General features: G+C 32.1%; 23 protein-coding genes, 1 long non-coding RNA gene and 2 other non-coding genes across 48 annotated transcripts; 16 read left to right on the top strand and 10 right to left on the bottom strand.

Moving 5' to 3' along the window:
- Window positions 1–2,887: 2,887 nt before the first annotated feature.
- LOC144836892 (uncharacterized) lies at window positions 2,888–5,278 on the bottom strand. 2 transcript variants are annotated; one of them, XM_078691814.1, is made up of 2 exons: window positions 5,171–5,278; window positions 2,888–4,735 (listed from the first exon to the last, which is right to left on the bottom strand). In XM_078691814.1, exon 2 carries the CDS (start codon window positions 4,723–4,725, stop codon window positions 4,015–4,017), a length of 711 nt encoding a protein of 236 aa, XP_078547940.1. In that variant the 5' UTR covers window positions 4,726–4,735; window positions 5,171–5,278; the 3' UTR covers window positions 2,888–4,014. The 2 variants fall into 2 exon arrangements, with proteins under 2 accessions (XP_078547940.1, XP_078547948.1); XM_078691822.1 differs by lacking the exon at window positions 5,171–5,278 and adding an exon at window positions 5,075–5,123.
- A 12,498-nt stretch (window positions 5,279–17,776) lies between these two features.
- On the top strand, window positions 17,777–173,115 carry LOC144836905 (neuron navigator 2-like). 8 transcript variants are annotated; one of them, XM_078691868.1, is made up of 28 exons: window positions 17,777–17,889; window positions 19,931–20,020; window positions 68,322–68,439; window positions 69,546–69,595; window positions 95,771–95,843; window positions 98,670–99,200; window positions 100,244–100,438; window positions 101,121–103,287; window positions 127,255–128,913; window positions 129,260–129,443; window positions 129,956–130,054; window positions 159,812–160,004; window positions 160,592–160,722; window positions 161,776–161,805; window positions 162,329–162,466; window positions 163,086–163,219; window positions 163,956–164,106; window positions 164,695–164,836; window positions 165,152–165,196; window positions 165,393–165,490; window positions 166,239–166,334; window positions 167,020–167,360; window positions 167,668–167,778; window positions 168,181–168,354; window positions 168,557–168,872; window positions 169,002–169,199; window positions 169,636–169,704; window positions 170,879–171,004. In XM_078691868.1, exons 2-27 carry the CDS (start codon window positions 19,949–19,951, stop codon window positions 169,702–169,704), a joined length of 7,515 nt encoding a protein of 2,504 aa, XP_078547994.1. In that variant the 5' UTR covers window positions 17,777–17,889; window positions 19,931–19,948; the 3' UTR covers window positions 170,879–171,004. The 8 variants fall into 8 exon arrangements, with proteins under 8 accessions (XP_078547994.1, XP_078547959.1, XP_078547985.1 ...); XM_078691833.1 differs by lacking the exon at window positions 169,636–169,704 and having other exon boundaries at window positions 170,879–173,115; XM_078691841.1 differs by lacking the exons at window positions 17,777–17,889; window positions 169,636–169,704 and adding an exon at window positions 18,602–18,641 and having other exon boundaries at window positions 170,879–173,115.
- Window positions 173,116–173,906: 791 nt separating this feature from the next.
- Window positions 173,907–198,644, bottom strand: LOC144836880 (sialidase-2-like). Its single transcript, XM_078691794.1, has 9 exons — window positions 198,512–198,644; window positions 198,144–198,183; window positions 190,607–190,777; window positions 184,342–184,571; window positions 182,965–183,039; window positions 178,990–179,171; window positions 177,601–177,786; window positions 174,350–176,509; window positions 173,907–174,240 (listed from the first exon to the last, which is right to left on the bottom strand). Exons 1-8 carry the CDS (start codon window positions 198,558–198,560, stop codon window positions 176,165–176,167), a joined length of 1,278 nt encoding a protein of 425 aa, XP_078547920.1. The 5' UTR covers window positions 198,561–198,644; the 3' UTR covers window positions 173,907–174,240; window positions 174,350–176,164.
- LOC144836887 (uncharacterized) lies at window positions 187,195–192,683 on the top strand. Its single transcript, XR_013611404.1, has 3 exons — window positions 187,195–187,293; window positions 188,261–188,376; window positions 192,305–192,683. It is a non-coding gene; the product is annotated as an uncharacterized LOC144836887 (long non-coding RNA).
- Window positions 198,645–198,827: 183 nt separating the features above from the next.
- LOC144836871 (small subunit processome component 20 homolog) lies at window positions 198,828–221,913 on the top strand. Its single transcript, XM_078691783.1, has 55 exons — window positions 198,828–198,900; window positions 199,242–199,322; window positions 200,012–200,078; window positions 200,311–200,443; window positions 200,602–200,790; window positions 201,021–201,165; window positions 201,507–201,584; window positions 201,714–201,869; window positions 201,983–202,135; window positions 202,248–202,382; window positions 202,686–202,763; window positions 202,876–203,063; window positions 203,191–203,322; window positions 203,422–203,501; window positions 203,942–204,062; window positions 204,220–204,361; window positions 204,579–204,647; window positions 205,068–205,220; window positions 205,609–205,685; window positions 205,867–206,193; window positions 206,719–206,895; window positions 207,160–207,250; window positions 207,580–207,791; window positions 208,042–208,208; window positions 208,318–208,396; window positions 208,529–208,658; window positions 208,959–209,182; window positions 209,617–209,849; window positions 209,962–210,091; window positions 210,194–210,284; window positions 210,570–210,643; window positions 210,742–211,021; window positions 211,633–211,788; window positions 212,005–212,142; window positions 212,326–212,597; window positions 212,785–212,894; window positions 213,055–213,248; window positions 213,464–213,603; window positions 213,993–214,149; window positions 214,410–214,508; window positions 214,929–215,096; window positions 215,333–215,499; window positions 215,805–215,952; window positions 216,128–216,244; window positions 216,477–216,647; window positions 217,113–217,244; window positions 217,554–217,664; window positions 217,810–217,959; window positions 218,372–218,491; window positions 218,581–218,775; window positions 219,444–219,591; window positions 220,011–220,333; window positions 220,465–220,846; window positions 221,088–221,233; window positions 221,599–221,913. Exons 1-55 carry the CDS (start codon window positions 198,847–198,849, stop codon window positions 221,740–221,742), a joined length of 8,334 nt encoding a protein of 2,777 aa, XP_078547909.1. The 5' UTR covers window positions 198,828–198,846; the 3' UTR covers window positions 221,743–221,913.
- A 1,277-nt stretch (window positions 221,914–223,190) lies between these two features.
- Window positions 223,191–252,011, bottom strand: LOC144836854 (CUGBP Elav-like family member 3-A). Of its 4 annotated transcripts, XM_078691747.1 has the most exons (15): window positions 251,335–252,009; window positions 250,988–251,070; window positions 242,173–242,221; window positions 237,296–237,424; window positions 236,229–236,308; window positions 233,025–233,201; window positions 232,694–232,732; window positions 232,058–232,202; window positions 231,808–231,954; window positions 230,618–230,680; window positions 229,423–229,494; window positions 229,224–229,316; window positions 228,773–228,919; window positions 228,289–228,422; window positions 223,191–226,250 (listed from the first exon to the last, which is right to left on the bottom strand). In XM_078691747.1, the coding sequence occupies exons 1-14, from the start codon at window positions 251,564–251,566 to the stop codon at window positions 228,295–228,297; spliced, it is 1,584 nt and encodes a 527-aa protein (XP_078547873.1). In that variant the 5' UTR covers window positions 251,567–252,009; the 3' UTR covers window positions 223,191–226,250; window positions 228,289–228,294. The 4 variants fall into 4 exon arrangements, with proteins under 4 accessions (XP_078547873.1, XP_078547889.1, XP_078547881.1 ...); XM_078691763.1 differs by lacking the exon at window positions 230,618–230,680 and having other exon boundaries at window positions 251,335–252,011; XM_078691755.1 differs by lacking the exon at window positions 232,694–232,732 and having other exon boundaries at window positions 251,335–252,008.
- A 2,326-nt stretch (window positions 252,012–254,337) lies between these two features.
- On the top strand, window positions 254,338–257,944 carry LOC144851877 (carnosine N-methyltransferase-like). Its single transcript, XM_078709532.1, has 8 exons — window positions 254,338–254,455; window positions 254,711–254,900; window positions 255,125–255,300; window positions 255,785–255,925; window positions 256,491–256,669; window positions 257,014–257,127; window positions 257,342–257,445; window positions 257,608–257,944. The coding sequence occupies exons 1-8, from the start codon at window positions 254,343–254,345 to the stop codon at window positions 257,719–257,721; spliced, it is 1,131 nt and encodes a 376-aa protein (XP_078565658.1). The 5' UTR covers window positions 254,338–254,342; the 3' UTR covers window positions 257,722–257,944.
- On the bottom strand, window positions 257,895–260,127 carry LOC144851886 (transmembrane protein 267-like). The gene is made up of 3 exons (XM_078709541.1): window positions 259,997–260,127; window positions 259,016–259,448; window positions 257,895–258,718 (listed from the first exon to the last, which is right to left on the bottom strand). Exons 2-3 carry the CDS (start codon window positions 259,346–259,348, stop codon window positions 258,386–258,388), a joined length of 666 nt encoding a protein of 221 aa, XP_078565667.1. The 5' UTR covers window positions 259,349–259,448; window positions 259,997–260,127; the 3' UTR covers window positions 257,895–258,385.
- A 345-nt stretch (window positions 260,128–260,472) lies between these two features.
- On the top strand, window positions 260,473–266,662 carry LOC144851868 (uncharacterized). Its single transcript, XM_078709521.1, has 11 exons — window positions 260,473–260,517; window positions 260,832–261,171; window positions 261,293–261,443; window positions 261,627–261,896; window positions 262,247–263,692; window positions 263,989–264,070; window positions 264,382–264,521; window positions 264,941–265,202; window positions 265,522–265,635; window positions 266,026–266,126; window positions 266,205–266,662. The coding sequence occupies exons 2-11, from the start codon at window positions 260,858–260,860 to the stop codon at window positions 266,394–266,396; spliced, it is 3,072 nt and encodes a 1,023-aa protein (XP_078565647.1). The 5' UTR covers window positions 260,473–260,517; window positions 260,832–260,857; the 3' UTR covers window positions 266,397–266,662.
- A 17,129-nt stretch (window positions 266,663–283,791) lies between these two features.
- On the top strand, window positions 283,792–302,928 carry LOC144836810 (aminopeptidase N-like). Of its 2 annotated transcripts, none has more exons than XM_078691692.1 (18): window positions 283,792–283,903; window positions 288,704–289,464; window positions 289,783–290,065; window positions 290,736–290,856; window positions 291,372–291,526; window positions 291,925–292,038; window positions 292,472–292,606; window positions 293,271–293,402; window positions 293,980–294,152; window positions 294,279–294,358; window positions 294,786–294,916; window positions 295,751–295,954; window positions 296,330–296,403; window positions 296,598–296,720; window positions 297,194–297,361; window positions 297,915–298,055; window positions 300,354–300,429; window positions 300,567–301,432. In XM_078691692.1, exons 2-18 carry the CDS (start codon window positions 288,710–288,712, stop codon window positions 300,714–300,716), a joined length of 3,015 nt encoding a protein of 1,004 aa, XP_078547818.1. In that variant the 5' UTR covers window positions 283,792–283,903; window positions 288,704–288,709; the 3' UTR covers window positions 300,717–301,432. The 2 variants fall into 2 exon arrangements, with proteins under 2 accessions (XP_078547818.1, XP_078547810.1); XM_078691684.1 differs by lacking the exons at window positions 300,354–300,429; window positions 300,567–301,432 and adding exons at window positions 301,471–301,552; window positions 301,931–302,928 and having other exon boundaries at window positions 283,793–283,903.
- Window positions 302,838–310,183, bottom strand: LOC144836837 (uncharacterized). The gene is made up of 2 exons (XM_078691711.1): window positions 309,963–310,183; window positions 302,838–305,366 (listed from the first exon to the last, which is right to left on the bottom strand). The coding sequence occupies exon 2, from the start codon at window positions 305,285–305,287 to the stop codon at window positions 303,266–303,268; it is 2,022 nt and encodes a 673-aa protein (XP_078547837.1). The 5' UTR covers window positions 305,288–305,366; window positions 309,963–310,183; the 3' UTR covers window positions 302,838–303,265.
- LOC144836840 (uncharacterized) lies at window positions 305,836–307,670 on the top strand. The gene is made up of 4 exons (XM_078691720.1): window positions 305,836–305,968; window positions 306,250–306,742; window positions 306,803–307,051; window positions 307,447–307,670. The coding sequence occupies exons 1-4, from the start codon at window positions 305,900–305,902 to the stop codon at window positions 307,668–307,670; spliced, it is 1,035 nt and encodes a 344-aa protein (XP_078547846.1). The 5' UTR covers window positions 305,836–305,899.
- On the top strand, window positions 308,021–326,979 carry LOC144836826 (glutamyl aminopeptidase-like). Its single transcript, XM_078691703.1, has 17 exons — window positions 308,021–308,804; window positions 311,235–311,508; window positions 313,513–313,633; window positions 314,302–314,456; window positions 314,840–314,953; window positions 315,402–315,536; window positions 317,200–317,334; window positions 318,702–318,847; window positions 319,263–319,342; window positions 319,645–319,831; window positions 320,155–320,302; window positions 321,011–321,090; window positions 322,092–322,196; window positions 322,607–322,774; window positions 323,591–323,728; window positions 323,818–323,899; window positions 325,720–326,979. The coding sequence occupies exons 1-17, from the start codon at window positions 308,077–308,079 to the stop codon at window positions 325,864–325,866; spliced, it is 2,943 nt and encodes a 980-aa protein (XP_078547829.1). The 5' UTR covers window positions 308,021–308,076; the 3' UTR covers window positions 325,867–326,979.
- A 22,013-nt stretch (window positions 326,980–348,992) lies between these two features.
- Window positions 348,993–350,176, top strand: LOC144836849 (ubiquinone biosynthesis protein COQ4 homolog, mitochondrial-like). The gene has a single exon (XM_078691732.1). It carries the CDS (start codon window positions 349,095–349,097, stop codon window positions 349,917–349,919), a length of 825 nt encoding a protein of 274 aa, XP_078547858.1. The 5' UTR covers window positions 348,993–349,094; the 3' UTR covers window positions 349,920–350,176.
- A 2,445-nt stretch (window positions 350,177–352,621) lies between these two features.
- LOC144836795 (isochorismatase domain-containing protein 1-like) lies at window positions 352,622–355,582 on the top strand. The gene is made up of 5 exons (XM_078691658.1): window positions 352,622–352,791; window positions 353,019–353,066; window positions 353,765–353,923; window positions 354,207–354,323; window positions 354,908–355,582. Exons 1-5 carry the CDS (start codon window positions 352,651–352,653, stop codon window positions 355,040–355,042), a joined length of 600 nt encoding a protein of 199 aa, XP_078547784.1. The 5' UTR covers window positions 352,622–352,650; the 3' UTR covers window positions 355,043–355,582.
- A 567-nt stretch (window positions 355,583–356,149) lies between these two features.
- On the bottom strand, window positions 356,150–357,728 carry LOC144836803 (uncharacterized). Its single transcript, XM_078691671.1, has 3 exons — window positions 357,674–357,728; window positions 356,932–357,126; window positions 356,150–356,781 (listed from the first exon to the last, which is right to left on the bottom strand). The coding sequence occupies exons 2-3, from the start codon at window positions 357,084–357,086 to the stop codon at window positions 356,589–356,591; spliced, it is 348 nt and encodes a 115-aa protein (XP_078547797.1). The 5' UTR covers window positions 357,087–357,126; window positions 357,674–357,728; the 3' UTR covers window positions 356,150–356,588.
- Window positions 357,729–358,542: 814 nt separating this feature from the next.
- LOC144836776 (U4/U6 small nuclear ribonucleoprotein Prp3-like) lies at window positions 358,543–366,494 on the top strand. Of its 2 annotated transcripts, XR_013611372.1 has the most exons (15): window positions 358,543–358,609; window positions 359,129–359,289; window positions 359,666–359,784; window positions 360,136–360,327; window positions 360,725–360,882; window positions 361,082–361,172; window positions 361,502–361,690; window positions 362,145–362,246; window positions 362,541–362,688; window positions 362,991–363,134; window positions 363,346–363,445; window positions 363,592–363,824; window positions 364,119–364,193; window positions 364,444–365,120; window positions 365,865–366,494. XR_013611372.1 is itself a non-coding variant. In XM_078691631.1 (14 exons), the coding sequence occupies exons 2-14, from the start codon at window positions 359,142–359,144 to the stop codon at window positions 364,662–364,664; spliced, it is 1,920 nt and encodes a 639-aa protein (XP_078547757.1). In that variant the 5' UTR covers window positions 358,543–358,609; window positions 359,129–359,141; the 3' UTR covers window positions 364,665–366,494. The 2 variants fall into 2 exon arrangements, 1 of the variants encoding a protein (XP_078547757.1); XM_078691631.1 differs by having other exon boundaries at window positions 364,444–366,494.
- On the bottom strand, window positions 366,460–370,225 carry LOC144836788 (protein KTI12 homolog). The gene is made up of 9 exons (XM_078691646.1): window positions 370,025–370,225; window positions 369,742–369,793; window positions 369,538–369,590; window positions 368,711–368,766; window positions 368,540–368,619; window positions 368,110–368,269; window positions 367,634–367,696; window positions 367,293–367,361; window positions 366,460–367,053 (listed from the first exon to the last, which is right to left on the bottom strand). The coding sequence occupies exons 1-9, from the start codon at window positions 370,173–370,175 to the stop codon at window positions 366,910–366,912; spliced, it is 828 nt and encodes a 275-aa protein (XP_078547772.1). The 5' UTR covers window positions 370,176–370,225; the 3' UTR covers window positions 366,460–366,909.
- Trnak-cuu (transfer RNA lysine (anticodon CUU)) lies at window positions 368,892–368,964 on the bottom strand. Its single transcript has one exon. It is a non-coding gene; the product is annotated as a tRNA-Lys (tRNA).
- Window positions 370,226–370,533: 308 nt separating the features above from the next.
- Window positions 370,534–373,185, top strand: LOC144851858 (uncharacterized). Its single transcript, XM_078709510.1, has 5 exons — window positions 370,534–371,009; window positions 371,374–371,510; window positions 371,723–371,797; window positions 371,942–372,012; window positions 372,609–373,185. The coding sequence occupies exons 1-5, from the start codon at window positions 370,675–370,677 to the stop codon at window positions 372,663–372,665; spliced, it is 675 nt and encodes a 224-aa protein (XP_078565636.1). The 5' UTR covers window positions 370,534–370,674; the 3' UTR covers window positions 372,666–373,185.
- Window positions 373,186–374,939: 1,754 nt separating this feature from the next.
- Window positions 374,940–419,580, top strand: LOC144836685 (unconventional myosin-Vb-like). Of its 4 annotated transcripts, none has more exons than XM_078691601.1 (36): window positions 374,940–375,089; window positions 383,916–384,023; window positions 384,300–384,468; window positions 386,346–386,490; window positions 387,078–387,234; window positions 388,771–388,996; window positions 389,934–390,041; window positions 390,894–391,000; window positions 393,184–393,315; window positions 393,672–393,805; window positions 393,970–394,051; window positions 394,341–394,481; window positions 394,996–395,205; window positions 395,641–395,769; window positions 396,499–396,552; window positions 398,328–398,512; window positions 398,749–398,860; window positions 399,195–399,406; window positions 399,627–399,933; window positions 400,590–400,679; window positions 401,087–401,311; window positions 404,354–404,447; window positions 405,288–405,574; window positions 405,809–405,985; window positions 406,201–406,532; window positions 410,232–410,352; window positions 410,510–410,587; window positions 412,416–412,515; window positions 412,789–412,959; window positions 413,332–413,483; window positions 413,827–413,916; window positions 414,221–414,371; window positions 414,548–414,684; window positions 415,944–416,015; window positions 416,412–416,672; window positions 417,062–419,580. In XM_078691601.1, the coding sequence occupies exons 1-36, from the start codon at window positions 375,063–375,065 to the stop codon at window positions 417,299–417,301; spliced, it is 5,523 nt and encodes a 1,840-aa protein (XP_078547727.1). In that variant the 5' UTR covers window positions 374,940–375,062; the 3' UTR covers window positions 417,302–419,580. The 4 variants fall into 4 exon arrangements, with proteins under 4 accessions (XP_078547727.1, XP_078547729.1, XP_078547726.1 ...); XM_078691600.1 differs by lacking the exon at window positions 374,940–375,089 and adding an exon at window positions 381,107–381,748; XM_078691603.1 differs by lacking the exon at window positions 396,499–396,552.
- A 247-nt stretch (window positions 419,581–419,827) lies between these two features.
- On the bottom strand, window positions 419,828–419,900 carry Trnar-ccg (transfer RNA arginine (anticodon CCG)). Its single transcript has one exon. It is a non-coding gene; the product is annotated as a tRNA-Arg (tRNA).
- Window positions 419,901–423,695: 3,795 nt separating this feature from the next.
- Window positions 423,696–427,727, top strand: LOC144851838 (checkpoint protein HUS1-like). Of its 2 annotated transcripts, none has more exons than XM_078709479.1 (8): window positions 423,696–423,834; window positions 424,194–424,315; window positions 424,692–424,868; window positions 425,177–425,284; window positions 425,690–425,764; window positions 426,094–426,193; window positions 426,333–426,452; window positions 426,785–427,727. In XM_078709479.1, exons 1-8 carry the CDS (start codon window positions 423,783–423,785, stop codon window positions 426,868–426,870), a joined length of 840 nt encoding a protein of 279 aa, XP_078565605.1. In that variant the 5' UTR covers window positions 423,696–423,782; the 3' UTR covers window positions 426,871–427,727. The 2 variants fall into 2 exon arrangements, with proteins under 2 accessions (XP_078565605.1, XP_078565614.1); XM_078709488.1 differs by lacking the exon at window positions 423,696–423,834 and adding an exon at window positions 423,846–423,987.
- A 202-nt stretch (window positions 427,728–427,929) lies between these two features.
- On the top strand, window positions 427,930–484,071 carry LOC144836731 (uncharacterized). 5 transcript variants are annotated; one of them, XM_078691605.1, is made up of 16 exons: window positions 427,930–428,035; window positions 455,505–455,595; window positions 456,199–456,700; window positions 459,554–459,665; window positions 460,004–460,151; window positions 463,407–463,547; window positions 465,023–465,215; window positions 467,713–467,741; window positions 468,066–468,325; window positions 469,509–469,535; window positions 476,070–476,363; window positions 477,238–477,530; window positions 478,064–478,291; window positions 478,379–479,186; window positions 479,371–479,436; window positions 479,882–484,071. In XM_078691605.1, the coding sequence occupies exons 3-16, from the start codon at window positions 456,224–456,226 to the stop codon at window positions 480,169–480,171; spliced, it is 3,366 nt and encodes a 1,121-aa protein (XP_078547731.1). In that variant the 5' UTR covers window positions 427,930–428,035; window positions 455,505–455,595; window positions 456,199–456,223; the 3' UTR covers window positions 480,172–484,071. The 5 variants fall into 5 exon arrangements, with proteins under 5 accessions (XP_078547731.1, XP_078547745.1, XP_078547730.1 ...); XM_078691619.1 differs by lacking the exon at window positions 427,930–428,035 and adding an exon at window positions 439,616–439,703 and having other exon boundaries at window positions 476,070–476,276; XM_078691604.1 differs by lacking the exon at window positions 427,930–428,035 and adding an exon at window positions 439,616–439,703.
- A 947-nt stretch (window positions 484,072–485,018) lies between these two features.
- On the top strand, window positions 485,019–488,609 carry LOC144836669 (myosin light chain 1/3, skeletal muscle isoform-like). The gene is made up of 6 exons (XM_078691599.1): window positions 485,019–485,153; window positions 485,739–485,769; window positions 486,429–486,572; window positions 486,836–487,000; window positions 487,488–487,565; window positions 488,092–488,609. The coding sequence occupies exons 1-6, from the start codon at window positions 485,151–485,153 to the stop codon at window positions 488,124–488,126; spliced, it is 456 nt and encodes a 151-aa protein (XP_078547725.1). The 5' UTR covers window positions 485,019–485,150; the 3' UTR covers window positions 488,127–488,609.
- A 72-nt stretch (window positions 488,610–488,681) lies between these two features.
- LOC144836643 (uncharacterized) lies at window positions 488,682–491,009 on the bottom strand. Of its 2 annotated transcripts, none has more exons than XM_078691597.1 (3): window positions 490,906–491,009; window positions 489,904–490,329; window positions 488,682–489,548 (listed from the first exon to the last, which is right to left on the bottom strand). In XM_078691597.1, exons 1-3 carry the CDS (start codon window positions 490,970–490,972, stop codon window positions 489,103–489,105), a joined length of 939 nt encoding a protein of 312 aa, XP_078547723.1. In that variant the 5' UTR covers window positions 490,973–491,009; the 3' UTR covers window positions 488,682–489,102. The 2 variants fall into 2 exon arrangements, with proteins under 2 accessions (XP_078547723.1, XP_078547724.1); XM_078691598.1 differs by lacking the exon at window positions 490,906–491,009 and adding an exon at window positions 490,650–490,686.
- Window positions 491,010–491,339: the final 330 nt, after the last annotated feature.

Here is a 491,339-nt window from a genome sequence, read left to right as displayed (position 1 = left end):
TGATCCAAAAAATGACAGAGGTAATAATGTGCAGCGCATTGAGAGCTTGCTTATATGCGCTATATAAGAATAAACTATTACTGTATTATAATTCATTTTTTCAAATTGACATTGTTTACATATTGCTGATTGGATGATAAGGGGACTAAAGTTCCTTTCCATGAATACAGGCCGTTATCTCTATGTCCTATCGCATCATTTGTATATGTATTTACATGATTACTCTATGATTGTTTTATTACAAGCAAAGTTCAGCATATATACAAAGGGCAAGTCATAAAATTACATTATTCTTAAAAAGCTGGCACCATATGTTTCCTGCTGCTATACATTAATCCATCAAAATGTATACATTATTGTTAATACAGTCCTCCCAATACCAGACACCTTTGGGCTTTGCTGATATGTCTGTTTGTCCGTAAAATCTGGTATTCGGAACATGTTTTTTTATAGTAAAAATGAATTTGGGACCTTTTTGGACCTCACAAAAAGTCCGGAATTGGCAGAGTTGACTGTAATAATATAATATACACACAAAATGAAAATATATATGTCAGTTTAATATTCATAAATTAAGATCTATCGTTGAGGTTATGCTAATATTTATTATGATTATTAGTATTTATTCAGAAGGCTAAAAGCAAGGAAATCATACCAGTAAATGTCACGTTTTTTGTTGCATTTTGGTTACGTATGCTAAAGCAGTGAGATCATACACTTTTGTTTAAGTAGGTTAAGTATTACACTTGCCCCAAGCTTCACCATTCGGCATTTAGATTTTTGTCTTTAAAACGTGTTAAACATATGAAACACCATGTGTGCCAAAATATTTCACCAATATTGAGTGAATCACTGTCCAGAATCTAGACTAGTTAAATACGGTCTTTTCCAATAAGTATTGTATAATTTTAGTTAAAGTAGGACTATGTGTAATGTCTTTATGTGCTCTCAAAGTAAATCTATGTCTACTTAACTCTGTTTTTACATTAGTTAAAAGAAAAAACAACAAAGAATTTTCCCATAATTATTTTGTTTATTATTGAACCAATAATTTGACTGTACTTATTTACAACCAGGTTTAAAATCACTCAATAAGCCTAACAAGCCATAGCTAATTTACACATTCTTTAAACAGTGTATATTAACCAAGAAACATTTAAAATGTCACTATAAAATAATAATGTTAATTACATTGATTATTGTATAAACAGAATGCATGCATGAGTGCACACAAGTTCATATTCTATGTTTTAGATTACGATACAAAATAATTAAGGGACTATGTTGAAAATCACATACAAAATAATTAAGGGACTATGTTGAAAATCACGATACAAAATAAGGGACTATGTCAAATTCACTCTACTGCAGTAACTACATGTGTTACTGCATTAACATGATTTTAGTTGATATGAATGTAGAAGATTATGAGGATGTCACTCCAATAAACAGGGTTCTACTCAAAAAAGTAAATAAACAATTGCACAAACAGGTTAGATAGTCAACAATATGCAGTTACTGTAAAACTGCAGTAGAATAATTTGACATGGTCCCTAATAATATGCAACAAAACGAATAAAGTAATTTTAACAGACTTAAATGTACCGTATTTCCAAAATAACAAAACATAATTAACAAGCATAATTATAAATTATCTTATTTTGATAAAAATTCTATTTTTTTTTTTTAATTAATATGGCAGTTTATATTATATTTTCTTTAATGCATTACAATACATAGATAACATACTACATAAACACAGGCTGTGCCATTTTATGTTTGTATCGGTACAGCCTGAAGTACTTAATTAACATTCAAACTAATTAAAACATACTGTATTTGAATCTTAATTATAATATTTTATTATGGACTTGCAGTTCTCCCAAAGGTTTTTCGAGTAAATTAGCTCCAAACAGCATAAAAAAATTATACATAATTATAGGATTATATAGTATGTACACTCCATGAAATGAAACACAGTAGATGCCAAGGTGTCAGGATTAAATATTTTGTCTTTGTTTTATGATTTGTCATCATACAGAATAAAAAATGTCCACAAATTCAAGGTTTTTATAGTAAGTACAGTTGCTTAAAAGGTTAGACCAAAGAGAATGAAGTTTCTTTGGTCCCATTATTAGGAAATTACAGACTTGTAAGGACTTCATATACTTGAGCGTGCGCGCAATGGCGCAGAGTTTTACACACTCTTGTTGTTTGTAAAGTTTCTCTCTCTTTGTCTGGTTTTCAATGAGAAAACATTCAAGCAATCATAATACCGAGTTTATTAGTTCCGATAATAATTAATGTTAATACGATTTCGATTTATTCAGCATGTTATAACTTTACGTCTTTTTACTATTAACTTGATTGTACTTCTGTACATCTGTTGTACATTTATATAAATTTAAAATAGGGTATGTAAAGGCTTTTTGCTTATTTTCCTAAAGACTTACCTTATTCCTTTTACTACTGTAGCATAGACTCTTTAAATAATAGGAAGTAACAGTAAACAACATTTTTCTAATTATTAGTAAAATTACTACATTTTTAAAATGTAAACTTTATACTTTACACGAAACCCAATTATTACTACTGGTCAAATCTGTTCATCTCTACATTTCGTCCAACAACAAATGTGTGTATACTACTACAGTACAGATTACTGTATTTAGAGATATACAATTTAAAATCAGATTTTCGGGCTAGCCCACCAGTATTGGGGGAGTTGACTAAAAGTATAATATAGGTAATGAAGATACAACTAAAACTTAACAATTAACTTAAATATAAATTCAGCAAAATATACATAAACGTTTCTTTATAGTACTAATAATTAAAACAGATAATATACAGTAGTTACTGTAAACAAAAACATACATTTGATTAATTTAAAAAACATAAAATTTGTAAAACAAACAATTTTAATGTCCAATCTGTCAACAAGCCAATTCAGTTACATAAAACATTGAAGCCTCTATGAGCATTAAATAAAACATGTAATAAGCGTAACATACAAAAGTCAGACTCTATCCTAGAGATATACAGACTGTATGTTTATACTTAAATGATGTGTAAATATAATATTAAAACTGTATTACATTACATAAATTACAATGGTTGGTGGGGAATACCCAAATTCTTAACATTGATTATTTTATATTAACAAGAATTAGAAAAATAGATCTGCAAGTAAAACCACTCTGAATGGTGAATGCATGCCTACTCACTCGCTATACATCAGAGTCAGTCAACCATATCCTTTAGATGCTAAACAATACCTGTTACGACACACCTACAAAGGCAATGAAAAGATTAAATATTTGGTCTGTTTGCATTTTTTTAAACTGAAACTATGATTTTTAAGTTTAATTTAATAATAAAATCTGATAGAACTATGTAAATGTTCATAAAAGTTGAAAACTAAGAAAAATACATATTATTTATGATTTTGTATTAATTTATCAATTTTATAACCTTAAAAAGGCATTCTAGTTTTAAGATAAACAATATTATTTTTTGGAAAAGTAGATTAAGGCCACAATTATGCAAGGTGTTTATCTATCTATCTATAAGCCTGCTATCTAAACATTAAGGATATTTTTTAGCATGTACTATATGTACCTGTAACAAAGCTCAGAATTGCTTTTGCTATTGTTCCAATAATCTTTTTATCACACATTAAGGTATATGCACAAAAAATACATCTTTTGATCATAAAAACTTAATCAAGGTACAGTAAGATTATGAAGAAAAACATATCAAATTGGATAATAATATTTGTATAATTTTATGATCATAATTTGACATGCAAATTTATTACGGTAATGCTTAATACAGTCAGAGCATTCAAATAGTGCAACAGTATATTAAACATTGTTGATTTTGCATGACTGCATTCACATACTTTAAAGCCATACACATTCCAACCAGCTTTACCAATATATAATTATTTACCACAAATTTCTTAACGCATTCTATAATTTTGATAAAAACCTATTGACATTTGAAATGTGTTTAATCGTTCTCATGCTCTTGTTCGTATTTAACCATCGCTTTGATTCCATTCATCACCACCTCGTGAGGGGGTGAATCCAGCGGGTTTTCATCCAACTCAAGGACCTCTAGCTTACACATTTTCGCGAGTAACCCCCTCGGTAACCTCTCGATCTGATTCTTCTTGATAAACACTTCGCGTAGGTTTGGCATCTCAGCTAATGCTTCTGGAAACTCTTCCAGTTGATTATTATCCACAACTAACACTTCAAGGCATTTCATTTTTGCTATTCCAGCAGGAATACAACGGATTTTATTATTACGGATGTACAACTCCTTTATATTGGTTTCAAAAATGACTTCTGGGATTTCTTCGAAGTCGTTATAATCGAGATAAAGCTCTTCTAATCTATGAAGGCAAGTAATATCCTTTGGAAGTGATGTGAGTTTGTTATGCGACATCTTTAAGACTTTTATCGCTTCCATATCACCAATAACAGCTGGGAACTTTTCAAATTTATTTTCTGATAAATTGAGTTCTTGAACTTTTGTGAACTTTTCCAACCAATCAGGTAGATCAGTGATGTCATTTCCTTGGAGGCGGAGACCAATGATATTTGTTTTAGATCTCATTTTTTCTGGTACTTCGTCAGCTTTTTTACGAATCAATTCGACACAATCCCGCATATCACCCTTGTCATCAAGAATCTTTGTTACTTTGTAATCTCCCATCTTGACTAATCTGTAACTCAACAAAAAACAATTGCTCTATGTTAGGGTAACAACACTTACTACAGTAAGTTAAGTAGAGCTATTTTTACTTTGGCATCTAACTTGAAAGAAAGGCCAGCCTAGGCTAGCTCCTGCCTATCCACAATTAAAATTACTGAATATTTATTTTTAAAACAGAGACTCTATTGCATTAGGCCTATGCCTACTACAACTAATACGACACATGAAGCATCATCCTACTAACAGTACATTTGTATATAAAGGCTCAAATGCTAGGCCACCAATATATGGGAAACACGCCCCATCAAGCTACTCTCTTATTACTCAGCCACTGCTCCAGCTTACACACTGTTCGCTTCGTTGGATATGGGGAATGGTTTTTGGCTTCAGTATATCGCTTAAATATAGTATAATATTCAAGACACTGTGGATCTCAGTAACATACCAGGAGTAAATAATAATCTAGTCAATGGTAAAGATGTATTCAATCACCGAAACTGCCGTGAAATCCAAAATTTTGTAGGATTAATCTAGGCTAGCTTACCACCAGTCCAACAAGATAATAATAATGGCTCCGTTTCGGTTCACTAAGCTGCTAAGCGCCACCACACTTTGGTAGTGGATCTTTCTGATGCTGTTGTACTAATACTGCGAGGTATATTCAGAGCGTCATTCTGACGATGATGGAGCATTCGAGCATTCTCTACTTTTCTACGGAGCGCCATTTATGCCTTTATTTACTTCAGAAATAGAAATAGTACTACGGTAACTGGTTCAGTCACAGAATTTTAATATATTTTGTATGTTCATACACTGTGCTCAATTGAACTCAATTTGCCACCAGGGAGCACAGTGGTATAAAATAGAAATAAGGTCACTACATTTTAATAAATTTAAGAGAAAAAAAATCCTTTGTTGATATAAAGTTTGCGGTACACCATGTATATTAGTTCTGAAAAGAACTGTTGAGTTTCTCGACGTTTCGATCAATATGCTTTGATCGTCCTCAGTCCTCCTAATATCCTTTGTGTTTCCTTTAGCAGAGTAAAAAAGTTAAAATGTTGATGTTGTTAATTTTTACATTAGAAGATTGTTCAAATCATGTAAATAAAACATTTTCCGGATGAGAACCTATCAGCTCCCCTCTTTTAGTTTGCAAAAGTAATCTCGAAAAGAACTTCATGTGGAAAAGAAGCCCACCCAAGAGTACCAAAAATGAAGGAGCACATGAGCTTCTTTTCGAGGATTTGTGGTAGTCTATTTAATGGAAAATAATGCCATGCAACTTTGTTTCTGATTTTAAAAAAGGTCCTGACATTTACAACCCTCAAAATATCTCTCTTTTAAAATAAAAGAAAAACAATATTCACTATTTTATTTATTTATTTATTTTTTATTTATTTTTTTTTTATTTAAAAAAAAAAATATTCGTAGAGGTTCGAACCCAATCTACTAGAGCTGAGAGAACCTAAACCTGAGCATTACCCGTTAGGCCACAAAGTAGTACATGACTGAACAGCTGATAATAGTCTATTTATACGTGTATTACGTAATTCATCACTACGTCATAAATATCTTATTAACCATGTTAAAACCAAAATGATCAGTTAGCTCAGTCGCCTGAGCGTCGTGTTGACAACACGTATGTCGTGGGTTCGATTCCCACGCTGGTCGGTGGAATAGAGTTAAAGGTATGCGACCACTGTGTTTGGGGTTCACAGATTATACGTCCCCCTTTCCACCACACATCATGAGGCGACAACATCAATGCATCTGGTGATGTGCTGGGAACGACCCCAAAAGGCTGTGGCAGGGCCTTAGTGCTGAGGCAGGGAGAGCACATTTAACATCTTTTTTTGTATTTAATTTTTTTTTTCAACCTGTATTCGATCTCGTAAATTTTATGTTTGCCGCCCTCAATTTAAAAAGAAATTTAATTTATTATTTTCATCGCAGGTGTACGAAACGGTTTGGTATGCCGTGCTATGTTATGCAATGGTTGTGCAGGTGCAGTGGGAAAGATGCTATTGTTAGTCATTCGCGGTCAACACGCCACACTGTTAAATTTTGATTTTGTTATCAATGTTGTTACATTGGTAGCGAAAACGTCCGATTCATGCAAGATATTCTATTGTAAAATGTTATGAATAAACTTTGATGGTAGTTGCTATGTATGGCCGCACCGTCCCCAGAATAAACATGTTTTAAACAGATAGTTTGTCTTCGATGGTTCTTGTATGGAGATAATGGAGAGTAAAATAAGATCAAATATGGAACATTGGCAAAGATGCCGATTTTTAGACCAATTTCGAAGCTTAGACTAATTCCGCCGCCGGGTAGGCCTTATACGAAGTCGAGTTTTTAAGTAGAAAACCCCACCTAAAATTTTAAAGTCGCATCTGGATAGCTGAAATTTTAACATTATCATAATTATCATATGTGATTATGTATAGTTATAAGTATAAGTGCAATTCTTGGCTCTATTTTCATTATTAGCTCTGCCCCAACCATGGTGGGCTAGTACTGGAGACTTAATATTTAATTTCATATGTTAATGAATTATAGGAGCACTTTCCGATGACAAGCTCTATTGTCCCTGGTGAATCTTATTAATAGTTTGTTTCATATAATTTAAAATCATGTAAAGTGCCATTTTTTTGGGGCGGGAACCTATGCAGCTCTATTTTTCAAAATTATCTTTGCTCAGCCCCAAGCATGGTGGGGTACTGAAGAGTCTTATACCATGTTTAAAAAAATAATAGATGTCATTTCCGGAGACCTTGCAGCTCTATTTTAACCAGTTTGGTATGCCGTGCGTTGTTATGCAAATGAGTTTGTACAGGTGTATTATGGGCAAGATGGTATGTTAGTCATTCGCGGTCAACACGCCACACTGTTAAATGTTGATGTTGTTAATCTTTACATTAGAAGATTGCTCAAATCATGTAAATAAAACATTTTCCGGCCGGGAACCTATCAGCTCCCCTCTTTTAGTTTGCAAAAGTAATCTCGAAAAGAATGGATGGAAAATAATGCCATGCAACTTTGTTTCTGATTTTAAAAAAGGTCCACTTGTTTAGGCCTGACATTTACAACCCTCAAAATATCTCTCTTTCAAAATAAAAGAAAAAACAATATTAATTATTTTCAAAAAAAAAAAAAAAAAAAAAAAAATTCCGTAGAGGTTCGAACCCAATCTACTAGAACTGAGAGCACCCAAACCTGAGCATTACCCGTTAAGCCACAAAGTAGTACATGCCTGAACAGCTGATAATAGTCTATTTATACGTATATTACGTAATTCAACACTACGTCATAAATATCCTATTAATCTTGTTAAAACCAAAATGATCAGTTAGCTCAGTCGCCTGAGCGTCGTGTTGACAACACGTATGTCGTGGGTTCGATTCCCACGCTGGTCGGTGGAATAGAGTTAAAGGTATGCGACCACTGTGTTTGGGGTTCACAGATTATACGTCCCCCTTTCCACCACACATCATGAGGCGACAACATCAATGCATCTGGTGATGTGCTGGGAACGACCCCAAAAGGCTGTGGCAGGGCCTTAGTGCTGAGGCAGGGAGAGCACATTTAACATCTTTTTTTTTATTTAATTTTTTTTTCAACCTGTATTCGATCTCGTAAATTTTATGTTTGCCGCCCTCAATTTAAAAAGAAATTGAATTTATTATTCATCGCAGGTGTACGAAACGGTTTGGTATGCCGTGCTATGTTATGCAGGTGCAGTGGGAAAGATGCTATTGTTAGTCATTCGCGGTCAACACGCCACACTGTTAAATTTTGATTTTGTTAATCAATGTTGCTACATTGGTAGCGAAAACGTCCGATTCATGCAAGATATTCTATTGTAAAATGTTATGAATAAACTTTGATGGTAGTTGCTATGTATGGCCGCACCGTCCCCAGAATAAACATGTTTTAAACAGATAGTTTGTCTTCGATGGTTCTTGTATGGAGATAATGGAGAGTAAAATAAGATCAAATATGGAACATTGGCAAAGATGCCGATTTTTAGACCAATTTCGAAGCTTAGACTAATTCCGCCGCCGGGTAGGCCTTATACGAAGTCGAGTTTTTAAGTAGAAAACCCCACCTAAAATTTTAAAGTCGCATCTGGATAGTTGAAATTTTAACATTATCATAATTATCATATGTGATTATGTATAGTTATAAGTATAAGTGCAATTCTTGGCTCTATTTTCATTATTAGCTCTGCCCCAACCATGGTGGGCTAGTACTGGAGACTTAATATTTAATTTCATATGTTAATGAATTATAGGAGCACTTTCCGATGACAAGCTCTATTGTCCCTGGTGAATCTTATTAATAGTTTGTTTCATATAATTTAAAATCATGTAAAGTGCCATTTTCTTGGGGCGGGAACCTATGCAGCTCTATTTTTCAAAATTATCTTTGCTCAGCCCCAAGCATGGTGGGGTACTGAAAAGTCTTATACCATGTTTAAAAAAATAATAGATGTCATTTCAGGAGACCTTGCAGCTCTATTTTAACCAGTTTGGTATGCCGTGCGTTGTTATGCAAATGAGTTTGTGCAGGTGTATTATGGGCAAGATGGTATGTTAGTCATTCGCGATCAACACGCCACACTGTTAAATTTTGATGTTGTTAATCTTTACATTAGAAGATTGTTCAAATCATGTAAATAAAACATTTTCCGGCCGGGAACCTATCAGCTCCCCTCTTTTAGTTTGCAAAAGTAATCTCGAAAAGAATGGATGGAAAATAATGCCATGCAACTTTGTTTCTGATTTTAAAAAAGGTCCACTTGTTTAGGCCTGACATTTACAACCCTCAAAATATCTCTCTTTCGAAATAAAAGAAAAAACAATATTAATTATTTTCAAAAAAAAAAAAAAAAAAAAAAAATCCGTAGAGGTTCGAACCCAATCTACTAGAACTGAGAGCACCCAAACCTGAGCATTACCCGTTAAGCCACAAAGTAGTACATGCCTGAACAGCTGATAATAGTCTATTTATACGTATATTACGTAATTCAACACTACGTCATAAATATCCTATAAATCTTGTTAAAACCAAAATGATCAGTTAGCTCAGTCGCCTGAGCGTCGTGTTGACAACACGTATGTCGTGGGTTCGATTCCCACGCTGGTCGGTGGAATAGAGTTAAAGGTATGCGACCACTGTGTTTGGGGTTCACAGATTATACGTCCCCCTTTCCACCACACATCATGAGGCGACAACATCAATGCATCTGGTGATGTGCTGGGAACGACCCCAAAAGGCTGTGGCAGGGCCTTAGTGCTGAGGCAGGGAGAGCACATTTAACATCTTTTTTTTTATTTAATTTTTTTTTTCAACCTGTATTCGATCTCGTAAATTTTATGTTTGCCGCCCTCAATTTAAAAAGAAATTGAATTTATTATTTTCATCGCAGGTGTACGAAACGGTTTGGTATGCCGTGCTATGTTATGCAATGGTTGTGCAGGTGCAGTGGGAAAGATGCTATTGTTAGTCATTCGCGGTCAACACGCCACACTGTTAAATTTTGATTTTGTTAATCAATGTTGCTACATTGGTAGCGAAAACGTCCGATTCATGCAAGATATTCTATTGTAAAATGTTATGAATAAACTTTGATGGTAGTTGCTATGTATGGCCGCACCGTCCCCAGAATAAACATGTTTTAAACAGATAGTTTGTCTTCGATGGTTCTTGTATGGAGATAATGGAGAGTAAAATAAGATCAAATATGGAACATTGGCAAAGATGCCGATTTTTAGACCAATTTCGAAGCTTAGACTAATTCCGCCGCCGGGTAGGCCTTATACGAAGTCGAGTTTTTAAGTAGAAAACCCCACCTAAAATTTTAAAGTCGCATCTGGATAGTTGAAATTTTAACATTATCATAATTATCATATGTGATTATGTATAGTTATAAGTATAAGTGCAATTCTTGGCTCTATTTTCATTATTAGCTCTGCCCCAACCATGGTGGGCTAGTACTGGAGACTTAATATTTAATTTCATATGTTAATGAATTATAGGAGCACTTTCCGATGACAAGCTCTATTGTCCCTGGTGAATCTTATTAATAGTTTGTTTCATATAATTTAAAATCATGTAAAGTGCCATTTTTTTGGGGCGGGAACCTATGCAGCTCTATTTTTCAAAATTATCTTTGCTCAGCCCCAAGCATGGTGGAGTACTGAAGAGTCTTATACCATGTTTAAAAAAATAATAGATGTCATTTCCGGAGACCTTGCAGCTCTATTTTAACCAGTTTGGTATGCTGTGCGTTGTTATGCAAATGAGTTTGTGCAGGTGTATTATGGGCAAGATGGTATGTTAGTCATTCGCGGTCAACACGCCACACTGTTAAATTTTGATGTTGTTAATCTTTACATTAGAAGATTGTTCAAATCATGTAAATAAAACATTTTCCGGCCGGGAACCTATCAGCTCCCCTCTTTTAGTTTGCAAAAGTAATCTCGAAAAGAATGGATGGAAAATAATGCCATGCAACTTTGTTTCTGATTTTAAAAAAGGTCCACTTGTTTAGGCCTGACATTTACAACCCTCAAAATATCTCTCTTTCAAAATAAAAGAAAAAACAATATTAATTATTTAAAAAAAAAAAAAAAAAAAAAAAAAAAATTCCGTAGAGGTTCGAACCCAATCTACTAGAACTGAGAGCACCCAAACCTGAGCATTACCCGTTAAGCCACAAAGTAGTACATGCCTGAACAGCTGATAATAGTCTATTTATACGTATATTACGTAATTCAACACTACGTCATAAATATCCTATTAATCTTGTTAAAACCAAAATGATCAGTTAGCTCAGTCGCCTGAGCGTCGTGTTGACAACACGTATGTCGTGGGTTCGATTCCCACGCTGGTCGGTGGAATAGAGTTAAAGGTATGCGACCACTGTGTTTGGGGTTCACAGATTATACGTCCCCCTTTCCACCACACATCATGAGGCGACAACATCAATGCATCTGGTGATGTGCTGGGAACGACCCCAAAAGGCTGTGGCAGGGCCTTAGTGCTGAGGCAGGGAGAGCACATTTAACATCTTTTTTTTTATTTAATTTTTTTTTTCAACCTGTATTCGATCTCGTAAATTTTATGTTTGCCGCCCTCAATTTAAAAAGAAATTGAATTTATTATTCATCGCAGGTGTACGAAACGGTTTGGTATGCCGTGCTATGTTATGCAATGGTTGTGCAGGTGCAGTGGGAAAGATGCTATTGTTAGTCATTCGCGGTCAACACGCCACACTGTTAAATTTTGATTTTGTTAATCAATGTTGCTACATTGGTAGCGAAAACGTCCGATTCATGCAAGATATTCTATTGTAAAATGTTATGAATAAACTTTGATGGTAGTTGCTATGTATGGCCGCACCGTCCCCAGAATAAACATGTTTTAAACAGATAGTTTGTCTTCGATGGTTCTTGTATGGAGATAATGGAGAGTAAAATAAGATCAAATATGGAACATTGGCAAAGATGCCGATTTTTAGACCAATTTCGAAGCTTAGACTAATTCCGCCGCCGGGTAGGCCTTATACGAAGTCGAGTTTTTAAGTAGAAAACCCCACCTAAAATTTTAAAGTCGCATCTGGATAGTTGAAATTTTAACATTATCATAATTATCATATGTGATTATGTATAGTTATAAGTATAAGTGCAATTCTTGGCTCTATTTTCATTATTAGCTCTGCCCCAACCATGGTGGGCTAGTACTAGAGACTTAATATTTAATTTCATATGTTAATGAATTATAGGAGCACTTTCCGATGACAAGCTCTATTGTCCCTGGTGAATCTTATTAATAGTTTGTTTCATATAATTTAAAATCATGTAAAGTGCCATTTTTTTGGGGCGGGAACCTATGCAGCTCTATTTTTCAAAATTATCTTTGCTCAGCCCCAAGCATGGTGGGGTACTGAAAAGTCTTATACCATGTTAAAAAAAATAATAGATGTCATTTCAGGAGACCTTGCAGCTCTATTTTAACCAGTTTGGTATGCCGTGCGTTGTTATGCAAATGAGTTTTTGCAGGTGTATTATGGGCAAGATGGTATGTTAGTCATTCGCGATCAACATGCCACACTGTTAAATTTTGATGTTGTTAATCTTTACATTAGAAGATTGTTCAAATCATGTAAATAAAACATTTTCCGGCCGGGAACCTATCAGCTCCCCTCTTTTAGTTTGCAAAAGTAATCTCGAAAAGAATGGATGGAAAATAATGCCATGCAACTTTGTTTCTGATTTTAAAAAAGGTCCACTTGTTTAGGCCTGACATTTACAACCCTCAAAATATCTCTCTTTCGAAATAAAAGAAAAAACAATATTTAAAATTATTTTCAAAAAAAAAAAAAAAAAAAAAAATCCGTAGAGGTTCGAACCCAATCTACTAGAACTGAGAGCACCCAAACCTGAGCATTACCCGTTAAGCCACAAAGTAGTACATGCCTGAACAGCTGATAATAGTCTATTTATACGTATATTACGTAATTCAACACTACGTCATAAATATCCTATAAATCTTGTTAAAACCAAAATGATCAGTTAGCTCAGTCGCCTGAGCGTCGTGTTGACAACACGTATGTCGTGGGTTCGATTCCCACGCTGGTCGGTGGAATAGAGTTAAAGGTATGCGACCACTGTGTTTGGGGTTCACAGATTATACGTCCCCCTTTCCACCACACATCATGAGGCGACAACATCAATGCATCTGGTGATGTGCTGGGAACGACCCCAAAAGGCTGTGGCAGGGCCTTAGTGCTGAGGCAGGGAGAGCACATTTAACATCTTTTTTTTTATTTAATTTTTTTTTTTCAACCTGTATTCGATCTCGTAAATTTTATGTTTGCCGCCCTCAATTTAAAAAGAAATTGAATTTATTATTTTCATCGCAGGTGTACGAAACGGTTTGGTATGCCGTGCTATGTTATGCAATGGTTGTGCAGGTGCAGTGGGAAAGATGCTATTGTTAGTCATTCGCGGTCAACACGCCACACTGTTAAATTTTGATTTTGTTAATCAATGTTGCTACATTGGTAGCGAAAACGCCCGATTCATGCAAGATATTCTATTGTAAAATGTTATGAATAAACTTTGATGGTAGTTGCTATGTATGGCCGCACCGTCCCCAGAATAAACATGTTTTAAACAGATAGTTTGTCTTCGATGGTTCTTGTATGGAGATAATGGAGAGTAAAATAAGATCAAATATGGAACATTGGCAAAGATGCCGATTTTTAGACCAATTTCGAAGCTTAGACTAATTCCGCCGCCGGGTAGGCCTTATACGAAGTCGAGTTTTTAAGTAGAAAACCCCACCTAAAATTTTAAAGTCGCATCTGGATAGTTGAAATTTTAACATTATCATAATTATCATATGTGATTATGTATAGTTATAAGTATAAGTGCAATTCTTGGCTCTATTTTCATTATTAGCTCTGCCCCAACCATGGTGGGCTAGTACTGGAGACTTAATATTTAATTTCATATGTTAATGAATTATAGGAGCACTTTCCGATGACAAGCTCTATTGTCCCTGGTGAATCTTATTAATAGTTTGTTTCATATAATTTAAAATCATGTAAAGTGCCATTTTTTTGGGGCGGGAACCTATGCAGCTCTATTTTTCAAAATTATCTTTGCTCAGCCCCAAGCATGGTGGGGTACTGAAAAGTCTTATACCATGTTAAAAAAAATAATAGATGTCATTTCAGGAGACCTTGCAGCTCTATTTTAACCAGTTTGGTATGCCGTGCGTTGTTATGCAAATGAGTTTGTGCAGGTGTATTATGGGCAAGATGGTATGTTAGTCATTCGCGGTCAACACGCCACACTGTTAAATTTTGATGTTGTTAATCTTTACATTAGAAGATTGTTCAAATCATGTAAATAAAACATTTTCCGGCCGGGAACCTATCAGCTCCCCTCTTTTAGTTTGCAAAAGTAATCTCGAAAAGAATGGATGGAAAATAATGCCATGCAACTTTGTTTCTGATTTTAAAAAAGGTCCACTTGTTTAGGCCTGACATTTACAACCCTCAAAATATCTCTCTTTCAAAATAAAAGAAAAAACAATATTAATTATTTTCAAAAAAAAAAAAAAAAAAAAATCCGTAGAGGTTCGAACCCAATCTACTAGAATTGAGAGCACCCAAACCTGAGCATTACCCGTTAAGCCACAAAGTAGTACATGCCTGAACAGCTGATAATAGTCTATTTATACGTATATTACGTAATTCAACACTACGTCATAAATATCCTATTAATCTTGTTAAAACCAAAATGATCAGTTAGCTCAGTCGCCTGAGCGTCGTGTTGACAACACGTATGTCGTGGGTTCGATTCCCACGCTGGTCGGTGGAATAGAGTTAAAGGTATGCGACCACTGTGTTTGGGGTTCACAGATTATACGTCCCCCTTTCCACCACACATCATGAGGCGACAACATCAATGCATCTGGTGATGTGCTGGAAACGACCCCAAAAGGCTGTGGCAGGGCCTTAGTGCTGAGGCAGGGAGAGCACATTTAACATCTTTTTTTTTATTTAATTTTTTTTTTTCAACCTGTATTCGATCTCGTAAATTTTATGTTTTCCGCCCTCAATTTTAAAATAAATTGAATTTATATTTTCATCGCAGGTGTACGAAACGGTTTGGTATGCCGTGCGTTGTTATGCAATGGTTGTACAGGTGTAGTGGGAAAGATGGTATTGTTAGTCATTCGCGGTCAACACGCCACACTGTTAAATTTTGATTTTGTTAATGTTGCTACATTGGTAGCGAAAATGTCCGATTCATACAAGATATTCTATTGTAAAATGTTATGAATAAACGTTTATGGTAGTTGGTGTGTATGGCCGCACCGTCCCAGAATAAACATGTTTTAAACAGATAGTTTGTCTCCGATGATTTTTGTATGGGGTTAATGGAGAGTGAAATAAGATCAAATATAGAACATTTTGAAAGATGCCGATTTCTAGACCAATTTCGAAGCTTAGACCAATTCCGCCGCCGGGCTAGGCCTTAGGTATATACGAGGTCGAGTTTTAAAGTAGAAAACCCCACCTAAAATGTTGAAGTCGCATCTGGATAGTTGAAATTTTAACATTATCATAATTATCATAGGTGATTATGTATAGTAATAAGTATAAGTGCAATTCTGGGCTCTATTTTCATTATTATTAGCTCTGCCACAACCATGGTGGGCTAGTACTGGAGACTTAATATTTAATTTCATATTTCCATGAATAGGTGCACTCTCCGGGGACACTAAATAAGTATTTATCTTAGACAAACGCAAGTTATTAAAATAATAAATAAATAATAATAAAAAAGAGCCGAATGCTGAAAGAGCCGAACGTAATCATAAATGGGCCGAATAAAAAAGAGCCGAATGCTGAAAGAGCCGAACGTAATGGTAAATGGGCCAAATAGAAATGCGCCGAATGCTGAAAGAGCCGAACGTAATGGTAAATGGGCCGAATATAAATGCGCCGAATGCTAAAAGAGCCGAACGTAATGGTAAAAGAGTCGAATAGAATTAAAGTTTGCTGCCGGAGGCAGCGATGGCGTTCCATAGCGAACTGTGTCTGCCTTGCGGCTGTCCGCCAGGGGGTGGGGAATTTTCCCCTATAAATCTTCTATGTAACCCTGGGTTATTATTCTTTGATTTTTTTAGTGGGTGGGTGAGTTACTATTAGAAGGGGGGGGGGGGGGGGGGTTACTATTAGAGTAGTGGGTTACTATTACTAATCTTAAATTAGGCACCTGAAAATAGTAACCCACCCCAACTTTTCCGGTCAGCAACCCATAGCAAATAGGCCTAATAATAAAACAGTTGTACGAATAAACAAATTTGGTTGAACTCTAACTTTATTTTATAAACTCAAAAACACTCAATCTTCCCCCACCCGAGATCAACATGCATAATCTCCTTTTTTTCAAAATACGACTGCATGTCATAAACGACTAATCATTTTGTCAATAGTTTTTGTGACTGTTAGAAGATTTACGGTAGTTTCTGTCTATAATAATAATATAATAGGAACAAAATAATGCCCTCGTTGTGCCACGAGTTAAATATGCTGTGCCGTGTGCTAACCTATGTGGTAGTAATTGCTCACTTTGGCGGATAATATAATTTTAAATGAATTACAAACAAATATGGGTGTGGACATTGATGATGCCGAGATCTTCTCTTCCAGATCTATGTCTGACGCTCTCCCATATTTCGCAAGCTAACAGTAGGCCTATACATTGAAAAAAATATTACACTGAAACAAAAAATCAATGCAATATTAAAAATCGATGCCGATCGGAAGAGACCTTCAGACGTACTTCTGATCTGACGCTCTCCCAATGAATGACAGATGCAGTATACATTGAACAATAAAGCGTATAACACCTAAATATTCCTGTCATTTGATTGGACGAGTGTTGGTCAAATAATGAAATTATATGTTCGTGGAATGATACAAATAATTTCATTCAGTGTGAAATTCCAATAGTAGTCTCAATTTTATTATGATAAGCAATTGTTATGGTAACAACTTTACAGCATTCATTTCGAAAAGAAGCCAATCTCTCTTTAGTTTGCAAAAGTAATTTCGAAAAGAATCCCATCTCGAAACGAACGACGTCACACAACAGACCTTTAAAATCAGCCCCCCTTTCAAGGTTTTACGGTATTTCGACAGTTGGTTTAAAATATGACAAAAGATTTAACAGAAACTCAGAATTATAAATTCCTTATAAACTTGTATTTTAGTCATATATCGAGAGTGTACTGAATGTTTTTCTTGAATTTATTTATAATTATGAATTGTGAAAGACCAGAAGAAAAAAAAGGGTTTAATAATGATTAAAATGTTTACAATAAACATAAATAATTAATATTTAAAACGAATGATTGGCTATAAAAAAATTACATTAACTTTAATCTTATTTGATTTTTTGCGTTAACCCACGTGACTTTTATGACGTAACAAATCAGACAACACAACATGCAAGAAGAAGAGCAGCATGCAGCAAGAAGGAAAAGAAAGAGAAGCATTATTGTATCATATGCCATGATTAGAGGCTATATTTATATGCATTATGCCTATAAATAGTACTAGTAAAGCAGGTAAGTTTAATACTGAAGTAAGTTATTGTCAGATATTCTAATATTTAAAGCAGTAGGCTACCCCCGAGGACGAGGTTGCCATTCTGATGAACATTGTTTAGTTTGGGCTTAAGTTGAGGGGACAGCAGCATCCTGACCGGTTGGGTCTTGTACATCATGGCAAGGTGGTGAGAAAAGTCTGGAGGTATGACCTTCTAACAGTCAGTATCCTGTCTGTCTGTCTGTCCGTTCGTCCGTCTATCTATCTATCTATATGTCCGCGTCTAGAACACAAATTGTCTACCCATTGTGTAGGAGTCAGAGCTTCTTTTTTCCCATTCTAAAAACAAAAGCATGATTTTTTGAATGATTGGGGAAAAACATTGAAAAAAACTAGCATTAATTAGACCATCAGCATACATGTGTCAGGTCACCCGCATCTTGGGTGAGGCTCATCCTTTTTTTGCTCAACCTCCTGCTCTTGTTATGAGCAATTTGATTTATATTTTGTAAAATAATTAATATATTGAGATTTGTTCCATAAGCTTGGTTCTTCCAAACTAGGTTTGTGATTGGTCAACTCACTTGCATTGCATGTGCGTTGTGTGAGAACCAAATTTAGTAAGAAGAAAACTGTTTATTTTGTGGTTTGTAGAAAAGTTTCTCTAGCCCCCTCTATTATGGTATTGCCTGTGTATTTCTAAAGCCGTGTTTTATTTTGGATGTTACTCTTGTTGAACATGCTGTGTTCCAATCCTTATTAGGAGTGATTGGTAAGTTTTCTCATTGAATTTTATTATTTTCCACTGAATTTTGTTATTTACTATATTTGTGACTGTATACAACTATTTTGATGATGCCAGATTATCACCATCAGAATAAAGACATTATAACATTGATGATAATGATAAGTATGATGATGAGGTTGATCATTATCAAATCATGATTTATTAATGATTAGATGATAATGATAACAATGATGCATTACTATGATGTAAATGTCATCTGTCAATTGTAACTTCCGCATCATTTCATTATTATTTGTGGCTTTTGGAACCATTATAAAAAACGTACAGTAATGATAATAATAAGATTTTAAATTAAAATTATCATTTTCTCAAATCATAATCATTGTAATGGTAAAAATGATAATATTAATGATGAATATTGAGATTATTATAGATTTCCTCCTTTTTTAATTTTGCGTTTATGAGATATATAATATCCTGCATGCATTATGTTCTAAACCATAATGTACTGTTTCTATGTATGTAATCCTATCCTATGATTTATGACACTAAAAGCGTACATTTATGCATAAATTTATGAACTTATTTCGTTTACGTCATATATGGATTATTTATGGATAAGTTGCATCATTATTTCGACTAGGAGGTCTATCGGGTTTCAAGTTTCATTTTAAATTTGTTATAAAATATTTTTTTCACAAAATGATCATAAAAAATCTAATAAATAAAACAGAACAAGCTTAATAAATTATTTAATATAGGTTATTTTTAATCTTATATTTTCTAAAAAAACCTATTTTATTTTTGAATATTTAGCGGACTTACCAGATTGATTTTTACCATAATTGTATTTTGTTAAATAAAATTAAAATTAGGTAAAGAGGTAAAAATATCTGACTTCTAATCGTTTTGCACCTGCTTCCGATTCATTCTTTTTTTAGTTGACTTATCGAGTCGAAACCCTCATTTATAAGGATGAATTGTATGTGTTGTAACAAGCTTGTCATCAGGTACAAAGATCGCACCCCGAGGCAAAGTTGTTTTAACCCTATAATATCAGCTTAGCTCTCAAAGGCCTGGTTTACTTCTGCTTGGAGAATTTAGAACAGTGTTTTGAAAGTGTTCCCTCCTTTTTGCAATTATCACTGCGGTATATCCACCATTTGTCTATTGATACCGGAATCTACGTTTATTTTTATCGCAGAATTAAAAATTTAACCTACTTGCTATTCAACAAACTAGCAAAAGACATTCTCAGAATGTTTCTGTTAAATTAGAATTCACAGCCTACTTTTACACTTCTATTTTTACAGATTATATTATCAGTGAAGATGGCAGCAAAGAGAGCACCTCCGGTAATTAAAAATAACATTCGTCGATGTTCTGCTTCGGATCAAAAAAAGGTAAGCCGATCATGATTATCCATGTATTTTCTGTTTGTATCAAGGAGTAAAGAATTACTCCATGCTTTATATACTAGCTGTTTGGTTTGTGTGCTATTATCTCTATTGTGAAGGTGTGGAAAGAAAAGAGAAGAGATAGATTCATGGTATGTTAATTGAAAGTGTGTAGCAAGTGATGGTTAGGGCCAAGATGTAGTAATTAACAACAGTGTAGTTCTTAAGTTTAATACCAGAGGAAAATCAAGGATATCATGTTTAGCACTGTGAACCAAATAGTTGGCCCTTTTTGACCCAATTATAATTGGAGATTGAAAACTGAAAATTATATAAATTTAAGAAGTAAATCATAGGTGATGAATGTGAATAAAGTTTAATTTTTAAGAGGATAATAACTTTTGGGAGACGTGAAACATTGCGAATATTGTGACAATTTATATAGTTCAGATTAAATGTGTCTAGTTTGACAAAAAAAGTGTGATGTGCCCAAATATGGTAGTGATATGCCCAAATATGGTAGTGATATGCCCAAATATAAAGTTTGATAGTGTAGACAGGGCTTAACACTATAAACCAAATAGTTGTTCCTTATTGAACCAAATATCTAATTCTAATTGGAGATTGAAAACTGAAAATGACACAAATTGAAGAGCTCAATTGAAAGGATACTCTAAATAATTCTTCCATGTTATGTAAATGTTGTATTTTGTACAGTATCATAAATAGGTTTTTCGTACGATTTGTATTATATATATATATTTTTAATTATATTTTTCAAACCTATCATTCCTAATTTAATAATAATACTTTCTAGTAACCGTTTTAATATTGACCATCATATATAGATTGTTTTGGACATTATAATATGAGTCACGATTTCATGACATTTTACCGTTGACTCATTGTAAATGTTAGCAATTAAATACACATGCAAAGCATACAGGTCTCTGAGGCTGTTAATTATTGAAAAAAAGATTAGATGTTGTCAAACGAATCCGTTGCATCTCTAATTAGAAAGCGGTAAAACTATTACGCTATGGACATTGGATATCATGTATGTCGTAGGTCGTACACTGACCTCTTTTGAATTTGATTCAATTGCAATTCAATACATTTTTAAAATTTACTATATAAACCTGAGTATATTCCCAGAGGGGTCTGTGTATGAAATTTAATGAAAATGAGGGGATGGGATTATACCCAGATTGCATTAAAAATGGAATTGAGCAAATTCTTGTGTCCATATTTAGCCTGAATTATGGGGTGGGATTATTCCAGAGAATGCGCTTATACTTTGTCATATACTATATGGTAATAGATATTTGGTAATTAATACATCTGTCTTGGTTAAATGGAATATTTAGAAAAATATGACAATTGTTGTAAAGAAGACATCTTGTGTATCCAGAAGGAGGCCCACAAGAACTACATTGTCTTTGTCAATTAAAATGATATCAATAGGGACATTCCTTTTAGGGAACAAATGTTACCATAATTGTAATTACTGTATATTTTACACCATAGATGTTCTATTGATCTAAACTTTGCTTTTCTTAATATTATATACTGTACTAACAAAAAATATCTTTTATTAATAAAATCCATAGGTACGTAGTTTAATACATTTAACCTTGATGTTGTAGCCCTGATATAACTATACAATAGACATTCTGTTCGGAAGCTTTTCGTTAAACATTACTACTAAAATAGTTGTGATACTTTTGACTGGATTATGGTTTGAAACGTGTGATTTACATCAACTGAGTAACATAATCTATGTTACAGTTTGTCCAGTTGTTCTCAAGCTTTCGATTTATTAAATTGCTTGGAAACAATGTCATGTTTGTTTCCTAAAATTGGACATACAGACAAGCAATTAATTGTTACTTACTCTTCTGAGTTAATTAGTTAAGCACTCAGAAAACCGAGAGAATTGCTGAGGAGATTTGAATATTTTTATATTTTTTTGGTGACATCACCAATATGTATCTATCAATTTTTCTGAAAATCAATAAACATGGTGCATTGGAATAACTAATAAGCGGTCTTTTGGTGATAAGTAATTTTCGGTTCTGGGGTCTCAATTGTGAAATTGTTTACCTGATTAGGTTTGTGAGGGTTCTAATGTGCAATCTTTTAAGAAGCAACTTAAGACGCATCTTTTTCCAAAACTTTTGTAATTTTGTCTGTATTTTATTAGTAAATGATTGTATATAAGATTTATATTTTTTTATAGTGCTTTGGTCTCTCAGAAAAGCGCTATATAAATATTGACTAAAATAATAATAATATAACTGTAAACAAAATTCAGGACTTAAAAATTGTGGAAAATGAACGTGATACAGAACATTCAAAGCACGTAATATTCTTAATCTTAGCAAATGATTTGGAAGCATTTTGCCAAGTAATCAACAAACATTATTCTGTAATTGTTATATAGTGTTTTAGTTTTTAAGTTGTTAGATGTTGCTTGTTAGTGAAGACACTAATGACAGTTGAAGTAAACTTGGAAATTGAATTGAATGCAGAAAGGTAATGAAGTGTATTAAATGCAGAGTATTGCTGTAAAGATACCGCATTCATTAAGATCTGCCGACATATTCTGTTGTAAATTGTCATTTCTGATTGAAATTCTCAATTTTTTTTTCTACTTTTTTAAAAATTAATCAAAGAAAAAGAAAATCACCTTATTTGATCTAAAAAAAGAATTTTATATTTTGGTGATTAACAATGAAATTTGTAAAAACCGAGGCTTGATTTATCAAACCAGTTCTTTTTATCTTAAGGACTTTTTTCTTAAGGTAAATTTTAAACTGAATTAATCAAATTATTATTAGTGTGTTTGATAAACCTTACCACTGTAACTCATCGCCTGGATCTGGAATTGAACCATCAAACCTGTGTTGAGGTGAGGAGCGAGGACTCGCATCCCAATTTTCCCTCATGCACACAATGAACTAATAGGATGTAGTTTGGTCATTGTTCATCATAAATCTGAGGCCGTAATGCTTTAATTTTTGGACATTTTTGGCATGCTGTAAATAGTTATTGCATTTAGTATTGTTGAATTATCTTGTATTACCTTGTATTAATCTGCTCTTAAATATTAGGTATTTCACCTGCATTTGGCAATCTGAAAAAGTTTACCTAGAAATTGTAGCTAATCTTTATGAAAAAAAGTATAGTATTAAAAATCCTTAGAAAGAAGCAGGTTACTGCAACAACCTATGAAGTCATTTAGACTTCACAATATCTATAAATCTTTTTTATGTTGATGTTTAAAAGATTTACAGCTCAAATATATATATCAAGTTGATTTTAGCTTAGTAATGAATATGAAGTAGAACAACTGTGTGTTTAGGCCTAATAAAATGTGTTTACTCCTGAAGACGGTGGTACTATAACAACCGGAACGTTGTCGTCGAGACATTCTCAACTTAAATATATTTCCTTTTATAAGCACACGCTGCAACCATACTTTACTAATGTGTTTGTGTTATGCTTGTGGTTTAATATGAAATAAGGCAGAAAATTCAATTTTGTAGAATCACATCAATTTTCATTTTGCAACAGTTGTGTAGATGTTTGTCCTACATCTGACTGATTCCTGCCGTTGTATTCTACTCATAGTTAGATTTTTTGTTTGATAGTTTCAATATTCCTTTTATACATCTATTGGCATATTTGATTGGGAACTTTTCATTTTATATTATCGTATATCCTCTACTTTATGTCTGATTTCACAAACAGTCATATCCCCGGGTATAGTCTCAGTATTGAATTTTGGTCTCTCTCTAGCCAGTTCAGATGAGTTTTTACAAGAAATGCTTTTTTTTTTCTGAACCAGGATTTCCTCGGGTATAGTCCCACTATCCAAAAGTCAGTGTAGGATTGAATATATATATATTTTGCATGATGAATAAGCATTGTAAAGTAAGATGTGTGGAACATTGTACTGTATTGTATCTTTTCAACAAGTAAATTTGAGTAGCCTAAAGTTGATAATCTCTTGACGTTTCAGTTGTTGTGGTACAACCGTCTCCTGGAGTAATGTAACTATAAAATTATTTTTGGTTGAAATTGTATTTACTCCAGTATATTCGTTGTTTGTCTACCCTGACTGAAGGAGCTTGGAAATCAGGGGACTTGTTTTTTTTTATAGGGAGAAAATCTGTTCTGTGTCAGTAGTCTGACACAAGCCTTGTTTCTTGGTGGCCTAGCATAAACTGACTATGTATGTTTATATGTGGGTTTTTTGTACTATCTCTACCTTGTTGCAGGCTCACTAACTCTGTAAATTATTAATGTTTATGAACACAGTGACCTGTTTTGACTTTAGTTAATGGTCTGTTACATTCTACTTTTTTCACATTAAACAATGTCATTAATAATGCTAAGATAAATCATCACGTGTGTGAGTGAGTACCTGCTTGCTTTGTCTTACTTGCAAATTTGATGAAATTTAGAATTTGTTCATGCTGTAATGTTTGCATCAATTAAACAATGAAGAAAACTAACAAGACAATAAAAAGACCACCAGCAAGACCAAAAGATAACTGGATAAACCAAATAAAAAAAGATTTAAAAGGAAAAAATGTAGACCTTTGCACAATGGCAACACATCCTGCCAAAAACATGGGAACAAATCGTGGAAAGCGTAATGTCTAAATGACGGAAAATGTTTCAAGAGAGAGAGAGGTATTGCACCATCACTTTTTCTTTTAACCTACCATGGAGCTAGCCTGTACCATAGGCCTACTCAGATGAGCATTGTTCTTTTGTACACATTTTAAAATAAAATTTCATAAGTACAAGTTACTTTGCAAATTTTAATACTCTGAGATATCGTAAATGAAACATATCTCTGCCATTTGAGAAAGTTAGAGTATCATAGGCCCAAATTCTTAGATTACCGTCATAGGAGGACCATACCATACGTTTTCAGTAACTATGAATTTTTGAAAATGTGACCTTTTTATAGAATACCCTTAACTATAATGTAGCCACAAGAACAAGTTTTTTTCATGGTGAACTTCCTTTGTAATAGAAATAGATAGGTTTATTCTGGGTTTATTATAGTAATTGGAAAATTAATGATAGGCTGCGGTTGATGTAGACGTTCATTGAACTTAGTTAGCTGGACAAACATTTATCAACCCTAGATTTCTAGAAAATGAGATAGTAAAATAGTACGTATATTTTTATTTTATTCAAAATGTTTATAAGGAATTTATTCATTCAATCTTCTATTTCGGAATCTCTGGTCCATAGAAAGTAAAATTACGTATAAATTAATTAAAAATAAACAAGACTGTACAATTACTACTACTCATCTCAGGATGGCTTTCCACTTGAAGAGTATCTTTCACTTATATAAGAAGATTTATAGTAAAAAATAACATATACAAAAGTGGAAAAGTTTCTGGGTTCATATTAAAATCTAGAAAATATGCTAATTAGCAATGTTTCCCATTTACTGTTAGTTTAGACTCAGAGCTTTTTTAACGGTCTTGAGAGCAACGTTATAGCATGCGGAAATATTCCAGCAATGATCGTGAAACTGCCGCAATGCCATGCAATAAAAAAAGAAAAATCAATATAAACTAAATAATTCACATAGATGCCTTACCTTAATGTTTGAAATATTTATGATATAAATGTAACTAGGTCATCACTCAGTAGAATATTGTATTGTATAGCCCTAAATCCATGAGTAGGCTGTTCAACATGGGTCATTTTAGCAATGTAATCTTGCATTAGGCTGTAGGGATGTTTCAACAAACATAATTTATTTTCCAAGCAAACCTTCATATCACGGATATATATTATGTATTTCAAAAATTGAAAGCCCCACAGTGAGGGATGAATAAAGTTTTACTTTGACTTTTACTTGGGATCATGCAAGGCCTTGCTCCTCTAAACTGTGTTTCAAAAATTGTGCCCATCACTATTTTCTAATCTAAAGTGAATAATATCAAGGAAGGCTTGCCCCATGTCCAGCATCAACCCACCAACACGGTTCTTGCATGTTTTACACACATGTTATTCTAGTCAAATCAATGATATCCAGGAAGGCTTGCCCCATGTCCAGCATCAACCCACCAACACGGTTCTTGTATGTTTTACACACATGTTATTCTAGTCAAATCAATGATATCCAGGAAGATTTGCCCCATGTCCAGCATCAACCCACCAACACGGTTCTTTTTGTATGTTTTACACACATGTTATTCTAGTGTTTATTCACCTATGTATTAGCCTATTTGAATTAACAACTTTACAATAGACAGTAACCCGTCATATTGTCTACTGTACCCATGCAATACCCTTGACTTTAAAGTCTTTGTAAATCCTTGTTTACCAACTATTATTTAAATAAACACATACATGTTTGTATTGTTGCCTTTACTGTGCTTAAATAGATTTAGTAAAATCTTACTGAATAGAACTTAAATTATGATATGCTTTTGAAGACTGTAATAAGCGTAACACGCGTAGACACGTAGTCTGTCTATACAATTTAGCAAATGCTTAGTGTATAGAGGGAGGGGTTTGAAGGGCGTCCTAACACCTCTCTCTCTATTCAAGCTGGATCCATTTTCCACCCAATTACCGGCAAATCCTTTTAAAATTTCATGAAATCAAAGCCTTTCTTTCAATCATCAAATAATTTTGTGATAAGTAGGTATTAAGCACGTTATAAGTTTACTATAACATCATTGTTAAGCAGCAAGTGTACGTTCTTTGATTTAAGTTAGTGATCATAAACTTGAGTAACATCTTTGTTCAGATTTCATCTTGTGGTTTTCTTCAATTAAAACCAATAATCGTAAACTATATAGAATTGCCTGTTATTATTATAATTACAGTGCTTATTTATAATTGAATTTTCAAGTTGGATTGTAGTTTTTTCCGGTGTTTCTGACAGGTACGTAAAAAAGATATTATCTAATTTAGCATCTTTTTGAAACAAGTTGAACGACTTCATCATAACCATTGTACATATTCTAGAAGATTTTAATAGCTTTAAAATTTAATTGAAGAAACTTAATAAATGACCTGTATCTAAGTCCTTCTTGAGCTCTACAAATACTTGTGACTGCTTGAGAATTGTCACTGAACTGTTTCTTTTTTCTCAATTATTGATATAAAGCAGTTTAAAATCATAATTTTTGTATTATACTGTAATTGTATGTGTAGACTAGATTTTAACAAAGAAATTATTACATTTGTAAGCATAAGCTTAACAATTTTTTCCCTTTTCTTTCTTAAAAATAATATTATTTGTTATAATATATCTATATAATTACAGTATCAACATACTGTATCGTGCAAAGAAAATAAAAGTTTTCCTCTATTCGTTTTTTCAACATTAATTTTGAAAATCTCATTACACTACTAAAGAAATATACTACTACTACTCTATTGAGATTCACAATTACTATATCATTGTTGCGATGTAAAATATTGTAGACACATTTTACATAAACATCTGCCATGCATTCCTCTTTCTGTACATCTTAATGCCATTCTCGTTTACTGTCCACTTTCAATTGCATTTTAAATTATATAACGTAGTTAGGACACCTTGCTATTCTGTATACTGCCTATTATTGGACGAAGGCTCAACTAAATTAGTGCACTATAGGAATGAGTTAAGTTATTATTTCCATTTATAATGTTAATTGCTGATGTCACAGCAGTGTTTTGTCTCCTGGGGATAATTTGTCACTGTTTAGTAGAAGTGAAGTCACAAAATTAAGATTTGTTGCTTAAGTTAAGAAGACTGTAATGAAATAATAATGAAGGTGATTATACATGGATGGATATAATGACATTGTGTGCAAGTAAATGTATTAGAATGGGTTTACAAAGACCTTAATAAGCACTTAGGAAATTACTTACTGTGTGATTTCATTATAATTTAGGGGTCAAAATTTAACCTTGATTTTGGAAGAAATTGTTTAATTTTCTGACTTTTAGATAACTTACAGTATGATAAGCCTAGATGTACAATGTTGTACATACAACATACAAGTCTATTTCCTTTATTATACTGTCTTCCAGAATATAGACGGAATTTAGAATCTAGTTAAATTTAACATAGACAATTTCCTGATTATCATGTTATAGTATGATAATATTGATAGATAGATTTTAGTTTGGCAGAATATCGAATAAATTAATAACAAAATTTAGAATCTCGTCATGATGAATAATCGTTGTTAAAAATATAAGTCTGTCATGTTTTATCTTGTATACTAATAGTTGGAGTGTAAATCCAAATTATCTAAATATTCCTATAAAATACTGAGTATTCTTTACTTGGTTCTGTGCAATTATAATGCACATTTATACTAATTCTTATATACACTATATTACTATCTAAACATTCATAAACCATAATAAATAGTTTGACAATGAATGACATTCAATTACAAAATGTAGGCCTACTAAATCCATTATGAGTAAAAGAAAAATTGTAAAATTTATGAAATGTAGGACATAATTTAAGTTCATTATTAATTTGATGTTTGGAAGAAATTACTGATCAAAAGCTGTAAAGATGTTTTAGCACCAGGATTACCAACATTCTATACTTAAAACTGTATGATGTAACTTAAGCTAAGCAACATCACCAAGACCAAGTAAAGCCAATGGATCTATATATCACTTGACCAGTTTGGAGTATACTTAATACTTATGATAAGAAAACTTAAAAGCCTAAAAGAAATGTACAGAGCTTAAGTAATAGAAAATCATTAAGTCTAATTTCTACAAAAGTGGAGCGGTACGCTTAAAGAGAATAAGTCATGCTCAACTTGAATCTAACTTTAATTCTTTCTAACTTAACTATCAAGTACCTTTGATGATTCCTAAGAAAACTAAACTTACAAACTAGAATTATTCCTAATAAATTTTAATAATGAACACAAATTGTGCCAGAGACCTTCTTTGCATTTTCTTTTCTGAAGTTTAATTTTGTAAGTGCTGCCCTCTATAATTGTCCTTTCTATACTTTCTGTAGGTGAATCCACAGGAGATAAGATGAGCATGCCTCAAACCTTGACTTATGACATTTTAAAAATGGACATGAAAATATTTTAGCCAGTAGGTGCAATTGAGTAAATATCGTTTTACCTTGAAAATATAATAATAATATGGATAATTCCAATCTTTTTTATGCTGTACACTAAACTTAACTTTTATGTACTTTTATTTTAATCAGAGTGCCATGGCCTCAATCCTCAAGCTAACACACACCTATCAATTATTCCTCCATCTATTGCACAACCAATTACAAATTTTGGATCAATATTCAATATTGAATAATTATAAAAAATGTAGTAGAGTTTTTACCTCTATATATAATGGTCTCTTCCAAAGTTTGCTTGAATGAACAGTGAGAGCCTAATTCCTATTGGTCAGAAAACAAGTCATGTGATAACCTTTATCCAAATATGGTGTTTGTCTATCAAGAGAGTAATAATTTACTATGAATTGGCAAATAGGTGAAGAGGTTTTAAAAGTGGGAAAAATAGCTGATTTATTTCAAAAGTGTTCTTCAGTCTCCTCTCAAGTGGAAAGATCTTGGATGATAAAATAACTTGTTGATGAAGATGGATTTAATTTCACTTTTTGTTACAGCTTAGATGGTAAATTGACTTACCTACAGGTGTGTTTACATACAGGTAATTTGTTTCTATTATCTGTCCTACAGCTGTTTATATACAGGTAAATGTTGATATATGATCTTTTTTTAAATACTTTTTCAATCAAGGATGAGTGTTTAACATGTGAAATACAATCACATTTTGTATCAGATACTTGCTTGAACTTGTTTAACCACAATACAAGTGTTTACATATGGTGAACAGGACCTGTAGTACATGGGAAGAGTGTTTCTGTACTTTCTGCTTTATTTCTGGTTGATTACTATTGAGTAAGGTAGGTGTAGTGTACCACTCCTTTTTATAAATCTTGTACATAGTAAATAGATGAATGTTGTATTTTACCTTAAAACTAATAACAGTATTGCATTGTTTTATGTAAGTTGTGACAATTTTATATCCAATAATATTGGGAATATGCCAGTTTGGTATCAGAGAGAGTGAGAGATTGAGATGACGTGCAAATGCGTTCGTGTCCAGCATTACCTGCTTAACCTAATAACAGTAATGTATTGTATTATCTAAGTTGTAAAAAACTATTGTATCCGGCAATAGTTTTTGTCATTCACTTTTTAAAAAAAAATATTAGTTAATAAGTCTATGTAATATATAAAGTATTAGTAGAATTGTCACAGATTACTGTTATAATGGTCATTTTATGGTTTTTTAAAATGTCATTAAAAATCCAGATTTGATATTTTATTTATTTACTGTACTTCCTTTTGGCCTTGAGTAATATTTTATTTAAAAAAAACTCAACCAGACTGTGGTTTGCACCAGCTGAAATATAGTGACCTACTTTCACAAGTACCCCATTTCGTTCAAATTGTGTAAATATTTTAGTAAATTAAATAAAATTTGATAATTCATTGATGTAGCTAATTTATGAAATTCAGTATTTTGTGCAAAATGTTTGACCTTTTTTCAATTTGTAATCTTAAACAAAAGGGTGCTGGCTCCTTCATTTTCCGTTTTCAATATTCCGGTTCTGATCCTGTATCGTACTATGGTGGGACTCAGAATTGGTGAGTTAAGTCGAAGTACAGTATTCCAAGACTGGTAGACATTACATAGGTAGTATAGAGCCATGATCAAGTCCATTTCAAAGGACAGGGATACCAATATAAACTTTTAAGTACATTATTTATCTAATTATTCATAAATTTGGAACCTAATCTAATACTAGCGCCCTTGACACCAACATGTGAAAGATTAGCAATGATGATTCATATACATAAGTGGGAGGCAGAATTAAAGAAGATAATGATGATGATGTTTTGTATTGGTTTTGGTAGTGTGAGAAAGTTAGTCAACTGTTCCCACCTCTTCATCTTGGATCAATAATGAATCATGCGGCATCATAGTTAATGCGAAACATGTGTAATTTAGATTTATTGTAGGTTTGGCAAGGTGGATCTATAAACTATTTGATAACGCTGAGATATTAAAAGTTAGTTTCTGATTGTATTTCATGGTTAAATCTTTTTTTTTCTCTTTGTACTGGTGTCTGTCACTTTGATAATGTTTTTATTTTTATGAAGTAACACCTTACAAAATATACAAATTCTGTTTTACATGTCAAAATTAGGTGTTCTACACACAGTAATCTTTGTAATTCTTGTACTTTTATTTAACATAGAAAATGTTCCCATTTATACTCTTTCACAAGTGTTTTTTTTAATTACATAGTAATATTTTACAAAGTAAAATTCGCTAAGGAAGAATGGTCGAGATAGTTTAGCTGAGATAGAAAGCCTGATGTGAACAGTTTACACGTAGCTAGTCACTGCATTTTGCAAGTTTTATGGGAGCATTTCATGATGAAGCATCCTCGCTAGTAGATTTCACGACTCTCGATTCTTTGTTTAAAACTAACCAAGACAATTAAAGTGTGAATGACCGTAGGACTTGACCGGACTGAACTGCTAGGTAGTTTGACCAAAAAAGTAAAATGTGAATGAAGCTTTTAAATTAAAGTATGGTACTTAACATAAAAGCATGATTCATATATTGTACTGTACTTATGTAATTTGAGGATTTTAAGAATGTTTTTTACATCTTCAATCCGTGATGACTCATTAGCTTGAAGCAAGTGTATGCAGTAAAATTATGAAAGTTAAGTTAATTGAATGACAGGTTTAAGTTTGGCTCAATTATTTACAATATCTAATTGAGTTCAAATGCAATGTTTACAAGTCAATTGTTTATCTGTTGTTAAAAGTCTTTACACCGCAAAATACATGCCCAGTCTGTTGATCTTGGAGAGTGAGAGCGTGTCAGACAAGTTAACTTATGTACCGCAAGGTCAGTTTTTGTGTAGTAGGGTCAAGTGGATAGTAAATTTTAGTGCAAACTTAAGAGTTCATTTACCTTAATTACTAAATAAAAATTAAATTGAAATATAGCTATTATTGTAGATCAAGGTAAAATAATAATTTGTATATAGTTTTTGAGTTTTAAAAGAACATTTTTATTAAGATTTTATCCGTCTGTACAATTGGTTTAATAACCCAATCAAATGTAACGTTACACCTGCTATACAAAATGATATGCCCTTTACACAATATGAATACAGTACACAGTTGCATAGCGTAGGTGCAAAAGGCCCCTTGTTTCTTACAGGGCCCTCCAATGCTTGTTAATTGCATTGGGGCTGTTCATGCCCTGGGCCCCTCTTAGCTCTCGGCCTCTCTTAGCTCTGGGCATCTGAGCTCTGGGGCCCCTGGGTTAATCCAATGAGCGCTCATTGCCATATACGCCACTGACAGTACAGTAAAACCGTTATATATATCCTAAAGTAGGTTATTCACTTTCTGAATTACCATTAAAACTCTTTCAACATGCTAGATGCAAGTTGGGTGCAAGCAAACTTTCAAGGATAACAAAGATTAAAAGAAGATCAAACATCAACAACAAATATGTAGGAATTATGCCCTCTCTGTAGAAAGCATTGCAAAACATCCCAGAGGCTTAGATCTTGGGGTGTGCCGATGAATATTTGATCATCTATGGAGAATTTTAAAGCTATGGTCAAAACAAAATATTTTGATTAAATTGCAATCAGACATTTGGAGGATAGATATAAAGATAATCACCCTTTCCACTATGCAAGGTTTGTTTCACCAAGCTCTCATTTGGGAGCTTCAAAAGGCTGGAGAATGTTGGGATAGATTCAGGATTTTTTAAAGGTTGGCAAGGTTTCAACCTGACTACTTTTCACAGAGGTCTTTGACAACCCAGTGGCTTGAACAGAGATTGTTCCCTTTTCTTGCAAAACCACTTTATTTCTCGTGGCTACACTGAGCTCTATCATACATTGTTAATCAATAGATATCAAAAAGTGGTTCATTTTAGCTGTCAAAAGTAGGAATAGATCAGTGAAATCTTTGCTCAGCATCATCTTCATTTATTATCATTTTTTGCTAGTTTCAATTGCTTTGTCAACTTTTGTATACTTAATTTAGAATTAGTAGCAGTATTTTCAAATTGGATATTTATCTCAACAATGCTATTCTGTTCCTATGTTAATAACTTTTTAAGTTATGACCTTCAAATTTTACCATCAGATTCTAAATAGTTATTATAAGCCACAACTTAAGTTACTACCATCTGTAAAAACAATTATCAATTTGTTCGTTGGTTGATGACATATTAATGATTGCTGTCAAAACATTCTGTGTAAAGATAGAGCATAAAATTAGACATCTAGGATGTCAGTAATAGCAATATTATACTGTATGAATAATATTAAAAGTTCATTGTGTATGTTAATGGTGTTATTATTATAATTAATAGGAACATTATTTTCACATGTAGTAGTAGTAGTTTCCTTTTAATATACAAATAAAACATAGTAAGAAACAGTATCAGTACCAAAAGTTAAAAGACCCGTTTTTTATTTTAAAAATTGCAATAAAATATGATTGAATAGAAGAATACAATTTATTCACATTTATTTAGTCATCGTTTATAATTATAATTTCAGTATATAATTGATGGCAAGAATCCTGCATAAAGAAGTTTACAATTCTGTTTCTGCAGGACCCTTTTACATAAAAACATAAAAAAATAAAACAAAACATAAATTAAAAATTAAAGTGAGAAAGAAACGACATTTCCTATATCCATTTTAGTGTTGTTCATCAGCATAAAGTGATAAATAGTGTTTTTTAGGGCCTACTAAAGCCTACTATTATATACTTGCATAATCAGTATTCAGGGTCAACAAAATATATTTACTGCAGTAACTGCAGTATAATATTTTTGAAATGGCCCATTATAAAAACCAAATTCTGTATAACAGCATACATTTTAAGCATAAAATGAGCACATTTGTATCCAATTTACATTGTATATTTATAGTAGTAAGTCAGATATATTGCCTATCGCCTCATACATTATGCAGTTGAGTTAACAACGGATGATGTTAGTGACGTTTAAGTAGGAAATTCTCGGCCGTTGAACCCTATAATATGGGGTAACATTGTCATTTCTGGGATAAAACTGTTTCCTTTATATAGTGTACAGGTAGAATATAATTTGGATAAAACATTGTAACAACATTTCAAACTTTATGTTTATAAAAATAATAATAGTTAATACAAGATACAAACAACATTAATTCATCTGTTATCTCTTTTAACAATTTGTCCTATTAAAATTAGATTAGAAGATTTAAGCATTTCATCTTTTCACATTTTGTTCATGTTTGTTATTTCATGTTATTCTATTTCAGTGTTATCGCTGGTAAATACTCTCTCTTTCAGTAAAATGTTTAGGTCCATCCTAAATATTTTTAAACCGCCATGGTCCAATGGGCTACCGTTTCCAACATTTATTTTTACATAAATATTTTGATGTCCTTTCTTGTGTATAAACATGGTATTTGTGCAGGGAAATAAGCATGTGTTTGGAAATGTGTACGAGTAAGTGGAAAATGCCTTTGGATATAATATAAAGTTTCCTCAACGACATGAACACTAGCAACCCGATAGTGTAGATCAGATGAAGTTTGTTTTTTGTAAAGAAAGGCGCTTTGTAGCAATCTGTTGATTTATAAACATCCTGATGACATGATAGTTGTAATGGCTACTCGCCTTTTCTTAGAAACGGTTTCTCCTTTTGTTTTTGAAAATTTATTGTGTGATTCATCAATTCAGAGCCAATCTTGCAATAAAACTTATGTGGTAAGATAAGGTATTGCAACTCAGTTTCATTTACCATTTTACTTTTTGTATTTCCTTCATATTAGGTTTAGTTTACCATCCCTTTCCTTTTGCATGGATTAATGTGTGTGTAGTGTTAGCCTGAAATTTCTGAATTGGTTGAATTTGAAGGATTTTACTGAGCATACTTGAAGCATCTTATTGGACATCAAACAGGTTAGTGGCTTGCTATTATCTATGTTTATTAGAGTGATATGACGTAACAGTTTAGGGATCGAACTATGAAGTGAGAGGTATGGGTTAAAGTCTGTCTGTGCCATATTGACTATATTCTTAGGCAAGATTCTTTACTCTCATTGTTTGACCCTTTGGATGAGATGTAAAGCTGTTGGTCCTGTGTACATACAGGGCACATTATAGAAGGTACCCAATTCAAAAAGAGTGGATAGGAATCGTCTCCTGGTCTAGTGATCTGGTAGGCACTGCTAGCTGTCGTGTGATCTGTAAAGAGCATTATCCAAATTTCCTCAGTTTCCAGTTAAACATGTGCATGATTATATCATTATGTGCATATAATCATTTCCGCACGTCAAAAAATTAGGCCCTACTGTTTAGAGATTTTTACACCCATTTTGTATTATAAATCGTATTTTAATTATTTCAGCGATAACAGTTTTTCGTGTGCATTTTTCTTATTTTTACCACCCAATTTGAAGTAATCAGCTTTTAGTTGGAGCTAATAAGGGGTTCAAGGAGGTAAAAAAACAACATATTATAAACTTGATTTCATTAATTTTGGTTTGCACACACAGGTAGCTCTAAATGTCAAAATACGTCCAACATCCTTCAAAAGATGATTGTGTTTTAAATTGAAAGTTTTATTGATAGATTGTTTGAGGTTTTTAGTGCCAATAACACTGTTTATTCAGGTAAACTTAAAATAAAACAATTAGGTTTATTTTGTACCCTGGGATATTAAATGGCAATTGTTGGTATTTTATGCGCAGTTTGTGTATTACCTTGCACCCTTTATGATTCTTTAGTGTATTGAATTCATTTTTAATAGTTTAATAAAAATCAACATTTCACCATCACCGTATTAAACCATTTTATAGAACTTTGTTTTGAAGTTTTAATTACTTTTAACCTGCTGTATGAATGAAGTACATACTTAAGGACTGGCTTACTCATTAACCTAACTGGGTTAAAACCATCATCAATTTTATTTTTCATTTTAAAATATTTGTTTTAACTTCCTTATTTGTAAGTCTCATGTGGTTTGCACTTTCCTTTCTACACCTGTTCAAGCCTCCAAATATAACATTTATAACATATGTCATGCTAATAGTTTTATAAGCAGTTATTTCCTTTCAATACCATAAATAATAACAAATACAACAATTTAGAAAATATTTTTGTCAGGTGTTTGTTAATGTGGGTTTAGTACAGAACTTCTTAAAAAATGTTTTATAATTTTATAGAAAACAAAATGGAAAATCTGTCATGTGGAGCTACAGCACTGAAAATCGAGTGCATTATGATAGAATTTTTTAAAATATGGACACCATTAGTTGATAAAAAAGATAAGAGAGTGATGCGTTTGTAAGATGCTCGATCAAATTCTAATCTACAAGTAAAACTGTTGGTGCCTTTTTAAAGCGGTTAATCCGGTAATTTCATGAGTTACACCATTCCAACCTTTTTACCTTGGCAATGAAGCGCTGTATGGGCTTCTTCGCTCACACAATTTATTAATACGCTGTCCAGTTTCATAATCTTTTCAATTTTGTATGTTGTAATATTTAATGGATTAAACTCTCCTATTGGATGATAAATTGTATTACTACTGTGGAGTAGCTTAGTGGTATAGAGGTATGGACGCAAGGCTAGTGATGTGGAGGTCGAGTCTTAGGGCAGATCCTAGAATGCTTGGGACGCTTGCTCTCTCCTTTGAAAACTAAAGTAAAATTATGAATTAATTTTTGATATCTATTTTTGCAAAACTGTTAATAGTATGTTAGTGCTTCTTCTTCAATGGAGTCCTACCCGGAACTCAATATGTTTCAAGTAAATATTATGTCACAAGATGGGAAAATATCTCACCAATTACTCTTCTTTTGGTAGAAAATTTCAAAACATAAAGTGACGTTTATTAGAAAAAAGAAAGTTTGTCGGTAAGCTGCCCTCTTGTGTCTCATAAAAACATAAGTTATGGTAGATGAATAATCTATATTCCAAAAACCACAAAGTATAACGATTGTTTATAAACACAAAATGTGTGAGAATTGTGGAAAAGAAACTTATTTAAATTAATGAATTTAGTATGTGTAATAAAAAGAATGATTGTGCTTGTGGTAACATTCTTAGTATTGTGATTGTGACTTAAAGACATAAAGTCTATACATTGTCCTATTATGAACATTATAAAGGAGATTTATTACAGTGTGCTTGACATAGGAAACGCACTGTGGTAGACAATCCTCAATGGTGTTTTAAAACATTTTGAAAAGGGATAATAAAACCCTGAATTTTGTTCTATTTTGTAGTCAACCTGGTACATTAAATGCTATGTTTTTGAAATTGTGTATTTATGTTTGTATTCATAGACCTATACTTTATAATAATCAAGGTTCTGTTAGCAGCTTCCCGGTTTATTCTTGTTTTTGTTGTTATTGACATTAATTACTTCTTATTACCTTATTGGTTTTTAAGGGTCTTTACTTATTTTGAGTTCTCTTTTCCAAAACATTTTGATGACATATTTTTACATATCCTTAGTTTTGTGGAATAAATTGATTTTGATTGATTGATTATCATTTCAGTGTTATGATCGGAATATTTTGTCTTCCAGAGAACAATTTTTTTGCAAGCGCACCTCCTCAACGTACTGTAATTGATGTTAACAGTATAGCAAGCCATATATTTTTTAAACTAGTATGCTGCCCTCTATAGTTACAACTGTATGAAACTTTAAAAATACAGTAGTAACACTGATATGATTTATAAGTCACTAATACTTTGTTACAGCAAACAGAAAAAAAGATCAACATATGGGTTTTTTTTAATACAGCATATACTTTCAGACATCGCAAATTAAAATATTTAGAGCTACAATTAAATGTCCCTGAAAACTAAAATGCAACCAACCGGAGATTTAAGATGTCCATGATATACAGTAAATGAATTAGTAATGTTCACAGAACATTCATTTTGTTACCATGACATCAGGATTAATGATTGTATAGCAACAGGGCAGTTGGTAAAACTAATGGTCAGACAGGTGGACAAGCTAATGGTCTTTTATTAATATGAAGGTCAGGTACAGATTTGGTAGCAATTTGTTAAAGAGTTGCCATGGTGATCATTGTCAATAATTTTAATATTTGTACAGTTAAGCTGAACCTTGAGAGGCTTGATAAGTGTCATTTGTTATGTACTCATATATTTGTTTATTTGGTATTCATTCTGAATGTAGGGGAATGCGCTGTTAGCTCATTGTACTAAAACTCTGTCTACACTATCAAACTAGTTTGACAAAAAAAAGTGTTATATGCCCAAATATGGTAGTGATATGACACCATCATGTCCATATGTGGGCACGTCCCATTTTTTTGTAACATAAAGTTTGATAGTGAAGACAGAACTTTTATGTGATAGATTGTGGGAATGGGCTGTTCCACACCGCCTTATCCTCTAGTATTTTTCAACCAGGTACTCTTTACAGAGTGGACTGGAAGTTGTTCTTATCGGTTCTTTCTGTATGATAGTCAGGTTTTCTACCCAATTTACTATATTCTAATATTAAACATGGATGAATATTATATATAAACATTATTGTAATTTGTATGTTTCTCAATAAGGATATGTTCCCATTAGCAATGGCTTCTGTTTCCATATAATGTTTTGAGCATTTACGTTTTAAATGTATTTATTTTTTCTAAAGTAGAGGAAGCACTTATGTTGACTTTATATGATAGATTTTAAAAATGAAAGGTTTGTCATGGCTAGTAGGTCACTGACATCGTCTGTGGTTTTTGATCCTTGACCAAAAATTGTTATTATGGTTTTGAAATAAAAAGATATTGGATAAAAGTAATGCAATAACAAACAAATCACTGAAATAGGTTTTGAAAACCAGCACTCAAGGTAAATAGACCAAACTTGATTGGATAAGGGTGATGGTAAATAAAACTGATATTAGCCAAGGACATACTTCATGAAAAATGTGTATCTAGATTATAGAATGAAGTTCTATAGCACATTTTATAGTCCACAAAAGCAAGAATAAATTCATATTTTCTGTTACTGAGATATGCAAGCAACTTTACTTGAGGTGTTTTTTTTCATGGCTATCCGTTACAGGAAATGGCAAGGTGAAGGGAGCTATATCAACATCTTGCTCCCTTTAATCTGGTGTTTCATTTCTGGTTTAAAAAAAAAAAATCGTATACTGCCCTCTATGTTTTTATTGATAGATGATGGCCTATGTGTTATCATATTTATATAAAAAAAACACCAAAACAAAATAGAATTTTTAAAATGTATCACTGTTTTCACTGTATTATTATTATATTTAACTTCTTTATTTCTAACCTATTTTAAATTTTATAATTCTGCCAGCGTCTATGACGGACAGAAATTAATATGCATCAAATACAAAAAATAACTAACCAGTCATTTAAATGCAACTCGGGTTTCAAATTAATATTGTTCTACATAATATACAATTTATGTAATATGCAGCATAATTTTAATATTATATCATATTTAAATATGTAACCTATTTTAAATGTGTTAGATTGCCAGCGTCTATGACAGAGCATATCAAGCATACATTTCAGAAATTAATCAATAATTCCGTAGGCCAATTAGTTGTCAGCCTAAGAATAAACATAATTATTCCATTATCCATGAGTCATTACTTTAGCTCACGCTTATTTCCCAAGTACAGTCTTATTATGTATTTTAGCATCATGCACATTTGTCAATTTTAATATATTGAAAAAATGACTTTATGTCACCTGGTTGTTGTTAGAACCAAATAGGCTACAGTCCAAAATAAAAATTACATTTTTAATTTATTTTAATTATAAAATGTTCATACTGAAGTAATTCAATTTTCAACACACTTAATCTTATCAATTCACTATGTAGAAAATGCAGCTACATAAATTGAATATATAACACGGCTGCTGTTATAGAATTTTCTAAATATATTTTATGATAAATACATTAGGTTAAAATGAGAGGATGTAAAACGCTGTCAGTTTGTTAAATTTATTTGCCTGAAGTGAATATAAGATGATTACTTTTCACATGATATATAGCATGGTTGTTCACAGTGTTATATGTATCTGTTTTTTTAAATTTACGGATATTTGATGTAGGAAAATATGTTTATTGGCAATTAAATATCAGCTTTAAATTATCATCAATCATTTGAATGCCACTGGACAGTTTTACAAAATTAAATTAATGTCATTGTAATGTTATAAAATAACATTTGATTTTAAACTACTGTTGAAATTGAAATAATAGTAAGCAAAACATTAATTTCACCCTCAGAAAGTTATTTTATCGACACAGACTGTTCAGGGTTGGCTCCAGAATTTAGAAGAAAAACAGGAACATGGTCCCAATACACAATGTACACATCGTTTATAAAAATAAATATCATTTTTAGGTAAATCATTACTTTTATTGAAGTCTCTGCCATGACGTAGAAGTAAGGTTTTACCTTTTTACCTATTAATTTTCGTTTCATAGAAATCTGATGAATCTTTTTTACAAATGTGCACATTAAGAAGACAATCAGGAACAAAGTCACACAATATTTTCCATTTGTCCATTGGTGATAATAAATAATGATGAAGTAAATATTGTGTTGTGATCCCAAGTTAAATTATAATTTTCCATAGTTCCTTCCCCCACCCCAATTCCTAGATAATTTAATTACTCCTACTATCTTTAAGATTGTTATCATTCTTGAGATGGATTGATATTATGTCATCTCCAGATCTTGATACCACTTGATGTACCTATTTCATATCTAAATTGCATCTTAGTAGCCACCTGGTAGAACAAGAATGCTGTAATCTATAATAGAAGAAAGTAAATTAGGTTAAGTTCTTGCTAAGACTCCCCTTTACGTTGCTGTAACAGTTGTCATTTTACATGTAATCCAAATGCTTAATGATTTAAGTTGATACTTAAACCTTGCAGTAGTCTTTACTTTGTTTTTGATTCCAAGTAAAGTGAAGTTGATTTCTGGTCCACATGGAGAGGGCTGTAGCCACCAGTACGGTTGGTAAGGTATCAACCTGACCACTTTTTCACAGAAGCCTTTGACAACCCTGTGGGTTGCACAGGGGATTGTTCCCTTTTCTTGCAGCAACCGCACCACTTTATTTCTTGTGGCTGCTGCATCACTGATACTGGACTCATGTATGCTTTCGTGGTGCAGAAGAGTTCCCTTCTTTAAATGCAAAAAATAAAATAAAATATCCCTATATATGCTTTCAACAGTTTGAAAAACAAGGCAGCAGAAGACCTAGAGAGCATTAAGAAACATCACAACACATAGTTTTGATTTCTTGCCTATCCTTTAGTAAAAGATTGCTTGTGAGGTGGTATCTGTTTTACTAATACAATACGTTAGTTCCACCTCTTTAAGAAGTGCATTCCCCCATGCTCATGCCAGCCTTTAAATTGTACTTTTTTTCGTTTTGGTTTTAAGAGTGTTTCAGGATTTATCATGATTATAAATTAGAAAAGAAGATAAATATAGTATTGGATGACTTATTTGATAAATTGATTACTTGTATAATTGGTTCTGCTTGAATACTATATTGTTAGATAATAAATTACATTAAAATAGATATAAATTGTATAGATAATAATATTTATATCAACTAACTCCCAGTTCATTTCAGCTTTATGCCCCATGTTTGAACCAATGAGCTACTCGATGTTTGAACCATGGAGCTACTCCGTGTTTGAACTATCCGGTCTGTTCATCCATGCCAGGTGTAATATACCAAAGGTACCTTAGTGTTGCGTGAGATAAAACACTAAAGCAATTTTACAGTATTTGAATAGAAATAGATTCATGTTGCAGAGCAGCTGCCATGGACTACAGGCTGTGTGTACAATGAAAACAACGCGTTGAAAACTACCTCAATTTAAAGTGCAAATTTTACAAGTTCACATCCTATAGCTGTTTATGTTTGTGTGCCAATGTTAGTTGAATAGAGAATGTAGGAGGAGAGAAAAACTTCAACAAAAATGCACAATTTGAAGATTATCTCAACAATAGAGGAGCACATGCCATTACAATTATTTTGAAGTACACTGGACCTACGGTTTATAGTCCTTATGCGAGAAGACGCGCTTTAAGTACGGTAAACGGCGCCCCTGCCTGAACCGCTCGACCAATTGAACTTTGCAGCAGACTTTCTGTCCTAAAGTGTTTAATGTATCATTTCTGATTTGTCATGACATATTTATTTTATGTAAACTGATGTAAAACAATTATTTAAAAATTCAGTATTCTCCAAAAAAATAGAATTTAATTAATAATCTATTTAAGTTTACATGTAGGCGTTGTTGCATATATCACTAAAGTGGGCTATAAAAATAAGGATGCTAGAAAGAATGCTAAGTATAGGATGTGCAAATTAAAATTCTAGGCTACTTGCTATAGTTATATTGGTGTGTTACTAGTAGCTAGCTCTTTAATTTCTACTGTCCACTCACCATCATGTCTATGCCAATTATCTCACATAAATTCCTTAGCATAGAAGTGGATTTAGTATGGTACTCCTGGGATGCAGCAGTATAATCAATATTATATTAATATTTGTTATTACCCAATAGACATTATTATAGAAACAAAAATTAATTTATAATAATGGTTATTTTGTTGAGGTTGATTAGACTAAAAATATATTAACAATAGGACACCCCCTCTACCACCACCCACCCAGCCATAATTATCTTTAAAAAAAACACTAAAAAAGCTAAATATTCTGGATCTGCAGCCGTGTAAATATTTTACATACAAAATTATAATTGCGTATTTTATTTTTCTTAAAAAAAATAAATTAAATTTATAAGGCATACAGTATTAGATGATAAAATATCATAATATGTACTTGATGTTGTGTTTTGGATGAAATACCAACGCTCAGATGTGTAGGTAAATGAGAAAAGTTACTGTAGTTTCTAATTGACGAGAGGCTTTAGTTGGAGCGATAGTTTATATAAGGAGCACTTAATTTATAGACAAAGCTGGTATTTAAGCACGCACTAATAAAGTCGGCTTTGAACAGTACAACAAATGCACACATGTGTGTCCCATTTAATTGTAGATCAAAATTTATTTGGATTGAACAATTCATTGATAGATTTATTATTAGAAACTAATTTTTTGTGACCCAAGTTGACCTGTCGTGAGTTCGGACAATTGTATGGAAATTTGTGACCTAAATTAGATAACAAAAAATACATACATTTTAAAAGATTGTAGATTATTCCAATTGACACTAAAATAATTATATGTTTCATTCCATTTATTGATTACTAAAACATCAATAGAACATTAAATAACGTAATGTAACAAAAAATAGTGCTGGAAATAATTGTTTTAGGATTTAAACAAATGCTGTTTGACGAGTTACTTTGCTGTGTTAGATATGTACGAAATTAACAAAATATAAGTTGATTTTGAAGAGTTAAAATAATAAAATGAATGTAATTGTCAATATTCAGTGTTTTTCCATAATAATAAATGTAAGAATGCAGAATTTTTTTATCCAAAAAGTCACAAGGAGAAACGATGTATGCGTTCTGTAGTAATATAAACAAATGCATGGAGTTAATATAGATATAGCATTATTGACATATATTTCATGTTTAGTTACAAAATATGATTTTTACGTAATTATATATTAGCAGATGTTGGTCATTTGCATAATTCATAACCTTCATATCATGTAATTTCAATCCTACTTTATGTTAGTTTCCATGGTAGTCATGACAACTGAGAAGTGCTCTTTTTATTTCTCAACCAATCTTTAATCACCTAATTATTTGCAATAATGATTAGAATGATGTGCACATGTTGCCATGGTAGCAGATAAATTAACCCTCTTTTCAAAGACCGTTTCATTATTCATGAATATATTCCAAGCAATACAATGCTGTTTCATTGAGTAAAATTATTGAAAATATTGTGGAATGAATCATTTTTACCAAGGGATAACAAATCATAATTCTTTACATTTTTAATTCCAATTAATTTATTATTTTATTTATTTAATTGTAAAATAATTAAATTATTTATAGTTGTCCCTGGATAATTAAGTATATACTTAGTGTCATTGTATTAGAAGGTTGTAATATTGATTTACGCTTGGATAGTCACAGTTGTCTAATACATGTATTACTACTCACCCCTTTTGATGAATGGTTGTGCCCAAAGGCCCTGGTAGAAGTAAATCACTATAGAATCTATGTACTGTAGTATGTACATAGACGAGCTGTCAGAATTAAAAGGATGGCAGCTATTTGAAGGGTTGTTTTTGTTGCTGGATGGCAGGGAGATTAATACAGGGATTTTAAATACGTAACAAATTCTAAAACAATTATGGCTGTGATGTTATGGAAATGGGAAAAGAATAACCAGAAAATAAAGAAGGTAAGATCCATGGGATAGCATCGTCTGCTATTTATTGACTGGATATTCCTCTTGAGTGCTTTTGTTATTTGTATTGATTGAATTCTGGAAGGTTTTTTCATGTTGATGTTTGTATCTCACTATGATGCTAGAATGACTTTTATTTATAAAACATATTTTGATATTTAATATTCATGTTCTTTTTATCATTTAAATAATTTGTTATGTGTAATTTGTATACTCTTTTCAATAAGCATTTATATAATATATTGTATTAAAAAAAAATTAAAATTTTTTAGATATTCACATTAGTGTAAAATACTTATGCCATATATGACGGAGTATAATCCCACGGCATCAGGATATTTAGGGTGGGATTATACATGAGGAGCATGGGATTATATTTGGGGTCATATACATTATTTGTTAGGCCTTGTGTCTAGAAGAAGAAGAAGCTAATTAAATAAATGATAAAAATGTTATATTTTTTTTATTAGGTAAATATTTATTCAGGTATTAAAACAATACAATTAAAATCTATTACAATAACCTTTTATTTAAAAAGAATCCTTTTTTTAACAATGGCAATTTTCCCAATGACTCAGTAACATTATTGTGATGTCATTTTGAATGTTGTAGTAATAATGCACGTAGAGGTTGACAGCTAAATTGGGTACTAGACACGTCATTCATTTTGTATAACTCTTCAAAATAATTAAATACGAAAGACAGTCCACGTTAGAAAGTAAAACTAGGTTTGTCTCATTTGCGGTAAACAGTCCTCATTCTTATTATAAACTTTTTAATTATGTTAATAATAATAATGTCTAGTTTGATTTGATATGCGTAGGATGATAATCTTAGCAGACTGATAAACCCTCTTGGCATTTAATCAATCGGGCAACCTTTTTTTAATCCCTCTTTTTGTTTATCCATCTTAAGTTATCTATTATCCTTCAAACATCTTCATCAGAATTTATAGTTTTCAAACAATAAAATAAAAATAACAAATTCTGTCTTTTTATTGAGTTATAGTAAAAAATGTTTATAGTAAAAAATGTTTTTTGATTTTTTACTATCAAGATTAGGATCTTTGATAGTTTCCTTTTCTTACAAATTCATTTATTCAATTTTTGCAAAAAAAATTAGTTCCCAGAAAACAAGTGCCAAGAAATGAGGTAACTCATGATTCCTTTTCTTGAACATTGATTAACCTCTGAAAAAAAATTGGGTTCTCAGAAAAAAGACAACTCATGAAAGTTTATGGCAGAAGTTCAACAAGACATTTCTTAATTGTCTACTTATGACTAAAATATATGTTTCACATTTCTTCTTTGAGTTTGGCGTGTATCATGTGGATTTTCTGAAAAATGAGGAATTTATAGTAACATTCACTGTCCCTTTCTTTAGGCATACTACCCTCAACAACAGTAGATATTACATAACATAATAAAGTACATATTTTCTTGTCAACAAGTACAGGAAAAGGAGGAAACAAGAAGTTGAAAACTAATAGGTCATCTTTCTTTCTTTAAATCTCCCTCTAATTTCTGAAGAACAAAGATTTTGTGTAGTGGCTAGGTTATAGGCCTACTCAAATCTTCATCTCTAAAGCTCTGTCTACACTATCAGACTAGTTTGACAAACAAATGTGATGTGCCCATATATAGACATATGATGTCATATCACTACCATATTTGGGCATATCACTATCATATTTGGGCATATCACACTTTTTTTGTCAAGCTAGTTTGATATTGTAGACAGATCTTTAATGTATATTTGCTACATTTGCTATATTTTTTCCATTTTGGATCCCGCAATATTACTTATTCATTCATCAATAAAGATCACTTGCGTGACAATGGAATTAGAAGATAAATACAATCAGTTAACTCAATTCAGAATGAATTAAATTAAGATAAAATGATTGTTCAACTTAAAATAATATTATTAAAACTAATAAACTTGGCTTTGATTTTGAAAGTCCTTGATATGTACACAAGAAAAAGACCATTTGAGTAATTTTGCGGACATATCAGTTGATATAGAGATGACATAAAATGAACTTATGTCACGGTATGAATACACATGACAGTAAATAAGTAATGTAATGTGTTGACTGTAAATTAAGTTTGAAGAGGTTAACATAATGTTTGCGTACTCAAGATTTAGACTGTGATAATGATTTATAAATAGAGTGTATATCAAATCAAATTAACTTATTATTATAATAAGTTCATTTTTATTAATATTTTATTTATTGAACAACTGTTTCTAAAGAATAAAGATGATTGATATTTTCCTTGAATATTTTTTTTTACAACAAACTATTTATATTAATATATTGTTCTTACCAATCATTCCTTTTGCTCTTCTATGACATCTGGCATTAAACATTTTAATCTAAATTTTAATCATTATTGTTTGTAGGTTTTGATATGTTTTTATATATCTGTAATAATTAATTATCAATCCAAAGGCAAATTACTGAATAAAGGGAATTTTGTGGGTATGAGTGGCTGGGTCTCAATGGAGATAAGCAAAAAGCTAAATCGAAACGATAAAGTAAAACGATAAAGTAAATCAGCAGAGTTTTCGGGCAACACTAATTAATTACAACATTTAATTAATTATAATATTTTTAATAATTTTTACATAGTAAATTACAAGCATTAAGCTTTTTCCAATGAAAAATGAATAAGAAGTTTGACTTTTACTTGTTATGTAAATTGTGTTTGAAAACTACGGCCAACCCTTAAAAAGGGGATACTCCTATTAAGAAGACACCTCCTATTAAAAGGACATCCTTGTAAGGACACTTTATTGGGTCCCAAAGGTATCCTCTTGATAGAGTGAGATTCTACTGCACATTTAAGAAAATATTGAGATTATAATGATTTAGAAAACAATTTTTTTTATCACATTTTCTAACCATGACTCTACTGCTTCTCATTGTCCAAACAATATTTCAGACAAAAAAAAATATTTTGTAAGATCATTATTAATAAGAATTAATATACGACTGTTGTGACTAACAACATTTTGTACTATCTTAGTGATGTACTAAAATAAACACTGGTGCATTACCTTAGCCATCTGTCTGGTGTATGTACATTGTGCGTTGATGATCTCGTTTACTTAAAGAATCAATCGTGAAGTATGAATCACTCTGTTGATGTTAACTCATATGGCGGGGATTTAGATGTGGTGGAATTTTGAAAAAGAATAATTTAATTAAATGAGTTAGAAGATTTGTCTTAGTCAACAAATGTTGGCACGAGAATAACCTTTTATTTGAAAAGGGACTAGAGTGTGGGGAGGGGGTGGGAGGCGTGGTCATTGACAAAAAAATGGCAAGATTACCCAAAATACAACATGCTCACTTCAAACTTTTAAGAGTGGTCACTTAGATAACGGTTATTCAACTAAAAGTTGCACAGCGATAACTTTAAAATGGCATCTCAACATTCCCAATTATTTGAGAACGCTATTTAACCAGATATTTTAAATTTTTCTTATTTGGAGGGTAATTTATTCACATTATTATTATTTGATAATTTTTCTAACCAGAAAATTTGAAATTTAATTTGGTAGATCTTTTAGTTAGAAATTTCATTATGATTATTAATCTAGCATTGATTTAATTCCTGGACAGTTCATATACTGCTGGTTGTTACTTCATACATTTAATTCTGTCCTTGATTTGTTATGGTAGCATCAAGATATTAAATATTGTTTACATAGCACTATTTCATAACCACTATTCTCAAGTACTTTGTTGATGTTTTCATATCCTTGTCATCATGTTACCTTGGGTCGTTGAAACAAACAATATTTGATTAATGTCCACATTATTCTTAAAAAGCTTAAAAAAATAAAAATGTGAAAGTACTTCATTTTAATTATTAAGAATATCCACAATATACAGTAGCTACAAAGAATGATGATGTTATTACAACATTGTACAACATGCACTAAACAGTGCACAAAACAAAAAAGAATTCACACTAAATATTGAAAAAAAACAACATAAATTTTAATGTTACATTTTTTTAAAAATTGTCCCTTTGCGAAAAAACCCTTATCCGATATTTTCATTGAACGGAAACATTTCTCAGTTTTTCCGTTCCTTGTCACATTACAGATAATTTATGATTTTGATATTCCTTCAGGAATATCGTCAAGGATTATCTGAGGGTACACAGAGGATATTCTTCCCCTCAAATTTTGCCCCAGGGGTTTGAGCTGAGTCATACAGAGAGCAGATGGAGAGGATGAAAGTGGGTCTTTGTTTTTGTATTTTATTGCTTGTAAATCAAGAATAAATGCTGTTTGTATTAAGCAGAATATTTAAATTTATGTATGTATTTATTTTGAAAAAAAAAAAATCCTTTAGTAAGAGCCAAATGAAAAATGCTAAATATTATGCCACTGTACATCCACTCTTTCCTTGAAAGAAGCAGTCTTCTTTGGAAAGAATCAGTCTCCTTTCTCTGGAAAGAAGTGAGAAAATAGTTAAGGTTCTACCCTACAACAAAGGTTGCTCACTCTCCCTAAAATAATTATGTGATCATGTTTTTTAAAGTAAGCTACCTAACTCAACTATGTAATATCTTATATCATGTTTTTGAGTAAGCTACCTAACTCACCTATGTAATATCTTATACTCTAGAGATGTACTGCACTGTTCAATGATTATCATTGTTTGACAGATTGTCATGTGATGATTTATTTCACACAAATAAATAGGTATTATGGGATTCACAGACAATTACGGATACATGGCGTAATGTGTAAAATGATTCACTGCTGGATTTAAGTAAATTATACTTTATAATACTGTTAACGTATATTTGATTTATTTGTGAATTAGAATAAACTTAATTTGTAAAAATGTTGAGTTTGAAAAATGAATTGTTTATATTAATGAGTATTTGCATATTTCATTTAATTAGAACAATGTTTCTTTTTTATAATTTTCAAAAAATTATAAGCAAAATATGCAGCTCTATTTTTTTAGAAGAGGACAACTTTTAAATCTTCATGTCTATTTCATGCCTAGCTTACTTGGATAAACCGACAATAGCCCATGCTCTTCAGAGGAAGGGTTTTGATATGAAATGTATATGTTCCTAGAGCATCCCTCTACCACAATGAACAGTATAATTTTATTAAAATTGTGTACACTAACATTTCATATGTATGAATATAGCATAAAGAAAACTAAACTTTGTGGAAAACCAGAATATTAGTTATAGTCAAGTGGTGTCCTTTTTTTAAAAATGTAAATGTATATTAAAAATAATAATGTATTTCCATTTTAAAGCTATATTGGTTTTTTTTCGTGGAACGAATGTCTTATTGAGTGTATGGTTGTTTTTATATTAAAAAAGAAAAACTAATTTAATATATTCAGATCATGGAGATAAAAACATGGGATTGATTATTCAAAATTTAAGTATCGAAAACTTTAAGTAATTACATAGCAAGACTGATGTGAGTAATGCATGTTGTTGAGAGTTGATGACAATGATTGAGAGGCTAATAATAGAAGATCGAAGAACCATTGGACCTTAATGCCTGTGGATGAATTCACTCTGAACTCAATTGTCAGAGTGAGTGTTGATGATGCTTCTGGACACGTTGATAAATGCATCACAATTCATTCATCTATTGTGTGCTAGTACTATGTAATTATGCATTCTATTTGACAATATTCATAAATTCATAAACAGGTTTTACAGTAGTATATTTATATGCTGATTTTATATTTCTGTCTGCAATTCCAAACAGTAGACCATGGTTATATAAAGTTGAATTGAAGTGGCTATATTTATTAATATTAAAAAAAACCTAAAATAATAATTTAAAGTGAATTCTGCAATTTCAAGCAGTAGACCTGGGCCTCCATGGTTATATAAAGTTGAATTGAAGTGACTATGTATTGTAAGTATAAAACCCTAAAATAATCATTTGAAGTAAGTCTGCAATTTCAAGCAGTAGACTTGGGCCTTCATGGTTAAATAAAGTTGAATTGAATTGACTATTTAAGTATAAAACCATAAAATAATAATTTGAAGTGAATTCTGCAAATTCAAGCAGTAGATCTGGGCATAAATTTGAACTGAAATAACAATTTGTTAAAGAATAAAATTTTTACAATTTGATATTTTCTAGCTAATATATCTGCTTACACATTGCTATTACATGGTATTAAATCATTCATCTTAATTCTAATATCATTTTCCTACTGTGATGTTTTTCTAAACATAATGAATCTCGTAAGTTGATACTCACGATTCATCAAAATTGATGGATAATAAGTACAGAGAAATATGCAAAGAACTCGCTAGCATAGTAAGAGGTTCCATACAAAACTAGAATAGGCAATCTAAATATTCTGTTAATTACTATAATTTTGAAAGATTAGATTGGCGACATGCCACATTATATCATGTATTTCTTTTAAATAAGAATTGTGTTGCTGTACTCCTCTACGTGAATGAATTTATTTGAAAAATTCCAGTAATTTAAAAAACTGTTTTATATTGCTTTAGAATGTATAGGCAAATGTAACAGTTGAACGGTATATAGGCCTATGTTAAATTTCACAGAAGATGAAAGATATACTTTTAATTTATAGTAGTTTTTAAATGAGTATTTTTCCATTTTATTACCTATGTCAACCATGTGCTGAAAGGGAGTACAACCGGTAAATAACAAAAAGTACAATACTTAACTATTCCCAATATAAGTAGTGCTAGTAAACATGAATTTGTGCACTAGATATCTATACCAGAAGTGAGTGGTCCATTATTTATAAAGACTGGTTTAGGGACCACTGTCTAATTATAATCAATTAAAATAAAAACAGATATAAATATAATGATAATATAAAACATTGAACACATTTAGACAACTCGTTATGATTCTATTTATAGAATTAAAACTTATTATTGAACCCTCAAATATATGTACCTTAACAATTATATAAATAGCTAGTTTTGATTATAATTATATAATTACAATATACAGCTGCTATTATATATATACATTATAATTAAATTATATCCCTAGGGACAGTACATATATTAGACGTAACACTTTAACATCTTTGTATCATAGTGGACAGTTAGTTTTACAACTGAGAGATACAACAAAAACTGATTTGTCATGTGTAGCCTTGTGATGACATTAAACAGAATATTGAAGTTTTCCTCTGTTTATCGGCCCACTCGCCAATTATCTCCAACATGACACGCTTTTCACAATGTCAAAATATCACGATGTGTTAAAATCAATGTTTTTATATTGTTGATTTTTTTTTATGTTACGTCTACGAGACACATTCTAAAAATGTCAAACTCATAAAAAACTTTCAAAGATTAATTTGCACTTAATCCAGAAATTGTTAGAAACCGTGAGGCTATAGGTTGCCATGTTATTAAAGATTATAGATACTACTTCAGGATGTCTATTAAAACATTTTTTCCAAAATTGTTGAGATATTAAATAATTAATAATAAAAAAATACATTTAATTACTATTTATAAGTGTACAGTAACAGCATTGCTAGCAGGAAAGTCATACGAAATATTACCCCACTTGACAGAAAAACATACAGTACATAATAAGCATAACAACAATCCGACATGAAAATTACATGTGATAAAACATAGCAAATTAACGTAAATTATATCTGATATTCTTATTATATACAGTAATACTGTATCAAACTGGGAGCTTATAGATAGATATATTACTTGGTATAGTACAGAATACAGTCGTACTGTGAGCTTAAAGGTGCATATAGATATATTACTTGGTATAGTACAGAATGCACTAGTTGTAGCAATTGTGTTTATATTCTTTTTGTTTGTGATTTCAACGTTATACAAAGTACTGTTTTGATTATCCTTTTTAGAAGGATAAAAAAACATTGAATGACAATATAGAATAAAAATAACAAAATATATGATTGTTTTGAAACACAACAAACTTAAAGTTCAAATTTAAAATCGCTGTTATTAAAATATCAGATCTAAAGCTATAGTATTTTGCAATTTTTTATTTCAAAAATAACAATTTAGTGTTTAAAATGTTAATAAATGCTAATAATAGAAAAATGTCATATACCACATTTGCAGTATGTCACTAGATTGAAAATGGTGCTACTGGTAGTAGTGAATACCATACTTTAATTAATGATAAATTAATTAATTTCTTGAATATTTTAACATATTTCACAACAATGATTATTTGTTTAAGACATGCTGCTTCAGTGTGTATGCAAATAAGGTGTGAGAATTTAGCTTTTTGAGTGAAATTGATATTGAGATCCAGACTTGAATCAAGTAATTCATTAACATCTGCCAATTGAGTTTTAAGACTAATTACATCATAGGCTTAATATAATGCATGAATTGGAAGACTGTTTACAGAAATCATATTTCAAAGCATTTTTAACGATGTTTGACTTCACAACATTTATCCATACTTTATTAATCTTATTTTTGTGAGTAACAACCAAAAAAATATAATAACTACATTTAATTATTATTAGTTATAATCAAAATATTATTTATAATATACAATTTCAATAAAATATAGTATAAATAGGGATGTCTGATATAAAAATGGTTGTCGAAAAGCTAAGGGGTGGATAAACGTAAAACAGTGATTTCATGTGCACAGAATTGGGTGCTAAATTAAAAATAAAAGATTTAAAATAAGCTCTAGGCTTGGTGGAAGATTTAAATGGTAGGTATTTTCCGCCCAGTTCTGTCCATCAAAGTTATATCCATGATTAAATATGTAATTTATGTTTTTGTAATTTGTTGTAGCTGTTTTTTAAAGCCATAGAGCAACATCCAAATTGTTGCTTCATGGTATAAACGTTTCATTGAATATAAATGTATCAAAAAGTGTTTAATCACTTAATGAATTATAAGACATGTTTAATTGTAAGCACTGGGTCATCAACTAAGTACCATCTTTCCCTAAGGTGTCATAAGTATGGAAATGATAAACTATTGGTAGGAAAATATTTACTTTTTATTGCTACTTGGCGGTGATGTCAAGGGAATGCTTTGATTTCAGAATTCATTATTTTGTCTCTCTAGTGTCTTTAGACATCTGTCCAAGAATTTGTAATATTTTCATTACCATTTTGTTAGTCTACTTGTTAGAAGTGATCAAGTTAAAGATGCTGTCTAATTCAAATGAGGATAAAATATGACTGAAAATATAACACTAATTAGTGGTCAGGCTAAAATTAATATAAAAACAAAACAAAGTGTCCATAGGAGTAAAGCTCTGTCTACACTATCAAACTAGATTGAAAAAAAAAAGTGTGATGTGCCTAAATATGGTAGTGATATGGCCAAATATGGTTGTGATATGACATCATCATGTCCATATATGGGCACATTATATTTTTTATGTCACATAAAGTTATATTGTAGACAGAGCTTAATAGGAGTTTTCCCGGAGTAGGAGTTTTACTAGAAAGTGGAGTGCGTTCTACTGTATTTACTCCTACTTGAAAAATCTAACCAGACCGAGGAGGAGGAGTAAATTAAACATATCATGTTTAAACGTGACTGAAAGGAAATAATCAAAAGGTAAATTTAAATTTGATGAAATTTTAAACTCTGTTTAATGGCACTTTTCATGGTAAGGGAAATAATTTCAATAATAAACAGAAGAAAAATTGATATATCATCTATCATTCAATTAAAGTGAGCTTTTGTGTATCGTTAGACAATGATTTTGCTAAAAATTAATTTAACATTTATGCAAGCAACTTTGTGTTGGGTACTTTTGCTACAAACCTGTTTAAGCTAATGTCTGCTATTTTAATTTCTGAAGGTCTTTCTACTTTTGAAAGTCATTGTAAATGTTTCTAAGTGACATCACTTATATTTAATTGAAATATATAATAGTCTTAACTTCGAAGTAGATCATTAATTCATTTAGGATGGACATTACTCCTCATTTGGGGGAATGCTTATATCAAGGGTCTTATCAGCGACAATATGATATTTTCAGATACAAGTCGGCCCCACCTAAATTTTGTAAATTATTATCCAAAAAAAGAAGACAATAAATTAAGTTTAGTTTTATTGAAAAATTAGAACTTAATATTGCAATGTGCAACTTTGAATAACTATTTTAAAAATTATTTTTTTAATAAATTGACAGAATATGACTATTACTTTAAGAAATATCAAATGGTATTTTAAAAAGTCATGCAGTTGCACAATTTAATTAACAATAACATGCATTAAACACCAGTGCTTATAAATTGTCTATCCATAGAGCACATGTGATTATTGTTTGAAGGTTTTTGGAGAACACATGGAGAATTACCAGTTTACAAAGGAATTATTTACTTATACAAAATCAATAACCCATCACAGCTTAGGATAAAGATTAGCCTTGATGTCTAAATAGTGGGCAGTGGCTATAGTTGTGCTTGGCCTTCAATGTGACACAATATTGATATGTCATTTGTTAGCAGTTTAGCACCCATGACCCATTTTACAGCAGTTTAACTTTAGATAATGTAGTAATGCTACATCTTTAATTGTTAATATGGAGTGTTAATTTTTATGATGCCTCACTCCACTATACAGCTGGCATTCAATGTCATTTTGCGCCTGATCATGTTTCTGAGCGTGTGCACAATGACATCGTCTTATAGCGCAACATGAAACCGAAATCTCCCAACTAAAATGTTTGAGTCGTCATGTCATTTTTTTGTCTAGTATCCACAAAATCAAATCTTGACTCTTGTCAAAGTATCTGCAAACATTTATTTTTATTTTTCCAACCAATAGGAGCTCACCACTTACAGAAGGGAACAACACAATAAGTTATATTATAAATTAATTTGCTGTAAACATTACAACCATATTTCACGACTGTGATTGTGTAATTCTTAATGTGTCCAAACCATGTTATAGTTCAAAGTGGCGTACGTATGTGTAGATAGAATGAACATTACGTATTAAATTCAGTTGGTTTATTAATCCAGGGGGAATTGTATCAAAAGAGCTGTTCAATTTGTAAAATCAATTACGTTCATTAATTGTGTTTACTAATGGCAAATGTGTTAAGCTCAAAATGTGATGTGCCTAAATATAGTAGTGATATGCACAAATATGGTAGTGATGTGAAATCATATCACATCACATTTTTGGTCACATAAAGTTTGATAGTGTAGACAGAGCTTTAAGTTGATTATTTTGATTATATAATTCGTCATAACAAATATAAAATGTTCGATGTGTTGCAGTTTCAATGTACTGTAAAATATACACCAGATATATGTAATTACATAACTATTAATAGAATATTTTCAAATTTAGTTGTGCATAGATTTTGGCACAAACAAGTTTATAAAATCATCTCACTGTCCGTAAAGGATACATCTGGTTGTTCATGATTTTATGTATTTTTGAGTGCAGCATATATTCTGTTGTTGTCAACGATTTGAACATTTCAAATGAGAAAGGTCTAAAGCCCTGTCTACACTATCAAACTTTATGTGGCAAAAAATGTGATGTGCCCATATATGGACATGATGATGTAATATCACTACCATATTTAAGCATATCACAACCATATTTGGGCACATCACACTCTTTTGTCAAACTAGTTTGATATTGTAGACAGAGCTTAACAAACTCAATTGATTTATTCACAATCTGAAAGTCCTCTTGTGAGAAAATTACAAATTAATTTATCCTGTGTGGTTTAAATCTGTCCTTACAACATTAAAATAAGATTTGCAAATTTTGTCTACAAAATCTCAGAAGTAATGCATAATGTGTTTGCTGTATGAGTATAGAGAGGACAGGTGGATATATCACCTGAGGTAACACCTGAGGTAAGATTCGATTTAGAGATGTCGATCTTGCTATCTTCAAACGTAATGCATCAGCAATTAGATTACAGCCATCAGATCATATGCAAAGTTTCTTTTTAGGTTTACTAGATTTTATATTTGCAGCTTGGAAATGTAGGTCGTTTGTAGATGACATTTGATCTTGTCAGTGCAAATGTAAATTTCTTTTTTTTATATACCTTTTTACAAGTATAATGTAGAAAATGTAGTTTGGCTTATAGTAAAATATTAAATCCATATTCACACTGGACTTTGTTGATTAAAAAATTACCCGAGGAAGGGAAAGGTTACCACTGTCCGCACATAAACTTTGTTGGTTCTATGAGCTTTACCACAGACCTCAAAACTGCAATAAGTATTCCCTTGTCTCAGTAAGTTTTACTGAGCAAGTAGGACTTGATAAAGCTACAGCTCTTAGCAGTTATTATGGTTTAAAAAAGCAATGAAAAAAAAGAGTTTAGTACAATTACGGCTGTGAGTAGACTATTGAATTGCATTGGTGTTGCTAGTGCTGTTTTGCTTTGATATTTTTGCCAGGAATCAATTTCCTCTACATGACAGCTTCTACTGCGCTGATTGAGATGTGATTATGTTGGTTTAACACTAGTACTAGTACCAATACATTGGAAGCTGCTGTCCTATAATTTAATTAGGAGCTCAACCCTAATCTGCCAGGTTTGTTGTGGGTGTGAAACCACATAATAATTGACATTTTGACATTATGAACCAAATACATTTAGGCCTTGTAGTTTTCACGTTTTTAATTTTTTTTTCGTTAAGTAAAATGATTAATATTTTTAGGAAATTTGTTTTCCCTTTGACATTGGTTTGAAAATTATCAGAAAATAGACAGAACTTATTTTAGTGGAAGCCAAGCATCATGCTCATTATGTCTGAAGGAAACCAAAGACACGTTATTAAACATAGACTTAGGCCTATAGCATCATCATATTCCATTGATAGTACTAACTAAACAAGTATAAGTGGCTTTGAGTGACCCAAATTTGAATAGTATTTTATGGGTTTTTGTTAATTCCTCGAAAACTAAGGGTCGATAGAGTTGCCTCGAAATGTCAGCTTGCAAGAGGCAAACTTTTCAAGGCATGGTTCAGTTGAAAAGCATGATGCAGTCAAATGTCATGGTTCAATCGGAAGGCATGGTTTAAACAAAGTCCTCAAAAAGAAAGAAATAGATGACAGTGTAGAATTTGAAGGTAGATCGCTCAGTCTAAGTAAAAAACAGTTTGACGACAAGTGTATTTACATTTAAAGATCTAAGATAAAACTGAGAGAATCAGTATTGATTAGTATCTGACATTAGCTATCTACCAGTGTTACTTAGGAAATAGATCATTTCCCCATTATCACATTGTCATCGTTTATTCATGCATGTACTTTGTAAGATGTTGATTAACATCTCTCCTTAACTAGCCTATCTATGCTCTGAAATCAGACTTACTTACTTAGTCCGGGACTTATGTTAGACATGAATACAATGATTATCAACTAGGTAGTTTGATAAAATTGTAATTTTTTAATTTTTTAAATTTCAACCATCAGCCATTTCAAGCGCCATCAGAGGGAACCCTTCCAGTTTTGCCCTGTATATTCAGGGGCCTTTTTTGTAACATAACAGAATTACTCTTGTAGTTTTTATTATAACCAATATATAACAAGGAATTCTTCTTACTACACAAGATAAAATATTTTAAAAATCACTGTTTGTCATGGACTCATATTTTAAGACCTGGACTAGCGGACTATAATCCAAATCGAGAGGTAACCAAATGTCGTCTGCATCGGGAATGCCTGATCTGATTATCAAAATCTTGTTTGGCCGATCAGGATAGCGTGATTCTGAATGTCCAATTTAGTAATTTGACCTCTGTATTCAATAGCCAATCAACTTCTAGTATTCAAATCATCGTGTGGGAATTCTGGATATATGACTTTATTTGGTTTTTGGTAAAATATTAAAAGTGATCCAGATAGGGAACAACTGTGTGAACACAGGCTTATATCTATGTAATGCTAACTCTTAGTTGTGTGTTTGTGTGTGAACGTGGCTTTAAGATAAAATCACCTTGGTGTAGAGTTTTTCCAAGTATGTCGCATCGGATTAAACCTTAATGATTTAACTGTCTACCTCGTTATACATTGCCAGTATTAAACATAAGATATATTTCAAACGATATAATATAATCACCTTATGATAGAGCAAGCATCAAGATTCTTAGGATGCGGAGATGATAAATGACACTGAATGCTATATTCAATTTCTAGTTTAATCGTTGCATTTAAATTACTCCATTAAGATCAATTAGACTAGATGTTACATGTATCATATTTTTTATATTGCAAAATTTAATTTACAGTGGATGCCTTAAACATTCATATTCATTAAGCATGACAATTGTGTGCTTGCAGCAATTAATGTCTAGTGTTTTTCTTAAAACAATTTGTTATGTAATTCTATTTTTCAATTTTATCTATTATGATATTTATATATGAAGAATTTCAGCAATGTTTTTTTTTTTCTTGAGGCCTTATTTTAGCCAAAACATAATACAAAATAACACTTAAAAATAAACATAGAAAAAAATGTAATGCTAAATTAAAAGTCAAAATATAGAAAAACTAATAGATATCATGCAATCTTTTTATATAAACCTATACAGCAGAACACCTCCGTTGAGACACTCCTATTAAGGAGCAATATATGTTTTAATATGTTGACCAACCCCTATTCAATGGCAACACTTGACGGGGAACTTTTGTGGGTCCCAAAGGTGTCCCCTTAAGTTCTTCTGTAATTGGCAATCATTTTATATTAAAAGTGGATGATCGATTGAAATATGAATTTTGAAAGAATTGTCGTCCTAGAAGTATTATTATTAAGAGCCATGAATTGCAGTATGCCATTATTTTACTGCAATATTGTTCTGCAATATTGTTCAATTCAATTATACATGAAATAATAAAAAATAAAAATAAAGAAATAATTGTATGTAGTAGCATAACCTTGGGCACCGTACCGTACTTGACCTTGCACAAACAAAAAAATGAGACGTGATTGATTCCGAAGCAATTATTACACACATGTAATTAAAACATCAATGTTACAACATTTGACCTGTGTTATGTATGTGATGTGATCAGAGTCTTCCTTCCCCAGCCTTGTCCCCTTCATGGTTGTTTATCCTCTAGGGATTGATCACTCAACCCAATAGTTGTGGAACTTGTTATCTAGATTAGTATAATGATTTAGAGTAGCAGATCACTTTAATTAATAATATGCATATGAAATGTATTTGATTAAATATATTGCATATTATATGAAGTATTAAATCAAGTTTAATATGCCAATTTATATCATTCTGTAATTAATGTGCTAATTGATGATTAACATCTGAATGAATTTATTTTTTGTTTAAAATACTTGAAATTAAACTGTAGAATAATACTCCATTATTTATTTTAAGTATAGTAAAATCAGGTTTGCGGTAAATAGAATACAGCCGGGAACGTTGGTTGATATGCTCATGGAGTAATCTTATCGTCTGACCGTCTTCATTCTCTACTTTTGGAAACATATTACATGATACATAACATACATTATTTTGGAAATAAACGGTGTACCTCAAACCTGACTTTACTGGTACTCGCCATGCAAACCTTAAAACATTGTCTACATAGTTAAAGGTAAAATAAAGAAGTTGATGAGTTTCAGTGACATGTTCAATATGTAGTTGGTCTCTTCAACTTTTACACAATATTTGGCAAAGAATATACCATTTAGAAAGCTTCTACTTCAGAATATTCCAAATATACTGTAGGTGTACATATTTGGGTTAAAGTACATCATTAAATTGCAGGCTGTTAATAACGTATTAATATTTACTATTTAATATGTAAAAAATTCAGATTTCATTGCAATAATCTGCTATAGCGTGTCAGTAAGGTGTGAGTATCACATATTTAGGTCATTAAATTTTGTAATAAAAAATGTTTCACCAATTGTCCTAGTTCTCTCAAGTGACACTTGAATTTAATCACGTTGACACGCAGTAAAGCATTCAAAATCAGCGAGAAAATGGATCTGTGATTGATTTTCGTCACTCCGTCTCCAATCACAATTACATCGCTCCACAAAATTATGTTTTTTAGTTTTAGTGTTTTCTGTTTGATATTAAGGGAAAAGAAATAAAATATGAAACCATTTTCATTATTGTATCTTATTTCTTTTTTCTAATTAGAAATTAATTATAATTAATAATATTGAAAGAATACATTTTCATTGAACACATGGAGGCAGTAGATAGGTTGGTATTTCTACCAATAAATACTGTAGAACACATCCTTTGGACATCCCTATTCAGAGGACACTTTCCCATGAAATGAACGAGGGGAAATATTTATTTATTTATTTATTTATTCTTTCTTTATTCTGCAAGCACCACTTTCAGTACTAGTGCACTGATTTCCAAAGTGGTACAGTAACTGAAAATATAACAAACATAATAAAATAATATATGTTTTGAAACTTCTACTATCGACCCATATTCAGAGGACACCCTTATTGAAGGGGCACTTTGTTTGATCCTGAAGGTGTCCCCTTAACAGAGGTACTATACTGTACATTAGCATACAACAGTATAAGATGAATCTAAAGTACACTATATCCATAACCATATCTGAAGTATACTACTGTATTTGTTCTGCTATCAAATTTAGATTCTTATATCATGTAATAAAAATAATCTGTCTTCCACAATCTTTGACTTAATTATAATCTTAAATCCCATAAGAACTAACCGATATTGATCGTAAACACGTGATCATAATTGGTTTTACGAGAATTTAAACTGACCTGCTTTTAAAATGCGAACAATCATTGCGATTTAGCTAATCCATTCGTTTGTTGATCTCATCATTACTTGATGAAGATTGTACTTTCTATGATGCAGTGTCTATGACTAAGCAAATAATTACTCTTTACTAAACACACTCTTCACGCTGAGGTTACATGTGCTTTGGTACAGTATGTTTTTTTTTATCACAACATATTTATACAAACATTTGACCATAGGTCCAATTTACCAAGATAATTTTTAAAAAATGAATATGATAAATATACTCTTCAAGCTGAGGTTCTTTGGTACATTACGTTTTTTTTGTAAGAACACTGGACCACATGATCAATTTGCTCTGATCATTAAAAAAAATATGTATTGAAAGAATTGTGGTACCTACTGAATATAGTTCTATTACATTTATATTTAATTTCCATATTTGGAATAATTAGGGTAAATAATAGATGTAAAAAAAGAATAGAGGTACATACCTGTAATTAATTAGAATAATAATAATTAGCGCATATAAGCTAAAGCCTCAATCTATTACATAATATTTCACATACTGGCTTACTTCAATATTTTATTCAATAACTAAGATTAATAGCTGTATCTCTTACATGTTTGATCAGGGTACAGATGTATCCTGATAATTTTCCATTATTTTAAGATGAATAATAGCAATATCTCTTACACATAATCAAGGCACAGCTGCTATTTTCTATGTTACCATTAAATCATAGCAGCAGGAGGAGGATGAGGAGAATGAATATTGAATGAGTCATATGATACTGTACGCATACCGGCAGCATCTTTACACACCTGAGCAGGTGCGGCGCTATCAACGTTACCTGCCGACTTTGCTCTTGGATGATTCATCCTACTACTGCTTCATTTTTAATGTTAATAATATTGATAATATTTATGAAGTGTGTCATCTAAGTAATGAATGGTCCAATATTCAAAACATATGCATCATAATATTGATGATTATTCTACACTGGTAGTTTTGGTTATTTTTTTTTTTTTACTGCAATTTTAATATAAATATTGATTATATTTATGAAGTGTGTCATCTAAGTAATGAATGGTCTAATTTTCAAAACATATGCATCATAGTACAGTAATGATGAGGTAATATTATTGGGTTGATTCACTGGTACTTTTAGTTATTTTTATTCTTTTTTTAATGCATTTTTATCAATTTTAATTTTAATTGATAACATTTTAATTGATAAAAGATGAAATTGTGCAAATATTTCACCTGCACTTAATCCCAGTATACCTTTGTTATGGGCTCATAAGGGATCCCCGCACCAAGTACCTACTCTTCACCAAGTACCTACTCTTCACCAAGTACCTACTCTTCACCGATGTACTCCCTGGCCTCTAATGAACAGTTTACACCTTAGTACAATTAGTATGTTGACATACTTTATTGAAAAATGACAGATGTATAAGGTCATGAACTTTTCGGACCTTCTATAAAAACATTCATTATATTATTTCAGTCATTTTATCACAGAAAGATGTTTTCTTTTGTCAAGATACCTGATTTTATTACCAATGTGTCATATAAAGTTCAAAAGAACATTATATCATTGTTCCAATGTTTTTCATATGCTTTATGAAATCATGTTGAAAAGATATTTATTGTTAGGCTACCATGATGCTCTGTGTGGAACAAGTGTAAATACGTACTTGGCATTTGCTGCAATTTTGTTATTGCATATTATGAATAGATGACCAATGCCTTAATGTCCCATCTGAAGGATGAGGCTAGTAATATCGTCTTGCCTAATAAAATTGTACGTTGATATTAATTGAGTTGAACCTTCTTTCAAATTCTTTTTGTCTTCAAAAATATTTCTGCATTCTGAACTGGGAGTAATAACATATTTTTTTAGACTTCAAAATTATGAAGCATTGACTTATTTTTTTTGGGTCATTTCTGACACCTAAGTTTTGACATTTATAAAGGCTTCAGTCTTTCAATACCTACATCATGTGTTTTATACATTCCCACACCCAGAATAAAAGTAACCGATTTTAAATCATTTGTGTGACCTATATGCATGAACAAAATGATGTCAGTGGGGCAAGATAACATAAAATGGATGCCTTCAGCATAACAAAACAAAGAATGGATGCAGTAAATATATATATATACAATTTATTGAGCACATTTGTACTGTTGATTGAGATAACAATTTGATGCTTTCATTAAAATGTAAAAAATATAATTTTTGTATATTCTAGTTGAAAATTGTTACTATAATTGGGTTCTACATTATTATTACAAGTGTAATTTGTGTTCAAGTGAGAAAATCTTCATTATGAATAAAATTGATTATTTATTGTAAGAATGTTATTTTGAAAATGTGCCATATTTAATTTCAAATGAATAATTAAGATCTATACTAAATTCTCTACTTTGATTTTGTTTTGAAAACCCCAATATCAATTGAATCTAATAATATTATGTAAAATATTGTGTTTATTTACGCTGCAGGTCCGTGTGTCCACACACCCACGCAGTATGTCTGCAATTGCAGTGTATCCCTAATGCTATAATATTAACTATATGAAGATATGTTGCTTAGCAACCATTAATTGATGGTTATAAAATGTCATGGATACCACACGGTAGCTAAATTAAATATTCATCAAAAATGTTACATAATTATATAATAGTCAATAACTACATTTGTGAAAATTATCATGTTCTCATGTTTAACCAATTTTCTACATCTTAAATTTTACGTAAGCCCATAAAACTCTCTCTCTGTTTATATACATCTTTTATAGCACATTATACACAAATCATTCTTTATACAATTCAGTAAACACTATACCTGTTGTCATCATTACTGTTGCATGTACTCACTTACTTTGATCTACATCTTCTTACACAATCCTTCCTTGACTGTCTTAAAACATGTGGCGATCGTTCCTTCCATGTCACTACTCCGAAGGGACCAACAATTTGTGAATCTCCAACTTTTTTTCTCTTTCTTAGGTCTCCCATCTGTCCTCCTTTCTTCATTTCCCAATTTTTTCCTAAAAATTGTATAATTAATTACTAAATTAAACTATTGTACTATTTTTAGGTGATCATTTAGAATAAAATGATCACCTATTGTTATTGTATAAAATCTTTATTATTATTTTTTTTCTTTTTTTTTTTCTTTTTATTGTTTCTGTACACTATTTTGTGTAACAATTATCTCAAAAAGTTTAATGTCAATGATTACAAAAATTTCAGAATATCTTTCAAATAATATAACTTAATCCTAATAAGCTTTCCAGCGTGATCACTCATCCGTGACGACATTTATACGCCATTTTGCGAAATCACATTATCAATCATATCTCCATAATTCATTATCACATATTAATGAAATTCACTACACGTAAACTTCAGATCAAGGTTAAAAATATTAGCAAATAAAAACGCACGCGCACGTAGGTTAATTCGCGTGATATCGCGCGTTAAAAATTTAAAACGCTCAAAATAAAGTTTTGATCAATTTAGAGCATGAATTAGGCCATTTGCGTGTTTCAAAAAATTACTGCGCAAAAATGCGTTTTTGCGCGCGCGATACTTAAAAAGCGTAAAAAATATGAATTTTTTTTACAAATCTCATTCTACTCACCATCCTTAGTACATTCACCAAATTTGAGTCAGTTCCGACTTAAAATAACGCTATACGAGCACGTTAAAAATGACAAAATGCGCACATTAATTTTACAAAAGTTCTGAAAATGGTGAAAAATAGGTCTTTTTTAAAATGAAAATAATTCTTCAGAATGCAAGATGACCCCCGATTTTTTTAACTTATTCTGGAAGCCATTGAGTTGTAGATATGAATTCATGTACACATTTTACGTACAAAATGTCTTGACGTCATCAAATGGCCACTTGAATTTAAAAATTAGGATTTGTTATCTTTTTGTGTAGATTATCACATTCAACAGAGCGCATCTTGGTTATGTGTGCTCGAATTTCGCACAACTTTCAGTATGTGCTTGCTTAATTAATTATCTTTATCATGAGTTGACACTATCTTCATTTTAATGACGTCATCACGCGTAAAAACTTGAATAACGTAGGCCGTGTAATTTCACCTTCGCAGTAAATTTGAATATCTTACAGCTCTTCAGAATTGAAGGTTACCTTGATGATTATAATTTATTATGAAAGCTGATGAAATGTAGATATTAATTCATATAAAAATTAAGCCTATCGGATGTTGTGACGTTAACATATGGCCAGTTGAAGTGAAAAAGTAGTTTTTTCATATTTTTCGTCAAAGTTATACACAATTCAAAGAGCGCGCACAGCGCTTCTACGTGCCAAATTTTTTTCCAAATCTTATATTTTTTTGCTCAATTAATTATCTTTCGAAATTGTCATCTTAAAGTTTAGTTTGATAACGTCATCATGCCAAAAAATTAGAACATGTGTGTCCCGTAATTTCACCTATGCTACACTGTATATAGATATACAGTATATACTGTACATATTGTATATGGCATATAGGAACTCAGCACTATAAGCATATAATAGGATGGCATACATCAACATTTTCCGATCGTATGTTAACGTACCGTGCATGTTAAAAAAATTAATTTCAGTAAAATGATAAAAATGATCACCTATAATTCGTCAAAGTGACGAATTAAATTCTAGTTTATGTATTGCAATTGTCAAATTTACACCTCCTCCATCACCTTCGTTTACTTTATAGCATAAACCAAAATCAGCTTAGATACAAAACATCTAATGTTACATTTATCACATCTAAAAATATATTAATGAACAGACAAAATAATTAAAATTATAACGATAAATTGTACTTTCGCAAGCTAATGGCAAACCTATCTGTCCCTAGCCTAGCTGTATAATCTTACTAAACCATTAAATGAGCGCTTTTACCCTGGAGTGCAGTTAACATAGTCCTTACTAGGTTACCTGACATTTATATACCCTTCAGGCCTAGAATTTGTCTATATTACATTTATTGATTCAGAAAATATTTGCTTACAATTTCCTTAAGAAGCAATATAATGAATTTGAAGAAAAGTGAAAAAACATGTTTTTACAAAAATGGAGACAATTACTATAGTAACTAAACAGTTCTAAGAAATAAGTATTAATGCTTAAAGTCAAAGTACAATTATTCTGGCAAAATCTTTTTTTCGACATATGAACTATTCCTAATTTTAAAAAGAAGATTTTTAGATTGTAAATTTGTATTCGAAAACATCAGTGGAAACATTATTTCCATTAATATCATTTGCATATAATACATTGAGTTGGTCTAAGACGCAAATACATACAAATAAAAACAGTTCATGTTGGAATATATCAACAAAACAAAACTAAGTAATTCCCCATATATACAATGGATGCTAAGATATTGATATAATATCTAATCTAGGCTAGCCTCCTGCAAAGAAATAAATGGTGTTTTACAAAAAGACTAAGCAAAACATGTGGTAAACAACATGTCACATTTGTTATAATGACATAATGCAACTTCTTTAGTTAAAGAATTTGTGAAATTAAAAATAAATCAATAAATTCTGTGAGCGGTATTATTATGAGTTTTACGTGTCGTAGCAAAGGTTTTATGTTGCACCAAAGATCAGCTTTGCATCCATGTAATATTCCCTGTAAGTTCAGTATTGATTATATTAAGTTCATGAACTTAAATTGAGTTCTACCTCTGATATGGTAGCTATAATTCATTATTTGCGAGTGAATTTATTAGGGAATATGAGAAGAAACCAGGAATACGGTGATGTCAATGTTTGTTGCGGTATTGAATTACCTTTATAGTTAATTTAGATGATGAATATTGATTGGTACGCAATAACCATCATTCATCAGTAACCCCTACTGCCCCTAGTGGAAGTTGAAAAGTTAAAAATCTGTTATTTATTTATTTATTTATTTATTTATGAATGAAGTTATTATGAATGGAAAGATTGCAAGGCAATATTAGTTGTAGTATTATGTTACCATATCATTATTGATTGTTGCAAGTCAACATCCTCTCTCTGTAATTGTTGTCATTTCGCCCCTTTTTAGCTGTCCCTCGGATCTAACTCTTCATTATGTTACTGTAGGCTACACATTAACTCAAACTTTCCTTTGGGTGATGTATTGAATTCATTTGGGTCAAATATTGATTAAGAAAAAGTGTTAAAGAAAACACTACAGAAACCAAAATTATTATAAAAATACAGTTTAAAGAAACATCCATTTTCATCATAAATTACTGATATTTTTGTAAACAATTTTACAAAATATATATAAATGTAGACCAATATAGTTTTGATTTCTTAATTCTGGGTTTTTTAATAAAAATGTTATCAAATGTGGAATGAGGAGGATATAATCTTGGTTAAATTGGTTTCAGATATTTTTAATTATACATTTCAAAAAACAGACAATATTTAAATTAAAAGTTATTGTAATCAATGCCATTAGTGTAACATCACACTCATGTATTTCATCTAATAAATAATTTAAAAGTTTTCTTAATTTTCCAAATGTTGATATTACAAATGTTTTGATGATTTCCATTAAGGTATCCATTCCATTAACACACTCTCATTTTCATTTTTTTTATTTAACTTTATTTATCCACGAGACTGAATACAGCACAAATCAACATTGATTGTTTTTACACAAGTTTGTGATATTACAAAATTAATGTAACACCATATAAATACGAAAAAAAATGGAAAAGAAATCATGTATTCCGTCTAATAAAATCTAGATATTGGCAATAAGTTAAATAATTATGATCATTACCTTTATTGCTTTTAATAAAATCTTGTTTTTAAAGTTTTCTTAATTTTGCAATATTGATACCAAATGTTGTGTTGAATTCCATTATTGTAGCAACACATTGTCATGTATTCCATCTAATAAAATCTTTTCCAGATATATTTGCAATAAGTTAAAGGAGTATGATTATTGCATCTAATAAAATCCTTGTTTTGTTTTCCAGGTGTATTCAGACTGGGCTAACTTTTACTTGGAGCGAGCAGGTCACCGTAGCTTGATCAATGACCTCCAGGTTGACGTGTGTAATGGCGTACTCTTGGCACGTGTCATTGAATCTGTTAGTAAGTATACAAATCATTAAATGATCTTGTTACCAGCTTGTTGCCCATTATTCATTATTTATTGAGCTTCTATTGTTCCTGATTCATGGCTGTATGTAGGCTAGTGGTATGTTTCGGCCTAAAGTTTTATAGTGTTTGAGTGGGTTGGAAACCCACGCTGTGCAGATTTTGTATCTCGTTTTGGTAACTTAACATCTCAGAATTTCTTGCATCTTTTTTAAATGAAATAAAAGATGAAATTAAATCATCCGCAGAAAAAAGATGAAAATAAATTATAATGCAGAAAAAAAGATAAAATCATCCACAATGTTGCGGTGTTGATCTATATATGTACATCAAATTAAAAATGTTTTACCAAAAAGAAAAAAAATACTTTACATAAATTATTTTAAACCGGATGAATTTTTTCGATGAATGCATCTGCTCCAATGGATCTCAAAAACTTGAGGGAGTATCTTTTAAATTGGTTTTAATTGCTGTGTTAAGTAGATTTTAATTAACTATGATGTTATGTCCCCTATGACCACTACAAGGTGTCAAGGTAAATACCAATTACTGCAGTAATTAACATCATCAGCTGTGATGCACTTTTCAAAATAATAATTACTATAGCAGCATCATAGCATAGTGTCAAAAGTTGTGTTGAGAAATAACACTTTTTTGTTAATGTTTTTTCATTTTAGACAGAGGGAAATATATTTCTATATTTATTATTACAAAATGTAAAACTTTGAATGCTTTTTGTGAATGTTTGATTTATAACTGAAACTAATCCATGTCCATAAAAGGAAACCCCAAAAGAATTTATTATAAAAAAAATATCCCCATCAGAACTGTTTCATTAAGAAACTATTTCATATTAGCTTTTCCACGTTCACCTTCATTTACCAGAAAAATGTTTCCCAACTTACAAGGTGTAAATCTTTCTGCTGTCAGCACTAAACTAGGCCCAGATGTAAGCCAATAGGTAGAGCTGCAGTTAGCTAGGATTATCAACAAAATACCAATTAGCAATTTACATTGTTTTAGCAATGATTTCAAAGTACATTTAAATTCATTTTACTTTTTACAAAAATAAGGTTATATGTTACTATTTTTGTTTTTAGTTGGTGACAAGCTAACTGTCAATTCACATCCGAAAAGTGCATCTCAAATGGTAAGTCTCATTTTCTTTATATTTTTAGGTTTTCAGTGATTTCAGCCAATTCTCAGTACTGTATTTAAAAACATTTTTTTATTCAATATTTCACTCAGAGGCTTAGTCACCACTAATATGATATAAATGAGATGCTGTATTACCAAATATTCCTATGATACTTCGGAAATTGATAGTATAGAGATATAGCAATCGGATGGTGATTTTAATATTTTCACAGTTATTATTTTTTTGCACATAATTTAATTTATTATGAAAATTGAAAATCTAATTTAGTGCGTGGTATCTATAAATAGATGAACATTTGTTATAATCTTTGACATGATCTGTGACCGAAGGTTACTAGGGTTGTAAGAAATTATCCCAAAATGAAACGTGGTTAGCAATAATTAGTAGGCGGTCTTCCAAAAGTTTTTTTTTTGTGGTAGAGTTTTTCCCCCGAGTGTTAATCTTGACATCATCTAATAATCTTGGCTTTATTCACTTTATAGGATACAATTAATTTTTGAAATACAGTACTAAACGTCTGTTATAGCATTTTTTATAAACTTATTTTAAAATGCAATATAGAATTTCATAAACTGATTCCATATTTCCATTTTGTAAAGTGGACTATCATACAGAAAGACCTGTGTTCAATTCCTGATAAAAACAATTCCCTGTCGGGTAAATGAGTACCTGGTTGAAAAAATAAAGCAACATGGAAAGCAACTGTAACATTACCACATAATGCCGAGGCTTAGTAAAATGAGCTCCTAACAGCTCATTACCATACGTTAAAAAATTAATACAGGACACGCCTTTTCTTTACCTTATTTCCCTTTCAAAGCATTTTTTGGGAGGTGTTTAGTATTATAGTAGGACTTGTAAGTTTGTACGTACTGTAGTAAGAGTATGAGTATTTGCCATCATAGATAATTGTATGCTGCCCTCTCTAAATTTATAAGAAGTAAGTGCAGTATAATACGCGTAAATGATTATTTTGTTGTACTGCCCTCTATAGTTCAAATAGTTAGGTTTTAGAAATAATTTGTAAAATCAGAATTTTGTAGAATGTTTTGTATTTTTTCCTTTATTGTATTTTACAATAATATAGTTCAATTTACTAATTAATTTTAAGATGCTATACTAAGAATTAAGTTGGTTTTTATTTCAATTTAACATAAATTTCAAACATTTTTTTAAAATAAATATAATATTTATGTAAATTGATATTTCCTAACGTAATGACTAACTTAAATTTGGCTGAGGAACCAGCTAATATCTGTTTTATAGAGAAGGTTTGCCTTGGTCCCAATGAACTAAGTATCCTGCCCTGGTTGGGATCAAACCAATCTGTCATCCTCAATGTTAAGGATATATGGGAAAGTAACATGTTAGGTTTCCATCTTTTTTGATAGGTCTAAAGGACTGTTATTGTGTTTCAAGATTTATAAAAAGATTTTCAATGAATCACAAATGAATGAATAGTGAAAGTACAATGTACTTATTATATGTTTTATAGCACACGCAGCATACTTAAGTTCATAGACTTATTCCTATGGGACCAGAAGCAACAAATTGCAAGAGAAAAGGGAAGTCCTTGACATTGGATTTGTTTAATTTATTTAAAAAAAAGTTTAATTACACATTCATCATGGAATCCTAAGGGATAGCTTTTGGCTGATAACTTTGCATCGATTATTTTAATTAAACAAGATTTTAATTCATATGTACTAATAATAAAAGTCTTTCTAACAAATAACTCTAGAACATGTAAGATTCAAGTTGACAAATATAAATCATCATCAATGTAGAGCTATTGTTTATTAAACAATAGATTAACTGCAGTTTTGTAAGATGTGATTTCAAGTGTGCAGATGAGGGATGTTGGATGAGTATTGTAGTAACAGACATGTTTGGTACCCCATACTCAAAGGTGATTCTGTAAACATCATTGATCAGGATAGTTAAGCCGATATACTGCTCGCATTTAGTTGATAAAAACCTTACACAGGTAAACAAGACTACTCAACTCTTATTACTTTCACTACAAGTATTATGTACATCTACTAATGTTGTGATGAGTGTGACATTTTAATAACATTAATGTAATGGCAAATGTTTCTTTCTGCAGAGCATATTCAGAAATAGAGGGCAGCATATAGAAATTTATACTTATCATTTTATAATTAATAGATCATTAGTTCTTGACGTCTCTTCTGACATAATGTTTTTTTGTTTAGGTGAGATGGGTTCTATCTATATCTATATTTTTTCCATTTCAATCTTTTTTTCTCTTTTTATTTCTTTGTTTGTTTCATCCAGTTATTTTTTGGTCATCTTATTAATCCGTTTACTTTCCTTTAGTGTGAATATCAATTTATTATATATCACTACAAGATATGATATAAAATAAATTATATGCAATTAATTTTGAATTTGATAATGATGTAAATTTGTGCCTACCATGCAAACAAAACTAGAATATCGAAAAAGCTATTAATTCTTTCAAAGTGGACCACTAACATTTCTTGAATCTTGAGTAACATTTGAAGAGCGTTCAGACAAAATGATATTGAAGCAATTTGTATTTTGTCTGAAGTAGACAATACATTTCATTCATGAAATTTAAAAAAAATCAATTGTATGCAATGTAAATGTAACCTGGCGTGTCTTCACCTGTTTTATACTGTTGGCAAGAAGCCAGATCGATGCTCAAAGAGATAGCTAGCTAGATGAGTTGCTGTCTACTGATGATGTCGTCAGTGATATTATTAACTCAGAAACTATGTCCATTCATCAACTCCAACGCAGATGGTTCAAAGTAATTCATTTGTAGAGAAGTGGTGTTCATATTTAGGCCAACACTGTACATCTGTTCAATAGGCCTTAATAATTCAACATCCCTGCCACATTTCTAAGGTCAGTCTAATATATTACTGTATATTTTTCGTAGTATCGTTTTTTTTCCTTCTTGAATGTTCATTGAAGGGAAGGGTGACTAAACCATTACTGGTAATGTTGTTTCATACATTACCTTACTGAAGTTTTATTGAAGTTATATTTGGTAGAATTAAACTTAAAAGCATCTTGATGTTAAAGGCATGAAAATTATGTTTCTGATGTAAGTTCAAGACAAGTAGTTTTCTACATGCTCCCTTTATTTTCAAAACAACTTTATCCAGAGCCAATGAGGAGTTTACTTTATTTGAATTTTTTTAACCTTTTCCCCAAACTTTGCAAGTAAACATGAAGATTAAGTTCGTACTCGTAATAAAATTTCTATTATTTGTGGTAGATATTATATTACCATAAGATGTAAGTCGATACCATAAGATAATCCAATTATATAATAGAAATATGAACGCATTTCTAGAAGGTTGGCATGATGTAATAATCCAATAACTGCTTGAGGTTTATTATTTTGATATTCCTTATGAAGGGACATATGTATGATGAAGAAAGTTTCTTGACGTTGTGCCAATAAGTTTTAGTTTATTCTTTATTTCTAAAAACATTGGAGGATGAATAAGTTTGTCTACAGTACTTATATAATATACTTATTTCATCCCTCTCCCATGATAATCTTGAGTCTACTATCATTCTTGCTCTCAACTAGTAATACATTCAAGTACTGAATAGGCCATATTGTTCCCTATCAAAAATGACATAAAAACCTGCCTACCTTATCCCCTCTCACTCTTTTCCTGAAGTGTCCATTTCAAACCAATGGAAGCAATGGTAAATAAGCAATGGTCCTAACTAGCATAGCCATGACAATGATTTACCCCTTTTTTGGTACAAAAGAATGTCCCTATAAAAATCCCAGCTATGGGCTTGCATCAAATATCAATGTAACCAGCATTCTAGATACTTCATTCAACAAGTAAGCTATAGGTTTCAGTAAACTCATCCTAAATCCCAGATATGTTCCACCTGCCTTCGTAGCAGACTGACATAGTTTCACGTTTTTCACATTATCTCAATTTCTCCTTAAGGTACACCTGTTTAAAGATGTTGTATTTGGTAATGTTCATGTAAGTTGTTTGTTTTTATAAAGTGAAAGTGATTTTTTTCCTCTCGCACGCTCACCAAACCAAGCATCTTCAAGCTGTTTAGTTCATCTATGTTTAATGAATAATGAAAACATCCCGGTTTTTGCAATTAATTGCTGTCTAAAAATTGATTTGAAGAAAAAGAAACCTTAAAAAAACATGAACCTGTTGTAATTTGTTTAACGTTGCAACCCCATACCAAGTTGTAATTAGCTGGTAGTATACCTAGAGGGCTTAGGCAGCATGACACGATTCTCTTTACAAGGATGATTGCCGCATATTCAGGTAAGGTTACCTGAACCGCAAATAGATCAACGATCCCTGTCTGCGATCGGCTCGGGTTACGTCCTTCGATCATGACCTATCCGAGCTCTTGTGGCATCGACGGAAAGGTACACTTCATCATGGGTCACAGCAGGAGGACAGATTTAACATGACGTCTTCCGAGGGATGCTGCGTTCGAAGCCGACACTCGTTATGTTTACTACCGTCATATTAACGGTTGTGTGACACTTGCTGGTTGTTTCCATGACGAATCACCACTGAGTATTTGAAAGTTGATTCCGTTAGTGACGGTCTATCGTGGTCAGCGTTTGGTTAGGTATTATTACTGGTCAGTTTCACTGTAAACTATATTACAGGCTGGTTAATCAATAACATTGCTTACAGCATGTTTGTTTAATGTGTGCCGACGACTCCTGAAAACAGATACATAGCAACTTGTACTATTATACTGCTCTAGGTTCTGATATTCTACACTTGTTATCGGATAGTTTATTGCATCTACTACCAAAGAGATAATATTTTGCATGTTCGTGGAGTTTGCTAAGAACATAAAGTCGAAGTAGGATTATATTTTGAGCTTCATAAACATACATTTATGTTTTTATAAATTACAAATGTTTATTTGTAGCTTATTTGGTGTGTACACGTGAGTAATTTAGTTGATTTTATTTTTATTGGCCTAAGATGATAAATACTAAACGTTTTAGGTTGTTAGTTGAGTTTTTTTATGTAATTTTTTTCATATTACATAAAATTCTTAAAAGGATAGTAGACCTAGATACACACTTTGGTTTTCATTTGCATGTAATGGTGGCATCCATTTAGGCCTACTGTTGATAAAATGTAGTACAGTATATATTACGTTTATAAAAAGTAATTAGAGTAATTTAGAGACAATGAACATTTTATTTAAAAAAAAATGTTCATAAAAGAAGCAAATTTAAAAGTCATTATTACATAAATAAACATTGTAAAAAAGTGAAGACGTGTAAGTTACACAACATGTGTACAGGTCATTTAAAGTTTAAATGAGTGGCCAATAGCGCGTCTCATCAGCCCCCGAGGGCAAGAAGGTGTTCGACCAGCAGGGCATGGTGAAACACCACTGGAAGTTATTCCATTCTCGCAATATCTCTCCAAATTTTTCATTTGTAATCAACTATCTAAATTCAATTTATTTGATCTGTTGTTTTCAAATGGGGTTTGTTTCAGGATTTGTTACAGTAGGCCTAGAGTAATACAATTCAGTAGTAATGTATTTTCGTGTACATAGTATTACAGTAGTATAAATATATTATAAGATTTTACGCATTGATGTTACCATGTTATTAACTGCAATAATTACTGTAAACAACCAAGTATAGTTTCAAGGGTCCTGCTTACAAAAATTTGGCAAAAAATAGGGGGTGGAATTATATTTGGATTTAACTAAAATTACTTATTTGTCATAAATAGTAATAGCACTGCAGTAGAATTAATACTTAACTTATTGTGTGGTTTCATGTTGTGTTTACTTTACAATTTCTCCAACTCCATTAGCTAAAATGATTTAGATTAAGATATCATCTTTATAATAGTCCTACTCATCTTTTCAATACACCTGTGAATTACCTTTTGTGAGCCTCATTTACACAATACAGTTGAATCGATCGGTTTAATTTTCATTTAAATTAATTAAATATGAGCAACATCCTCATCCGTAAGGTGTAATACTACCATAGCAGCCTGTATCTATTGCAGCGCTTTGTACAACTGCAGGCAATCTTTATATTTAGTTCATACTTTAAGATCTAGTTTATTGTCATGCTGAGTTGACTATTTGACATAGATGATAATTTTGGATTTAAGACCTACGCAACGTATGATCACTATTAAATATATAAAACAGAATAGTAATTCAGTAATTCTGATATCTCAGTATCTTTATACTTTGAGAACTTTCCTGATGATGATCAAATATAGATCAAAACGTCAAATCATGGCTTCCCTTATTTGGAGTCGATCAATCACGTTATTGAGAGATTTCTGTGTTGTATTTTTTGTGTTCTTTTGGATAAGATGTTCTCTTATCATTGCTGCCTCATCCTTCAGATGAAATGTAATGTAACATTACAACGGAAAAATGGTGACATACCTTTCACTTTCTTATTCATGTAAAGATACAATAGGTCAAAGTCTGTTGAAATAACATTTACTTTTCACAATGTGAACATATTATTGTGTGCCTTAATGTTGTGTTTACTTTTGACAATGTGAACACATTATTGTGTACCTTAATGTTGTGTTTACTTTTGACAATGCGAACTCACATTTATTCTGTGCCTTTCTTATCCTATTTGCACCCAACATGCTTATTGTTGAAACTGTTGATATTGTTCGTACCAAAACATGAGAATGTGGTTTCTATGTTCGTTGACGGGGACGTGTTATTTTCTTGCTGCTCATATTAATATGTAAATAATTTAACAGTTGTTGTGTCTTGATAAGCCCAGTACCCATGGTTTCCCAGTCAGAGTAAACAAGGTCCATGTTTTACATGACTTCTACCCAGCTACTGTATCAAGGTATGTCTTTAATTAGCTAGCAATGTATATAATCGGGGTCATTAGATAAGGGGGTGGTCTATGTTACTCAATTGAGAGCATGCTAATAGATTGATTACTAGCCTAGCTCTAATTATGTATTCCTGATTGAAGTCATACGAAAAATGAATAATTTTAATTGAACTTTGATTTTCTCACTGTAGTAAAGTAGAAAGTGACCTTTTAATTTATTTAAAAAAATTAATTTAATTTATGGTTAGTTGTTTAGAATAACAAAATTATTTGTTATAAAATTATTAATTGATTACTTAGAGGTTTAAGCATGGACCTAATTTATAGATCCATGGTTTAAGCAAAAACCAAAATATTAGACATTAATTCATTTGTGATTTCTAGTTTAGAAAATACTTTCACAAAACAAATCTTCAAGCTTAATAGATTCATTGGAAATAACGAGGTATTGGAAGGACAAATCTTTGTTCTGATTGATCACAATTAAAGATTGCTGAAAAGCTTTTGAAAGGAGTTGAACAATCGCCATTAAAAAGGCTCAATAGATTTATACAACTGAGATTCTGACTAATTAATTATTCACGATCAATAAAGCATTTGTATATTTGTGAATAACAACTAATTAACAGGAAACACAGAACAGACATTTGAAAGATGTTCATTTCACTGATTGAAGGAAGCTAAGCAAAAGGTTGTGGTAATTAGTCTACTGACTTGGATGTAAATACCGGATTTACCAAACCAGGAGGTAGTGTACTGAGAGATATTGTGTACCAAGAGGTATAGTGTACAGAGAGGTAGGGTATTCGTGTCTAATCAGTGATTTAACTCCCTGGTCTAATATAGTACAGCCAACTCTTAGCCCAATCCCGGATTTGTTGGTGTTTTTTTTTCTAATACATTGTGGGAGAATTTCCTGTTTTCAGTCCATATTCCAGTATTTGGAGATTTTTAAAACTCTTGTAGTAGACACTAGATTGCACTAAGGTACAGGGTTGGTTAAAGCTTCAAATAGTTTTTAAAACCGAATAAACGTTTTGATTGCACATCTTTCATAGATTGGGGATGTGGACTACAGCACAAGAAAAAAATAAGTCTAGACCTCATGCTCATGCTCATGCTTTTTTTATGGACAGCAGACTGGAACGAGGCTTGGTGTAAATTAGGCTTTAGACTTTATTTGGTGGACATGTAGGCATTAGCCTGGTTGTCAGCATGGATTTACATCAGTAGTCATTCCTTAGGGAAATAGTATAATTCTGTGCTAATTGGATGCTCTGCATTAAGTGCATTTAGTATTCATATCGTTATAGTATGCAGTTAGAGGTTTGCAGGTGACATCAGATTTAATATAGGTTTTTAATTTTTTATTCATTTTTAATATTACCATTTTGAAATCATTTTATATTCATGTTCTGTTTTAATAACTGGCTTTATTCCTTAGTTTGGACAAATTATGTTAATCTTTTATTTAATTATGTTGTGAAAATTTAATTACATAATAACATTAACAATCAGTGCTTTATTTTTTTAATCATCTTTTAGGCTTTTTGCTTATATTTTATTCATATCGTATGTTTTTGCTTATTAATAACTGTGCCCTTACAAGAAAAATTGTTAGGCTCAGTTTTCCAGACACCGTACCCAGAATGAAGTAGTTTAGATTACAACTCCTAATTTATAAATTGGGTTATATTCCTTTGTATGTTTACACAGAAGTATTATTTGTATCAATAAAATATAGGAAAATATACGGTTGAATAGCAACCATTATCAGTATATGTGGCATCTTTTACGTTTAGTTTACATTGATTTACGTCAGTTGTGTGATAATGTTACCATTTGTTAAGCCGTTTAGATGCTACCAATATGTAGCACCGGCTCATGTTAGATTTTAATGTAGTAGTAATGTATTTCTTTATTATTTTTCCAGTATCTATGCCATTGTTTTGATGATATTCAATATTAATAATTATGTTATGGATAAACATCACATTTACTGTATGTTCCATCATGGTTATATGATCTAGATCAGTAATATTTATTTCATTATATAATGTTTTATAGATTATGTTAATGAGTACGTAATGAATAATTAGCACTATGTCATAATGAGTCACTGAGATAATTTCATTGGTTGCGCTCTACGACCGCCAAAAATCAATCTGTTTACGCAATTAGTGCCAAGAGAGCATCTGACTGACTGTTGTACTATGTACGGTAGTAATCGCCAGCAAGCGGATGCATACTAATCTGCGCCATTAGATCTGAAGGTGTTTAGTTTGAAGGCAAATACCTCTCGGATTGTGTACTGCAATTTAGCGTTTATGCCTGATTTCTCTTCCCGAATATTAATTCCTTTTTGCATCGCATACATTTTATTCAGGATTTGTGCATAAACGGTATGTAACTGTTTTATTTGTCAGATATTTAAATGGTTTTTATAATATAAATTGATATAATAGTTACTTAAAATATTAAACATTGACCAATTTGACAATATAATGTTTATATTTTAAATTGTTAATATTGTGTGTTGGTTGTTTGTTAATTGTTAATTTGAGAGATGAGGAGCATGTATGGAGATAAAAGTGAGATGAACCCACATAAGATAAGACAAAAATTACAGATGTAGTAATATTATCAATTAAATCAATGTTAATCATGCCTAAAATAATGAATGAATGAATGAATATAATATTGCCACACTGTGATATATACCATAGTGTCCTTAGCATCCAAGACAGATTCCTCATAGTGTAGATTCCATTTTAATGACTTGCTCTGAATGTGAATCACAATTCCAAACTGCTAGTAAGTACTAATACATCATTCCCAGCTGCTAATATTTTGTATTCTTTAGAAATTAAATAAGACATTGTATTTTGATTTTGACATATATTATTATGATTGCTGCAATTCAGGGGACATACAGATTTCACAGCTGATGTGATTCTATAGGCCACATTCACTACTGTATGCTCTAGTCCATTGAGCTAGCCTTATATGGACAATGTATTGTATTCATATACTGCATCTCGTACATGTGTTAGTTGTAGTGATGAATTGTTTTGACAGGCTCTGTGTAGCATCTATGCACTATACTGTGACTGGTAATTATTATCAGTATCATAATCATTGTCATCATCAGTTTTAGCATGATAATGATAATGATTCATTGCTGTATTATCAACATTAAATTATTATTATTGTAATCTAAGTTCATCCAACTTGGGTTGTGTAGTTTGAGAACATGAACATCATCATATACAATCATTATCATCATCATCCTCGTCGTTATCATTATCATAATCATCAATAATCATCATCATCATCATCATCATTATCATCATCATCATCATCATCATCATCATCATCTTTTTGATCATTCTTATCATTGTAATCAAATTATCACTTTTTCCCGCCTTCATTGATATTAGGAAGCTTTTGGTTGTGTGACTGACAACCTTAACATTGGACTTTGTCCAGCCTTAAGATTTGATAATTTTAGTCATTATCTTATAATGCATTGATCTTATGGTTTACTTCAGTAATTCCTCTTCAAATAAATATTTCCTCTTTATGATTTTTTTTTGTCTTTATTTTTATGATTTAAATAGCAATAATTATAGCTATAAATAGTTCCATTAGTGGAACAACAATAAAAGCCCATTTGACAGATCATATATGCCATTTCCATCTTATTACAACAAGATGTTTGTTTAGAGACGAATGAAAACAGACAGATTTTAATGATATCTCCACCCTTGGCTGCTTCGCAAAATTAAGAAACGACTTTGCAAGTCATTATGTGTATTTTGTTGTGAAACAGTAATATTCAGGGAATAATACAGGATTTTGGAAATTAGTGTTTGCAATCAGCAATCATCATTTTCATCAGTTCTTTAATTTTTGAGATCAAAGGTTATGATGGGATTGAGTGGGTGGAAGATAGGGAATGTATATTTTTATATTATAATAAGCCAAGTTGTATTATTATAGTTGCACCCTTTATTTTCTTGTGGCTCCTGCAAACAGTAATTGGCTCTCCGTTATCCTCTTTAGCATTATTATTGGTTTATGCTTTTACCTTTACATCCATAATAATACATTCTTATATAGCGCATAACTTTGTAAAAGTAAAAAACATACTTACAATTACATACCGCATTCATTATGGAAGTAGAAATACAGGGCTTGCAGATTCACCTCCCCGACATCCAGGGGCCACCAAAAAATCATGTTGAGCATAGAGTTACCTGCCTGCATCCTGATGGGCAACCTCCCAAAGATCAGTGATACATTTATGCTAGGTAGCAAGGTTTAAACACAGCTCATTAATTAATTAGTTTTTCTCACATAAAAAATAAACAAAAAAGTTAAGAGGCAGCTAAAAATTATTTGGAGACAACCAAATTGCCTGAAGGACTACCCAAATTTACAAAATTCTACAGCCTTACATGTCTATGATTCGTGTAATTCAATGATTTATTGAATTTTTTGCGTATTGAACATACATAACCAACGTGTATAATTTACATAATATTTATTTGATTTAGCATTGGCCTCAAGCCAATATCATTTTTATGAATCCAAAATTATGATTTCTGTGCCCTTTGGCTTTAATTTATTCACCTTGTAGTGCACATGAACTGTAGTACACTCAAATATATCACCAGCTATCCTCATCTTATACCCAGGTGCTTAAATAAGTATCAAATGTACTAAGATGAGATTATTTCGCATAATAAATTTTAATTTTAAATCACATTGAAATTGAACATGTGAATGTTTGGTACGGAATCTGAGATGGCAGGAGGCAGCCTGTAATGAAATCTTATGAATGTGAATTCAACATTTTTCAAATTGAATTTATGTCAAATTATGGATTCAGTCATAAAAATCTTGCTTCTAACACCATCAATTGATTCTATAGTACTACTCAAAGATTTTGTGTTATTTTCGCTTAATGTATTGATTTTCCCTTCAGACATATGATAATTTAATGTCATACTTTGATTAATTTTATATATAACATAATAAGATTACAAAATGTATAAAATGTTAACAATTTTACATATGTTTGTAATATTAAATATGCATTAAAGCAATAACATTTTATTAAAAATAGGGAATTGAAAGAATTTTACAATAAATAAATGCTGAATACATTGTATAGTCTAGGTGTACCAACTTCTTGTTCTCTTGTCATAATAATAAATACCAAAGACACACATATTTAAAGACAGTCTATATTATATAGTTCATGTTACACAATTTGAAGCAACCTTTAAAAGAAGTAGTAAAAACAATAACAAATATCATCCAAAGTATTTTCTCTAATTAAAAAAATGAATGAATTTTGAAATTTTACCAAATATTCTTATTGATAAATGTTAATTTTCTTTTGCTCTTGAATTTATACTGCCAGAAAAATTAATGACTGAAAATGCATTTGCAAGGCTAGATCCAATTAATTTAAATAGAATGTTTTAATGTAACAGATGTTTGGTTTGTTTAATGTGTTAGTTTCAACATGAAGGAATTAGTTTTAATTCCTCAATGCGTTCAAAATGTTCATCCTTAGCAGACGATAAGATGTTGACGGGATGATATCGTAGTGATAGTTCATGTTTTAGTAACAAAGGCTTGTTATATAGCAGAGGCATCAGAAACTGAAATACTGAACAGCTTTATTTGTCCATTATCATAATACAATAACAATAGAAATTCTTCTTAAAGATTGGCTGAGCTCCATTTATTAGAAATTATCATTGATGGCTTGGTTGTACCATCCAAATAGTAAAATAATTGAATTAAAACAATGTATTGTAATTATTAATTTAAAAAAAATTGAATCCTAATAACAGAAACACATTTGTTTGTAATTTGTCTACAAAGACCAAGGCAACTGGTGCTGTCCGGGGTTCAGTTGGACTGACATTGGGTCGGGTTGGGTTTTTGTTATGGCTGGATTTTACTTTTGGTCCTTTTATTTATTTATTTTTTTCAGTTTGTGTACTTCAGGCCTACAGTACAAAGCTATTATTATTTTATTATTTTTTTTTTTTCATAACCACCAGGCTACCTACCTTGTCTACCTTGTCATCTGCCATTTGGCAGGTCCATGACAGTCTTATTTCTCCACACTTCTCTATTTAGTGCTTCTTCTTTTAGTTAATCATTTTTTAGTTTAATCTTTTTTAAAGCATAGCACCAGCAGATACCTCAATTTATGTAGTATTGACTTGAGTGTTTAACATTGTTGATATATACAATGTGGCAATGGTAGGATACAATATTTGTTTTTCATTATTATTCTGTCAAAGTAATTCTTCCATCAATTACACTTGCATACATTTTATGAATACAACGTTTGAATATCATCCCTAGAAACAGAGAAAGTAATCTTGCCTATCAATAAGATGTTGATTAACTTAAAGATTCTTAAAGAAACTAATAGCTTAGCAAACCATCAAGAATTTCATGCTTGATTGAATGCCTAATTACAATAATTAGATAGTTAGTAGCCTGGTTTATTTGGGATTTATACTATTAACGTCTTGTAAATTATAGATGATATTTATTAGTAAAAATAATTGTGGGTTTTACCTAAGCATGAATTATGTTTTGTGATCAATATTCGTTATTTGTTCACATTACAAATGGAGAGAGAGATGAAGAACTTTCAAAAACAAAATTATGTTCCGTTTGATAATTATATTTTACATAAATATTGATATTTTTGTATTAGCGAATGTCCTTTTTTTGTACGTTTTCTTGATTTTTATTATGTTTTTTTTAGTATTTGTAAGTACCATGATTGTATTGCTATTTATGTAATCTTTAATTTCAATTGTAAATATACTTTATTTCAACTAAAAGATACCATGAATAAGGAAGAATAACTATTATTTTAATGTAGGTTCCAAACTTGGTATATACTGCACTATTAAATTCTCCATTAAGATTGTATGCATATCTTGAGGAGGATCTATATAGTAAATCTTTAAATCACGTTTTGTTGTAATAATAACTGCTTCTCTGAATGAATAATTCTTAGCATGACAAATTAAAGTGACTATGGCGTCGCAAAAATGATCCAGTATGCTCTACATAAAAAATTTAATTATTTTACTGTTCTGAATAATACCAAAATCAGGATGATGTCATCATTTTAAAAGGATTGATATTTAGAGTAATTGTAAATCTTCAACAATTATCAACATAGATATATATATAAAACTTCTTCCCCATGAAAGGAATGAAGAGTAATTTTTGTTTTCAATACTATGGCCAACTTCTATTAAGGGGACATTTTTGTTGGGTCTTGCAGTTGTCCCCTTAATAGATGCACTACTTTAGTTCCAATTGTTCTCATTTAAAATGCATTGTTTCAGCAGTTGTATAGTAAACATAATAGGGTTTAAAGTACACAAGATCTTTAATTAAAATTTATTACCAGTCCTAAAATGACTAATCCAAATGCCATCGTTCAAATGCGTAGGATGAGGAGAGTAATGCCACGTGCTATCCTTGATGGATATATGAGAATATCTACAGAAATTTGATATCCACAAATTTGGGTTGGGACTCCTGCTGAATTCTGGGACAATAACCACCCATAGACTCTGTTAGAGTGGGGTATTAAAGGGGACAATGTGGAGTTTGGTTCTTTCAGTATCTACCTTTACAATAGAATTAGGTTACATTGTTACAGTATATCCAGGGAGGTATACCTCCCTGGTATATCCGTTTATACAAGCCTTTTCCTTTAAAATTCCACTTTTTTTAAAAGGAAATCAGACATACCACCATGAAGAAATAAATACCCATGAGGTATAAATGTATTAATAAAGTGATAAATATTTGTTAATGTTTTTATGCCTAAAGTACTTACAACATTATACAAAAAATAAAAAATATATATATAAAATAATAATTTCTAACTTATATTGAAACAAAAAAAAAGATTTAAACTAGAAAATAGTAATAAACATTTGTTGTATAAAAAATACTGTACCTATTTAAAATAAATGAAGTTAAAACAAAGTTATTTAAAATTATGATTGCGTGCTCCGACCAATCGGCAAGCACATCAATAATGTCATGGGCTTTGCGTGTAGTATTGCAAAAGTGTTATTCTTCGTGATTCACGTCTAGAATTAATTGCAGAATTTCATTTACACTTATCAACGTTGGTAGATGTTATGATGACTCATGCTAGGAAAAAACCAACTGGAATAAATGACATCAAAAAATGTAATTTTGAATCTGTTTATATCTTGTCACTAAATTGATGAGTCAGCAGATATTAAATGGCAATTTTGTAACAAAAATATTTTAATTTCTGATAGCATTTAGTGATTCGTTTATTTTAAACTGTTTTATTGGATTTTTTTTGTGTAGCTGAATTTAATGTGATTTTTTAAAAATCCACTTACACAATGACAAAGCTGTGGTTATCAGTGGCTCGATCTCAATAGTAAAAAGTATAATAATGTGTAAAACAGCGAGAAAGAAGTGTACTATTCCTTTATCAGGGCTATTAAAAAAAAATTTATATTGGAGATACAATGTACTGCATTATTTTTTGTTCAGCCTGCCAATATAAATAATATAATAATTTGTAGAATGGACCTATAATTAATAAGTCCGTGTTTGTGCTATGGAAAAAAATACAATAATTTATATAAATCATGAAATTATAGTTTAGTCACTATTCCTCCATGCTATAATTATTTATTTGTGATTATTTACATATAATTAAATAGTTTATGCATATTTTGTATTGATATAAACATCAGTCACTAGTGTTACATAATCTTTGTCAAGCTCCATTAAATTTGTTTATTGTAAACATTGACCTATTGTAATTAGCTCATTTCAACAATACGCTTACTCAGAACTGGTTGCTGGACTTAAGTTCTCCATATAATATGTTCAAATGTTGTTTCATTTGATCATTTTGTGAAGTGAACTAGCGTGTGTACAATCTTTCTAGTTCACAGTTTAATATCTTTGCACGAAGACCTGTGTAATATCAGCAATTAAACATTATTGGGATGGTTATGAATTATTATGTGTAGTAGAAACAATATATTAAGCCATACTATTGTGTTAGTTGGCATGCGAGGATCGAGTTTGTTATTCAATCCGATAGCGTGAATCAACCGATGCAAAAACACAGCAGGTAAGTTAAATTGGAATGCCATATTCTTTAATTCGTAGTGTCATCTCTTTATGGCTGTAGAGCCACCTCCGTCTACGAACGGATAAAATAAATATGAAGCACCGAACGATGTGCTTAGTATTTACGGTATTTAACGATTTTGTTGGCTTGGAATTAAAGTAAGTTTTAGTTTACTAATGCTATGCTCTCAAAGATCAGATACGCTTTTAGTAATCTGCACTCAAATGGCATTACACGTTGGAAAGTATCTGAAGCAAAATTATATTTGACAAGGTTTGATATGGGATGACAAGTCTTGTTTTTATAAGTCTTGTTGAGGAGGCTTCTAAAAAACTACAAGTTCAAAAGTTTGATACAAGAACATTTAAAGCTATATAACTTGAGCATAACAATTTGTTGTTGAAGGATTGGATTATTTATTGATCATGTTAGCCCTACAGTGTTATAGATTTTGATTCTGTTTGTGTGCGTAGTCGCCATTTATAAAGTTAAATTTAAAGGAATTAATATTAATAATATTAATTAATTATAAATTTATTATTAATGCATTTCCATGAAAGAATATTCACTAACTTGTATCTGTGTCCTTAAAACTGAAGTTATAGTAACAATTAAATGGAAAGGAGCTGATCTTTTTAACACATTAAGTGAAGAAACTAAATTGTCAAGTAATTTAAATGTTTTCAAAAGTAACTTTAAGGCATTAATGTAGTTTAGTTTTATTGTGTTACTGTTATTTTTATATTTTAGTTTAAAATGTACTATTGTACCCAGGGCCCCAAGGGAGACCAGTCTTTTTGACTGATTGGGCCACCCTGGTTAAATATTGTTAATAAATAAATAAATAAATATAGTAACAATAACTTTAGCCTTTTTCATTCAAAACACAGAACAAAACAAACAGATATCCTTCCACTCTTTGTTTCAGTGCAAAGACTGTTTGCCTTATATTTATTGTTATTTATTTAATTATCTTCTTGTCTGGAGTGTAAATAACTTTGTTATTTCATTAACATTTTTCTTAGAATCTTACAAACATATTTTTATAGTTAATTAGGCAATTTGCATTGCTAAAATTCAGTTTATTTTCAGGGACAAAATGACCAGTATATTAATCAAACAAAAATAAAATGTATACCATTTCTGTCATTTTAATTGTTTTTCTCAAGTGTTCTTTCATAGTTTTTATTTTATTTAAAATATATATATATATTCACTATTCACACTTAGACTAGGGGAAACACTTCAAATTAAAAAAAAAATCTCCTATCTAAGTAACTACAATTTAAGGGAAATACTTAAATATTTATTGAGGTAAGTGAAATACTTAATATTTAAGGGAAATATCTCACTTGATTGTATTTGGTGAATACGGTACTTTACTGTGTTGAAAGAGCTATTCCAGAACTTAAAGACAATTTGTATTGTATTATATAGGTTGATTAGTATTATTATGTTGTAATTTTGAATACAGTATATCGTGCCATTTGTTATTATTCTTTTTGCCAAGTTCAAGTTTATTATTTTATTGTTTTGCAATTTCAAATGGGTCATACCATTATTGTTATTGTTTATAAGTTCAAGTTCATATTATTACTATTACTTAATGTTGTCATGTGACAGTAATTCATAGGTTGACTGGAACCTAGTGGATTTAAGACTAATTCCTATTGGCTGATTGCTATGTGATTATTTAAATGATGTCACCATATCTTGGCCTGGATATCTGATGAGTTGTCTACAGTACAGATAGATAGTATAGTTTATTTGTTAGCGTATAATAGCGAACATGTTATTAATATTAGACAAAGGCTGTTAAAATTTGATCAGTAACAATGTTTTGGATGTTTATCACATGTGATTGATGTACATCACAAGTTGCATCTAACAAAAGTGTTTTTGCATCATATTGTGTAAGTACAGTATAGTTAATTACTTTAATTTATAATAGAATTTATTTTATTTATTTATTTAAATTTTCACCCTGAAACCTTTACCATTGAGTTATATCGAAGGTACGATTTACATCAGAGGTATACAAGAATTAATCGATTGAGTTAGCTGTTAGCTTAACCCAATCCATGTGAACACAGCCCTATTTTACATTAGGATCATCTTAAATCCATTATATGGGTAGTACTAATGCATGCTCATGTGAACACCGCTTTTATTTTAACATTTTACTTACTACATTTTACTATTATATATATTCTTATCAAGATTGGATGATAATTATGAAGTGTACAGCTGGATTATTAAACAAATGTAAATATCGTTTTACAATATTATCAGAAAGTATGCAAATATGGTTACTGTATTGTAAACATGATTTTGTATTCATAGAGAACAATTTAACTATTCAAAAAGTGCCTTTGATAATCTTTTTTGGAATTGGGTGTCACCTCTGTCCTGCATGATTATTGCTACTTATCATCTATTTTAATGTATGTACAGCGCATTGAGAGCTTGCTTATATATTATTATTATTGGTGTCAAGAAACTGAAATCATCATTGTAAATTTGTTAACTTTTTAAAAGTTTATTTGGTGATGAGTGGGTCACAAAAATATATAAAGAAAGCCAATTTAAATTGTGTAACCTTTTCCTTTTGTTGTCTTTTGTGCATGGTGTAAATAAATTCAAACCACGATATTTATGAGTAATCAAAAAGTAAACAATGAATAGTAGTCTTTGTTTTACGCAATAAAGGCTGACCTGGGAAAATTGGTTCTTCTGTATTTCATAACAATAGGTTGCCCAAGGTGAAACGCATTGTAAAAATATATTTTATTGCAATTGTCTTCTGTTCATTGGTAGCAACAATAGGATTTTGTTATATTAAAATATTCAATTAGAGTTTTTGTTTAACATTTATTAACTAAGATTAAGAAAAACAATTTTTCATACTGTAATTTATTTTTAAGTTGCGCTAAAAATTACTGTTGAAATCGAGTAGCCTACAATTATATATAATTTTGAAGTACAGTAGGCCTACAATTATATGTAATTATATATTGTACGAATGAAAACAAATTTAATGAGGAACAACTATACATACTTTAAAGGTTAGCCTGCGAGGTTAGATAGTATCTTAAATATTTCTAAGTGCAGCGGTTAAGTTGTTAATTATATCATGATTATCTAGTGATTTTTGTTGGTACTATAGCAAATAGGAATTGTATCAAGTTTATTTGTTTTCTGTTCTATGCTCATTACAATTCATTGCATTACCTTACCTTTAGTAACCTAAAATGCCTGCAGAAATAGTTTCTATTTAGGTGATCAGGCGTAGGTACAATGTACAGTCTTTGCTTTTATTTGCAGACAGAATGATACAATCTGATCTAAGTAAAGTTTTATTGTGTGTGCCCATGTTTGTTTGATTTTGGCCAATAGTTGTTTTCAACCGTGTGTTGATCATTTTGTTGAATGTGTTACTTCTAGTTGTTGATTTGGATTAGATAGGTATGTGGTTATTCATGTAACAAACATAGTAAGTAGAATTATTAAGATATTTTATATTTAGTTATAATAAGGTAGTAGACCTACTGTATGTATTCCCAACCTGACATGAGCCCTGCTGATACTCATTACTGATAACTGTACAGTACTAAGAATTGTTTAGGATTTGAACACATCTTTATAAATCTTTATATTACTAGCCTGGAAGTGTACTTCTAGACAACCGAGTTTTGGTAAATGCCAAGTGTCTCTCAGAGTTTGTAAATAGTGAAAGTAAAGTAAAGTAAAATTATTATTCATACAGTAATCTATTTTAGTATTAGACAATATAAAGGATTCATAGCATTTTCTTGTTATAATATAATGTAGTGTTTGATATACTGTACATATACAGTATTGAATGTAAAACATTTGTAATTTGCATTTCTTATCTTAGTGCTAAATTTACCAGTTTCAGATAATATTTGAATATTCATTGAATGCTTTGGCACCATATAGATAGTGTCAATATCAGCTATTTGTTGTAAATTAATATATACATATTAATGTATGAATAGAATAAAATTATTCTATTGTGTTATCAGCAGGCCTATGTAATTCAGTTAATATTCCATATGTAAATAACATGCATTAGCACTTTGAAGATTAGACGCTAAAAAGGTAGACACCATTACTGAATCTTACAGCAAATTTGTCAAGTTATTTGCACATTTCGCCATAAGCTTTACGTTAACAGCGGTTAAACGCGTCCTAGTTTTTAACACATGCTTGTTGTCCATTATTATGGTGTACGATGTGCATAAGGAGTTAAATGATTGTGCCCGATTTTTGAGTAAGGAAATTGGATTTTCTTAAGCCAGTGCATCAGAATAATCGTGGTAGCACGTTACAGAATGTTAATTACTTTGGTTGTAATTAACATAATTATTGAAATGGTTTTGACAGTTTGCCTCTAGATACTAAAGGTATATTTATTTTGTATTAAGGGTATGACGCATTTCAATGCTATAAACTTTTTAAACTGGCCAGTACAATTGCTGAGCCTGTAGTACAGTAAATAATTAATGTGGAACAACAAAATTTAGGTAATCTGCAAACTTTCTTTTAGGTAAATTTACAGTAGCCAGCGACTTGGCAAGACTAAATTAAGACCAGTCGATTTACATTTTAATTTCTACTGTACTGTATATTGGTTCTTGTATGTGTTAGTGACATGCAGTACTGTACCAAGTGAGTCGTACACTACACGATTCAATCACTTTTATTTCGGTTCAATGGGGTTTGTTATGTTTTTTGGGAGGTTTGCAGGGGTTTACAGTAGCAATACCCTTTTTCGTGAGTTTGTATGTTTAGATTTATTTTATAATGACAATGAAATTGTTAGGAATGTGTTTTGTATAATTCCAGAAGTTATTCATATATAAGATTGTTATCAGAGTACCTACTGTACCTACCAACTATATTTTACTTTCGGTTTAATGAAATACCATCTTGTCCACAGTTTGATCTTGTTAATGTTAAATACCATCAACCTTGTTAAATAATTTCTTTTATAATAATAATAATAATTAACTTTGCTACTTTTAGAGTTTTCGGGCACAATATATGGAACGGCAAAAAAAACTATAGTACATATAGAAAATTGTGTATGGAATGCCAAAGAGGCCACTGACAGCATTCTTACAGTACCTTGCGTATACAGTTAGTAACATTTCCCTAAAAATGTTTCCACATTTGGGATAGTCCCAAAATTCACACAAACAAATCGGAAATCCCACGATACAAACAAACCTAATTAGTGATAATTATAGATAATCAATAATAATTATTGATTACTTTTGGTTTATTAATTCACTTTTCAGTAACCAGTGAGTATTATAATATTTATTATTATAATAGGTGATGTTTTATTCTGGTGTTTGAGTTATTAATTCTATCTGGCACCAGACAATTATATCGATCATTTTATTGTTTTTTTCTAAGCAGATTTTAATGAATTGAAAATAAACTTTATAAATTCAGTTATTTTGATTTGTAGTGTGGTATATACAACTGTAGTACACAAGGTTCTAATGATTGTAGGTAGGTTCATCTTCTTTACAGTAGTTGGTTTTCAATCAGGTTTTACTGAACACTCAGGTACATGAGTACTACTGAACAATATTTACTTAGTTGTCTCTCAGAAAAACAAGCCTTTTAGGTTAAGGACCACCAGTCACTTTCCCAATTTCTGTTTCTGGATTCTATACAAAACGTACATGTTGAAAAACAGTAGCCCAGAGTTTTCTCTTGCCACTGGACCAAATCTGGGTTCAGTAACTTAGCTTTAAGATAGCCACTTCTTTTTATTCATAAAAATAATAATAGTGACTTAATATAGGAAAAGCAGTTCAAATGTTGTAAATGTGAACCCATATTCATTTGGAATTAGAATACTTCCTTGTTGATATAAAGCAGTCCAATTGACATCTAAGGGAGTAAATTCTCCCAGAAGTAATAACATCCAATTGATGTGTTCATGAAACTTACGAATCATCCAGCTTAAGGCGAAATTATATAGTTAATTGAAAATGTTGATTAGTGTTGTATTAGCATAGAGCAGATGTAGAATAACTGCACAAACAATCATCATCAATAATATTGGCCTAGCACTGATACAACCTAGTCTAGAAATGCAAGCCGAAATTGAGGTTTAGTTTTTAAAGAATTGTTTTTTCTAAGGACATACAGTAGTACAACAATAGTAAAGAAAAAGTGAGTACCATATATTGTTACAGTATGTTTTCCACCAGTATATTTCAGTTTTGCGAAGGGTGTTTTTATTATTTATACTGTACTTTTATATAAATCAAGCCTGTGTTTACAATTTAAACTATAGAGCTAGCAAAAACTGGTTAAACCCAAAATGTAACTTTTTTTCTTCAGAAAAACCTGGCAGGCCTGCATAATTTTACTAAAATTGTAATTTTTATACTGTATCTACAGTATATTTAAAATGTTGAGAGAATTTCCTGTTTTGATGTATCTACAGTAGATGTTGGTATTTAACAATTAAAATCTATTAAACATACTGTATATGTAATGCAACAAAATTAGATTTGCTGAGGAATATCTAACAGATGCTATTAGCTGGATGGTTATTGGACCGTGAGCTAAGTCCGCTAAGCTTCTACAAAGTGGACATCATTTATTCTTGAACGTATGACCGATTGCATTTGTATTCACCTCGCAATATAATTATGTAAATATGATTATTGCTTGCGAACCACTGAGTGAATACAGCAAGTATAATGAATTATCACTGGACATTCAAAATGACCAGTCATATATCAAACATAGTGTGAAAGAAAAACTGACCATTAGTGGCCTTTAAAATATATTTGACAGTATTTCTGTATAGTTTTTTCAATAAATCGATTAATACTGTATTTGTTTATTTTTAAATTACCGATTGAACAGTAACATAGCAAGAAAAATTATTTACTGTATAAATGATATTTTATACAACGTAAACTTTTACCCGGAGAAATGCTGACCCTAGCTAATGAAGATTAAACATGAATCTCATTATGTGCTATATGAATATATTACAATGTTTAATTACATTAAATGTCAATAAAACATCATTTCTGAGGACCATCAAAGCATATTGATCCAAACGTCAAGAAACTCAACAGTACATTAATGTAAATAACATTAATTGTTTAATTGTTTTACACAGTTGTACTGTACCATGCTACAAGTTTAATTTGAAGAATGTATTAATTAAAAAAAATTACTGTAAATTTCACCTTTGAAAACTGACCACATAAAATTATCAGCATAGAAATTATAAATATTAATATGATATAAATACACAACAGCCCTTGCATACAAAACATCCCAGATTCTATGAACTTTGAGAGAATTGAGGCAACGTTGGAATATATTTAAATATATATAAATGATTCAGTCATACTTGATTGAAATTTGACGAGATGAATAAGAACATGTATAGCGAGTGTTTCCATGTTTTTTAATACTTTATGTTGAGAGTATTTCCACATATGTTTGTTTCCCTGTGAGACTTGTCTGGATGTAGGTTGGATAGATAATGATGTGTCGTAAAAAGGATAATTTAACATTGATTCTGGTGAGTGAATGAGCCAATAATGACCATAGGATTAGCTGTTTTCTATTTTGATACCAGTTTATTGCAAGTCTCTTGTAGATTCTGTGGACTTGATTTACATGTACAATCTTTTACTTCTAAAAACCAAAATTTCCACTTAATCTAACTTAATTACAAACATGCAAAAGTAAGATACTGTACTTAGTGTACTGTACTGTAGTATTGACATACAGCACACACCATTGTATTAAGATTAAATATTCTGTAATTACTGTATGTACCATATATCCTCTGGTATAATTCCATCCCACTAGAACATAACATTTGGCGGACTTCAACGGGAAAGCCTGGTTCAGGAAAAAATTATTGGTAAGCATATAAAAACTTTATCTTGAACTGGCGAGAGAGAGGCCTACATCCAGATTAAAGTATAGTGAGACTACACTATACCTGGGGATATAATGCCTGTTTGTGAAATCAGACATACAGTAAAGTAGTAGTTGGGATTAAACCTGAAGTGGGATGTATGTAAAAATTTATTTCCTAACTACTGTACAGTATATTCTGACAATATTAGATTTGAGCACTAATTGTTGAAGTTTGAATTGACATTTCTCCTGTCGTTGATGTGTCTGAAGTTCTATTTGCTCATTATGATAATGTATTGTAAGAAATGTTTTAGCCACATGGTAACCGACAGTAAAGAGACTTTGTACAAACACTTCATATTGATCAAAGTCGTCAGACATTAATAATAATAATACAGTGGGTTTCATTAGCATCCTTTTGCAACTATCCCAAAACTAGACACTCTTTGGCTGGCCCAGAATGCCCGATTTGTTGCAAAGTTTTGTTTTGGAAAGTATTAAATCTTACAGTTATAAAAAGTATACTATTGAGATCGTAGATGAATGAAATGTTTTGTTTTATACCACTTAATTTTATTAGATGGCACAGTTAAATATTTAATGTGGTAGAGTTACTATCAGACAAAGCTCAGATTTGAACCCAAGACCTTGGTATTGGTAAACAAGTGCCATGTAAATCTGCATATTGCCACTGTGAAGTTTGTTACAACATTTCTGATATTAGAAAATGTAGTAAAGATTGTTAATGAGAATTCGTGGCTTCTTCGTCGTCATGCAGAATGACTTTTACTGCTCATTCTCACCTGATGAAATAAGTGACAAGGTGTTTATAATTACATGCTTGACCTAAGTTCACGCTAATTTTAATTGCTTTGATCGATCCGCTGTATTCTATGTCAACAATAGATTATTACTGACTTACATACATGCCTTTTTACATCATTTTGAATGTTAGAAGCGTATCACACATATTTTGATTTAATGATGAATGTATACACTCGTGCTTGCAATTTGACATTTCTTGATTTTTAAGTAATAATAAAGAATAATATTATACCATCAATGTACAGTACATTAAAATTAACATAAAACCAAAAATTTGTTTTCCGATCTATTCAAAGCAAAGAGCAACCTCTATATTGCCATGTACATCTGTACATGTGCCAATTGACATGTATCATCAACATCTACTAGCTACTGTATTACCAGTAAATGTCTATAAATTGGAAGAGCTATAGATAGTTCAGAATCTTAACCGATCAATCTGTCCTTATTTGTTACAGTACAGTACAGTATTTACTGTAGTACACTAATATGGCAATAATATTGCTAAACCCCTACAATCCTCCATAAAACATAGCAAACCCTGTTAAACCAGCATAAAAGTGATTGAATCTTGTATGTTTAAAAAAGGGTATGGTTTGCAGGATTTATTAGAAATACCCTGGGAAAGTGTACTACAACTGTATATTAAAAATAATAATAAGAATAAAGTCGGCCATATTTTACAAAAGACTTACACTTTTTTTTTAGTTTCTTTCAATTCCTAACTTTATTTCATACAATGCTGTGCTTACTAATACTAGGTTGAGCATATTCAGTAGAAGACCACCGATAAACAACTAATTATTTTTGTTATGTTCCAAGTCTACTAGGAAATAAAAATTCAGATTGGATTTTTCGTAATGTGCCCATTAAAGATCTTATATCCTGTGAAATTATAAATTGAGTTGAGTTGAATGGCAAAGTTGCTTAAAGTAGTCTACAGTAGTTAATGGAAGTTGGAAGTAAATCATATTAAATGTGTACACTCGGAAACTTTGGAACTAGCAACCAAATTCAGGAATTTCTGCAAATATATTTAGAATAATCTGTATTTACTCTACTGCAATTGTTTTAGCAATTTAGCATTTATGTAAATGTTGTTTCAAAATTATAATTTTTTCAAATGAAATAGTTTAATTGTTGTATTTTTTGCTGATTTCTACTCACACTCACAGTGATCTGTTAAAGTTGTTTGTTAAATTTATGTAAATGTTGTTTCAAAATGATATTTTTTTTTATTTCAAATGAAATATTTTAGAAACTATAATTGATTTTGATAAATTTCAGATTCAGAAAGATTAGCACTGAATTTATTCATCATTTTTTTTCTATCTTTCAGATCGATAACATTGAGCGATGTCTTTACTATCTTACTATCAAGGGTGTCAACACACAAGGACTCTTAGCTAAAGGTGACAATTTTATTCATTATAAAAATTCTTGAATATGATGGATAAGTGTTAAAGATTCTCAATCAATAAAATACATATTCAATTCTATGACGTTATCTAAGTATGGAGCTTTTGATTTGTGACTACTGTACCTAATGTAGGACTACTACAGTAGGTCCTAAATTGTCAAAAATCAAAACTCTGGAAATATTTGGGGGCCACTTTGTCAGTTGCAATCATTTAAAATGAATATCAGCAAAATTGCACAAAATAATTTATCGATATCTACTGATTTCAATGGTTATTTCCCCAAGCTGTCATTGTCGATAACCAACTTTTTTCCATTCATTATTTATACCGTAAGTAATATAAAAGAAGTTTAACTTTCAAAAGTCACTTTGAAATGTTAAACATCTGTTAAAATAATACCAGTAACATTATCACCACTGTTAACATATGTTACTAGCAGGTATCCATAATGTGCTGATGTACAGTAAACATTAATGTTGTCAGACACATTAGTCAGTTGACTTAGTTCATAAAGTATGACATCGTATTTACATACTTATTTAATGACAAGTGCACTTAGCTGTACATGGTAACCGATATAAGCCTACAAGTCAGTAAGTAGAATCCACGTAGCATCCGGTTGTCATTGTCACTGGGTGAATATAGCATCGTATATGCACAAGCTCAGAGGGAAAACTGATTTAAATTAAAGATAAACATCTAAAATAAAATATAATTTTTGATAATAAATAATGTATGTTTCCAAGATAGAAGATCTGAAGATGTATTTTCAATCTGTGATAGTTTGTAATGTCTATTGTGAATAATTAAATTGTGATTGTTGTATTTTTTGGCTGTTTTCTACTCAAAGCAGCAATGGATGCATTTGCCCCACAGTGGTCTGTTAGTGTCGTTGAACTTTAAAAGCCATTTTGTTTAATCTTGTACTCGAGGGAAAATATATCATAACAATTTGAACCAAACATGATATATACAATATTGATTGATTTTAAAATATAAATTGTTAATGTTTATTAGTGGAATATTTTTATTCACTGTCAATCATATTTCAGCAAGTATTTGACCAGGTAGTGGTCACTGTGTAAAATAATATTTTTAGAGATATTAAAGAGACTCAAATCTGTTGAATATAGAATAGGAAAACGAGTCTAAATAAAACCGGTCAATTAGTCTGATGAGAGAACAGTGTTCGAACCCGAGGGATCCTAGGATGTGAGATACTCCTAATCTAATCAAACCACTTGATTGGTTGTAGGAAATCATGTGACCACTTTAGACTATGGCAGTCTGTCATAATGGGAGTAGTTGTGGCAGACTATATTTCATGATGCTATAGTAATAAGAATCTGCAAACATACTCTGGTTTTATGAAATGTGAAATTTAGGAATATACAGTAAGAGTCAAGTCTGAAGGTATGGTGTATTACTTTTAACATTTTAATTCTGTTATAATTATAATCAGGATTAATGTCGTTGCTATGGTGATTCTCCCACATTGCCATGTAATATTGGCAATTTAAATTTGAATTTAATTAATAATTATATTGGAATGTTTAATTTTAGGTTTATTTTTAGGGAGTTACTACTACTTTAGGAGAAACTTATTCTTTGCTTTATAAACTTGGTTTGATTTCCACGGCAAATAGCTAGATTTACATGTAGATTAGATATTGTTACAATTGAACCGAAAGCAGTGATAGAACCAGTTACCAATAGGGAGGTTTCGCAACCTTACGAATACGATAACGAAAACGGATACGTCATACATTTGTGAAACTTTTGAGCTGATCCCCATTTCATATTCGTAAAGCGTATTCGTGTTGACGAATATCACCAGTCATATTCGTAACTACAAAACGAGTATAGTTTTTGATCTATTTTGCACATTTTGCATTTGAATCAGGAATGATTCATGATTATAATATAATTATAGATTTATTGAAAGTAATTTACTAAAGTAATTTACTAAAATGCCAAGTCAATTTTGATAAATAGCAGTTTTTAAAGTCCTCACTCGCTTTGATGTTACGCTAGGCCTAGGCAGCCAAGCACCAAGCAACACGTACCTGCGCTTCGCTCAAATTTACCGCAGTCCTATTTTGGACGCGCCTCAATATTTCGTTGCCATGCGAAACAGATTTTTTTATGGCTTACGAAAACGAATACGTGTGCGTGACGTATCCGTTTTCGTTATCGTATTCGTAAGATTGCGAAACCTCTCTAATACCAAAACCACTAACCATTACCAGCATCATTATGTACTTACTGTACAGTAGTAACACAATTCTTTCGTTTCAGTAATAGCCTAGACAGTAAAATGTTTAACATATATGTTGGTAGACATGTTTTGAGTTTGTCTGTATTTTATGTAGCATTAATAACAACCACAAGAATACTGCATTTAAATTTCAGTATGCATACTATTATATGAGCGACATCACATTCAATCATTGATTTGGACATTTTAAAAATGTGCTTCTGATGTGCCTCCATTCTAATTATTGGGGTTTTTTTTGGCAACACAATTTTTTCCCGATGTGTGCTGGTGTGATCAAAGCTTGTTGTGAAGCGAAGCTTGTATAATGAAACAGTGCTGTCATGTGAAACTAGGCCGTGTCAAAGTAGTTATTGGACAAAATCATGAAAATGAAAATTGGGAAGAAAAGGAAGTAATGTTATTTTGAATTCTAAAAGCTTAAATCGCTGATTTATTCATAATATTAGCTGAGAGAAACAATGCGGAATAAATAGAATGTGGGAATGTGAAACATTCCTTAGTCCTTAATTAAATAGCGTCTTTGTTTTTCTATTTTGCAGATATTAAAGACGGAAATTTAAAGTCGATTCTTGGATTATTTTTTGCACTATCACGTTTCAAGCAATTACAACAAAAGGCACATCAGGAAAACAGTAGTGGTTCTCAAGATTCAACATCCCATCCTCCACAAAGACAGCAAACAAAACCAACAGTACCTCCTAGAGTTTCATCAGTACCTACACAGCAACGAGGATCAATTCCACCCATACAACCACCCAAAGCAATACCAGGCTCGCAGAAATTAGTTTCAGGGTCACGTCACCAAAAACCAAGCGGGTCAACTCACCCAAGAGTCACCGTATCTACTACCCCTTCCTCACAGGCATCGCGTCCTCTACCCCAACACCCAAAGGTAACCGTTCTCCCCTCCCACCATCAGCAGTCTGGCAAATCGCATCAACAGTTTGTGTCGCCATCAACGAGTGGGAGAAGAGTTTTGTCACCGAAGGCAAGGTCACCGACTGGGAAGGCACATGTCACAGTATCAGCTGAAATCAGTATTTCATCAGTAAATGCACAAGTTACTCAAGGTGAGGCTATTGTTATTAGTTATGTAGTTTAAGAATATACTTACAGTATGCATTTCAAGCTCATATATGTTATATTTATCGATGGTTACCAATTTATAAATTAAAAGTGTATATTGTCCTGAAAAAAATAATTACATTTTTTGGAAATATCATATTAGCTAGCTTATACTGTATTTACTAAAATTATTTTCCGAATAAAAGTACAGTATAATTAGATAAATTACCCATTACCTAAAATTAAAAGAAAACCTATTGACATCCGAACAATGGCTTTTGTTTAAAATGTAACTTTTATTTTGTCTTTTTATAAGCGAAATCATTATTTTAAAAATACATTTTTTTATTAAAACTTCAAAATAACCTGACATATCTTCCAATAGTAGTATTGTACAGTACATTGATTTCTACATATTTTACTGCTTGCTTTGTGAACACTAATAATTATAAAACTGCCTTGTGGTTTGAATATGTTACAGATTATTTCACTAGCAGTTTCTTATTAGCCTCAGTAGTCTTCTTCAAATTATAATATATCATATTTCATTATGAAATAAATGCATTCAGTCATGATAATACGAAATTGTTGAATGTTATTAAATTCAGAATTATTTATCTGGACTGTCATCGTCTTATACAGGAACTTAGAAGCAATCTATTAGAATTATAGGATTAGATGGATGATTTGAAATATCAAGTAGCAATACTTAGAGTTTGTTAGGAAGTTAGTAACGATTGTGGTATATTGTTCACGATGCCGAAGGGAAGTAGTTGGACTTGATTTAAATCATGAAAATATTGATGTAGCAATAATAAACACATTAGTTACGAAACACTAGGTACTACAGATTGGGTATAGACTAAAAAATATGTAAAGTTAGAGTCACAGGAATGAATATGAAAATTAATACACCATTTAATGATGTTTCCATCCACGGGACAGCCTACAGTATATATGTCAAAGTTTAGACAAAAATATTATTTTATATCTTTTTTTTTAATGAAACAGTAAAGTATAAAATTTGTTGTTATTTGTATAATTTCAGCTTCATTAAAAACGTCTACTACTACAGCAGCAGCGGCAGCAGCAGCAGCGGCAGCAGCAGACATGGCTTCCAAAATTCCAACTCCTAAAAGTGCAAAATCAACTCAGGGATCTAAACTTGTTCCTCCATCAACAAACGTACGTCAAGGAGAAAAGAACCGCCCTCCCGCTACTCAACCATCGACGCAAACACGAGGTAAACTGCAATAACAAAGTAAAATTGATTTTAAATGTTAAGTAACTTTCAATACCTACTGTAATGTTTCCTTATTCGTATTCATTTACAAAATATGTTTCTTTAACAAATTTTGACTTTTGCTATGGATTTGAAACATACTTCCTACTATTATTTTTCAAAATCAAAGTAATTATAGTATTTTTAGTAGTGAATTTTTCAAATGAAACAATCAGAGTTGGTATATTGTTACCTTCTTATTTAATAACAATAATAATAATGTTCAATTTAATATAGCGCAAAATGCAGGGTGCCTCTAAGCGCTAAACAGAAAAAGAAACTTCTGTAACTAGATTATCGCTCTCTAGTTCTGTATATCCTAATTCATCTGTAACAAACTTGTCTGTTTTATAGTACACACTGGGTGTAAAACACATAACCTAAAATTGAAACTTAAAAGGTTGATAACCCAATTTTTAACCCATTTTAAAATGTCACAAGAGACTGGCCTAGCCCAAACATTAACCCATATTTTGACATTCACATTCTCACACACACACACTTTGACAAATAGCTTTCTTAAAATAGTGTTTACTTTTTTGCTGAGTAATATTGACCTATAAATCTATAAGTAATTTAATATTTATGAGCTTTGTTTGTTATAATAATTTGACATTTATTTCTTAAATGTGTCTGTCTCCAGGAGATGAAGGCGATACTGGGAAAGTTGTTGAAAATGGTTCTGGTATAAAACCACCCGTGAACATAAACACAATTCCTAAGAAAGCTGCAAACCCACGAAGTCCAACACCAACCAGTAGGATTGTTGTGAATAAAATACCAGCAGCAATGCAGCAACAGAATGCAAAGCAAAACAACACAAAGAACTCCATGCTAACAAAACTGAAATTCTTTGGTAAAGAAAATGCAGGAGCCAAAGATAAAATTAACACAAAAGATAAAACAGACTCTATGCCTAAAACGCCACCTAGTAAATTGAAAAGTAAAGATTCAAAAGGAAAGGACGGCGCGAAAGAGAAAAGTGGTAGAGAAATACCTCAACGAAAAGTCAGTCAAAACAAAAGTGGGTTCAAAACAAAATCTGAAAGTAATTCAAGTATTGGGACTACAGGAAGTAATACGTCCTCTACTAGTAGTGCAATGAACAGTCCGACGTCATCGGCAGGTCCGACGATTGGAATTCAAAAGAAATCGGGTCAAAAAGCAATACCTCGTCCAGTAACTGGTCTCAAAGCTAGAGACTCGCCAGCTTCTCAGAGACGAGAATTAGAAAAACCAACAAGTGGAAGGTCTTCCAGAAGAAGTTCCAACAGCTCTGCTTTCTCAGAGGATTCATACGATACAAAGAGTTCTATAAGTAGTCCTCAAACCAGAGTGAAGAAAGCAACGTCAAGACTGCCCTCTCCTGGCCAACGAACCACAAGTACTGGCAGTAAAAAGTCCATGCTTGCTAAGTCAAAACCTATTACCAGTGCTCCGAGTAATACTACTCCAAGTCAGTCTACAAGGACTATTCCAAGACCACCTGGCAGTGGAATTAAAACTGGTTTGAAACCTCCAGTTAACTATCAAACATTACCAAGGAAATCACCTATTACAGCTGTCACAACAGCTCCTGAGAAAGCAGTTAAAGATAAGCAAGAAGAAGAGGAAGCGACTAGTAGAATACCAAGCAGAGGTGGCGTATACAGCACATTCCCAGGTCCTCAAAAACCGAAAATGACTGTTAAGGACCGACGTGCCAAAGAAACCGAGGATGGTGATTCTGAAAAATCTGAAGAAGTTCAAGTTCATAGGATAGCATCAAAATCTGAAGTCGGAAGTTATTCGTCTCTTCCACGGGTCACAGGACCATCTCCATCTTATCCCGGTTCTCCCGGATCCTGTCACTCTCCCAGTCGTGGAGTACTTGAACGAAAACCGTCTTGTCAGAATACAGCCACTGTTGCTCCGTTTAACTACACCGGTAGTCGGCCATCTTCAAAAGACTTCAGTGAGGTGGGCATGCACTCACCACATACACCAGAGTCTACTCCTGGTACACCGTGCAATATCAGTATTTCTTCTGGCACTTCAGAGAACAGTGTGATTTTTAAACCAATGACTGAGTCTGAAGAAGTGTGTACTACTTACACTAATGATAGAGCAGTTACGACCTTTGGCACACCAAAATCACAGAGGTCACAGAAGATTATGACGGCACGTCAGATTAGTGGTGAGAGCGTTGAGATGACGCTGATGAATGTTGCAGCTGACACCATAGGTTCTCAAAGCACTATGGAAACTACATTTGACGACAATGTTATAACACGTCTAACAAGTTCACCAGCTAAAAGTCAGAAGTCGGGTCAAGGTTCACCACCAGCTAAAGGAACGCCACACGGTGGATTTAAAACGTCGGTATCTCCACTTCTTAATGACATAAACGCTTTTAATACATCATCTGTTCTCACTCAGACCGACACCATGTCATCGTACATTAGCAACACATACCCATTCCGATCAAACGTCAACAGGTTCATCCCAGCACCATCTCTTAGCAAGCTTGCTTCTGGGCCAATGCGACGAACAATCTCAAATCGGTCACACTTGAGTGATTTACAGTTTTCGGAACAGGCAATTCTCGATGCTTGTGACGATGTCATCAATGAAGATGTTGCATCTGGTTATATGAGTGAGGGCGACATACTACAACCGAACCAACAACTTGATAACAGTGGATACATGAGTGAGGGTGGTGGCATGATGTACACTAAACGACTTCTGCTAGGTTCCAGTCCTTACCAAGATGGAATGGCTGCTGTTAGAGAATGCCTTGGTCAAGACCTTGATCTCAGTGACAATGATAGGTAAGAGAAACATTTTACCATTTTGAATTTTGTCTGGAACCTATTGACTGACTTTCAATTCAATTTTAATTTATTTATTCAAATATAAAAAAAAAATACACAATTGAGAAAGTTACAGCTAAAAAAAAATATGAGAAAACTAAATGACAGTAAAAGCCTTTTCTATACATTTTGAAATATGAATTAGGTAATTTTAAAAAGTTTTCTGACAAGAGAGGGCAGCAAACATGATTTTATTTTTCTACAGCTTGAATAGATATAGTGCCCTCTATTTTTATGAAGAAATATAACTTTTCAACAAAACAATTCTTGGCCTGCATTATAATCACTATTTTGTTGTTCTTGTTAATTCTTACTAACAATTAACAAATTTATTGTTTTTAATACCACAATAACGGTAGAGGTCAAAGTTGAAAATTGTCCTCAAAAGGACATGGCATAGCTTTGACATGTCAACTAGCAGCTGCAGATATCATCAAGGACGGACGCAAATTACATTTAGCTTAGTTAATAGGACATGATAAGCAACTCGGTGTGATGTCCCAATTCCTTCACGTCATATAATTGGTACTTCTTTGATGCCACAAACTCAGCAAATGACTTGGGTAGTGAATACGCCATAGGATTCTATTAGCGCCATGTTGGGGATTTGAAAGATTTACTGTGGAGAATATAAATACAGAATTTACAACTGAAATTATTAGAAAAATGTACTAATGATAAATATAGCAAGGCTAATATATTTTAATTTTAGTAACAAATTATTTTTGATGATACCTCAAATATCCATTCATTATGATATAGACATAGACCATATACTTTATTCGTCAAAAAGACATTTTTGAAAATTGTTTCCTTGGCAAGTAAAGATATTAAAATATAAAATACTTATAAACAAAATTAAAAATACTTTCAAAATATTTATATGATCTAATATAATGTATGAAATCGATACAGTAGATGAAAATGTAATACAAATTAATTAAAGAAAAAAGTAACATAACAATTAATGATAATAGTTAACAACAGTGTTTATCAATCACTAAGCAATTCTCTTTGAAATTTTGAACGCCAATGTTTTTGTTCTGATTAAATAGGTCAAGTTTTTGAATTCAATTAAAAAATGTCCGGTTACATAAACATGCATACATACCTTAAGACCTGGCTTATAGGCTACATCTTTGATTGGCTCAAGCTCCGCAAATCTTGATGTGATTTAAACGCATTTGTTATCTTTCGTTAAAAGCACCTGCTCTGCAAAGTTTCTGCAATATGAATACGATAATTAGCAAAATAAGATTAGAGGGCGGTTTAATTGGAAACATCCATTTTAAAATATCTCCAACTTTTAAGAATAGGTTAAGCATAGGCCTGTGGTAGCCCAGTGATACAATATATAAGAATAGGTTAAGCATAGGCCTGTGGTAGCCCAGTGATACAATATATAAGAATAGGTTAAGCATAGGCCTGTGGTAGCCCAGTGATACAATATATAAGAATAGGTTAAGCATAGGCCTGTGGTAGCCCAGTGATACAATATATAAGAATAGGTTAAGCATAGGCCTGTGGTAGCCCAGTGATACAATATATAAGAATAGGTTAAGCATAGGCCTGTGGTAGCCCAGTGATACAATATATAAGAATAGGTTAAGCATAGGCCTGTGGTAGCCCAGTGATACAATATATAAGAATAGGTTAAGCATAGGCCTGTGGTAGCCCAGTGATACAATATATAAGAATAGGTTAAGCATAGGCCTGTGGTAGCCCAGTGATACAATATATAAGAATAGGTTAAGCATAGGCCTGTGGTAGCCCAGTGATACAATATATAAGAATAGGTTAAGCATAGGCCTGTGGTAGCCCAGTGATACAATATATAAGAATAGGTTAAGCATAGGCCTGTGGTAGCCCAGTGATACAATATATAAGAATAGGTTAAGCATAGGCCTGTGGTAGCCCAGTGATACAATATATAAGAATAGGTTAAGCATAGGCCTGTGGTAGCCCAGTGATACAATATATAAGAATAGGTTAAGCATAGGCCTGTGGTAGCCCAGTGATACAATATATAAGAATAGGTTAAGCATAGGCCTGTGGTAGCCCAGTGATACAATATATAAGAATAGGTTAAGCATAGGCCTGTGGTAGCCCAGTGATACAATATATAAGAATAGGTTAAGCATAGGCCTGTGGTAGCCCAGTGATACAATATATAAGAATAGGTTAAGCATAGGCCTGTGGTAGCCCAGTGATACAATATATAAGAATAGGTTAAGCATAGGCCTGTGGTAGCCCAGTGATACAATATATAAGAATAGGTTAAGCATAGGCCTGTGGTAGCCCAGTGATACAATATATAAGAATAGGTTAAGCATAGGCCTGTGGTAGCCCAGTGATACAATATATAAGAATAGGTTAAGCATAGGCCTGTGGTAGCCCAGTGATACAATATATAAGAATAGGTTAAGCATAGGCCTGTGGTAGCCCAGTGATACAATATATAAGAATAGGTTAAGCATAGGCCTGTGGTAGCCCAGTGATACAATATATAAGAATAGGTTAAGCATAGGCCTGTGGTAGCCCAGTGATACAATATATAAGAATAGGTTAAGCATAGGCCTGTGGTAGCCCAGTGATACAATATATAAGAATAGGTTAAGCATAGGCCTGTGGTAGCCCAGTGATACAATATATAAGAATAGGTTAAGCATAGGCCTGTGGTAGCCCAGTGATACAATATATAAGAATAGGTTAAGCATAGGCCTGTGGTAGCCCAGTGATACAATATATAAGAATAGGTTAAGCATAGGCCTGTGGTAGCCCAGTGATACAATATATAAGAATAGGTTAAGCATAGGCCTGTGGTAGCCCAGTGATACAATATATAAGAATAGGTTAAGCATAGGCCTGTGGTAGCCCAGTGATACAATATATAAGAATAGGTTAAGCATAGGCCTGTGGTAGCCCAGTGATACAATATATAAGAATAGGTTAAGCATAGGCCTGTGGTAGCCCAGTGATACAATATATAAGAATAGGTTAAGCATAGGCCTGTGGTAGCCCAGTGATACAATATATAAGAATAGGTTAAGCATAGGCCTGTGGTAGCCCAGTGATACAATATATAAGAATAGGTTAAGCATAGGCCTGTGGTAGCCCAGTGATACAATATATAAGAATAGGTTAAGCATAGGCCTGTGGTAGCCCAGTGATACAATATATAAGAATAGGTTAAGCATAGGCCTGTGGTAGCCCAGTGATACAATATATAAGAATAGGTTAAGCATAGGCCTGTGGTAGCCCAGTGATACAATATATAAGAATAGGTTAAGCATAGGCCTGTGGTAGCCCAGTGATACAATATATAAGAATAGGTTAAGCATAGGCCTGTGGTAGCCCAGTGATACAATATATAAGAATAGGTTAAGCATAGGCCTGTGGTAGCCCAGTGATACAATATATAAGAATAGGTTAAGCATAGGCCTGTGGTAGCCCAGTGATACAATATATAAGAATAGGTTAAGCATAGGCCTGTGGTAGCCCAGTGATACAATATATAAGAATAGGTTAAGCATAGGCCTGTGGTAGCCCAGTGATACAATATATAAGAATAGGTTAAGCATAGGCCTGTGGTAGCCCAGTGATACAATATATAAGAATAGGTTAAGCATAGGCCTGTGGTAGCCCAGTGATACAATATATAAGAATAGGTTAAGCATAGGCCTGTGGTAGCCCAGTGATACAATATATAAGAATAGGTTAAGCATAGGCCTGTGGTAGCCCAGTGATACAATATATAAGAATAGGTTAAGCATAGGCCTGTGGTAGCCCAGTGATACAATATATAAGAATAGGTTAAGCATAGGCCTGTGGTAGCCCAGTGATACAATATATAAGAATAGGTTAAGCATAGGCCTGTGGTAGCCCAGTGATACAATATATAAGAATAGGTTAAGCATAGGCCTGTGGTAGCCCAGTGATACAATATATAAGAATAGGTTAAGCATAGGCCTGTGGTAGCCCAGTGATACAATATATAAGAGTAAACAAGCTTCCTATTTATAATAAGATCCCCAAGATAAAAATGTATATAAAATTATATTCTTAATCTTACTAGTTTAACCCTGGCCTTTACAAAATTTTTGTCAACAAATAGTTCTTCATTAAATTTATACATTTTTTCCAAGAATTTAACCACAAAAGTGTTTCTCTCATTTTGTGGTTTATTTATAATTTACAAAATAATTCCAAGAATTTGAAATTAAAGCCCAAATATCTTGTAAATTTGCAACTCTGCATGTAATAAAAGCTTCCAGATTACAGCCTCGAGTTGTTGTTAACATTTTTTTTAAAACAAAATCAAGTTGTTTCATCCAGAATTTTAAAACAACTCTCCTGGGTGACTGGAAATTCATGGAAATCGTTAGCCACACCTAAATGTACTTTTTAACAATTTTACTTAAGGCATTATGAAATATTTACATAATAACCAATTTGATTAAAATATGGAGGATACCATTTTGTTCTATGGGGGAGTCGGTGCTAAAATATGGAGAACATTAACATATAATGATAGTTTGAAAATTAAAAGATAATGTTATTAATCTTGAATTTATCTTCAATGCATTTAGTTCTTTGTGACTATCATTTATCTACACACAGTTATTCTAAATGCCCTATCTGGTTTGTAGTTAACAAATGATTTTTCTTTTTAACAAGCTATAATTTAAATGTATGAGTAAAAATTAACAAAAACAAAACAAGAAAAGACTTTGTAGCATTTATTCTAATATTGCTTTGTTAAAAAATATCTACATGCTATATTTAAAAATGTCTCCTTATTGTTGAAAATTATGAATACCTATTGTTATGCCATTTCATGATTAAAAATGTATTGAAATAATGTTGCCAAGATTACCATCCCATATGCGCCGTTGATATGCACTCAGGCATAATTATAATATTCTAGTTCAAAACCTAAAACCTGTCTGAGTGTAATGATGAAATGTAGTTGAAAATGAAACAACGTAATAAACTTGGTATGATAGTTAATGAGCCAATTTGGATGATCACTGATATTTTTATGCTTGTGTTTTCATCTGAAAAAAGAACTGCTAATCAAGCAGATTATCTGGGTAGGTTCAGTAAAAACAAACAAAAGCTTTTGTTTGCTAATTGCATTTCTTCTCATTATATAGCCAATATGTTACCATGAGTAAGCTTATAGGAAAGTTGGTCTGATGTTTGTGCAACACACGCTTTACTTTGTGTTTCTACAAGAATCATCTTGATGTACGTTGTTTTCTTTCAGTTTATGAAGTATTTGGACATTTATAACTTTTAGTTGTTCATGCTTTATGTGATTTTTAGGATAATTATCATTTTGCTGCTGAAAGGAGTCTGTTTTCTGAGGAATCCTATTCCATATGCTTTGCTTAATACATGAGGTACAAGTTGATACATTTTTGATAGTGTTATTTTGATAAATCTGCTATTTCATGACGTGTTGGAAGATTTAGGTGATGTTATGGATTTTTAACTTCTCAAAAAGGTGAAGTCATTTAAATTTATAGGGAAAAGGTTTGTTTTGATCTTTACGTTAGTTTGTTTTAATATATTAATAAACTATTTTAGATTATTCACTGTTGATTCTCATGAACTATAGTGTAATATTTAACGTACAAGTACTGCTATATTTAGAATATAGTTAAGATTTAATTGAATGCTTTATTTCTATACTTGTAGTAAACATGTTATCAGATACAATAGAACCTCTTATAGCCGTTCAGGACCCAACCCAGTGTCCTCATAATTGGGGTGTTTCATAACGGATGTGTCTTAAAACATGGCAAATTTATAAACATTAAAAAAGCATTGTTGTAGCCTATTCTAGAGTAAAGCTACTAAGATAGTATTGCTGTTTACAACCATAGTGTAAGATCCACCCTACTGTAGTGGCAGTCAATTAAAATTGAACAAATGTTCTCAGCTTCAATAACAATGATAGGCAAGGGACATTACAGAGAGGAAGTAGATAGAAGATTTCACATCCATTGAGCCTAGCTTATACAGCTAATAATTGCTCTTACAATGTACAGTGTCGGCAGTTATTCCTCCTTAGGGAAGCTAGCCTAACGGCATTATCATATTGTCTGTGAAGGACTTCTTGTATTCATACATTTAGATGGCATTAGAAATATATAAACATTTACATACATAGAAAATATTCTAAACTGCCCAAGATTCGAACTTGGAACATTCTGCTTGATATGTAGATATTATAACCATTAGACCACAAGAGCTTTTATGGTATCGTTCAAATTTGATTGGATAGCGACTCTTTTCTCGATGAATAGGTTCGTATTAAAATTAATATAAAAGGAATATCTTTTTTTTTTTCATTTTATCAAACTTATTAGTAAAAATGCCCCATCCTCTTCGAGAGGAATATTCCTGTTCACAACATTGAAAAATGAATAAGTTTTTAGCGGAATTAGTTAATTACCGTATTATTATAGCGAACATTTATTAATAGCAATCAATTTATACAGAGTTAATCACACAGATTTATCACACAGATATATGTCCTAGGTTCAGTTGAACAAACTATTTTTAAATCATACAATCTCTGATAGGATTAACATTTTAAGATTCAGAATGTGAACTGATGTTAAGCATTAACATTTTAAGATTCAGAATGTGAACTGATGTTAAGCGTTTATTCTTAGCTTGATCAGGGACTTGAGCCTCTGACTAGATGTTTTCTTGTCAGCTGTTTATTATCATTGGCTGGTGCAGTATTAAGGGTCTTATAAGGGTTTATGAACGTAATGCACTGGATTTAAAGATTACACTTTTTTACTACAACTTTTATTTACAAATGTTTTGAATAATTACTTACTAATTTTGGAAAATGTTGTTGTTTTAAAATCATGAAATATTTAAATAGAACCTTTTATGAAGAAAAATGGTCACAAAAATTAAATGCAGCTTGGAAATAAGTGTGTTTTCAATTAAATTATATATTCTCACATCCATGACTGTCCTCATTAATTATGTTGCAAAAATTTGGAAATAATACATTTGATATTCAGCAACATCAATATAATTTAAATACTTACTAAGCTTTAGCTGAGTAGGTAAGAACAGAAACACAAACATGGGATATAGAATCAAACTTAATGTGTTAATTGTAGATATGATTAAAATTAATGTGTTGATATGATTATTTCCACCCAATATATAATGGAATATTCCATATTCTTGAGTGGCCCCCAATGCTGAAGAGGTGGTAAACCCTGTGGACTGAACACAGTGTATGTTTTCATAGTAAAATTCTACAAGGAGCATTTAAATAAGTTTACCTGCAGTGAAATGAACTAGTCCAGTTCCTGTGGAGGTACTGTAAATTATGAGAAAATTGGAGCCAAGTGAGTTGTACAAGACAAGCGGTTCGGTCATCTCCCATGGATTAGTATTACATAGAATATTAGCTGGATTACAAGACAAATTCCACAATTTGGAGTAATATAGCCGTCTTTTAAATCCTGCACTTTAGTTGTAGTTCTTAGTTTTTATGGTTCGACCTCTCTCTGGATATATTTGTGCAGAACAAGCAGCATGGGGTCAGAGGGCAACCCCCATTCACGTTTCCTAAACATGCTGGGGATTGTTTCTCGCAGGCGAAAACTCTACAGGTAATTTGTATAATCAATTCAGGCAAACTTTTATTTTTTAACTTGGATTTGGTATGTTTGGTATAATTAAAATAATTAGCTATCTCAACAACACTTTTCTTTTTTTATAAAAAAATGGATTAACTTTGTCAAAAAGAACCTTTTATCTTATCTTTTTATAGAATGGCTGTTTTCTCAGAAACATTTTCTAGAGTTGCGTTACTTTCCCAGGCAAGGATTGAAATGTTTATTTCATTTATCATCACCTTGTTTTAGTTGTTAGTTCTGGTTCAACAGTTTGAAAGGTTGAGTTAGGATGAGCTGGCTTAAACCGCCGTCCACTCTATAAATGAATGTTTACCGCAGATGGCTTATGTTTCCGATTTTACATGCATGAACCACTTTTGTTAATTGATCAAAGTTTAGTCTTCTAGCTTGAGTAGGACGAGAGAGAAGTAATGTACTCAAATGGATCTCTAACATAGGTTTTTCATTTTAGTAATAATGTATCAGGATGCATATATTAGATGTTATTTTCTAGAATAACTTGATATGAAATATACTTGTATAGATATCTACATGGATTCATTCAAATCTATCAAGAGTAGTTCGTTTCTAGAAGTGAAATATACTTGAAAAGTAAAAAGATTGCCATTCAAATGGCTAATAAACCTCTTGCATATCTATATATATTTTTCCTTTAAAGCATACAAACACTAAACAGAGTGCATACTGTATTTCTTGCATACTTATAGATATTTTTCTTTAAAAGCATAAAACACTAAACAGAGTGCATACTGTATTTTAATACAGATTTCGCTCTGTATTATTTAACCTGTAAGAACCGTTTTGTAAGATATCTTATGTTTCACAGATATTTATTAATGATTCAAAGATTCCACTGTCTGTTTTCCGTATTGTCGAAAAAAATACACGGCAGGAGTCTGTGCACTCCTATTAGAACAATTTTGATATCTTTGTTTAACCTCATCCTTGCCTGGTCTTATCATAGTGGGAGCTCGACCTGAGGAGCCTAGGCTAGCTCATTTGTTTGTTTGAAGCTCTCTGGAGCCATGCTTGACATACAGATTCACTCATGCACATGTTATGTACCACAGTGTGATGTGTTTGCATCTGCCTTCCATTAGTTTTATAATTGTTTAAGTGGGAGATGGGTTCTTGAAAGATTTTCTCCGTGGGCCTACTTCAGGACCAAGTACTATTGTTATTACATTGATGGATAGACTTAAGTTTATCATAATTGTCATGTTTATGATTGTAACAATTCATTACAATGTTGTGATGTCATCATCATACTGCAATCATTATCATAATCGTCGTCTTTATCATTATTATGGTTATCATACTTCTTTACCATTTAACACCATCAATATTATCATTCTATTTAGAAAATTAGATATTTATATGATTTGTAAAAAATCAGGTTCCATTTATCTACAGAATTTTTAGATGTATAAGATAATTGAACAATTTAAATTATGCTTGTCTTGCATTTTCAACAACAACGTGATCAATAAATTCTTGACAATTATTTTAAAGAGATTTTTTCCAACAACCTGGGAATTTATGCTAAGTACGCTGTAATTGATTCTTACTATTTAAGCATCTATGCTGGTGAGATTGTTGTATAGTTTGTAAAGCTACTGAAGACAGATGAAGTTGGTAGATGAGAGTATTTACTTTAATGTAATGACATTCCTATATGAAATACTTGGAAGTGCAACACATTTCAACACATGCTATTGGTGATAATAATGACATCATCTTGACAGAAAAGGGCATTCTATTTATAGAACCTGATTATATAGTTTACTATACAGTAGAGTAGAACACCTAGGGGACACCTTTAGGACATACAAAAGTGTTCTCTAAATAAGGGTGTTCCTTTAGGGATATCCCCTGAATAGGAATGTCGCAAAAGAGCTTGTTTGTTCAAAATTATTTCTTCAAAATATTTTATAAATAAATAAAACAATATTTAATATTTTAAAAGTAATAATATCCCACTACCTAAATGTAGTTGTTATTAAATTATTACTTTTTTAAATTTATTGTTTATTAATTTGTTAGTATTGGTTCTCAGACACCAATTGGGATTTGTGTACTGCCCTCTATATCTTATGAACTTTTTTTGATGAAAAAGATTGAATGAAGTATACAAAAACTCATTGTTCAAAGTCAAGTTTTTGTTTGACAAAGACATTTGGATTATTTGCTACATGTCTCTTGGTTACTTTAGGTTCGTGATATACAGTAAATCCATAGTACGTTGGCGACCTGAATTCATCCAAAATCAACATGATACAGTAGAATTAATTTGTACAAACATGTAAGCAGTGATCGTGAGTGTCCATTGAAATTGAATCATAGTAAGTGCTGACTCCTGCGTAAACTGATCACACACCCTGCGATATAATATCTGCTAAATTCAATAGTGAATTTAATTTACTTCTTATGCAAACTGTATTTAATACGCTTGTATCCTATTTGTATCCTCGGTTTGTGCCACTTGTAATTTCACGTAAACGATTTCTTCATTTTGGTATTAGACCCACTGGGATGTTAGGGTGAACGACTTTAGGGTTGCTTGGCAACGCATCAGCAGGATTTCTTGTAAGAATGTTTTGTATTCTCACTGTATTTAAGAGTTCTATAATTATTAGATGCTATGGTATTGATTGGTCCTGTTGATTATCAGACTATCTTAAAATGCTTGTATGTTATAATTAGCCCTTCTAGGTATATTTTAATGGTTCACATTAATTTTACAGTCTGTTGACTAATCTACTGGATACCAGTCCCATGTGAACCAAGTTTATATAAGTAATGTGTTTGGCCTTCTGTTCATCCCACTTTAACATGTTTACTTGTAAAGATGCATACAAACATAAAGTTGGAAAGCACGTACATGGAGCCTAGTTGTTGAGATTATACCTAAGTGACTGTACTTAAGTGTACGATGGTATCAGTAATGACCTTGTGACTTCACATGAAAACATCGCAACTGTACATTCCGAAACATAAGTTCATCGCAATGAATGTGATGTGTATCTTAACATCAATGTGATGTATTTTAACATTATATAAGATTACGATGTTATATACATTCATTAATATTGATCAGTTTTTCTTTTGTAACAACATTATCAAATTTTTCATTTGAGCCTGTTTAAATACAGTATCTACTCTCTGGAAATAAAGCTCAGTCACACTGCACCTTTCAGTGGAAAACAGATTCGAAGAAACTCAACTACGCACCTTTTGTAAGAATTGGGATTGAGTCCATTTTAGAGATTTTTTTATCTGGCCACCAGACCAGAATCCAGACTCTGTGTGAACATACTTTAGGTTTTCATGTTGAGAATAGGTATACAGATATTGCAGATCATTTACCAAAGCTCATTATTGAACTTTGTGGTGGGTACCTTGTTAGTCCCCATAGAGATCAGGAGACTGAACTTCTGGTGCTAAGATTGGTACTGAGATCCCACTTATGATAACTGGCCCCAGCATGTTAACATCCTGTGAAATTAAGCACAGATGTCTACTAAATAATACTAGATGTAATCTGCTGAATATCGTCATTTATTGCAGTATAATGTTTATTGACATTTCTATAATATAATTTTTATCAATCAAACAATGGCATAATTGTTGAATTTTTTATGTACGTTCCCAGTATGAAAATCTCCTTTTCACAAATTCTTGCAAACAAATATTTTTTCTTTGCTATTTATGCAAATTTGTTCAGCTTCAATTTGTGTTTCTTTCTGTAGATGACATGTTGTCTTTCTTCCACAGTATCTTTCTCCCTCTCTACTTCCACTCCCTCCACCCAGCAAACGGCATTGTGCATTTCAATCTGTATTTCGTCACAGTTCCTTAAAACAGTAAAAGTTTTTGTTACTTTTAGCTAATAGTAATGGATAGATATATTGTACAGTATTGGATTTCTTACAAGCCTCTTCTTTTTTTCATTGTACTTAACTTTAAGCCCTACTTAATTTCCAATGTGGCACAATTTCAGGATAACATTCCAATGTGATTATTTAGAGGTTTGGTATGTTTGTTTACTCAGTCTTGATATCATGTATTTAGGTGAGGCCTGTCACTCATTTCAAATACCAAATGTCATATGTTTAAAATTTGTCACATAAAATTGATAAAACCCTCAGATTAGGATGTTGACCTCTACACAGTGCACCTTCTATGCATTGGCTTACAAAAGAATTCTATCTCTGAAGCTGATATAAATATAAGACATAGTCTTTACTTTTATAAGACCATGTACAGAAAAATTGGTGATCGTCTCCATTCGGATATAGCCCTGACAATTGTTTTCTCCTTTGCTGAGAAAATGAAACGGTAAAATTAACTGGAAAAGTTCCATTTCAAAGCTCTTTGATAGAAATTTACAAGCATTTGAATAAAGTAAGTCATCAAGACTTATCATATAGTACTACCTCATTTTGTTATAGGCGATTAACAACTTTTTTGTTTACGTGGAGTAAGTAGGTTAGTGGTGCCTTTGGTAATGTTGTATGAGTAACCAACTTTACAGGTAGACAAAGGCATAAGTTTGTATTGTTATTTTTCACATCCACTCTCTTTCAACCCTGTTTTAAAATAAAGTAATTTACATAAAAGAGCAATTTAATGGATTAAAAATGTAGCCCAGATGTTGAATTTTAGTTGTATTGGCAACACTGTACAGTGATTTTAAGTTTGTTTATTGAATGAATTCACAGCATTTGATTGGCTGACTGTTAAGACTAAAAAACTACAGACAATGGTTAATTAAAGGCAGCCATTAAAAGACCTTGTATTTTATTTACTCATTTGCAATTGGTTGGAAAGTGTTTTAACATGAAGATTTCCAGATGTTGCTAGATCAAAAATAACTAATGGGTGAAGTCATTAGAATAGCACATTAGCCTGTAATATCCTAGCAAACATTGCTACTTTATCCTACAATCCCTAGGCCTAAGCCGGGAATATGTTGATTTAGCTAGATAATGATCCTGTGGAAAGCTGAGTGTAACAGCAGAAGCATCATTGCTACTTTATCCCACAATCCCTAGGCCTAAGCTGGGAATGTGATGATTTATTAACCGTCTGTGGTAACTCAGGAAGCACATTGGAACACCACATTTTGTCTTTTTGGAAACAGGTGCATAGCAGTAGCTATGGAATTATATTAACAGAATATTGACTGAAATCTGTTGGTGGTATGTAGGGTTTATTGTAAATTTTTTTAGTATTAAAAATAAGTTTTGAAGAATTGATTTCTATACTATATGGTACACAGTTATTTGGACTATTTTACTAATATTTGATATACATTCATGTATTGTTATTTTTATGTATGTATTTTATGTTCAATTTACAAAATACAGTTATTTACCTGAAATAATAAAAGTATTGTGTTGAACAAGTTGTCAATTGTTTCATCTTCAAGGAACTAAAATATTGTTTTCTACTTTTTAATTAGATTTATATAAAAGGTTTAAGGTGTAATTCTATACAGTGTTTTAAGTGTTTTTGAAGGCCAGGTTATAGGGTGCAGAGTGAGTTTTTATAACTCCCTATTGTATTGCTAATTGGTGTGCTTTGGAAGCACACATCACTTTTGTTCCAAATTTAGCAAGCTTAGATCATTACTTTCAAAGTTGTTTCTTGAGGAATAAGCTTTAGATATTTTTTTGGACGATATGATTGAGAAAGAGGATAGAAATTTGGGTAGTTGTAATAAAGAAAGGTGAGTGAAGTAGAACATTGTAATTGAGAGGAGGATAGTGAGGGTTAATATTAGTTAGGAAAGAACTTAGGTAAAGTAAGATGAAGGATATTGGTGTAAAGGAGAGAATACCATCGTCCTTATCATCTCACACACTGGAGTCTGGTGATTTATTGATTGATTAACATATTCTATTTATAAACTTTGACATAATATGATAATGTATCAGAATTAAAAAAGATATGTTTGTTTATTTTGTTTACTTTTACAATTGAGATTGATTTTGAACAAGTGGAATTATTAATTTGTAATTTATTAAGTAAAGTGTATTTACATAAACATTAATAATATAGAAAAAATCAATAATAATAATAATATTGATTAAAGCACATGCATTTGATTTGATTGAGTTGGTCAAAAGATCTTTAGGACATTTGATTGAGTGGTCGTCAGATGAGGTTCATGTTGCAATCAGTGAGTGGTCAGAAGATATTCTTATGGGACATGTGCTTGGAGTGGTTTCATCAGAGAGAAGAACTAAGGAAGAATTGTTCAGTTTTATCAATTGAGAAATAAATCATAGGGGAAACAAAGAAATCACATTTAATCTGGACTAACAGTTGGGGTACCACAGGATACAAGGGATTTTGTGTCGGCAATTTGTTCCAGACAAAAGATTCCAAGAGGAAGTAAACTAATAATTGAGATAGTATTCTCTGTATTAGACTCGGGAGAGAAAAAAAAATGATTTAAAGAAAACAAGTGATCCTGTATCTATGATAGAAACATACTACAGTAGGACACAGTTTGAGAATACTGTATTTTGTATGCTGAATAAAATGTTCAATATCTTATGTTAGCCTGTCCACATCTCTCAACAATTTGTCTTCAATCATCTTCTTGGTATACACCCTCTGGAGTCAGGCTTTTGATAGATTAGCTTGGCTGGTAGGATACCATTGTTTTATCATTTTCTGAAGGTGTCTGGTCCTTGATAAATTCTTGTGGTTTAATATTTCCTGTCTATCACCTGTCATCTGTCAATCAATGAGTTTCTATGGTTTTGAAGTTATTTTTACATGAGTGAAATGTTTACCTGTATGTAATCTGTTTTGACAAGAATGCAGATTCAAAACTGAAACATTGTGTACGAAGTGATTTTTCAGAGTGGTCTCTTACTTAATACCATTCAATGTAGTTGTCCTGTAATCAATAATACAGTCTTAATAAATATTATAAATAATATTAGTTTTAGTGACATTTATAACTTAAAGGCCAGGTGCGGGCAAAAAATTTCTATTGATCATACATTCCAATAATTATCGATCTATAGTTTCCCCTATGTTTCATAATTTTTGGGATTTTATTTGTGTTACACGAGCTTGTTGAAAATAAGCACTTTCTTATCAGTGGGGGGATAGTTCAAATTACACAGTAAAATCTCTATTCTTTTGTACACAAATTTTGTAAATAGAGAGGCATTTTAAAAAGCTATGAAAAATAAACGGTGTGGTAAAAAATTTTATCAGATAACTAAATATAGGTAATATAACTTGAATATTACATTTCTGGTATTTTTATTCAACTTCAGCTTTTTATTTTCATGCTATAGCAAAAATTATCCACCGTATATCCACCATCTTTTTTCACCTTCTAGGGAGTCACCAGACATGTTATTACATTAGGTTAACTACCTAACTACTGAAAAAAAGTCTTCCTGGTTTTTATGGAAGAATTTTGCCAAATTTTGTATTTGGCCATATTTAAGGGAAATTCATGTTTTTTCGTCTTGATTTCTGTTACAAATATTTGATTTATGTACAATTAACCAAATATTATATTTAAAATTCATGCCTGTACCTGAGCTTTAAACTATTGAATTAGTATTATCATATTACATACATGAAGTAGAATCAATAGTTTGAAGGTGATCGTGTCACATCCTAAAGGTGGTCGTTGTCCTAATAATTTTATTTACCTTGATTGAAAGTTAATTGGGATGAAATATCTATGGTTGTCTGCTATATGATTGAAAACAATTTGATCGAAACAAACCATCCAATCATAACGTCTTAATTCTGCGTAAATGAGTCGGAATTTGCAAAGTGTTACGGTGTTATGGTTCGGTATGAATGTAAATTATTCATACATTATTTAGTGGTTTCTTAATGATGTACATATCTTAATGCTTAGTAGTCTACCTTTTAGTAAGCAAGACGATTATCATACCTGCCTGTATTTATCCCGGAGGCAGAACACACAAAGAAAACAGTATGAATTTGTGATGTGTATTCATATAGACAGCCTGGAACCATGCGCTTTCTCAAGTAGAGTTAATCAAATTGAGTAAAAAACCTCTTTGTTGAGCGGAAAGTGAACATAGGCAAGCATTTATAGAAACTAGTCCCATCGATTGGCTTACACCAAGTGTTCGTCCATGCTGTAATATCTCAACCTGCTGCAGTTAAGAATGCTATAATGATGTGCAATGATCAGCTTGTCTAAGTATTATTTTCTCGTGTAAGGTTTCATATTTGGTAGGAGAATTCCATTTGAACAGTCCTGTCTGGTGGAGGATACTCAACCAAGATGGATGAAAGTTTCCGAACAAGAGTGAAGGAGTTTGATAAAAAGATGGATGACCTGGAGAAATTAATGTCAACATTGTTTGGTGCGCGAACGGACGAAAGAAATGCGGTATCACGTACGAATGAACCTGTAAAGTACGTAGAATGTTTTGGAATTACACTTATACATTTGGATATATGCCAATGCACCAGCTTTCGTTTATTTTGTTTTGACCTACACATCGCAAGTTTGTGGTATTATTCAATTTATATTTAAGCGAATACTACTATTTATATACTTTATTTTCAGATCTGTTATGATTAATTATTAGTTTAATTAAAATTGTTTTGATAATTCATAAATTCTTATCTGTAAAATATTTAGGTCAGTTTACCTTTTCTGTGTACTATTTCTTGTATCATGGTTTATGTTCTAGATGTTGAAGTCATAAACTATGAAATTCCAATATTTATATTTATTATAATTATGCAAAAATGGGAGAGTAGTAATTATTGTGAAAATTCACTGATTCCATTGGGAAAATATGTAATTTGTTTCCAAATTGTCATTCGTCATTAATACGCAGAGTACAAAATCACTTCTTTATACTTGCCTATTTCTAGATATGAATACTATCTATATATTTCTTGAAATGATATAGACTTTTAAGTAGTTATACAGTAGAAACCTAATTAAAGGGACATTATCTCAGGACCTAAGTGGATAGAATATTAGTTAGCTGTCTTAAAACCTACTTTTCCTTGTTCATTTCATGGGTAAGTCTCCCCTTAATGAATAGGGTACGTGTCATCTAAATATGAGAAAACCCATTTCCCCTTCGTTTCATTGGAAAGACTCATCTTAGTGAGTGTAGTCTTAGTGTCCCCTGGATAGGAACATTCTATTTTTCTCCATGGATGTACACTGATAATCAAGATTCCTCTTAGTGAGTGTAGTCTAGTGTCCCCTGGATAGGAACGTTCTATATTTCTCCATGGATGTACACTGATAATCAAGATTCCTCTTAGTGAGTGTAGTCTAGTGTCCCCTGGATAGGAACGTTCTATATTTCTCCATGGATGTACACTGATAATCAAGATTCCTCTTAGTGAGTGTAGTCTAGTGTCCCCTGGATAGGAACGTTCTATATTTCTCCATGGATGTACACTGATAATCAAGATTCCTCTTAGTGAGTGTAGTCTAGTGTCCCCTGGATAGGAACGTTCTATATTTCTCCATGGATGTACACTGATAATCAAGATTCCTCTTAGTGAGTGTAGTCTAGTGTCCCCTGGATAGGAACGTTCTATATTTCTCCATGGATGTACACTGATAATCTTTTATAATTAATTTTCCTTAAATACAACAAACTTTGTTTAAAACATTGTCTTAACAACACAAAGCTACTTAAGATGTTTAATTAATGCAAAATAGCTACAGTAATACTATTGTGAACATTATTATTCTTTCTTGCTTGTTAATTAATATTGGGTTTTTGTTTAGAAGGTGTCCTTTTAAATTGCTTCACTCATGTGTACTTGTATTTCTTGCCTTAATTGCTAGCTAATCAATTATTGTACTAGTATGTTGATTTGTATAAGTTCAGTGGCTTACTTATTGGTTGAAATACCAATATTTCATTTTCAGAATGGTAAATAGTGTTTACGAAGAAGAATTGGATGATGTGGTTCCCCTCCTCCTCCCTCCTTCAAACTCCTCCTTCTGAATCAATGACTTGTATTAGTGATATCAATAAAAGGGGTGCAGCTATAGATGAAAAATCATTCTTAATAACAATAATAATGTTCAATTTTTATAGCGCAAAATTCAGGGCTCTAAGCGCTGAACAATTCTTAGTATTTAGTCATATAGAAATTTACTTATGGATTACAAATATGGTATAAATTATTATGAACTTATCATACTTTCATTGTTTATAGAGCTAATCAGTAGAACTCATAAAAATAGTATTGCAATAATTCCATGATGAACCAAATGAAAGTTTAACATCTTATATACGAGTAAAGTATTTGGAGATTAGTATTATTCATTGAGAATGAGTTGAACATTCAATTTACTGTATGTCGGATTATAGTAAATAGAATGTTGCCTGTAGGTGTGCTCAGGTGATTTGCTGCAGGTGTTTCTGTCTACCTGCTCTGACAACCGTGTGTGGCAATTGTACTTTTGTAGGTTCATTTCAATCTGGGTCTACCACTGTAGTATCATTCACAGTAAACTTTATACGAGAAAGCAACTGAACCAAACACAGATATAGTTTAAGAAGGGAATTACATGTCTAGGACCACTAACAAATATAACAGCTGAACAACCTTTTCCCCCTTCCAACATGTTACCAGAAACGAAAAGCAATATGTTGACATAAATACTGACAAATTATTAATCAAATAATTTAGTTTTCAGAGAAATTATCCTTTCGTTTCATATTCTTTGATGTCTGACTCATCAATATTTCATGCAAATTGTAACACATTTATGATAATATGGTACTATTAGAACTATTAACATCATTTGAGCAAAAAAAGGTTAAATTATGTTGCACTTTTGTGTCATTAAAAATACTGAAGACTCTCGTCGCCAAACGATTACAGATATCTCTAGTGAGTTAGTTTTACACTGAACTTCGTGTATCACCCCTGAATGCTCAATCACTCATGATAATAAGCCATTCATATATTTAGTATATTGCATTCAAACAGTGTGGCATTTGTGATTGCTCAGTAGTCAGTGGTTGAGAGCCATTAAAGTTTTTAAAATGAACATATGTATTATTTTGAATGGAAAGTTAATGGTATAGTAAAGATCTTCTGATATGCATGAATCAATCGAGATCAGATCAGTATTTAGATCTTTTATCATTTATCAGAGCATTTTATCAGATGTCTATTTGGATGAATATAAAATCCTAAAATGAAAGCGTGAGAACATTTTAGATATATCTTCAATCAACCTTAACCACAAAGAATATCACTTGAACAATAAAATAAAAATCTACAACAGTCGGCGTTGTTGTTATTGTCTGCATTGGTTGCCATTTTGTGAGTGGACGTTGCAAGTATAACATGTGCATTACACTAGATTTCTTAATGTGACCAATTACAAAGGAGTATAGGATTACTGCATTTAGACAATGGGAATAATGTGTTCTAGTTTTAGAAAACTGATTTTTTAAGTACTGGTAAGTAGTCTTTTTATGACATCTGAAGCCGCTATTGCTTTGTATTCTTGGTTGAATATTCTTGGTTGGTTGAATTTGTCGTGTATTCCTCACGACACAAAAGGAGTTCATTTTCATCATCAGACTCGAATGCTCTTTTTCATGTGTTTCATCAGTCTCAAGATGTTCTTATTTCTGTTATATTATTTGTAAAAGTTAGTTGATTTAACAACTTTTCAAATACTGTGACAATAGAGTAACCGAGCTTCAATATAAGGGCATTGTTTTTAATTGTTTATTATTTATAATAAAATTTCCCGGTAGCAAATGATCGTTTATTTCAATATTTCAAAGAGCTTCGTGTGATCAAGTATAATCACTTAAGCCAACAATAGAGAAAAATATATGCAAAAATAAAAATTATGAAAAGTTTAACAATAGAATACGAAATTTATTTAAAAAAATCGATTAATAGTAGTTTACTGTACAAATATATAGTCATTATGAAAACGATATTCAAGGGTCATGTAACGGTCAGGGGCATTTAGTGCCATTAAATCTAAATTATAAATATTTTTGCTACTTCAAAAAACAAACAAAAATTGTTATGCTACACTTTAAATAGAATGTAAATAATGCTTATATAATCTTTATTTTTTCTGACCGGAAACTCCCTATGATGTCTCCTATTATAACTGTGTGTACAACAGTTTTGAAATCCATATTTTGTGTTTTTGTGTAGTACATATTGACAAAGATATTAAACGATGTTTTGTAGATTTGAACCCTCTGATTTGACCTCAATTGACCCATTACCTTAATTGAAATTTGATGTTTAAGATGTGTATAGCCTAAAGAAGTTCAAGTGTGCAGAATAACACCTCCCGCTGATACTGTGTACGCATTCATTCACAATCTATCTGCCTACATTTTGCATTACCCTTAGAAATGAATACAGTAGTCGTAATTAATTGATTAACATAATATTGGTAATTACAATATACATTAGAGCTCCTCCTTTTGAACAGCCCTATTAAGGGGACACACTACCATAACAGGGGAAATAATGCTTATTCAGGGGACATCCCTATTGATATACTCTAGGTACTGTACAGTCGAGTAGCAGTAAATAACTAAATAAATAACAACTAGTACTGTAAGACAAAATATTGAGTTTGATCTACAACTGTTTATTGTCCAGGATGCATTCAACACTACAATTCATAAGATTAGTTTCTTCTGTTAAACAAAAAACAGAACAAGTTCACCTTCTTTTATTTTAAAATTAAACTGGTTATAAACAATGGCAAATAAAAGGCGGCTGTATTTTATGCAAGTTAATAGGTTATGGTCACAAGCAAGCGAGAGATTGTAAAATTGTTCATAAAAATATTGAAGGTTAATCCATTGAGAGTCACAGAATGATCACAAAAGGATTGTCATTCCTCAACGGTATTGTACAATATTACAAAGTTTCACAAACAATTATAGCTATTATGTGAACGTCATAGGACAAAGATTGATTGTTGTGAGAATGTGGGCGCAGTGTGCCTGTAAACTATTGTATATAATATGATAATAAAGTGTAGTTTCTAATTTAAAGTCATGATATTTTTAACATCCATAGTATAGATTCATTTTTTAATGGTTAAGATGAGGAAATCTGTGATAAAAAATCCGGCCCAACCAATATTTACAAATTGCATTTTACTTTTAATTCACCATGACTGTAAGCAATTTAGTACCGTAATATAATAGCTATGATATTTATGATATTGCATTGCCCCTTTAATTTATATTTTTAGTCTACACATATAATTAAAGGGACATTGATGTATTATAGCACTACTTTGCTTATAATACCACACAAAGAACACTGCCTATAGGCTGGTGGCTAATCTTTTATTCTTGATTGTGTGTCGTAATAATTTCCTTCAGCTTCATTACTAGTATAAAGTGTCGCAAAGGCAACAGTAGAAAGCTGTTATGTAAAAATCAAAGCATTAAATAACTTATTTTAATTGAGTGTATCGATGACCACAAGAAGCATTGAATTTATTTTATGGGAACGTTACACTGTATTTCATTTTAATCAACTATTGGAGAAAGTGGTATGAGGTAAATATTTTAATTGGCATTTGTAATGTATTATTGATTTTTGTAGGTCAGAGATTAGGAATGTATAAAATTATTTTATAGAAAAATTAAAACAGTTGTGCAGTACTACTAGATTACGAAATTAAAATGTATTTTTTAAATTTAAGTTAATTGAATTTCTCGACAATCACCATACAGTTTATAGTACAGTATGTAGTAGTACCTTTAACTGTCTGTACAAGTATTCTTCCTATATTCAGTGTATATTTATTGATAATTTCTCCATCATTTTCTTTGTGTATACATGATTATAAATTAGTTTCCTAGAAGTGAACAACAACACTGTTTGTTAGTTGTATTGGTATACAAATACAAAGTAGAATATATTATATTCCCTGGTGAATGCTGAGTCTGCAGGAGACCAGTAACAGAATATATCATCATCTTATATTTCCAACTTGTGTATTGCTCATCTAGATACATTACATTGTCTGTTTTTGTTTATCAGTACCATACTGCTACTCATTAATGTTAGAACATGACCCGGTGACCTATAGTCTGCCCATTTGATTGGTCTGTGGTGGGACTACTTTAAGGTCAAAGAGGTCAGTTTCCTAGGAAAGCCACAGCATCATTTTGTACTTCTGTCATCAGAGTATTTTAATTGCTTGGTGTTGAAAGAATTACAAGATGCTTTATTTGTAGTGTATGATGTAACCATGGGGATATAGCAAGTTTAATTGATGTATATATAGTAAGTAGGCTACATTAACACTTTAGATAATTCATGTTGTTTTACTACAACATTAGACAGTAGCGGATTATTGATAGGAAACCTAGTAAATCAGTTATTAGCTTTTTTTTTTCAAGCTAATAACTTTTTTTTATAGAAGTATAGTGATACTATAGTACTAAAGTTCCAGTACTGTCGTCACAATGTTATCGATCGAAAGATAAACAGAAACATCAGAAAATTAAAACTGTAATTTTTTATAAATTTCATGTTTTATTCTATTTGCTTAAAATGGTATTCTTTATTCTTCATTTTGTTTAAAATTTGTTATTCTGTTACTAGCAAGTGATTAGTTGACCTTTAATTATTTTTCAAAATTTATAATCATAAACTTTGTTGATTGGCTATAACTGGCCATCAGACCATGATCATGTTAATGAGACTAGAATGAAGTTGACATTAAACTGGAAAAAGAAAGAAATTTCATATTCATATTCTCATCATGAAGCAATTATAGTAATGTAATGTTAAATGGGAATAAAGTAAAGGCTCATATCAGCACATCAAATTATTTTATTCCCAGTTGGGTATGTCAAAGGTCAAATATATTAGTTGGTGCAATTTTGTTTTTGTTACAAATAAGATTGATAGAAAATTAAAACTGCGTAATTGTACCAACCAGTGTATTTGTAGCTGATGTGTTTAATAAATAAATATTTTCATTTCTTCAATGTTTCAAATTCAGTTTTGATAATCTTTATTTCACCACAACTAACACCTACACAAAAGAGATTTGTCTGGTTTTCAGTTGTTGTTGATAGTATATTAATTCAAGTTTTCATTTTAGAAACCACATGCCATAAATTATCTAATGTCAGATTTACTCTAGAGAAAATGATTCAAATTGTCAAAGTTCAAGAAAAAAAGAAGATTTACTAGGGTATTCTAAAAAAAAAATACACATTAATTCTTAAATTAACAAAGTTAATGAAAGATCAATTTAAAGATTTTTTTAAATAACTATCGTTAACAGTTATCGTACATATGGTAATGTTTAATGATTCTTAAAACTAACTAGACAAAATTATTTTCTAAGTAAAATATATTAATAATTTCTTTTTATGATGTCCACATCTTTAAGTAATTTTCCTCTTAATCTGTTTTTCGGTTCAACATCAGGTCATCCGTTAGTAAGATTGCATAAATCCTCTTTTTCTTGCGCAGACTTTCTTTATACTGCCACTCATGCCCTGTCAGTCAATATGACAAAAGAAAGCCTAACCTTAGGTTATATTTACATGTTTGTTTTTTTCATTTACTTATCCTAATAACAATCAAAATTGTTCCACTCACTGTAACTAAGACGCATTCTTACAATCCACTGTTTGTAGTGTGTTGTTTTCAGTATAATAATGTTTGCATTTTGTCTGTTTATTCGTTGATTTTTTTGTTTGCGTTTTTATTTGTTGTTTTACTGAAACAGGAGCACCTGGTTTTCTTTGATGTGAATACATTACCTGTTATAGTTGTACATTTCACATACATTAGTGTGGTATTTACAGATAGGCTTGCTTTAGTTAACCTGTTCGCTGCACTTTATAATGTGTTCTTTTAGCAGGTATATTTAAAAAAAATTGCGAACCTACTCATACCGGCATTTGAGATAAATTCCTACATAATTGACATTGTGATTGTTATTAAAGTGTATCAGCAATATTGTTATATTCTTTACCTAATTTGTTTATTTAAAAACAATAAATTATTTACAGATCACTAACAACAATCTCTTCAATAGGTACTTGTATGGTTATTATTTCAACAGTTTGTGTATGAATTATCTATTACCTTCTAGCTGATTACAGTCAGCGACAATACAACCTTTTGGCTATTAATTATTTTTCGTAATTCAAATTAACACTATGGTATTTTAACCAATTTATTTCATTTATTCTTGCAGTATTGAGGACAGCAGTTCCATCAGCAGTGGAATAAGTGATACAATCGCCGACATCAGTACAGACGAGAACTTCTTTTCCTCTCCAACTCATCGAAGATCACGAAGTGACGGTAAAGAATCTGGCTTGAAATCCGCTTTAGCAGCTCGTCGCAAAGAAGTCAATAACAACGAGAAAGACGAAGATAGCACCGTCATCAAGAATCGTTCTGATAGTGGAAACGTATGGCGCAAACCGGAAGGTCGTCTCCACCGAGCAAGGTCACCGTCTGAATCTGGTGATTCCGAAGACTTTACGTTGGATGAAAGTGGTAGAATAATGAGAAGTTCAACAAAGAACTCTGGTGTTCGGCGAAGTGGCGGAGGAAAGTTAAGTGATGCGAATGGAACGAAACCTCAACGTATTAAATCACTCACTGATAAGTTTGAAGATGGAAAGAGCTCAAGTGAGAAACGATCTCAAATAGCCATGAGACAACATGCAGGCAAAGGTCAAAGTTTTGGTTATGGCAGGAAAAATGGTTCGTTAACGACAAGTAATAGTATTGGAAGTCGTCTTGCTAATATTTCAAAACAAGACCAGAGTGCAATTAGAGAAGCAGATGCCAAGAGTACAAGTGCCATGAAAGCAAAGATTACCAGCCCAAATTCACAATCAAAGAGTTTCACCAAACCAAATGCACCAACAGGGAACACAAAGACAGAGAAGTCAAATGGACATATACCTGTACTATCACCTGTTAATACTTCCAACAATGCTTCAACCAAATCTGATACCAGAGCTAGGCTGGTAGCAAGCCCTGCAGGACCAGTCACTCTTTCCATAAGTGCTGTCGGGAACCAGAAAATTCAAACAACCATCAAAAGCCCGGATAAAAATGTTCCAAGAAGTCATTCTGCTCAGTACGTTACTAAAGATCAGAAAGAATTTGAAGATGCAAAGTATTCAAGTAGCCAAACAGTTGCATCTGATTCTGAAGCTATGCTTAAGAATTCTAAACGCGCTCCATCGATCCTGACCTTATTTGGTCGCGGCGGAAAAGGTGGTTCAGAAGGCGGACGTGGTGCAGGAATGAACAACCAACGTGAAGAGGACACCATCATATCCAATCCATTTGCGTCGTTGAACATGTCTGATAAGTACATTGACCCTATTAATGAGATGCACATGCGAGCAGGAATGCACCGTGGCCAGCATCTACCGGGAACTGCGTATACATCTTCTCCGTACTCTAGCAGTACGCTACCGATACGTGGACAAGCTGCCAAGAAGCTGCAGGCCCAAGGAGGACAAATGAATCTCATGCTACGAAACGGTGTGCTAAGCCCCGCACCAGCATTCCAACAAACTCACGAGTCTGGTAGTATTGAGTCGCTAGAATCAAACAGTTCAAACCTCTCATTGATGAGTAAGGCCACCAGTGAACGGTATGGCTTAACATCATCTGGTATGTCTCCACTAACTCGTAGTAACAGTATAAGATCGACCCTCTCTGAAAAGATGCTCTCCAGGCCATTGACTCTGAAAGAACTTGATGAATCTGTCTGGAACCGATCTAATAGTTTGGTTAATGTTACTGATCCACCAGCATCTCCTACTGGTTCTACGGTCTCACAGCCTGCTATGCCGTCATCTCACTATCCATACGGACAATTAGGCATGTAAGTAATTACAACAATTTTATACCATTTTCATTATTTATACGGAGACTTTTAATTAGTTAAATATTATATATACATTATAATAAAGAGGTATAGTATTAAAAATTGGTACAAAATCTTTTATAATGATATATAGGATGGTCATTTTAAATGAAACAAAGTGGTATTATATTATGTATTGTAGTAAAACAGAATTATACTACAGTATGCAACACCCCTATTAATGGGACACTTCTTGATGAAATCCCTAATAAGGGAACACTATGTTGGGTCCAAAAAATTCTACTGTATTGAATAAAAGTATAATTTGGAATCTAAATTTTATTTTGCAATTGTATTCTTTCAGGGGATCATCAATAGGCCGTTCCAGCAGCATCAGTACATCAAGTGGTCTAGGCTTAAGACTTCGGAATGGCGTCATGTCACTCGAAGACCGCCAACGGCAAACAATGAGCGTTGGGTCATTCAAAGACCCGTCAAACCCATCAGGATCAGCCATGTCACTTTCATCATCATCTTCAATTTATACCGTAAGATACATTTGGTTATTTTCAGTGAGACTATAGTGATAGTAAATAAGCAGAAATTTATTTTGTAGTTCTTTATATTATAAAGGCAAATTTAAAATATTTGTTCCCTAAAATTTGAAGGACTATGTGTTTAAGCCCACCCCAGTGTATAAGCCAGTGTAAAAGCCCATCCAAATAATAGGATCGCTGTGAGCAACCCCAGCCTATAGTATAAGATTCCCCTGTGTAAAGCCCATACCTTCAAGCGATAAGCATATGCCTTTAGTAATGCACCACAGATAAAGTAGTACATGATATTTTCAATACATAAGGTGTTAAAATATTGACCACTTTATTCTTTATTTGGTTCTTATTAAAATCTATGGAACGGAAACAATTATTGATATTTGTCACGTTGTTCAATAATTGAAAACTAAAATGAATTGCAATTGATTTCTTGGATTATGTAACAAAACAGTAAAAACATTAACTTAAAAGAATTTATTTAGCAATCAATTATTTTTCGTTTGCAGCCTGAAGAGAGATCTTTGTATGAAATGCGCCGACTGAAACATGAGCTAGAACGTTCTCAAGACAAAGTTGGTAATCTAACGTCTCAAGTTCATACCAATGTAAGTCAATATTTAATTCTACTTATTTTACAAAAGAAACAATAGAGAATAGCCAGTTGATTTTGTATTTCTGACAAATATACATTGATGTCTGCTGCCCTCTGTAATGCAACTTTTTAAAAGAAGTGAGCCCTCTATCTAGTAATATTGTTGGATGTATTAGAAGAAGTGTTCAACTTAAGATAAGATAAGATAAATCTTTATTGTCATGAACACAACAAGGTGAACATGAAATTGATGTTGAAATGTCTGCTGCAAGTTTACAGTTGTTCTGAACAGGTTTGAGTGAGAAAACACATCCTAAATATCCCAGCCAAAATAGTTTTTTTTCCACAGCTTCAATTTTCAAACAACACAAGTACTACATTGGCACTCAGGTTTTGTGTTACCATTTTTAATACAGTCGATTCTCCCAATACTGGACTCTCTGAAAAAAAGAAACTCTCCCAATACCGAAATACCAGACTTTCCGGAAAACCAGACATTTGTCAGCCCAAAGTTGTCCGGTATTGAGGGAGTTGACTATATAACAGTGTACCTATATCTTTGTATAGGAAAATAAAAGGTTAACAAATTTATACACATATTGTGAGTCAATGGTATTGATTGTTAATAGCCTCTTGAAATGATAATAATTATCTTGGGAGGTTGTCTGCCGCAAAGCATTTTCTAGATACTACATACCTTGATTGTTAATGATCAAACAACATGAAAAAGATAACATAGATTAGGTAACTAATCAGTTATTGCCCTACGTTGCAACATGAATGTTTTATAAACCAAATATTGGTTTAATAGGGTGACTAATATTTTATTATCAGATATATATATACGGTAGACCCACTATTTTTTATCATCTGTGATTTTTTTTTTTCATGTGGTCTTCTATCGATTTTAGTTTTATTGATTTCACATAAATTATTATCTTATTTATTTTTATCAGTAAGTCTACAGTGTTTTAACATTCTTTTATATTTTCAACCTTATTGAGGTTTTTTGAACATAACACTCTGTTAAACAATTAATTAAAAACATTTTTTTAGCTATGTTCACAAAGTGTTAAGTATGAATAAAAACACATTTAACCTGATCTGAATGATATCATACTTGCAACTGGCGTAAGTCCTAGTGTGATCTGAACTCTCATACTCATTTGGATACCTTTGTTGCCTTGATATGATCAAAGCCCTTCACTTTTAATATCTTTTATAATTGTTCGCTCAAAGGTGAATGTACTGTACCTACTAAATATTTTTTGTAAATTTTGCAACGTGATTAGTAATTTAGGTAGATAAGAATCAAGGTAATGAACAGTAAGTAATCAAAAAGTATTTATCAAATATATTTACGGGATTTTATAATCCCTATCCTGGTCAAAGTTTGTTTTTGTGTGATTTTCATTGTTTGAAAATCCCAATTATTTGATTATTTAATTGATGTATATCTTTATGAAGATCAAAGATCATTATTTCGAGACAGAGACATGACCTTCAGGTTGAAAGGGTTTATTACATATTTTGGTTATGATTGCGTGCTGATTAATGCCATAAAGTGGATTGTCTACTGCCCTCAATTTAATTAGTTTTCTTCAGGATTTAGCAGTCCACTTCACGACATATCCCACCCACCTCCAAAGCTCTCCAATTACTCCTCTATTTTGCTATTCTCAACCAGTTGTGGTCCCCAATTTAATTATTACCCAGAAATGCATTTTTAGGAATAGAACTTTGGTAGCTTTGATCTTACATTATGAGCACTTTTCTTTCTCTTTTAGCCATTTTAATTGAACTGCGCTTTTAAATTTTTAATTATTTTCTATTATAAAAATGTTGAATCTAATATCGAAGAACATTTAATAAATGTTCTTATTCGATATTAGAATCAGAATTTCTTTTGATTGTGGAAAGGCGTCTGGTTATATCGATTGGTTCACGGTGAAGTAGTTTTTAAACAGGTGAAATAGAAAAAAATTGCAATTGAACAATGCTTTTTAAAAATCAGAACACGTCTGATCGTATTGATTGCGAAGTATAGTCAATTGTCCATTTTATACCAAATTATTATAAACTGTAACACAAAACAGGTGACAAATATTCAACAGTTTGCACTAAGAACTTAACAAACATATATAAGCATGTGCGAAGAAATAGATGCTTGAATTGTTCAATTGGTCACGCTTGGTTAAATATGAAAGACCTCTTTACGGGATATATTGCAGTTTTCGTTACTGATACCTCAAAGTTATTCCAGTTTAATAATAAGAGTTTGCTTTTATTGGGTAACAGAGGGAAAAATGTTTTCTTTTGCTACAAGGCCTTGGAACTCCCTTTTTCTTGATTGCTTCTCAGTTATGTAAATATTATCAAATTCATTGGGAATTTGTCAAAAATAATATCAAGTTTGTTGAATTTGGTACTAATTGAGTTTTTGGTTGTTTGTGTGTTTAGAACATTTGGTTCTTATTCAATAAAGAATTTAAACGGTTTTAATAGGAATTTAAATAAGATTAAATGCATTTCTTATTTTCAATTTATTATTTCTAAAAAAAATTATTAGCATAATATAATATTTCTCAACCTTGGAGAGTTATAAATCTGTAATGATAGCTCATGTACTATACAGAAAATATCCTTATTTATAAGCCCTTTAAAATGTAAATTAATGTTATTCTGTACATAGTAATTTTTATTTTTCAAGTACATGATGTTGCTGGAGGGTGAAATACAAGCCTTTTGTTGCATAGAAACAAAGAATGTTTATGAATCTACAATTTCCGTTCTCAAGGCCCTCAATATCGCAATCTGATTTTCAATCAGCTTTAAATTTGCCTGCATGTAAGCAGCTGTGTTGTGCAGGAGAAAATCTAGCATAAGCAACCTAATTATAACAAAAATGCACATCTACTGCCTGCTTTGAGTGGCCTAACAGAAAGTGTTAGTAGCTATTCTTTTAATATAATAGGTAGTTTACTTGTATTCAATTGTACACAATGAATACTTTACCTTCATCTTGACACTGCTATAGACCCCAAACTGTGCGAGTTAATTACCCCATGAGTGAATGGAGTTAGCCAATGAAAGATGTACGCCAATTGATCGTGTGTATAATCAGCTCTAGTGTAATCAGTACACTTTGTCGTCATCTACATAACAACTACTTGGATATGTGGTCAAGATTTTAGCTTATAGCTGTGTGTATTGCAAGAAATTTTCAATTTAAGATTATTCAAGTGGTAGCTGAATATGTGCGTAGATTTTCCATCGATTTCTAGTCCCTGGATATATTTGAATTTTCTTGTCGATATTGGAATGTTATGCAATCATCAACAATAATTGAAAGGGCAAAGTGCAACTGTGATTACAAAATTGTGAACAAGGTACCTTTTCAGCATGTATATGATTCTAGTTCATAAAAACATCTCGTTATCGTTAACTGAATGCATTGAATATTACTATTGACATCAATATGGTAGAACTATATTCAGTATTGTTCAGTTTATAGTCATCATTATCCCTATGCATAATTGTATCACTGGGTTTAGTGTTTTGATAGCACTGTGAAAACAAAGCTGTGCAGAATAGATTTTGACAATACAGTCAGTGAATATATTGGTGAAACTACTAGTACAGATGATGGCGACGAGACAGCGGCCGTATTCAGTGGTCGGACGGATGGATCCGCCTTCTGCCACATACCTACGGTCAGAGAAGGTTGACCGAAGGAAATATAGGTCCTGTCCATACCCAATAAGTGAGGAGGTAAGTAATGAACTCATTTCGGTCACAGTTTTTAGGTCTGTGTGAAACAGGCTTGATAATGATAATAATACTTTTATAACTGGATCTGATTTGGTTAGTAAATTACCTGTAGAACCTGCTTTTGTTGCAACGAACCTCATTAAGCCTCTTAGAACACAACGGTAAATGTAAACAATCTGATTAGCATATCTGTAATTAATGTGCTAGATCACTGCAACATAATGTTATCAATTAGTTGATTATATGTATGAGAAATACAATTAATGTACTTAAATAACATATCATTGCTATAATAACTTTAAAGCCATAAACATTAAATTTGTAAGGAGAAGATGCAGAAATATTTTGTTTCAATAAAGCTTTGAACCAGGATTCTGCTGTTTAATATGCTCTACCATTAGACCACTCATGTTTGAGTCTTGATTTATAGCCACTCTTTAAATAATACTAACTTAATTATATTAAAAAAGGTTAGATGAATTTTAATAACGTTGATTCCTAGAATTGAGGTAATCCAATTAAATTCACATCATACAGTTGACAATATAATTAATGAAATACGTTATTATGTATAATAATATACATTATATATATGTATAATAATATACATTATATATTGATATTAATGATGCATGAGATATATGATAATTGTGCATACTATTTAAAAAAGAAAAATGTTTGGATGAAGATCAAGAAATTAGTTAATGAGAAAAAGTGAACCATCAGTTGATTCAATCAAGTAGGCCTAATAAATTATTGATGCATTTAATAATTTGGTTAATAAGTATAGGAACATGATTAGCCTGATTAAAGTTTGTTAACCCAGATACAAATACCAGTAATTTAGAATATGAGCCCCATGGCTAAGTTGCGCTTTATTTCAAGTCAACTCACCATTTCTTAGGATTTTTGTAATTTTCCTAATAGCTGTTTTACACAAGTGCTGTGTTTTCAATATCATGAAATGGACAGGAGAAATATATTATGTCTATATCTACAAATTTATACTTTAATGGTTTATGTCTACACAGCTTAGTTCAGTTGAGTATAAGTACTTCCAATTTCCATCTTAAATCTCAAATTGCACGATTTAAATGACGATTATTTTAAAATAGGAATCACATAACATTACATAGTATTGGTTTTCAGATATATATATTGATATATTATTAACTAAGATTTCTGGACAAATAATTGCGATTTCCAATTCAGCATTACACATAAACTTCAAGTCATACGATAGCATACACACATACACCCACCTGATTGTCTGCGCATATTTTAACCGGGCACATAAGTTGCATTTGCACGGATCACCTAACTCGTCCTGGTGACAAGTTCAAAGCTATTTGGTTTTTATTCCTTTATAAATTTGTAATAAAGGAGTTTTTAAAACATTCAATTAAAAGTAATTATAATATAAATGTTTAGCAGATAAATTGTATACCAAATTATCATCAGCATCCTTTCTAATAATTTAATTGTGAATATACAGAGATTAATTGGCTTGGAAACATCCACCTTTTTAAAAATTTAATTGAAATTCCTTAGTAATTTCGGTAAACAACAAATAGTTTTATTCATTCATTCACTTTATGCCATGAAAAAATGATGGAAACTCTTTAGATTTCTTTTGTTTTATGTAGGAAAAATGCACATTTATCTATTAATCTTTGATCGTTCTCGTCCTAGTAAGCTACTGTGAATGCCCCTTTAGTTTTTTTGCAGTATACATCTTTCTATCATTATCTTTATAAAGTTATCTTCTTTAGTTATCTACTGTAGTAGAGTAATAACTAATATGGTTTACTCTTTGTTGAAATTATTAATGAGCAAGAGATGAATGATCATACTTAATGAGAGCCCTTTTAACAAATATTAAACAACGTGGGCAAACTGACCGTGAAGCCTTCATGTTTTAGCAAATCGTTGTCGTTTAATTTGTTCAGTTTCAATATTTGCTATTGCTTGACCCTTTCAGTTCTGTTTGGATAAAATTTAATTGCTAGGCTGGTGTCTATATGTCTAAATACTGTATATTGTGTGTTAATCATGCTGGATTTATAGCTTAAATCAGGCCTTGATATACTACCTGATTGAAAGGAGATACCTTAATTTATTTCTACATCTATATAGAATATTGTAATGAAACTATTTGATATATTTATTCACTAATATATTAGAACTGATATTAATCCAGATGTAAATTTAAATAAAAAGAAAAGCACCAATGTCGTGTGAAAACTGACATGATGACAAAATGAAAAATTTTTAATCAAAACGTGAAAAGAATATTTTCAAAAACATTTTCAGTAAATAATTCAGTATCACTCATTCAATTAGTTATACATTCTAGATATGAATTAATAGTGACGTTTATTATTATTAAAATTAAATGAATGTTTTATGAAAGTTTCTTGTTTTTATATATGATAGATATGCTACGTGGAAACTCCATAAATCAGTTTAAAGAAATCCATTTAGAAGATATTTTGAATACCAATGAAGAAATATAGATCGTAAAATCTTAAATTCATGCAAAATTGTCCAAATATAGCATCTTATTTGAAAACACTACTTAATACTTATTTGATCTTATTTAGACATTATTGGTACTTAGACATTTACTTTGTTACCATTTTGAGATGTTAAGTCCATTATATCTCCTTTTAGTATACATGCTTATGATCTACTTTGGTTTTAATTACAGAATAGGGGTTTCTAATTGTGAATGCCAAGCGGTGGCCCCCTTCTCAATTACATCTAATTTTGACATCCTGTGACGTGATGGTATTTGGATTTCACTTGATATCATTCTATGATGGTCAATAAGGCCAGGTTCAATCAATCCAATTTACAACCATCTTAACAAAGTATGTTCAGTAATTCATGGATAGCACTCTAATGTAAATATAATCCCAGCCCCAAAACTAATATTTATGCAAAATAATCCATATGTAGGCCAATCCACTACAAACTGCATCCAATGATGTGTGTACAAAAATATATCTATTAGTTATCTGAACATAATACCAGACAATACCAGACACTCTATTATGTTTGGTTTTCCAGAAAGTCTTGTATTCCGGCTTTTTTTGGTAAGAAAGACTTTGGAACCTTTTGGCCTTGAGAAAAGTCTGGTTTTGGGAGAGTTTCCAGTTTTCAGAAAGTACTGTACATTGGGAGAGTTTCCAGTTTTCAGAAAGTACTGTACATCGTAGCCATTTGCACTGTAGAAATGATTTATTTCCGATAGATAGTAGGTTGTAGGTGCGCAGAGATGCCAAACACCACTAGGGCTCTTGTGAATACTGTACTTTCCAGAGCAACAGTGTGGTGGGGTTTGAATCCTCTTTGTTGTTTTATTTGGTTAGCCTATTTCTTGTCCAGAGTCTAGATAATTTGTAACAAGGCGCTCTGATCTTAACGAAATAGCTCCGCTATATAAATGTTGCTATTATTATTATAAAACTTCCTTTTTTATTTTTCAGTAGTAAGGTAAACTTGTTTACTGTTAAAGTTCACTGATTTTAATAGTTATTAATTAAACATATTAATCAAATAATTATCAATTACTTGAAAGCAGATGGTATCCATATGGAGTTAGTTTGTTGTTATCATTTTCAATATTGTTGCATCATTTCAGATTTTATATCAATAAAAATGAAGATAGAATTTTATCTCCATGAATAAACTAAGTAAACATTTTTACATGTTCCATCTATTAACAAAGCCTGATTTACTTCCATCAATAACTAATGTTCTGTACTTAATTTAACATTCATGTAATAAACAATTAAATATAATTATTGTCATGAAAGTTCATGTTCGTTGGTGATATACTACCAGATAAAAATTTAGTTAAATATTCTTATATTGTTGTGATCTACAGTAAAATAATCAATAATTATGTTTATTTGCTGATAGTAGGCATATTTGAGTCTTTAATTTAATCATGAAAAAGTAAAATTTACTCCCCTTTTCATGCTACATTTAACAACATTTAATTAGTTTCTTACAGCAGACACTAACATATGCATATATCCTAAAGCAAGTTACAAATAAAGGTTAATAATTGTACATTTGCATTTTTATTATGCACCCAACCTTTTATACATCATGTGGCGTTTGTTGATGTATGTTCTCAATGCTTGCGTTCGTACTTAGCATGCTGGGATGAACTTTAAGTGACCTTTGCAGTACTACAGCAGTTAAAATAGAATAGTAATTTAGTTGATTATTTATGATGCTAAAGTAAACATTACTTACCTGGTAATTCACGAGAAACAACATTTGTACTACAAACCAAGATGAATTGAATATTTTTAAATAAAAAAGTGTTCTTATACAGCATAGATTTCATATTATTATTATATTATTGTGGATAACACAACTTACTTAAAACATTGATTTAGAATTTATTCTTAAAATATATTTAATTCTTATTGAATTCTTGGTGAAATAATATTTGAACAAAAATAAATTAGTATTATACTAATTCAGACTCTAAACAAATTTTAATTATACGGATACATTGCTAATGAAAATGTGTATATTTCATATGATATCTTAAGCTCTGTCTACAATATCAACTATTTTGGTAATTTTAAACTGTCATACTTCATTTAAAAATAACACTTCAATGAATACTAATTATACTGTAGAAGCAACAAGGATTATTTTGTTTTTACATCGCACAGTTTCATCAATATTATTTTAATTAAAACGTCATTTGATTTATTAATTTGGATGAATATTGAAAGGAAATAACATGATAAAACACAGCTGGAAACGGAATATTGTTCACGGTACGAAATAATTTTCTCATTTCACCCACGCTTTTGAGCCGGCCTGCTAGTTAAAAACACCGGAATTGACGTTTGATGGAGCTTTGATAGTATTTTTGCTAATTAAATTTGAACAATAGTGATAGATAAGATGTTGATCAAGTTTTGTCATTTGTCATCTGGTCTTTAGCAGCTCATGTACAAAATGTCAAGAAAACTTTATTGTGTGTCTTCACATAGAGGGCTCATTCTGGTGTGTCATTGTCAGAAATGGTAGTATACCAGTTAAGCATCAACTTAAGTGAAAAACATAAGTTTACAATTTTTAATATATTAAACAAATGTTTAACATTTATTGATAGATTTCTTTCTTTCACTTTAAAAGATTTTATTTATAGGATAGATTTGATTAATGAAATTGCTTGATTATGACCGATTGATTTGTATGATATATTAATACATGATTGATATGTTATTTTTGATTTATTGATTGTATAATTTACTTTTAAAGTGACTGACATGACAATTACATATTTTTCTACAAGCTGGTCAAACAAATAAAACCAATCTTGTAGTTCTACAGATAAAAGTACCTCACAAATTAAAGTCCACCTCCCACACTTTAATAATATTATTCATAGTTCCCAGTGATACAATAATTAGCGCATCATGTTGCTATGCTAATCAATAAATTTGATAAAGTTTTTATTACATTAATATTATACAATATACAATCTTAATAAGTGTTTTATTTACATATGAAAATGTGTAATAAAAATGTTTTATTAAACATTGATATCAAATCATATAAAGTGTTATGACTCAATATAAATATAGTATGGGTGTACACAATAAACAGCCTGATTAACCCAGTTAAAGGTGAGCATACAGGATTGATGTTAGCTTGAACTTTACAAGTACATCAGGTACTTAGCAGCCTACAGGCTTCTGCTCAAAGGTGCGTCCCAATTGTTTCCAAAATCCCTTTTTTAATCCATTTAGAGAAGATTTAAATAATGACGAGAATCATTCAAGTGTGAAACTATTGAAATTAGTAGAATATTTGTTTGAATTAGCTGGTAATTGTTCAATTTAAAGTCAACAAACAGAGTAATTTTGTTTCAATAGAAAATGGACACTTTAAAACAGGTACTTAAAAACCCTTAAGAAATATGTTTAATTGTTTGTGTGATCTGACCCAATTGTTAATTAGAATTTGAGAAAAGCTAATAGGATTTTTTTTTAGTAAAGGAGGCTTTAATTTAATATACTGTAGGTGTTGTGGTAAGCTCCTTTATACCTATATACCTGTACTGCAGTAGTTGATTCCACCAAATGTTATGAACACTAAAATTGCAATAGCTCCCTCTATTGGTGAATGAAAAATCCAGAAATTTGTAGCAGACAGTTTTAGACTTAGTACATGCTTAGTGCATGCTAAGTGTTAGCAGGATTTGAAGGTATTGTATTGTGGTTGAAGCATGTTTGTTTCTTGCTGCACATTATTGGTTCAAGTCTCAGAAATTCACATTGCTTTGTTCACTTGTTTTGTTATTTATTCCTCTCCTTAGTACAAAGTACAATATCTACTACTATAACTCACAATAAAACACAAATAGCAGTTTTGTGTCTAGAGTTATCTGCACTAAGTAATAACATTTTTCAGTGATAATATATATATACTATATAGATATGTACCTGGATTTCATCTAATAGACAAATTGATAATTCCCAGGTACGAGGTCTTATCAACTGATTATTTCTGAACAATGATTTTGGATTGCTTAAAAAAATACATAGCAACCACTTCAATTATTATATAAACACAGACATAACCCATGATACCCCTTGAATCACGACACGATAAATAGGGTTCATTTTATTTGATCTACAACTGACTCATGTGCCGTTTGTCACGCACCTATGTTTGTATTCTTTTTTTTTATATATAATTCCCTACTTAAATCTATAAATAACAAAATACTCAAATTATTGTGACCTATGACTACCGTATATAAGGTATAATTTGAATTCATCAATTTATATTTTAATAGAAATTAAGATTCTTAGTTAACATTTGCCAATTGCTTTCACATAAATATCGCCCTCTACAGATTGAAAATCTAAAAAAAATGTCCTCAAAGTGTTAAAAGGAAATAAATAAACAGTATTATGATTTTTAAAATATTTTCAATGATAACCATATTTTTTCTGTAAATAAATATAGCTTACCGATAATTTAGAATGTTAGATTCAAATATATTATTAATTATCGATGTGTTAAACAACAAAGGAAGTCTCAACCTAATACCATATAATTAATTGTCTTGTGGAATAAATACTCCTATTGTTCTACAAGTAACACAAAGTATTCCAGATTTCTCATTCAGATAATCAGTTACTTATTCTTAGTTTGTTCTTTCTGTATGTCCTCATCACTGATTGGCTGAATAATAGGATTCAATCATGTTTATTTCTTGTTGTTAATTCTTTGTTTTATTTTATAAATAAGAATAATATATTTGTCTTCAATGTTGATTGGCTTAATGGTATAAGATTTAACATAATTTATTTTAGTAAGCCTGTTTTATTTAATTTGATTTAGCCGTGGAGCCATTATATGTGATGGTAAAGCAGTGTGTTGTTGCAATGCATTGTCAATTCAGGTTGCTTAAAACTTTAAATTGATCACAAAGCTATTGTTTTCATACCTTTGAGTGGGATTAATTGTTAAAGGAGCTTGTGACGTTTTAATTTCAAAAGCTTTTCGCCAGTCACCAGAATTAGACAACTTGGAAGGCTAACTCTAAGGATGAGATAGAATGAACAATAAAACTTATCATTGGATTGATCCATTTTATTACAGGGGTATTCTATAGTACATGCTCTATAAGATCTGTATTGTAATTGGTTTTGATGTGCTCCCAGTTGGGTAATTTTCAGTGAGTTAAGTGGTTTTGTTTGCTTTGCTATGGAGCGACAGCGTGTGTTCTCTGTGAACCAATAATCACTAATGACTGCTTAAGCATTGTACACACACTACATAGCTTATGTCCACTGTGCTGATCATTATTATTAACTTATCTTGGAACTAATTATTCACTGCTTCAAACCGTCGTCTTGCTTCTTTTTTTTCTGTCCGTTGATTTGTTATGGGCAGTTGGCATGGAGGATCTAAAATGGATTCTAAGGATATCGACTTTAGTAATCTGGTGTTGGACGATGGTACCATGGTGCGTATTTTATTGTTTACAATTTGATTCAAGTATTTTTGATTTAGTAAATTCATACCGGTATTTAAGTATATTCATAGGCTTATAGGTAATGATTTAAGTTAATGTAATTTCTGTATATATCACACCTATCAACACAATTCTTTGAAAATTAATCATTTTATCGGTGGCACATGCATTAGTGGTACATTACTGAGCTACCAAATGGTAAACGATGGTTAAATAAATATTTTATATAATATAATAAAATTATTCGAAAGAATTACAATTATAACACAGACGTTTGTAAATTTTAAATTAATTGTACACTTTAAAAATATAATCGAATAAATATGACAAAATGCGTGTGTGTCATTATAAATTATATTACAAAATTTATTCATGAGTTGTGCTGGTTCTATCGACTTCTTTTGATAATAAAAAGAGCTTATATTGTGTCTATTGTGCGGCAAAGAGATGTAATGATATAGAGTATGAAACTGAAGGAAGCGTTATTAAGGATCTGTTCATCGCCTTTACTGCTTGGCGACGAGTATTTTCAATTAAATTGTAAATTATAGTTTTCTTTGCAGATCTTCATTATTATGTTAATCATGAAGCAGTAAATTCTTGAATAATTTTATTTATGTATTTTCTCTTTATAGGCATTTTTTTCTTTGTGTATTTTATTATTATTTTGTTTAATTTTCCCACCATAAAGCAGTATATTTCACTATTCTCTCCCATGTTCTCTTTTGTGTACTTTCTACAATTTCATATTTTGTTTTGAGAAATTAACATTCCAGGAAAACTTAAAATACTTCTGGCTCCTTAAGGTTCTATGACATGTCAAATGATTAACTATTTTGAGAATTGATGTTGTAGAGAGGTAATAAATCACATTATTTAGGGGGGTTTCTGCCAACTATGTATTTACAACATAATTATTCAAACAGGTTTGATTAAGGTTAAAAGAGGACACAAAACATTACATAAATCAACTATGTTTACTACAACACATGAAAAATGTTCTTTTTTTATTCTCTCCTTGTTTTTATTTGGACAAATTCTTTAAATATCGCAAACGCAAATATCGCAAATATAGATTTGATTTAGATAGTAATTGATTCAGGTTGACATCAGAGCACCTCAGAATGTGTAAATAAAATATCTAAGTACAAGATATTTAAATTCTATTTGTTTTATCCCTTGTGAGTTTCACTTGGGGGTTGCTTATTGTTGAATTTTATTTAGAAAAGTTCAAATAAAGAACGAAAAATTGTGAGAGCATTTAAATAATCTGACAATGCATTAATTGTCTCTTTACATTGAAGTTGTTAAACATTATTTACTTACTTTCTGCCTAAGGTACGTCCATGCATGTGTTGCGTTAACCTGTAGCCTTAATTGTTAACTTTCAGTAGAGACTTTTAAATACAATATTTATTTTATTTGGAATATTATTTATTTATTTATTTGTTTATTTATTCAAGATCCAACAGTGTATAAAGAAAAACACCAAAACAGGATCACCATAAAATATACATTTAATTTACATTAAAAAAGAATAAGGAAAACAAACAGATTTATATATTATTGAAAATGACATTAAAAGTATTACAACTAAAAATATCGATGTAAGGAAACATTTGAACTAAACTATTATATGAATGAGCAACTCGACAAAAAATACCGTTTTTACATACATTAACACGAGAAAACTGAAAAACTTAATAAATACTTTAAAAGTTTAATTGAAATAAATTAGGTTAATTAAGTATTACTTATCAGGTTATTATTTATTGCAATTATTTAGATAAAATAAAAATTAAACAAATTCTTCAGTAGAGACTTTTAAATACATTACAATTTTTTTTTATTTGGTATTCAATACTTGAGAAATACATTTTTGACTAATTATTATTTATTGCAATTATTTAAATAAAATATAAATTAAACAAATTCTTCAATTCAAGTTGATTTAGTGTGTATTAAATGTCAAATGTGAAATCTGATATTCTCTAGTAAAAGTAATCTAAAACTAATTAACAAGATTATGAACAATTAGGGAGGTCCTAAGATTAAGTTCTTTTTGTTCAATTTTGTTGCCGTACTACCCGTACTGACCTGTTCAACTAATTTGTGGTCATTTAATTAGCAACTATTGAACCAAAATGAATAATGAATAAAAGAATTGAGATTTCACTACGAAAATTGGCCTTGTACTCTTAATCTGAATTATTATTCTTTTTAATTTGATACACGCACGTGTAACTAAAATAAAAGAATTTAAACACCATTTTAAAAAAGGTGTAATTAACGTAAACATGAACTAAGGTTGCAAGTAGTTCAACAATTTAGTCCGTTTTTCATAATGCGAAAAGAGAACAAAACAAAAGAGGTCGAGTATTGTTTTTACAAAAGGTTTTCCATGCTGAGCTATGATGTCATAATTAGATATCCTATAGAGAGTCCATGTGAATAACCCCTCCATTCATTTAATTGACTATCGCTTTTTATAAAAGTAGATTTCAGTCGATTTATCGTTTAGTATCACAACTGTTCTGATAATACATCATCTAAATTATGAATGCTTTTTAGAAACATCGTAGGAAATGATGTCAAACTGAGTATATTTTCATTTTATTTTTAATCTTGCAACTGTGCAACGAAATAAATTACACCAAAATGACAGGTGATATTTACAACAAAGAGTTTGAGATAATGGCACGATATCTGAAATTGGAACGTGAATACAATTTTAAAAAGTATTGAACAATTATAGATTAAATGGATGATATAGATGATGATGTAAAATAATAGAATTGAGATGAATAACAAGAAAAATGTTTTCTCCCGAGCACAGATATTAAAAGATAAAACACAGATTGTGTCAACTTTTAGTAATATTGATCGGACCGCATTTTGCGAGAACCACCGATTCAAAGGTGAATTGGTCAGCAAATAAATTGATATGATTTTCCTTAATTAGTTTATTCAAAGAGAAACAATCTGCTATTCTATTATCTAAACATTTGCTGATAATGTATAATGTGTTGTGACAAGTTTACTGAATGTATTATAAAATAGTTTAAAGTCACAAGTAGAAGATTTCAGATTCATAGGATAAAACTTACTCCAAATAAAATAAGGAAATGATGATTTAATATTTTGTTCTTTATTGGATCATCATCATCATCATCAGATTACATTTGTTGTTGTAGATGTAAATCTGTAGTTATTGCCTTTCTAGCTCTTTCAGATTCAATAAACTATCAACATATTAATTCGTCCTATCTCATAGTATTTTGTCGTCAGACATCAATCAAAGAGCTCTTCTTCATGAGTGGTCTATTATCATGTATATAGACTTTATGTTGCCAACTCTATTAACAAATATCCAAATTTGGGCATTATTGGCTTTTCATTAGCAACGTGGGCTGATAATGCATGAAATTAGTATAGATAGATGAATGTAGGTAATATTCCAATTAAAAATCACTCCAATTATGGACTGCTTATAGTAAGTATCCACAATTTCTATTTCATTGAGAATTAATAAATATAACAGTAAACAGTTTCAAACAGTTTTATAATTCCTTGTACATTTTTCTGTATCTTTTTGTAAAATATATATTCCTCCTCCTCCTCCTAACCAACCTATATCCCACAACACCCACAATTGGAGGTATTTATTTTCCTTTTAAATTTTTCTTTTACATTTTACCCCAAAAAATGTCCTATATTTGGGGTGAATGAACTCCTCTCATTACCTTTGAAAGTGTGATGGTAGATGTAAAAGTTCCACCAAGAAATCATATGGAGTTTATTAGTGGTAACTATCAAGTTCATACCACAGTGTGATACCAGTTTAAATATGATATTCTTTTATATTACAAATTCTACAAAATCAATAACTTAAGTGTTCTTGCTTGTTAGTAACAAGAAGGTCAATAAAAATAATAATAATCCGGAAAAAAAAGTCATACTTTAACCATTTATTTAACTCTCACATATTTGTAATTATGTATTACTGACTGAATTCATGTAAAAGTATGTCTCAAACAACAGTTAAAAGTGGGTTATAGTCCTATGCATACTGCTTCTCAATTCATCTCAGAAGTTACATTTCAAGCAAGTAAACACTGAGGATTTATAGGATAATATTATTTTCTTTAAAAAAAATATTATGATCTAAATTGTTTTCTGTGTAAACCCAATTATCAAGTGTAAATCATGATGGTTTGTTGATATACATAACACAAGTAAAATGGAAACACCATGCAAAACAGAATTACATGGTATATGTGCTATCTTAACAACCTTAGTGCTTCTGTCTTTGTTGTACCTGTTTTACTTACACTTTCTCCCATTCATTGAAATGTCAACAGCCCAAACCGTTTTTTTATTTCTTCAACGAGTAACCTACTAAGCTTAATTCTTTCTTAACTATTGAGACTTGTAAAACCTTATTCTTAAATGGATAAACTGTTAGGCCAGGAGCTTTGCCTTTTCTTCGTTGTTTGTACTTTTTTCAGCCTGCCAGAGGCTAATTACCTGCCTTGTTCTAAAGTTTCCAAAAGTTGTATGAATTGGTTTCTCTGGGCCTGTGGCAAAAAACACCAATTACAGGCATCTTTATCTAGTTTCATTTTCATGAACTTACAAAGATCTTTTTCGATAGTTCATATATAATTTTTGATTGTTTTCTTTTCATTCACACGAAAAGAAATCTGTTGATTGGTTGAGAAGATATTTAAGAAATTTGTATGGAAAAATTTCATTCAGTTTAAGGTAACACCGTATGTGTCTTCAGTATCTGTGTATGCATTTTGAATTATTTCTTACCTTGCCAAAATACTGAAGGTTAGTGTTACATTATTTATTTATTAGCATTATTATTATTTATTGATTATTAATTGTGAATATCTTAGAAAGTAATAAAAATGCAATTTATACCATTTCCTTTTCTCCCCGCAACAACCTAAACCACTTTTTGCTAACTACGGTAGTTGTAATTTGTAAGTTTCACAAAGAAGATTCCTGTTCATCATTTGTAGTCTTTATAATAGACATTGTCCAGTGAAAGGTTAATTAGAGATGACCAGTGCAATCCAATTAAAAAAGGTCATCATATGCTGCTGTTAGTTGCCATGTTGACAACGATGATTTAGTTTAAATTTAAAATAAATGGAAAATATTTGCTACAGGTTTGTTTCTTGTGACAAGTGATTATTCTGTCTGAGTTATGTTGTTGTTTCAAATTTTAATGTCTTCTAATGTGGTTGTAACAGCTGTATAACTGCTATGTTTATTGGTCAATTTATGGTAATTATCCATCACTGTTTTCTAACAGACATTTTGATTGGTCAATTGCAATAAATCTACCGCCAACACATGTAAAATTTATTTTATTTGGCACTGTTCTTAAAAATGTAATACCGCAAAAGTGCAGATGAATTTACATATAACTGCGTTGCTATAGAAACTAGAATTCTACATCCTTTCATGTGTTATGTTAAATAATAAAATAGGTTATTTGTAGTTTTAATTTGAGTGCTTTGAAAGAGGGGTTATCGTTCTAAAACGTACATTGTGATGAACAAACTTTCACCAGACCATTTTGAGTTTATTTGTGAGTTAAAAATGTCTATTCTCGTCGAACCAATAAATTGTAGGCACTACTGTATGTCTCCTGTTAACTACTAACCATAGAGATCATTAGCAGGTTTAAACCCTAGTGCTTGGGGCGTCTCAGAGGGTCAAATGTCCCCACAAGGTGGCTAATGTCCCCACAAGAGGACAAAGCAAGTGGTCCGTAATTGGAAGGGTGTTAATTTGGTGACAGACTTAATTGTGAATGATTCTTAGGTTGTTGTAATCAGATAGAAGTATTTAATTGATGTATCTTTCTGATTGATTGGTTTCTGCTAAGTCATTGTAGTGTATACAATTGGTATCTGGTCTAATGCATATTTTAATATTCTTCCCCTCTGGTTACAAATTACTCACTGTGTATTATAGACAACAATTAGTGTTAGTCGGTGTTGTACATGGTTATTTTTCTATATAGTAATTAATTTTACAATCATTCATAAAAGAGTAAGAAATCACTAGATTTGAACTCGTCACTACGGACGAGTTAGGTTATCCGCAGCGCAAAAGCCACGTGCACGTCATACGTTAGAATATTGCGCGCAGAAAAACGATTATGCCATTGAAAAAATGTTAGTGCGCCCTCTATTTTGTCTGAGTATATACGGTATACACTATATACTGTATACGTACTACATACAGTGCAGAATAGGTGAAAAGAAGTGACCAAAGTTATTGACGCTTTTGAACATGATGACGTCATAACAATTTTAAAAATTGTAAATCATGCGAAAGATAATTGATTGACCTAGACAAAATAAAAAAATTGAGGGAAATGGAATATGGATAAATAGAGATGCGCTCTATTAAATTTGAAGAGCTCTGACGAAAGAGAAAAAAATCCTATATTTTATATTCGGGTGGCCATACGATGACGTCACAATGTCCGGTTAGCCATATCAATGCATGATTCGAGAAATAAAACTCATCTACTTCCAGAATTTGTAATTTAAAAAAAGTTCACCACGTAGTTTAGAATTTATGACAGTTTAAAAAAAGGTCTAATTTTGACGAATTTTTGAAGTTTTTCATCAAAAACGCGCGCAAATTGTTCAGTTCTACGTGCTCGTATGACGTGATTTTAAGTCGAAATTGATTGAAAATTGGTAAATTTACTAGAAAAGGCTGAAAAAACAAAAATCAAGCCAAAAAAACATGTTTTTGCGCTACGTGCGCACGCGCGCGTAAAAATATTGCGCACGCGTGGGAATTTTTGAAATGCTCAAAATGACATGAAACGCGTAGAAAGTTGATTAGAAATGAATTTTGCGCATTTTGAAATTTTGAACGCGCGTGCGCGCGTAATTTTATGTAAAACATGCCATTTTTAATCCATAGAAAGTTTGCGCATGATATAACTTACATTTTCACCAAGTTTCAATAGAAAATGACTTTTGGTTTTCAATCTATGATCAATCATTGAAATTCATAAAATCGCGCGTAACTTACGCTGCGCGACTCAAAATTCTTAAAAAAAAGTTTCTTGCACATCTACAGCTGCAGGTCAATCTTATGACAAAGTTATACAATCTTATGTTAGCCAGAATTTGAGATACGCTGCGAACAAAATTCGTGGAAAGAAAGAAGAATATAGAAAAAAAAAAAAAAAAAAAAAAAGAAAAAAAAGATCCTGACAATAACAAGGGGTTATCCGCCAAGTGCGGATAACCAATTAATATCATGACTCATAATTTGTCATTAAGTTTTAATTTATTTAATGTAGTGATGTAGTATAATGATATGAATAATGTATTTTCTCATTACACAAAGCACTATAGTAGTAACAGTACTATTGGTAGTTCAATAGTAGTACTATTGGTAGTTCAATAGTAGTACTATTGGTAGTTCAATAGTAGTACTATTGGTGGTTTAAGATAGTCCATAAGTAGTGTAATAGTTGTGCTATTGGTAGTTCAAGATAGTCCATTAGTAGTGTAATAGTAGTACTATTGGTAGTTCAAGATAGTCCATTAGTAGTGTAATAGTAGTACTATTGCTAGTTCAAGATAGTCCATTAGTAGTGCCCGATAGTGCAAATGGAACACACTGTTCAGTTCATTTTTTACTGTATAAACTAAATGACAATAAGATAAGAATTGTATCCTAGTTATTGTAGCCTTAATCACATAAATATGAAGTAAAGTATAAGAATACAGTGAAGAAAACAAACAAGATTAATAACAATTCAAATGATATTTCTTTCAAATGCATCTTTCAACTAGATTTAATATAAAAAAGACTTGAATGTTGTTTATGTTAGAAACATGAAATGCTTCATGTTTACCTGGTTGATAAATTGAATCTTCTCTTACGTTTTTATCACTAATGATGTATCAGTTACTTATGTACTGGTGACGATCATTCTACTGTTAATTATTAGTCTGACTTCGTTTAGAGCCCCTCAGGCTAATGAAATTAGTCAATTTAGTCTCCTCAGGTTACTGATAAATGAGTCTGACCGTACTAATATCAGGACTTTATATCTTCAGTTTTACGTAAGGTGTTCAGAAAGATATTGTAAAACTTCCAGTTTAAATTAAATAAAATTTAAAAACAAAACATATTTTATATATTTTCCATAGTTTTTAAGAGAATCAGTACAATTTTGTCATTTCCTATTTTACTTAAATTTATGTGCAGCTTAGGAGCTTGCTTACATGACCTATCTGAGAACGAACTATTATTCTTCAAATAATGAGTTTGTGTTAAAACAATATAAAGTAGCTCTAGTTATTACATTTCAAAATGATACATTATGTTTTTATTTATGTTACAATAGAACTCGTTTCTATGAACCAAGTCTAGCCAATGTAATTATGTTTCCCCCACTTTCATAACCACAATATCATGACTTTATGCTTTTGTAGTACTAGTAGAATTTTTTTATTGTTCAAACCAATAAATCATTTTTGTTATATATCTGCTTTATGACACCAAGGGAAATGTTCTCCTTGTAGTCCAGCTGGTTGGAAACTAAACTTTAGAGTGACTTACTTATTTGATAATATAGCTTAATAAAGTGTGTGGTTAACAAAAGAAATATATCAATGATGGAAAATGACAAAGGACGGCTCAATCAATCAAAACACATAATAAGAAGATAGGGTGTTGCCAGATTTAATAAAATCCTTAATGAATGCAATGTTGTTAAATGGGTGGCAACATGATGAATTTTCAGGCAATTACTCTACACCAATATTAATAAATTCATAAATGGAAATGGAATAGACAAAGCAAAATATCATAATCATACAGAATTGTATGGAAGGGAAGATCTTTTAGTATTATTTTGATTTCTGCATTAAAAAAAGTTTTGACAATAAACTTACAAAGATTTATTCACACCTATGGGGAATGAGTAAATTTAAATAAAGAACATGGGAGACATTTAAAACAATACATTTTACACAGGTAGACATTGCATTGTTTTTTCATTGGCAATACTTGACAGGTGACTCATTTAGTAACCATAACAACGGCAGGTAGACAATAAACTTTGCTAGACTCATACTTTGACTTGAAGAAAACAAACACCACTCATAATTCAAACATTCCAATGTGACAGGCAATTCATACGTCAATATGTTATTTAGTAATTTTATATATAATACTAATATACAACTTTCACACCTCACTGGTATAGACATAAGCAGTGAAATATGGCGACCTTTTGTTTTGTGTCTCCATGGAGAAAGTTTGAGAATTTATGATTTATAATAAAATAAGATTTAGAATGCATAATGCATCAATCATCAACAACAAACTCAGTAGAAATAATAATGTTAAAAATATATATCTTTAAAAAGTACAGTAGTGTCTAATTAGAGTTAGAAATGTTCCACACTATTTTACCATTATTTTCCCTTATACTATAGTTGACAACAAATTCTGTTGAAATTCTCTAAATTTGTTTGTTCAAATTTTATCTTGTTTCACGTCTTTCTATAAATCCTGTTTTGATTAATAAACTTGTTTGCTTATTTATATTTCTACCTTATTTAGTAAACCACAATATATGTTAAATATTTACATACAATGATATATTTTCATTGTTATTTTGTTAGTCAAGCGTGGGTTTGTATCACCACTAATGCTTGATATTAAATGTATTATATTGATACATGTTTTGAACATAGATCCTGAAATGTATTAAATAAAAGAAAACATGTAATTAAGAATCATTATAATATGAATTATTCGGTTTATTTTTGGATTCCACGTTGTCACGGAGCGAGACATTTTGTCTTTCTTTATTAAAAGTATAAATCTTAATAATTGTCCAATATTTTCCGGTTCAAGGCTTCTGTATTGTAAGTTTGTTCATCAATCTTTCATAGAGAATTAGGGATGGGTTTGAGTAAGAATAGAAGTTGTCTGCCGCTGCAGCCAACCTGGAACCACCCGGTTCATACGGTAAAAGAACCGTCTTTTAAAGATTAACATTCTTTAGTTGTTGTATCAAATTCTGTGGTTTGTTCATTATTATAAAATCCATCTTTGTGCACAGATTTAATTATAAAATTATATTGGGGAAGTCTCCTGAACTCCTGGCAACTCAATTTGTTTAGGGACTTGATAGAGTCGTAAATAAACAATTTCTTTCAGGTACACTGTCATACTAGTTCAGGTAACTATGCTCGGAATTAAACACTGTTGGATTAGCAAGCACTTGGTTGATTATTAGGTAAATTTTTATGATAAACTCAAGGCCGGCTGCAGTTATATACAAATGAGTTAGTCAGCCTTAAACTATCAGATGATAGATAAATATTGATTCTTAAAGACCATTGCACTAGCGGGCTTAAGTTCACTCTCTCGTCTAACTTCAGGTAAGATAGTAGAATTGTTTTTTTATCCCAGTACATGTATTGCTATTTTAGCATGTACTTAGTGAAATTGTATTGCACTTTTTAATGCAAATATTAGTTTTTTCTATAACAACTTAGCTTTATAACAAAGTAGACATCAGGGCCTTCCCATTGTTGCATCAATAAGAACACCAAGGTGATATAAGCATAACCTTCACAAGAAGTACTTGTGTTCATAAGGAATAATTAAAACACAAATGAACTTAGCTCATCAGCGGAGGTCAATGTGATATTTGCTATCTTGTCACTTTGAATTAAAGTACTGTCATTTAACTGGCCAATTACAAACATATATATATTATTTGATTCAACATAGTGGAGGTCAACCTCAACCTTATTAGGCAAAGAACTGAAATATACAGTAATAAAACCTCTACTAAGGGGACAACTTTGGGACCTAACAAAATTTCCCCTTAATAGTTGGCTAAATATTTGCCCTTGTTCATTTCATGAGAAAGTGTCCCCTGAATAGGGATGTCCCAAAAAGGGGTTCTAATTTTTGGTGCTTTTAATAAATATTGGTAATTTAACATGTATTAATTGTAGGGTAACATAGTAGAGGTAACATATGTTTAGAAAATGGTTTCAATGAAGTTTTTTAAATTGATATCTAGGGTAAAACCCTCACTAGTTAGCTTGAAGTAGGGTAGCCTGAATTATGACATATCGATGTGTTTATGTTTGTCTTTTAAACGCCTACATTTACTCAAAGCTTGTAATAACTGCTTGTTTTCAATGCCTTTTTTTCCCCAATTTCTTAGATAAAAAATATTTACAAAGCATAAAAAGAATAAACAGTCTGGGATAAAAATATCAGACGTTAAATAAACAAAGTTACTAAACAAACATTTTGGATTTTTTTTCTTCTGAAAAACCTCTCGAGAGGAGCTTGGATAAACAAGGTAATGGCCATGTTTTTCAATGGCAGACCATTACATATTTATATAATAAAGGTAGGCAGAACACCTGCGATATATGAGCCCTATTTAATAATTCAATTTTGACCAGGTATCTACAATAGGTATGGTATCTGCTATATACAGGTGATTAGAGACTCCCTATTGCACTCAATTCCACTTGAGAACTAGGTTTGCTTTATAATCTCGACAGATTTTCGGACTAGTCAATATTTTAATGGGTGATCCAAACCCTCTCATGTTCTATGACTGGTCAGTATAAATGTCCAGGTGTGTTATTTCATCCATATTCTGTATCTTAATAAATAATAATTATCGTTATATTATGTTTTCATTCTTAAAAACATATGAAATCATTGGTGAATACACTTGAATGTGTTATTAATCTACATTAAGCTAGGGAGTCATTTACCATTATCTTATTATCTACATTAAACCATCCCTCTATGAATATTCGTGATTATCAAAAAAGTTAGTTGCCAATTATCAGTACGTACTTATCTCTCTTGAAACGTTTGATTAGTACATGCTTATGACTATTTCTACAGCAATATGGAGTTATCAATAATAAATAAAACCACTATACAATGAAAAATATACTATCTTCAAAGAATGGTGCTATTTAGTCTTAGATGAAATGGCAATCGGATTATCCGTAATATACTTTAGTAGATAATATTACATATATGATACTATTCATAATATAATTTTAATTATTATGAGCCACCAGTATCTACTTGGATGCAAGGTCATGTACATCATTGATCCTATCAAGGAAGAATACAATTTTAATTTCACGTTTCCATGATCCTATATATCACATTTGATTGCACCATCCTTAACTTAGGGCTCATAGAATTCATTTCATTTAATAGCATAGTAATATATTTTTTATATAAAAAAAAACAAAAGGTACGCTACTATACTAATCAACTTGAAGTACGAAAGTACTCCAAGGAACGAAAATGTGTCGTCATGATAGGATAGATGATTTGATATAAAGCAAATTATCAGGAACATGTTGTTATTTATATTTAGTAAGATAGATGTATATTGCTAGAGTATTTTTCACTGCAGGTCTAGGCCTAGATGTATATTGCTAGAGTATTTTTGACTGCAGGTCTAGGCCTAGATGTATATTGCTAGAGTATTCTTCACTGCAGGTCTAGGCCTATGATTCGATCAGATCCTGTCTACATTGACAAGTGTAATTTGTTGGCAGCTCCTAGCAACAAGGGTTTGAAAACACCGCATGATAGATATCATGTTTGGTGTTAGAATCATGAGCATGACGCAAACACAACGCAAACTATACCACTCAATTAAAACATTATCCAGGCTTGTGTAAATGAAGACCTTGTATGCTGAGTTTAGAACTCTATTTGAGATGTCAATTGTCTAAGTACTAAGGTGCTTCATGGATAATAATAACAGTGTGATGTTGTAGTAAGGAAAGGAGTATATCAAACTGCATGATATAAGGATACTGAATGGAGAGTTATCTTCATATGGTTGACCATTTTATCAATAAGCCTTAAAAGATGGCTGGTTTAAAGAATCTTGTGCAGCCAATCAATTCAATTATTAATTAAACTATTTTATTATTAATAATATTTGAATAATTTGGCAATTAAATAGTTTTATTGATTAACTTAATTGTTGAAACAATAGGGATCTTTATGTTGAAACTTTTGATTTGAAATTCTTTTGTAATTAAAATGGTGTTAATTGACTGTTAAATGTGTTGCTAATTGATCATAAGTGACAATATTTACTAAGCCATCATTTATCATACACCACAATACAATGTCTCCTCATGTAGCTAAACTAACACCTATCAATGACTGACCAGCGTTAGGATCAATATTGAGGCTCCCATTGGCTGGGAAAGATCGCTTTCAAAGGACATGTGATAACCCTGTGAGGCGTGTTTGGATAACTCGTAAGGGCTTCATTAGCTCCACTGTTGGCTGTCACAATGTACCTATACACCCTTGAATGATTAAGAAAATTAACCTGTAGAGCTAACACTTAGGGCCTAGCTCATTCTCTTGTCGTGATTCAATCAAGTTTAAAGTGCTGATTAATACTATTATTCTCTTCACCTGCTGGTAAACAAACATACCGATTAGGAGGCAGAGACCCTGAACAAATTCATCTTTTTATACTGAAAAGATCCAAGTGTACAACCCGACATGGATCTTGTGTCAATCAAGGGGCGTGAGCATGATGAGGTAAATTAAATCGCAATCAAATTCGTTCAGGGTTGGACTATACGTAGATGGCTCATTTAACGTATAAGAAGTGTTATTGAAAACGTGTTTGTTTAATGCATCATGTGATTAGGTAAACGTGAACGGTCGTTTGACGCACATCACGTGTCGCTGAGAATCTTTGTATTCTACTATTGTGTTTTCAAGTTCCCATCCTCTACGCTATTTTGATTGCTTACATCAGGAGTTACCAAAACAGTTTGTTTTTGTCAGTTAGTGATGTCACTTTAACCCGGCCAGGAACGTACTTTGTACTTACGGTTTCCAAAACATTTTATTTCTGAATGTAAGTAAGCACACATTTATTTCGCAGATTTTTACATATTGTACATTGCTTATATGCGCTATATAAGAATGAACTATTATCTGTTATTGTATACTTGATTCATAGATATAAACTTTATGAGTATCTATTACATTCTGAAGTACAGCAGTTATGAACCATACCATGGTGATAATGAAATGTGTTTAGATCTTCTTAGAATTATTCAATATACTGCTGTGTTAAAGATGTCTTCAATGCACTTGCAAACCAGTCACTATCTATTTTATTTCTCTCCATATCGTACTCGTCAAATAGGTACCAAATTGTTGTTGTTCACAATATCGCCACTTCTAAAAGGGTTCCAGTCAGGTGAAGAGTCTTTTCAAATATCTCAATGGGTCATTTTGTCTGGCAAACCATTGCTTTTATCCATTTTATTTCTTTGAATGCCCACTCATGCCCAGCAATTAAATAAAATCCTTAGCTTAAGCTTTTTCTAGTGTCCATTTAGACAGATTGGAATTGTCTGTCTGCTATAGGCTTTCTGGCTACAATTCTCATATTGCCTTGTGTTTAATTACATTGTTGTTATTCAATTAATTCTTGATATCTTAACTAAAATTAATTAATATGATCAATTAATATTTTAATATTAATTAATATTTTTAGTATTTATATATTGATTATCTACTGTATGTTTCATTTATTTTATTTACAAAATTACAGGTTTTTATACTAAAAATATGCAAAGATCCTTGAATACCACAAATTCTCCAGAAACCAGAATGTCTCAAAGGTATAAAATCCTTTCCTATAGGTACAATTAAAATACATTCTAAAAACCAAACTTAGAAAACCAGACAGTTATGATGTCAGCCCAAGGGTGTCTGATGTGAATGCACATTAGCTATGTAGACAAAACCTCAATTATTTCATGTTATGAACTATTCTTTATTTTTTATCACCACACACGTATCCCACCCATACTTGGTTTATGCACCAATGCCTTGCACACACATGGTCCATGCCCTACACCCATGACCCCACCCACGTATTATCCATACACCCATGGTCCTTGCACCCTTGTCAAGCAAACATGACCCCATCCGCATATTACTTTAGCCCACACTTTCTACCAGCCAATATTAAAAGAACTAGAACACATAATTGCGCCAAAATACACAACAATACGCAACACAAACATTATTTGTTAGACTTTGTTATTTACGTAATATCTTTGTTATAAACAATTAAAGTTTCCAATTCGTTGCTTATTTCTTATTATCTTTTAATCGGTTTTAAACGGTCAATATTTTAATCCATCTTTCATCACTTCATGTAAATTATAAAACTTTCCTTAGCTATTCAGATGAAACACAGTTAGTGTATTAAAAAATCGTTCATTTATTTTTCCATTATATAACCAACAGAAGCCTTGGCATTTAAGTGTAAAGAAATTTTAAAGTTTAATAGGATTTTACGGATGTTTTGTATAGATCTTCTCAATTGTGAAATTGTTTCTCCTTCCTATATATTCATATTTATAATAGTATTAAATTAGTGATGCGCATGTAATATATAGTTTAATCACAGCATGGTTTTTATATTGTTCGTCTTGTAACCACTAAAATCAACATGCTCATTTTAGTGTTCAGTTATATTTTAGTGGTTTATGACTAAACTGGCAATATTGTTTTAATAAAAACAAAATTAGTTTTCTATTTATATTACGTATTAAATGTCGGGCTACAGAAGTGAAAGTTTTCTTTACAAAACTACAATGGCTATGGATAGTAGGCCTTTTTTATTGTTTGAACGTTTTCGTGGAGAAGAAACAGTCAACATGCATGAGGTAATCTGTAGTTATTTGATATACTGTACAAAACTATGAGAAAATTTGACATTTATTTGATGTAATTTGGAAAAATGCAATTGTATACCTTCAATTATTAAAAATTGTTAAAATTCTATTCCAAAGTTGCTACTTTAAACTGTAACAATTATGCAGTAAATGTTAGTTATTTGAAAATCAAATTCTTACTAAAAGTTGTAAGAGGACATACAATTAAAATTAAGGGGGTTTATAAAGTGGGTCTTAATTATAAAATTTGACCCTTTATCCCATATACTGTACTTGATTTATCGTCATGTGACGAGTGGGGTCTGGAGACCACAGGTTTGAGGTAAAAATAATTAAATAATGGAAGACAAGGGCTAGGGTGCTTGTTGGAAACAGACGCTGAGACTAGACTTTTTAGAGAACCATTTTATTTCTGGGAAAAAATAAAAATCCTAAGTATAATAATAGTGTACCCAGTGAGTGTGGTTTAGTTATGACTATATAATTAGATCAGATTCATATTGTCATAAAATTATATTTTATTCATCAGATGAAGCCATCCTTATAAAATATTTTTCACAGAACATTTTTTACATTGCAAAAACAAATCCTAGTAAAATACCTTTTTATAGATTTCTTAAAATAATAAAACTCTGGTGGTGGTATTATAAGAATAAATCATTAATTCTTGTTGTTTATCATAATTAAATAATAGTCCCAATGAGTGCATTTTTTATAGCCAGGTAAATACATTCTGGCAAGCCCTGTAGACTGACTAGCTACCACAATCCACTTGAGATTTTAGTTACGTCAGGGTGCCAACTGTACTTTCTATATAAATACCAATAATTTGAGTACTTTTCATTCACTCACCTCACAATTACCTCAACTAAAATTCTAAAAGCGCGTGTCCAGATCAGTGGCTTTTATTATTTTTGAAAACCAGGATAGAAGACAAGATTCTCTATTCTTCTCTTTGTGTTATATTTTGTTGGATTTTCATAGTTGACAGCTACCATTGTCATCAAGACTGTGTTATTTCAAATCAACAATGTAGTCACTTTGTTTGAATTATGAGCAACAATATCTACAGAACAATTTTATTTGTGCTGTTTTTCTAGCGAGAGAAGGAACACTTTTTCTGGTGTTTTTCTAGCAAGATTTTATTTCTGGTGTTTATAATAATTGATTATACAGTAGAAAAAGTAGAATTTCATGACAATTTGTTCTGCTGAAAAGGTTAGTTTGTTTGTTTTTGTTTAAAACGCATTACTGTTAGTTTTTTACATGTTTCTGCAGTATACACAAGTGTTTGATTTGTTCCTAGCATTTTGTAGCAATGGATCTGAATCTATTAAAAATAAGAACAATATTAGCCACATAATAAAACCAACACCCACATTCCACTTCTGTCTGCATTTCTTTAATGTTTGAGAATTTGGCGTAAATAACATTCATTTTTATCATAGGGTCGTGGTTGCTTCATTGAGTAAACTCTTTTATGCATTCTACTCTACAAATGTACATACAGAACGACTGCAAAGTTAAATAACAATGTTTTTTACATGCTCATGGCTTGCATATTTGTGGTGTATGTATATATTTTCCACAAATAACTCATAAATTTAATAACTGGAAGGGTCAAATTGAGGTTGTGCATTTTATTTCTATAACTATATTGTGTGCATCTTACAATGCTTAATTATTGTATCAATACTGTGGCCAGAAACCCTTCTAATGACCTACTGCATTTGACGACAACATTAATTTTTAGTGGCACTGTGGCTTGGTGGTTGACAAGCTTGCTCACCAATCCCAGGGTCATTGGTTCAAATCCTGCCATAGTCCCAGGATTTTTGTAAAGCCCAATATAATTAATACCTACTACCATAAGCCCTATATGAGACAAGCATTTAAAGTGTTTCCCATCCTGTAATTGGTCATGTATTTACTGGTGGGTTGTGTGAAAATAAAATAAATACTGTATTACTGTAGACTATTCAACATGAATGTTTTGATGATAAACGACGACGATGTAAATAATGTCATGGGTCAAATAAAGTATGTTTGTGTTCAACATGATTGCTGCCAATCTTACACCCTTTATGTGTTATATGATTTACAGTGTGTATTGTCAGCAGGTTGACTTTACCAACATTTGTTTGTTTTTTATATCTTTTAGGCGCATGTGGTGGCAGCCTTCGAACAAAGTCTATCTAGCATGACAAATCGTCTGCAGAAGTTGTCGACAACTTCAGAGCAGAAAGAAAGCGAATTACAAGAGTTAAGAAGTCGCATAGAACACTTGAAAGACGAGCAGTGCGCCGCAGAGGGCACAATTAGAAGACATAGTTCTGCTTCCAGACATAATTCAAGTAAGTGGTACTTATCTATGATTTAGATTGGATTCTGAAAACAAGCATTATTTTCATTCATGATGATCATTCAAATATGTTGTTTATTTAAATTTTGGAATTCATTTTTGCAAACTTTGATTTTTGTTTAAAAAGAAATGGAATTTGCTTTTAGTTGTAGTAGTATAAGTGTATCAGAGGGTCCCCTCAGAAAAGCAATGTCATAAACTAAGTAACAATACTGCCCTTACTTACTAAATGAAAACAAAATAATCTTCTGAAATAATTGTCTTCATAGATATACTGTACTGTACCGTAGTTGACATTTGTGGTATATGTACTGCTTTTGAAATTTAATTGAGAAATCAGAATCAAAATAGATACATATATTATAAATTTTAATTTTTAAAGTACAATATTTTTTAAAGTAAATATATTATATTATTATATTTATTTTTCAAGCTGATAATGTTTTTCGAGCAAATCATAAGTCAGCAGTTGGCCTAGAATAATCCTATATATTAAATCACTCATCCAGATTATTAATGCATAATTTTCCAGCGGAAATAATAAATAAGCAACAATATATTTATCTTCCTGTTTTGCAGCATCTTCCAATTTATCACGGCAACAGTCCTCAGACAGTATCTCTAGCATTGGAAGTCTTAATAGTATGTCAAGTGTTGGCTCTGCTATGACAGATACTGAGATCGATAAGAAAAAGAAAAAGAAAAATTGGGTAAGCATTTTATAGGTTGAGTCAATTTAATACTTCTTCTCGCATTTGATAGTCTTTGGTGCTGCCTCTTCTTTCCTCCCATCCTGCATGTCCATAACCTACTGTACATATTTGGGCATAAGCTCACCATTCTTAAATTAATTTGGGGTGGGCTTCTGTATATCTTAGGATGGGCTTATATTTGATAACCAAAAAGCCTATGAATATTCATAAACAATTACTCTTATCTGGACTGGAGTAATTTGTTAGATTTTGTTTGTTCTTGATTATTTATTGTTCCTACATTTATATTTGTATCTGAATAGGTTTGTGCAGGTGTAAAGCACAGTCAATAATGAATATCTTTGAATAGATTCCCAGGGTTAGCCTCTTAAGCCCAGCTGTATGTTCATAAATCATAACTAACATTTATGCTGTCAAAGGTTGGGGGAGTTAATAATGGGAACAAAGAGATTACAGCATGATAATGTGTGAAGCTGTACCGCACAATTACCTAACAAGGAATTATAACATTATTACTACGGTGCGCCATCACATTTTTGGTGGTACACACACCTTCAGTTGTCTACTATGGCATTCATTCTATTTACCAATGAATATATTTGGAATGTGTACAAAATTGCTCATCTTCATTTCTACTTGTATCCTACTTAACAATGCTGCTATATCACATGACTCTCTCATTTGTGAATAGAAATAAAAATAATGTTCTATCATTATCATCAACTTAATCTAATGTAAAAAAAGTCATGTCATATCTTGTATTGCTACGTGTTACTAGTACATAATGTATGCCTTAATTAAAATTAACATGTTTGCATTTGTGCAACATCAAAAGATGTGAAACTAAATAACAAAAAAATATATCAACTTTTGACTATTTCATGCCTTTAAAAACAATTAATTAATTTTTTTTTACTTTTCATGTCCTAAGAAATTCATTTTTTTCAATTTTCCATTTGTTTTGAGTGAATGAGTGAACTTATTCCACTTTTGACTTGTTCATGTCCAAGCAACTAAATTTATTCCATTTTCACTTCTTCATGCCTGCAGTTGCAGATTCCCTCTCCTACTGGAGATAAGGTAATTTAATTATGCATGAAATGCTGTATCCCATAATACTCAATATAATACTCAAGATAATACAAAATATATAATAACTATATTTGCAATTATAACCTGTTATAAATCAACTTGCATGGCAGGATACATTTCAGTTTATACTTCTTTTTTATAAAATATATTTGATTGATATTGTTGTTTTCAGTTATATTTTGCTTTTGATTTATTATACATTTGAAGGTCAACTTTTGGCATTAAATCTTTTTTATTTTAAGCTTTGAAACCCTTATATGTAAAATGTGTTATTTGTATTGTTTTATGTTTCCATGGAGATGAATGATTTTCCAAAAAACATTACTCAAAAAGTCAAATTTATATTGCATCCAAATTCTTTTTATTGTCTACTTAAATTTTACATCCATTAAATTGTCTATATATAGCCAACATTTCTGTACATATAGTAATAATAAAAATTATTAAGCAAATAAAATGATATTTATTTTTTGGTTTCTATTCCTGCTTTACAAATGATTGTCTTCGTCAGACGACGGAGTACAGATGTAATACATTGCCTGCCAAACTACCTAAGGACTTCTCAGTACATTCAGGTAGTGAGAGTGTCACAGAGCAAAATCAGGATAATATCGGCAAGACTAAGGGACTTGGTCAGGCGCTGACGGAGGTTAATATCACACGTTTAGATGTTGGCTGTTTAGTTGTTGTCTGTTGGGAACTCTTGAGGGTGCTCTCTCACTTCAAATACTTGAATGCGTATATTACCCATCATGCTTCTTCCTTTATCAGCCGTCTTCATCAATGTTTCAATTTCCCTGATTCTTTTTAGAATGAAATATCCTAACGATTTATAACTAATTCTGTTTTGTTTCATTTTTGTTTGCTCTATCATAATAAATTTTATCCGTACTCTTCTGCTTATTCTTACTGTACTCTTTATCATTTGTATGGTTTTTTTCTGTTTAATACAAAACGTGTATGATTTGATAGCACAGTTTACTCACAGCCTGGTTAATCTATACCTACATTTTGTGTTCTCATCATATATAGCATATAACCACTGATATAACATTGTTTTTACTTAGCACGTCCTTCCCTGGTATGGCGTTACTTACCACTCAATACCTGGAGTTAAACAGCAATAATTGTGTCAAATACAATCTCACGGTCAACCTCCTTCATATCAAATATGGTCACTGTACTTCTAACTATAATTTCTTTTATTTTTATTTATTATTTTTTAATTTATTTAAGTTGTCTTACAATAATTTATTTGTCTTCCTCAGATTCGTAGTTCTTTCCGTTCAGCGTTTTCACGAAAGAAGAAGACGAGTGGTACAACCACCGACGTTGAGGATTACGAGAGCACAACAAGTGTTCCAACCAACGTAGGCATGAAGACTTCAGCGTCAACACCAGCGTAAGTGCTCGCTCATTGTGAACAAATAACATCTTAATTATATCAATTTAAAGGACTATTTGAAGAAATGTTGCATGATTCACCAAATGTGGCACGGGCATCGTTATACCAATTCTAGATTAATTAAGAGCATGTACATTTGTAACTTTATGAAATATTTGTTACATTATGTCTTTTTTCACTTTCCTAAACAGGAAAAGCTTTTGCCAAATGACTTCCACTCAATAATAATCCAATTCCTGCCAATGCCAAAATGAAGTGAATTTTGGGGACAGAAAAATTGAATTGTCTGGCTTTTACAATCAAACATTTCCATTATACTTAAAAAAGTATTTAAATGGAAACTGTTTCACGATGCTGATTTATAGAACACATGTTAAATCTGCTAATTCAGGATGATTGAAGGCAGATACTAGGGTAATACACACGTGCGGTTTAAATACAGGAAACTGAATGTCAGACTAACTTTAATCATACATGCACTCTAGATGAACATTATTTCTAGAAGCGTACTGAACAAAACAGTCATGTCGATTTTAGCTCCTCGTACATGGTAATTTAGTCTTTTATATACATGTTTTGCCTTTGTAGTTTGTTTTTCTAACGTGCATCAGATGTAACTTATCCACAAGATAAAAATTTACCTTTTGACTTTGCAAATTGAACTGTTTTTTCATCAAGCATCACAATATCTATTTTTCGCTTCAATCATATTTTTATTTCTTCCATTTTGCAGGATCTTTGACCTGGAACAGGCAAATGAAACGATAGATCAGTTAAAGAAGCAGTTGAGAGAGCGAGAAAGCAAGTTAACAGACGTGAAACTTGAAGCCCTCAATTCGCAACATCAAGTGGAACAGCTACGAGATCAAATGGCTAAGCTACGAGTAAGTTAAAACTTACTTTTGGGAATTATTAGTACTTGTAATTTGTAGATGATACAAACGTTTAGAATTCAAGAATGTTAAATGATGTACAAGTTTGTGTTACAAACTGAAAAATGTGATCATGCATAATTTTGCCAGCAGCTGTATTCATATAGTGTATTTAAAATACTATTTTGAACCAAAAATGCTTTTAAATTAATAAGGAATGTCTATATTTTAATTGTTATTCATTATCAAATTAATTATCATTATCAAAAGTAAAAGATACAGTATCATACTGTCATAATCAATAAAATACTGTATATAAATATTTAAAATTTCAAGTATATAAAGCTCTGTCTACACTATCAAACTAGTTTGACAAAAAAAGTGTGATGTTCCCAAATATGGTAGTGATATTCCTAAATATCATCATGTCCATATATTAGCACAATTTTTGTCGCTGTTTGATAGTGTGGACAGAGTTTAAGAGCCTGAATGCACTCATTAGCTTTATCTCCCATTTTCATTATGTTAATCTATAACATACTGATTATTATTACATTAATGTTACTTTGGATATTGTAACATTTAAATATTTTATTACAGAATGAAGTAACAACACTGAAGCAAGAGAATGACCGGTTAGCACGTCAGATGCAGGGGCGTCGTAATTTAAATACGAGTCCATCGCAAGTCTCCCTCAGCTCAGGAAGTTCATCTACCAAACGTTTGAGCCGCGAGTCATTAGGTAAGAATAAATAAATTTATAATAAATAAGTAAATTATCTCATGAATAGTTATTACTGATAATTTAAAATGTAAATCACTTGTGTTAGCTGCTGGTTGGTGAATATCTAAGCCAAACTATTATAATACTTTTATTTGCACTATTTATTCCCGAAATACATTTTTCTTTGAAATGCAATTTGATTAAAAATATGTTTTGTTTATAGAATAGCAGCAATTTTTATCACTTTCATAGAAATTGTATTTACTACTAATAGCCTTTTAGAATAACTTGCCCGACATTTGGAAATAAAATTAAAATATTTTATTTTTTCAGATCGCCAAAGGTTCAGTTTTGCATCAGATCACAGTGGTAGTCTGGGTAATTGTTTTCTTTACACTGAATTTATAATGAGTAAACACAAGTAAGAAGTGCAATCAACTCAATTAAAATTGAGCTGATTACACTTTGTTCCCTCTGAAGATAATTAGACGCATTTGTGTGGAAACCAAATTTACATTTTCAGTGTTTTATTCTGTTGTTTTCTAAATGACTTTTAAAAATGTTCTATTTTTAGATATTTTACTTGATGACAGCTCAGGAACAACGACCAATGGTCAGAGAATAACCATTGCCGTGGCAACTGGTTCATTTGATGAAACCAAAAATACAGAGGTACTTAAAACATAACTTTTTCACATTTTCTTTTTTTTTCAAAATGTATTGAAATTGATTTTTAATCTACTCCAACTGTTAATGTTATGCTAAAAAAAAGTTGTGTATATTTTAGTTGAAAAATAAAATTAGTTTGTGACGCCACATGATAGAACAGCCGTCTAGCAGGCAGTTGGATATTTTGAACCTCATCTTCTCCAAATGTAGAAGGATTTACGTAGCTATCAGTGGATTAGTTTATCAGTGTAATGCAGACATTGATGGACGATGATTGATGAGAAGATATTCTGCTTACGTTTGAACTTAAATACAAATAAGAAAAACAACGATAATGCATTTGGTGTGATGTACAGCAACGTGATTCTTTGATCCGTACATGACTCGGCTATTACACAGATTGCTTTTGATTCTGTGCGAACGATGATAGTTCATGATCGAAGAATGTGTATGAATGTAGTTGTGCTGCTGTCACCCAGCATGACTTTCATTGCCTATAGTACTGTATAAAGATCCAAGCCCGTGGGGAGAATTGTTATAGAGAGGTGCAAAAATGATAGGCTAGTTAGCCTATCATCATCACTTCTGCTGCTGATCTAAATAATTTTTTAAAAGGGAACTTAAGCCAAAAGAGGGGAGTGTTCGAACCTACAGGCTTGATATCTTGTCACTCAGCTTCGACACCCAATCATGCATGTGTATTTTTTTCACTTATAATGTTGTTGATATATTTTGTTACTATTTCTTTCAGGATACTAAAGAAAGTACGATATTGATAGGAACGGTTGGCATTAGTACTAAGACCAACTGGGACTCATTAGATAGTGTAGTTCGCAGGATCTTTAAGGTAATTTATCTAAATTTTCACATCAAATTTAGGCTTTCTTTTAAGCCTTTCATTATATGAATCATTATAGTGCATACAACTGTGCTATAGTGTTGAAGAATTAATTTACAAATTGTCTTAAAATTGTAACTCTTGTAATTTGAAGCAAGAACAGTTGTCCTGTTCATGCCTATTGCTTGCTCCTGGCAAGAGTTTGTTTTATATGCCAAATAAATATTATAATTTTGATACTTATCTCTTGGATAATACAGTAATGCGTATGATTGATTTTAGCATCATGACAATGATAGAAACAAAGCCCTGGATGGTTTAATGTCTGTCTTGTCATTTTTCATTGTCACCTTTACTTTATTTATATCAGTCACTTATCTCAAATTTTCTGACATCCACTTAAAGTTAGATTTATTGCATTCTTTGGTTGTTTATCTTACCGCAATTAGAATGACTTTATATGGCAATATGAAGTAAAGACCCTAAATGTCAAATTATATGACAAAATATTATGCTGGGAGACTTCTATGTGCAATTTAATTGAAACATTGTTTTGTAAATTGAATTTTAAATTGAATCGAAGGATTCTCTACCTCACTTGCCAAGTTTTTGTCTGTATGTAATTGATACAGACATTGATAGATTAATTGCCTTTCAAGACATTAATACTATTAAATGACATTATTTCTTTCAGGAATATATATTAAGAATCGATCCTGCTACAAACCTAGGCCTCAGTACTGAGAGCATACATAGCTACATTGTCGGGGAGATCACCAGGACCAAAGACTCCGATCCCCCTATGCTCCTACCTTGCGGCTACCTGGTAGGTAACAATACCTCCATCACGATTCAGCTGAAAGGTGTTCGGCAGAGCAGCCCAGACTCGCTTGTGTTTGAAACGCTCATTCCCAAGCCGATTCTTCAGCGGTACATCAGTCTGTTAATGGAGCACAGGCGGATCGTTCTCTGCGGACCTAGTGGCACTGGCAAGACGTTCCTGGCGCAGAAACTTGCAGCTCACATTGTTCAAAGGTTAGGCTTACTTCTACTTACTTATAAATATCGGTATCATCACAAACTTAATCATTTAATTACTATTAAGTATTATATCTTTCTTTTTCATAATCATAATGATATCATCATAATCATTTGCATAGTCATAATTTCATTCTAATGTATTTTATCTTTTTCATAACCATTGCCATCATTCATTTTCAACATCATTATTTCCACTCTATTTAACTGACATATTTCTCTCATGTCATCATCATATATGAAACTAATTTGTGAGTAATTGTAACATACAAATAACTAATTTGTACCCTTATTATTTGTGTAGATCTGGCAAAGAGGTAACGGATAACAGCATTGCAGTTTATAACGTGGACCACAAAACCAGTAAAGAGCTACGTCAATATCTTAAGAACTTAGCAGAACAATGTGAATCAAAGTAAGCACTTAATACCTTATATATTGGTACAACAAATTGAATTTAAATAATTCTTTATATGCCATGGATCAGACTCTGTTATCATAGGTGTTAAGCCAATTCTCTATTAGGCAAATGAAAAGCGTCAGCTTATACGCATGCGTATTCATCTTTAAAAGTCTCTCTACACGTGCATGCAAGCTGACGCTTTCGATTCGCATGAACAAATTTGCCTATGAATATCCTTAATATAGAAAATGTAGATGCTGTTGAATAATGCTGTTGAAATCTAACTTTAACTATATTTAAATGTTGTTTTTTATAAGCATTTAAAATAATGTAATTAATAAATGTATTTGTATTCATATTCTTAAACCTTCTTAAATTAAACATGATTAAACATTAATTTAAATTTCTTTTTAGTTCTCCTGATGTTGCCAAAGTTGTCATCCTTGATAATCTACATCATGTGACATCACTAAGCGACGTCTTTAATGGATTCCTGAGCTATAAGTATCAGCGATGTCCTTACATCATTGGTACAATGAGCCAAGCTAGCTGTTCAACAACTAACCTACAATTGCACCACAACTTCAGGTATTTGCTTAAATATTTAAATTATTTATGCATAATAATAATTAATCATAATTAAGCAATATGGCAACTATTGCTTAACAACAAAACGTACAATTGGGCTACTAGTTTCTTGGCTGTGTGTTTATTATTATTAAGTTTTTTTGAAGAATACTAATAGAGGGTATTTAAATTGGTTTTAATTTACATAAATTATCATTTACAGGTGGGTGCTATGTGCGAACCACATGGAACCTGTAAAGGGCTTCCTTGGACGCTACTTAAGAAGAAAACTAGTAGAAAATGAAGTCGGCAAAAATGTTCACAACAACGATCTAATCCGCATCTTGGATTGGATTCCAAAAGTGTGGATCCACTTGAACAAGTTTCTTGAGACGCATAGCTCGTCTGATGTGACCATCGGACCGAGGCTTTTCCTGTCGTGTCCAGTGGATATTCCTGGATCTCAAGTCTGGTTCACTGACCTGTGGAACTACTCTATTGTTCCGTACTTGTTAGAGGCTGTCAGAGAAGGCCTACAGGTAATTTACATCACATTTTGTGTTATTTTCATAATATATTTGTAATCATATGATATTTTAACATCTACTATATATTCTTTTTCTTGTACTGTATTGTAAACACACTGTAATTATATTTTGTATCTACAGTTGTATGGTCGCAAAGCATCATGGGATGACCCATCAGAGTGGGTAGTTGACAGTTACCCATGGACACCAAACAGTAGTCAAGAATGGCCGTCATTGCTACGTCTACGGCCTGCAGATGTTGGCTTTGATGGCTACCGAGAGCACACAGGAACAAAAGGTTCTCAGGGAACCCAGAGTGATGTTGAAGGCGACCCATTGGTAGGTAGTCATGACATTCTGACCATGAAAGGTCAAATTTTATAAATTTTAGAATAATCATTTTTTTGAATTTTTAAATTTTTAAAATGTCTGAAACTTATTATCAATGACTGTACACAGTTTATACTTTATATAGTATATATCTAGTAACATTGCAAGAAACCTGATGGTTCACAAATTCCTTAGTAGACCAGAAACTAGAGAATGCTGTTGTAATGGCTTGCTACAGATATTCAATCTATTCTGGATGTTTATATTTGTAAATGCATGATTCAGAATTCTTCTGGATTTGTAATGGGGGATGAATGTTGCATCTCACTTTGCCTTGATGTATATGTTTTCAATGAATTGTAGAGGGTGTCCTTTTTTTCGGTGGTTGCATATATCTAACGTCTCTCCACCAAATTCTCTCCATTTTTTGCTTCCATTGCAACAGTTAAGTATGATAATGCATTTACAGCAGGCGTCTGGCTACACCAGCCCGCCAGGCACTGATCAAGTTTAGGTAGGTTTGTATTGTACCTCACTGGATCATCCTTTGCATTGTGGAGTTAGCATGTCTCATCATATTTTCTGTTTTTGCAACATGGTAAGCTTTTGTTTAGGGATGGTAGATGAAAAAGGGATGTTAAACGACCAAACACCTTCCGATAAAGAATTAATGTGTGTACTGGGATTATATGCATGCACAGATTAATTTTTTTCCCCTTCATCTACAGTCCTTAAACGAAAGCTTGCTATAAATACTGTAGTCAGGATAATAATGCTGGCCTTGTCTGGACAGGCAGCCATTTTTACCTCCTTGACGACAGCAATGTCAAATTGTCTTTATGTTACCAGTATTCTTGTCAACAGATTTGAAATAAACAATTTTTGTTGTTGATTCATTATTTTTTGCATAGCTTGTGTAATGTTCGTTTTATATATATTTTCTTTATATTGAGATTTTCTTTTAGTTGCTTTATCATCATGAGAGTTTCATTTTAGTTAGCGCATTTTCTTTTTTGCAGCAAACATTTAAATTTTAAATTGATTTTGTATGATTTTATTTGATTAGCTAAATCATTCTAATCACCATGATAAATATTATGATTAAGAATAATCATTTTGTAGTGTAATTATTTGTTGCTTTTTACAAAAAAAAATTTATTTTGTTGAGAAGTATGTCCTTTTTTCTTTTACTGTAAATTTGTGAGCTGTGATTATTGTGATTAAGTAAATCCTATTTTGTGTACATTTGAAGTGTTTCTACAACTTACTACACAAAGCTGGCTTTGTAGCAGTAGAATTGTAATGACATTTAAGTATGCTACATTAATGAGAAAACATAGATTGGGTTAGAATGTTTTTGTTACAATATTATCCCACATTATCACAACAGGGCCGTAACCATCAGAAATAAAGTACGGTTGTAAGAAATGGGATTAACTCCTGGCTGTGAAGGGATACTGTGAGGCTTACAGTCTTTTAAAGATTATTTTTATATTTAATTGGAAAATCTCATAGAAATTCATTGGTGTAATAGAAGAGATTTAATAATTTACCTTGACCTTGTCCTGTCAAAAAGTGGTCAACTATAGGCCAACCATACTAGTGGCTGTGACCCTGGATTTATTTTACATTACTTCAACTACAAAATTTACAAACACTTTAAATTATGCTCTTTTTTTTCTCTTTAGTTGACCATGTTAATGCAACTACAAGAAGCAGCCAACTATTCAGGACCACAAAGTTGTGACAGTGACACAAGCAGTCTAAACAGTATAGGCATGAGCAACGAACGGTTGCATGACGTCGCTATTGAATCTGTTCTTTGAACACTGACTGGAGTCAAGAGTCTGAACAGTATAGGCATGAGCAACGAACGGTTGCATGACGTCGCTATTGAATCTGTTCTTTGAACACTGAATGCCAAGGAACAAGCAGTAAAGGCATGAATAACAAACAATTGATGTGACTATGTTGGAAACAATTAGTCATGAACATACAATGTGAACAGTATTGGCAACGAGTAGTTGCATCATGTTGCCATAATGAGTCTGTTCTTTGAACATGAATGTCAGGGAACAAGGAGTCTGAACAGAATAAGCATAGCAAACATTATGCATTGCTATGCTTGAAGGTTATAGATATGGAACCAGCAGTGTGGACAGTGTTGGTATTAGCAATGGGCAGTTGCAACATGGATGGTTGCAATGGGCAGTTGCAACATGGAAGGTTGCAACATGTTGCCAAATTGATTCTGAAGAAAATGAACTGTCTGGCACAGTCATAGATACAGGGTCAAGAAGATTATGGATATTTAGTAGCAATGACTCATTGTGATGCTACACGTTAAACAAGTATGTGGCACTACATGATGAATCGTGCTATTCACGGTTTGAGAACCATGTTCTGCTGATACAGAGATCATGGCATTTGCTACAATGTTGTGGTCATTTGTTGGTGTATGGTTCAAGACAATTACAATAGCAGGTGGTACCATAACTAAATTATGCTACTACATTTGAAACATCAAGAGATCCACTTCATGCTATCTGGTACGGTGGTACTTGGATCCCAGCATGTGTTGAGGATTATTTCATTTTGCTAACATATGAGATCCTCCTATTATTACATAAATTGCTGTATTCTACTGTCAAATTTATGGCTCTCACATCAACTTTGTGGAAAGGGTCTTAGCTACCAAGAAACTATAAAGGCCATATGTTGCTACAAATAAAACCTGTGCTACATTAAAGCTACAATAAGAAGCATGTAGGGTGCTACATAGAAGATCCCTATAAAAACCTACATAGAGAACATCATCATGTTATTTGAAAGATGTTGCATGGCTGGCGAGAATGAGGACAGATGTGAAGTTACAGCATCAAAATATTATAAAAGAAAATGATGTCATAATTCTTGAAGTACAGATATCTGATGCTGTATTACCATTGGATGTGATAATAGATGACCAAGAATTATATTGAAGACATAGAGTACAATATATATGAACTAAAAGTACAATGTATATGAACTAAAATATATATTAAGAATTTTATTATATTAAAGAAGAAAAAAAACATGGGATGTGGGTGTAATTGGGAATTTGTAATTATTGTAATTTATTAATCATTAATGAATGGTGCTATGTAAGATTCTAATTACATTTTTGATTAAAACAGTCAACCTTTTCAGGTTGGTATAATTGCTAAATGAATGTTACATATATTTTGATTGTTTTTTGGTATTATGTATGCATGAATTCTGAGTATTACATGTTTTATATCATGAATTCAAAGGCATCACAGGCGGAATCATTACCTTATTTTGAGGAGTCATTTAGAAAATTCTAAGAAAAAAATATTCTAACTTGTTTAGGTTTATAATGAGCATCTCATGGACTCTTGTTTTTTTTATCTGCATTTGGATATTTTATTTAAGATGTACTAAGGTGTGCTTAGAAACAATTAATTAAGTTATATCTACATTATATTAGTATCTCCCCTTTACATATTGTCGCCTTCCTCTCGTCTACCTTAAGACAAAGTAATTCCTTGATTCGTGTATTTAAACTCGTCAATATATATTCATAATATCAGTTATTATAATAAGTAAATCCCTGTTCATGTACTGTATCTCCATTTATCCCACCATAATGTATAGTTACTTCCTCACATTAAATTTGTCATTCCAGAACTGCTTGGTTTCTTAATTACTTTCAGCATAAATTGAAAAAACGTAGATGTTTTAAAAAATGTGATACAAAAAAAAAGCAATTGTTTTAGGTTGTTATTATTGTTGTAAACAATACATTTTAAAGTTGGTTAAAACTGTTAATTTGTAATTATGTAATTTTGTTGTATATTCACATTAAAATGAACCTAATAATATTTATGATTATAAGCTGTGAATAAATTTTTACATGAAACCATATAATAACTGAATTATAGTTTTGAGCATTTATTTGATTGTTGTTGTTTCATCCTTAAAACATTTATGCGATTGAAGTCTCGGCAAACAATGTTATACAGTAGTTTTACTGTCCAGAACTCCAATACTTATTTTTACAACCACAATTCTGAAAATACTATGCATTTGCGCTAGATGATATTAAAGGTGATCCGAGTCATTTATATTACATTCGACTTAAGTCTGCGTGTATATCACTCGAGAAAACGGTTGTAGCACAACAAACGAAAAAGATATTTTCAATCATACTATATTTTCTTTCGGAATCCCATGTTGTACTGCAAACCTAACTTTACCATCATACTCATGATTGTGTAACTCTCTTTAATATGTCCGTGTCTTGTCAAACTCTTTTATTTTATTTTTTATTAAAACTTATTTATTGAGGGTGACCCTAAACAGTGTATCCTGACAATCAAGGGGCTCTCATGATGTCTGTGCGTGACAGTGGATTTACTCTGGTACTGAAAAAAGTTACTACAGTACTAACAAATTCTAGCAACATATGTTTACAAGAAGGCTACAGGCTGGTGCAATGTAGGGTTATGAAGTTTGTGTGCAGGGCGGGCAAACCAGTACGGTTGGTATAGGTTTCAACCTGATCACAGGCTTTTACAACCCAGTGGCACGAAAACTGGACCATTTTATTTCTCGTGGCTACATCACTGGTGTGGACATGTTCTCTGTACTGTTGGAGAGCGAGGTTTGGAAAATGGATTTAAAAATACAAAAACACAAAGCTTTTTGGTGGTAAGTAACAAATTGGTAGTGCATTTATTTATACTAATAAACATACATGTTACAGTCTATTCTTTCACAAAAGTATATACAGAATATTCACAATATATTCAACAAGAAAATATTATCATTAACATTATATTTATTATACTAATTTAAGTTGGGATCATTTTAAGCTACTTGGTCATGTTTAAGGTGGGGGAACAAGCAACGACGGTCTTTACAATATAGTCACCAATTTTGTAACAAAATATAGTTATCTAGCTTTCATATTAAATTTGCATAACATTCACTGTGCCTGAGAAATTCAAATTAAATGTAAATCAACTCAATGGTGATATGGCTAAATCTAAAGCTCTGTCTACACTATCAAACTTTATGTGCCCAAATATGGTAGTGATATGTCCAAATATGGGCACATCACATTTTCTTGTCACATAAAATTTGATAGTGTAGACAGAGCTTAACTCTACTCTAATTATTGATCGTCGTAAAATTTCTGAATTTTTAAACGTTTTATTTGCTTCAGGTTATGGAAACTGCAGATGGCATGAATAGTTCATTCCATTTGTTATAATATCATCACTTTATAAATAAATTAAATACCAAAGGTTAGTAAATTTCATATATTTAAAATGTAATCATAATTTAAACTACTAAAGAGCTTTGTTCAATATATTAACCTCAATTCTTGGTTGAAATAATCCTTATTATGTGAATTTATATTTTTAAATATTTTATTTCCTTCAGGTTATGAGAACTGGAGATTTTGAATAGGTCATGCCATTTGTAATATTATAACTTATAAATAAATTAAATGGATTAATGAACTCATTACTCTCCAACATTGCACTGATTCAGTACTAAAGGTTAGTAACATTCCTATATTTAAATGAACATTGACTGCAGAATCCAATGCTAAAGCTCTGTCTACACTATCAAACTTTATGTGGCTAGAAAATGTGATGTGCCCATATATGGACATGATGATGTCATATCACTACCATATGGGCACATCACACTGTTTTTGTCAAACTAGTTTCATAGTGCAGACAGAGCTTCAGAAATGTATAAAGTGAACCACTTAATAATAACAAATACATTGTGGATACTAGATTTAATATATCTACTACTATATGAACAAAAGTGTATAAATACTAAAAATACAAATTACTATGAGCGTGCTCAAATCACCATCTTGTGAAACAATTGTTGCTTAGCAACCTTCAGTAAACATTTTACTAATTCTATAAACGTATGCATAGACATTCTTCACTGATTCAACAACCATAAAAGGAAGCCAACATTTACAAGATTGCAAATTAATTAATTACGAATGGATAAATTTTAATCTTACATATTATTGACAAAATAGACTACACTTGATAATTGGAAAAATTGTGATATAAAATTCCATACACAACTTTTCTATATTTTAAATTGTACCATCGTATGCAAGATTAAATTAGTATATGCTAATTAGGTATATGCTAATTAAACCGGTATGATAATTATCATATTGTATGCTATATGGTAGCATGCAGAGATATATAAAAAACTAGCATCAATATTCTGATGAATAATATCATTAGGCTTATTTGGTCCATATTAAAAGCAGCAGTAGCGTGTTTATTTGTAGTTATTTATCATACCAAGTAAATTTAGTACTTAACCTCATGAATATTCATGTTACACTCATAAATATGCATTTCAAAATGGTGAACAACAATGATCTTGGGAATTTTACATTGATTTACTTTGATAATTCCCAAAACATAATGTCCATCGCATCAAATATACTATTATTATTATAAAACCAGCAAGAATATGCAATGTGTTAAAATTAATTTCTTTTTGTTCAAGTTCAAGCGATTGTCAGAAAGGAACTACACAAATCCAAAAATGAACGTCAGATTACAGAATCATAGAAGCAACTAGCAAATACAACAGATGAATAATAGTGTAACGGATGTTGTCGATACTGTCTAGCTAACATCACAAAACTACAAATCAAATAATGCCCACGTCAACTTTTCTAAATGACCCTAATGATCGGGATTTTTCAGTAGCACTGAGTAGCAATGAGCAGTGAACAATGAGCACTGGCCAATGAGCACAGAAAGGGTAGGTTGGCTAGCCTTGAATGGTTTTTACTAAACATTGTATATAGGGCCAGCTAATACCTAAGCCCTATTTTAACCAAGCACAGTGTTGGGTTATAACAGATATTGGAAGTGGGTCTCCACCTGCATATCAATTCCTACAGGCCAAATTTAAACACTACTTTCTAATCCTTTTAATAGATCTGTTAATGTAAATTTTTGGAATGCTATTCTCTCGTACGGATGCGCGCTTCCGCTTTCGTGTACACAAGCAAAATGGCAAGTAGTGGTTCCATCTGGTAACTGTTCCACTCCGTAGTACGTAATGTCCGAGTAAGCGCTAGGATAGGGGTCCAACAACCATGGTTGACTCCAGGTTTTGCATCCGTCTCTACTTAAGCGTATGGACATGTTCACTCTGGTGTTGGTACTCGCTGGATTCATGAATATCACCCAGGTTTTTTGGTCGTTTTCTTTTAGAAGATGTCTTGGCGCAGGGAAGCCAACCATGCTAGCCTAAAATCAAACAATAAATTGTAAGTACAAATGCATATTTTTATGAAAATTATGATTTTTATCTAAACTTGCTGCTTTTTTTTATCTCAAATTCCAATTATTTTAAAGAATGATACCATGATAAAAACACTATATTAAGTGATCAAGTTTTCCGTTTTAAAATATTATGATGCTTTGTGTCAATGATTGAACACATCAGTGATACAAAATTTATAAACTAGACAATGAGAGGTCTACTTCTTTATAAAGCACTGCGAAGTTGTAGTTTTAAATAACATTTATTAGTAGAAAATCAATGCATCTAACTTGTTTTCCATTTGAAAATTCATATTTCTTATTTATAACCAAGTCCAGAAACCTATTACATCAACTACTAACCAGAAAGTTGGCTTTCACCCGAGAGACTTTGATTTAATACTGTAACTTGGTATTTTTATATTACAGTGGATAATTGCACACTATACATTACAGTATAGCTTCTAATGATTGTAGTCTATTATTGCAATATATAATCAGTGAATTCACATTGATATGTAGCCATTTATACTCCTGTGTAGAGAGTAATGACATGGATAAAACAAAAACCATTGAGGTTAAGAAATATTTTCCATAGTTAAATAAAGTTTTATCATTATTTCTTTCTTTTATTTGGCAAAAGTTATTAAAATAAAATAACAACCTAAACCAAAGGTAGATTGTCTTCTGTTGCAAAGTCTGCCTTCATGTCACTTTCAATTGCCCTATGAGAAACTTTTGTTATGATCCTAACCCGTTGTCTGTGATTGAATTGTGCAATAACCATAAACAAACTGATTCTGCCATCACCCTCTTCTGGCAATTACCTCCATAATATCGACATGGGTTCAAACCTATTGCCAACAATTGTGCTGGTGGTAGAACAAGTCTTCTCTGAAAAACGATTTAAATACTGAAGACTAATGTGCACTTTCGGAAAGAGCCTTACGAGACCCTGTCGTTTATGGTAGGCGCTGCACAGTGGTTGGTGTTGGTCGGTAGAGGGCCTAATCTAAATTTCTTCAATTGAGGATAAAAAAAAACAAAGCAAACTGGCATCATCGCCCTCTACTTACATGACAACCGCCGAATGACTTGACAGTAGGCATTATCTTGGTGATCATGTGACATGGTTCTTCAAGCTCCGTGATTTCTGATTCTTGAAATGATTCGCATTGATCATTGCTAAATGCCTGTTGGCGATTAGCAGCTCCTAATGTACGACTATTTACACAAATACTTCCATCTTCCAGTTCAACCGCCTGCAAATAAATTATTACCTGAAATTATCATTTTTATCCGATATATCCATTGGGAGAAATAAAATCATTCTCTGGCAATTAGCTTGTCTAACATTTTTACTGTGCTACCAATGTTTGTTTACTGTACATTTATTTTTATTTTATTTATTTTTTTTTATTTTAACCATATTTAATGAGGGTGATCCATCCAGCATTTGCTGATCATTTGGGACCCTCAGAACAGATACAATATACAAAAAACAACAAGAACAGAAAAGTAAAAGAAAAACCAAAAAAATAAAATTAATGTATATAATAATAATGTATCAGCTTGCACTATATTTTATTGCATTGTATCTATGACAATTTTATTCTTAAAATTGCCATTAGGGATTATTTGCTTTTTAATGTCTTATTATAACAACATCTTCTATCCCACCTTTCACCCAATCATCACCTAAATCTGTCGTGTCATCAATATTTTATCAATATCTTATCAATAAAAACATCATCTTCTCTCTCTCACTACACTCAGTTACTTCTATCACCCAGTCATCACCTAAATCTGTCATAGTGTCATCAATATCTTATCAATATCTCACTACACTCAGATATCACCTAGTCATCATTTTAACCAAACTAGCTTTTAATCTAGAAATTTGTTTGTCTTGGTGGACTTTTATTTTGTATTTTATCTGTATTTGAAATTGAACAAACTGACTCCCAATTTCAAACCATATTATTTGTGTTTAACATGAATAATATAATAATCTCCATCAACACTTTTCCTTTACTTTTATGGTTTCATCAATATTTTATCAATATAAACAGCATCATTAGCCTCTATCACTGTTCATCATTGCAACAATTATTATCCGCTGAACAACAAATTACCATTAACACCCTCTAGTATGATATTGTAAACATTAAATGACAAAAACCATCAATATTGGCATCTATATTCATCGCATACTGTATAATTTCATATTTTTCATTCATTTATTTTATCATGTACTGCATATTATAATTATTATTTTTCACATTTTGTATTTATTATTCCTTCATTGCAAGAACCATTGTATCTACCATTTATTTCAAGTTACTGGGCTAGTGATCTGGAGGTCGTGGGTTCAAGTCCCACCTGAGAATTACTTGCGAATTACGTTAGAGTAGGGTAAAACATCTGACCAAGAACCATTCTATCAATCTTTTATTTCAATTTACCTGGCATTCATTAGAATGTATAAAATTTTCCTTGTCGTCTTTTGTGTGCGGAACAATTCCGCCCAAATGCCAAGTATTTCCACCATCATCGCTGTACAAGATATTTGAAAGATTCTCACTGCCGTAGAATGTATCAAATAGAGTCATTACAAATTGCGTTATCTTCTCAAAAAATCCGTCTTCTGAAAAGAAATATATCGGATTAGGCTTACTGATCGACGTTAAATCCTGTAAAATAGAAATATGATTCATACAATCTATATTATAATTTAATTTAGATCTCAAAACTATGGAATATTTTATTATTTCTTGTTCAATTTTATTAGCGATTATTATTAGATTCACATAATTAGTATCATTTATGACAAGAGACATTTTTATTTCATTTGATATAAAAGAATTATTTATTTCATGACCTAAATATTATTTTTTACCAAAAATAAAAAAATAAACTGTTATAAAAATAAATTGAATATCATCTATCTATGAAATACGATATTTATGGTTTAATTTAATAAATGTTTCATTTAACTTCATTACAATGAATATTATTGTCATTTTACTTTATCTTGTTGTATAGTTATGTAAATAATATTTTTATTTGTTGCATTTAATATTTCACTTCTTTTTATAAAAGTATTATTACTGTATTTACTACTTTATTTCTATATATATTAAAATTGTCCATTCAGAACAGATATTGATCTAATTTTCTCTTTATACAGGAATTTTTCAAAATAATGTTTGAATTGAACTAAAAATGTTCATGTTGCCAGTTAGAAATGTGTTGCTAAGTGATCAAGAGTACACTAATGATACCAGTCTCTTTGCTAATTACAACCATTTTGAATGAACTGGTAAGAAAATTAGAAACTTTAGCAATACCAATTACTTATGACACCACCACGAAAACTGTTCAATTTCATTTACTAGTATTTGTATATTATGTAATATTGTCAGACTTATGTAATATTCATTTAATATTTGTGTCCTGAACAAAATAATTCCAATGTACTGTATTGTTATTCTTTAATTACCAATCAACACTATAAAACATATGCTATGTAAAACCTAAACATAGTGTATAAAACAAGAAATAAAGTGGTGCAGTTTTTGCTAGAAAAGAGAACAATCTCTCAAAGACCTCTGTGAAAAAGTGGTCAGGATGAAACATTACCAAATGTACTGGTGGCTATGGCCATGTTATAGGATGCTTTGTTGTCATTGTCTATGCATGCTTTTAAGCCAATGTCCATTGCTATCCCACAACAGGTTTTAATAATGACATAAAGTTGGATCATTAATAGGCCATTGTTTTTTTGTCCTTTCACAATTGTTGAGTTCATAGCTTAGCTGATTCTTAGTACTGTATCTATGATTTTTACACGATCATAACCAAATTCTGTAACATATGTGATACCTATATGACACTGTATACAGAATGTGCCTATGATACTGGATGGATATGTGTAGATACAGTACAGAGAATTTAGTGGATAGCCTTGCATTGCTTCAGAATGCTGCAACAGAATGTTGATTGTTTTGTATACATGATTCATATTCTGTTTTATCATTTTAACTTTTTACAAACTCTTCAAAGACAACCGCCATTGTCCCTCTTTTTACCTTTCGTTGAGCCGCTTTGTGCTTGTGTGTATCATTATCGTTTTTACATTTCGTTGAGCCGCTTTGTGCTTGTGTGTATCATTATCGTTTTTTAAATCCACCAGTAATAAATGTTGTCACATAAACTGACGTCATTTTGGCATAATTGATTGCCCGCGCCACGCTCCGTTACATTTATATAAAATATTTTTACGATGGAATCACAAGTCGCGAGCCTAATGATCCCTGTGATAAATACACATACTTTATATACTTAACATAACATAGTAGTGTACAGTACTGATTGGCGAATTACACATTCCTATGCTTATGATTATTATTATGATATATGAAGGCAAACATTTTAAAATAGACTTTGAGTTATTATAATGTAAATCATCTGAGATATTCTGTTTGTTTGTTGCTTAGTTTAAAATATCTGTAAATTAAAATAAAACAAGAATTATGAGTAAAATATCAGAAAGTATGATAAGTTAAAATAAATTTTTAACTTAACCAAGTCCATTTTTCATGAAAAAGAACCCCCATTTTAACCCCGGCCTACAACTCCATAAACTACCCATAACACTTTCCTCCCCCCCCCCACACCCCCCTTCCCGACATGATAGCTAAAAAAATGTATTGTTCATCCATCCACATGGATTCTATTAATAATTTGGCTTATTATATAATTTGAAAACTGTTTTGCTCATGTTTATAGTTTGTCGTGTTGTTGTATTTTTCACTGACGGCACTTAGTGTAATTAAAAACATGGCTTATATCATAATGCACTGAAGGATCTTAGTACACTGACAAATAAGTAATAAAAAGCATGTTACTATCCTACATTGATTAATCCTATTCAACAAGCTATACTGAAACTCAAGAAATAGATTTGCTGACAATTTTGATTAATGATTTGAGAATTATTAACCATATTGATTTTTATAGTTTTATTCAATTTATTTTAATTATAGACAAAATATGTAAATTTCAGATTTAATCAATTTTTGCTGTATTATGATGAATATTATTTTTATTTATTTTCAAGATATTAAATTGGTATTATATTATTAAAAACACACACACATAGCAACACACTACATCCTCTAGCCTTCAATTCGGAATACCCCTGTTCAGGGGACACTGTTCAGAAGAACATTTTCCCGTGCAACATGGTGAAGTTTATGTTTTAACAATATGATCACAACCTCTATTCAGCAGATACTATTATTAAAGAGACTCTTTTAGAGTTATGATGGTGTCCCCTTAATAGGGGTTCTTCTTTACATTCCAGGAGATGCATTTTAAGTTGGTTATCAATTTCTTTATAATAATTACATGTCTTTTTCTAAGAATGACTATTTTTAAAATAAAACAACATGACTTTTGCTCCTAAGTTGACCGTAATTATATTTATTGATCGGTTGCTTGTTGATTGACCTTCCGTATAATTGGTCAACACTTACTCACATTAGTCAAGCAATCACAGATTTCAAACTCAATATCTTGCACAAGATAAAACATATATCACTTATACACTGTAATATACTTGGTGGATAAAATATAATATAAATGTATGATATAAAATGATAGTAGTAAAATAGTCTACAAAAGAAATAGATATTGTATATATAAATATTATTTGACAGCCACACAACAAATTATAGTTAAGTGATATTAATTTAGAAACGATCAAGATGAAGTAATCTGTGAGAATGGGAAGACGTCGCCCCCAATTTTCAAACCATGAACCTTCTGCTTGATATGCCGATGTCCTAACCATAATTAATATTTTTTTCCTAATTTCAATTTCTAACATCAAATTTTTGTCTGAATCTTAACTAATAGCACCTAATTCTGAAAGCCATCATCATATTATTATTATTATTCACATATAAATTATGTATCTACCGTAGCTATGTATTTCAATATTAAAATTAACATTAGTGAGTCTATTGTTTGTTTCATCATACAACAGAGGCATAGGAAATTGTACATGTATTTAATGATTAGAATGTAATCAGTGTCATTTATTGATCACAAAATTAAGAAATTAAGGAAATCGAGAATCAAGCACCAATTGTTGTGTTTTGTAGATATGTGTATATGGACGTTGCTGGCAAAAGAATGAGATAGAAGTCATTGAAAGCCAGACCAAGATGAATGATAAAGTAAGTAATTATAGTGTTATTATAAAAATTAATAAGCATTTAATATAAAGACTATTGAAGCAGGTGGGTTGTGTAGAAAGAAATTGATTTAAAGATTGTGACCAATGAATGTAAAGGAGGAAAGATAATTTAAAAAAGTGAAATTTCTTGCACTCTTTATTTTAGCTGGTAGATAATAAGTAAACAACAACATACCTTCTACAGGTTTCCAAGTCATATTGCCAGGAACAATTAAACGACCTGACCTTAATTGAATACCATGACCTGGACCTAAAAATAGAATTTTATATGAAAATTAAATCCATAAGTTGCAAAATTAATCAATATATTCAACATTACTATTTCATTACTCAAGAAAATTAATTTTTTTTTATTAAACATGGCACAACATCCATAGACTTAATAGAATATTTTTTATTGATTTTTTATAAAAATCAAATTTATGACATCTAATATATAAAGTAACCATAGTAACTACAAGAATAGTAAAATAATAATATTTTGTATTTATTATAAGATATAAATTATAAAAGATAGAGGCAAACAATATCATGTATAACATGGGCGAACATCTTAATATCAAGATATATACTGTAACTCCCTTGTCTCGTTGCATAAAGCTTGGTTCCCACTAGGACGTAAGCGCAACGCAAGTAATTTGATTGGTCAATTCACTTGCATTGCATTGCATGTACACCCAAGTGAGAACCAAGCTTTAGGCATGGAAAGTTTATAACGAAAAAAAGGGCTTTAAATATATAAAATGTGGGCGCATAAGACCTGATTAAACAGTATGAAAGAAATGCTTACTAATCGTGCACATAGTTTCTTATCTTGTATAAAATATTTAACATTGGCTAATATACATTTATTTGAAGTACTAATGTATGTAAAAACTATATTATAGCATTGATGATAACAATTTATATGAGCACTTTGTATCAGTAATGTCTTCAGCATGTTTTTAGATATAAACATTCTTACACAATTTAAGTCGTACTCAATTAACCATAAAATATAGTTTTATTTTTAAGTAAAATGTTTACTGAAGTTAGAATGCCAAAGGTTTAAGATCTCACTTAGGATTTGTTACTTAGATAAGTATAAAAATAGAACTCTATTAAATTGTTATATATAAACACCAAAGACGATTTAAATGATTAGAAAAAGATCCCAATATGGGACTAAAACTAAAATAATAATATAGAAATTTGGCAATTAGTATTAGTGTATTAAGAATGTAAGACCGTTATTGAAGCAGGTAGGTCATTTAGATGTAATTGGTAGTAAAAAATTGGATCATTTTGAAGAGCATTGTTCCCTTTGCAGTAAACAAAGCATTTGATTGTTTTTTTCAAGTTATTTAAAAAAAGAAACTTTACTGGTCAATCTCAACCCCGCTGTTTGTTTGTTGGCAGCTCTAGGTAGGGACCCTTTGTGTCGAGATGAAAGTTGTATTTGACATCTAGTTATGCACTTTGAGAGGGTGTTATTTATTGTACATAATATCTATTATTATATGAGTATTCTAGATTGTTTGGTTACAGTGATATCTATTACTATATACACTACCTGGTGAATATATATTTGGTGGTCTTTTAAGTTTTCCAAGTGTCTCTTCTGTTATGTCGACAGATTTTGACCACGTCACTCCTTCGTCCACGCTCTTCATAACGTGCAGTCGACATAGATAATGCTCCTCCTTGATCATGTCAGCTTCGTTTACTTCCGTTGGAAAGGTCGTAAAAATTAATACCACAGTATCATTCTGCTTGTCCACAATCGGAACTGGGTTCATTGTCCTAGAGAAAAGTTGATTCAATCTGTCAGATTTGCTTTTTTCTTTGCTTTGCTTTTCTACTTTGGTTGCATCTATTAATTATTGGGAGTGTTTTCACTATTTTACTGTGTAGTCAAACCGTCTAATACATTCCTAAATTTACAATCGCATTATCTGTGCACTATTTTCAAGGTCTTTTGTTTAATGTCTAGAGTAAAGGCAAAATACATTTACTAATTTATCGAAAATTACATTTTTTGTTAACAAAAAAATCAAATCGCAAAAATAAAAGATCGCGGAATAGTTGGAATTGTAAAATCGTGAAAATTTAGGGTCGAGAACTGTAGAGAAGGTATTGTGTTCAATTTTTTGGTTTTAATAGATATACTTTATTCATTCCACTCAGGGCAATTATTAATTATTTATTATGAATATACCCATTTTGAATGTCAAGCACACAACATGAATGATACAATCCTAATATTTGGCTTATTTTACATTCATGTTTCGATGCATTTTAGGAAATTAATCTTTTTTTCCCCCCAGAGAAATACGCATTATATACACATTTACACATTCATGCATTTTCAAGTCAAACATAAGTTATATTTCGAATATATATAATTTAAAATACTGCAATATTGAATTTACACTTTACTACTTCTATACCCTAAAGCTTGGTTTCCACTAGAGATGTAACAAAGGACCTAGAAGCAATGTAAGCGAGTTGACCACTGACAAGAGCCAGTTCGGATGATCCATCGCTTGTGATTGGTCAAATCAGTTACTCTGCACTTACGTCCTTGCATTGCGTATCTAGTGGGAACCAGTCACAAAGTTTGATAGTGTAGACAGAGCTTTAGATATCATTATTGGTGAATAAACTTGGTTTTGATGAGTTGGATTAGTTATTAGAGAAAGTTACTGTTAAAGACTGTAGACATAAATGTTTAGTACTACTAAATTAGTAGCACTATTAGACTTGATAGCATTACATCATGTCCATTTGATCAAGCCACTTATGGTATGCTGCTAGCAAGACATTATCCAGGCTAAAGAGGTAAAAGATTTACATTGTTACATCTCTAATTTGTAACAATTAACACCATGTAAACAATCTCATTAACAACTCGTTTACTCAACTCCAACGTAATTCTATTTATGCGCAATCTGTCTGATAATTGATAAGTTCGGTAACTTGAATGATTCTCTAAGTGGTTATCTAAATGATTGTTTGCTGTTCTTCAGAAATGCACTTTAACTCAATGTTAAGTCCACACACGCTTGCAAAGCAACGAGACAATATTGCAAGTTAATAAATTTCAGTGAAGTTATTTAGGTAATTACTATACAGTACATGAACAAGCTAGTGATGGTCTATAACATTTAGTTTCAGTAATGTGTTTTTACTGCAGGTATTCTTTGTCGCAAATGTCTACTTTGAAAATGATCAAATAGATCAAAACAAATCAACAATCAAATTGTTATTTGAGAGAGCGAGTGGCCGAGCGGTTAATGGAACCGTAATTATGTAGCCATAACATGCTCGTTTCCTTAGTCGCTTGCTGCTTTGTGAAAAAAAAGGGTGCTTATACTTCAAACTAAAAATTCTTCCAAATTGTTGCTGATGATAATTTAATTTTAAACTATCTTTTTAATCATAAATTAAAATGTTTAATTGAATTCTTCTGACATTTTTTATTTGTATGCAAAAGGCAAACATACTGAATGACACATTGCAATGCTGAATTCATCTATGAAAAAGCTAATATACAAAACCCTCATAACTAGGTGTTATGTGACTATGCCTATTAAATTAACAACTTTAACCAAAACATGATTTAACACCGTGAATATTAATTTAATTGGTAAGTTTAAGTGCGTCTGCGTCGTCAATTGACGAGGAACGTGCGAAACCTAGAGCAGTTGTTAAACTCATACAGTCTCACGTTTGATTTACGTCCACCAATCATAATGTTAAAGGGAAGTGAAATTACACCTGACGATATTACTAAATTATTACATTGTTATTTTTAGAACGGAATGTATGTTACACATTTCAGCTTTTGTTTAATGTTACATAAAAGCTTTTGAAGCTTAACACAAAGTTCAACGTAAAACATAAACCAATTAGATATTACAATAATAGTACGAACTACTTGTTTTCAATTTAAATTGGTGCGGACATCTTGTAGCGTAATTAGTCTGTTTTTTAAATGCAGACATCTTTATTCTAAATTGTTAATATCACCAATTACCATAACACTAACTTATATTAATAACTTGTGACCTTAAAAAATTAATGTTGTTTGTGTCAAGAAGAATATTGTACAATTTAGAATGTTAAAATGTGAATACATAGTTCTCATAGCAAGATTTTCATCACTTAAATTTAGGTTCAAATGTTGGTTTTCTTCTTTCAGATTATTCTAAAGAAACAGAGTTTCTCTAAATTTTGTATGTCATTAGACCATTGATGATAAATACACAACTATTTGACGCATAATTTTATCTCATTCCATAGTCTGACAATAGAATTGAACCTAGCTTTGCCAATGTTTGAATGCACTGTTGGCGTACCATAGTTTGACAATAGACTTGAACCTAACTTTCCCAATGTTTTAAGGCACTGTTGCCATACCATAGCTTGACAATAGACTTGAACTTAGATTTTCCAATGTTCTGAAGCTATTGGATTGGTTTCTCTACTCAGTTCCAAGTTGTGCTGTTTTTACTCTTTTGAAGTAAGTGCTTCCGCCGCATGCTAACACTTGGCAATTTAAGTTAGCAACCTTTAGGAGTTTATTTCCATACAAAAATAATACCAATATAAACATAATTTATATCAAATTTTGTGAATTTCCAACATTATCTCTCTATCTTTAACTCGCAAATTATGGTTCAACTATTACATTGCAATTTTGTATGCATCATTATGTGATCATAAGGAAATATGTTATATGCAATCATAAATGTAGTTAGTATGCATTATTGTACGGTATAGAACTTATTACAGAATAAATGCAAATAAAACAAATTCCACTGAATAATTAAAAAAAATTCATCTGGATTTAACCCAATGATTAAACCCACCTTTTGGTGATCAAGTTTTCCGTGTTAATATAATAATGAAGTAGTTAGTGTAATCTTCTTAAATTTGTAAAACTATTCTTGTTTCTTCTTGAATAACTTGAGAAAAAATGTAAAGAATGATCTTAAAATAGCAAGTAAGTGATTTCAAGATACGGCTTACGATTTTGATTACATCACATTGGGATAAGCCTCTGGGCTTTGCATTGCATAATCTCGATTTCTGAAACCATGCTTATCAAAAATAAAATAGCTTTGACGAACCAAATGTAAATGATGACAACAATGAAAAATGTGATTTTTATACGGTAACTAGTTGGCATTAAAGCATCAATAACAAAAACTAAGCAATTATTGTTCGTGGTAAATCTGAAAATCATTTAAAAACATGTAATTGCTCTGTTTCTGTTTTATCACGAATTTAACTTTTTTTCGTCTTTTCTTTTCCCGATATTGAATGACTTTGTTGCTGATCTGTTCGTTAATTCTTATAGATTGGTCAAGGTTATATTGTGCTAACCATCTTTCACATGTCCCACTTTCTTTCAGACAATCAACATTTTACAATTTTTAAATCTCATAATATAATATTAATCATATTATTTTAATTAACTTTTTCAGATTATCAATTGTGTTGTTAGGAAACTGCACTACAAGCTGACCTTGAATATTATCATATCTTTATTATTTTATCAAGATTATTTTCTATAATTGATTGTTTGTAGTCCGGTTAAAACGTAAGTATATGCTACAAATTAGTTATTACAATTCTACATTATCACAGTGAATAGTTAAAACCCAATGGCCTGATTTCACGTAATAAAAATATGTATTATTTTAATAGATGTTTATATTTGCATCAATAGTATTATTCTATAAGGTTATAATAGAACATTTCGTACGATGGCCAGTCTGACATTTTGAATGGTAATCTCTTTACTGGTCATAATTCGCAATTTCTTCCCGCAATAAGGTTACGTAATTAATGACAGTCTTAAATGCATTAATGTAAAATGTGACACTGTGATACACATTTATAACATTTTATTTAAATTTGGAAATGGATGACAAAATAATTAATATTAATGATATTATCAATAAAGCTAAGCAAAAGGAGGTAATTAGATAAAGAAGGTTGTATATTTTAATTTGTACCACTAGTTAGAAAATCAAGCTGTCTTTGGCAAAGGTTTTTAATACATACACTACTTATCTTATAGTACTTACCATATTAAAACCTATAATACATAAATATGGCAGAAATAACCCCCTCTCACTCACTCAATTCTTTTAGATCCATAAAGTCACATTTTTAAATGAATTCAGTGGAAATTAGTACAAAACCTTATAATGCTCTTTAGAGGTGTTGCTAATAGTTACATGACAAAGCTAAACTAATTCCTTAATATTAAATTCTTAAGTAGATATATTATTCCATAGTAATACTTTACCAACTTATTAACCTGGACTAATTTTGCATTTTCACAAAATTAATTAACTATAAAGTTCTTGAAAGGCGCATTACAAACACATTAGATTGAACATGCATTCAATTAATGATAACACCGATCAATACGCAACGAGTATTAACCATTATATTAACAGAAGTTACAGAACTATGTTTGCCATTTACTACAAACTACATGTATTGCATTAGAAATATATTCAGCAATTTTCAAAAGTAAATCATCATCAATGCTGAGTTGTGATGATATCTTTTCAAGAAACAAATAAACACAAGATGTAACCCATTGGAGGAGTTGACAATTACTGTACAAATGGTATCATTAAGCAATGTATATGTCATCCAGTCCAGTCGCTAGCACAAACTTGCCAATTACAGGATGGATAAATTTATATATTTGGTGTTTTTCTTCTTTCTTTATTTATTCTTGTTCTATCCTTCTTTATTTACTCCATCTCTTCTGTTGCCAAATACCTAATTAATTTTCACTTTATAAATCTACTTATTATTAATATTTTTGTTTTTAATAACACAATATGATATATTCATAAAACTATATAAAATTATTTAAATATTGTTCCTTTATTAGTTATGATGGATTTTGGTTGGTTTACATTAAGTTATCTAAATATTGTCGCACTTGTATCTGAGCGTACAAATCGATTAATACTTGTCACGTTATCCACAGCCTATATTGACGTATTCCGAGTGAATCGAGCCAAATGTTTACATTGTAAGGTATACTTTCCCCTTGTCATTTCTCGGTCGACGCGTTTCTGCAGCTCCACAGTCTCAGAGATTACACAAATCAATTAGGTTTTATAATTAATGAATGCTTGTGTTACATATCGCTACATGTGTACTATAACAGGAATCTAACCTTGGGCATGTTGTACGTCGTAGAAAGTCATGGATAATGAGGCACGATAGCATTTATTGATCTTTATAATGCTTGCCCCGGGCTACTATATGGGATGATTTTATACAATGCTACAGACGAATATGTATCATCAGATAAATTATGGAACATATTACCATGAGCAAGGTTTGGTTACAACATAGGGTTTTCAAGTCACATCATTTGAGATCAAATTATTTAACATCAAAGCAGATATAATTTAAATGGTTAAATATGAATAAAACAATTATACACTAGTATAAATTATCAAATGTTATTCAACAAAGAGGATTTAATTCCTTTAGAATATCAGAAATGTTTCCAATTAAATAACAAATTGCTCCATTTATTTTTATAAATAATAAATTGTGTATGATTATCTAGTTCTTCACCTTATCACTGACAAACCAGGAGTTTTCAATTTGCGATGACCTGTGACCTAGGAATTAGTTACGCCATGTTAATTCATTGTGAGCATACAGGGACATTGGGATTTGCTTTCTCATGACAGAGTTAGCGGATTCTAGATCCAGACGATGACCAATGACATAGGTCATAGGTCATCCCATGTCATGCTCTATTCGCAAGGATGATTGTACATTACCTTCGGTTCTCAAATGAAGCAACAACTCGTATGTCCTCCCAGTCAATTTTGTCTCTATTCAAAAATCCTCTGCGCATCATTAGGTCCATTGGTCCCCAATCTCGAAACGACTGTTTACGTCCTTCGCAAAATGCCAGAAAAGTGCCGTTATGATACACAAGAGCAGGGATCCTTATGGAAAAAAGAAAAAAGACATTTTGGCACCTGAGGATACTAAGTATTTCACTTAAGTCAATAAACATTTAAGGATTTTCCTTTAAGTGGTCTCTCTCGGCCTCTGTCTCAATTTATTTTTTGAACTTGAACCCATGATCTTACGATCAGTAGTCTCCAACGTCCAACACACTGCACCACACGCCCTTGTGGCAACACATAAAAATATGCACACGATGCCACTTTATATTGGTTGACGTTCTTGAAAACAACTTTCTTTTCCCTCGCAGATGACATTTTGCTAACGTATTACATGCCAAATATAAATGTTACACCATTTTATGTTATTAATGAAACAAATTAACTATATACACCATATTAACTAAAGTACATGTTTGTTATCAATTGTATAGAGGCAAATAAATAACATTTTACAGCTTTCTATCAAATAATGTTTAATGTGTAAATATGGTGGAGAGTATTACTCAAGTTCTGCACAGCGTCAAATAAAACAGTAATATAGTTTACTTGACATGCTTTCGACAGTGACAAATATATTAGGCAGATGACACTAATATATTTTATTACACGATACAGCGATAATATTGACAAATGTGTACTAAGCCTTAAACTATGTTGCTCTACTGTATTTTATCATTCATTCATTTTACTTTATGTTATTGCTGTAACCTTTTCTATTGGGTATTCATTTATTAAAGATACGTTTATGTGTCATTTCCCAATTAACAAGACTTATCCAATTAGACACCTACATTCTGTGGCCCAGATTAATATTAGGGGGAAGGGGGAGGGGATGAGCTTTCCAAGAAAGATATGTAGATGGCATTAAAAATAACGTAAGAACAAGGAGTGGTAAAAATGCTGTTACTTTTAGTTATGTTCTCCCTTTGGAGGAAGAAAGGGAGAATGGCCTATGTTGGTTTATCCAAGTAACATCTATAAAGCAAATATAATCAGGGAGGTATGAAAACATTTTCATTTATATTGAATGTTGACTCACAATAGAAAAGAATGTATAACCTAAGGGCAGACATCACTATTATTAAACTGTTTATCGCCAGAAAAGCAATAATATTCCAATGAATATTTAAGCCATGTAACAGTAATGTTCCTATGTATGTTTTGATAGATGGAAATGTTCTTTTCTTGTGTTATTTGCTACATTGTCTATGAATTAATAATTTAACAGTAATGTTTCTATGTACGTTTTGATAGCTGGACATGTTCTTGTTTTATTTGCTACATTGTCTATGAATTAATAATGTTAACAGTAATGTTCAGAGTTGTTTATTCATCTCAGGACTATATCCGTATTCAAAGTCTACTGTGTTAATATTATCTGTAAATACTTTTTGCAAATAAACACTTCAGTTTTATAATAACATTTTTTATTTATTTTGTACTACTGTAGCACAAGGGTTAATAAACTCTACGTCTGGTATTAGGGGGGGGGGGGGGGGGATGCGGAGAGGTTATGATGTCAGGTAGGATCTACTGTAGTTTATATAATCTGTTTTGTTTCAGGTTTATAGGTGGTAGTACTTCAGATTAGCATCCCACTTCTAATCGAATTGGTTCGAACCTGTTTGACGAGAGGGGTTTGACCAGTCTTCATATGATTTGCACAAGTATTTATTCCTTCACTTATTGTTCATACAGAAAATGAAAACCATTTTGTTATAATATTGACATGCTTTTAACTCAAGTATAAATGACCAATTTGATAGATGAGAACATTTCTGTCTAAAAGTGTTAAGCTATTACGGAGTGATGATTTGAAATGCATCATGGGATAACAGAGTCCCGATGTATCGCCCCAGACAAATGAACTCTGTGTTCTTGAATTTATGAATAAATTAAATTATATACTAATGGTTCTTGTTATTATTTCATGTGTTCATAAAGCAATATAACAATGTCTACAGTCTTCTTGTAACTTGTTGGCTTTCTTACATTTTATTCTTGTTTTTGCTCCATTTTTCTTAGATTCTCATCAACATTTATTTTAAGTAGTTTCTAATTTCTAAGTGCCTTATAAATTTTGTAATTGCTTATTTTATAATTACCCTATATAATTATAAATATCATATTTTTATAATTACTTTACATATAATTATAAATATGTTCTATACCTTTTCTAAGTAGGCCTACATTGTTATTATAAAGTACCCTATATATATTAAGTATTTTATACATTTTTTAAGTACCTCATATATTTTATAACTACTGTACATTGTAAATATTTGTACATTTTGTAAATACTTATATATTTTTAATATTGACGATCTGTCATCATTTATTAAATTTTAAGTATTGAAAACAAATTTAATAAAATATAATCCAATTTTAATTGTTTTGCTCTAATAATATATTCAGAAATATTATTTAAATTCTGATTTATTAATGAAATACTGGTAATCAATAATATATTATATTTGCATAAAAATGAAATTCATTTTTCACTTTATTCTAGGTAAATTATAATTGTGTGTTATGAATAAGTACAGTAGACTGTAAAAACAAATATAATGTTTAATTATATTATATTTAAAATAATAGCAAGGTCACGCAGAAACACGTATATGATCAACGTAATTAAATAATAGTCAGTGAAGCGCGACAACGAAGCTGTATATTATCCGTGGCGCTTCCATGCAAGTATTCTAATTCCCCATCTACTTGCAGTTACTATGACGATACAGTAGCGCGGGATAATGGCATTAATTTTCTTATTGTATTCTACATCAATAATAATGATATGATACTACTGTACAAGTTACAACAAACACACATTTAGACAGTCTGCTCTAATATTAGTTGTAATCATTGGAAAGAAAAGGAAAATTACTATTGTCCTGATATCGACACAGAAAATCATTAAGTGTTATTAATGTTTAGAAAGACGAAATACATGAGATGTGTTTTAATAATTAACTGTACTCAGAACTGTACAAAGCCAGTGTTATGTTTCAGTAACAAGCCCATGGGAATACTTTGTGAATTTTGAGATGTAATCCCATGATATGAAACATGTTTGAGTGACTTTTTAAAAAGATTAATTTTTCATAGTGAAACGCAACATTTTGTTGATCAAATCATTGAACAAATGATTAGATTTTTGTCATTTGATTGGAGGACTTTGAGTCACATGGTATATAATAAAATACTCTAATGAACATTACGTCATCAAGCGTGCAATTGCAATATATGGGCGTTCATTCTGGTCACATGGATGAGCAACCACATGTGACACGAGGCTAGGCTGTTGACCTAACATGTTCGGAAATCAACTTGTAGTTTGCGCTCTTAATAATTGTTCCACTCCTTGTACAAAGCTGCCTTTTTAATGGTTTAGTTGGCCTAGCCTCTCATTAAAAGTAGGTGTATTATAGAATAATTAATGAATGCTTTTAATTCATGCAATAGAACAAATAATATCATTCAGTGAAAGATAACATTTTATATTTTCACCTCATGACATTATTAATTGTATCATTGCACTTATTTGTTATTCACAGATATTTTTGCTAAGATGTTTACCAAAGATCAAAATGGTAGAGGGGAGAGTGCAGAAATAGGGTAGGGGTGACTTTGAACAGATTTAGGCATGTAATCAACAGATAAAATAGATGATATATAGATGATTACTGTACCAGAACATTTTTTTTTTATTAATTTAAATAATAATTCATTAGTTTTTCTTAATAACATTTTGTGATGTAATAAAACCTGACAGTGCTAATGTGATCTCTGAAATTGATATATACAACATTAAATAATGTTGAAACATAATCTGGTTGAAATGCACTTAATATAGATATCATTTAAGCCTTATTAGAGGAAATAGGATGGGTAACAATATGGCTAAAATATATTGCATAGAATGTAATGTATTACCGGGAATTACAACTACACCTTTTACATACAAACTGCACCTTATGCATTCAGGAATTGAGAAAAGGATGTATAAAGGCTACAAGCTATGGCCTACAATTGAGATATTTTGAATATATAAAGGCTACAACAAGTGTAGAGGCTACAACAAGTACACAAGCTATGGGCTATAATTGAGATATTTCACATTGACGACGGACAAACTTGAGGCCAGCAATTTGAAATATAGATCTGCACAAGCGGTTATTCGGTTTAATATGTGTCATACATAGTACGAACAAAAAATGCTGGTGGCGCTTATAAACGTGTACTACTGTATAGTAAACATAAAAATAAACTAAACTAGACCTAAAGCCTTTGGGCATGTCTAGCACAAGTCACGCTTCTTTTTGTCATTGGTCTTGACAATTTTGTGTTCACAAGGATTACCAATCTTATCAAACTTATGTTAGTTAATGTTGTCTCAAGTTTTATTTTTTACCTGTGCCTCACCAATGATATTCTTGTACAGGTAATTGATTAGGATCACTACTGTGGTGTGATATGAATAATATATTTCTATTGTGTATAAATTAGTGTAGTGTGATCTATTATTGTAACTAGATAACTAGAATCCTAGGTTCAAATGATACAGCCTAGAAATAATTATCCTGAATTGATGAAAAATCTAGTCATTGGTACCAATATTAAATATTACCTATTACAATGATATGAAGAAGACCTTATCTGCAATTTACCAATCATGAATAATTTATGGAGTGTAAATATCGATAAGTTTACACAAAGTGATTGCGCTTCAGCAACATGAATCTCTTATGAAATATGAGAATAATAGTAGTGTCTATGACAATGATCATCTTTATGATGATGATGATGATGGTGTGATATCAATAATGATAATATTCAGAGCTTATGATTTTGTAGCTTCTTTCATTTATTGTACGATTTTTTCATATCAATTTCAGGTTATTTTCGAATACTGAACTCATTCAATTTCACATACAGAAATTGAGAAATTAAATTTATAAATCCTGGCGATGGTTTAGTCGGCTTACCGAATATCTACTGTCAACTTATAACATGAGATTTCTGATGCGTTAAAACATTTCAAGTTGATATCATTAATATTATTGATATTATTAATATCATATTAATAGGTTAAATAAACATTTCAAGTTCTTATAAAGTTTCAATAACAATTATTTTTATCATTATTGATATCGTTATTGATAACATATTGATAGTACTAGTAGTAATTAAATTAAAAGTTCTTATACGGTTTCAATACAAATTATTGATATCATTGTTGATATCATTAATGATAACAATATAGTTAACATCATGATACCAGTGTTGATATCATTATTGATAGTATTGTTGATATAATTTTCAATATCATTGGTAACATTATTAATAGTATTCATATCATATTAATAAGTTAAATTAAAAATTGTTCTGATAAAGTTCCAATACACATTTTTGACACCATTGTTAATATCATTATTAATATCATGTTGTTGATATTATTATTAATATATAGGTTATTAATATAGTAGATATTTTGATCTATTATTAAAAATAGATTGTCGAAGTACTTTACACGCTTAAAATCCATCTAACATTTTCTTGATATCTTAAGCCATCATGTTTTTTTTTTATCATATAATGCAGACAAACCTTGAGAAGCCTTCTAATGAAGCAGCTTACTATTTAAAGACCTTGAGAAAGTTAAAATTGTCATTTAAATGTCAAAGTCATAAGATGATTTTATGACAATGTTTAACTTTTGACATTATATGAAATATGAACAAGTCAGTTTGAGATATAAAAAAAACAAGCCGTAATTACCGTACATTTTTTTTTGTCTTGTTTTTTATGAAAATATGAATTGGCCTTTTACATGTTTTAGTACTTGTATCCGGGCATAATGATTTTTGAACATGATATAATGTTTCAGATTGAAATGTTTACTAAAACCTGTACTACAACATTGACAGTTATTATCTAACAGGAAATTAAAAAATACATTAAATCTTTTTTCTGCCATTGTACATTAATGTAAACAATTTAAAAATCAATAATTTCTATGTTAAAACTTTTTCCTCAATGTTTAAATTCATTCATAATGATTGATTAAAGTTCTATTTGTTAATTTGTCAATGTCTTGTAGATGAGACAAGTAACTAACAGTAATGTACATACAGCAGTAAAATTCTGTTATAAAAACATTGACATGACATGACATGACCCTACAGAAAGGGTTGCCTTTAATTATGTGGGCGATGAAAACCTTTTCAAATAATTAATAACCAATATGTGTAAATGTATGTGTATTTAATTTATTTAAACATTCGATGCTTTTATTGACAAAAACAAATCAATTGAATTCAACCATCAAGAAATGATATCAATATTTAAAATATTTATTAGATTTATTTTATTTAATTTTGGGAGAAGGGAACTGCTAAAACAGGCAGACAGAATCTATAATTACTAATAGTCTGTCCAAAATAGATGATGAGAGTTGCATTCACACGCAAAAACGAAACAGAATAATATATATAAGCACCACACTTAAGCATTAAAAAAAAAGTACCGCGGCAGATGAGGAAAAAAACCTTAATTTACAAAACTAAAATACAATTGATGATGATGAGATCAAATACAAAGCATTTGAATGCTCCAAGTTGTCAAAGTAAAATGATTCATTACAAATTGTAATTATGCACACAACAAAAAAAACAGTTTAATTGTAAGTTTATCCCGATGAACAAGTAAAGTTAATTGAAGAATTTATGGTTGTTTGAATCGTGGCTTGTTATAGTGACTCGGGGGGATTTTATTGTAATGGTAGTGTACAAATATTCCAATTAGGAATTATTTAGAAATATAATTATTAGAAATAGACATATATATTTTATAAATTCTGCAAAAATACTATAAACAAAAATAATAACATAAAAATCTAACAATAGAGTGATATACTGGGATTACACATAAAATGATCAATTTCTAAATTACTCACCAATACCATGAATTACCACAAAAAATGTTGGAAGCATTTATGATTGTGAATTAGTTTAATTTAAAAAACAGTTCTGTCAAATCTACAAACAACAGAAATATTTAATCCAATTTGTAAATATATCATTGTACATTTAATCTTCTGTGGCAGCTTAACAATTGCACTCGTAAAAGCGTTGATAGTTTTACTACGTGAAGTGCAAACAGATGTCTGATAAATACATTATACTGCATTTTATTGGCCGATTTATATACATTACAATATATAACATTTGGCTTTAACAGTTTACTCCTGACAGGGTTTTCGCGAGTTTTGGGAGTGACATGCGAGTTTGGGATGGACGTGCGAGTTTGGGAGGGACATGCGACAACAATCAATTAGATATGATAACACATTTGAAAAGCCTACCATTATTCTAGAACTAAATGCTTGTTGTATTCTTACCTAAAAGTGTTGAATTCATGATCGCCTTGACCGAATATTTCTGAGGAACAAAATAAGGAAAGTACTTTTTAATGGCAAAGTGTGAGAGCACTGCTAGTGTCTGGACATTCAGGGTGCTATCCCTATCTCTCCCTACTTCCCACTCTTCATCCACACATCATACACTTTTTTTTAGTGATGAGTGCCAGTATAGTTTATATTTTAATGGGGGCATACAGGGTCAATGAAGGGATAACCCTCTCATCATACAGGCGGAAGCACATACAATGTTAGCCTACTGTAGGCCTACTTAGTAATTAGGGCCTACCGTCTCTTGTGTACTTACTGCAAAAACTAAACTAAATTGAAGTTTTGCAATGAATATTTACCTGTAATAGGGAGGACATTCGCTGTAGCTGCAGCTAAATTAGATGCCATGGCTGGTAGGCTGCACGATACCTTATCGGAGCTGCTGCTTTTGTAGTACAATGTGTACTAAACTCAGCTCCAAGTTGATCGCTCCTGGTGGTTTGTTATTGTTTTTTGTTTATTTTGTGAGGGCGCACTGCTTAAAATAAATACAGAGCCATATATAGCTAGCTCTGAATAAATACAGTCGACGCACACCGTGTGAATAGACAAAATAAATACACCACGGGCGAATAGGTCTATGTCCCGTGGTGGTGTATTTTAAATCACACGTGGGTAAAATATGATGTAGAAAATGAGTAAAAGAAGCAGTAAATCCTCTTACCACAAGAATGAAAATCGATTCAAAGTAAGTAATTATAATTAATGATATTATATTGACTGAAAGTAAGCTACAAACTGATGGTTAAGTGTTAAATATTAACTTTGCTAGGCTAGGCCTAGCATACGTATCGGAATCTGAATCATCGTCTGAAAAGGCGACTTGGATAGGCTCATGGCGTGGATGTTGTTGAGTTACACGTGGGCCTAGCTAAAAAAACTACTACAGTAACAACTGTAACTGCATAAAGCTTGCTTAAAATAAATTCATTTTTGTCATCTGGTTGGGGAGGTTAGATCATTCATTAGTGTCATTATTAGCAATCGTAAACATTTTGTTTACTTTTTATCTTTTTTATTAAAATACAGTTTGAGACTTTTTCTGAGCGATTGGCTAAAGTGAATATCGATGTTATCAGACATGGAAGTCGTACACAGCAATTACCAGAGGTACTTTTTACCTTTTATTTTAATAATACTTCGTTGTGGTCCAATTTTCTCAACTTCAGTATACTCTGTAGGTCTAATAATGGTGTTCATGTTTCCAGTGTTTTTCACTACTCTGATTTTAAATATTATGCCCTTGTCAATCTAAATGGTACGTCACAATAAACAATGTCAATGGTGTTTCAATGTCAGTCACTTTATCACCCATCATATCATGAACAACATGGTAATTGTTCTTCAAAATGTAAAGGTAAGTCACTTTTTTGATGCAGGGGTGCGTCATAGTATTCATAAGGTATGGCGTACATCAGACAAATGATACACCTCTTCCATGAGACGTACAGTGGGTCACACAATTGACAGGTGCATTAATGCAATTACTGCTGCTTTTGGTAATTTGTAAATACACACACAACACCGTTCTTTATTATTATTTTATAAATATTATATTGCATCAAGGATTATATGTTATAACTTTTATTTATTTATTTATTTGTTGACCATATACACCTTTGTATCAGTGACACTCACAATATGCGGTGCGGTCCAGCAAACAAAGCATTATAGAAAATAAAAAGACATGAATAACTAAACTAAACTAAGCAAACAAAAACAAAATTAACTAGAAACTACAGTATTTACAAGCAACAATACAATCAGTAAAAAGCACCTGTTTTTAAATTTTGATATAGGACGCAGATTCTTTCTTTGCTGAAGGCTTAGCCAAGTGGTCTGAGTTGAACTGTACTCAGCATTATGGTAAGTGTACAGCTTGATTTTATTTCTATATGGAAGTGGCTATCAACCATGCATGCAATTATTTTTTATCAGCACATTGGACTATAGTTCCCTGTGCAATAAGACAACGGAATTAAGCGGTATGCTCGACCTTGTCAATAGAAAACAAGACATATGCAGGGATGACCGTGCCGATAGTCTCTTTATCCAATGTTACTGTTAGTGAGAATTAATGTTACTTTTTATTGTAAAGGTGCGTTCACTGCTGAAGTCAACAAGCAAGTACAAAGCTATGCCCAACTGGTGCATCATGAAGATAACATTGTTAAGGCCCTCAAAAAGCACCTACAGATTAAGAACAGCCTTGCCTATCAACCACTACTAGAGTAAGTATGTTTACTTAAATGCAAAGTACCACAAACAACATTAATAGATCCTGTATAAAGTCCAACAAGTGAGAATAAAAGTAGTTATCGTTATTTTATCCACAATAATTTATAATATACTTATGTTTCTTCTTTCTTTTTTATTTTTTTGTCTATAGTTTGGTAGTTCAGTTGGCCAGGGATCTCCAGATGGATTTCTACCGGCACTTCAGTGAATTCTTTGAGATCATTACGTCACTTCTTAACACACAAGACACCGAAATACTTGAAAATGCGTTCCGATGTCTGTCTTACCTGTTCAAGTTTCTCTGGCGATACCTCGTAAAGGACATTCAGGATGTGTTTATGTAAGTTTTAAGTGCAATCGTGTAGATTATTACATATATTTGACATAGAAGGCTCTTTACCTTCACATATCAGTTAACATAATCTTTATGTAATTTTAATTAGTACCTGTATTTCATGTGTACACAAGCCTTTCTATCTTCACTAACTATAGAATATGTGTACACTGACTAGTCGCATGTCTTGTACTTTTACAACCTTTTAAAAAGTCCTTTTTTACGAACATTTACAGAATTTATCAGCCACTGTTAGAAAAAGATCAGAAGGCACATATACGCAACTTTGCAGCGGAAAGTTTCTCTTTTCTGATGCGCAAGATACGTGAACCTGGTGACCTGTTCAACTTCATGTTCAGCAAACTCAACGAGGACAATGGCGTAAGTTACTAATATCTTCTACTTGTTATTTTCAAGTAGTTTGCTTGTCATTACCACATATGACAACATTCCATCCTGGATATGTGTCCAGTCTTCCACTAAGCCTAAACATTATTTCAAGATCTTCCACCCAGCCTAGTTTCAACACCGCATCCACCCAAGAGACCTTGTTACCTGAACATCCTGTTTCCACCTACCCTTGATCTTGTGCATTTTTTGTTTTATTTCGCAGCTTTGTGCTTGTGTAGGGCCGCTGTGTATTTTGAAACAGTAGTTAGCAGTTGCAATTAATTTCTGCAGTATTTATACTATTAAATTTAATTCTTTATTTTTTTTTTCAGCTCTGTGCTGGTGTAGGTCAGCTATTTTTTGAAATGATTAAAGGAGTCATGAAACAATTTCACTCCTGTACCGAAAAGGTAATTTTTAAAAATTACATCATGGAGAAATAAGTAACTCATTTGTCCATGATGCTTACATTTTTACTTAGTGATGTTATGTGAACCTAATGTTTCAATTCTTAATAAATTTCTGTATCATTATGTAAGATGCTACCATTGATGTTGCACAAGTTGGGTCCCGGTGAAGATGAATCATGTAGCCTACCCAGGCATCAGGTTTACCAAGCTCTGTCACACATGTTGAATAACATGCTACAATACACAAACAAGGAAAACATTCATGTTGTCTGGGAATGCTTCCAGGTAAGTTAATAACTTATCATAATAATAATCATCAGCTTTGTCAATATTATTATCATATGTCATTTTATTGTGAAATTATAAGAAATGTAAAATTTTGTTTTGTTTATGTATAGAGTGAAATTTACAAAGTTCATGAAAATCTGCAAGAAACTTCATCTAAGAATGAAGTCGTCATAGATCAGATGAATCATCTGCTACAGCTCTTCCAACAATTGATCAAAAGAGGAGGTGGAGGGTTAATTATATCACCTGAAAAACTAGTCAAGGTAAAAATGATAACATACTTTATTATACAATACATTTTTCATTTGTTTTATATATGCTTAAGTGAAAAATAGAAACAGAAATTGTTTTACATATTCTTTATTTTCCTTTTAGCTTTTAGAAAAGATATTGTCTGGCCCATTTGCTTCCAGTAGTCACAGTGACATCATCCTTGATATAACCTCTGACCTTCTGTGTGCACCCAGGTGTAACCTAACTCTTCATCAAAATTCCATGCTGATTAACTTGGTAAGATATGTAATGTTATTTTTTTACTTATTAGACTGTAGTAATAATTGAGTTGAGCAGTATTCCTTATATGGATACTAGAATTCCTTATATAGATACTAGTCTTCCTTATATGGATACTAGTCTTCCTTATATGGATACTAGTCTTCCTTATATGGATACTAGCCTTCCTTATATGGATACTAGCCTTCCTTATATGGATACCAGCCTTCCTCATATGGATACCATCCCCAGACAAGAAAGGTCCTACTTTAATTAAGATACTGTAGTTGACATAACGTCTATTTTATGTATTTTGCTTAGGTATTGAAAGGCAAGTTCACTAGAAAGCAAGTGTTTTCTTTTGTTGCTAGTCTTTATGAGGAAACTTTATTCGATAAGGTAAACATTAACATTTATTTTTCAATTATTTCTGTCGATATTATTAAAAACAAATTATAGGTGACTAATTCCCAGCTTTCAATATAACCACAATATCACATTTACTTTTTAGGATGTCTTGCCTCGTTTTCTTGATATCTGCCATTCGTGTATGTTGACCAATGATAAAGAGGCAAAAGAAGATGTTCTTGAATCATTGGCCCATCTGGTAAACATTAGACGACCTCTGATTACTGATGCATCACAATTGAGCGCTTATCAACCGTATCATTTAGATTTCAACATAGCTCTGCAAAAGAGGTTTGTGAATTTTAATTGAAATTAAGTATTTGTGATCGTTACATTATTATAGCAAATTTAACTTACCATGTAATATTAAAATAAATAAAATCCTTTACAGTACCAAACTAAAATGTTAATTTTGCAGAAATAAGAATAAACTATCGACGTCTGTACCAGAATATATTTTGTCACTCCTGGATAAAGAGTCTAATGACCTCTCCTTGGAGTCTAATCAAGCTATGCTGTGGGCTGGACTATGTTGTGTTCCTCATGTCAGGTATGTGTCTTTATCATTTTTTACCTAAATTGAGGTACAGCGTTTGTAATTGTGTTATACGTTGTGATGTCAACACTGTCTTGATTATTTTTCTTTTAGGCCGATGGACAAAGTAAAGTGCAAAGTTGCTTTGGGAAACATATTGAACAAGTTAACACAACTACTACCCAATTTAGAAGGTAATCTTGCAATAATGTGAGAACAGTATGGTACAATGAGATACCGGACTACCATATAATAGGCATGTCTGCCATATTGCTTGTATTCGAGGCAAAATAATTTACTCTCATTCCCTTGTCGTTGGGATGAGATGTAAAGCTGTTTGTCCTGTGTACATACATTGCACATGATAAAGAACTTGGTGCACTATGCAAAAAGAGTAGGAAAATCGTCTGCCTTGCTGTGTTTATCATGGTCCTCTACTGGGCCCTCTGGTCAGCCTCTACTGGGCCCTCTGGTCAGCCCTCTACTGGGCCCTCTGGTCAGCCCTCTACTGGGCCCTCTGGTCAGCCCTCTACTGGGCCCTCTGGTCAGTATAATAAAAAAAAAAAAATATAAAGATAATAATAGATAGTGTAGAGATCCCATTATTAATTAATTAACGTTGTTTGTTGTACAGCTTCATTATCAGCTAAGGTGCTATTCTTGTTAAGTCATGTCGTGTTGGATCTGTGTGTTATGTACGATGCTGCAGAAATTAGAAACTTTCTATCGTCATCTTTTATTATGGATCTTCTAAGGTATTTTATAATCTTTTTATGCACATACGTAATAAGTGCCATACCAGATATTTGTGTTTTGGAGTACCAGTTAAATAACATTTTTATTTATTCACATTCAGTAATTTAATTGTTACTAAATGTTACTAATGTTATATGTATTTTTTAATTTTTAAAGAAAATTTCCAGAGAATCAACATGCATTGCTGGTTGGTGATATATATTTCAAACTGAATTCAAAAGATGATACAGAATCTAATATCTCCTTGGATGAAGTCTATCCATTGATTAAAAAGAATTTATCATCTCCATTTAACAAGGTAATTCAGTATTTACACAAAACTTTACTTAGTTCTCTAAAAAACTCTCAGTTAGAAAGTTATAATTTTGATTTAATTTCCAATGTGTTTAATTACTATAAGATTAACATATAAGATTTTGAGTTTTAATTAATAACTAAATAAGATTAACATCTCAATTTTAAAATGATTGTTAGATTGTCTAAAGCAATTAGTTTTATGTTTTGTTTATTTTCAGATTCGTCTTTCAAGTTTACACATTCTGTCCTCATTCCCGTTGGATCTACCACCCTTAGAAGACAAAGTGGTGAGTACAGAATTACTATTTTACAAATTTATTTTTTGGGAAATTGGTATCGCCCTCTGCCTTCACAATCTTGTTACATGTGTGTATTCTTGCTTAGTGATCGTGCTGGTCAAAGTAAAGTCATTGACTACTAAACTAATTGCTTTAAATACTGTTTTAAAAACTTAGGAGGAACATCTCCTGACGAACTAAGCAAGTCTATCACCAATCACATTTAAGTGAGATATTTCCCTTAAATATTAAGTATTTCCCTTAAATTGTATTCACTTAAGATAGCAGATTGTTTTTAACTTTAAGGGTAAGTGTTTCTTTTAGCCTAAGTGTGAATGGTCAATACGGTTTCCTATAAACCTGTCGTCTTATTTTCTTGTTTTGTTTCTGATTTTGAAAGACTAAATCAAATGAAATATTTGTTTTCAGTCTGTTGAGCAAGTTGGTATTTTTAGACTATGTCTTAGAGCTGAGATGGTACCAGTTACATTAGCAGATTACAGAGAAAAACTCAAGTGTCTACAGCATCTTGACTATAATGTTGTAGAGTATAACATTCCTAAAGAATCCAATCTACATGAAGTAAGACATTATTTCTGCTTGTAACATTACATTAAGCATTTGAATTTAGATTATACTTAAATATTAATGTCATAATGTTGTATTTCAATAACTACTCATGTTTAAGTGGAATAATGTGATGGCAGTGGTTGGTGAAAGATAAGGATAAAGATTATAGTGATTGATGATGTCATATGGGATGTTGATGTCATATGGGAAGTTGATGATGTCATGTGGGATGTTGATGATGTCATGTGGGATGTTGTGGGATGTTGATGATGTCATATGGGATGTTGATGATGCCATATGGAATGCTGATGATGCCATATGGAATGCTGATGATGCCATATGGAATGATGATGATGTCATACGATGAGGATTTTTTTAATCTTGTTTTTTTTTTCTGTAGGTGCCTCTTCTTTACTTGGTCAGTATGTTATATGTCAACTTTCGGTTACTATGGGAACCAGTAATGGAACTTATCAGGTTCGTAATTTATCTCTAATTTAACCTAAAGTTAAATTGTAATTTATTTCAAGTGAATACGTTGTCACATTAGAATGATCACTGTAAATATAGGGCTTTAGTTCTATTTCAAAAACTTATATTTGTGATTGGTTACTGCATTGTAGTTTAAATATACCTTTTTTCTTTTTGATACGAATAGAAGCCATGCCTGTGGAATGGATAAAAAATCATTCTGGAAAATATATGGTGACCATTTGAGGATAGCAGCTGGGATATGTGAACAACTTGGAAGCAACAATGCAACAAGTTCTCAGACACCCCACTCGCAACTATCCGAAGATGATGATGACAACGTAACCAGCCTGAGTCTGCTCTTTAGCAATGTGTACAATGATCAGGTATTAGATGAAGACAGACCAGACTATGTGAACTTTCGTCAACAGGCGTGGAAAGCTATGCATTTATTTGCAGACCGTGCTGAACTGCGGTCTCGGGAGTTAACTCCATTGTTTCTAAGGTTTATAGAGTAAGTGGCTTGGTGTTGATTGATGAGTACTCTGGTTGGAAAATTGAATATGATATTTGGCACTCAGTTTTGTTGTCACAATAAAATACATTGCTGGGTGCTGTACACATTTTAGAAGACCAATAAACATGTTATTAGTACACAATACATATGTCACAACCAGGACATGTGTAAAGAGCCTTTTACACATGTTAATAGCTCAGTACACATGTTTATAGCCTAGAACATGTGTAAATATCCTTTTACACATGTTTATAGCATAGGACATGTGTAAATATCCTTTTACACATGTTTATAGCCTAGGACATGTGTAAATATCCTTTTACACATGTTTATAGCCTAGGACATGTGTAAAGATCCTTTTACACATGTTTATAGCCTAGGTCATGTGTAAAGATCCTTTTACACATGTTTATAGCCTAGGACTTGTGTAAATATCCTTTTACACATGTTTATAGCCTAATAAACATGTCAATAAATATTACAAACAAACAAACTTTAATATATACGTTTTCTTCATTTTAGAAAAGAATATTACCCATCAGACGTGCTCAATGCTCCAACGCAAGATATTCAGAGGAGAAGTGACAGAACGAAAGATTCAGTAAACCAGGAGAAAGATGTAGATGAAACAGAGGATGAGGAAGAGGAGGCAAGTGAATCTAATAAAAGTCAAACAAAGCAAAAACATTCAGTTACACAGTAAGTCACATGATGTCTGTCATTGATATGATTTTTTTTTTGTATTATAGAGAAAATAATATTATAGCTTAAATGGTATAGATCAAGCCCCTTTTACCAGTTGTCAAACATGAAGTCACATATGTACAAAATATTAATAGCTCTTAACCTCTAAGTCATAATTATTTCATAAATAATGTGGCATTGCCCATGTAGTTTATTTTAAATGTTATATTGCATGTATCATGCCACTGTGTAGCTCAATTTATGTATACTTTTCCCCAGGACACTGCTAGCTCATCTTGAGTTGTTTGCTAAGTTCAGAGGACCAAAAAGTCTCTACCAAGAACAAGAATTGAGAAAACTGTACACAAATGTAAGTAGAAGTGACATAAAATGGCAAATCTTGCTTGCTGCTCCCATTATTCAACTGGATTATCGTTCATGAACTCTGCTTCCCAGTTTAAATGCATGTACACTTTTCTACACCAAACGTTATGTGACAAAAAAATGTGTTGTGCCCATATATGGACATGATGATGTCATATCACTACCATATTTAGGTACACTTTTTTTGTCAAACTAGTTTGATAGTGTAGACAGAGCGTTACAGTATTCTACCTTTTCTTTTTTCCACATGGACATAACCAATTTCTTGTTGTTAATTTTATTTATTTATCACCTTTTCTTTGATTAATGTTGCAGCTTCTTTCACACAAGTATGGCAAGGTACAGAAGACCGCTCTTGACTGTCTCTTTGCTTATAAACACAAGTACTTAACACCATACCAGGATCATTTCAAACTTCTCATGGATGATAAAACATTCCGTGAGGAAATCACATTATTCAACATCGATCCTGAACATGGCATTGTTGACAAGAGTCACAGAGCTGGTTTGATTCCAATATTGATGAGGTACTAAGAGTTTTTTGTATGTTAACATGATAAATATGTATAACATGATGAATTTTAAATTTTTTTAAATTTTTTAATCCATTTATGTATATGTATCTTTTAATCGGATTTGCGAACAACCGACATTTCTTTATTTTTACAAAGACAAAGTTTCTTGTATGTATGACAACATGATGAATATCCGTTATAAATTATCCATTACAGAACAATCAACTATTATTTAATGAATAATAAACTTGACTCCTTGTAGGATATTGTATGGCAAGATGTTGGGTAAGGCTGGAGCTGGAACGCAAGGTCGTGCCGGGTCAACGCAAAGAAGGTCTGTTATTTTACGATTCTTAGCAGGTTCTGAAGAGGAGGAACTACGAGTGTTTATTGACCTTGTTACTGAACCATGTCAGCATTTAATCAAAGGTAACTGATGTCATTTTGTTTAATGTGTATCTGTTGATATCTAAACATAATTGGTTTTAAAATCAATACACTGCTTTACTTATGTAATCTTGTTTTAATTGTTAAACAGATTCTTGTACAGAAATGCTGAATGATGTTAGACAGTCCCTTGATTTAAGTGCAGTTGTACCCCTCAAGAAACTACACAGGTATATATTTGATTATGGTGTATTTTGTATATGGGTACATATCTGTACCCATTTCAATTTTCAAAAGATGAGTTTGAAAGAGTATACTCCACTTAATTAAAACCCTTATTATTTTTGTCTGCTTCGTTTCAGTATGATTGATACCATTGCAGTGATATTCAGCAAGTTGGGTCACATGGTCACAGCTTTCCTTCCCATGATCCTTCGGTTAATCATAAGTCTAATAGCCACATTCACTAAGCTGCTTGAAATGAGACATCAGGTTTGTACAAGTTTTTTATTGTAAAACATGACACTGATGTGATAGAATCTTGAAAAAGTACCTACAATATTCATATTCATAAGTTGATATATTCTATATAATATAAACATTACATGGCATAGATAGTAGCAAGACGAAAGAAAAATAAATTTTGAATCAACTGTTTCCAATTGACCTTTTTGATCAAGTTTTTTACAGCACACAATACATTTAGATTGCGAGATAAACGATCATTTAGGATAAAGCATTCAAAGTAAAAATTGCAATCATGATTGTGTTTTTTTTTCTCTCTACATATAGATTCTACCATACCATGTGAACCAACTGAAGACTTTACGACCTCTTGCAATCCAACGTCTCGTTGAATTCTTCACGATATTTGACAACTATTCCTTTTCTTCAGAAGAGGTTAATTGTATCTTTGAAGCGGCGGTATGGCCTCAGATTTCTCGTTTACCTAACGAGAGCATCACAAGTCCAACAACCTTACTCAAGATGATCTTCATATGGAGTAAAAACCCAAGGTGTTGTAATTGTTGCATTTAATTGTATTTGATTATTACTGTATAATCCCATGTTTGATTATATAATCCCACCCCCTAATTCAGACAAAATACTTTGGTAAATTAGTTTTTAATACAATTCAATTATAATCCCAGCTCCTAATTTTTGCCAAATATTTCACAGAAGACCCCCGGGACTATACATGCTCATTTAGTTGCATGACAATAGCATCCTCCAATTACAAGAGTACTGTTTTCTCAAAGTACTTCTTGTGGTCCCGATGCAACATTACAGCATTGAACAGCACAGAGACAGGTTTACCTATTGACTTGTTCCTGAAATACAATGCTACAATTCCAATTCTTCTTTATAACTTTCATGTTTGATTGAATAGCATTATTTTTTGGTTACTGATATAACATCGAAATTGAAGATCATTTATTTTATCTATCAGGTTCTTCCCATTGTTAGCTAAACATCACCCAGATGATAAAGAACTTACAATTCTTCCATACGTGATGGCTTTGCTGAAGTCCAAACTGACCACTAAACCAGTACTGGACATGGTTATGGACATTGTAGAAAACCTACTAGTATGTGAAAACTTTGAATCTAATGATGTTACAAAGGAAATTGACGTGCAAGATAGTTTGGATGTCTCAGTTATTGAAGAGGAAACATTTAATGGTTTGTTTTCTTGATTTTGTTTCAATATTTTTTTTTCTTAAAACAGAGAATGTTGATTTTTTTGTATAGAATCTTGATTTTAAAATTGAAGTTTTGTTTGTACTTTAAATAGAGCCACCAACGTACGGCACTAAGTTGATCTTTCCTCACGTCAACTCAATCTTGACTTACCTAAAAGCAACCGTGACAACTAAATATGAGAAGAAGAATCTACCAATGAGAGAGCTTAATATCCTATCCAGGTATGAAAAATTCCACCGCAATGTCCTAGAATCTGTAATCTAATTTTGAAGATAATATAATATTTTTTTTAATAACATTTATTTCTTTTTGTATTTTTATAGGATTAGCCTGTTTGTGTCGGATGAGGAACAGTGCAGTGTTCTTGTGTCTTTATTACTGCCTTACTTAAAAATGACTACCAGCAGAAACCAGGTAAATAGAAAAAAAAATTGATAGAAAATGACACACAAGCAAACTTGGTTGACCAGTGTTGACCAGTTGATCAACTTCAGAGATTTATAGAAATTTGTTAGGCCTTCCTCACAAACTAGTTTGCTGATGTTTGTGAACTCAGCCAATCAAATCAGTCCTTGTTTTCATGTGAGTAAACAAATGATAATATCGCAAACTTCACCAAACAGTGATAAACAAAGATTTGGTAAGTTTGTTAGAATACGCTAATGTATTTTGCATAATTTCCTTTTTTTTTGTTTTCAGAATGTTGAACTTGATATTCTGCGGACCATTAGAAATGTTATCAAGAAAACATCGGATCCATCTTCTTTTCTCGGGTAAGAAATATTTGTTTGTATTTAATAAAATTAGATAAATCCAATCCGAAAACTTCTGATATGAAGCATTGATCTTTTATCATTTGTCTTCCCTACAGACCAGTATCCAAACTGCTATACACTCTAACATACCCCCAGTCGCGTGTCATCCTCGTAGAGGTGTTCGCTTCGATGGCCGAGAAAGACGAGACGTTAAATGCAACAGCTGAGATGATGTCTGAGTTGAATGCATGGGATAAACGACACATTGAAGAACCCGATTTTACAACTCGTTTTAAATGTTTTAAACGAGCATGTGAATTGATTGCTGACTGGACGAACATGGATATGAAAGTGTTGACACCTTTGATTCACAATTGTTTCTTCTTCATTTCTAAGGTAATGTTAATGAGAACAATACATTACTAGTTAATATATACAGTAGCATAAATCAAAGAAAAGTAGACATAGACATGATTGTACATCAGTAAATTACAACACAATATTTGTGTAGCAGAACCTTAAAGGGCACATGAGCTAGATGTGTACACTGGACTTGTGGTTTATAGTCCTTATCCGAGAAGACTTGTTCTACCACCAGAACCCTTGCCGATGTTATGGCTACGTAATTATGGTTCTACTGTCTTAACCGCTCGGCGACTCACTCGCACACAAAAAAAAGACCATGGCAATTCTTAGGAATATTTATAGTACTACTACTTTCAATCATAGGTCATTATAAAGTCATAAGTCGTCATCAGCAGGTCACTTATTATGTTTGTCTTGTAACACAAGTAGGAAGCTTTCGATTAGCAACGACCTAAGACCTATGCATTGATGCATCATTGGTCATTGTCTGGCCCTAGAAACCATCAAATCTGTGTCAAGGAATAGAGTGAGAAAGAACCCAATATCCCTGCATGTTGCCCAATGAACTAAAATGGCCTAACTTGATCCTAGCTCGCATCAAATAGAAAACTCCCTGATGTTTAATTTGCATGTTTATTTAGGTGGATGAGATGTCACTGCGAGATAATGCCACCAACTGCCTACAAGCTATTATCTACAAGCTGCAGTCTGGTGACTTTGGAGATGAAATGTTCAATTCTATTATCATACACAAATTTATGCCAGCAATAAAAGAGGGAATTAAGCTGAAAAATGAGGTAAGATCATTACAAAAAACACTTATGTGGTTAAAAATCATCAGCTAGAATCTGTACCTACCATGCTCAAATTTATTGCAAGCATAGGATAAACAACTCATTTAGAGATACAGTCTAGAATGTAATACACAACTACAGAAACTAAAGTGGTTAATATCAGTAAACTAAATTTTTAAATGGATTGTAGCAAAAAGATAAACTTGGTTATTTCTTTAGGTGTCCAGAGGGGAGATAGTGACATTATTGCGAGACATTGTCAAGGCATTCCCACATCATCCAAGATTCTCCGACATGACTGTCCTACTTGATGAAGATATGGAGAAGGACTACTTTGAAAATATTAAGCATATTCAGGTATGTCTTTTTGATTCTAGTGTTTTATCAAGTTATTGAGACCTGCTGCTGATTATATTTAGGTATTCAAAAGCTGTATATATGCTTCACTGTGAGACTATTATAGATTATTACACATATGATAGCCCATAAGACACCACCTACTTAATATGCAAACATTGATTTTGAACTCTTTCCTTATAGATCCATCGAAGAGGGCGGGCTTTGCGACGTCTAACGAACCACTGCTCAAATGGTGAGCTAGGCCATAGCAACCTGTACCAGTATCTTCTACCACTGACCTCAGCAATGGTCTTTGACCAGTCTCTGGCAAAAGATCAGAACTTTGTTGTTGAAGCTATCAATACTATTGGTGCTATAACTAGCCAGTTGCCATGGAAATTTTACAGTGTACTGTTGCGGCAATATTTGAAATTGTTGACATTCAGTCTGGAGTGGCAGAAAGTGGCTGTAAAGTAAGTTTACCACCAAGTGTTAAGAAAATGGTCGCCAACTTTTATGTCCCCATCTACTACAATATGTCCAGACAAATATGAAAGTTGCTATTATTTCTATATTATTTGTATCACATATCTTCTTAATTTTATATGAAGTTTAGTAAGAATATGTAAAGTAAAGATGACATGTGTTCTTTTTTTCTAGGTTAGTGGTTGCCATTTTGGATGCATTCCATTTTGACCTGTCTTTGTCCAGTGGAGTTGAATCCTACATGATGTTTAAGAAAGGAGTTGAGCTTGTTGATGAAAAAGATCGTAAGCATTTCAATTAAGCATCACCTCATTATGGTAACACATCATCTTTCCACAACACAACACTACTTTGAGTTGTCATCAAGTAATTGGTGTGTTATGCACTTCCTGATTATTTCTATTAAAATGTGTAAATTATTTTTGCTAATCTGTAACATTTCAGTTAAAAGAAATAAAAATGATGCCAAAGATGATTTAGAAAAAACAGAAGATTTGAATGAAGATGAAGAGGATGAACAGGTAGTAGATGAAACCCAGCTGGAGGAGAAAGAGAAGAAAGTAGCCCTAGCAACCAGAATCCATCACACCATTATTAATAGTATTCTACCTCAGCTGTTTAAGTCTATTACTAAAAAGGTATTTGATTCGGATTATTTCATTTGTTTAATGTGATGAACAGGTTGCCAATGACAAAAAAAATGTTAAAATCTGGATTTTAGCAAATTTAATAATAAGTAAAAAATATAAAGTGTTTTTAGTGCGTCATGAACATTTTATTCTTCACTTAAATGTCTCTTTCAATCAGATGCATTTTTGTAAGACTATTTTTTATTTTTTTCCTTTTTTCCAAGGCCCGTACTGATGATGAGCATCGATCTGTGAGGAAGAACACCGTAGATGATGATGAAGTGTTGAGGGTACCAATTGCTCTTGCTATGGTTAAATTATTGCAATCTCTGCCTATAGGAGCACTGCACCAGTATCTACCAAAGTATGTTGTTTTATTTTTTACTTTATTTTCATTCATTCATTCATTCGTTTTATTTCACAATGCATCACAGTTGATAAGTTATTACAGAATAATTCAAAGTATTAAATAAAAGATGCAAAGCCTAGAAAAGAATTTAGAATTTTCTGGAACTTGGACTTGCTGAGGAATTGTGGGATTGATGATGTACATATGTTGTATATCCAGACAAGATCCCAGAAACAGGATGGCTTTTAAAAGTAGTTTTTTAAATTCTGGTCATTTTGATACCGCATGTGTATGGATGTGTGTAATAGCACAAATTTGTATAATAAGGACAAATCGTAAACACTCGCTTAAAATAGTACCTATGCCTGATTGTTGTGACACATTTTTTTATTTCATTTATGTAGCGTACTCATTAAAGTTTGTCAAATGCTAAAGAGTCGGTCACGTGACATTCGTGAAGTAACCCGTGACACACTTGTTAAAATCTTGCAATCTCTTGGGGTCAATTATTTCAGTTTTATCCTCAAGGAACTCAAACAAGCCCTGACTAGAGGCTACCAGGTAGGCTGAATTGAATTTTATATATATTGGCTGAATATTCTCTCTTCATAGTCATATCATTCATTAGCTTGCCACTTTGTGACTGGCTGTTTTTATTTGATTATTATTTTTTTCTCCATTGAGATTCAGCCACTGATACACAATGTATAATAATTTGTTTCAGCATTATTTTTTCCTTTGGATTATGTATTTGCATATTTGTATATAAAACCAATGATATTGTAAAGACACAATAATGAATATTATTATTATCTTTCCAGTTACACGTACTTGCCTACACTGTGAATTTGTTACTGAAGACGATAGTTGATAAACTTAAGCACGGAGACTTAGACTGTTGTATAAAACAACTTACTGAGGTAGAAATAAATAATAATATAATAATAATTGATTGATGGACTGATTGATCATCCTTTATCAATTACTCTCTATTAAAAGTTTTAAAACGTTTTTGACTGATTAGAAGAAAAGATGATTACAATAGCATCCTCCAATTACATGAGTACTGTTTTCTCAAAGTACTTCTTGTGGTCCCGATGCAACATTACAGCATTGAACAGCACAGAGACAGGTTTACCTATTGACTTGTTCCTGAAATCAAATGCTACAATTATTTAAAATATATGCAATGAACTATTTAGTATATACTAGCAGTTACCTGTGCTCCGCACAGTATTTTTCTGCCTTAATATGTGGTTATATACTAATTCTTGCTTGCATCCCACTTTTCCCATGTCAAACTCCATATATAGATGATGATTTATTGTTTTCCTTTGCAGGTTTTTAATAGTGAACTTTTTGGTGAAGTTGCCGAAGAAAAGAATGTAGCAGGAATTGTTGTCAAACTCTTTGAAGCCAAATCAACAAAGAGTTACGACTCATATCAATTAGTGTCAAAGTTCATAAGTCAAAGGTCACTTACACTTTTTATTCTGCCATTGAAAGAGGTAGGTGTGACTATAATTAGGAATTGCAAACTTTTCCCTCCGACATTATGCTTTCTACATTTTATTTCAATTAAATTTTTGTCTGTTTAGAGCAGGATGGTTCGTTACTGTGTTATTATCTACATGTCCTTGTAAATCTTTCTTTTTTTGGTTGCAAACTTTATGATTCATAATGCTTTTACTTCTCTTTTGTACTTGTTAATTCCCTTTATGCTTTAATATTTGTATTTTTGTAGGTGTTGGATAATTCTCATTCGCATAAGATGATCAAGAAAGTACAGGAAGTGCTCCGTAGACTGGAAATTGGGCTGCTAGAGAATTCTGGGATAGACGATTCAGCCATGTTGATTTTCATTCATGGTCTTGCTACTGAAAGCTTACCACTTGTAACAGAAAAGACAAAGTAATTACTTTACTGATAATGTTGCTAAGTGTGTTTATTGTATTTCTCGTAGCATCCTCCAATTACATGAGTACTGTTTTCTCAAAGTACATCTTGTGGTCCCGATGCAACATTACAGCATTGAACAGCACAGGGACAGGTTTACATATTGACTTGTTCCTGAAATCAAATGCTACAATTATTAAAAATGAATTATTTTTCCAAAAAAATATATTTTGTAAACTGCATTAGTTTTGAAATCAACGATTTAAATTTAAATATTTGAAGAAAATTAACAACAAATATATATGTTTAATTTTGTATAGAGCTCAAAAAAATGTTCAGCTACCACGCAACCCTCGTCTACAACCACAAAGTACGTACTTACTACCAGAGACGCCCAAGAGAACTCAGAAGATACCACAGATGAGTGTTAAGACCAATGTTCACATCATTGTGGAGTTTGGTCTTCAGGTGTGTTTAGAGCTCTCTTTATATATGGCAGTACCTCTCTCTTCTCATTTATAGATCATTGTTCGAGTTCCTGATGAACAAATAATTTTAATAAAATAATTTTAATAAAATAATTTAATAATTAATGATCCAATCATATTACATCATTTCCCATCTGCCTATTTTTATTTTTCAGTTATTTTATTTGTCGCTTAAAAGGTCAAAGTTCAATGCTGGTAACTCGGATCACCAACAGATGCTAGACCCATTTGTACAGCTTCTCATTGAGTGCTTAACTTCAAAATACACTAAGGTACTACTATTTATAGAATAATTTGACATTTTTTAAAAACATTTTATTTTGTATTATTGTTTATACAGTTTTTTTTCTCGAAACATGTCAAGACATTTTAAGGCAGTTTGCCTATTTATAAAATGCCTCACAATTGTTATTTTAACTCAAAAGTTTGGTGGAATCATTCATGAATTGTAAAGTAGTTTTGACTATTATGAACTTGTTCTGACATTTGACCTTGTTATTTCAGGTGACAACATGTGCTCTTCGATGTTTCTCTTATCTTTTAAAATTCCCTCTTCCATCATTGGAGGCAAATATAACCAAGATTACACAACAGTTGTTCACCCTGTTAAGGAACTATGCACGCACTGGGGCTGGAAAAGGGGATAACTTTGAACTGGTGGTGGCATGTTTTAAGGTAATAATAAAAAGTGTAAATCTTGTGAATGGTTATCGTAGCCCTCTCATATTACACAGTGGTGTAATGGCTATGAGCGCTCACTGGCTCAACCCAAAAAAAAACAGGCATTAAAATATGTTGAAAAAGGCTAAAAACGCCTGAGGCCTCCATTGTTGGAGGGCCACTTAGGGTTCCTAAACAAGGGGCCTCAGGCCTGTGCGGTATGCCACTGATATTGCAGTGTCCGTGTTAAATTGCCTAAAAATTGTTTTACCACTACATTTCATTCTATAACATTTATTTTACCACATTTTAACTCATTTTAAATCAATTAACTGTATAATAAACGATATTCAAGTTCCAAATTTATAGTATAAAATTTATAATTAAATAAAAAAAAATTAAGTGTGTAAATGGTAATAAAACTTATTGCTAAACTAATGAACCAGCTGTTATTGGTAAACTGATTATTATTTATTTTAGGCTGTCACTGTTTTAGTCCGTGATGTCAAAGGTCATCAAATCACTGATGAGCAACTTCAGGTTCTACTAAGTTTTGCAGAGGAGGATATCCATGACCATACACGGCAAGCGACTGCCTTTTCTTTACTCAAGGTAAGTTCATATTAAGTGTTTACTTATATAACGCTGGTTACAGTATTAATTTTTAAAATATAGGAATTCTCATTCAGTTCTTCAGTGCTCAATTTACTTGTGTAGATCGGAGTATAAAATAAAGTATTATTACACAATATAGGATGAAATGTGTTCAGGCACACTGGAAGGATGAAAACTATGCAGTATTGTAGTACAATTTGTGTGGATTACAATAGTTTGTTTCATGACATAAATATGCACCTTTTAAAGAAAAAAATCCATTCTGTACCTATGTAGGACAATTTTATGTATGTGTTTTTTTTCTAGGCCATATTAGGACGTCAGCTAATGGTACCTGAAATTCATGATGTAATGAAGAAGGTAGCAGAATTATCCATAAGGAGTGAGATGCACTCAGTAAGGCTGCAGTGTCGACAAGTGAGTAGTTTTGAGTAGGGAGAACCCATGACCTAACATGTAGAATTGAAGTTCTATTCAGGTGTTGAATCCACCCGAGAGGGATGAGATATATAATATAATTGAATATATAACCAATTTATTATTGATTACTATCTCTTTGCAGGTTGTTCTCCATTTCTTACTTGACTACCCACTTGGTAGCAAGCTAAAGCAACACCTAGAGTTCTACGTAGGACAGTTGTCGTTTGATGAAGAGAATGGACGAGTATCTGCTCTGGAAATGCTAGCAACCATGTTTTCATCTTTTCCGCAGGTTAATTGACAATTTGTATATACTTGTAGAATTAAAGTTTGTATCTGATGATGTTGATAAAACCTTATTTTGATTTAGAGTGACATGTATGGTTTGTAAGCCATTTGAATCATGTTGGCTTTGTCTTTATCATTTATTATTCCTTGTGGTGGATAGGGATATATCAGTTAAGCCCTCTGTACTTGATGAAATGCAGAGTGGCAGAGGGTGTGCTACTTAATATCTCGGCCCATATTGAAGATATAAGTAGCTCGATATTTTAATAAGCTATCATAACATCACCAATATCTCCATTTTCCTCCATGAATAGGCCTTGTCTGTTGGTATATAGCTATTATGTAGTTAATGTGTGCCATCAGAAGATGATTTCCTTGGCTAATAATACATTTTATCATTTCTAATTTTCTTTCAGAAAACTCTGGATAAACACTATGGTTTGTTCTTTATTCCCATGGCAACTAGATTAGTGAACGATGATTCTGCTAAATGTCGCAAACTGGTGGCATTGGCTCTCAAATCACTCCTGCAAAAGGTTAGCATTTGTCTCAACTTTTTTTCTGAATTTTGCAAAATATTTGGAAAAGATTACTAGTAAATTTAAAGTATATTTAACTTTATCAGCTTGATATTGGGAGACGGGACAGTCTGTTCGCCATGGTAACACAGTGGTTGAATAACGAGAAAGTAATGCATCAACGATTGGCAGCCCAGATCTGTGGCATCTTCATTGAAGCGGAAAGGTTAGATTTTGATAGACGAGCAAATGAAACACTGCAGCTGATTGGTGGAATCATATCGGAACAAAGATTTAAAAAGGTAAATTGATTAAACATTTCATAGTTTACAATGGGTGCACATAAAATAAACATTTCTTCTTGACAAATATTAGATAATAATGATTAATAAAACAGAAATGTTCTATATTGAGTTTTCATAAAGGCTTTTGAATGGGCTTCAGAAGTCATTTTATCTATAATATAAATTTAAAACTACTATAGTTTACAGTAACATTTCTACGATATATATATAAAATAATCAAATCTTACTTTAAATGCAGAAGTTGATGAAAATATATTTTATATCATGACTGATTTTGATTTCATCATGACATCATAATTAATTTTTATTTCATCATAAAATAAGATTTGATTTTAGAATATATTATCCATCATAATTGATTTTAATCCATCAGTATCCATCATAATTGATTTTAATCCATCAGTATCCATCATAATTGATTTTAATCCATCAGTATCCATCATAATTGATTTTAATCCATCAGTATCCATCATAATTGATTTTAATCCATCAGTATCCATCATAATTGATTTTAATCCATCAGTATCCATCATAATTGATTTTAATCCATCAGTATCCATCATAATTGATTTTAATCCATCAGTATCCATCATAATTGATTTTAATCCATCAGTATCCATCATAATTGATTTTAATCCATCAGTATCCATCATAATTGATTTTAGGTGATGGAAGATGACATTGGCACTGCAGATGATGAGGAAGATCTAGACCATTTGTTGTACCATCTTCTGAGTACACTGGCTAAAATGTTACACATGTGTAATATAGTCAATAGTGACACTTACAAAGCAGCAATGAAGGATATATGGGGTTAGTTATCAGAACAACATAATCAACAATTGAATTTTGTTTTAAAATCCTAATTTTGTTTAAATATGTGTGCAATGTTTTCATTGCTTTCGGAGTGGGATGCGGGGAAGTGTGACATGAAAGTCAGTCAACCATGAATTCACAATTCACAATTTTAATTTACAATTTTTATAATTTACAATTTCTCAACATCACCCAACAGTACACCAGTGCTTGTCAGTTTGGTGACTATTATTTAAATACATCTACATATACGTACAACTTAAAACAACAATTATGTACAAAAAAAAAGTAAAAAACATCGATCGCCCACGACCGGTCAGCACCGCCGGTGAGGCACTCCCCTGTGGCGATACGGGCAATGCCATTCGATAGTTGTACAGTGTAAACAGTAACTTTGTTTCTTGTATTCTTCACAGGTTCAATTGAAGTTCATCTTCTCCATCCACATGCATGGGTACGTCTGGTAACATCGCAACTTTTTGGCATCCTCTTTGCTGCTTGGCAACCACAGGAAGTGGTTGACGCGGCAACATCACCTGAATCGGAAGTCCTCAATCAAACTGTGACAAAATCGCAAAAGAAAAAGAAGCGAAGATCACAAACACAAGAAGAAATCATGGAAAATGAAGAATTAAAGTTTTATATTGTTACAGATTTTGAAGCAAGATTTCGAGAACTTGCATACAGGTTCTGCACCCAATTGAAATCAAATCTACTGGACAAAGATTTATCAGAACAGGTAGGCTAGACTCGTGTTGCATTTTGTTGTTCTCTTTTCAGGTTTCTTTTTTAGATCCTTATCTGTGATCTTTGTATGTAATGTCTTGCATTGAATTAATTTTAATTAACATTATTTTTATTTTATTTCAGGTGATAAAAAACTTGGTATTTATAGCAAGAGTAATCATTATCTATACAAAAGATGAGTTGGATCAACTTGCAATGGCATCACACAATGACAAGTACACTGACATTGATGATGTCACCACTAAAAAGGGTGACATCACAACTAACTCTAAAAATGGCAGCACAGAGACGAGAAAGCTTGAGGTGTTATGGCTAATGAATAAAATGTGTCAAATTGGGCGGACTGAGCTCGCTCAAACACCTAAAAAGACTCTAAAACGTACTTGCATGGTGAAGTGGTTAGGAGCTGTGAGCATGTACCTAGGCAAGGAACATGTTGCATTATTCTTACAAAGGATCTTGAAACCGTTGATGCGAGAAATCTCTGACAAAATGTCTCATTCAGGTAAATAGAATATTTCAATGAAATTTAAATTTAAAAATGAATGATATATATTTTTAACATTTAGAAAAACATTTTTTTTGCTTTGGTTTGTTGTGTATGTGTAAGGAAATAAATTTGAATTTGAACAATTAATTTTCTCAACCCAAGTGTGAATGGTTAAATGCGGCCACTGAATATATCAATAGATAAATACAAATAGAAAAAATATTTACATTTAAAATGTTTTTGTTTAATTTTCTAGATTCAGAATTACGAATTCTTTGTCAAGAGGTGATGGACTTGTTAAAGAGTATGGTAGACACTGAAGTGTTCACTAAGGCATATGCAGCAGTCCAGAAGGAATTGAACACTATCAGAGAAGGAAGGAAAAAGAAGAGGGTTATGCAGGTAATTTTACTGTCAATTATTTTGAACATTTATATGCAATATGCACCTGATTCCTGGTACTGTATCTAGATTTCTCTAGTACCATAAGAATATTTGGTAATACATCACATACGTTTCACATGTATCTCCTAGTATCATATATAACAACCTAACCTTACATGATACAAGATCTTCCCAGACTTTACAGTTAAAGTCATTTCCTAGTTTACTTTGTTTATTTAATTTAATCTGCGTATTAGCTGATGCCTTCAATTCGCGCGAACAAATTGGCCTAGTGGAAAATCGTCTTTATAACATACATCTTACATATTATTTCTAGCCATCAATCTGATCTCAAATGTATCAATTTGTCTATTTGCCCACAGGCTGTGGCAGACCCAGAAGCAGCTGCCAAACGAAAAATAAAGAAACAAATTTCCAAGAAAGAATCGAAGAAAAGAAAGCTTGCTTTACTTCGTCCAACGTATCAACCAACAAAAAAGAAGCTTAGGAACACAAACCAATTTTAATTTTGTACTTAATTTTAGAATTATCTTTTAAATTCAATACTACTCAGGCTCTATACGATGGTAGTAACACGATTATATACACATATATGCCAATATTATTGCATAATAAATTAATGTTAAAAAATAATCGGTACTTTGGTCTGTGCATGTTACCTCAATAGATATTGAATATGGCCATTTTTGAAAAAATCCCTGTACTATAGTACAGGGAAATTTTCGAAAATGACCAAATTTCGACCTTTTTATTTTTTGTCATAACTGGTTAATATGACTTTATAAGATGATGATAATGCAATATATGTGCATATATGGCAATATTATTGCATAATAATTGAATTTTAAAAAGTCGATATTTTGGCCATTTTTGAAAAAATCCCTGTACTATAGTACAGGGAAATTTTCGAAAATGACCAAATTTCGACCTTTTTATTTTTTGTCATAACTGGTTAATATGACTTTATAAGATGATGATAATGCAATATATGTGCATATATGGCAATATTATTGCATAATAATTGAATTTTAAAAAGTCGATATTTTGGCCATTTTTGAAAAAATCCCTGTACTATAATAGTACAGGGAAATTTTCGAAAATGACCAAATTTCGACCTTTTTATTTTTTGTCATAACTGGTTAATATGACTTTATAAGATGATGATAATGCAATATATGTGCATATATGGCAATATTATTGCATAATAATTGAATTTTAAAAAGTCGATATTTTGGCCATTTTTGAAAAAATCCCTGTACTATAATAGTACAGGGAAATTTTCGAAAATGACCAAATTTCGACCTTTTTATTTTTTGTCATAACTGGTTAATATGACTGTATAAGATGATGATAATGCAATATATGTGCATATATGGCAATATTATTGCATAATAATTGAATTTTAAAAAGTTGATATTTTGGCCATTTTTGAAAAAATCCCTGTACTATAGTACAGGGAATTTTTCGAAAATGACCAAATTTCGACCTTTTTATTTTTTGTCATAACTGGTTAATATGACTGTATAAGATGATGATAATGCAATATATGTGCATATATGGCAATATTATTGCATAGTAATTGAATTTTAAAAAGTTGATATTTTGGCCATTTTTGAAAAAATCCCTGTACTATAGTACAGGGAAATTTTCGAAAAATGACCAAATTTCGACCTTTTTATTTTTTGTCATAACTGGTTAATATGACTTTATAAGATGATTATAATGCAATATATTTGCATATATGGCAATATTATTGCATAATTGAATAGTACAGGGAAATTTTTCGGAAAATGACCAAATTTCGACCTTTTTATTTTTTTGTCAAAACTGGTTAATATGACTCTATAAGATGATGATAATGCAATATATGTGCATATATGGCAATATTATTGCATAATAATGGATTTTTTAAATATTTCGGCCTTTAAAAAAAAAATAGTACAGGGAAATTCATAGAAAATAAAGTAAGACAAGATCATTTTCTTGCGTGCATTTATTGCAAATTCATTCATAACTTTCTTCTTCTCAACTTTATCTAAAGTTTATCTTTTCATTTACACATCTTCCTTCTAATACATTCTTTCAATTTTCTGAATCAACTTTCTGTTTAAATAGCTCCTTAATTCTACATATTTTTTTTATAATCTTCTATAATATTTCAAATTCTTTTCTATATAGATTTGAGCAAAACATAAAAAGAGGGCTTTTCAGTTTGTTAAAACACATTTGTAGGCATTTAAAAAAGTAGAGTATCAAAATCTTTGTCCATCTGTACAAAACAATTAAATGTTTAAACAAAAACATAGTGAGCACAACCAACATGACCAAACTTTTCCAACAACCAAGATGTTTGCTATGTGATGAGACACATAGGTTACTTACACAAATCCACTACAAAGAGCTGACAATGTGCACACAATTTAACCCCAATATGTAGAAGCTAAACGTGTTTGAAAATAAATATACAATGTGTTTCATTTCACCTATACATTTCAGTACTTTGAATATAAATTTATATAAAATAAAAAAACAACAAAATACACTTGTATGGCTATACTACCATAACTTTTACAGTTATATATTAAATAAATTATTATTTATAATCATTATTGTGACGATATGTAGTTATCGCATTGAAATCATAGGTGAAAAGATAATGAGGATACATGATATCTGTACATATTAAAATTTGACATTAATTTGACAAAATCACCGAGCCACTACTACCACAGACTTTGAACAAGACCAGATAACACACTATCATCATCAAAATCAAACTTAAATATGGAAAAACAATTAGCTGTACAATTTATTTGTTCCAAAAATAAATGTTCGTCTCTGTTTCTGTATACTAATTTTTTTTATTGGTTGATAAAAATTTGTACAGGAGTTTTACGCAAACTGGAGAGCCCTCTTTGATGCAAAATGCTCAAAATTCCCTGAAGATACACATGAAGCAGGGTAGGGAAAGTGAACGACATCGCTGGCATTCAATAGGCAAGCATTAAGTAACCGGGCCGCAGTGCCAAGGCTACCACTATTACTAACATGCATCCCTTAAATTCTTCATTAATTAAACTTAAATTTACAATGTAAAACTTATTTCTTCTCTAACGAGGATATATGATCCGGAAAAAATAATGTTAGTTAAAGCATATTGTGAAAATCTATGTTTCTTAAACTACTTTACTTTCTCTTAAATATTCGTTAATAATATGGCTAGTATATTTCTAAGTAGTGAGTGACAACTACAATCTTTATTCTACTACGTGTTAGCTTTATGATTATATACAGATGGCGAGTATATATATAATATACTCAAAAATGAAATAATGCAATGGTATTTTACATACAGCATGAACTATCTCAAGGTTAATATATATGAAATGAAAGAAATAGTGATGACAGATGATGGGCAAACAAACTGGGCAAGTTGTCCAACCGGGGAAACAAGCCTCCGTCCACCGCCTCATTTCCGACACAACTATTTCATAAAATGAAAGCAAAGGTAATGAAATTATTTTGATTACGATCACCAATAAAAAAAATTATTCACAACCATACATCATTACTAAGATCAATAAACATAAATTTATATTATGTTACATACTTTGTGATAAAAAGATGGTATTCATTTATCATACAATAGTTACAATCACACTATGAATAGAAAATACAGAAATGATGAATGTTAACATAAAAACAACTAAACACATTTGGATTATCATGTCCATTCACAATTTCGCAACATATTTCCACAAAATTTACAAGTCGATTTCAAAATATCAAACAAAAACACATTATTGCTTTGCATTTATGGAAATTGTATAAAACATATGTAATAGAAAGCACGATTAAAAGTTGACAAGTAACAGAAAGTTGACCCCAAACGACCCTTGAGATAGTTCATGCATTTTTAAACTAGAGTGCATTCTATATACAACATTCTTGGGCTACATTCAACCCTTAAAATAAATAAATAAATAGTATATTATCATCATCAACATTCATCATGTTACATACTTCAATCAAGTAAATTCTTTACTAAGTTAAAATTGAAGCTAATAAATCAAATAGTTGAATACAATGTTGACAATTTTAAAATATTAGAAATGTTTTTGTTTGTTCCCAAACTATTTTTCGATAAATTCTTATTGACAGTTTGGAATGATACAGAAGGTGGACTATTTAACTAAGCACACTAAACTTAATTTAAATATTTTCTTTAATCAACGGGTCTGGAAGTTTAATGAAAGATCATTTCAGGAAAGTGCACTTTTGCGGAAATTGTAAGAGATTTCAATTCATTCTCTTTTCCGTCAGCTAGCCCATATTATCCCTGAATACCTAGTTGGTCCTCATGTATATCAGATATATACATACTTTGAATACAATACCACCAGCATTGTGACTAGTAAAATTCTAAAAGCTATTTCTAGTTAGTACATGGAATGAATGTATTGCACCTTCCTTACTCACTCACCCGATCATATCTCCCAGGTATATTTTGAGAACAAAATGAGAATAAATAACATATATTGCAGCATAGCCCAGCCTATTAACAACTAACTTGTTGTAAAGGAAATAAATAAATTCATAAATAAATGAACTGAATAAATTAAGCATAAATTATTTATAAATACTGATAATCTCGGAGGAGGTAAATATAAATTTAGGACACGACGCTAAATAAAAACACTTTTTTGACAAAATTCATGAAGAGAATTCTATACATTTTGTGGTATACTGAATTATTTAACATTTTAAAATAGATGAGTATAGAATATTCTTGGACTTTAAGTAACATTTGTAAGTTCTGTCTAAATATGAAATAAATTGAAACAAAATATTATTTTAATTATTTGTATTTATATAACCACATTGTTCTTTCTCGTTAAACTTCTTATTATTTGTGTTAATTTCTGAAGAAGCAATCAGTACATGTTGCAACCACAGTCTGTCTGTATGTCCATTCTATTTTGTGTCTTGTTTCTACTACTGCCTCCATCTCATTCTGCAAGAAACAAAATATTACATAATAAATTTAATTTTGATAAAGACTAAATTTTAAAATGTTGGAATAATGAAACAGTTCACCTAAGACATGTTGTTTGTGTTTTTTCTGCCACTGGTTATAAAACAAAGAGAAATAAAAATGAAAGAAAGTAGTGGGCCTACAGTGTATATAATATGTACACATAGAAGTAAGAATGTTCAATTATTATAGAATTGTATTAATGATTTATCATTATTTCATTTTAGCATTAGATACTAAACAAAGGAATTAGTCCAAAATGTTTGCTTTTATTAAAAAAAATAAATTGAAATTCAACCACTTGCAGTTTCTTGTTCATTAATTTCCACCCCACCCCATCCAAAAAAATGTATTTGAGAGCATTGTATGAGGATAAGTATTAGTCCTTCCCAGAAGGCCACACTAAAAAGGGGCAGATCCAGCATTTTGAAATGGGATACAGTATCAATATTAACTGTAAAAAAAAATGTCATTTTACTGAAAAAAATATACAGTATCAGAATTTAAAAAAAAAACACCATAAATTTAAATTCAATTTATTATATATTTATTGGATTTAAATAATACTTTATAGATATAAAGGAGAAATAGTTGAGAAAGGTGTAAAAAGTAAAAGCACAACAGAAAATGAAATTGATACAGTATAGAAAAATAACTTACAGCAACAAAAACACAAAATAATTGTTCAACATATATAACCAGCCTATTACCAGATACCCCATCAAATAAGGAGTTGCAAAAACAACTCCAAAACAACTCCAAACTTTCATGCATGATAACTTTATTTTTTATTTTACTAGATATTACACCACTAATTTCAACAAATTCTATTTAACATACTAAATGGGAAATTGGAATATAACATAAAAACCTTTCCTACCATTTAATATTCCCTTCCCAACAACAAACAATATTTAAATTTATCACTCAAATATGCATCTATACATGTGTATACTGTATATAATTTTGACATAAAAATGCATATATAAATATATAAAAAATATAAATATATATATTGTATTATTTTCATATTCCTGTAGAAAGTGAACTAACACTTGAATGGTATGTTTTGATGTTGAAAGTGTAGTAAACAACTTGTAAACATTTATATACAACAAAAACGAATGATCTATCAAAATTTGGAGCTTACAAAAAATGTATAAAACCCATAAAAAATTCAGCCAGATATATATTTGACATAATTTACCAATGCAAAAACTACTCAGACAATACTGTATATAACATTATCCCCATTTACATTACAACATCAGTTTGATGACATCACAATCAAGCTCTAGCACAAAAGTGTACAAAAACACCAAAATGCCCAAATTGTCCCAACTTACAAGTTGCAACACTGAATAGAAGTAGGAGTAGGAGCTACTACTATCAATGTAGTAGTAGTCTGGTGTCAATCCATTATCATTAAGAAGAAGCTACTTCTATCAATTCAAGGTTTCAATTGTAAAAAACAAAGAAAAACATTTAAAATTTGACAGCTTCTTTTAGTTTATGACAGAAACAAACACAAATGACATGACAAATGGACAAACATTCATTAAATAATGTGTTGAAACATTCTTAATTTTAATCATAAAATCTTTAATTGGATTCCATTCATTTAAAATTTCCTAGCGGTTAACTTAACCTAACTTGTGGTTGTGACAGAACTCTATTAGCTCACACATTTTGTGCTTCTAACTTAAATTCTAAAATTTCTAAAATCATTTCTCAGAGTGTCAACTCTAGCAGGTCAAATTGTAGTTACCTAAAAGATACTTAAGTACATATTTTGCTTACGAAAGTAATGATGGCGGTACATTGGGGCATCCAAGTGAGGGTGTGTTTGATGGCTCTAAGAACTTTTAACTTTTTGAATAAAAGCCCTCCTTCTAAAAAACATGGGCAATTGTCGGTTTATCCCGGTAAGCTAGGCAAGAAATATTTTGCTTGTTGACATATCAGTCACCAACATAATTGTAGTTGTAAAATTAAGTAAACTGTACTATTTAAATACCTGTATTTAGTAAGGTTTGCTGGAGTCTTTAGGTCTCTTCAGCTGCACCTTTAGACGCTTAGATCCAACTTGAAATCCATTCATGTTCTGGATGGCAGTTTGAGCACTGGCAGGGTTGTCAAAGCTCACAAAGCCTACAAAATACATTTGTTCAAAATATTTATTTAAAATTTAAAAAATCTTAATATTCTAAGATTTTATGAATATTTGTTTACAATATACAGTAAACATTTTTGCTATATCATGTAAAGAGAGGCAAACACACATAAGTGTGTGCATAAAATTGGGAATTAGTGTCGTTACACAGTCGCTGTTCCAATTATATATTTCATTTTTTTACCATGAAAGACAGTTTCTTCATTTCTGCTTCATATTTTGTAATAACAGTGACAAATGTTCTTTACTATATAGATTTCATCGATGGGCAGTTAAAAGTTTCTGTTACAAGAATGTGCGACTATTGAATGTACAAGACAAGACTTACCAAAACATTTACTTTGATTTGTGGCTCTGTCCACAAACACCTTTGAACTGATGATGTTACCAAAGGGTAGAAACATTTGCATCAATTCAGCATCTCCCAATTCTTGAGGAAGATGATAAATGAACAGGTTACATCCTTCTGGGCCAACTGAAAACAAACAAATATCACATTATTTTAAATAATGGAAAACTATGTATATTTTATGATTTGAATTGCATGATGGATAAATTATTTTGCATTATTGGTGGTGCAGTCATGCTTTTGTTTTGCTAGTGTTTATGTTGTGTTCAACTTCAGGCATCGCATGAACTATGACATGTAGACAAAGAGAAGATCATAATGAATTAATGTTCATGTCAACATCTATCAATCTATCTGTCAGCACTGATAAATATGCATAATCAGCAAAACTCAAATGTTTTGAATTGCTTTACTTTTAATCTAAATTTACCTTCTCTTTGTTGTGCCGCAATCACAGGTGGCTGCTGCTGCTGAGATGAAAATGTTTGCGAGATCTGTCCATACATACTGGCAGGGTAAGCAGCTAAATACAAAGTAAAGTTATGTTAATGAATTATCTCCTCTGTGAGCTGAATACTGGAATTAGGGATAAGAAGTTCATGATAAATATAAAACAACAAAATAGTAACCTATGTGATTGCCGGCAAACTGCGTCATGGCTGTGTACGGCTGTAGAGGGTCAGAGGTCGCCGAGGCTTGAGCTGAAGCAAAGAAGGCACCTTAAAATAAAACATGAATACCTTATAAGGTATTAGAAAATGTACGACCAAACTTATATGGACTTTATTCAAAACATTTAAGATGATATCACATGAATATCATACAATTTTAATTAAAAACCTGATTTTGTTTACTAATACAGTATTATAGAGATATAGTTTTAACTTTTTATCAACGTACTGTTTAAAAATATGTAAACATGTTAACACACAAGGCACAAAAAATAAGGATAAATAAAATATTCTGTATGTACTTTAAGGAAACATTACACCAAACTCTTGAACTTTGACATGCTCTTCAATACGGCGAGAACCAATATTAATCAATAATGCATTACATTGTTCACTACAGAGTACAAATACAATGTTTGAGGTAGAAAATGAACTTCTGGTTTTAAAGGAAGTTGAGATGGGTGTGACCGATGATGCATGAAATATAGTAACCATGGTGTTAAGACTACAACATAAAAAAATCACTAAAACAAAAAAATAAACCAGCAAATGAAGAGGACATACAGTATATGGTGACAAATATACGAGTCGCAGAGGCAGCAGCAAAATTAAACCCGCTATCATTATCTGGTATTATTATAATCTAAATTATCGAAAAAGAATTTTTGTTTAGAAGATACTTGCAATAAATCATTGTAATCCCAAATAAGATACAAACAAAACATGGAATAAGAACAAAAAAGCAAATAGCGCAGCAATGCGTATAGTTATTAATAATGCTGATTTTGAATAAGGTGTTGCCCTTAAGTATCACAATACTGTACATGCACAAATTGGTTTGTCCATCAATCTTTATACATAAATTTGTGCAAATTACAAATGATAACTCATTACTTCCCAAATTTAAGATTTTTTATTTTTTGTTTTGTAAAAATAAGAAATAAAAGATAATAATTGAATAAATATAAATCACAAAAAAAAGGTTTTATTGATAATTTTGTAAAGATGAATTGGATGATAAATGTAGCAGCAGAATCAGATTTGGTGAATATATTGATCTCTTCGTTCAAGAGTTTGGTTGGTTTTTTTTTTATCAACATTAAAATGTTGATAAGCCTAGATTTGAATTTGGTATCCGGGTTTGGGAACTAACCAGTGTAATGCTGCAGTCCAGTATAGGCTTGTTGTAGGATCTCTGCTGTTGACGACGCCGAAGCTTATATTGAAAAAAGAACAAATCATGATACAATTATAATAATAATTGCTGACATAAACCCTTATTAATATTCATATTTGCTTTTGATATTATCCAACTAAGAGACCACCAGGGTAGAAATAAATTAAAATAATAATTCATCACAATAATGTGATAAAAATACTGAAGAAGAAGAAATAAAAATAAACATTTTAAAATTTTAATTGACTTTTCACCAACTAGTATTTCGCAAGAATTTCAAATAGGAACCACAGTAGAGTAGTGGTAATTATTTAGGTATTTTAATAATAAGTGTTAGTTTTGGGAAACCAACTTGAAAGCAATGTCATTTTATTAAAACACATTTTGGTTTTGTATCTACATTGACAGTTAATGCATGACAAAAGATACAAATTCAATAAAAAAAAAACATATGTCTGATGACAGAAAATACTAGTCAATCAGGTCCCTTTGATAGCAAAGAGTGACTTGAGAACATTCCAAACACTTTAGGGAACGCATTAAGCAACCCATTTGGGTGCAATTAATGTTCAACTCTGTTGAAATCAAGTAGGTCTATAGCAGGCAAGACATTAAACAGCTCATTAGTTAACGAATGCATAATTTACAATACAGGCATGTCCTGATTGAACATGCGCATAGCAATGTTCGGAGGCATTAATTATGTTTAAAAGCGTTTGTTTGGCGATGTTTACAAGCAATGACAGGCGTTTGTTTGGAGATGTTCAGAAGAGACTCTTTGACGGATAACCACAGTGCAGATTCATTTCCAATCAGGTGACAAATTTGGTGTAAAGCTCATGCTACTGAATCCAGTTAAAAATCAATCAATTACAACAACAAAGCATCGGACATGTTACGACGAAGAGACAAAAGAAGCCACAGCAGCTTCCACGGCAACCAAAGATCTTACTTGCAGCCAGCAAGAAAATAATTAGACGCATAATGATGACACTTTGTGCTCCATTATCATGTCATTGCAAAGTCAAATTCAATTTTCATCAGGTATACTTAGCCCGCTACTTTATGACCTTTGACCTTTCATTAACATGATTAATGTATTTAACACGCTACATTTACAACATGTTTAAACATATTCCATCGTTATACACAGTTGGGTTTCATACCTGGGTATTGCTGCATGCCATTAGCGTAGATCGGCTCCGTGGCTTGACCGTTGGTCTGTGCTGCCATTGTGTATGTTGGGACCGTTGGTGAGGGCAAGCTTGGAGTACCACCATTGATGGTAGCTTGACCGGTTGCAGCAGCTACAGCTGTTGAGTAAACAAAATTATTTACTATGCCATGAAAATTTTACCTGTAACTGTAAAAATTATTACACATATATTTTAGAAGCGATAAATATGCAATTCTAACCTGCAGAGGGAGCAACAGCAGTAGCGAAGCCGTTTGGTGTTGCTATTGTGTTCATCTGATGTACTTGTGCAGACAGCGTACTCATTGGGTTTACGGCAACGTACGGCGTTCCACCGTGCGCCATTAGTTGTTGAGGAAGAATATGCTGCAATGAGTAAAAATTATGATAACTAAAATGTTTATAAACTAAATATATCTAAACAAATTACAAGTTTAGAAATGAAATCATAAGCAACAACCCTAAATGATTTAGCAATATTTTCCCAGAAGTTTAACCAGTAAGAGTAGGTGATAGCTGGTTGGGTTGCTTCATACGCTGTACAATGTAAATGCTAAAATACTTCTTTTGTGATTTTCTTTGTCAGATTCTTCCTAATACTCAGTACATGATATTCAGTTGGACGTCAAACCCAAAAACCTCAGATCACTATTTTTGCATCACCTCTGGACACCAAAGCTAGATTTTAATTTTCCCATAAAAGGTATGATTTAATAGAAAATGGTTTTAGATTTATTTGTAACAAATAGGAAATGATTAGTCTATCAATTAGTTTTGTGCAATTTTGAAATGAAAAGTGCATTATGGGTAAACCCAATGAAGATGAATGATTTATGACCAAAAATAGCAATTCTTACTGCATTTAAAATGTTGGCTAATTCTCTTGTAGAATGGGCCTATAATTAAAGAGATTATCATCAAATACTGTATAATCTATTCAAAATTGGATAATAACCACCAACACATATTTCTAATAGTTAAACAACTTGGATGGAGCGGCGATTGGAAACCCATGGGTATGTTCCATACAAAACATATATTAAGTGTTACCAAATGGTAGAGGGTTCTATAAATTTGTTAATACACCCAAACATAGAGGGTAGTATTTAAAAAAACTGAGGCATCAGATGACATCAGAACCAAGCTCTAACACACATATTGAATGACATTAATCCATAGAGTACTTACTGGATACACAGCTAATGGGGTCTCCTGGCTCATGGTAGGAGTGGTTGGGTAATGATAAAGGGGCGTGGTTACGATAGGACTTAATACTCCTAAAGCTCCGCCCATTTGTTGCATTCTTCGCATCTGTCTTTCCTTTTCGGTATCCGCAAATTTTACTACAATTGCAGAAGATGCACCCTGCAACAAAAATATGAAAAGTAAAATGATCAATAATACTTAAATGAGAAAACCAAATAGAATGTTCATTTTAAGGAATATAGTGAATTTAATAAAATGCTAAGGTTATTAGCATTATTTTAACTGTTAAAAGGAAGACTTTTAATTATTAGAAACATTATATCTGGAGTACAGTAGCTTGTGGGTTAGACACTTTACAGGCTGTTAAGCCCATTCTAAGTCTAAACATCCAAACTGATAACATGCCTGCCTGTGATAACTGTTTAAGTGGTCCCTAGGGTGCTTAAATGTAACTTTGCCGACCATACTGCCCGCACTTTTGTCATTACAGCATTAATACACAAAAAGCTTTATTGTTGTTTCATTATAGAAATATATATAACATGAAAATGCATATGCATTCCCATCTTCAATTATGGTGCATAAAAAATATTATATTTCTTATATTGTATTGATCATGATGTAAAAAAGAATTATTAATAAAGCTTATATATAAATATTGACATTTATGTTCAAAATATTTATGAAAACATAGCTGCATGAGGTAATAAAATATTTTTTATTATAAAGTTGGATAAAAAATAATGTAAACTATATGGAATATGGTTCTAATATTGCTAAAGCATAGTATAAAAACAATACAGGAATAAAATAACATTACAATAATATAATATTTGCGAACAATTTATACCGTAAAAGTGAGCAACGTGCTGTAAATTGATTAATCATGACATGGTATATATTATTTTTATAGAGCTAAGAATTGGTTTTGTTCTTCTGTTTAAAAAAAAAGTACACTCCTTTTAGAAAATAGGTTTTGTAACATATAAACAATATTGATGTGCAGAATGTATAGTATAATTAAAACATTCATTTGTAAAATTGATCATTTTTTTTATGTTGATTCTTTGTTCAATTAATGGAAAAATATTTTAAAGACTGATTTTCATTTCATTACCAGTAATGATATCTCTAGGAAATGCTCTTAAACTTTTATTGTTGCTTCTGTGTTCAGTTTACCCATGTTCATGGTTTAATCTATAATATGCAGCTATTGTAGAAAATGCATTAAATAACAGTCGATATCAGCCTTCACATTCAGCAGAAGAATGGAAAGTGGAAAAAGGAGGGGAAAGTGGAAAAAGGAGGAGAAAATGGCTTCTTTTGTTGTCATAGTGATGACCCCTTACCATGTATCATCTAATCCACTATATTTATTTAATTAATTTTCATAATGTAAAGTAATTTGCATAATACAAATTTTTATAATTTTATTATGAAAATCTGATGGTAGATCACTCAGTTTAAGTAAAAAAGATATATATTGCAGCAATTCAATGACTATCAAATGTGGTTATTTCAGAAGAGAACATCTTATTTATATATCTTTTATTTTTCAATATCTTTTTTATTTTTCAATATCTTTATGTGCGTTATGACAAATGACTGGGGTAATAATGTGAAGCGCTTAGAGGCTTTATGCATTAAGTGCTATATAAGAACAACGTATTATTATTTCAAATTATTTAAGTGCTGCCTAGCTTTTATTTATTACGTTATTGCCTTCTGTAGTGTAATAATAGGTTTGATTTACTATAACATGCTGAAAATGACAGAAAGCATAGATACAGTTAATTAGTTGCTACTACTACTTTAAGGTCATCTAACAGATCACTTTGTGCAGCTTGCAAAACATGATATCTCTAGCTGCCCTCTTAACATTTTACTGATAAGAAAATGATGCAAAACACAAAATGGCATCCTCTAACATACAATATGCAGTTTTTCTTTTCAAATTTAAAATATTCTTTTAATCATTATCTATAATAATATGGTAAATATTTTAGACGATTATATACATTTAATTAACACGCACAGAACAAATTTTGAACTTCCTAGTGGTTTACTGTTCTAAAAAATGAATATACTTTTTTAGAAACGATAAAGATGAGGAAATCTGTGAGAATGAGAAAAGGCTGATTATATATTTGATTATCAGGCACAGAACAAATTTCTGCCACTGCCCAGTGGTTTACTGAAAATTAATTGAATAATTTATTTAGAAACGATAAGATGAGGAAATCTTTGAGAATGGGAAAAGTCCGCTCAACCCAGATTCAAACCTTTATTTATATATATATTTTTTAGTAACATGGTTTAACAAAAAGACACCAAGGAATATTTTACATTTTAATTATTTATCTCGAAGCTTCTGTAAATAAAAATATATACAATATACAGAAAATAATTATAATAACTATTTCATTTACAAAGAACGGAAATAACAATTTAATTATATAAACAGAAAATACTAATATATATATGGATACATATAATGAAGCTTTTGTTATGAATATGAAATGAATTTGCATTTCACTACAACCTTGATAATCAATGAAATTAATGGGAATATTCATATATTATCATTGTATTTATGGCTGCAAACCTCCATTGTATCTCAACAATATATATTACCATACACAGAATATATTATTCTATTGTACTGAATACTATGTGAATACAATACACATTAAAACTATTTTCATTTCACCAGAATGTCTGTTGAAATAATACTATTAATTATTATTGATACTTTGCTGGGCGTGGTCAATGAAGGGTGTCAATTTTCTGTTTGTTTTAAATATCTATAGTTTACCAGGCACCTAGACTAAATAGTGTACAAGATTATTCCTTTAGTGCATAGTCATTTGGGCACCCATCCTATGTCTATCATAATTAAATACATAATCAGTATAAAAGGGTGGGGCTTAATAGTTACATTATCTTTATATTGTATAGTTCACCAGGTACCTACTGTAGACCCTACTACTAAAAGTGATAGTAATTTGGGCAACCAACCCATGTCTATACATACTTAAGCTATAAAAGGGTGGAGCTTAGTCACATAAAGTTATTATCAAGCTTTCATTACTAGGCTTATATGTATGCACAGTCTAATTAATTTGGTATTAATTACTTGTCTGACATTGGTGCAGAGTTAGTATTGTACATAAAGTGTGTACTTACAGGCATAGTTTGACATTGGTGTAGGTTGTTTATCGCAGCAGCCGCCTCTTTCCTAGTACTGAATTTTACAAAAGCGCACCCTGAAAAAAAGGACAGAAAATGATTCACTCAAAATACATTAACCAAAATCACAATGAATAATAACAAACAACACATTAGTGTGATTAGATATTTTAAAAAGATGATGATGATAAATAGATACAAAGAAATTACATATTGGATTTCATATTGAAGTATCCTCACACAACGATGAATTTGACAACACATCTTTATATAATATAGCAAATGCTGATGATAAGTAATGTATATTTTAGGTAGAGATTCTATCGCAATTTGTGAGGAATCTCTCGCCATATTTGATCTGTAAACGTTACTCAAGAGCTGTTTGGTTCACAGCTCAAAAAAAATGTTTAACTTTGTACAATCAGTTTTTTCCCTCCAAAAATCTTGGGGATTATGGGGTATCTGGTCTTATAGAGAAAGACTTGTACAATTAGTGAAAACACTGTCTAGAATACAGAGTACTAGTACTAGTAGTATCTAATGACCATCTTGACAATATTCACAAACTTCATACCAGCTGATATATTTGTGTTTCTATCAATGCATATTAATCTCATTTATTTGAAATAAATATGCATATATTCATTTTTTAAGTATTAAAAATCACTTAATTTTTTTTCAAAATATACAAGGTCAGTCATACTAAAAGCTTACACACAATTCTCGTAGAAGGTAATTTGGTATGAAAGAATTACAGAACTTGAGGAGCTTTTTTTTTGGCATTGACTGTTTAGCATATTATCACAATATTGTATTTATGGACATAGAAGTACATAGAGCTATCAAATATTATCAAGGTCCTGCCATGTTAATAGCCAATGCCAATTGTTCTCCTAAAACTGCTGAGTAGGAGATGGTTGGACTATGTATTGTCTGGGACATTTTGGAGGTTGACTTCTACATCATAGTACTGTACAATTACGATCCTTGCAGTGGTAGTCATGTGATGCCATTTCAACCAATCACATTATTATAGGCTATGTAATTTAACATTTTACACCTACCTTTACTAACCCCATTTGGATCTCTTAATATAGTACATTCTTCAATTTTACCAAAAGGGTGAAATAGGGCTCGGACATCGTCTTCAGTTTGGTGCTTATTGAGCATGCCCACAAATAATTTACGGTCCTCTACAAAAATATAAAAAAAAATAACTTTTATAAATGTTTTATCAAAATATCAATATTATTTTTTCATTTCTAGAACTGTCATGTTTTTTACAATTCAACGACAGGAATTTCAATACAATTCTACAAAATATAAGAAAGTATTTTCAAATTATTCTTAAAATGATCTTTGACCTTTGAGAAGATGAATATTGCTTACTTGGCATTATCAAGTTAATTGTATGAGCTTGCACGTTTATGTGCCGTGATTCTTTAATACGATATCAACAATATTTATTTCCTTTCAGTGTAATTACGGGCTAAATTGAAATAAATAAATTGGATTTCTATGGTAACAGAGATAACAATCGGTTAATGTCATTAACTTCTTAATTGCTTTCATTCATTTTACTCTGGTTTGTTTGTTCGCTACAGAGATTTTTTGTTTTTCCACTTGAGCCACCGCCATTTTTCATTTGGAATTATTTTCGCTGCATTGCATTTTATATATCACATAAATTATTTAACATTAAATGTTAGTGATATCTAAATTTGTTAATAAAAAAATAAAAAACATAGTATATAGGCCTATATAATATCCTAAAAAATTATTTCTAGTAGTACTATTAGTTTTTTTAAAGTTCTTAAATATGGCTATACAGTATATATATATTTGTTATGCACGCATGTTTTGTTTTTACATATATCTGGTTACTGGTACAATTTGATGGTAGATCTATTAAAGTCACAGATTAGCGAATGTAAGAAGATGGATAATTCAGAAGAAATACAGATATTAAAGGATGTTATAAGTTATTTCATAGGAAAAAAGCGACTAGTTTGCAACTTGTATTAAATAAAAAACAACCATAATATATTACTTTATTAATGTTTTGTAAATCTGTTGCATTAAAAACAAAATCCACGTTATATATAATTCAATTTGCTATCTTAGAAGCCTCCAGGTATGCAATTGAAATATACGAAATACGCATTGATAATAATAATTATTTATTGTCAAAAAATACATTTTTATAAAACGAATGAGTTGAGTGGGTGGGTGGTTAAAAAAGGAATAACATAAATGGCCATGACGCAGTTTGTTCATTGTCAATGTATCGATTGTTTTCAATGACGCTGTTCTGAAAGGTAATACAGAAGAAAACATATAAAGCTTTTTAAAAGATTGGAACACGGGCAATAAACTTGATTAAGAAAAGTGAATATTAAAATTTATTTATTTATTTATTCCAAGTGATGATGAGGTGTTGACATAGACATTGTACTGCATCTTTGTGACACTCCTATAAAGGGAACACTTTCTTGTGAAACGAACGAGGTGCAAATATATTATGTTTTAACACTACGACCAAGAGGATAACCCATTTTAAGTGTCCTCTTTTTCTACGGTATTCATCGAAAACATGACATGACCACCAGTTGTGGATGGACATGTACAGTAGATGGACTTTCTATTATGCTACGTCCATTAAATGGAGTCTGCAAGAGCTGCATCTAAATGCTTCCTAAGTGAACTTGGATGCACATTAACGATATTAAGAAACCATTACACATGTAAAAAGCCTGACTAATTACTAACTACTTCTAACGCCAGATCATTAAAATGTATTCTTTATTTATGCTAATTATGGACAGTTATTAATGATTGTGATTATCTTTTGTACAGTAAGTGAATTCATGCATCTTCCTTAGTGCGTCATAAATTTATCGTCACTCTCAAAGAAAATAACGGTTTCCTCTAAATAAAGACCACTCTAATTAAAAAAATAACGAACCACTTTTTTTTTTATTATTTAAGAAAAATTAGAGGATTTAAATCTTTCACTGTTTGCTTTGGTAAAGGTCAGACCAAACATTTATTTTTATAAAAACTACAAAATTGATATTTAGTTTGGATTGTAAAATCTAGTAAAGGTAATTTTGTGGTTCCTTCTCCTAAGAGGAGGGTTGTTAATTTGAAGATTTCTTAATTGGGAGATGGAAGGTGAAGGAGAGAAGGTGAGAAGATCAGGAAGAAAAGAAAAGAAGCGATAGAAAATGAGAAAGGAAGTGAGGAATATGGCATTTAGGTCTTTATTTGATGAAATACCTGTAATTAATTAAACATTGGTGTCTACAGACTAAATGTTACTTGGTTTTTAACATTCCAGTTTAAACTTTGAATTGGTACTTGGTAAATATTGTGTTGTGCTACTAGGCATACTGTATGCAAGCAACAAATATATTTATTATTGATTAAAACCAAACTACTTTTGTTGTCTAAAATTACATGAAGATGACTAAAAATAAATAACATAAAAAAACAGACAGAAAGAAAAGAAAATTGCATGTTTTATAATATATTATGATGTACTTTTATATCTATGAACCACAAATTTATTGCTTCCATTTATTCCTTGTCAGAATTTTATCAAATTATCCTCTCTCACGATACCTGGCGTTTACTTCCATTAAATAGCATTTTTACAGAGATGGATCAATACTTAATTATGTTGGGTGTATTTATACGGAAACCTAGTAGTATTGTATTGACCCATATTAAACTTGTACTGACTGGCTAATGCAGCAGCCTATACGATGCATACTTATGAATATATAATGTTGTTTAATCAATTGACATAGAACAAAGAACTCAGCTGGTTTGCTTGGTTTTTCAGTAACGTGGGGCGTCGTTCTATCGTTGAATTGTTCACTGTGAAAGTGGTATCCGGTTTGCAATCATTATGTTGAGCAGGTTTAGTTCATTCATCATCATAATAATTACTGATTATAGCTTCTAAACAAGTTTTTGTTTTTTATAGTTAATTTTTTGTTTTTTATTTTTATTTTAATTCATACAACAGCGAGCACAAACTTCTTACTTTTATATTTTATTTATTATTAAATATATCAAATTAATGGTATATTTATTTAACAAAAAAATTAACAAATTAAACATAAACAATTTTTTGAGTTTTAAAATTGGTATTTAAATATATTTATATTAATTACTGGAATATATTATTTAACAAATGTAAAATTTTTTTAAAATTTGAAAACATTATAACGCGTAACAAAATATATTTTGAACTTTTCAATATTTTGTATATATAAACTTATTGATATAAATATATTATTATATAAGATATTTTAAAATTTTTTAAATAAAAGAGTAATACTGTATTTGAAATAAATTATTTGTACCGATATATTATTACAATAACATGTATTGAATAAACAGTGAAATGAAACAACAACATTAATGAAATGTAAGGATTTGTTTGCATTTGTTTTTTTACGAGTGAAATCTTACACGCAATGTAATAACGCTTTGGGCGTTCTTAGATAAATACTGAAGGTAGTGAAATAATAAATCACAAATCGCAATCAGTTGTTGCTAGAAATGTACAATTAAATTTAGAAGAAAGAAGACGACTTATGTGGCTAATGTATCTGTAGATTGCTTTGCAATTTATGTGCACAGTGCATTTATTCTATGTGTGTTGCTGCAATATAACTGTATCCATGTTCGTATGTCTTTAACAGTTGTTATACCATATTCGCTTATCATCCCTATAGTAGCTCTTATGATACAGTCATACCTCCATAATACAGTCAATGATTATTAACATATTAATTCTTTGTACGCTAAATTTCTTCAGTAACATTTTAAAATTACTGCAGTATTACTATGTACATTCTACATTATATAATGTATATTTAAATTTCTGTAATAACTTTATTTTAATATTTTTCAATGTCTAGAATGTGTTTGTAACCACTGCTTATTTACAAATAATATATCTTAACTGTTTAAAAATAATTTAATTTCTTCATGCATGTAAATGTATAAAATAAATATATATACAAATATATGCTTCTATACAGTCAACAATTACTGGCTACCCTCGGGCTGGCCTGTATAAAAGTCTGGTTTTGTTTGCAAGGTTTGGGAGAGCTTGGTGAAGTTAGATAATGTATTTAAATGATTATATCTTTGGCATTATCTAATATAATTCAATTATATTTGATTTAAAATAAGACATTTGTAACATGAATCTAATAATAATTGAGAAGTATAGTACTATTTAAATCTAGTAATGATAAATCATATTTTAAAATAGAAATTGGTAAAGAATATTTACAATTTGACATTTCTTAAACTGTCGACATTTATCAAGTGAATGACATCAGACAGCGTTTCCTTAATTACTAGTTTTAAATGTCAAATTATTTCCAGTTACTAATACTAAAACATTGAGTTTTGGGGATAAAATATTCATTTTTATTTTTATTAAAACAATATTTTTCTAACTGAAAAAACAAAACAAAATGGATCACCAAAAATACTTTTAATGACCATTTTTTCCCCTCAATAACCAGTAAAATTAAAATAGGTGAAATTTAAAAAGAATAAACTTATACCAAAATATTATTTTATATTTATATCCAAGATTGGTTCTTTCCATATAGTTTTGTCATATCATTTTTGTGTTGCCTTGTAACGATGAAAAGTGACGTACAAGTACTAGACATAATTTATGATAATTATGTTGAACACAGTACGACGACGACGCTACAAAATGCCAGCACTCAACGACTTGCTTAAGAAACGCTTAAGCAAGCACAATGCTCGCGTCATCATCATCTTATTGATTATTCCATTATTGTACGTTTCCTTTTTGATGATGCATAAATTAGACATTTGAAGCCAACGAGTGTTCTGGTATTCTTAAAAAAAAAAATGGTTACAAAATAAAATGTAGCCATACCTCCTCTGTTCTCACTGTCTGCAGGTTTAACTTGTATGGGCCGGTTCATCTGAAAAATAATTTTAAAATAATAATAATTTGTGTTCAGAAAAACTTGATAAATTGCAGTAAATTAATTATTTTTATGTATGTCTTTAGTGTTATAATATCATGGTAGTGCTTTCAAACATAAAAAAGTACACAAAAACATTTTGAACTTTATAAAAGAAATTACATTATAATAATTATTCACTTATTAATTCACTCAATCTGCTTTTTGATCACAACATATTTTTTGTATTCATTATACTAATAATGAATAATACAATTCACTATTAAACTATGTGTTTGAAAAGAAGTTATGATGGCATAGAAAAAATATTATTTTTGAAATAAAAAAGAATGTTAATATACTATGTTAATAAATCAATTATATGATCATCACATTGTCATTTCACATTTGACAGCCTAATGCTGTATTATTTTATAAATTCTTTCTTTTAATGTTATTGTATAAATGTGTATACACTGTATTATTTGTATAGATTATATTACCTATCACAAACTTGTGGAAGAACACCTTTATTTTATGGTGAACAAGTTTTATATTTTGTACTTTTGTACTTTATAATTTCGTGAATAAATAAAGATTTTGATTGATATAAACATGAAAGTGAATTGATGAACTTTATTATTTACAATATTTCTACATTTATTTACAAACATTATCAACATTATTTATACTGTTGCCAACATGCATAAAATTAGTTCTTTTGTTGCCAGCATTCCCATTGGGCCTTTCTGTAATCTGGGAACTTCACTTTTATGTTGATGCAGCTAATATATATGTTTATACTAATCTTTGACACATGTTCATTTTAAAGTTGAATAGTGGTGAGGCCTTTGTAGAGCAGGCTGCCTTTGTTGTAGAGTGCAGTGAAGTGCGAGGGCTAACAAAGCCAAAATACTCATTTGAAGGAACGAACAGACCCTCTAACAACCACACCTGCTCCCATATTTTCAGATCTTCAATAAACGTTAAATTAAAATCTTCTCCAAGATCAAACTACATATTTCTTTTGGAAATTCAAGATCTTGGTTTATTTCAAATATTCTGACGAGTTTTTTTTGTATGTGTTCATTGTGAATTAGATCTATCGAAGGACCCATGGGTCATACTAGTAATAAACGAACGCCCTATAAAACATAATTAAAACAATAAAATGCACTAATAACAACCAAGATAATATTTCTTTTACAAAAAATACAAAAACAAGAACATTTTATATTTTTTATCATTGATGTTTGTATTTGTAATTATTTTAAGATTATAGAATGAATAAGTGCTCACTGGGCTTGCATATATTTTTAATTTAAATCTTTTATAAAAAAAAAAAAGTATATATTTTAAATTGTAAATGTATTTCGAATAAAATATCCATATCATTTCTAATACTTCTATAAAAATTGTTACATATTTACTAATTTAATTTTAGATAAAAATAAAAATTCATGGAGAATATTCTCCAAAATAATTCATCATTTCAGTTGTACTAGATAATCAGCTTAACCTAACGATTATGAACAGGCTTTTAGATAATGTCAAAGCTTAATTAGAAATGCTTTTGTGGTGTGTTTCAACGCTTCAAGCATTCTTATGATGTAACGTAGCTCAACATTAAATATGTTAATAAGTTAGCGAGTAGTGAATGCCATTATGCTCAACGAGTGAAACTTCATTCAGATGAAATTTCAACAATAAAACTACAAATGATGTGAGAATTGTATTTGCTGTTAATTTCAAACATATTAATTATGAATCAAAATTCATATTTTTACACATATATTACAAGGTCAATAGGATATTGTTTTCCGCATTATTTATTAATCCGGTCATTTTGTCTAGCTCATTTATTTTAGTAATTTTTTTTTAATGGTAGTACAATAGTATTGTTTTGTTATTATTAAAAATAAAAGTATTGTTATTTACAGTACAGACAGCCTTGTTTAATTTTTTTTAACAAATCCTATTTTTATTCAATTTCCTTTATTTCGGAAAATTTCATCCATATCAACAAACGTATATTATTATATAGTTGGATTAAAAAAGAAAATTTTAAAGTTGATATTTAACATTTACAGTATTTTTATTTTATAATTCAAATTATTTATATATATACCTACCTATCTAATACGATGTGACCACCTGAGAATGGGGTAGGTAGGTTGGCATGGTACACCGCGACTGGTAGGCCTACCACCATCCATGGCCTAACTAAGGCATGGAGAAACTTACTTCACCATGGCCTAAGCATGGAGAAGACATGGCCTAAGTATGGCTTGTATAAACAATACTAACGAACAATTTAAAGCATTGTAAAATACTTTTACGTTAAGTGCTATATTATTAGCATCTGCCATTCTAATAATTTAGCTTTTTTAGTGTATATCTTGAACCAAAGAAACGGACCTCGACCTGACAGGCAAAAACAAAGCACCCTCTATCTAAATTAAGTAGATACTCTGGACCAATCAAAATGCTCAGTGATAATAATGCGTATGACGATGGTATCCCATGGTTCACATTGTTACAAAATGTATGCCTATTAATTTTGTTAAAATTGGTGTGAAATGTCGGTCGATCGATTTGTACCCTCTATTAATCTAATATCTTTGGGTATAGTGAATAAAAACTCATTAGTAATTGAATTGAATTTTTTTAAATATAAAAAAAAACAAATATTGTTAATGTGTATATATACTGTTGTATTATGTTAATGTATTAATAATACAATCTTTTGTTCGGTGTTGTTATTAATACCTTGACATTTTAATAGATGGTTATGATCGATTTTACATGATTTATATTCCTATAAATCTTCTAAAATTACGATTACGTGGTCATCAACCAGATATTTTAATAACTTCTACTGTACTACAGGAACGTGTTTGGCCTCAAATATCAACAAATAAAGTGTACGCATGCGCATCATCTCGATCGTAATCGATTTTGTTTGCTGAATGAGCTGCTTGAGAGGATTCCTTTCAAAGGGTTTTCTGTTCAGATATACCAAATAAAGACTCTGTAGATCATTTTAATAGGGCATAATAGTACGCCTATCTAGTATAATGCTACTACAGGTGGTATCATTTTTATAGAGTTATTAATATTAAAATGTAGGGCCTAGTTTGTTTATTAACCACACCCATCCCATTTACGGCTTTTAATCATTGTTGTAACCTTAAACAAGGCCAATAAATTCAATTTCGATAAACTAAACAATTTTCAATTCTGAATATGTTAATGTATCAAGAATTTACACATTGGTGGTATTATTTATTACATTAAATATTTTTTTCGATATCTACGTCACCCCCACCCCCTAGTGCTTTTGTTCAATTGCTTTAATTACACCGTGTGAGTTTTATTTTTAGTTCGTTGAAATTATATCTGGGTAAGAACGAATTCATTTTTCTTAAAAGAACACAGAGAATATAACCAATACAACTTAATGCGAGAAATTTAAATTTATGTATTGAATGTAGTTTCTGTTACACGCGATGAATAAACGTAAAGTACGAATAGTAATTGTTTTTTTTACGAAATGCATTACGCATGCGTAGTTTAACTTTCCAGGTTATGATTTAGTGCATGACGTAAGATTTGGTGAGTACATGACAATTTCACGCTTCTTTCGCTTATGGCTTGCAAACAAGAGATTCGATATTTTCACGAATTAAATGCGATGTGCATAGATCGTATTCGTGTGAAATGCAATTTCATTATAGCCTAACTTATCTTTGAAAATGTATAAAAACCCTCGATGTAGAATCGACCCGAAAGTGTTATAATAAGCAAGGCCTACGAATAAATATTAATATTTAATATGGAATTATGATAAATTTTAATTGAAATGAAATTGTAATGATAGTAAACAAAACATTTTATGTTATATTATTTTAATTTACAGTTCGGTAAAGTTCAGAGTTTGCTAATACAATTTAGCAACTATTTTTAGCAACTACAGTGGCTGGGTATTACGGTATGGAATCATTCCCAAAAAGAACTTGTAAATTCAATTAAAGATAAGCCTATATTATCCGCTTTCAACAACCTGAGCTTTAAACACTTAATATTTGTTGTTGAATATACCATTTTAATGTCACATAATAGTTAGGCCTATTCACTTTGACCAAAGATCGGATCTAAACAAAATTGATAAAACCGTAGAACTGGTGTATATAAGCGAAATAATTGTGTTTAATTAGTTTTGTGAATAACTTCATTAAAACTATACAAAATTGCATATATGAAGTTTGATTTAATTCAACTTTATTTGTTCATGTTTTGGGGGACAATACATCTTTAAATACAATTTACGCCACCACCTGCCCCTTTCAGGGCTAAAATACAACACTACAATTAAAAGCATGGATTGTCTAAACAGGCAGGTGTTTCCCGAATTGTGTTAATGGAATACCGTACTTAGTTGAACCCACAAACAACACTATTCCTTGAAACAACACGACCATCATCAGTATTGTTTATTTTAAACATCGTGGAATTATTCTAATCCGTACAATAATAATAAAGGACTAAATGACATTATTCTGACGTATGCACTGCATCTATTTCCGAAGTATCATCTTAGGTATATTTGGTAATACAGCATCCGTATGTGTCACATGTATCTGCAGTAGTCTTCTAACCTTACATGATACAGACACCACATGTGATATAAATGTGATGCTGTATTACCAAATATTCCTATGATAATTCGGAAATAGATGTGGCGATACAGTACTGGGAATCGGGTGGAATGATGCCAGATACTGTAATAAACATATTGCTAAAACAAATTATGCTGGGTATATTGAAGTTACGGCTTCTTAATAATATTTATGAAAATCAGGAGAATACCTCGAACTATCCCTCACTCCTCCCAATTTAGAAAACACAATTGGGTAATAGACTAATAACTAGTAATAGAATATAATAAAAATAAAGCACGTGTCAAATAACCATATTATTTAGTAGGCATATTTAAGTGACCGTTTGTCGTGTCGACAAATTAAAGCCCAACGCTCTACCACCATGCACGACTGGTGCCAGATTCATTGGAATAAGAATATTATACCTTTTGTCAATTTCATGACACTAAATTAGCAAGGACAATAACAAAGGAAAGTTAATTAAGACAAACACGGATTGATACCGCAACGACGATGCTTGATTACGGTATGAACAATGTTCAGCTTTAGCTAATATTATTTACAAAATACAACTACTATTGAATTATATTTATTCTGGTCTCTCTGTATCCATTCTCGATCGATTTCAATCAATATCTAATAAACTTAATAACGAATTGTTTAACTTATTATAATATACAAATTATACATTACAACTATTTTGTAAACCTTTTGTTCTTTGTTTGTATTAGCAATGGTTTGTTATTGTTTTGTTTTTTAAAACACCAATACCGGTACAATTATTAAAATATTATAAACGCAATTTAAAACTGTAAAAAAGCAAGGTTTTCCAAACACATGATGGTTTTAGATAACACATGGAACTCAATATGGAAAGTGAATACTGGGGGTTAATTTAAATATATTAAATTTAACGAATTCAGATTCACATAATTTTTTAAAATATTGCAAATGTTTTAGATTAAAGAAAATAGTATATCGTACAAGAGCGGATTATAATGGCCAGTGGCAATGAATTCACAAGCGTAATGCAGTGTGTGTGTGATATTGATTTTCAACACTTCAATAATGTGTACTTCTAATAACAAGTTTACAAAGATATTCAAGTTACACAAGTTAAATATACATATTCGCTACAACGATCTTTCGTCTGATCTAATATTTAAAGAATATTTATACTTACTTTTTTGGATAAATTGCTTGAGTAGTGATGCTTTTATGGAGTGTACGCAGTGGACGATATGCAAATGAGAATGAGACGCGACGATGATAATGCGTTCTATCTCACTCTAGCGAGTGTTCAATCGAGGAGCTAGCTGGCATACTTTGCAAAAAGGCCACCGATTTAATCCCATTTTGGCGGAGGAATAAGTTCTTTAATGTCATGTAATTAATTCATTACAAATTGTAATTAATGTTAGAGATCATACCATAGTACAGTTCATCAAATGTATGCAGCAACTTAATATTTTGAATGATGGGTTATCTTTCTTTCTATCTACCTATATAGACTATTATGAACGAGATACCATTAACATTTAGTTTTTAGTTTAGTCTTATTAGTTCAGACTAACAGATGTTTAAAAATATTGATGATAAATCGTTTTCATCAGAAAATAATTATGGAACGAAAGATTTTGTTTTTATTTTACATTATACCTTGACGTACCAACCGTATGCAATATGTATATTCGTTTTAAAATGAATGAATTACTAAAAAAAAAACGGCAAGGTTAGACCGAAGCCTATTCAGTGAACCATTGATGCCGCGAATATCATTATAATATTATAATTGGATAAAATATAAACCTACGTTACTCTATTAAACAATATAAATCATATACAATTTTACGACGTGATCTTTCTTTTCTATTAGAATAAATTACTTTTAGGATCTATTTTTCAATAGAATATAAGTGATTGGTATAATAAGCAACATATACTTTGCATAATTAGCAGCGCCCTGTTAAAGGCTGTATACTAAGCTGTATACACTGTCAGTCAATTTAGACCACTGCCTAGATTGACAGAGACTAATGCCTAGCATTTATCACCAAGCAGCTACATTACATTTCCCTTTCTCAATAAATTCATGTAAAGGATTATAAGGTATGGCCTATATAAAACTAGTTTGACAAAAAAAGTGTGATGTGCCCATATATGGTAGTGATATGCTCAAATATGGTAGTGATATGACATCATGTCCATATACCATGGGCACATCACATTTTGTTGTCACATAAAGTTTGATAGTGTAGACATAGCTTAAAACGGGGCCGCGTATTCCAACACATATTGCGCACGCGCGTTTAACAATCTTACATACTTATAAATTACGTTATATAAAATCCATTCTACCCCTGTGCGTTGTATGCTACTTGCTACGCCCACGCCCACCTTAATCTCAATTTTTCTTTTAACGAAATTTTAATTTGAAATTAAAACGTAGTTTTTAATTAAAGTGTATCCACAAGAGAAAACTGTTCTTAAATCGAACTGCTGCAAAAAGCCAATTACGGACCTGCTAAGGGTATGGAGCGCGGCCATACAAAAATCAATCACATTTCGTTCCCACTACTTCCCATAAGACGTATTTGTACAGAGGTAAATTTCTTAAACGTAGTAGGCCTTAAGCTTGGTTCCCACTGGGACTCAACGCAAGGACGTAAACGCAACGCAAGTGATTTGACCAATCAAACGCGATGGATTATTCGAACTGACACTGGTGATTGGTCAATTCGTTTTATATCAAATATATATATATATATATATTAAATCGGGATTGGACAATCTTCGTAGGCGAACAGTCGTACTTAGATATTTGCTTAGTTCGAACTTAATTGTAATGTATACATATTTATTTTAATAAAACTTAATTATAGACGATATAATCATAAGAATCAATTATATTATTTTATTCTTGTTTGCTGCACTCGACACAAAATCGTTTTAATTTTATAGTCGTATAATAGTAGGCCTAGTAGTTTCAGACTGGAAACCACCTGCTGTCGCTGCCGGAGCGTTTATTCGAACATACCAAATATGCATCATTATAAATAATTAATGAGGTCGATATATTCAATGAATAATTTTAACTAATACGAGTTTATTTATACCGATATTCAAATATTAACTGTTAAACTCGGTTCATTATGGTAATTTTAATTTAATATTTTTGTTATAATATTTCACTGTAGGTCATATCATTTTATTTATTATATCCAAGATAATTAAACGTTTTGGATAAAAACTAAGCATTACAAACGAAATGAAAGAATATATTATTTGTTTATTTAAAGTATGTATTGTCTATTTTTCTATTTGATAGCAGTATGTATGGTGTTTATTAAAAGCTATAAGAATTTGCAGAATTAAAAGAAACATTTTAGAAGAAAAATAATTTGTCTGCCTTTGTGCGATTCTAGCCTTACACACAACGTTGAATGTAAGATGAGAATTATTATTAAATATTGCAACAATCTTCATTCAACGAGCTTCGGCAAATCCAGATAGATCCTAAATCTTACTGTGTTAAAATATAATTGCTGTCCGTATACATAAATCCTAAAACATTATAGTTTGGTATTAAAATTGAACATGTGTCCTGCTCCGTAAGCCTTCTGTCATCTGTCAGTTTCCTTTGTCCATTCAGGACCATTAACTCTGCCGGGCATATCAAGTCAATTGCGGCCACGACTCGAGTAAGTACAGTACTTACAATGCTTGCGTTCATATAAAGTACGTACTTAAAAACGCGTATATTAGACAATGACAAAAAACATTTAATAGAACAAAAGAAAAAATACCCCAGTATTTGGTTTTTCAAAGTTATGACTTACGATGTTATCATATCAGTCTGTTGTTGACATAAGACCAATATACCACCAGTGTATAAATAGTGTATTGACAAAAGACCAATATACCAGAGGATAATCAATTCCATTGGTTGTTTACTAGCAGCTAGCTAACCATACACAATTAAAATAATTGTATTATCTTCGGATTAAGCCCACTATACCTGCATTTTCATTATCAAAATATTTATTAAAAGATTGGATATGCATAAAAACATACTATCGAGTCTAATAACATATTTGACCATTTACTATAAATTGTCACTTACCCCCGGGAGAGTTTTCTTTTCGTGTAGTTCTGATTGGGCACCTAGAGCACTTTCTCGGTCACAATAAGTCAAAAAGGCGCAGCCTAAAATAAAATCGAATAAGATCTGTATATTTGACGTATTTGGTTAATGTTAAATCAGAAATATTAAAATACATCGCATAAAAATGGGCGTATCAGTAGCGCAGCTGATAATAATAATGTTGACGTTTACCAAAATATGTAAACAAAACATGGATTTAAACAGGTAAAAAATGGATAGCACCTGTTAATTAGTAAACAAGCGCCCTAATTTAAGGACGATGTAGGTATAAATGAGGATAATAAAGTATATATAATAAAGCCTACCTTTATGCATGCCTGTATAACGATCTCTCAAAACAGTCAATTCATAGATTCTACCGTACTCTTCAAAAATCGGACGAAGATCTTTCTCTTCCAAAGTCCTTGGAATCTGGCCGACAAATAATTTGATAGCATCATGGTTTTTCATAGGAATAGTGTGCATTGGTGCCTTGATTGGGTTACCGTGAACGACATGATGTTCTCCATTTATTTGCACCGTTGCCATATTCGTCATGATTATGTGTATATATATAGTAAGACTTTTGAAGAAGAAATAAAGGAGAGATGCGAAGATTGACCGAACTGTCGTATGCGGGCAGACTCAATGAGGCGGGCACGCTTCAATGCTAAAGATCTCTATTGTATGACAAGATTTATTTAAATTTATTCAGGTATTACTGTCCCAATTATGCTAATGGTTGAGAAGTCCCGGTGGGATGGGCTAAGACTCACTAAGACAAACAATAGGCACGCGACTGCTTCTTACACAAAGGGGGAGCTAGACGGTTGAGAATCATGTCAAGCAGCATGAATTCTGGTTGTGTTTGTTCACTGTACGCATTTCTCACAAAGCATTTGAAAAGTGACTCTTATTGTAGCTTTTGTTTCGTGTAGCTTCATTAAGTTTGAACAATCGGCACGCGAGTGGAATAAAGCATTAAGAGTCCAATTGTGTTATTGACAAACTTCATTATTACAGTCTTTGTTTTATGTTTTCTAACCAAATGTCAACATTTTAGGACTAATAATGTAAGAGCGGAAACAAAGAATAGCAAGGTTAAAGTATACATTCATCACAAAGGATTCGTATTCATTATCTTTAATAAAAGCAAACCAATGAATAATAAACTTCGTAAATAATTTACATATCATAGCTTACATTATATTACATTTTTTTGGTAATTTTATTCTATATATATTTCATCATTTCAAAGAATGACGTAATTATAAATCAACGACAAAGTTTCTTGTTTTCGTTTCTTATCTTTTCGTCTTAAGACATAAGTTAATTTGTTTAGTTAGTATGAGCTTGTTCCGAGTAAGGACCTGATAAATTGGTTACGTACACATTGGTAACCTCAGGATCCCGATTTAAGTACACACTTTTAATCACAAGAGTCCGATCTAAGTACACAATATCGTCCCACGGGCCCCAACATATCTAATCATTGCAGTTTATCAAATCCTTCGATTCAGTTATTCTTTAATATCCACTTAATTCGACGCTAAATTTTAACAACATCGGCCATCGATCTCCGCCATCGATTTTGATATATTAAATATTTACTAGGATCATACGAACGCATGTATATAATACTGAATGTTCCAAACAAACTAAAGCTTGATTGTTACTTGACTGATTACTTGCGTTGCGCTCTTTACGTCGTCCTTGCGTTGCGCTCTTTCTTGCGTTGCGCTTTCGTAAAGTTTGGTTCCCACTACGACACAACGCAAGGACTAAAGCTTGGTTTCCACTAGAGACGCAACGCAAGGACGTAAGCGCAACGTAAGTGATTTGACCAATCACAAGCGATAGATTATCCGAACTATTGCTTGTCATTGGTTAACTCGCTTGCTTTGTGTTTAGTGGGAACCAAGCTTTAGTCCTTGCGTTGTGTCCTAATGGGAACCAACCTTTTATAACTTGCTGGTGTTGGTATGGAGAATTGATATAAACCTGAGTAAAATAAATTAGGTATGATTTTATGGCCATTTGTGGTGTTGTTTTAGATGCGTCATTTTCATTACATCACCATGGTTTTTATCACTTCGTTGTTGTCTTCACCATCCGGGTATCTTCATCCTGGTCACTATCATCGCCGCCATGTTTTCTACCATGTCATCATCTTAATCCGCATTATTATCATCACCGTCTTCCATTATCGTGACATCACACAACTGCAGACAATCTATAATCGATAACTATCGATTTGGGATTGAATACCTTATATAGAGGTTCACACCACTTAGCTTAAAACGTCATGGTCTTAGCAAGTTATGAAGATTACGTCATGACAATGGCTAATGGCGGCTAGTATTGGGGGACGGCATCTTCATGTCCATAAGAATGGAATCTGGAAATTACCGTCATATCCATAATAAAAAAGAATGATCAGGTACAAAGTGCAGTGTATTATTACACTTTATGATATGTGTGTGATATGCCCAAATATGGTAGTGATATGACGTCATCATGTCCATATATGTTGTCACATAATGTTTGATAGTGTAGAGAGAGCTTAAGACTGATAAAATAGTATGAATTAAGTGGGCTTATCTCACTGTCTTCAACAACAGAAAACAAACCCAGTTAATGAACTCATCAGTATGCATTGAATGTTGGAAACGGGTTCACAATACTAATATCCTTGAATGCTATTTTAGTTTATAATTAATTTGTATTCAACTGATTAAACAGGGAAACCTAAAACTTACATTCATCAAACAAACAATAACTGAGTTCCTTTACTTAGAAAAAAAATTACAATACAGTACGGTATGTTTAGCTGTATATGTATTTAGTAGAAAAATCATCAGAAGAAATGATTTCAGATGTTTCGCTGTGGCAGCCAAAAAATGGATTTGCAAAACAAGGAAGGCCAGCTCTCACATACATTGATGTACTGAAGACGGATACTGGTATGCACTGAGAGGAACTGGCTGTCACAATGGCAGATAGGAAGTTATGGAGGAATCTAGTCATATAAGTTTGGGTATGTAAGTAAGTATTTAGTAGGGAAACCCATTATTCTGAGTGATATAAGAACACCCTTCTTTTCAAGAAACACTCTATTAAAGGGACACTTTGTTGTTGGCCTGTCTTCTACTTGATAGGCGCAGACAGCCTAACATTAGACCTGGGGATTTCATGGCTAATAGGCCTACATACAGAGAGTTTTACTGTCCCATTGGACTGGTCGGGTTCGTAAAGAGGGCGCACTACAGGTATTTTAAAGTTTTTTTTCATTTCTGCTGAGAGCGCCCTCTTTATTATTGAGTATTCTGACAAAATGGCGACTACCACAGATCGTAAAACAAACGAAAAAACGTCTCCTGTTGACGATGAAGAAGCCCTTGAAAGAGAACACTTTTTACGTATTTTATATGCCTACAAAAATTACAGGTACTGTTATATTTTTTTCCATTTTTGTGTATACTTTTTAGTCCTAGGCCCTCTTTCTTAGATAGGCGCGCGTACGTACGTGTACGACGAGACATCACATGTCATGGATGGATGGCCTCGTTCAGCCTCTCTACTCTACTACTACTACTACTACTACTACACCCCCACCCCCCCACCCCACCCCCCAGGCTAGAGGAGGAGAATTCGGGATGATTCGGCCCTGGTCCGATAATCTTGTAAATTTGTTTTATCTAGGATGTATGCAATGGAACGTGTAAACAGAAGTGAAAAATCATTCAATAAACTTCCTGATAAACACAAAAAGTTGTTACCAGCATATCTGCCAAATTTGAGTAAGGTTCGAAGTGCCATCGACACAAATTATGAGTTGATTCTTAGGATTACCAACAGCTCAGATCAGATGTTTGTCAATAAAGATATGGATGTAAGCTCAAAGCATTTTATTTTTTTCCAACAAGTAAAAGTAAGACTTGGCCTATGCCTAGTTTTAAGGTTTTATTTATTTATATGCTTTCAGATTTCTTATTAAAATTTTGTAACATATTGAACCCTTTTAATCCACGCTATATGCTTCCCAATTTACAATCAATTGCTAAAATTATTTTTTTTTTAAATGAATATTTTAACAAAACTATTTGTTTTTAAAAGAATGTTTCTGATCCAAGGAAGAAAGTAAAAGCAGTTACCTCACATGATATGGAGAAGATATACACAACTTTAAAACAGTTTGCAAGAGATTGGAGCTCGGAAGGAAAACATGAACGAGACAGTTGCTATAAACCCATTATTGATGAAGTCATTGCACGGTTACCTATTGATAAAAGGTATTCAATTGCTGTGTAGGACAGCTACCACATTCAACTCTAAAACATGAATTGTTTAAATGGCCTATTCAGAAAATAAAAAAATTCATTCATTTTATTTGGTCAAAATCATTGTCAAACATATGTATACAAGACAAGAAAATACACATAAAATGGAGTTAAAACTACAATAAAACAATAAAAAGCAGAAAAGCATGGGTTAAAAAATAAAAAAAAATACAGTCATATAATATTATAGTAAAATACGGTAAAAAGCTATTGCAATGTGTTATTCAGTTGGAAATAAAGCATCCCACATTGAATATTGAATGTATTATCTAGAAAACATACAATCATAATCAATTTATTAACAATCTGTCATAATAATTGTGCATTTAATGATTTAGTGCACCATATCGCCAATGTAAAAGCCTATTTAAGGAAGATATGTTATAATTTTATATTAACCCGTTACTACAATAGTTTTCGATTTCTTTTTTGTTAGTTTTCCAGAGCAGAAGAAGGTGTTGGTACCTGGCGCTGGTCTTGGACGATTGGCTTTTGAGATTGCAAGACTTGGCTACGAATGTCAAGGCAATGAATTTAGTATGATTATGCTGATTGCAGCAAACTTTATTCTCAATAGGTGTGTATACTACTTAGTGGCATAACACAGAGGGAAAAGGTCCCTTGTTTAGCACTCCTAAGGGGGCCCTTAAATAGGTGTGCCCAGAGGGAAAAGGCTCCTTGTTTAGCACTCCTAAGGGGGCCCTTAAACGCTTGGCAACTAGTTGCATTAGGCTGCTCTGTGACCCCTAGGTTTAGCCAGTGAGTGCTCATAGCTGTTACGCAACTAGTTAGTGTGCTATCAAGAATTACACTTGCAATGAAAGATCCACCCAGTAGTACCCAATTCTCAGTGACAATATTTGTACAGTATCATAGACAAATTCTGTAACACAGCATCACATGTGTATCATATGTGTTGCCTGTATCATGGAAGGTCAGGGTCACATGTAAAACATGCTATATCACAGAATTTTATCTATATGATAAACATTGAGTGATCCTGTACACAAATGGAACAATCTGTAAATATACAATCTTTGTCTTTGTTATTGTGTTGAATAGTATGGATATTACACTTTTCCTTTCTTTCCTTAGAAACAAGCTCTAATCTTAGCAGTCAACACTTTTCATGTTTTCTACAGATCATCAGGCATAAATGTGTACACCCTTCACCCGTGGGTTCATCAATATATCAACAACAAATGTTCCGAGGACCAAGTAAAAGCCATTCAAATTCCTGACATCAGTACACAAAACCTTCCAGTTAATGCTAATTTTTCAATGGCTGCTGGTGATTTCTTGGAGGTTTACACAGAGCCAGGTAAGCACAGCAAACATTGGGCAGAAATAGGATAGGGGCTGTTCAGGCTTAAATATTTACCCGTATAAGCAGTGGCGTAACGCAGAGGCTCGAGGCCCCTGGTTTAGTGGCCCACCACTGCTGGAGGCTTCAGGTGTTTTTAGCCTTTTTCCTCATATTTTAATGCCTTAAATCTCCTCTTGGTCCTGCTCGGGGGATTGGCTTCATAGATACCCCCCCAAGGATACATGTGCAGAGCTTACATCAGCTTAAATGTAACCTCTTATGTCAAGAAGCGCAACATTGTTGATTTCATTGCTGACGTTGGTACTATCCTCAACGTAAAGTTTGTTTGTTTTTTATAGATTACTGGGACTGCATAGCAACATGCTATTTCATAGATACAGCTCACAATGTTTTGGAGTATCTTGAGAAAATTTATGAAATTTTAAAACCTGGTGGTTACTGGATAAATCTTGGTAAGCTATCTGTTTATCTCTACAGTACTACTTTGATGTATTTCTAGCAAAGCTCTTCCATTTGTGGTTCAAATGCATTAACACATACTACATCTTGTTTGAACTAAATAAAAATATATTACAGTACTTCCCAAAATGGAAGAGGTGCTAGAGTGCCCCTGTTTGTGCAATTATTGTAAAAGCAAAAATTAAATTATTGAAACTTTGTTTGTAGGACCACTGTTGTACCACTTTGCAGATATGCATGGAGAGGAATCCATTGAGATTAGCTACTCAGAACTGAGACGTGTTATATTAGAGCTTGGATTCACCATTTTAGTAAGTCCTTGTTTGAAAATTAAATACTTGAAACATAATTTGAAGACTATACTGTATGCCATTAAATATTAAGAATGCAAAATAAATCATCTTTGTTTACAATAATTTTATGGTACTTAATACATTTTAAATTGGATTAATTGTATACATTTGACATTGTAGAATGAAAAGACAGACGTATCGAGTACGTACACCCAGAATCCACGTTCAATGCTGCAATACAGATATGACTGCATGTTCTTCACGTGCCAAAAACCATTCATAGACACCAGTTGACTCGCTGCAAGACAATCCGACATGCATACACAAGCCACAAATGAAATTTAAGTTTTTTTTTTATTAAAAGCAAGATGAACAAAATGCATCAAATGCATTTATTGGTAATAATCATAGGTTAATAAAATGGAAAACAAACATTTTAAAAGAGAATCAGTTCATACGTAAAAAAATTATAGAAATTTACAGTATCTCTAGTATAAATATTTTCCAAATAGACAAATATTCTCTATCAAAATTATACAATTTAATAATATAATTATTATTACCTATACGTATAGATTTGATAAACCTAACAATGGAATGTACTAGAATCAACTTGGCTTTTTGGTTACAAATACTGTAATACTAATTGTGAATATCAGCTTTACAATAAAAATTATGCAACATATAACCGTATAAATATATTCTGTCCAATTTGTAGTAAAATCAATGATCAAATGAATGAATTTCAGATACCAGCAACTAACCACTGGCTGCACCTGTAGATACTGCCTGTCTGATATCGGAAAACATTCGATGGCGTACAAAAACTATTGCAATACAAGAAGAGAAACAGCTGGAAACCTTAAAATACATATGTTGCTTAAGTGATTGGTGAATACAACCACTATTAGTTTATAGTAAATCTTGTCTCCGTAGAGTCTTTAATGTCTAGTATTCCTCATACATTATGAACAACTCTATGCAACTGAACAGCATGCATAGGTGATCCAGTTGCACTCATCAGCAAAGATGTACCAAATGGTAAAACTAGCGTTGATGCTATGTACACAAAATAAGGCACAGGAGGGGTGCTTCCAAAGGGCCATAACCACAGCCCTCTACGTGTTGCATCCCTTATATGGTGTGAAAACCATGAAAGAGTGAAGAGGTAAGGAAAGAAATGAAGCCGGTGTAAGCCACTTATGCAGATAATAATCTCACTGATGATGGCTAGAATTGGAATGAGGGTTGTCATGTGAAGTAACGGTCTCTGTTGAAGAGAGGTCGCATCCTGTGGGAAGAAAAGAAAATTAAAACTTGTTTTAATTGTAAATTTAGTTTCATGTACTGCGTGTAATACTTCTCACAATGACTAGCTCATTGTTGACCCATAAGTAAAACATTTTATTATGCAAAATTAGATGCAATATTATTTTAAATACATCTCTTTTGTTACTGTATAATCAATTTAGAAACATTCTCTATTAAAATAATATTTCCAGAAGCCATTAAATGAATTAACTTAATGATAACTGCAGTCTTTTAAATAAATGATGTGTAAATGTTATAAAGCAGAACAAAACTTTACCTTTAAGTGTATAGAACGTGCTGAAATGAAATGATCAATATCCATTGCACTAGCAAGCAATCCAGCTAACACAATCTGAAAAACATTCTTTGAAGTGATGCTGCCTCCTAAAACAATCGTCCACATCCATGATGCAATCATGAAATGGGTAAAGGTATCAAGAAGCGCAGCGCAAACACGGTTTCTTCTGACAAAATCACTCTGAGCAAAGTGATCACAGGTCAAACAAAATGCTCCCAGAAAAGTCGCAGAGATAAAATTTGTACTGCTAAGAATTTCTTTAATTTTACTTTGACTAAATCCATTGTTTAAATTGTTTATAGGCAGTCGCATCGTTTGAAATACTATGATAGTATGACGTCATACGTAGTAGATAGGATTTAGCCAGTTTTTATAGTACTTTTTCAGTAGTAACTTCAAATGCAACAAAAGACTGAAAAACAAAGTCAAAAGAAACGTTTAACATTAAAATTTCTCACTCGTTGGAAAGCAGAATTCATGACTCGCATTAATATTAAATAAAACCTTGTTGTTGCTTTGGTGGCGTTTTTGTCAATACTGATGATTTTTACAGTATTTTTATTTCTCGTTTATTTATATTTTGTCTTGCATATATTACATATAAAAATGTTAACAATTTTCAAAAGATAAATCAGATTTCAGGAATGGCCTCTTTACAATACAAACTTTTACTTTCTTTTCTAGAGTCCTAAGCTGCTGTGCCTTTAATTATTTGCATACTACTAAAGTTCTACAGTAGATAGAGGGCAGGCTTCTATTTAACGAGCCTCTCTCTCTCACTAGCCTAGTCACGTGTCTTAACTTTCAGGCCTAGCCTAGAGGTCTACCTAGGTAGGCTAGGCTATCTCCCTGGCTACTACTACCGGTCCCAGGCTACTAGCTAGGCCTAACTCTAGGCCTACTCGTCTATCATTAGCAAACCTATTCTAACGTTAAGGCAGATATTTAAATACAGTTTACCTGAATTGTGTTTGGAATTGCATAATTAATTTGAGTTGACTAGCTTAGGAAGCCCTACCCTAGCGAGTAAAAGTTTCGAGAGGAGAGAGCAGATCTGCCATTATTATTTGTTGGCTGCTGCCCTCTTCCGTCCTTTGTGGTTATTTTTTATAACATTTCTAGGGTGTCACAATGGCTGCTGTTTGCCTTCCTAGTGTTGTATGAAACGCTAATATTTGTTCCTGTAATATAAGATTACAATTAATCTACTACAAAAAAAAGACCATTTTTTAACATCAAATACATTATAACGTTTTAAAAGCATTTCTATTTATAGTACAATTGTTTCTGTTTTATAATATTACTTGAATTGTTATAATATGAAAATTTCTGTTTGACGCGCCATAGTTCAATAAAATCCAACTGCCAAAAAGGATCCAAAACGGTTTCCTTCTGACTGACTACTGTTGGTGATGGTAAACAAACAACTGGCACAAGAGGTCGATAAATTAAAGTGAAAACTGGATTTGTTTGATATGATTGTAAGTATTGTATGATAATATGGGTATATAGCCAAGTGTATACTATTGATTACATATTCACACTGCTAACTACATTAGCTTACTGTCTAATGTTGTGTAGGATAGGGAATAGGGTTAGTGGAAATACCAAGCAAAGAGTATTGGCCTAACTAGCAGTAACTAACATTCAGTAGAGTAGATAATGTAGGCATTGCCACTGTACATTTTTACAAACAGTGTTGATAACAAATATTAGGACTAATTCCTAGGTCTACACAGTTAATACAAATTACAACAACACGCTATAAACAGACATGGTTTTTTTCTATTTCCAGTTCTATACACCATTTTAAAAACCAAAATGGCAACAGTTTTTTCGCTTCAATTTCTGACTGTAAAAGCTGCAGTCAAAATTTTACTTGATCATGATGACCGCCACAGTGTGGAATTGCGAAAGAATGCAAAAACGTTATTAAAACAGCTATCAACTGAATGCTTCACGGCAGTCAGTCTTGACATACTGGAGACTTTTGTTGAACAACACCCAAGACTTTTAACTGGTGAGCTTCTGGAGGTATTGGCGGCACCCCATATGAAAAGACTTTGTCTTAACCAGTGTACCGGTATTCTATGTGATCAAGAAGAACTGAAGTATTTAGGGAATGTCATGAAAAAGTAAGACAACTTTATAATGAAGTATTTACTAGTCTAGTCATCACCATCGTATAAATTATTGTTGCTTTTTCTGTTGATACTATATTTAAATTATATTTAACTTTGCTTAAATTTCTTTCAGATGTCCTCGTCTTCAACACATACAGTTGAACAAATGTCAACCGCCATCAGAAACAACTACTGAACTCTGTCATCTGATTGGTCAAAATCTTCAGACCCTAACATCACTATCATTTGAATATTGTAAAACTCTTTCAAATGAAAATGTCCAGGTATAGTATAACCTCTAAACAGAGAATTATTATTGTACAATTTAATGGTGTATGTCCAGACCATATACACATCATCACCCACAAGCTGGGTCTGCCTCTGTATGAAATCCAATATCCAATTGGTGAACCCACTGGAACAAACTAACAATTTATATAAAGTTTTAAAAAAATTTCTTCACTTAGAGCATACTCATAAACTGCAGGAACCTGTCTCAGTTGAACCTGTCTATGTGTTCAGGTATCACTGATCAGGTGTTCAACCTCAAGTTGCCATCGTCATCTGAAAGCAACGTTGAAGGCACATCAATCCAAGAAACACAAAGTGGTTCGCCAGGACAACATCTTACAGACGTTGACGTCTCGTGTAACCAAAACCTAACAAGTACATGTATTCGCTACCTGGTAGCGCTCTGTGGAAGTTCTTTACAGGTCCTTAATGTGTCCTACACCGGGGTAAGTTTAATGCTCTTTGGCAGACAACCACCTCTTCCCTGGGATAACTGAGTTCCTAAGACTTTGTTTATGTATGACATCTTGTGTATATTGGTCAACAGGGAATTTACTCACTTAATGTCTATCCTTGGAACTTTCCTTAACAAATTAGAAAAATACAGTGGAATCCCTATTAAAAAGACCAACAAAATTTCCTCTTAATAGGGGTGTCCCTTGAATCATATATTGCCTGGCATTTGATTCATTAGAAGGTGTCCCCTGAATAGGGGTGTCCAAAAAGAGGGTTATTCTGTAATAATGAATAATAAATATATTTAAAATTCTATTTATTTCTATTTCTTACTAAACAGATGGATTGTACATTACTGTGGTACCTTTGTGGCCATACTTGGTACGATGCTGTTGAGCTGGCCTCCACTTTCAACCAAGATACATCTAGTTCTGTTATGTCTAATCTAATGCGGGAATATCAGACACTAAAATCTGAACTTAAGATGATGTCTACTAAAGAAAGTGAGGATTCAGATAATGATGATTTAACAGGTGTATACAAAGTTACAGAGGAAAAAAGGAAGAAACCTGATGACAAGGAGGTAGTAGACAAGCCAAAAAATGGTCACCATGATGCACCTCTCCAATTGAATCATGATATAAAGGTAACAAAGCCTAAAAATCCTGTTGAAGCCAATACACTAGTGAATCAAGATACTACAATACAGGGGGTAAAATTAGGCGTAGGTGAACCAGAGAATAAGGATATAGTACAAAAGTCAGAAGAAGGTTTGTGTCAATCTGTTGATCGTTTAGTCCAACCAAATGATGCTCAAAATGATCTTCAAAGTATTGATGCTCTTGATGGAATGCATCAAAAAAATGGAGAAGAAGAAAGACGTCCTCTATCACAAGCATGCCCTCTATCTGAAGCATCAGATGTAGAAACAGTGAAGGGTAATCCTTATGTATTTCTACCAGCAGAAACAAATAACTATCAAGAAGGACATGAAAATATCAAATTTTTGGAACTAGAAGATGTAAAATTGTCATTTAATGAATTTCCATTCGAAAATACTTCACTTGATCGTGTTGTGGACAATGATGATAATTCAGCTACATCAGCTCTTAATGAAATCACATTATTAGACGATGCCAAGGACTCGCATGATGCAGACTTCCCAGATGGTAGACATTCTGTATCAAATAATGAACAAGCTGTATCAAATAGTGAACAAGCCGTATCAAATGGTTCTTCAAGACCGGTTGAGGTCTATCCGTCAGAGGTCATGTTACCAATGAGCGATGCTTCTTCAGATAGCACAGAAAGCTCTAAAGCGTCATTAACTCTCCGCTCTCAACACGATGAAAGTTTAAATAGAATCGTCTCAGAATTCATTGATAATATGTTACAAGAAATATGTCATGAATGTTCTGATGAAAACGCTGACAGTGATGGAGATTCTGGTTCATCTTTGGATTTAAACAAGCCTACGAGTACGAGTAAGCAACCCGAGATGGAGGTCAATACAGAGGTCATCACAGATGAAATATCAGGGCATGAATTTGCTGCATCTTCTGCGGTCAAAGTTCATCGAAAATGGGCAAGAGAATTTATTCCAAATATAAAGGATCTTGACGTAAGCAATATTGAATTTGATGACAGCATGGGAGAGATATGCTTTCAAGAATTCTTGAACATTAACACATGCTTGTTAAAGTTAAACTTATCATGGAAAGGGATATCAGATGACCTCTTATCAAGAGTTCAAAGTTCACTCACAAATCTAAGGTGGTTATCTATGGTAAGATGGTGCTCACTTGTCCTATCAGATATTAATGTCATATTTATTTTAAAATATTTATTTATGGTTATCTTTTTTGCATATTCTTATCTTTTCCATAAATATTAACAGGGGGTTTCTACTTGTATAAGCTATACTTCAGAGATCCCCCATTTCCATTCTTTTGTTTTGTACTATGATTATTTATGTATGTTTATGATTATTTGAATGGAAATAAAGAAAGAAAGAATAGACAATAATTAACCACCGTTGAGCTGATCAATACAAATACTGTAATTATTGTTTTGTATTTTTAGAGTGAATGTGAAAACATTACCAGCCATGGACTTTCAGAGTTGCTTAATGTTTGCAAGGACCTAACACATTTGACTATAGAAGGTTTGGAATGCTATTATTTGTATACACACTATCTTATTTTATATTCATATTTTTGTTTGTTTTAATCGGTAAACCACACAACATGAGAAAAACCAGGATGACAAATAAAGCCTATTTTCAATAATAAGTAATTCAATACAATATGTATTCAAGACACAATATGGAAAAAGTGGATACAGATAATGTAAATAAACGTTATTATTAGATTCTACCCTCCCAGTGCATGTAACTGAGAATGTGAATCTTTATCACAAAACCGTAAGAGGGATTTTTTTAAAGAATTTATATTCAAATTTACATTATTTTTTCAGGAATGTATTTCATTAATGACACAGCGTTGTGTCCATTGTTCAGCCAAGATGGACGATGCGGTGTACATAGCTTGAAGTTGAGTGAGACTTACATTACAGATTACAGTCTGAACCGAATCGCCAAATATCTTGGTTCTAAGGTAAAAATATGAACATGTGCGATGCTCTTTATTGATTCATTAAAAATTTTAAAAACACTGAAAGTACAATAATATTTAAAACTACTGTGTGTCTCACAAACAAGTAAAGTTATTTGAATTTACCTCAATGTTGTTTGAAGGTTTGCACAGTGAAATCAATATATTGATACAGTATAAAGTTTGCAGTACACAACTGTTGAGTTCTTTTCAGAACTAAATTCATGTGGTGTACCGCAAACTTTATATCAACACCTCAATGTTGTTGATGTCGCTGTTTTTAACTATTGCCTTTTATTTTGTACGGATCAACATAAAAGAACATCACACTTCATGCAGAAACAAATCATGCAATTGTTAATTTTGTCGAAACACAGAGAAATGAAACCAATTAGAAATAACCAGCTACATTTCCTCAACAGTTAACCATTCTACATTTAAATTGGTGCGAGGAGATTACTGATGGCGGTCTTTGTACCATTACTGCCAACTGCCACCGATTGACAGATTTTGCTATTCGTCAGTGTAGCACGTCCAAGTCCACACTTATCCAGTTAGCGGACAACTGTCCAAACTTGGTTTCTCTTAACGTAGCCGCTGTTGACTGCTTGGCGGATGACATAATTATAACCATGGCAACACGACTTGGTTTACTGAAACGGTTGGATGTTAGTTGGAATTCTGGTGCGTATAAAATACAGAAATGTAAATTAATTTCTTGGCTATCTTGCATTTTTTGTATAAGCTCTGTCCACACTATCAAACTTTATGTGACAAAAAAAATGTGATGTGCCCATATATGGACATGATGATGTCATACCATATTTGGGCACATCACACTTTTTTGTCAAACAAGTTTGATAGTGTAGACAGAGATCTAACTGATTCTGTTGTGTTACCTGGCTACTGTTTAGTAACCTGGCTACTGTTTGGTAACCTGGCTACTGTTTGGTAACCTGGCTACTGTTTGGTAACCTGGCTACTGTTTTTTTTTTAATTTCAGAATTGACTGATGTTACTGTGTGCTGTCTTTTAATCAACTGTCCTCTATTAGATAATTTATGTCTTGATGGTCTGAAATGCATCACATCAAAACCGTTCTTACCCATCATTGCAGGTAAGTATTGTACAGGGTTTGAATTACTTTGAGCTAGGAAGATGGTCTCATTAGAATCCCTGACTAAAAAGGTTATCAATATGTTCTGTTATATAAGATTCACTTTTAACATAAAAGAGTTTCATTTTCATCAAAAGGTTGCCTTTTGCAAGGTTATCGAAAGATGTTGCTTAAAATTTTATTTTTATCATATTCTTAAGTATCAAGTTAAGTAGGGTTTGATAACCGTACTATAGATATCATCATATATTCACATATTTTTTACAAGTTCAACAACCATAACTTTTTTGGGGTCAAATATTACAATTTAACAGCAATTCAAGCCATTTCTTTCATTTTAACAAATCCTAATTCTTGTAGATACTCAAACTTTTTAAATATTATATCTAGAACTGGTTCGGTGGCGTCGTTGTCAAGCTTTAATTAAACTAAAATTGAAGGAACAGAAGTTATTAAAGAAAATTGGAGAACCACATTTATCAAGTGATGAGGTTAGTAGCAATTCTGTTGATATCATTTCTGCGGTTAGTGCCATTATTATTATTACAACTGTTATATTTTCTTTGCAGGAATATGAAGATCTTTTTGTGCCTACACGATCCACAACCTATGCACTTCACTTACGATATCTCAGCTTGCAATATTGTGATCTTGTTAATGACCGCCATTTGGCTGAAATTGTAGCCATCTGTAAGGGCACACTGACCATCAAGGATTACTATGGGGAGCAAATTGTGCCAAAACTCTTGGACTATCGGTGAAATAGAAAATGATTATTTCATTGCCACTGTTAACTTAGTGGTTAAATAAGTAAGAATTTTTGGGAGTAGAACAACCAAATTTACAAAATATGAAGCTTTTTTTCAAGAAAAAAAAAAATTAATACTGTATTAGTAAACCAAATATATTGTGCAATATTCAAGCAATTAAGTTGTTCATTTGATAAATGTATATGTTTATAATTTAGTATATTTTTCTCTAAACTCAGAACGTGTATCGCCACCAACTCAATTTTATTTATGTATGTTTTTATAATTTTGTTCACATTCTATGTTGAAAAATAAAACATATTGGAGCAATAGATTTGTCAATTTTCTTAAAACACTCCAAATATATTTAATTAGATTAATGTATGTTGCATTGCATCACTCTACTATGACGCAACGCCGTACGTGCAACGCACGTTTTGACGAATCACAAATCCGAATGATTCGTCGCTTGTTATTGGACAGTGAACTCCTGGCCAGAATTGAGCAGTTATAATCTTGACATACAATTATTCGTAATAACGTAGTCCGCCAAAATTATTTTGAAATATACGATAATACCGTATACTTTATTTCCGGTTTCAGTTTTATATATACTGTAGATGATGTAGGCCTAGTCTGGTAAAATGTATAAATTCTAGAAGTTTTACCATTGAACCGCTTGTACGATGACGTCACATGATCCTATTGACCTCTATTTCCCGGCTTGTTACTAGGTAACCGTAAAATATAATGGTCATATCTCACTTGTTGAACGATCCAATAATCAAAAGCTTCCCACTAGGACGCAAGAACGTATTTAGCAAGTAATTTGACCAATCACGACGCGAAGATTAACCGAATTGTCGCCTGTGATTGGTCAACTCCCTTGCACTTGCGTTGTTGCGTCCAAGTAGGAATCAACCATTTGAAACACGTTTAGCATGTATTTTCTTCCAAAAATCCGCTCGTACACATTTTTAATGAAATGGAAAAAGACTGTACTACGTATAGATGTATACATACTGTAGATGCTTAGGCCTACTCCTATGCGCAAGGCGCGGGTCACATACGCGGGTCACATACGCGTACGCCAAATGACGACACACCCAAATACAGTTACGGTAATCTATTACATTTAATTGCTACGGTAATTCAAATACGTTTTCAGTACTGAGAGAAAATTGTAAACATATTGAATAGAAGACTATGTGGAGTGTTTCAATTGCTCAAGTAGATAAGATGGATTGTTCTTCCATACTTCCAGTCTCAAACCGTATGGTGACAATTCCTGGAAAAGGTTGCCAACATTGTAAATACTGTACGTGAATGTATTTCTTCTCATCGAATTACACAATTTGTAAACGCACGTAACTGGCCTAAGACTGTAGCCCAACAGAGGATCGATCGGTTGTTACCTGCCAAAACCCTATTGAGAGTATATTTTGAGAGCCGCTTTCTTTTATAAAAACAAGGTTAGATTTCCGAGTAGAGTTTTATGATGATGACTGCGTCACTACACCATCAAGGGAGTTGGGTCATTGCTATGGTAATCACACTCTGGTTGGCAAACTGCTACAACTTCTGGATAACCCATTACATTAAACTGGATTTACTTCCCGTATTGTTTCCAAAACATTCACAGAATATATACAAATACAACAAGGTTGAAAATGAATATCACTTTGTTTTAGAATTTCCATACTACAAAGGAATTAAGATACCTTATTATTTTAGTCAACAAACAAATAAAAAGTTTATTTTACTAATTTACTAACAAAAAGAAAAAAGTAATCAATTTGCCCTTTTTTCGCATATAAGGAGAAATAATTATTTTGCTGTTATTGAATGCATGAATATACAGTAAGTATTTCTAAATTGATTAACAATTACGGATTGGGAGTGCGGCCTTTTTAAGAGTAATAATAATATTTATTCTGCAAACGTTCATAAAAGTACATTTTACAATTCATCTTTCCAGGAGCAAGTAATAGGCATGAGCCCAAACAGACAACTGCTCTTACTCCTAGGCTAGGCTTATAGTAATTTAATATGATTGATATGTATACACTTAATATCCATATGTATAATTAATATGTCCAATTACAACGGCGAAATGAGCTCCAATTAGGCTGATAAAAGCGCAGATAATTCGAATCGAGGCTTGTGATTGGTCATTCTGTAGAAGAGTTAACGTTGATTCTGCCAGTTTCCATTGAACTTGCAGACGTTTTAGTTTTTACAACATTCTCTCCTGTCCAAACTCTGAAAAAGGTAGATGCCTACGCACAAATACAGTTATGAATGGTTAAATAATTCTAAATTCCGGTAAAGTTTGCCTTGGGATAAAGCCATTCACAATCATCATTGCCGTTTTATTTTTAGAATAATTAGTTTTCCATTACGAATTATGAATACACGGAAACACTTGATAACTTGTAGTGCCAAAACAGTCTAAAAAAACATTGAACATTGTACTACCTACTACTGTACTCGGTGTACTGTGTATTGAATGATGGGTGTTCACAAGCTATGTTTGGTTTTATCCCGTTAGCATTTCATTATAGATAACGAGTTTATCAATTGGCGTTTCATAGAAAACTTTCAAATATCTAGTTTCTAGTTGGCGTTTCATAGAAAAACTTGATAAGTTATTACCACCATAACTTGAAATTTTAGTCCCCTCCTTTTGAATTAATAATACAATACATATTATTAATTATACAGTACACCTATTGCAGGGCCACTGCTTCCAACAGTAACGATTGATTTAGAAAACAAGATTATTTTTACTTACATCGGTTGGCGTATTAAATACGAACTGAACATATTTTGTCGGCGTCTGTGTATACGTCGTCGTCGAAACGGGTAGGACGACAGGCTAGTGAGACAAAAGAGAAGTTGAGCGGACTTATGACATGAAGGCCGGGAGGGGTGCAATATTAAATTAAATGTTACAAACATCGCATACATCCCGACCTACACGTCAGCAGTCGACGCATCCTTAATTAATTTGAAGGATTAAGTGAAAAGAAAAAGAAGTTGTGTGAAGAAACAAGCATAGTTGTCCGTTAGTTGAATTCGGTAGGCCGGGACAAGTGCAATACTTGACTTTATGAAAATCACAGCATAGTACATGTCAAGACCTATCAAACTCATCTTGTGGTTTCAAAGTAAACAAACATCAAGCATTTAAGATAGATCACGTCCAAACGATATGTAGGCTATTGTATGGGGTGAACGGTATGAGGACGTACGTGGGTGGTATTTCCCCATACCGCACCGCTCACTCACTCCCTCCCATGAGAGCATGATACAGCATGGTATGGTTTCTGCGGTTAGTTGCATAATGTGATGAATTGTCTGCAGTATGTACACTTTCTTGCATGAAGCTTGGAGGATCATTTCAATCGAATATGCCTGCTGGATACACTCTACGGCCATAATCCAATTCCAAAAGTTCATCTATCAAACGAGTATTTAATGTTTCTAGCTTTGATTTATCTTACAATCGGACCCCTATGTTGAAACTATTAAAAAACATTTACCTGTTGAATGGTTACCCATCACGATAATGGAATATCTCATAAGTCATTTTTCTATATTTTCCCTCGTCGAGATTGTAGAGGCATTTATTTAAAAACTATATATATATATTCACTATAGCGTTATAGCAATGGTTCAAATATTATTGTATGCGTTTTAAACATCTAAAACCGTTTACATACACGAGTCATCTATAAACGTACAGTGCCACGTTTCCATCCATCAACAAAACAGATGTTTTTCCCGCTCAAACTGTATCAACATGCAAGATTAATTATAAGGCGATGGAATTCTCTGGTTTATTGGGCCACGTTGGGCGTACTCACCACAAGGTCACTTAAACACCTTTGGGCATATACAAATTGTGAGAAACTTCTTTTTGTGAAAACGACTTTTAACATTGAAAAGCGTTTCTTTATGGTTATTATAATGTGATAAGAGTTGACAATAGTATATAGATTTACTGTTTTCTTGCATATGGTATTATTTAGATAGTTAACAGCGTTGGGTATTAAATACAACGCAAGACGCCAACACACAACGGGGACGATCATGTGGAACCAATTACAATGCCAAAATAAATTTCTATTCATCGCTTAAACCGATGAATACAAATGTATTCCATAAGCCTTTGCAGACTATCCATGCAGATATTTAGCAGCCGATAGCATTGGCCCGTGCGTACACGAAAGAAAATGGCGGCAAATCGGGTTCAATGTACGACAAGTAAATAAGTGAATTAATTTTCGTATTAAATCGTATTCCTGGTTCGTCAGCAAACTGAGAAAATTATATAGACTCCAGATGCTTTAGATTGCGTTTTATAGGCAGGATAAAGTTTTTTTATTAACTTTACAATCCGACAATGGTTTATGTTTTTTTATTTACATTTTTTACGGGCAAGTTAATAAAAAAGCGTCAGCAACGGATAAAGTCGGTGTAAAAAAAAATGATTTTGAAGACTGAAAATCGTAGATGTGGTGCAAGTAGTGGTGGAGTAGTTGACGACAGAAGATGTGTTTTGGCGGCAACCAGCAGGCCGGGACGAGTGCAATATTACCGTAATTGCCAACATTGCGCTCATACAGACCTACCAGTCGACCCATTTCAAGAACATTCAACTACAAACTGAAGAAACTAGATGTTGAATTCAAGACGAAGATAAGTACAATAAAGTACGTGCTAAAGTAATAAGTAAGTTTGCTCAAAAAAGAGGCAATGAACGAAGATAATTCTATAAAGTATAATATTAAATAATATCAAATATCAGTAAATGTATAATACAGTAGTATGTTGCTATCATGTATGGATGGATGGACCTAGATAGGTCTATGTTGCTACTATTAATATTAATCAATGAAAATGTGATAAAAGTTTGATAGAAGTTGAGAACAAAGAGAAGAAACAATCTGGAAAAAAAAATACTTATCATCACTGTATATTCTCCAGACGTAGTATTTCAAACAACTGGCTCGTCGACAAATACTGGCCATTGAATGAGAAGCGGACATCCGACAAGCTTCCATTCTTTTCCTAAAACAAATCATATTACCATTGTTTGATCCAAGACTATTGAACCGAATTGTAAGCAACGATCTTGTATCAAATTATAATATACAAGATTGTTATGATAGAGGCCAGTAGAACAAACTATACACCATGTTATTTAATGAACCATTGGAATGTAGTGTCAGGATTTTTAAGTAGAAATTCGTTACCCCGGATATCCATTAACTTTGCATTGGAACGCATGACCGCAAGATTAAACAATGTTAAATTTGATTAACAATTGTCATTCACAAGGTTATTTGAGTAAAGCACACTATACAAATAATCTCCATTCTACGACCACCAGGACAGTAACCTTCTATTAACTTACTAAAACTGAAAACGGACACGACAGAAACAATGGTTTATTAAATAAGGTGTGTATTTTATTTTTAACTGCACAGATTTTAAAATTGTTTAGTAAAGCAAAAGTAAAAGAGCGTAATATATAAACTTATAGTTATACTCTACGAACATGTGCGCCAAATAAGCAATTTGGCGCGAAAATGTCTGAACACAAAAGGCGGTTGTGTTCGTTTAATTGTTTGGTTTTTATAGCTTAATTGTTTGGTTATATATTCAAATATTTGATTTACGACTCCAAATTCAGTGTTAATAATGTATAACTACATTATTGTTGACTATATAACAGTTTCCAAAAGGCAGTGACTCCTCCCATTAAATTTAAGAGGTATAAATAATGACCACGTTTTTTGTTGTTTTCAAAACCTACATATCTGTATAATACCAGTGGAAGATGGAAAATGCAAAAAGTATAACTTGAAAACCATTTATAAAACTGAACAGGACTTACCGCAAAATAAAATGACAAACCCCAAACGTCACAGAATTTTTTGAAGTTTTACATCACATTTCTTCGTCATAAGCCTATAATTCCAATAACAATCGCAAACAATAACCAGAGTTAGTACTTAAGTCATACCAAACATGTACTTAAACATTGATTTAACCAAGAAAACAAAACTTAAAACCACTATAATAAAGGAAAGTTGCTCTCACCTCTCTCGATTGTTTAGTAGCAGCAATGTTGGAACCAAACGGCGTCCTCCTTAATCACTTCCAACTGACTGGTGTTAAGATTTTACAAAATGGCTCGCAAATCTATTTGCTTTGATTGGTCACGTCCATTATGACAATAGGGGTGTCAAAGTTTTTGATTCAAATACATTTACTGTAATTCGATATCACAGACTAAGATCATATGTTACGAAATAAACTCTATTCACAACAAGCGTCTTTTTAAAGATGTTATATAATATATATGTTATTGTTAGGCAAACCTGTAGTTTTCACAAACGTGTTTTTGAAAAAAATAAAATGAAAAATAAAGACACCCTAATCTCACCTTGTTGTTATCCTTGAATAGTAAAAGAAGATTGAATGAATAATAATTATTCATGGGATTAAAGGTGCAGGAATATTTGTGTAAAATACAATGCTTTCACCAGCTGAAAGGCAAGCTTAAGCAGGTGTGAGAAATGCCACGGTTCCCAGGATTGTTCACTACAATTTGACAAAAGACATTCACCTTTAACCGATGCTTTAAGTGAATAAGTATACAATATCTATTCTTAGTTTGTTTCCGAATGCATGTACAATGAGTTTTAGAAAGTAAAATGTTGACATGCCTTACTGTACTGTATACTGTATAACTTAGGGCATTTCACTATTCCCTGATAGTATTGTAATACTGTACATTAGGCCTATACCGTATATTTTCACGGTTGTATTTTATTGGGTAAAATTCCTTACCCTGATTTCGTTGTGGTCCAATTTTTTTGTGGAATTAAACATCTGTTAAAATTGGTAACAACATTGATCATGCTTCGTTTATAGGTTATATTTTCCTCTCAAGAATCTTGATACTGGGTGTAAAACGGAGACATTTCCCAACCCAGGGGAGCTGTTGGTATTTGAATAAACAATCTTTCTTCCAATTTCCAACCTGGGTAAAATAAATGTGCATTTCTCGTAATGCGTCAGTACACTGAGGTATAATACTAATAGTAATACGGTACTCTAATAGCAGTGTGCCACGAACAAATAGAAAAAAACCATGTAGGCCTATCCGAGTTTGTACGCGCGCGTCAGTGGCAAGTTCCTGATATAATTGACGTAAGCCTGATTATTATGTTATCATTTTAATTGATATCAATCAATCCTTTTAACGGAATTTAGCATTAATAAACAATGTATTACTTTATTTTTTAAATTATTAGGCCTACTAATTGTGAAACCCAAATACGTACCTGTACAATAGGCCCAAATTACTCCGTTTCCCGCCATCACTGGTTCAGTACGTCCATAATAAAATAAATTGTTCACTTTTATAGTACATACAGATGGAGAAATCGTCATTAATTTTAGTGAAAATTTGAACGGAGATTGAAGAAACGTCTGAAGCAGCCCAGGGTCGAGTTACAGATTATTCGGCCTTGGCTATATTCATTCACAATTTTGACCTAAAAATAATGAAAACGAAATCTAAATTTAACTACCTTGTAAATAGATTTATTTTTAAACAGCATCCATATTTTTATATCTATGTAATTTTCTAACATTGTTTATCTTGTTATTGTAATGTATTTTTATGTAAAGCGCCTTTGTTGAGCATGTTTATTCATGAAAAGGGCGCTATATAAATGTGGTATATTATTATTATTATTAAAAATATTGTTGTTACAATCAGCAAATGAAGATGTGTATTAAAATAGACATTATTAATCCTACATACAATTATAATGACGTCACTGGAACGATATCACTTAAAGCTCATTTATAATGAATAATAATTTTATGCGTTGGGGACCAACATACCGTATCTTCACAACAGAACCAGAATTCAGAAGATAGAGAGAAAAATACGGACATACAGACAGACAGGTAAGTAATCAAAAGGATACTGAACCAGGGTCAAATAAAAGGCGGATTTTATAAACCAGTTCCGTTTAGTTCACAGGTTAGTTAGTATACAGGTTGTGTTTCCATGCATGATTATTTTATTGTTTCTATGTCCCAGTATCTAATCTCAATTTTCAACATTTCCATTTTGTGGAAATTTCAGGAATCGCGCCCCATAGTAGTAGTGGTATAATATTTTCTACCGAATTTGCTGTCATTACATGTTTAAAATAATAGCTAAACAGTAACATATTGCTGTTTAAATGTAGATGTAAGGTCTACATTTATGCCATCCAGTGCATATCATGCTTTTAATTCGTTTAAATGTTAGGGACGACTAAACCGCAATTAATATTGTCATGTTGGCTCCTCGTAGATGATGGAAACAACCAGAGTGTCTTGGCGGTGCGACCATGAACTGTCAATGCCCCGTAAACACAACATATAGGAATGTCGATTTCCTGCAGCAACACTGTACCTTGAAAATAAATGACAGTCTAACCGGTTAGTGTATACAACACATTTTTTTTCTTATATAATTAATTTAATACAACACCATTATATTATGGTGGTAACATTTACTTACACAAACTTATATCATTAATATAGCTAAGTCACGTCCACCGACTGTTTTTATTTTGGAAGACAAGAAACAAAGAAAAACACCAAGAAATTAAGTCGACAGGCAGAGCACACATTTTAAAAAAAATGTTGCGATTTTTTTTTCATAATTTTTTACAATTTTGGGTGGGGACCATTTGACGGGTGATGAGGTGTGGACTTTGAGTAATAATGAGAGAGTGATTTTGTTTTTCTTATCGCATAGATTTGATTTTTCTTTGATTTTCATTTCACATTGGTTTAACAAAAAAAAAACCAAACAAATTTTATTTGATTTTAATATTCATACTGTATAAAAACAGTCCGAATTCAATACTTCATGTTCTGTTGTTTGAAAACAAGAGATTCTGACAATGATTTAAAACATTGTAATAAAAATAAAGAATCGAACGATTTATTATCACTGATTTATCGTTTGTTAAATAACACAACCCGGTGGATTCTAGGCCAGATTGCCGAATCCCATTTTGGCGGGAATATTGGCGTTGATCAGTGGGGTGAGTGGGTTTAGCAAGCAATGTCCGCCTGGAGGCATGGCTTCCTTCATAGGTAACATACTTAATAATATCACATAACAGTAGATTAGGAACAAATCACTGGTTTGACCTGCACCCTACTTTCCATATCCCAGGCAAGCAATAAGTTTCCCGCCAAAATTATACGACCTCTGAACAATAATGAAAAAAACCTTGCCGGAAGCAGCTGACGCATTAATGAATCTAAATTTAATAGTATAAAGTTTACAACGATACTGTAGTTCAATACTATTGCACGAATTTATACCTTACCCTGATGCAGACACGCCAACATTTCCATAGTACATATTTGTTTCTAGCTCAATTATCAAAAAGACGTGCAATAGCCTTATATTTTATACCTTTATTATTATTATTAGTTATTAATATTTTGCTTAGTTTTAAATAATTGAATCGCAATTAAAAAAAAAAATTCTCCACTAATACATTTTAAAATCAATCAATTCTTGATCAATTACCATAAATTCCATTATATTATATTTACTTGTTCTGTAATTATTTGTGTTATTTTAGAATTCTATCAAACAACACGTTTCCAATTTTACTATTTTTATATGAATTATTGTTTGAGTACAAGTTTTTTTAAAAATTTAATTGTTGGAGAAATTGATTTTGCTCCAAATCAAGTTACTTGTTCAGATCATGGAGGAATTATTTAGATATGTTCCGATAATTGTACTGTACTACCTTTACTGTTCTCCTTTATCCTCTCCTTAAAGTCTGTTATGATGCTTTCTGTGGTATATGAATCTTTTATGATGTTCTCTGCATGATTGTTATGCAACCCAGATTATGGAGTTACCGTATTTCTTTACTCTATGCCCAGATACGTACATTAGATACATCAGTGCGAGAAATGTGTTTGTGGAAAACAATATTCCATCCTTTTATGAATAATTAGGGCTAATTTACAGTTTTCTTGAAAGAATAATGAAAAGCCTAAAAAATCCCAGTGGCAGTAGGAGCCTGATGTTATTTTGCATAATCGAACATCATAGATTAAAAACCTTAAACTAGATACATAACAACCGCAAGTGAGCCTGTTTCGTTTGTTCAAACTACAACCATGGAGAAAAAGGTAAACAGCGCCATCCAACGATTTTTATGGCGTAATAAACAGTTTTATGGTAATTTTCTATTATAATATGTGACCAGAATGCATCGGTCATATTATTTTGAAATGATTAGATTGTTTGTATGTGTGTCTGCTTTAGTGAAATCAACTGAATGTTAAAATATTATAGTAAGCCTATTGCATGTCGCCGCCTACCGGAAGAGAGTTCTCACTTAATTCTTTCTATTAAAAGTTGTGTTTCTTTTGTTCTAGAGGGCGCTATATTGATATAACTGAACATCAGATTTGTCGAAGAGAAACTTTCATATAGAATTGCAGTATGCTTTTAATTTTAATACGATATAATCTTTCCTTTTAACTCTATTTTTATGAATCATTACGAGTTATTTAAAACTGCCAAGGGAATGTTTTCATTAACAAGACCATGTGAAAGGGAAATAATAGCAGTAAGTTAGCAACACGTTTATATATAGTATTACATTTTATTCGTTAGACATATCAGACGCATTTTGCCGATATTTAACGAGAAACTCAAGAATATATGTCGGGTTATATCGGGAAACAATTATGCATTGGTATGGTAAAAGGGTAATAAAACCAGCACATCATTACAGATAAATTTATATCATTGGCCTACGATGAACTATCGGTCTACAAATATGTGGAGGAGCGGAACGAACCTAAACATGAGTATAAGTAGTGTAAAATTAATGACAACACAACTATCGACACTATTTAAATCGGATGGTGAGGTCACCTATAAAACGTATCCACCCTAGTGAGATTCCATACAATTCCCTTTTGCCTTACTTTGACACCCTCGGTTTATTAACCGAGGGCTGGCGTATCGTACGCCTTTGCGTGTGAACTAGGCAGTGGCGTTGTTTACACCACTTAGGTCACGTCCTTGACGTTGTGCACGACAACTACATACTCCATCTAAACCTAGATATTTCATAAATGTTCATAGTGCTTTTCTTTTTCGGGAATAGGTAGAACTGTGTTCCAATATTACCAGTATCAATATCACATGTCGAAGGTGCTCCGTACTTCTTTCAGCACACGGTAAACACATTACAAAAATAATTGTAGACATCGTATGTTTAGTTCATCAACTTGTCTAATGACCAACACGGCTGTTGGCTGTGTAGGCCACAATAGCACCATTTTACAGTAAGTAGCCTATTTTATGTCAGTGGGAATGAAAGGAGGTACATAAAAAGTGAACTAATTGAATGTTTCTAATTGGCTGTGTAAGCTTTGTTTCCACTTGATTTGGACGCAACGCAAGGACGGCGTAAAGCTATGTCTACACTATCAAACAAAATTACTAATTTGACCAAAGAAATATGACCAAATATGGTAGTAATATGACATCATCGTGTCCATATATGGGCGCATCACATTTGTTGACATAAAGTTTGATAGTGTAGACAGTGCAAGTAATTTGACATGATGGATTATCCGAACACGTGCTTGTCATGCGTCGCGCTTACGTCATTGCGTTGCGTCCTAGTGAAAACCAAGGTTTAATGGCCTCCGCTTTCATTTATAAAATACGTCAGCAACCAATCTGAAGTGGACCTACTTGTATTAGGGTGACAGTACCAGGGCCATCAACAAATAGTCTCTGTTTACAAAAGTATTTTCATGCAGGGAAGTTAGTAAGCAAATTGATATAACTACTGAAGGATGTTATTGAGGCTTAGATCTTCAACCGTGCGTGCATGCCGCATGATTATGATATGCGCTCGTGCGTTATGCCTGGCCAACAGTAGTGTTAGTGAGTAACATATAGAGTAACATATCTAGCTTAGTTTGCTCCTCGTAAATTGTAATATGATTAATCGACAGACGAGAATTTGTCAAATTTATAGCCTCACATTGTTAATCATAATCATCTCATTATTGCTGATATCATTTAACAACCATTTTGTGATTCTATGACTTTTTTCGAGTATGATGAAACTATATTCTTGAAATAATTTCATTTGACTCTTTCCTTGTTACTTATTTTTCCTTAAAAGTTAAATCAACCAAAAGAACGTTAATGTTATAGTAGTCCTATCCTTTTCTGTTAAAACAGATTGCTAATTATAAATTGGAAAATCTCCCATTTAGGACCCAACACAAAGACGTACGTAAGCGCAACGTAAGTTTGTCCAATCACAACGCAAGGACGTAAGTAAGTGCCACGCAAGATTCGATCAATCACAGGGCGTATATCATCCGAGCTGTCGCTTTGATTAGTAAACTCTTTTGCGTTGCGCGTACAACACCAAAATTGCGGTGCGTAAACAATTGTGAACTAATATACAATTGCAATTATTTTATAGTTTATAGTCAATATTTACCTCGTCAATATACAGTTTAAAAAGACGGAAATAATTGTAAATTTCTATGGATTTTTATTATTACAATTGGCCTACTTTACAGCTAAATATGGTGTTCAAATTAAGAAAGTCATTTGTCAATGATAAATGAAACACCAGACATGCGCATGCGTATTGAAATACGCCGGTGGTCCACCATCTAGCAGCATTGACAGCAGAGGAGTATTCGTTGTCCGCTATTTAGTTGGACGCCTTTTGTTGGAACCGAAGAAAAAAAATTACAAGTAGGCATTTCTTTCTCTTAGTCTTACCAACATCTAGATTTCTAGGCCTATATTGTTTTCTTTCTGATGTTTGGAAAGTAACTTATTTGAACTGCTGCCTGGGAAGAAAGTGAAATGATGTTTTAACAACGTGATGATAAAGATGGATACAATTAATATTCTGTCATCTTGAAGTATAACCAACGCGTTTGTTGCGTTACAACGCGTTTTTCAACGTTCCCCAAACGCAATTGATATGTAAATATATTATATTGACAATCAAAGAGTAACCCTGGAATATTTCCATATTCATGGGAATAAATGGAATGAATTACGGAAGGAAGGGCGAAGCCGTTAAATAAGTTTTTGACGCTGGAAAGATTGTTCTCGTATTTTACAGATATGGAGGATGTTAACGATCAAAAGGTAGGACTCTCTTCATTACGAAATAATTCTTAATAATCAGAAAATGTCCGTTTACACTTGATTTATATCTATTTATTTTTTTAAATAATCGGGTAATGGATAGCTTTGATAGTTATGGCCGACGTTTTGATCTCTTACGCAATTTATCTTGTTTTTCGTCTCCTGTAGAATCGGAGTATTTGGTACTCGTAACACAGTTTTATTTTGAAATATTCAAACTAACGAAATAATGTACATTTATTGAGGGCAATGATTAGCGTTAGCATTATTAAGCACTTCGATTGATTGTAAAATAAGCCACTGTCTCTAATGCGCACTGTTGACAAAATATGCACATCTCGTATAGGTTCATACAGTAATGTGATATTTTAATGTAATAATGATACTTTAATTGAAATTTTAATCTAATTTTTGATCTAATTAGAGGCCTACATAAATAAAAGTGTACAATTATAAGCCATAAATATTAATACAGTCTCTAAAGTGAAGTAAAGATGAGACACAATGTTGACACGCGCGTACAAAAGCTGTACCATATCATCAACATTTGAACGGGCGCGTGCAGATCTGTAACATTAACATCAACATTTGAACGCGCGCGTGCAAATCTGCACAATTAACATCAACATTTGAACGCGCGCGTGTAACGATTCCAATGACTGACATGCTGCTCTGACTACTTAATATGCACATCGATAACTTGATTCAATCGTAATTATGGTTAAAACACTAATATTTTTTAAAGATGCATTTCTCAAAAGAATTACATGTATTGATTTTAGTTTCAGTATACTGTATATTGAAATTGATTTAAACTATAGTAACAGTTTCGTGTAACTATAGAACGTAACAGGCCTATACACAAAAAAGTATATAGCTTTTTAGCTCCAATATTTTAACCTTAATACAGGTTCCTCGCATTTAAGTGGAATTTAAAACTCTACGGAGAGTATAGAAAATTGTTGTGAACCTGTGTGTGTGTGCGAGAGATTTCTGTCCTTTTTTCAATTCAATAAAATATGTTCCAATTTAGTTATACTAGGAAAGGGTGAGTAAACCTGCTATTTTGTATATCAATTTAAATTGTTTACTTACTGTAGGCCTACTAAACAAACTGCTGTTGTTTCAATCGATACCAAACCAAAGAATATTAGATTCTTTGATTGAATTCACCCATTTTTATGACTTCATAGCAGTTCACCATCCCTCTAATATTATTCCTATAGGCCTACAACTAACAAAATTAGGTATTTATTATAAGGCCTGTTTAGTTTGCAATTCGACTACTGGCGATGATTTGATACTGTTTATGATTTACGAATTGAACATTCCATAGTGTTCGGATGATATTAATGTTAAATGTTGTCATAGAGAATGATAATGGTGAGACGTTTCTAGCAACTGTCCAGCGAAGAAAGAGACCCATGATTTGAATGAGGTCTCTCAGCAGAATCGATAAGTGTAATCAAAGCTCACTGCACGTGCGCAAACTCTCTCTCTCTCTCTGACTTATTGACAGGACAACATTAGTTAAAACACAACATTATGTTAGCGTCGAATGTTAAATGTTCTTTTCTGTACCGTTCAGCGTGAATATATTAATCTTAACATTACTAATGTACACTCGGCCGTTTCAAAAGTTAAAGATTATTGTTATTTAAGGAATTACGAAAATGAATCAAGAGATCTTCATCTGACTTTGAATATCTTAAATTATTTCAATAATTATAAATTTTAACTGAATACCATAAATAAGAAGGTCATCGTGAGGTCAAAACAAAAAAACAAAGCAAATTCTGTTTCGCAGGCAAAAAAATATCATGCATTTAACACATGTAAAATATATACTTATGCGTCGATCATAATTTAATCAAAAGCCATGGTAAATGATCTATTAGTGTATTGATTTTAAATTCCACACTCGATCACCAAATTAATTCTACATTCGATCAGAAGTGAGGATTATTACCATACGACGTTTAGTCATTTCCATTAATCGGTATTTTAAATTGTAGGCCTATCATATGAATATCACAAATATTTCGGATATACTTAACTTTATACCATTAATGAGAATTCAATTTGACACTGACAGTCTTTCTGAAAATAAAGAAGTTTACCAAAGGTTTAGAATTCGAAAAGCGTTGCCCACCACTTTGAATGCAAATGCGACGTCGAATATGATAATGTTTAAATTTGTGTCTCTTTTGTTTTGTCACTGACGTCACACCAAAGTTCACGCGCGCGTATCTTATCAGTCTTTGAACGCACGGAGAAAAATGTTTATCAAATACATCAAATATAATGTATCATTGGTTGAAAGTTCAAGGAAACTGCATTTTGTGGAAAACATTTGGAAACGTCAAAACATAAGATTAGTTGTAAATCAAATCGTTTGACATTTTAAAATTTAAACAACCGTTTCTTGTTCTGAAAGGCTCCCATAGGCAGAATATATTTGAAGATAACGTATATATTCAAGGCTAGTTTCATTTAGACAACTTCTTATACATATTTTTTGTGCAAATCCGAAGAGGTCATTTGTCGTGGATCGACTAAAAACTACTACATATATCAATATCATATTCATAAATACATATAAAACAGTTTATGTTGATATCTCATTGCCGCCCACACGATAAGGATGTTTAGATGGTGGTGTCAAATTGGTCAGCATGACATCTCCGGTAGAGAATCAATCATTGATATTTAAAAAAATTATAACTAGGACGAGTTTCTATACTATCGATGTTGTTGACCTTGCCGCGCGCCTATGTTGATAACATACTGTATATGCGCTATAGGCCAAACATGTCTGGGTTATTCGTCACATAATCTACATAAACTCATGTATGTTTTATGTATTTGGAACATTCACAATTGATAGGTTTATAAATATGTTTATTGGGTCTGAACTGAGAGTTTCTTAAATACATTTATCACAATCAATTATTTATGTTACATGAAAAAAAGTCTTGTTTTTAATTCTAATTTAACAAAAATGTGTATTTTGCCTCTTATAGCAGCTATGCCTTTACTAAATCATTCTGAGTAAATAATGACCCGTTTTACAGATGTACACCTTCTGAAACTCCGATATGAAGAAGATATTGTTTATGTACTATTGTATAAATGTAGGTATTGTTATTCTGAGGACACTTTCCTAATGTGTGAAACAACAAACTAGAGGCACTATTTGTTTTAAATAGGTCTATAGCCCTTTAAAGCAGGAAGTGCTTGCAGATTGGCGAAAGTCAATATTAGAACTATATTTTAAAGTTTCACTTCTTAACCTTCAAGACGATGTTAGCCTATTACAATTCATTATTAGAAAATAATCTATTAATACTTTACGAATTAAGTTCAAAGCTTCTTTGTCGGGAGCAATAAGACATTCAAGTTCGTTCACACTAAAACAGTGACTTTGAAGTTTACTTTTATGTCAACATAACGCAGCGACGTATCGTAGTACGCGGGGTGAACCAGGTCAAACACAGGGCCACAATCGCTAAAACTTGGTTCCCACTAGAACGAAACGCAACATAACGCAGCGACGTATCGACGCACAGTGCTGTATTGCGTAATCACGTGGGAACCGACAACGCAACCGTGCTGCAAACATCGCTACGGGAAATCAAATAAGTTTGTGATTTCTTTCTTTATTCATCCAAAAATTAAAAACAAATACATAAATATAACACGCATAGTACAGCGCGTACTCAAAAGTACGCGGGGTGAATTAGGTCAAAGTCTACGGCAACTAACGCAACAAGAAGGTTTGATTTCACGCAGGTGGGGGCAAACACAATTATTGAAGGGCATTTTCTTACATTGCGTCGGTTGCGTTGCGTCGCTAGTGGGAACCATGACGTTGCGCTAACATAATTGCGTTGCGTCCTTGTTTACACCGTTTGCACCATTCTTAACAACGTCGCGCACCGTTTGTGTAATAATTGAATTGACAACGCAAACAAACGTTTCTTAAATCCCCAGTCCTCAACAAAAACAAACGTGTGCACATTGGGCTACCAGAGTCAAGATGTCAATATTTTGACATTTCCCTGTGTAAACGAAGCAAACACAGATCGGCGTTCTGTGTTTGCGTCACCACCTTCGTTAAAAATGGGAGACCTGCTGATTCGATAGGATTAACACACATCTGACTTGTCAATACACACTCACTTCCGTCCCGCCAGTTTCTTGGGCGCGAGCGTTCCATACAGGAGACTTTTAGATTGTTTACAATAATTTGGTAAGTTGTAACCCGTTAATTAATGTACACATTTGCATGTTTCCTTATCACATAGGTGTACAACGAAGGGCTAAAGTTTAAGTCCTTGGTTTTTGCAGCTATTTATGTCTTAACCAGTAGTAAATATTTATTTTTTGGAGAAGTTATCAGTTATTACTTCACATGGTACAGTAGTATAGTTACTACAGTGGTTTGCATTAGAATTAGTTTTACTAGTTTTATATTACTCAGTAGGAGGCCTATCAAATATATACAACATTGCAGTCGCCATGCAGAAATGCTGAAATTAAGTTCACGCTGTGTACATTTATCGAAATAAATGGAAACCAGCAACATTGATATTCCTTGTAGTTTTGTACTTTATAGCAGACCTACATTCATTAATGTATATTGATGTTGGCCTCAATCATGATGAATTCTATATAATATTCACGTTTAGCATCAGTATAATGTTGTGGTGAATCTTGGAATTTGAAATCAAAGTCTGCCTGTTCTTACGTCACCAACTGAAATAATACAATCTTTACTAACTGGAAATAACATCCAATTTGGATTTGTTAATTAAGAGAAATGAGCATTTGTTGTACCAGGCTGCCTGTCTGTACGTTAGCTTTACTTGTAGGCCTATCTACACATATATAATCAACATTAAAGTTAATAGGACGTAAATAAATGTTAAACGCCTTATGTCCTTGACCTGGGTCCGTATATTCGAGGTCTAATAGGCTTTTTCCTTATAATTTCGTAGAAAGTGACAGAACATCAATTGAAAATCAAACTATGGTTATTAACTCATTTTATAAGAAATTAATTCGAGGATGTGCACTTTATGTAGCCTATTGTTTTACACTTTGTTCAATACTACAAACGATTGGATACGATATATGTTACCTGTAGTTAAGTAAGGATAAGTTACTCATGTTTAAAACATCTGTATCATGTATATACAATACAGTACAGTAGTACTGTATTAAAATAACTTCTCCTCACGATAATTTTAACACGCCACTCCAGATCATCTGACACATTGATAGCGTGTTCTAACTGGAAATGAAAAAAATGCCATGGGCCTAGTTTCACGGTCAATCGGAATTTTAGGGTCACCCAATTAAATATGTATCAACATATTACAGCAGTGTATCTTATATAGTACTAACATGCCTAATTTGACCAATCACAAGTGACAGTTCGGATGATGTATGATTGGTCAATTTACTTTGTGCGTACGTGCTTGCGTTGCGTCCTAGATGACAACCAATGCAGACTATACTACTTACTAATACTATCTTCTTCTGCATTCCAATTTAAATAAAGATCCCACAATTTGACGTATTGGGAATTGGAAGTTGTAACTATTATTTGTAATGGCTAAATTGTAGAAAATGGTAAACATTTTGCATTACTATGAAGCCTACACATATAAACGTTGGGCTGCCTTATACAAGCTTCGCTTTTTTGGAATTTTGCCCCTCTTATTTTAATCATATTTACTGTTAATGTTTAGCACAGGGATATGCATTAATGTTTATTTATTATGTTACTTTGATTGATTGATTGACTGAGTGAAAGCTTTGTTAGTACGCATTGAAAACCAAGACGTTCTGTGAGTTCAAATATTTAGATTTATAGCGTTTACTGTAACTTTTGACAGAGCAGGTGAAACAGAAACTTACCCATTGATCTGATGTTGAACTATATCAACATTATCAGCACATAGGTTAACAGTCAGACTATAAATAATATTTTGATTGTCTTACTATAGAGTTATATTAAATGTGATATAGGCCTTTTATTAGGGTTAACATTACGGTTACACGTCACGATTGCTATTACTATTACTATTACTAATAATAAATACTGATACTCTCGGTTGATACTTTAGTGCTAGGCCTATAATACGGTTTATCTTTACAAAATGACCTTTATTTGACTTCTTAGGAGAACCTTCGTATTTGATATACGATTTAAATTCAATGATAGGATGCAATGATTAATTAGAAGCAGTGAATCTTGACTAATGGTCTGCCGTTGAGGGCTGTAACACGTAGCGCGTTTGTGCGAGTAATGGGTTTTGCGAAACGCGTTCCGTTATGTAGTTTGTTTAACCATCAAGGAAATTTAACCCTCAAGACTGGTTATGGAGTTATTCGTATACAATTGTCAAAAATACAGTATAATGTTGGAACCTTATGTGCATGCCAATCCAATTTGATTAGTATGCCTTTTAGATGTAAACACGGCACTTAAGATTAAACTACCAGTAAGAATATAGATTACTCCGTACTGACTTTTCAATTTCATGATAATAATGTAACAGTTACACAGTTAATATTTTATTCACACAGTACTGCACTCTCTAAGATGAACGCTCTGTTATTAGATGTTTAACCTGTAAAGCAGCCATGCAAATGCGTTTTCCGAATTTAACGTCTAGTAAATGTGACGCGTTAACCGTCTACCAGATTGTCCGCTTAAGCGCGTGGTTCCCACTGCCGACGCAACGCAAGGACGTAACGACGCAATGGATTATTCCAACAGTGGCCTGCTATTGGTCAACTCGCTTGTGTTGCGCGTACGTCCTTGCGTTGCGTCTTTAGTGGGAACCACGCGCTTAAGCGGACCATCTGGTAGACGCACATGTCCAATCTGAAGAACTTACTGTATCTTCTTGGAATTGTACTTCCGAGTAAGTTTAATAAGAGACATTTGCTACCAAAATTCTTGATTGTGTTTTAGCTAGAAAATGTTAAATTGTTATTACACTTATTTGTCAACAGTTGGTAGAAATCTTTCCTGTCGACTCACAATTGTTGTGATTCATTCATGGTTTAGAAGAGCTCATTATAGGAAATATCTAATTATAATTTTCCAGGAATATAAATGAAACCTACCTGTATAGAATTTGCTTCCTTGGAGAATATCATTCAGAATTAATGAGAAAAGTTATATAAAATGGCCGGCACGGCATTACCATTGCCGATGTATTTATAGAATTTTCCTCAAAAGTATTTATCAATATAGGCCTATATGTCTAATTGAAACCTACCTAAACTTTTACACAAATATTACCTCAAGTTTACTATCCCTGGTAATAAAAGATGTACCATGATTATAATTCTGCGCGCGCTCACAGAGAAACTTATGCGTAGAAATGATACGAGTGTTGATAGAAGCGTAGCTAAAGTACCGTATCGTTGCTTTTGTAGTTGCTATGATTCATGCCTGGTTTAAACATGGTCGAAATATCGCCAGAATTCATTAATTTATTTGGTAAAGAGAAAATAGTACGGTACATCAGAACAAGATTACGAGAAATACTACAAGAAATGGAAGTTAACATGTTGTAAAACTTAACATTAATATACACACTTTAGTAGTTAATTTACACAATTACTGTTGAAAAGATATTAAAAAACAATACAATGGAATATACAAAAAGACATTTTAAAATAGTCTAACAAGTTGGAATAAAATACACAGACAATAATTTTGAGATTTAAAAAGAAACCCTAATTACACTCTATGTTGTAAATCGCAACAATGTTTTTAACCTTTAAACATACATAATTCATTTTAGATATCTTATCTTTAGTATATATGCTTTATTGTTATCTGAATCCCATATATTGATATATGAAGGTAAGACTATATTGCCATACAGTCATTCACACAAAGTAAAAAGCGACGCCCTTCACCCAATACACCCAAGTTTAATCATCTTATCATGTCAAAGGCTGCTAGATTTTCACTTATTTTAATCATGGAGATTCTTGTAAATATCACAAGCTTACTTGTACTAAAGATACATAGAGTAGGACAATTTATGATAGATAAAAATATGACAAGTCATAAGTCATTGCTCGAATGAGCCGTCACTTGTGATTCGTCGAATTACTTGCATTGTCGACGTGTTGCGTTCGGTAGTGGGAACCGAGCTTTGAGCGCAGTATGTTCAACTTTGTAAATTGCATTGTTATCTGTCTACACTAAAAAAAAAGTATGGCATGGTGTCCAATATCACATTTTTATTGTCACATAAAGTTTCACCTTGATAGTGTAGACAGAGCTTAAGAGTATGAATTCTCGAAAAATACCAATAATCTTCATTTTTTTTATTCCCTTCGTTAAGTTGGCATGATTGGAGAGATGAACATCCCAATCTTTCTGACCACCATTACACCACCCTGGATACGTGTGACGTTAAGCAGCAATAAAGCATCTTAAGATATTCTGTAGCCCTATAATAAGACTATAATACTGTTTACTTTCAAGCGCCCTTTGGCACAATTAAGTTATCTTATGACTATGCAAAGTTACTGGGCTGGATTAGCATTATAAGTTGTATACTTTATGATATTAACTTATCGATCAAAGTAAACACTTACTGGCTGTTACATCTTATGATCTGCCCCCTGCCAGATAGAAAGTCTAGTAACACAGAAACAAGATATAGCTGGTGGTGGAATCCACCTCTGAGAGACATTATTATATGTTATATAGAATCAATTTCAAATTTCATTATAATCATCATCATCATATTTCATTATCATTCATCATAATATTTTATTATTGTTACAAAAATGTAGTTACTGGGGTATGGTTAATAATGGTAATGTCGCTATATACATTCTCTCACTGACTCCTTATCAGATTAAAGGTACAAATTCCATTTCACGCCTATTTGAACTACATTATTGTATTGCACTGGTACATATCGTAGTTATACGGTATCGTACGAGCTTGAGACAAGTACGTCGTATCGTTGTTCATCATTTAAGTGAATATCTTGTACATTTTCAGGACAACATGGGGATGACACAAATGAATGTCGATGAAGAGGCCGCAACACCTGGTCGCAAAGGAAATGGATTTTACTGCAGCCCGGCGCAGTTGTTTTTTGTTGCCATAACGGTAGCCATTACCATAACAGGCGTTGGTTTATTGTGTTATTATGCACCAGATAGAACCAGTGAATGTGAACCTGTTGTAGGCACCAACGCACCTATTAAACAATCAGAGGAACCTAAACCAACAGAGAAACCTAACCCAACAGAGAAACCTAAACCAACAACAGTAAAAGATGTCACAACCAAAAAGATGCCTTCTACACCAGACATGCCGAGTCCTTCTCCGACATCTGGCGGGGACTGGGAAGGTCGACTATCTAGTAATATTATACCGAAGCATTATACGCTCACTCTGCAGCCATACCTCTACGAAATAGACATTCCAGCTGGTAGCGGCAAAACGCTGTTTACTTTTGATGGTACAGTTAAGATTGAAATTAAGTGTCTTGAAGCAACAAGTGTCATTAAATTACATAAGAATGCTATTAATGTGACACAAGGTACTCTAACTGTAACAGACATGGCCTCGTCAAAAGATGTCGCAATCAAAAGTTCTTATGATCAAGTTGAATATCAATTTCTTGTTATTGAACTTGAAACGTCACTTGAAGCAGACCGTAGCTATGAAATAAGTATGGAATATATCGGAGACTTGTGGGACGGTCTTGCTGGATTCTATCGCAGTAGCTATAAAAACGATGCTGGCGAGACCAGGTAACTTTCTTGTTTATAACAATGTTCAGATTTAACTTATATCTTTTGTAGATGGATGAAATACAGTAGTTCCGATGAATTGCATGCTTCCATTTGGCAATTTACTGAAAAGGCGATCTCTCTCCAATTCAAGTTTACCACCTCGATCCCAGTTTACTATAAATTAGCCTACTGTTTGAAACTTGGAAGATTAACAATAGCAACCAAACATTTGTTGAGATTTTTCTGGAGTTGCAGATTCCGACCGACCATTCTAGATCTGAGAAAATATCCCTTAGGAAAACTTATAATTTAACCTTTGACATTGTTTTATTTCAGGTTCATTGCCACAACGCAGATGCAGCCTACAGATGCCCGTCGAGCTCTTCCTTGTTTTGATGAACCAGCAATGAAGGCTACCTTTGATACCACCATCATACATCCCAGTGATCTTTCGGCTATTACCAACATGAATAATATTTCCACAGAAGTCCTTACTGGCGACTGGATTGGTTGGGAAAAGACACAATTCGAAACAACTCCCGCCATGTCTACGTATTTGCTTGCGTTTGTTGTATCTGACTTTACCTTCAAATCTGGAGAAACAAAAAGAAATGTAACGGTTAGTCTCATTTCATTTAATATTATTTCAAATTCTTAGGAAAGTTTAGCTATACACATTCATTTTACATATCACATACATACTGTATTTAGAATGTTGCTTATGAAACTATTTAAATATTATTTTATATTAATTAATTAATATTATGACATTTGCCAGATGCACTGGAGAATCGGCTAAACGTAATATAATACAATTATGTATTGAAAATTTGTTGGTAGTTATAATGATTGGATATTTACAAAAATAGTATTACTTTTATTCTTTCCTTATTTTGAATTAGGTTTTGTTATGCTTATTTGTTCAATTCAGTCAAGATGACACAAATAATTTATACTTTTAAATCTTGATCCTAATAATGGTCTTTATTTTTCTCTTCTGTTATTACTATTTGTTATTATTCATTATTTAATAAGTCATTATTTATTGGTTTTAATTATGCTTATCCATACATAAATGTTATTAATAAATCTATATTGGTTGTCTTTTGTAAGTTAGTCTCACTTTTATTTCTTCAAAGAATAATATACATTAACATTGTTTCATCTTTTATAATTTCACATAATTATATATGGAATGGTAAAATATAAACATAAACAGCAGACATTTTTAGGGCTAACATGTTCATAATTTCTTTTTTGTTTTTTTTTGTATAATATTTGTGTTTTAGTTCAGAGTGTGGGCGAGAACTGAACGCATCGATACAGTAGATTACGCCCTCCAAGCCGGAATTCGTATCTTGGATTTCTTCGAAGATTATTTCAATATTGACTATCCACTACCTAAACAAGGTAATTCCCAAACAGCCAGTAGTTAGTTCTGGGCTCAAAATATTTGCAAATGTTATATTTCATTATAACTCATATTAGGCCTACATTATTATTAGGTCCACGTTAATATTAATCCACATTAATTTTCGAATACTGTAATAGGCCTATCATTATTCATCATCTACGCCTTTATTTAGTTAGACCAGGTAGTGATCGGTCAGACGTAGGCATATGAACACCGACTTTATTGCGAACATTTTGTTTTATTTGGTAAATTTCTTTAAAATTATTAACGTCGATAACATCACAATTTTCAAAGTTTTATTTTATAAATAGACTAGGTATACCGTAGGCCAACATGCCTATTGATTTTCAAGAAAATCGATATATTGGTGACGTCACAAACGTAATATTACATAGCACGCCCTCTATAGCTCTCTTCATTTTACCAAACATTAACTAAACCACCACCAATAAAATATTGTCTTAATTGTGTATATTGATATATACACTTTTTTATTTTATGTTATTTTAAGATATGATAGCCATACCGGACTTTTCTGCCGGAGCTATGGAGAATTGGGGCTTGATTACGTACAGGGAAACTGCGCTACTTTTTGATTCTTCCGAAAATTCAGCGAGTAACAAGCAAAGGGTAGCCGTTGTAGTTTCTCATGAGTTGGCACATCAGGTAAGATTAGTATTGTAACAGTAATTATCATGTTTGTTAAAAATGTTAATTTTTGCTAATTATTTAAATATCGTAACTGTGGCAATCTTAAAGAATAAACTTGTTCAATTTGTCTGAAACACTAATTTGTTCTTGAACTATGGAAAACTTTGTACTCTGTATTATTTTTTCCGAAATAAAAGATGAAATGAAATGAATGAAATGTACGGCAGGAGATTACCAAACTATTCTACAATATAGCTTGGTTCTAATGGGTCGAGATGATCCATCGCTTGTGATTGGTCAAATTAATTACGTTGCCTACACGTCATTATTACGTTATATCTAAGTGGGAACCAAGCTTAGGTAAGACTCTGTATAAGTCGCATATCAGTCTCAATACATTTATATACTTTCAGTGGTTTGGAAATCTTGTTACTCCAATATGGTGGGATGATTTGTGGCTTAATGAAGGTTTTGCTAGCTATGTGGAATACCTTGGTGTTGATCACATTGAACCGTCTTGGCAGATGGTATGATGTCATTTACTTTCTACATTAAAGATGTATTTCCCACAAAAACATGAAAATTGAATATTAATAAAAAATACTTTAAATAGGCAATTTTGCATAAAGTTACTCACTTGCATAGAAAAAAAAAGTTTTTACTTGTAAAAAGATAAATTAAACAGTTAATTTCAACCAAAAACCCCCCAATTTACCTATTAATGTTGATTGAATTACAGTTTTTCATGTAAATATTTTGAAGTGTAATATTCTATTATGTGTCATCATGTATTGATTAATTCATGGTGACATTAAAATGGCATATTCAAACAATTTAAAAAATGATTTGTTCAGGGGACAATAATATCTTTAAATTTTTACAAAAGAGTATAGTAAAAGTATCATTGTTATTATGATACCCCTTCAATGTTAGTAACACAATGTTTGTATCTTGATACAGCAAGAACAGTTTGTTGTTGGGGATCTGCAGTACGTGTTTACTTTGGATGGTCTCGGCAGTTCTCATCCAATCAAAGTCCCTGTAAGAACACCAGAAGAAATTAATGAGATATTTGACTCTATCTCCTATAGCAAGGTAGGCTTTTTAGTTGAATCTAACATTTGATAATCTAATGGTTATAATCATTTTAATATAAAATATTATTTTTACGAAATTCAGTAATCACTAAAATCGATAAAGATAGTTAATTCTAAAAACAAGTTAAAGTGTTGTAACCAATCAAGCTTCATTTGAAATAATTTGGAATACATTTTATGGTCTTTAGATTAGATTATTGTAAGTTATGAGTTCATAATACTTAATAGTCAACAAAGGGCGTGGTATCACAACAAACTCCCCCTCATAATTCTCGATACTACATTACATGCCTTACCATTCCAGTAACGCAATCAATTAAGCGCACACCGCGCAAGCAATAGATCATACAAACTCGCTTGTGAGTGGTCTTCTCACATGCGTTTGCATCCAATCGTTAAAGCTTGATTCTCATACGAGGACCAATGAAAACCGACAGTTCGAGTAATCCATGGCATGTGATTGGTCAAATTACGTTGCGCTTACGTCCTTGTGTTGCAGCGTATCTAGTAGGAACCAATCATGAGGCTACTATTTAAAAAAAAGTTATACGGTGACCCGTAAGTGCCATGGCATATTTCTCAATGAACTTGCTGTTGAAATGTGTGCTGAAGTGTAAAATGAAGTATTATTCTACGAAATGTACGTTTTATTGTTTTTCCAGGGAGCCTCAATTCTTAGAATGTTGAATGATATACTTACAGAAGATGTGTTTGTGAAGGGGTTGACCAACTACCTAAACCATTTCGCGTACAGTAATGCTGAGTCTGATGATTTATGGGAATATTTAACTGCAGTAAGTAACATATTGAAATATTGATTTAAATGATTTTATAATTTGATAAAGAGAACGTAATTGAGTAAACGGTCTAGAACGTGGAACAGGAATGTGATTGTGAACAATGAAACATGAAGTGGTGAAAAAAGAAGATGTAAAGAGTTAGGATTATGACTATGAATAACGTTACGTTTATGATGGTGATGATATTAAGGTTGATGATTGCTTATGACGGTGATGACGGCATTAATACGGTTGATGATTGCCTATGACGATGATGACGACATTAATACGGTTGATGATTGACTATGACGATGATGACGACATTAATACGGTTGATGATTGACTATGAAGATGATGACGACATCAATTCGGTTGATGATTGACTATGACGATGATGACGACATTAATACGGTTGATGATTGACTATGACGATGATGACGACATTAATACGGTTGATGATTGCCTATGACGATGATGACGACATTAATACGGTTTATTGATTGACTATGACGATGATGACGAAATTAATACGGTTGATAATGATAATGATATATGTTTTTTTTAAATAAATTGTTTTATTCTTTTACTTTAGGCAGACAGAGGTATAGGAGATAACGATGTTAAACGTATAATGGACACATGGACTCTCCAAATGGGCTACCCTGTCGTTACGTGCGAACGCAATGGTGAGACAATATCAGCAAACCAGACGCATTTCCTAATCGATCCAACATCAGAAGTCGAAGATAAATACGGTGATTTAGGGTGAGATTGTTATAGTTAATATTGATACAACTCACAGTATTATATATATTAACTGGTCCATCATTAACCTATACACCACGTGTTGGTAGATAGTAGTATATTCAATATACCTTCTTTATATTCTAGATACAAGTGGTATGTGCAAGTTTCGTATTTCGACGATAGTAGTAACGATAGATCTAACAAGTGGCTCAATAAGGGACCAGGTAACTTTTTTTTTTGTGATATTCTTTTTTCCCAAAATGAAAGACAGTTTTCCTTTCGGGTATAATTTGCTGAGTTAATTAATTAGTATACAGTACGGCTAAAAATATGTATACGTGCGCAAGTGCAATCATTTATATACACGCGCGTGTCAGTTGAGTCCTAAAGCTCAGTTTCATACAATAGACCCAACGTTGACCCGACGTAGGCGCAACGCAAGTGAGTTGACCAATCACAGACGACAGTTCAAATGATCCATCGCGCCGTAATTGGTCAAATTGCTTGCGGTGCGCTAAGGTCCTTGCATTGCGTCCAAGTGGCAACACATAGACTAGCACGTTTGAGAATCCCATCGTTTTTAAGAACTAAATATCAAAGAAACTATTTTATTGAAAAAAATGAAACTTAAATTGTTATTTTATTTTACAGACTCGTTTGATTTAATGGGAAGTAATCCTGATTGGTATATACTGAATGACAGACAGAGCGGTTATTACAGAGTAAACTACGATCAGGCCAATTGGGATGCATTGAAAACTCAACTTGAAACCGATTGGTCTGTAAGTATCGTCACTATCATCTTGATATCATCATCGTCATCATCGTCATTATCATCTTGATATCATCATGGCCATTATCATCTTGATATCATCATCGTCACTATCATCTTGATATCATCATCTTGATATCATCATCGTCATCATCGTCATTATCATCTTGATATCATCATCGTCATTATCATCATGATATCAATATCGTCATTATCATCTTGATATCATCATCGTCATTATCGTCACTATCATCTTGATATTATCATCATCGTCATCATCGTCATTATCATCTTGATATCATCCCCCAATTCTTATATTTATTCATCATCATGGTCATTTTCATTTGTATTGTGATGGCGCTAGTTACACTCCGTTATGCGTGAGTAATGCATAAACATGAAATAGTTTTGACCTTTATATTAAACACACTGCTATATTTATGTACCAATATAAACATAATCTATTACCAGAATCATTTAATAACTTATTTACTACATCTGCCTCATTCCATAATTACTCAACTAGAAACAGGTCGAACTACTGTCCACCAACTAAAATGCACCAAAGTCGGACAACAATGTATCTCCTACCAAAGAACACATATTTGGAATAATAACAGATTATATAAAACAATCCCCCACTTTAAGTTTGTTTAAACAAAGATTAAAGCAACATTATAACAATAGAAATATTTAAGTTAAGTTTAAGTAAATTGTACTCATGTTTGTTCTTTTTGTTAGGTTATCATAGTATTGATTGTAGTGGAGTAAATACTGGAGTAAATTTGCTTTGTTCCATGTTGCTTATAATAAATATTTTAAAAAAAATCCCTCTCTGTTTTAGGTTTTCCCAGATGAAAACAAAGCCGCTCTTATTGACGACGCTTTCAACTTGGCAAGAGCCGGTTTACTAGAACAAGTTACAGCTCTTAGTCTTACAACATTTTTAAAGGACGACTTGAGCTATATCCCATGGGAAGCCACTCTGACAGTAATGAGTTACGTACAAGACATGTTTAGTCGATACGAGGGATATGGCGCTCTCGAGGTAAACTTAACTTAAATAAGGCATACTCATTTTTTGATACTACTGATGGTAATGGTGATATGATATTGATAATATTTATGATTTTATTGTAATTTTATGTCTTATGTCTATATAGTACCGGTATTTTTTTATAATTGAATTTTTATGATATGTATTTCTGTACTGTATGCATTGTATTGCTGAGGAGCCCAATGATCAGCTTGCTGGACGGAATCCCCTCATGAAACATGGTTCAATAATATGACATTGATAGGGTGAATGATTATGACATAATGATTACTTAATCATGATAATAGTAGTTTGATTAAACTATAGTGATTTTAATAATAACATTATTAATGAAACTATAACATTTTTTTAATTTTTTTTTGTAAGATATATATGCATAACTTGGTCGAGAACCTGTACAACTCCGTGGGATGGATAGATAGCGGATCTCATCTTGAACAGTAAGTTATACAATGTTATTGTCACTTTACTCTCCAAACAAAACATAAACTAACAAAACAGGTGCACAAAAATAAGTATTAAAAGCCGTTTGGTAGATGACAGTGAAGTGAAAAATATTTTTCGTCCGTTAACTGATTATCTGTAATTGTTAAAATGTTGTTTATGTTTCATGTTATAATTGTGCTCTTTACAGATACAACCGTGTGAATGCACTCTCCACAGCCTGTACATATAAGAATGATGATTGTCTGATAGAAGCCACTGCTCTCTATGCACAATATATGACGTTGTCAAACGCTGGCAATTCCACAAACCCGTAAGAAACGTTTTACACAGTACTTTACAATAACTTAAATGAGATGTGCCCATATATGAACGTGATGACATCATATCACTACCATATTTGGGCACATCCAACTCTTTTTGTCAAACTAGTTTGATAGTGACGATCCATTGTTTGTAATTTGTCAAATTGATTGCGGTTTGAATTGTTTTCTAATCTTTGTGTAGATAAATTATAGCTAAATATCTATTTTTATATTATTTTTCATTTCAATATGTTTAATTTCACTTTTATTTGTTTTTGTGATTTTTACGTGCACTTCGTTATATACTGTTTTACGCCTGTTTTAATTGTGTTTATGTTTAAATAAGTATCATGTAATTCAGCCCTTGGCTGCGATTTTGATATTTAAAAAAATGAAATAAAACTAGAGTGGGAACTAACCTGACTGACGCATTACAGCAATGTAGACACTCTTGAATGGTATTGTTGTTTTCTTCTTCAAGTGTATCACCGAATTTGCGAACACTGACGTACTGTAATGGTATCCGTGAAGGTGGCCAAGTCGAGTGGGACTTCGGTTGGGGTAAATATACAACTAGCGACGACGCCGCAGAAAAGAGTAAATGGTTGTTCGCACTTGGGTGCAGTCAGGAACCCTGGATATTAAGCAGGTGAACACACTTTTATTCAAATTATATTAAAATTATTTGGATAAATCATATAAATAATATTTATTATGAATAATCATTTCTCTAGAGTACCCAGGGCAAGAGTCACCACATATGGTAAATTTCCAAATTTATCATTAAATACAATTTGTGGAAAAAAAATTTGCGCACTTCCACAAAAATTGTTCTCAATTCATATGCTGAAGTTGAAACACACCTTACTATGCTCTATCTTTGAAATTCTGGATTTGCATCATATTTTGTTAGTTCAACAAACTTGGCCAATGTGGTGTCTCTTCGTCATGTTTAATTTGTAATAAGTTACGTGAACGTAAACATAACCGTTAAAACACGTAATTGTATTATTTTCCGCAACGTTATTGCTGAAATTGGTTTATAAAAGGAACTTCTATAAAACTCTTTCTAAATTCTAATCGACAAATTAGTGGTTAGCCTGGACTTGTAAGCCTCCATAGAGCTGGACGCTGTTGTCAAACAAATACATGAAATGAATGCCTGCTTAACATCACAAACTAATGATGTTGTTTATTTCTAGATATCTTGAGCTTTCACTAGATCCAGATGAGGTAAGATCTCAAGACGCCGTCTACGTCATTCAGTACGTATCAGACAACTACGTCGGTAGAGCTCTTGCGTGGGACTTCATTCGCGCCAAATGGGACATTCTCAGAAACAAGTAAGTATAATTAATATTGTTTAGCATTTGAACATAAAGATCAGGGGTGGATTAGGTGTATTTAACCCTGTAACTGATAGAGAACAAGCCCCTTTCATAAATGTTTTATTTAATATCAACCACTGGAGTATCAAGAAGCATATAATGGAGTATTTTCTTTGTGAGAGAGAATCAGAACAGCGATACACATGCGCATGGTGTGCGATGATGACGTGAAAAGGGGATTAGTTCTTTGGAATCAGACAGTAAAAAACAGTCAGTGTGATGATGCAGGAATTAGGGCGAAAAATACTCAATTGTATTATTGACTTTTTTGACCAGTTCTAGTGCTTTGCATGCAAGCGTGTCTGCCACGAACCATTATACACAAACTCACCTTCCAATCCAGTGTGATGGTTCAATCCGCCTACTGTATATCTAACCCAGTCGGTATCCGAAATAACGACCATTATACACAAACTCACCTTCCAATCCAGTGTGATGGTTCAATCCGCCTACTGTATATCTAACCCAGTCGGTGTCCGACATAACGACCATTATACACAAACTCACCTTCCAATCCAGTGTGATGGTTCAATCCGCCTACTGTATATCTAACCCAGTCGGTGTCCGACATAACGACCATTATACACAAACTCACCTTCCAATCCAGTGTGATCGTTCAATCCGCCTACTGTATATCTAACCCAGTCGGTGTCCGACATAACGACCATTATACACAAACTCACCTTCCAATCCAGTGTGATGGTTCAATCCGCCTACTGTATATCTAACCCAGTCGGTATCCGAAATAACGACCATTATACACAAACTCACCTTCCAATCCAATGTGATGGTTCAATCCGCCTACTGTATATCTAACCCAGTCGGTATCCGAAATAACGACCATTATACACAAACTCACCTTCCAATCCAATGTGATGGTTCAATCCGCCTACTGTATATCTAACCCAGTCGGTGTCCGACATAACGACCATTATACACAAACTCACCTTCCAATCCAGTGTGATGGTTCAATCCGCCTACTGTATATCTAACCCAGTCGGTGTCCGATATAACGACCATTATACACAAACTCACCTTCCAATCCAGTGTGATCGTTCAATCCGCCTACTGTATATCTAACCCAGTCGGTGTCCGACATAACGACCATTATACACAAACTCACCTTCCAATCCAGTGTGATCGTTCAATCCGCCTACTGTATATCTAACCCAGTCGGTATCCGAAATAACGACCATTATACACAAACTCACCTTCCAATCCAGTGTGATCGTTCAATCCGCCTACTGTATATCTAACCCAGTCGGTATCCGAAATAACGACCATTATACACAAACTCACCTTCCAATCCAATGTGATGGTTCAATCCGCCTACTGTATATCTAACCCAGTCGGTATCCGACATAACGACCATTATACACAAACTCACCTTCCAATCCAGTGTGATGGTTCAATCCGCCTACTGTATATCTAACCCAGTCGGTGTCCGACATAACGATCACATACAAAGTGCTTTTAATATGTATTTTGTCGCTGTAATTGTTATACTACTACATTGCAATGATGTTAAAAACATAAGAATTAACTGCATGATGCTTCTACTAAATTAAAACGTTTTAATGAAGAAAATATCTGAACATGTGATGGTCACTGCGGTGCGGTGAGTGTTTTGACTAATCTTGGCTTAGTTTTTTTAAATAATACTAAATCTGTCGTCTTTTATTCAGCGTGCAATGTGTAAGTAGGCCTACTTAATACTATTATCATTATTACAGTTTTAAGATCATTATTAAATAGCATGAAGAAACACTCATTTTTAGCGTTAATAAAGTTCATTTCATGAATACTAAACGTTTGTTAGTGTAGAACATTATCATTGTAACAATATTGTTAACAGCATGTTTGATGTGCTAACGGCTGTTAAAAGATTAAGCCACTTTGGTAAACATTGATAGCAATAGCCTTACCACCTTATAATAATAATAATATATGGCCAATCTATAGACAAGTTTTTTATTTGGCCTAATATGCACAAAAATGTATAATTATACTATTTTGTCAGTCACCTTGACAATATAAATAGTAATATTACAATTTCTATAAGTTTCTGTATAATAAGTGAGAGCTGAGACATGGTCCGCTTTTGGCTCAGCACTGTAATAGGTTTTAGTTGTATAGTTAACGTATAAACGTATATAAATTATATGCCTAAACATGATAGAATTAGCATGACTTTAAACTAATTTCCTTCTCTTGGTATAACTTAACTGTTACTCCCACCGGTTTTTTTGGCAGATATAGAGGTTTTGCCTTTCGTCGCCTGCTTTCATCAGTCTCCGCCCACTTCAATACGGAATACGACTTGGAAACGGTAGGTTTCTAATATGACCTTAATATAGGTCATATCAACTTGTTTTGCTCTAAGGTTCTTTACCGTTATTATTGTTAATACAATCATCCAACCTAGTAAATCTAATTACACGTTGTATTATGTGTTTTGTCTTCTAGCTTCTGGAATTCGGGGAAGGCAAAGATTTTGGTTCAGTCAACCGGGCATTTCTCCAAAGTGTAGAAAAAACTAAAGCGAACATAAAGTGGATGGATAACAATGCCGAAGATGTGAAGAAATGGCTAGAAGAAGCTAACTTGTCGTCGTAGTTTTAGTTTTAGAATAACTTCATTTAAGTTTATATAGTTTGGTGATAATAAATTGTAATTTATTCATTCCTAAACATTTATTTCTATTAATGGGGCATAGAAAATCACAGATTTCCTCATCTTATCGTTTCAAATTTAATTAATTAAATTTCAGTATATAACCGGGCGGTTTAGAATTGATGTTCTATTCCTAATGTGTTTTTTCGAATTGATGTTCTATGCCTAATGTGTTTATATATATATATATATACATAAAGATAATGGTAATGACATTATGTATAGTTTGTTTTAGTTTAGGTACGATATTCCTGATGTTGACTAGATTTAATTTGTGATTTTATCACGTTATATTTATCTTTATTTTGTAGAATGTAATTCAAATTGTGACCAAGTATTTTAAAACTACCTTTGTACAATGCTTTTATTAATAAAATTATATATTTCAAAATTATGTGAATGAAATTAAATTTGTTTTCACACAATAACACTTTTTGTTTAATACAACTTCTAATAAATTGCATTCACATGATAATGAATACAATGAATATGTAAAATAATAATTCCATACAGTCGATGAAGGCACGGTCAATGTAGCGGTGCTATAATCTTTGGTTTTACTGTCTCGTCTTCAGAGTTGACGTTAAGACTTTGGTCGGGTAAACAATAAGAATCAATGTGATCCAATTGTGTACATTGTTTTTTATTTGAGGCGTCTAAACAATTAAATCACGTTATGAAACATTTTTCTTTTCAGTTATGGTGGTGGTTCATTTTCTTTTAGCCGATTGATTGAGAGTGTTACAAAACATTTCAATACTAACTTTGATTTAGAAGAGGTAAGTTGTTGGTACTTTCACCGTTCCTGGTTTGACCCTTTCACTTTTAATGGTTTAACCATTTCACCGTTCGTGGTTTTACCATTTCACTGTTAATGGTTGGACCATTTCACCGTTCCTAGTTGTTCAAATTATTTAGGAAAAGTTAAGACACGTCCGTGCTTAAAGCATACAAAAGCCTCATGGTCAATTGACTGTGCGTGTACTTCTGCGCATGATCACAGTATTTCTTCTGTGACCACTGAACACATTTAGCACCGGTATTTTATATCTTAAGTTATGTAAGTTTCGGATGAATAATGAGCTAAAAAAGTAAGTATTAAGAAACTTATATTAATATACTTATTATAAAATATGATTATTATGATTTTTAAACAGTTGGAAGCGTTTGGCAAAGATAGAGATTTCGGATCAGCAGCTCGCGCCTATCAACAAAGTGTTGAGAAGACAAAGGCAAATATCATATGGATGACCAACAATGCTGAAAGTACGTTCAAATGGCTGGAAACCGAAAACCCTTGATAAGAGATCACACCAAGATTAAAACATTTTATTACTGAACATTTTCCTATTTCATATATCCATTTTTAATATCGGTATATTTATACCAATCGTGTTACTTCGATTTTCTACTGGAATATGGTACGTCGATTATTAATGTTTGACGCTAGTGACGGTTTATAACCACACTGGCCGAAAGTCTGTGTTACCACTTGAATAATTAGTCAATTAAACAATATTAAAACATATCAGTTTTTACTGCAACAAATTATTGATAATATTTATACATTTAACGCTGAGAGAATCAAGTTGATCATCATATGCAGTTTGTCACGGCATGCACCACAAAGAGAAGCACAAAACACCCGCGTGCGCGCACATTAATGTATTTTTCACGCGCGTTGCTTGTCAGCGTATAATGTTTTTAAACATAGAAGCAAATGTAAATTTATACTAGCAACGTATGGATTCATTAGAATATATTATACTGATACTGTGAAATTTTCCACTTTTGTACCATGCATTATACACCTACAAGTTAATGTTTTGTTGTAAGCCAGAAAAACATTTTATAACCAGACAAAATAAAATGATGAATGTACAGTATACTCAGCATAAATACATTAATATATATCTTACACATTGTTAATGTTAATATTAAATCATTTATTATAATGTTATAATACGGTAATATGACATTAAATTATTATTGAAAATAATATTGATATTATTATACTAATATATTTGATTTTTATCTATTATTATATAATATATAAAAAGAATATTTACCAATTATTATAGTCAATGATATTGAATAATGTTTTATTTATCCCATTTGTTACATGACTTTTGAACTATTATACAATAAAAATAAAGTTGTTCTAAATTGTTCCGTATCGATTGAAATACAGACATTATATAGTTATTATCATAACAAGTTATCAAAACAAACAATTTGTATTTGGAATAAGAGATTGTGTAGTTTTGACATGAAGAAATTATTAATGTTTAAACATTTAACATACAATTATGGTGATTTTTGTAGACGTAAGAATCTACTATGAACACTTGGGAGATCTAGGTACATGTTTGGCAACTCGACTGCTAGTTGTAATATAGCATGTTCATATTTTAGGAACAGACAAAGGTCAACGTTTAACGATCTTTACAAGAGTGTGTAACTGCGTAAACTGCATCAAAAGGTTCTGACTGCTAAACAAAGTTTGATTCATAAACCTCCTGAATTGCATGCGGTTTTATTTCTAATTTCAATCCTTTTCGTTTCATTCTCATTCTATCCAATGATCTTGTTTTCCATTCATCTACTTCCACTTCTTTTTTCTTACTTCTTATATCACGATCTAAAGTGCTAGATCTACTAATGAATTGAACACTCGATTTTAACGAGTTGTTATCGAGTTCATCCAGCAGTGTCTCATCTTCAAGCTCTTTCCATACTTGTGTTCTCCTGTGTTTACTCTCTCTCTTTAATGAGTTGGTCATGTATTCAATTGCGTCATCCAGGGTACTCATTGCGTCATTAACAGCAAGTCGTTGCTGCAATGACTGCGCCGACTTTTGCGCAATCTCAGACATCGATTCGCACTTTTCGTAAAGATCAACGTCACTCATCTTTTTAAGTGACGACATTGACGTCGAGAACAACGGCGAGTAACCGATCGAGTTAAAGCAAGACGAAGATTTTTGTCCGCTAATCCGCAAATTATTTGCGACCAGGTGGTTTTTCCTGGCACTGTTTAACGCGAACAATCCCTGTAGTGGAATTTCATTGCAGCTTAAATTTAAATGAGTTAGTTTTGTAACTTTATGTAAGTTTTCGGCAATGCTCATAGCACCTTCTAAGCCGACACGATTCGATGCTAATTGTAAGAAAGTCAAGTTTTGAATTTCGTGTAGATAAACAGAAATTGCGCTGACTCCATCATCAGAAATCAAATTCTCACTCATGTCCAAATGTCTCAAATATTTCAGATGGCAGAACTTCTTAGAAAAGGCAACAGTGGATTTGTTTGTGATTGAATTTTTTGAGACGTCGATTAATTCGAGCGTTTCACAATAACAGAAGTTGTCAACAGCGACAATAAACCCATCATCCGTGATTCCATTTTTCTGAACTCGAAGATGAAGAAGCGGCATGTACTTCATCGACGTCGCTAAGTTCTTGAACCCCTTGTTACCAATATTACATTCACTTAATTCAAGATAAACCAGTGACGTCATGAGTGATAGTATCAAATTGATGGCATGAAGACCATCTGGTCCGAGGTCATTGTTTCTAAAATTGATTGACTGAAGTGGTGTTTCGTCGTGAATGTGATTAGTAAAGAACGGCACCACACAAGCATCAACTCCAGCATTACTTAAGTCAACACTAGACAGATAATGTGAATGTTGTACAAAATATCCAATAGCGGAGACCACATACGGTAGATGATGAATTCGATTATTCTTAATACTGATGCATAGAGTGGGAAGGAGTTCTTCAACCATGGAGCACAAGTTTCCACCTTTAGCCTCGTACACACTTTCAACCATCATTATCTGCAAGTCATGTTCTGCAATATCGTTCACACAGCTTGCTTTCACCAATGTCCTAAGATAGCTACGTAATTTCTCTGGATGGAACTTGGCAATGAGACCTGCCAGAATGCTGCAAACACCTCTAGTTGATGGCAGTAACTGGAGACAATGTTCAAGAGCTTGTGAGATCTGAAGGTTACTGGTGACCGTATCTTCTAAGTTACTGCAACACCAAATCGCTATTACGTAATCCTGCATGACCCGATTAGAAAAAATAAAATAATTTGGCTCCTTCTCGTGACGTCGTAAGAAATCAAATGAGTACTGCCTAGCCTGCAGTTCGGTAAACGACGGGAAATGTCTGTGAAGTAAGTGGCTCGGAATTAAGTGTCCATTCTTTGGGTTTTCGTAACGTGTTTCAAGAGAAACTTTTCCTAGAATTTTTAAAATTCTTTGTGACACTTCTGAATTGATCATAGATCTTCCGAAGCCAAAATACTCAGCATTTTCAAACTCGAAAACTTGATCTTCAATGAAATCTGCTAACATATCACAAATTGTGGCTGGAACCTCTCGATCTTCTCGTAAATTATTTTTCAAGTAAGATAAAATCCCAGGGTGATCATCTAAATTGAATCCTGATATTACAGGATTCTCTTTACAGATATCCATCAAATTGATGTTAGTTTCCATGAATATAATGAAGATATTTAAATAGTAATTGGAATTTCTTTAAAAACTTGATCGTTGGTCTGACGTCATTCTTTGTTTTCTGTGAAATAAAAAAAGTATCGTAAGTGAGAATAAATATTTGAATAATGCATCGTTAATTATGGTGACGACTTTTAATCTTACAATATACGTCCTGAATCAACATATAGGAAGAGAAAAACGACCAATTATCATACTTTTAACCACAAGTTGTGACGAACTAACATAAAACAGTTTTTATCCAGTAAGTTGACACTTATCCAAAATTCCACAAACACATAATCTCCTAGGGTAGATTTCAAATGTTAGGCCTAGCTAGATAGGCCTCTATTTTAAAAATCGTAATTTTATTCGCATGACGACACTGAACGAGGCACCGACTACTACTGCTGAGGATCGACGATCGAAAGAAAGGAATCTGCGCGTTTACGCAAGAAATACTTCTGCGCGCAATAACAATTTTTAATATTCGAATTAAGCACGCAATACAATTACACAACATACATATGTACACGACATACAGAATTGTAATGAACTAAAAATGAGAAAGTAGACATTTTAAAAAGTTTTTGATTTTAAAGTGAATGAGTGAACATGTTTAACATGTACCATGGCGTTATCTGTTTAATTATTGCTCACTGTGTTCTCTCGGCACCAGCAATTGTAAGTGTTGTTAATCATTAAAGGATAGCTAGGCTAGCCCAGACTAGCTAGGCCAACCTTAGTTTAGGCATATGCCTAGGCCTGGGTAAAGTAAAAAACATTGAAAACTGACTAACCACCAATAAAATCGGATGAAGACGATAGATAGCAAAAAGACTCTTCTTATTGGAAGGCTGTCTAGGCCTAGGCCTACTTTGATGAAGCAGATACAGCAACTGTTGGTAGCGGGTTTAATTGTAATTTATACTATATGATTAACCATATTTTGCATTTAAAACTAGGTACCAAAACAAAATGCTAAATCTGATGACCAGACGCAGAAAATTCCGGCAGTGAAGAACCAAGGTTTAAGTAACCCGCAACAGCCATTGAATGGTAACATTCCGTCTGAAGTTCATCAGTATTCAGGGACTATTTCATTCTTACCCAGCCCTCTACCGTATTCTGGAATTGCAGGGTACGGCTACGGTGGTGAAGCAACCACGGAAGGATTCGTAATCAGTGAAGACAACACCAATGATTACATTGAGCTTAATAATAACGAACCAATCAATTTAATTCATGAAAATGGCAAGACACTTGGTGTAAAAACTGCAAATACATCGCCTAATGTGAACTCAGAGAAGAAAGTTAAAGATTATAATGATTTAAATAATTTAGATTATTCTGAAATTAGTAACATCGCTGAAAACTACCCGTCATTGTTTGAAGAATATTTAGATTATGGGACCGGGGGGAACTTACCGCCAATCGGACAAGCCAAGTATGATGAACGTAAAGATTATGGGACCGGGAGGAACTTACCGCCAATCGGACAAGCCAAGTATGATGAAGGTAAAGATTCTGAAGACCTAGGTACTCAATATTTGCCCGGAGGAGGTGTAGATAATTCTGAGAAAACAGATGATACCAATGTTGGTCAACAACAAAATGCTGTTGATGAACTTAGTAACCAAGAGCTTAGTAAGCCTAATCAAGAAGCACAGCAGCCGACATTTGTGAGAGAGGACTTTGCAGGAGAGGACGTGGAGGGTGCTGAAGCTGATCAGATCATGGCAATGGTAAACGCTAAGGAGCATCCGGGTGAGTCTAACTCTTAGTCAAATACGAAGACTTTTAATTCTGTAGGATTTTATTATTACAATCAAACTGTATTTTAATGTTATACTAAAGATCTCTCTTTACACTATCAATTTATGCGACAAAAAATGTATAATGTACACAATTATGTCATATCACTACCATATTTGGGCACATCACATTTTGTCAAACTAGTTTGATAGTGTAGACAGAGCTTTAGACGACCAGAGATATTGACTTGGTTCTCATCGTTGCGTTGTAACCAAGCGTTGAGAGATAAATCACAAGATCCGAAAGTTATTGTTTGTGGAGAACTTTTAAGTTATTAAATAATAAGGCTACAAAGAAAAGAATTCCGTTAACAATTTAGTAAAGATATTCGTGTTTTTTTTTTTCAGGTTTGTCCAACGGTATCGAATACGATGTCGGAGTACCAGATAAAATGGTTAATCGGCCTGGTGTCAATCAGTCAGAGGAAAGAAACAAAGGGAACTCTCAACATCCAAGAAATGAAAATAAAAAAGAGGTCGTAGAGGTTGAAGGAGTTCCTAATGATGAAGAAATCGAACAATTACGATCTTTAGTTAAAAAATATGGACGGAATATACTGGATGCAGCATAACAGTTTGAAGCTGAGATAAACGTTTTATTTTCAGTACACACTGAATAAAAATATGAAACATTTTTAGTGGTTTTGACGAATTATTATTATTTAAATCACAGCATTATATATTTAGAAGTCTTTTTTTATTCTATTTAACCACTATATTTCCATGATAATAGATACATTTAATAATTTATTATTTTACAAAATTATTAACCAATATTCAAAACTAATTTAGGCTCTTACGAGGCTCTTACTGAAGATTTTAAAACATCGCCACCAACATCATTACGTTTATTATAGAGGTCTCCCTACTCTAAGTAAATACTTATGGGGAAGTACGACCTTGAGTATGGTGCAGACTGTAAATAAACAAGTATCTAAAAGTGTAGGCAGTCATACAGGCTAGTATTTGTTTAGAGATATGGCCACTGACAGATCTTACCGACAACTAAAAAATATTCAAGATGATGACTTTTCTGATGAAGAAAACAACGCATTTGCTCCGTTGGCAGGCCACCAGCAGCAGAGCAGTGGTGGTGGTGGGACGACGACGTTCCGAGGAGGGAAGCGGTCTCAGTCAACTGTTCGATCTTGTGGACGGGGTAGATCAACATGTATTGTATTTGCGGCTTTGATTCTGGTTTTAGCCATCGCAGTGGTGTCAAGCTTCGCTAGGCCTAGATGTTCTAGAGATGTTGGATCAACAACAAATATTTACACAACAGTTGCTCAGCAAACGACAAAACCACCCCCAATAAACCCTACTCCCAGCCCATGGCCTTGGAACAGTGTACGTCTTCCTACTGATGTTATACCAACATCATATCGTATCTTTCTACATCCAAACCTAACAACTTATGATGTAACAGGCAGTGTCATTATTAATGCTATGGTACAAAATCCAACAAAATTACTCGTTTTACATGCAAAAAATATGACACTTTCGAAAGTTGAGGTATTGGATGCTTCAAAGCAAAGCATTCCTCTAGATAAGTACGTGCTTAATGAAAAACTAGAACAGGCCGATATTGTTTTCGTCAATGAGATTGAAGGTGAAATTGAAATATGCATTAATTTTACATATGTTTTGAATGATGGGTTAGCAGGTTTCTATCGAAGTACGTATGTCGATGAAAACGGTGTCACAAAGTAAGTCATTGTTCATATTTTATTTTTTATTTTAATTATACATGCAGGTACTTGTTGCAAACATTCATTCTGTTATTAACTAACATACTGTACCTGCCAACATTTATAATTGAAAAACTGTTCTTTTTTTTTTGCAACAACCACGAAAACAAATAAGGCACAAATAGTTAAACAAAAGAAGATTAAACAGTACATAATTGTTATTGTGTTCTTAAATAATAAATTGCATTTATTTTAACATTTTTAGTTTGTTGTCCATAAATTATTTTGGCCTCCTTTTTGCAATCTTTTTGTACTTTTTTTACTGTAATATATACATTTTGTTTCATCTTAATCTTTGAAATGTTTTGTGTGCAGAAAACAAATTAAAAAAACAGTAATGAACAACTAAATGTTAGAATTTAAGTGAGTTGGTGTTTTTCAGGAAGTCTTTAACATACAAATAATATATACTGAAAGGCATGTTAGCAAATCATACAATTTTGTTAAATTGATGTACATCTAGAGGAATCTTTGAACAAGATTCAAATAATTACCTATTTTATATAACAAAATCATAAAAATATACAATTAATATTGGAAATATATAGATTTTCTAAATATAAGAAAAATAACATAAATTTAATGGATGTGGAAAAAATATGTTTTGTGCCAAAAATAAAGATGGTTTACACTTTTTACACTATTAAATTAATAAGATAATTATACTGTAGTAGTTTTTCCCACCACTCTCTGAGGTGTGACATGATGTTTAAAGTACTGTAGCTAAGCACTGTTAATATTACATATAATCATAATAAATTGATTTTAATGTCAGTTTATTTACTGCTAAACGCAAATTATATTTTGCTAATATTTGTTTATAATTGCCTCGAGTCCCAAACAATTTTAAAAAAGTGTCTGAAAAAAAAAGACTCTTTACAACACTAAATCAATCTATTCATTTCATCTGAAACAATGCACATAACAAAAAGATGAAAGGGACCTCCAGGAAACCCCAAGGTCTTGTGATAGGAGGCCCACTAAAGATGAGATATATTAAGATAATAAATAAATTTAAAAAAAGCCTGTATAGACGAATAGACCATGACAGGATCAACAGGGGACGCGCATTGTTAAGAAATATAAGACTACAATATAACTACAGTATTTGCTTACCGAATTTACTTAACAATACCAAAGTATGTTGATAATAACCAGGTCTTGCCTATACAGCTATCAGCACTATCATTAAGTTTCATCATCAGAGTATTCCACATGTTATCAGCAGAATCATTCCATCAACTTTCTACTTTTCACTATTGTCCCTTTATCTTCCTAGTCAGAATCAGGAACAGCATTAACCTGTTTCATTTACAATAACCGTCTCTTAGTAGTCGCACCCAACATGGAGTATGTCTGTAAAGTTTGGTTTAGAACCAAGATTTGGCGAGTGGTTGTGTACAAAGGCCTTCGACACTTCCTGAAAATGCGTGACAGTAGTATGAATCACAGAAGTCACTCTACATTTATTATTTTGCGTTTTTTTCATCGTATGATTCATATAGTGATTTAAAAACTAAGACATAAGTAAACTTAGACGTGTTCAGTAGCTGAAATCATTTTTCCTTTGTTCTCTAAATTAGATTAAATCATTTTTTGCGTAATTAGCTTTTTCTTTGTTTTTTACTAATTGAGTGAATAATTAAGTATAAAACCCAAATAAAGTAATAAACTGAAAAATATTGAAAACTTTGTAATAATATTTGGTTCTACACTATTTAATATTTATGTGACAAAAAATGTGATGTGCCCATATATGGACATATCACTATCATATTTGGGCATATCACTACCTTATTTGGGCACATCACACTTTTTTGTCAAACTACAGGTAATTTAATAGTGTAAACAGAGCTTTACTGTAACCATTGTTGCTCCCTGCTAGAACCCTTCATCAGTAAATAAATCAGAATTTCTATTCCCTGTAATTGTACTGGGAAAACCAAACTTTGGAAAAACCAAACTTTCTTTGGAAAAGCCCAATAATTTACGTGGATAAGGTGGCTAGCATGTCTGTTCATATTTGTTAGCTTTCCTCGCTCTTAATTTGTACCTACTGTATGAATATTTAGCTCCTACTACTGATATCACATTAACTTAAATGTATGCTCACTCTAAATCAACAAAAGAAGAAAAATATTGAGTTTTTATTTTGTAATTATTTTTGGTAGTTTCTTCTCTCCATTTATGTGTCACATATTACTCTGTATGTATGGTGTTGAAATTAATTAAATTGAGCATTACCATTTTTTAATGAACATCATGAAAACAAATTATATTTTGTATATTACATCAAGGAGGTCGTCAACCTATACTTGTTGTGCTATCAAATAAAGTAAATCATAATTTGCCATTTTGAAATAAACTTTGTGAATTTGTTTTTATTAGAACGATAGCTACAACGCAGTTTGAGGCGTCGGACGCCCGCGCTGCATTCCCATGTTTTGATGAACCAGGATTCAAAGCCACATTCGAGTTAAACATGGTCCGAGAACCGCAATACCATACGTTATTCAACATGCCTCTAGTTTCCACAACTTCTTCTAGCGACAACTTGGAGGTGGATGTTTTTGAAAAATCGTTGAATATGAGCACATACTTAGTTGCGTTTGTCGTTTCAGAATTTGAAAATAAAACCTCAACTATACGAGATGGTTTAAAGGTAGGTTCAAAATAAATATAATTTATGCATAAAATTCTTAAGTGTTTTATTAAATTAAACATTTATGTTTCTCTTTCTGTGTTTTCCACTGTCGATTGGTGACGCCACAACCCTAAATATTTTGTGACTTGCGCAATAAATGTCTATGAAATTTAATTTAATACATACAGTACATATAATCAAACATCAAACATAAAATCAGTTTTGATTTTTATTAATGAAATTCAAGAACATTCTTCTTTTTTTTTCGTCGTCTGAATGTATTTTGTAACATACAATCTGTGCTGTTACCGTAATTTATGCATCTTTAAAATTATTCAACCGTTACGAAAACTACATCTGTCTATCAATCAGCCGCTACTTTTAACCAAAAATGAACTTTATATAACCTACAATGTACTACTCTGTATAAGTACAGCTACTAAAATGTAACTTCTGTACAACCCTAGATATCATGATAGTACACATAACACTCAGACATATTAAAACAAATCCCTGAATTTTGAAATATACAATGCAAAAGATAGGATTAGTTAATAATATAGTTAATAATTGATACATTAAGTTTATTTTTTATTTATTTATTTTTTATTTTTATTTCAAAACCCAAAACAACAGCAAAAAAGAATTCGCCAATAACAGGAGAGTTAATATACAAATATAGAACAAATGTAATTAACATATGCCTATATAATATGCATTATATAAGGTAGCATTTGATTATTATTATAATAAAATGATTTACTTTGTTGTGGCCCATGGTAACATTAACATTTAAAATACAAGGGATTTAAAGTTACATAATATTATTTCAGTCTTTTATTACAATATTAGCATAAAATTGTGTAAGTTGGCTAGTTGCCAGGACATTAAGGTTATCTATTCCAAGAAACACAGTGACTCACACTTTATGAATCTAAAATTTTAAAAGCCGGGTCTCTGACCCCTTGTTCATGCTTCAGGTTGTTTTAAATGACCATGACAATCAAATCAATTTGTGAAATGAAATCCAAAATACAGTGTTGTGTATATTATATATATTCCAATTTCACTTCATTTCGTCCTCAAATAGGAAAAATATTTTTAATGTATTTCATAGTGTAGAATATAAAAATATTTAAAACATTTGGTTAAAAGAGTATTAACATATTTAAGAACACTATATGTAAGGTGTTTTATATATTTAATATATAAAACACTTAACATTAGAATATAAAAAACATCATAATAATATATAGATAAAAAAGATAAAAGTTTATTTAAAAGTCTGATGGTTTGTGCTGATGAAGGGCTAGTGTTGTCTGAAAGCTCTGCTCATTTTTTCTGGCTGTTTTACTTTATCGTTTTGATTTAGCTTTTCGCTTTTTTTTTGTATCTCCATTGAGATCCAGCCACTGATACCCACAGCATTGCCATTTTTTCAGTAATTTGGATTTATATATATTATTTGTAAAAATAACTGTATATTAATTGTCTAATGGTATAGGAACAGATTGAAGACATTTCTAAAAATAAGCCCCAACCATCCATCCAATCTAATTCCTTCATCAAAATCCCAACACTGTATTAACAGTATTTTTGTAAAAAAAAATGTGAAACATATCTAGAGTTGATGCAGATTGTTTTACAAGAAAATCATAAATGTTAATATAATGTTATTTAAAACTTCATGGCACTAGAGTATGTACATTAGAGTATGTACATTAGAGTATGTACATTAGAGTATGTACATTAGAGTATGTACATTAGAGTATGTACATTAGAGTATGTACATTAGAGTATGTTGTAGTGGCTTCTAAAAGTCAATTGACTCCTTAAAAAAGACGGAAGGCAGATAATGTGCAATAACAATATGTTTATAATATATATATTTTATACATTATGTTTCTTAGATGCGTATACCTAAGTATATTTTAATTGCGGAGAAAAGTATGCTCAAATATTTCTTATTTATTTGTCTGCTTGAATTATAAAGAAAAATTATTATGTTAATAATTTTTGCAGATTGGCGTTCATGCTCCCGGTAGACAAATCGATGAAATGGATTTGGCTTTTGAGGTTCTAAACAAAACAATACAATTTTATGAAGACTATTTCGGCGTTGCTTATCCATTACCAAAACAAGGTAGGTATTCACTCCATATATGGACATGATGATGTGAATATCACAACCATATTTGGGCACATCACACTTTTGTTGTCAAGCTAGTTTGATAGTGTAGACAAAGCTTAAGAGTAGATGTTGAATTGTTATTCAGTATACAACCTACATCATGTTCAATGGTATAATACAATGATGTCACTCATTTCATCATAACATATTATGATAAGTGATTTTTCTTAGTGGTACTGTGGCCCCAAGCATGTCTCTACTTACATAATTCAACATCATGTTAAATCACATTACGTGAGAACTATGCCATGGAGGTGCCTCGTTATGTTTTCCTATAAAATAAGTCTTTTTATGAAGGTTAATAGTTACAGTGTTTGCCCTCAGAACATTTCTGTGTTTATATTGTCACAACAAAGTGCATAAAAAATGTTCTTAATAAAACTACAAGAACAAACAAAAACATAAAATTACATAACATAATCTTTTAATGAAATGAATGTTATTTCAAAGGGAGGGGTAAAATATGCCATGACCCGTTTCCCATTCCTCTCCATTTCTCCGTTTTTCCCCTCCCCCTTTCCTCTTACTAATGTACTGCAGCTCATCCACGGCAATCATGGATAATGCTCCCAATGATCCATAAACACACATAAACAACATTACTGTTTAATTCTTTCAAGATATGGTAGCTATTCCTGATTTTTCGGCTGGGGCAATGGAAAACTGGGGACTGATAACATACAGACAAGTTGATGTGTTGTATAAAGAACATGTGACTACACTTCAGCAGCAGCAAAGGATCTCAATCGTCGTCACACATGAGTTAGCTCATCAGGTTGGTTCACATCAGAATTATGCTTGTGTATAGATTGAGATGTATTGTACCCAAAGATGTATTGTACTGTATGTATAGATGTACTGTGTTGTTATGTTTGATCCTTGACATGTGCTGAGTTGGCCTGTACACTGGGGTAAAGTAAAGCAAAAATGATTAGATTTTTGGTTATTGGCAAAGTAATTAGTTTCACATGAGACTGGTGCTATAAAGTGACAGAGTCAAGACTTGAACCCAAGACCCTGGGATTGGTAATCAAACTTGTTAACCACCTTGATATTAGTATCACTTTTACACATTCAGACACCAAACAACTTTAAAATGTCACATGGTGCCCACTCAATTCTGTTAATTTTTCTTTAACATTTATTTTTCTCTTTCAGTGGTTTGGAAATTTGGTAACGATGAAATGGTGGAATGATCTCTGGTTAAATGAAGGATTTGCCAGCTATGTTGAGTATGTTGGAACTGACAATTGGAACAAAGACTGGCACATGGTTTGTAAAGTCATGATTCTAGGTTCAATCATACTGAAATAGACCTGACTAGACAATGTTTTGGGAAAACACTAAGGACCTGTTCAGACTACGAAACTAGGAAATATTTGTTTTGTTTATAAAATTGCCAAGGCTAACCATAGGCGAATTCATTCATTGTCCTGGTGGCAATCCTGTAGTGTAAACCACTTGCTATGACTTTGATATGAAATTGCAATTTACTAACATGAATATGAATCTGGCAGTTTTGTCATTTATCATAAACGGATATCCCTCAAATGTTAGAATTTCATTAGTTACTTGGATATTGAACTTTTGTTCAATTAATTTTATAGAATTTAGATAAGTTTTAATTGTGAAAGAAGGTTTTAGCTATCTGCCTTTATATACATTATATCATGATAAGTGATGTGTTTATTCTGAGCATTTTCTTTCTTTATAATTGCAGATGGACCAGTTTATTTTGTATGCGACTCATACAGCGATGGCAATGGACTGTTTAGAGAGTTCTCATCCAATATCAGTGAATGTACAGGAACCCAGTCAAATTGCTGCTGTCTTTGATGCTATTTCATATGATAAGGTAATTAGTGTTACTACTTAAAAAGAGGCTTAGTGTGAGTGCTTACTTAAACTTCCAAGTCATGAGGCTTATTGCGAGTGCTTACTTAAACTTCAAAGTAATGAGGCTTATTGCGAGTGCTTACTTAAACTTCAAAGTAATGAGGCATTGCGAGTGCTTGCTTAAACTTCAAAGTAATGAGGCTTAGTGTGAGTGTTTACTTAAACTTATAAGTAATGAGGCTTAGTGTGAGTGCTTACTTAAACTTCAAAGTAATGAGGCTTAGTGTGAGTGCTTACTTAAACTTCAAAGTAATGAGGCTTAGTGTGAGTGCTTACTTAAACTTCCAAGTCATGAGGCTCAGTATGAGTGAAGAAAGAAATGTTGTATATTAAAGTAAAGATGAATAGTGTGACAACAAACATTCAATCCCGCAGTCTAGGGTCCAAATCCTGTATGAGTCAGTACTAACATGAAGTACTTAAATTAAGTCTTGTGTGCATTGCTGTATTTGCAACATATAGTGAACATTTGCTAGATAGATTCATCAATTTTTTTCAAGTAATGTATAAATCAATGGTGAAGTAGATACTGAAAATAATACACTACAACATATTACATCTTAGATACAGTATCAAAAAGTAATAATTGCTTATTATTTTTTGAGGTTGCAATATAAAATATTGCTGATGACAGCATCAAAGCCTAGGCTGCCATATGGCTTTATTGCTATTTATGATAATAATAAGTAGAGTGAACGATAATAGCCTTGATAGGACAATCATCTACTACAAGTATTTTGGTTTGTGTACCTGCTTTTAACTCAATTAATAACTGATTTGAGTCAATTATTAATGTATTATATTTTTGTCATGTGACCTGACAACAACATTTGATGTTTAATAGATGACTAAATAATTAATGTTAATTGATTCACAGAATTATTACTGAAATGTATTTAGAAAGAAAATAAAGTACCATGAATAAGACACACAGTTTCTTTTAGAAAGATATAAATACAATAAACATAATTTAAGCACAAATGTTATATTAAACCATAATATTTACATTGCTTTGTTTGTTTTTTAACCAATAGTATGTTAAATGCCATATTAATTTTATATTGTTTTGAATAAAGCCTTATCTACACTTACACTTATCAAACTTATGTGATAACAAATGTGATGTGCCCATATATGGACATGATGATGTCATATCACTACCATATTTGGCGATATCACTACCATGTTTGGGCACATCACACTTTTTTGTCAAACTAATTTGATAGTGTAGACAGAGCTTTATACTTTTACTCCCTAAAATTAAGTCAATATACTGTGATTTTAAAGTGTTTATGTACTTTTATTTTACAAAGAAAGTGATTTCTGTCTATTTTAAAAGCATATTTGTTTGTGTTGTAAAACTACCTTGTAAACTATAATATTAAGATTGAAAAGTCCAATTATTGAACATCTGGATAAAAATTAAATATGGTACATTTGCTGCTGTATACTATTGTATATTTGGATATTTTCTGTATAAAATGTTTCTTCTTCTCCTCAATTGAACCTAAGAATGACACCATGATGAAGTTGAAACCTCAGTGCTCCTTTTTTATTTTTCTTTTAATTATTTATAGACAAGTGTACTTTAATTCATAATTGTTTCTTTGTTTTTTATTTAGGGTGCTTCTATAATTAGAATGTTAGAGGCATACCTGGGCAAAGAGAAATTTCTAAGCGGACTTAAACGATATCTAAATAAGCATGAGTATGGCAATGCTGATAGTGATGATTTATGGAAAGCATTATCAAACCAGGTACAGTACTAAATATTGATAAGAAGTAAGTTGTCTCTATAATTCATCATTGGTGTGTAAAGAGTGGCATGCTCCCCCACCCCCAACACCACCTCCTCCCCATACCACCCCCGCCCCCATCCCGCTATATTAATAATTTGAGACTATAAATAATATTTGTTACCACAAACTTATTATTGGCTTTAGAGCAGGATATGTAAAATTCACATAAATTAAACAAAAATTAATAATATTATAAAATTACACTTTCCCCTGATTATACACACACCCATATGATGGTATAGCGTAGGTTTAATTACATTTTTGTTTTGGGTAATACACAAACAAACTGGAATTAAAATAGGAGTATATATTGTTGTTGTACTTGTTTGGATTAAAGTATTTATGGTATAAAAGCAACAGACTTGTTTTAATTAGTTTGCCTAACAGCTGTTGATACTCACGCCAATTCCTATGAGATTCACTAAATTATTAAAAATTAAAGGTCATTCATCATTTTGATTGTTACTAGCTTGATATTATATGGTTTACAAACAATATGATCAGTTAAATATTGAAAATACATATTTAAATATAGGTAATGAAATTTCTTTTTATAGAATTTCTCTTTATTTTTATTTATTTTGATGTATATTTTATAAATAAAAGAACTGTGGTTTTGCTTTTTATCTTCTGTTAAATTATATTTTAAAATGTATTTTTGTGTTAATATTTGATTGGCGTATTTGTTATATACTGTATATTACCTAATATAGTACCAGTGTTTCAACTTGGCAAACAATTAGGGGGTGGAATAATACTGGAATTGGATGAATTTACCAAAGTGTTTGGTCTGTTTTTATCCTAAATTAGTGGGCAGGATTATTCTCAAGCATGATATTCTGATCATAATTTATTATATTATCGTTATTGTATTCGTTATAATTTTGCGCAAAAAATAATTCAGAGACAGTTTTAACCAATTCTTTTATTTTATATATTTATTGATTATATTATTATCCATACTGTTACATTATTCATAAACTATTGTGATGATGGAATATTATTGTGTGGGTTTTTTAATGAGGTGAATACAGAATGTTTGTGTTTTTCAAAATTTGAAAGTTCACAATAATTTAAATTTAAAGTATTATTATCTTTTTAAATGTCAGTGTGTCACAAGTGAGATATTTTTATTTAAAAAGGTTGACATTTTTATTTTTGAAAGGTCAAAGGTGAAAACTAATGCTGTTCTGCTGTGCATGCTGTCTTCAGAGTAAAAATATTTGCTATCCAATGGCGTAACTACGTTCTTTTATTCGTGACTAATATTTAGTAATTTGACTTTGGATTTTGTCTTAATTTTGTAGTAAATTTCTGTCTTGCAGGATGATGGAGGTGAAGTGAAAAAAATGATGGATACGTGGACGATACAACAAGGTTACCCAGTGGTTACAATGTCACGAGACAACGAGAAAATAACTATTTCACAAAAACAATTTTTATTAAAAGATGGCTATACACCTGAGAAAAAGTAGGTCCCTCTCCCTCTCACCCCCTCCCTATAACACCCCAAAATTTAAAACTGACCCCCCACCCCCTTTCAAAAAAAGACTCCTTTTACATTATCATTAATATAAAATGTTTTTTAAATGAACTTACAGCACAAAATTCAACATTCCTTGAATTTTCGACATGTTACATGTTGAAGTGTGTACTGTAATTTTGTTTAAAAAACATTTTATATTTTTACCAGCATGTATGAACTTTCATTTATAACATCAATACATACATTAACATTACATTAAATATTTTCTTTTTAAAATTTAAATTGTACTTCAATAATTATTAAGCAATATTAATGCATTTTATTTTATTTATGTATACTTTGTATGTAGAGCTACATCTCATAATAATGATATTAAAAAAAATACAATGTTTAATTTCAGGAGCTTATGGGTAATTCCTCTAACATACATTGATGATAGTGGGAAGAAGAATTCCACTGTCATACAAAATGATGATCAAGGTAATGTCGAAAACTGTTAGATAAATTCTGTTTTTAATGCCACTTAAAATCTATATCAGTCTGCTTGTGTACTTATTCCTGCAAAGTGCAGTAATTGAGGCAACACATTATATGCTTACAAGCCCCTCTTGAATATGAATGAATATTATTTCTTATATTTTTGTTTCATGAATGTTGTCTGGGATGTGTGTACTGTAGATGTAAATGGCACCCGCTTCTTTTTGTGCTATTGAACATTGTAATTGTGGATGAATAACGGCAAAGTATAAAGTCTCTTCAAAGAATTTACTTGACATTTTCAGGCTCTACTATAGAAATCGCAAGCTCTGTAAAATGGTTTAAAGGAAATTTGGAGCAAGCTGGATTCTATCGTGTCAATTACACTGAAAACAACTGGAACAGTTTGAGTGATCAGTTGTCGACTGATCATACAGTGTTTACACCAGCTGATAGAGCAAGTCTTATAGATGATGCCCATTACTTGGCTAGGTAAATGCTTTCTCTTTAGGGAGGTTTCGCACTCTCGTATATCATAACAAATTTGAAGGTGGCTGATTATCCAAATGTTTTTAAATTTGTTTCATATTTTTTTCTTTTTTTTTCTTTTTAGACAATATTTATTGAACAAGGAGTATAAATACCACCATTTTAGTAGATTTCTCATATTAACTATTATAAACAAGTTTTATGCACTTTGGAAATTTTATAATAATGAAAAATATAGATATATATAAAAAATATTTAGCAAAATGTATAAATTACCATACCTCATTACTAAATAGTGACTTGTTTATTTATCATTTTACATATAGAGCTGGTATGTTAGACTACAATATTACACTAAACCTTGGTAGTTACATTGCCAATGATGACGATTACGTTCCTATAAGCACACTTCTTGCTAGATTCCGATACATTGGTGTGATGTTGCAGAAAACTGGAGACTATCTACTATACAAGGTATGTGTGTTCAGATTGTGTGTTGTTTATGTATTCTATGTGTATAAAGATAGAGATCTAATTCCTCTATAACTTAAGATTTTGACATTATTTGAGATATCTGTACATGAAATATCCTCAAAACATGAATGATACACAAGCCAAATATTTACATAAAGCTCTGTCCACACTACCAAACAAAATGTGATGTGTCCATATATGGACATGATGACATCATATCACTACCATATTTGATCATATCACTACCATATTTGGCCATATCCCTGCCATATTTGGGCACATTACACTTTTTTTGTCAAATTAGTTTGATAGTGTAGACAGAGCTTTACATGTATTTATCTTTGGTTTTGTATGAATAGTTATGAGAAGGGATTTATTGAAAGTTCTCACTCACAGATTTCCTAAACTAACAATTTCTTATTATTTCCATTATCATCAGGTTTAGGGTTTCTCTATGCCTGTAAATGTATGTATTTTAACGGTCCTTTAGATATTTTTTATTTAAGTAGAAATCTTTAACAATATAATGTGATGTTTGGACCCTATGGGAAAAACTGTAAAAAAAAATAATTTATCTAGGCTTTCAAGAATTGATAAAAGTTGGTCTAATAGTTATTGTTGATACTTTGTTTATGATGTTTTATTTAATTCAGGACATTTTGAAGTGTTAGTGCCGCTGATGCAAAATCAATTTATTATGTTTTTCAGAAATATATGTGGAAGATACTTACAACATGGAAAAATAAATTAAACTGGAATGAAAAAAAAGAAGACTCACATCTTACTAAGTAAGATACATTTACTCCTTGGCCACACTAAACTTTAATTCAACTTGTTACATCTGAGATAGTATTTGTAGACTCACATCTTACTAAGTAAGATACATTTACTCCTTGGCCACACTAAACTTTAATTCAGCTTTTTCCATCTGAGATAGTATTTGTAGACTCACATCTTACTAAGTAACATACATTTACTCCATGGCCACACTAAACTTTAATTCAGCTTTTTCCATCTGAGATAGTATTTGTAGACTCATATCTTACTAAGTAACATACATTTACTCCTTGGCCACATTAAACTTTAATTCAGCTTTTTCCATCTGAGATAGTATTTGTAGACTCATATCTTACTAAGTAACATACATTTACTCCATGGCCACATTAAACTTTAATTCAACTTGTTACATCTGAGATAGTATTTGTAGACTCACATCTTACTAAGTAAGATACATTTACTCCATGGCCACATTAAACTTTAATTCAGCTTGTTACATCTGTAATAACAATTACAAAATGTACAGTCTGAAATAGTATATATAGACTCACATCTTAGTAAACTAGAATACTTTTACTCCTTGGCCATACTAAACTTTAATTCAACTTTTTACATTTGAACAAAATGACAAAATGTACAGTATAGTATACAGTATAATGTAATATTGGTGATGAGAAAAAAATTGATATGTAACCAAAGTAGTTGATCAATTTCATATACATCTCTTAAATCTCTTAGATTAGTAATGATAAATATTTGCTATGAAAAAGTACACTCCAGTTTATTTCTTCAACGTCAAAATTCAAACTGTGTTTGTTTTTTATTTATCCAACATACATACATGGGTTAAACCAAACCACCTAGTTGGAGGTAACAAGAACAACTACAAAACTCCATTGTCATGAATGATTGTAATCTGTCTCCAAAAAAGGAGACTGTAAAGAACCTGATACAATTCATTTGTAGTGCTTATTGTTATAAATGCCTTTTTTATTGTCTATATTTTTCACAGGTTCCTACGAGTGAGTGTCCTCTCTTTAGCTGTTGAACTAGGCCATGAATCCGCTATTGCTGAAGCCATTGTTATATTCAATGACTGGAAAAATAATAATGTATCGTAAGTATAACTGAATGTTCCGTCAACAAAGTCTCAAATATATTCCAATGAAATGGTCACAGGAGCATGATGTCACAGTTCTGCTGTAGGTTCCCGTTTCATGGAGAAATAAGTTATCCATGAAATTTGTTACCATGCCTAGAAAATTCTCAAGTGAATTGTTTTGGCTTTTGTTGTTCTCAAAATGTGATTTTATTTGCATTTTACAGCTCTATCTTAAAAATGTTTTCATGCAAAACAAATATTATGCTACACAGATTAAGGATTAATTATATCTTTTTATCTGCATTTTAGCTTTTAAACCAAATTTAATGCATGTGAGTTTTACCTGATGTTAATAATCATAATTTTTTTTGTATAATTTTAAACAATATTTTGATGTCGAAACTATTGAATGTCTCTTCTGGCAGGTTTGATGTGAATCTGAAATACCCAGTGTATTGTGCAGCGGCCCGGAACGGTTTTGAGTCTGACTGGGAATTTCTCTGGGATAGATATCAGACAACGAAAGTAGTCTCTGAAAAAACAGTTATCATGTCAGCATTGGGATGTACCACAGATATATCAATTTTATACAGGTAGATTATTATTATTATTGTCAACATATTGCCAAGGATTGTCAACCAATGAAGTTGACAATTTGTTTGATTTGCATAAAACAGACGTTTTCCAACAATTTTAAAATTGATAGAGAAACATCTTTACCACCAAACTCAAACTTTATCATATCATTTATTTCGCCAAACAAAGTACAAAGAAAGACATAAAAACATTACAAAAGTATATCAATGAGGCAGGATCACCTAAAAGTTATAAATAAAAATAACCGTCGAGAGGCTCTCCTTTACCTGAAATAGAAACTTTGGCACTACTCTATGGTGTACATGTACAATAACCTTCTATACACTCTATGGTGTACATGTACAATAACCTTCTATACACTCTATGGTGTACATGTACAATAACCTTCTATACACTCTATGGTGTACATGTACAATAACCTTCTATACACTCTATGGTGTACATGTACAATAACCTTCTATACACTCTATGGTGTACATGTACAACAACCTTCTATACACCATCCATTTCTATCCACTTTCCCTTCTTCTGACTCTATGATACTCGCCGCTCAGCTTTCATTTTGCAGTAATATTCCCCAATTAAATAATTATGATATTCTACAACACTTCTTCAACACTGAACTATTATTATTATTATAGCATACAAATAGTTCTTACTGGTACTGTAGGTTGGAACTGAACCTTGCCTAAACCTTGCCTATGATTACTTATAGCATGGCCTGGTAACAATATGCATACAAAGATACCAAAGTTGTTATTCTGTTAAGACCAGATGTACTTAATATTGTGAACACGTTGTGTGTTTTTCAGGTACTTGGACAGTGTGTTTGATGATTCTGTACGTTTGCAAGACATAGGACAAGTTATTGGATCTGTCGCCGCTAATCCAATTGGAGCACGACCGGCTTGGCTATTCCTTATGAAAAATTGGGACACATTCTTACAAAAGTAAGAATTATACTATAATTAAAGACCATATGATAACTGTGATTTTTAATTGAGCAGATTATTATGTTTCTGTATTTTTTTTTCTATAGGCTTGGTTCTACATCATTCAGTTTTGGTAATATCATTAGCAGCTGTACATCCAGCATAGCAAGTAACATTGAATATAAAGAGGTAAACCTAATATTTTTTTCCAAAATCCTGTACACCTAAATTTTAAAAGTTGTAGAAATTACAATAAAACAAACAGCACAGGACACTAAATCCTAGTAGCAAGATAGGATAAGAGATAAGGAATGGTGAGGGAATGAGGGAGTGAGGGAGGGAATGAAATGAGTGAGGGAGGGAATGAAGTGAGTGAGTGAGTGAGTGAGGGAGGGAATGAAGTGAGGGAGGGAATGAGGGAGTGAGTGAGTGAGTGAGTGAGGGAATGAAGTGAGGGAGGGAATGAGTGAGTGAGTGAGTGAGTGAGGGAGGGAATGAAGTGAGGGAGGGAATGAAGTGAGGGAGGGAATGAGGGAGGGAATGAAGTGAGGGAGGGAATGAAGTGAGGGAGGGAATGAAGTGAGTGAGTGAGTGAGTGAGGGAATGAAGTGAGGGAGGGAATGAGGGAGGGAATGAAGTGAGGGAGGGAATGAGGGAGGGAATGAAGTGAGGAGTGAGTGAGGGAGGGAATGAAGTGAGGGAGGGAATGAAGTGAGGGAGGGAATGAAGTGAGGGAGGGAATGAGGGAGGGAATGAAGTGAGGGAGTGAGTGAGGGAGGGAATGAGCGAGTTCAGGCTTCATTCTTCTGTGAGTAAATCCACCACGATAGCAACTTAATTTTAGCCAATGAAAATGATGATTTTCACCACATTTAGTTGGTCCTTGAGTTCTCATTTAAACACATTTAGGACTACAATTAGAAGATTTACTTACTTAAAAGATAATGATTGTATTTTAAATGTTATAATTTGTTGTTTAACTCCACATGTTTCTACTTAAAGACCTTTATGTTACTAAAACTAACTGACAAAATGAGACAACATATGTATCCTGTTGTCTTTTGTCTTTCGCTCCATTATGATAACTAGCGCCACTTAAAGTTGTTGCACATTAAGAGCTTATGGTCCTTGAATCCTTCATGCCTTCTGTGTTTAAATAAAAGCTAATAGAGTGCCGTTTATGTTCATTTTAACAAAATGAAAATAAAAAATTGTAGCATAAATGAAAATAAACAGTAAACTGATATTCAAGACATCTAGAACTGGTGCCTTACAATTTAGCTAGAAAAAACTGGCTGTAAATGTATACATAGAAGCACTAGTGCAACATAGTGTGACTTATCACCATGTTCTTATTCCAGATAGTCTTCAGTTCTGTCCTATGGTACTTGTTCCACATACAAACTGCTCTTAAGGTCTGTCTGCACTATCAAACTAGTTTGAAAGTGTAATATGCCCAAATATGGTAGTAATATGACATCATTGTGTCCAAATCACATTTGATGTTGTTACATAGAATTTGGTAGTGTAGACAGAGCTTTACATAGTTAGCTTTTGTATCATTAATGTTTTTGAAGGATGTTTCATGTACATATATCATATGATGTCAAAATCTTAGAGTTATAGATACTAGATCTCTTACCATTTTATTCCCAATTCAATATCTAAATGACCCACTGCAGAATGTTGAATCCTACTTTGTTTGCTATTCACATGTGACAGATATTTTAGTGGTGTTTTACTGAGCTATCCCACGCCCTTTCAATGGAACATTACATATTTTAAGTCGTTTTCAAACTGAATATTCCATATTGTGAGTTGTTTATCGATTGTTGGCAACATTTTTTTAATGTAACATTCCATATTGTGATTGATGCCCTCAATGGGCTTGCCTGTTTTGTTTTAAAAGCTTTATTGGAACAAACTGAAATATAAGTACTGTACAGGTATTCATGGCGGATTTGCATACGAAAACAGGTGTTATTTCAGTTGTTTTTCTTATTTCACAGGCAAAACAATTCTTTGACGATCATTCTGATGCTGGTTCAGGAACGCGTGAGATCAGTAAAGCTTTAGAAAAAATGGAATTAAATGTAAAATGGTTGACGAAGAATAAAAAAACAATACGAAAATGGTTCTTTTCTCAAATTAACTAATCCATTGTAAAAGATTATTATTCCAAATACAGCTAGAGTTGTCTTACTCAAATTATTAAATTCTATATACAGTATTTCGGTCAAAATAGTCAAAAGCAGTAGAAACAGGACTTATGCGGCTTTGCACCTCAAGTGGGTATTAGTTTACAAAAGATACAAGATAAAAGTATTAAATTATTCAAAAGACAGAATATCTCCTTGCTGAATAGAATTAGACCCTTTCAACGATTATTGTGAAAACAATTTCATGTGGTTTCAATGTAAAAACAAGGAAATCTAACAACAGGATGCTGAACTCCGGAGATCAAAGGGTTTATCTGTGGCTGCAACACCATCAGTTCCTTACTCCTTAACAGACACTGCACGTCGCAGAGAATTAGTACAGTACTGTTGGTACTTGTTGCAGCCAGACATAAGATCAAAGGACTGTTGTTCCTATCTTTGCAAAGCAAGCTCAGTGTCCTGTTGTAAGATTGCCTTGGTAGTACTTAAATAAGTAAATCATAAATTATAAACCATTAGAAAACTTATGTCAAAATGGATCACAGATTATTGTATTATTTATTTTTGACAACCAACAACTGGTTACAACTGGTTACAATGTTACGTTTCAATATAAATTTTAGCATAATTTATAATAATTATAGTTATTTATTTTATCTAGATTTTATTTTCAGTCTTTCTTGATATTAAGTTAAATGTGTATTCTGGTGTGAGCATGGGCAATGTGGTATGTTAATGAGTTGTTGACAGTCTGATATAATCAACATTGTTTGTTTGTTTTCTGTTTTTTTTTAACTGTGGAAAAGCGGTGCTTGCCAAAGGCTGAGGTCAGCAAATGCAGGTTATTGTACATGATTTTCAATATAATTGATTTGGTTTTCTTAATGTATATTTTTTTATATCAGGTAGAATCTGTTTTTTGCAAGGTCTAACTTGCTAATTAATAATTTCTTTAATGTTTGTCTGTATTTGTTTAGTATTTCTGTTTCATTTTGGGTGTTTTCTGGTTGTTTTTGTTATTGTTGGTGAAATGTTTCGATGCATTTTGTAAATATCTTCTATCTTCCTTAATACTTTTAAACCCAGATTAAAATCAATCTTTGTATCTCACATATTTTTATATTTCAATTTGTTTGCAATTTGTGCAATTTTCTTCTAGTTTTAGCACATGTTTCCTTTTAAATCAAGATTGTAAACTTAACACTGCTTAATTCTTAAATTTGGATGGAGTAAATTGTGGGATCATTTCAAAATTACTCTACTGCAGTAATTATATTGTTTTACTGCAATTGTTGAAAAGTAGAATTCATGAGATAGGACCAAAAAATTGGATGCTAAATATTGCAAAGCAGATTAAAAAGTACAAATTATAGTTACTGCAGTAACTGCAGTAGAATATTATCCCTAATTTTATTGTGATTACATACACAAATATGATATACTACTTGGAAATGAAAACTAGGTTTAACGAGGCTGCTCAATATGTTGACACTCTTAGGTCATCATCATCAGGAGTGTTTCATTAATATGAAATAAGTAATGCTCATCGAAGCGTGTAATTTATTCAATGATTTTAATAGTAACAAGCCGAGATATATCCTTGTATGTAGGAAAGTAGTTTATGTAATTTTGAATCTTCCCATGAGCTTTTTGTTTAGCAATATGTACATCGTGCCTGTGGACAGCACTTTAGTATAATAAATGGTTAATTATTCAGAATTAGGCCACTCACGTTTTATACTAATCATGTGACGGTGCTAACAGGTGGCGGTGCTACACGTAGTTCGAACTAAGCACGCATCTACGTAATTTGACCAATCAAGCGATCGTTCGGATGATCGTAGCTTACGATTGGTCAAGTTGCGCGCGTATACACCCTTGCGTTGTTGAACTGCGAATTGTTACACATGTAAATATTTAAAATACACGCACGTCGTCGTTCGCCTACGAAATATGCCATTTTAAAAATTAAAATTAATATATTTTCGCATATTTTTTAAATTCTTATAATTGTCAGGGGAAATGGCACAGTACACTAAACCTGTCGCAACCTAGCGTGATTTGTTAACCCTATTTTACATCTCCCTGGTTAACTGTATGTTCAATAATATTGGCACATATAGTACTACTATTTATTCGCATTTATTTGCTTATATAGAAGTACAAATATGTTAACCGTAACGAACAATGTAAAAGCCATAATGCATCATCAGCGTACAGTATGTGTGTGTGCGTGTGTAAGTTGGGTATTCGATAAAATGCTAACATTAGTTGATTACTTATTACTCATTATCCCCTTAAGTTCATACTTAATACTTAATTGCCTCATTGCTATTGTGATTTCACATACTTCTCACAGTATGTCGTATACAATTTGGACCAATCATTAAACATTACGTAACCATAGAGTACGCGCAATGCATCGCTAACGGTTAATGTATATTTTACACAAAATAACGTTTTTCTGTGCGTTTGATGTTTGTTAAATTGGTTAGAGAGCTAAAAGGTAATTTATATGAAATATACCCCTAGGGATGTTGTATTATCATAAAGCGAATCATGGTGTTATACGCCAAGTTGAATTTGAAAACATGAATACGATTTGTAAAAGGAATATATCCGTGTGTTGTTTTTAAAACTTGAATTGTAGATGCTATATTTTATGAAATTTAGCTGGAGAATTCAAAATATTTACGCTTTCGTTTTGCATATTAATATAATTATAAGCAAGTATGATTTTCATTCACGATGAAAGTCATCCACCGTTAACGAAATATAACAACATTGTAAGAGTATTTGAACAAAATAAATTAAACTTGTTTGTATTTATACCTGTCTGCGTGTCTGTCCATTGTCTGCTTGTCTCTAAGTGTATTGAGAACACGGATATACAACCACGAACAACACAATCCATTTTGTACATTTTAGTTTCATTTCCAATGTTTTCACAGTATAGAGTCTCATAATCGTAAATCTGCTATTTATATTTAAATTTAATTGTAACTTGAAGCTGAAGTTAGTATAATTGTAATATAACTATATTGTCATAATAATGAATACGGATTTGGTGAATAACGTATTGGCCTATATAGGCCTACATCATCCCTTAAGCGTGGTTCCCACTAGCGACGCAACGCAAGGACGTAACGCAACGCAAGTGAATTGACCAATCACAAGCGGTGGCTTATTCGCTTGTGATTGCTAACTGTCTATAACTTCGCTTGTCATTGGTTAAAACGCTTGCGTTGCGTTTACGTCCTTGCGTTACGTTCTAGTGTGAACCAAGCTTTAAGCTTGGTTCTCACTAGCGACGCAACGTAACGCAATCTACGCAACGTAAGAAAATGCCCTTCTAATCATTGTGTTTGTCCCCACCTGCGTGAAATCAAACCTACGATATTTGCAGCACTATTGCGTCGTCGGTTCCCACTTGTGATTACGCAATACAGCACTTTGCGTCGATACGTCGCTGCGCGTTACGTTCTAGTGGGAACCACGCTTAAACGAGAGAAAACGAACCAGAAAGAAGCATGAAAACGTGTTGATACTACTTTTATGTATGCATCATTTAGCAGCATCGTTTGCCAATCTGCTGCTTGAGGTCAAATATAATGACTGTAATGTTTAATACGGTCAAAAGGCAGATATTCATAATTATAACTTAATGGCATATGTTGTTAAATTGCTTGTTATAATTGCATACTTGGTGCTTGTTCACAATGTTCTCTCCATTTTTATTTGATATATTTTGTTCCCATCTCATGGTTACATCATCAATGAATATTATTATTATAATATTTTAGTTGTAATCGTACATTTTGTAGTATGCCCATATATAGCCATAACATCCCATATAATGATAATATTTTGCAATACTCTATGGAATGTAATACTTTTGAAAATGCCACACTTTATTCACCGTCCTTCCTATTTCAATCATTTTTTAAACGACAACAATTATACCTTCATTATTATAACTATTGTTATAGGTCTATTCACTTGTATCGTTAATATTCGCTATATTTTGAAATATTTAACTCATCAGCACCAAACGTTCATAAACTACTTATCGACAACAACTAAATCCATCAATTGATTGCCCATCTGTGATTCCATTTTACCCCAAAACGATCGTTTTTCATTTTATTAGTTTTTTATTTGCTCATCTTCATTGTCATTATCACGCAGTATAAATCACGTATACATAGCTATATAATGACGTATGAATAGCTATATAATATGAAGTATGAATAGCATTTATAAATGACGTATGAATAGCTATATATAATATGACGTATGAATAGCTATATAATTTGAAGTATGAATAGCTATATGTAATATGACGTAATGAATAGCTATATATAATAATATGACTTATTATAGCTCTGTCGTGTGAATAGCTGTATTACTTATGATATGTCTTGTATGACTTAAATCAGCTATCATTGAGGAAATAAAGAATTGCTGCTGCCAGCAATGATTATAACACAGTTTAGTTTTATATGAATCTTTATGGTTACCACTAAATATATGAAATGGCATTTTGGTGGTTTGACTCTTCCCTTTGACCATTGATATGAACCTGTCATGTATACAAAGCAAATTCCCCCACAGACTTTATTCAGTTATTTTTTTCTTGAAAAAGGAACCGTAAACAATAACAAAAACCAAAATTTAATACAATTTATGCATATAATGCCTTATGAAGCAAGCTTTTCAAGCTCTACTTTACTTTTGTTCAGGTTTTTCCTATTTCAAATGTCATTTGGAGTCAATTTAGCTTATTTGAATCTCAACATTTTCATATCTATGTTGTATTGTATGTTATTATGCTGACAAAACAAATAAACGAAACGAATAAATAGAAGACCAAACTCTACAAAATGATTGAGTGTGTTTGTGACTCGACACGTACAGTACTTGTAATACCATGTATGTATTTATCCCCTCAACAACGTCATGAACCCTGCTATATGAAATATACAGTTAACAAACATTATACGCGCAACATACACCCTTGTTGGACGACGCATCATGTTTAATGCATGGATATATTCAATCATATATTAAGTCTGCCATCGGACTTTGTGACTAATTTACATTCGGGTCGATATCTCGGTGTTCTTGAACCGTCCGATAATTAATCAAAATCGTTGTTAACTTACAAACTCTCAGCGTATTTCGCATTTTCATGAATTTTTAAATTTCAATTACTTTTAGGACGGACGTGGATTTCACGCTTATTACTTGATATTAGTCAATTGCGCTTGAAAAAAAAACAATCAGTTTTTGTTTTCAGTTAGTAATTACTGTTATTTTATCGTCATCGTCATCACCAATTATTTAAAAAAATCTTCAATTTAAAATTATTAAATATAGAATTTTCTAGAAAAAAATTATAATTTTATTGAATAATATTAAATAACCTTCATCATTATTATAATCATCGTCATCTTTTAGTCTATCATCGTTTTTATCCATCTATTCATCATCACAATCATTATCATCATCAAAATCATCATCAAAATCACCCCTATCTGCTTCTCTTTACATTGCGTTCCTTATCACCCTCATATCATAATTATCATAATCATTATAACCAGCACGTGCTTCTTTACCTTACGTCTTGTGCATGTTCTTAGAATTGTTTGCATGCGGGAACCATGAATGTTAGATCAACAGAGGCTCAAGTGCCACTTAAGTTCCTGTGTCAAACTGTGGTGTTATTAAGTGATACGCCATGCCAACTTACAATTACTATATTTTGGAATATATGCATGTACTTAAGTTTCTGAGTGTTAAGGTATCAAAGCTTATGTCTGAGGTTGTGTTCTATTATGAATTTATGAGTGGCATCTTGAAGATAATGTAATGATGAATACACTGACTGGATGATGAGTCGTCTCAGAAATCTTAAGTGTAACTTGATACCATCACTCTAATGGCAGAGTATCAAGTGTTATTTATGCAGAGAGAATATACTTAGCTTCTTGATAATGATATGAAACATGACAGCAACATCGTACAACATTTTATAATCATGTACTGCATACATACAGTATGCTTTTAATGTGTTTCTTCAAATATCTTGTAATGTCTTGTAAATCATTGTGTTTTGAGAAAATCATTTAGAAACGTACGTTTTCAGCAGCAGAGAAGCGTTTGAACACGACATCATCACCGGTTATTTAGTTTAGTTTCTTCTAATGCATGTTGTGTACATCTCTGGACCTCATGTGGTCTCTTTATAGAGTCTTTACCTGACGGAACATAATATGTATCTAAATAATCAACGTTATGTCCTTGCATCGTTGATCCTGATTTACTAAGTAAATTGCTAATTCCTTATTTTGATAGCAATTGGTAATCTGTATTGATCTGTATGCCTTTGTACTTACCAAGGAGGATTAATTGACAATGTTTACAATTAACTTTATAATTTAACGAGGGAAGGTTCGCTAACGAAGAACACTTGCACTTTATATAATATGAGCCATGCAAAGAAATCGATAGGCATAGAGAATTTGATTACATCTTGGTTACTTTTTTCTTTCTATTCCTCTATCCAGCCGACTATTTTATAGAAAAGTATGTCTTCTTATATCTCTTCTTCTTCTTATGTCTTCTTATCTCTGATAAAGAACGGAACGGAGATTACTGGAGTTATACGCATGTGCAGATTATATTTTGCATAAATTACCATCTATTTCTTTCTGCCGTCCCGGAACAAATTCGCTATTAACCATTTCAAGTTGTAGCGTAGGATGAGTATAGCTCTGATTTGGTTAAAAACTCCAGTATTTCACGGGGATACGAGTTTAGTTACACGAGTCGGTACCACATACCCTGTCATGTTCTCCAACATCCACCAATCTGGCGGAGTCGAGTCTATAAATAGAAAGATGACGATTGGATGAAAGTTTCGTGATGAATCCAGGGTGCATTCCTTTTTAAATGTTTCATAAAGCAACGTTGCCTTTGTGTTGCTGAATACAATTCCCGTTAAATATGTGAATTTCTATAAATGCTAACGTCTCTAATGAATGGTTTACCATAGTTGATGGTATTTAACTATAATTAGTCAATGCGAATAATATGTAAAACTCAATAATTGTTTGCCTCGTTCCGGGGATTAAATAAAAAATGTAAAATTTACTATAATGCATTTTAGTAGTCTAAATGAAAAGTGGGTTCCCTGGTATGTGTAAGTATAATGGCTGCTTCTTATCTAGATCAATCATGGCGCCTTGCTTGTAAAACTACCGTACCATTATGTATTCAAATCAGAACTGATTGTATGACAGTAATTATTGGTTTTTGGTCACGAAAAACTTACATTAGACATAGAGTACGCATAGACATCGGATGCATGATAATAAATACTACGCGGTTAGACCTACTCAAGCACAATTTACTTTATATTGTTTCAACTTTTCACCTTTCACAACTCCCAACTTTTGAAGTAAAGTTCTTCCATCCAGGGGCCTATTGTTCATTTTAAGTGAAAAAACATTTCCATTTAAGTCTTTGCATACTAATACAATACATGGACAATTATTTATTATCTTTGAAAATTTCTTGCAATATCTTTCATTGTATACATGTGTATTTCTTAAAGATTAGACCTGTTTCGGGCAGATTCACATAATAAAAATCCGATCGCACAAAATTCAATTAAGACTGCTTAAGTGAGTGAAGATAATTTTCAAATTATTTAACCTTCTGTGTCGATGCACAATATATTAAATAATAATCACTTTCATCGTAATTTTTACAATTGATCACCAACTCGTCGTGGTGACAAGTTCGTGTGGTCGAAGTTTTCCTGAATTGATAATTTGTAATTTGTAACACCTTTTACTGCAAATGAATTAGTTTTTGGCAAGTAATCACTCCTTTCTGATATATAATTTGATATTCTTCATAAACATAAGATCAAGAATTAAATGATTTACATCCCTAAACAAATAATGGACGTTTCCTGCTAATATTTGTGAGTTTATTCGAATCCGTTTTTGCACGGAGGCACGATGAAGGCTATGAGGATAACATCTGAGGATGTTGGTTCCTAACGGGGCTTGTTACAATGTTCTACAATACTAGCTGTCTAGTTTTTGCACGGAGGCACGATGAAGGCTATGAGGATAAAATCTGAGGATGTTGGTTCCTAACGCGCGGTCTTGTTGCAATGTTCTACAATACTAGCTGCCTCTCAAAGGTAAATCGAAGTATCTTTAATTTAAATTGCTTTAAATATTTAAGTTTTATTATTTTGTTACGTAATTTATACTTGAAATTAATTTGATAGTATATGGTGATGATGATATTATAATTAGGCCTACAATTAGCATGTTTTCATTCATAAATATGAAATTATCATATCATTAGTATTAATTTATTATAGTTTTTAACGAATTATTATTTTATTATTTAGGCACATAATTGTGTTATTTTGGTATGTTTATTCAATTATTTATTATTTGTTCTATTATTATAATTAGTGTTTGTATTAGTAATATTATAATTTTTATAAATTTGAATAATCTTAATTATAATGTGTATGAGTGATTCGTATGTGATTAAGGCATAATATGCTCGCATTAATGCTACACTCAAATATCACCAATCACTTGGGAAAATGCGAATGCTGATGTCATCACATGACAAAAGTTGCACGAAGTATGTAAACGAGTATGACATAGTAGGCCTACTGGTCAGGCTAATCAACATCATGAGTAGGCCTATGGCATAGTACTGGTCAGGCTAATCAACATCATGAGTAGGCCTATGACATAGTACTGGTCATGTTGGTCAACATCATGAGTAGGCCTATGCCATAGTACTGGTCAGGGTAGTCAACATTATGTTGACATAGTATTGGTCAGGCTAATCAACATCATGGGTAGGCCTATGACATGATACTGGTCAAGCTAATCAAACATGAGTAGGCCTATGACATGGTACTGGTCATGTTGGTCAACATCATGTTGACACTGTATTGGTCAGACTAATCAACATCATGAGTAGGCCTATGGCATGATACTGGTCATGTTGGTCAACATCATGTTGACATACTATTGGTCAGACTAATCAACATCATGAGTAGGCCTATGACATGATACTGGTCATGTTGGTCAACATCATGTTGACATAGTATTGGTCAGACTAATCAACATCATGAGTAGGCCTATGACATGGTACTGGTCATGTTGGTCAACATTATGTTGACATAGTATTGGTCAGACTAATCAACATCATGAGTAGGCCTATGACATGATACTGGTCATGTTGGTCAACATCATGTTGACATACTATTGGTCAGACTAATCAACATCATGAGTAGGCCTATGACATGATACTGGTCATGTTGGTCAACATTATGTTGACATAGTATTGGTCAGACTAATCAACATCATGAGTAGGCCTATGACATGGTACTGGTTAAGCTGAACAATATAATTTCTTCAATTTACCACCCAATGATGTTGTTTTTTCTAAATTAAGTATAAGGTTTTTAGAATATCAATAGATTTTTATTGCTGTATTTTTGCGGCAGTTCCGGGACTTTTGCCCTTTTCACTTTCTATTGTTTTGCCTTTTCTTTCTTGTTGATATTTTTTTTTTCATGCAAACATTTTCAATTATTTTGTTCTCTCTCTTGTCTCCTGTGGAAGTAATAAATGGACACATTGTGTCAGTAACTTTTTTAAGGACCGGTGTTTTCAAGGGACTGTGTAAAGTAAACATACTCTATCTGTATAATCTGTTACTTCGACAAAATCAAATATTAGAGACTTTGCATATAAAACACGAATAATTGTAATATAATACTCTTTTATATGTTCAGTCAGCAATAATAGTACTTTATGTTTGTTTCTGAGACAACTACACTCGAATAAGTTCTCCTGTTTATCTTTGTTTATCTTTGGCCATTGTTATACTCGAGTAGTTCTTGTCGCTTTGTATTTAACTTTCAATCTTTGTGAGCCATTGTTTAAACAAACCAACTTTTGTGCATTTATTCTGATTCGATCAAATATTTCTTGTATAATTTATAAAGACTCAGCTTTGTATAAATTTGAAATATTTCCACATAAAACACCGCTTTTGAGCAATTGTGTAAACAAACCAGCTTTCATGTGCATTTAATTCTGATTCGATCAAATATTTCTTTGAATTTCTATATATAAAGTCTAAGCTTTGTACATGTTTCATCATAAAACACTGTTTGTAGAATGTATATAGCATAATACAAGTATAGGCCTAAAATTGTATTTATCCATACCTCATTTCGACTACCGTAAATTACGAGTATCAACGTCAAATTGATAGTGAATAGATAATAATCATTGATAACAAGATAATGCTGATAATAATAATGACAGCGATACGTATTCACTGCTGAACAACAGCCATTTTGATGAATATAAATCACTGATGTTCATCATGACACATGAAACCAATTCGATTTACAGATTTCGTTGCTTTAATGTGAATGGAAGCTTAAAGTGGCATTTTCACTATTTACTATTTACAGATTTCGTTGCTTTAATGTGAATGGAATCTTAAAGTGGCATTTCGTTGCTTTAATATGAATGGAATCTTAAAGTGGCATTTCGTTGCTCTAATATGAATGGAATCTTAAAGTGGCATTTCGTTGCTTTAATGTGAATGGAAGCTTAAAGTGGCATTTCGTTGCTTTAATATGAATGGAATCTTAAAGTGGCATTTCCACTATTTACAGATTTCGTTGCTTTAATGTGAATGGAAGCTTAAAGTGGCATTTCCACTATTTACAGATTTCGTTGCTTTAATGTGAATGGAATCTTAAAGTGGCATTTCGTTGCTTTAATGTGAATGGAAGCTTAAAGTGGCATTTCGTTGCTTTAATGTGAATGGAAGCTTAAATTGGCATTTCCACTATTTATTTAATTCGAAAATTCCGTACAAAAGTATTTACAGAGTTGAAGTGGTTTGAATGAAATGGTTATATCAATTTATATATCTGGAAAAAAATCGGAATGGTATAAATTATTTTGTTACTTCTAATCGGAACTCTGTGGAATTTAGTAAATTTGAATAATATAAATACATGTTTACGTATTCAGCATTATTACACATGCTAACGTTAGACTTCAGTAACTGTGTGTACAAAATACAAAATAAGCTACGAGTAGTGCTAACGTTAATCCATATCTTTATCGACTTAATTACGTCATCCATCATCAACTACAACACTACCTCGTCGGATGAAGCTCGTGCGCAGTGGACCATGGAAAACAAGAACGTAACGGCTTTTCCATAATTCCTGTAATCCCTGTAGACAGATAAAAGCCCAATATATGGTATAAAATTATCTGCATAATTCATGCGATATTGCAAAAATAAAACACGTCATGATATTATAGTTTCATGCAAGAAATATTGTATGCGTACAAATATTATCGTCATTCTATGTATTCGTGTGCGTGCGCGTGGTGCGTTATGTTATCACAATGCGCAACATCGGACGTTTACGTACAATTATCGTGCATTTTACGTGTGTGCGTTCAAATGTGAGCCTACAGTTAAATAATTAGTATTACAAGGCATGCTGCTATCATGTTTATTGATATCGATATTATCAATGAATTCCATGCATTTTGTGTTTAAAAAATTATAATTATTATGGTTACAATGATCATGTCTCTCTATGTTTTACTGACTGTGAATGAGAAGATGTTTTATCTCAAATTAATAAATTATGCTGAAATAGATTGATGCATATTATTATTAAAATAACGAAACCCAAGTACAAATTAAGTAGAGTCTGTTGATGAGAAACGGTGAAATAATTAATTCCTCGACATATTTTAATTCATTAAAAGATTAAGCATCGTAGTTTGCCATCAAGACTGCTTGAGGGCCGTGTGTCAACTTACACCAACCCTTCGCTAAATCCGAATCAAAGCGAAATTTCATATCTTGAGATATCGATTTGTTGAGAGCAGAAGATTGAGTAAAATGCAATGTTTACTTGGAACACGTTAAAACAAAGACCTGCTGTATATGTAGTAAGCTGGGACAACGAGGCAATCGTTAAAAACATCTCTGCAGCGATCATGCTAATTACAACTAGTGTTAGTGCTGATGCTGCTCACGATGAGTCATTCAGATTGCTTCATTCATTCACTGTCAGCAATCTTTGTTTTTATATGCTGCAGCTCACACATTTTGGCAACAACATTCATTTTAAACATTCCTCAACAATTCTTACAATTAATTTGTAATTTTTCATACAGGAATTCCCTACACTACGTTATGTTACTCTTTCTGGCAATAAAAGTGAATCATTTTAAGATTTCTGTTAAATGTGATTTTTGTATAAAATATTATATCCGTGATTCGATAAAATTCAATTAAGCTGAATTAGTCCAATAATTGACATCAAAGTATGTATAACAGATCATAAAATATAAAATCAGTACTGTGGTACTGACAGCGTTATCACGTAAACGGTTATACGTATCAACACGAAAACGCATTGACATCTATATTGCTTGGTTCCCACTAGAGACGCAACGCAAGGACGTAAGCACCTAATTATTTGACCAATCACAAGAGATGGATTATTTGAACTGTCGCTTGTTATTGGCTTAAAGAGACAAAACAGAAAGAAACAAACTGACATAAGTTTTAAATATGTCTAATTGAAATATTTTCTAATTTAAATAAATACATTGTAAAGTCTTCCCTTACAAAAATTGATATGACCTTTTAAGTGCAAGCAGACGCGGAAGACCGTTCCCAGGTATGACGTCAACACGTCACGTGGGTTTTCCCACTTGCTACGCTCAATCCGGGGATCAAAATTTTCGAAAGGAAGTAGTTAATACAACAGTTTAATTTAATAATAAATATGGCTCCTAATTCATTTTTATGCGACAAGTGCGAACTTGAACTAGTATTAAACAGTTACACCCATTCACCAGAATGTTCTTTTATTCGACGATGACGCCTGCACATATTAATAATTGTCTTGATATTGTACTAATAGCTATTTTTAGGGTTCGAGTCCACTTTATTAACGTACAGACAAATACTAAACGTTATTAGGTTCTTCTGACCACAACAAGTTCTTTCTGCAACTTCCTTTTGGTTTTTTTTTTGGGATGTTTTAATGATAAATATTTGTATTTGTTGGTACCGTATAATAATTTGGAAAACGATGATGCATTAAAAGGAGTAGGTATTAAGATTGGTTCCCACTATTATCAGGACGCAAAGATGCAAGTTCGCCGCAAATAATTTTACCAATCACAAGCGACAGTTCGGACGATCCTTCGCGCGCGTCATGATGATTGGTCGAATTACTTGCGTTGCACCGTTCTAGCTTTGAACGACATCAATATAGGGCGATGTTGTACTACTCAAAGCATGACAGCACTTTTATGCAATAAAGTTCGCACTGGTCTGCATGTTCACAGACAGTCTTACTAGCCCGTTCAAGGTCGCCGTTTTTAGACTCATTTATCACAATCCTCAATTTCCTACTGAGAAAGTTAATCGTTTCATTTCTGTCTTCTGTTTGCTTCGATTCAAAGCTAGTAATGTCTTCATATTTTACCTAAAATTTATATCACACAAATGATTTACGCTAAGTCGGTAAAATACGTTCGCGCCACAATGTGCAGTTAGTACCGCGTTACCTCACATGAACCGTGTACGAAGTTGGCAAGCGGCAGCATACACTCAACGATGTGATGGGATGTTTCTATGTGACGTAAGCCAAAGTTTAATGGAATAGCACGGATATTGGCGCAATGGCCAGATATCAGGACAGACAGGTCATAGCCCTGCTACTGTATACTATACGTAATGAATATAGAAATGGCTAATGATTTGGATACATATTGTGCGAAAAAATGTTTGCGCTATTGACGACGGAAAACTCATTAATACGTTTGCGGTATTCCTGTAAGTACTAGTTATATTCAATATATTATTGCACGGCCTATTTTATTTGTTGGCTGTCACCATGCATTTGTTTAAAAGATTTCAATGCAATTTCTGAGAGATGATTAGATATAAGACATAAAACAACCAAAAAAATATAATCAATTTAGACCTATTTGCTTCTTTATTATGTTTTCTGTGTCATCATTTAGGGGTTTACACGAAGCAGAGATCGAAAAACTTGTTTCTTTCGTTAATTTTGTCACGTTTATTTTAGCTGTAAGGGACCTTGAAAGAAAACTGTCGCCTGCATCCAAGTCAGTTCATTACAAAAAAGGTCAACCTGTTTTCGTAGTGGTATAGTCCCAGTAACTTTTTACGAGATTCTACAGCTTACAATTTAACGTAAGCCTATGCTAACAATGCGTGTTACCTGTGCTGTGTCAATCATCCAACCGTGAAAAATATGCGCTGAGCACGCGCGATATATTACACGCGTAAGAACGCATTGATGCGTGGACTTTCACCGTGGCTCGCCGCAAGAAAAGGAACAACTGTTTCTGTGGAGTTTAATCAGCAGACGACAGCTTCATTTGGCGGCAAAAACATTAACGAAAGAGTAATAATTCTGTACAGATAGAAGCGTTAATGGCCCACACACGCAATATGCCAGTCGTTTGGATTTTTTTTTTTCCAGATAGTGAAAGTTTGAAGTTGTGGTGTTTATATCCAATTTGTTTTCACGCTTGGTGGTTGTGCGGCATATGTATTCGATGACAAAAGACGAAAGTGGCGAAAGCAGTGACAACCCTAATAGTTTAGGATGGATCATGTGGTAAAGAGGTATATTTTCAGTTCATTGTTTATCAAAATGCTATTCACATCGTAACATAGGCCTATGGTAAGTTTTCATAATGTATTTCTAAGAATATCATTTATTGTATTAGTCAAAATGTTGAAATCGAATTATTAATCAGTATGGTTGTGCTAATAAATTGGATGTATACATGCAGTTTTACCAATACAACATTTGTGAAAATGCAGGTATTCAAATGTCCACATCTGTCGACATACTCGTTTACGTATAGTAAATTAGTATAAATATTTACATTACACAGTAAGGTAAGAGTACCACAGCCACAGAAATCAATTTAACGTGGAGTGACTATATGACGTTGCTGCAATATATATCATTTGATAGAGTGTGAGTGTTATGATGATGATGTTTTCCCGCAATAATTAGTAATATTTCTTTCTCATGGGATTAAGCTAAAACCACAATGTTTGTACGAATCACGATATTGCTGTACTAATGCGTCTTTTTCAACACTACCCCTGTCCATGAGTTCAGAGCAATCTATAATGTTAATATCAATCGTAAAAATAGCTTTTATTCACCTTTTCCCCATTCTCCAATTCAAAGCATAAATCTTGAATGTTCATACTTTGTTCTTAAATCAGTTTCACCACGGCTCAAAGAGGCGCACAATTTGCGCGCGCGCGCACTAAATGCTGGCACCATTATTATCGGTGTAATGAGGATGCTTTTTAGTATTACTTCTAAGTAAACCATTGGCATTGAATCAAGTTAGCTGGAAATAAATATCTCGTGATGTTTTAAAAAATGCTAAAAGTTGGTTCATTTTCCTCTTTTATCAATCATGGAGCATTGCCAGGTTTAAAATCTAATTTAAAATCATAGTATTTGAAACAGCAATTGTACTAAAAGTAGCGACTTCTGTATTTATACAATTATACCGGAGACAATTTATTCTGCTGTGTTGACCACATTATAACCGGCAGGATGAGTGCAACACAGCCTCAAACCCCACACACTTGTATAGTCCTCTATCACGATATAAAGCAAACTGTTGGAATATAATTTGTTTTCATTCATCAAACAAAGATGAATAATATAGAATTTTCATTCCATATTGTAATTCATATTCCTCTCACTTTTATTATTTTTGAAGGTTACATAGCTTTTGTTAATTCGAACGACAAACAAACCGGTTTTGTTTTGCCTCAATTATTGTACATAAAAAAAACACGAACAGATTTGGAACAGCAACGTTATTAATTATGGATTAAATTGCATTAATGCAGAATAGTGGTAATGAGTAGTAATCAGTACATTGAATTGTGAATGAAGGACTTGCTAGAATTCTGTCATTAACTCTCGTAAATGAATAATTGAATGATGCGTTCCTGATTCGAGGACATTGATTGAATTGTTAACAAGAAATACTCATTTTACGTCATACCTTTTATTCACTACGATGTGCTTATAGGTTCAACTATTTAGGACTTTTAGGGATTGTAAGGTGTGGGTGGTGGCTTCAGTTAAAAGTAAACAGTAAGGTGTGGGCGGTGGCTTTAGCTAAAAGTAAACAGTAAAAACTATTTCTGTTCAGCGTGTGTATGCTTTTTAGGTGGACCTCAATTCTGTTCTGGTGGTACTTAAGTTCGAGCACATGAGTAAGTATCTTATAATTATACAGTCACAGAATCTGGGATCATCCGGGGAGGGGGGGGGTCAACAAGTTCTCCCAAATGAGGTGTAGACTGTATAGGAACTGGAAATATATGTAGGCCTACAGGTTAGTGGGTGGATTGGTTGGACTAAGAAAAACTAGCTAATTTTTGTTTGTAGCATGTATAGGTCTACGTGATCGTTTTCCACTTTCCTGAATGTAATAAACAAATAATTTGATCATAATGTGAATGATGACAAAAATATAATCGTTAAAATGAGTTTTCAAGGGTTGGAACACGTTTGTCAACAGTCTACAAATCACAACTCTTATTTAACTGTATACAATATTATAAATATAAAAGTGTTGTATCACGGCGGCCTAATTATGTTAAGTGTGAGTTTAGTTTTGGGCAGCACTGTCACGCAAGACATACGCCGAACCCATGTACAAGATATTACAATAATTGCCAATTCGTTTAATTCGCTCATATTTCTGAATTAGAAATGTGGTTTATCAAACATATCTGCATTTTGTGAATATTTTTGTCTACACATTTATGATTACACTCGCTCATTTATAGACTGGCTGTCTTGCTGGGTAATTCATTGGAGAGACACGATCTTTACTTACTTCTTTCGTTTTTGATCTTACTATATTTCTATGTAAGAAATCATGGGCTGTTTATTTACTGTAATAATTAAACTTGGTTCCCACTCGCAACGCAAGTTAGTCGACCAATCACAAGCGACAGTTTGGATGATCCATCGCGTCGTGATTGGTCAAATTTACTTACGGTGCGCTAACGTCGTTGCGTTGCGTTGAAACCAAGCTTTATGACTACTTCGTGATAGGCGATTATGATGTCGATAGAAAATCAGATTATATAGATTAAATAGGATAATCTAGATTTGGCTTCATTAGCATAATGCGTAAGCTGTTGATCTTGACGTGTTTATTGTATAATCATGTTTGTAATCATTATGTCACACATCTGACGTCATCATCCACACTTAAAATTAGGTTTGGGTGTGTGTTTTACAATGTTATAAGGTAATGACAGTGTGCCCAAAAATGTGAAAGGTCTTAAACGAACAATTCATATGCCGCTTCAGGTTAGGTTCAATAGCTTGCCAAGTCATCAATGGAGAGTAAGACAATGTTCACCTTGATAAATACATAATATTAATGTTATAGATCGTTACAACAATATCTAGTAGTAGGCCTAGACCCCCATGCATCTCCACCGTCTGATTATTGTAGTTTCTATGATGCGCGCAACTCAAACTAATTTGACCTATCACAAGAGACTGGTAGAACTTTCTAAACTGTCGCTTGTTTGTGATTGGGCAAATCACCCGCGTTTCGCGTTCGTCGTTGTTGTGTAAGCCTACGTGGAAACCAAGCGAAAAGCCTGTTATCTGTAATAAGTGCAACGTCACTTTGTTGTTTAAGCGTGGTTAAACAGGTTACCTCCGGTGACGTTTCATATTGTCCTCAGTTTTCTATTTTACTGACATCATACTCCAAATATTAAACTTTTGAATATTTGACCTTACTTCATTATTATTTAAATCTCGTTCTTTTCTTTGAATCTGGTAATATAAAAATTGTTCATGATTTATTATCATCTTGATTTACAAAACAACTAATCTGGACATTTTCTTTCGTTACTTCCCAACTTTATATTCACTTCAGTGGTAAGTCGTTTTCAATAAAGGATGGACCACAATGAGTGACTTCTACGATAGTGCATGCTATGTGGCTCTCGGTTGTGTGTGGAGAGCCACACGTAATAAATTGTCATCATAATATTAAAGCACATGCCACTCTAACAATAAGCGATTGTGTTTAACTATTTCCCGCTTTGATATCAGTGACAATCTCTAAACTGCGCATGCGCATGTTGGTTTGTGCTATATTATTCAAATCTACTTATTATGCTACAACACAATGCTTCTCGTGGTGAACCATATTCCGACGATAAAATCGTTTTAGCCTTTGGACTTGGTTGTGGCAGCAGCAGCCACAGCCACGTGTGGGAGCACTCTGCCTTTCGCTACTACACAGGTAAGACTTGCATTTATATATCTAAATTAATATAATAATATGAAATATTTAGGCCTACAATATTGAAAACACAATCTGCGTATTCGTTTAGAAAAAAGATGGCAGTATGAATAGTAATATTGAATGCAAGACAAAGCTTTGATTTACGGGCAATCTGGTCCGGTTAATGTGTTGTGACAGTGTACACACAAATTGCTGGCTAACAATCTTGTTCTGATCTATTGTTTTATTCCGAAAATGTTAACAGCTTTATGAAAAAAAGAATTTGTGTTTATATTGTGGTAATGTGCAGGGAAATTTTAATTCTAGATGTAGCCATTTTATGCATAATTGTCTATATAGTGTTGTTATTATTACAGTGTATTCGTACACAAATTCCAATCATAAGCTCCACGTATCGCTGTACAATTAAGTACAGTACTGGTATTAGATAACAAAGAACTCATCAAGTAAACCACCGTATTGATAACGAAAAATGTTCTTTTGTGTTCGTTTCCGAGCAGATGTTAAATATTATATTTCTTTTTATTTATAGTTGAACCTTGCAAATTAGTAATATATTTTGTATTGTTCTATCGTTTTTACATTATTAATCGTTATGAAAGAGCTATATCCGAAGTCGACTTAATTGTTGACGAATGGAGAAGGAAATTAATGTATGTTCAATCATTCAAAATTAAATGAACACCATCTCATAGACTATACGTAGCCTATAGTATACTCCATACCTTCAATTAAAAATCTAAAAAAAACCAAAATTCTTATATTATGTAATTAATAATTAAGCGCCGTTATTTTATTATAATTATATAGACCAAGAATAGGTCTTTGATATTATTTGTTATCGAGGTATACGAAGGATGTTGTTTTGTACACTGTATATAAATTGGATTCAATCGCACACACCTACTGTAGTATTAATAAGGCATGACGAGGCGTTTGTCCTCTCCAGAATGCAATAATATTTTATGTTGAGTGAATTACAATTCTACGGGTCATCTTATCTTAGGCGTTTAATTATGACTTATGAATATTCATTATGTTTAACGTGAATATTTATGACGTGTAATTAAGCATGGTTGTTGTTGCATAAGCAATATATATCAAATAATATCAAATATTTATGTCATGAAAAACATTCACTCACTACATGGATATTTTAACCGTGTCATTGTCAAGATTTAACATAATGTAGTGAGTTATTACGTTGCATTATTTTTCGTTCATATCAGAGAGCATGTGTGTAAAAATATTGGCATTATCTCTTAAAGGCCTAATTAAAACTAATTACATAATACATATGGTTGAGATTTTCGAAACGTTTTGTGACTATACTTCCGGTCACTGGCAAACCAGTGTCCGACTATCGTTACCCCTGCAGCACCCTCCTGACCACTGAGCAGTGGTGGCGCCAGGGGTAGGGATGAGGGAAGTATGTTTGTGAGGTATAACAATATTTAATCATAGAAGTATATATAATTAACTTTGTGCTTCGATACATCGAAATTGTGCAAAGTAAGCCTGTAGATATATTGTAGTTTTATAAAATGTTTGTACAAAGCTTAGCCTTAAACTGAGTTTTGTATTCTTGCTAACCCTACCGTACCAACAAAGGAACAACAACAGTATAGATGATTTGATAGCGAAACCAAGGTCTCGCCAGGCGTATTAATCGTTTTTTAAGGAGTTTACTCAATTGATTTCTGGTCGTATGATTTCATACAATATAGTCTACTTGAGTCTTAAGAAGTAGAAGTATACTTTGCCTGGGAACGGGTTCTAATAGTTACTTTTGCTTGGTTTATTTTCAACAGGAGAAATCGAGCAAATACAACCCAACACTAGATGTCTACTGAAAAACAACGCCGTACCAGCATTCCTTCCAAAAAGCAAACAAGAAATTTTACGGACGGTAGTCTTGGAATGCGGGTATTTTTTTCTCTTGATATAAATTTGCCCTGAGAACTAATTCAAAGCATTGTGTGTGAGGTTAGGAAGGTGAGTGGATCGTGATATAGCTGGTTGGTAGGCCTAATAGTTGTAAGGAGCGGATCTCTGCACTTCCGGAAGAGATGCTTCCGTATCCACGCCTTGTTAATATCATCTTGCGGATAAGTGTTTACTGAATATTCTATGCCTAGGATAATGTCAATTAAAGGTAAGTAGAGAGCAACTGATCAAATATACATAACTGATTTACACAAGTATTTTTATACTTTTGTTCCTGTTATTTTGCTCATTTGAATAGATATAATCTGTGATTCATAGACCGTTTTCATATGATTTTGTTAACATATTCACACATGGCATTTAGTTCCTTTATGGTATAATGACGTGTTAGACTACATATTCCACAATGGCATTGCGTTTTAAGTGTTTGCTGTTAAAATTATGTATATCATTATTAAGTCAGATTCGTTTTACCATATGGTAAATTCACATGTTTATTTATGATATGGTAATGAGATTGATAATATTGAATGCACTAAGCTCATATATACGTATTACCCAATTAAACTTACATTATGTGCTAACCGTAAATTACTGACTAGTAGACAATTGAGAATGAAAACACCAACATAATGAACATAAAATAATAACTTGTGCTTTCAACTTCCAGGTCAACGGCACATTGCGTTAACACAGGGCCTTATGAGCTGTCTTTAGCCTTGTCACAAAAATGATAGGATTACTATGTATTAAGCAATTAATATTAATAATTATTATTATTTTTTAGTCTAATTAAGCTTAATTAAGATACTCAAACCTCAAATTCGTTTCACCACATTTTCCTGTGTTAATGCTCAACATAGTAGTACACATACACAGTGCTTTTTATTTACTATTTCTCTCCCATTTCCAGATTTGGGTGACAACAAGTAATATCCAGAGTGTATTACATTTACTCAGGCACTTAGATGTAATGTTCATCAGAATGGCAACAGATGCAGTAGTATCTTCCATTATTCCTTATCATTCTCTTGCCCCGCCTGTATCTTGATAGCTGGACGGAGAACTGATAAGGGCTTGTGGAAGAAGAATACACCGTTTCCTCAATATCCGTCGTCAAATACAGATCTGCAAAGTAGAGATAAGCGTCTACTTAGTTGTCGTGGCCTAAACAACTTACGTAAAATGCTATATACATTTTCATTGTTCAATCATGCTCGTAAAATACAACAGAAATCATTATATTAAGAGAGTCGTGGGATGTTTTAGAGCTAATTTTAGAACAACGTATAACTGTTAAAATAGTTCGGTAACCCATACTATAGTATACATCGGTACATTAAGCTTTATAGAATAAGAATACTTATTTGATACAATTAATGTTTATAGAATTGTTCGTGAATAAATAAAGACAGTCACCACTAGACCCCATAATTTTTACATTGGTTAATTAATTTAGACCTGTATGCCTAACTGGTTTTGAAAACGAATAATTTGTCCAGTTCAATTGTTGAGAAAGAGAGTTAAAAACGTATTATTAAAGTTTATCCCTATTTCCTCCCCAATAAAACGTGCACAATGTTGTAGAATTCAAGTACAAAGAAGGCCTGTGGGGCACGGTATAATTTGTCTTCGAGAAAATAAATACAAAGAATTAAATCAAGTGGAATTAACTTATTGTATGGCTGATTAAATCAATTGCGGTACAAACTTTGAATAGGTATTCATTGTTAGGCCTGTGAGCGCATAGCTCGCACATTTGTGTGCAGTTAGGATAAGTAGCTAAGATCATGAAGTAATAATGGTTACTCCATGCTAAGATCAACCATTGAAGGCTAGGCCAATAGAAACATGACTTAAGGATTGTTTTGTTGCTGCACATACACATATGAAAGCAGGCATTACTTCAACGTACTTAAACATATGTCTGCCATTCAAACGCATTGTTCAATAAATGAAAAATAGTATATGCATGCTCAAATAGTACAATCTCCATATTTTCTTGAAGATGACCAAATAAAATGTAAATTTAGTAAATTTGCACCTCATTTCTTGAAGTATTTATTCACATATATGAAAATGTATAATCGCAAGCAAAAGCGCGAATGAGATATGAATAATACATACACGAATATAGTATTATATGTTCTGGTAATGTCACGTATTATGCGCGTATCTGTGTATGTTGCCTATAGGATCAATTTCGTACTATGATGATACGCTTGTTCGTGAAGTACGATACAGAGGGCGTACTACATATAGCTATACCGTATTTAGCTAAATTAATAGCTCCACGCTCTAATTTATTCAATTCAATTCATTTATTTTCCAGACGACATATAATACATAAAATACAATCAAAAATACAAACACAAGTAAACTAACACCAGTCTGGCGGATTGTAGAAAAGTGACGAAGTCACTATGTGAGTACTCTCCTTCAGGTGCAGACAAAAACAACAAGTTAACAGCAAAATACATTAAATAAGGCAGGGAAAAACTTAGAGGAACCAAAAAGGAATTTATACCGATATCGCATCAAACTATTCTCTTAATAGTTAATTAAAAAAACTTTACATTGGTGGATCATAAAAACCATACAACTATAACAATTAAATACAGATACAGTAGGACGTACTAAAAACAATTTCCCATTTCTAACACATTGAGGGCGTGCTACTCCATTGCTTTTTGATACACGTTTTGCAAGCGAGTCCGCGAATAGGCTAGCCTCTTCGATGGTATAATCGTGGACTGGTGGTGGCGGACACAATACAGTTATATCGGCTACACGATCATGCACACTACTAATCTAGTAGGCCTAGGCCAAATTTTGAAGGGGATCAGATTTGCGGCGTCAAATGTGTTTCAGCACAGTAAATTTGGATTTACGAGGCACTATGGCTTAAAAGCTTTTACTGGTGAAACATCAGACTGGTACGAAGAGTTCAATTCTTATCATATTCCTACTACAAAGCCTCAGAAAGTTATGTTGTCAATTGCATCATCTATGATGGCGCTGTACGATCCCTACAGACATGATATGGTTGCCGTGGTAGGTGAAGCAACTGGTTACAGAGCCTTACAACAGATGCACAAACAAATGATGCCTGATCCAACAGGACAGATTATTTTAAAAGAAAAACCAAGGATAAACAGCAAAACAATTGATTTCGATTTCTTACGGAGTCTTCCTGATAAAACACTTGGTAAAGAGTACATTACGTTTATGGATAAGAATAATATTAATGCAGATACTAGAGCAATGACTAGGTTTGTTGATGATGCTGATCTAGCTTATGTTATCCAAAGATATCGTGAAGTCCATGATTTCAATCATTTACTTCTTGGCCTTCAACCTAATATGCTTGGTGAAGTTTTGGTAAAATGGTTTGAGATGATACAAACTGGGTTCCCTGTCTGCACGTTAGGAGCCATTTTTGGTCCTTTAAGACTGGACTACAGTAAGAATGTGAACTTAATGCAGACCTATTTGCCATTGGTGATCATGGCAGCAAGGAAGTCAACATGTTTGTTGAATGTTTACATCGAACATCACTTTGAAGACGATTTTGAACAGTTTAAGGATGAATTAGGAATCAGAACAATACCGATTAGATGAAAAATGATTTTTTTTAGGCTGGTGGCATTTGTTTGGTTCCTATGTTAACAACTTGGATGTGGTGTTTGAAAATTATTTGTATGTCTAATTTGTAAATATAATTTTCATATTTCAGAGAGAGTGTAAAATTGTGGTATGCACACTATAAGAACAGAGTATAATTAAAAATAAAAAAAGGCTATCCTATAATATAATGCAACATTTTTATTTGTATACGAATAATTTTAATTAAATGATATAACAATGCGATTGAAAAACGTTAACATTGACAATGATGTGGTGGTATTATTTTATGCATCTTTTTATTCGTGGCACATGTGACAAGGTCTAACTGGCCTTCGGGTAGAGCATGAACTCACTCCCGGTTATCAAAAAATCTTAAAAGACAATGCAACAATGAAACGGTTAAAATCAAATTCTATCTTTAAAAATTCGTTTTTAAATGATAAAAAAGCCTGTTTAGCCCCGCCTAAATCCACGCCTGGTATTGACCAATTACATCGCAGTATATGCATATTATTGAATGTAAAACATGAAGGTAGAAGGATTCAAATATATACCAATAATAATTAATACTCACAAATTGTTATTTATATTTTCATAGACGTATTTTAATGTTCCCTTACGTAGGCTCTTTACTGGAAAATCTTTTAAACTAAAAAAAAAAAGGAAAATCACCCTTTCCTTGGTACAGTTTAAATATTCAAAAAGCAATCAAGCTCCTAGAATACTGGTGTTTGCAAAATGTTTGGGTCATATTTTCACATTTCCATGTTCCACAAAATGTCTGCGGTAAAATGTTTATCGGCTTTCGTACTTAATTTGAAATGTTCATTTATTTGTTCACATTGAGGTTCTCCAAAACACACCGGGCAGAACTTCAGTAGGCCTACCCAAAAATGTGGATATATTTCCATAACTAATTGTTTTTTCTCAATGTTCTTGCTTTACACTTTGCCAGATTCATCTTCAAATATAGACGACGGATCAGCGAAACAATCAATTATTTCATATTCTTCTTCAACAATAGTCTCATTGTTGTCTTGTCTGGCGTTCGTTTCTTCGACTCTTCTAACTCCTGTCGGTTCCCTTTCTTTAACTTTTCTCACTTCCATTTCTTTTCTAATATCATGCGTCCGTTGAACTTCTTGATAAACAGTTTTCAGGCTTATTGAAGCCACCTCGCTTTCTAACGTCACATCTCGAATTGGTAAATTTGCTAAATTAGCTAATTTCAGTGACATTAAAATAACAAATATAAGTAAAACAAGGATCAGTTTAGAAATGTTTCGAGTGGCTTTATGGCGAAAAACGACAACTCTCATTATTCTTAAAAACACCATCTTGTTTGAATTCAAGTTCTTACTTCGTCAAATATCTACAAAATAAAGTAAAACAAACAATGTACCGGTCGTCAGCTCATTAATTTCCTCAACACTCGGTTTTTCACTGCATCAATTTCAACATTATGAAGTTATAATGTTTCCTCTCAATTCTCCGTTTTACGTATTTTTGAAAATCAATTTTAAACAACTGAAAATACAATAGTTCTAAAGATCACAGATGAAAGTTCCCGTTTCCATGATAAAAATATGTAAGAAGCGAATAACAGCTTTGTTTAGAGATATTATCATGGATAAGCACTACTTTGAGTCAAACCTCAACAATAAAACCATTTAGTAAAACTTAACTTTAAAATCACGTTTCATTGAATGTCCTTTTTTCAATTAACAAACACTTCAACTGTGGCGTCAACCGCAGCTAATGTTTTGAACAGATTCAACTTTTTCAATGTGATAGAGGACTATCTTTGCAAACTTTATGTCGACTCGAGATTTGACCACTTTTCTTTTCAGTGGCAGAATTCAAAACAATATGATCAACGAACTCAGAATAAAACGCTACTGAATAAAAACAAGCAGAATGTCATTTAAATGGTTAACAAACTTCAACACATTTTTGTGTAATGTTTAATTTAAGACTAAATCTGTATTGATAACCTTATAATCCTGTAATCTATCAAATGATTCCGTATACAAATTTGTAAAATACTTACTTTTTGTTGGAAGAATGCGAAAAGTATGTACCTCTACTACTGTATACGTTCTAATGCATATAAATATACCGACTACTACAGAGTTGTCCAACCACCTGTTGTTGACATTCATTGCAGCACATCATACAATGTTCATTAATCATTCTAAAATTAAGGTTATTGTATTACACGTCTGTTTACATTTGTATGTGTAAACACATTCATTAATGTGACTTTCTTCACTACACCTTAAAATCTCGACATTTCGGAATGTGGTTGATGAACATTTTGAATTTGTTGGTAAAAATTAAAAACAACTATTTAGGTATTTATACAAAAATATTAAATTACCTTGTAGAGTTATTCAATCCAATCTTGTTTTCCAATGGTATTGTACTTATATACTGTATCAGAATAATCATTAATGGGCCTAAATATTTAGCATTAATTCATTAATATGAAGTTCTTCCTACAGTGTTCCTGCGTTTCTCACAACATAACCATGAATATCAATATCTGTAAATCTATACATTTTTGTTTTAATTACGAAGGATTCTTATAAAATATTAATTAATAGTAGTATTGGCCCCTGGGTTAGGGTTGCGTCACATTGCAACGCGTTATACATCGTGAAACGAATACATGACATTGAGACGCAGCAATCCAGGGTTAAAAAAAAGAAAGAGAATTGAAACAATGGCGGCGACTTCAAGAAGAACGTTGTCGTTGGGAAACTTGTCAACAGATAGCACAGCTTTTTTCTTGTGTGATATGCAAGAAAAATTCAAACCTCATATTAATTTTTTTGCTGAAATTCTAGAAGTGGCACAAAGAATGGTAAGTCTGTTCTAGAATACAAAACTCTAGGGCTAGGCCTACTACTAGCCTAGATATAGAGGGCCTACCAGCCAGGCCCAGTCCCACTAAAAAGTAAGTAAGAGAAGCCTGACGAAGCTAGGCTAGGCCTATTTGCCTTTTTGTGAGACTAGGCCTACGCCCTTATATGTCATGACATGTATGGGCCTGAGGCACATAATTGTTTTCTGTATATTAATTTTTTTTAGGTTTGTGCAAGTAAAATACTCAGCATTCCACTGTTTGTTACAGAGCAGGTGAGATGAGCTCAAATCATGTTTTTAAATTTATATATTAATTATTAGTATACACTTACAGACAGTGCCATTAACTTTAAGGCTATAAGTATATAATAAATTAAAATAATATAATGTAGAAATTTATAATGCTATTGTTATGCACTTGTCAATTGTATGACCCACTATACGACCCCCGGGAGAGGTGCGTCATGGGTGCGTCATTTTCAAATAATTACTGACGCAGGGGTGCGTCAAAAAACCTAGATGGTACGTCACATCAATGAACAAGGTGTGTCAATGTCCGTCACTTTACCACCCACCATATCATAAACAACATGGTCACAGTGCGTCAAAATGGGTGCGTCATGGAGACCTAAAGGTAAGTCACATTTTGGACGCACGGGTGCGTCATGGTATTCAATGGTATGACGCACATCGGACAAATGACGCACCTCTCCCGGGGGTCATATAGTGGGTCATACAATTGACAAGTGCATTAACAAGTCACTGCGACAATAAATAGTATGATTATTAAAAACAAGCTTGCTAATTTGCATAAAAAGGTTAAAGAGTTAAGTTACCTTAAGCATGGAGAAATAGGTTCCTAACTTATTTCTCCATGCTTAAGTTATTAACTTGCGGTACAAAATGTAGTTACACTGGAGTAGACTATTTTTGACATGGTTCCTTGTTGATAACTACTGTTTATCTTTTAGTATCCTAATGGCTTAGGAAAAACTGTAGAGGATCTTGATGTCACGTCAGCTGTTGGAGTCTACCCAAAGACCCTCTTCTCCATGCTCATTCCAGAGGTGCAGAATGAACTTGAAGCGCGCCGCGACGATATCAAGTCAATCGTCTTGTTTGGAATTGAGGTAAATATTCATCTGCTTCTCGTCTCTTCAGTTTGTAAAATGTTGTCAACTTTGTCCTGGGTTTTCTTCGCATTTTGCAAATATTGTATTGAACTGTTTTTACAAATAATTTTTAGCATACAATATACAGTAATTGTAAAAATTATATGGTATTATTATGATATTATAAATCTTTTAAATTGTGTACAATTGTTAAAATCAGAAATTAAAAATGTTCAAATCATGTATGATAAACATTAAATCTAAATAGATAGATAGTTGATATGTTTGTTTGTTGTTTCAGACACATGTATGTATTCAACAGACTGCATTAGACTTGTTAGCTAAAGGCTATGATGTACATGTAGTGGCTGATGCCTGCTCATCACGTAGCATGATGGATAGACAGTTTGCATATGAGGTAAATAAAAACAAATGTGATGTGCCCATATATGGACATGATGATGTCATATCATTACCATATTTGGGCATATCACTACCATATTTGGGTATATCATGCTTTTTTTGTCAAATTAGTATGATAGAAGTGTAGACAGAGCTTTATACAATTCATTGTTTAAAGGTTTGCATGGTGAATAAACACTGGTAAAATAAGGTTTTTAGTACATCATGTGTTTCCAAAACAGAAATATAAAGTATTTTTGATTTCAGTTATTATCTTCTTTATTTCCTTGTGTACCATAAAACCATATCACATTACAGTTTGACATCATACATAGCATACATTTGTATTCAAGGTTAGATTTCAATTAGCATCATAACAACCAAGTGTTCCATGTTGTCGTTTCATATGAAAAATGTATTTCTATATTATACGAATGGAGTTTTGACTATAATTTTGGTTATTTAGGCTATTCATATCAATTTTGTTGTTGTAAACATTTATATTTTGTTTGTTTTCTATGTGTTCTAATAAGACAATACTGTAACATACGATGAGAGTCAATAAAATAATTTAAATTGTACTACTGTTTTTTCTTACAGAGGTTAAGACAGGCTGGTGCAATCGTAACCACTAGTGAATCAGTCTTGTTGCAGCTTGTGGGCGATAAGAATCATGCTCATTTCAAAGAAATACAAGGAGTGATCAAAGTTAGTGCTCCAACATCAGGATTGTAATAAAATGAAAAAAACAATTTATACTTTGAATTTGCTTACTAAAATGAGAAAATAAGAGAATTGAGCATCCTACAGTATGAGGCCATTGACCTTTGTGAGAGTATCACCATAGAGGTATTATACAACTAGAGAGCGAGAGCTAAGTAATGCAAACATGTTAGTGGAGGTGACTCTCTAGTAGTATTGTATAATGCTTCTATGGGTATCACTGGTATTGATTTGTTGACAAAATCCTGAAAAATTCAGAATTCTCTGCACATGTAAATGGGAATATTGAGGTCTCAACCATACATACAGTATATCAGGAAGTACAACTCCCTGCATATATTATGTTTATTTACTATGATTTTTGCATATGTGCAGTGTGAAGATTCTGTCAGCATTGGCCTAGTAGTTTTTAATTTGAGACATTAATCATGTGTGTAATTGTAACTCAAGTTTATATTGATGTAAAATGAATAAATTAAAATCAAATGTAAATAGATGAAACATAAGTACTCAAATAAATTATAAACTAATTCTTCCATATATTTGCATATAGTATAATATTTTTTTGGTATTTTGTTTTAATTAACCTTTAAAAATAACCTATAAAATCCCTCATTGGTATAAAATATAATTATTTATGTACATTTTATTAAAAAGAATTAAAAATAACACAAATCAAGTTAATCAAATAGCAGCCTAAGCCATAGCATTAAGTATGTGCTTAAAACATGTAGATTTAGTTAGTATATTTGGTGGGTGAAGAGAAGACCGCTTGCATGGCAAATTATCTATAATGGGTACAGTTACATTACTATTGTATTTACTCAACAATAAATTAAAAGTCTGAGAAAAAGTCTATTACATGCAGCACTTAACATTGCAACCATTTGAAAATATCCCATAAACAATTTTTAGTAAATACCCCTTATTCTATACAGTATACTGTAAATATGCCTAACTATAAATTGACTAAAATACCTCGAAAAACAATTGATTAATAATTCCAAAATAAATAATGTTGACCAAATTTGCCAAATTGATTTACTGTTTCTATGTATGTTTGGGTAGTTAGTGAAATCCTTTTCAAATCCAGGACTTATAAAACAATTACAGTACTGTAGTGATATTTTTAGAAGGTACCAAACTAGTAGAATATAATAATTAGGAAATAGACATTTTTAATTATAGAGGCTGTTCTGATTTTGTATTTGAATTGATAGCTCATTTGCATAGGACGTCTTTTTATTAATAAACTTTGAATCACAAGGCACTTCTAATTTATCTGGAAAAATGATATTTACAAGTAATGCACACTTTGAAAAAAATAGACAAACCTTAAAGCTAACCCCATGAACCAGTATCAGTATTTATACATGAATATCTAACCAAAGTTGGAATAATGTGGATTCAATTTTGCCATTTTTTCATCTACATTATACAACATTTTCAGCCATTTCCTTAGATTCACCTAGCTTCACATAATGTAACATTATCACATAATGTTATTTACATTACCACATAATGTTATTGACATTATCACATAATGTTATTTATGATATCACATAATATAACATTTATCAGATGATTTTTTATCTTCTACAGGTGTTTTCTTTGTTGGTACATTAGTATCATTTGAGGTTTTCACACTTGTTTCCGATTCTTTTCCTTTTAATCCATATTTTTCTCGTATTTCATCTCGTTTTCCAGCCCTTTCAGCTCGACGCTTTGCTTGTATTTCTTCTCTTTTCTTCCTTTAAAACAAAATAAACAAAAGAACTCGACATTGTACCAATTGAAATTACACTACATACTAATACATGTTTTTTTGGTTATGGGTATTAATAGAGTTTTTTTAATTTGCATATAATAGTTTAAACATTTTATAATAAGTTTCCATTTACTTTTCTTCTTCTTTTTGTAATTCTTCTTTTTTAATTTTTTTCAAATCGGCTGCTGAAGGTTGATTCTCTTCCTCTTCTTTGTCGTCCAATCCGAGGCCTTTCGTGATTTGATTTAGTTTATTTGACACCACAGCTTTTCCTAACATTGCCGACATAATGAAGTCCTCTTTTAGTAACTTCTTCTTTGGGAAAAATCTAGAGGAAATATAATAATATAATATAATATATATAATAATTACTACAGTATTTTTATGCATTTTGTATTATCAAATTACACAGTACATTCCAATATAAACATAAAGACTAGAGTCACATAATTTGTTTACAGTGTGTCAATCATAATCAATGAATATATTATTATTTAAATAAGTTAATCATTATTAATGCCATACTTTTTATATCATTTTTTTATGCCCCAGGAAGTAATACTAATATATACACTAATAGTTTCCTATTGTTAATAATACTACTGTAGTATAGGGGCATCCTATTTTTATTAGCTAGGCATAGGCCCTTTCTCAACTCCCCCGGCGCGCCCACACATCTCACTCCTCTTCCATTCTGACCTCCCTCTCACTCAGGTCAGCCTAAGCCTAGATTTAGTAGGCCTAGCTAAGAACAAGACACTGTCTGATTAAATAAATACATAATTAGGAACACACGGGCCTGGTTTATGATGTAATAAATAATAGCGTGAATGTTGTAGAAAGAATATTTCAATTATCATGAATTTTTACCGTACTTTGAACTCGTCGGAAGGGAAATATCACTTCTCTCGTCGGTTATTTTTTGCCCAGTTTTACCGTTTGATTTCCGTTCATTGAGCCAACTCTCAGTTTTACGGTGACGCGTTATTTCTACCTCTTTTTTTGCAACAATATTTTCAATACGAGGAAGCTGATCATGACCCTCACAAAAATACAATATGACGAGACATAAACATGTAACAATAACAATTAAAATAAATAGAATTTATACAGATAAACAAATTAAAACAAAGCACAAAAAAGTAACAATCAATAAATTAATTTTTAATAAATAAAATTAAATTATCTCAGAAGAAGAAAAGATAGGAAAAAGGAAGCAACTAAACACAAGAAGCAAAAATATGTCAGTGTCAGCATGGTGACAATATTAATACACTGTATGTATGTATGCATTATTGCTAAAATAAAATGAGTAGGGAACAATTTTCTAACATTCCTAGCATTCCAAATGATGTAGCCGCATACTATCTTTACTCCATGATACTATACTATCATAGAGATATTATATATCTCTGTGATACTAGTTTCACACATTTTTTTCTTAGTGAGTCGAAACTTTTATTTAATATTAATGTTAAAAATTTAATCTCATTTTCTTGTGTAATCAGTCCACTAGCTACTACCTCATCTCTAATTTTAATGTGAATTGCCAAGTGTTGAGATACAGAGAACATTTTGTTCTCTCTAGAACGTGTTTTACGAAAACGAAACGCGTCAGCAAGTAAATTTGACACACAAACAATCGAACTCATAAATTCCTAAAGATCGCATCCAGTTAAGGAAGTAATAATAAAGGAATAGGGAACTTCTATTGGATACGATATTACTACACGGCAGTGTTCGCCTTGTCGCGTTGATCATCGACGACCTAACGTTTTTTTTATAAAATTCTTCAAAGATTGAGTACAAATGTATGATGAAATAATATTGTTCTGTAATTATCATTGATATAGAGTATAATTGAATCCCTTGTGATGTATTAGGTTTATTATATAGGCGTCATTAGGTCATTCGTGAACTAGGATATTGAGTATTTTACGTAGGCCCACCACCAACAGACTAGTGTGGTGTAACAGAGAGCAGCAGGAGTAGCTAGGCTTAGGCATACTCTCTCTAGTTCAGACAAAGCCTAGGCCTACTCGCACCAACCTAAATAGGCCTAGCCCTTCCGTATCGGTCTAGGCTCTAGTGAGCCGTGTATGTTTAATACCTATTATTTATGTAATTCCTACAGTTACTTGTTGAATGAAATAGCAAGATTTACCCCTAAACCCTAAACTAAAAAGATTTTCAGATCGATAGCATTTTTATTTTACTTTTTTCTTGTTCACATGTAATATTTAAGGAGATACCTTAATTTTGAATGATTTTAATATTTAATGCAATCATATGGTTAACAATAAATAACTTTCAGTATATTTTTTTAATAGAAAATCTGTGAAAATGTCATCATTATCCCGCCGTGAGTTGGACGACATCAAGCCATGGGTGGAAAAAACTGTAAAACGTGTGCTAGGGTTTCCAGAGCCGACTGTGGTTATGGCTGCATTTAACTGTGTGTCAAAGGGCTTAGACGAGTCCAAAACCATAGGTAAATAATGCACATGACCCACTATATGACCCCCGGGAGAGGTGTGTCATTTGTCCAATGTGTATCATACCTTATGAATAACATGATGCACTCCTGCATCCAAAATGGACTTACCTTTAGGTGACCATGACGCACTCATTTGAAGAATAATGACGTATTGTGACCATGTTGTTCATGATATGGTGGGTGGTAAAATGACAGACATAGACACACCATTGTTCATTGATGTGACGTACTATTTAGATTTTATGATGCACCCCTGCATCAATTACTATTTTGAAATTGAATAAAAGATACAAATCTGTTGATTTTGGTAAGAGATTGAGTGGTCAAGTATTATTGTCATTTGAGTGGTCAAGTATTTTGATCATTTCAGAAATGCTTCAGCCATTACTTGAAAAATCTGCGCCAAAGTTTGTGTCACTGCTGTTTGAGACGATCCGAGAAGTTGAGTCATCAAGAAAGTCTAGTAAACCACGTAAAAGAACATTCAAGGTATATTATGTGCTTTAATGCATTTCTGTTTTTGAGTGGTTGACTGATGTATCATACAGCTGAATAGTCATAGAGTTTTCAAATGGAAAAAAATTTCCCTAATTCACCTGTCTGTAAAAAGATAATTGTAGATTAAAGTATAATAGAGAAAGAGTATTACAAAGTTACTACTACTGTATAAAGTTAATTAGTTTTGAATATTCATGAAAAACAGTAGGTTGTAATTATTCTATTATATATTATACTTCTGGAAGTTGGTATTATTTCTCTATTTTACTGTAAAATTAGGTAATTCATTTATATTTCAAAACATTATTTAAAAAATCAGTTTATGTTGACATTTTTTTGCAGGAAGATGATTCAGGTGAAGAAGTTGCTAAACCAAAGAAGTCCAAAATACCATCTCATTTCTCAGATGATTTAGATGCCCCTCTACCCGAGCCTACTCCGAGTCCTGGACAACTGACCTCTGCACAAATTAAAGAAATGATGGTACAAGCACGCAAACAAATCACAGCAAGGAAAGAACAGATAGACGCACTTGTTAGTATATACCAACAGTTTTAAGAACATACATTGTATTAAGATATTCTATTTAAACTATCATCATTTTTGCATGAAGTTGATACTGATAGTTTGAATAGAGTTATATACCGTTCACAAGAAGCTCTTCATAAACGAAGGCTTATCGGAGTGCAGTTGGTTTGTTTTGAGAAAAAAATTATTTGAAACTAGGAGCCTCCAGTCTTGGTCCTCAATAAATCTACATTTTAGTAATAATATATTTATTTTCTCCAAAATATATAAAATGAAAAAATATATAATAAATATATATCAACATACACGAGGAGGGCAGATAACTGAGGAACAAGTTCCAATTACCTAAAAGGTTTTAACTTAATATTATTAAATTAGACCATCAATATTTCATTATTTTCAGAGCATGATGCGAAAGCCAGCAATACCCACCCTGATGCCAGAAAGTCAGAGCCAACTTCTAGCTAAAGAAGCCCTAGATAAGGCCAAGAGAGCTGCTGAAATCCAGGCTAGAATCCAAGCACAAATGGCTAGCTCTGGTCTCGGAAAGCATCTGTCAAAGTTTGTAACAACATTTTATTCAATAAAGAAGTAGATACATAATGTTTTTCATTTACATACATATCTAACTGTCTACATAGAGACACTTGGTAGCCATTGACATTAAGTTGGCATTTTTAAAATTAAATAATATATATAATGCAACATTTATATAGTTAATTTTGTTTATATATTTATTATTTTTGACTTATCTCATTAGGCCGACGCCATTAATTTTGGATGATCAAGGTAGAACTATTGATGCAAGTGGTAACACTATTCAACTCACTCAGCGAATGCCAACGTTAAAGGTAATATTACCAAACCATTGTTAACTTTAGCAGTTAATTTCAGACCATTAGCTGAGAGCCATTCATCGTACTCCGTCACGTCGTAACGCGTCAATACAGGTCAAATCATGTCAGTTCTATAGGCTGTATAACAGTAGAATATATGACTGTCAAATTAAGATTTAATATGTTAAAACCAGTTGAGTAATACAGAAACTCTGAAAATTATAATTTCTTTTGCAAGTAAGTCTGTCAATGTATTTTGGCTCCTATGTATTTTGGTCCCTCTATGCTTTTTGTAATGTCTTTTTAGAAGTATTTAATTGACCATAATCTATATTCTTTGTAAGGCTAATATCAGAGCAAAGAAAAGGGAAGAGTTCAAAGCGGTACAAGATAAGCCAGATATTCAGTTGGATGATACTCACAAGTTCTTTGATCAGCGTGTTACATTACAACCCGCAGTAAGACCCAGACGTGGATTCAAGTTCCACGAAAAAGGCAAATATCAGATGGTGGCCCAGAGAGTCAGAGCCAAGGTAATGAATGATATTCTTTGTAGTAAATAAAAATTGTGTATTACAGTTAACTCTGCCAATATCGGACTCTCTGAAAACCAGAAATTCTCCAAAACCAGACTTTTTTTTCCAAACAGTCTCACATTAATTTTTACCATTGAAAACACAATCCGAATGTTTATTAACAAAATCAATCAAAATCTAGTTTGATTAATTTGGATGACAACATTTTAAATGGTGATTTATTATAGTGGTTCCTAAATACTTCCTATTTCTACTATTTTATAATGGCAATAATATAGACATAAAATTATTGGTCTCTGTATTATAACAATGTGCACTATTTGTTATTTTTGTTTATTGATTATTACCACACAGCATAATAGGAAAGTAGGGTTATCATGCACCCCTAACCATTTTAAATCTGCTTTTTATTCATTTGTTTCAATAACATGTTTTTGTATTGTTCTCGTAGGCCCAGCTAGAGAAGCTACAAAGTGAGATTGCTCAAGCAGCAAAGAAGACTGGAATATCATCAGCTGCACGGTTGGCACTCATTCAACCCAAGAAAACATTTGTAAGTACAATCCTACTAAGGGGACACTCCTACTAAGGGGACACTCCTATTCAGGGGACACTCCTACTAAGGGGACACTCCTACTAAGGGGACACTCCTATTAAGGGGACACTCCTATTAAGGGGACACGTTCTCGTGAAAGGAACAAGGGATAATAATAATGTTTTAACAGTATGGCGAACCCTGTTAAGGAGATGCTTTGTTGGTATCCAATAGTATGAGTATTCTGTTCTATAACTAGTAAAGCAAAATTTGATGTTTTTATGTTATTTATGTCACTTTTTATTGATCCAGAGAGAAAATGAGATACCAGATGTTGAGTGGTGGGATTCTGTGATATTGAAAGTTGATTCATACGCTGGCTTGGATGGCAAGGATAAGAACGAGTGTATAGTTGGCGTCACACATCTTGTTGAACATCCAATCCAACTTAAACCACCAAGTAAGCATTAGTTTGTAGTACATAGTAAATTGTAATTCAGAATTTGATTTTTACGCTGACTTGGATGGCAAGGATAACAATAAGTGTATATAATTCATAATTTTTAATTAATTGATACAGCTCTCGAACTTCTTTTTTGTTTCCATTTGGTTACTGTATATTCAATTAGTCGATAAACTTTTATTTTATAAGTGTGTCTGTACAACAAATGAAATCACAACAGACTAGGACACCCCTCTCCAGAGGCCTGATATCTGTATATGCAATCCGTATATAAATAACTTGTCTATATTTATTTGCAGGTGATAAAGACAAAGCAGTTGAAGTACCCATTTTCTTGACAAAGAAAGAAAGGAAAAAGATGCGTAGACAGTCAAGGAGAGAGGCTGACTTGGAAAAACAAGAGAAAGTTAGGTTAGGCCTAGAGCCACCACCGGAACCTAAAGGTAAGGCTACTCAAATTAAACTTATTCAGTGCCTTGCAAGTTGTATATAGACAGAGGTCTGTTGGATATAGAAATATTTTATTGTTTTACTAAAGACCGATTCTCACCAGAAGCAGCTAAGCTATACATTGCTTTTGGTTGTATGTTCACACTAGATACATTTGCACCCTTAAATAGATGATTTAAATGTGTTTTTTTATTCTGTTTTCAGTGCGAATGGCGAACTTGATGAGAGTGTTGGGTAATGATGCCGTACAGGATCCTACGAAGGTTGAAGCTCACGTCAGAGCTCAGATGGCCAAGCGTCAAAGGTTTAATCTCAGATTTAATTATTTTTAATGTTTAGACTAAGTGATAAGAAGTGCAGTTTTGGAATCAATTGCACAAACCATTCATAGACATTTTTACCTCTCATAATTTGTAGTAACTATTTCATAATATTTTTGTTTTCTTATAGGTTGCACGAAGAAGCAAATGCTGCGCGGAAGTTGACTGAAGAGCAGAAACGCGAAAAGAAATTGAACAAAATCCGAGAAGATACCACGGAAGCTGTTAACGTGGCAGTATATAGAGTTCGGGACCTCAGCGGGCCATCGCATAAGTTCAAAGTTGAAGCAAATTGTAAACAGTTGTTGATGACCGGTTTAGTGATTTTGTTTAAAGAGGCTAATGTTGTAGTAGTTGAAGGAGGTTAGTTTTCTGCTGTTTTTTTTTAGGTGTCTGAATTTTAGCCAAATATTCTTAGTAGATTTATTGGTATAAACTAAATTTGTCTTCCAGTTTTTCATTTATCTGTTTTTGTATATCTCAGGGCAAACATATTTCTATGTATATTTTATATGCAAATGACAATAATGGAAGTAATTTTTCACTGATGACTGAATGAATATTCACAGTAAAGAAATAGGTGTTTTATACATCAATTGAAATTGAAAAAAATGTTTTTCAAAAGAAATCAGTTTGTATATTTTGTGCTTAATTTAGGTCCAAAACAACAGAAGAAATTTAAAAGATTAATGATGCATCGTATTAAGTGGGATCAAGATAAGCGAAGAAAACGTAAGTAAATAAACAGCTTTTAACAAAATATTTAGTCAGTACTTAGATTTAAGTATACTTGCCAATGGCCAATTTACACAGACAAGCGGTAACGGTAAGCTTTTCCCACGTAGAATCTGTATCTATCCTCCGCATTGTGTGTAAATGGTCATAAGAAATAACATAGATTCTATATTTTTATTACCATTCATAGTTGATATTGGATGGGAAATAGAAAAGAACCGTAAATCAAATTTGTTTCTATTTTTAGATGTCCAAGAAGATGATTCAGATGAGGAGGACCATGCAAAAGTGAATAGATGCGTGCTGGTGTGGGAAGGAACAACGCCCGAGCGAAATTTTGGAGACATCAAGTTTAAACAATGTCCTACCGAGTCGATGGCGCGTGAAGTGTTCAAGAAACATGGCGTGGAGCATTACTGGGACTTGGCGCATAATGAAGCGCTTATTGAAACTTCTCAAGATCTGTAATCGTTGAGTTGATTAGACAATTTTATTTGTCATGTTTTTCTTTTTCAAGCATAACGCTATCTGTAGTATGATTCCAGCAGGTATTTTTAAAGAATTAATGGTAAGGAGAGATTATTTTTTTGTATCTGGTTGTAAAGTTTTTGTTTTTTTCTTATAACTTTCCATTAATAATCTATTTTATAAAGTGCAGTGTTAAGCTTATTTCTGCATTGCATTTCTAGTAAAATAAATGATAAAATATTATTTTAATTATTATTATTAGTAACACCACGTATGTTCATTGAAGCATGGAATACATTAAAGGATTTTCCAATGTAATTTGATATGGGTTGGAGTCTTTTTCTTTTTGTCACAGGTGTCCGTACGGTTGCCATGCAACGAGTACAGGTGTGTAAATTTGATTGACACAAGGTGAGCACCCATCACCACCAGTATCTGTTATTCACTCAAAATAAAGTATGTATTTTTAGTTTATACTGTATTGTTGCATACTGGTATAGTGGTTTCTATAGTGCTGTCTTGAGGCATGCTAAAGACAGTGTTACCTTTTATCAATTAATGTAATACAATGTAGTCCAGGTTCTAGGTGGCATTGCAACTTAATAGTGGAAAAAGATCAATATTTGGCACACATGGCATTTCATACATACTAAAATAAAGACAAAAATCTAAACACATAAATTAACTAGAGACTTGAAGCAAGTCTATACAATAGTCTATACAATAGCTTCATTATCTCTGTCTTTTTAAAAATAATTTTTTGTTTGTGTACATAAATTACAATATTTCATTTATACTATATATCACATTCAGTGTTTAGGATATTTTATTTTGAATACAATCAGTTAAAAGTTGAACTTTTATAAATTTTTGTCGATATTGTGACTATTTCTCTGTTTACTTTCCTGTTCCAATTTTAAAATTGATTTATTCTGGTAAATCTTGCTGGTGAAATCTCTCTTTTCTGGTTTATTTGAAAAGGTGATTTTCAAAATTATTTTTAATGAGATACACACTGTCTGTCAGTATTCTGTTAACTTGTCACAATTTCCTCTTCATTTGGTCAAATTTATCTTCCAACATTTGTTACATTTACAAATTATGCGATGACAAAAAAGTTTAATTTCATTATAAAAGTTCAACTTGAGCCATACTTTGTATAGACACACCAAATTTGCTGTATTCTGTTGTGTTTTATAGAGTACATGCTGGCCGCCAGCAACCGGCTAGAGACGTCATTATTAAGGTAATGTATGCAAGAATGTAATCAAGCATAACAGCCTCTCGGTCATCTAATGATCTTTCTAACTCAGTAATAATCTATCTGGTGTAACTTATATAGTATAATATTTAGAACTTCCAAAATGTGCGAGTACTGTATGTTCTCTCAATGTATATGCTATACATCTTTACATTCAGTTTGTGTGACTTGCATACAGTAGTAATTTAAGTGAAGAACAATAGCCAATCCAATGAGTACGATTGGGGTGGTCCTGAGAGACACTCTTCGTTGAGATAATCAATTTCAGTTGTTTAACTTAACTTTATGTGCCCTGTTTTAACGTAACATGAATTAGCCATGGACCCATTTATGGGTTCTAATAGTTAACAAACCTGTTCTCATTGTTAAGTATAGGAAGGAGTTGGTTTGTTTAAAATGTATAATATTGTTTATATGATGAATGAATGAGAAAATAAGCATAATCACTTACTGTAGCTGTTTTATATTTATGAGCAAAAAATGTGTTTTTTTGTTTGACTCATTTAACAACACAGAAAGGACAAAACATACTGTATCATAATGATTTTAATAAATATTGACAGAATCCATGTTTGTGTTAGTATGCCGTACATACATTAAAGATTTTAATAGAATCTACTAAAAATAAACCATTACAGTCCTGCTTTATAGATACTGTGGTAGCATGTTGTCACATGGTTACTATATTTGATAATATAATAATAGAGAGCTTTCGCATTGCTACAACCTGGGACTTATGTAAGTTGTCATTCACTGTAAAATTCAATTTGTTTGCGTTGAATGTACTCCCTAATAAGGATCAATTCCTCATGTCTGTGATAACAGAATGCAAGGTCATGACCTGGACCAAGAATTGACCAAATTTGATTAGACGACCTAACAAAAATATTGCCAAACCAAGCTCGAAATATTTGGCTAGTACCTCCATATGTCATATGCAAAATCTCTGTAATATCTGCCGGTCTATTTTAAGAATGGCACTTCTCATACTAGACTGTTGTTTAGATACTGTACAAACATATTTGGTATGACACCTGTATCTTCAACTGGATGTTGCTTGGTGTAAGAAATAAACTGTTGACGCCATCTTCTTAGTTCAGATGCTGTGACATGTCGTAATAACTTAATGTAAATGAATTAATCTAAGGCAAAACAATTTGAAATATAACGGTAGAACCTCTCCTTCGGGACACGCCTATTTGAGATTCCGGAATTCGACTGCAATTCCATAATTTCCGTACTGTATATGACAACTGATCACAGACCTCCCAAAACTAAAAGACAGATCTGTACAAACTGATTGTATTAATCTGTATATATAAACAGACCTACTTGTTATGTATTAATTACGTATGTAAAAAGGATATTTTGTCGGCAGCTTTCGGTAAGCTGATTTCATCCCCAGGAAAACTTGTCTTCTGTGCATTCAACAAGGCCTGTAATATAAAATGTTAATCTGTAGATTAACGGACAAGTTACATAACTATTTTTTCTGTCCCTTGCCTACCAATAGCAACCTCTACTTAAAACTGACTTACCAGCAGTGAGTGCTAATTGAAATTGCTTAAATCATTTAACCAATTTTTCCATAATAAATGTATGCAGTAGTATTCATACTAAACCGATTCTGTGTAATGTCATCGAAAAGTCTGTTTTATAAAAAAGTTCTTAATTTCTTTTTTTCTACTCCACTGGATCTTATACATACCATTACAATATCCTGTGTTATTTTGTCCAACTCGTGCAAAAAGCTTGTTGATGACAGTGGTTGCTGTAAATGAAAAAAATTAACATTATTAATTGACAATTTCCCGTAATAATAAACTTTGGAATTGCTTGTGTAAACAAGAAGTGTCTTATAAGTATTTTTAATGTATTTTATATCCTATCTCGGAAGACAATTTTCAAAAAAATATTCCATTTTTAACGAATAAAGTTTATCAGTGGCTATATCTAACATTATCTGTATTATTTCCAAATTACCATCATTAGTAAAAAATGATATTCTCATTTGAAAGGAGTTTTGATTTATAATTATAATGTATACAATTTTTAATTTATTACCAATATCTATAAAAGTTGTTTTATATTATCATTGACCAATATCTGATTCTCTCTAAAAAACCTCAATATTATCCAAATTAACCCTCTGCTATTTATTGCGTATTAAAACCAACAACTTACAGATACTGTGGACATGTTTGGTGGAGGAGCTTTTCTTAAGAACACTGCATCATAAATTTGTTGACCTGGCAGGTCATCGTCTGGTAGTATTGTGAATAATGGCGAGTCCCAACGGTTCCTCGAATCTGGTGTTTCAAATCTCATTACTAAAGCATCAAAACTAAACAGAAAAAAAATGTTATTACATTTTACTGTTTTAATAAAATTATTCAATTTTGGCCCAAAAAATTGTTTTGCTTATAAAAAGACAAATAATAGTTGAATTTAACCAAAAACCCATTCACTTAAATGTTTTTTAACTTGGGATTTTTTTCAAATTAATTTTCTAGGACTGTATATTTAAAAAGTTTGTTTTAACTGATAATACAAAATATGAACTCATTAGATAACCGGTTTTGAATGTGAAAAGTTTAACTTAAAATCTCCATACATTTCATTGCTATACTGCTCATTTTCTGGTCTTAGTGCATTCCATTCTTTAGCTTTTTGTGCATTTACTTCACAATGAATCTACAAAAATAATTTATAGAAATTTCTAAAGATTAAGTTTATACACACAATAGATTGGATTATTCATTGTCAATATTAAGTCCAAACTTACAATACAATGAGGAGTTTGAGAAGACTTTGCAACACAAAACAACTCGTACCGAAAACCTGAAATAAAAAAAAATGTAATATAGGTATCTGTTGAAAATAAAAAAATTAAACGTTGGATACACATAAAACAAAATAAATTATTCAAGCTAAAAAAAACATTTTTTTTAAAGGAAAAAAAAGTGCGCCCAATGTGGGGCTCGAACCCACGACCCTGAGATTAAGAGTCTCATGCTCTACCGACTGAGCTAACCGGGCTTGTTGAGTCACCTTGCAAGTTTATTGGTTATGATCGACGTGACGAGCCGCGGTAGTAATAAAATCCAGCCATCGTACGTAAAAAAACGTTACCTTGTGTTTGGCCTAGGCCTATGCATTTTTAACTTTAGTATTATGGTTTTGTTGTTTTATATACATACGACGAGTAGGCCCTGGCATAATATTTGTCTAGAGAAAGGCGCTAGCATAGTTATAAGCTAGGCACAGGGCAAGCTAGGCACAGGGCTAGCTAGGTAGGCCATTTTGCGGGTACAGTTTAAGGTTGGTCGCGTGTGGGACGGACTGGCCGAGTCTTCTTCATCAGCAGGTCAGCTTGGAGGTCAGGGAGACATTGGAAGCCTGGCCTAACAATTTGACAAATATTCAAAATGTAGTAATAGACAATAACACTTATTTTTTGACGTGAAAAAAAGTAATTATGTTTCAGATACAATATATTTTTCTTGAAATAGAAAAAAAAGAGTTAAAATTGTTAAATTTAAAAAAAAAGTGTATTCGAATGTATATAATAATTATGATGAAGTAGGCCTTATAATCTCTTTTTGTCCATACCTTTTATATAATTTAATGAATCAACAATTACAACATCATCTTTTGAAATGGCTCTGAAAATAAAATAAATGTTAATTAATGTAACTAAAAAATTATCTATCGTTTCTGTTTTTACATATATGAATCCAAATTTCAATTACTTCTTATGTATTTAACAATAAAGTTGAACTTTATATCTAGAGAGTAACCCTCCTTTAGCCTTACCTTTGCACTCCAGATTTAAGGGACCCGCGTGTATCCTTTTCTTCTTTTGAATCTGTAAATGTAGAGTAATAATAAGCCAGTAAAGACTTAGATTGTCTATAATTATGTATTAATTAAGCCATATTATATATTGATATCCTATAATTTTAATTTCATATAATATTGTATACCTGTAACTGTAGTAGACTATATAACACTGTTATTGTTAACATTATTTGTGAAATTCTGTTATTAAAAGTACTGTTAGTATTTATATTAAAATGTTCAATTTTCTGACACTCACCGCTATAAACTTGGTCTCTTTTTACCCCTATTGAATTATCACTTATGATTGTTACCCGTTTGCAGTGTTTTTCTTCAAAGTATACTTTACAAGCTTCTGAACGTTTAGTTTTCCCGCTGCTGGGATAACCACATAGAATTATCAAAGGCATTTTGTATACAAATACAACTGTTGTACAGCATGTAACTTGTCACTTCAAAATCAAAAGTGTAAAAGGGGAAGTACCTGCGATATGGTGACGTCATGTAATCCTATGGAACGCGCCATAATTAGACATTGTTATTACGACAGTGTGTATAATGATTAATGTTAATACTTAAAGTTGTACACTATTTTGTTATTTTTATTAAAATGATGACATTTAAATTTATTTATGATTGGATTAATATATTTTTCAATACATTTCCAATTGGCCTTTTCTACAATCTGTACAAAATTCGAGAGGGCGCTCGCTTTTATTTTTATTTCATCGGAAAATCTGTGAATTGAACTGAATGAAGCAAAGCTTATATTCTTTGACTTGGAGCTGGCTGGAGCCCATGTTTGTTGTGTTTTTAAATACTACAATGTTTAACTTATGTATTATTTAGGAGTTAAAGTATTTGTGAAAATCGTGTTTGTAGATAATTGATGTTAACTTTTTTGTAGACATGTTCTTGACCTTGCGCAAATTCGTGTCGTTGCTTCCGGTACAGGTCAATAAATTCGCGCCAAATTCGTTCTTTTTGCCACCAGCTCAATTATTGAGAGGACTTCATCAATTTGGCAGTGTCAAGAAAGTTGAAAGAAAGCAAATAATTATCCTATCCCGAAAGTTACAAATGGCTCCAAATTCCCCAATGAAACGACTACATGTTGATGATAGTGCGGCTGCTGGAGATTCGGCTACAAAAGAACGAATTGTTTTGAAGTTTTTGAAATGTAGAGACGGTGCTCATGCCCCAACACGAGGGTCAGCGAAGGCGGCAGGATTTGATCTTTACAGGTACGTACGTAGGGAGAGTGGCAACCACCAGCAGACCTGTTATACATCCTATGAACTATGTATGGTTACATGTTTCATTAATTAGGCCTAGGCTAGGCCCTATTTTGTATTTATCTTTAAAAGATGAATTTATGACATGACCGAGTCCAAGCAAAAAAAAGATTTATTATTAGGCCTACAAGGCTATATTAATTTAATATATTCATTAATAATAGTTTATTATGCCTAGTGCTAGTCTATTCATAATAATAATAAATATTTATTGTTGTATTAATTATATACATTCTATTTTTTTTTATAGTGTAAAGAATGTTTTTATAAAATTTTGCATCGATTTCATAACATAATCTTTTTGTTTTCACAGTGCTGTTGACATTGTTATACCAGCTAAAGGGAAAAACAAAGTTGATACCGGAATTAAAGTTGCGCTACCAGAAAATTGTTACGGAAGAGTAGCGCCTCGGTCTGGATTAGCAAATAAACATTTCATTGATGTTGGTGGTACGTTAATTAGTAATTTAGTAGTTTTAAAATGAAAATACAAACCAGAAAACTGTACACTATAAACTACTACAAATGTAGCTTACCTTCCAGGTACAAATCCATTTCATTTATTTGTTTAGTCTTTCAATGCTCCATATATACCGTACCCCTCAACCATATCAGCAAATGATTACCTTTTTAAATAGTAATTCTTTTTTTAAATATTTTAGCTGGTGTTATAGATCAAGATTACAGAGGAGAAATTGGTGTTATTTTGTTCAATTTCTCAGATGTTGATTACCAAGGTAACACACTTTTGTAAAACTACTATCATTTTCATAGAGAAGAAAAAGTGTTTTTATAACAATATACTTTCATTTGCACACTTCCATATACATTTAAGAAGAGAAAACATTTGTTGTTTGTATTTTATTTTTATTATTTTTTAGTAACCAAAGGGACAAGGATTGCCCAGCTTATTTGTGAAAGAATATATATGCCAGAACTTGAGGAATGTACGGTGAGTTGAGTTGAGAAAAGAAAATAGAAAAAACACACTGGAAATACCCATTTATTTGTCACTGTCATTGAAGGTGTTAATACCATTAGTAGCATGGACTGTCATTAAATTAACGTGATCATCATTTGTCAACATATTTTGTTAAATTTCCTCATCATTGCCATCAATTCAATAAATTTAATAATTTTGATAAATACAATTACAGTATAACCCCTCTGTTGGGACATCCCCACCATTAAGTGGAAAGTTCTTTATTTGAGGGAGTCCTCTTTTTCACTATCACTTTCAATATAATTCAATATTGTCAATGTCATTGTCCTTGTCATCATCGTCAATGTCTTCATCGTCAATGTCATCATCATTGTCATATCATTGTCAATGTCATCATCATCATTGTCAATGTCATCATCATTGTCAATGTCATCATTGTCATCTAAAGTATGTTTGAAATGCATCAACTTTTTAAGATGGTGCATATTTACTCCAATATAAATAGGCCATTTTGTAGATATGACATTGACAATAAAATCAATATAAATATTACTCCATAAACTATTCAACATGCTATACTAAGCCAACATGTTTTCCTTTTGCAGGAGCTGGATGAAACAGTGCGTGGAAGTGGAGGCTATGGCTCATCTGGGATGAAATGAACACAAGAATTTAATGATGTAACATAGAGGGCAGTATTTAATAATTCACCTTGTAAATATTAACTTGTCATTCTGAAATCTTATAAAGATAAATTTGTAATGTTCTGTGTGTTCGATCTTTCCATGATACCACATAAATATTCATTTTGCACATTCAAATATTTATTCGGTAGATCACAAAGTTTTAGCCACTGAAGTGTCTCTTGTAAAACATAATTATAACATATGAATACCTCTATGGGTATACAAGTTGTAAAAAAAGGCAAATATGATGACCAGTATCTTAAATGTACTTGTACTATAGGGTAAAATAAATACAATTTTCATTTACAAAAATGATATAATAAAGTGACAAAATAGTTTGGCAAGCAACTCCGAAATGTGAACATATTCTGTAAAAATGTAGATTTCCAGTGAAATGATGTACTGAGGTGCAAAGAAATTAAAATTACTTGCATTGCGTTGTGGTAGGATCCGAGTATAAGTATACAATAAATGCATACTGTATTTTGTAATGTAATTATGTTTTGTTATTTGCATTCCACTATATTGGGCAACTCATTGTGTATGTGTGATGTTCCTGTTTGTATACCATAAATCTTCTAATAGTAACCCACACTCTAATAGTAACCCACACTCTAATAGTAACCCACACTCTAATAGTAAACCACCTTATAAGTCAATCTATAATAATAACCCACTACTCTAATAGTAACCGATGGGGGTTACTATTAGAGTCACAAAAACTTATGATGCAGCTATATTTTGAAAATAAGCAGATATTTATGCAGGTTTATCTTGGGAATGGGGGAGATTGAGTGTTTTTGAGTTTATAATATAAATTTGTTTATTCGTACTGTTTTATTATTTTGCTATGAGTTGCTGACCGGAAAAGTTGAGGGTGGGTTACTATTTTCAGGTGCCTAATTTAAGATTAGTAATAGTAACCCACTACTCTAATAGTAAACCCCCTTCTAATAGTAACCCATCCTAAAAAACAATCAAAGAATAATAACCCAGGATTTACGGTATGTGTGATGTTCCTGTTTGTATATTAAAATCCACTAAAAGCATTACAATCAGTTTTCTTTTTCTATTCAAGAGTGGGCTTTATGTCCGAGGTTAATTTTTGTGAATGAGTGAATTGTTCATAACCAGACACCTGTTTCTGTGGTGACATGGTGCTTGGTGCAACATGAATGTACAGAAGTACTCGTTCTGTCTGGTTGTGATCAGAGATATTTAAAGTTCATAAACTTATTTACATGGCAGTCATCATGAGTACAGCAAATGTTGTTTCCATTTTGTTTGGACAATAAAATAATTTTATATTGCTAAGTCTGACCATTGATGATGATTGACTAAGTACAACAGTTACAAAATGTGTGAGGGGTGGTTGGTTGATCAGATATAATGCCAACTTTATAAGAGGATGTTTACATGAATTGGAAAGGTCATAGGAAAGGAAAGATAGCATTTAAGTGAAAGACAATGATTACCAAAATAATTACGTGATAAAACATTAATGGTCAATTGCTTCCAAACTTAAAACGGATGACACATAGGCCTACTTACACCATAGATAAAATAAGTAGTACAGTACTTATTTTATCAATACTTACACCCACCATCGACAACTGGATCTTGCTTCCTATTCCAGAGTAGACGTCCATGAGGGAAATTCCCTAGCATTGGCGCGCGGCGCAGCTATACGCACACGCGCACATTTTCAGATTAGAGTTTGGGGAATTCCTTTTATTTAACCACGTGTCGTTAATAAAAACAATTACGATACTTTACAACAATCTTCAAGATTTTTTTTTCCTTGTCGGAGTACGCAAATCGGTTGTCTTTTATTTAGTTGATATGATTGTGTATTTTGCACTGTATAATATACGTCATCGAAAGTACTGTTGTATGTACTACAATATACAGTATTTAGTTTATTCTTTTCTGGAATCGTGGCGGTGCCTTTGACATAGAAAACGCCTCCTATCCCATATTATTCTAAAAAGGGGATGATTTTACAAAAACCGGTGTTTAAAAAAGGTTGATATTATTTATATGAAATAAAATGTTAGTTGGATCTTTGACTGATGAGAAAATCAAGAAATAATGACATTCAAAAAATAACATTACTTATTAAATTTCAATAATTTCGCGGATTTTGTTAAAATTGGCAAGCAAGTAGCAAATCAGCTGGTGTGTATCGAAAAAGTTGGGTGCGCTGCGACGGCGGCGCAACCACCGAGAGATTTTCAGTCATCAGCTGCTGCTGCTAGATTGGAAGGATGAAAGCCAATCAATGACTGATCGTTTTTATACTATCATTTAGTTGGATTTTCCTCAATTCGAATAGATCATGACACTAGCCTAGACTAAAGATATTCAGGAAGGATGTCTACAGAAGAACTTTACAGCAAGGTGAGTGATTGGGAGGAAGTTTCTTAATTGCTTCCGCCTTTCGATTGAGTATAAGCTAGGCCACTGTTGAAGGGGCTGTCGAAGCCTGTGGCCTACGCCCACCAAGCAGCAGATCAACCACCGTGCCTAACACAAATTGGCCATAGAAGCATGTAAAATCCTTGACCATGGCCTAGGAATATATCAACCTAAACGTACAGTGTTTTCAGCTGGGTATTTGCATTGTAGGATTTGAATTTTATAATTGTGGTCCTCGAATTTTGCTGATGACAGTAGGTAGTTAGGCCTAGTAGGTAGCTGGGTGGGCTGTTCCATTTTCTTTAAATATAGTAGTAGCATTCCCTACCCTAGCTAGGCGTATACTAGGCTACTACGACCACCACCACCACCTGTAACCTGTAGGTTAGGTAGGATTCCTAGGCCTACTAACTACTACTACTTTAGTGTAGGCCTAGTTAAGTAGGCCCTACTACTAACTGTTTATTTCTGATATGAGAAAGCTTAAGCACACAGAGTTTACAATATCAAATTACAAATAACAATTTCATATTTTGTAATGCAATAATATTTTTAATCATGTATTAATAAATAGTACTTTATAACTGTATTTCTAAAATTAAGCAACAACAAATTTTGATTTTTTTTTTCAAAGTATTCAGAATTCTTCAATATTTACTATAAATATAATTTATTTATTTTACATTGTTGAATCAAAATATTGATATATACCCACACATAAACAAATATTGAAATTTGATTCAAAAGTTAATAATAAAAAGCCAGACATCCCAATGTTAATGTTTAATCCCCAACGTACTTTATATTTGTTTTGAATGTCTTTAAATAGCAGATATTGTGATGTGTAATACTATGCATATAGTGACTCATTTTGATATCATGATGGATTATTATTATTTCTCTCCTTTTGTCATCGTTCGAAGGTGTGGTTTCCTTGCGTTGTTGTTGTAATATCATATTAATATATTATTATAACAAAAGAGCACACTTAAGTCATAGGCCCAGTAAAGTATTAAATTATTGCAAAGTATAATAAAGATTAAGTTCATATTATATTTTGGTAAAATGACTGCAGCTTTTGAATGAAAAATGTTACAATGCAATAAAAAAATGTTTTAAATTAGTAATTCTTTTTGAAAAAAAAAACCAAAGATTAGTGAAACTAACATGCTTGACAATTTCGATAATTTTGGCTTTTTTTCGTGAAGAATGACTAATTGATGAATTTTATCAAAAACAGAACATTTTAAATCATGTTGTTTTTACTTTATGGTTATTAATGCTAATTGCTAAACTGTTACGAACAAGCCCTATGAAACCAGCATACCGGCCGGCATAAGTCCTTGGTTAAAAGTTCTTGTATTACAATACTTGTATCAGATAAACTCCTTGTTAGACACAATAACTGGTCTATAACCAAATAGAAATTTTATTGTACTTGGATTTTCTACAGAAAATACCATGATAGAAGATTTGTGTGGTTTTGATGCATGGAGACCACCCTTTGTCTCCCTAATCCTACTTTCCTATTGGTGAACAATTCTGAATAGGCTTGGCAAATCAAGGATTTATGTATTGGTTACTAAGTGTTATGAATAATTCATTCTTTACTAATTTTTTACAGAAATCTGCCATTGTTTACTAACAAACAATAGTAATTGTACTTCTTATTCATTAGTTTTTATGAATACTGATTATTGTAATAAGGTGTTATAAAATGTGTTTTTTTAGGTGTTTTTATTTCCTTTCTCGTGACAAACCAAAATGTTGTAAAAACTGTTAGAGCCTAATCAGCAGCTGTTCAGAAACCATACACCATGTTACTAACGAAGCAATTGAATTTCCTGTAGAAACCGTGAATTCAGGTTTCTCTCCGCATATAATGACATGTATTATCAAATGTATGTTCATGAAATTAATTAATGAATTAAAAAATGACTACACCAATATAAATCAGATATTTTTGTCAGAAATGTCAATAAGCCTGTTTGAGGTCAAAATGTCAATCGCCTGTATAATTTACTTTTTTTTAAATCAATTAATCAATGTACGATATGAATTTTTAAATCTTAAAATACTACTGTATAATATAAATGATGAACAAGTAGGAAAAAGTGTTTGATGTCAGAATTTATCTTAATGAATAATTTTTTTGGTAGAAATGATTAAAATAGCCAACATGACTATTGTACATTACAAACATTCTGTAAAAATATGATGAAACAAAGATCACATCCATCAGAGTAATATACAGTATGTAGGTAATTGTTTTTATCTTTAATAGATTGTCTGCTGTAAAGTAATGAGATGAGAAGTGAAAGCATTAATCAAACCACTTTATATTCTAGATTGTCTAATTACACCGATTAAAAGAATCATTACTTTTAGTACAACAGTTTATATATTAGTAAACTATTGGTTTTGAATGTCAAAATATTGATGAAAGAAGCCAATTTTGATATGATTGCTTCTATTTAGGATCAATTATTAAAGATTATTGATGATACAGGGTGGTTCAGCATCATACAGTAGATAGAGTGATAGATCAGTTGGGAATACGAACTGTGCCTGATCTTTCCCTATGTGGGTACATTTACGAAATTTGTAAGCAGCTGGATCATACTGCTGGCACCAGAAAACCAGAAGATCTTCAAGTCAGCCGTTCACGAAAACTGAACGGCACCGCATACCAATTTAAATTTTGTGTGAACGTATGATTTGCATAGAATTCTCATAAATCTATTGTTTATATCTGAAAGGTCAGCAATCCCGAGGGACCAGTGTGTACCCTACAAATTTGACGGCCTCCAAAGCCCCACTAAATCCAGACAGACAACAGTTAAAAACTTGTTAAGGAATGATTAATTACCCAGTTTTCTGGGGATGCTGGTCATAAGCCTTGAGGCCTGTGAACTATGTGGTTGAGCACTGATATCTCACATTATGTAACCTTTGTAAATATTTAATCAAACTAAGGCCCTGTTCAGACCCATGGCGTTAGACCAATTTAATTGTTAGATTATAGTGCTGAATCCATTTGTTTTAATTGGTGTTTTATTAGCCTGATTTATGTTGTCAAGCTACTGTACAGCAATATCATTTGAACATAATTTATTGATTGGATGTTTAAAAACATTTAAGGTGTTTTGTTGTGAAACACAAATTGCTCTCTAGTGTCATCAGTGTATGATTTAGTATCTGTATCTCTACAACCAGTGTATGTGGGATGTGTAGGGGGTGTATAGGTGTACATACTAGCTAGGCCTAAGGCCTATATTATTTGAGGGGGTTTATTTGAACCCTGAAGACCCCTCCGCTACTGGTTTATATTGATTTAGTGCGGACAAGAAATATAGCATGTATCTACTTGTGGGCTAATGATTAAAAAGATTTTAAGAACCCCGATTTGTAATTTAATTTAATTATTTCGTCTGATCAGTGACACTATTTATTAAGGCGTAATAACGAACCATACTTTGTTATGCAATGACCTTGTTCTTATCATTAGAGCTACAAGTTGTTTCTCATGTAAGTCGCTATTCTGTAAATACTATTCTTTTTTTTCTACACCAGTCATGCGTTTAGACTATTCTACCTGAACAGTGTGTCAGGCCGTTGGAATTCCAATTGAATGCTTGGCTGGACCAAAGGTGAAACTTGATGAATTGTTAGGAATTAGGTAGTATTTCCTTTTAATTGTATTGTGGTTACATGAATGTTAACAACATACATTATGGAAAATGAAATTATCATAAGAATATTGCTAGATTTGTAATCTGAAAAAAATGCATGATTTTAACCATTTTAGTGTATAACAACATATCCAAAACCTTAGCCACTCTCTCATGGTAATTATCCAGACACTGTAGGTGTGTATATTTATTTAATAGTACATTTGAGTTTAGAAGTGGATAACTATATATCCCAGTTGAAGACATCCATTTGGAGAGACCACATGATTCCTTTTAATTATTCTATTGAATATAATCATCACAAAGATTAAAAATATTCTCTCTTCTCATTTTTTCAATTTATAGATTTGTTTATCTTGACATAATATAAAAAATAAATAAATGATAAATAATGATCTAGTTAATGAGTGGGTTAAACACATTGTAATGTCACAGTAATGTGATGTAAAGCTATGTGTTTTGTATAAGCTATGATATATTACTACTGTACAGTATCTTGAAATGCTCTCAGCTACTGTAGGCTGCTGAAAGACGATGTAATCAATAAAGTGAATCCTTGATTAAATGTCAATAATTGATGTTAAATTATTATAATAAAAAATATTGGGGAAAGTTATTGATTTAAATTTGAGTATTTTAACTTAATAATTTGGTAATTTTAGCAAGTTTATTATTATTAATTAGCTTTTGCCATGATTTAATTCATACAGTACTAATGAGAGTATGAGATATCATAATAAATAATTGTAATATTTGTAGGATATGAACTTATCGCCTTATTTGTATGCTTGATTAGGCAAACAACTTAGTGTTGTGAAATGGCAAAGTCAAAGGTCAACTCATAGCTATTACTGCTCTACTATGAATTTCTAAACCAATACCCAGCATATTCAGGTTCAGGGCATTCCTTTCTGTTTTCCCTAAATCTTGGTTCCCACTAGAGCAAGGATGTAACGCAAAGCAAAGATGTAACGCAATGCAAAGTGCTTTGACCAATCTTAAGTGATGGATTATTCAAACAGTGGCGCATGATTGGTCAACTTGCCTGCGTTGTGTCTACGTCCTTCTGTTACGTCCTAGTGGCAACCAAGCTTTAAACATAATTTATGATATATTGTTGAACCTTTGGGGACTTTAGTTTATTGAATAACAATCCACTGTACTATTGGTTCACAGTAATGCAGTTTAAGTTGTACAGTTAAGGAAGTTTTATAGAATATTTCAAATACAAACTTTTTTTAAAAGATGGCAAGTGAATGTATTGAGCACAAAGACAGACAGCCTAATCATGGACTATGCTCACTATTGTCAATTTTACATTGTATCTGTAAAATTGAAAACTAGACATTTTTATTTTTGTCAAGAACTAAGCGAAGGGACCCTTTTTTCGCACCCTTCCTTTCTACCATCTTGTAGTAGGCGATGGCCTTTGTTTACTCATAGTTTGTTAGATACAGTGTTCTGTATTTGACAAAACATATTATAACATATATGTAGCCAATACATTGTAATGACATGAACTCAAACAATGTATCAACATAGATGCAGTTTGTATCTGGGTTCACTCCGGTAGAAGTGTACACAGTCATTCTTATCTGATTTTTTATTGTTATGAGTAAGATAAAACAGTTAGCAACTACTGTCCATCTGTGTACTTAGCCTACCTGCCACATCAGCATATCTGATATTATGCTAATGTGTTTCAATTGATTCTTGTGTTTAATCTTAAGCACCTCATTAAGAAAAATGTGTGGTCTCAAATTGGTGCCAACCGTCCTATGCATACCTGTAAATAAGTGTGCAGCTCAGTTTGTTAATTTATTCAACATTTACTCATCATGGTTTTGCAATGCGTGTACCATAGATCAAAGATAAGGATCTAAAAAGGGGCTTGTCTAAAAAAAAAAGTATATTTTTAAAATACAATTAGTTCTACCACAGTAAGCCAGGTTAAGTGCTGTGATACAATAGAATTAAGACCTTTAATTGGTTGGTTAACTCTACCCGCCTAGTGCAGCACAAACTACAAGCAACTACAGAATATTATTATATTATTATAATAGAGATACTGTAATTATGAATATTGTGACCTCATTTTTAAATACACAAGTTGTTTCACAGCATAATTTCAGGGTCAATTTAAAGAAACCCACTTACCAATAATAACCTACAGTAGTAGTAACTAGTATGATGAAAGTACTAGGAGTACAGTTGCTAATAATTATTAAAAAGTAGGACTGTCCTAATAGGTTGTGGTTATCTCCTGCAATACTAAATTGTGGTTATCTACTGCATGCTACTAATTACAATGTAAACCTACCCTCATCTCCTGACTGTTTCCACCATTTTTATCAGTCTGTGAAATGTGAGATCTGTTCGTGTTAATAACACCACAAAATGAATATTCATAAAGGACCTTGTTTACGTGATGTAAATTAAGCTGGTAGGCCCGTCTCAGTTGTCAGTACCAAAATAAAGGCATGATGCTAACGTTTATATAATCACGTTAAATTTAGTCATCTGATTATTAATAGCTCTCATTGGCTGTTGTATCATCAGCAGGAACACTCCTATTATTCCCGGCACTTCTCCATATGGTCCTGTGAAAGTCTGCATTTTAACTCAACGCTTTGATTCTACCTTTAAGTTGTTTTGTGTAAAAGTGTGTTTTATGTCGCAAGTGATAATTGGGTCACGGTAGAAGATTTTTTTGGAAAATTACGATATTGACTTTGCATTTTGGCTGTACAATAATAGACACAATAGCAATGAATATTTCAGTGAATGCATAAAACTTTGTGATTTTTTGAGTGTGAATCATTTTGGATTTAAGCATCAGCAAAGACATGTTATCACTTTATACCGGTGTAGTCAAAATTTGGAAATATGGCCGTTGATTGGCAGAATCGCTTCAACTACACGCCGATTGATTTAGAGATTTATGTTAAAGTAAGTTTGCAATCCAGCCATAATCTTTTGATTTCAAAGAAAAGGAGGCTGTTTTTAGTTTGTTGAATACAAATTAAGAGAGTAGTTGTGTCTAGGTTTTTAGTCTATCAATGCTTTTATTATTGTAGCAATCATTCTAGCATATATTAGTTGCTAAATGAAAACTATCTTTACATAAAACTATCATGGAAAAAATTCTAGGTCTTGGAGCCCTATGATGGGGTTAGCATAGCAAATACATTTCCAATGCAAAAGGACTTTAGATTCAGTTCAGCACATCATTTTACCATTTTTAATCCCTGTGCACAACTTTTTTAAATATGTACATTGTATATTTTAACTATTTTTATGAATATCGAATAAAATCAATCAATCAATCAACTTGCACCTACCTCACCCCCTCCCTCTCTCTAGATTCACCACTGCAAATATATTTTTGCCCATGACTTTCCTGTATTAATTGTTATCAGTGGTGCCTCCAGGATTTTCCCGACTAGGAGTCTACATATCCGACGCAACAAAGCACAGATTGATATTATGTTGGAGTTAGTACAATCATTAATAGCCTATCATGTACAGTATACTGAAGACCTGTGCCAGCATTTGATAGCAGTCTTGGGATTATTGAACATTTTAACCTATCACTACATTCTCAAGTTGACATTTAATAAACTTGTGTTTAGGATCAGAAATACATCAGGCTCTCTGCTATTTGGCAAACATTTTATCTCTGTTGGATACATACTATTGGATTGTATACTGTAATTTAACGTGCCTGGTTTGCGTTAGCCTAGCAAACAGCATTTAACCAGTCCTCAGCTATTATAGTAACTACACCTACTTTCAATACCCATTGTGCTATATTTGAAAGAATATAAATAGGATGACTGCTGATATATAGTGATAGTAATTGTGTTAGATAGATATGACTCCTGATTTTATTGTAAAACCCCCTTTTACATACCACAAATGTTTGGTATATTAAAAGAGAAAATAATATATGTAAATTAAAATACTGATTATAAATAAACATACTACAGTACTACAAACATTTAAAAGTATTAAGACTCAAGAGATGATTAGAAAATTGAATTATGTAAATTAGGATACCAGAAACATTTAAGAGTATTCCTAAGAGAGTGAGTACATAGTTCTTGCAGTCTCTTGTGTCTGTCTCCTTTAAATGAAAAATGACTACGTTCTTGAAAATATGTATTTTTACATCTAGCGCAATGAAGTCATGTTTGCCAGCCATCATGTAGTGTGAACTACAGTTTGTTCTCTATTATAGAACCACTTTATGTACTACTCGTTGTGTAAACCACTACTGTAGTACTATGTACTGTACAGTAGCTGTATAAATAGTCTATCAATAGTCTCAGAAAAATGGTTTCTATATTGTATTTAATATAAAAATTAATGTTTTTACTTTCAATTCAATCTGAAATAAAACTCCTACTCCTGTCTGCCTTGAAACATTAATAGTAGCCGATAAATGTTATGTTTCCTAGTACAGAGACAAAGGTCATTGAATCCTTGATGATAGAAGGATATCTATATTATAATAATAATGTCCAAGGCACTATTAATATTAATGGATTTCAGTGTTCACGTGCAACGACCATTGAATAAGTTAAAATGGTGGTATCTTTCTGGTAATTTCTTTTACACACTTATATGGAATTTGGAATAAGTACATTTATATTAGATCACCTCTTCAGTCCGACACTGTTCTACCAGGGACCAGTCCTAGATGAATTGGTTCACTGTGAGACAATTCTCTACTTGTTTTAATAGTGTGTCAAGTTCATCGTGCACATGCAATGTATGTACATGGGATCAACAGCTTTACTTCCCATCCGAAGTACAGTATATCTCAAATATACAGTATACAGTAAGCAATAGCACAGAGAGAAACCATGCCTCTCACATGCTAGTCAGATCCCTTACCATTACGCCATACCACTCTCTAAATTAGCTATAGCTGTAATAAGCAGATTGTATTACTTTGTTAAATACATTAGTGTATCTGGATTGTATATGTTAAACTTAATGTGAAGCGCTTTGATCAACGTGGAAAAGCACTATATAAGCAATTATTATTTTATTATTATTTAACATTTTAATAATTTTATCAGAATAATTCAATTTTTTGTTATTATTTTAGGGTGCTCGGGTGTGGATACGAGACCCAGAAGAAGTATGGATTGGTGGCACTTTGATAAAGGACTACAAAGAAGGACAGAATGTAGAAGTTGAACTGGAAGATGGAGAAGTAAGTTTGTATGTCTCCCCTCAGAGGGTAAAGTGCCTATGTCGGTTTATCCATGTTATTTAGGCACAAGATAGACTTTTCATACATACAGTAATACCTTAAAAACTATAGAGCTCTTCAGTCAAAATCATAATTAAATTAAATCATATAACAGTAACGGTCATAAAGAATCGTGGATATATATTAAAAGCATTTTATAGGAGCTCTTCAATATATAGAAAGTTTTTATTGCTATTGAAAGTAATATAAAGATGTTAATGATTATTTATTCCATAGGAAAGAACCATCAAGATTAAAACTAAAGATGACATGCCCCCGTTGCGTAACCCAGAAATACTTATCGGTGAAAATGATTTGACATCGCTTAGTTATTTACATGAACCTGCAGTACTATACAACTTGAATGTGAGGTTTATTCAAAATAGAGCAATCTATACGTACTGTGGTAAGTCAATTAGCAAAGTAACATGTATAAATTAATAATTCTTGTCGATGAAAAACAAAAATTAGCGAAACTAACCTAATTCATGAATATCCAAAACCAGATGGACATTTTCAATCAAAGTAACATGTATTATTCCCATTTTGGGTTGATAGTACCATGGTTTGGTTGCCTTTAAAGCATTAAGGCTCTGTTGACATTAAGCCTGGATGTGGTCCAGTGGCTAGAGAAAGCTTCTGGCTATTTTACTTGATCACCTACCTCCAAAACCTACGTTTTTGTTCTGGATCGGGAATGAGTTAGTGTGAATGGCTCTATTCTGAAACATTACACTCATTTTCTATTACTTTTTACCCGGCCACTGGAGTCCTGGATCAGTGTGAACGTTGCTTAAATCTACCTATTGTTATGGATAATTTATAAAGCCAGCTTTAAACTGAAGCAGTAAAATACACTAAAACAAGTATTGTACTTAAGTAAATTCAAGCATTAGGATCAGTGCTTGTATATCTGTTGACATTAAAAGAATGTTACAGTATAACACCTGTAAGTTGATTCACACTTGTGAATAGAGTACCAAATTCTATTCTATGAATAATTTTAATTGATTAAGTAAATATTTCATGAAGAAAAACAAACAAATGTAATTTAATTTGTTAATGATGTCACTGATAAATTGTTCATCACCAATCATCAAATCCAGAGGATGGAATTATTTTCAAAACATATTTCATAGTCTTACTATACATTAACTACATAGATTATATTAACTACATAGATTATAACATCGTAGGAATGCCATCCATATTTTACTAATTGCGCTACACAATCATGTTGTATGTAATATTTCTATTTAATGTAAATAACATTTGAATCTCCATATTTGAAATGTATTGATATCAGCATCATACAGTTATGTTGACATGAAAAGAATGTTACAGTAAATATTATTCGCAACGCATTTACTCAGACAATCTTAAAAAACATTCCATAATCTTGCGTCGCGAAGCTTTTATAAAGTTTTATTTAATCCCTTGAACTTCATATAATCAATGTCATAGACAGTAGAATTGGATTTTATCTCACAGATTTGATTCATTTTAATGTATTATAAACAAAACTAATTATAATGCATAGAAATACTGTTGGTAATATTTATTATTATGTTTAAAAACGGCCTCAATTTAATTTGGTGATTAAAATTCTTTCTTACTGATTATAAACAAGATATATACAGTAACCATTTGTTTAAATGTTTATGTTTTGCTGCAATATTTTTAGCTAAGCAAAGCATTATAATCTGTGCAGTATGAATTCATGCATTTTATGGCAATTGCCATTAACCTGTTTTTATTATGACACAAACAACAACATTTGCTTATGACTAATATAAAGAGACTGTTTGTCTACCTAAATGTATGTCATTTTTAAAGACATTGTTCATGCATTATGCTGGTTACTATCAATCATTCAATTAATCAATTTGTATTGTGTACTTTCTTGTTTTCAAGTTTTATTCTAGTGTAAATCATTATATTGGTTAAAGATTATGTGACCTGCACTATAAGGTCATAGAAAGGTCAGACAACAGGGAGAAAGAAGGAGACAAACTAGGGAGTTAGAGACAAATTAGGGAGTTGGAGACAAATTAATGTAGAGTTGTGGAGATAAAGAGGGTCCCTAGTTATTATTATAGAGGGCCCTGGATATTAAAGAGGGCCCCTGGATATCAGCTTCCCTGTGAAGGAACTGGAAGGGTCACCCCTATAAATATCCTTAAATAATCAAATTAAATAATCAAAATATTGAGTAAAAACAGAATAATTGACAATAATATGCTAGTTGTAATAAACACTGGATTAATCCAATTTTTTTTTCAGGTATTGTGCTTGTCGCAATCAATCCGTATGAACAGCTCCCTCTATATGGCGAAGATGTCATCAATGCGTACCATAGCCAGGATATGGCTGGTATGGACCCACATATATTCGCTGTCGCTGAAGAAGCATTTAAGCGATTATCCAGGTACTTTTAATTAGTAATGTAACACTAACAATGTTGCACGTGATATGATATTTATAGCAGGTTGATTAAAGTCGTTTTGAAAAAGACATAAACATCAAATAAATATCTCCTTGTGCCAGAAACTGTAGAATAAATGAATCTAAAAAGCATTTTTTGTCACTTTGTGCCCTCCATACTGATCACTAACACATTTCAGAATTGTAGTACAATACAATAATTCACATCAGTAGTACATATGTTGATTCAAGGTGTTGGGTAGGGGAGTTTGGCATTATACAAGTATTTAAGTACACTCCCTGTGCCAGAAACTCTTTCCACCCCCCCCCCCCCCCACCCAAAAAAAATAAAGGGTTTCATATTCCTACTACATTTCTTCCTGTTTTCCTACTACAGTATTAAAATTGAATTTGGAATATTAAACTTGCAATTTGGACTGCCAGCCTAGAATGTATTGTTAAAGTTGTCAGTCAGTATCAACATGTAAAGGATTTAAAGATTCATTATGAGCATAAAACGACCGGCTTAAAATATTACAAATAAAACTTTATTATAGTTAGTGATTATGTCCCTTTATTTGTGTTTCACAGGTTCGAACAGGACCAGTCCATTATTGTAAGCGGGGAGAGTGGTGCTGGAAAAACTGTGTCTGCGAAATATGCAATGCGATATTTTGCAACAGTCGGAGGATCATATGAAGAAACGCAAGTTGAAAAGAAAGTATTGGCGTCTAATCCTATCATGGAGGTATGATTGATGAATTGAGAGATTCTTTGCCCAACTCTTGCATAATTTTACTGAATATTCAATGAGCTCCAAGTTATTCTACAAGTGGACACAAAACCATAACATTTAGATTACTTAGCTTGCACTGATGGCTAGAGTTAGCTTTGAGCCCAATAAGTATTCAGTACAATTTAGAGTTGGTCAAATTATCTAACAAATAAACCTAAGGGTCTGTCTACACTATCAAAGTTTATGTGACATAAAAAAAATTGATGTGCCCATATGTCATATCACTACCATATTTGGGCATATCACTACCTTATTTGGGCATATCACACCCTTATTTTGGCATATCACACTCTTTTTGTTTGATAGTGTAGACAGAGCTTAACTTCCTTTGTAGTTGGTAAAATTATGTCAAATCAAATCAAATTAAATTATTAAAGAATAATTTTAATATCATTGCCAGTCATATAGAATCAAATCAATGGGCATAGAAAAGACAAGATAAAACCGTTTCATCAAAAGAACAATTACCTATGTACTCAGAAATGTATACATTGTTTTGTAAATTTAGTGTTTATTCATTGCAGTATGTAAACGAGAATTTAATGTGAATTAGGTTTGTGTTTGACCTGCATCATAGTACAACTAGCCTAGGGCAATTATCATCAATATGGTTTTGCTTGCTTTCACTAACAACAATGAAAATGATATAGATATTCAACTTCTGCTTCTGTTAATTGGAGGAAAACCCTTTATATAGCCAGTATACTATATACTGTAGTATAAAGTCATACTGTAATGCTATGCCCACTGAGACTGTAGCTAGGTGATTGCCTTATGAAACTACAGTATTCTAGAAATACTAAGTGTCAATAGAATAGATTAATCTCAAATATTAAAAAAAAAAACATTCAACAACATACCTGATACTTCTTAATATATCTTAATTTTAAGATTACATAATGGCCAATGATAATAACGTAACATCAACATAATGGCCAAATTAGTTAAACACGATTCAGATGCTGTATACAGTAACGATTTGGATTCTAGAAATTAAACATAAACTGCTATCTATAAAACGTGATTTATAGTATCTGGACTGTCTCCGTGATTATTGCATTGAAGTTGAATATCTTTGTCTTCTAATAATATATTTGAAACAAGTAGAAATAATTTAATCACAGCATTACGTTTAATGTCGTCATCTTATGTATCCAAGTCATTTTGTTTTTATATCTTGCAGTCAGTTTACTTTTTCTTTGTATAATAAAGTTACATATTTGTATACAGTACCGTAGAAACCCTCCATTGGGACACTCCTATTCAGGGGACACACCCATTCAGGGGACACACCCCTATGAACAGTACAATTTTTAGTGACACGAACGATAGCCAATGTTTAACACTACAGCCAACCCTGTATTTAGGGGTCACCCCTATTATTAGGACAATTTATTGGGTCCTGAAAGTGTCCCCTTAATAGGGATTCTACTGTATTTTAAATAGATAAATTAAGAAATTGAATTAAATGAAATTATCATATTGTAGTCAATTGGGAACGCCAAGACAACAAGGAACGACAACAGTAGTAGATTCGGCAAGTATGTTGAGATTAGTTTTAACAAAATACATCACATAATTGGAGCGCACATGAGGACGTATTTACTGGAGAAAACCAGAGTTGTGTTCCAAGCATCGGAGGAAAGGAATTACCATATATTCTACCAATTATGTGCCAGTTCTGATTTACCAGAATTTCAAGAACTTCAATTAGGTACGAGCATAGAACATATAAAACAAGAATCTCCGCAAGGAACCTGTAACACAAGAATCTCCTGTCTCTCCTGTTTTGCATTCAAAATATTGTACAGTTGACTCTCCCAATACCGGACTCTCTGAAAACCAGAAACTCTCCCAATACCAGACTTTTCCCAAGGTTCAAAAGGTCCCAAATTCATTTTTACCATTAAAAACACATTCCGAATACCAGACTTTCCAGAAAATCAGACATATTTGGTCAGCCCAAAGGTGTCCAGTATTGAGAGAGTTGACTGTATTGTGTCAGGGTCACAAGGTCACATATTCTATTCCACAATGCCTTTTGAAATGTTACATGTTTTGATGTTTTGGACGGACGGGAGATTCTTGTGTTTATAGGTTCTTTGGTATAAATAACTCAATCAACCACATAACACAGCTGATTTGAAAGAATATGTATAAAGTTACTACCAAAAGTAAAATAATATTAATGTTTGTCATTTTTGGTGATTGACAGCATAACTTCCTTTTTATTGCACGAATTCTTTGAATTTATTTCATAGGAATTATTTAGAATAAAAAAGGGATGGTAATATATCCTGCAGGAAGTGATTAAATTAATTCTTCAAATAGTGGCATAAACATTTATCTTTGTAATTATTTTAAACATCCTGGAGATAGCTTTACTAATTTATTTTTAATAATTAATAATTTTAGTTGTGCATATTATTTTTAAAAGATTGATATGTTAGATTATCTGATGAATGAGAAAAAGATAGGATATATGGAGTGTTATGAATTTGATTGATTGAATCCCGTGGTACTTGAATAAATATTATTAATAACTTATAGTCCAATGTTAATAATGTAAATTTATCATTTTGAAGCACTAACAAATATGAAATAGATGATTGACGTATAAATTAATGTGTGTAACTGTTTGATATTCACAGGTCATCCAGATGAATTTTTTTATACGAATCAGGGGGAAGCTCCAGAGGTGGTTGGCATCAATGATAGGGATGATTTAGAAGAAACTAGAGATGCGTTTCAACTTGTTGGTAAATCAAACATTCTCTTCTTTTTTTCCTTTTACTTGTCTCCTTCTAATTAAAGTCTCTCCATTCTTTTTGAGTCAGTAATGCAAACATATATCTGGTACTTAGTTATGGATTCTAGAAGTTTTTCTAATAAGTGAATTCCAAAACTAGTCAAATATCGGATGTGATCCTAGTTTTTAATAGAAACATTGTGTACATCAATTTATTATGAATAAAAACTATGCATAGTTATTATTCATTCTCATTATCTAAAACACATGTAATGATGAGCATCAGCGGCCATTTCCTTATGAATTACAAGCAGACACACATTGCAATGAAATATGGCAGATTTAGTTTTGATTGCAAAATCATTGTGTAACTAGTGAACCATATCAAATTAAAGATTTAAGATCAAATTATAAATACAAACAGATGCATTTTGTAGTTGCTCAAATGTCACTAGGGATTCTAAAATATTTATCAAAAGAGGAAAATATGATTTTTTTTGTATATGTGAATTTTATGGAATCGAAAGTGGAGCTATCTTGCAAAATACTAGAAATTAGACAAGATTTGGAAAATTATGGATTTGTCAAATCTAACACATCGTGTGGACAACATGAACTATGTGGATAATTTAATAATAATATCCACACATAAATGGATCCCAATGGAAATAATCTAAAAAGCTTTTTGGGCTGTCCTGGAAAAATCATCTGAATGTATATTATTTGTAATGTCAGTAATTAATGTTATCACTTTTGTATGTATTTTTTATAATTATTTTCCAAATCAAATCAAGTCATACAGTATGGATTACACACTGCTCTTGAATAACAATTTTAAAAATTGTTTATTATTATATTAAAGGAATAAGTGAAGAAACGCAGATGTCCATATTTCGTGTAGTAGCAGCTGTTTTGCATTTCGGCAACGTAGAAGTGAAACCAGAACGAGGTGATAACAGCTCTATAGAGGTGAGAATGAACTGATCATTGCGCTATTAAAACAATTATATGAAACAATATTGTAATATTGCTCTAGATAGTCATTTCTAATGCATAAGAAAAGGCCTAATACATTGATTGAAATGCTGAAAGATGTCTTTATATTTATGTACGCTTTGAATGCACATAGATTAAAACAAGCATCTTATAGAGAAAGCATGTTGACCATACTTAAGCATGCAGACTTAATAAACTTGCATGTCTATAAGCTGTGTATGCTATGAGTATAGTGTTTATGCTAAAAACAAAGTAAGGATGTGATAGGAGCAGTGAAGAATGAAATTCTCCCTGATAATGAGTAATGGTAGGCCTAAAACTCTGTCTACACTATCAGTTTGACAACAAAGTGGGATATGCCCAAATATGGTAGTGATATGACATCATTGTGTCCATATATGGGCACATCACATGTTTTTGTCACATAAAGTTTGATAGTGTAGGAAGAGCTTAAATAAGAATGTACGTCCCAGGTAAGAATGAATGGCCCAATTAAAAAATGGACTATAAGTAAGAATATATGGAATAAGTAACAATGTACCGGCCCAAGTGATAATAATATGCTTAGCGCATGTGCCCTTCCTCTGTATCATGACCCAGGTCAACTAAACATGTCATTTTAATTTGTAGCTGGATTCTGATACAAGGTGTTTCTTGGAGGCAAGTGGTTCACTAATCACCCGCTAATTACTTGCATTTTAATCACCCTTTCCTTTGCTTGTAGATAGCAATAAAAACATTCTTTTTGGTCACCTTTTAGGTTTATAAAATTTGCATTTTAAGCCACATTTTCTTAGGTTAGAGCTTTTTTATTTTCACTCTTTTTACATAAACTCACATCATTTATTTCAAATCATAATACATGACAAGATGATAGTTTAACCTTTAAATGCAATAATGTTTTAGTCTTTATTTACACATGATAAGTAAGAAGAATTCATTACACTTTCACAGACTGTCATCATAAGAAATATATTTATTAACACACAATCAATCAACTGTTTAGTATTGTTTAATGACAGTAATATCTGACACTTTCAATTATAATATTCTACGACATTATCAGAACTTCATGTGTGGCTCTAGCTACCTTTACCTAATAGTGCTGTAGGTTTTGTTTACGCAGCAACATTACACAGAGACCTCTATAAACAATTTATTGTACAATCTGCAATTTTTAAAAAAGAACATTTTTGTTTTGATTTTTGATGTTTTTGATTACATATAATGGAATGAATTTGGCATATTATGCTTTATAGTGAAAAACAGAACAGTTTCAATAGATTACATTGAAGTAGTAACATTTTACTTTGCAACTTAGTTATTTAAAAATTAATATAAAAGTCTATAATATATATAACATATATCTATAGGATAAGAATTAAAGGTGACCAACGTCTCTTCAGGAATATTTTTGATTTGAAATAGCTTGTTGTTGCTGCTATTGTTTTAATCCATATATTACACATTTTATCTTTTGCTTTGGACATTAATATAGAATGTAGTGAATCAGAATTAAACCTCAATACAAATATTAAATCTGTTTTATGAATCGCGATTCAACTTTTCTGTAAATTGAATTCACTGCATTTTAATTTCCTTTCATTGATTATGTACGACAATGATTGTTACCATGGAAATATTTTATTCTAACTAAGAATGAATTTTAACGGAAGCTCAGTGTGCTTAACATACCAATACACATAAGCATGACATTAATAACATTAATAAAAACACCTACAGTCTGCTAGATAGATTTAAGTGCACCCAACAATTTAAGTGCAGTCTTTATCTTCACAAATAAGCTGAACCCACTTATCAGCTAGGTATCTGATATGAGTGTGTACTTGACTTACTTTATTTCTTCATCACCATCAATACATATCATACAAAAATAAATTGATGTGCAGTTGTTTGTTGTGATTGCCAACAACTAATATGTTGTTTTGCTAGGATTGAGGGAAAATAGTTTATTAATATTTATGAAGGTAAATTGGTTGAGGAAGGGGTTTTAAAATGTTTGTTTTTTCTCATGTCAACATGCATGTAGTTTTACGTTATTTCTATAATTTCTTTAGGATAGATTTTCTAAATTTGTTCTTCATTTATTGCAATATTTTTAAATTATTATTTAAAATAATGTTTGTGTTTTTCAGAGGGACAATGAAAGTATTGGGGTGTTGTGTAAACTACTGGGCATTGAAGAAGGTCAAATGAGAAAGTGGTTAGTGAATCGTAAGATAGTGACGGTCAGAGAAGTGCTGACCAAACCGTTACCCTACCAACAGGTTCGCATTAGTTTATTTTGCCTACTGCTTCATCTTATCAAGTCTATCTCAAACATTTCTGGTATTTGTTGATGTTTTTCTTTCTGTTAGACGTTGAGGTACAGTAGTCCATACCTCTCTTTCATACACTTTTTCCCCTTCATTGTCTCTTGTCTGTCATTAGAGAGATTTCGATTTACGACCTAGGTCATGTCAATTCATTGGGATGTGCTTCCTCGCTCCGTTTGTTGGTTTGCGATGACCAATGACACATCAATTGACATAACCTAGCTTGTTCTTAGTTCGTTAATCGGCAAATCTGAAGCTGCCTATTTTCTTGCTATACTACTAACAATATTTTGTAATATTTTTTGCAGGCATTAAATGGCCGTGATGCATTAGCGAAACACATTTATGCACAATTATTCAAGTGGATTGTGAAACAAGTAAATAAAGCTCTTGTACCAACAACGAAAGCACACAACTTTATTGGCGTACTCGATATTTATGGGTAGGTTTCTTTCTATCTAAAGTTCTAAATTCTAAGTTCTAAAAAAATTGAAAAATGTATAGTTAATAAGTATTGTAGTGGCATTATAGCTTGTCTCCATTCCTTCATTGGAAACAAAAATTACAGATTAATTTGTTTTTTCTTTAACTTTTATTTTTTTGTAGGTTTGAAATGTTTGCCATAAATAGCTTTGAGCAGTTTTGCATAAATTATGCAAATGAGAAGTTACAACAACAATTTACGCAGGTAACGATAACATATTTAATAAGTTGTTAAATAATATTGCTTAATCTTTATATTAGGATATTTCAAATGGAGTATAAATTAATATTCAACATTTTAAGTTTTAATATAGTGATTGAAAGGGTTAGTGTCTGTTTAACATAATTGTATTGATTTAGCTTTTTGCTTATTTTTTTTATTGAGATCCAACCACTGATTCATTCAAAAACATTTTTTTAGTAATTTGCCTTTGAACTGTAGTAAATTTATTTTGATGATATTTATTTTTCCTCTATTTCAATATCCCTTTTAGCATGTTTTCAAGTTGGAGCAAGAGGAATATATCCGAGAGAAAATAGAATGGAACATGATTGATTTTTACGATAACCAGCCATGTATAGATCTTATTGAAAACAAACTGGGAATACTGGATCTGTTGGATGAGGAATGCATGGTAGGTGCCATGGAAATAGCACACAATTTATACTAAAATACATTTGGATTAATCATGATGTAATCATGCGAGTAACTCAACAAAAAAGTAGACAAAACACAATTTTCTGTCTTTTTATTTAGAGAAACCCTTGTATTATTTCATCTGAATTTTACACTCAAATACATTTTAATTAATTATGTGGGTACTGCTAAAATTAACATTACAATTGTCACAGTAATGGCTATAAATTATTCACATAAGAACAATTGCATCAACAACATGGCACATTCTAGTTATTACCTAAAAAGCACAAAACTGGATACAAGAGTTAAATTTGAGTTGGTTTAACCAATAAAATAATTATATTGTAAATGCTGCTATCAATACATTTGAATTAAGCAAACACGTAAAAAAATTGACACAAGAGAAGTTAAATTAGAGTTGGTTTAACTACTAAAATAAAGCAAAATTGATTGTAAATGATATCAATACATTTGAAATAACACATAAAAAAACATCTGTGTATTTTCAGGTACCTAAAGGCAATGATGACAACTGGTGTCAGAAGTTATACTCCCAACATGTCAACAAATCCAAGCATTTCACGAAGCCTAGAACGTCTAACAGTTCGTACGTGGTGCATCATTTTGCTGACAAGGTCGAATACACAGCGGAAGGCTTTGTGGAAAAGAATAGGGACAACGTCAATGATGAACATCTGAATATTCTACGTGCAAGTCAGGTAATCTACTTTAAGGGATTACTAAATTATTTTAGGTAGTTATATGGCGTACAAGACCTAAAAAAGTAGACAGAGTGACAGAAATATTTTTAAAATTAAGTTTTTTGGTGTTTTTAGTCTTTAAGATACTTGTAGACATTTAAATGTTCTCGTAATTTTGAGGGACATTATTTATCAAGCTCATCTTGAGTTTTTATGTGTTTCTTTTTCATCTCTTAATTTCCTTTTTCTTGTTTTGTTTTGTATTTTTTATGATGAAGAATATTTGATTTGATTATTTTAAAATTGGGTGGGATTTGTTACATTCTGTTTCATCTCTGATCTCAATTTTTATTTTAAACGCTTTGAGACAGTCTGCTGATTTTTAAAAGCAATATATAAATTAGACAAATAAACATTTAAAGCCGAAATTTATTATTTTTTTTTACTACGTAGTATGAGTTTGTAGCAGACTTATTTAGAGACAAAAACACAAAAGCAGCTGACCCAAAAAGATCTGCAATAAAACCAATGACTCCAGCTGTAAGGACGCAAAAACAATTCAAGAAATCTGTTGGTTCCCAGGTAAGTGAAGATAAGTTTACGTATCACTCAGCTCGTCGGATTAAAGACATTCGTCCCGCTCAATACAGATAATCTCCAACATAGATAATCTGTGATTAATGACCAAACGACTAAATTATACTAAAAGTCTTAGATTAAGTTGGTAGAACATATATGCATCTTACTTAAGACTGTACTTAAGAGATGAGACATTAAAGTATACATCAATATAGTGACAGCCATTCATTACTATATTGATTACATGCATTCATATGCTAACATGCATTCATTTCTCATTTATTAATTTTTTTAAACCTTTTGTTTATTTGAAATTCCCAATGTTATGCATTTTATTAATAATACTCATTTTGTTTTAATATTAAATTTATTTTATTTGGTTTCCTTTTTTCTACATTTTATCATTGTCATATTGGATTTGTATGCTAGCAAAGAATCATATAATTAAGTATTCCTGCAAATAAAAAAACATATTTTTGGAGCAGTAATTGATCTCAATGCATAATGACTTAGCTAAAAGACAAAAGGATTTGTAATAGTTGGGCTTCACAAAATTGGTTTCTCATTTAAAAGAAATGTCTACTTTGAGGCTGAGAGCAGACGTGTATTTTTATTATTTAGCTTAAAACTGAGCATTTTCATTTTTAAAAAAGAGAGCGTTTGTTCTAATACTAATTTCTGGAATGATGACAATATTTTGTCACTTTACTTAAATAATTGTGTGGTTTCCAGCTTCAGGATTCTAAAAGCAAATCAAAAGAAATGAAGAAATCGGTTGGAAGTCAGGTTGGTATCCATGGTAACAACCTATAAACAAAAAGCAAACAAATTGGCATATACATATATCATGGTTAGCGGGAAAAATAATATGTTTGCTATGATTCTTTTATAGCTTAGCCTTTGATAACATGCATGTACTCTTTGCACATTAAACAGTACACACAAAATATAATAATATACTGAATTTGATGTGTTTAAGATTTATCATTAGTAATTTGTAGTTCTTATTTATCACATAATTAACCTTAATTAGCAAAAGTGTGAACAATATTTATACTAACATACAACATATTCACTAATATCACTAGGTTTGAATTAATAACACAATAGGCCCATTCACATTAGAATGTTAAGCAATAGAGTGTATAGAACATCAACAGATGCTTACAATTGTGATAGCTTCAGCAACTACCCCAATCCCTGAATGGAGGGTGGTTGTAGAGGGTATTACGTCACCAACCAACTCTAATAGTATGCATCTTGTTGCCCTCTGTTGTTTCATAGTTGTACAATCGAATATTTAGTAAGTACTTGAGATCACATAAATAAATCGAAGGTTTACCGGAATTCATCATCATCGTAATATTTAGTTGTCAATTTCTAATTTATTCTGCCATAGCTTTATATTATTCTTTATGAACAAATATATTGAGTACATACGTAAGCAACCCAACTGGTAGCAGTACTTAGAACAAGAACAATTCCTATATTATACATTTTTAATAAACTTATGCTTTTGATACAAAAGATTATTTTAAAATGCTTATTGAACCATTTAAAAAAGGGATATCTTGTGAGGGTCATCTTATATTTATACTTGTTTCATTTGATATGACATACATGTGTATTTTCTAAATCATGAATCACAGGTGGTGTATACAGGTATTCATTGTGATCACAGGTGTCAATGTCATTGTAGAATCGATGTTAATGAGTATATAATTTAACAGGTGGTGGAGATTTCACAGTTATTTTAAGATCATATTATGTACAGTGATCTGCATACACAGGTGGTGGTTTGTTATTGTGATTGTCCTAGCACAGTAGCGTTAAACTCACACACAGCTTCTGGCACTGTTTAAGAGGTTGTGAATATAGAATTGTGAAACAAAGCTTATAGGTGTAGTAAGATAATGGATGCAAAGGTTAGAGGCTATCGTCATGGGATACCTCGATTGCCTGCCCATGGTTGTGGGTACAAATAAATAGAAAAAAATGACACATATTTTAGTTAGCATGGTTGTAGTTGTCCTGTAAATGGTGACCTGTAGCTATATACTGCAAACAAATTACATGAGGTAATTTTAAGGTGAGGTGAAAAAGAGTTTGATCATAGATAAAATAAAGTCTATAGTAACTGTACAGTGAACCCAAGACACAATTGATTTTAGCTAGCAAGTTAAGATGTTAGAATAGTTTAAAAGTGAATGATTGTCTTGCATTTGTAAATCTTTATTTAAAACTAATGGATAGAGGACCAAGAATTTCTATTTGAGAAGATACTTATATGTTCAATCTTAGAAATAAAATATAGTAAAACAGGATTCCAAGAAACTGGAAACTCTCCCAAGACTAGAATTTATTAAAAAGTTACAAATTCTTTCCTACTAGAGTAAAACCCCTCCTTTAGGAAATCCCCATTCAGAGACTTGTTCTTGTGAAACGAACGGAATGCAATATATGTTATATCAACTGTATATCATATGCTTTCAGAAAGGGTGTTGTATTGTTAAGTGACCCCAAAAAATGTTACTTATATTTTTTAATTGTTTTTGTTCTAGTTCCGAGATTCTTTAAAGATTTTGATGACTAAACTGAACAGTACAACTCCTCATTATGTGAGATGCATTAAACCAAATGATTTGAAAGAATCGTTCTGTTATGAACCCAAGAGGGCGGTAGAACAACTAAGAGCTTGCGGTGTGTTGGAAACGATCAGAATCAGTGCCGCAGGATTTCCATCAAGGTAAAGATCCTTTTCAAATTTTTATTTGACATCTCTTTGTGTTGGAAAACCAATGAATTCTATCTTCTATCCATTTTAAGAGTACAGTTTTTCAGTTGACTGGAACTTTGGATCAAACAATCTGTCAAAACAAAATAAGTTACTAAGTTGATTTACTTTCTATTGTTTCTTAAATTAATAATTGGTAATTAGAAAACATTTTTCACTGAGTAATTACTTAATTGTTTATCTTATAGGTGGACTTATCCAGAGTTTTTCTCAAGATATCGAGTTCTTATGATAAAAAAAGAAGCAAATAGAAATAATATGCGAGGAAGTGCAGAGAAAACTCTAACAAGATTAATAACGGTAATTATTTTGTTATAAATATGAATTGTTGAGGCTGTTAATTTATAGTTTTCTTGCCAGAATAATGAAAAGCAAAACAATAGGATAAATTAATTGTATATTATATATTGATAGATTACAGAATGTATTTTAAATGGAGAAAAGCACTACATGTACGTCAATGGGTAATTCCTGGTCCTCTCTCCTTCATCATTTCTTAAAAACTGCTTTTATCCTATAAATAGTAACCCAAAAAATTACTGAAATGTTCAATTCAATTGATATTCAGTACAATATAGAAACCGACATTGTTTAACTGTAATAGAAGATAACATTTTTAATTTTCTCCACCTAGAACCCAGACAAATATCAGTTTGGAAAGACAAAGATTTTCTTCCGTGCGGGACAAGTTGCCTACATGGAAAAATTAAGAGCAGACCTGTTGAAGAAGGCGTGTGTATGCATGCAGAAGACTGTACGTGGATATTTACAACGAAAGCGCTATAAGAGGTTGAAGGCGGCGACTGTTGTATTACAGAAACATATTCGAGCCACAAATGCAAGAAGGTGATTTAAACATTTTTTTTTAAATAAGAGATTTTTTTTTTTTGTTTTTTATATCTAAAAATTATAATCAAGGTATGTAAAGCGCTTTGATCAATTTGGAAAAGCGCTATATTATTATATTGATCGTAAATATTCCATTTAGTATTATAGATTTTTGTCTTTTCTATCAAAATATTAATCAAGGGACGATAAAATTCACCTGAACAATTTTGTTTCTTAGATTGGTGAAATTCATGCGAAGAACTACTGCCACGATACGTCTACAGAAAGTATGGCGGCGTTACAGGCAGCGTAAGGCGTACTTGCATATCAGGAGGGCGGTCGTTACCATCCAAGCTTTCACTCGTGGTATGTACGGTCGTCGTTACTACAAAGAAGTACTACGGGAAGCACGAGCGACAACGATACAAAGATACACGAGAGGATTGCTTGCCAGGAGATCTTATCAAAAAGCACGCAAAGCCATTATATTATTACAATGTTGTACAAGAAGAATGTATGCCAAGAGGGAATTGAAACAACTTAAGGTATGTGTCTTTTTCCTTTTTTTATATTCAACATATCATTCTACATTTGTTTTTATTGTTCGTAGGAGTTGAGACAAAGCACTTTAATTATGGTGGTGATGTGCTGTAGTAAGGCAGCCTTCAAAAAGTCTTCTATAAGAAGTCTAATCGTAGGAGGTTTCTGATATTCTTAGTCAATCCTGTGTCTCCCGCCAAGAGTGCACATTTTTTGATTAATTTTCATATGGGAAAAAAACATAATATTGTATCATTTTTTAGGCTCTTCTGCTAGGCCACTTCTGGAAATTCGTATTATATAATAATATTAATAACAAGGTGCGGATAACTAATAATAGTATGAATATTTAGAGGCAATCTTAATACCAGCCAGTCATATATATAGAGCGTTCTATAGTATTTTTATTTATTAACACCCTCAATGCTGTCACAAATTCTCCTGATATTTCACTTTTTCAAGTTAGGTGATTTTTCTAGTAAAGTGTTTAAAACATGAATATTTTCTTTTCTTGTTGACAACAACCTTTTCATTTTACAGTAATAGACATAAACTTGTTTGTAACATTCAACTTGCCCATTCAAGCGTATAAAAGACATTCAAAATTGTCACTTGTTCATTGAAGCATATCAACACATTGAAATAATTCACTTTCTTATAGATTGAAGCCAAGTCTGTTGAACATTTTAAGAAACTAAATATAGGAATGGAAAATAAAATCATTGAACTTCAACAGAAACTTAATCAACAGGTAAGTGCTCTAAAGTTTCCAAAATATTGTAAAAGCTATCTGGAACTTTGTATTACCAGGGAGTTGTTAACAACTCCCTGGTATTAGCATGAGATATTCTAAATATACTCAGACTTCTCTGCTTATACCAGGGAGTTATGTAAAAACTACCTACTTATACACTATACTTATTGTTCCATTGTATTAGCTTCTTGTTTATTTATTTTTAAGAGTAACTTAAAACTATATATAGATTGATTATTTCTACTTTTATTTTCAATAAATTTCAATAAATATATTTTAAATTATGTTATTCAAATCATGAATAGGTTTGAAAACTAAAAAAGTAGCAGATAGTAGAATATTTATACTGACATTATTTTTTTGTGTTTTCCCCATAAATTGATAATAAATGTTTATTTTTCTAGGCAAAAGTTTCATCAATGAATAAAGAAAAAGAGGAAGTTATAATAAAACTAGAAACAAAAGTCAAAGAAATGGAAAGCCGCGGAGGAGAAGTTGACGTGCTGCAGAAAAAGAAGGTAGAGATGGAAGACGAACTTACAAAGTTGAGACGCGAATTAGATGAGACGAGAACCGAAAGAGACAAACTATTATTAGATATGAAAGCTGCACAAGAACAGTTTAATCAGGTGAAGCCTTATTTTAGACTAGATAGTAGACAGGTTTACAGAATGTACTTAGGTTTTGCCAAAATCATGGCAACCGTCTTACAACACCTTGATAAGGATTAGTACCCTCATTCTCATTCCTTTATTTTAATGATATTTTAGCATGGAAACTAAAACTTAGTTTGTACAGTAATGAAAATACTAAAAACACCTTTATAAAGATTTAAACCTTGGCTCAATAAAGTTTGACAAATTTATCATTCCATTTATCCAACTTTGCCCTTCAAAAATCCCTTTCCTGTTTAATACTACTACAGTAGTTAGCTACTAATTGTTCACTATATATATATATATATATATATATTGTTTTAATGTGCAAAATGTCCAAGGTGCTATTTTATATATTTTTATATATTTTATTATTAACATAAGTTATATTTCAGCTAATAACATTCCATTTAGGGTTGTGCGTATATTAACAACAATATACTAATAGTGTATTTCACACGCTAATCTTGAAACAAAATTCGCTGCCAGGATAATAATAATATAATGTGATGTGAGAGTGTTTGTATGAGGTTGTGATGTGATTTTTTGTGTTGAGTGGTTAGGAACGTTCTGTAAATCTCACCTCAATCTTTCCGTCTTCCACATGTCTATGATAGCTAGTCATAGGCGTATCCAAGGTGCGGCCTACGTGGCTTGGCTCCTCTTGCAAAACATTAAAACATTTGGTTAAGTTCATCACATTATTTGACATTTCAATGAAAAAATAACTGCTAAAAAATCACACCCTACAATTACACCGCTGAAATCATTTATATATTATTTATGCAAAGCTATTTGTATTTTATATATGAGATGTAAACTCCAATATTGGACACCCATGGGTCTGGATTGATGATGCAATTTCTCTAGTTGGGAGGAGTTTGAGATCCTTTGGATAATTTTTATTTAAATGTTGAGAATTTGTGGATTTCAGAGTATTAAACAGAGTTAGACAACTGCATTATTACAGCAATAATAATATAAAATATATACATAATGATATTATATTTCCACCAATTTATCTATTAGGTAAACTCAGTTTGCATAATAAATTGATATTATTACTAATATATAATGATTAAATAATATTAATATAATACAGAGTTATAAATACATAAACAATGTGAAAAGTATTAAAAATTAACATACTAATCTTCATTCTAATATCACAGCTTAAAACAACATACATTGAATAAAATAATATTATTATTGGTAGGTTATATACAAATTCAATAATAGTAACTATTTATTGATATTTGTGTATTGTTCACTAATACATTCACAGTGCTAGTATACTAACAATCAATAAGTTATTATCATTAATAAGCCAGTTATATACCAAACTAACTTACTAACTAATAATAATAGGGGATGGCCATACAATCCCACTTTGCCAGTATTATTGGAGTATAACCCACCAAGTTTGGGCAAATGTACTTAGTTCTCTGAGACTATACTCAATCAAACAGTAATAAGTTTTAATTATAGATATATTTAGTTTAATTAGTATAATAACACATAAACTATCTAAATATTACATTTTTTTAAATAGAAACCATAACATTATTATAAAGTTAACTTATTGAGTATTACTTATTTTGCATTCAGCTTAAAAATCATGATTTGTAAACAAAGTGCAGGCATTTTATAGTATTTCAAACAAGTAGATATAATTAGTAGAATTTACACCAGTAGTATGTTAAACATAGTAATTTACACAAGTAGTATGTTAAACATAGTAATTTCATTTTTCTTTCTAAAATGTGCAATATGAAAACTTCCATTAGTTACATACCTTGTAAACATACTGTATTTACATTTTATGTAACAATAATAATGTTTATTGTTATCTCCACTAAAGCTCTGTCTACACTATTTTGACAAAAAAGTGTGATCTGCCCATATATGATAGTGATATGCGTAAATATGGTAGATCATTGTGTCCATCACATTTTGTTGTCACATAAAGTTTGATAGTGTAGACAGAGCTTCAGGAAGGTATGTTTTCACCTTTTATTTGTTGTTGAATGTACAAGATATCTCACATGGTTCTTGGCCTAATCTTTACGGGTATTCCTAGGCCTGTGGAACAATCATAAGTGTTTGGTCTAGATACTGTCTTGTTTTTTGTTTAGGTATTGTTTGTTTATGTGGTCTGCCTTTGTTTATCCTGACCCTTTGTTTTAAAATTAGGACATTATGTTTTATTATGATTTAATCTACTGTACTGTCTCAGCAGGGAAGAGTGACATTATTGTAATTTCACTTTTCCCTGGTCTCAGTTTAAGTCCATCCACCCAAATTTGAAGTTATTTTCATCATATTTTCTGAAATGTTGAAACGTATCGAAGGTGGTCTTATACTGGAGTCAGTACAATATTTTATAAAAATATTATTATTTTATCAAATTATTAGTTTCTAATTCTTTTGGCAATAAAGGATGCAAGGACAGACCATCTTGTTTTTATCTTGTTTTTTTGTTTGTTTTTCACATTGTTGTCATTTTGAATAAATTTTAACTTCAACAGAAGAAGGTATCACCAATCAATTCTAATTGATCATTCATCAAAATCAACTTTGTCATCATCATTATCATTGTTGAGTTACTTGAGTCTTGTTGTACTTTTACAGGACTGAAATATTTTACCAGTATTCAGTATTTATCATTATACTTATCTACTCTTGGGGTTTATTTTAGGAAATTATTGAGAGGATCATAGTTGAGATTGTTTGTGTTGTTTGTGATTGGAAGTACATTGGATAGTTGATTGGGAGCTTATATGAGATTGTTTGTGTGTGATTGCAAAGATACTTGTTGTAGTATGCGAGCTGTTATTAGTACTTTGCTACAATTAAATTAAAAACTGTATTTGGAAAAGGTATAGCTATGCACAACTCAAAAACTTCTCAGGGAATGGGAACCAATCATTGATCGTTAATGTGTGAATACAGTGAAATATTGTCAAATTTTTTTTGATCTACAATTCTTGTTAATTTCTTTGTTGTTTTTAATAGGAGAAAGAATTATTAGAAGCAGAAAGTGAGAAGTTAAGGAAAGATGTTCTTGAAAAAGAAAATATACTTAAAGAACAAGGCGAGAGAATGGAAGGTACGTATTGATGTCACTAACAGTATTAAATCATACATAGCTACACAACACATGCAGTATGCTTTCTACATATGGTAGTGATGTGCCCAAATATGGTAGTGATATGACATCATGTCCATATATGGGGTTCAGGGACGATTCGGCCCTGAGACGATTCGGCCCGGGACTATTCGGCCCACTTTTGGTGAGACGATTCGGCCCACTTTTGGGCCGAATCGTCTCACTTTGTGGGCCGAAACGTCTCACTTTAGACCAAATTCATATTTATTTTTTTTGGTATTTATCCAGTTTTTAAAGGTGTTTAACAATCCGTATTTATTGATATTGACAAAGTTGATATAATATATATATTAAATTACTAAAAAAACGTAATTTTATATTCAATTTATTACTTTGAAAACCTTGTTTATTTCGTGCATTCGCCAAGCGGCCAACAGAGGGCGTAACTTGTTTACATCGTTCGCGTGACTAAAAAATGATTATTTTCGACAATGTTTTCAAAATGTTTGCTTTATTGCATCTTTATCCCTAGTAGTGCTACCCCATAGTCTCTCTGAAAATAAAGTTTGGGGAGAAAAGCTTATTTTATGCTTATAAATGCATATCAAAGCCGATAAATGTAAGTGTGCCGAATCGTCTCAGGGCCGAATCGTCCCGGGCCGAATAGTCCCGGGCCGAATCGTCCCAGGGCCGAATCGTCCCGGGCCGAATCGTCTCAGGGCCGAATCGTCCCGTTACCCATATATGGGCACATCAAATTTTTTTGTCACATAAAGTCACAGAGCTATAGAAACTTTAAAATTAAACAAATAAACATTAAACAAATTTATATTATTTTAGGTGAAATTAAAAAACAAGTTGAAGATGAGACTGCGGGTCTTCGTAAGGATCTAGAAGATGAACGATACAATCATCAAAAACTGGTACAAGATTACACGCGACTAGAACAGCGAAAACAAAACCTGGAAGATGAAGTGAAAAGTTTAGAAACTGAGGTAAAAACGATGGAATCGCATCCAGTAGAAAGACAAATTGTAATAGATGTAAAGGAGGGAAGCGAGTCTGGCTATGGTACGCTAAGTACTACTGAATTGGATGACACCGATACTGTAGATAGAGAAATTGAGGTATGTTACACATTTTTATTTATTAAATTCACAGCCAACAGAGATTTAAAAAAAAATTCCACTAGCAGGCTGAGATAAACAAAATAATTTACACAAATATTTTCACATGAGCATAGTATTTTATTATTTATTTTTTATTATTTATTTATTTGAATTTGCACAATTAAATTTTAGCTCAAAATTTATCAAGTTGCCATACATTTTTAAACATAAATGATTGTTTTATCATTTTAGGAACAAGGCGAGGAAAAGGCCAGTATGGATATGAGTATCTTCTTAAAATTGCAAAAACGATTAAAAGATTTAGAAAAAGAAAAGAAGCAGTTAGAGGTTGATTTAGAAAAGAAGGATGATGTCAACAAAGAGCGTTCCAATGGTTTAGAGAAAGAAATTCATACCACAAACCTACAGGTAAGTTCTTTTGGAACATTTAGCTTTTGGTCATGTGTGATATAACAACAAAGAGGTTGAGATTGGTAATAATTATAATTTAATTTATGTGTTCAACATAACTTCATTTAAACTCCATAACAAACAAGCCAGAAGAACCAGAAAAAATAATAATTTACTATTTTGAAACAGAGGACAATTTTCTTGTTATTATTTAGAATGAATTACATTTACAGATGCAGCGACTAAAAGAAGACAATAATAAACTAAGAGAAGAAGTAGAAATGTACAAAGAGTCTTTAGAAAAAGCATCTGATGGTGATGGATCTCAAGTCATCAAAGTCTTTAACCAGCAGATTGAGGTATTGAATCTTGAAAATGAAAAACATCGCGATGAGATCATTAAATTAAAGACTGAGCAAATAGTTCATCGAGAAGTGACCACACCGGATGTAGTGGACGCAGGAACAAACACTGACCGTCAGTTGTATGTAGATCAAGCGGCTGAAGATTTGAATAAAGATGGTGACTTGGAGATGGCTTATCAGTCGTTGAAAATGACAAATCAGTAAGTGTTTAACTTAATTTTAGGGGTTTGGGAAAAGTAGTGTGTGTATGTGCTTACAGAATACAGAATATTTATTTGTCAAAAGATGGAAATTCGTTTTGTTGACAAGCTCAAACATTTAAAAATATAAAAAAGTCATTAACACAAAAATATGAGTGTAAAATATTGGTGGTAGGTATATGCGCCTGGTGGTGTTTATGCGTGCCCGTGGTGGTGTTTATGCGTGCCCGTGGTGGTGTTTATGCGTGCGTGTGGTGGTGTTTATGCGTGCCCGTGGTGGTGTTTATGCGTGCGTGTGGTGGTGTTTATGCGTGCGTGTGGTGGTGTTTATGCGTGCGTGTGGTGGTGTTTATGCGTGCCCGTGGTGGTGTTTATGCGTGCGTGTGGTGGTGTTTATGCGTGCGTGTGGTGGTGTTTATGCGTGCGTGTGGTGGTGTTTATGCGTGCGTGTGGTGGTGTTTATGCGTGCGTGTGGTGGTGTTTATGCGTGCCCGTGGTGGTGTTTATGCGTGCGTGTGGTGGTGTTTATGCGTGCGTGTGGTGGTGTTTATGCGTGCGTGTGGTGGTGTTTATGCGTGCGTGTGGTGGTGTTTATGCGTGCGTGTGGTGGTGTTTATGCGTGCGTGTGGTGGTGTTTATGCGTGCGTGTGGTGGTGTTTATGCGTGCGTGTGGTGGTGTTTATGCGTGCGTGTGGTGGTGTTTATGCGTGCCCGTGGTGGTGTTTATGCGTGCGTGTGGTGGTGTTTATGCGTGCGTGTGGTGGTGTTTATGCGTGCGTGTGGTGGTGTTTATGCGTGCGTGTGGTGGTGTTTATGCGTGCGTGTGGTGGTGTTTATGCGTGCGTGTGGTGGTGTTTATGCGTGCCCGTGGTGGTGTTTATGCGTGCGTGTGGTGGTGTTTATGCGTGCGTGTGGTGGTGTTTATGCGTGCGTGTGGTGGTGTTTATGCGTGCGTGTGGTGGTGTTTATGCGTGCGTGTGGTGGTGTTTATGCGTGCGTGTGGTGGTGTTTATGCGTGCGTGTGGTGGTGTTTATGCGTGCGTGTGGTGGTGTTTATGCGTGCGTGTGGTGGTGTTTATGCGTGCGTGTGGTGGTGTTTATGCGTGCCCGTGGTGGTGTTTATGCGTGCGTGTGGTGGTGTTTATGCGTGCGTGTGGTGGTGTTTATGCGTGCCCGTGGTGGTGTTTATGCGTGCGTGTGGTGGTGTTTATGCGTGCGTGTGGTGGTGTTTATGCGTGCGTGTGGTGGTGTTTATGCGTGCGTGTGGTGGTGTTTATGCGTGCGTGTGGTGGTGTTTATGCGTGCGTGTGGTGGTGTTTATGCGTGCGTGTGGTGGTGTTTATGCGTGCGTGTGGTGGTGTTTATGCGTGCGTGTGGTGGTGTTTATGCGTGCGTGTGGTGGTGTTTATGCGTGCGTGTGGTGGTGTTTGTGCGTGCACGTGGTGGTGAGTGTATGTGTAGTGATATATTGAGTGTTTGTATAGATGTTGACAGCAAATTACTGACAACTTGGTAGGTTATATTTTGTTTCATTTTAACTGTTTTATAAGATTTTTGTATCCATTCATTCTTCATACTAAGAACTATATATCTGAGATGATTCACTTTACATCTTGACAACACAGTGTAGGTTATGGTAATAGATAATCAAAACTAAAATATTTAGTAAGTCGTAAGAAAAACACTGCCTCAAATAACTCAATGCCTCAATGATTTTCAATTGTGCACATTAATGTATGTGAACAATGTGTTTCTAGATTTTTTTAAACCGTGTCATGTATTACACAAATTGTGCTTGTCTCAGTCGATCAAATCAATTTTTTTCTTAATAAAGTTGGATTGTATGATACTCATTTAGGCTTCTTAAAAATACAGCAATGCAAATTCTCTTCAGCAGTGGTTCTTTAGGTGTTTACTCAAAGAATAATGATTATTAAAGCATGAATTTAAGTAAAAACTAAACTAAATATTGGTGTTTTTATTATTGCATGCAAAAAATGCATTTTTATATTGAAATATATTTATTATTTATATATTATGATTATTTAACAACGACATTTATCCGTTCACTTCAAAAGCAATTGTAAGAAAGATTATTTTTTACTTCTGATATGTAGTGTGGAAATATTAAGTAAGCTATTGTTGTTTTGTAAATATAAAAGTTGTTTGTTGTATGTTATATTTACCTTTTTCCCCAATAATCTCTTAAAAATCCCCTTTGAATGTACCTTCCTGTCCGTCTCAGTAACATTACATTCCACTCTGTCACTTGTCACATTAATCTCTTGTCACTTTCCCATTTGTTACCATTTACATTTCCTTCTAACAACTTAAACGTCTTTTTATATTTCAAAACGAAAAATCAGTTTCCATATTATGGACACCAAACCTTCTCTCGCTCTCCCCTACTTGATTTATATTTTTAATCATCCTTGCCAAATATTCACACTCTACTCACAACCACTAGCTTCCTTACACCCTAGCTTTCCTACACCCTAGTTTCCCTACACCCTAGCTGCCCTACACCCTAGCTGCCATACACCCTAGCTGCCATACACCCTAGCTGCCCTATACCCTAGCTTCCCTACACCCTAGCTGCCCTACACTCTAGCTGCCCTACACCCCTACTCACAACCTACTGTTAAATGTGTGTGTTTTTGTCCTGTTAGTTTAATCACAGCACTATCAGTCAGTCAGTCCAGCTTACATGACACTGTACATAAATATGGAGATCTAGCTGAAATACAAAATGATCTTTTGATTCAGAAATTGTGAGTAACCTCCTCCACCTATTGGTTTACTCATCATCCAATCACGTTTCTTCCTCTTTCAGCTTGTTTTCAGCGCACTCAATCTCTTGCATTTCACCAATAGGATAGTTTAGCACCGTTCTTAGCACTAACTTAACTACTTTCATTCAAACAAGCTTGTTTTGTTTTGCTAATTAAAATTATATTTCGGTTTCTAAAATATTTCTTTATTATGAGACAGGGTAAAATAGTAACAGTGTAGTTGGTGTTTACTGTAACAACGGAAAAGACTTTTATATGCATGCTGTTTTGTTCTATAATAATACAATAAGTATTTGCATTTGAACATAGTACAGGTGTTACATCCAGTAGTTAATGATCTGATGGTATTAGATAATAAGAATATGTAAATTATCTATTCAGCATATTCATAAGGGTTTTAATATTATAGTACTGTACCAGGATTTAAGTAATGTATAAAGGTGTAAACCTTGAAAAATAGAAAATTTGCATTTATGCAAATAAGACAATCTACATAAAGGGCATTTCTTGTTTGTCTAGAATGCATGTTGCATGCACTCTAATAATTTGATTCTAGGGATTCTGTTACATCTACTTTAGTACCGGTACTTTTATGACTGACTTAAGTAGTCAACTGGTACAATGCATCTTAAGAATGTCTTTTGGATGTTGTTATACTATTACTTGATTGATGCCTTTTTAAAATGTTTCTATTATCAAATATATATTATTATTTAATTTAAATTCATTGTAAGAAATACATAATATTTGAACAATTACATTAAGCATTGTTTCACCTCATATCAATATGGTTTTTATTCAATTATAGGTTAATCATCATCATAATGTATTTTCCACAAATATCCATGAATGTTATTTATGATGACAAAAGTGACATTTTTATAAAAAATGTTTTGCAATTTTTTAGAATTCTTGAAAAAGAGTTACAAGCACAGACAAAGAACCATGAACATGAAGTAAAGGAATTGAAAGAAGAAGTGAAGAAAGTAATGAAAGACAACGATAGACAACAAGAAATTATTGGAGAGGTAAGAATTATAAATACTGGACACTAATACAGTTGCTGTCACAGAAGACAAGTTTTGTCTTTATTTCATTATCATCATCAAAATCATCATCACCATTATCCATCTGTACCATTATCATCATAACTTTAAAAAAAACATTCTAAAATTTCGTCCACAGAATTTGAAATTGAAACCAGAGGATCGTGTGAATGCCATTGCGCAACACGAAATCACACGGTTGACGACAGAAAATATGGTACGTATCAAGCAAATGGTGGATGTTAGATTAGAAATTGTGCTAATACAGTATTGTTATTTCATTTATGTATATATAATATATGGTAGTTTTATCTTATATTATAATGTTTTTCCTTTACCCCTAACAAAAAGTTTTCACACACTGGGGCATCAACCTCCACCCTGATGTTTGTAAACTCTACAGTTTTGATGTGAAAGGGGTAATATTCAATATTTGTTGATGAGTAATGTGTTAATGACATTCAAATAAATAGTATCAACAATCATAGCATTCTGCTACTGCCCTTTACATACCACTGCAGTACATACACCACAGGCTACATACACAAACATAGGTAAAGTAGTATATGATAGGTACAGTATATGAACAGTTTCAATAGCAGTGGAAGGGATGGTAAATAATAGGCCTAACTAACTCAATATATATCATGTGAATGTATTTGTTATATTTAACAATGTTTAATAATCATATTAGTATGTATTTAACCACTAGATATGATTGCATGATTTTGTATATGATATACAGTATTTAACTTTGTTTTTTACCTTAGCATATGCGTCTTTGTGTTAGGGAGAATTTGGTATGACATTGTAACATTTATATATTGTGTAACATGTGAAGATTGTTTAGTAATCTAATATCTAGAGTAGTCAGTTACCTAACACATTGTCTATTATGATTTAAATACAGAATATGTACTTAGATAAACTTTTATATTACGTTTTATTTATTAGCTTTTTTGTTAAAAATAAACCTTGCATTACTTTAAAGCTCTGTCTACACTATCAAACTAGTTTGACCAAAAAAGTGTAATGTTCCCAAATTTGATAGTGATATGCCCAAATATGGTAGTGATATGACATCATCATATCTAGGCACATCACACGGTTTTTGTCTATAAAGTTTGATAGTATAGACAAAGCTTTAAAGCACAGATAAACCAGAACATCTTCAAGTAATAGATTCCAATTATGTTTATAGTTATGCTGCTGTTAGATGTTTGTCTCTAAATTTGTTTTTAACATTTTAATGTTTTATCAATGAAAATATAGACCAAATTTTCTGCATTTCTACATTATTTAAATTTATACATTTTTAAAAAATAAACAATCCTCATTATCATTGTCATCATTATCAAATGCTACATTTCAGTGCATGACATAAACATATTATTAATTAGTATTAATTATTGATTGTTATTAATACTATATTATTACATTTATGTTGCTTAGTTTTTAATTGAGTAGAATTTGTTAAACATGAATGTGAAAAATCCTTCTACAAAAGGACTTTACACTTATTCCAGCCAAGCAAAGTACCGAAATGTGATGTTTGCCCTTTCCTCCTATCTGCCCCTTACCTGCCCTTGACTGTTTGACCGCATCTTGTCCTCGACAGTACCTCCTATCTAACCCTTTATCCAGTTTAGCAAAGCAATAAAAACACCACATCTTGCGCTCAATGTTATTATCTTCCTCTTTTTCAAAGTTTAAATTAAATTAAAACTCCTTCACACCTTTTCCTCAATCTTCTTCTATACATCTTTTATCCAAAAGAGTTCTTTTACTAACAAAATGAATTATGTCATATTGCTGTTGTTTTCTGTCCAATGCTTAAGGGCCTACGATTGTATTTGCTTCATCTCTCCAAAGTTTAACTAAGTGATGTGAAAAGGGTATATATTATGAATTGGGAAACAAGTGCATTGTATCTATTGTTTATTCAAATTATGAGATTAATGGAGAAAGTATTAAACAGAATATAACAATTATAGGTGCAACTAAGGGAGTTTGATTATTATTAATATTTACATTTTTAATTTCAGGATTTGATGGAACAAAATGAATATTTAGAAAAGAATGTGAAGAAATTGAAGAAACAGTTGAAGGCAGCTCACAAGAAACTGACGTCAGTTGGCGAACCATGTAAGTGAAGATTTTTGTTTGTAAACAGAATATTAAGCTCTGTCTACACTGTCAAACAAAAAATTTGATATGCCCATATATGGACATGAAGATGTCATATCACTACCATATTTGAGCATATCACTACCATATTTGAGCCTATCTCTATAATATATGCGCACATCACACTTTCAATCTAGTTTGATAGTGTAGACAGAGCTTTAGAAATCATTAGACTCTCAAAAACTCTTAAAAATTAATTTTTGAGTAACATTTAAATTACTTATTTTACAGCTCCTGGCCTTACGCCTACAACAGATTCGCCGGTGTCAATTTTAGCAAATCACCATGACATGGGCACGCCAAATCATGGCCCAGCAGTACGCCACAAAGAACGTGACCTGATGGGAATTATTGAGTACCAGGCAGATGATCAACCAAGGCTGATCAAGAATATTATTATAGGTGAGTTTGGTTATGAGCGAGGGAGCTCTACTTGCTTAATTCATTGTATGTTCAAGTACTGTTGCTTAATTCCACTAGACACTATCAGACAATCAGAATAGACAGTTAGTATTACAGTACAGCCCTTCTTTGGACACCCCTATTCATGGGACTCTATTAAGGGGACTCATTTCCATGAAATAAAAGAAAAAAAAATGAGGGATGTATGTTTTAACACTACAGCCAATCTCTATTTAGAGGACACCTCTTTGAAGGGACACTTTGTTGGGTCTTGAAGGTTTCCTCTTAATAGGATTTTTACTGTAATTAGCAAGAGCTCTATTGATAAACTTTGCTTTGTAGATAATTTAACAAGGTATGTTTATTTGTCAGATTTCAAGCCCAAGATGGCGGATGGCTATCTACCTGGTCTACCAGCCTACATTATATTCATGTGTGTCAGGCACGCTGACTACATTAACAATGACAACAAAATTAAGATGTTACTTACTGGGGTCATTAATGGAATCAAGAAAACAGTCAAAGTAAGATGTAGCATTATGATATTTATTTTATGAGAGTTTCCTGGAATGCCACATAGGCCTTAAAGCAGCCTCCCTCTTAAATAAGCGCAGCATTTTCAACACAGTACCCAATTTTCCAGAAACTGTTGTAATTTATTTATTTTATCCAATTGTTTACTATGATATGTGATTGGCTCTACAACAGATGTAGTCATAGGCCTACTGTACATCCAAAATATACTCTTCATATTTGACAAATTATAATGTTACAAATGTAATGTTTCGAATAGATTCGACTTGTTTTACAGTTTTTTTTATAAATCTTGTCTTCTTTTTAAAATGTTGTATGATTTATTCAATATAGAAACATTTTGAAGAATTTGAGTATGTTTCTTTCTGGTTGACAAATACATGTCGTCTGCTACACAACCTTAAGCAATACAGTGGAGAACAGGTAATTCACCTTTGACCTTTATCCTTGTGTCTTGACGGCCTACACTTAGGTTAAAGTGTCTGTTGGTGCTTTTGATATGACTACATGCTAGTTTTCAGAACTACATCTACAATACTACATTCATTCTTTAACATTTATTTCGATAATTAAGATCATGTGCTTTTGCTACAAATGTCTCACTAGTACCTAGAACAAAAAGTCTAACTAACCTTCTACACAGTCATAAATTCACAATAATTGTATTTACTTTTTCATGATTTATTGATCGAATCAAATAATTGTTATTCTTATCTTGTTTGTATAGAGTTTTTCGTCACAAAATTCAGACTTCCAGAATGAGCACTGCTTACGGAACTTTGACTTGTCTGAGTATCGACGTGTATTGAATGATCTAGCTGTACATATCTATCAAATGTTAGTAAGGATCATTGAAAACCAAGTGCAACCAATGATAGGTATGTAACAAGTCCTAGTTAGAGTATGATTGCATGTTATTAGTGTCTTTTGCTGGCTGAAGAACCCAATAATCCTAAAGCAAAATTTCAGATAAAAGCCATTCTCTCATGCATATTCAATTCTATTGAGCTTTGTCAAGTGATTACCTATTTTTACCTTCACTTTGTTTACTTAGTTCCTGCAATGTTAGAAAGTGACAGTGCTGGATTAACGGCCAACAAGCCAACAGGAATGAGAGGTCGAAGTTCAAGTAGTGTTAATAATCCACAACAAGAAATGAGGAATGTTTCCATTGAATCAATTATTAAACAGGTAAGATTAATGAGTTAGTGTGAATGGCCACTAGACCGCTATCCGCTATACAATAATGACAAATGAACTAAATAAAATTGAGAAATGGTGTAAAACTAATAGATTAAATATTAATACAACCAAAACTACGTATATGTTATTTAGTGGAAAGAATACCAACATTGACACATCCCAATTTGTACTTTCAATAAATAGAGTTTCAATAGATAGAGTACCATATACTAAATTTCTCGGTGTCATCATTGATGAGAAACTGAACTTTAGAAACCATACAAATGCAGTTTCTTGTAAAGCATCCTCAATAATTGGTGCCATGTGTCATATAAAATATTTAGTATCTACTGAAGTATTACTTACCATATACAAGACACTTATATTACCAGTGTTGACATATGGTATTATTGTATGGGGTGCGGGAAACAAAGAAAATTTGGATCGCCTCCTTTTGCTTCAGAAAAGAGCTCTTAGGATTATTTGTAAGGTAGACTTTCATCATCCTTCTTCTCAGCTCTTTGTGAAAACGGGCACAATTAATATATTTGATTTGTATAAAAACAGTGTTTTAAATTTTATGTTTAAATACCAAAAAGGACAACTTCCAAAATGTTTTAATTCTTTATTCAGTTTATTTGATAATTATCATGCATATAACACTCGAAATAAAGACAATTATTGTATAAAATTAAAATCAACTAATATGGGTCAGCAAAGTATAGCATATAGAGGACCTAAGCTATGGAATCAACTTATAAGAAATATAAGAGAGAGTGAAAATATATCAATATTTAAAAAACTATTACTAAATAAATGCATTAAACAAAACAATATATCTTTGCGAAAACAACATTTGTAAAATATGTCTAACTTTAACTTAATTAATTACATTTTCGTATATATTCTGAGACTGTGATGTATATATATATATATATATATATTATTATATCACGTTGTATTTTCCTTCATTTATTTACTACATGAAAACATTTTTGTAATATATTTGTAAATTTATATTTTAAGTTAGGGTGCCACAGATTAAAAGCTTTGCTTTCTTGTGGTTATCCTGTTTTTCACACTTTATTGTACTTAATTTTTTATTTATATTTTTATGAATGTTGTGTGAAAAATAAAAGAATCAATCAAATCAAATCAAATCCGGGATCAATGTGAACTAGCTCTGTAAACTCATCTAAGGAAAGAAATAGCATCTCTTTACTTAAACCTTATCAAATACAAATAATCTTATTCTGGTTTTTTTTCAGTTGTCAATCTACCTTGCAGTTATGAATTCCCATGGAGTGGACCCTCAACTCATACGTCAAGTTATGAAACAGGTAGTGTTACCATTATACTTTTATTAATGTTATTTACATTAGTTAATTCATATCATTAGTTAATATACAAAACTGTACACACAACTTACCGTAATTAAAAAATTTACATATGATCCATAATTATCCATTTTATTTTTTCTTTTTGTTATATTTTACTTTACTATTGTTTTCATTTTTGTACATCTGATTTTGTTTATGTGATCCACCAGTGATATCAGTACTATGATACTGAAGGTGTCTTCACAATAAAAACAGAAATAAATAAATGTTGTTCTAGAATCCATGTATTTACCATTTATAAAGCAGAGAATATTCTTAATGTTTGAAAAATGACTTTAATGTAAGAATGTAACTAAAGCTTTTTATGTGATCAAATATTTCCTTTTTTCTTCTTAGACGTTCTACCTGGTTACCTCAACAACAATAAACAACCTGTTGCTACGTAAAGAAATGTGTCATTGGTCAAAGGGTGTTCAAATCCGCTACAATTTAAGCGAATTGGAAGAGTGGTTACGAACAAACAACATGTTTGACCAAGGGATGGAGAACATACTAGAACCACTAGTGCAGGTAGCCCAGCTATTGCAGGTCAAGAAACGTACAGATGATGATGTCAAGTTGATCTGTGATACATGCAGCATGCTGACAACCACTCAGGTAGGTTTCAAGCATTAGTTGTTGTTGAGCTGTTTTAAAAGAGTCTTCCAATATTAATTCCTTTAAGTTAAAAAACATATTCTATCGTAAATTGTTTGTTTTTTATATTATATTTTATGTTGTAAAGAGTTTAATTTAGTTAAGTATAGATGTTTATATTTTATCATTTTTATATCAGCTGACCTGCTGATTCAGCTGGAGAGTTACCCTCTATAAATTAAATTGAAATAATGATACCATATTCAAACTTGGTTGCATGATAACAACCACAACATCACAAGTTTACTTTATTTCCTGTTATTTTTGAAAAATGAGTTCTTGTGGCACTAAAATGTATTCAAAGTCAAATCATTTCTCTTATTACTGTTTGCATTTTAATATTATTACAGATTGTCAAAATCCTGAGCCTCTACACACCAGATGAGTATGAATCAAGGACAGAAATCTCATTCATTAGGCAAGTTCAGCAAAAATTAAAGAATCGTGGAGACGCGAAACGTGAAGCTCAGCTTCTGATCGACGCTCGACATCAAATTCCAGTAACATTTCCATACAACCCATCGTCGGTACTTCTAAACGAAATTTCAATTCCTGCCAAATTCGGTCTGAATTACGTACATTGTATATAAAATGACACTTAGGATATCGTTCTACAGGCATATTATATTTTATGAGTAATAGTTAATAACAGTAATAAGTTTGATTATTGGTGATGGAATACACTTAACAAATGAAATATATATTAACATAGTTTAATTGGTATCAATATTGCAATGTTTGTGTTGTATAACAAAGTTGTGGTAATATATTGTTGGTCATGTGATGCAGATAGATATTTAGCCATGTTGTCATAGAAACCATGTGCTATGTATTATTATCAGATTATTACATTTATGAACTATATTTAGCCTACTATATTAGACAATAAGAGATACATAAAATAATTATTTTATAATATTGTTGACAAATTATTTATATTATTCATATCAGGACCAAACTGGTACAATTCCAATACAATTAAATCAATTTTTTCTTCAAAATGGAAGATTATCCAATCAGGGCACAAGAAATACAAGCGATTATTTAGCTAATCAAATTTTAGATTTATTCAGGTTAATCAAATTTACGTTATAATTGTAACTAAAGGTAAATTTATTTTGTTGTTGACCAAAAAATGTAAACTCAACACTATGCATTTGTAACATGTACATAAGATGGAGTTACAGTTTCTTTATTGTATTTCACAGTGTTTACTATTTCAGTTTCAAAATATATTGTTTGCTTGAGTACTGTAACAAGAAAATTATACTTTATCATTTTACTTGTTGATTTACTGGCATCCCATCAAATTAACTTTTATATAATATCTCATCATTTTTTTACCTCAATAATCGATCGACTGCATGTTTATTGATATTTTATATTAAAATGACTTAATTACCTTTATGTATTTGTTTAATATGTTTGTATTATAGTATGGCAGGAAGGAACGTCTCGCTAGCAATATATTGAATTCCTCATAAAATTGGTTTTAAATAACAGTTATTTTCTAACTTAAATCATCGTTTTAAATTGAACCAAATAATGTAGATATTGTTTAACCAGAAGTATATGAGTTATTGCACTTTTCAGATACCTATTTTTGTGATGAACTGTATAAATATATGTGTATGTGTCTATATAATATATATATATCAACTCTTGTATTGATTATTTCTGGTTGAAAACACTGGTGTAGAATCGTAATTAAAAGGTGTACACATAATAATTACTGATGGATTACATTTTAGTAAAAAGAGTTTATTCATGGAGGTTTACCTCCATGGTTTATTCATACTATTTTTTTTCATAAATGAAATTGATTTATAATTGTGTTTGGAGGCATGGCATTTGTTTTACACGTACAGTAATATTAGCATGGATTTGGGTTATGTCTCAGAAAGGTTGTAATGAATATATTAACAATAATTTGATAACCAACCAATGGTTTCATCTCCATTCTTTCCTTCAGTTCTCCTCTCCTCTCCCTCCATTCTCTTCTTAATCCTTTCTCTTCCATTACCTCCCTTCAAAGCAATAAATTTTTTAACAGAGACATATATTTAAAAAAGTTTTTTCATTTTTATTCGGGTGAAATCTTAAGTCACCCTATTGTAGTTTCTCAACACATTGAAACATTCCCCTGCCTTATACTGAAATAATATATGCTCAATCTGCACTATTTTTCCATTGAATATTGTGTATTTCTAACAGTAAATCTTTGCTAGAAATAAATGAATGTACTATACATCATAAATATATTTTACATATAGATTATTAATGACAGCTAACTGCACCATACTGTAGAATATTTGTATCTGTACACATTGACAACAAGTCATGTACAGACCTTTATTTTCTGTTGCTATTTATATAATAGTTGACAATGATGTTAGTCTTCCAAACAGTACAATGTTCTTGTGCATGTATGCTGATACCTATGTTGTATTCAAGCACCACTTTCTGCTGTAATTTTCCTAAATGATACATTAATTCACTTCTAGAGAAAACTGGACACATTTTTGGTGAGTGGTTGTCCTATATAGCATTTATGGTTTACTGTATTACTGATTTTATTTTGCAAATTCAGCAGAAAATTGGTAGATTGTGGAATAAATGTAGTGTCACTGTATTACTTTTTAATCTGTCAACAAGTACACCATGCTGAACTTGAGAAACAAACTTGTTTAGTTCGATCCTAGTCCAAACCAAATCCAACTTAGCTTAAAACAATTATGTGTGTGCGTGTGTTTATAGATGGCGATGTATTGTAAACCTTCGACCATAAAGAATATTTATTATGCAAAAATGATGATTAAATTTACTAATGTACACAAAGAATGTTAAATAAATTAAATGGCTATTCCCACGTACGTTTCATCTCTCATTAGTTTATCGTGTATGCCCCCAGGACCACCTCCGCCTCCAGATCAAGCAGGATTGAGTGAGATTACTAGATAATTATGGAACTGTTTAGAATCCAGTGTTTTGTTGTTAAAACAAGTTTAATGGATATTTTTAAAAGAAAAGAATAGAATGCTATTTATTGTTGCTTTTTCTTTAAAATAGAGTTCTACAATTTTATCAATGAACAAGTAAAATGAAAAAAAAAATATCGACCCTGATGGGACTCGAACCCACAATCTTCAGCTCCGGAGGCTGACGCCTTATCCATTAGGCCACAGGGTCGGGCATCATGGGAAACAAATAACATATCTATTTAACCACTAGGTACTGTAAATTAACATCTGACAAAGATAGTCTTTTTTTAAACAAATATCCTGGGAAAATTTGTGCAAATATAGTTATATATTATCGGTAAAAAAATTATATTATTTTTTGCTATAGCTGACCATGAAACTCTAAATAATACAGTTTTCGATGATAAATATAAAAAGAGTTCTTGAACAAAATTTATGCATGGTGTAAAATATGGTTTGAAAACCAAACTCTCGTTAATATCATTCAAACAAAATATCCAATATTATATAATATCTATTAACTTATTTTAACAGTAATATTATTATTATGATTGATTTATATTTATTATTTTTATTACTTTTAAGACAATTTTGACCAAAGATTGATAAGTAAATCGGAGTTAGTGAATCCGTCACGATATTTTTTCGTATGTTACTCACAACCAAATTAACATTACAAATCGCGAGGTATATTCAGAGCGTCATTTCGACGATCGAGCATTCTCTACTTCTACGGAGCGCCATTTATGCCTTTATTTACTTCCGAAATAGAAATAGTACTACGGTAACTGGTTCAGTGGACCAAATTTAGCACCAGTGGAGCACAGTGACTATATAAAATAGAAATAAGTCACTAATTTTAATATCTTTTCGTATGTTAATACACTGTGCTCAAGTGGACCCAACTTGGAGACAGTGATATAAAATAGAAATAAGTCACTGAATTGTAATATCTTTTCGTATTAAGCATATTTGAATACCTATCGGTATGGTACCATACATGTTCGACAATACAGTGTCACATATCTCTATTTAAAAAAAAAACAATATTCAAAAAAAAAAAAAATATCCGTCGAGGTTCGAACCCCAGCCGATAGCACTCAAAACTGAGCATTACCCGTTACGCCACCAAGTACATGACTGAAAAGCTGATAATAGTCTATTTATACGTGTATTACGTAATTCATCATTACGTCATAAATATCTTATTAGCCTTGTTAAACCAAAATGATCAGTTAGCTCAGTCGTCTGAGCGTCGTGTTAACAACACGTATGTCGTGGGTTCGATTCCCACGCTGGTCGGTGGAAAAGAGTTAAGGCTATGCGAGCCACTGTGTTTGGGGTTCACAGATCATACGTCCCCCTTTCCACCACACATCATGAGGCGACAACATCAATGCATCTGGTGATGTGGTGGAAACGACCCCAAAAGGCTGTGGCAGGGCCTTAGTGCTGAGGCAGGGAGAGCACATTTACCATCTTTTTTTTTTGGCTCTCGCAAACTCCTTTGGTGGTTTAAATTTTATGTTTAGCGCCCTCAATTTATTTTAATGTAAAAAAAAGGGAATTAATTCTCTTCCTTACGTGTTTAGAAGAGAATTAATTTTATCTCATCGTAGTTTGGTATGCCGGGCGTTTGTTATGCAAATGAGTGTGCACATGTGCTGTGGGAAAGACGGTATTGTTAGTCATTCGCGATCAACACACAACACTGTTCAATTTTTATTTTGTTAATCTTTTACATTAGAATTGTAATTCTACCGTTACACATTATAGTGTACTTTTAAATATTTGTTTCATGCAAGATATTGTATTGTAGGCCTACTAATATGTTGTGAATAAAAGTTTATGGCAGAATAAATAAATAAATAAATAAATAAATATGTTTTAAGCAGATCTTCGAAATTGAAGTATATATGAAGTCGAGTTTTTTTAAAACCCAACCTAAAATGTTGAAGTCGCATCTGGATAGTTGAAATTTTAACATTATCATAATTATCATAGGTGACTATGTATAGTAATAAGTATAAGTAAGTGCATTTCTGGGCTCTATTTTCATTGCTCTGCCTCAACCATGGATGGGCTAGTACTGGAGACTTAATATTTAATTTTATATTTCAATGAATAGGTGCACTTTCCGGGGACAAGCTCATATATTGTCTTGGTGAGTCTTATGTTTGTTTCATTCAAATCATGTAACGCCATTTTTTCGGGCGGTAATCTACTGTATACAGCTTTTTTTTTCAAAATTGTCTTTGCTCAGCCCCAAGCATAATGGGGTACTGAAGATTCTTATGCATGTTGTTTGAAAACATAATAGATGTCATTTTTGGGTACCTTGTAGCTCTATTTTAAACAGTTTGGTATGTGCGTGCGTTGTTATGCAAATGAGTCTGTGCAGGTGTATTATGGTAAAGATGGTATGTTAGTCATTCGCGGTCAACACGCCACACTGTTAAATTTTGATGCTGTTAATTATTTACATTAGAAGATTTTTCAAATCATGTAAATAAAATATTTTCCGGGCGGGAAGTTAGCAGTCCTCTCGTTTTGTTTGCAAAAGTAATCTCGAAAAGAACTCCATGTGGAAAAGAAGCCCACCCAAGAGTACTAAAAATGAAGGAGCACATGGGCTTCTTTTCGAGGTTTTATGGCAGTCTATTTAATGGAAAATAATGCCATGCAACTTTGTTTCTGATTTAAAAAAAGTTCCACTTGACATTTACAATCCTCAAAATATCTCTCTTTCAAAATAAAAGAAAAACAATATTCATTATTTTCCATTTAAAAAAAGAATCCACTGGCGCCAAATTGGGTCCACTTGAGCACAGTGTATTAACATACGAAAAGATTGAAACTTGAGTGACTTTATTTCTATTTTATATCACTGCTCCCCTGGTACCAAATCGTGTCCACTTGAGCACAGTGTTTTATACGAAAAGATATTAAAATTTAGTGACTTTATTTCTATTTTATATCACTGTGCTCCACTGGGGCCAAATTGGGTCCACTTGAGCACATTGTATTAACATACGAAAAGATATTAAAATTTAGTGACTTTATTTCTATTTTATTTTTTTATTAAACCTTATTTTGTGAGGGTGACCCTAAACAGCATATGCAGACAGTCAAAAACATATATGAAAAAACGGATGAACTATGTTCAAAATATATAAAAATATATAAAATATATGTACTTAAATACAAAAATATAGCCTACAATACTATACAAAACGTTGAGTTTTTTCTTTTGGGATTAAATATTTTTTTTAAGCAGACTTAAAATTATTTATTGTTACCGCATTTCTTAGTTTGGTGGATAGCAAATTCAGGTATGTTGGTGCTCTATAGATGAAGCTGTTCTTAAAAGTTTCAGTTTTAGGGAAAGGGACGACAAATTTCCTCTCACTGACACTTCGGGTACATCGATGATTAGGAATTCGGGAGTAAGACCATTTGCAGACCTGTAGGCAAGGGAGCCCAGTTGTAGATGCATGCGATCTTGGACTGTATGAAGATTTAAGGTGTTGTAAATGTTAGTTCGTGGTGTGAGAGGATGAGCTTTAAGGATAATGCGAAGTGCTCTATTTTGAATGGTCTGTATTCGGTCAATATTCGATCTGATTCCCCAAACACTACATCAATAGTCAATGTGTGGGAGGATTATAGTGTTATAGAGGAATATGGATGTGTGTTTATTAATGAAATGACCTAGCACGCGATAAGATGGAGATGGACAAGCCCAGTTTGGAACGAGTTAATTTACATGAAAAGAAAAAGATAAATTTGAATCAATGTGAATGCCAAGATGTTTCTGTTTGTCAGTTTGTGATATGGGTATAATACGAAACGATATTAAAAGTAGTGACTTTTATTTCTATTTTATATCACTGTGCTACCCTGGGGCTAAATTGGGTCCACTTTAGCAGTTACCGTAGTACTATTTCTATTATTGAAGTTAATAAAGGCATAAATGGCGCTCCGTAGAGAAGTAGAGAATGCTCCAGTCGTCAGAATGACGCTCTGAATATACCTCAAATCGCATCGAGGCGGCAAGTTTGATGTTGTAGGCCTGAGCTTAAGCTGAAATATGAAATTTAGAGCTAAAGTTGTTGATGTAGCATGCATAGATCGATTTATTCGTAAGTCATAAACCTAATATATTAAACGATATAGGCCATAAAGACCTAGCTAGCCAACTAGGCCTAGTCGAATGGGCTGAATCGTCTCAACGGACCAATAACATTTCTCACCCAGTGCCAGCAGAGTGGAGTGTCTGCGGCGGCCAGCAGCAAGTGAGTGCTATACGTCAATGAATGAGACCTATCCTAGGCCTAGCTAACCTACGGCAAGGAAAAACATTAATGTGACTACGCTTATTAGGACTCTTTTAGCCATACATTATAGTTAAGCCTACTAATGTACCTATACTAGAAGAGGCCTGATTTTATTTATACCTTTTTTAATTTTAATCAAATAAAATATTCATTTTTGTTGGTAGGAGTTTTGACAACAATAGCAAAAATGACGCACCTTTGTGTTTTGCGGATAACAGAAGATAAAATGTTTTTCATCCTCAATGATAATGTATGCAAGGGTAATATCTGGTGCGAAGTAACAGCTGTAAGTAGTATGCACGGTGAAACACATTTTTACATGATTTATTATCTAGTATAGAGTGTTTATTCATCATGTTGATTTAATAATATCCTGGATTTCTAAAGTGCCTAATGTGAAACCTCTAGTCTAAGTGCTGTACATATTATTATATTACCCCTGTCATTTTTTTTATCAATCTCACGTATATGGAAACATACTCCCATAAATGCAGAGATAGTTGTGTCTTGACATTTTGTACACCTGGGTGGAGAGAGGCAAATGTAAGTAAAGTATCTTGCCAGACACTGCAAACATTTAATCAATATTGTATCACTGCATTGTAATATTATGTAATGATTATATTATTAAGAATAATGTTGTAAAGTATTGTTCTTTTCAGAGTAATTTCTTTGATGAATTTAATATGGAGGGAGTATCTTCAGATGCAAATGAAATCTACCTTGAAGTCACCCCAGATGATTTAGTCAGAGCTGCCAAAACAGCTCAATTTGCTAAATCTCTCAAAATAAAGCTCACTAAAAAATTAAGTCCGTGTCTCACATTTTTTGTGGAGCTGGTATGTGTTTTTCAATTTAAATATCATTTGTTTTATCTTTTGTCTTATCATTCATTGATTTATTTATTTCTTTGACATATTGGTATCATTTTACAGTACTTGGAGGCTTTGTGCATTAAGTGCTATATAAGAACAACATATTATTATTTACAGTACTTGGAGGCTTTGTGCATTAAGTGCTATATAAGAACAACATATTATCATTTACAGTACTTTTCAAGTGTCAAATCAATTGATATGCTGTAGAAGAAAATTAGAATAACATTAAAACACTTATTTATTTTTTTACCTCTTTTTTTTTGCTTTAGTGTTCAGTAAGTGGTCATAGCAGAACCGTGAATCATGATGTTCCTGTTAATGTTATACCAAAACGTTTGTGGGATGAGTTTCAGGAACCAACTATTCCTGATTTTGATGTAATCTATCAAATATTTTAAGTAAATTACTATCAAAATCAACATTATTAAATTCATTAATTTTATCTTTTATACTATGATATAATAGTGAATGTACCCAATTAATCAATTTATAAGTAATTAGTATATAAATACCAGCACAATCTGTTATGCTCTGTCTACACTTATCATTTGGTAGTGATATGTTGTCATTATTTTGTCACATAAAATTTGATAGTGTAGACAGAGCTTAAGGCTTAGACAGTAGAACATCTCTTTTAGGAAATCCATATTAAGAGGAAGTGACCACCAAGGTGCAATTTCTTTTAGCACTACAGCGACCGGTCCTAAAGTTGTCCCCTTAATAGGGGTTCTACTGTATGTGTTTTTGATACAATTTTTATTATGTCTTCATATTTTTTATAGGTAAGCATTAATATGCCATCTCTAAAATTCATCAAAAACGTTGTAGAAAGAATGAAGAATATTGGAAGTTATCTGGTGAGTTATGATAAAAGTAGTTCTCTTGTAAGCAATGAATGCAAACATGTAGTTTACATTAGTGACAGTTTGGATGATCTGTCATTTTTGTTGTTGTTAAAATTGTTGAAGTTACTTGCATTAAATGTATAACCTTCAAGCATTACCTCCCAGAGAAAACCAAACTTGCAAGTTCAGATTATGTGTGACATCCACACATGTTTCTATGTAATAAAATGCATATTTATCTAGTTATCATCCCAGTATAAATGAGCCTTAATTGTGAAAATAGTAGGAATGCACAAAAATACTGCGTTTATTATCGGAAATATTTGTTTGCTTTGTCATAGGAACTGTCAGCCAATCAAAATGGAGATATGACATTAAAAGTTGAAAGTCAAATGGCCACAGTATCCACACATTTTAAATCATTGCAAGTTCAATATTTTGGTATGTTCATTTTAACTTTTCTTTGTGTTAAGTCTCTTATTTTTAACTGTTAGGTATTAAAAAAACACGGACAATATGGCACTGACTACTGGTCATACCTCCATTAAACCATTTCTCTTGTTTTATTTTTTTTTAACAGATGATGAACCATCTGTTTCAACAAGAAATAAAGATGAAATGTTTGGAGCAAAAATTGATATTAAGAGATTTCAGACATTTTTTTCTGGTCTACAACTAAATCCACAAAAGATTATTTGTAGTAAGTTGAATTATTGTTATTATTATTTGGAGTTTTTTGTTTTGAATGGACACCACATTAGGTTGGAGGGCTGAGGAATCTACTAAAGACCACTAAAACAGTCATTCCAAATATTGAGAAACTCGTGGCTATATTCACCATTCACACTAAACCCTTAAAATTACAAAAATCTCCAATCTAAGTGAATAAAATTTAAGGGAAATACTTTAATATTAATTTAAGGGAAATATCTCACTTAAGTGTGATTGGTGAATACGGCCACAGGACTTGATTCTGTAAAGTATACTTTTTACATTCAACTGTTTTATTGCTTGTTTTAATGTTTATTTCAGATATTGTTGATAATCGTCTTGTTCATTTTCTTCTTCTACAAGAGGACTTGTCTTTACAATATAGTATGCCAATTGTACAACAATAAACCGGATGTAATAAAATGAACAAAAGCAGAACTTAGATATATTTCATACGCATCCAACAGCTCCAGCCATGCAATGTGACCATTGCATGATACTCGCAAGCCAGTATTAGCTGGTGCTGCCTGCTCATCTTGCCCCAGTTTATTTATTTATTCAACTTTGTTTTACAAGGGTAGCTCTAACAGCTGTACTACAGCATTACAGCTGACTTGAAGAAAAATATACAGACGACTTTCAAACATAAAGATACAAGAGGATTTATAAAGTTAAATTCTCAAACAGATTGAAAAATGTTAAATTCATACATGTACAATAAATTAGAAAAATGTTAAAATTCATTAGTTACATAAATATTACCTTAACAAATCTGCATTTTGGGTAGTAGCTACCTAACTACCTTGCCACTTTTGCATTAACAACAAATCTATAATATTTTATAAGGCTTTAGAACCTCTAAAAAGAAAAGACATATACTATAATATTATTATTGAAAGAATTTATTTCATATATGTGGGGCAATGGCAGAGTTATATCCATGTACAATACATTAATTTGAAAAGTTTTGTAATATCTGTTGTATAAATGTATGATCAAATCACTACATACTATGTAAAATGTAAATATATTATAACAAGTTTATAATACACTTTTTGATCTTTTTTCTGTTGTGACAAGTGTGTTTACATAATTTTATATTACTTATTAAATGGTTTTAATATTTCCAAGTCCCAAATTGACCAATGTTTTAATTAGAGAGGAGTGGGACCTGGTCAACATTTGGCTCGTTTATTAATGCAGGTCTATCTTGACCGGTAACAAAGAAAGTTTGTTATTGACTGAAGTTTGGATCAAATTGATATGGACAAATTTAAATAATACATAAAAATTACAATGATAGATATTGTACTTTTGTATTATTTAAATTTTTTTTTTAATTAAAAAAAAAACGAAAAAAATGTTTTGTTTCAAGTAAATGACATGAAATGACCAGTATAATACCTTATTTGACCAATGAAGTCACGCATGTGCAAAAGTGTGACGTCATCATTTGCAGTTTATCATTTTTGGACGATGATGGTGGTAAATTGATAACTTGCTTGCTAGCCGTTTACACAGTAAATTCTGCCAAGACAAACTGCCTTACACATTAGAAACACATATTTTCAGGTATTTATGTATATTGATATGCTATAGCTTCTTTTAGAAATAAATCTATTTGAGTTTTTTATCCATTTGCCGAGGATGAAGACAGAGAAGTTGGCTAGGCCTACTTCATTTCGTTAGGCCCGATTGAATAGTGGTTGTCCGCCCGCTATTATCCGCCCAGCCCCATTCAGGCGACAGACTTGTGTGCTGAACAACAGTGAATACTGGTGGTCGTATTTTAAACTTCGATGCAATGGGCTTCAAAATTAATGATTTATATATTGATTTTATGAAAACTAAAAATACAATTAGGCCTAGCTAGGCAAGTGTAGTAAAATATTTCTAATTAATAATAAAAAAAATTGTCTTTTTGTTTTGGAACCATCACATAGGGCCTATGTATTTTATCCATCATACTCTTGTTGTTTTACTAGTAAATAATACAGCAGTCTGGTAGGCCTACAAGTACAGTAGTAACAAGTAATAGCCTCTAAATGATCATTTCTGAGATTGTATACATTTTCATTGAATAAACCTGTTTATATTATAGGACTACTAAACAAAATTTTACTTGATAGAATTAGTAATTAGAAATAAGTAATTGTTTACCACAAACAGGTAGGCCTAGTATTCTTAAATATGGATTAAAAAAATATTGACCAAAACCAAAGTTGTTTCATTTTAATTATGCCAAACCACAATTCAGAACTATTATCACCTGATTCAGCTCTGTCTTCTGATTTCAATTGACGTATTCCTTTGAATTTATCCGATAAAAAGAGGAACGCTATTATAGGTGAATGAGAGTGTGGTATTTATTTAAATACAATAGATAACATTTGCATAATTTGTATTTTTCCAAAGCGAACACGTCTTGGTTAGTAGCTATCCGGATATATTTTTTCAAATAATAATAATATTTTGTTCATCATACCTCATCTTGTTAAGCTCTGTCTACACTATCAAACTTTCTGTGACAAAAAATGTGATGTACCCATAAATATGGACATGATGATGTCATATCACTACCATATTTGGGCATATCACTACCATATTTGGGTACATTACACATTAGTTTGACAGTGTAGGCAGAGCCTTAAATATTCATTGAACTCTTTAATGTGCTTAATTAATTTCAAAATGTCTGGATGCGTTAATTGCCAGCATTGTAATTCTATATTGTCACTGTCGCATTTAATTAAAAGTATCTCTGGGATTTTGATTAAACTACACAATACATTCTCATTCCATATTCAGTCAAAAATGATTTTTAATAATGTTTAAACTAGGTATATAAAATTTGTATAACAAATACTGTACTGTTTTCTGTGTGTGAGTCTTAAACAACTATCTATCATCACCACACCCATTTTGAAACATTGGAGTCAATTTTACTGATTTAGCAAGGTATGGTAATGTTATCCTAACATAGTTGATATCAAATGCAGGCTTAATATTATCCGTATAATATTCTAGAGGGAATCAGCTCAATGGAAATGGACATTTCTAGAGCAACAACATTTTCATAGAATTACAGTATATATTTTACACTGATACTAAAGAAATACAGTACAATGCTGAAACATGTCCTTAATCAATTCATAGTTGTTCTTTTTCAACAGTATTTAACCGCCTACTAATTTTAATAATTATGTAAGGCTTGTCTATCGCACGGGTTAATGTTCTGTCAGTGTCCTTCCTGATTTGGTTATGTTTGTATAAGTGTGTTCAACAAATTTGTGTCAATATTTAATTTTTCAAAAAGTACACCCTGAACCATTGACAGTACAGTACAGTTTTGTTCCTCCTACTGATGCCAGTCGCATCCAAGAGGCAGTCTTCTCTAGCATCCAAATATATGCTGGGTCCGACTGTTGAAGGGCTTCCTTGACTAGGATCGCACTGAAGGAGATTGCTACTGCTATTTCACAATGTATTGCTTTTATTCAAATTTATGTTATTAGTGCATCACGAATAAATACATTCGGTAAACTTTTCAATTAAAAATGCATTCAGATAATATATCCACTTGAATGAATATCTTAGTGTGTAGGTAGGATACGGTATTGATATTAATATATTTCATACAGAATAAATAGATTAATTTCACAGTATTATATTGCTTGTTTTTTTGTACCAGTATCTATCATTGAGAAAATGAAACAGGGATTGTTTATCTCTACTCCCAACCTGCTCTTCCCACTCAGTATTAATATCTTCTAGCATTCTTCTGCTTCTGTTTATTAAATCCCACTTTCGTGTTTTAAATATTTATATCCCAGCAATGTGTATCACTGCCTACAGTATTCTGTATTATTAACTTGTATGTCTAAAACATTTTCTTCATCGGCTCAAAATAATAAGAGAATAAATTACATGCCTGGTTTATATAATAAAAAGAACACAAATAATTTACAGTGATATATTATTGAACACATTGATTTTACATATTGTATTGTGTTTGTGTATTATTTTTACAATTAAGACACAATATTGTATTGTTTTCACTTAGCTTACTTGTAGTCTAGTTTCATCCGCAAGGACACTGAAATATTATCAGAGTTACGTACGTACATGATCAATTGCATAAATAATCATCACATGAATGAATCGTAATAATATTACTACTAGTAGAAGGAGGAAAACTACATACAATAAAAATGTTTCTCTACAGTCGATCATAGAATAGATTATTTAAAATAATAATCAAATATTTAGACTGTATGTCAATTCCCAAAAAGAAGATCAAAAGTGCATTGTATTATTTTGAATTGTATTTAATTATTTATTCAGGTATAAAAACATCAAATTCAAACAAACAGCAAAAGCTGAAATGGTTGGATTACGAAAAAAATAAATAAACGAAGAAGAAATGCATGTATTATTAGATTCATGCTAAGTATAAAATTGTGGATTTCCCATACCTTCCAGTATATGGCATTGGCATCTGCTAAATAAAATGTTTTAAAATTAATTTTTAAAGAATCGAATTGAGTTTATACTAATACTATATTAAATAAATAAAGTAACTGCGAATAAATACTACTGTTGTTCGTTGTTTACTAAAAATAACATTCTTAGTAGACTGCTTAAGTTGATAGCAAACTATAGCGGATCAGAGAATAGAATTAAAACAGTATTAAATACCTGAGTAAATTTAGTAGACTGCTACTGCCAGATATGTAACTATCAAATCAATAATTATTAAAGCCGAGGGGATGTCTTCTCATGCTGTGATGTGTATGCCATTACTGTATGTTTAAAATTTTATTTAAAAAATTAAATATGTATTGGCTTAATTATGAAAAATGATGATTTCAAGTAGCTTGTTATTAAAAGTAAAAAGTGGCCTTCAAACCTATCATTGTCTGTTTCATGCCTAGCTTACCTGGATAAACTGACATTGGCCTATTTCTTTTTTAGAAGAGCACTACTATAATACATAAAAATATCATGAAACAACCATATCATTTTCTCTTTTTTATTGTGAGATACAGTTATGAATGCTCGTAGATCTGATTGGTTTAATAGACTTTACTAATTAATAGCTTGTTAAATTATATATAGTTTCAGTTGTATATGTTTTTTTTTTATAAATTAATTTTATATCGCCCTCTATTATATAATTTGTAACATTGATTTTACAGAACTATTTTTCAACTCTTTTGCTTGTTTCATTTTTCCCCTTTAATAATTGCCTATTGATGATAAATGTTAAAATCCATGATTTTAGCAGTGTAATAAACAATGTGGGTAGGCTGTTTGCCGTGTGTCTATTGTTAGCTAAGTCTTTAGTATTTTCATTTATTCAGAGCCAGGAGGAAATGCTGTTTGAAGGACCCAATAGTTCACAAGCACATTACTGCAAAGCCTAGCCTACAGTTAAAGATTTTATCAGAGCCAGAGGACACACCAAAATGTCCATAAATATAATCGGTTTATTGTCATCAGGTTTGATGAAGAATTGTAGATTAGTTAATGTCTTATACAGTACTTCAAATGTTTAGAATTCACTTCAGTACAATAATTTTGTGAATGCCAATTTGATTGTAATTTAATTTTCCAATTCCAACAGAATGCAAAAGTTCATACTTAACACATTCAGCATCCATGTTGAATAAAGAGCAAATGTGTTGTTTGCAAAGTATTGAAGAAGTTAGTATAAGTACTGTATGTGGGTGTTGATCTGGATTTGGTAGCTTTTAGTTTCATTGATTATTTTCCTGAACGCTTAAAAATCTTACAAAAAAAAATCTTGATTGATCGATTGGTATTTGGTATTTATTTCAGTTATCTGAAAAGTAAATGTTTGCCTTTTTTTTTAAATTTTTCATTCACCCTACTTAGCCATCACATGACTATCAACACAGTTGTCATTATTTCATAATGATTAAGATTAAAAACATGTTTTGGCGTCATCATTTTTATCTTGTAAACATGAAGAACTGTATGTAAATTTTGTACATTTTGTAAATAATAACATTGCTTGATCCTGATTGGTCATTTAACTTAGATTTAAATGTTTGGTTCATTTTGCCAATGATTTTAAGCCAATCAAAAGTTGAATCTATTAGTCAATTTTGAAAATAATCTGGTTTGTTTTATATGACATTTGAAATTACTCCTCCTGATATTTAAATGTCAGCATAATGCTTTTGGCAATTGTGTGATTTGTAGTTTGGCTTATTAGTAGAAATTACACATTTATAATAATATATAAAATCTGCCCTTTCAGATATCACTACTATTATAGTGTGACTTTATGTTATATAATTCAATGTTTATCATATTTTAACTTTTGACTTTCAATATGTTATTGATATTGTAAGGTACTTCTCAAGAGGTGATATAATTTCATCTAAAAACAGACTTTGCTTGACATTTAAATAAAAGGTTTTGAATGCGTTTAGTTGGCCCAGAAAAGTTTTTATTTATTTGCAATGTACAATTTTGATTACCCTATTAATGTCATGTTTCGAGCGTTTTAAAGAGATTTTTTTTTTCTACAAATTGATACAGTATTAGAACGATCAGGTGATTCAGAATTACTTAAACCTGCATAAGAATCGTTTACAAAACAGGTTCATATGCCACGTTTTAAATAATACTTAATGCAAATTTGAAATTATCTGTAAAATATTGAATTCTTACACAAATGTAGTGTTATAGAAGAACAATATTATGGTCTAGACAAACTATGAGTTGAGTAACTGTACCTATTTCATAACTCTACCACTACTTTCTTCATTTAAGCCAAGCCTGTAGCTAGGATTTTTTACAGGAAAGTTCCTTTTTACCAAAATGGAGCTCATGATCCTGGCTAGTTGGGCCTATTTACCACACTTACAATATTAAAAAGGGTGTGCTTCAGGAAAAAAGGGGTTCATTCAAACCCTTGAACCCCCGCTGGCTACGGGCATGTAAGCACAAATCAACCCTAATGCATGTCTACTCACTAGAATCTTTCATTTTCAATTCTGTAGCCTTCTTCTCTTCATTCAGTGATGTACAATAGTAAAGAGTACAAACCAATTCCCATACTACCATGAACTGTAGTATGTACAGCTAATCCTAACAGATTTAGAAGAGCTATGATCAGATCAACATATTCATTCATACATGATGGACATCAGATTGTGTAGCATATCTTCTTAATCTTGTGAGATTTATCATACTGCCGGTCAAGTGTATACTTTGATTCGAGGTGTAAAAAAAAATGTTACCTAGTTAAAGAATAATTTTGTCCAGTGTACTGTAGCATAGCAAAACTACTGACATTTAGAAGATTGCATAGCAAAACATACAAAACTATGTTATTGTTATAGACTAAAAAGATATTTTTTTTGCAAAAACAGTTGAATGCAAAAGTACGCAACAAGCTCAGGTTGCCCATAAATGTTTGGATTTCGGAGGGAGGGATTCCACCAAAGAGACTCATCTGGTACTTAATTGGATTTCAATATTGACAAGACGCCTAGATTTCCAAATTATAGTGCAGTATGTAACTAAACCGTGCGCCCACATTGTATTTGTCCATGAATGAACTCAAATCAGGATTTAATTTATTTTTTAATATTCACCATAATTGATATTCCTATAATATTCTCATAATTAAAATTGAAAATTATTTTAAGCCATTTAGATGATTGAATTTTTCAGTAGAAATTGTTACTGTTAGGTAGGTTGGACAACAGAAAGCAAAAAGAACCTATATTATGTGTAATATCAGGATTGGGCTTGTGTACAAAAGCATCAGGTTTTAATATTTACTAATTGCTATACTTAGTTTCCATAATCTAAAACAACACAGTAGAATATTCATTTATTTTTATATTGTAAAATAATTAAGAATATCTGGTTTATGGTATAGAAATCCTATGTTAAAGTGACCTACTTAATATGCATGAACGCTCAAAAGCTACCACCTCCTCCACACAACATGAACTTTGACACCATGTACTTATTTATTGACATCTAATTAGCATGTTGAATTTCACTATACTAAAGCATTATGTTAATCATTCTTTGACCATATTAATAAAAAATCCAAGATAATTTTATGCTTCAGTGAACATCAGGTTTAAATTTCTTTAGAATAGGCCATAGCATCCTATTGCAATCCATTTCAATTCCCAACACTTCGCTATGTATTACAGAATAAATATAGCTACATGCTTCATAATTAAATATCCTTTAACATTTAAAATGTGCAATTAATGAGGTTTATTTATTAGAGTACAGACTTACTCTCTATTATTCTTGTATCAGTAGAATAATAGTCTGTAGGTTAATCATGGTGCACTTTGACCTTTGGTCTTTAACCTATTAAATTATAATGCGATGAAATGTGAATGATGTTCATGAAATAGCTCTGTGAATTATTAGTACAGTAAGTATACAAAGCTATTGTAGAATTACACATTAATTATTATCGTATTTGCAGCAAGCAGTTAATATTGTAGGTTATGTAATCTAGGATGTTGTAATATTATAAGTGGTTAGTATGATTGGTGAATAGGGCAGATCGGTGGCGTGTAGCAGCTAGTACCGTACCTAGGCCTAATGATGATGCTGCATAGATTTTTCATCAGCTAATGGTGGTTTAAATTCTATGCCTCATTAAATCATGCAGATTAAAATTTGAAGCAGGATAATTCTTTCATTGTCATATGTTGTTGTCAATAAAAACAAATTGTTGGCGCTCACATGATAATAAATGTCAGGATTTATTTTGTTTTGTTCTGTAGATTTCTATAAACATTTCAGTAATATAGACCACTAGGCCCCGGAAATTACATTGTTTTTTAGAGATTGAAAATTGTGCTGAAAAAATCAGCGTAGACAGCCCAGGGTTTTCCCTTTATAACGTACACAACACATGTTACAGGATTTTTCATTACATCGCAACTTTAACCACACACATCAAATTTGTATTTTGTATGTTAACACATATTTTCTGCAAGATCAGTATGTAGTTTGCGGAACGTTGTATTATAATGATATTAGTAAATGATTCACTGATCAAGGTACAGTACCAGGTTAGAAATCCAATGTTTTGTATACTAAACATTAAGTTATGTTGTCTTCTAATACCTTAATGTTATATAATTTATTTGCTTTCATATGAATTATTTAGTTTGCACGAAATTATTGCAAATATCACATTAATGTAGTAAAAGAAGATTAAAGTTTGTTTCAAAAATAGAATTTGAAGGATTTAATGCAAATTGGCTTTTAAGTATTTTAATGCGTACATTACGAATATGGATATTATGGTTTTAAATTCATTGATTTGGTTTTGCGTTATCGCAAGTTATATAATATAAAAAAATCTTTCATAACTAATTATTACAGTATTTATAGTAGCAAACTAGCATTAAACTTTACCTTCACTACTATACTAGTAAAGAATAAAGAATATATAGTTTTTATTGTTAATGTTATACTATTAAATTATTATTATTTGCCAACTCATAAATTATGTATGCTTCACTAAAAAACAAAATGAACAATTTTTTTTGTATGATTTTATTGCTGATGAGTAACTAGAGCATTAGTCTCGGTCCAAAAGCTTCATCACCACCGAGGACGATGTTGACCACCGCGCCAGTAAATAAAATCAATACGTGTTCTTAAAGATACGCTGCAGTATACAGAATTACTGTTGTGGTTTATTTAGCAGTTGTATTGATTATATTGTCACGCAATCTTCACTAAGAATATACACTCGCCGTCGTCGTTTGCCACTACCATACATACCATGCTCTAATTAGCTTCTGCATGTGCAGTTTTTGTTCTAGTTATAACATGTAACCTACATTTAATCTCATCTAAACGTAAGAAGAAATAAATGATGTTGGAAAATAATAAGGGCACTACTGAACTAACAAAGTACATCGCAAACAAGGCTAGAAAAATGTGCTTTTTTATCCACTGGCAACCCTTGTTATTTGTACAATAAACTAACTAGCAAAATGAGCAGCCCACTAATAAGCTAGCAAGCGTACATTTATATACACAGCATTTGAATTTATGGGCTAAATTGGAAAATCCTTAAAACTGTACATTTTTTTTAAGACTAAAATTTGAAAAATAATTATTTTGCAAAACAGCTAGTTGTTCAAATGTTAAACTGCATTAATTACTGTATATTTTATTAAAAAAAGGACTAGTTAGTAAATAACAATTTTGCAATTATTGCTAGTGTATATTTCGAACCCTGTACTTTAGCATAATGAAAGCCTAAATTACTATTAATTATTCATAAGAATAAAATGTATTTCTTTTGTCAGATTATATTATTACTGTAGCTTTTGTATTTAATTTAATAACACAAGACTAATCAACATATATAACTAGATTGATTTACATTGTTTCTGTTGTATGGATTAACTTTGTAATTTGATAATATAATTTTAATAATTTATATATAACTCTGTAACTAACAGATATTTTAATTTTGTTTATTAAACTACTTATTTTTAGTCTCTACATCTCACTATGTCGGTCAGTCGGTAAACACTAACTTGAGTACGCGACTGCAGCCATGTATATTGCCTTCAAGTTAAAATTAAGACAAGACTGATTTTGGGATCTGTTTATTTAGCAATTTTTGGATAAAATGTACTTTTTCAAGGCAGACTAAATCCATATAGCATAAAACAACCCATTGTATTTTGTCAGTGAGGTAAAAAAGAGGCGTTCTTCTTTATATCCAAATTAATTTAAAATGAAAAGGTAGATTTATTTTAGAAAATCCAACAAATATGTATTCTTGTATACCTGTGTAATGTACAAGGATGTCGTATACTGGAATAGGATTTCAAGTGATTTGTTTTCATTTTTTGTATTTGATGAGTTTGTCCCTCTTGAATGGCATGACATATAACATCTGACAATATGTATTATTATGATTATGTTCACTTTAATTTACAAATGATTTAACATTTTGAAATTAACATTTTGTGATGGTTTCCTTGTGATAAACATCACTACTAAAAGTTTACTATAAATACACATTTTCTATCACAATGTAAATGTTAAACAACAATTTCTATGAATTAGAGTTCCAACAACAAAGCATTTTGTAGGGATTATGCTAAAGTTTTAAATACAGTTACTTATTGTAGCTTTGACACAAAAATACTCTTCTTTGTATTCAACCTGTAGTACTTAGTTTGGGCTAAAAAAAGTAGTTTTCTTGGTATTCAACAATACATAATAGCTTGGGCTACAAACAATCACTAAAGACATTTAACATTTAACAAATCTGGTTTAGGTTGCAATTGTTGTCAGAGAAAGAATCCTATCCTGTCTAGCTTTTGACTGCACCTTCCATTCACCTTGAAGCTCTGTCTATACTATCAAACTAGTTTGACAAAAAAAGTGTGATGTGCCCAAATATGGTAGTGATATGACATCATCGTGTCTATATAGGGGACATTTTTTTCATTTTTTTGTCACATAAAGTTTGATAGTGTAGACAGAGCATTATAGCTTGCTGGAAATTTCAAATGTATGGTTGTCTTGTTGATAAAGAGATACTAGTTTTTAGCCATACTCTCATTTTGTATTCAACGCATTCTATCATACAATTAACCTTTTCCTTATTGTGAACTTAAATTTGGTAATCTATTTGATGATGCCTTAATACAATTTGGATAATTGAAAATTCTATTTGGTATAATGATGAATTGAAACCACAGTGTAGAATAAGTTTAACACCATAGACATATAAACTAATCAATCAGCCACAGTATGTGTTAGTTTTATTGATTTTTTCACCACACATTTTGAGACTGACCTTTCCAAAGTTATTTTCATATTTTTGTAGATGTATTTTATACTTTTTTCCTTTTCTATGTAATTTTAGTCTGCAGCCAAAAAAACAAACAAAAACAATATAATTTTTAAGTACTTAAAAGTACTGTACTGTAGCTTGGTGTGATGTTGAAAAAATTGATTCATTGTCTAATTGCAATTTGTTTATCATGGCTGAAAGAATAATAATTGACATCACAAGAAAGAAAGATGGAAATAGAAGAACAGTAGTAACCTAGGAAGTTGACAAAGCTTTTTGGATTATAATGTAATATTTAGATACCAATATTCCTCTCGACATTTCACTTCTGTTCTGATTTGTTACGGTTCGTTGATTACTACCATGAATTTATGATCTTATTTTACATTACTATGAGAAGTCAAAATTGAGAAGCAGCTTAAGTCACGTTTCAGTGGTTGCCTTTATGGCATTAGAGTATGGTATGTCTAGAAAACCCAGGACAACGAGTTTGTAAAACCTCCCTTCCAGTAACTTGCCTGTTTTTGGGCAGTAAAATCTCCATTGTCCATTGTAGATGATAAAAATAACATTATTGATGGCCAGTAAAAATGAAATTCGGGCCAGTCAAAATGAAATTAAAAAATTGATTTACAATAACCAGTAAGTTCAACCTCTAATTTGGCATGGAAACTTCATTTATTTCTGTGACATTCTTTTATTTTTTTATACAAACCCTACTCTCTAAATTGAAAGTACTCAATAAAAATAAGCATGGCTTGTCATTAAAAATCTGCTCCACACCATCCTACATCATCACTGAGAATAAAGCAATGCAGAGGTCAAAGTTCAATTGTTTTCATTGGAGATGATGCATAATTATTACATAATCCAGCAAGAAAATGCTGATATTTAATTTGTTGTAATGAATACTGTCATTATGCAGGCCCCTAGGCCTCACTGAATACTGCTATGATGCAGGCCCCTGTAAGCAATGCAGAAAAGAAAAAGGGAGATTAATACTTTGGTTAACTTAGTTTAATACGTTGCACAACGGAGTTGGAGGGTCACATGATATCCCGGTGATAGTGGATCTTCTGCCTTTGACCCTCCTTAGCACTCCGCTTCTATTCTGTTTATTTTTTGGGTCAAACTTTTGAAAGAAATAAAATAAGTACTTACTGTTGATGGACTGTTGTTACATCCATGTTGTCATATAGTAAGTTATAGATTATATATAATAAACATTTTTAATTAAACTGCATTAACTGCACGCATTCAATATTCCTTAAATATAATATTTTTCTCTCTTTTTGCAGGCATTTTAGTAATCAGATGCTTTGATTGGTGAGAGTGCATTGGCGTTTAAGAGTAGTCATAAACAACCACCAACATGACCCATTGTATTTGGTAAATATTTTTTCATCTTGTATCCCAATTTAGTAGATTTTATATATTAGATTGTAGATTTATCACTTTCAAGCTTAGATATTTACCTAACTGTACAGATGATTTCACATGCACAGTTATTGCTAACTGGATGGATAGGGACTGCGGGTATGGTGTGTGTATGTATGGTTCTATCACAGTTATCGCTAACTGGATGGATAGGGACTGTGGGTATGGTGTGTGTATGTATCGTCCTATCACAGTTATCGCTAACTGGATGGATAGGGACTGTGGGTATGGTGTGTGTATGTATCGTCCTATCACAGTTATCGCTAACTGGATGGATAGGGACTGTGGGTATGGTGTGTGTATGTATCGTCCTATCACAGTTATCACTAACTGGATGGGTAGGGACTGTGGGTATGGTGTGTGTATGTATGGTCCTATCACAGTTATCGCTAACTGGATGGATAGGGACTGTGGGTATGGTGTGTGTATGTATGGTCCTATCACAGTTATCGCTAACTGGATGGATAGGGACTGTGGGTATGGTGTGTGTATGTATCGTCCTATCACAGTTATCGCTAACTGGATGGATAGGGACTGTGGGTATGGTGTGTGTATGTATGGTCCTATCACAGTTATCGCTAACTGGATGGATAGGGACTGCGGGTATGTTGTGTGTATGTATGGTCCTATCACAGTTATCGCTAACTGGATGGATAGGGACTGTGGGTATGGTGTGTGTATGTATCGTCCTATCACAGTTATCGCTAACTGGATGGATAGGGACTGCGGCTATACGGTACCATCTTCGAGACGTGATATGGTTGCATCCGGTTTGAAATTAAAAAATCCGGCTCTATACAGCTCTTCCATGCCAAATCCCAGCTGAATACTACAACGAATAAGGGAGGAGTAGTACTTTATAAATCACACTTTTTACACAATAGTGTCCAGATGGAAGAGAAGATGAGAGAGTCCTAGACTCGGGTACCCCGAGTAATAATAAAAATAGGTACTTATTCCATTGAGTACTTTATGCAAACACATTGCCTTTTGTTGAACTGGATTATTGTAGAAATAAAGTAAAATAAGAAAATAGTGATGGCTACTATAATGCAGTAGCTTTATACATTGCATACACAAACTTTAATGCATGTTGCATGTTTAATTGAATACATTAGTCGTAAAACAAAATTGAATTTCACTTCTATCGTCAACTAATCTTTTATTGTAAATTATATGACAGGTCTATCTGGAAAATAATTAAATCAGCCATTTTGATTATTATTCATAATTATAGGAACTTTACTAACTAGCTTCTAGTGAAAATCAATAAATGAATAGACAGAGGTAATTAGAGATTTTCTATAAGCATCAAAGAGATGATTAACAATATGAAATGCATCTTCTTCAGTCTCATACTTACTATAGCAAACTTAAAGTTCACCCAAATATTGATTTCTTATGAGATAAGTTTTCAGAGGGGGAAATTAACAAAATGCTACTGTTCAAAATGTGTATGGGGTTTACCCGCAGACTGTTTCCAGTGAGTTTTACCCACAGACTGTTTCCAGTGGGGTTTACCCACAGACTGTTTCCAGTGGGTTTTACCCACAGACTGTTTCCAGTGAGTTTTACCCACAGACTGTTTCCAGTGAGTTTTACCAACAGACTGTTTCCAGTGGGGTTTATCCGCAGACTGTTTCCAGTGGGGTTTACCAACAGACTGTTTCCAGTGGGGTTTATCCGCAGACTGTTTCCAGTGGGGTTTACCCACAGACTGTTTCCAGTGAGTTTTACCCACAGACTGTTTCCAGTGGGGTTTACCCGCAGACTGTTTCCAGTGGGTTTTACCCACAGACTGTTTCCAATGGGTTTTACCCACAGACTGTTTCCAATGGGTTTTACCCACAGACTGTTTCCAATGGCTTTTACCCACAGACTGTTTCCAGTGGGTTTTACCCACAGACTGTTTCCAGTGGGGTTTACCCGCAGACTGTTTCCAGTGGGTTTTACCCACAGACTGTTTCCAATGGGTTTTACCCACAGACTGTTTCCAATGGTTTTTACCCACAGACTGTTTCCAATGGCTTTTACCCACAGACTGTTTCCAGTGGGTTTTACCCACAGACTGTTTCCAGTGGGGTTTACCCGCAGACTGTTTCCAGTGGGTTTTACCCACAGACTGTTTCCAGTGGGGTTTACCCGCAGACTGTTTCCAGTGGGTTTTACCCACAGACTGTTTCCAATGGGTTTTACCCACAGACTGTTTCCAATGGCTTTTACCAGTCAGTTTCAAATAGTTTCATCACAGTCTGTTCAAATTGCACATACTATGCTAGTTTGCATGGGTTTTACCCACCGACTGGGTTACATAGGTTTATGGTACATAGCCTTGTTTGCAACTTAAACACAGGCTATTTTGCAACTACAATACTATTGTACTAGGTTTAGCCAAAGAATTTTGCAATTGAGTTTACTCAGGCTGTTAATTTTTGTTTTTAAAAGCAACTAGTAGAGTAGAACAACAATCTAATGTGATGACTGCCCCAGTTTTCTTAGTTTCAGTGATGATCAAATCAGCGATGGGAATTTGGCATGTCAAACAAATTGGTTTCACCCGTGATTAAATCTATTCAACTGCCATGCAATTTATTTCTAGGAAACCTGATGAATTTTAATGAATTGCTTAAAAACAGTGTATTTAGATCAAGCTACCAAGAATCAATCAGTCTACTTGTGATGATTGTAAAACCTGTTGCTGACTTGTTTACCTAAGCTCTGTCTACACTATCACTTTATGTGACAACAAATGTGATGTGCCCATATATGGACATGATGATGCCATATCGCTGTCACTACCATATTTAAGCATATCACTACCATATTTGGGCACATCACACTTTTTTTGTCAAACTAGTTTGATAGTGTAGACAGAGCTTTGGACATTGTCATTTTAAAGATGTATTTGTCCCACAAAAACATGAAAAATGAAGATTAGTTAAATCAGACTTTGAATAGATTATTTTGTAGTTTTAATAAAGTTAGTAATTTTAGTAGAAAAACAAACGGAAACAAATATTGTTTTCACTTCTAAAATTACAAACAAATGGTTAAATTTAACCAAAAACCCATTAAAATTACAGTTTCTTCAGGTAAATACATTTTTGCTCGAACCAATTTTTGTTCAAAGTGGATAATTATTATGTGACATAAAAATGGCACAGTAAACCAAACATTGTTTAAGAATTATTTTTTCAGGGGGACAATACATCTTTAAAACTTATTTGTTTCAAGTTTAACCTAGTTTATGGAACTTCAACAGTCAATTCAATACTTTATTTCAGTTTAAAGCCAAGTATCTAAATAAAAACAATGATGAAGAGCTGTTGAGGCAACTTTACAGTTATACAGGGAGCGTGACCATGGGTATGAAATTTGGTGGAAATGGGAAGGTGTCTCTGTTTACACTATAAAACTAGTTTGATAAAAAAAAGTATAGTATGCCCAAATATAGTAGTGATATGATTAAATATGGTACTTTAGTGATATGACATCATCATGTTCATATATGGGCACATCACAATTGTTGTCACATAAAGTTTGATAGTGTAGACAGAGCTTTATACTTGAAATTGATCAAAATCTTATGTCATATTTATCCTAAATTAGGGGATGTGATTATACTTGAGCAATGGATTATATTTGGGTAATTAAAGAGATGCTGGCTCCAGTTCAGTATAATGAATCCAATTACATTTTATCTGTGGTACATTTATAGAAAACTGATATTTCAATTAATCCTATTACTGTATCAATAATATGGTTATAGTAAAATATTGACCAATCATGATGCATTGAAACATTCAAACTAGCTTGTGATTGGTCAACTTGCGTCTGCTGTCACGTTGCGTCCAAGTGGGAACCAGAAAGGTCACTCGGTAAAAACATAAAATGAAATGAAAACATTATAAAATAAGTCCTTTAATATTTGAAACAGTCATCTTAAATACTGAAATCAATCACTGCCCTTCCCCCGTCACAGACCCTTAATCCAGCATATCTTGTTTAAACTCCTAGATCCATCATGTCGTAAAAAGTGTGTTTTAGTATAAGGTGCTTTAAAGTCATGTAACTTATCTTTACCTTTGAATTTCCTGTTAAAACTTTAGGATTTGATAACTAATCTCATTGTACTTGTTGATAGTTATAAGCTCTTCGTTTAATTACTGTGAGGAAGGAGTTGGGGGAGGAGTTATCGTGTCAGATCATAGAAATTCCTTTAGGGTGTTCAGACCATACTGTAATTTAGTTATTCCTTCAGACCTTAGTTTTCCCTTGAATTGATATTCTACCTTGGCTTCTAGTCTACTGAATTTTCGATTTCAAGTCGTAACTCTAACTGTATAAAGGTTTTTTGGACATTAAATCTTGATTTGGGTTTACGACCGTTCTTTGTTAATTGTTTTAGAAAACATCCTTACTTCATCCTTTGGATTAAACATTAAGCTTTTGTTTTTCTGATACTGGTGCATTATTTGTAAACTAGTGTTTTTTGGTATCTAATGCTCTGTCTACACAGACAAAAAAAATTGTGTGCCCAAATACGGTAGTGATATGCCCAAATATGGTAGTGATATGACATCATCATGGGAACATCACATTTTGTTGCCACATAAGGTTTGATAGTGTAGACAGAGCTTTAATTAACTTAGTGCTCAACCTAAACATTAATATTAAAATCTCTGTATTCTCCAATCGTAATATTGGTGTAGTGAAACTGTAATGATATTCCTTAACAACAAAAAAAGGAGAAAAGGCCTGCGGCATGGATTTTCTTTGTATTTTAATAGGAATTCCAAGAACATTGATGAATACCAACAAAAATTGACTTAAATATTACAATAAGGCATTGAAGCACATCCTGTTTAACAATTATCCATAGAGCACTTTATTGATTATTTTATGCTGATGAACCAGTATTTATGAGGGGAAATCCCCATATGTAGCATTTTATCCCCAACATGAGCAAATAACATTAAAGTCTGTGCTACTTAATGAGACTACAGTACGCATTTTCGTAAGACATTTACTGGTCTTCTTTTGCTAGGCTACTATACTACTATTGACCAGCAAACTATCCTATAAGTGTGGGAGTATCTAGCATATCAAGTCTTTCTCCCAATTTTATTTTAGGAAAGTAAACATTAATAATTAATTAACAAAACATAACTTTTTTCTCTGACTAATATATATATATATTTTTTTATTTATTTATAATAAAGAATGATTTTATAAATATATAGAAAATACCTTTCCAAAGAAAGAATGGTGCTGAACAGATTCGACTAATATACAAAATATATTAGCACTACTTTGGTGAGTTTTGAGGTTTTTCTTAAAAACATAAGAACTGTAGGAGCCTTAATTTTCAAAATTAAAAAAATTATTTTTGAAGATAATACGGTGGGCCTTTGTAACCCACCTGTTTATTAGGATTTAGTGATTCAATTTAACACCGTCGTATTCTCAGAAATTCAGTTCAGACTTAATCCTCAGTGATTCAGTTTAAGACCATCTTTTTTCAAATATGATTTAATTAAAATTAATAATTATGCTTAGCATGGTTTTGAATGTCAATACCTAGAGCAAAAACACCCACATGAATGAAGCATATGAATACAGAACATTAATACAACATGAATGACAGATACCGTAGGATGCTCATAGAGCCCACAGTATTCTCCAGTGTACAATTTTGTTCCGATAGATAATTTAGAATGTTAAGGCTTTAACCACCTGATATTTGAAATGTTTCAAAATGACATAATAGAAAATCAATGCAAGCAAGCACTGCAATTCAACAGACAGATGTTAAAAATCATACAGTATGTATGTACGCCCTAAATTATAAGGCTAGGTACCATATGTGAATATATGAAAGGCTGTCTTTCACTGTGAGTAAATACTGATAGTAACTATGGATTTGATTAATAGTTTAACTAAAAAATTAAGGAAAATAATACAAAATGTTGACATAACAAATGAGGTTAAAATTAATGTTAATGTTAGAATAGTGTACTACAGGTACTTGAATTGGCTTTACTTTACTTTCTCATTTCCCTTGCCTGTTTAGTGTGATGCTATATTGATACAACATTGATACAATATAAAAACCACCAACATTTTATATTTGGTCCAAATATCACCCTGAAAGTTGACAAAATTCTCTGTTAGACTACTAGGTGGATTGGTGGAAGGAGGATTGGTGGAAGGTGGATTGGTGGAAGGAGGCTGATTTGGTAATTTTATTGCTTAAAAATGAATTTCTATATTGAAGATCTAAGAAAATGACACATAACTAGGATTCTAGATTTAGTGTTTCTAGGTAGGAGTTGCTTTATTACTATTTTACTAATCACTGAAGAGAGTGGTCATGAATTGGAGAAGACATGAACATGAACTATACTAAGAATATGCCAAGTTGAATTCAACCTGAAGCATGAACTAAGTACGCAGTTTGTTAAAACCATTAATCAGATGACTATACCCACTAGTACAGTATATACAAAATGTCAAGGGATTTTAGTAGTGAACCATCTGCAATAATGAATGGATTATTTTGTATTAGAGTATGGCAAAGATTACTTTGTGGATATCTTATCAACAGAATTCTGTAAACAACATTTATCGTTTGTGAATTTGGGAAGAAATTCTTTATTTCCTATGATATTTTATAGGACACTGTCCTCTGATATTGGTTCTCTTATATTTGGTTATTTTTACATAGCATTTAAATCATAGTAATTATATTGATTGTTTTTAATTTATATAAATTAGAAAATAAATTTACATATTTCTATGGAAATATTATTAGGTCTTGACAGTAGATATATAATGAATCATAATTTTGTCACAATTTTGCCAAATAAGCTTTACGTACTGTATGCTATACTATATCAATTTCGATGCGACCTTTAAAATCAACCACGCACTTAATCATTGCGGTAAAGTCATGATTTTGATAAAAATTACAATTTTGGTTTGTTTTGGCTTTTTATTAAAATTGAATGATAAAGGATTGCAAATCACTTAATGATCTTTATTCATTGCACACTTTGTTGTCAATGGTAACCAGTGTATGTTGTATGTACACTCACTATTGTAAACATTGAATCGGCAGTCATAATTAAACATTGTACCTTTTACAACCAAGCATCCACACATAAATTGGACTTTTTTGGATTTAACTAGAATCTACTGATGACTTAAGTGGGACGGCTTGATACGGAATGATGCAGTTTAATATTGCTCTTTAGAATAATTTGTTAACATTATCAATGCTGGCAATACTTACCATAATGGAAGTTTATAGAATATTTTATGTTTCTGTAGGTATAGCTTTTTTAGGATGTAAATAACAAACACCAACTATGTTTACTGTATATATTAGAACATATCACTAGCTAGATTAGAATTTAGTGTGTGCTTATTTTTGCAATGTAAAATGTCCTTGTTCCATTAGCTTCGTCTGCCTCATGCCAACTACGGCCCTGGCATAGATACGATTTACTGTATGTGTATCGCCATCACCATCCATTAGTGTAAGGCTGTACAAACATTGTAAAAAGTATTACAAAAACTGCTTTTTCTGCTTGATTATTATAGAACATTATTTGTCCATAGATAAACAGTTGAAACTCAATTCATATATCCATATACTGTAACATAATATGCTGATATGTGATTTGATATCTAACAATGAGCCAACCATTGTGATAAATCACCATGGCAACAGTTCATTGAAACGGTGACTTGACGTTGTGTTTCCTATTATGAAGTATGAACTAAAGGACGAAATTTAAGCAATATGTTTCTATGGTGATAAATAACAATTCGACCAGGAGGCAAAGTGTTATGGATTTATGCGCCGTACATTTTGGAAACAAAATTAATTAAACATCTTCAATAATATTTATTATCATTTTATTTTATTTCATTTAACATTTATTTAAAAATATTCGTCAAACAACAACAACAAGATAATGCCAACATTTCTGCATGCAAATAATAAAATAAATATACAGACTGTTTTTAACTAATCTAAAGTAAGTATAAAGTATAAAGAAAATCTGTAAAATGAAAAAAAAAAATAATAAGCAAGATGAAAATCAATATTACCAATTTCTAATGTTAAACAGGTTAAACAATGTTTAAAAATTTAATAATAGCATTAGTAAAAACTATAAATGTGATTTATTTGCTTCTAAACTTTCTTGAAAGTAAAATGGTATCAAAGAAATTATCCTCGTAAAGATTAAACTTATTGCAAAAAATGTCAGTGATAACAGCTCCAACACCAATTTCAGGATACAAAATATATAAATAAAATAGTATGTATGCCACATCATGTTCTTTAAAAGTGTTATATTTTATTATTTATTCACTTTATTTTACCAGGGTGGCAAAAGTATTTCAAAATATGTGTTAAATTACAGCCAAATTACAGTATTCACATACGTATTAAAAAAATTGTTTTAATTTGTATTAACTTTGTATTAGTTCCTAAATTTTAGAGTATTCAAAATATAGTGCTATATTGGAAATTTCTAATATAATATAGTTCGTGCCTAGCTTACCTGGATAAATCGACATTGGCCTCAAATATATAAAAATTCATATTTCACACCCCAATTATCAAACAATGGTTGATTCCATGAACATACCACCATCATTTCTTTTTGAGGCATGGTAGTGGTAACATGTCTGAATGAACAGTACACATTAATTAATTTGACTACTGTATTACTAATAATTATATTATCAGTGGTATTTACTACCTACTACTACCAGTAATTTAATCTATTATTTATTGAATCATATTCTCTGATCATGGAGGAATTATTTACAATTCCTTCCTGCTCTGATGTAGTCTATTTAGCATGCATCATTTTTAGGAACTTTTATAAAATAATCTTATTCTTGTAAATAATCCAATCACATTAAACATAATAAACATGTTCTCAGAAAACAATTTATTTTAATACAATGGCTAAATACCTGGCTGAATTTGCCTTAAATAAATAAAGTGGAGAACTTAAGTCACCCGCCTTGCATGTAATGGAATAATAACTGACATTAAGATCACAATAAGCAATGTGTGGGAGTTGAAACTAAGAAATTCAACTCTGGCAATTTTGTTAAAAGCTGGCTTAATTTGTATATCCAAAATCAGAGATAGAGTGTGGGTGGCAGAATAGCGGAGTGCTTGAGAGACTGTGAAATGTCAGTACATTGCTAGCTGTGTATTGATTAAACACATCAGCCTATACTCTGCTGCTGCTATTCATACATTCTGCTCTGTGTGTACGTTAGGGTTATTGTTTCTGTTTGTCTAGCACAGAACACGGTAAGTCATTTTCAGATTAATATCATATTAATATACATTTTATCTAGATTTTTCTTTGCTCTAGATATGAGTACTACTATTCATGTCATGCACATAATGGCTCTTTGGGTATATATATACATATATTTTTTAACTCTATATGAGTGATGTGTTTTCTATTATATTGCAGAAAGTGATATTAAGTATCTTAAGCTCTGTCTACACTATTTCATTTCATTTCATTTTTTTTTTTCATTTATTTCACTATCATCATCGCAGCCTTAGCTGAATTACAAAGATATTTACATTTTCTCAATATTAAAATTTGTATAAAAGTATAAAACCAATGATAATTATAGTTTGACAAAAAAGGTGTGATGTGCCCAATTATGTTAGTGATATGCCCAAATATAGTAGTAGTGATATGCCCATATATGGGCACATGAAATTTTATGTCACATAAAGTTTGATAGTGTAGACAGAGAAGAATTTTTACTGAGAAGAACTATTTTTGTATAGTTTACTGTATATTCTCCTCTCCCCCTTAAGGTTCCTTTAGCATGCTTATCTGTAAAGCATTGGTTACAACTTGACACACCATCTGTATATCTAGTCATAACTTACATCATGGGACTTCTACAGTTAACCACATCATCAGTGAACTACTGTACCATCTGTTATCTCTCACGACCAAACTAAAACAGGAAAACCAACTTTTTCGTTTCTTTTTAAAAATAAATTTAAAACGTTATTAAGAACTTTACCTTATCTTGCAATGATTTTGTTCGGTATCACCCCCTTATTTTTGCAGACTATAGTTTCCATATTTCCAAAACACAACCCAATCTCTTGTGTCCCATTTACTGCCCCTTTTTATGGTCAATATTTGCCACTTGCATTGATGTCGAATGATTCCTGGTTAAACATGTACTGTACAACTATCACAATGACAAAATCAAAAGTGTATTCTGAGATAGTGTTAGTAAGTTAGTGTACAAACACTATTGCATAATATTACCTTAATGTGGTAGCTGAGTGTCCAATAAGCCTACAAGATGCTCTCTCCAGTCAGTTCTGTTTCTAGCTTTAGCCTAGCTTCATATCATTCCATGATCTTCAGCCTAACCTATCTTTTTCCTAATGAGGTCAACATAATAATAATTATGTCATTAGGATAGACCAGTAATTTATTCTACACTCCTACAAAAATCATAAAAAAATTAATAGCCGTGTACTGTAAATAAATTATCCCAATTTCTTTGCAGCAGAAACAAACAAATTTGCAATAACTGGTTAAATACCAGTGTAAAAATAACTGTTAAAAATGTCCAAACATGTGTGGGTTAGAACACCATTTGTATTATTCCCTATTAGGCAAAATAACAGTTATGTGATTGACAACTATTTTTAACATTTGCCCACCTGATAATATTGCATTTTGGGTCAATGTTAACGTTTTTTGTCAAAGACCAACACCTAAATTAAATGGTTATTTGAGAGCAGAAATTATTATTTTATATTAGAAAATTATTTCATTGAAATAAACTGTTTTTTCGCTAGGAAGCAGAAGCAGGCCCTCAAGCAACAAATATTAAACTGATTAAAAATCCTTTGAAATGGTCTGATTTTGTTATTACAGTACAGTTAGTAGTATAATTATATAGTGAATTCAATGCGATTGCTACTTAATACTTTATGCATAGAAAATCATGTTTCTTAGGATAAAAAAAATGATGATTTCACTGAGCTGTCTGTGATACTACAATGAATTCATAAACCATTTAGATTCACGGCATACGTAATATGTAGTAGCCTTGTTGGATTTTAGTATTAAGTATATAAAAGATAGAGAAAACCACAATGCCACCTATTTTCTTTCTTTTCAATGAAATTCTACTAAAATTGCCGTGTTGCAATTTTGTTTTATGATTACACCAGTAGTCTTATATTGTGGGGTTTAATATTGAAATTGAATACAATTTATGCATTACAAATACTTGACGTTAATGAATTTATACTTGTTTTACATATATGATTGATTAAATACGAGGTGGGTTGCTAAATGTCTGGTTTATTAATAATATCCAGTAAAACCAGAATTGCTGTGTTTACATTACACTGAGTTAATTCTATTGTTATGTGAATGAGAAAAGAGTTAAAAATAAGCTATATGGTTATGTCACCAAAAAGTTATACATTATTTTACCACTTGACAATATTTTATAGTGTTTTCTTTGGTCTTTTCATGTACTGCATTTTACATTCAAAAGTAAACAATAAATTATTTTGACAAATCCATTGTTAAAATGTTAATGCGATCTGAGCAGCCTCAGCCTCCCAGGCAGCACTAAATTATATTAGGCCTATATGATTATTTCACTAAAAAGTTATACATTATTTCACCATGACAATATTTTATATTATTTTCTGAAAACGGTCTTCTTCTATTCATATATTTTACATAAAAAAGGAAAACATTCCAATTTAAAATATTATTTTATAAGTAAACAGTTATAATATTAGTATCAGTCTAGTGTTTTTGATATTTTTCTTGGAATCTACTAACTCTGCATTCTGTCATCTTTTATAGCATCCAAGTGTTGCACAATGAATGCTGTGGATAATGATATGTGTACACACTGTATAACAATAACATAGTCAATATATATGGCCATAGTATGAGCTGTGTGTCAGTGAATGTGCTCATATTCACTATTTATCATAAATATTCTTTACCAAAAAAAAATCCCGCTACAAACAACTATATTTTGCATACTATAATGATTTAAATACAGATAAATTAATAAGTATAAATTATATTATATTTTTCATATAATTTATATACCTTAAAAAATAATTGAATTTAGATATTATAACATTATTTCAATAGTGTATTTCTGATTTAATTCATCCATATTACAAATATTATTGCATTTGATCCTATGCTTGGAAATAATGCTACCCAATTAATTTAGGCTAATTTCGGGCAAAAACTTTGTGCGAATCCACTGAGTGATTAAATTTAATATGTTTATGTGAGTATTAATATTATCACACCCTTAAATTTGGCCAAATTTTGTGTACAAGCTCCTGGGACTATAGTCGGCCATACCGTATAAATAAATTAGAAGAAACAAGATTAAGAACACACATGTCAGTGTTATATTCTTGTTCAGATAATTCCTGGAACATCATTTCATGTGTATAGTGAGATTATTATCTGTAGTAGTATAGACAGGTAGAATTTTTTTTTGTATCTACAGTAGAATGCCTTAGAGAATGGTTTTCAATTTAATTCAAAATTAACATTTATTTCCAAAATGGTGGCGTCACCAATAAAGCAAAATGCTTGTGTCAGGGACGCCTAAACAAAACATTCAAAAGCAAACAAAACATATATAAAAAACACAGAAATGTTGTACCTACAGTAAATGCCTTTAGAGAATGGTTTATGTATGTCAAGAAAAACATGGCTGCATTGTATAAATGTCAAGGCAACTATTAGGTATCATGTTTGTTAATCTTGACATTTGATGAGTACTAATAATTATTGATACTAATAAAAATTGCTTTAGGCTATTTTAAAGACAATAAATAATAATATTTGGCTGTTGAGCAAGATAAAGTATGTGCTTTAGATACTAAAATCTGTTTTCAGCTGACAATGAACTACCATACCGTGTACCATACTGTACCCCTTATACTTTCCTAATATTTTGGTTGTCACTTGGTCGCAAAACACAACAACGTAAGTACAGTACAACCCAGGCGAGTTGACCAATCATAAGTGACATTTCAGATGATCCATCGCGTAGTGATTGGTCAAATTACTTGCCGCGCATTTACACGCTTGAGAACCAAGCTGAATTTAGGTATTAGTAATGACTTTCACTCAAGCCTTTCAAACATGTTTCTTGTCCTTGGCCTTAAATTATTATGCAACACATGTATTCCAAGCAATAGAAATAGAGTGGGTTTTTTAAAATCAAACTTTTCTTGTTTTCTACACAAAACTACCATATAGAATAATATACAGAATTAAATTGACAGTCACTGTAATGCCAGAATACACTTCATGTGATGTCGTAGCTGTCATTGTTTATTTAGCAAACAATATAGCGATGATGTGGTCACCATGTGTTCAAATATGTCATGCAACTAATCACTTGCCTAACTCTCTATGTAATTTAAACCTTAAGATAAATTTTACATTCACGCAATAAACTCTACTTTATCTACCATACTCTTTCCACTGCAGGTGCACAACCTTATCTATTTTGTCTAATTTGTGCCTAGTATACATGGATACACTGATATTAGCCCTTTCCTTTCCACAAAGTATGTGACGAATAGGAAAAGAATTTTTAGTGGAACATCCCTGCCTGCCCATTTCTGGTGTGTGTAATCTATTATGTGCATAGCTTACCCGGATAAACCGACATCAGCCTTATCTTCTCCAAGAATGAAAAAGACTATTTGGGGCTTGGTCATCTACTTGAGGGAAACCTTTTTAGGCGTTACTATTTTTTAATAGGGTATTCAAAGATATTTGAGTTGTAACCTCAGTGATCAGTCAGTGATTTATTCAGGTAAGCAGCAGACTAGCAACACCAACTTTGTGTATTTTATTAGTTTCTTCTCACCTTAGCATTCGTCTAAGTCATTGACATTTGGATAGGTTATTGCAGAGTTTCTCTGGTGTGAACCGACCATTGTAAGAGCTTTGTAAACTCTTAAGAACACAATCATTAATTTCTGTAAGAACTGACCTTTTAAGCAAATCTGCAAATCCAATGACTTTAATTAGATATGATAGTTATCACTACATTTATAGGTCTACTAATTACATTATTAATCAATATTGTTGTGATATAGGGCTTGGTTAAGTACCGTACTATCTGTATATAAATAATGAGACAACTATGGATTAGGCAATATTATTTTAATCTCAAGTGCAGTATGTTTTTAATCCCATGTGCAGTATTTTTTAATCCCATGTGCAGTATGGTTTTAATCCCATTGTGCAATATACTTTTAATCCTATGTGTAATATTCTTTGATCCTATTATTGATTTAATCCTCATGTGTATTATATACTATAGTAGTATGTTTTTAATCCTATGTATGTTTGTTTGCAATCAAATCACTTGTATTTCCCAACAAAATTACAGTTTAACAGGATGGATGTACAACAGTGGCATATCCTGTAAATCCATGTGTAATATACTTTTAATCTTCACAAATCACATTATATTATATTTTTAATCCCTTATTGTTTGACTTGAAATAATATGGATTTTAAAGAATGTTTTTGCTTGCATCATTTGATGTAATCAGTCACTTGTTTGTTTATTTTTCTTGTCACTATTATGCTAATAATAAAATATGTTGTGGATTCAGTTTCTTGACAACTCTGTCTGATGTCATTGCAATACTTATGAATGCTATCTATACTATCAAGGTGATTACGACCTTGTGATGTACGTCATATCACACACATTCATACTTCATTTAATCTATACATCTCGCAAATTTATTATTAAATTATTATTTATTTTCAACTGAACTATTTTTTTAGTAATAGCCTCAGACGTTATGCTTTCACTGGTTATGAACTATTATTTCACAACAAAATATTTTATGTATTTTTAACTGAATTTCGTCAAGGCATTTTGTAATATTCACCTGTTGTAATATATGCCTTCACTGGATCTGATCTAGGCTATTGTCCAACATTAAGCTAATAAGATACATTTACTAGAACTAAGCCGTTTCTTTGAATTAACCGATAAAGTTGTTCTTTTGCTGAATCTGATCTAGGGCATTGTACAACAGTAGCTACTAAGCTATGCGTTTACTAGATCAGAGCCAATTCTCTGTACATTAACCTATAAAGTATGTTCACTGGATCTGATAAAACAACTTATTCAGTGGATTTACTTTTCAGTCGAGAAGATGGCATTGACTGGCAATAGTCGAGGCATTTTTTCATCTCGCCATAATAATTTGTTCACATCAAAGTTATGGCTACGAAATCATCTCTCTAATCTAGTAAATTTATCTCGCCCTAAAGTTTGAAGTTATTTTTGTAATATTGACCTGAGAGAATAACTATGAAAATGAAAATTCATTGAGTTAAAATTAAAAAAAATACAACAACAAATAGAGTATAATACTTTTATCTGGGATAATGTGTAGTAGCCTGTTCCTTGTATCAAATACTAGGTTAGAGTATGGCAAAGAGTCATGGTCCAACCAAGTTATGTTTATTTATTTTATCAACACATAAGCATACATAAACATATTATATCATGCATAAAATGTGTATGTATAAATTGTAAGTTGTTAACTTAACCTGTTATGGTTTACTTAAGATTAAATATGTATGTGTAAACACCATTATTATTGAACATTTTTATGTTTTACAGGAACTCGATTGAGGATGTAAGCAGTAACCAATTTTAGGCTAATGCATTGTTGTTGATCCGCTGGGTAGAATTGCATGTGCTTATAGTTAAAGTAAGTATTGACTTAGTTAATAACCATACAGTTTATCATTAAAAGGATATTTTATCAGATAGGCGTAGTTGGATCATGGATAGGTCCGTGGTTGGATAGAAAACATGCAATAATTTGAAAACATTACATTCAGTTTTACATTCATAAGCAAAGTGTTGATGCTGTTCCCTCTTGTACAAGTTGGTTCTATCATCTTACTTCGTTACTCTATGTCCTATCTCTATGATATTGGGTCAAGTTTGTTGCATGCCCTCCACTAAATTTCAAATTCTATACTAACTTCCATATGAATTTGAAAATGTGACAAATGTTGTTGGATAAGGGATAAGCCATAGGTCTAGTGTACACAAAATGTGCACTTTCATTTTATGAACCTAGTACGTCTTTCAGGACAAGTAGGGGTTACCCAGATTAGAGTATCTGAAATGCTACCACTGACGTAATGTAACTATTGAAAAGAAAAATATAGTTGAAAATGTGACATTTTAATCCAATGAGCAATGAGTGATATGATGAGTGGAATGATGATATACCAAATGGAATGAATAAAAGTAATGAAGGAAAATGTGGTGTAATCTAATAATATGTGTTGTTTTCCCACAGGTTTATGAAAATATAGTTACAAAAGATGGCAGCTACTCCAGATCCAGCAGCGGTTGAGGTTTCCACGGAAACGCCGCAGAGCGTAGATTTACCTAGTCCAGAACAAACGCAGGAAACGATCTCTAGTGAAAGTACAGTTAAAATTGAGAAGAAAAGCAGCTTAGGGTCAACTTCAAAAACAGATATAAAACATGATAATGGACGCGAGAAAGGTGATAAACGAGAACGAGGTGATAGTAAAAAGGAACGTTTAGAATTCAGCAAGCGGGAATCAAGATCACTCGATGCTCAAAGTAAAAAATATGAACACAAAAAGCATGAAACTGCAAAAACACGTAGAGGTTCGTTAGTTAAAAGTAAGTCTGAAGAATATAGGCACGATAATGGATTACGCAGGCAGGGATCACGAGAAGGCGATGCACAACCTCGTCGGTCGTCGAACGCTAAGAGACTTGTACGGAGTAAAGCTGTGGATAAAGACATTTATGATATTACATCTCAGGTTAGTCAATTAATTACAAAAAAATATCACCTTTCCACTCACCCCTGAAGGCTTATACATTTTGTGCTATAAAACCAAAAAGTATTCTTAAAATATTGGATAATCACCAAAAGTGATAAGGTATGAATGAAAAGGGGCAGGACTATAAACTGGCATCTGATTGGCTGAAATGTGGAGGCCATATTGTAAAGCTTTATCTACACTATCAAACTTTATGTGACAACAAAATGTGATGTGCCCATATATGGACATGATGATGTCATATCACTACCATATTTGGGCATATTATCACTTTTTTTGTCAAACTAGTTTGATAGTGTAGACGGAGCTTAAGGGAATATTCCATGGATTAGAGAAATTCTGAGCTCTGATATTATTTGAGTTTTCCATCTACTGTACTCATTGGACTTCAGTATTTTCAACGGAATTTAAAACATCAGGAAAAATGTGATAAATGTTGTCATGGTTATCAAATTTAAATTGTCCGTTAGATAAATAAATCTATTTTTTATAACGCATTTATTTATTTACTTTTTTCTCGCCATTATTTGAATTTTAGTAATAATATTATTGATAAAGCATACATGTTAACTTAAAAGTGCTGGAGGCATTGAAGTTTGCCAACATTTTGCATAATGTAGAACGTCATTTTAAAAACACTGCATGTTTAAATTGACGTACCTTATTGTTTAGCATTAATATCAATTTATTAATGTATCATGTGATGGCTCTACATCTCATTTACCTAGAATAATGTCATATTTTTTTATTGACAATTTTCTGTTAGTGTTAATAACATTTTTAGAGTAGAAATGATTTTTAAATCATACATTGCATACTACCATATACCAAAATTAATTTTCATATTGAATAGTACATTATAAACATTTAACATTAATGATACATTATTATTTTTTTTAAAGTTAGGGAATAGAATTTAATTGCGTTTGGCAAAAGAAATACACACATGAGCAATAAACGGGGCCTTGTATATAAATACCCTGTGAGTGAGACAACATTCTGTGTAGAAATTAAGTTTATAATAATAAAAATTAATTAACTGTATTATTAATCAATAATACAAATATTCTTTACTTTATCATTAAACATCAATGAAATATTTGGAAAATAAAAATTGCTATATAATGTTAATAAACACGGTTGACTTATTAAAAATAATTTCAATGATTAAATCAAAACATTAGATTCTAGAAAGCAAACTAAAAGTGTAATTATGTAAACATTATAAAGTTTAATTTTAAAAGCTAATTTTAGATCATTAAAAAATGAGGTTCGTCGTTTGAAATATATCTATCTACAATTGGTCATTACATGTACATCAGAAAAACTAATCATCTTAATTTAAAAATGCAAATATAATTATTATAGTTATATGATTAATAAATTACTCTATTATAACAAATTAATAGTTTCCCTTATCTTCTGTCAGTACATTCACTCATTCAGACATTTAAAACTAAAATATTAAACTAGTGAGGTTGTTAGTGTTCTACCATTACTACAGTACTATTAAAAGTAGTGCAAATTTGTTTCTCAAACATACAGTACATTTTTCATGTTAACAATATATTGTCTTCCAAAACTTGAAAAATGAAGATAAATAAAATCAGATTTTGTATACCATTTTCCAGTTTAAAGTTATTTAGTTCCATAGGAAAAAAAATAATGATTTCACTTATAAAGACAAACTACAAACTGTTAAATTTAACCAAAATTTTGTCCGACAGAAAAATTGAATACTTTTTGCTTCAAATTACAGTTTTTCCAGGTAAATAATTTTTAATTTCAGATCGGAAATTAAATTTATTAATAGTTAGTGACAAAGACATTCCTGCATCAACTATAACAACTGTTGACCTTTATAATTATTTATTATTATTTAATAATATTTTAATGTGTTTGTAAATAAATTATGAGATGCAGAGTTAGTTTAAAGTTTATGAATATAATTAGCACCGCCCCAGGGCCATTTTTTCCCTCCTCACACATCTTACATGGTGCTGTTAAAATGTAGTTTAAAACCTTACCAGTACAATTACGGTCAGTTTTAGTGTATGAATGTGTGCAGTAGCAAAAATATGTATTTAATTGTTAAACAAAAATATATTTAGAGGTTGAGAATACAATCTTTATCTATCTATTGTATGTTGAATAGGGTGAAATTGGTCACGGTTGAGTAAACCCTTAAGTATACTGTATTATAATAACCAGTATATTGTATTTACAAAACAGAATGTACTGTAGTATAAATCAAAATCAAATTCTGCCTCTTTGTATAAAATTCAGAACACAGATAATAAAAACATCTGAATTCATCAAAGAGTAGGTAAAATGTTTATAATAAATTTCCAATATAATATATTAATACAAAACAGAAAGTAAAAAAAAAATTAAATTCTGCCACTTTTTATAAAAATTAAAAACACAGATTATGATGATAATTTGAATATCATCACAGTGTAAAGCCCTGTCAACACTATCAAACTAGTTTGACAAAAAAATGTGATATGCCCAAATATGGTAGTAATATGCTTAAATTTGGTACTGATATGATCATGTCCATATATAGGCAAATCACATTTTTTTTGCCACATAAAGTTTGATAAGTGTAGACAGTACTTAAAGAAAGTGACACAATGTACATTTTGATTTAAATTTAAACTTCTAATTCCTGTTGCTAAAATTACAACACTGATAAATCTATTTATTTTGGGAATACATAAACAGCCTATTTTTGTCTTATTTTGTTGTTTATTTACAGTATTTTAATCAGATAATACACGGTTACGCTAATAATAATGATGATAATGGTTATGATTTGAATCTATTTAGGGTAATGAAGTTCCACCACGTCTTAAGTTGAAGGCAGAGAGCTCTGATTACCCAGCACCTAGGATTGTGAGGCAACACAGTGGCACCAGAAGTGAACCAGCTCTATCAAGAGGTAACATACACTTTTAGTATTGGTTATTAAGATATGCTCTCTTCTCATACCCTTTTTGCTACCAACATTTAGAATCATTTCGAAGTATGCCAAACTCCCCTCCCCCTCTATTTTTAGGTGGGCAAATAAGATTCACTTTTAAAATATTTTTAATATAATTTGTAACATGTTTAAATGGATTCTTGATTTAAAAGAAAGTAGTATTTGGTTAAAATGTTACATATTTCAGATATGTAAAGTAATCCAAAATCTGTAATATAAAGTTGTGTTTTTATAATTTTGAGTATAGTCCAGAGTTTGTACTCATTTTGCAATATAAAGTTGTTTTTTTATCATAGATTCAAGTATGGATGAACAAAGTCATCGTCCGATAGACTCAACTGGTACAGATGTCTTGCAGTTTATTATAAAAGCTCTACAGACACAAAAAGACAGGAAACACCTTCTTGATTTTGAGAGAGATGTTTTAGAATTCATGGAATCTGGGTAAATATTTTTTCCTTTATACATACAGTAGTTTAGGGATGCTAAATAAATTTAATTATATATATTTTGAGATCATGTATTGTACAGAAGTTGTATAGGTAGATATTGCCATAGTGTTTATTATTAATACCTTTCACCCATCTTAATTTCATAATCATACATTAATGTTTAAAAGTCCCCGACTAAGCTAATTTCACCTAACAGTAACACTGATATCCTCTAGATATTCTTATAGTACTGATTAAAAGATTCCCCATCCAAATGTTTACCCCTTTATATCTCCTACCTAGTACTGTGTAAAAGTTCCCCAGGTAACCTTTTAGCAGCTATCTTTGGCTTCTAGTTGCTCAGGGCTGTAGTTTAAAATGCATAAGGCAAAGAAAAAGTATACAAGAAAAAGTATACAAGCTGGTCCAGGTGATGGAGTACAGCTGATGACAGTTTCTGGCTCCGTAGCTAAATCGTTATGTGAATATTTTACAAACTTGAAATGGACTTTACTTTCTTTACCTATCTCTCACTGTATTATTACGTTTATCTTGACAACTTATCAAATCCTGATAAAGCCTTTATAAGCCGTGTAAAATCATTGATAGATTTATCGCTGTCTTTGAGTGTGAGAAGGTTTTTCCGTCAATATTTTCAACAATCTGAGTCTTTGAATTTATAATTATTGCATTGTTTCACTATAATTCTCTTTTAATCCAAACAATTGGACTCAATTTAAAGTTCTATAAACATTTTTTTAAGATATGCGAGATAAAGTGTACGAGTAATATTGATGTATGAATAACATTGGAGTACATTAAGTTAGCTATGGTTTGTTTGTGTTAGTAAAGACACTGCTTTGGCTTTGGCAGTGTCAACACTACCGCTACCACCAACACTAATTTCTATGTTTTATTACGTGGTAAAATTGAAGTTTGCTAAGTATACAAGTACTTGCTTATTTGTTAGCACGGTAGCGCCAACAATTGTTAAGTTATCATTCTGAATTTTAAATAAATAGGTATATACTTACACAGAACATACCTATTGAAATTCAAGAAAATCAGTTCATTAATAATGTCACAAATAAAAAATGTTTTCTTAAATCTATTCCAAAAACCAGATATTTCCATAAATGAAAAGCAAATTATTTTTACTGCTTCTAGAACAATTTTCAGGAAATAATTAACACATTTTGATTTCATTGCTTCTTGAGAATAATTGTTTGGGGCATTTACCCCGTAAATTAATATTCAACAACATACAATATATCAAGTGATATTCAGCAGCACAAAGCTGTTCAGTTCATTTTATCTCAGATTCCATTTAAATTCACAATGTAGATTTGCTAAATTCCAAGAAATAAGATAGAAGTGAAGGAATTAGATAAAACCTTTTTGTTCTGTTGGGAATATGTCTTTACTCGTCACATGTTCACTGTGGTTTCCTGATTCAACTCTGCTTATCATTTTGAAATTTTGCTAGATAGCAATTAGCATAGAACAAATCCATTTGTTGATGTATTTAGGTACATGTGGCCAAGGATTACCAATAGTAAATTAATCACTGTTCTATGAGATAGGTGGTAATACAGGGGCTATTTTGTGAACCAGTTCACCGGGGTAACCCACTACTCCTCCCGAATGATGAACTGGGTTCTTTAAAGTGCACACCGGTCCTTATCTGAGAAGACTCCACCACCAGAATTAGGAGCGAGTCGGCCTCGAACCCATGCCAATTTTGTTGGCTCTTTAGTGTATGGTAACAGAGCCCATGCTTGGCTATTTGACTCGATCGTTTATATTGATATTTGTATTAGAATCTCACCTAAAACTGAGTACAGCAATAATGGCACATCATCAGGACATAATAAGTGGTTTCCCCTGAATAGGGGTTTCCCCTGAATAGGGGTTTCCCCTGAATAGGAGTTGACAGTATTGTTAAATCTAATAATACATTTCCTTCTTTGTTTCATGGAAAAGTGTCCTCATATAATAGCTTAGTGTTTCAAAGGAGATGTTCTTTTGTAATTATAAAACTGATCTCATTGTAATTGTAATAATAATAATGTTCAATGTAATATAGCATAAAATGCAGGGTGCCTCTAAGCGCTGAACAATCAACAGAAGAGAAAAAAAATAAATAAAATGCTGTGTTCATTGGGGCTTATAACTTAGTGCGTATGGTGCTATAAAGAATACACATAAACATACATACACTAAACTAATTTTGTTTCATAGGTAATAATCTAATCGGTGCTAATAATATATCCAGTTGATATTCCAATTTATTTTTTTTAATTTATATTTAGAAATAGTTTATATTTAGTTTAACATTTAGACAAATCTAAAATAACAATTAGATAGTTATAAATAAATGATCAACAATAATTCAAAATATTAATAGATGTTATATTATGGATGGATTTGATTAGTATAATAACTATTATTTTGTTTTCATCAATTCAGTATAACCCTTGACATTAAAGTGTTATTTTAAAATAATATTTCCATTAAAGTAACCTTTATAGTAACCTTTAACATTTGAAATAAATTAGCCTAATTTTAAATCTTGTAATACACTTTCGGCGTACATTTGGGATACCATTTCCACACCAGCCGATTTCTATAGCAAACACACAGCTGTGCCTTCAAGTAACTGCCGTACTAAACATACATAATTTTTTTTAATGTAATATTTTGAGTCAGTAAGCTACTTAAATACATAATGATCTTAGGCATAAGTTGTACCCATTATTACCAGTCAGAAAGCTACAGAACTTCATACATTCTTATGCACATGTTGTACCCATTAATATATATTAATATTGCAAACTTTTATAACCTTTCTTTGTCAAGTTCAGCAATGTGTTTTAGCCAGCTGTTCATTAAAATAGAAAGCTGAGTACGCTTTCTTATATAATGTTGTGGTAACTCTACACGGTAATGAAAAACCTATTTTAATCTAATCGAGTACAGAGTACGCAAGTTGTTTTGAAAGTGAATTAGATCGTTACTTTCCTTACATACTTAAGTTATTAACCTTCAATCTAAATGTCATGTCAGTGGAGTTGTAGCTTAAGATGCTCGGCTACAGATTCCACAATCCTCGGTTCAAATCCAGTCAGATGTCTATGAAAAATAATTCCACTTGCAAAGACTTGTGTAAGACTTTTTATGTTTATATAGAACATCCTTTGCAATTTTCCAGGATATATTTTTTTAAACATAGAATGACCTTTCAAATATGTTTCTTTTATTTTTACAGAGATGAAGAGAAGAATTTTCCCCCAATGAATTCATACCAACGTATGCTACTTCATCGAGTGGCAGTTTTATTTGGCTTAGAACACAACGTAGACGACACAAAGAGTTATGTAATACTTAACAAAACACAACATATGAGAGTGTTAGTTTCATATTTTATATATTTTAATTATGGTACAAGATGTTTGTTTTATGGTATCAGACGGTTACACTACAAAAGCCTTTAAAAAGAATGTTGTGCCATTAAATTTTGTTCACCCTTAACTTGGTTGACCCTTCGTTTCCATTTTGTGATTTGCATTACTATATAATGTCATTAAAATATAATATGTTATTACGCAGAAGGTAATTTTCATATAATGCTATTGTTTAGTTACAAAGGGCACACGTCCACGTCAAGTGTATTAATCAATGTCTTGCTACTTAAAAGGTATTTATTTCACTACTACAGTGGAATGTTAACATAATGAGCAGTCATTATGTACAGTTCTTCATCATTAATAATAGTCTGTAAAATTACCCTTTATGTACAAATCTCAGACCTCTCCAACCAACTAATGACTGCGGAAAAAAAATGCTCTCCATTCAATTAATAAACTTGAATTAAACTTGTTGTAAAGACCATTTCAATTAAAGAACACAATATGATTACACGAAAATGACACATGTTAATAAAAACGTAATAGCCTCGTAATCAGAGAGATTAATATGATTATTTGTTGGGGCGGTACTGTATGTTAGAAGGGAGGTGGGTGATGGGGATGGATATAGTGTGCAGAGCAACTCACTCTGTACTTTTTTTTTATTCAGTTAAGCATGTGATTAAGCACATTCTTAAGTTCCAACAAATTTATCAATGAAAATGCAGTAACTGTTATCATTGGCTTCCTAATCAATTTATCAAGATTAAACTTTAACGGATTAACTTGATTCACATTAAGATAATCTTATGGTATCTATTGTACATGCGTCTAAAGCTCCTTCAATCCAGCTAGCTTATGCCTCATCTATCTTTTGTTTCATAAAGAAGTTTGGCTTTTTATATTATTCTACACTTTTCAAACAGAAATTTAAGGAAGAAAAAGATTTAAATTTAATAAGTGATCATATAATTCTAATATCGATTGAGAAAGTTTGTGTAGGAGGCCCGGATATGTTGTAAATAATGATTTATATAAAATGACTTGTGAAACAAGTATAGCAATATATTCTACTCACATCGTCAGAAATTAATCAATGTTTCACATGCTTCTCAAATCAATGCTTCACATGCTGCTCAAATCAATACACATATCTTCATTTTGGCTTGTACCTTTCTGGTATATAATAAACATTAGAATGTTTAGTCACATGTCATCTAATCAAACCATATATTTAAATGTTAAACCCCATATGATGAATAAACATGATGACAATAATCTTTATTTATTCATTCAGTCTTTTATTTCGGAATCTCCGGTCCATAGTAAAATTATGTATAAATTAATTTAAAGAAAAAAACTGTACTAATTGCTACTACTCATCTCAGGATGGCATTCCACCTGGAGAGTATCTTTAACTTATATAAGACGTCTATAATCGTTGAGACTAAAACATTTTCAATCTTTGTTTCCCCAGACCTGATCAGAAATTTCAGGATTACATCAAAGACGATCCCGTTCCAACAACGATCCTCAAAAGGGCTGAACATAGTGCAGATTACTCAAGTATGGGTCGACCCTTTGACAAGGACATGAACAAACAAAACAAATCATTTGAAGAAAGGAAAGAAAACTATGAAGAATTACGTAACAGACTATTTAGTGATAAGGTGAGATTCTAACACAGTTTTAAGAAAACACATACCAAGAAAGAGTTGCTGAAACTTAAGGTTGTACTTAGTACACCATTCTTGGAACTAAACCTAGATATAATTACACACTGCAGACTAATGCACCCTCATGAGTCCTCGTTTTGGAGTTGTTGTTGGCAATTAGTAATCATCAGTGACAATGGATGTAGTTTTCTAAATAACTTAGCTCGATTGAAGTTTTCATATTATTCTTAAATATTGTCGTGATATACTTTTATCATCAGTAAATTATTTACAAACAAAAATATATCAATTTTAAAAAAAATATCATTTTAACTAAAATTCTCTTTTATCATTAAAGGAAAAGAAGTGGTCTTTTTGTACATTTCGTTTGTTATTGCTATTTTTATTGGAAATAATATAAACATTCAATAACAATATTTTTTACAATATATTTTCTTTGCTAGAGCAAGATATTAATTTTCCTAATGTTTAATAGGTTGTTGTGGCAACCATATAGTACATTAACCCTCCTAAGTTTACGAACTTAATGTTAATTGATGTTCCAATAGTGTACATAATGTTGCTCATTATTGCATCCTCGTTGTTATGGCAACCAATAGTACAACTTCAAAGTTGATTGAAGATAAAAGGATAGATTTAATTATTACATCAAAGCCTTTAGTAGAGATAAATTACAAAAGAAACATTTTTCAAGTATCACAGAGAGTAGTTTCTAAATCATTGTATGGGATAAACCAATGTAATGTGTTTGTGCAGATAAAACAGTGAGCAGTTTCTAAATCATTTTAGGTTTGAGGTTTTAGTTTGTAATTCAATTACAATGAAACAATGAATTGCACAAAATCAGGCCTTGATTACAAGGAATGCCAGGGAAATGTAACTTTAACATAAACCATCAGAGATTTGTATATTTACTAGTAAAATTCACACTCTCTCAAAACTAAGCATCAGCTAATTATTTAATTTTTCTAATGAAAATAGAGTTATTTATAAACAGCAATACATACATAGATTAATAATATTAACATAATAATTATACTAGCATATCCAATGAAAACAATGTAATGATATTATTATTATTTTTCACAACATTGTTGCTATAATAATTTCATTATAAACTCTAAAGGAACATTATTTTTAATGATATTATTTTCATTATTGCCTCAACACGATGTCAAATGCATGTTCTTCGTAATTCTTGCTAATATTGATTATTCTTTAATGTGAAATATAACAAGGGAGTGTAAACCCCTGTGATTTGCTAACGGAACAGTGAAGCTATCATTCACGTCTACCCAACACTACAATTACCATAATGCCCTGTAGATGAATTAACGAGCAAAATCAGATAAAGAATCTCATGGCTCTGCTCTGTTGAATGTAAATTGGATGTTTACATAATGTTTTGTATTTAACAAGAAGAACATATTAGTATCACTGGTCCTCGCGTAGTTGATAGTATCATTATCCTCGTGGGGTTGTGACAAACCGAAGGACACATAATTTTCATACAAGATTTAAATAGACAAAATATCCTTGAAATGTTTCTTTGGGTATATATCACGGAAACAAACAGCTGACAGTTTCATCTGAAACATATTATGTATTTTATTGTAGGTATAAAATGTTTATTAAAGTAAGGTTTATTCCCAAACCAAATTGTACATTTTTCTAAAGATAAAAGATTAAAAACTTAAATTGTTTGTATTTGTGAATACTATAATATAATATAAATCAAATCCCCTGCAAAAATTATATATTGAAATGATTATATTATTTGAGATAGTTGAGATTGACATTCAATATTATAACCCATGTGAAGACAGGTGAGGTTGTTATTTGTTGCAACAAATCTTGGTTGCCAATTATTTTCTCATAAATATTGGATATTCAAATCCAGTTTCTACCTCCTCTGCGTAAAGAAGCCATTGTCTTTTAATTGAAATGTCTGAGAATAAAAAGAATGGCACCTGTCTATTTAGCAGTTCTTTACAATTACTTGATTTGCTATTATGTATTAAAAAAACAGGGGATGGAAACACATTTAAAATGTGAAAGAAGAGTGGAGCATGAGTTATTATAGAGTTTTATTTAATTTATTTATTTCAACAATATTTAATAAGGGTGGTCCATCCGGGCTGATCATTAGGGACCCTCACTACAATACAAGACAATAACATAAACAGAAGACAGCAATATAAATTAAATTAAAATAAATAGAATTTATAAATATTAACAAAATGAACTAAGGTAAAAATTATTAAAATCAAAAGGGAAATCAATTAAACAATGAAAAGAATAAATTGGCCAAACAGTACAGTAGTATGTTGCTTTAGTTGTATAAATACTTGAAAACAGCCCCATATGTAAAACATCAGATCATGGTATCCTGTATAAATATGTTATAATAAATAAATAAATGATATCAACACAATTAATAGATGAAAATATATTTATTATTAAAATAACATTTTATTTTTTTAATGTTTAGGAAGCGCAAGAAATAACAGCCATTCAAAGGTATGTCTCTAAACTGTGTTTAACATAAGATATTTTTATAAATTAATTTTAATCAATTTTTTTCTATTTATGTAATTTATATGTGCTTGTGGGGACGTCCCATTGAAAGTGATTACGTTCACCGTTAGTGACCTCCAGGTCAATCACATGTGACAAATCTGGCTGTCTGTACTGTTCATACTGTATGAGATTGAAGTTAATTTAATTACTGTAATTATTCATATTTGTGATTTCGAGATTTGTCATAAATATACAACCATGCTACAGTGGTATTTTGTTAGATATTAGCAAATGATTATGCCAAAATATTGTTATTATATTTAGACCAAATAGACTACTAGTTGGTAGAAGACAGGACTCTGGTACATCAGACGAGTCGATGCGGAGTTGGATAGAAGACCGGCCGTGGAGTAGCGTGGAGTCAAGTGGTTCCGAAAGGCAACACCCGGCACATATAATCAAGGCCAGTAGTTTTGCTGGCGTCACAAACAGAAATAGTTTTAATAGGAAAGACAGCAGCAGCAGTTGGACGAGCAGTAGCAGTAGTAGCAACCGAGGAAGTCTTTCAAAGTTAGCACGTGTTGGTAAGTCTGCACTTAAGTCGTCCCATTCCACACCTTTGCAAGTTTCTTATATAAAACATGTGACTAAGTTTAGACACACATCTATCTGCAACTAAAAGACAGGTCTCCCTCTAATTAAAACCATAAGGACCAATTGTCATAAAGGCCAGACCTCAAATAGATGAGGTGAATTCAATAATACTGAAGACAAAAGTATACTAAAGTAATTTGCATTTCAAAGAGCATCTCCTAAATAAGGGTGTCCTCTGAATAGGAGTTTCCTCTAAATAGAGGTGCCCTCTGAATAAGGGTGTCCTCTAAATAGGAGTTTCCTCTAAATAGAGGTGCCCTCTGAATAAGGGTGTCCTCTAAATAGGAGTTTCCTCTAAATAGAGGTGCCCTCTGAATAAGGGTGTCCTCTAAATAGGAGTTTCCTCTAAATAGAGGTGCCCTCTGAATAAGGGTGTCCTCTGAATAGAGGTGCCCTCTGATTAGGGATGTCTTCTGAATAAGGGTTTCTTCTGAATAGGGTGCCCTAAGGTAATAGTTCTACTGTATTTAATATGAGGGAGACCTGTATGCATATTTAGCCTCCTGGATACACCTGTGAAATCCTTGTATACTATAATATAAGGTCATCCCTAATTTGGGACAATCCTTTAGCATGTATCTTTTTTCCCAGTTTGACAATATTTTTTAATCTTATGTAAATTTAATCTCTGAATCAAGAGCTGTTGAATTTCATTTTCTCTTCTTATATCAAACTTTCTGTTGTAGAACTAATGCTAAGGATGGTTTGTGGAAAGGGTCCTATGCTTCAATATTTAAATACAGTAACTCTACTAAACTACAAACTCCCTGAAAAACTCAAACAAAACCAGAATTTCTTACGATTCCTAGGGTATTATTAAGAATACAGGGATGAGATTTCTCAGTGAACCAGACGAATTGGTCGATTTTTTTCCCCCCATTAAACTTTGGAAAGACTGATGAAACAGATCTAAAGAAACAGCTACATTTTCAGTTACTATGACTACAACCTTTGACCTTTTCTGTCATTATATCTTCATAATTTTGATTCTATTGTCATCCTTCATTGTTCTTTTCTTATAAGAGTTTGCAAATTATGAATGTAGGAAAGATGCACCCTTTTTGCTGTGTGCTTTTCACCATTTCTTTTTTTTTTTTTCAATTTTGGTTTCAGTTATTTTGGAACAACCTTGTTGCTCAGGTGAATTATATTTTCCCTGTTAAATAAGAATGTTGAATGATATGCATGTACCTTCTACCCGGCACCCTAACCTGGCCAGTGCATGTTTTAGATTTAGTTGTCTTGTTGTATTGTATGCATTATTGCTTGTACAACTAACCAGTTTATGTTAAAATCTGTGTTAATGTTATGCATGATACATTATGATTTAACCAGTTCAACCATTTTAACCAATTAAACTGGTTTAACCTGTCAAACCATTTTAACCAGTTAAACTATTTTAACCTGTTAAACCTGTTAAACCAGTTTAACCAGTTAAACCAGTTAAACCTGTTAAACCAGTTTAACCTGTTAAACCAGTTTAACCTGTTAAACCAGTTTAACCAGTTAAACCTGTTCTTGTTAACCCGTGTTTGCTTTGACGTTGTATGCATACAGTGCTACCACTTAACAATGTTTTTTTTTATGATAATATTTTTTAATTATCATCTGTTCATAAAAGTAAAACAGTGGATGATGTGTGATCATACAATCAATCAACCAATTTATTAAAGGTTGATTTATTTGTTTTTAACACTTCAAATTGTAAATACTATAAAGTTTCTGTCCATTATTTATCGATGACATAAATATCATGTGAGTTTAGCTTGGGCATTGATGTGTAATGGCATAATAAAGAAAGTGCGTGGGTGTAAAACGACTGAAGGTAATATCAATCAGAAAGTTTGATAGGAGATTGATACATGTTAAAGGTTGATGTACCCATGTAGCAGGCCATCCAATATAATATCAGCTTAAATTTGTTATATAATCAATTAAGTATTGTTTAGTGGCAGGGGTGAATCTATCTTGTAAATGTCAGATGCCCAAGGAGATATTGCAATGACAAATGCCTAATGAGAATGATATTTGAATCCTTACTACTTGAGGGTTTTATTTACTACAAACTTTGTATACAATCTCTATTAAAAACCACCCTGGACCAGTGACGTAGCCACCAGAAATAAATATCAATTTATGTCCAGGCCACAGAGTTGTCAGAGGCCTCTGCGAAAAAGTGGTTAGGTTGAAACCTCACCAACCATACTGGTGGCTACGACCATATGCACAAGCCAGTTAAACGTTGCATAGTGAAAAATGAATGAAAAGTTTTAATAAAAAGTTTTATAACAATATTTTATAAACAACAGTAAATAATTTGCTAGTTCAGGTTAATAAAATAATATAAACGTGGCAGAGAATTATTGACCACCAAAATTTGGTTGTCTAAAAAAAATGTGTCCCAGCTGAAGTATGCGGTTTAATAAATAGCAGACCATGTTTCAGGTTTAGTGCAATTACAGATCTGAAATGATTAATTCAATTTTGATTTGCGTTTTCTACTTTGCCTTTTTTCTTTTAAATTCAAATTATTGAAAAGAAAAACAAATTGTAGATAAATAATGCAGGGTGTTTGGCAAATAAATGTTTATTACACAACACAGTAAGTAATGGGCTAACCTAAACCTGCTTTCTTCATTCTCATTTAAGTAGTAACAGTTAATGCAACATGCAGTTGTTTGTCCCATTCTTGCTCTCCTAATCCAGGCCTCCTTGCAGATCAACACCAGTTTACTGAACAAGTTTCACACATTGTTCATCATCGTAATATTGAATTATGAGCAATAGATAACTAATGAAATAAATCTGCTATTATCCTCACAGTCTTAGTAATAGGTAATTACCCGAAGTGAGCGAATGACATTTGTGTTTGATAAATTATTAGGTATACATGAGAACCCATACTACAGAGGTGTTTACATCCCACTGGGTGAATTAACAAATACAACTAGACATGAAACTCGTCACTTTGACGAGTTAGTTATCCGCACCACGACAAACGCCACGTGCACGTCATACGTTGGAATATTGCACACAGATAAAGATTATGGCATTATGACAAGAACTGAAGAATATGATATGCTGTTAGTGCTGAATTCTGTCAATTTTGTGTCATATAGTATATACATGCAAACAGTATAAGCTGTATACATATTACATACAGTGTAGAATAGGTGAAATTACAGGACCCGCCATTTATTCCAATTTTTAACATGGCGACGGTATCAAAATGAAACACTTAGATAGCAATTTCAGAAGGAAATTATCTCAGGAACAACATATTAACGTGTAGAAGAAATTTGAATACGTAAAATATAGATGCGCACCCTTTTAAATGTAATGAACTATTACGCAAAATATGAAAATACGACTTTTTTTATTCAACTGGCCATATGATGACGTCACAACATCCGATTGGCAAAATGTTTACATGAATTCGTATCTACAATCCAATAGCTTCCAGAAAACGTTTTAATCGTGATTATCACATTTTATTCTTACGAGCTATTACAGATTAAAATTTACTGTAAAGATGAAATTAATGACCCACGTAATTAAAATTTTTAGGCATGATGACGTCATAAAAATTAAAATATTTTTATCTCATGCTAAAGAAAGTTGATTGACCTACACAATATATAAATGTAGGAGAAAAAGGAATACAGATAAGCGTGATGCGCTCCATTGAATGTGATGAGCAATAACGAAAGAGACAAAAATCCTATATTTTACATTCGTGTGGCCATACGATGACGTCACAATGTTTTTTTAGCCTTATTGATGCATGATCCAATATCTACAACTCATCAACTTCTAGATTTTGTAATAAAAATAAACGGTTAACGGTTTACTTTAGAAACTATGACTGTTTAAAAAAAGACATAATTTTGATGATTTTTTAAGCTTTTTCATAAAAAACGCGCACGAATTGTCTAATTCAACGTGTTCGTATGGCGTTATTTAAACTGGAAAAGGTCTAAATTGTTTTCAAAATTACTAGGAAAGGCTTGAAAAATATAATTCAAGAGAAAAAAATATGTATTTAACGCTACGTGCGCACCGCGCGCGTAAAAAATTGCGCGCCCGTGGGAATTTTTGACATGCTCAAAATGACAAGAAACGCGTAAAAAGTTGATTAGAAATTAATTTTGCGCATTTTGAAATTTTAAATGCGCATGCGCGCGTAACTTCTTGTGAAACATGCCATTTTTAATCCGTAGAAAGTTTGCCCCTGATATGACTTAAATTTTGTCAAAGTGTCAATACTAAATGACTTTTGGTTTTTAATCTATGATCAATCATTGAAATTCATAAAATTGCGCGTAAGTCACGTTGCGCAACTATGACGTCATTCAAAAATAGGAGGTGCACAACTTCACGTAAATGCCCATATGTTGTCAAAGTTATGAAATGTTATGTTTACACATTTTAGAGAAACACGACTCACAAAAAGGAAGGAAGGAAAGAAGAATAATACAGAAAAAAAATATTGATCTCATACAATAACAAGGAGTTATCCGCTTGGTATACCAAGCGGATAACTAATAAGATTTAAATAATGTAATTAATTCCATCAACGCATTATATAAGTTTATTCCACTATCAGATTCATGACATTATCTACTAAAGGAAAATATTATGAAAAACTGGATCTATTCAGGTTATTGACCAAGTGATTAAATATATTGACTAATTGTTAACAAACGTACCGAGTTGGTTGTTGCAATTATTCTTAAGTCTTGAGGACGTGCCTTGGTAGCCCACTCACTCGTCGCGCACGTGAGTAGGTGTAACACCCGAGGGCACAAGTCATCTTCTAGCCCACTCAAACACATCTGAGTAGGTGCCATATACAATAGATATCCATTAACAAATGCATATCTTCTTTTTTTGTATGCTGCTATAAAATGCATGAGCATATTAACCGTAAAATGTTCCTACACAAAGCAATACTTTGACCTCATTGTAGCATCACCATCTTCCTCCTGGCTTGTCATAAATTGCAATTTGCTGTTTAATGTACTAATCTCATCTGAATTGTTTTCCAATATCATCCAGATTTTTAAAAGAAAACAGTATTTATTAAAATTAAAGTTACTTTTTACCTTTTATTTATTAAAATATTTATTATTTCATTGCCCGATGTTAGCATTTGAAACAAATTTTTTATAATAACTACAAACAGTATTTTGTAAAAACTTCAAAAAATAAAGTTACCCTGTAGCTTTTTTATTTATTGAAATATTTATTATTTCATTGCCTGATGTTTAGAAATTAAAACAAGTTTTTATAATAACTACAAACAGTATTTATTATTATTGTAAAGACTTCCAAAATTAAAGTTACCTGTACCATTTTTATTTATTGAAATATTTATATTATTTCATTGCCCAACGTTTAGTATCTAAAGTTATTATTAATGTAATAACTACAAAAAAATGGCAATATTTAAAAATTATTTTTCTGCTATGAACACAATAAATCACAATATACTTTAGTAGTATAGACTCTTTGTACAGTACATACTGTCAAATGTTGTTCATGTTATATGGTGATGTGCATTTAGTACAATGATGATGGTGCTTTATTTGTTTACAGGTTTGACCGCAAATCCTCTTGTAGTGAATGTACATTGGTTGTCTTGTTTTGTGATGTTCAATTTTTTTGTTTTGTGATTTGTTGCCTATCGCTCCCCTGAACATATACTATACTCTTTCTTAAAATATTCAATTTATTATTATCAACAAACCACCCCAGGTTCCAGGGCCCACTTGTTCCCCTGAATATATACCATACCCCTCTTAAATGTTCCAGGGTCCACACACATACTCTACTTAAATAAATAAAAAAAATTCAATTCAAAATTCAAAAATATTCATGTGCACATTAGTGATTAATGTTCATTATCTATGTTTGTTTATATGTCTGATATCATTGTATTATCAGTTTATAGTATTATTTCTATTGTGTAAAATAACATTAATGTTACTCTATTTACTTTATTCATGATTTATGTTATTTTCATGACATTACAGTAATCAACTAGTGCATTGTGCAGTAACTCACTCCGTCATCCTTAAAATAACATTTGACTTTTATCAAAAATTGTTTTTCATCTATAAAACTAGAACTTTAGTTATTAATTTATGCGTTACAGATAGTTTTTTTTATTATTAAAATACAGATAGAAAGGTGTTAAGTGTGTTTAGGTTCATCATGTTGTTTAATATTTACGATGATGATTCTTAGAACAGCATTACTCTCACCCACTCATCTACTTTATAGCCCAAGGTGAACGACAAACTTTACTTTAATTTTATTTAATGTGAATTTAAATTCACAAGTAAAACAAAATGAGGAATTTGGGAAAGATGAGACACCATAAATGTCAACATTGTTGTGCCAGAAACAATATAACTGTATAGAACTGTGTACCCAGAAGTGGGATGATTATTTCACCATAAATACATTTACTAAAATAATATAAGATAAGATAAAACAAAAGTATCATTTGGTCAAGGAATGACAAAACTGTGTAATCATGTATATGATGTAATCACACACAGGATCCCTTCTACAACTCAAACTGTAATCATGTATATGATGTAATCACACACAGGATCCCTTCTACAACTCAAACTGTAATCATGTATATGATGTAATCACACACAGGATCCCTTCTACAACTCAAACTGTAATCATGTATATGATGTAATCACACATAGGATCCCTTCTAAAACTCAAACTGTAATCAAGTATATGATCACACACAGGATCATGTATAAGCTTACTGGTAATTGGCCCTTGTAACATGCCCTTAGGTAAGACATTCCTCATCCTAATTAAACCTAGCTCTTGCTATATGTACCTCATTCATTAGTGCCGTTCAAGAGCTAGGTTTGTGACACTAATACTCGCAAATTGATCTTTATTATTTCTTTTTTTTGTTATTAATTTCACTGTCACCTTCTGTTAAAAACATAAATTTTTAGAATATTAATTAATGTAGCCAGAATGAAGGAGATTATTGAACAATTTTTCTGTTCCTCCTTTTCATTTATTTTCCCTTTTCATCTGATATTTTCTTCTCAATCCATCCCTTCATTTTCATCATTCACAAGTGTGTTAAGAACTGTCTACACTATCTAAATGTGATGTGCCCATATATAGACATGATGATGTCATATCACTACCATATTTAAGCATATCACTGCCATATTTAGGCACATCACACTTTTGTTGTCAAACTTTTTGATAGTGTAGACAGAGCTTTATATTTAGTATGTTTGTTTGAATACATTACCAATTGAATGTTCTTAGTTTCGCTAACATCTAATTTGCTTATCTGTAGGCCTACTAACAATAACAACATCTACATGTCTGTTTCCACAAACACTTTGTGATATCAGTATTAGTCCTATTAACAAAATAGCTAACATTTGTACTTTATTTCAAATACGAGATATTTTGTCTGATTTTAATTACTATGATTTGTTCAGGTTTCTGATGATAAAACATTTTAATAACATAATGTCATGTTTACGTCATGAATCTGATGTTTTGTTTTCATCATAAACGTTGTAGTTCATCTACGTTGTAATAAGTTTTTTTGAAAGGTGCTTTGATATTGTCAATCTTTGTTGTTAATGGTTACCATTTCTATTTGTTCTACAGATTCTAGTGAACAAAGGACGGGAAGTCCGCAGTATCGACCTTCAACTCAGTTTCCAGTTTATAATCAACAGTTTATGACACAACCTGGACATCAACTCGCCTATCAACCGGTCCAGTCAATGCCGCAGGTTTCATCATGGCAGCATAGCAACATGACTGGCCACACCCAACAACAGATGCCTGCCAATTCCAGTATCCTTACCTCTGGTAATATTTCCTCGCCCACTATATTATATAGCGCCCCCAGTATAGAATCTGTTCCAGCGGGTAGCATACTGTACAATCCACACACAGGTAGAGTGCCTATGTCGTATTGTGCGTGTGTTTCTTTTGAGCATGCCCAGTAGTAGTGCTGTATATATTTATATGCATGATAACAGAAGCTGTGATTGGCTAACTTTGTGGGTTGCAAGCCTTGTATGTAACAAAGCATGTACTAAGTAAATGCTATAAGTATGTATACTAGGGATAGGTTCTTCTATGCATGTTATACATTAGTCGATGTTTCGAAAAAAGTGAAAGTGACCTTTCATTTTTACAACACACACTGGACCATGTGCCTATCGTGTCAAAAAGTCATTCTGTGCACACACAAAATCATATAAGCGTTGCTGTGTTGTAAAACTATAGGGCGCTATTTTAAGAATAGCAAATTTACATTATTTTGTGCAAACCTTTTTCTAAAATTTACTAAAAATATATACATTATTGTATAAAAACAAACAAAATTGAATCTGTCCTGTAAAACTGAACTGTAGCCTTGCTTATTTCTTTGGTATTGAATAATATTTTATGTATTAGATGTGTATGGTAGTAAATGTGTTTTTGATGTGTGAATTACATGTTGCATACCTTTTATCAGAAGTAATTTTAAATGATTTAATGAAAAGAAACTTTAACACACAACAATTGCAGTATATACACAAATAATTGTTCAACCACTGCACCTCAAGCACTAAACTTCAGTAAAATTGATAATAGTAGTGTTCACCTCAATTTAAAAAACATTTATTTACTTGATTTTGGTATTTTAAAAAACATATGTATTGATAAAAATGCCAAAACTCTTTATTCTTGTTGAAATACTTCTGCATGTCTAAATGGATGTTTTAAAAATACCTATGCCTCTCTTTAGTTCAATAATGTTGGTGTTTGTTTTAATGAATAGGTTCACCATACCAGAACCAAGATGGCACCCCTCTTGTGTACCACCCTGGTATGACAAGTCAAGTACCCACAAATCAACCAATAACAAACCAGAATTTACAACAAGTGCAAATGTCAATGATAAACCCAGGACAGATTCAGCAACCGATTCCAGCCGCACCAGTTAACATAAACCAATTACAGAATCAACAACATCTAAACCAACAAATGACATCTGCTGGTCAGCATATACCATCACAAGTTTATGGCAACCAACCGGTCTTGCTACATCAACTACCTCAGCAAACTTCTGGAGTAAGTTTATTTACAAATTTAAATGTGGGGGAATAATCTCAGACTTGTTGCAACCTACTGAGCTAAATTGCGCACAAGTGTTGACGATATATACAGCAACTTTCTTCTCTCCTAAGGGTCCCTTGTGTGTCCACAACGACAGGGGCTGGAATGGACCAGTAGACCAGGGTAACCTCCTACTCTTCCGACAGATGAATTTGGTTCTTTAAAGTGTACACGAGCCAGATGTGTACACTGGACCTCCAGTCCTTATCGTTTTAAAAACTAGCATTGATTACTACGGCCACATGTTCAACAAATTTCATACCACATCCCCCATGGGACTATGCTTGTTCATCTTTGGTATATGTAAAAATACAGTTAAAGAAGTGTTACGCAGTGTGTTGGACGTTGGATTACTGATCGTGGTTCGAATCCAACTCTCATCACATTGTTTGTATCCTTAGGCAAGACATTTTACTTTCATTTGCCTCTGGATAATAGGTACGCTTGTTGTGAATGATTCTAATTATTATTGTTGTTGTTGTAAATAGGAGTTCCCTGATGTGACAGTGCAGCTTCAAGCTATGAACATAAACAGACAACCTTCCAATGAAAGTGACCCAGGTCAACAACAACAAACACAACAACAACAACAGCAGCAGTCAGTTATACACCAATCACAGATGCTAGGACAGGTGGTGAGACATCCAGGTGTTATACCTGGATACCAGATACAAGGAGCAAATACACCTGGTGGAGGACAACAACAGGCACCTCAGGTGAAACAACATTTGGTGTTTATAATTTGCAATCTGTAAATTCATGACATCAATGGGGAACTTAACTTTGTTTTTGTCTTTGTTTAGGTGTTATTTTGCCCGCCAAATCAGAATCAACCTCAAGTAACACAAACACAGATAACGTATCAAGTACCAACGCAGTTTGTTCAACCACAGCAGCAGCAGCAGCAAGGTGTTACCATGCAACAATTGAATCAAGCAGCCATACAACAGCATCAGCAGCAGCAGCAACACCAACATCAACCTACACCTCCAGTAATATACCAAACACAGCCACAAATGATTGGGCAGCAGCAACAACAACAGCAACAACAACCTATTCTAACACAAGGCAGCTATCAACATATACCAATGAGTAATATACATCAACAACAGCAACAACAACAACAACAAATACTCTACTCTCAACCAGTATACGACCCGCAGCAGGTTTCACATCAGCAGGGTTTTGGTTCAAATCTCCAAATAGTCTACCAAACACCACAGAACACGGCTCAGCAGCTACAGGCACAAACGTTACATAGTGTCCATCAGGATGTTCATAGATCTGCTTCCCCAGCCTCACAGATCCTAACGTCACCTATGGTGGGTCAAGGTCAACCACCTATGGCTTACGTTCACCTGCACCAGCAGCATCGTCCACCGTCTCCACACAGTGGAAGCCAATATAGCTCACATTCTGTCCAGGGTAGCAGTAAGTCACCGTCACCACAACAGGCAATGATGCAATACCAACAGAGGATAACACCAGGGTGCGGTGAGGTTAGATCTCCTAAGCCTGGCAGCATCTATATGGAACAACATTCAACGCTAAGTCCGTCAATGTCTCCTGCACAGAGTCCTAGTCCAAGCAGGGCTGACAGTTTAGAAAAAGGTTAGCTTTACTCTTTTACTTTTTACTGATGATGGTTTTTGATGGTCATATTAGTAGTGATGAGGAAATGGTGTTGGCAATTGTAACGATGATTTAGATGATTTTGTTTATTATGATTATAATGATAATAATAATGAAATACTTTATTATTTCGTTGTCACACTTACTAATTTTTCTTGCGTAGGTGTTGGTGGAAGACGAAGACTGTCTGCAACAGGTGAAGGTACATCACAGGACGATCCAAGCAAAGGTACAATGCTGATTAACGTTTAAAACAATGCAATCATTCATTGCATTCAAACAATGACTGATAGACCTTTCTTCCTATCCTGCATCCATGTCTGTGTGTCCTTTGGTACCAAATCCACATGTCAACGATGATCTTGAAATTGATCTGCTATGGGTTTATTGACATCTCTGACATCACTCATCCCTCACCATACTTTTATGGTGCCCAGCAAATCAAGAATCTATACTTTATCAGAATACAAAATGTTGATGTTTTTAAACTCCTTGTATCTGTTTCTATATTCTACTTTTCTGTAATACTATTTGTTGCAAAAAAACTGTTTTATTTATTGATTTTTTCAAACCCTTACAATTTCCTGCTAGTGCTACTAAAGCCAATTATATCTTACTTAGCCATTTAGAGAGACCATTTAGGATATTAATTGATACTTGTTTATTTTTTCTAGATGACTTAAATGTACTTTATGTAGTTGGTATTCCAGTTGAAGCTACAGTATCAGAAGCAGAGGGTATGTTACACGAGGTAGCCAACCTAGGAGCTCAAATAACGTGGACGAAACGTAACAGCGGCGGATTGCCAGGCATTATGGACCGCAATGACAAAGCCACAGAATACACTATACGTGCACTACTACCGACGGCGGAGCATGCTCAGAGAGTCCATCGCAGTATATCTAGCACAAACTATCAACTTCTACTGCACAAGACCGATTCATCTATGAACCCTGCTTTATAATGATTTTATTTTTGTAAACAATTAGTATTTGTATTAATGTCTTTCATGTTATGTTTTAAGACTGGCAGTTTGTATGCTTTTGTGTACCAGAGTGTATAATTCTTATATTAGTGCTATAGATACAAGTTAACGACATGATTAATGGCAATAGTGTCTTCTAGTGCAAAATGTTTTCTTTTTGTCTCATAATTTGTATGATGGATTTTAACCCATTTTTCATGTTGGTATATAAAGTCGCTTTTTTGTAGACGTTTGTTTCGTTGATGAAATTATTGTTTGATAAACAAATACTAATGTATCTGTAATATTAATAGTTAAAATGCTTCAACATATGGTACACTGATATTGGATTTGTGTCTACGGTATGACCTAGATTTTACGTATGATATGGGAAAAAAAGGTGTGCATCAAACATGGCATCTGTAAAATCAAGGTTGACCTTAAACTGACCTCAACATGTAGATCCTAGCTAAGGCTGCAGTAACGTTCTGTTACAGCTAGTCCTAAAAATGTACAAACCCTTATTAAATGAAAAACACATAAAACAACATACCATATTCAATTACAATGAAATAGGTCATTTTATACATGAAATCCAAAGAATGTACAATCTAGGTCGTACTGTACTCCTAAATTTATTTTCAGTAATGTTTCAATGGTAGGTGATATTCTATTGTGTCAGTTGATAGGTATATACACAATGTGTCTACAGAGTGTGTGTTAGTGAATATGTGTGTGCGGAATATTTTACACAAAATAAGTGTTATTATAGTATATCAAAGTCATTTTATTTATAAATTGTGTGAGAGTGTTTTTTTTTTATTTACATTAAGTCAGTCATTTCTTTGCTGTGAAGAGTAGTGAGATGGGGTTAGGGGGTAATTTTAGGCAATACTTGTAAAATGCTACAATATTTGGAACACAAATTAATGAGTAGTTCTTCCAACATTTCCTAGTGGTTGCAAATAATGTATTCAATACTTTTGATAAATATAATCTCTTTCAAATTGATGAGTCTCAAATTTCAGGAACTTAGCTGCCAATATAAAGGAAATATTTTAGTTAATTTGACTAAAACCAAAAGTGTGTTGTATTATCAAATCTATATAACTCTCTTAATAAATGTTGACTAAAATACCAAATAATAATATTAGGACAAAAGAGTTGGCATATGCCGAGTGTATGCTACCAATCCAGTGGCTATGTAGCGCTAAGTCTTCAAAGTGACTGTACTTAAATATCAATTCTTAAAACATGTTTAAATGTCAGATGATGTCAAGATGTAGAAACTAGTTTTTAAATATTTTATTTACTTAAAATGAATTTGGTATAAATAATTTCCATTTTAAAAATTCCATCAAAAATGAAATATAATTGATAATGATTTTAAATGAACTTGTTAATGATCCCTTGGCAACTCAGGTGTTAAATTATTTATTTACGAGTGAAAGTTTAGTGTCAAGCAATATGTGGTGTACATGATGGTGAAGGCATTTGTTACAAACACGAACCTCGGTCCCCGCAGAGGTCTGGTTTGTCTATGCCTCAGTGCAATTAATTCAAAGGCTTATTTATTTTTGCTTTTCCTCCTTGTTGTCAATTTGTATGCACTTTTCTGTCGGGTATCGTAGGTAATGATTATGTATGTGCAGATACCAAATTATTCGCCTGTGCCTTGTCATTGTTGACCTTTGTCCCCTTAGTCTTTGTTGACCTTTGCCCCTTAGTTTGTGTTGACCTTTGTCCCCTCAGTCTTCGTTGTCTGTAAGGCTTGTTTATGTGGAACGGGATTGTAAGTTGGCATCAAGTATTCAGTAGTTGTTTTGGGTTTTTACCATAGGGTGGTTCTGTCTCAAGAGGCTTTGTATTTAGAGAAAAATTCACCAATTTCACCACATAGCCTTAACGGCTATGTGGCTATCTGGCCTCCTAGAAGATTTGTCTCCTAGAAGACTTGTCTCTTAGAAGACTTGTCTCCAAACTGTTGTTAAAAAAACATTCATATACCGTCATAAACTACAAAAAAAAAGAAGTTACTTCTGGTCATTTACTAATCCTACAACTCCTAGTCTCTCCAGGGAGGTATCTCTGTTCTGTCTCCCCGTTCCTCTATTTATCATTTATGGTCTTTTGTCATTCACTGTTAAAACCTTCAATAGTCCTATCTGTTTCTATATTTATTTTAATTTTGTGAGTTAAAATTAAATTAACTTTGTAGATATGAATCAAACTGTTTCCATAGTAATGTTTTCAAAATTTTATAAAATACATTTAAAATGAATAAATGTTTGTTTTAATGATTTATTGAATTGATTCTATAGCTATTGGTAGTTAGGACAGGGGGAATAAATTGTGTAATGAATATTCATGATAACCTTTGACCCATCCAATGACTTGTTAATATCGCTTAATTTTGTTATGTTTAGTGAAGTAATGTTAGTCCTATATCGTTGCATAGCAAACTACAAACCAGAATATCAAATATAACTTAATTATACATAATTAAATTATTCTACTACAGTAACCAGGCCCCTACAGTAGCTAACTATTTTTCGTACAATAACGCATTGTTTTATTTGTTTCGATGTAAAATCTTATGTTGCAGTCACTGCAATAAAATATTACCCAAAATAGCTGATTAAATGATTGCAAAAACAAAATATATTTACTGCAGTAGGCCTAACTGCAGTAGAATAATCTTGACATGGTCTCTTAACCATCCAAAGTTTATTTATTTTTAAAGATGATGAAAATCCTTATTTTATTACCAAATTCATTACCATAATGTGTTTTCTTTTGCTATTTTAGTCATGGCAATGTTATCATGATTAATGGACTGTGGTAGAGATTAACGCTTTTGTACTATGGCAGCCTGGTTGTCAGCAACCCAATTTCTTTCCGAATTCATGTTTTTTATTTACTGTACAAAAACAATCCCTTCTATTTTTTGTTTCTATATTCGTATCCGTTTGTGACAACTATTGTGTAAATGTCAGACTGTAAAATAATATAGGCCTAAACAATCGGTTTTTAAACATTGTAAATGCTATTCTATTTGTAGAGAATAGTATTTTTGTATTCGTCCATTTTGTTGCTTCGATGGCTTCGTATCATTTCTGTTGAAATAATGGTATATATTAGTGAGGTAGTTCCGTCGTCGACATATATGTCTTAACCGTGCTCATATTCCCCGGATTAAAAAACTAAGTCAAACTTAAGTTTTTCATTTTGGTATGTTAAGTACCACTACAGAATTAGTACCGTGTGGTAACGTGGTAAAACTTGGTAGCGCGTACACATGCGCAATGGCGCTCTATCGACGACGGATGTATCAATGAGTTGACGTCACAGTTTTATAGTAGGCCTAAATGAAAATCATTTTGTGTATGTTGTACCGTTAGGTGTAGCAAGTTGGACGATCCGACGGTCAAAATGACAAAGTCGGTAGTGAGCCGTTGTTTTAAATCACATGTATTTGCTTTTAAAGATATCATATCTGTTCACTCTCAGCAGTCACCGCTTATTAAATAATACTTTTTATTTCATTTTGTTGAGAACCCTGTGTTTAGTAGTTGAATAGGACCCAGATTTTAACAGTTTATTTAGATGTGTCTTACCACCTAGTTTAAGAAAGTTGCTGTCATGTGTATAGTATGTATTAGCGATTGAAGAAAAGGATAATATAAATGGACATGGACACCACTTATCTGGTCAAATAAAAGGTGGGAGGTTCCCGTGCGCCGGTGATGGGGAAACTTTCTTGATGGACGAAAAGATATATTTCAGTTTGATAGAATAACGTTTGAATCACGTGGGCGGACGGGAACTTCCCGGGACAAGCAGTAAATTCACGAACTATGTGGTAATTACCATGCCTTAGATATGATCACATGTTATGTTGTTTTAAAAACAGAATTTTGGACGAAGCGTTTTTTCTATGCCAAACTTTTTCATCGTTGCTGCATTGTGTGTTCTGTAATATGCAATTGCCGAACTACTGGGAGACACTTGTTTTTGTATAATTCTTGTGCAATGTGTAAATGGATTAAATTATTACGAAAAGATTATAAGTTTTGTCGAAAGTTATTTACCTACATGTCTACGATTCCTAAATTATGGTTTAGACACAATTTAATTGCAAGAGGGTTTCGGGGCGTCGGCGTCACTTGGTTTTATTGGGAAGAATATTTCTTCACCTCTGGGCTATCTCGCCCACATTCCCGTCTTTCTCTGCCATAACAGTTGCGGTAGTGCCCATTAAGACGGATTGAATTACCGGTATTAATTCGGTAACAGTTTTTATAAGTGTTTTTTTTTTGTTGCTATTCCTTGCCGTGTATTATTGTTTCTTTATTCAATTACCTTTGCAAAAAATACGGGCATGCGCCACAATATTTTCTACGAATTATTATAGCGGCCGTGATCATCACGCAACTCAGTGTCGGCTTTACGTCTACTCGTCTTGCAAACATTTTTGTGCATACAATTTGTATTACCCCAATAATATTACGCCGTTATAATAAGCGACTATTATTGACGTAATAATTCGAAATTACTAATGATTGCTAAACCGCGTCTATTCGTCTTGTATACTTGGTATTACCCCAATATTACGCCGTTTAAGAGTAGACTGCATTGATGTAAATCGAAATTACTATTTGATTGCTAAATGATTACAAATCAATCAAGCTGTGACAGATTTGTTGTAGACAAAGTACCCTAAATTATTTTATCCGACTACGCAACAGAGCATGTCCAGGGTTAGCCTTCCTATTCCATAACGGGACATTCCCGGGTACGTCGTCAAATTCCGCGCATTGCTAACATCCTTGTGACGTCACACTCGGTGCAGATTGCGACGAATGTGTCGTGTGACTTGAGATTCTCTTGCTTGTCAGTAGTCGGGTCCGTTGACTGGTGTAAACAAGTACCAAGTCCTTTTGGGAGATTTAAGTTTATAAATTACATCATTATATAAAATGGTAAGTGTTGTAATATAGATAGGACTGTATTGTATTGGACTATGCTTAGTTTAAGTTCAGGTCACTTTTAGCTTTTATATTTAGACAGCGATTGGTATGAATTCATTCATAGAGATATTATAGTTCACTATAATGTCTCTATGAATTCAGTTTGCGAAAAATTGCTAAAAAATTGAAACACTTAATTGTCGTTCGTTGAATGAGTATTCTGCTACGCAGTATCGATGTTTTAGAATTCAGAATATGATGTAGGCCTAGATATTTTTATAGCATTGAGTCCATCAGTGCATTTAACAACTTGGTTATCATGTAAGAATGTTTTCCTCCATTTAGTTGAATATAATAATACTAGAGTACTTGACTTCGAAAATGTTCATACTCGTCGATAATCGTATCTAAATATAGTCCCTTCATTTGATATCGTATTCATATCATAGAAGTGCATATACCACCGTCATTAGTTGAACATGAATGTTAGATTACTATTTTTTAGGTTGATACCGATGATCCAATTTCGATATCTTTCATATTTAGAACATTTTGTATATGACAGAAACTATAAACTTATAAAATTATTTTTCATAGGCTTTCGAATTTTGTGAAGACATGAAGGACGGTAAGTTTTCAATTTTTATTAGTTTAAAACTTTTATAAAAACAATAAAATATAACATATAAATTAGATAAATAAATACGTATTCCTGAAAACTAGTCGATAAATACGCAGCTGACCAATTCGTTCGCTCCTAATTAATTATGTATAAGAGTTTCATCACGTGGTACTTCACATAGCGTTGATTGGTGGAAAGCTCACACCTATAGTATTTCACAATCACAGTCGCTGAATGGCTATCGTAAGCATGCCCATATTTGGGAATGAGTTATAGGACGCAATTGTGAGAGATTGACATCAATGAGTTTGTTGAAATGTTTTCTCTTATGCTGTTACATTAGTTGTAGGTCAGTTATGTAGAAACGATAGTCGCGCGCATTTTACTCGCCGCTTATTTAGAACGCCTCGCCTATATGTCTGGGAAAATTATTTGTTTAATAAAAGACTGTGTTTTACTTTTTCAACTTTCAAACTTTTTTTTGTCTTTATTTTTACTTTGAACGAATGAATATTTGCGGGCCTCTTCAGCTGAATGAATATAGGAATTTCATTATTCAATATATTTTTCTTAATAATCGTGTATGTTACTAAACCAAAATATATATTACTAATTATAATAAATGGAACAAATTTAATATGATCAATATTTATAATTGAATGTAGAGTACCGTGAATGCTTTATGCTGTTTGACACCATCGGTGACAGCAAAGTATCTGCACTGGTTGTCGGTGACATTGCCCGCTCACTTGGAATGAACCCAACCCTTGCAGATATCAAGAAGGTTACTGGACCCGATGCTGATGAAAGTAAGTAAGCTTGATTCCCATTGGACGCAACGCAAAGACGTAAACGCACCGCAAGTAAATTGACTAATCACGACGCGATGGATCATCTGTCACTTGTCATTGGTCAACTCACTCGCGTTGCGCCTCTACGTCGTTGGTTGGGGAACCAAGCATTGGTTGCTGGTGCTTAATTAAGGAGCGCGCGCGCCTTTTTAATTCGTCCAATCTTGTCTGTTTAACAAATATTTATATAATATCAACGAATCGTTTCATTTACTTTATAGCCACCCGTTTATCATTCGAGGAATTCTTAGCCCAACTGCAAGACTTGGCAAAGAGTAAAGATCAGGGATGTGCTGAAGACTATATGGAGTGTATGAGAGTATTCGACAAGGAAGGTAACGGTATCATCACAGGAGCTGAGTTGCGGAGGATTCTCACATCGCTCGGTAAATATATTTTATATTGAAAGTCAAAAATATTACATTATCTAACAATACTTTGTATTCTCTATACCGTATTATGTCATCATCGCGTCTATAAATGCAAAATACCATCGGATTAAAAACATTAAATTTGTCCACACCGATAGCCAAAGCTGAAACGGTTGGATTGCAACACGAACAAATTGGAAAATAGCCGTTACAAGAAGCAGAGTAGTTAATTCAACAATAGTTAAACAATTAAAATAATTTAGATACATTTTCGTTTCAAACCTTTCTGCATGCTGGTCTGTAAATTTATCTTTATTGACAAAATGTAAAAATTAAAAATAATATATTACAAATTTAAGTTATGATGAACAGTCTTTATTGCCACTAAAATGTGTGCTAAATCTTGAAAAGAAACTTCCCTTTTTGACGAAAAATAGATAGGGAATATGCCGATACGATTTTTTCTGGGACACACTACTATTTTTAGTATTTTATGTTTCAGGTGAGAAACTATCAGACGAAGATGTTGAATCATTATTGGCTGGCTTAGAAAACTCTGAAGGAGAAATTACATATGAAGGTTAGTATTAAAGGTTAATGTTAAAGGTTAGTATTAAAGGTTAAAGGTTAATGTTAAAGGTTAGTATTAAAAGTTAAAGGTTAGTAGGCCTAATAAACAACATGATGGGGAGTGTTCGTCAATAATTAAAAGAGGAAAGGTGTTTTTTTAAGATATTAATTTATTATATTGTTTATAACGATGAAGAATAAACATTTGTAAAGTTATGTTTGCGGGACACCATGTTTTTCTAAAATGGAATGACGTATATTTGTTGACGTTTACTGTTGTTTGCTTTCATCTTCTGGAGAGATCAAAAACAGTTCGAGACAATCGCGACAAACTTTACTTTATTTCCTTTTTTTGGAAACGGTGTACCTCAAGGTATTTATTATGTTATGATACTTTGAAGAGGAATAGAAAGACGGTTGTGTGTAAATGCAGAAAAAAAGTTAGAGTATAATACGTGAAGAAATGAATGATTGAAATGTTTATGTTACAAACGAAAAACTTGAATTTCTTCTTTCTTTTTTTTCTCTCTCTCCAGAATTTATAAACCGGGTGATAGCTCCAATGGATTAAACGTATCGGCATTCAACATTTCAGTGGCCAATGAGCTAAAAGACTATCTCGTGAAAACAAAATATATCATAAGTTTTCAAACAAGAACAACAAACGCTCTAATATAAAAAGTAAAGAAAATAAGCGTAATATAAATGCAACATAAATCAGTAACCAAGTATATTTGCTGCCCTCTTTAGTTTAAAACTTCTGTTGAGCAGAACAAAATGATATGGGAACTTCCCGTGGTGCAATCTATTTTTAGCACATTTGTATGCAGTGTAAATAGTAGATTAATTATAGTAAAAACAATATTTTAAAGCAATTTTAGCTGTCACAAAATCCTTCATATCTAACCTAGAATAGGTTTTCATTTATTGGGGGTAACTTATTTGTAACAAAGAGACATCCTTTTTTGTATTTATCTTTTTCATCCGGGAAGGGGGAATTTTTCAAAACGTTTAGTTGAATTTAATTAGATAATAAACACTATCATACAGATGAGTTGAGTCTTTACTTATTGATGTTCGAGTGTCTAAGTCTTTATTCTTAAGTAAGACAACTTTAATGTGGGTATAAAATCAGGATTGTTTTTATTGTAAAACAATTCGTACGCGTTATTATCTCTAAAGAGCAATTATTGTTTTATCGTCACTTGACAAGCCACTACAAACTACAAAATTATTTGAATATCGCCTATTTTAACAGTGTGAAAATGTGCATAGTAAGTGATATGTGTCCATAGTAGTAGTAAATAATACAAGTTTATAAAAAGGCAATGAAATGTAAATATAAAGTTCATTCTTCCATATTAAAACAAAAATATAGTTAGGCCTACACAATATGTGGAGGGGGGAAAACTTTACTCGAGCAAACTCCGAATTTGCCAAAGTTCAACAAACTTTGGCAAACTGCAGAAAACAAGTTTACAGAAGTATACATAAAGTTTGTTTGCAACATTCGGTAAATTTTTATATTTTGATTTAATTTAAACGGATCAATTAACCGGTAATTCAGTTTGCAATCCAACATTTGAATGTGTTTCTAAATGAGTAGGTGACGATGCAGCATTGCCCGATGGCGGTGGTATAAATATACTTAAATGTGTTGGTCCACGCTTGTTGCCCTGATGCTGGCTTTTACCAATTGCTGACCCGTTAGATGCCAATACTTGATCGTAACTTGGCGGGGCTTCTGTTATGTCATCTTCTGTTGGCCAATTTAGACTTGGTCGAACTGCTGTTGAGTAAGAGGGTGGGGTGTAGTTGTCTGTGGGGTGAGGAGAATGTGGAGATGGGCCGGTAGGGTCGCTTACTGCCAGTATGTTCGTGGTGGTAGGTGGTTGATTTGGGCTTCGTTTACAGCAACATATACAACATAATAAAAAGAAAGATAGCACAACTATGACTCCCATCAGGATATACATGGCAAATAATGACGGATCTGAAATATAACAAATTAAGAATTACTTTTAATTAAAATGTTGGCGCGCGCCAATCATCATTCTTTAAAGATTCATTCGGTTGGTAACCTACGGTTGAATTAACTGTTATATTTTATGTATCATCATTGTTTAGATGGGCGCATCAAACATGTAATTTCTATTATTGATGACGTAATAATGATGTAGGCCTATATCAACATAATCTCATAACTAGCGCGTACCAAATATGTACCATCATCGTTTTAACGCGTGCGTGAAATTTATATTTGTGTGAACGACATTAATTATGGAAACCATACATATATAAGACAATATTAAAAACACACGTCTTTTCTATAAAGTGAACAAACTCACCTAATGCAGGTTCTTCTGGTTTATATTCATAAGCAGTAATTATAAATGACGACACCCTTGAAAAACGGCTGAGATGGAGTGTCATGTAAACCTCTGACTTGTTAGTATACACGTAGCGGTTACTGTTTCTGCACCATGTATGTAAAGTATTATATAAAGAATCAGACACCTGTATGTAATTGCCTTCATCGCAGACTTGATTGCCGTTTTCATCGAATTCACCATCGTTTAAGGTAACCGAAAGACCAATGTACACCTCCTTTAAACTGATCAATTTTATCGAACAAATCGTTGTATAGAGTGGGGTGTTAGGCATAACATTGTCAAATCTTAGTTGTAAAGTCTGTTCAAAGTGGATTTTACTGGTTTTACCAGCTGCACAATATTCTGGCCGTAAGTAACTCACTCGTGGTTGGAATTCATAGCCTACAAGATAGAAAACGATTTATTTAAAGTATTATAATAATATGCTAAGCTAATACAATATATAAATGATTTTCTTGTGTACATATTGCTAGTTTGCCTGTGTTTTGGCTTAAGACGTTGTCCACTTCTAAAGTTTGGTTCTCGAGGACGCAACGCAAGGGAGTTGACCAAATCGACTTTGGATCACTTATCGCCTGTGATTGGTGAAATGTGTTACGCTTTCTTACTTGCATTGCGTGTCCTAGTAGGAACCGAGCTTAAGTGGGTTATTATTAAGCATAACACGTATGACATTAACACAAAATAACATGTCACTTAACTGCATATAATTGCAATATACATTGTGGCCCTGCACAGTAAAACAAAACTTGTTTGTCGCTTGTGTATTGATGTTTGATGTCTGTTGAGTTAGCCTACGTGCCAAAAATGTATTGTACAATGGTATACGGAAAGGCTTGGTCAGACAATACTTTTCAAAGTAATTGCGCGCGTAAACATGACACCCAACAAATATTTCTACGTTTAAAATTGTAATTATATATTTTTTGAAGTATTAAAGTTAATTATATTTCTTACCTTGGCATTTATAGTAATAAAGTGTGAAAAGGAGCAAAAGGCAGCCTTTCAGCTGACAACCGTCCATCGTGATGTCAATAAACTTTATAAACTGGGACTTTGTACTTCGTACATGTACATACTATCTCTATATTAGTGATACGTGCATTAATAGACATGGCTTGTTATCAGATTATAAATATTGCAATAATTATGATTTTGAATTGTAAATATTAACGGATACTCATCTTGTAGGAAGGCTTGTTATCAATTCATCAGGCACGAATCAATCTGGACCTTCGCACTGTTCACTGGGTCAGCCTAGTCGATTTATGTAAAAAATTTTTTATTTATTTATTTATTCGGTATATAAAAAATAAATTACAAAACGACAGTCAAGGACTGAAATGATTTGTATTACAAATAAATAAAAATTAGTTAAAATTGCTATAAAA

Source organism: Antedon bifida, chromosome 1, assembly GCF_963402885.1.
Source record: "Antedon bifida chromosome 1, ecAntBifi1.1, whole genome shotgun sequence".
Taxonomy (NCBI): Eukaryota; Metazoa; Echinodermata; class Crinoidea; order Comatulida; family Antedonidae; genus Antedon; species Antedon bifida.
Note: the sequence above shows the minus strand (reverse complement) of the source record. Positions and strands in the feature narration are given on the sequence as shown.

Bases quoted from the DNA above. Each gene is read 5' to 3' on its own strand.
- LOC144836810 (XM_078691684.1), top strand. From the start codon at position 288,710: ATGGGGATGACACAAATGAATGTCGATGAAGAGGCCGCAACACCTGGT. The intron at 292,607-293,270 runs GTAGGCTTTTTA...TTGTTTTTCCAG, and splicing joins ACTCTATCTCCTATAGCAAG to GGAGCCTCAATTCTTAGAAT. The intron at 295,955-296,329 runs GTAAACTTAACT...TTTTTTTGTAAG, and splicing joins AGGGATATGGCGCTCTCGAG to ATATATATGCATAACTTGGT.
- LOC144836854 (XM_078691747.1), bottom strand. From the start codon at position 251,566: ATGACGAATATGGCAACGGTGCAAATAAATGGAGAACATCATGTCGTT. The intron at 232,203-232,693 runs GTAAGAATTGCT...TACTCATTGCAG, and splicing joins TAGCCAACATTTTAAATGCA to CATATTCTTCCTCAACAACT. The intron at 231,955-232,057 runs GTTAGAATTGCA...TTTACTCAACAG, and splicing joins TGCTGTTGCTCCCTCTGCAG to CTGTAGCTGCTGCAACCGGT.
- LOC144836840 (XM_078691720.1), top strand. From the start codon at position 305,900: ATGTTTAACATGTACCATGGCGTTATCTGTTTAATTATTGCTCACTGT. The intron at 305,969-306,249 runs GTAAGTGTTGTT...ATTTAAAACTAG, and splicing joins TTCTCTCGGCACCAGCAATT to GTACCAAAACAAAATGCTAA. The intron at 307,052-307,446 runs GTGAGTCTAACT...TTTTTTTTTCAG, and splicing joins AAACGCTAAGGAGCATCCGG to GTTTGTCCAACGGTATCGAA.
- LOC144836837 (XM_078691711.1), bottom strand. From the start codon at position 305,287: ATGGAAACTAACATCAATTTGATGGATATCTGTAAAGAGAATCCTGTA.
- LOC144851868 (XM_078709521.1), top strand. From the start codon at position 260,858: ATGGCAACAGTTTTTTCGCTTCAATTTCTGACTGTAAAAGCTGCAGTC. The intron at 261,172-261,292 runs GTAAGACAACTT...AATTTCTTTCAG, and splicing joins TTAGGGAATGTCATGAAAAA to ATGTCCTCGTCTTCAACACA. The intron at 263,693-263,988 runs GTAAGATGGTGC...TTGTATTTTTAG, and splicing joins ATCTAAGGTGGTTATCTATG to AGTGAATGTGAAAACATTAC.
- LOC144836905 (XM_078691833.1), top strand. From the start codon at position 19,949: ATGGCAGCAAAGAGAGCACCTCCGGTAATTAAAAATAACATTCGTCGA. The intron at 20,021-68,321 runs GTAAGCCGATCA...TTTGTTTTCCAG, and splicing joins CTGCTTCGGATCAAAAAAAG to GTGTATTCAGACTGGGCTAA. The intron at 163,220-163,955 runs GTAAGTGCTCGC...TCCATTTTGCAG, and splicing joins ACTTCAGCGTCAACACCAGC to GATCTTTGACCTGGAACAGG.
- LOC144851858 (XM_078709510.1), top strand. From the start codon at position 370,675: ATGTTCTTGACCTTGCGCAAATTCGTGTCGTTGCTTCCGGTACAGGTC. The intron at 371,798-371,941 runs GTAACACACTTT...ATTATTTTTTAG, and splicing joins CTCAGATGTTGATTACCAAG to TAACCAAAGGGACAAGGATT. The intron at 372,013-372,608 runs GTGAGTTGAGTT...TTCCTTTTGCAG, and splicing joins CAGAACTTGAGGAATGTACG to GAGCTGGATGAAACAGTGCG.
- LOC144836788 (XM_078691646.1), bottom strand. From the start codon at position 370,175: ATGCCTTTGATAATTCTATGTGGTTATCCCAGCAGCGGGAAAACTAAA. The intron at 367,697-368,109 runs GTAAGTTGTTGG...TTTCATTTACAG, and splicing joins CAAACATGTCCACAGTATCT to CAACCACTGTCATCAACAAG. The intron at 367,054-367,292 runs ATATCCTTTTTA...TAATTCATTTAC, and splicing joins TACCGAAAGCTGCCGACAAA to ATTAAGTTATTACGACATGT.
- LOC144836871 (XM_078691783.1), top strand. From the start codon at position 198,847: ATGAGTAAAAGAAGCAGTAAATCCTCTTACCACAAGAATGAAAATCGA. The intron at 203,064-203,190 runs GTTTGTGAATTT...TTAATTTTGCAG, and splicing joins AACATAGCTCTGCAAAAGAG to AAATAAGAATAAACTATCGA. The intron at 204,362-204,578 runs GTAATTCAGTAT...GTTTATTTTCAG, and splicing joins TATCATCTCCATTTAACAAG to ATTCGTCTTTCAAGTTTACA.
- LOC144836892 (XM_078691814.1), bottom strand. From the start codon at position 4,725: ATGGGAGATTACAAAGTAACAAAGATTCTTGATGACAAGGGTGATATG.
- LOC144836685 (XM_078691600.1), top strand. From the start codon at position 381,686: ATGGCCGTTGATTGGCAGAATCGCTTCAACTACACGCCGATTGATTTA. The intron at 400,680-401,086 runs GTAAGTGCTCTA...TTATTTTTCTAG, and splicing joins AACAGAAACTTAATCAACAG to GCAAAAGTTTCATCAATGAA. The intron at 414,372-414,547 runs GTATGTAACAAG...TTGTTTACTTAG, and splicing joins CCAAGTGCAACCAATGATAG to TTCCTGCAATGTTAGAAAGT.
- LOC144836643 (XM_078691597.1), bottom strand. From the start codon at position 490,972: ATGGACGGTTGTCAGCTGAAAGGCTGCCTTTTGCTCCTTTTCACACTT. The intron at 490,330-490,905 runs GTAAGAAATATA...TCTATCTTGTAG, and splicing joins TTATTACTATAAATGCCAAG to GCTATGAATTCCAACCACGA. The intron at 489,549-489,903 runs GTGAGTTTGTTC...GTTATATTTCAG, and splicing joins ACCAGAAGAACCTGCATTAG to ATCCGTCATTATTTGCCATG.
- LOC144836826 (XM_078691703.1), top strand. From the start codon at position 308,077: ATGGCCACTGACAGATCTTACCGACAACTAAAAAATATTCAAGATGAT. The intron at 314,457-314,839 runs GTTGGTTCACAT...TTTCTCTTTCAG, and splicing joins CACATGAGTTAGCTCATCAG to TGGTTTGGAAATTTGGTAAC. The intron at 315,537-317,199 runs GTAATTAGTGTT...TTTTTTATTTAG, and splicing joins ATGCTATTTCATATGATAAG to GGTGCTTCTATAATTAGAAT.
- LOC144836669 (XM_078691599.1), top strand. The intron at 485,770-486,428 runs GTAAGTTTTCAA...AATTGAATGTAG, and splicing joins TTGTGAAGACATGAAGGACG to AGTACCGTGAATGCTTTATG. The intron at 486,573-486,835 runs GTAAGTAAGCTT...TTTACTTTATAG, and splicing joins TGGACCCGATGCTGATGAAA to CCACCCGTTTATCATTCGAG.
- LOC144836795 (XM_078691658.1), top strand. From the start codon at position 352,651: ATGGCGGCGACTTCAAGAAGAACGTTGTCGTTGGGAAACTTGTCAACA. The intron at 353,067-353,764 runs GTGAGATGAGCT...TTTATCTTTTAG, and splicing joins CACTGTTTGTTACAGAGCAG to TATCCTAATGGCTTAGGAAA. The intron at 354,324-354,907 runs GTAAATAAAAAC...TTTTTCTTACAG, and splicing joins ATAGACAGTTTGCATATGAG to AGGTTAAGACAGGCTGGTGC.
- LOC144836880 (XM_078691794.1), bottom strand. From the start codon at position 198,560: ATGGCATCTAATTTAGCTGCAGCTACAGCGAATGTCCTCCCTATTACA. The intron at 198,184-198,511 runs GTAAATATTCAT...TTTGTTCCTCAG, and splicing joins GAATGTCCTCCCTATTACAG to AAATATTCGGTCAAGGCGAT. The intron at 179,172-182,964 runs GTATGTTGTTGT...ATTTCTTTTCAG, and splicing joins GACTTGGAAACCTGTAGAAG to AAGACGGATTTTTTGAGAAG.
- LOC144836731 (XM_078691605.1), top strand. From the start codon at position 456,224: ATGGCAGCTACTCCAGATCCAGCAGCGGTTGAGGTTTCCACGGAAACG. The intron at 479,187-479,370 runs GTTAGCTTTACT...TTTCTTGCGTAG, and splicing joins GGCTGACAGTTTAGAAAAAG to GTGTTGGTGGAAGACGAAGA. The intron at 479,437-479,881 runs GTACAATGCTGA...TATTTTTTCTAG, and splicing joins ACAGGACGATCCAAGCAAAG to ATGACTTAAATGTACTTTAT.
- LOC144851886 (XM_078709541.1), bottom strand. From the start codon at position 259,348: ATGCGACTGCCTATAAACAATTTAAACAATGGATTTAGTCAAAGTAAA. The intron at 258,719-259,015 runs GTAAAGTTTTGT...TTCTTCCCACAG, and splicing joins CACGTTCTATACACTTAAAG to GATGCGACCTCTCTTCAACA.
- LOC144851877 (XM_078709532.1), top strand. From the start codon at position 254,343: ATGGCGACTACCACAGATCGTAAAACAAACGAAAAAACGTCTCCTGTT. The intron at 255,301-255,784 runs GTATTCAATTGC...CTTTTTTGTTAG, and splicing joins CGGTTACCTATTGATAAAAG to TTTTCCAGAGCAGAAGAAGG. The intron at 257,446-257,607 runs GTAAGTCCTTGT...TTGACATTGTAG, and splicing joins AGCTTGGATTCACCATTTTA to AATGAAAAGACAGACGTATC.
- LOC144836803 (XM_078691671.1), bottom strand. From the start codon at position 357,086: ATGTCGGCAATGTTAGGAAAAGCTGTGGTGTCAAATAAACTAAATCAA. The intron at 356,782-356,931 runs GTAAATGGAAAC...TTTGTTTTAAAG, and splicing joins TTACAAAAAGAAGAAGAAAA to GAAGAAAAGAGAAGAAATAC.
- LOC144836776 (XM_078691631.1), top strand. From the start codon at position 359,142: ATGTCATCATTATCCCGCCGTGAGTTGGACGACATCAAGCCATGGGTG. The intron at 359,290-359,665 runs GTAAATAATGCA...TGATCATTTCAG, and splicing joins AGACGAGTCCAAAACCATAG to AAATGCTTCAGCCATTACTT. The intron at 361,691-362,144 runs GTAATGAATGAT...TTGTTCTCGTAG, and splicing joins CCCAGAGAGTCAGAGCCAAG to GCCCAGCTAGAGAAGCTACA.
- LOC144851838 (XM_078709479.1), top strand. From the start codon at position 423,783: ATGAAATTTAGAGCTAAAGTTGTTGATGTAGCATGCATAGATCGATTT. The intron at 425,285-425,689 runs GTAATCTATCAA...TATTTTTTATAG, and splicing joins CAACTATTCCTGATTTTGAT to GTAAGCATTAATATGCCATC. The intron at 425,765-426,093 runs GTGAGTTATGAT...GCTTTGTCATAG, and splicing joins AGAATATTGGAAGTTATCTG to GAACTGTCAGCCAATCAAAA.
- LOC144836849 (XM_078691732.1), top strand. From the start codon at position 349,095: ATGCACACTACTAATCTAGTAGGCCTAGGCCAAATTTTGAAGGGGATC.